This window comes from Strix aluco, chromosome 1, assembly GCF_031877795.1.
Source record: "Strix aluco isolate bStrAlu1 chromosome 1, bStrAlu1.hap1, whole genome shotgun sequence".
NCBI lineage: Eukaryota > Metazoa > Chordata > Aves > Strigiformes > Strigidae > Strix > Strix aluco.
The window spans coordinates 126,950,562-127,395,911 of record NC_133931.1 but is presented as its reverse complement, the minus strand read 5'-3'; the positions used below and the strand labels follow the sequence as shown (position 1 = coordinate 127,395,911).

The following is a 445,350-nucleotide window of genomic DNA, read 5'->3' as shown; positions in this document are numbered from 1 at the left end:
TTCCAGATTGTCAGGTTTATTATGATTCCTTAAATTATATTAAAATATATATGTAGGATGTCCATGTCAGAGAACAGTTGACTTAAAATAATTCTCACTAACACACCAGTGAACTTCTCATTGTGGGTGACAGTGTATGTCCATACACATTACTCTTCTCTTTTGTATCCAGTAACAGAATAAGACATGATGGGTCAAATGTCACCCGAATGTGAGAAAGCAGTTTATTATTGCGAGGGTAGTTGAACATTGGAACAGGTTGCTTAGGCTGGGGAGTCTACATTTAGATATTCAAAACTAGTCTAGACACAGCCCTGAGCAACCTATCCTACTTGACCGTCCTTGAGCTAGGGTTTGGACTAGACAATCTTCAGAGGTGCCTGCCAACCTCAGCCATTCTGTGATTCTGTGCAGGAAGAATCATGGTCAACCATGTGGATCCAACCTATTAAACAGACCCACTCCATAAGGTGGCTTCCAGTATGTCAAAACCATCAATACATTCAATACATCACAAGCTGTATCAAGAAGAAAATAGTTATAAAAATAATGCTTGAAAATAACTTTCTAAACTTTTGTCCAAAGAGTACATAAAAGTATCCTGCACCTCAAAGATGACTGGAATATGACAAAAGGAATGTTTTAGAAATACTTTATGACTTCTGCTTTCACCCCAGGTTTTGGCTGACAGCCTGAGCCAAGGAATTATCCTTAGGTTGTGTCTCCCCAAGGAGAGAGAGGGGTGTTTTGTCACTTTTACCAAGTAGTTATCACTTCTAACAGAAGGTCGTTTTGACAGCACGACAGCAAGCCATGCCTTTATTCAGTGAAAGCCAGGGAGTGGCAAATCTTTGTATTATGAATTGCAGATAGTTTTTTACAGCATAGCCATAGGAAGCTGAAAAGTGGATGCTCAGGTGCTTTCATGGTTGCATCTCTCTCTTCTTCTGCCTCTCCTGATGAAAGAGGGGGGCTGTGGCAGCTCTCCCTTTCCCCTCTGCTACCTCCTCCTGCCACTGCATTGCTGAAGGTTGTAAAGCCCACTCTGAGAACTCATAATGAAAGGAAAATACAGAGTTCCGCCAAGTTCCTAAGAACTCTCACATCACCAAACATCGTTCTGACTGTTCAAATTTTTTTTGTTGAATTATTTTTTTAAGCTTTCCATGCCTTCTCAACCAACCCTGTGAAACTCTGAAAAGACAACACTGATTTTCCAGATATAAACACAACCACCCATAAAACTTTGAGGTGAGCTACTTCAAGAGATAAAATATTGCATAGTTTAAATACTATTATAAAACTTACGTGCATTATCTGTTACCTATCGTAAGAGTAGGGCTAAAGAGTCTCTATGAGCATTTGTCATTAAGGAAAGTATATGATTTTCTGCAAATGAACTCCATCTTCTGAGCACAAGATATCCAAAAGGGATCACGCTGACTCCCATTCAGTTTGATCATGGGTGACTGAACAGTGATAACAAGAGCACCTTCCTTTGAACACCTTATGGTGGGTTCATGGCCCCGTGTGATAGTCTGCTCCAGGAAATGGTGCTTTTTCAGTCATCCTGATTACTTGTGAACCTTACAAGGAATGATTAAAATATGAACAAAGATACTTCCTTTGAGAAGAGTTAGGAGGAAACTTCTCAGAGGCTTTCAAGAGTGACAGTGATAAAACAGGCTCTTCAACACTATTCAGTGCTGAGCACTCAATTTCTGCAGGCAGAGTGTGCACAGTCCTTCACAGACCCAGCAGGCTTCAAGGGCACTGCAAAAGGCTGGCATGCACCAGTTTTTGAAAGTTTTTCCTCATTAGAGTTTTACGTAAATTGAGCAAAGTCCAACCTCACTGCTCGGTCCTAACCAACCTAGTCCTACTGGCTGCTGAAAAACCTTCCAGAACAGGTGAAAACAGATTAAGATCACCCCCGTGGTAAGTCAGCACATTTATTTTGTCCAGGACAAATTATCAATGTTCAATATTGAATATTAAAAAACAAGCAAAAATATCCAGTGAGATTTCATTCTACTTTAAAATTCATTTTACTATTTATTTTGTATTAATTAAACTGCAGAAATTTGCATGCTTTGAAATTACATATTACCAAGGGTTATGCAGAGGACACCACTAAGGGTCCTGCTTAAAAACTGAAGACAAGCTCTTTTCAAACAGCAAATCAGGATATAGGTTTTCAGATTACTAGTTTTGCATTCTCTCAGTTAAATATTACTGGTAGTTTTTCCTGATGTACTCTTTCTCAGATTAAAATGCATTCTGAAGATGAAACAAAGTCTTACAGAAATGGAAAGGATGATAATATTGCTGCATCGTATCAGGATTATGAATCTGAAGGCAAATGGTAAGTATAGCAGTTGATTTCAAAATATTCCCGTGAAAGGTTGGACCAGATGATCTTTGGAGGTCCTTCCAAAGTGGGCTGTTCTATGATTCTATTCTACTAATGTATTATCTTTAATTGCATAGGCTTAAATTTCACTGGTAAACAATACAATAATAATCACACAATGTTCCTTTTTCGGAAAAGTCTTTGATATCCACTATTCTCTTCAGACAATATAGATGAACACAGATATAAAAATGTATCGATATCTATATCTAAATATGAATAAACAAATATAAATATAGATAATTTTTTAACAGATAAATCCAGCTGAACCTCCCAGGTCAGGGCAAGCCTGTCTGAGGAACAGAAATCTTTGCTTGTATCTTGATGCTATGATTGAGAATTTCTATTGGGGTTATTGAAAATTTGGCTACTTCACTCATTCTTTTGCAAAAAGATGATGAGAGCTGTATCTATCCTGTTTTGTTAAAAGGCTGATACAAAATACTGAGAGAATTGAAGTCAGAGTAGTTAAGGGACAGCTAAGTTACATGCTTCTCCAAGTTCTCTGAAAGTAGTGTCACTTTTTTAGTAGAATGGAGGGCCAATTGGGGTTAGATGTCCTACACATTCTCCTCTCTACACCATTCCTGTTTCAAAAAAAGAAACAGATCACTGTGGAATATAGATTTAATGATTTAAACAATATATAATATGCTGTTTCCTGTGTTATGCAGTAAAAGACACCTAATCCCCACATATCTTACAGGGGAGGGCTTAGGATGGACTGAGTGGGACTTCCAGGCACCAGAATCTGACCTGTGTGTGTGGTAAAAATGGAAATAGTGACTCATTGCAGTTAGGATTAACTAGAGTTTATGAAACTGTTGACTGGCACCGTGCTTCATGTCCTTTAAAATAACTTGTGCCAATGACAGCAACCGAAAGACTAGTATTTGATCTGACACTGAACTTTTTAAAGATGAGAGAAACCCCATTGCAAAACAGTGGAAAGAGTTTGACATTTTACCTACATCTTTAAAAAGTGCTAGATGGGCTTAGTTTTAACTGGAGAACACAGGCTATCTGGAGGGAAAACTCAGTTTATTTAGATAACAACCTTCTCATGCCTTCTCTCTGATGGTTTAGAGGTCAAGAACAATTATTGAAGCCAATCTGCCTCCTTTTTCAAGCTAAAAAGGAGATATTTAATTCTGATTTTGACAAAAAGTCTCAAAAATTTAACAAATTGTCCTGAATTTGTCCATGGAGGGAAGTATGGTAATTTATCCTTTTAGTGTTCACCAACTTGCAGTTTCTGACATGTCAGAATAAAGTTTACTGCTATCACTGCTAGTTTTACTGTACTAAAAAGCTGTGAAAATGTCAGGTAAAAATAAAATATCTCATGTTTTCTCTTTTATTTTAAAAAACCACCCACAACCAAAAACCCTATATTCCTCTGCAAATGAGGTAGACTTTAATAGCAATCTCAGATCTTGGCGTGTTTTGGAAGAAAGCAAGTGAATACAAAATTGTATAATGTTTTAGAGTATCTTGTGAAAGTCTGATGCACTACTGATAGAACAAGATGCCAATTTTACCAAGCATGTTGCCTTCCAGTCTTTGCTGGGAGCGTCCAAGCTAGAGAAATACAGTTTAATCCCAAACCGGCAATTATGAGCGGAACAGTTTATTTTATCTCTGTCTAGGCAAAGACTGATTACTGTCACTTTTCTGTCTAAAACTGTTACAACTTATAATGGCAATGCAATGAATTTAAGTTTAGTACCAAAAAACCCCAACTCCAAAACCCCAAGGTCTTTGCTATAATAGAGTCACCTAAAGATTAGTGCTTTACCTAACATTTTTTCAAGTGGAAACCTTCAGTGTGAACCTCTGAATTTTTGAAGTGGAAGCAAAACTCCTACATCATTTTAACAGTGTCTGGTTGACGCATATCATCTTCCAGCCCTGAAAGCCACGGTAATAACTCACAGGGTATCTTGTGGTAGGACAGGTCACTGCCCTGCACCTCACAGTGATTTTTTGAAATTCTACCTGTTCATGTCTTCTTTCTGCTACAAGCCTTCTCACCATCACAAAGCATTACATTCTTTGCACCACCACCTCCACTTACTCCAAGTTTGTTTCATTTTCTCCTCATTGCAGTCCACTTCTCATTAAAATAGATCAGTTTCTTCCAAGTTCAGTTCTCTAGGTTGAATCTTATGATTAGAGGGACCAGTCTGCCCAACTACAGTCTAATGATCTGAAATCAAAGTACTAATTAGATATGAGAGGTCTTTGACAGACAGTTGGCAGTATTCTTAGATTAGCCCACCTGCCTAGGTTGCCAATAGCTACCACTAGGCCCTAGCCTAAGCTATAAAGGCTAGACAGTCAGCTTTAATCAAAGAACATCTCACCCTCTTCTTTAAGAAAAAAAGTGGAATGTAGATAGGAGGATACTAACAACGTTTGCAAGAGGACTTTTGCTACATTATCCAAGTCCCACTGCAGATTTAGTTACAGCCATTCTTAATACTTTTTCATAGGAGCTGTAATTTTAAATGAGTCTTAGGTAGCTTGCAACCTACAGCTAGACTGCACAGGCTTTTTTCCCAAATAGACTGTGTATTAGCACAATACCAAACCAGAAGACATCTTGAAAGTGTTTTTGACAGTGTTCAGAGAAATGGACTCAGATTACATTGAAAGTCCTTATTTTACATTCCTGTATCTCCTCCTTGCATCTGAACACAATTAAGAGACAGTAGTTTTAATAACGCATTAGGCTTGTTTTATGTTTTAAGTGCTCTTCCTACTTAAAATACAATCATAATTTTTTAGCAATGGGAACAAGAAGAAACCTGAGAAACTGAATATGGTCAGCCTGTTTACAGTGGTAAGTTTCATGATATTTGTGTGTTTAGCAATCCCAGTTTACCATAATGTTTAAAATTTATTATTTTAATATATGTATCTCTACTCATGTTGCAGAGCTATACAAGAGCCACTTCACTGTTAATGGTATAGAGTACTCAGGGATCTGCAAAGGGAAGGGAAAATGGAGGAGAAAGGAAAGAAAGGGCAGACACAAACGATGGAGTAAACTAGCTTAAACCGTGTCAATGCTGGAGACTTTTACTGTCACAGCTACATTCAACTGATGTTGACATAGGTGTATTAACAGATGGATGGGGAAGGAGGGTATAACATAAACCTGAAATGTGTTTGGAGACACAGAAAGAAAGAAAAGGAAAATCCCCAGCATAAGGGTAACCTATGCCAGAAAATTTGTCTCCCACACTAGCTGTACTTTCATAAGCACCTGGCATAGCTGCCTAATGGAATACTCTTCAAAAAAGCATTGTCAGAAACAAAGCTTAGCTTCCATTTTCAAGTTATTCTTTTGCAATTGATTCAAACTTATCAGTACTACACCAATTACTAACTAGTCTCTTCTCAGCCACTCTCCCACCCAAATCCATATCCAGAAAACAACAGGAGAGAGTCACAGCAGATTTTACAGTACAATTGCATTAATTTTTAAACAGGTGATTTGGAAGCACACAATTTTAGGTTTCTTCTTTTATATGCAGGCCACAATATTTTTGCATTTTACGTAGTTAGATAAAGGGCACCTCAGGAGATCATCTGGCCCAATGTCCTTCTCAGAGTCAGGCTGCACAACAAAGTTAGAGCTGGTTGCTCAGAGCCTTGTCCAGACAAGTCTGGAAAATCTCCAGCAGCTGCAGTTCCACAGCCTCTCTAAGCACTTGTTCCAGGGCTTGACCACAATTGTCTGAAGTTTCCATGACATACCATATGAATTTCTTTTACTACATATTTATTACCTGCCTTCTTGGGGACTTCAAATGAAACTGCACATGAGCTATTTGAAGTAGCTTAGGAAGGAAATGATAGGGCAACTTCTGTACTATTTCAGTCTTATAGATAACTGTATCAAGATTTCACAGAGTAATTCAATTTCGTGCTTAACTAGTAGTAGACTTAGGATTTATTCACATTTAATCAAGTCTACATCTAACAGAATCTGAGGTAGCTTTAGGAAAAGAATTTTTCTTTTGTAAGTGAAAAGATTTCCCAAGACTCCCAAATACCTATGGAAAATTAATGCCCCTTTACCTCCTGAAGGATAATTCCAGCATTTGAAACAAAATTTCTTCCTGCAGAGGAAGCGAGAGAAAACCACTCCTGCGCAATGTAGGAGTGATGACCACTAGCATCACACTCTCTTTATTACTAGTGCTAGCACTGCATTCAGCAGAGCTCCCATCTTTCTCCCCATTTTCTGAAAACCTGTGGGAAACTAGTGGTACAAATTCACACATAGGAGAAAAGAGAACCACACATTGGTAATCCCTGCTTCTCCACACAGAGGACAAGAAGCGCTAAACTGCTCTGACTCACCTGAAAGACCAGGGCAACTCCATTCAAGTAACAGCCACAGCAAAACCCATTTCCTTCAAAGATCACCCAGCTAAAGGTGCATCCCATGGAGCCCACTTACATGCCAAAGAGCACAGCTTCCTTCAACTAAGGGATTATTTCACAGCCATGCCCTTCAGACCATCACTACACGCTCAGAGAGGAAAACTCTTCTTAGTTTGGGTGCCCCTGGAAATCACATCCCCTGACCGGTCTGAGCACAATTCCCGATTTTCTGGCAGTGGGGCCAGACATGTCATGCACAAACTGACATCTCCCAGGAGTACCCTAGGCTGGCACATTGACACGGCTGCCTCCTAAGAGCCATGGGATGCTGAACACGTCCACTCTGTTACACAGCTGAAGATACATTTTCACTCAAGGACTCATATTCATTATCATGCAATGAGAAAGACATTTTTGCTCCTTTTTTTTTTTTCCTCTTCTTCCTCATTTGGAGTATGGGGACAGGAACAACCTGCTCTGACCTAACTGTTCCTAGGCACTATCCTTCCAGAGCGTGAGAGGTGATGTACCATTGCCCCTGCAAGGAGGATAAGGTATCTCACAATTACCTGAGAGCCTGTTCAGAGGGCCCTGTGGTGACATGATAGCCCATGGCTCCTGCCTCTATGCAGGTCCAGTAATCGAATTTAAGAATTCTTTTGGCTTCAGAAAGCTAACTAAAATCCAGAGGAACTATTTTCCATTTGTACACTCTGTACAATAAAATGCATGATGAAACCCTTACTCTCCTTAGTACACAGTCATATTTAGGTTATGATCATTGTTTCATGAGAAGTATTAGTAATGTTAAAATAGAAACAGTGGACATCACTTTTACACAGCTTTAAATATATTGGCCTTGAAACTGCTTACAGTAGTAAAAACTTACCAGACCGAAGTGTAGACCTATCTAAGAGACTATAAAAGTAGAGAAATTATTATAGATATTATATTATTAGGTTTTATTTTTTAATTTCAGTTATAGTAATAAATTTAAATTCCAATGGGACATAGTTAAATTGGATAAAAAATCTGTTTAAATACATTTGAAATGTTTTATTATTATTCCTATTTTATCAAATCCATTTAAAAATATTAAGAATTTACTGGTTTATGATACAATTTTACCATTTTATGTATTAAATTTTTTCTATCTTATCTTTTACTGCCTCTTTCTGCATTGCTACCACTGTGTTGTCACTCAAACGCAATTGCTGCAATTAGAGAACTTTTCAACACAGTTCTGTTTGCACTTTCAGTTTCGATACTCCGACTGGCAGGATAAACTCCTCATGGTGCTAGGCACTACCATGGCAATACTCCATGGTGCAGGTCTCCCCCTTATGATGATCATCTTTGGTGACATGACAGATAGCTTTATTACTTCAGAAAATATTACGTATTCAGGTAAGAACTGTTGTAGCTCCTAGCTGGTGTCATTGAAATATGGCTTTTATGCAACAAAAAATGAGTTGTATTTGGAAAAAATAAAGGGTAGAATAGCTGCTCACCTCAACCTATTGATTCCCAAGGAAGCAGTTTGCTCCTATGCTGTGGGCCAGATGTGTCACTGGCCCTCTCACTGCTCTGAGAAGTGACAGGGCTTTAATTTTGAGCAGTTCTGTATTTCTTACAACCAGTCTCCTGTGCTGTTACAAACAGTTCACTAATTAACTGCTATGCCAGGTTTAATATTTTAAAGTATTGCTATTTGGGTTAAGGACTTAAATGGATTAATGGGAAATGGTAAAAGAAACAGAGAAAGAAAATGTGTTGTTCTATGCACTGAAATCAGAAGCAGTTTTTAAACAAAAATAAATATGTAAACTAAAATATGTAATAAAGCCCCAGTTATCAAAAAAAGCAGGTGCAATAAATATATAACCCAGCACAAACTGCTGTGTATTTTAGAAGGGTATTAAGTGTCCCAAAGACTATGATTATAGGTCCATTTACTTGAACAATAACAACAAAAGACTTTCAGATTGATATAAGGATGAGATTATCAGAAAAATTGCTTTTCTGCTGCTAAATGTGAGCATATAAATTATTACACTTCAAAGAGATGCAGCCAAGTGTCCCTTTTGTCCAAACATCAACTTTGTCTTTTTCTTCTAAACCAGTAGGAATCTTGCTTATGTTACATGAATGTGGAATATCCTAAACTTTTCCAAAGACTTCCATGCTATTTCCCACAACTTCTCCAACACCACTTTCTTCCTCGACAGAGAAGTAGACAAGGTACAGAGGGCAAAGAGCTGAATACTATGTTCATATAGTTGCATGATTCAGCCAAATGCTCTTAATTAAAGAGCATTATGTGTATTTTAATCACCTAATTTACCTGTCAAGCATTGATTTCAAAAGGATTTAACCACTCCCTCTGAATATTTGGACAAGATTGACTGTTACTGGTGCAGAGAGATATAATGATATTCCTCAAAGCATCCCAAAAAGAGTCGAACTTTAAGTGTTGCCACCTCTGCCTCATAATTTGATTTCTACTAAGCAGTATTTGCATGGGAAAATTAATCTAGGTTTAAATCAAGTGTAAATATAAAGTGCAGTATCTAATTCTGAAAACTTGTTATGATCACTTCTTACTGCAGAGCCAAACCAGAACAAGGGACATTTATTCTGAAATTAAAGTGCCAAGTGCACATTCCAGAATTGCTCATTCTCATTAGCTTCACATGTAGACAAATCTTTATACAATTTAATTACCCCTTTAACCTGTGACAAGAATTAGTTAAATAAAAACATGTCCCCTGGACAACTGGAAAGAAGTGCCTAATAGCATATTCATTAATTTTCTGAACTTTACTTATTTATGAATCTACATTTGTAAAGCACTCTGGAGCACTATTAAATTAGGTGGGGTTTATAGTGCCAGTGTATTGTTTTATAAATATTCACAAAATCAGCACACATTCCAGAGAAAATACTATGTTTGAAATGTGGAATTCAGGCTAGTGATTGTAGAGTAGATGAACTTAGCTAGTTTTTTAACTGTTTATTGTATTACAGGTAGAATATTCACTGCTGGCTTCAGAAAATGCTTTGTAATGTGTTGCATAGCTCCAGTTCCCTTAAACATGGACAGGGGCTAGGTAAGGTGCTAGGTAGCTGACTGCTCTTAATCTTCATGCAGCATTGTTGCAACAGGAGCTTACAGAAGGGAATTGTTATCATGTGATTAAATAAAAATAATTAAGTACCTTTTTCCTCTAATTTTCTCTCTAGCAAATTTTTCTTTATTGAACCATACATCAGTGAATTTTTCTAGAGAAATTTTTTCTTATACTCTGATGGGAAAGTTGGAGGAAGAAATGACCAGGTAAAAGGAAAGTTTTCATTCACTTCATGGCTATTCTTTTCTTGTAATAGAGATCTCAAGAAATTGTCCTCTAAAGATTATTTTAATATATAGCCCAAGATTAATCTCATTATAAATATTTCATGGAACTGAAGGAATTCATTTTTTGTTATGTCTTTAGGTTAACATCATTATATGAGTCAGGGGCACCTTGCATTTTCCCACTCTCATCCCAGTCTGTGCCAGACGGCTCCTGCAAACCTACAACCTTTGTGACAGAAGCTCAGAGGAAGGGTTATTCCTCCGTTTCTCATGTGCCAGGATACCTTGTTCTCCTCCCATGCCAGTTCTCATGCCTTTCCCTCAATGTGTCCTCCTACTCTTGCTCTTCCTCCTTGCCCACACCCTTCAATCCTCATCCTCCCCTTGCACTCTCCAGCTCTCATTTTGCCACCAGCCCTGCCTGCCTGGCAAGCTGGCTTCTCTCTTCCTGCCACAACTTTCCTGTTCATCTGTTTTCCTTTTCTCTGCTGCTTTCCTTCCTCTCTCAGTGGGTAACCACCATAAGAGTAAGGCACAGTCCAATACACGAATGGCTGCCATGCACCTGGTTCTGAGGGAGGTCCTGGGAGTGGGACCTCCCACAGCTGAAGGAGCGCTGTGCCAGCTCTGTAAGAGCTTCTGTGGAGATTCCCCATTTCCTGCCCTTTGGCTTTCTCATTTTCATCAAAACCACAAGTGTTTTGACTGATGCCTAACAAATTTCCTAAAATATTGGAACTGATCACATGCAAAGCCCTGAATTTATTTTTTTTATCCATAATTAAATGACATCACATCAGTCAGCAAAGTCAATGAATTACTTATATAGCCGAACCACATATTTGCTATCAGTTAATAAACTTTTTGAAGGGCGGTACCTGGGAGACCGTAGTAGCTGTATGAAAACTGTGGATACTGTTTTCACATAATTCCATCAGCTATTTGGATCCAGTTTTATGAAAGGAAGTGAAACAAAGTTTCTTGTAATTCAGAGAACCTACTCCCTTTCTTCATTCCCTGTGCATCCCCTCAATGTCAAAAGCTCATGATAACTTCCTAGGTAAGCCATTTATTCACTCCATGTTCTTACTGCACAGGATCACACATTAAACATTTGTTGATAATAAGAGAAATTCTGCAAGACATCCCTTAAAGACAAACACTTCGTACTCTACCAGAAAGAAACCAAGAGGACATTATGAAGTCATGCATGAAGGAGTTTCCATTAAATTTCCAGGTTTTCATTTTTCATTTAGTCTTTGACACTACAAACACGGGGGAATATCACCTAAAGGTCACCCAAATAATAATAATGATTGCCACTGAGAAGGTAAATCAAGTACTCTTTGGTACCCTTTTCTTCTAGAAGGACAATGAACAGACCGTGAAGTTGAGAGACACCAAATTTAAAACTGATAAAAGAAATACTTTTTATATAATGCCCAACAAATCTGCAGAGCTCATAACTGAAAAATATAAACTAGGTCAAGAACTTATTCTGATCAGATAAAATTGCAATAGGGACTGAGATGCAACAGTAGGTGCGATTAAACTATCTCACTGACAAGCTGTTTCATGTTAGTCTAATAATGTTTTTTCACAGTCTTCTAAGGTGTTAAGCACCAGTTATTTTCAGAGACAGGCTGTGGGGACACATGGTGTCATTGCCTGAGCAATTTCCAGGTTTATGGTTAAAGGGCGGTTATTTCTTTTTCTTTCTCTGTCTACCTATACCCTGTCTCTTCTTATGTTATCCTTTGCCCTTTCCAGGTTTTCCTTCTGTTTCCAAGTTTTTTAAGCCCTTTTTTCACACCACTTTTCTGAAGGGGAAAGAAAACCCTAGTCTTTTTGCTCAACGTCAGAGAAATGTATTTGTTTTGTAAGTAAGCAAGCTGAGAGAGTGTGCTCCTTGAAGGGAGTATGACATTACAGATGTCAAATTCTACTCCTGTTGTACAAACACCACTGCATAGGATAAGAATTAGGAGTTATTGATACCAAAATTATGTGGCTCAATTCTGGAACTGAAATCTAAACATAAACATTAGGTATATTTGTCATGCAAAAAAGCTGGCTAAATCATAGCTATACCTTTCTTAACAACTGTCATTAAATAAATAATTCACAACGTCATATTTTTTATTTTCCAATTACTTGTTGCTAATGATATTATAAAATAACCATAATTAATAGGGATTTTGAACCAAAATTAGATTAATTCCATTGTGTTTTGGTATAAACTGAATGTTCAAACAAACGCGTAGATTCTGTGTTTTCCCTAGTTTTGTTGCCTTTTGTAGCTTTTTTATTATGCTGGCAATGTTTAAGAACAACATTCAGCTATTTAAGTTATTCATTAATGTACTAATATTTTTCAGTTTAAATATGAAATATTTTGTTTAATTGCAATCACAAATAAAACATCTTTGGCATTATTTATAATAAAAGTACTTAGAATAGTTTTCTTTATTGCTTTTTCTTTTTTTGTATGTTTGGAGCCTTATTTTGTTGCAATTGCATGAATAGTACCTAGGCATTAATTTGCTTATTTTTCCTTAGGAATCTATGCAAGTTTAAAACCAAAGCAACATTTCTCAAAGATGACTAAACAAAACAGTTAAATTATGATAGCATGCAAACAATTAAAATTTAATGTTTCTATCTTTATTTCATTAAATGAAGGTGGATATCCCAAAACCAAACTTATTTTTGCTTTTATATCACAAGCATTTTAAAAACCCCTGCCTTAATTTTCATTCTTTGTGAGAAGTGTTTCTAAGAGTAAATACGTCATTCTAAGCTTGTTTTTTTAATCTATGTCTTCATGGATTTTGAGACATTATTTTTTTAATTTTTTTTTTTTTTTTTTTAGTTTGTGGAAGTTGTATAATAAGTTAGCAAAAGATAACTGAAATTTTATTCTGAAAGACCTTTAAAAATCTTCATAGTAGTGAAGAAAGAGAAATGGCACCTAGCCCTGTTTGGAGTAGAACTGATTCGTTTTCTGATCTTTTTGTTTCTTTTCAGATATGCATATTATTATTCTGGAATAGGAGCTGGTGTCCTTTTTGCTGCTTACATTCAAGTTTCATTTTGGACACTGGCTGCTGGCCGGCAAATAAAAAGAATCAGACAAGAACTTTTTCATGCTGTAATGAGACAGGAGATTGGATGGTTTGATGTAAATGATGTAGGCGAACTTAACACTAGACTTGTAGAGTAAGTATTAAATATCAGTTAATTGCCAACTAAGCATTAATTCTAATTATTGAAAATCAGGTGTTTGTTTGCAATGTTATTTTCTCTTATTAAACTCCTCTGTAAGCTCTACTATTACTTATACGAATCCGGAGATGTGTATGGATCATTTAAACGGAGCCTGAGGAATAGAGATGTTGGAGAATTCTGCTCCATGTTCTTTGTGGCTGCAAACTTGTAGCTGTGTTGAATTGCAAGTGTTAGAAACATCATGAAACACTGACAATGTGTACTGCATCCAAAGAGTTCACTTCTGCCTTTTCCACACTCTCTTATTTGTTTGGATATAATTTGGTTTTTTCAGTGACATCTCCAAGATTAACGAAGGAATAGGAGAAAAAATTGCAATGTTCTTCCAGGCAGTGGCTACCTTTTTCACTGGATTTATAGTTGGTTTTACAAAAGGCTGGAAATTAACACTTGTGATTCTGGCACTCAGTCCTGTTTTGGGATTCTCATCAGCTCTCTGGGCAAAGGTAGGCAAAATGTGTGCTTTTTCGATAAACTGATGAGCTATATCTTTTATACTCCCATTTGGTATCTGTAAGACTTAAAAATGAAATCTGGCTCTTAGTGAATTTAGATCTTGCCCACATGCAGAAAGGTGTGAACAGGTGCAGCATGACACCGGTGCAGCTGAAGAAGTGCAGTGCCTTCATGCAGTCAGCTATGCTGCTGCAAAGGTTATGTAAGTCTAACATACCGTTCTTTGAAAGGGTAAATGAGCAGTACCTTTGCCTGGGCTCCATGACAACTACACCAAAATAACCAAGGTCAGTAAAAATAAATAAATAAATATAGAAATTAAGTAAAAGGGCACAGCTGCAGTCATTGAAGGTAACTGACAGTAAGTGCTGGCATGACCCTGCAGCGAATCAGGTGTCCTGCGATAAGGCCTGTCTGTGGGCTCTGACCCCACGGCAAGAAGGGCATTACCCCCGGGGACAGCCCAAGGACAGGGACAGACACTGCCAGGCAGCCGGCACACTGGGAACTCTGCTCCAGATTGTCCCTTTACCATTTGCTCAACTCCCAGTAACTTACTGGAAACAGCACTCCAGAAGCAGATGCAGGCCATTCGGAGAGAGAAATAGACTTCATCTATAGAAATATAATTGCTTTTGGCTAGGAGTTTCAAAGGGGCTTCAGGGTGTTGAGTACCAACTGAGTTTCAGGGACACTGGCCAGCCTCACCCTTCAGCTAAAACAAAAATCCCAACCCTGTTTAACATGTGCAGTCCCTAATACAGCGCATGAGTACTCTGCTGTAATCTCATCTGCAACCTGTGTTGGGAGCATGAATGTTCCCATTGCTTGTGGGGCAACTACTTATCCTGGCACAAACCAGAACTGCCTGATGGTGGCGGTGCAAGTATTTCTAAGTGTAAGGGATCTTAGTCAGCAACTCTGGGTTTCCAAAATGATGAAAGTGTAAAACTGAAAATCCAACCTCATTTTTTGGCAGCAGATAACGTGCATTTTTCTAGTTAATGTATTTTATGCAGTGCAAGCATTGTCACAATGCCTTTCATCAAATTTCTGCCTTGGAAGTCAAATATGGATTCTTTTATAAATCTTTATAATAAAAAAAAAAAAGTAGACAGGAAAATTGGTACAATAAATTAAGAATTCTTAGACATCAGAACAACAGTTGAGCTCGTTCTGGTTTTCTTTGAATGGGAGAGTTAAAATATTTTGCTTCTACACAGATAATTTCTGCATTCACTAACAAAGAGCTAACTGCATATGCAAGAGCAGGAGCTGTTGCAGAGGAAGTTCTGGCAGCAATTCGAACTGTGGTAGCATTTGGAGGGCAGAGAAAAGAAATCGAAAGGTGAGAATAAAATTTCCATATGTTGGCTGTTCTTATAATAGTGACTAAAGAGATTTTATTTTTTTTTATATCTTTGCTGCTGATGTTTTTCTTTTCTCTACTTTTTTATTAGCTTCGAAAAGCATCATAAAACATGTAGAGATGCAGTTCCTTTCCCAGAAGGAATATGGTCTTACAGGCTTCATAAACCCAGCCAGAGTTGAAAGCAAAAAAGGCAGACACGTTGCAAAAAAAGACAAGTATAACACTAAGGTCACAAACCAAGGTCATGCACATGTAGTTCTTTGTATTATGCTATGGAACATCATTCTTGCCATCTTTTTGATCTTTTATCTGAAGATAACTAGCATGACCACAGATACTGGCAGGAGTTTTTCAAACTCAAAGTTCAGTAAGAGTTGTGTCATCCACAGAAAACACTCACACATCCCCTGACTTGCTTCTCCCTTTTTGCTCCAGTCACTGCTGCTGCCCAGCTCAGGTGGCTGAAAGAAGTCCTTTGGGTATCTACACCTCACTTCCCAGTTCACCTCAGCATCTTTCTTTAGTTACCCAGTGCTGTTCATCACCCCCATACCTCACATCACCTCTTTTTCTTACTCATCCTTAAAGCACCGTTTGCCAGCCACTACTTGTCATGAGTGCGCTAAATGTGATGTAGGTCTTTCCTCATGACTCAGAAGTGGGAAGGACCTCCTCTATCACTGGGAGCAGCTCCTGCTATTGTAGTAAGCCAATGTATCATCTAATTCCCTTGCTAATTAGCATAAAAGCTCCATCCTAAAACCAGGTAGGCTTTTTAACTCTACTGCTGCAGGGAGGCTATTCTACTGCTTGACTGTCTGAAGACCTGAGATCTCTTTCTGACAAAATGTTAATAGTTCCTATATATTAACTTTTACTGTACCAGCACTGAACATTTGCTTTAGTAGTTCCCTCCCATGGGTTTACTTTCCTGTGCTGTTTATAGAAATATATCATAGACTTTCTCAGGTGGCATTTTGCTAGGACAATGTAATTAAGTGCTTTAAGTGTTCTCACACAGTATAGGTTTGCCATTTCACTGGTCATCTTTTATTTTACATAATTATGGTTCATTTACTTCTCTCATTACTACCCTCCAACATCATATATCTAATTCTGTAAGACATTTCATACTCTTTTGTCCTGGTCCTCTCACTGGTCCTCTGTACTCATCCTCTCAGTTTTGTACCATCAGGAAATTTCATTATACAGAGTATTGTTTGCATGCCCAGGTCATTAAAATAAGTAAAAACAATGAATCCCAAGACTGACTGAAGAATTTATGTTGTCAACTCCATTGGGTATTACAGCTCCCTGCTGAACACTGCTATCTTGCTTCAAGCAGTTCTTTACCTTACTTTTCCTTTATTATTTCACAACTACTGTTTACTTAGTAATTTATCCTATGGCTTTAAGATAAATTGGTATTAGATGGCATTAATGAAGTCTCAATGGATTAGTTTTATTGTGTCTTTCTTCTCTAGAAAAAAACAGTATTAACGAAAAGTAATCTTTTTCATAACCCATGACACCTTTTATGTCCTGTCATTTAGTTTGACTTTATTTTATTTCTACTTATTTATGATTTTATTGTTTTCCTCAGGATTTGTTTGTAAGTTTTATGTGCTATTTTTGCCAGGCTACAAGCTTGTATTTTCTCAGGTTACTGCTTCTTTCTTAATAGTTCAGTCCTGTGGCTCTATCCATAATTTGAAAATAATCACTAAAAGTCTTTACTTTTATGTTTGCCAGTTTATTCAGTACTCTGGAATAAAGAGTCCATGATCACCATGAAAGGTACATTCCTTCCTTACTGCTTTCCCTTTCAGGTCAGATGTGGTAATTAAAATACCCTGATTCACACTGGTCATACTTCTTTTGGCACCATGCCCATTTTTGGGGTATTTTTTTTGTAAGTTGAGGCTGAACTACAGTTCAAGAAAACCTCTGTTGAAGATAATTTTTGGGTGTGTTCATCTGTAATTACTTTAACTAATTCAACCTGCAATCATTCCATCCTTGATTTTTATCTATAACTTTATCTTAATAGCCTTTATCTTAATAACCTTAAACTAATTCTAAAAAAAAAAAAAAGTCCTTTTGTTTGTTCAGTGACTATTTAAAAAAAGAAACTTCCCAGCTATCACTTCCCAGAGCACATGGGTCACACAGCTATTGCTGCCATTTAATTCCTTAGTCTATATTTATGATGTATCTCTCACAGTCACACATTTCTGACTGAATCATTCTCTGTCCATGTCCAAATCCAATCTAGAGTATCAGATACAAGCATCATCCCAATAATATATTTTACATTCATCACCAAAGAGATTTTGACATAAATTAATTCCATTTTCTCCATATCACCATTTCTCTTTACCTTCCAATGTATTTCAACACTCATGCAACAGTTATCCCATCCTTGTTATCTTTATTTCTGATCCAATACCAGTATTTTATTTCTCCTGTTATTGACAATTTTAACATTGCTGTACTTTCATCAGTCCTCCTATACATCAGAATTGCTTTTAGAATTTGTATTGGTCTCTCCCAACTTTCACACTTCATTCCTTCAGAAAGTTTATCTTCAATCCTAGACACCTACTGCAAGCTACTCAGAGGAGACATCTTTCAGCCAGTTCTTTCCATGGCTAGGCACTGCTTACCTTTCTTCATAGCATCAGTAATATTCACTCACAGTTGGAAGATTCCACTGAAAATCACAAGATTAAAGCTGTTTAATAGCTTGGCACAGCCTTTTCCACTCATCCAGTACTTGTTCCAGACAAAATTGATCAGCTCAGTCTGTCACAACATGAAAGACAGTCAATACATTTTCTTCTACTCTTAGCAAGATCTTTCTCAGGATTGGATTACTGTTTATCAAAAATCTTTTATATATCTTTGATGTATTTTATGGGTAATTTATCAATACACACAATGAACAAAATAGTAATTTCCTGTATGTTCTGGGTTTTTGTTTTTTTCTTGCAGATACCAAAAAAAATTAGAAGATGCCAAACGTGTTGGTATCAAAAAAGCTATTTCAGCCAATATTTCTATGGGTATTGCTTTCTTTTTGATATATGCTTCATATGCCTTGGCCTTCTGGTATGGAACCACTTTGATACTCTCCGATGATTATACAATCGGAAAAGTCTTTACAGTATGTATTCACCAGTAGCTGAACAATGTTTATGAAAAATACTGATCTTGTATAATCTTCTTGGAATATGTGACTTTAAATTTTAAGTGAGGTTGAAGTTAGCTTTTTAAACTACATTTTTCACTTTATCACCCCTGCTAACAAAACCAAAACCAATACAGTTCTGCATACCACTGATATTTCTATAAGTTGGGTAACAACATAAAAGTCACATACTTCAAAGTCCCTTGTTAAAAAGACAGCTTGGATCAATAATAATTAGCAGTTAATTTTTTACTCAGTCACACCAGATCTTTACTAAAGGCCTTAGGTATAAATTCTAGGAATCATGATTCATTCCCAGTGGTTGCATTCAGGAGAGAAAGATCAGGCATCAGGCAGCATTATCTTTGTAACATGTTAGCTCCTGTCTTAGACACAGTTCATTTACCTACAGTCTTTATCTACACTGATATCAGGTTGGACCTTTTGTTGGAGGGCTTGAGGTGTGACAGTGTGGTTGAAGGTTTGATCCCAGTCACAGAATCACAGAATCACAGAATCAACTAGGTTGGAAAGGACCTTGAAGATCATCTAGTCCAACCATTAACCTAGCACTGCCAGTTCCCATCTACACCATATCTCTCAGCGTTATGTCGACCTGCCTGCTAAGGAGTTTATATCTGTGATAGGTCAGCAGCTCTTGAAGCCATCCATTCCTTTATGCTCAGGCACCAGGGTCTCTAACAAAACCTAAGAGTCTTTCAGGAGCATCTCATTTAATTGTTCCCATTGTGACTAGGCGGGTAAGTCCATTCTGTGGCCAGTAAGAGTGGGGAAGTAATCATCCCCCTGTACTCAGCAGTGGTGAAGCTGCACTTTGAATACTGCATTCAGTTTTGGGCCCGTCACTACAAGAACGACATTGAGGTGCTGGAGTGTGTCCACAGAAAGACAACAAAGCTGGTGAAGGGTGTAGAGAGCAAGTCTTATGAGGAGCAGCTGAGGGAACTGGGGTTTAGTCTGGAGAAAAGGAGGCTCCTGAAAGGAGGTTGTAGAGAGGTGGGTGTCGGTCTCTTCTCCCAAGTGGCAAGGGATAGGGTGAGAGGAAATGGCATCAAGTTGTGGCAGGGGAGGTTTACATTGGATATTAGGAAAAATTTCTTCACTGAAAGGGTTATCAAGCATTGGAACAGGCTGCCCAGGGAAGTGGTTGAGTCACCATCCCTGGAGGTAGTGTAGACATGGTGCTTAGGGACATGGTTTAGTGGTGGACTTGGCAGTGATAGGTTAACGGTTGGACTTGATGATCTTAAACGCCTTTTCCAACCTAAATGATTCTGTGATTCTCTGATTTTGTCCACTCCAGGACAAAGCCAGGCAGGTGAGTTTGCACTACCAACACCCTGCAGAAACCAGTTGGGAAGAAGCTTTGCTCCCATGTCCTCAGTGAAAGCAAATGGTGGGGCAGGGAAAGCAGGAGCACCTGCAGCCAGGCTTCTGCCTTATCTGGCAAACAGCACATACATGCAGAGCAGGGGTTATCACTGGTCCTTGCAGAAAGCCATACTCATTGTCACCTCCTCTGGGCCACTAACAATTTAGACTGTAATGTAAGCTTGATTTAATACTTAGATACAGTTAGAATAAAATGCAAATAAGCCTTTATTCCCACCATCTCAAATGAGTGGCAGAGTTGCATGTATTCAGAAAAAAACACACAAACATGAAAAAGTCAGACCCAAGGCTGAAAAAAGTTAGATGAGAAATTAGTCTGATTCTGATGTAACAAACCATTTCAGTTTCACGCAAAGAAGTTTCCAGTTTCCTCAAACATTTGGTTCTGTTCTTGCCATATGACAATGGAGTAGATTTCTGTGCCTTTACCTTTCGGGTTGAAGTAACCTTGGTTTTGTGTTATATGAAGAAAGAAAGAGATTTTTATATATGTTTAATCACAAAAGTAACTGGTGGCTAATTTTAGTTCAGGTGGAATTAGAAACGTCCTTCTGTTCTCTATTGTAACTCTAAAGAAGAATCCCAGCCATTAGCACCACATAATATGCTTCTTATGGTCCAGTCGTGGAAGAAGGAAATATGATTCCCTTTTTGCTGTCAGTGTTTACCTTTTGTTGAATGATTGCCACCTGTTTAATTCCTGCTTTGATTCTAGACTTCCTCATATTGCACAGTATGCATGAAACTACTTGAAGCAGCAATAGCTAATATTCTCTGATAAATGAAGCTGTCTAATTAGAGTTATGAATTCCTAGCAATGTATTATGTGGTGTTGTTTGTTTCTCTTTAGGTCTTTTTTTCTATATTACTTGGAGCTTTTAGTGTTGGACAGACGGCACCAAGTATGGAGGCATTTGCCAATGCAAGAGGAGCTGCCTATGCAGTCTTTAGTATTATAGACAATGTGAGTATCTTTGTCATGTTTGTCATCCAAAAGTGTTGAACATCTGACTTCTTTCTGAGTTAAAAATAGCAATTATGTGTCAATATAATATTTAAAAATTCTGCCTAACACAGTTTTGGATACAGGACAAGCATCTAAATACTGGAATATGAGCCAATAACAGAGGAAGATGTAAATTCCTACCAGTTGTTTTTTTTTAATTTGATAGTTCAGAAGACCAGGTTGAAGAAGAAAAAGAAATCTTGCAAAGCTTGCCTCAATAAGTATACTTCAAAAAACCCCCAACCCAACAGTTGAGAGAGGATTCTAGATCTTCTGTAACTAGGTTCACTTGTTTCTGAATATTTCTATTCAGCTATCAATAATTTAAAGGATTGCCTTTACAGTGACTACATCTCTAGTGATGTGTCAATATAACTTCTACTTTCAAGTCCTACGTCAAAAAATATTAAAATATTTGTATAGTTTATAAATATGAGTTATTTGAATACTATATATAAAATATAACTAAACTTAAGGTTGTTTCCAATTTTTGCTGCATCAGATAACAGTTATCACAGAATCACAGAATCGTCTAGGTTGGAAAAGACCTTGAAGATCATCCAGTCCAACAATTAATCTGACATTGACAGTTCTCAACTACACCATATCCCTAAGTGCTATGTCAACCCGACTCTTAAACACCTCCAGGGATGGGGACTCCACCACCTCCCTGGGCAGCCCATTCCAATGCCCAACAACCCGTTCTGTAAAGAAATGCTTCCTAATATCCAGTCTAAACCTTCCCTGGTGCAATTTGAGGCTATTCCCTCTTGTCCTATCGCTTCTTACCTGGTTAAAGAGACTCATCCCCAGCTCTCTGCAACCTCCTTTCAGGTAGTTGTAGAGGGCGATGAGGTCTCCCCTCAGCCTCCTCTTCTCCAGACTAAACAACCCCAGTTCCCTCAGCCGCTCCAGACCCTTCACCAGCTTCATTGCCCTTCTCTGGACACGCTCGAGTAATTCAATGTCCTTTTTGTAGTGAGGGGCCCAAAACTGAACACAGTAATCAAGGTGCAGCCTCACCAGTGCCGAGTACAGGGGTAAGATCACTTCCCTGTCCCTGCTGGCCACGCTATTTCTGACACAAGCCAGGATGCCATTGGCCTTCTTGGCCACAAATTGGCCACAAATTGTTTCATTGTTATGAAACAATGCTGAAGCGTTTGCTGACATTTTTACCTCTGAGGTCACATCTGCCTTGTAGTTCAGAGATGTGAGTGCAGCTGTTGCAATTAAATCTGTGCTAACTCAAGTAACTAGCTGAGATACCAGTAACAGTAGCATCATGCCTGACAAGGATTGGTTTCAGCAATAATATTTACTTATCAAACTTATGGTACACACTGGCTGGCTGGGGCTGTACACTGGTACATACTGGCTGGCTGGCAGGGGATGTAAACTTACTACTATAGTATCATAGCGACTACAATACTATTTTAAAACTAACCTTGTCTACACAAGCTATATTTCTGCCTTTGGATATTAATTCACTGTTCCTGATTCTAGACTGTTCTGGGTAAGAATGAAAAAAAGTACATTAAAACCTACTCCTTTGTCTGTGTTAATATGGCACAGCTGCTGTCTCCTACAGTATACTAAAGGAAGGAACACAAATTACTGTTAGTATGCAACAGCTGGGTGTGAATGTGTAAATTACTCCTTCCTTTCACAGGTGTTTTAGATTATTTCCTCTATTCCTTAATTTACACCAGTGAAGATTTAAGGCCCTGAGCATTTGCCTTGGTTATTCACCCCTGACAGCAGATCTGCCAGTGACCTGGACTGGCATCTTCATGTATGTATGAGTAGTTGTAGCTACTTTGTAATTAGGTCTGCTATGCCTTGTTATATGGTAACATTAATGTCTAAGATGTCACAGACCTGTGTCATGATAAAATATCATTAGGAATCTAAACAATGCTCTTTTTTTCCCTTTTCTTGGCATGTTATTCTGCACAGGAACCTGAGATTGACAGTTCATCTGATGCTGGCTATAAACCAACGCATGTTAAGGGCAATTTGGAATTCCAAAATGTTTACTTCAATTATCCTGCTAGGCCAGATACTAAGGTATTACTTATGGAGGTGATACAGATTCCATTTAAGATAACTGATTCCCTTAGAGAAGAATAATTGTTATAATTAAAAAAAAAAAAAAGTCATAGAAGTAATGGAAACCTTTGCTTTTATCTAGAACTGATAACACATTTTAGCCTGAACTGGTTAGTTATATCTTATTTTAAAAGGCTGGCTGTTAATTTATTTAACTGCATGAAATTTCCACTAAAAGCTAAAAGTTGGAGATCCTTTTACATCACAAATATAATGAAAATCACTAATTGTAATAATACCTGTTTTAACTCAGTAAAAATGTTATAGCAGTATATTGATATGCCAGATTGTCCACACCGTAAGTCTGTTAGAAGTATTTCTCTGAGAAACTGACAGCAGATCCAACACCTACTTTATTGCATTTGCAATGCAAAACCTGTCCCTTTGAAGGAAGAGGCTGTTTTGTTTGAGAGCTCTCACTAAGGTAAGCCTTGATGCAATTAACTGGGAAAGAGGTCTGAATGATTTCTAAAAATACATTTATTAAGAATGTCTTGGAAAATAATCTTTTCCAATGTGAAGGAAGACTGTTTTCACTGATCTATAAAAGGGGATCTGCTTCCATTTTGTTCAGGTAGGATATGAAGACAGAGAAGAACAGGACTTTCTTAGTCAACTTTTAAATAAATAGACAAAGAAAATATTCCAGCTCACCAGTTTCTAAAGAGATCAGCTGAAATCACTTGGCATTTGTATTATCTACATTAGAATCAATATGAAGACTAGAAAGAGTACTGCTCTCAGTCAATTCTGCGCCAGGTTTCTAAAACATTTTTATTATCTAGTATTAGAGAAGGGCTTTGTTTTTTTATTTCTTCCTCTATTTATTACAAGGTTACCTTTTTAGCATTTAATCCTGGTGAGAAAGGGTGAAGGATGTTGCATAACAAATTGAAACAAGAATGATGAGCAATCCAGAGGATGCAAGGGAACATAATGTATTAATGGAAACAATATTGCACACTCCCAAGTTGTCTTTGCCTGCTGACAACAGTAAGGTTTAAGAGGGTAATGTGTAACAGAGGACCTCATTCTGTATTCCTAAACTTGAGCAGATATATGTGACATCAGCGACTGGGAATTCACCTCATGTGATAGCTGCAGGAACACTTCCCCAGCAAGGGCTGCAAAACCTGCCCAAGACACGGAGCAGGTGCTTGTGTGCGACAACTGTGTCAGGCTTGCTGTTGTCACGGCTACATTTTATCAGGGTTCTTCTAAGATAGGCTTCTTCTCTAATATTAGCTTGTGGTAGGATGGAGACAAAACCTAAATAATGTCCTCAGACAGGCCCATTATACCTTTTAGCACTTTTTATCTTGCAAGTTTATGTGTAAGAAAATATTGTGAAGATGATACATTATTCTTCTCACTTCAATGGAGGACAAAGTATTTGGCCCAAAGCTGACTGAAATCAGTAAAATGTTTCCATTTGCATCTTCAGGTTTTGCATCAGGATCTTAACTTTTATCTTATTCCCAGGGCTAGCTTCCATGTAAATATCTAACAATGTAATAAGTATATTTCCATGGAAAAACTTAGAAAAAAAAGACTTTTGATGGAGTTCTGAGGTAGCCTGAGGGTTTATACTAGGTTGCCTCAGTTCATACTTGCTCATTTTGACATCACCTGAATCTCATAATTCAAAATATTCTTGATAAAAATGGCAAATTTTCAGAGGTTTTAGTACTGCTGAAATTAATGAGTGTTCTACCCTGTTGTTCTGAAACAAGAACAGTCCTGGCAAATGTTTAATGGAATATCAACTCTCTCACTTCTTTTAAGCTAAGAACTTCCTCATGATGGCTTTCTACTGAGTTACTTGTAATTAAATAATGTGATGTTTTATATAAATATGCAAAACCAAAACTATAAATTGTTCCTCCTTGTTAACTGAAAAATAAATATCTAAGAAAAAGTTCCCTTTCATCTCATTACACAGAGGTTTACAAATGTCTCTCTGAAGCTCTAGAGAAAGCTACAGAGAAAAGCTACCATAGGCCAACAGCACGTAAGAGGGAAAGAAAAGTTCTTTTCCTCTACAGCTGCAGTGATTGCTATGTGGTGTCTTCACCATGTACCTGAAACTGAGAAGCTGAGGGAGTAGCCAGTAAGTTTGCATGGAAAGCAGAACTTTTGCAATAGGTGTGAAATGCCATGTTTTGAAGGCATGAGTAGAAGGAAGAATCTCTTCACAGTGCAGTAAAACTCCATGTCAGCCCTTCCACAATTTCACACTTAGTTCTTCCCCTTCACTAGCTAAAGCTCTCTTGCAAAAATTTATTGTAGTCTTTAGAGTTTCTTCAAATTTACACTGACATTTTAACATACTGTTATGTTTTTCTTACCTTTCATATATGCACAGATACTAAAGGGCTTGAATCTCAAGGTTAGTTGTGGCCAGACAGTGGCCCTGGTTGGTGGCAGTGGCTGTGGGAAAAGTACAACTGTTCAGCTCATCCAGAGGTTTTACGATCCCAAGGAAGGCACGGTAAGATACCTCAAGTGAGATGACTGCTCTGTGTGTCACAGTTGTTGGAAGTCTGGTTCTGGTCTCACTGCCCTTGTTCCAATGACATGGTAAAGTCTCCCCTAAAAAGGCGTGGGCCAACCTGGGGAGAGAGGTTCCTTGACTAAAACACTTAGTAAACAGTTTTTGTCTGCTTCCTTTTGTTTAGGTTACTATTGATGGGCAGGATATTAGGACCTTAAACGTAAGATATCTGCGGGAGATCATTGGTGTAGTGAATCAGGAGCCCGTGCTCTTTGCTACTACTATTGCAGAAAACATTCGTTATGGCCGTGAGGGTGTCACCATGGAAGAGATTGAAAAAGCTACCAAGGAAGCAAATGCTTATGACTTCATCATGAAGCTACCCAATGTAAGCAAACCAGCTGCCCTGCTGAAATAATTTCTCCTAAAGTTCCTTGTGACAAATAGTCCCTTAGGAGGGATTCTCGTAAACAGAGGAAGCTATCCCTGGAGCTGTGAGTAGGCAGAGCTATGCAGAGCTTCTTCATAACTTCTGAGAATAATGCGGATTTTAAATTTTTAGGTCATGACTTGATGAGCATTTGGAGAGCTATTGGAATTCCAGGGACACAAATGATTAGGCGGGTATATCCAAGTGGGTGTTTGTCCTGTAGCGTTTTAGATGAAGGAAAAAGTGCTGCCGGGGCCACTGACACCAATGTGCCTTTTCTTTACACTGTCTTACTTTGGTGAAAGGACTGTGCTGCTGAGGGCTGTGGAAATGTGTGTGGTTGTCTTGTAGAAGTTTGAAACCGTGGTTGGAGAAAGAGGGGCACAGCTGAGCGGAGGCCAGAAGCAAAGAATAGCAATTGCCCGAGCTCTGGTTCGCAATCCTAAAATTCTTCTGCTTGATGAGGCAACATCAGCTTTGGATACTGAGAGTGAATCAGTTGTGCAGGCGGCACTGGACAAGGTCAGTATTGATCATTTGTTTAAAGAGCTGCAAGAGAGACCCCTAAAAAGTCTAAGGTAAGCTTGAATTTGGCAAACACTCTCTGTTCATACAACGATTGGGAACTCTAAATGGGGATGAATAGTGAGATGCTTTAAAAAATAAATACATTAAAAATCTGTTTTGAAATTTGCCAGTACTAGCTCTATCAGGTCAGGCAGACTGCCCAGTGGTGAAGTGTTTTTGCAAGTGCCCATGGAATTCAGTTAATGATATTATGGGTAGGGCTGAACTGCAGCAGGCTTTCCCAAACAAACTTTAGTCTTTGGAGCAGTGAAGAGCTCAACAGGGGCTAAGAGCTAAATATTCTCAAGCAGGTTTGGGGATCCATGTGAGCTATGTTCTTATCAACACCCAGCAAAGTGATTCAAAACCAACTCAGGGATGTCTTCAAGAGCAGCTGCTACATGTTGACTGCCATCTAGACATAACTTCTAAACCACCTAGACAAATGAAAAAAATAGCCAATCCTGTATTTGTTGTTGTCTTTTCTAAACAAGTGTATGAACTGTTTACAAAATAGTTCCACCTATTCCTCAGGCTGAATCAATCATATTCATTGGTTTTTTCCCTTCCTCTGTTTCTCTCTCTCACTATGCATCTACTCTTATGCTCTGAGTGAAAAGAAATTCCCACCATTGCGTAAACATTTTCAGCAATGATCACAGTTTATCTATGGACAATATCTTTAGAAAGCATTTTGCCTCCATATGCTATTCTGCCTCAGAAGTACCACCTTATGTTACCCACTGTGCAGTGTTGTGTCTAGAAGAATCAAACAGAATCTATGTTCTCATCTCCAAAGATATTTTTGTCCCTGATTTTTACTAGGATACCTAATTGCCACTAATTTCAGCAAGAGTTAGACTTTCTGTCCACTAATCCTAATTACTGATAATTCATCCTACTCTGTGAAGCTACGCTGGCTGGCACACTCGTGGATCTTTCTCCCAACTCATGCCCTGTAAAGTGAATCCCAGTGGCAGGAGGGCAGAGAACTGCTGACTGAGACATATTTGGTGGGATCCCAACTAACTGCTGCAATATAAAACTTAGACAGCTAGTTTAAACAAGTTAATTTAGCCTCCCCCACCCATCTTTAAAATATGTTGTATGGTGAGATGAGTCTCCCTGTTGATGTTTCTGCACAGCATGCCAGGAAGACTTGCTCAGACTAGACTAGCCCTCAGATTGCTGATGTTAAGCAAGACGAAGCCAAGCTGTTATGTGCCAAGCATTCATTTGTCCTCCTCTTGCTTGCTATTTCCCTTCTTCACTGTGCTGAACATGTACCTCTATAGGTTTACATCAGATCTAATGTAGACCACTCTTCCCTGCAGGCTTCACCAAACCTCCTACTAAATCTCCATTTACTGTTTATGCAGATAAGGTGTTCTGCTTTTTATAACTAAGGACATTAACTTGATTTTCTGCTACATCTTGATGTGATTTTAACTTTTTAAGATCATCTCAGATATAGTGAAGCTTTCAGACTGCCAAGAAAATGCCTACTATTTCTTATAGGGTGGTTTGAATAGCTGTCATTTCCAGTTCTTAAAATCATGTGACAATATTAAGGTATCAGGTTTAGCTGGAAATTCATTGAGAATACTACACACATTACAGTTTTCTCTTTTATTTCCTAATTGTAAAACACTTATTAAGCCATTATGTAGGAGTTCAAATGTTAACTGAAGATTTTTAAACTGAATTATATAAAGTTTGGATTCAGTTGTTGGGCCATTAGACATTAACACCAATTTATCCCAACACACACTGTAACGATATGCTTGAGAATATATCTTGGTTGTGTCAAACTACATACTTATAGGATTTATTTTATTATTTGTGAGTAACTAAAAAGATGGAAAAACATGAGTAAAAGAAGTTTGGTTTTAGATACATTTTAGATTGATTCTAGATTGAAGTATGAATTTAGATACATTTAGTACAATTTTAGATAAATACTTTCAGCGAAGTCACACAAGTAATTTAGAGCAAGTAAAATTGCTATGTGATTAATTTTTAATATTTGTGAAATGCTCTGAAATAGAATTGTCATTGACTTGATTAACGGTAGATAGTCTTTTTCCAGTGAAAATTGGATACATAACCTAGGAGGATATTGAAGGAGCAGTTTCAAAAAAAGTGAAGTTTAGATATTTGTGTTTAGAAAGAAATAGTCGGGCATGAAAAAAAGAGTACCTTAATTCATATCTTCAAATAAAATATGTTTTGCAGTATTTTATTTAAGTTACATTTTTGCTTTAGTTTATCTTGGAGAAATTGAAATATATTGTGAAATTCAACATTTCTCAATTGACAGTTTTGGTTTGCTAAGAACACCATTTCTAAGGAAAACTTTTCAGTTACTCGACTCTAATGTGAAGAGGGGAAATATATGTACCTGACAATGCTAATGTGGGACCATCGTTATGCTGTTTCCAGGTCAGGAAAGGACGCACTACACTTGTTATTGCTCATCGTTTGTCAACGGTTCGAAATGCGGATCTTATAGCTGCATTTGAAAACGGTGTTATTACAGAACAAGGGACTCATAATGAATTAATAGAACGAAAGGGAATTTACTACACGCTTGTTAATATGCAGGTAGCTTTTTCACAAACATTTTTTCATAGCTTTTATCATATTGTGTGTTATCAAGTTAACCAAATCGAACTGCTCCCAAAGGTACCTCCATCTTTGCAGGGTTTCCAAAATAGGGAAACTCTAGGGGGAAAAAAAGCTCCCCTGAAGAGTGCTAAACTTCATATTAAGAAAACTTCATATGAAGTAAAATGTGCAAGTTTAATTCAAAGTTGCGAATTACAAGAATTCTAAGCAAAAAAACCTCTTTAAAAGTACGACACTAAAAATTAAGTATGTGAGAAGGTAAAAATGATGACTGTGAATGTGATTGTGGCAAAAATGAAGTTCTGGAGCTGATTGATTCTCAGACTACTTTTCCAAATCATAGAATTATGAAACAACTCAGGTTGAAGGGGACCTCGGTGGCTCATGTAGTCCAACTCCCATGGAACACAGGGTGGACGCTCAGGTCAGGACAGGTTCTTCAGGGCCTTGTCCTGTTGAGTTTGGAATACATCCAAGAATGGAGACTCCACACCCTCCTCAAGTCACCTGCTCCAGTGCCTCCCACCCTCATTGTGAAAACTCAAACTCTTTTACGCAAGTACTTTTCAAATCACCAGCATCTTAGTGACTCAGGCTCCTGAAGTTTTGTTATTCAGGCATGGTCTATGCTGAATATTTTTATTATCTCTCAAGCTGTCTCCTGAACTTCTCAAACAGGTCTTAACTTTGAAGTAACTGGAAGTCTTGCTCCTATTCTTAATGGCTCCCTCCCTGTGTTGAAAGTCCCTCTTATTGACTTTCTTATTCTCTTTTACTTTAAGGCTCTTTTATATAGTTTTTGCATTTTGAAGAGGCTTTCTGGTGGGTTTCTTCAGTTAATTAACTCTCCTGTATGTTTTCAGAACAGTTTAACTTGACAAAAAAATGAGGAAAAAAAAAATCTCTGTGGCTAAAACTCCCCATGCACCCCCCACCCCACCCCTGCCTTGTAAGTGTTAGTGTATTGGCAGGTTTTTCAGAGTATAGAGGACTTAATGAAACTTCAGTACTTGCTTGTGCTTTTCTTATCAATCCTCCATTTACTTAACAGAAGTTTTTGTTGTAATTTAGAATTGATCATCATTTGAAAGTACAGGATAATACAGCCATAAACAATTTTTAGCATCATTCGGTTTCATTTCAGGCATCAGGAACTGAGGATCAGTTACAGGAAGAAAGTAATGTACCAGTTGTCTCAGAGGAGGCGTGGAAGGGATCAATACTGACTGGACAGAGAAGACAATCCACTCAGAAAAGCATAAAAAGGTTCAGAATACAGAATGATGAACCTGATGTAAAATCTGTTCAGCTTGTGAGTGTCTCTGTATTCTTACCTGCATGTGTTTTCCATAACTAATGGCATAAGAAAGAAATGTGATCCCACTCAAGAGAGTTAATTTTTAACAAAATGTGTGAAGGAAGCCTATATGTCTGGTTGAAGACTCATAAATTGACAAAATCACACAAGAGTTCTATGGAAAAAGTCTCTTCCCCTGAAGCTAAAATTATTTTTTTGTTGTGATACTTGAAATATTTTATTTGAGTAATATTATGAAACAAAATTACTTGAATATGGGAATAGCTTAAGTAGCAAGTTAATTCATTTAATTATAAGAAAAAAACCAAACAGGTAATTAGTCGTATAACTCAAATAGTAATTATTTCCTATTCAGAGTATGCTATTTTTGTCTAAATGTTTTGCTATCTATTGTCTAAAATGTCTGTGTTAGCAAATAAATGACTGAAAATTAAGATAGAATTATCGAGCTGGCTAATGACCTAAACCTGCTCATCATATTCAGCAATGAGTAAGGAGAAATTCTATACCATCAAATGCAAAAAGTGGTTTAAATTCACAGTTTCTGTTTCTGTATAGTCCCATGAAGTGTAAGTGGGATTTGTGACTAATTCTTTCAGGGAAAGGCTCAAATTGTTGTTGGAAGAATGAGAGTTTATATAACATTCATTCATTTTTTCCTTCTTTTATGTTATTAATATTGGGTATTGAGTAACAGTAAGAATTTCTGCAGTTAATTAATATGGCTTTTAAAGATAGTCAATTTGTGGTTTCTGAACGTGGTATATGGAATAAGGAGCATATTACAAAGAATATAGATACCCCTCATTTCCCTCCATTAATGTATTATATTTATCCTGATGGAATCCTTTTATTTTAGGATAAAAGCATACCTCCAGTTTCATTTTTTAAAATCATGGAGTTGAATAAAACTGAATGGCCATACTTTGTTATTGGAACTTTATGCGCAATTATCAATGGGGCCTTGCAACCCATATTTTCAGTCATCATTTCAGACATTATAGGGGTGAGTATAAAACAAAGAAGTAAAAGTCTTCATTCTATGCTTTACCTTTTGTCATTTCCTAATTACCTTTATGATAAACCAATAAAATGATACATTTTTTTCAATTTGCACTGCAAAGGTGAGGACAGGCAAAGGTCCTAGCTATGGAAAATGCAAAATGCCTGTTCAATGTCTTACAGAGCAATGATGCAAATTGCACATCCTCAAGCAGATCAGGTCACCAGATTCTGAATGAGGAGAGATTCTCCTATGACCTCTCCTAATCTGCTTCACCCTTACCCCTTTAGAGAAGGCAGTATGTCAGCATGAGCAGTGCAGGCCTGAGAGCTGATCCTTGTGCTGTCTTGCCCATTTGTGCTCAGCCACAGCTTTTCAGAAGATAGTGTGACACAAAACAATGCAAAGGCAACAAGGTGAAAGGAATATGAGATAATACTTCTGAGTAGACTTTTCATCATAGAGAGAATTTCTGTAAACCTGAATTTATGGTGTTAGAAAATGAAGTTACATTCTCAAGCAAGCAATATTTTATTTGTACTGGTGGGAATTTTCTAACATTTTCTGTCAGAACACACTACTATGTTAGAAAGGTATTAATTTTGATAATAGTGCAGGACATTATTATGGTTTTGACAGTGCAGGAGAGAGACAAACTGATTGTGAGAGTACAAGTGTATGTGTTTATGTGCACTTATGTACACATATGACATATGGCACTTGTATGCCATACCAAGAAAGAGTATATGGCCATGTTACTTGCATGAGTTGCAGAAGACAATGATTAACTTATCTGTCTGCTACAGGAATCTGGATCAGTTTAGAAACAAATACAGCCTGGGAAGCCGAGCCTTGGGTTCATGTTTTGACTGGTTTGGGATGAGGCTCTCAGTCTTGTTTTCTCATGTTTTTCACAGTTTTACCACAAAACAAAAAAAAAGAAAAAATGGAAACACAGTTATATGTGCATTTACTGGAGCATTTTTTTTATAGCCAGCCAAGCTGTAGTATACAACATGAAAGATACTGAAATAGCCTATATTAAATTTTTTGTATTTGCACACGAGGTGTCACCTTCCAAAGAACTGTTTGGGAAAAGATTATTATGAGGGTGTTATACTTCAGCTTTTAATGCAGAGTGTAACAGGAAACATCCCTGACGGAAGGGGAGCGTGCTATGAAGTTGCAATCTTTAAGCAGTTGTCCCCAAATCAGTCCAACATGGAAAATAATCTGGCAAAGGGCAGAAGATAAATATTGGAAAAAAAAAAAAAAATTAAGGTCCTTCCTTTCTAAAACATTAGTTTACTCTAAAAACTTTAAAAAATATTTTCAGATGTGATAGGATTTATAACAAATCTATATTAGAAAATTTAAATAATTGCATTGTAAATTTTATTGCTATGCACCAAGGTATAAAACAAGCTAAACTGGAGTCAGTCTGAACAAACAATAGATAAATTTTGACTAAAGCAAATTAAACTTCATTAAACAAATTAAAACCACATAATGATAGTTACTCAGCATCTGAAATATGCAAACACAATGCAACAGCAAAGAATATACAAAGCCCTCAAACATCTAATTAAAAGACTTAGAGACCGTGAAGACCTCAAACCTTATAAAACATGTTTCTGTTATCAAAACTTAGGAGCATTATCTTTATTGCTTTATGAACTTGGTGAAACCAAAACTATATGACCTCCTTGCTTCATGACCCATGATTTTTTTACTGTATATAGAAGTATGATGATGGCTTGAAGATACTCTATCTTTAATATTCATTTATCTACTTTTGAGATAAATAAGTGCATGGAAGATTTAAATGGAAAATTATTTCCATAACAAAGCAAACTCTCTGTACAATGTAAATATTTTTTTTTGTTAACATACAGAAAACAAACAATAGAAGTCTGTTTATTGCTGAGTATTAGCCTAAAAAAATAATGGGTCTGTAAAATATTACACATCATATTAAGAACAAGTGTCATATTTCTCTCTAACTAATCATTGTTTAACATGCAATAGTCTTCAGCCAGTGACTCCAGAAATGTTATTTTAGAGTCTTAAGACATGCCTCAGCATTTTGCAGGTGTAAATTGCAATAATAATTTACTGATGTAGGTTGTTCACTGACATGTGTTACTGATTCTATCTTGCCAAAATAACAATGAAGCCTCCATTCACAAGATATGCAAAATCACTTCAATCTATAATAAACCTCGAAGAAAAAAAAAAATCTTAGTTCAACAAGAAATGGACTTGTTATCACTTTAAGACTACGTAATGCATATACCATGTATGTAACAATAACAGGGGAAATTATTGCACTGTAACTTAAACTAATTTTCAAAATTTTCTCTTATAGATGTTTGTAGAAAAAGGAGAGGCTGCCATCAGGGAGACAAATAGCATGTATGCACTGCTGTTCTTAGGTTTTGGGTTAATTTCGCTTGTCACTTTTTTTCTTCAGGTAAGTTTTGGTTACTGCAACTGTTCATGGTATTTGAGGCACTAGATCTCAACTGCGCTAACTTCTCAGCACCTTAAACAGTACACAAGAAAAACGATGATGAACTTTCACTATCAGATAGGTTCAAAATATAGTAAGAGGTTTCAAATGTTCTCTGTACTATAAGCTGACCTCCATCTCACCAGCAAAGGAAACTTTGGGTGTAAGGCCCACACTACACCACAGCCTGTGTAGGAAAACCCAATACAGTGCTGATAGTAACATCAGCAGCCCAGGTTTAGATCAGGTTTTGAATCTTCTGTCATGAGTAAATGGTTGCCTCAACACCTGCTCTGAGCTCTGTGCAATGCTCCTGTCAGCATCTGATCTGGTTGTACTGAAACTACTCTGTATGTACCTACATGGACTCAACCCCTTGGATTTCTAAGAAAACATACCAAAAGTAATTGAGAAAGACCACATCATATGCTTAATTTAAGATTACTCACAGCTCCATACTGTGAAAGTTAAATAATATTTCTAATCACCTCTTCAGTTTACGGGATGCATCCTTCTGTTTGTACAGGATCAAATAGTTTTGACCAGATTTTCTGAAACAGTCTAAATTCCCACATACACATAATATGCATTTGCCAATGCATGGAATTACGTATATTGCAGGAAAACTGCCAAGTTCATACGTAAATAAGTCACTTTTTATGTGACTTGATGTGCATCTCATTTACATGCATAAATCCCATTAATTATTGCTCAGCTACTTGTGTTGGCCTTGCCCAATCATATGTAGACTTCTGAACACCACCTTGTTACCTTCTGCCTGATGTCCCTGAGACAACAGAGGCCTTTTCTGAAATTACCTCCAGCCCTTGCCCTCTCTTCAGCAAGAACCAATCTCAAAATTCATACTTCTGTGATGGCCTTGGAAAAGAAAAGAAATTGGTGGTATAGCTGTTATGGATAATTGTCCACTCAAATGTGTCTGCCTGTCTCTCTCATCTCATTCCTGCGTAGTCTGATCCTGCATGGCCCTGGCCCAGAAGTGACAGATTCACCAGTACGTCTTTGTGCACGCTGAGTTGTGTTGTAGTCAGTGAGTATCTGTGCAGGTTCAGAGGCTTCCCCTAGAAAATAACCGGTAGCACTACAGTTTTTTGATTGTAAGCTCTTAGAGAGAGAGGGGAACCCCTGGTATTTGTACAGTGCCTAAAAAAAGTATAGGGTCTTACTTGCAATAGCACCGAGCCTGTTACTTTGAAGTAACTGGTTTCCATCTGAGATCAGGTGTGATAGAAAAACTCCTGTAATTAAAAACACTGCTTGGTGGGACCTGAAGACTATTACATGATATAAATTTGTTTCTTAAAAAACAGTGTCTCATTCTTTGCTCTACCCTTATAGGTGCTAAATTTAGCTTTTAAAAACTTTGATTATTTCCATTACAGCTAGAATATTTTTTTACTTAGTAATAGTTTTTTTAATATTATATGCAGATAGTCACTTTATTTATCTGAAAAAGACAAAAACTGTGATTAGGTAATACAAACCTTTTTTCTTTTTTCTCAAACAGGGTTTCACATTTGGCAAAGCTGGAGAAATCCTTACAATGAGGCTTCGATCCATGGCATTTAGAGCGGTTCTGAGACAGGTAAAAGCATTATATATTTAGCTTTCTGGAGCTTTAGAAATGCTTTTTTGTTTATGTGCCATAAATTATCTTTGTGTTTATTTAGGTAGTCATCCTGTAATCATATCCATAAAGATACCACACTGATTTCTTTAGCTCAGTTTAGAAACTGACCGGACTAAATCTACATAACAAGTCCAGCTAGATATTTTAAATTGTTTTAAAACCTTTTTATTGATATAATTATAGGTCAAGTGTAGGAAAACTCAAAGGTAATGGTACTGTTTATTTAACTTATTTAATAAAATCAAAGCACCTTTGAGGACCAGAGAAAGTAGGCTGTACTCTAAGAGACTGAATCTGAAATTCAGATCAGCCTTCATGGTCAGCTAACTCCATGTATAGGTTAGGATCCACAAATAATTACTAGTGAAGGTTATAGGACCTGAATATCTGAATATCTGACTAGCTGCACTCACTAAACTGGTGGCTGCTCCTATGTAGCAGGCACAGAGGCAAAGACAGCCATGGGAGGGTCAGGGATAGGAACAGGGCTCTGCTGTTAGTAGAAGTACATTCAGCAGCAGAGTGAAAACTTTTAAAAATAATCAGCCTGAAATCCAAGCATAGCAGTCCTTAGTTGCTAAGCAGTGAGGAGGATGGCAAGGATACTAACTACATGTGTAACCAGCCTTATCACCATTGTTTGATGGTCAGCATTAGCTGCTTCCTGGAGCCAGTGCAGTGGTGAGCTGCTCAGCATCCCTACTCGCTGCAGTGTGGGTAATGTACCAGTGCAAACTGGTGAGCCCTACCTGGGAGGCACAGCCTGCACTGGTATCTGTCCTGCAGGCTTGCCAGCATTTCCAGTTCGTATTTCACCGCAGCTAGAACTAACTCAGATATTTTTGCCCCTCTTTTGCTGCCACTCCTACCTTTACCAGTTGATTTCCTACTGAGGTGTTTCTTTTAATTCATCAAGTATTTCAAGGAAATGTTGGTATTCAGTATCATATTATCAATCCACAGCATAAATTCAATCCTTCTCTGAATTTTGATTAAATTTTACTCCCAGTTGACCCAGCTGTGACCATGCATGTAATCCCTGAGGTAGTAGAAAGCAGAGCAATGTGAGACTAGACACATCATTCCCTTGCCTTTCACTCACTACAGACAGTGGTCTATTCCAACCACCCCAGTCTGATACATCAGCAGTCTGGGACCAAAGAGGAGGTTTCCAAACAGGCACAACCCCACCACTTCTTCAGCCCATATAGCTGAGTGAAGTTTCCCTGGTCTCCAGAGGGTCGTTCCCTCCTTGAGAAGTTCCCAGAGCCAAACTGAGTCACATCAGGCTTCCCTTTTGTTGACCCCTTTCATGGGGGGCCCAGATGCCTCTTCTTTGTGGTTTATATGGGAAGGGATTATAGGTCCTTGGAAATTAAGTCCCATGAGACTTTTTTGACTAGCCCAGGAGGAAAGTGAGGTCTCTAAGACCACGCTGAATCTCAGCAGATCCCCGAAGGAAGGTCTTGAAAGTTCGTAAAGGTAACAGAGAGGTTTTCATGGTCAAGTAATGTCATTATATTCACTTTTCTCACTCTCGTGTGAAAATAGTGTCCACCTGGCACCACGTTCAAGTATCAGGCACTATAGCAGTGGGACCTGGGAGGATTTTGTGTATTAGCACCAACACATGTGGTGCATTCTCCATATAACGCCAAAGCAGCCATCTGGCTATGTGAGCCTACAGCCAGATTGAAACTCTTTCTTTGACATCTTTTTTTTCTTACTGTACTTAAGAATAAGTACAGCATTTAAAAATAATCCCTTCACCCTCAATAAAACCCCAAGAAATCAAAATGTAGCATGCTTGTTGATGTCTAAAGGTTATGCATTTATACACTAATGGTAGGAAATATAAAAGCTCTTACAGTAACCTTATGAACAGTTATTACACAAAAATACCATACTGTTGGTTAGAATTATGTATACATAAAGTAATACAAATACTTAGATTGTTTCATGAAAATGATCTTTTGGTTTTGATATTTGGCAAATCTGGAGGAAAGACACAAGTGAATATCTTATTTTTACTTCCTGGATTTAAATAAGACAAGTGTTTTGCATTTAATTCAGACATATAGTTTTCAAACAAATGTTTTAGAGTCACTGATCCCTCTGACCAATTAATCTGAATTGTTAATGAGATACAAAAGATTGACAAGATTTTTTTCCCTGAAAATAGTGTCTTCCAGATGAGGAAGAGGTAGTCTTGAGTAAGTTCCCATCACTGCATACCATTTTACATCTGTCTTCTCAGACACCACAGAAATTTTGCAGCAACACTCAGACTTTCGAAACATTTCACATCAGACTTACAGATTTCACAGTACTTGTAACTAACAGAGAATGAAGATGTATTTTTAGCTTTGTAACAGGAGAAAGTATATTGTTTAGTTAGTAGTCTTTGCAGATGAATGTTATACATCCAAGTAATCATCCCTAAATTGTCCCTCTATTTAGTGAGCATCTGATCATCAAAAACATGTTAAATTCACAAGCAACAATTTCTTGTAAAGCTACTTTTACTGTGAAATAATGTGGTAGTGTTTGTGCTATTGCAAAAAGGATATATGAGTTGTTAACACAATTTAGATTTGAGTTTTGTGTTCCCATATCTTTAATAAACTTTTATGTCTATTGTATATATGACTACAGGTAAAGAACACCATATTGTGTGTCATCCCTTCGTAATCCAAAGTGATTAAGTTCTCTTACCTAGTCTGGTTAGGTGATGTGCAAACTAGATATTTTAAGTTTATAATAACTCTATTTCATGTTGTAGGAGATCAGCTGGTTTGATGATCCCAAAAATAGCACTGGAGCATTAATTACAAGACTTGCTAATGATGCCTCACAAGTGAAAGGAGTAAGTAACAAGCACTGGCATTTTTCTAATTTGGTTTAGCCTGGAATAAGTTACAGATGGGATTCGATAAGTAGAAATCCTGCACACACAGTCATCTGGAAGCTGTTATTATTTATTAAATAATATAATATTATTAATTAATTTTGTATTAATTTTTGGGGGTATCACACAGGAATTTAATATCATAACAGTAGGTAAGATATGTATTTTATTTATATATATCTATATCTACATTTTTGCTTTTAATTCATACTAATGTTCAGTCCTGTTATCACTAGTATAAATGAGTCATCCAAGGAGTCTGTTTATTTGAAGTTATTTATCCAACCTACTTAGATGTCTAGACAGCATTGTGTTTTCATGATAAATGTTACAAATATTAAGAAAATGTTTAAGTGCATGCCTCAAAATGACGATTGTTCTCATTGCAGCACTGTGTTTGTCACATGCTTGAAGTTAAAAGTAGTCAAGGAAAAAAAATGGTCTCGGACTACAGGTTAAGAAATGCCATGTTTCAGGAAAACTGGCAAGTTTGAAGTCATGGTTTAAAAAAATATGAGATTTATGAGATGGCATTGTTTTCTTGGGCAAAACCTTAAAACAAGGACTATAAATCTGAATGAATGGATGGAAACAGAGGAGGAAATCTAGATAGGATACAGAAGACTTGGGGGAATGATCTGTACAATAGAATCATTTTTCAAAAGATAAAGCATCCAGTTCTGCAGAATATTTAGACCAAATTAAGCGCTTTCAGACGTCCTCTGGTGAATAAATCTCAATTTTCTAGGTAACAAATATTTCCTGTCTAGTTTTCAAATAAAACAGAGTAATTTACAATGGTTTCATTCTTTTCCAGGCTACAGGTTCTAGACTGGCACTAATTGCCCAAAATGTAGCTAATCTTGGGACTGGAATTGTTTTGTCATTGATCCATGGCTGGCAGCTGACTCTTCTGCTTTTAGCCATTGTGCCAATTATTGCTGTAACAGGAATGATTCAAATGAAGATGCTTGCTGGACATGCAAAAAAAGATAAGAAGGAACTGGAAATTGCAGGAAAGGTTGGTTCGGTGATGTTTTTATCTGGTTTTATGTTGTATTACACAGTGTTGCTTGATAGGGACATTGGTGATGGATCAAGAATATACTCAAAGAAGTAAAAGTCTTCATTGTTGTATTGCTTTGACAAAATGGTAATATAGCAAATATGAAGCTGAAAATTGAAAATGTGAGTTATTAATTTATGTTCTCAAATAGTTTGTAGCACTCAGAGCATACTAAGCATTTTAAAAGTCCTGGATCTCTGATGCCTGTCCCAAGCCTGCATTTGGGTTCCCTATTCTTTCCCAGCACTCTGCTTCTTTTTCCTTTTCTTCATTTCTTTCCAGTTTGTTTCCTTTCAGTGCCCCTCTTTTCTACCTGTCACACATCTTCTTTCTCTCACCTTGCAGTTGTCTGTGGGCTTAGTACAAAAAGGCACAGTATAGAAACAAACCATCAGTAACAAGGATGCATGAAGACATCACGGTGACAGTGTAGCTGACTGTGCCCTGCAATCCCTCGCTCTGATGTTCATTCCTTTCCTTCTCAGCTGGGAAGGGAAGCAGGAGCCTGGGAATCTGCTTCAAAGGAAAATGTGAGCATGGCAGCAAAGAGGGAGGGTATTACTTTATTTCATAACTTTGAGGAGAACTGTTTTCTCACTTCCTGGACCGTGCTCAGTGGAGACTGGGTTTCTGACACACTCCAAGCAGCACAGCACCTGTGTGATCTTCTCTTCTGCCCTTTCCCTCCCTCCCATTACACTGTGGTCAGTTGTGCAGTGGAGTCCCAGCACAGCAAATCTTAGTCTCTCTTTCCATGACCTACATTAGGAAAGTTTCTCAGAGGCATTTCTGTGCCTCCAGGCTGATTAGAAAATGGTTTTGGGTGTTTGCTCCTAGCCCTTTTCACACTAAAATACAAAGAAAGGAAATTCCTTTTGCATTTGCCTGCCAGGCATTTTGGTATAAATCTACATAGCAATGATTCATTTGTAAGGCCAAATCACAAGGCATCCGCAGAACGTTGTCATCCACTGACACATGTACATGAGTATTCTCTAACAATAATTTTTCCCAGTAAAAACATAACAAATAGTCAAGAGAATTCAAGGGAATTAACTCATCTTTTATTTATCATGACTTCTACAACAGTTTTCAGCTGAGGCTTACAATACAACTTGAATTTAACAAACAGTCTCACAACGCTCTTTTGAAATAAGCATCCAGTGCAATCATTGTATGATCTGGCTAAATTTGTTATCTATTTTCTGTGTCTCTTTCCAGATCATACAATGATTGCACTGGCTACTTAACAGCCTCGGCTGATAATGGTGGTTGGGAAAAGACAAGAGAGGGTAATGCAAGGACTGGAAGTGAAACTTAGAAACCTCTGTGAGCCCACAGGTTAACTGTTAGAAAACCAAAGAAACAGTCCAAAACAATCTTGCTTCTAAGGAGAGCAAATTCATTAAAGGTTGTTATTGAGACAACTGTAAATCTTCTCAGCCTCAAAGCTTATTTAAATTGGCTGTGCAGAGAAAATTTTCACTTTACCTGTCTGTAAAACTATTCTTATCAGTAATACAGACATAAAGAAAACATGATGTTTGTCTTTGTAGGGGAGCCAGATAGCACTTACATGCAGTTATGTTAGTTTTCCCACCTTACTTAATTATTTTAATATCTTATCCCTCATGTTACTTAGTCTGCTCTGTTTCTTATTTGTAGATTGTCTAAGCATTTATTCTACTTATTATATAGAAGTAATGATGTAGAAAGAAGGGTCTGCCAAATGCATGGGTATAGTTAAATTTTTGGAGGTTAGTTCTCATGTGTTTACAGCTGCTAGGCTTTTCCTTTTTCTTACTGAGTTGAAGACTGAGTCATGTTTGCTTCCAAGCTGGTTTCTACATTTGCAGTAAAGGCCTAGAGGTGTTTTGTTACACATTAAAACAAGAAGTTAAAATAGATTTATTTTTAAAAGTATATATGTGTTGAAAAAAAAGAAGCCTGTTCTTTTTTACATGATAGGGTAATCAAGAAAAAATTCAAAATACTGTCACTAATTATTCATAAAATTTTGCCAAACAAGTAACCTTGTTGACTGCATTCTTATGCTCTGAAATATTTTAAAGCTATCTCATAGTCAAGTTGTTTACAGCTGATTATCTCATGCCAACTTCCTTGGAGACTATTTGTAAGAACAGTTACATGATTGTTAGGCAATGACCTGAATATCTGGTTTTAGCAGACTACATTAATCAAAACAATTTTTTGCAGATCCCCAGTTTCTGGCAAAATTTAAACCATATATATTTCCATAGAAATTCAGTAAAATGTTTCATTCTCAACATATCAAGCAAACCTGAAGAAAAACAAGTCCCAAGCAACTATTTTTAGCTCTAGATAAAAATCTACTCTTCTCTTTAAAAGAGGGGTTCTTCCTCAAAAACTCCCTATGGAGAATTGCCACCTTCACACAGGAGAGATAAAAATAAACTACTCTCATTGAAAGGTAGCGCAGAAACAACATAGGTAGAAGAGAGTAAATGTATTTCATGCCTTCCTTATGAGCAGCAGAATTTGTCATACGCTTATCTAATGGAATCAGTTAGTTCCTGGTATAATCCATGAGCACAGGATTTGGAGTGGTACCGACACTAAGGGGTGCTTCTGTGAAGTTAGTGGGATTCCACAGTGTGCGAATCTTACATGGGTGACAATATGTGAGAAAGAATTGAGCTTGAGTCCCAGGTCATAGGTGACTCTAGACAGTGGATAATTTTAAATTTTCTTTTCCCATAAAATGAGCACATTGGAACCAAATTTTGAGCTTGAATGAGTATAGCGTTCCGTTAATATAATTTACAAAATTGCTTTCCAAGATGCTTTACATTTTGAGTTTTGATTTGATGGATTCTTGACTGAGGCTAAATCAACTGTTGTTATTAAAAGATTTGCTGATGATATTAATAAACTACAAGTAAATCCCCTTAATATTTGGGGATCATTAAGAAAATTAAGTAATGAACTTCCACTAGTTTTCAATCAAGATTGGGTACCTAGCATCATTAAGCATTTTGGAAAACTTCTACTATTTTTTCTTCTGTGGCAAAACAGGAAGATTTTCAAAGATATAATGTTAATAGGAATTAGATGCCAAGCTGCCATATGGGACAGGAAAATCTGTCTCTACATTTTTAGGAATGGCCAGTGGTTTGGAGTTTCTCTTTAGGAGTTTTGAAAGACTCCTGTTTTTCCACAAATACTGAGAATGCACCCTAGGAAAGACCATTTCTTTATTCGTGAGATTAAAGTCACTAGTCGCTTTTGAAAATGTGGACATATGTTTACCTTGCAGTTCCAAATGCATTTGGAGGTAATGTAGGCTTGTTCAGTTTATCCTGACTGGCTCCCACAGCAATGACAGCTGCATGGCATCATCCTCGTGACAGGTTACACAAGCCCACTGGAAAATAAAATCACATTGCTGGCCTGTGCTAAAATGTATGCTGTCTCAACTTCATTGCTATAATCCATGCTAATTGGATATATTATTTAACAGCAGCATATCTACAAATGTTGCAACCAAACTTTCAACAATATTGTAGACATACTTCTGTTGTAGTTATTCTATTTATCATATTATGTTTAAAAATTTCCGTATAATCTTGTTTTTCTGCTGATGAATATCTGCTCTCTGATTCAGATTGCTTCAGAAGCCATAGAAAATATTCGAACTGTTGTTACTTTGACTCAGGAAAGAAAATTTGAGCTTATGTATGGACAAAGTTTTCAAGCATCATATAGGTAAAAGAATGCTTCTTTTAAAAAAGTTATTGAAATATTCTTTTTTAAAATGAACATAAATTAACACCAGTAAACTGAATCACAATTTCTCTGTCAGTGCATCATAAAATCTTTCATTCCAAACTCAGCTTTGACATAAAAAATATAGATTATCTTTCCCTTCAAGATAATGATCTTGACATTTTAGGTAATATTCTAAAGGTAATGTTTTAAATTACTTTTTTTTCCCCCCAAAGTCTCCACGATGTTGTTATTGGCTGCTGTAATTCTGGAAATAGAAGCCTTTATTAATTCTTATAATCACAAGCCCTTTCTTCTGAGGGAATCTATTGTTTAACAAACCAAAAGTCAGTTTTTACCTGTATGTTTAGGTAAGATTCCTATAAAAATCAGTGGAATTTTCCCAGGGAAGGAACCAGAAGGGTGGACCTGCATAGCAGCTTCTGTATTTGTTCACTCTGCTATTTTATTGAAGTACTATAGCAGATCATGTGAAACCTCACGAAATGTCACTTGCTTTAGTTCAATGTAAAATAAAGCAAAAAAATTTGTTTTATTGAAGTAATTTCTATTTTGTAGAAATTCTAAAGTTCTCAAATTTCCTCATGCATCAGTTAGTTGAAATTTTGAATTGCAACTGTATTATAATTTTGAAAATAATTTTAATGAATGTATGAGGTGAAGACAATACAAATTTTACATGCTCAAAATACTCAGAGTTAAAGCAATTTATTCTATCCCAATAGTCTCATTGTTTTTTGCAGAGAGGAAACTGAAGCGTACAGGAATGATGGCGTCTTAGGTTAGGATCTTACAAAGAGCTGGAGATTATTTCACTTTAAAATGCTGAGGACTTGTGGATTCCTTTGAATTATAGAATACGCTTTACATTCTTGATTGCTACAAGGGAATGTATAATATGGTCATGATTATATGTTTTTTCTGTTACAGAAATTCTGTAAAGAAGGCACATATCTTTGGATTTACTTTTGCCTTTACACAAGCTATTATGTACTTTACTTATGCTGGGTGTTTTAGGTTTGGTGCCTACCTAGTGAGAAATGGACATATGCGGTTTAAAGATGTGCTTTTGTAAGTATCTCTTTGTTAGGTTCTTTTTTGTCCATGTGGGAGCGTATGTTTGATTTTTCTATAGGTATCATGAAATGATGGATTATAGAACTGAAAGAATCAATAAATACTTCTGTCTTCCATTCTTCACCCTTACATTCCCTTTCTTTCATTGGGCTATTACAAATCCAAAGTAAGTGATGCTTTCAGACTGTGTTTAGCTACCTACACACAATTTCCCTTGTAATCTGGTTGCCCAGGGTAAAAGGAAGGCAACATGAAGACAAGCAAAGCAAAGCTATTCCTTGTTTTCATGGCCAACAAGGTTTCTTTAACAACAGAATCACATGGCTTAGCTGTAGGGAGTGTAGGTGGACAAGATTAAAAGGTAAGTGGAGCAAGTAATGAAAGAAACTGAGATGAGGAAATTATGAGCCCTGGGACAAGAGAGGTGGAGAGCAGGAGAAAGGTTTGGCAAACACCCAATCTGTAAAATGCCTAGCCAGAGCTGAAAAAGCTTCTCCAAGTGTTTCTGGAGAGTTGTTCCCACTGACTGGCACCTTTCCAACCTTCTCTTTCCTCCCTCCCTCCCTATCTCCAGCATCTAACCAAGTCTTTTGCTTTTCTCCCTGCGGCTGAAACCCCTGTCTGTATTTGTCAATAGACACCTTGTCTCCCATGCACATCCCATGCTTGCTTTCAGCACTTGACACACTCCTGCCTGGCAAGAAATGCTGCTGAAGCTAAAGCTGCTTCTTACCCTGATTACACCAACCCCTTCTCAAATACCAGCGTTACCCTCCCTTTCCCTACACATTCAAGTGAATCCCTTCTCCTTGTGTATCTCCTCTCCTACTGCCTTTTGCTCACCCCAGATTTCAAGCCTCTTTCTCATCTCCCATTTGCCTTTTGCCTATTTCTCCTGAACTCAAGGATTTGACTGTGCCTGGAAGACCGGGCCATTCAAAAGAAATGTAGAATGGCAAATTTCTCCATAATCCTCAGACTGCTCCACAACTTATACCTTCAATTTTATAGACAAAACTGAGCTGCAAGGAACTATACATCCTAACACATCTCATGCATTAAGAACAGAAACAGAAATCAACACATCCATTTCTAATAAATCCAGACAAGTAGGCAAGGAAGGGAAGCTTAGCGTGCTACTCTCTTCCCTACAAACAAATTACAGATTTTCTCAGTAAGGAAAAAAGTGACAGAGTTTACAGTAGACAGCTCTTACCCTACCTTAGCCTTATGAATGAGTATTTATCTGAAGCCCCTAATCTGCCCATAAATGCTTTTCTTGCCTTTGTCACAACAATGTCAATATATTTTTCTTCTTTTTATCTTTACAGAGTTTTTTCAGCTATTGTATTTGGTGCAATGGCATTAGGACAAAGCACTTCTTTCACTCCAGACTATGCCAAAGCCAAAATGTCAGCAGCCTACTTGTTCATGCTGTTTGAAAGAGTACCCTCCATAGATAGCTACAGTGAGGAAGGAGAGAAGCCTGTAAGTAAGCACGGTGTTATGCACAACTAGCATACTCCTCTAATTTATTTCAAGCCTGTTTTTCTTTTTTTCTCCCACCCACATCATAGCTCCTTGAGAACAAGCACTGTGTGAGCCCATTCATATCTGACTCATCCAACCAAATTGGGGTTAAGCTTTGTTTTTTGTCTGCTGCCAAAACCTCACCTGTCTCTTGGTGAAACACCTTTAAGAGTCAGTGGAAGTAGGGTTAATGCAACAGAGGTAGTTTTTCAAGACTTTTTTGCATGAAGCTACCTGAGCATGGATCTTGAACATATAACTTGGCCTTTAATATTTAACCAAAAATTTTTGAGGGATAATTTATTTGCAAGTCGTCCATAATAGATTGTCACATATTTTAGTAACCAACAATGTATACAAACATATGGGTGCATGTGGCCTGTCATACAACAGAGGACAGAACATCACAGAAAACTATCACATATATATTACAAACCCTGTGTTTATTATGTTTATATATGTGTTTATATGCATATATATACACACACACATAAGAAAGGAAAATAGCTGTGAGTCCTAGCAAGCGTTATACATTTGAGCTGTTATGTTGATTGGTCATTTGCATATGTCTGTATTTACATTTTATATATACTCATTCATATGAACTATATTTCTTCTTGTGTAGGCATGTATCTATATTACATATATCATATTACATTGTATAGTAAATTAATTAGAAAAGATCTTTAAGTAGAAGGGTTGATTCTGTGCACAGATCAAAAATAGTAGATTATTTTCAGTATCTTTAAGGACAAAAATGAAAAAAAAAACCAGCAAAAAACATGCCAAGAATCTGAATGAGGTCCTTGCAAAGCAGACAGAAGTCAGCCACCTAGAGTTATTGTTACTTTTGAAAATGTAATCTTGTTTAAACAGATGGTGTAAGAGAAGCTGTCAGAATTTGTGTTTACGGAACAGAATTTTAATTAAAATATGCCTGCAGAGTAGAATATTTAGGAGAGAATTTGTGTTTTCACAATAGCTTCTCACTACATATTAATTCCTGGGAAAAAAAGAAGTCTGATCTTCTGGAAAAACTCCCACTGATCTCTTTTATGAATGCTCTGCATAGTTTTTTATGAACCGTTACCTTAGCCTAAAAAATTGACCTAACTCTACTGTTTCAATCAGAAAATATTTGGTGGAAACATAACATTTAACGATGTGACATTTAACTACCCAACCCGACCAGAGGCCAAAGTGCTACGAGGTTTGAATCTAAAAGTAGAAAAGGGACAAACTCTGGCTCTTGTTGGTAGCAGTGGCTGTGGAAAGAGCACTGTTGTTCAGCTGCTTGAGAGATTTTATGATCCCCTCAGTGGAGAAATGGTAAGTGTTCCACATCAAAGTGTAAGTTGCAGGTACATGATACATGCTTACTCTATTTTATTAATATAATTTATTTGCCTTTTTTTTTTCCTCTTAAATAATCTTATTACATGTTTGCTAGTATAACTACCCACTTTTGTTAATGTTTCTAATACAAATTTTTGGTAATATTTTGGAAATCAAAGGCAGGAACACATGGATTTTCAATATTCTCTATGCAATCATGGGGAAAGTAGAAGGAAAGTAAAATTTCTGAATTTCCCATGTCACTTCAAGTTACTAGAACAAGATCTAATGGAGAAAAATTGCTACATTGGTATGACCAGAGCCTACTGGCATCACTGAGGTTTAGTTTAATGACAGTAAGGACAAATTGTTGGAAATTTAACAGCAGCACTGCTTAGAGTAGCCATAGACCTTCACTGCATCATCACCTAGCATATAAAAATGAAGTAAAGGGAAGATGAAAAAAAATCTGAAAAATATCTTCTTGGATCTTGAAGCATCTGGAGGTTGAAGATAGATGTCTATGCATTCCTAGGACAATTTTGTACTTGCCAAATAAAGTGATCTCATATTTCATCTGTTTCTTCACTTATACCCATATTTCATCCTTAGTCATGGCTTCAGTTCAGAGGATTTGGATCCTTCCTCCAAAAATGTGACCACCAGACTTCCCAAACCCAGATATCTGCCTCCCACCATAGTCCTGACTCTCTGTGAAAGGCAAAACTGTCATCTGTAGCTCAAACTGAACTGCAGCCTGAAGTACAGATAGCCTTCTTGACAGATGGAGATGCTGGAGTGACCTTTTGGCTTCTTTTCCCTGGAGTTTGTATTTAGTTCCTCATGCTTGTCAATGAGAGAGTGGCCTTGAACTGTGAGATACCTTTTCCTGAGACTGGGAAAAAAAATTTATTCAGTGCTTAATCATTTAACCGCCTTTATTTATTATATTCTGAGAATAAGAAGACAGATTTGTCTCATCAACCCACAGAGAAAACAGCTGGCAAGTCAAGTTCTTCCTTACAAAGGGGTCCCTAGTCTCATGTGCACACAAATATAATTTTTCTTGTAAAGATAGAAACATTTAGCCTATTATTTTTCAGTTTATCATTGTACTGAGGAATCCAAGCCCTGAATTAGGTAATACCAGGTGTTGTGTAAACAGAATGAAAAGATGATCTGGGCTCCAAGAGTCCAATGTCCCAGTGCACCCACAGAAAGAGGATGGTGATTTAGTCCACAGGTCATTACATCTGCTTTAGACAGAAGTCATAAAGCAGAAAGATGGACTGATGTTTTATTTTAGACAAAATAAGTCTCTGCAGAACAGACTTAATTAAACTTACAGTTGTGGATGCTAATGTCCAGATAAGGTACAGTGCGAGAAGAGGAGAAGTTCAAGTGCTGATGTATAGATTTTTAAACATGCATCTCATCTTACATGAGCAAGTGGTGGTAGATGAATTTTTCTCACTGATGTACAAGGATGATATTCAGTTACGGGATTAGGGACTGTGGTCCATTGCTGTCCCCCTTTGCTGCTATTTGAGAGGTGAGGACATCTGACACCCAGATCAGCATAACAGAGATGGGATAAAGCTGCTAATAAAGGAAGTGGCTGTGGAAACACATTGTGGTATAGATCTACTGGTTTCTGAAGTAGATCTTTCTGTCACCAGCATAGTGCCAAATGTCTCTAATACTGATAGCAAAGTGACAGAGAAAGCAGATTTGTATTGGCTCTTAGAGTGATAAAAAGTGGGGTGCAATACATAGTGGCTTCACACAGCTGGAGTTTTTCAGATTCATAGAGACATCTGGTGTTATTGTATTGATTGCAGACATAACTTGGCTTTAACACTCATCTCTCCATCTCTGCTGCCATGCATAAGTGCCTAAATTAACAGACTCAGGGAATGAAATGGCCTGTGTGCCCTGCCTGCTAGAGGCCTTAATGTTGCTAAATTTAAAAGAAAAAACACAAACAAACCTCAACCATCTATAAAGTACTATGATTAAAACATATTATTTTTGACTTTTTAGCTCCTGGATGGCCAAAATGCAAAGACACTAAATATCCAGTGGCTGAGAGCTCAGATTGGTATCGTCTCACAAGAACCAATCTTGTTCGACTGCACTGTTGCTGAAAATATCGCATATGGAGATAACAGTCGGGAGGTGTCACATGAGGAAATTGTCAGCGCAGCAAAAGCGGCCAATATTCATTCCTTCATTGAATCACTACCAAAGGTAATTAGGCCCTCATTTCCGACTTTCATCTGGGGAAAAAAAAACATAGTGCCTCTCCATGCTTTCCTAAGTATATATGGGTTAAAAGCATTTACATTTCTGTGACTCAATTAGACATTGAAATTTGGGGGGTTTTTGTCCCCACAAGACCCAAAGGGCAAACAGAGAGCTAGTGGGTGGCAGTGGCTGCAGGCATTTGCTCAAGCCCACTGCTGCAAATGCCTGAATGGGAGGGGTCTTCATCTCTGCAGGAGAAGTGTCTGTTAATAAAATAACCTGGGTGATATTGGTACTCAGGCAAGTCATTCTAGATGGAAGAGCATGGAGCAACAGACATGCAGAAAATACCAAAAAAGAGGCTGGGTGCTTCCCTTCAGTTAAGTGAAAGCAACAGGAAAGTGCTAAGCCAGCCCAAAGAGCACTGGTCTCACCCTCCTTTTTCAATATCTCATTAGCCGGGTGTGTAAAGTCACACACAGAGTTAACTTGGAAGAGCAGACAGAAACCCAGCACCTTGTTCCCACTTCTTTCTCTCCCTTTCCCTATTTATACCTGTTGTTACCTCCTGGTTGTACCTGATGTGACAAGCTGAGTCTTGGGTAGAGTGGATCTTTTTGCTGCAAAATAAATAGCACCTTGGACGGAAAAGCAGTTTCAGGTTTGCTACATTGGTTGTGAATAATTATGCTAGGAAAAAGAAAAAGATCCCTGAAGTCTATGTGTTCATGTCCTGCTGAGCAGCTGCTGACAGGGGAATGCAAGCAAAGCTCTTCCTACCTGCTGTGTGAAGTGATTGGCTGATGCTAACAGCTGTTTGTCAGCTTGCTCTTGTGGAAAATATGGGCTAGGACAAATATTTCTCAGTCAATAGATTCCTACAGGCTAAGGAGGTTGGTGGGTTTTCCCTGCAAAACTTCATCCCTTAGATCAGAGATGTACATTTATTCACACAGCAGGTAACAAACAGGGGAGGCACAGAGCTGGAATCAAATTTCTTGAGTAAATTTGTGTCAGCTTTAAAGTAGAGTGCAAGACAGATGAGATTTTGAATTTGACTGGCTTCTCATTCATCCTAAATCATTCTCAATGTCTCTCAAGCTGAGTTCTCCTCTTAGAGAGAACTGGGGCGGTGAGAGAAGAGCTGACTGCCTGGGCTCCTTGGTGCTAAGTTGAATCTTGGGTTTGCTCCCGGCAACGTCACAATCTCCCTCTCCTGCCCTGCCCTCAACTTCTTTGCACCTTGGTCCTCTACCCCAAAACAAACGACGCTGCCCTTGCTCAGCATCACGGGGTTTGCTTTGCAGTTAAATATACTCATAAATGTGTTTCTCAGCTCGTGGCTGGGAAAGGGGCTGCCCCAGACTCGTCACCCGGTGGAAATGCAGCTCAAATGTCACGCTCCACAGGATTAGGTCCAAATCCAGGTTTACACTTGTGCTTACTTTCTGTATCTAGAAATACAGCACACGCGTGGGAGACAAAGGAACTCAGCTCTCTGGTGGTCAGAAGCAACGTGTTGCTATTGCCCGAGCTCTTGTACGGCAGCCCCGAATCCTGCTGTTAGATGAAGCTACCTCTGCACTGGATACAGAAAGTGAAAAGGTACCTTGGCTTCCCAAATAGAAATGGGGATTTGCAAGTTGGCTGGTCATGCCAACAGGAGACTCGTTTTGTGAAAAACAAACTTACCCACCCACCCCCCATCCCAAAAGCAATTCAGTACTATCAATTTTCATAATAATTTTATTGCAACATTTGGTATCTTTGTGGCCACAGAGCCCAGAACAGGTGACATTAAAGAATTCATAACCTTCAGAGTATTAAAGGGAGGAGGGGTGTTGTTAAAAGTATGTGTACTAAGTATACCATACTTAGTGCTTAGAAACTAGAACACAAAATCATCCAGCATGTTATTTGATTATACCATGATTTTATAATAGAACTATTTGGGGGATTAAGTTGTAATTATCTAATGAGTGGACTCAAAGTTGGAGCAGTTTTCCATGTTGCTGAAAGTGAGTGAGAAAGTGCATGGCTTGTCAAAGGAGCCAGACCAATTTGTTGGGGACAATTTCTAAAACTGACCAACTAAGACCTACCTGCGACAGTAAGGAAGGGCTGGGCTGTGACCTTGGAGAAGTCAGCTTGACCTGACTTCTGAGGCAAGTGAGAACATGAATGCACACCCACCAGCAAGCACTGCCTGTCCCTCACCCCAGATGTACAAACAGGGATCTGAACCAGTCATCAGGGGTAACACTTTTTCACCTCCATAGAAACATCACCTCTGTCATTGCTTTATCACAGGTAACAGATGACAGACTAGAGGTACTACAGGTGGAGACAGCTGCTGCATTTGTTTTTAACTCACCTTTTGGTTTGTTCATTGCGCAGATTGTCCAGGAAGCGCTGGATAAAGCCAGAGAAGGTCGCACCTGCATCGTGATAGCTCACCGCCTCTCCACCATCCAAAATGCTGACAAGATTGCCGTGGTCCAGAACGGCAAGGTCGTAGAGCAAGGGACCCATCAGCAGCTCCTGGCTGAAAAAGGCATCTACTATTCTCTGGTCAATGTCCAAAGTGGGTCATGCAACATGTGATGGTGGGCAGTACCTGGCGCTGAAGCACAGCTTTACAGCTGCTTCAGTCTTTTGTATGAGACTTAAGGATGCTTCACTACTTCTGGTTTTGGTAAAATTCTGTAAATAGTTTCCTTATAACCCTGTTAACTAATAAATAACTGAGGTACACTTGCTTTAAGAACCCAATCCTCTTCTTCCCCCAGCACAAAAATTCAGTTGCTCAAATTAAAGACTACGTAGCAGTCATGAAAAAACCTTGCTGATTTGCCAAACTACAAAGCAAAGGACTCCGGGTGTGGAGGGCCCCTTCTGTCCTCCGGGCTCTGAGAAGATTGATTCTGCAGCACCTAGCACGGGAGCTCACAGTGAAGGGATGCGTGTTCAAAAACAGGGAGAGGGTTTGAGCACAGAGACACTGGAGAGAGAAGAGGTTGGTCTTTTGAGGGTAGGGAAAAAGCAGTGTCCAGCCTGGGGCCAGCAGCAAGCTGTTACAGAGAGCGCTAGTGAAAAGGGATGAGAGCTCGTTCATCTGTTCAGGTCTCAGGGGTTGTTTTTACAGGTTGATTGTAACTACATGTTCTAACTTTGCATTCTCTCTAAACTCCAGTGAGTGATGAGGCAGTGAGATGTACACCAGCAAGAGGCCAAAAAGTTTTCAGAAAAGCAGTCTCTGGAAATAGAGAGAGAGTAGCTATTGCTTATGCACAAAGATGCCAGCCCTCACAGGCAGAAGAAAGGTAGCGATGTGTTCCTCAACACAGATGGGCCCAAAGCACCATTCCAGGTATGACTGTTTCTAAATAAATGCACGTGCAACCCGGAGCAGGGAAAAAAGGAAGCCTGTCAGGAACTTGCTCAGTCCCCCCAGTGCAGAAGCCTGGCTCCTATTCTTGGCTTGCCAATGGGTGCAGCCAATTTCTGCAACCCCCTGCTTTACTCTGCATCTTCAAAGCAAATAGTGCCTGTCCTAGGACAACAGGACTGCATAGCTTAACCACCCTGACCTGAAATCAGAGCCCCTACTGCATTATGCTCTTTCTGCACTGATTACATGTTTTCCCACAGACAAAAAAAACCCCAACCTGTTTAACACTTTATGCTTTAGTCCCACACGATCCATAGAGCATAAACTTAGTAGAACAACTTTGAGTCAAAAATGCTTTAGTCCTTACAACAAGGAAATTAACACCACGCTTTTGAATTCATGCATCCACAACACATAACAAGTAGCTCTAACAACTCACAGAATTTAATTTTATTCTCTCTGGATACACTTCTGTCTCGAGTTCCTCTAGGCAAGGCACAGACTGTCCCAGCTGAACAGAAAATTCTGCTTATGCTGGTGACTGAATGACGTTTTCTCCATAATACACTTGCTGAAATAGTTTTCCTTTTTCCGTATTTCTGCCAGGATGTCTGTGGTCCCAGAAATCCCCAGAGAGGAAGGGGTAGGTGTGTGGAAAATAAATGCAAAATTACACCCCTTCATCAGATTTCAGGCTGTGTCACAGGAGTGTTCACAGCAAACTGTCCTTGTCACCACTGCAACCAGGTTTACTACACAATTGAGGGGTGAAAGGTTCTAACTGTCAGAAAGAACTTATTTAAAAAAAAATCAGGCATAGCTTGATCCAAAATCCTGATCTATCTCACAGAAATCACAGCATCATAGAGAAACATGCTTCACTAACCAAGAGACTTCAGAAAGTCATTTACCTCCGAGAAAGAGAGTGGGTTATTATAAGCACTCCAGAACAGGAATGGATTCTTACTGAGTTTTGGAAGACCTCAAATCAACCAGTAAACAATGCATGGTTGTCAGATTCAACTGAGACAGGCCACACATGTAGTCCAATAAAAGCAGAGAAGACAAAGGCTGAAATAATGAGACACTTTTCTGAGGCAACAAGACACAGTGTAACACACCCTGGCGGGTTACTCAGAGAAGTGTCAGGCTTTGAGGAAGGAAATAAAAAGGGAAATTCTGTTCTTGCTGCTGTGAAAAAAATATGCAACAGAGCTTCCAAAGGGCAGAAGAACTTGTTCAGTGTTAGCTGAGGATGCAGTTGTTTCTATAAAGCAAATAATAATCTCTGACCTCTCTCAAAACTCCAAAAACTAGAGAAAAGAGAAAACAACAGGTACTTTAGAATCTCTGTTTCAAGTTCATCTGCCCCCAGCATAATTTTTCACAAATTTTAGTCGCTAGACCTTAAACAGTCCACCCATAAATCAATACAAAGCTGATTTTTAGAAGAATTTTATTTCTACGACAGGAACATACAAAGCTGCTCAAAGAGAGGAACCAAGCCTTAAAATCCTGAGAATTGTATCAAACTGCATTCAGTGCTTTCTTTTATTGTGTATTATTAGTGTAAAGCAGCAGATATTGGCAATTCACTAGAAGATGAGAACTCTGAGGAATTTGGAACTCATATGCTGCTTCGTCTTTACTATTGAGAACTTCTTTTTCAAAATACTTCAGACTGTAGTGCTTTCATACTACAAATGTAGTGGGAACATCCCTGTTCACAGATACAACATTTATTTGGTATAATCCTGGTAGCAAAAATGACAGGGAAGTTATAAAACAACATATAGCCTGATGGAGGCAGCCCTTCTATTTCATAAATCACTATAAATAGGAAGCATAATCACCTAAGAGGATAGTGCGGTTACTCTTAAGTACACAGTTAAGTGCTCCACTGGCATAAACAATATCAGTAGACTACAAAGTATTTTCTAAGTGTTACTACTAACATCATGAATACAAATCTCCCGTAATTCTCCACTTCCAATATTCTATCTCTCAAGTATGTTTGCATTGTTGAGGCATATTTTAATATTGCATAGTTCTACATAGATAAGGTACTACTGCTTGCATTGTTGTTGCAAATGGCTACATTACTCTTAATTGGGTACTGTTACCACAGTAAATCCCATGAAAATAGGTAGACTTCACATAGATCATTAAATGTCTTAACTTGACTATAACTACTCTTGAGTAGTATTTCATTTATAAGTACTACATATAACTCGTGAGCTTGCAAAGGCTTTTACATCATTAGCAACCTTACAGCTGAGCTGCAACTGTTAATTGTAGCATGTCCTGAAAACACTGGAACACAGTTCTACACAGCACTTCTGCATCAGTCTCTGGGCATGATTTCCAAGAAGAACAGGTAGTAACGATCCTATCAATATAGAAAACAATGAAGTTACCACTCTTACTTGTCATGGTCTAGGATAAAAGTCACACAAATTGCCCTGAAATGTGAAATTATTGACATAAATTCTGAAACAAAAATCATCACATAAACATACTGTCTCAACATTCAAGAAGGACTTGGATCCCTAGTGCCTTCAGTAAGCAATAATGTCGACAGATCTTGAAACTAGATACTTTGATTTAAATACCCATTTCTACATACACAGTGACTTTTTTCCGTCTATATTTGAAAATACTGTGAATTGCATTTCTTCTCAGCAACTCCTTTAAGGTTTAAAGTCGTTTTTTTTCAATTTACCTAATAAAAGGTAAAGATTTATCTAGTTCTATTCATCTTAACAGAGCCATAGACCAAAGTGTAAATGGTTTGTATTCTCAAACTGAATCAAATCTGCACACAATTCATATTTAGCCTTAGGAAGAAGTCACCTGAATTACACCTAAATCACAAAATAGCAAGTTACCTCAACCCATTATAATCAAAGTAGCTTATTAGATTTGATAAGGAAGAAATAATTTTTTTCCATAAAACCAGTAAGCCGAAGTTGGATTTTTTTTTCAAATCCTACCATTTTATGAGAAGTGAAGCCAAATGGTTTAGATTCTGCTTGTTACTCAGAGGTCTGGTTGGAGTCAAGAGATGCATGTCTCACTGACAAGACTGATGGGCAGTGTGCTCACCTGTACTCTATCTCAGTCAACTGCTACTTTTTAAAAAACACCTTTGCATGTTACACTCAACAATCTCTAAAATGAATGCTTCTTAAGTAACTTCTTTTGTTCCTCCCTTTTTCACCTTCCCCACTCCTTCCTTTCTGCTTGTTGTCAGTATCTTGGTGCTCAATTCATCTCTCCACCATTTCGTTCTTCCTCCCACACATGCTTTCCCAGAACATTAATGCCTCTATTCTCACTTCTTAACCTTTTCTGACACATTCAGCCACATTTCTTCTGTCTCTTCCTTTCGTCATTCTAGTTGTTAGGTGCGTTTCCCTTTGTGATAGGGACAGAACCATGCCCAAAATGAAATTATATCCTTACCTGTCATCTCTGATTGCATAAAAAAAGCCATAGCCATGATACACCATCGGGACTGCAGATCCAGTAAACCTAGTGTAGCCAGTCAGACTAGTTGAAAGAATAAAATTCCCACCTCCTCCACTGTAAAACAACACCAAAGAAAAGCAGCACTTTTAAAGATAATTTAAAACAAGATGAGTTTTACAAAAAGTTATTTTGCCCTAGAGATCAAGAAATCAGGATGCATAAGGCCAATGTAACAAAGTCCTTGGTATCAAGGGATACAACCCCCCACACAGGACAAGAACACAAGTTACCTAGCTGTGAAGGCATTATCCACATAAAGTTCTGGCACTGGCAGTCCTTGCTCCTGTGCTATAAGTAGGAGACCCAGAAGGTGACGATCAAAGCCTGTCAAATAAATGCAAATACTGCATTGTTAACAGCAGCATTTCCCGTTTTTCTGCTTCTTCTGGTCTGGAGAGCTGGAAGCTCAAATAGCTGCTGAAGGGCGGATAAATAACAGTCTAATAAAACCCAAGATTCATATTGTAGCATACAAGAACATTTCCCAAACACTCGATCCAAGAGGCCTTCATCACTTTCAGCTTGCAATACTGAGCCCAATTAAAAATGAACTAAGTAATATAAACCCAGTACAGTTCCTGTGGAAAACAAAAACCAGGAAAACTTCCATTTCAGCCAAGGAGGAGGAGTTCCACACAGTGAAACTGGCCCACTGGCAATCACATGGACAAGGTGAGAAGGCTTTCAGGGCCACAACTGCCTAGGTAACTCACCAAGTAGGATGGAGAGAGAGTGAAGGTTCATCAGATGATTATTTCCCAGCTACTCTTTCTCATTCATAGAATAGCTTACCACACTAACACAGGTGGGTTAGAACTTCACCCAAATCTCTCCCCTGCCTTAAAAGGCCACATTTCCCACTTTCCAGCCAAGCAGGTATTCTGAAATACTCTGAAATATTCTGAAATAACGTTTAGCTGGGCAGAAACTGAATTAATATTCAAAGTGAACATGTCTTTGGGGCACCAGAAAGAGTGCAAGGAGTACCTTTTAGTTCCTCTCCCTGAAATTATAGTATAAAATGTTAAGGGGTAGTTTTTACTGAGGTTGAAAAAAAGGGACAGAAAATGTGTTAGCATACAGCAATATTCCCTTTTCACCCACAAGAAAAAACAAAACAAAAAACTCTTTTGATCCCAGAGTACCTTTTCCATTCTCACATTCTTTCCTCATTTTATTGTGCTTTGCAAATGCCTTATGCATCAGCTGTAGTCGTTGATAAGTCTGTGTAAAGTAGGGGAGACAAGATTAAAAATAAAAAAGAAAAAAGAAAAGAAAAAATAATCTAGATGAGTAACACATCAGGAATCACAGATCGGCAAGATTTTCCCTTTCACAGTTTCTAGCAATTTTAGATTGAAGAAAATGGAGGAACTTGAAAGGTATACTAGAACCTCTCTCAAACTTTCTCCCAAATCCAAATTCCTTTTTCAGGAGAACTTGCTCATTTGTTTCCTGTATCTCTGTTCTGTTACTCAGATCACTTTTGCACTGAACAATACTCTAAATCTCATGCTCTTTCCCAAACAAGCTGAAACAATGGAGAGTAGCCACTGTGAACTAGAGTAATCAAAACCAAAAACTTCCTACAATACCACTTCTTTAGAAGCACGATAGCTTTTTAGCAGGTGCTGTTGCATTTACATGATCACCACTGAACTGGTCAAGCAGTTGAACTAGATGACCATTGTAGGTCACTTCCAACTGAAATAGTCTGTCCTATTCTATCATTTTTCATGGGGAAAAAAAAAAAAAAAGAAAAAAACAGATGGAAAGAAATCTGTGATGCAAAATCAGAAAACAAAACAAAAAAGACCCTGATTAAAATATACAGATTCCAAATACATTCCCAAACTTTCTCTGCTGATTGAAATATACTTCCATGACAGTAGTTCTGCCCAGCGACATGGTTTTTTTGATTTTATATTGAAACGTACATATTAAAACCAGAACAGAATACAAGTTTCAGTAAAGGAGGCCTAGAGAAACACCTCTAGACACAGAAGATCTTGACTTCTGAGATCTCAGATCTTACCAGCTCTAACTACTTAAGAAGCACCCTTTATCCTTTTATTCATTACATGAGAGGCTGCAGCAGAGAATGTGAAACAAGGGCAGTAGCCACTCAATCTGGATAAAAATCAAGCTACTAAGCTCACAAGAGGCAAAAGAAGAGTTGAGACAAAAGGATTTTTCCCAAAGCACCTAACTTTAGGTATTTTCTAGTACCTTAAAAGTAGACTTTTAAGCATCTTAATTTCAATATTATTGAACAGATTCAGTGTTTTTTTTAAGCCCCAAGAGTTCATCATAAACAAAATAGCAATAGGAAGATATTTGGAGATGCTATTTAAAATTACAAAGAGAAAAAGAAAAAGGGTACAGTTAGTGTTGGAAGTAAGAAACCTCTGTGTGTATTACCCATAGAAGCCTGATAATTGGTTAGAAAATAACTGAAAAGCAGGGAAATAACAGGAACCCGTATCTGCAATAGGAAAGCAGATTTGAATAAAGGCCAGAAAATGGAGTTTTAAAGCTGCAACACAGGCCAAAAGAAGCCAAGGAAGACCAGGAAAATATACTCTTGAAGACTATAATTATCAGTCACACATACTTCCCAATAGCCATATTCCTGTATGTTTCTCAGGTGCATTAATAATACAGAACCTTTGCATTTCCTAAAGATATATAGTTCTTTGTCTCAAAAATCTTCTCCTTGCTTCATTTCTGAGGCTCTGAGAAATGCGCAGTGAGGACAACAGAAAGAGCTTTCGTACAGCTCTCACTTGGCAAGAAAGGCATGACATGCTTTGCCAGCCAAGCACCAGACCATAGTTGCTGGGAAAAGAAAATGTCCCTGGTTCAGCTATTCAGAGACAAATTCTGGAATACATCCCTGTTGCCACTAGGTCACAAACAGATTCCAATCTTGTTCTCAGACTCAACGATTAGATTAACATTTCCTGATCTCACTTAAAAATTAAAACAACAGAACCACTCCATAGCATTGGTTCCAACCCAGTCACTTTGGAAGGGGGCGGGGGGGGAGGGAAATCAATGTGAATGTAACTCAAGACACTTATACTCTTGAAACTGAAACAGGCTAGAAAACCAAACAAGCCCACACATGACATCCCACCTCAGTCACAATGACCAGAACCAGACTTCAAGCAACCCAACATCTGAAATCTGTCTCACCGGAAACAGGCCAACTCCCATTAATGAGACAATAGAAAAATGAGTTTTAAGCAGTTCAAATGACAGCCCTTCTAAATACATGATGATTAAAGTAGGATTTCGGTATTTACACCGTCAGAAGGATCCAGCATGGATTTGCACCATTCCACTGCTTCCATAGTACACGGTCTTATGGTCTCTGTGCGGCCATGATAGAAACGCCTGGTCATGGCAGTTTCGTAACAGCAGCCTGGGCTAAGAAGAAAAATTAGGGAAGAGTATCTCATTAACTTAACAAAACTATTTGCTCTCTGAAGGAATAAAAAAGTCCTGCCAAGTATCTTATACATCTAGCTCAGTTACAATTTTCTTTAAACTGTGTGTCTGAAAAAGAGCCACAAACTCTAAGAGCTTTTATGAGAAGACTGAAAAAGTGCCAGTGGTATAATCATACCTTGAAGAGACTGGGTTGTCATGGCTATTTTCTGCAGACTACAAATCTACCAGCCTCTAGTATAAAAATAAGCTGAAATTATGTGCAAGCTTCAGCTTCACTATGTATTTCCATTGAAGAAACCATCTACACCATCCAAAAACTCAAAAATTAAAGAGACACAGTTGAACTAAGCAGTGTGTCCCAAGGCATTTATAAGGATAAGGCTCAAATCCTCTGTTGCATACTGACACGCATACAGCTTTTACCCAGAGCACCCCTAGTCTACCATTTAATATACAACTTACATGAAACATACTTGTGTGTTTAGAACAGACCTAACAGGCTATTTCAGTCAGACAATTAATTTATTCCAACATTCGAACTGAGATCTACCGACCTTTCTTATGATGAGACACACATCTCCAGTGACTAAGCATCATGCTCATATGATGAAACCCTCCTTTTTCTGAAGCAAGCAATACTTGCCAGGTCAGTAATGACTTATACAAGCCATAATCAGTGCTAGTTAGCAAACAGAAATTTGGGAACACCAATACAAGGAGGAACGTTGCCTTTTACCAATAACACAAAACAAAATGACACACCCAAAAACATAGAGCCACGCATTTGCAGGGTCACTACCTATATCTCTATAATTCTGCCCAAACCTTTGCATCTAATGTTGCTAAAGAAAGTGAGACACTGAGGTTTGTAAGTTTTACAGGCTTGGAAGACTAACCATTTTACTGATGGCTGTCACTTGGTACAGACAGAGCTTTCTTCATCTCAGCAACTGTTTAGCATTAAAGAATCCTGACCCACTGCACATTTGGTGTTTTCCCAGGTATTTACTTTGTACAGCCAAATCCACATTTCCATGGACTGGCTTCTGTCCTCCATTGCACAGTGTGTACATGTGTGATCCCAACGGGCACAAGGACACAATTCGTCTGAAGCTGAGAGCACAAGCCCCGTGGATTTGGCACAAAATAAGGCCTGATGCAGCTGTTAACTTTAAAAAACCCTTTACTTCTTCATTCTTCTATCACCATAGCAAATGGCGATTTGCTGACACACTGGCACTGCAAGGCCACTGCATTATATTCCCAGATCCACCCCTTTACTCAAGAAACTATTTTTTTTATTCCTAATCTGGGTAATGTGATTTTCTTACCGTCCATGGCATTTGTAATAAGCAAGCTGAAGGGCAAGCTGCACAAATGTATCGGGATGAAGTTTCCTCTTTCTAATCAAGGCTTTGCCAAAGGATGTGAAGGCATAATTCACTAGATGCAAGTCAGATACCTGTCATACCAAAGGAGGAAAAACCACACAAGTCAAGAATTGTCATACCTTGGTCCACTTCAAATAAAACACACTCGACATAAACCAACAATGTAATAAATTTAACTTGTGATGTTAAGTCCCCCTTTATCAATAACATTCATCCCTGTTCTCCAGCCTGGAGAACATAAAAACATGTAAATAGAATTAAAAAAAAAAAAATCACTGATAATTAAGAGAAGCATCAAGAGATTTCACCTTTTTGTAATACAATTCTTTAGTATGTTCAATTTCCTTTATAATTTTTTGATCCACTGTGAATACAAGTTCCTCTGGCCATGGAATATCCCTCACTTTATCTGATCCCTGGGAGGATGCAGAGAGAAAGAAGAGAAAATAGAGAATGTTATCCATAAGAAAAGACACATTAACTAATAAACCTGAAAGTTTAAAAGGATAGATACCTTCCATTTTCCCTCATTTTCAATAATCTTCTTTTCAGCATAAGATAACATGGTAATTAAAGCCATGGCATCAAATGGAGAATGCTAGAATCATGTAAGACAAGATATCACATTATTTGCATAACTGCAAGAGAAATCAAATTGCTTTTTTCCCCCCACCCCACTCTTTTTCCTGCAGATCAACAGCTTTACTGCACAGTGTTGGACTTGTTTTTCTAGTTCTACAATACACTTAGAACTACTGTATGTTCTTGACTACTCTGCAGCCAGACAGGGAGGCACAATACACCACTGCTGTGGAAAAGCAGATTTCAGGCAAGATGTAGGCCCTTCTGGCCATTCAATAACGAGTCTAAAAAAATCCTGACTTTAAAAGACACAGCTGTTCAAATAGCTACATCCTACAAAGAGTTAATTTTAAGCCTTCTTGTGCAATGTATTTTTTGACTTTGGAACTCCCTCATTAAATACCTTTAGAGATGAGATTATGATTTCAGATCTCATGTTTGTAATTCAAGTATAGTGTAGTATCAAACACCATGAAAGCAGACTGCTTTGGAAACTTGCCACACAAGGTGCCCAATAAACAAGGCAGGAGGAACACCTAAAGAGGAACACCTAAAGAGGAACACCTAAAGAGGAACACCTAAAGAGGAACACCTAAAGAGGAACACCTAAAGAGGAACACCTAAAGAGGAACACCTAAAGAGGAACACCTAAAGAGGAACACCTAAAGAGGAACACCTAAAGAGGAACACCTAAAGAGGAACACCTAAAGAGGAACACATTAAGCATTTAAAATAATACTCTGAAAGGGAAAACTTAGTAAATAAATACTTGACAAGTTTATAAGGGGGAAGAATTTTCAACTTACATCACAGAGTGCACTACAGGTTCCATTGGAAAAGAATATGCTATTGTAGGATTTATCTCCCCAGCGCACAGTTGGATCACCTACTAGTCCCAGCCTTGTAACCTAAAGCAAAAGTTACACACTGTGGGTTTTACAAAACACTGAGTACACTGCCAATCTCTGTCAGATAAACCAAGTCTACATTAAGATGGTGAGACCTCACTGACAGAGAAAACATTTTCATCCAGTTGAAGATGAAACATAATTATAAGCCTACATTTTTAAATTAGAGAGTGATAACGAGTCGACGACTATATTTTTTGAGGACCCTGAAGGATAGAGGGCTAAAAGATTGTGAAGGTAGATTTCAGCATTTCCCACTTCCAATGACCTAACAATTCAAACTATTTAAAGTATGCCTATGGATCAAGAAGTAGCATTATTTGCGTATTTATCTGCTTCCTTTTCTCTGTTCTGAAAGAGCAAGTAGTGCTACTTCTGCATATATGCCGAAGAAATTTTTATATAAAGGTATTTTTATATAAAGAAGACTAAGTATGAATTATCAAAAAAACCTTAGCTACCTCAGTGTAGTCCTCAGGAGTTGCATGGGGACTAGAATCATCAAGGCAGACCACAAACAAACTTCTCTGAATTTTTTCCAGAAGAGTTAAGTTCTTTGGATCAAGACTGATCAAATATTCACGTAACTAGAAAGCATAAAAAGACAAAGCTAAGTGAAATGATGTATTTCCAGTGATCACAATGGTTTTCTCAGGAATCAACAAAGCACTCCCACCTCTGCCCATTTTGTCCTTTCATTGCTTGTTAGGGCCGCCAGTCCTGGTCCATCTGGTTCACTATGGCATCTTTTCTGTATATATGTAAGTTGCCTTTAAGAAGATTTAATAAACTGAAGTTAACAGAGAACATATGAAGAGAAGATAAAAGTCACCCTTTTTCTCTCTCTCTTTTTTGTCAAGCCAGAATTTTGGTTCTACATTCACAAGCTAATGTGAATTTTCAGGAAGCACAAATCATCTTTCTCAGACTCCAAGGGCAGTTAAGACCTGCTCTGTTTTCAGTCACTAATGGTTAATTCAAATTGCAGCTACCAGCCCAGTACAAACTTAAATGTAAACAACCATGGTCCTGAAGTGTAATTACACACTTAATTTAAAACTACATTTAAGATTTCATCAGTGCCAATCAAACTTTCCCGAGCAGCAGACATCTGCAATACTGCAGCTTTGCAGTTTTTATTGCAATTACTCAGACATAAGAGCAAAACTTTCACTCAAGATAAATCCTGAAATTTAAAGCAGAACAGTAGCTACAGTACATCCTAAATGTAGAGACTAAACTACACAAGAATACTTCTCTTCCTACCTTTTCCTTGCATTTCCCCTCTGAAGAGCTATTAACAGATAGCTGATTTTTAGTTTGCAAATTCAGTTTTTCACATGCTGTTCTAGGAGTTAAAGAAACTCCAGAAATTACAAGTGTTTAATCTGGCTTGTCCTTTGTTCTGGCACTCTTGACCATTAAACTTCACTACTGATCATTAATTACACAGTTGTCAAAAATATAAGACCCATGATGAGGTTCTTAAAAAAAAAAAAAACAAAACCCACACAAAAAACCCGAACAAAAACAACCCAAAAAAAACCCAAACAAAAAACCCCACCAAACCAAAACTAACTGTCCTTTCTACAGACAATAGAAACCTTTAGGGTTTTTTGTCTGTATTCCAGATGTTTATTTCTTTGTTGCTTGATCTAACAGGTACAACTACAGAAATCAGAAATACATACGTTGAAATATCTTAAGTATTAAAGTACCAGACTTTAAAATAAAAAGTGATTTTTGAGCTTCTCTAACTAGTTCTTATATTGCCTGAGGAATTTCGCCATCCACCTCTTCCCAATTTTAATTACAAGTCTTCTGTCATGCTCTATAAGCAGCACTTTGACAAATGCAGTAAGTTATTCCTAGACGAAATGCACAATCCCTCTTTGGTAAGCGGATGTGATCAATTTGGGATCTATATGCAAGAGACTTATGCTGAAACTACCTCTGTATGTGACATCAGATTTCGACAGTGGCCACAAGGTATTGACAATTTGAAAAGCCACCACTCCACATGCTACTGGGAGATAGGAGATACAGCACAGAAGCGCTTTAAACACTGCCAGTTGCACTAGTATTGAAATTTAGTATTTAAAGAACAACATTCCTCTCTCTTCCTTTGCAGAAGCTCAGGAATACAAAAAGAGCCACAGACACGGCTGGTTGTCCCAGGTCTGGTGCAAAGACAAGAAATGCAAGTGGAAAGCTGCTGTAGTGCTCTGTAGCTAGCAGGAAGTCAGTCGGTGTGCACAACAATTCTGGACTCTGCTGCACTCACCAACAGGAATCGCAGCCCCTCTATTCTTGAGAAAATTGACCACAAGCGTATTAGATGTGAGTCAACATGACAGTGGTGTTTCATCTTTGATAATGATTATGTAGCAATGAGACAATTATCAGTGCAGACTAGTCCTGAAAGGAATGATATTACTTATAATCCTAGTAATTCCATGTAAAGACACTTCACACATAAATCATGTTTCCTACTGAAACATCTTCATTCAGCCATTTTGTGTGAGGTTCTATGGATGTATTACAACAGTACATGATGATCACGCTTCATGGCAAGAAGTTGCCATCCACTGAACAAGAATCTACTCAAACCTGAACCCTCAGCTAGAGGATAAGCTGCAGCCTCTTTCACACCTAATTCTCTGGGGTGGACAGAAAGACTCTCTTTGGTATGCAGCTTAAACAGGACAGCTCATTTGAAACAAAGTAGTTTAAAAACCTGAAAATCTCTGGAGGAGTCACCATATTGCCTTCATGTATGGCATCAAATGCAAACACTCGACCTCGACACATGACTATTAAGTGAGATGGGCATTCACCTTCAGTCTCTGAAATTAAACAAAAAACAAAACATGAAAATCCAACTGTGGGGATAAAGTGAGTGACAGATACAGGAAAAACACTCAGCAAGTCCTATAGACCCATGTTTTTGTTCAAAATGAGGCAGACTTCATACAGTTAAAAACAGGAAAGAAGAAAAAAGAATAACTTTTGAAGTCCAATTGCATGATCTTACTGCAGATTTGAAGACGTTTTTATAACCATCAGAGAAAATATACAGAAGTATATAAAATATACAGATTCACTGTTATTAACTACTTCAAGTCATTGTCATTACCTAATAGCAAATGTCATTTATTTGCGTATCTTGTAGGCAGGAACATCCCCTGCTGAAATGAGTGTTGCTTGCTGAAAGTTGATCTCGCAACATTTCTCTCTTGCACGAGGTTTGTTTGTTTTTTAAAATGCGTGAATATAATGCAACAAGTGTGCTTCTAAGGCACTTTACAAATGAGTCCTTCAGTTGTCACAGTGTTTATGCAACCAGTTTCAGTTATACAGCTCAAGATCCGAGATGCACTACCATGTCAACCAGACCTGATTGGCACATGCAACTCTGCTAAAAGGGAGCACTGACACACGAATGTGGCCACTATACAGAAACACAGATGGTACTGGCCCACTAGGCTAGGTACGTTTGCAAAGCACTGCCTTATTGAATCCATCTACCTGGAAATAAGACTAAATAATGTTGGAAAAGACTCTGACAAAAACCAGATGTTAAACCCCCAAGAAATGTAGCTACATTTTTCTCAAACTGAGCCACTGTGCTACATTCTCTTTCAGTCCAGTACTCTGCCCTGGGAAAAAGAAGGAATGTATGCTACTTTACTCACAAGTATCTAACTGAACAGGCACCCACAGAAGTCTTAATCTGATAATCTACAAGGCTTTCACATCTATCTCTATGGTCCTACTTTCTAAATCAGATAATACAATTCAATACATACCTGATTAAAGACAGTCTAGAGTGAGGAATTTGTCATTTCATGTAAACCCCATCTTCATAGATCATGAAATTAATTTCTAACATAACAAAAGTCAGAAGGGATGACATCAAATTCAGTTCCTTTAGGTAGCATGGTCCTAACCTCAGCTGTCTAAAGCAAGGGGTAGAATTAAGTTTGGAAGTTAGCATACCTAGAATTAAGTGCCTGAGATCTCACTACAGTTGTTGGAGATCTACCCAATACACTTAACATCTAATGAGCTCTTCACTTGTTCTTACTAAGGTGTCTGCTCCAGTCTGAAGCAAAAAGCTCTCCAGGTTCCACTGATCAGGCTCTCTTGGCCTTTAGTGTAGTCTGACTCCAAGCTGACATTACCTGGCAAATTTTAGGTGCCCTACTCTGCAATCTGAATACTACTTCAAGTGTGTAGACCACACCAGTTTCCTCTACAGCCAAAGAAGAAAAACAGAGCCCTCTCCAGATGACAATTCCTTCCACCTATCTTAGACACCTGCATATTTTAATGGCCTAAATCCTTCTCTGGAGGTATTTGCTTTCTCCATGAATCACAGAGAAACAAAACAACTAACTGGACTAAATATTTCATCTGGAGGCAGACAATCTACATGGAAATGGGTATCACCTACCATATATGACATGAAAAATTATAAAAGCAAGATTTTTTAATAAAGTTCTTACAATATCTTAAGGCAGGAAATGGACGTGAGTTACATAAATTGCATCTCCATAGGGTAATCGCTTTGTTTATTAAGTGTGATCATAACAGAACACTGAATTTCCACCACTTGAATGTTTTCTCTATGTTTTGGTATTTAAACTGACTCTTCAACTGTAACACTAAGATAAAACCCTTGAAACTTGCCTTCAACTTGCATTTTTTTGTCACATCCTGTGGTATGGAGATTTCCTTATATATTTTCTATGGAGCAAGACACAGACATTCCTGAGTCTTAACGGGCATACACATTCCTGAGTCTTAGAGGAATTCACATCTCCCATGATGATCTAGAGTGACGCTGCTGAACAACTCTGGTCACATCAGAATGTGTGTGGGAGGGGTGTTACAATTTCGGTTTGTTGTTTACTAATACTACAGTATTTGTTAGTGGAGGATGAATATCACACTTTTTCTGGGGTGCAAGATCAAGAGCTAGAGTGAAACTGTTGGGAGTTTAAGAGGATGGCTTCAAAAAGCACTGTGGAGTACTTTCAAGACTGAAAATAGAAGCAGCTGACCAAGCCAAGAAACAACACTGATAGAAAATAAGTAAGAATTATCCCAACAGAATGTATGAGAGCACATACGAGAAATGCATTCTGCGGAAAACTATGCAATTAGTAATGATGCTGAAATTCTGTCCATATAATATGCGGAATCCACCCACATTTGTAACACATGGAATTTGTCTTTTTTCAATTCTTAATGCTGGCACACTTATTATAGGCATCAGGCTGATAATACACAACTTGAAGCAGTGCTTGCTTTTAATCTTATTTAGTAAGGACTAAATATTGGACCAAAAATGGCATTTGTAGATTAGATATCTTCTTTGCTTCCTTATATAAGCACTCAACAACTAGTACCTGATTTAGTGCTTGAGAAAGGAAGTATTTTATGGTTAAAATGACCACTCCATTAGCCCATTAATACAAAATAATTTGCTTGTATTAACCTCCAATATGCATTTGTTTACCAGTTTTAAAATAACTGTCGATCGAGTCTCTGGTAACTCCAGGAATTCTGCAAGTGCAGAAGAGCATTCGAAATTGGTTCATGTCCAGAACAGCATTCCCAGATCTCTCTATAGCCACCTTCTCTCTGTAGTAAACAAACACACCAAAATTAAACAAGAGATGCATCATTATGCAAGTAAATCAAGGTAAGATAAACCCATCTTTTACTGCAAAGAACACATGTCACTGAACATAAGCATATTTTTGTGACTAAAGTACACATAGATCATTAACATTTAGAATCAATTTTTTTTTCTTAAAGTCTTACGCTCGTAATAGATCCCAGTATTTCAGGGTGTGCCATATATTTACACATGCTCTTTCTATCTGAGTGCCCTCTTTTGGTGGCCAGCAGTGTTCAATATAGGGACCGGGGCCTCCCATATTACAGTGTATTTGCGTTGAGATGCGAAGATCAAGATAAGCCACATTCAGCCACCAGTCCTCCAGCTGAAAATGAAAAATGTTTAGCATCAGAAATAAGTTGTAGTCATTAATTCTTTAATAATCAGATGATTGTTCATCTGCCTGCTTTTTTTACTACTTTATTAATATTTTGAATAATATTTCCTATATAAACAGAAGGCAGGGCAGTGTTTCAAAACTAACTGCTGAGAGTAACGACACATCCAGCTCTTCTATTTTCAAGCCTGAAGTTGAATACTGCTTAAGATTATTAAACTGTAAATTATGATGAAGAGTTCTTCCCTAATAGTCATCATCTTAAACTCTTGCAGATGTCAGCTGTGGCTGCTGCGAATATCAGACAGATTACTCCATGAAGAATGGAAGGAAAGGAGATTTGCGTTGAGAGTCTGGGACGGACAGTTCATAATGTATTTTCTCTATCATCATCTGAAAATCCCCGCTCTGGAATGTGCCATGTTAAGATTTACAAAGTTCTCATAAATTCTACTTGGCAACAACCCCTCCTTGTATCCCCCTTCTCTGTTGAAAGACAACTTTAAAATGTTACCACATAGGTTTCTTCAAGTAAGAAAGAGACCAAACTCTAAATTCCATTCTCTTTTTTTTTTTTTTTTTTTTTGGCAGGGTGGAGAGAGGGGAGGATGGAGGTGTTAGAACAGACTAACAGACAAAGCATTCAAAAGCTGGTAGGTGGCTTAACGTTTCAGTTAGTGAGCTCTCTTAGCCACTCAACTTTGAAAAAAACAAATCACACATACAAGTGAATGTGTTCCTATCCATAGACCAAGTGGCAGATATAAAGAAGATCCTAAGATTAAAAAAAGCTAAATGACTCTTTAAATTATATCCCGAACAACCAACTTTCCATAAGTTGAATTATGATTTCTGACATATCTAAATACGTACCCAATTCCTTCTCGTTTTAGCTCTTTCCAGCAATTTCTGATGCAACTCCTTCCCAATCCCATTTTCAAATTTTTTAACTATATCCTCAGTTCTTTGATATTCTTCTTCATTTAGAAATGGCTTCACTGTAAAGGAAATGTTTTTATTTTAAAGACAACCGTATAATGAGATTTATTCCAAGATTCAGGTATCCACAGGCAAGGAAGTGGATGAAAACACTCAGCTTATTTTTCTAAAACAAGTATTTGAAGGGAAAACACCTTTTAAAGATCTGTAAATATAACAGTGTGTTCTAATAAAACATAAATACATACTTTTAAATAAATACAGATGTTGGCAGGTGAAAGTAGTTGCTGAAAACCTGAAATACCTAACAGATAACTAAATCAAATATATTTAAAACTGTAGGTGGAAATACTATGGAGTTCTGCAACTCTATCAGCTGACACAGAACTCACCGATAATTAAATTTACATGAACTTTGGACATGTCTGCCACCCTACTGCACCAACCATAAGCTACTTGCCTTTATTTTCAAAAGTCCATTCACAGTCTACAAGCACCTTCAAGCCATCAATTTTCATTCACTGTCCCCATGTTATGCTTACCTTTGAATGACATTGATGGCAATTACTACTACCCAATTTTTATATTTTAAAATACTTACAGATTTCTCTCAGATCATGTGCCATACAGGCCAAAGTTCTCTGTAAACATTTGCAAAATTAGTCATTATTTTAATCTAAAATCTCCTTAAAGCCTTTATACTATGAAATCTATGACCAGTAACAGGCACTGCTGATGTCTATTCCATACAGGCACATCTCCCTGTCACCTTATACTCGTCTTGTATGTCATGTGTTTTCTGTTATCTTTATACTTAGACTGTGAAGTCAGTGGTAAACAGAATGGTGGGTGGGGTCTTCTGCTGATTCAATGCCAACAGAGGTCTGATTCATTTTTGAGGCTGCTGGACACTACTGTCAGTTAACTTCTTGTCTGCCTTGCTAGTGCTAACCCTGTGATCTACTTACAGCTGTTAAGAAACAAGGAAGGATACTTGTTTAATCTTTAGTAATCATGTATCTGTATCATCTCTAATCTAGCTTTTGTGAGTAACAGCAGTTTCAGCTGGGCGAGGTGTCAAATACCTATCCTTGTAGAACTAAAATCTTACTTCCTCGCAACTGTGTCTTGCTGCAATTATGACTGCTTGCCTGCAACCACTACCTTTTTCTTCTTCACAGATCTAGAGATCATCTAGTTCAACACCTCATCTCAGCACGGTCAGCTACGGCAGGTTGCTCAGGACTGTGTTGGGTTTTGAGTATCTCCAAGAATGGAGACTTTACAACCTCCCTGGTAACAACCTGTTCCAGTGCTTGGCCACCCTCACAATAGAAAGAGTTTTCTTACATTTAAAAGTAATTTCTTGTATTTTAATTTGTGCCCATCACCTCTTGTTCTGTCACTGGATACTACTGCCATGTCTGGCTCTGTGTACTTTACTCCTCCCCATCAGGTATTTATATATATTGCAAAGATCCCCTCCTAGAGCCTTTTCCTTCCCAGGCTGAACAGGCCCAGCTCTCTCTGTCTCTGCTTGTTTGTCAGATAATCCAAGCCCTTAATCGCCCTCATAGCCCTTTATTGGACTCTCTCCAGTGTGCCTATGTCTCCCTTGTACTGGGGAGCCCAGAAATGGACACAGTACTCCAGGTGTGGCCTCCCCAGTGTTGAACAGATGGGAAGGATCTCTCTCTCTCTCGACCTGCTGGCAACACTACTTCTAATGCAGCCCCAAAGGCTGCTGGCCTGCCTTGCTACAAGGGCACATTGCTGGCTCACGTTCAACTTCACACTACCAGGACCCCTGGCCTTCCAGCCAGTCGGCCCCAGCTTGTGCTGGTGTGGGGAGTTATTCCTCCCTGGCTGTAGGACTTGGCACTTTCCTTTGTTGAACTTCATGAAGCTCCTATCAGCCTGTTCCTCCAGCCTACCAAGCTCCCTCTGGTGTCATTGCAACCATCTGGCGTATCAGTCACTCCTTCCAGCTTTGTGTCACTTCCAAACTCAAAGTGCACTCTGTCCCATCATCCAGGTCATTAATGGAGATGTTAAACAGTACTGGACCCCTGGAGTACACCATCAGAGACTCGCCTACATCTGGAATACACGCTGCTGATCACAAACCTTTGAGCCCAGCAGCTGAGACGGTTTTCAGTCCACCTGATGGTCCACTACCTAGTCCATACTTTATCAGTTCATCTATGAGGAATTAAAAAAAAAAAAAAGATCTCCCAACGCCTCCCAAAAAACCCCTTTCAGTGTGCCAAAAGCCTTGCTAAAGTCAATATAAACAATACCTGCTGCTCTCCCTCCATCCACTGAGACAGTCACCTCATCATAAAAGGCTATTCGGTTGGTCAAGAACGATTTCCTCTTCACAAACCCATGCTGCCTACTTCCAGACACCTTTTTGTCCTTCACATGTTTAGAAATGGTTTCCATGATTATTTACCAGGGATTAAGGTGAGGTTGATTGGCCTGTAGTTCCCAAAATCTTCCTTTTTTCCCTTCCTGAAGACAGTGGTGACATTTGCTTTCTTCCAGTCCTCAGGAACTTTCCCCAATCACCATGACCTTTCAGAGATATCAGAAGTGACCTCCCAATGACAAAGGCTGGCTCCCCCAGCACTCACGGGCGCATCCCATCCCAACAGATCCCATAGAGCTTTTCCTGTCCAATCTGTTCAGGTGTTCCCTATGCTGATTCTCTTCCACCAAGGGTAAGTCCTCTTTGCTCCTTTTGAAAATAATTGAATTTTTATCCTAATCATAAAAAGAATTTCAGTATTTTGCACTACCTGTCTTAAGGTGAAACATAAAGATCCATTTTCAGCTACATCCTGGCCTCCTTATGCTACTCCACAACAGTATCATGCAAGTCCTAGTGATATTTGTTCTATTTCATAGGGCAAACATGGAGAGTAAGGGCCAAATACTACCTACAAATGCATCTTAAATGCATGCTGACAACCTCAGGCAGCAAGACAGAACATCCACTTTCAAGCATTATCATACAGTACTTGTGTTTAAATCGCACTGGAGACCTCTGTAAGTTCCACCACAACTCCACCACGATTGGAAAGGTACCAGCATTTCACCTACACCTACACCTTCACCACATATGATAAGCTATGAACATTCAGGCACTGCCTAACCTATGTAGAACTTATCTACATGCAGCTTGAATTGCACCACCATCAGTTGCAAACACAGATAAGAAAAGAAAAATAGCAACAGAGTCATCCACCTATATCATTTAGCAGTTTACAGTATTCACCCGGGAAACACAGAGTTGAAAGCCTCCCCAGACTGACAGTAGTCCAACACTCAGGTTTCCCAGAGTGTGACCTTATTACCATGTAATATTGTAAGATAAGAGTGATTATCCTCTGTTATTCAAGTTACAAAGTCATTACAGAGCAATACGCACACACACAGAAGAAAGAAAATAAGCAAAATTACTGGGTTCTAGTATCTATTCATAGAATCATAGAATCATGTAGGTTGGAAAAGACCTTTAAGATCATGGAGTCCAACCGTTAAAGGGGTGACTAGATTGCTAGGGGTGACTAAGACTGCTAGGGCACTGGAACACATGATGAGATGAGACTGAGAACTGAGTTTGTTCAGCTTAAGAAAAGAATGCAGGGAAGACCTTGCTGCTCTCTCTAACAACTGAATGGAAAGTCACAGCGAAGATAAAGTATGGCTCCTCTCAGAGATGCAGAGAAATAGAGCAAGAGAAAATAGACTCAAGTTGGAACACAGGAAATTTCTGACAAGGAAAGTGCGAAGGGTGGTTTTTCTTTTTGTGATTGTTACCAATTTGTTTTTTGTTTCCCCTACCACAATTGTGAAGGTGATCAAATACCAGAACACGTTGCCCAGAGAGGCTGTGAAATCTCTATCCTTGCAGATATACAAAACCCAGCCAAGCAAGGCCTGAGCAACCTGCTATAGTTGGACCAGCTTTGAGCAGGGATCTGGGCTAGATGAACCATTCCCAAGCTACATGCTTCTATGACTGCAGGGCCTCTTTCCATTTATGAACTATTTTATCAGGTGTAGAACCAGCACTACCAGGAAGAAGCAGCACTACCAGGAAGAAGCAGCACTCAGCCCCTTTCTCACTAGAGTTCAGTGAAACTTCTGTCTTGCCACTTTCTCCAGGCCCACAGATCCTGTCTTCCTTTTTGCATAGATCAGCTCCATCCATGAACAGGTAGTATCCTGTGAAAGACACCTTCAGTTGCATAGTTAAGGAACCCTCTGGAAAGCTGGAACTTTGGGGTTTCATACTTTCGGGTTGAGTCCAAGCTTCTAAGTCTCAAACTCTGAGGTGAGCTGAAAAGCTAAATAACATGGCTACGGCCACCTTCTCTGCTCAAGGCCTACCTTCAAAACAAGATTAGTAATTCTGAATCCAAAGCAGAGGTAGCTACTGTAAAGCCTTAAATAAGGCACCTTCTGAGACATACTCTGTCCAGCTTTTCCAGTTGACTGGCTTTAAACAGACAAGTGCTAGACCAACAGGCACACTGACTAACATTAAGTGCCTGTGGTCTTCCTCCAACCAATGAAAGATAGGAGTTCCCAAGGAATGATTCACAGCATCTATGAAGGGTCATTTGGAGGTTCTGAATTGTTCTTCAGAAGCACTTCCTTTCCTTCACTCGCCTTCACAGACTAAATAAATGACAAGCTGAAGCAATGAGAATCACCGAGCTAGTGTCTAGAATTGTGCACTGCACATTCTGGCTTTAAGTGATTTGTACAAGGGAAGACTGTGGCAGAACAACAAATACTGGACTAACTTTCCTCCAACCTCCAGCGAGCCTAAATGAGATCAACAATGGTTTTGATGAGATCAAAGTTATAGAATGACTTATGTACAAGAACAGTAAGTAGGAAGTTAACTTCAGCATGAAAAAAAGGGACGTGATAAGGTATTCATGAAACCATAGATCAGAGTCAGAAAACAAGAGCAAACAAATTCACCATCAGATTTTATCAGTCCATATGAGAGTTATTTATTAACTTGGAGAGCCAGCTGGGTTTACAAAACTAAGTTCTAAAGGGAATACTGTTATTGAAGGTTCACTACTATTGCAACACAACTTTAGTTAACCTGCACTACAAGAAAAAGAAAACTTTTTTCAACACGCATACCCACATAACTTTTTTTCCTCTAAAACCACAATTTCAACATTCTGCATTAAAAAGCAATGATGTAAGGAACACCAAAGAAAACCTATTGCCATCTACTGGGCCATTTCCACTATATTCAGAATAAAAGGGAACTCAGAGTGAACTAAAGGATTCTGTTTTGAGAAAGGGAAATTCTGGTTTAATATGTTTATGCTAAGGAGAGAACTCCAGGTCTTACTCTGTTAGCATTCCTGTATTACTGTATTCCTGTATTGTTAAGACACAAAGTAGATGCTCCAGAAAAAAAGCTCACTGCCTCTGAGTTCTGAAAATTATTAAAGAAACCTAGAAAAGTAATCTCAAGATACCAGATAATGTATTTTTGTCATCCCCAATATATCAAAGCTTGATAATAAAGAACTAACCAGTCATCTCTGCTTTAGAAACAAAGGTAGACACATGTGCACTGATGCTGTTTTGAAAACTTTTCTCTTATGTGATCTTCATTAGACAGCCAAAATTTCAAGGCAGAAATTATCCAAGTTACATTATCCAAAAATACCCACCACTGCTTTTTCCTACTACTGTATAGTTAATAGCATTGATGAGAAAGAATAATGTGTAAGTATGAAAAAGTTTGAAATAACTTTTTTTTTTAACAAAGATCCTGTGCAAACAGAGTCATAAACAAACAAAGCAGTTATTACGCAAAACAAAATTTGTAGATGGAAAAATATCTTTTATTAGACCAGCTGATGTAGCTGGGGGGAAAAAAATAAACCCAAACAGACCAAAAACCCCCAAACCTTAGGGGGGTGGAAAACTCAAGCCAAAAATTTAACCTTTCCATATGTCCAATTCCCCTGAAGAAAAGCAAATAGGGATAAAATGGAAACTTTTACTTAGGTTGCTCTAGACACTTAGGTTCCTGTTTTGAACGTGAAAAAAAGATTTTTTGCACTCTAGACTTGTCTGGATCCCCTGCCCCAATTATGTCAGTCGATGGAAGCTGTCTCTACATATCATTTTGCAAACCATACTCAGATTAGCCTGGCTGCAACAGCACACGTCACACTACTATCACAATATTAAGTCATTACCTGCATCCAGGTATTTACTTAGAGATTCATCTAGAGGAGGTACTGGCAGGGAAGGCAGAGAATTTTGGTACTGAAACGTTCGCTCCTCAGAGGATTCAAGCACTTGCTTTTCCATGATGCAGATCTGCAGCACAACATCAACAGACTATTAACGAAGCCGAAGTTAGAGGAAGTATCGCCCCTCACGGTTTTCTCCCCCTCTCCCGCCCCCAGCCACTTACACAGTAAAAGACACGTATCATGGAAGCGTCCCCTGACAAAGCCGGGATTTGGCTTTGGATCGAGGGCTTCTGGTTGGCCTGAAGCCACCAACCGAGACCAGAGGGTAACTGGGGAAGGGGAAAATCGCTCGCACGCCGCCCCCCCGCTCGGCGGCCGCCATCCCGCAGTTCGCTGCCCCCCACAGACCTCCACCGCGGCCCCCACAGCCGCGGGAAGGGCGATGCGGGGCGGCCCCCGGCCGAGCCCCGGTCTACCCCAGCACCCCCCGCCTGGCGGAACGGCGGCCCGCGGCGGGACAGGGCCGAGCAGGGCCCGGGGCCGCCGCCCCGCAGCAGTGTTTACAGCAGCTCAGGGCCCGCGCCGGGGAGCTGCCCCGGAGAGGCGCCGGTGCACTGGGCTGGGGGGTAACGACATAGCCGAGCCGTCCGTCCGTCCGTCCGTCCGTCCGTCCGTCCGACCCACCCTCTGCCCCACTGCCGCGCACCCCCCGAGAAAAGAGCCCGGGGGAGATCACCCCCCGCCCCGCGGGACGCTGCTTACCGTGGCCTGGAGGGGTTGGGGTTGGGGTCCGGGTCTATGTCTGCCGCCGCCTCAGCCGGCCGGCTGCCCGCCTGCCTTCACCTCTGCCCCACTTCCAAGCGGGCCCGGAAGGCGGGCGGGGCGGGGCGGGGCGGAGGGAAACGGAGCGGCCGTGCCCGGGCGGGGGCGGAAAAGCGCCTCGCAGCCCCCGAGGCTCCGGACGGGCCGCGGGAGTGAATAAAAGGGCAAGAGGAGAAAGCGGCTCTCCCCGCCTGTGCCCTCGGGCTCTGCGAGGGTAAGGGTCTCCTCAGCTGACGGCCCCCGCGGGCTGCGCTTGTAGCCCTGGCAGCATCCCCAGCGGGCCAGAGCCCAGCTGTGAGCCCTGGCCCAGGGGTAATCAGTCCCCCCCGCTTTGCGGTGGGGAAGAGCTCAGGAGGCTGCAAGGACGTTTCTGTGGCTCAGGTCTGGGAGGGAGCAGTGGGTTTCTGTGCTGCCTGTTAAAGTGGTGTGTGGGAGAGAGGCTCGTAGGGTAGAGGTGTGAGGGGCAGCTCCATAGGAGTGGGGGTAAGCACAAACCACCAGTAGTATGACTAAGAGTGGGATTTGGAGCAGCCCTTGTGTCCTGGAGCAACTGCTTCACTGCACGGTGGAGGACCGCTTATGCTGGGCAAGCAATTTGAGACCTACCCAGTCCCACTTGCCAAGGCTAATGAGGTTTCTGCTTTCAGAAGCACTTGCCAGGATTGTCCTTTGGCACCCTGAAGGGGTCTCTGCCACCTGCGTATGTAGGTGGGTGATGTGTGATGGGGAGCTGCAGTCATCCCAGAGATTTCCCCCTCTCAGTGTCACTGGGGGACCTGGCTGCTCTGAAGAGCTCCCGAGTCCTGAGGAGTCCCTGACAAAAGACTGGCAGCTCAGAGAGGTCTTGAAGTAGTAAAAGCAGTGAATGTGACATAGCCATCAGGGCAGGAGAGGGAGGTGTGTGTCAGGTTGGCTGCATCATGCAAGAGTCTGTACATAAGGCGGAAGGTTTGGGCCAGGCTGAGGATGTAGCCTGATGCCTGCCATCACTGCCTCCAGGTAGAGACTCAGGACCTCTACAGAATCCCTGTATAACTCTCACCAGATTGCAATCTTACTCATTTCCAGCCCTATGAAGCTCCAGTTGTCTTTGCTACTATAGGCTGTGTGAGAAACTGCAGCTTCCTATGTCTTGCTCTTCCCTTATGGGGACTGTAGACTTCAGATGCATGTGGCCCTCCCTTTCATCAAAGGTTTCTGTCACACACTGGCTTTTAATACTAAATGTTTGCTTGATCCTTCTCACTTGATTCCCAGGTAGGTCCAAAGGTAGCTCAGATTAAAATCAAGGGCAATCACATCTTCATCTAAAAATCTAATTAGTAGCTTGTGCAAAGAAACAAAGGTATAATATGATTCTTTTTTTAAAAAAAAAAAAAGGTAGTTTAACAAGGGGTTTGTACTAATAGTTGCTGTTTCTAAGAGGATTTAAGGTTTAGTTCAGGTTTCAGTTTACAGCTATGAGTCTAGCTTTGAACGAGCGTAGTGAAGTCAGCATGTGATAGAAAATGCTATCAAACTTGAAACCTACAATCTCTTCATTATTCTTGCCACTGAAACGTTTGTAATTGGGAAATAAAGACTAGTATTGCATATTCTGTATCACAAATGGCAAGGTTGCTTTAAAGTCTTTAGTTGTAGCTATGGGAATTGCTATGATGTTATCCAAGTTGAGCCCTAGCCAAAAATTTTCTTTCCACGCATTTTAGATTACACCAAGACATTCTAATACCCTGTTCAGACTGTAGAGATGGAAATAGGAAGATTTTTTTTTTTGCGTTGTTCTTCACTACTGTACTTGCATAGAAGCACACCTAGCATAGGTGCTGTAAAAACAAAGTAGATAAAAAAACCTGTCCATCTGCTGAATTCCTACTTAATCCTACTCTTCTGCTGTTCCTAAAAACAAAGACTATTATCTAAATCTGTACATTTTTAGAGCTGGAAGATTAAGGACAGAAGATATCGTAATAGGGATCACCTAATCTTATTCACTTTCTTCATGGCCTTGGCATCAATTTTAAAGTATTTTCTGTGACATAACTGCCATGCTCTGAACAAAATGTCAGCGTTGCTATACTGCATTATCACTCACAGTTCATGTGAACATTGTTTCTTGACTTATTTCCTCTTTTCCATCTGCAGGTTGCTTCCTTGTTGCTACATGCCTTTGCTGCCAAAATGGCTTCCCATTACCTGTTTCACTCCCTCCTTCCCTGGGCCACTTGTTTGCTATGTGAAGTTATATGTAAAGCAGTTACTTTGTGGTGAACACACGCAAAAGACAGCCAGGATTAATGACCTACTAAATCAGTATTAGTGTGTTAATCACCTATAGAGTCTACTAGTCAGATGGAAAAGGGTCAGCTTTCACTGCTCCCTGTGGCAGGTGCTTGATGTTGCAATATTCCACCTCATTTTTTCCCTTGAGATGTTACTATCTTTCCATGTTGATGTCCTTCCTCTTGATCCTTGAGCTGCTGCCTGGCCCCATCTCAGCAGTCTTTACCTTTATTTCCAGTTTTACCTTTCTACCATTTCACGCTCTATGCTGTGGACTTCCTCATAGCTCTTTCTCTCAGTTTAATGATTTCCTCAAAAATCTGAGCAAAGGCTGTGCAGCTGTGCCATTGCAGAACTAAGCTGACAGCGGAAACAGTAGAAAAGGAGGGGAGGTTATGTTGCTTCTTTTTATGTTCACCTTTGAAGCATCTGCATGGCCTTTATATTTGCAGTTTCAACACCCTGGAAGGTCCAGGTAATAAAACTGGGAATGTGTGTTGTGTGACTTTAATATTTATTTCAGTAATTTGGCATTAGTGATGCTGTGAGCACATCAGCTGCAAGTCTTCCACAAAGAAGTTTCTCTATAATTTCCCACTTTTTTTTCAAGTCTAAGTAAAGGGATGGGTAGACAGCTTTCTGAAGAACAGAATTTCATCTGGTAAAGACATATATATATATTTTTCAGCAGCAGCTTTTAGATGTTAGCAATGACATTAACCTATGTGGAGTATAATCTGCTAAAACTGTAGCCATGAGTATTTGTTGTTGGGAAAAATATGTCCAATGGATAGAAAAGTTGAGTATACTCCATACTTTTCTCCATTCCTTTATAATGTCTAGGTATAATGACAAAATATTACCTTAATCTTTATTTTTCAAGAAGCAAAGACCAGGAGTTTCCTGAATTCAGGAGCTACTGTAACATGGTTTCCTACAGAGTTTCTTCCTGTGGTTTATTCATTTTGCTGACTTCTAAATGCAAGACCACACCATTGCTTTTCCCTGAGTAGGAAAACTTTTAGGGATATGAGTCCATATTCCTAAAAAACCTGTAACGAATATTATGATGCATGTTACAGATGTGCTTTCTAACTGGACACCTCTTTATGACCCTATTATTTTCCAAAAAGCTTAAGTACCTACCCTGGAAAATACATATCTTTTTACTTTTATTAATGATGCTGTGAATGAAGTGTGTGATGTAGTAATGTGTAAGATACTGATGCAGCTGCAGAAACACAAATTTGCAACTGGATCACAATGTTTAGGACACTGAGACATGCTGGTATCCATAGACTGCACAAGCCGCATTTCTGTTGTGAAGATGACATCAGTAGAGAATGACATTGCCTAACTGTCCTACAGCCTGCCAGTTCTGTTATTACAGGCTTGCAGATACCAAGTTGTCGATGCCCTGACTTGTTAAGGCTTCCATGTTCCCAGCCAGGTGTCGCAGATGCCTGCCTGGCTGTAAGCAATCCAGGGGCTTTACTAGCAGACTCCATACCTACCAGTGAAGTGAGTTTGACTCCCAGGCTCCCTAGTCCACTTCTGTGCTTCTTGGTGGGCTGGTGAATGGACTACCTTAAATCTAAATTCAGGGGGTAGACAGCCATCTGAGGATAGGGTTACTTTTTTGCCTGGCGTCCAGAATCTGCAGGCAAGCAGTTAGCCCGTGAATGTGTGAATGGGATGTGTCTAGTATGGAAGATTTACAAGTGCTGAGATATCTGAGAAGCCTCTCTTGTCCTGGACTGCCCAGCTGGCAAATACCATGCTTCTGCAGGTCACAAAGACTCATCTCATAGATTTCTAGACTGTGCGCTATAGGATACATTTTCATTTGGGAAATATCACAACAGCCCTGTACTGCAAGCACTCAGTGTTTCTTTACCTTTGACTTTATGTTCTCTGCAGAGTGGGGCTGTTGGGTCTGTTTCTGTGTTTGTCCTAGTGGCTGGTCATTGCAAAGGCAGCTTTGTTGTTGCTTGTGTTTTCAATTGTACTTTTCAATTAATATTTGTCCACCTACTATAAGGTGATGCCATGATAATGAATAAAGCAAATGTAAAAGCTCATCATGCCCTGAAAACCTATGTCTCAAAAGCACGATTGAAAAATGATCCAAAATTTATTTAGTATACACATCTGTGTCTGATTTGGATTCCGCTGTACTAGAAGGATGTTGAAATACTGAAGTGAGTGTGGTAGGGGCCCCTGTAATTGTGGCTAGTGTGGGTGGTGTACAAGGAGAGGCTGAGAGAAATTATTTTGTCTTGAGAGTACTAAATGAGGATTTTATTAATGTCTTCACCTACCTAATGGAAGGGTATGAAGAGGATGGACAGAGGCAGACTCTTCTTGGATGTACTCAGCAAAAAGGCAAAAGACTTGCAAATACAAGTTGCAAAAAGGGATTAGATAGAAAGAAAAATATCCTCACTGTGAGCGTGGTTGAGCTCTGGGACAGTGTTACCTAGCAATGTTGTGGGGTCTCCATCCTTGGAGATACTCAAAACTCAACAAGACAGGGCTTGGACTATATGATATCTAGAGATCCCTTTCAATCTAAATTATTCTGTGATTTATCTGATTGTTCTTTTAATCTTTATACAGCTCTTTGTAGAGCTAGAATTTTATTTTCAGTTTATTCTAAATGTGAAGAGAATAAAAGAATATGCACTCCCCCAAGGAATATTTTCTTAAAACAAAATTCAGTGGGTTTTTTTGCTCACACTGAGCCATTTCTTTGCCAATAATTCAACAAAGAAACATTCTTTTTGTCTGTGAACACTTTAAAGCAGATTTTGTCTGCCATTAATTCATCAGATTATATATCTGACTTAAAATTTGCAGGTAGTAAAATAAATTCTTGAAAATGTTACAATCCAGAAAAATCTTGGTTACGCAGAGGAATTAATATGTATCCTTTCTTAACTTTAATAGTGTCTAAGTCAGATCTTAGGTATAAGGCCAATAGATGGATGTACTGGCAAGATAAAGACAACTTAGAAATAATCCTTTTTTTTTTTTTTTTAGATCTGTTGTCTTGTAAAAGACCAAAAAAACCCCCCCAAAAATAGACATTTCCCTAACCAGATATGCTTAGATTTCAAATAAATCCAGATTCAGCTGAATGTATGCCAAAGAAGATTATTTATTCATGCAATAATTCTTTCTTGTGTGTAGCTTATATATTTTTTTTCTGAATGAAAATTAGATCAACTGAATGTGTCTTTTAAACCAGTAAGACAGACTCTGCAGGTTTTTTTGTTTCTGTAAGAGTTGTAAAATAATTCTTAAGGGCAAATTACTCCATTATTTTAGCACAGATGTGTCTTTTACATCCAGACCTTGGGGGTTTATATGTAATCTCAGCATGCGGTTCCATGTGGTTTAGGTGGGTCAAAGCTTGCAAAAAGGTCATGAAAGGACCCTTTCCTTATCCACGGGAGGATGGTGAGATTGTATGGGATCATCTGACTGATGTAGGTGAAAACTAACCTACAGGATAAGTATTAGTTTTCAGCTTGATAAACAATGTGCTCTTACTACATAACTACGTAGTTTCTAGTGTTGACAAAAAGATTGGGATAGAAATTCATGCTCCGAGAAGCTGGGAAGGGCAGGATTGTCTCTTTCATCACCAGCAAGATCCAGCAAAGCCGATGACAAATCTGCATCTCACTTACAGCTTTGTCTTAGGTTACTCTCTGAACCACACAGTTAATCTGCTCCCCATACTTGTCTTCCCCACAGATTTTGCAACAAAATGAGATTTGATTTGTGACCACTACTGCAGCAACAGCTGCCTTACTTCTACTAGCTTTGGACTTCATAAGGACCCTAACCACTGTGATTGCCAACTGGAACTCCCTCCAGACACTGTGTGCTGAGCCTTGATACCCTCTCCAGTTCCTTTTTCTGTAGATTATCCTCTGTTCAGCAAAAGAAAGTTGTATCAGACTCCTCAGCTCTGTAGGAGGAAATGCAGACTTCCTTGCCTTTATTCATACAAAGGCATTAACATTTTGATGAGAACTTTGCAGCAAAGACAACATTGATCTTGAATACTGTCATATTACTATTGTAATCAAATATTACTGTAGGTCATCCTGTGGCTAAAAAATTTGGCCCCGTTATTGATTTTTGACAGGAATCTGGTATTTGTTTCCATACCTTACTAGCATATTTCTGCTTGTGTGAGTGACTTGTGTTGGTCACAGTTTGAGGCCTCCTTTGGCAAATGCTTGAGAAGAAGGTCTGGATGAACAATTTGTGGACCTACCAGTACATCAGCAAAGTTTACAATCCCTCTATTTTTGCCTTTTTAAAGCGGGGGTGTCTACCCATTGTTCCAAGAAAGTATCAAGTATGGGCCAAAGATGACATGAAGGATCAGACTCTGTTTTATGGCCATCTCATATTATCCATCAGTGAATTCATGCCTACAGCATGGGCTGCTCATTAACTTATGTAAATATGTGTGGGTAAATTCTCCTTTGGTCCCATGGGTTTGCTCTAGGAGTATGAAAGCTGGAAGGCAAGTGGGAAGATGAGGCCTATTTACCCTAGAGAGGAGGGTTACTACTGCTTTCCTTTGGATGGCATGAGAACTGCCTAATTGCATGCCTCTCCATATAAGCAGCTAACGGTGATTTTTAAGAGAAAGATTTAAGTGTATCCTTACTTTTATCCCTTAAAGTTGGGTGACTAGGAAATGAAGTATAGTTGCGGTAAAGGTGTTAAAAATGGTGCAGATTTGTTAAAATTATAAATAATTATTGACAATGAATAATGACTGACAGAGGAGAAAACAAATTAAACTGCTCACAGTACATATAATCCAATGTATTTCACAACCATCAATATTAAAAGTCAACCTTTATTAAGCAACATACACAACTTAGTTCTTTAAATCTTACGTGTGCAACTGAGAAACACATGCTTCTTTGTTGCTTTCAGGGATCAGTATGTGCTCATTTTACTGCTGAAAATGAGTCACATTAAATTACTATAAATGAATTGCAACTGCCCCAGCAATGTTTCTATTCTTAAACAAGAATTACATTGGTGGGGTTCCAGTATTAATAACTACTGGATAAAAAAATTACTCTTGCACTATTTCATTATCATTTCTGAAAGACTCATAGTTACTAGTCATCCTGTGTTTCAGCCACTTCTAATCTTGCAAATTGCTTGAAGTGACAGTTTACTTCATGCATTTCAGTTGCTATGATCTTCAGAGTGCACACTGCTTGTATAGCATAGCAGATGTTGTCATTTACCATCAACAGATAGTAAATAAGTTTCAGTTTTTAGAGAATGAGGTAATTTCCTGACCTATCATTACGTCCATTTGTATTAGTATTGTGGTCCAAAAGAGACTGAAAATTTTCATAAAGCACCAGCTAAGAAATCTTTAAGGATGATGAACTCCTGAGGAGTATTTGAGAGTCTGAGAGGGAGACTGATCAGTAGAGCCACACTCTGCCAGCTGTGATGCAGGGAAGCCAACTCAGCATGGCCACAAGGGAGGCAGGTCCTGGATCTGCTTTGTACCAGGAGGAAGACAGCATCACAAGGGATAAGGAGGGGACAGCACGGAGTGGTAAGAGAAACCCCTCCTTACCCTCTAAGTTACCCTCTAAGATACCCTTACAGAACAGGGACGAGGCCCTGGGTACGATAGATGAAGGGCATAATGAGATAGAGGAGGAACCTGCGCAAGCAGTCTTGTCAGGATCAGAGAGACCAACCCCTCGCAACAAAACCTGCATTAAGACCAGCACCGAGAAGAAACAGTGGCGAGTTATGGTCATTGGTGATTCCCTCCTGCACAGAATGGAAGCACGTGTTTGCAGGCCGGACCAACCCTCTTTCCAGGGAATTTTGCCACTTCCCTGGGGCCTGAATTAGGGAGATCACCACAAAACTAAAGACCCTGGTACAACCTTCAGACTACTATCCATTCCTGGTCTTTCACACGGGCACAAATGATGTTGCAACAAAAAGTCTGAGGTCAATCAAAAAAGATTTCAGAGCCCTGGGAAGAACGCTAAAAAATTCAGGAGCACAGGTAGTGTTTTTCTCAGTCTCCTCCTGGTAATGGGAGAGAATCTGGAAGAAACAGGTGAGCCCAGGATATCAATACCTGGCTCCAGGACCGGTGCCTCCACCAAAACTTTGGGTTTTTAACATGGAAGACCCTTTGAGAGGCAAGGTATGCTAGGGCCTGACAGGATCCACCTGTCCAGATGGGGGAATGTGTCTTTGGGCATAAGCTGGCAGGACAGGCTGAGAGCTTTAAACTGGAATCAATGGGCGGAAGGGAGTAACAACAGGATTGCAGCAGGTAAGCCAAGGTTTGGCATGGAATTGCCTGAGGGTGGCAATGCTAGTGGGAACATTTACACTGCTTCTGGGAGCATGGAGGGCTCAGGAGCATATCTGAAATGCTTGTACACCAACGCATGCAGTATGAGAAACAAACAAGATGAACTGGAAGTGTTGCTCAGCTCCCAGAGCTACAGTATCAGTAGTACTAGTGAGACTTGGTGGAATGAGAACCCACGATTGGAGTGCTGGGATGGAGGGCTACAGGCTGTTCAGGAGGGATAGGCAGGGCAGGCGAGGTGGAGACTACACATAAGATAGATCTTTGATTGCACAGCCCTTATAGTTAGTGATGATGTGGTTGAGAGCCTCTGGGTGAGGATTAGGGGGATGGAAAACAAATGAGATGTTGTAGTGGGTGTCTAGTACCGATCGCCCAGCCAGGATGTAAGCACTGATGAGTTATTCTATAGACAATTAGGAGAAATTTCAGGACCAGTAGCCCATGTCCTTATGGGAGATTTCAACTTCCCAGACATCAACAGGGAATATCATACTGTTGTGACAAGCACCTCTTGGAAATTCTTGAAGTTTGTAGGAGATAACTTTTTGTCACAGGTACTCGGTGAGCCAACTAGGAAAGATGCCCTCCTAGACTTGCTGTTTGTGAATAGAGAAGGACTCGTGGTGGATGTGATGGTAAGTGGCTGTCTTGGTCACAGTGATCATGAAATGGTTGAGTTTAACATTTTCAGTGTAATGATAAAAAAGGACAGCAGAGTTGTTACCCTGGACTTCAGGAGAGCAAACCTTAAGCTATTCAGGGAGCTATTTAGCAGAGTACCCTGGGAATCTGCTTTTGAAGGCTTAGGAGTCCTCAAGTGCTGGTTTTTAAGAACCACCTTTTGGAAGCACAGGAGCAGGCAATTCCACTGTGTCATATATCAAGCAAGTGGAGCAGAAGACCATTTGGCTGAACATGGAACTCCTCGTGGAGCTCAAGAGGAAAAAGAAATTGTATGATCTCTGGAAGTGAGGTCAAGCTTCACAGGAAGAGTACAGAGCTGTGGTTTGTATAGGCAGGGAGAAGACACAAAAGGCCAAAGCTCAGTTAGAGTTGAAACTGGCCAGTATTGTTTCAGATAACAAGAAGGACTTTTTTAAGTACGTTAATAGCAAGGGGAGGTCTAAGAAAATATTGGACCAATACTTGTTGAAGATGGTCATCTAACTAATAGGGATGAAGAAAAAGCAGAGGCGTTCAGTGCTTTTTTTGCCTCAGTCTTTAACAATATTGATAGACCTTGGGCTACCTGGTCCCCTGAGTCAGAGGACCACGAGTGTGGGAACAGTGACTTTCCATTTGTGGACACTGAAATTGTAAGGGACCAGCTGTATCAGCTGAATGCTTACAAGTCCATGGGGCCTCATGGGATTCATCCCAGAGTACTGAAGGAGCTAATGGATGTTATGGCAGGACCCCTCTCAATCATCTACCAAAGGTCTTGAGAGTCTGGGGAGGGCCCTGCTGACTAGAAGCTAGCCAGTGTTATTGCAATCCACAAAAAGGGCATGAGGTAAGACCCAGAGAACTACAGCCATGTTAGTCTAACCTCATTTCCTCTAAAAATTATGGAGAAGATTATACTGGGTACTATTGAAAGGCATTTAAAGAATAATGCAATCATCAGGCACAGACAACATGGGTTCACAAAGGGCAAGTCCTGTTTAACTAATTTGATATCCTTCTATGATAAGGTCACCCACCTAGTAGATGAAGGAAAGGCAGTTGTTATGGTTTAGGTCCAGCTGGCAACTAAACACCACACGTTTGCTCACTCACTCCTCCCTGATGGTGGGATTGGGAGGAGAAAATATAACAAAAGGCTGGGGCGTTGAGACAAGGGCAGGGAGGGATCACTCACCAATTATGGTCACAGGCAAACCAGACTTGACTTGGGGAAAAAACCCATCAATTTAATTTGTTACCAGTCAAATCAGAGTAGAATAATGAGAAATAAAACTAAATCTTAAAACCACCTTCCCCCCACCACTCCTTTCTTCCTGGGCTTAACTTTACTCCTGATCTCTCTACCTCTTCCCCCTTAGCGTGCAGGGGGACAGGGAATGGGGATTGCAGTCAGTCCATCACACGTTGTCTCTGCTGCTTCTTCCTCCTCAGGGCGGGGGTCTCCTCACACTCTTCCCCTGCTCCAGCATGGGATCCATCCCGCAGGAGACAGTCCTCCACAAACTGCTCCAGTGTGAGTCCCTTCCACAGGGTGGAAGGAAAACAGGCTGCTCCAGCACTGGCTTCCCGCAGGGTCACAGCCTCCTTCAGGCACATCTACCTGCTCCAGCGTAGGGTCCTCCACAGGCTGCAGGTGGAGATCTGCTCCACCATTAACCTCCATGGGCTGCAGGGGCACAGCCTGCCTCACCATGGTCTGCACCATGGGCTGCAGGGGAATCTCTGCTCTGGTGCATGGAGCACCTTGTCCCCCTCCTTCTTCACCAACCTTGGTGTCTGCAGAGTTGGTTCTCTCACATCTCACTCCACTGCAGGTTTTCCCCTTCTTAAACATGTTATCACAGGGGCTTGGCCTCCATCGCTGATTGGCTCAGCTTTGGCCAGAGGCAGGTCCAGCTTGGAGCTAGGGAAGCTTCTAGCAGCTTCTCACAGGAGCCACTTCTGTAGCCCCTCCCCTGTTACCAAAACCCTGCCACACAAACCCAGTACAGCAATAGATGTAGCTTTTCTGGACTTTAGTAAGGATTTTGATACCGTCCTTCACAGCATCCTTCTGGACAAGTTGTCTGACTGTGGGGTGAGCGGGTTCACGGTGCAGTGGGTGAAGAACTGGCTGAAGGGCAGAGCTCAAAGGGTTGTAGTGAATGGACCACATTTGACTGGTGACTGGTCACCAGCGGTGTTCCTCAGGGTTCAATTCTAGGGCTGGTTCTGTTCAATATATTTATCAACAATCTGGATGCAGGATTTGAATGCACCATTAGTGAGTTTGCTGATGATATCAAGCTGGGAGGTGCTGTTGATTCTCCTGAGGGACAAGAGGCTTTGCAGAGGGATCTAGATAGATTGGAGCATTGGGCTGTGATTACTGGGATGAAATTTAACACATTGAAATTACGGATTCTGAACCTAGGATGGAGTAACACTGGGCACAAATATAAATTGGGACAGGATTAGCTGGAGATCAGCCCTGCAGAAAGGAATCTGGAGATGCTGGTTGACAGCAGGCTCAACAGGAGTCAGCAGTGTGCCCTGGCAGCCAGAAGAGCAAACTGTATCCTGGGGTGCATCAGAGCATAACCAGCTGGCCAAAAGAGGCGATTGTCCCACTGTATGCAGCGTTGGTGCAGCCTCACCTGGGGTACTGTATGCAGTTCTGGGCCCCACAATTTAAGAAGGATGTGAAGGTCCTTGAATGCATCCAGAGGATGGCAACAAAGCTGGTGAAAGGGCCGGAAGGAATGTCCTATGAGGAGCGGCTAGGAACTTTGGGCTTGTCTAGTTGGAGAAGAGGAGGCTGAGGGGCGATCTCATCACTCTCTACAGCTTCCTGAGGAGGGGAAGTGGAGAGGGAGGTGCTGATCTCTTCTCCCTGGTATCCTGTGATAGGACACATGGGAATGGCTCAAAGCTGCACCAGGGGAGGTTTAGACTGGACATCAGGAAGCATTTCCTTACCGAGAAGGTGGTCAAACACTGGAACAGGCTTCCTACAGAAGTGGTCGATGCCCCAAGCCTGCCAGTGTTTAAGACGCATTTGGACAATGCCCTGAACAACATGCTTTAACTTGATCAGCCATGAATTGATCAGGCAGTTGGACTAGATGATCACTGTAGGGCTCTTCCAACTGAAATAGTCTAGTCTGTTCTGTAGCAGTACTGAGTTGGCAAAGTTGGTTCTGTAAAGCCCTCTTCTACCTTTGGCCCTGGAAATGGTAAACATATTTTGGTTGAGAGTGGCATCTCCTGGAATGATTTCTTTTGTGAAAATACTAATTTTTCATATGAAAACCAATACATTTCTAGTCTGATACCAAGAAAAAATTTAGAAGGCAAACAAAAAACCCCAACACATACAATTTATAATTTCATTATTTTTAAGGAAATATCATGCTATTTGATTAATGTTATACCTTCAAAATCTTATTCTTAACCTATTTTCTTTTCAGCCTTAGTTAGGAAATAATTGTTTCCAGGCATATTTTATTACTTTTAGCAACATTATTAGTGGGCTCAATGTTTATAACAGCTGGCTTTCATAACATTAACATTGTGTGTCAGATTTTACAATTGGCACAATTTAACATAGCAATAAATAAAGCATATTAGGTGCTTTATTATAAATTGAACCTTATAATCAAATACCTCTGATAGCAGATACATTATCTGGAGAAGCAGTATTGGGCATAACAGCACAGGTCAGGACTAGCCAATATAAGCTGCTTTAAATTGTGCACCTTCCAAACATAGGTGTGCCTCATCTTACTTCACCATAATTACAACATAAAAGTAGTGTGAAAGAAGCCTCAGCAACAGTTTCCACTTTTGCCAGTTGGAAGTGGCAGCTGCAGGGCCTGGCACCAGCCCTTCACTGCGGAGCCTGTGCCTTCCCACAGAATCTGCTGCAGTCAGAAGGGTTGCTTTAGGGTTCCCCAGGAAAGCAGAAATCAGAAGTGAGTAGAAGACTGCAGATCTTATTTGGGAAAGGAGCAGTGCTTACTGTCTAGGTCTACAGGCAGGCTTTTCTCTTAACACCACAGATTTTTCAGTTTCTTAGATGTGATGAAGAGAAATGTAGAAGAATGAAGAATAATGTGAAAACCACAAAGTAGTCCAGTTTATGAGTCTCAAGTTAAGCATCAGAACCCATTTTGGCACTCAGGTTCCTTAGTTTCAGTCACTGCTTTTGAATATTTTTACTTTATTATTATTGTTACTGATATTTTTGGTAGAGTAACATGAAAAAAAAAAGAAAAAAGCTGATCTTCTTAGTACTACAGATCGAGTTACAAAATACACTGGTGTTTTTAGGTTGCTGATAGCATCTGGTCACCGGGAGCATAATATGTTAGCTAATACAAAATCATCATATGTAACGACAGTGTGTTGTTCATGCACCGCTATGTCTTCCACCTTGTAGAAATTACAACTGGCCTACTAACCAAATGCAGTGTTTTATTCAAATCAGGTGATGGTCTTCTACATTAACATTTTCAGACCCCTACAAAACTGTCCAGCAGAGGTGTGAGTGCTGTACTTTTGAATATAGTTCTTACAAAAGGCTGGCTTTTCTTGGTTGCTTTATGCAGGCTTTTTCTTCAGTGATGTTGTGGGCCTCTATGTATTAAAACTGCTACAACTTCTGTACTGTCATGTGCATGTTAACCTGTGCTTTGTAAATCACTGCAACTGATGCGGTGCACCTTCCTTATTTTGCTGCCAAATGCTGTGTGTCACATCTAACACATGATGCTTCTGTCTCCCTTTTGGGATGCTGTGTGCCTCAGTCCCTGCCTTTTTCGAGGTGTGGGCTCCTCCCCTTAAGCCTAGAAAAGACTTAAAAGCAGGCAGCTGTGCCAGCCACCTGGATACACATCCTCTCCTTCCCTGCAAGGTTGGCTTTGCTCCCATATCTGCTGATAGGTACAAATTCTGACTCCTGCTTCTTGCTGTGCAGTGCTGAGAAGTGAATCCACCTCTGGGCTGTTGTTTCCTGGCACTGGTGGTCTTCCTGACTCTTCAGGTATTTGCAACTAAAGTGAGCTGAATGGTGAAGGAATAAACCTGTATGAGTAGAAAGCGTGAAAGATTCTCAGTGACCGGTAATGTATCTTTAAATAGTTTAAGGACTTTGCCTAAATGTGTTTCTTTATCATGCTTGAAATTTTTGTATCACCTTTGGAATCCATTTGAGAAGAGATTTTTCTTTTCTTACTTGACTGTCAAGTTAAAACATTGGCTTCAGAAATGTCTGAGTGTTTGTGTCTTTTTGTGAAGAAGTGACTATGTAAATGGGACTAATGGTAGTGAAGCTAAATTAATCTACCAGAGGAATTATGTCTTCTACAGCACTAGTTCTACTATCCTTCAGCTATTTTCAAGCTCACGTTGTCTGCCCAGTGATTTTTGATACACCTTTTTTTTGGCTTGCTCTTATAGTTTCTTTAAAGTGATTCTTAACTAATGTTAACAAACTTTCCAGTTTAAACCTATGTGAAAATCAAGAAATTGGCACAGCAACATTTGGGTAGACTTTCTTATGTCTTGCTTGCATTACATAGTTTTAAAATATGTATGAATTCCTGCCTATTCTGATCTGGTTGCATTTCTTAAACTTTTTGTGCTGGTAAAAAAGACTGCATGTAGGCATATAGGTGTATTTTATGATGAACCTTGCATATACTGAGCTATATTCAAAGCAAGAAATAATATCCATGATTTGCAGCATTTTGGAAATGGAATTTTGCTGCTTGTTATCCCCTAATTACTATTTTTTCAGTCTTTTTAACAAGAACATGTAAGTTTATGCTAATGGTTGCAGAAAACATTGTTTTACATCACTACTACTTCTAACTAATTTATCTGTTGCACATGGTGTTCTCGGGTTCTTCTGACAGAACACAGCCTGATATGCTATCAGTAGTAGGATGTCACCTCAGTGCTTAAGTCCACAAATCTAATCAGCAAGAATAAAGGACAAGGAAATCAGGAAAGAATAATAAAAAATGGTTGTGAATTACTTTTTTCTTCAGATAGTGAAGAGAGTATCTGATGCTAGAGACAATGTAGTTGGCATCTTCAATGCTATTTTTTCTTCTCAGTAAGAAGGAAGGAGTAGTTATAATCTTGCTTCAGCTGTTACTTCTGTCAGTCAGTAAACAAAAATACTAAAGCCGCTGTGATAAAGCGGAATGTGGCTCTGGTTACTCCACCATCTCAAAAAGAATATAATTAGAAAAAGTCCAGAGGTGGGCAGCAATGATAGTCATGAGTATGGAAGTACTGCCATATGAGGGACACCTAAGCAAGCCAGGCCTTTTCATTCAGGAAAAAGAGCTGACTGAGGGCAGGGACAATATGACAGAAGATCTCAGAAATGCTGAGTGGCAAATCTCAAGAGATGCACCATTCACTTTCTCTACTGTACTACCCTCTGGCCATCAAGTGAAGTTGTAGGAGTCAGATTAAAAACAAAAAAGCAGGTAATTCTTTATGCAACAGATAGTAGAGCTGTGCAACTCACTGCAAGAGGATATTGTAGATGCCAGCTGTTCAGAGGAATTTAAGGGGAGGTTGGATAAATACATGAAAGATATTCATAGATGTTTCCTGTATAAAGAAACTGCATCCAGCTGTTCCCTAGACATCTATTTTACCACTGTTGTAGAGAGAATATTGAACTAGGTGGTCCTTATGTTTTCTAGGTCTTTAGATGGACCTTATATTTTTGTTTATGTTCTAAAAGCCTGCATTTTAAAATGGCCATCCTGGAATCCCATACCAGTTTATTTTGCTGCTTGTCATGTTCTTTGTGGTCAGTGACTCAAATAGGAAAAAATATTAACCAAAGGTGTTGTCCAATACCATCCCATCACCATTTATAAAAGCAGAACTTGTTTCCACTGCTGCATGATTATCTCATATCTAACAGATTGTTGTTGTAGCACAAGCAGTTCTGATGACAGAAAATATTGCAGCCCATTGTTTCAAATTAGACTTAATTCATTCTAATTTTCCTATACCTGAAGAGTCTTGTTCTAGAATGATGTGTTGTTTTCCTGGGGTTTCTTTAGGAATGGAAAAGCTGGTTGTTTGTCCATACAAGAGGCCAAATGCTCTTTGTAGGCTGATTTGCTTTCCGTGGGCTGGCGGTGGAACTTCTCAACTTGCTGCATGGGGCAAACTCTTCAGCAGCTCAATTGAAGGTTAGTCATTTGTGTAGCTAAAGCAGAAGTTAAGCAAGTCTGAAATACACAGAAGCCAGATTATTTCAATGGAATATAATGTGCTTGAGAGCACTGCAGTCTTTTTCCAATGGGTCTTATCCAGAAAGGAATTCCATTAAGAATTAGTATTTCTATTAGGATGCTGAGTTTACTAAGTTTATATACCACCTTCATCAAGTTATATTTGACTAGGTTAAAAAGTTATATCCTCAGAGGTAAATTTCACAAGACTATAGTATGCTTGATTGCTTCAGAAACAATTGGTATGATTCAGAAGCAGCAATACACTGGCATATGTTAATATGTTAGAAAAGGCATCAACAAGGTTAGTAGTGAAGATATGAGAACTATTTAATGTTGAGAGACTGCATGGAATGAATTTCCATTATCCAGAGTGTTTGTATGGTTTTGAACTCCTTGTATCAAAACTGAAGTTTAAACTGTGGATTTATAACATTTAGTTACAGTACAAAGTAATTCTCACTGCTATTAGGCTTATCAGCACTAAAAAGATCCATTGCTGAACTATTTGAAGAGGAATGAAGGCCATTTTCCAGACCCTTCCACAAAGAAAAAAAAAAATTAGCATTTATAGAGAGAATTTCCATTGTAATTGCACCAGTCCTCTAAATGCTTTTATGCTTTCTGTAAACAGTTGCACAAGTCACATCAAATTTTTGTTGAAATTTTTTAAAAAAGAAAAAAAAAAAAAAGCTTTTGTCCACTGGAACTACTTCCAGTGAAGTTACTAAGGAGATGGCCTATGAGCAACTGCAGACACATAAATAAAATCAGGGTGCAGCATGCTCTTTCGGAGATGTTTTTTGCAGAAAGGAAGTATAGAAGATGCAAACATTTCTGCACTGCTATCTATGGTATTAAGTAGTGGTTTATTCTGTGTCTCCTAAAATACTTTGTGTCTGACCTATTGCTTCCGTATGAGTTTGGCAGTATGCGTAATGTCAAGATTTTAGAAAATCAACATTTTTTTCCTGACCTATTCATTCCTTACTTTCTCTAAACAGCGAGAAGAAAATCCCCAATTTTGCAAGGAATATAATAAAAGCATGTAATATGTCCTTCCACATAAGTTGTCACCAATTTATATTATGATTCCACATTTTACTATGTGCAGTGCTGAAGAGCCTGCAAAGAAGAAAACAGGGACTGTATGATTCTACTAGAGTTTAACTTTCTAATGCTGCCCTTGAAAGGATGTATTTTACACAAGCCTCAAACTTATTATTATTGAAATTATGAATTTGTGGTTGTTTAGTAATGCTAACAGTAATAAAGTTGCTTTGAAACCTCAGCTGAGATCAGGACCTTGTGGATTTCTGACCCAAGGCGATTATCAATCAGATCAATTGGAGAGGCAACGTTTTTGAGTAAAGGAAGGGATGGAATCTCTCACGGGGGATTAAAGGACAGTAGTAGCAATAGCAAATATACTGTATCAACTGTAAGAAGGATTAATTTAATCTATATATTCTACAGAATAGATTAAAAAACTTAAAATTATTTTCCTGTTTCTATCTGAAATAACTATAATTCTTTTCCCTCCATTCCTCCACCTTTTCTGCAGTGTCCTCTGTAAGGCTTCCTGGAAGAGAATCTCGTCTTAAGGAGCCTTTTGCAAAAGACATGACAACCATAGTTAATGAAATTACAAGTGTTTTGTTAAAAGAATTGCAAGAAAAACCATTTGCATTTTTTGGTCACAGGTAAAAATATATACATTTTAGATACCCTGATAAAGAAGCTTTATCTTTGAACTCTAGGAGTAGATACTTGCCTTTATTTGCAAAAACTTTAGAAAAATACATTTCTGCAAAGGTCTCTTGTCAAGTCATCCTAAAACATGTTGTTGATCTCAAAGACTCTGGTTATTTATTTATTACTTCAGGCACATTGTCTTCTAAAAATGGCAGTGTTGTGTTTCTTTTTTTTTTTTTTTTACACTACTAAATTATAATTCTGTTTACTGTTAATATTTGTGTCAGTGGTTGCTCTATATGAATGCAGGGTGAACCATTCATAAAACACATAGATTTTTCAAGACTGCTTAGTCCCCAGTATTTAAAATAACTGTTCTTACTGCAAATTAAGGAGACTACTAAAAGAAAGAGGGATTTTTAAAAAGTCTGATTTGTAAAACTAGCCTGTATAGTAATACACTTCATGTCAATTTGCTAATATCACTGTAATTTACATGTCATATATGGTTTCAGTAATGGTTCAAGATAGCCAATTAGCACTGAAATTCAATTTATGCTTAAATTTTCCAGGTTTTGCTCATTGTTCTTTAATTTCTCTTTTTGCTGCAGTTTTGGATCTTATATTAGTTTTGCAGTTGCGCTACACTTGAAAGAAAAGTATGGACTAGAGCCAATCCATCTTTTTGTTTCAGGGGCACATGCCCCAAATGTAAGTTATAGAATCATTAATAGTAGGAAACAAAACAGTATATTAGCTACCAAGAGTAAAAACAACATTTTACAGTATGGTATGCAGAGTGGCTTTAATACAAAACAAGCATTGCTTCTGAATGTACACAGAAAAATGTTCTGTTTTCTTAGAGGAAATTAAGTCTGAGGCAGTCGGAGAATTTCACATTACAGAATATTCACTGCTGCTAACCTTAGCCTAGGGAGAACAGTCTGCTTAAGATAATGCTACCTTATTTGAATACTGTATTATTTACTATGACCTTTGGCTTAATACTGAAAAGTAATCAAAACAAAATATAAAGTGCCACTTCCTACTCTGTAACATGTGAAATAACTGTCTTAACCTAGTCTTTCATAAACCTTCTGCACCACCTGTCAGTACATTTGCCCATTTATTTCTTTCCCTTCTCACTCTTTTTTGGCTTCTTAATCTGTCCTCAGTTTCTTCTGAGGTTCTGGTGGTTCTGCTAGTCTTTTTAAGAAAAGCAACAATGAAGTGGCTTTTTCACAGTCCTCCTGTCCTCAGTCAGCATTTGTTATTTCCATTCTTCCGTTTTCAGGGCTTCTTAGCAATCCTGAGTATGAGCTAGTACTTCATGGAAGCAATTACTATTCCCGCAAATTTCCGTAAGAGGTTGGTCTCTCCAGTCCTACATCACTCAGATTTGTGTCCGCTGCTAGGCTTTTCTTTCTCTTAAACAGATTATTTTATTAGTTTTCAATAGTGAGAGTCAAACTTTGAACAAAATTAAATTAATGGTTATTTGTCAGACCTTGAGCGTATTTGGTTCACTCCTAATCTGTATTTTCAGCAAACAGTCCATGAAGCCTTTCCAAGAATTAGTCCCTGTGGACGTTAAACTAATCAGCCATTGTATACTGGAGACAGAGAATCATTGTACTTTCTTACTAAAACGATTCTTAATGAAAATATTAGAATAGGATCACAGACTCACAGAATGGTTTGGGTTGGAAGGGACCTTAAAGATCATCTAGTTCCAACCCCCTGCCATGGGCAGGGACACCTTCCACTAGACCATGTTGCTCCAAGCCTCGTCCAACCTGGCCTTGAGCACTTCCAGGGAGGGGGCAGCCACAGCTTCTCTGGGCAACCTGTGCCAGTTTCTCACCACCCTCACAGTGAAGAATTCTTCCTTACATCTGATCTAAATCTACCCCCTTTCAGTTTAAAACCATTACCCCTCTTCCTATCCCTACACTCCCTGACAAAGAGCCCCTCCCCATCTTTCCTGTAGCCCCCTTTAAGTACTGGAAGATCACTATAAGGTCTCCCTGGAGCTTTATCTTCTCCAGGCTGAACAACCCCAACTCTCTCAGCCTGTCCTCACAGGGGAGGTGTTCCAGCCCCCTCATCATCTTCATGACCCTCCTCTGGACTCACTTGAGCAGGTCCATGTCCTTCTTATGTTGGGGGCCCCAGAGCTGGACACAGCACTGCAGGTGGGGTCTCACGAGAGCAGAGTAGAGAGGGAGAATCCCCTCCCTCAACCTGCTGGCCACACTTCTCTTGATGCAGCCCAGGATACAGTTGACACATTGCTGGCTCACATTCAGTTTTCCATCCACCAATACCCCCAAGTCCTTCTCCGCAGGGCTGCTCTCAATCCACTCATTGCCCAGCCTGTATTTGTGCGTGGGATTGCCCCGACCCCTGTGCAGGACTTTGCACTTGGCCTTGTTGAACTTAGTATTTTTAAAAGTATATTTTATACTTTAAAAAGTATATACCTGATTATATATATAGATATGATTATATACTTTTAATAATATATACCTGATTTGTTTTGTCTGGTGCTGACAGTCTGAAGCATTTCTTCCCATCAAAAACATACCCCTATGTGATGCAGAAGATGAAGACATTATTACACATATACAACTCTTAGGAGGAACCCCTTCTGAGTTTCTGCAATATGAAGACGTTAAGAAACATCTGATACATACTTTCAGAGAAGATATTAGAGTTCTTCAGACATTTTCGTAAGTTTTACAATTTTGTATTACGTTTATATTTGCATTTTACAGTTTTACTTTTCTAATCATTTCAGGTTTTTTCTTTGTGATTTGTTCTCATTTGTTACAAAGAGTATGAAAAAGTAAACATAGTTTTCTCCTTTGTGTGTTTTTCCATTTATATTCTAGTATTTAAGCCCTAGATGAAAACATTGCTTACTGTAGCAATCACTACTCTTATTACAGTAGCGAATGTGTCATGGTAGAATTACAGTTCTACTTTGGATCCAAAGTTAGTAGCCACTAAGAGGAATATTCTGGTATCTGTTACTGTTTTCTGAGGCTAATAAGCTCAACTGATTATGCTCCAGGATCACTGCATTCAGATTGCTGATCCAAGGCCCCCTAACCTAACCAGAAGCAAAGAACCCCTGTGCTCTAGGCATCTAGAGAGCAACCAGCTTCTTTGGTCCTAACTGCTGTCCCCACTGGATGTTACACAACAGCTCAGGTAGCTGAGTGGTTAAGGTTTTGTACCCTGGCAAAGACAAGGACACTCTTGGATGTGGGACCCATTTTGGCCATAGGAACCTGATGCTGATAAGGCCCTGAAACATTAGAACTTGAATATAAGCAGACAACATAATTGTTTATTGGTGAGAATTTTTATAGCAGGTTGAAGCTCTTTTCTTCCTAACTATTGGGTCATTCTTTGTTTAAAATTTTTAGACCTAATTGCAGTAGGGTAAGGAGCTAAGAATCTTACAGATACAGTAATTCCTTCTCCTGTGCACAGTCTAATTCCCGAAGTTTGTTACATTTTGGAGGAGAAGGAAACAGCTATTTTGTATATGGAAGCAACCCCCAAATATAAGTATGTTATGAAAAGTTTTATTACTACTTTTTATGTTCACAGTTTTGAGAAGGCAGAAAGGAATATCCCCTTCTCTTGTGATATTACCTGCTTTAATGGGTCCGAAGATAAACCACATGATTTAGAAGGTACTTTGCTTAAATAGTTTTCCTCTTACACTTACGCATTTTCCTGTTGTATTGAATCAGCTAATGATTCTAGAGTCTTTCATCTCCTCCTTAAATGAAACAAATCAACAGAGCAGTCTCAATGTATAAACCAAAACAGCTGATATGGGATTTAAAATAATTATTATTTAATAACTTTGAAATAGTTATGTAAAATGAGCACAATAGTTGACATTTCTCTGACACTTTAATTATCTTTTTCAGCCTGGCACGATCTAACAAGTGGAGATACTTCTTTTTACGACCTTCCTGGAGGTCACTTTTATCTGCTGGAACCCTCTAATGCAATTTTCTTGACAAAACACATAACAAGATGTATAGAAAATGCTGGTCTATGAGTATTTCACTCTATTCTAATGGCAGAAGGTGTAAGATTAGTCCACAGCACTTCATAATAAGTCACTATTTCTGTACAATTGCATGCAGTTATACCTAAGAGTTGTTCTGTTCCTCTAGATCTTTATTGTAATCCTTTAAAAGGGGGTGTTTTTCTGGTTTTTTTGAAAATAAACATTGGCTTTGGGTCTTAAAAATAAAAAAGTTTTCATCTTTTCCCTGTTTTCATCTCGCATGTGCACGAACCCTTTACTTCATTCCATAACCTTGTTTGCAAAAAATGACAGCTATGTTATTTTACTTTTAGAGCTTCTCTTTGTGTGCTCCTGCAAAAATGCTAAATGTAATTTAATACCCACAAAAATCCACAATTCTTACAGAAAGCTTAATTTATTTGATTCAAATTTATTTAGAATAAGATACAATCTAAAAATAGAGTATGTGTGTAAATAGCCTTTACAGTCAAACATCTTATGCTTAAAAGATTTTACTGTCAGACTATACAATAAGGAGTTAGTATTGCATTTTTCATTAGCTACTGAAGAGTTAGTTATTAGTGGGAATTATTTTGAGGATTCTAGATCCCATATTTTTCTATCATTGCTTTTGCTTTAGAGATATAGGCATTCATGGCGTCCTCCTTTGATAAACCTGCAAAGGAAAGTAGGAGTCATTATCTTTCCTCATTTGTAATCCTATGGATATGACTACATGATGTAAATTTACTTGTTGTAACACCTTTTTTCAGGTTCCATGCTTCCCATTTGGCTTTGCCTTTCAAATCTAGCATTCCTGGACATTCTGCCAAAATAAATGCATACCTTTGGTTATCATGCAGATTTACTAACATTTGCTTGATTTCATTAACATACGGGAGTAAATGTGAAGTGTGTGTGTATATATATATATGAATACCAATATTAATATCTCCAACAGTAGCCTGTTTGTAGAATCCATATAGTTCCTTCAGTTCTTCATCAGTTGGTCTTGTTTTTAATTTTTTTACATCTTCTGCAGCACGTTCAAAGTCAGCCTGATGAAAGAAAAGAAAGTGTTAGTTTTCCTCTCAAGCGGTGTGCTTAAAACATTAAGTATAGCATGTACAGTAGTATCATTAGATACTCTAAATTACTCATATGGGTTCAGTGGTAAGTCTAGGCATTTTCCCATGAAAGAAGCTTAGTAGAACCATAATAGAACCTTATTAGAAGGGGAACTAGGCCAGTTTAGCTAATAGGGTCAGCACTGCTAAAATAATTTTTCCAACAGTTTTACTTAGAACCAGACTGTCTAGTGTCAGGAGATCTACAGATATATTCATGCAAGCAGCCTATAGAGTGAATGTAGCGTGTATGTCTTTCACAGTCACAGTGGGGGTATGAAGGTGTTCATTGAACTTTATGCCTCAGCAGTAATCTCTGAATTTGGCCCTGACTGCACAGTGTTGAGTGGTGGAGCTTGAATACCCTCTGAGGGGTACTGCCCACTTCCCCCTTCATTTCCACTTCTCTGCTGACAGTGCAGTAGGTGACGAACAGTTGGCACAGATGTATCTCTTGGAGATGAGCAGTGCTACTGCCAGGACCGCCTTCAACACCCAACTCTCCAACACAGTGGAGCACAAGAGTGAAGTATAAATTTACTCCTTTCATCACCATGCATCCCACATTCACACCAACCCAAGGCTATAGCCATTGTTCTTGCTATATATTGGGTCTCAGGCTAAGACTTGAGCACCGAGTTGGGAGTTCTGTTTCATGCCCAGGACATTTCAGAGAGAGATTTCATACAGTGACCACAGATCTGCCAGGTCACTGCACTACTATAATGCAAAAAAGATACAGGCACTTTAATATGCTATATGCTGGTTTCAATAATTATTTTAGCTTTTGAGTTGGATCTGCATTTGCAGAAGCACAATATATCCTGCAAGATGTGCTATTACACATATATTTAGTATGTACAAAACCAGCCTACAACTTTGTGATAAATCACTGATGTATTCAGCAATAGTTTCAGCATGAATGCTGTGGCTCTATTTAAATAACTGAGACCCTGGCACTACCTCAGCAGTTTGTACTGTGCTTCTTTAGACCACTTTTTCCTTTCTCTAGTTACAGGAAAGATTTTTTTTTTTTTTTAATAAGAAAACCTAATGCACATTTATCTCCTTAGTTGATGCCTTTCTCCTTGGCAAGCAACTGTGCTGGGTGGACCAGGTGATAGAAATAAGCAAGTACGCATGAGAGCTGGGCTCACTATAGCATTCTGTATTCGAACAGAGAGAAAGTACAAGAGAAAGGCTATTTCTGTATTTAAATTCAAGAAGGAAAACCGAAAAATTTAGAGACTGATGCTTAAGTATCTTTCTTCAAAGAAAGGCCCCTTGCTGGAATCACAAACTACCCATTCATTGATATAAGGACACAACAGCTGGTGGCTGCATTAAGGCGGCAGTAGAGGGTAATGACAGGTACCTGAATTCACTGCAGTGTTCCTGCACAGAAACCTGGCCACTCTCCCACCAGATGAGTTACCTCTGCCTCCTGAGATGGAGTTCACTTTGGGTTTTTTTTTTTTAGCCTGGAAATTTAGTTTGGCTGGCGAGTAAAGTTTCCAGATACAAACTTCTGAGGATTTTCTAATTTTTTGTATAATTGCTATTTGAAACCCACAAAGAGAAATAACAAGTCTAAGAACAAAAGTGCTCACCACAGGAGGACTTACATCTGTAACACCAGAGTTGAAACAAGGAGCAGCAGGCAGACAGGTGTATTTAGAAACAATGTTTTAAGAAAAATCATGGTGTATGATTAAAAGGGTGTTCTAGCAAAGGAATGCTCCCTGCAAAACAGCAATTAAAAATCTTGAATCTTCTTTAGACTGCAGTTACAAATTCACAGAACATTAGATGACAAGGGTTCATGATGATAATCCACATCTCTAGTTCTGTCAGTTTATAGCACACTTAAAAATGCAATGAAAGGAAAGCTCTTTAGACAAAAATTCTGCAGCAACGCAGATGCTTATCAACAAATAATCTTCTAACTCAGCAAGAACCTCAGAGTTTGAATAACTGACAAGCAGAAGTTTCCAGGAGATTCCCACTAAGGCCTCCCAGAACCGAATGCCCAGTAGTGGATGCAAGAGTACAGAAAATGGCTAGGGTGTTAAAATGGTCTATCAGTTTTAAGTTTGAGAAACACTGCTGTTATGTGGAGATATTTTTAATTTAATGATCCTTCATTCTTTACTCAGTACAATACTGAGTATTAGCCAGATTCTAAGTGTCATTTGTCCACTTAAAGCTCTGAAACTTGGTCATTTGATAAAGTATACTATTTGGCAGTTACTGCATTAAATTCTAGATCAAATTACTTCCAAATTATATTCTTAAAACTTTATAGACAGAAAACATGTAACTATGCTTATGCAGTTTGTTCCGATTTTCATAAAAATAATTCTCAATATCAATAAAATGCAATAATACTATATAATCATAGAAAAACATGAAGCTTTAAGTCCAACTTTTTGTGTCTGATTTCTTTTAAGACCAACTAAACGCTGTGGATTTTTTAATTTTTTTTTTAACCAACCAAATATTTGGGAGTGTTGCAAGACAAATACAGGATTTTGCTAGAATTAAAACCCAAAACATCCAGAATATGTTATACGTAATTTAGATAAACCAAAATCATATGCTCCATATAAAAGCTGAATCAATAATGTTGAAATGACCTTACACCATCTCTTGTCAGATTTTTTTTTGTTTCCATGTACTCTATTAAAAAAAAGCATTCTAGCAGAAATTAAACTGATCATGATAACTATTTTAATTGAAGTTGCTGGATTTAGTCAGCTTGGATCAGAATTAAAAATGGATTATATGAACCACAAAAGCTCCTTTGCTTCTTTGTTCTGGATAAAGAAAATGTAAGTATTTTCTTCTACAAAGCTTAACATCAGAAATATGAAACCTGATTATTCATTTCCCTGAAAGGCTAGAAAACTGGAGTACAAGCTTTCTCACCTCAGTTGAAAGAGTAAATTGTTAAACATTTCATAAAGTGTCTTCTGTCCCAATCTATCAAAGAGTTTAGCATTTGAGGGGCTTGTTTAGTTCTGTGTTAAACACAAACTAAAATCTTCACTCTGAGTTGCAGCTAAACTGAGTTTAAAAAAAAAAAAACCTGGTCTACATGATAATAAGTCCTTGAACCTTCAGGCAGAAGTTGCAGTAATACAAAATTACTGCACAAATTACATACATGCTATATGAGCAGAACCTGTTCTTTGCATTGAAGTAAAATTCAGCTTTTCTGACAACTGCAAGCTCTCGAATTCAATACCACTTTCTACTCTCTGCAGAATTGAGTGCTCTTGACTACTCCCAAATACCTTCATAGACTCACAGAATGGTTTGTGTTAGAAGGGATCTTAAAGATCATCTCGTTCCAACCCCCCTGCCATGGGCAGGGACACCTTCCACTAGACCAGGTTGCTCAAAGCCCCGTCCAACGTGGCCTTGAACACTTCCACGGAGGGGGCAGCCACAGCTTCTCTGGGCAACCTGTGCCAGTGTCTCACCACCCTCACAGGAAAGAATTTCTTCCTTATATCTAATCTAAATCTACCCCCTTTCAGTTTAAAACCATTACCCCTCTTCCTATCCCTACACTCCCCAACAAAGAGCCCCTCCCCATCTTTCCTGTAGGCCCCTTTTAAGTACTGGAAGGCTGCTCTAAGGTCTCCCTGGAGCTTTATCTTCTCCAGGCTGAACAACCCCAACTCTCTCAGCCTGTCCTCACAGGGGAGGTGTTCCAGCCCCCTCATCATCTTCATGACCCTCCTCTGGACTCACTTGAGCAGGTCCATGTCCTTCTTATGTTGGGGGCCCCAGAGCTGGACACAGCACTGCAGGTGGGGTCTCACGAGAGCAGAGTAGAGGGGGAGGATCACCTCCCTCGATTGGCTGTCACCAATCACCTCCTTATTTTCCATGTGCTCTAGCAGTTTCCAGGAGGATCCACTCCATGATCTTGCCAGGCGCAGAGGTGAGACTGACTGGCCTGTAGTTCCCTGGGTCTTCCTTTTTTTCCTTTTCAAAAATGGAGGTTATGTTTCCTCTTTTCCAGTCAGTGGGAACTTCCCCAGACTGCCACGACTTCTCAAATATGATGGATGGTGGCTTAGCCACTTCATCTGCCAGTTCCCTCAGGACCTATGGACACATCTCATCAGGTCCCATGGACTTGTGCACCTTCAGCTTCCTTAGATGGTCTCGAACCTGATCTTCTCTTACAAGTGGGCAGTTCTTCCTTCTCCCAGTCCCTGCTTTTGCCTTCTGTGATTTGGGTGGCGTGGCTGGAGCACTTGCTGGTGAAGACTGAAGCAAAAAGTGGTTAAATACCTCAGCCTTCTCCATACTCCAGGTAACCAAGTCTCCTGTCTCCTTCCGGAGAGGGCCCACATTTCCCCTAGTGTTCCTTTTGTCACCAATGTACCTATAGAAGCTTTTCTTGTTACCTTTGATGTCCCTGGCCAGATGTAATTCTATCAGGGCTTTGGCCTTCCTAACCTGATCCGTGGCTGCTCAGACAATTTCTCTGTATTCCTCCCAGGCTACCTGTCCTTGCTTCCACCCTCTGTAGGCTTTATGATACAGACAGTAATAGTGGCCCAGTGTTCCCCTTAGAAGCCTGACAAAGTACAAATTCCACAGGTGGTACCCTACAAATAGTCACACTGTTTTAAGTAAATAAATCTTGGAAAATCTATGAAGGGTCACATTTTAAAAGTAGCCATAATGATTTAAATAATAAAAGCAAACATTTCCCCCAAACCACTTCAAGCATCATTAAAGCATCTAGTTTTTACCAACTAACTAAGCGTAAGGATTTCCTCTGTTCTTTCCATTACCTCTGATCATCTTTTGTTTATTAATGGGAGGGACCCCTACCACAGGGAAGAAGTTCAAGAAGAAAACACGCTACTTAATGGCAAACACTTTTCATGACTGTATGAGGGTTAGGAGGTATCCGATAGCATGCATAGAGTCCTCAACCTTCACAATACGTAGTGACCTTTTTGTAAAGTTATGCTAGTATTGAGGGGCCCTTTCTAACCTCTATAGGGTGGCATTATGTAGTGTGAAAGCAAGGGTATCTCCCCACTGCCATAAAACAAATATTTTGAAATTATCTTAAAGTAATAAGGTCTGTGGAGCAGGAGTTGTATCTTCTGACAAGTCTGAACAACAAATATTTCTGGCAATTTAGCTAAACAAAATAACTTACAATTTCAGTTTTATTTAATGTTTTAAATTAGCAATAGTTACATTAATACTGATGTAGATTCAGTACTTATAAACAAGAACATTGGATATGTATATTCACGAATGGACGGTTTTGCTGTCTTGCTGGTGGTGAAATACTTCAATGTATAGGTCAGGAGAGACACATTTTTAGTATTTGCCATAAAGTGCAAGTCAATTTTTGTTCTTCTAAAACCCCTTTAAATTGCAGATGTTAAAAGGAAATAGTTAAATATAGAAACACTTCATGAATGTAATTATACAAGAATGAAAATCTTTGTAATTCAGGTCAAATCAGTAAATGATAAACTTTTAGAAATCTTCTGTCAGCTGGCCAAGTTTTCATGATGCACACAGTAGTACGATCTGATCCTTAAGGAATTCCTGCCGCAAAATCTTTGTAACCATGGCTGGCCTGCCACGGTTGCAAGAGCTGTAGCTACAGACAGGTATTTCAGATAATTTAATTTCTTCTTTAAATACTGAATCTGCTGAACAGCAGCTAAGTAAGTAAGAATACAAAGAAACTCTTGCTGATTATTCTGTAAGCTTTGCCATTAGAATTTCATTGGACTGTATGAAGTTTACAGCACAACTTGTAATACGATCCCTTAGGATCAGTTCTTAGGCTAATGTGAGAACTGATTATTCTCTACATTTATTTGTTCTTGAAAAATCTGTACAAATGAGAAAACCCTAATCTCAAATCTGATTAGAGAAATTGATTCTTTCTCCAGAAATGATAACTTTGATAGCTTCTAGCTTAGGTGCAAACAAAACTATTCTGAATCATGCATCATTCAATGGCTTGTCCTAGATGTTCAAAAGAAAAGTATCTTTGGCCATAAAAGAAAAAAAGCAGTGGTTTAGTTATTAATCACAGTTCATAGTTCATTTGTGCTTCTTGTAAGCAATATAATAAAATCCTCCCTGTGAAGAATTCCTAATATTTGTGATATTAGTATTTGCTTTCATGAAAGCCTTGCAATCTTTATTTTTCTTCTTAAGCAGTATTTTCTCTTGTTCTCCTTCTGTAGGACAACTGTACCTGAATTTCCTACAACCACCTGCAATGCTTCAGCAAGGTCAGATGTTAAACTCATTTTTAATTTTTCACCAAAAATTGCCAAGGGCCATAGAAAGTAAGTAAATATCACTACCCTTCCTTTCAGAAACAAAACCAGAAAGGTGAACACACATGTTTGAGGCCAGCAAGTCACCAAGAGTGCAGGGAGGGAATTCACAAGCACACTGCGTCGCTATAAGCTAAACAGGAGTCTGAACTCACAGTACTTATGAGACTTTTTGCACGACTTGTTACCTCTATATACCTTGACAGATAGGTACCTTAACCCTCCACAAAAATAGGCCTGGTCCACTTTGTGCTTACCTCAGGGCAAGAGCAAGGACATCGGCACTTACTGCGGGGGAACTCACATGCTCTGAATTTACATCCCAGCTTACCCCAGAGTCACTCCAGTCATGCCACGCTGCGGCGCAGTGCTTCAGACACTGCAGCAGTCAGATACAAATGAGTTTTGTACTCAGGTACCAAAACCGTAGTCTAATTACGCAAAAACACATGTCCACATAAGTGCTAACAACAGTATTTTTAATAGATGTATAGCATTTATTATGGAGAAGAACTCAATGAGGGGAAACAAAATCAGCAATGCAACAAAGTTATTACTGAATTAAAAATACCATCCGAAAGAAACTGGAACTGTACATCTCTGACACTCCTACAAGCAATGCATTTACACTCACACTGTTGATACATGTATATAAAAGGGATGTAGGTTTGCTTATGAAAATAAATGTAATGGCCCATCACTCTTAAAATTTCTTTTACAGGTAAAATTTTATTAAAATAAATATTTCATTCTTAATCCAAACACCAGTAATGTGACATTCTTGACTTTACCTATCACTGATTTCTACATCACAGATACCTCTTAATATTATCCATACATGTACAAACAAAAGCAGCGTTCATGCTTTGTTAACAGTAAGATGTGGTATCAATAATAAAACATAACTGAGTTGCCAGAATTGATTAAAGTTTAAATAAGGTTTATCTTCATCTTTATACTGTGGCCACTAGTGCATGTGAGGTCCTGCCAGCATTGATGTACAAGGACCATTCAAGTCAGTAGGAATCTTCCACATGCCTTGAATAGTTTTCTGATCTAAATTTCACAGTAAGAATGAACAAGAAGCATTGTTAGACTTGTACAAGACAAAAAATAACTCAAAAAAAAAAGAAACCATTAAGTTAATAAGCTTCTTATCTTCATATACGTTTATTCTATTTGGATCTATAGGCAAGTATCACAAGATACTGTTTTTAAAATATGCAAATATGTATCTTACTCAGCAAGAAATATGCAGAAATGATGTTTAAACACTAAACATTTCTTTCTTCATCTCTGTCTAGCCAATCATTGTGCACAGACTATTGCTTAGGATTTGCTTGCTTACACAACATGCTTAGGAGCAGCCTATAAAAATATAATTTCCTTTTAATCATGTGCCAATAAAATTCCCTTTAACTTAAATTAAAAGCATATATACAGGCATAAACATACACACATGAATTAAAGAGAAATGTACAAATCATCAGACTATTAGCACATACTCCCTTTTTGCAAAGAAAAAAGCTTGAATGAATTCTTCATTTACAGCAGAATATTTTACCAGTTTGCAAAACTTCTAAACCTTTTACAGCCTCCCTGATGAAAACATTATTTTGCTCATTTTGTCCTCATTCCCATACAGCTTGATTCAAGAATTTTTATGGATATGGATGGTAGCTGTCACCCAAAGTGACAGTGAAAACCTCTCTAACGCCTAATGCAGAATGCGTTGGATATCGTAATATTTCAACCACTGATTTTTACGTGAACGTCAACAGCAATGGAATGGCATATTATACTGCACTCAGCTCTTTTTAATAGTGATTTATGGCTCATTGCTTAATCATCTGGCTAATAAATTTATTTTCAGGAGTGAATTCAAGGCAAAATAAAATGAACTATAATTTCAGTGATGACTAATTGAACAAAGGTGCTGTTATATTTGGAATTTGGCAATTCTGACCCACTGAAGAAATATGATTCTTCCTCTTAGCTGTAAAACACCACAATGAAACCTCTGTGTCATTCAACATAATTGCAGCTCAGGAGAAAATTGCTGAGCTACTGGCAACACACTTCCTGCATCTAGGTCAGAGCATTATGTTGCTCGCTCTTTGCAAAACACGCACACTAACCGAGCTGAGACAGACATTATAATGAGACTGGGATAAAAGGGCTTGCAAATCTTGGAAGTGAAAGGGATAATAGAGAGCCTAATGAAGAAAAACAGCCTAATCCATCAGGGTATGGGCAAGACAAGGGAAGCATTCGTTGTTTGCTACAAAGGTAGAAGGCAATGAAGATCTAATATCCTCAAAAACTATTTAAATCTATTGTCAGAGAGAAGGTAGAAGGACGCTCTCTCTATCCAGAAGGCAGAAAGAAGCTTTCCTACCAAAACATGTACCACTCCAAAGATGCACACACCACAAAAAAAACCCGCACAACTCCCTTAAAAATTATTCATGCTTCCCAAATGCAGAGACCACTGCTTCAGTGTTAGAAGTTTCCCTCCTCCTTTTATAGATACAAGTAACTGCTAGATCCTAAAAAAATAAGGATGTACCTATCTTTCAATGCATAATCCAGTCCTAGCAAACTCAGATGCACACATAAATTCATGCATGCTCTAAACAGGTGAGGCTCCAAAAACTTAAATGACCTATGAGTAGTTCAAAACAAGCAGCACGTCTCTCACCCTCCACTCGAGAAACATAATGCATTGTTTAACCTCCAAAGGCTTAGGCAAATTTCCCGTGCCTCAAGGTAACCTTGATTTTGCAGCAATAATCCTTACGCTGAAGAAATACCGCTGTCTCCGACACGGCATTGCCCAGATGGACAGCGCATTTCTCCCTCTCGTCTCCTCTCGTCCCTGGCTCACCAGATGCAGATACCTGCAGAGTCATGATGCTGCGAAGATGCCCAGGGAACGGCCTCGCTCCTTCTCCGGCGGGGACGCGGCGCTTCTGCTGCTCGGCTGCTGCGCTGCGAGCTGGGCGGCGGGGGCTGCGCTCCGCGGGCGGCGGGGGGGGGGGGGGGGGGCGCTGGGCTCCGCGGGCGGCGGGGGCTGCGCTCCGCGGGCGGCGGGGAGGGCGCTGGGCTGCCCACGAGTGACCTCAACTCACCCGCGGCAGCAAAGCCACGCCGCGGCAGGACACGGGGGCTCGCTCCCGCTGCGCCTCTCGGGACCCGCGGGGCAACTGAGCGGCTACGAATGCCCAGGAAGGGACGGTGGGGGCATTGAGCTCACACTCGTTTCGTCAGAAAGCCTGAGCTCGTTTCCATACCCCTGAGGTAATCCTCAGGCCGCCAACCTGAGAGCAAGAGATACAGCGAGATTTTCAAGTTGTTCGTTTGAAAAACGAATTACTTGAGTGATTTGAACCGCAACCACACCGGTTATTGCTACTGTCCCCTCCGCCGCAGCCCCTGCCTGTGCCCATGCCCAGCCCTGCTGGGACCTCGACCCTCCAGCTGCAACTCCGAAAAACATGCAGGTATACCTGGGATACCACACACGAGCACTTACACAAAATACCTTGAGAATGCTGGTTTTTTTCTTTGCTTTACTAAATGCAGAATTAAAAAATGATTATGAATACAGAATTTAAAAATTATTATGAAATAATAGCCTACAGGCTATTACAGGAAAAAAAACCCCATCCCTGCTTATCTATTATGTCAATTCATAAATCGTTTATATTCACAGCTCTATACATTTATATTCGTCATTCCTTGAGCATGGTTTAATCTAATCACAATACTACATGCTTCAGCATTTTTAGATCCACTAACTTCCATAAAGCCATGTAGAAAGTGTTCCCCTCAACTTAAGCCCAGGTTAAACTAAACCATGACTTAACGAGAAAACAAACCAAGTCCATTTCAGTAGATAAAACGAGATTTTAAAAAATTTTAAATCAACTCCACCGACTCTCCCTTCCAACAGCATGGTGAAATGATGCAGGTATTTTCGCTGGGGAAGCTCCGCTCTTTCAGGTAAGAGGCTGCGCGGAACCACGCCGTGCACCCAGGTGGAGTATAGAAACGGAATGTGTTTGCAAACATTTGTTAACGGCTTGCAGCAGACTGTGGGAAACACTGAACGCACCCACTTCTTCCCGGTCATCCACCCTACTGCTGCTGACAGGCGGCGATGCGAGCGCCCCAGGCGCCGCCATGGCGGTGCAGCCCCTACGACGCCCCTGGTGTCCCGCCGTGGCCGTGGTTTCCTGAGATGAGGGACCACAGCGCGGCCCCGCTACCACCGCCCAGCAGCGTTCAACGCGCGGCCCCGCCGAGCGCAGGCTGCGCGCAGCAGCCTCCTAACGCTGCCCCTCAGCGGGCGGCAACGCGCCATTTCCCTCTGGGGCACGGACCGCGCCACAGGGACCGGCAGCGGGCGGGCGGCCCCTCGGGGAGCGCAGCCGCTCTGCCCCCGCCGCCCGCCCCTAGCGCGGCCTTTCCCGGCCGGCCGAGCTCCGCGCCCCGCTGAGCTCCCGCGCTGCTCCTCCTCAGCCCGCCCCAGGCACGGCCCCCAGGGCGGGAGGGGAGGACCCGCCCCGCCGGGCCGCGGCAGGCGGTCGGGGGGGGGGGGAGCAGCGGCGGGCCGAGGGGCGGAGCGCAGGCGCGCTGGGCGCCGAGGTGCCGGTGGCGGGCGGAGGTAGGGCGGGCCTGCTCGCCGCCGGCCGGAGCGCGGCGGTTGCAGCCCGGGCCTTGCTGCGACCCGGCGGCCTAGGCCCCGCCCGGCTCGGCGCTGCTCGGCGGGCGGGTAGAGGCCCGGCGGCCCCGGGGAGGCGGCTCCTGCGGGCTCGGCGGTGTGGCGGCGGGGCCGAGGGAGGCGGGTGGAGCCGGCTGCCCCCGGGACCGGGCGGCGCGTTCTGCGGGAGCCGGGCTCTAACCCGCGGCTCCTTCCTGTTGTCGGGAGGCGGCTGGAGGCGCCCGGGAGAGCGAGCGAGCGGCCGGAGGGGGCTCCTCTCCGGGGCGGTGCTTCCCCGCTTCCCCCTTCCGCAGGAAGTGGGGGGGCCGTGGCACTGCGAGGTGGAGAAGCATGGTGTGTATTTTTTTTTTCCCTCGTTGCTTTATTTCCTGTTCCTGCATGCTTGTTTTCCTCAGTAGTGCCCATTTTGAAAAGAAAAATGTAATCTTTTAACTGTGAAATTTCTCACGTCTTGCTCCTTTCTCATATACAAGTCTGCTGCTGACTTTGCTTGATACACCCTTGTAGAAGGTCATTAGAGCATCCCTAAGTGAAAGCTTTTAAAAACGATAACTCAGAGCTTTTTTTTTTTTTCCTTAAACCTATCATAAGCTTCCATTTCTAACTCAGTCACGTGTAAGATTTCTAGTGGTCATTTCCATTCTTTGGTTGTTGCCACTGATGGTGAGCAAAAGGGATTAGATAACTGCACAGACGATAGCTCCATAGAGGACTGAAAAAAGTCGGCAGATCTTCCATCTTACATCCCTGATGCACCCGTTCTGGGTGTGTGGGATGACAGAAAGTGGCAGGGTGGCCCTGCCCTCCCCAGACAGCTTTTCCGGTTCCCAGTGTTGCAGGCAGACAACTGGGCTGGATGGACCATTACCTGGGTGGCTCTGCAGGACATTTCATAGGCTCTTCTGCGAGTACTGGCAGAGGGACACAGTGCTTTGTTGTATTTCAGAATACTTAGTTTTACTGTTCTCTAAAAACTGCTTCTGTGTTTCTGACTCTTGTTGATAAGAGCTTCACAGTTTGCGTTGCATTGATACAACTCTGATGCAGTTCTCCTACTGGCTTCCAGACGAGGGTTTAGCTGAGGGAAGATTCCTCCAGACAGATGTTGCGTTGTGGTAGTATATACTGTTGGGGGAATACCAGTGAAGATGGGGTTTGTCTCTTTTTTTATAACAAGGTAGCTTACTACCAGTACACAGAGAACTGATAGGACTGGCAAAGTGGTGTCTTGTGAATATTTAAAAGCTGCCACTCAAAAGATGTACATGAATGCTATCCATATGCCTACTTGTGTAACTAGGAAACCTAGGAGAAAGTCATGTCTTATTTCTCCTGATTTGAAGACTGAGCTGCTCTTATTTTCTGAGCTTGGCTGGGCAACAATGAAGATATTGCTAGTTTAGCAAGGAGATGGTGAATAGTGACCCAGGCAGGAGTATGGGGACTTACTGAGTTACCAGGGCCTGTAATCAAGCTTGCCTTCATGTCTTTACTGTTATTCTGCACTAGGTCAATCGGAGCTAAACAATTACTCTTTCTCTGCTCCTGTTTCATTTTTCTCATCCCTAAAGGCATGGTCTAGGTGAGACAAAAGACTCCTTCTGAGCTTTCTGGAGGCCTGCAGAGGGTTGCCTTCCTTCACTGAAAGCATAAATTAATAGAGTCTGCAGATTTCTATCATACCTTCTAAATGCAGACAAACACAAGACAGATTAAAGAACAAAAAGGCAAATTAAAGTTTTAAAAATCTTATATAAATTCAGGAACTTGGAGCTTCTTTCATGTTGTGATTCTGCTTTTTTTTTCTCATGTCATAATACTGCTACAGTGCAGCTGTGCAACAGTGAAAAATGAGTGGTCCTTCAACTTGCGGTTCTGGGGTTTTTTGGGGTCGGTTGGTGTTTTTTTTAAAAATCTGTAATAGCTCCAGCTGCTTTCATTCAGCTTCAGAAGGGTCTCTTGTTACTGTCGTTGCCTTGCTGTCTGGTCTGCTGCGTTTTTTTATGTTAAAAAAAAAAAAAAAAAGGCAGCACAACATGACATGTGCTTTGTGGAACTTTGTTAAGGATTAGCACTGAGCTAATGTGAGGAGGGTGATAGCTGCCAGTATCACTTTGAGACGTGATGTTTGTCTTCTACATTCCCAGAAGAAGCTTCTGGTAATGATGTCCGCAGCAAACAGTACATTAGGTGAACTAATGTTTACCTCTTTCTTCCCTTCACAGCTAGGGTGGCAAAACACAAAAGAACCTCAGAATGTCTGTGATTCCGCAAGGAACAGCAACACTTCGTAAAGCAAAGAAAATCACTGTAAAAACGTGTCTAGATAACCCCTTTCTTTTTCAGTGGAAAACTATAGATGGAGAAGATATGCATTTTATACTGCAGACCTTAGAAGAAAGGATTAAACATACTGGACTTAAAAAGATTGAGACTCCAAGAAAGAAAAAACGTTCCCTTACAAAAAAACAAATGAAAAGAAAGTGTGATGCTAGCACCAACGAACTCCCTAAAGAAGAGGAAACAGAAGGCCATCAACAGAAACCAGGATGGACTGACATAAGTATTAGACGACAGCTTGCTATTGGAGTTAATGAAGTTACGAAAGCATTGGAAAAAAATGAGCTACTTCTCTTGCTGGTGTGCAAATCTGCAAAACCTGCCATGATCACATCGCATCTTATTCAGCTGAGTGCAAGTCGAGCCACACCAGCAGGCCAGGTTCCCCGTCTCAGTGAAACAGTTGCTCCACTTCTTGGCTTAACATCCATTTTAGCTCTAGGCTTTAAAAAGCAGTCTGATAAATTTACTGAAGCAATAGAAGCAATAATTCCAAAGATACCAGCTTTGGAAGTGCCGTGGTTTCAGTACAGAACTGAAGAATCTGTGGCTTACGTACATACGGATTCTTCAGAAAATCAGGAACCCGAGCAGCTTGCAGAGGCACTGGGGGATGAGCTCACGAGCCAGAAGCGGAAGCGTACGGAAAGCAATCAGCTCGATCTTTCAGATGTAATTTTACAGCCTTTGAAAATCAAGAAACTTGTTCCAAATCCAAATAAGATAAAGAAGCCACCTCGCAAAAAGAAAAAAGCTTTTTCAGCATAACTAATTTTGGTTTGGTTTGTCATATTAAACTGATTTTTTTTTAACGCAGCATGGAGTACGGCTCTAACTAAACTATTCCGTTAGGCTTTACAGTACAAAGTACCTGAATACAAGGTGAACTTTATGTTGCTTTCAGCTGAGGTGCTTTTCTGCTTTAATAAAGAATATTGCTCAAATTTGGGTGTGAGTCTTTACCTGGGGGCAAATATTTCATTAGCAGTTGGAGATCAGGGACTTAAAATCGGTACTGCATATGGTGAAGTAATATAAGACATAAGTACATCTTTGGAATTAATGCAAAGCATTAAACAAACTTTATATTTTTATACAGATGAACATGCTTCAAGCAAAACGGATTTGAGTATAATTATTCAAACAAATCAATACCAAAAGTGAAAGTTTATTTAAACAAAGGTCCATGCCAGTAGAACTCTTTTAAAGCTGGTTCAGTGCTTCAAGTAAACAGCTGTAACAGCACAGGCAGACTTCCCTTTAGAACTGTCAGAGTTTGCTCTGCTGAAAAATAAACTTGTTTTGGTCAAGAACATATGCAGACTTGGGTTCCATCTAATACCTGGTGTCCAATATGCTGAAGGAAAAACTTTATTTTCAAATACAGAACAAAACCAAACTACTACTGCTGCATTTTGAAAAAAAGACTTCTGTATGCAAACTTAACACACATCCTGTGAGAAAATGTAAACTAACCTAAACTCAATTTGGTTTCTAAATGGAGTCTAAAATTATTTTCCAGAAAATGGAGATAAGCCATATACTGTTGTATACAAAGCAGATGACAGCTATAACCGCTACAAGACTGAAAACATACCACATAAGTTTTGAGTTTCCTTCAGTTTTACTGAGGATTACGAACAGTTTCCTAATGAGACAGTTGTGTTGTAGGAAGGAAAGGAATAGGCCTGCAATTCAGACAGTCAAAATCAACAGCCTAGGAATTTACTTGGCGCTCCACATTTTAAGCAAAAGTCAGTACAGTAGTGTAGAAAAAAGCATAAAATACCTTAACTGAGTTACTCTGTTGTTCCTTAAAGATAGATGGAATTTACATGATGTAGTTTTCAGAGATTTGCTAATCCAGACTTCCAGTGCCATCAGCTAGCTAATCTGTATTTTGAATTTATTTAGTAGTGACTTTAGTTCATGACACCAACTATGAAGGGAGACAGTAGCAACGATTCTGTAGTCATGACGCTCCCTGAAGTTTAAACAAAACTAAGACACTTAATGCCAAAAATTTTGCCCTCCTTGGCTGGGGGTGGCAAGAAGAGGAGAGGTTTTTTTGCCTTGCTTTGTAGTCCTTCCTACACATCCTTTGTTTTGGCTTTTTGGATGCATATAACTTTGAAGGTGTGCTAGCACTAGCATATTAATTCCCACACTGGCTAACTGTAACATTTAAATCTTAGCCTTTCAACAGAGCATGAGGATTAGCTTTGGTAAAGAACGTGAGCACTGCAATCATCTTTCAAGCACTTTGCTGCCTGCCCAGGTCTATAGCTCTCCAGGGATTTGTGACCTCTCCGTAGATAGGAAATTACTCTGGGAAGGAAATGACAGATGTTTCAAAAGACTGGTGGGAAAGGTGGTGGAGCGAGCCTTAAGTTTGTGAAATCATCTCTTAGGCTTCGAGGAGTCTTACCTGGTAGCTGTTCATAGCTAGCCTAACGCACAGACCGGTTCAACTTTGGAAACAACAGGAGAGCCTCTCCTATTGAGCTGCCCATGGTGGCACCCACATGGAGAATAACCTTTTGTTAAGTATCTGCTTAGGAAGCAAGAGGGAGTTGCCACAATTTCCACCTCCTGAGAAACTCTACTATTGCATGGGTGCAGGCTGAGACACCGTCAAGATTTACATCCTCTCGCTGCTGTGCTACTTCAGCGAAGCACTTGAGGTGAAGAGCGGGGCTAGCCAAAAGGTTTGAGCGCTCAACAGGGACAGAGGAGACCTTGTTGGGTTACACAGCTGGTAGGTGACACACACAGGTTTGTGAACAGAACCCTCCAGGAACTGCCCCAGCACTTGGCCTCAGATGCCCATTTCCCTCCTGCTCTCTGGCCCAGTAAGTTTTCTCTCCCAGCTACAGTGCTGCACAGCTTCTCCAGGAGCACAACTCTGCCCTCCTTCCCCTCAGTTAACATGCAGCGTGAGCTAGGAAACGAGACAGAGAAGATTGCCCCTCAGATTCAGAAGTAAATGGCACTCCTTCCTTCATGTGCAATTACCCCAAGATTAGGGCAGAAAGCCAGGCTGCAGGAAACCCAGGCTCAAGTCTGTGTTCTACCTGGACATATTTGGTCCCATTGTGGCCTCACTGCTTTTCCAAACAATAGTACTGGGGAGGATTTATCTTCTGATTTAAGGGAAGAGAGGAGAAAAGAAAATGCCAACCATTTCTTCTATTTGCATTTTTTTGAGGGGAGGGCAGGCAGAGAACATGAGCATGTCTTTCACCTGGCATTCCAAGACCACCCATCCAGATTAGGGATGTAAGGAAGTACCTTAGCACTGAGGACAGAGCGATACCCTGCTGTCCCACCTCCTGTTAGGCAGCAGCTCAGTGAGGATTGCCGAGGCTCTGCCTTTAGAGCCGAAGCAGAACGCACCAAGGCCCTTGGTGAACCTCCTCCTCATCCTAGCAGACTCCCATGCCAATGCCCAGCCAGGAAGGCACCTTCCTGCCTTTTGGGAATTAAGAACTTAAGTCTTCGATGGAGTTGAGATGAAATTCTTGTTACCTCAGCTATCACTACCACCGATTACATTTTCAGGCACTTAATTCTGTTCAGGCCTCACACAGAGAGTCCAAGCTCCCTCTGCACCATCTGTTATGACTGCTACTAGCAGACAGGTATCAGAGTGGCCAAAGTCGTAAAGTCCAACTGTACCATGAGATGTCTGAAAGATCTCCTCTGAAGCCTTTTTAAATTCATGAGGTCCCAAGCTGGTGCACACCCAGGGGTCAGACAAACCACATTCAATCCCTTCCTTTGTTTGAAGGAGGTCGAATGCTTTAATCACAGAGCTATAACGCAGTAAGGGTTTATCACTGTCTCTAGGGCAGAATCCTCTCACCACAATTCAACAAGAAAAAGAAACCAAACCACAAGCCATTCACGCATCAGAAAAGGAGCAGGAAGAAAGAAAAACCCCACTGCTGTAAGGAGGGGGGTAGGGCTAGCAGTTATGAAGAACAGACAAATTTATCTTCATCTAAGTTGATGTTTTCAGGTACAGAATTCAACTTCCAGCAAAATCTGCTGTCAGATTACAGGCATGTTTAAAAGGAAAGTTTAGACATTTGCATTTCATGAGATATTCAAGTCACATTCAAAAGATGCTCACAGCACAGAGGCTTCACTACCACAATTTGGCACTTTCAGCTAGAACAGTTTCTTACTGCAGATTTTCTTGGTGCTCACGTTACTGCAGCATCCGTGAGCTGAAAGAACTGCTATTATATCTAGCTATGACGCTACGCTGGAATGCATATAAAGTGCTTCAGAAGCCGCTCTGGTTGCCGAGCATTTGCGAGGGAATTAAAACAGCTCCCCTCAACAACAAAGATCAGCCTCCTACATTTCAGGAAGCGCAGTACAGAGACTTCCAAGGACTGAGGGTAGAGCATTTCTCTTCTGCTTACCAGCCACAGATATAGCAAAACTTCTTGTTCCAAAGTCAGGATAAAAACACTACCAGGAACAATTTATGAATACATATTTACACAAGATACTTTTCATTAGAATTACAGACTTCATAGGAAATCAAAGTAGACAAAGGAATATGTGCAATTTCGCAGAAGCGTTGAAAACATTCAAACTATAAATATCCTGATAGCACTACTAAAATTCTTAGTTTTACACACAGGCTGATGTTATTCTACTGAGGAAAAACTAAGGTTTTGTGCCACAACTGTAAATTAAGTACAGTAATGTATTATCATTCCGGCAACATAGATAACACCTGCACTGAACAGTGCGATACTGTTAAATCAATCCACTGATCTATTGAAGATCAAAGTACAAATCTGTATTTTTATTGATTTGGCAGCGTTGCTTACGGAGAAACAAATGCACTAGTTAAACCAGTACATTGTCATACTGCTCCAGTTACAAAAACATCCAGGACTTTCATAGAGCTACAAACGTATCGTACTTCATGATTTTCCCCCAAATGATGATATCCACGTGAAGTAAATAAGCAAAGATACTCAAGTTTGTATCCTTCATTCTGTTACACTGACAAACATACACCACCACTTAATAAATAGAAATGCAGCAGTTCATCCACATAATAGCAAATATTTTTGTACCCTAATCCACCACTGAAGTTCAGTTTGTACAAAACAGTCTTTTCTACAGAGTGGAAAAAAAATACCTTCTTCTCATCAAGGTGCAAGCTAAGCTTTGAAACTTAAATGAATGTGCTTTTATTCTTTTCATGGACAATAAAAGTGTTTCATGGACCTTCTGATCTATCTGAAAATACATAAATTTGGTCACATATGGATGTCTTCCTTGTTCAGCTTTAATGGACTATTTCAGTATCACTGACGTTGTGCTTTTACTCCTCTTGAACAATACCGTTCCAAGAGTTATGGAGATCAAATTAACTCAAATGATGACCTCAGAGTTCTAGAAACATGTCCTCATTGTAAAACAAGACCAACCTAAAGGAAGAAGAAAACCAGAGTATTTTAGTTCAAGTACGGCAATAAATCTAAACAGCATCAGTTTTCCACACTTCAGTTATGGATCTTAAATATGACCAATTAAAAAAGTTATTTTAAAACTTCTGCCCATTTTGGCCAGTTAGATTAAAGTACCGTTATACCTAACAGAATTCAGAAGCTCTTTTTTTCTCCCTTACCTTTTCGGATTCCATGCCAGGACACCTCCAGTTGTACAAATAATACTGCAAATTTCCATCTCCAATCCCAAACTTCAGTTTTTCCAGGAATGTTTTGTTTTCCATTAAGTCTAGTGCATTGAACACATCAAATCCTTTCTGGCAATAGCAAAACATTTTTTAAATTTTACTTTTTAAAGTTACAAATGATGCACAAATATTTTACACAGTGGCATACAATATCCAAGAGACTAGGCTAAGTAAGTAGAAAAAAAAAGACAAGGGAATAATTCTTGCCTTTTAATTAGGTACACACACAAAGAAATTTTCCCAATAAAAAGTGAAGTATAAGGCACAACTTTGTTTGAAGATTATCTCCAAAAGAGTAGGAATTTTAAAGCCATTTTCAGGGGTAATGGTCTGAAGAGTCCCTAAAGCATTATCCTTTATTTTATCCTTATAGATATGCATTTTTTACAGTCATATACAGTGTTTTGACATACATGGCCTATTCCAGCTAAAGCTGCATAAATACAGCTTACGGTATTTTTCAGTCATTTATCATTCTATTAATGATAAACATTCTATTTATGTGATTCGGTGCTTTTCTGAAATGCCATTGTCTTTAGAACTCCAATCTTTCACATGTTACTCTCCCTCCCCTACTCATGCACCCTCTACCTACTCCTCTTTTCATCACCCTTCCAAATTCACCAAAGCTTTTCTGCTCTTGGTAAAGCCACATAGCCAAATTAGTCTCAGGGTTTTGTGCAGCAACACAAACATACTCAAATTCCAACTCACTATGAACTGTTAACAGGCAACATAAAAACAAGGTCAGTTAAGCCATCACAGTGACAGTCACCACGTATGAATAGCTGAATTTGCTTCGGGGTCTGGATATAAGAGTCCATTTATTTGCAATTAACTGCAAGGGAGTCTGACCTAAGATCTTGGAGCCTTAATAGCACAAAGGCAGTTCGTCAGCAGGACTTTCTATACTCTGAGATAAAAATAAGTTACAAACCAATAATGTTCAGTTCCTCAACCACAAGAAGATGGTAAGGAACATTCTTTACTCATTATAAAAACTAGATGTGGGTTGTTTTTTTTTTTTTTTCTTTTAAATAAGCACCCCATATTAGGAAAACGGGGACTGAAGAAAAAGAGGATTTTAAGCTCTCCATCAGTTTAGGAGTATTTAAAAAGAAAGTCACAAAGCAGAGACAGTGAGCTTAGTAAGTTTCCCCACTACCTTGCACAAGGGTCATTCTGTGTGCGGATAAAGCTACACTAAGTTAAGTGTGCTGTGAAAAACACACAGAAACAAACCAAATAAGGTGGCAAGAATTTGACACTTGGCATCTAAAGAAGTGTATTTTGAAATATTTCAAGGTAGTAATAGACAGTAACAGAAATCTCAGAAGGCAGGAAGGGAAGTGGGGGGGAAATAAGAGACACTGTAGGTACAGACACACTAATGAAGCTCTGCAATTAAGCACTTGAAATTCAAATAAATTGTAAAGTCTGCAGATGTAGTTTTAATTCAGTATCTAAACATCAGCAGATTAGGTTCAGGTTAATATCTTGAGAGGTATAAAAAAAAGTTCCTGTTCAAGGATACTTGCTCCACAGCTCTGCCAGACCATTAGAGCAGACTGAGAAGTGAACTTCTTCCCCATCTATAAGCTCTCTCCTGTTCTAGATCTAGAAATCTGGTGTCAGCTTCAACAATAAAAAAGTGTCACAGTTTTGGGGGGATTATCCTGCTGCAAAATCCCACTCCCTCCATGCAGAATACATGGAACCTAAGTGCCTAACTCCAAATTCTGGGTTTTGCTTTGGAGGTTGGGCATTTTGTCCTATAATTGCCAAGATTTTACTAGACTTAATTCTAAGATAATTTTATATAGTGCAATATGAAGATAAAAATCAACATTAAACTGACATGCAAACCCTGAAAGCAATTTGCTGAGTTGAATTTGTAACTCCAAAATGTTCTTTGGGAATAAAAGTACAGAAAAGACTGTGGTGGGTTGTCCCCAGCCAAGAGCCAAACACTCACCCAGCCTTTCACTTTCCTACGGGATGGGGGGAAAATAGAAGGAAGGCAAGATGACTTGTGATCAAAATAATTACAATTTAATAGAGAAAGACAAAGCTGCACACATAAGCAAAGCAAAAAAGAGCAATTCCTTCACTGCTTCCCATCGGTAGGCAGACGTCAAGCCACTTCCTGGAAAGCAAGGTCTCAGCATGCATAATGGTTGTTCGGAAGATAAATGCCATAACCAGGAGCATCCTCCCTTCCTACTCCTTTCCTTCAGCCTTTATTGCAGAGCCCAAAATCATGTGGTGTGGAATATCCCTTTGGTCAGTTGAGGTCAGCTGTCCTGGCTGTGTCCCCTCCCAACCTCTTGCCCACCTTCAGCCTAGTCACTGGGGGTGAAAGAAAGCCTTGAAGCTGTGCAAGCACTGTTCAGCAACAGCCAAAGCACTGGTGTGTTATCAGCCTTGTTTTAGTCACAAATACAGAGTGCAGCACCATATGGGCTGCTAGGAAGAAAGTTAACTCCATCCCAGCCAGACCCAGTACATTTGTAAACAAAAAGCTGTGAACAGGAGTGCATTTATCATTTCTCTTCCCTTGCCTCACCTCTTCTCGTCTAAAAGTCCAAGTGTCAGATCTGCAAATGTAATCAGGCATCTGACAATGCAGACAGGCCTAACAGGTACTTTGCAAATCCACAGGATCTAAATCCCAGTATTCTAACTAGAAGATGATATATTTAAAAGAAAAGAATCACACACCACACTCAGAGAGAGATGTAGACAGGGAAAGGTGCAAAGCCTTGGGGTTAGACCACATTAACTGCTTCCTTACCTGTTCTATCCGTGGCCTAGCGAATGGCCAGCCACTCAGCTCCCTGTGCCACACTTCAAATGGAGACCAACATTTATCCCTTTTTCCGCTTCGACTTTTTAAGAATAAGTAGTACTAGTATTTTTAGCCACTTCTGAAAACTGTACTAGCCACCTTCCTGTATCTTCACAGATCTTAATACCTGCCAAAGTCTGTCTCTGAACTTCCTTTGGTATTATTCTGGAGCCTGAATAATGCGGTTCTATATCCCCCATGACTATCCAGGAGTCCTCCTTGCCAAACAGTTATTCAACTCAATACTGCTTATAGGTCAACAAGCCTCAGCAAGCAGTTCATGTCACAGGTATCAGCTCAGCTGCAGTGCTGAACAAACATGGCTAAGACAGACAACTTGAAGACTATGAGGGTGCTTTCATTCAGCCTGCAGTCTGAACAGATAGAGCCTTTGCAGACCATCACTGGCTTCATACAGCATCAACACAGAAATCCCTGTGCCACATGCAGTGCAGATGGCTCTGAACACAGTCGGCTGGAGCACCGCTAGCATTTGCTTGCATTGAGCACTCATCTGGTAGGTGTAATAGCACAAGCAGTGTGGCAGCAACACTGGGAGGGGCAAGCTTCAAGTATGAGGAGCAGAGAAGATGCCTATGCCCTGCAGCATGTTGGGAATGGTTGCTAGAATGGACACCATGGACTGGAGGAAGCCTGTGCAGTGCTGTGAACCGCCAGGGCTAAAGAGGTCTCTGAGAATTCAGAGTGCTGGGATGTGCATCACCTGCACAGCTCTGTACCACAGACTACACTGCCATTGGTGTTTGCCCTGCACTCCCACGAAACCCTGATGATTAACGGCTGAGCGTTAGCTTTTCATCAGGCAGCACTAAACTCTCAGAATTCTTATGCTTAAAAACTTCATTTATAGTCTCTTCCCTTCTATTCAACTAAACCATCTATCAGTGTAATTCTATGCATGAAGGTGTGCTTAAAAGCTACAACATGACATCTACAGAGCTTTACAGGCAGCAATTAGTAACAAGATGATAAATAAAATTTAAAATTATAAATAAATAAAAAATAGTTTAAATAAACAAACAAAATGTATTTAATAGAATGTATTAACTCATCTCTAAGGGAAACTATTTTAGTGATACTTTCCATTCTTCTGGTACTTAGTGAATATGGTCATCAGCATGCTCCTGGATGTTTACACTGTTCAAGCTATTGCAAACACTTGATCTTCATAGCACCACTCAAAAACAAGCACAGTGTTTTATATTATAAAATATATATATTAAATCTCATCAACTGCACTCCATGCTGTAGACAGTAAAAGAAAACAGAATGCAATGGTATGGATAAATTGCTGTCAGTTCTTACCTTTCCACCACTCCTAAGAATACCTTTGTGAAAGAAGCAGAAAAAAAACCCCAAACAACTTACCAATTTAGCTATAATGAGTGCATCATTCATTAAGTCCAAGAGGGGGGTCTCTGTATGAATATTGTAAAACGAATAGGCAGCTTTGAGGCTTTTATGAACAGGATGGTGCATCACTGTTGAAGGTAATGTGTAGAAACTCAGGAAGTCTGTTAAAATACCATTTGAGCCCTACAAAAAAAAAAGTCAGTAAGACGTAACTGCTCCGTTATTGATTAGGCTAACATGGCAGTTCCACAGGAAGAATAATAAATGCAGTCTTGCACACCATAAGTATTATGATGTAACAGGTAATCCTGGCTAAGATTTGAAGAATCTGAATTCTTGCTGAGGATGTATCTATACACCAAGGCGAGACTGAAGCCTGAAGTGGTCACTTCAGAAAAGGAAACAAACATTTAGATTTTTCTTGTCTATTACACCAATAATATTTTGATATTGAACAACTCCCAAGCTTAGCCTGCTACAAACAAAGCACACTTCCAAAAAAGTATAGAATTTTTTTCCAATTTAACTTATTTTTAAAAGAATATTTTTAAAACCTGACAAAGCTCATATTGAGGAATAGTTTTCTCAGCTTTCTAAAAAGAGGAAAAAATATACTGTGCTGGTATACAAAACATATTTAAATCAGCTCTAGTGATTACTAATCAACAAGCACAATCCATTTGCTAGACAACAGCGCTAAATCCCATCGGAATTCTAGTAAGACCAGTAGTCACCAAAAAAGGTACTTATACAGAAATCTACAGTATCCTACATAAACATTCTTAATATTCCACACATCTAATGAAGTTTAACCATCTTTAAGAGTGTAGATTAATAGGAAATGGAAAATAATCATTACATGGGTTATGACTGACATGCTAAGCACAAAAAAACTACCCAGATTTTCACTCCTATTTGATTGGGTCTCCAGTATCTCTAAGAAGATATGGCAAAGGAGACACACAAATGCTTGTTTGCTTTATTTCTGAATGACTGGTGCTCACTATTTTGAGCTCAGTAAAGGACCTCACATGGATCCTTAAATTGATAGTATTTCCACAGTAAAAAGTAAGAGTTGAACCCATCACATGCAAGAAAAGCTATTGTCTTAGAGCAGGTACAGATTCTGTAGTAGAGATACACTAACAACAAATAACAGAAAAGTTATTAAGTCACTCACTAACTTCAGTAAGGACAATGAAAACATTAATTCAGGAATTATACAGAGTATCTTAAGGTTTTAGTTCTGCACATTACAAAGATGACTTAAAAATCTGACACTAACTTCTCCAGGTCACACAGGTCTTAAAAAGATTTTAAGCACTAAGAAACCTGCATTTTGTATAGTGAAAAACTACTTCAAGAGACAGTGTAAAACACGCAAGTGAAGACTGCACTGTTAGTTAAAATGGCACGTCAATGGCACACTCATGCCGATCCTGGTGCTTGTGGACTCTTCTGTGGGCTTCAACTCATCAACAAAGCCAAAAAACAACCCAGAGAGTGGTGAGAAGGCAGGGGAAGAAGAGGGGGTGGAGAAAGAAGGAGGGACAGCAGGTTAAATTAGACCATGGAAGAGTCCAATGAGTGCTAGACCAACTACAAAGTAAGTAGAAAGCTAAGTCTGAACAATGACAACTGATGAGCAGGACCTCTCAATCTCCAGCAGCAGTAAGTTTCTAAATTCAGTTGAGACTCCCACACAAATTCAGGTTGCACTGTGTGAACACTGAGCTTCACAACCTGCAGCTTCTGCAAGGAGCTGGTAGGTTTATAGATGTTAGCGCTGATCATTTTCAAATAACTTTATCACTCTAAATGGAGCAATACACTAACTCAATATGATTTAGCATGTATTCAGAGGGAAGAGTGTACCTTTCTCCACTAGCTTTATCGCAGCTATTCCAAACCATGCCTTGGAGATTTCCAGTCCAAATGCTAATCTATTCCTGCACTGCTTATTTTGCAAGTAGCTTTGTGACCAACAGGTTAGCGAGTTGAGGTGGTAGGATGGGGAGGGAAGAGTAACTGGTAGGAAGAGATGATGGTCTTCATCTTGTTAATGGACAAAGATTATAATTTTCAAGATAATTGAACTCCTAGCTGACAGCAACTCATGACAGCACCAAGGGATGTCAACTTTTACTTCTTGTACTTTACATATATTCATGCATATACATGTATCTATATACACACACACATTCATACACATATATACACACACACACCCCCTTTTACTGGCAACAATATGTTTACTGAAGCAGATTACCAACCATAATTCTCCCAGCAGGTGCCCCTAAAACTAGTTTTAAAAATAAAGAATTTTGAACTGGTGTATGGCAGAAACTTAAGACACATAAGAGAATGATAGTGAATTCAAACTAAATCCTTATCTGTCATTGTATCATTTTTCCTTTTTTTCTAGGAAAGGAGATTTGAAGACCACTGCTTAATATCATGTCATATCTCTATGGAAAAAAATGGAGGAATGCAGGCAGAAGGGTTGTTTTCAAAATATGTAAGGTTCTTTGCTGTAGTATTTCAAGATAGTGGTATTTTGAGATTTCAAAATTCTTCTTTAAAATATCCTGTTATAAGAGCACTGCAGTTTATCACAACCAAACATTTTCTCATTAACAGAATGCAATTCAAATAACAAAGCTTGGAATCAAATTCTACCTATAGTTTTCATACTGTCTGCATTTCAAAAATTTTGATGCCAATACGAACTTTTGGAAGTGGCATTCACATATACATTCGTGAAGTAGTTAGGGCATGTTTTACCTCTACTACATAAGTGTCAATAATATGATCCCGGGGCAGGAACCAGTGGGCTACCTCTTCTTCATCCATCACAGGAGCAAGATTAAACTGTTTCAAGTAAGCGTTGATTAATTCTTGTACTGCTTTAGTATCTTTCTGTTCCATTGGTCTCAAACCTGAAGTCTTTGTGGCCTTATTGTAACAAAAGAAATATAAATGTTAACATGTTGAAAGGAAAACTGCATACACAGCAAAGGCTAAAAGTAGGTTGCAGAGTCACTCCACTTGCTATAATGCATTCATTATTAGCCTATTTTACCCCAGCCACCTAATTCATTATGCTATTTTACAAACGGCTTTCAATCAGAATTCCCTCTCTTCTAATTATTGAGATAGTCTGGGGCACTTCAATCTTTATATTTCATTATTGAAACAACTCATTTCTCCAGAGAAAGAAATACCATTGCCAACAGCCTAGACTTCATGCATTTTGTATTTTTTTTTTTTTTTTTAGGTCAATCTTTACTTCTTATCTTCTAAACTACCTAGGGCCCAGACACAGAAACAAAACATAAAGCAACTTGCATATCAGAAGTTAATCTGAAGACAAGAACACTTGTGATTCAAAGTCATGAAAATTAAAGTCAAGCTATAAACCGAAGTCAGCTAATTTCTAATTAAACTTTATTTAATAAAAAAAATTCCACCCATTCTTAACACTTGCAAACTCCCTTGCTAACTCAACTTTCTATACAGGCACAATTCCTGTTCCATTAACAAGAAAGCTTCTCATAACTTAGTTGCCTGAAATTAGAAGCCTACAGTATTTTAACAAGTTATTTACTTGATTTTAAACATCAGAAGAGGAAAAAAATTGTGTTCCAGTACTACACAATTAATGTTTAAACAAGCAAAGGTGATTAAAGTTTTCTCCCCAGCTTTTGTTAGCTTTCCTGAGTATTTCCTTTTAGGGAGGCTAAGGGGTATTCTCTTCAGAGCTCATTTATCCTGCCTCATCTGTCTGAGCTACATACTTGGGCATGTATCACATTAATCATAGCAAAGTCAATTGCAAGAGCAGCCAGGTAGAGGCTTGATTACTGGAAGCCTGAAATTAGTGTAGCTGATTATGCTTTGCTCAGAAGGCATTATTCTGGGGGAGGTATTTATTCACATGCTCTGGGAGTCAGCAGACAGATGAAAAAAATCAAGGCACGTTTTGCCACAGGTCTGGCCTGTGTATTTACATTTTAGTCTTCCTGCTTTCCTGAGCAGCCTGGGACTATGGTGTGCCTCCAGAACAGCACATCATCTAGATTTATTTTAAATGCCCTGAATCCATAAGGGTATTCACCTGACTCATCAACATGACACTTCTTATGCCATATTTCATTCGTAGCCTCCTTTATGAAAGGTTAATTTCAGCTCACTCCAAGCCTTCGTCCCTCTTCTAAAACCATACGCTGGAGCAGGATGGGAGGAAATGCAGCTGGGCTGGAACATCTTTACTCCCCAGCAGCGCTCAGAATGGCCACCAGTAAATGATTATTTGCAGCCCCAGAAGTGAGAGAAAGAGTACAGAACTGGGCTAAAATTTGTTACTCTTCTCCATATATCAAGCTGCACTGGGCATATATTCATGCAAGTCTCCTGGCTCAGGATCTCAACCAGTCAGGAGGACATACAGAGACAAACATGCTCCTGTCCTTATTCTAAACAGACAAAATTCACCTCTTTCAGAAAACTCCTTGCTCAAGAGACTAAACACTTAAAAAATAAATTTTATTTTGTGTATCTATAGGCACCTGCACAAACACAGCCTTCAGTGAGGGTGGTATTTATTAATTACATTATTTATTATTTCTGAAAACCTTTTTAATTCGGACTGTTTAAGTGATTAGAAATGATTAATTCCTCTTAAAGGGAGATGAGCTCCCAGTGGCAATGATATTCCAAGGACGCTAAGAAAAGAGGTTAAAATGCAAGAAACAGTGTTTGGTGCTGAGGGACAGGACAGTATGCCCTGTATGAACAAATTTGTGTGACAGTACTGATTATGATAACAGCCTGAAACTGAGGCTAAAGACCCTCAATAGTACTTAAACCCTTTCTTAGGAAAAAACCTCAAAAAAACCCCAAAGCTCTAGACCTAAAGAGAAAACAGCACAAAGATTAAATCTTTATTTTCCATGGGAGAAGCTCCCAATCCGATCTAAAAATAAACCAACAGCTGAGGCGTATGGACTCCTACATCACTTAGTTTTAAAAGTTGATTTTCAAAGCACCTATTTTCTATTTGCACATCTCTGTACAGTATGTTTGCCTTAGCTATATTTTATGAATGAGATATGATGTATTCTTTGTTTTCCATAATTTATTTTTCTGTTGAAATCCAGGTTTCATGGTAAAGGAAGATGATCAGGGTACAACTGCTACTGTTTCTAATTGTTCTCTGTAGTTACACTTTTTGTACTGTTAGATCCTTATTCTTTAAACTATTCTTTTCCTGTATTGTTTCCATGAGAAACAGTATTAGAGCTGCCTCCAAAACCTATATTTGAAATTGTCTACTGCACTTTTTTAGACTATTAAAAATGCCTTCAAGATTTGGTGGAAGCTATATTTAGCTTCCCAAGATTAAAACCTAATTAATTTGGTTATTAATTCTTAAGCTCTGAAAACTGCTGCCCTGCACGCAAGGGAGAGCCTGCGTGTGCAGGCAGAGGTAGTATGCAGGCAGCACAGGAAACAAATCTCTCTGACAGCAGCAGGAGTTCAGATCAAGCCATAGCATGTGCTTTATATACCAAGGAGTGCTTAGTGCATTACTCAAATATATAAGTAGTAAGAGAACCTGCAGCATTAAGCTAAATATAACCAACAGACACAAGTCTCCAAAGTCAGATAAATTATTAAAGTACTACAAGTGAGGAAAAAAAAATATTTTCCTAACCAAAAGGGAGTGTTTAAATAAAAAACAGTTTACTGATATGGTACAGGTAAAGGATATTCCACAATCCCTCCAAATAGAAAGGTAGCTTTTACAAGCAAATAAATTGTTTTCAATCATAAAGCTTAGACTAGCTTCGGTAGGCTATTAATTACAGCAATGAGATTTTTTAATAGTACTCTCAGACTACTTAGAGTGACTTGCCCTGTCATGGAAATGCCTCCTAAGACTTTTTGCAACCTAACCATTAGCTGCAAACATGAGAAAAAAATATTTTTAACTAACTTAGCTATGCCACAATACTTTTTTTTTGCTACATCATGCAAATAAACAGTACACAACATAGTGGCTTTTGCTGAGCCTGCTCATTGCAGAAGAACAACATTCTCTGACAGAACAGAAAAAGCTGTGAATTAGAGTGGAATCAACAATCCAACTGTATTCAGCCAACTTTCTGATGGACTTCTCTGAAAATTTTAAGACATGAACTGTTAATTTTCTGTTCCAGTAATCTTTTATCATATTAATCATACTGCGAATAGTCTTAGGCATTTTCAACTCAATCCCACATGTTTATGAAGCCAAGGTTTCTGTTTTTTTCTTTGTTCGTTTAAGGCTTTTAGGTCAAAATTTATATTTTCTCCATATACATATCTACATTTCCAGCAATAGTCTCTTCTGTTTAGTATATCACTTAAAGTCTTTTTCATCAACCAGAGATTTTTTTTTTTTTAATGTCCTGCATGCACTGCCTTTCCACAGAAAAGCCTGTGCTGTCAGAGACAGATGGAAGGTTATTTTGGGCCTCACAATAACTGTGGGGATTCTCTAGAAGTCATACTGCTTACATCAGGAAGTCTGTAGAGCTTCATTGTTCTTTGTAGAGTCATGTTTCTACTCAAATGTGAAAATTTCACCTCCACCAATTTTCTGGGATTCAGTGATCGATGCCAATACCTGCAAATAAAATTAATAATAAGATTAAATAGTATTTTAAATGTCAGCTTTACTTGCATCTATTTTCCTACTTTCTCTCATTGCTCCTCCTCCTCTCCAAATCTGTTTTTAAGCAAGCCTGTACTGTCTGTAAGAAGCTTGAGCAACAAAAGATAAGGAAAAGCTACATCCAACCATATTTTTGAATCTAAGCAAATGCTTTTTATTACAGAATGAGTAATTACAAAGTTAAACATTTTAGTACTTGCCATAGCCCTGACAATCTCACCATACTTACATGGCAACATTTATTTTCTTGTACAGATGGGACCCTCTGCTCATGTCTAAGTAGTTGTTGAAGGAGATCTCTTCCTAGGACATCATTATGCAAAAGAACATCCCTGGTTACTCTAACACGGCGTGGCTTTTTTTTTTTTTTCCCCATCCTTCCTCACAGAGACTTACAGGATCTTTGGTGTTGATAGATATAAACACAATTTCAAACCAAAAAGTACCCTGTCCTCCAGAAGGCTAGACACCTGAACTACTACTGCTGGAACTGAACTTTTCCCAGTAGAAATAAAATCCATTCCAAGCAAACAAAATTATATTTGATTACATATAATTCTTCTCACGTGATAGTTTTCCCATCTTTATCAAATTCCGATCAAGTCCTTTCTTCAGGAAAGATGAAAGTATTTCAAAAAACCAAATCATACAATTCCCAGAAGTGCTCTGCCATCTTTGGCAAGCAACCAGGTCAACAAAGAAGTGCCCCAACAGGGAAACAGGCCACTTGAAAAATACAGGTATACAATGTTGTCATTGCTAGCATGGCTTCCACCAGAAGGTCAACAGAAACATCTATTAGTCTATTTAAGGTATGATAAACAAACCCAAAATTAGATTTTAGTCTGAGAAGCTGTTTCATCCAAGGCACTGGGAGGAAAGGGGAAAAAAAAAAAAAAAGCACCCTGACAAACACTGAGGCCTTCAGGTTAGTCAAGGCCACAACATTTAATTTTGTTGATTTTATGCTTTTATTGTTTCTAGCCAAATACATAAAATGTTCTGTAAAATGACTGCTACAGGAACTGATATTACTATGAACATCACCTAGGTTACCTGCAAGTGGCCACAGGTTTGGGGAGTACCACTCCAGCAGTGTAAACAGCCTGAAAAATTCCTTCCAGGTTTACTCTTCTGGTTATTTCCCGAATCAGTACAGGTGCTACCCGTTTAGATCTCAGTTTCTTATGGACACACAGAAAATTGATTTCTACCATCTTCTTCACACTAAAAGGACATTAAATAGTGGAAAAGTTATAAAGAGGTGCACATTGCATATTTTATTTTTCGTAAATATAGTTTCCCATGTTGTGACAGAAGAATTTGAGGTAACAATAAATTGGTCTGTGACAAAGTACATCTGCAAGAAATACTCATCTGTGGTATTGTGACTGCAATGGCAAACTGCACAATGTGCAAGTTGTGTCTAAAGTGTTTGCAACACTGTTTTCAGAGCTCTATCCAGACTTAACCAATTGCCTTTAAAATGCAAAATGGCATCCAAGCACATGCTACGTGATATCATAATACTTTGTGATTGTCAGTGTATGAAGACCTGGCCAAGGAAGTCCGACCGACTATACTTTAAATACTTTCCAGTAGGGTCAGAAAACTCTATGTCATTATCTGTGTCATCCATCAATAAGAAAATTCCTTAAATATGTATTACTGGTCTTCACTGTAAGGAGACCACAAGCTTTTCGGGGCAGGGGGGGAAGAGGAAAAAAAAAAGTCTCTGCTACATACACAGATTTCTTCTGACTCTTTATGGTCAGTGACCCTCCTGCTCTCTTTCTAAGTTGTCTATGGCAATGGATACCAGTTTAAGATTTGTTTCATCATGTTATTCTTTTACAAATACAAAAGTAATGGTGCATTTTACCTGTCATAAATACGAATATTTGCAGGGATGGCACTTATGAATCCTACCAGTTTTTTGTTTGAAGACACTCTAACCCCACAGTGCCACTGGGGTAACCAGCCTGGAGGACGTAGCGCCCTAGAATTGATGACAGAAGTAATTACAAATTACTGCCTAAGAAGATGTAATAAAAACACCCTTCTTTGCACTCCAGCCAGAGCAGAATGTGGAACTTGCTACTCACCACAGAAGAAATTCAGGTGAATAATCAAACCTAAACATATTATCATCATCTTCTACGTAATTCTCATTTAACAGTGTGTATAACTCCTTCAGCTGAAAACACACACAAAAAAATCCAAGTATTTATCCACACACATCAATCAGAATAAACTTCAATGATTTTAGATACATGTAAGAATTGTTTTACTTACAACTTCAGCATTGCTAAGATCCAATGTGTCCCACATAAAACCTTGTGGCAATGAATATGGCTCTAGGCGGACATTGTCCTTATCTGGTTCAATTGCACCATGTGAAGTTATAACTTCATCTTTTGAAGGAGGAGGAAGAAAAAAAAAGAACAACAAAAGAAAGAATAGTTACATTGCTAGCTTTCCTGATAGTTCTCAAAACTGCATTTATGTCACATCATGTATTTTCTCATAATTATGTGACAGGAACATGATGTTTTTAAATAATGCTTAAAAAAGTTAGTATTATTAGCTTATACTATTTCTCATTCTCACAGATCAGATTCAGGCTAATGACTAGCTCATCAGAGTATCGATAACTATGCACAGAACTACTCTACCTCAACTGATACCCAGTATTTTGTAACACAGGACAGCAATTTATCAGCACACGCACAGCATTTAGCCAGCCACAAGATCCACAGTCTCATCATGAGAAACATGTTGTACTCACAGCTAACAAGCTACGGCTTGGATCCTGTTTACACTGACTTGGACAGACCTGAACTCAACAGGATTACTCAGAATCAGTGACATGGCAAAGCCAGGGCATTTAAGGGATGCTAGTGAAATGTGAAACTTATTTCTAAAATCCTACATGAAAGCGTGCTTTCTTCTCCTTTATTTACAACCCCAGTCCCTCCGTATATAGCTATAAACAGAAGCTGTTACTCTTCTATGGAGGAGCAGCACCTGCCAAATCAAAGAATCACAGAATCATTTAGGTTGGGAAAGACCTTTAAGACCATTGAGTCCAACTGTTAACCTAGCACTGCCAAGTCCACCACTAAACCACATCTTTAAGTGCCACATCTACACTTGTTTTAAATACTTCCAGGGATGGTGACTCAACCACTTCCATGGGCAGCCTGTTCTGAAATGCTTGACAACACTTTCACTGAAGAAATTTTCTTAATATCCAACGTAAACCTCCCCTGCCACAACGTGAGGGCATTTCCTCTCATCCTATCACTTATTACTTGGGAGAAGAGATCAACATCCATCTTGCTACAGCCTCCTTTCAGGTAGTTGTAAGTTCTCTCCCAAGCCTTCTTTTCTCCAGGCTAAACAACCCCAGTTCCCTCAGCCACTCCTCAAAGGACTTGTGCTCCAGACCCTTCACCAGCTTTGTCGCTCTTCTCTGGACATGCTCCAGCACCTCAATGTCTTTCTTGTAGTGAGGGGCCCAAAACTGAACACAGTAATCGAGGTGTAGCCTCACCAGTGCCGAGTACAGGGGGACGATCACTTCCCTAGTCCTGCTGGCCACACTATTTCTGATAAAAGCCAGGATGCTATTGGTCTTCCTGGCCACCTGGGCACACTGGTGGCTCATATTCATCTGGCTGTCAACCATAACCCCCCGGTCCTTTTTCACTGGGCAGTTTTCCAGCCGCTCCTCTCCAAGCCTGCAGCATTGCATGGGGTTGTTGTGACCCAAGTGCAGGATCCAGCACTCGTCTTGTTGAACCTCACACAGTTGGCCTGGGCCCATCACTCCAGCCTGTCCAGATCCCTCCGTAGAGCCTTTCTGCCCTCAAGCAGATCAACACTCCCACCCAACTTGTTATTGTCTGCCAACTTACTGAGGGTGCACTTGATCCCCTTGTCCAGACCACTGATAAAGATATGGCCCCAATACTGAGCCCCGAGGAACACCACTTGTGACCAGTCACCAGCTGGATTTAACTCCATTCACCACAACTCTTTGGGCCTGGCCATCCAGCCAGTATTTTACCCAGTGAAGAGTACATCCATCCAAGCCATGAGAAGCCAGTTTGTCCAGGAGAATGCTGTGGAAAATGGTGTAGGCAGACAACATCCACAGCCTTTCCCTCACCCAGTAAGCAGGTCACGTTGTCACAGAAGGAGATCAGGTTAGTCCAGCAGGACCTGTCTTTCATAAACCCAGGCTGACTGGGCCTGATCACCTGGTTGTCCTGTACATGCTGCGTGACAGCACTCAAGATGATCTGCTCCACAACCTTCCCCGGCACCAAGGTCAGACTGACAGGCCTGTAGTTCCCCAGATCCTCCTTCTGGCCCTTCTTGTAGATGGGCATCACATTTGCCAACTTCCAGTCAACTGGGACCTCCCCGGTTAGCCAGGACTGCTGATAAATGACTGAAAGTGGCTTGGTGAGCACTTCTGCCAGCTCCCTCAGTACCCTGGGGTGGATCCCATCCAGCCCCATAGTCTTGTGTGTGTCTAAGTGGTGCAGCAGGTCGCTAACCATTTCCCCTTCGATTATGGTGGCTTCATTCTGCTTCCGATCCCTGACTTCCAGCTCAGGGGGCTGGGTACCTAGAAAATAACTGGTCTTACTATTAAAGACTGAGGCAAAGAAGGCATGAAATACCTCAGCCTTTTCCTCACCCTTTGTCACTATGTTTCTACCCACATCCAATAAAGGATGGAGATTCTCCTTAGCCTTCCTTTTGTTGCTACTGTATTTATAAAAACATTTTTTATTGTGTTTTAAAGCAGTAGCCAGATTAAGTTCTAGATTGGACTTTGGCTCTTCTAATTTTCTCCCTGCATAACCTCACAACATCCTTGTAGTCCTCCGAGTTGCCTGCCCCTTCTTCCAAAGGACATAAACTCTCCTTTTTTGACCGGAGCTGCAGCCAAAGCTCTCTGTTCAGCCAGGCCAGTCTTCTTCCCTGCCAGCTCATCTTTTGGCACGTGGGGACAGTCTGCTCTTGCGCCTTTAAGATTTCCTTCTTGAAGAATGTCCAGCCTTCCTGGACTCCTTTGCCCTTCAGGACTGCCTCCCAAGGGACTTTGTCAACCAGGCTCCTAAACAGGCCAAAGTCTGCCCTCCAGAAGTCCAAGGTGGTGGTTCTGCTAACCCCTCCTTACTTCTCCAAGAATTGAAAAGTCTATCATTTCATGATTGCTATGCCCAAGGTGGCCTCCAGCCATCACAACACCCACAAGTCCTTCTCTGTTCTCAAACAACAGGTGCAACTGGGCACCTTCCCTAGTTGGCTCACTCACCAGCTGTGTCAGGAAGTTATCTTCCACACGCTCCAGGAACCTCCTAAACTGTTTCCTCTCTGCTGTATTGTATTTCCAGCAGACATCTGGTAAATTGAAGTCCCCCATGAGAACAAGGGCTAGTGCTAGTGATTGTGAGACTTGTCCCAGCTGCTTACAGAGTATTTTGTCTGCCCTGTCATCTTGGTTGGTTGGTCTATAACAGATTCCCACTATGATATCTGCCTTGCTGGCCTTCCCCCTGTTTCATACTGTGGTTTTGGTTGGGATAGAGCTAATTTTTTCTTCTAAGTAGCGAGAATAGTGCTGTGTTTTGGATTCAGTATGGGATATGGTATGAGAAGAATGTTGATAATATACTGATGTTAATACACTTTAAACTACGACACTTACCCATAAACACTCAATCCTATCATCACCATCAGGCTCTAGACAGTCAAATGTTCCTTTGTAGTATGAACTTTTCCCAAGTGACGTGCAATCCTGACAAATAGTTATGGCCTGCTCTCCAGTTTGGAATGTCATCATTACCAGCATCTTTTTGCAAACTCTGGAAAGGATCAACAGCCTACACATTACTGCCACTACATGGCAGACTTGGCCTAACTAGAGGACCTCCTGCTAACAACCTTAACTAGAAGGCAGAAGGATTGTGAAGTTAATTTAATGCAAAGATCCCTACAGCTATTTCTTGAATCAACAGATTTTTTTTTTCCACTTAAACATATCCAGCATATCAAATAGTGAAGACTTCCCAATATGTTCATTCAGCAGATAAAGCTTAAAAAAAAAATAATCAACGGGATCAAAAAGCAATTCATAAACACTGTGGAACAAAAACTCTGCCAGATGAATTCATCAAAGCATATTTCTAGTCAACAACACTAACAATTAATTTTTAGAGCCAATGCATTGGTCCTTTTAGGCTGGCAAATGACAGACTCTCATCCCTATAGAAGTGATATAAGATATATTGACTAACCTGAACTGAAGTCCTGGAACTGCTGTGCAGACACCTGAACTAGCTCTGAAAAAGCTTCGTTATGGCCAAAGTGTTTTTTGATTGACACATCAACTTATTTCAGCTAGGCTCTTCCTCCATGTAGGCAGGATTACTGTGACAATTACTACCACTAGTTTACAGAGGTATCTGGATACAGTTTGTACGGAGAAGAGCCAGGGCAGGTCAGTTCAATCCAGTGGAAAATAACTAAATCCAAGGACTCTGCTCTGGACTTCTCTATGCAAAGAAGTCAGGGAGAAATGAGATCACCACGGATTAAGCTATAGAAATGGATTAATGTGAAATGCTGTCCTGTGGAGACAGAGCACGCAAAGTGCTCCTGTGCTTTAGACTCTACCTTATTTCTGCTTATTCTACAACAGTCTCCAATGCCATGGAGAGAAACCTGCAGAACAGAACAATGACAGCTTTTGCCCTGAGACTGCTTTACTTGTGGGGTCCCCAAGTTTCATTGGCACTGAAGAGCTACTACTGCTTAACTTGAAGATACTGAAGGGGGAAGAAGGTTCAGAAAGCAATTCAGAAAAAGCAAGAGTCAGCAAGTATCTTCTCCAACAAAGACTAAGATTTACCAACTGTGTTATCAGGGATCAGATCAGTATAAAAAGTAATCTGCTGAATTCCTTACAGAATTAAAGGCAAGGAGAGGTCACCTCACCATCTCACTTGGTACCAAGAACAGAGAACAGACTCTGAAAAGCATGTTTTCAAGGCAGTGTACATTGTGGAAGAAGCATGTGAACATACAGCAGTAAAAGTCTTCATGCATGAGAGAAGCACCATTATCCACTTAAAGCTGCATGAAAACAGTGTAACCTCCAGCAGGAGAGGCATTATCTCTGTGATAGCAAATCTATACATTAAAAAAAAAAAAGGGAAAAGGAATAAAAAAATAAAATAAAATAAAATCAAAGTTTACTCTTTGTTACCACTTAAAAGAGTTCTTATTTTCCCTGAAGTGGAAAAGACTTCTACTTTCTGTTGTTCAAGAGTTCAGACCTAAAATATACAAAGGAATGCTATTTCAATAGCATGTCCCATTTTTATAGAAAACGTTAATCAGATTAACACTGTATTTTGTTGCACATCACTAGGGAGAAGGGCAAGTGCTTTCCTAAAGAACATCAAGAATTCCAGATAAACTAAAGATGAAGAATCTCTACTGCACACAGTCCAACTTCATACTCGTTCTAGAGAACATGCCACACAGCTGGCACACATTTGTTTAGTGGTCAGTAAGGACAGATCTTATGGCCAGGTCCAGTTAAACTTACTAAGTTTAGGTACAGGTTGTGTATCCCAAAACTGGTATTTACGTTTGGTAGCCTCATCAATATTCTTTGCTGGGCCTTGGCATGCAGAGAGCAGCTCCATTGCTCTCTGGATGTCTTGAAGCTTCTGCATTGGAATGGCTGGATTCTGCACACAGAGACAAAAGGAAGAGGAAGCTTATTCAGTATGTTTACTTTGAACAATTGTTCAAACATACTAATTTATTTTACTGTTAGGTGTTCTTTCATGTACTCTTCTCATCATGGTTAGTTTAAGTATAACCTTCAGAGGCAGGAGGGTGGAAAGTTAGGTGGGCAACAGAGGAGCAACTTCACAAAATACTTAATAGTTTTGAGTAGCACTTGCATTTAACCATGAAACTTCAGCATTTTTAACACAAGTACTGCAGCATTAAGGCAGGATACCAGTATCACAATAAAGTGCTTCTTATATTCCCTGCCCCACCCCTCACTTGGTAAAATAGAGTAAAACAGCAAAAATCAGATCAGCTTAGATATCTAACAATCTAAAGATACCACTGACACACACAGACATTTTTGAAGTTCTACTTTACACATACAATATAAAGTAATATTTAAATTCACTACGGTCCAGTTATTTCAGGTATGCTGTATTGCTACAAATACCCACTTTTTAACCTTAGTTGTATTGTATCTGTCTTCTATTAGCTTGCAATTATTGTATCAGGTACTTTCTGCATAGTATCATATGTAGGAGCTAACCATCTTGCCACTAACACCAACTGTGCCAACACTCACAACTAAAGAGAATTTTAACTGATAGAAGCAGACAGACATAAAATAAACCAACTTTCAACTTAAAAGTTGAAAAAATCTTTACAGAAAAGTTATTTGAAAAGCATAAAACCTAAGGCTAAGCATTTCTAAACTGAGCTCTTAAACTGTCACTTTTGATCACTCTGAGTAAGTGTAACTGGAATGAGAATTTCACCTGCATAGGAAAGTATAGATGAATAATGGTAACAGACTTCTAAATCTAAAGGGATTTTTCTCTTTTTTAGTCTATTTATTTGTTTTGCCTTGTTATCTCCCAAGTGGTAAGTCCTGTTCTGAGACATACTAACAGCATGCTTATACCCAGGTTTTCCCAGACTGCAGTGCAATAAATACATTTGAAGGAATAGTCTCAAATGCACTGGAAAATTTTAAGCAATTCTGCATCGATTTCAAGCCAGATGTTTTTTTTACTGAATATCAGTGGATCACTATTTCTGTATTTCACTTTCTTTCTAGGATTCACGTGTTGAAAAACCACCATAAGTTACATGTAATTATGATGTAAAGCTTCATTTGGATGGGCATCTGCCTCTTGTATCCCCAGTCAGAAAAGGAGCAGATCTCCCTGCCTGTAGCTCAAGCAGGGCATCATTTTCTATTTATAATAAAAACTTGTACTCTCTAAACATTATGCAATTTCTTTCATTAATTTAAGTATTGCAAAATGTTACCTGTGAGCATGCTTTAAACACCTGTCATCTGACTAGTTATGAATTAACATATTTACACATTTTAGAGCAACACTATTGCAGCATGAAAAACCCCCCTATTTCTAGATCCGAATTACAGTGACATAAGTTACTTTTCTCAAATAAAAATCAATTTGTCTATTACACGCTGTGGCCTGATACAAATACTTCTAATGCCACTAGATAAATTCTGGAATCTTATCAGTACATTATGAAATCATACATAAACACTGACATACTGTAATTTATTTTGTACATTTATTTTAAGTCTCTAATGTTTTTTCTACATTAGGAAGAAGAAAACAGAAAATCAGAAAAAAGATCCTAGGTTCTAAAATGATCTTACTAGCACATATGAAGTAAAAGGTCATGTTCTGGTACTAAATACAACATGGCTAGGGACATCAGGAGGAATCTCATTTCCTTTCAAAATATTCAGAGATCAGCCTGGCTAAGTTATTAAATTTCAATCCTTTTTGATTTCCTTTAATGGAAAGCAAGAAAAACCTACACAGAACTTCACATGAATTAGCAACAATAGTGACTTTGTTTAATTTCAGTTTAGGAGAAGTATCTCCTCACAGCACGAAATGGCACTGTAATGCAACAGGGCTGAGGTATACAATGCTCTTTTTGTCTCAGTTTTGATGACAAGATCTGACCTCAGACCTTTGATGTCCCTGATCCTTGTAGCACAGTCTGTGAGACACCCATTAACCACGGCAGAGGGAAAGTTAGGGACCACTTCGGAAACTAATCATGCACAGGTCCCTAAGAACAGACCGCATGCATCTGAGCGTACTGAGGGAGCTGGCTGATGTTACCACAACTAGAATCTATCAAGTTTAAAAGGTTATAGCAATTGGTGGAGGTTTCTTACGACTGGAAAAAGGGAGATGTCACATCCATCTTCAAGAAGGCAAGGGGGAGGATTTTGAGAACTCAGCGGTCAATACTGTTTAATAATCTGGATGTGACAAAGCGTGCTTTCTCTGCAAGTTCATAGATGATACCTAGTTGGGAAGAATGGTTAATATGCTGGACTGCAGAGCTGCTATTCAAAGCTACTCTGACAGGCTGGAAACAGAAACTTCATGAAGTTTGACAAAGGCAAACGCAAAGTCCTGCATCTGGGACAGAAAAAGCACATGCAATGGCAGAGGCCGGCATGGACTGGCTAGGAAGTAGCTTTGCAGAAAAGAACTGGGAGAGCCTGGTGGGCAAAGCAATGAACATGAGCCAGCAGTTTGCTGGCCAGCAAAGAAGGACAGCTGCATGATGGGTTGTACCAGTAAGACTGGCCACCAAGTCTTCCCCTTTATCTGGCACCCCAGATCACCTCTCAGAGTTTTGGGTTCCCTATTACAAAGAAAACATTGACATAATGGAGTGAGTTCAATGAAGGGCCACCAAGACGAGTGGGGGTCTGAAGCACATGACATACAAGGAAAAGATGAGACCTTGCTTTGTTCAGCCTTAAGAAGAGAAGGTTAAAGGAGCAGGAGAAATCTTATTGCTGCCTAATGGGAGGATGTAAAGAAAACTGAGCCAAGTCTTTTCAGAGGAGCATAACGATAGGACAAGAAACAACATCCTTGGAGACCAAACAACCTGATCTAGGCCTAAGCAACCCGATCTAGTTGGATCTGCCCTAAGCAGGAGGTTGGTCGAAAGACCTCCAGAGGTCCCTTCCAATCTAAATTATTCTGTGATCATGGTCCAGTTGTAAAAGAGTTTGAGGTTACTTGGTTATCGCTTGCAAACAGTCATCTTGCATTAGCAATTCATGCCACATGCTTTATAGAAACACAGTATCAAAACATGTGGCAAGATCAGAAAGTACTTAACATCTCTGTACATATTTTAAAATGTCCCCTGTGCCCCACGTGCCCATTCAAAGCAATGGGGGTGACACAGAGAAGATCTAAAGGGACAACACAAAATCTATCGGTATGTTAATGAGCCAGAACACAACTTTTTTCCCTAAAATTAGTTGGTAGCCACAATGTACTTGACAAATCTTACAGGATGAATAGTACTACTGGTACAATGGTGTAACTTCCTCCACATTAATCTGATAAATCAAATATAACTATTTCAACACGCTCAATGGTCCATAAACTTTCTTATCATCATGTTATAAACTTCAGTTCTCAGGCTCAGATCTCTCTCGAGATAAAAACCATATGTTAAAAGGCCACCATGTCACATTATTCACCATTCATTCAGAACACGGTAGTCAAAAGCACACAGACAATGCTATTTTATCACAAAGCCCACAAAGATTGTACATCCCCTCACGTAACTGTGCATTCTTATTTACAGTGGAGGGCTCTCAGGTGGCAAAACATTTCTTCAGTCTGGATCTCCATGTTAGAGATTACCACATTTTATGTAAGATGACATGGTGGTGCTTGTTTGCCCAAATAAGACTTTGGTTAGCACAGGAGGTACACCTTCCCTCCTACTGCTGATGCTCGCCATGAGATAGCATTTGGCTGTACAAGTAACTGAAACTGCACTAAGCCAAGTCAGATGGTGGCTAAAGGCAATTCATCAAACACAAAATCTATTTAAAAGCATCACCACTGCAGATTAAGATTCCTTGCGACAAAGCTGTCACTAGCCTGAGTTCTAACTGCTGGAAAAGACAAAACACCTCCTCCTCTGCTTTTCTTAGAGTACACCACCACTGTGGCAATGATGACAACTCTCCAGCTAACTTCACACAGTCTGCAAACACCAGGTCTTACCTTGCTTCTGTCTCTATTCAGGACAGTAACCATTTGCTTAATTCTGATGTGTTATGGCAGAACCACCAAGTTGCTTTTACAAAAAGCAATGCACAAATTAAAATTAAATTATAAAGCAAGCACAAATTAAAACAGAACCAGGCTCTCACTTTTGAAGGCTGTTGAATTTTAATCTCCTGGGAGTCAGATGCAGAATCTGATTTGGTGCCTCCAGAATTTGGTTTCTCCTTTTTTCTCTTCTGCTTCTTTTTCTTCTTCTTCGCTCCCAAATCCCCTCCAGGACTTCTGCCAGAGATTCAGAGAATGTGCAATGAGAAAAAAAATCAATACCACCAAGCTTAAAATTCAAAAAAAGTTAAATATGGAAAAATCAGCATTTTAATATGCAAAATCTAACAGCAGTTAGAATGTGTAGAAAAGGCAGGGAAAAGGAAGGAAGGGGGAAAATGGAGCATTGATGAAAAACTTCCTGCAAGTGCTTTCTAATTTGTTTTATACTCAGACCCTAGCACAAGCAGGCGTTTTGACACACTAGTGTCAAATTGTGGCGCTCTAGAACAGCCAGTGCTCTTCAGGCTATTACCCAGCATAAACATGAAACAACCAAATTCAAGAGAGTTTGGAGGAACTTGGGAAAGTGCAGGAACTGAGGACGGTAACCTCCTTGGAAATTTTGCAACTATTAGTGGCCCAGTATCTTTTCCCCTTCATGCTCAACCATCGGGCACATCGGGATTTGAGAAGAATCCAAACAAAAATTTTGTTTCTAATTTACGTAGTGATGAAAGTTTTGCTGAAATCTCAGTAAGAAACAACACAAAACTAAACAAGTATTTGTGCTTTAAAACAGTAAGTACAACAGGGTCAACTAATTAAAAAAAACCCCAACAAAGTATATATTGCACTTGCAGATTCTGTCATATTTTGACTATTGATAATACAACTCCTTTCTTCTTTAAGGGGATTCTAATTTGACAAATAATCAAGATATAGAATCAAGATTAGATTAGAATTTGCAAATGTGGGAAGTGTTGGCAACTCTCAGACAGAAGGCAAATAAGCAGGCAGTGAGTCAGTTAACACTGAATCCTATTCACGAGGTTAATTTCCCAGCAAAATCATATGTACATAATGGAGCTCAAGACAGATATTGGGGTTTGAGGGGCTTGGGTATTTTTCACTGGAAAATAAAAAAGTCAATGCAACAAACAATTCTTTATTTTAATTCTGGAGGGGAGAAAAACCAGATATGATACTGGCAAACCAAAAGAAGAACTTGGAACAACGTAACTAAAGTTATTAAGATCAACGTGTCTGCAAGGGGCATGTTATTCACTGTATCATGCTCACTTTCAAGATTACAGTGCCCAGCAGTATATAGCATCTACACCTTGTCAGAGCTGAAGTCCGCAAGAAAACACCCAAATGTCCAACTGGGAGGCCAAAAGCCTGCAATTAATCAAACATGCAACCAAACAAAGACTCATTTTTGTGCGATCATTACTGCTCTGTAGAATACCCCGAACTGAAGGATCAACTCCGAGAAGTCCTTAACATTCACAGTTACACCCTCTGGGATGCTAACTCAGACCAAGGAGTTACTCAATGGACACCAGTGTAGCAGACCGAACACTCTCACAGGAGAGAGAATTTGTAGTATCTACCAGAAGTCTGCAGAAACAAAAGGTGGAGTTGTAGAAGTGAGGCAAGGAGAAAATTTTCTGTTGCAGAATGAACATACTGCCTTATCACCTAGACAATCCTGTTAACAATTTCCATACTCTCAGCTTAAAATAATCAAATTTAAATCTATTTGAAGGCCTGTATACCAAGCTGACATTTTGTACAGAATTTAAACACAGAACAGACCCAGAGGCCTAGCAAGAGGTTATAAATATGACAGAGTGAAAACCCAAATGTGTACAAGACCTAGGACTTTACCACCTCTTGCACAACTGAGATAAAAATACTGGGGGAAGCAATTTCACCTTTGCTAAGACTCGTTTAATGAGGTGCTCTTCTACTTTCTTGAATTGTCCACAAACTTTCACCTTTTCCTCTAGTATCTCGCATACAGCAAACGATGCCACTGTGTCCTTGAGCTGACTCCCAAGGGCTTTTGTGTTGAACATAAGTCTACTACGAGTTTCAGCAAACACCGTTCTTGAACAGACGCCCTCAGCAGGCACCGAGCCCTGAGTCACATCGGTGCAGCTCACTTGTCTTCTTGCCTTTCAGCAGAAGCTGGCCCAAATCACACCACATGGGAATTCTGCTTACTGAGATTACCTCAGGGTCAATGTTTTATTTAGTTTGGTGAAATAATGAACGACTGTACTCAAAAAAAAAAGTTTGGCAGCTATGGAGAAAAAGCAGCTTTGCCAAGCTTTACTAATGTTATCCCCAGTTAAACTGTACTTTTACCAGGATAATCTTAGTTTGTTCATTGACCAGCTCAAGGTCTTTTTCATATAGAAATCCATATTTTTTAGCTGGGAAAGAGGGAAGACAGGACTAAATTGCTGTACAATATACACGGTGTTTAAAACTACTAATCTGGTATAAATTTTCCGAAATCCCATCCTTGGTTTAGGACCTTCAGGTTTAGAGCCTTCACACTGTCTCTTGCAAAATAAATACTGGTATCTTTGTCTGACAGGTTACCCAGGGACCATTCAGTGCAGTTATTTATGCAGAGTCTCCTGCTTGGATCAGTCTTTTTTTACTGTTACAGTCCACAGAATGTAAAAAGAGGATTTAAAGAGAGATCCACTTGTCCTTCAACTATTTAGGCACGCCTGCAACCCAGACATTTGGCAACAGGCAGCACACAGAAACTTCTATTGAGTAAACAGGTTTGTCCAACACAAGTTACAACCAGAGATACCAAGCAAATTAGGGCAAAAGCAAAACCAAAACATCTCCGGATTTCTCATCCTTCTCATACTTTGCCATGAAACGAACGGAAAGGCTCTAAAACTGGGAGTGAGAATGGCTGGGAAGGGAGGAACTTTGTTGCTCAACTTGCAGTAATTATGCTTGACGTGACAGCACAAAGGATATGCAAAGGTAACAGGATTAAAAGCAAAGACTCCTATTAAAAGCTCTTCTCTTAATTAAACATTCTTGTGTGCTAAGATCTGAGTTCTTTGTCTGGTCAGATACGCCTATATGATGACACCATGAAATGTATCTCGACTCTTAGAAGCTGAGGGCAGGGGAGGGGGAGTTTCCTACTTCTATGAAACCTGACCTTTAAGCCTGAATCTCTTCTGCTGAACTACCCTGCAACCGTTAAAGTGACACAACTCAGAGCGCAGGTCCCACGTGGGAAGCAGTAAAAGGATATGCAACCCAGGTTGACACTACATCTACCTGTCACGTCAGGAAACGTAACCGTTTCACACAACAGGTCAACGCATCTGTCCCAGTCCAGTCCACCACACAGACCACGGATGGTTATACTAGGAAAAATATTCAGCATTTTGACTGTGTCAGTCTAGTAGAGACACGCTTATACCAGGAGCACTTTACTGACAGGAGGGTGAGCCTACACACTGAGGCTGAGGTATACCTAAGCATGGACATGGTCTAAGATATTTTTAACTGCATCCACAGTGACAGTTTTGTCAGTCTGATGAATAAGAAAGAAGTGAGGCCAGCACAAAAGCAACATGCAAATCCAAATTCAACTGAGGCAAAAGAAGAGTCAAAAGACCTAATTCTGCCCCAAAAAGACTTAACCTTGCCACAGAAACAGGCTATGGATATGACTCTGAGACAGTCACATAGGCCCACAGTTCTATGATTTTGTCTGCAAGTTACAAATGCAAGCCCATGATCCCACCCACATACCTTTCCACTTATGTACACACATCTGGTGTTTTGCATAAATGTGAAAAAAGACTTTTGCTTCTCCCTGCATATGTTTTTTTTTTTTTTAAACTGAAAAATGGGGATACTTACTGCATTTGGGGAGGAGTGTGGCAAAGGCAGAGAAACTTACTTTGTGGGGCTCTGAGAAAAACCATGAAAAGCTGAGATGGAAGAATCAGGAGGAGCGTGACAGTTACCCTACTCAGGTGGTCAAACTGTTTTGGCTCCCTTGGTTTTGATTTGAGAGTATCTCTCCCACTGAATAGACATCAGTGCCATTTTAATTGCCTTTTTGGACACGAAATTCTGCTTTAGCAGAAACAGCTTTTTGTAATATCAACATCTGTTTTAAATTACATGGAATGGTAATTTTAAGTTAGTAATTTCTCAAATTTAAAACCAACCATGTACTTCAGATGTTTATTTCTAAGCTGCAAAGGCCTAGGCCTGTATGGGGTTTTTGTCTTCACAGTATTTTTTCTCTCACTGTAAGTGAGGTTGCAAAACTACATTTCTGAAGATATTATAGAGACCTTTTGATCACAAAAATCAGATCTCATGTATATGGGCAAGACTCCAAAAAATATCAAATTAGTATTATTTATGCTAGGGCTGTCCTTGGTTCATAAAGAAAATGGAGGCTTAGATGCAAAGGGCTTTCCCATTGCTGTATTAGACTACCACCACGTCAAGACAGTAAGGTGGTCCTGACCAGAAGGCCTTATGTCCTTCAAGTTCCACTTACTAACAGACTACCACTACTAACAACCTCCCTGGACAAAGATTGCATTTCCATACATTTCAGTACTTAGAAATGAAAGTTTTTTGAGTACGACAACCCAGTAGCAATGCCTTAAAATCTAACCCAACAGATATTCCTCAAAGCTCTGTGTTTCCTCTGCCTCCCCCTTCAAGTCTGTAAGGCTGTACTCCAAGATGTAAATCTCACCTGCTAAAACTGAGCACTGCCTCCAGTACCTTAAAATTTTTTTTTTTTTAAAATCTAGAAGTAGTGCTGGTTATAAAGTTGCCACTTAACAATAATCAAAGGGGTATACTACTAAAACAATCAAAGTAAATAATTTGTGAGGGTTGGGGAGAGTTGTTTAAAGGTCATACTTTTTCCTCATCTGTTTACTAAATGTTCTACGCCCAAAGCCTTCTCGCCATTGAGCATAAGGAGCTATTTAGAATTAAGTAAGAGACCTTACAAAGCTAGGCTCAGCAGGATGGATTCAGGTGTAATAAACACATTTTTTCTACATACACACCAACAAAGCTACTTTGTAAACAACACTTTATTATGAAACAGAACAAATACAGCATAATGCATCTAGCAGGAGCAAGCTGCAGACACAGAATAGAAGAACAGCAATGACTCACACAACATACATAATCCTGCATCTAAAAAACAGGAGCAGAAACAGAGGACAAAGACATTTGCACAGTTGAGAGCTATAAAGTGGTATTTTCTGCTGCAGTCATTCAGTCCTCAAGCAGATAAAAAAATAGCAAATTAAAAAAAAAAAATCAAAGTCATACATATATATACAAGCCATGGGATTTTGTGGTCAGTATTATAAAGACCTGTTTTCAGATGTCAAGACACAGCTTGAAATTAACTTCATTTAGTCTTACATGTCACACATACGCAACCTCCTTCTAAAAAAGTGAGGGTTAAAATATCATGAGATTAAATACTGATCAGCAGCAATGGAGACCATTCAGAATTTAGCAAGTCAGTTGACAGAGAGCCTCAAGCAGTAAGGCTTGGTAGATAAAACCTACCCTAAAAGCTCAAAGCAAACTTTAAAGCTACCTCGAAAATTAATATACTGTGACAAAGAGAAAACAGGGAATAATTAGGCTCTTACTACCATGGGTTAATCTCCCAGATCAAAAGCAGATCTTTCTGTTTGCTATAATGTAAAATTTTTCTTTTCACTTGATGAAACGTGTTTGAATACTTCAGCCTGCAGACAAACAGTAGCAAACAAGATTCTCAAAGACTACAGAAAATAAAGTAATTCAAATGTCAGTATTAGACTTCATGCATCTGAAACATGACAGAAAACTGATACTAATACTTAGGGGCTTTTTCTACTGGAATGATCTACCACTAATTTACTTAAACTTCATATTACTTAGAAGCATTCAGTTTCTTATTCAAAGATGAATAAAGCAGGTTGTTTGAAATACTCATTAAAATACATTCAGGATATTCAACAAAAACAAGTTTTGGGGAGAATGGCATACAGCCCTCAGCCACAGCGGTTGTTGTTCCTCAGAGCTCAGCAAGACCCATGCTGGAGCAGAGCAGCAAGCTGCAATTCAAAACACCAAAGTGCAATTCTTTGTTTCCCGGCTGCTTCTTACACACTGCTTCTGCACTCGCTGCCACAGCAGCCCGCGCGCGGAGCCACAAGCCTAGCTACACTGCAGAGGGCAGCTACAGCTCGGTTGTGCACGCAAACAGAAGAGGAAACTGGAGTAGGAATAAGGTACAATGAATTCTAGAGAGGTATCACCCATCTATCAAACAATCCTGCCTGGCACGTCAGGTTGGCTCCTACAAAGAGCAATAAATAATCATTCTCTGCTCTTAGTGGTGTTACTTTTACGTATTTGGGAATCATCAACTGTGGCATATTTACGCAAACAAACGTAACGAAAGCCCCAAGATAGTCAAACACTATTTTGCCCCTTTTGAATACCCCAGATTTATATTACTACAGACACAACTGTTTTAGTGTGCATGCCATGAATACACCGACAGCAGCAAGCACTGAAGTTTTCCCGTTTCCTGCCTTTTAGACAAGTCAGCCCTAAATCTCTCAGATTTCTCTTGCCACGTTTAAGATGCAGAGCTGCTTGTTGCCAAGCAAATGCTAGGGGCAGGAGACGACAAACAGCGTACATCCTCAAACATCAATCACCTACAGAAAGGCTCTCAACCAGATGAATCAGAAATCCGTGAGGAAGAGATCTGGTGGTGTACAGATTAACCGAGCTCTATTTTAGGGTACTCCAGCCACTCCTAGTTGCGACGACAAAGCGCTTTCTCTGCAATCACGTTTCCTAACCCCTCCAAAAAGTAAATTTAAATGACGCCGATTTTAAAAACACGTTCCTCACACCTCCCTGCCCCACGAGCCCCCGGCCGCAGGGCAGGCCAGACCCTCGGCACCTTGTGCCCGCTCGCAGCCCAGCGCCGCGTCCCTGCCGGCTCCCCCGGCGGCGGGAGGCAGCGGGCGGCGGGGGCAGACCGGGGACGCGAGGGTAGCGGAGAAGGAACTACAACCACAACAGCAGCGTCCGCTCCGGCCGACGCCGTGGGCAAACACGCGCTCCACTCTCCACGGCGCGTGGGTTTTGAGGTAACGTTTCCTTCTGGACAATAGGTGACGTTGAGGAGGAGTGTCCGCAGGACAGACGGACACAGGCGCTGCCTGGCCGGGGAGGGGAGCGGGGGGGGTGTGGGGGTGCCCGCCGCAAAGGCTGCCCCGAGGGAGCCGCTCAACCGAAACAAGTAAGGGAGCACGGGGGCATTTCCCCGGAGCGCCGTCACCCACCACGGGGGTCTCCCAACGGCCAAAAGAACCCCCAAATCCTGAAAAAGCACAGACAACAAAACAGGGTTCACCCTCCCCTTGACGGCCCGCTTTTAAGGCCGCTGTCCGGCGGGAAGCGCCTGTCCCGCCGTCCCCCCCTCCGCAGGCCGGGGTCGGCCCCCCGCCTCTCCCTTCGGCGGAGGCCACCCCCGGAGGGGCGAGGGGTGCCGAGCCGCGCGGCGCAGCAGGGTCCTCCCACGGCCGCCGGCTGCGGCGGAGGGCGGCCCGGGAGGAGGGCGCGGGTGCCGCTGGCGGGGCCCCCTCGGCCGCGGGCGGCACAGGCGCAGGCGCCGCGGAGGAGCGCCGGGCCGGGCCGTGCCGCGCAGGCCGCCCGCCCGCCGGCTGACAGGAGCGCGCCTCGCACTCCCTCCGCTCCGCTGCCCGCCCCGCCGCGGGGCCCGCTCTGGGCGGCAAGGAGAGCCCAGCCCGCCCGGCCCGGCCCGCGCAGCGGCCGCGGCGGCACCTCCAGTCCTACCGCTGCCGCGGCGGCAGACACGGGGGCTGCCTCCCCGAGCTGTGCCCGCCCGGCCGGCCCGCACCGCGCCCCTACCCCTTGGCGTGCTCGGCCTCCTCCTCATTGTCGCCGTCTATGCCGCAGGTGTCCTGGTCATCCAGCTCCAGGCTCTGCTGGCTGGCTGCAGACTCGCTGTCCTCCGCCATCACGGGGGAAGGAGGGAGGGGAGGGGGCGGGGGAGCCTATGAAAGGAACCGGGGCGCACGGGCAGATGCAGTCCGGAGGAGCTCCCTCTAGCTGCTGTCCTCCCCCGTGCCGGCGGAGGAGGAGGAGGCAGAGGCCGCTGGGGCTGCCCGGCCGCTCCCCGCCGCCCCGCGGGGGACCGGGGCGGGGCCGCGCCGCGCCGCGCCGCAGGGGCTCGGCGCCCTGCCCTGCCCTGCCCTGCCCCTCACACCCGGGCGGGGCCGCCCCTGGGCCCGGCCCCCGTCTCACCCCCTGGTAGCCGACATCCAACCCTGCCTTCCACGGGCCTCAGGGCCCCGCGGGGCGGCCCCCGCGGCCCGGGCGCTGCCCCCCGCCGCCGGGGGAGGCCCGAGGCGCAAGCCCGGCGGGGGCCGTCCCGGCGCCGTGGGGCCGGGGCCTGCAGGCCGGCGGGGCCCGCGCGGCGGGGTGGTGGCTGCCGGGCCTCGGCAGCATCGGGGCGCGTTTTGCCGGCTGCCCGTGTTTCCTCCTCGCACCATGAATGCTTCGACGCCAAAGTTGCCGCTGGTAGACGCTGCTGAGGCCGCCGTGGCGGTCCCCCTGCACGGCCGTGGCCACCGGCTCTCACGGGACTTGTTGTTTTCCCGAAGCCTTTTGTATTTCTACAAGATCCATGCTAGAAAAACTGGAGTTGAATGGTAGTGGTTTGAACCCGGGAAGACAAATAAAGAGCAACTTGTATTAATTATTTGAACGCCCATGATTTCCAGTGTCATATCAAGATTTCTGGACGAGATTCAGAATTTCTGAGTGATTGGTTTTGCAGTGCTGCCAAACATCACATTAAAACGTAAGAATAGTATGCATCAGTTGTAATTTCTCCTTATCCCCACTGCCCTCTTGAAAGTCATTTAATGTAAGGATGATAATGCTTCCTCCCATTTTGATTTAAGGTGGTGATTTGGATTACTTTTTGCTATTTTTGATTTAAGGTGGTGTAATGTTTTGCTCTTATCAGATACTGCAGATGACAAGTAAAAGATCTCACTGGCCAAGCAGAAGACAGCTGGATGTCCCTCCAGCTGTACCCTCACGGGCAAACTCTGAACTTATGCATATTGGGCACCAGCCCTGGGCCACTCTGTGTCCCGCTGCACTTGGTCCTTTACAACATGCGAGTTGCCACAGGAACTTGTAATTCAAATGCGTAAGAGTCTTGAGGAGTCAAAGGCAGACAATGTAATGATAAAAAATCCAAGGCCCAGGTCACCCTGTCATCTGTACTTTGTCTATAACAATTTTCCTGAGCTACCTCCCAAATTCTCTTGGTTTAACCACATAATCAGTTGTATCAAAGTGCTGCCCTCGTGCTATCAAATAATTACTGAACTTTGTTTCCTGCCACAGGTGGACTTGTGGAAGCCCCTCCTGCTTTGCTGTGAAAGCTCAGAGGGAAACACAATTCTGAATGGGTGAGGGAGTATGGGTTTATCAGCTGTATCATGGTACACTCCGATGTCTCATGACTACGGTCAAATCTTCAGTGACTGTAATCTATGTTGGACTTCCATCGTCTGACAGGTATTTTCTGTCTTGACAGTTTTGAAATACTAGCTGTGGTGACTGGAAAATTCAAGGGTACTAAATCAATAAGGCTAGAAAATATTCAACCAGCACATTCCAAATAAAATAAACTGTGACAAAGCACATACATCTTTAAAAACAGCAGTTGTTCCTGAATATGGCTAAATTGTTAAAGTGGTGTTGATCTTCCACAAATGAATAAAGGCAGAAAGAAAAAAATTCTAGACAGGTGGCCTACCCTCAACTATTGCAAAACTGATGGAGTCTGTAATTAACACTTGGACAAGCATGACCGCCCAGTGTCAAGCCATTGCTGTAGTTCAGAGGGGAAATGCGCCTACCATGTTACCACAGTTTGAAATGACCTTTAGAAGTAAACCCTCATTCAGTTGTAATGTATAGGAGAGAAAGGAAATCTCAAAACAAAGGCACAATACTGAATAGTTTTCAATAACAAAAACCAATTGTGAACAGCTGCCCCATAGCCTGGAGAGAAGTTATTCCAGTGATTACTAATGATTTTTTTGCCCCTCATAATAATGTGTAGGAGAAAGTGAAGAACAGTATGTCAGTGACTAAACATCTATACTGAATCACTGTCTTGGAGAAACTGTGGGTTTAACCATCTTCTGTCCTTTACCATAATTTTCCTCACTTCATTGAGATGAATGGAGTTTAGGAAGCCTGGATCCTGACTCTGCTTGCAGTTCACAGTGATAATAAAGGAGGTAATATGAATCCCTCCCAGCAAGCTACCACTTGCTGTCCCCTGCTGGAAGGTCTTCCTGGAAGGGGGATCAAGAGGAGTATCGCTGCAGAACGGCTACTATTCTAGACTTCATAGGATGCGTGAGGAATATCCTTATGGATATTACAGTTTATCTCCTGAGAGGCACAACTGAGATTATACTCCAGATTTGACTGCTACAAGGCCAGATGACACCACTGAATTGTGCTTTGTGTTTCATGGATATGTGACTTTTGCTTACACCACAAGTAGAGAAGTTGACCGGAAGCAGGAGGTATACATCTGTCCTGCACTGAGGATTTCTGATGTAGCTTCGCATTTCTGAAGTTGTCAGCCAGATTCCAAGAGTGCTTCAATTCCCTCTACAGACACTGCTCAGCAGTTGCACTACTCGATAGATGTTGGCTGTCACGTGTATAGATGTCTTCCCAAAATAGAGCAGCAAGGTGAAAAAACGTACCCCTGTATTTCAGGACCCCACACGCTCAACCACCGTGAGTTAACGGAGTATGTACCACTAGGTGAGTAGCAGCACAGATGACACCTGATGTGCCTGAACAGGCTGTCTGTGGGCATCTATACTCCCAAGAGCTCTGTTGTTGCGGGTGGGTATGTCCGGGAACTCCCCAGACAGGGCATACAAGTGATGCAGGCATAACCCACACACTCACACCAGCCTAAGCAGACCATCAAAAGCTATCAGAAATGTTTCATTTTAAACTTATCAGGTAAAAGCCTGTGTTTGTGAAGGTGTGAATTTACTGGTTTTATTGATTAAAAAGACCTCTTCCTAGATGTACAGGGAAGATAAAAGCCTTTTATTTTATGAAGATTAAAAAGAAGAAAGAACAGGCATTTTACACAAAAGCTAAAAAATGAGTAACAAAGGGAAATAGACTTCCTAATCAGGAAATACACTTTACTTAATACTAAAGAGCATAACATGAAATCAATTAAAATCATTCCAGCATTTGATGAATTATTCATTGATTGGTTGGTTATTTTCATAGGTCTCCTTAGAGCATTAGTAGCAACTCTAGGTTTGCTGCTAGATGTAGCCAAAATATCCAGTTGCTTATGGCAACAAATTGAAAGGAAGAAAGAAGGGTCAATCAAACACTACAGATGTAGCTCTGCCTAGCTGCTCCCACCACTGTCAGCCACTGAGGAACAGACCAGTGTACAGGGTACCCTCTACACCACCATAAATCCCAGCTTTCTGGATCTTTCCACATCCTACTTCTCTTCCCAGGTTCTGTCTCTCCTCTGCATTCCATAACAGATGCAGTCATGGGTGTGTCATGGCTACACAAAATTAACTTGTGCCTACAATTCTGAGAGGCTTTGAGCCACCTTGAACATAAGTATATGAGTAAAGGCCCAGATCCACAAATGGACTTTGGTGTCACCATGTTTAACTTTTTCCTAGTTGATTCCCACAGCAAAATCCAGGACTCAAAGCCCTACAAACACTCAAATACTTTGGGCATTTCAGTGGCTGACATGAGTTCAAAAGAACCCTAGGCTACTGAGGGAGGAGCCATCAAAGCTTGGCGGTAAGAAATACTGAGGATTGGGAAGTCTTAACTCCCAGGGTTGTATGGGGCTTTGTGAGATCTCATCCGCTGGATGAACCATCAAGTGAGGCTGTGTAGTACGTGGTCAGGGTCGTACCCTTCTTCTCTTTGCTCTTCTGCAGCTGAATAAAGCCAGCCAGTCACTGATCCAGTTTCCCTCAAGGAGCCAGACATAATCCAGACCTGTTTATCTGCCTAGTGATACATATTCATTACCTCCCAGTGAGCTAGTGGTATGTAATACAGCATTCAGACTACTGGCATCATCTGATTAATCTATGTGTTCTGAGTATTAAACACTGCAGAAGAAAAGTACTTGAAATTTTCATGCAGTCATAGGACTGCTCCTACCTTTACACACCACTTTGAAATATTCATGGCATTTATCATTTAAAATGGATTTGATAGTGCATGTAATAATAATAAACAACTTGGTGTGAACTTTTTGTAATCTTGTAAATTGGAAGCAAAACTGATCCAATTTGAAAATTAGCTAATAGGTTAGTGTTTCCTTTATTTTCTTAACAAATATTAAAAAAAAAAAAAAAGTTATGGACCAAATAGCTATGTTTGGCCTTTGCTTCATATAAGTGCCTACTAGTACTACCTCACAATGATTTTTTTAACTGGCTACTTACTCTTTATGCTGAGAATTTAAATACTGCCTTCTCCAGTCCTGAATGAGATGCCAGGGTAAGAGAATACAGATTCAAAATACACTGCAACAAATGCACCAAAACATATCTATATAGTTGTCAGCTCACAGAAGAGGTAGAAATAGTTAGGGAATGAAATGAGCTTGTGATCCCATATGTTGCACACATGTATCCATGTGAGATCATGTCTCAGATCTTTATGGTTTGTCTCACCCACTTTACGTCGTCTTAGCCTCCCGCTGCATACCACACTTGGTGAGCTGCAGCCTTGCCTGTCTCACACAGCCCACTTGCTGCTGGCCTGTGTTGGCTGCAGCATTCAAACTGGGGGACAGCCCACTCTTTCTACTCTTTCTGCTGCACTCTGACATTTAGTTTTTTATGTTGAATACTGTTTTAAAATGCAGCTCATACTATACCTCTTCTATTTTACATCTTACCTTTTGCACTGAAGCATCTACATCTCCATGCTGGTGCCTGCATCGGCAAGGGCTGTAGGCTATACATCATTAAAAAAGGGTTAGGCATTTACATGCATAATGAAAACATACCATAGCATTAAAAAATGTGTATGATAAATACAAACCCTTCTGCTTAAGGGTATAAGTGATAAGGATAGGAAGACTTTTATCCTGTGGCTTTATTATTACTAGTAGAAATTTCTTCCCCAGTTTTCTGAAGCATATGTTTTTGATGATTGTTGGAAGCAGGATACCAGGCTTAGATCAAACACAGGTTCAAACTGGTCGCAGCACTGCAGTTCCTCTGTTCTTAGGGTCTTTAGCCCAAAAAGGTAAAAAATAAATAAATCATGTTTTATATTAAAATATATTTAATAATCAGAACTGACTCCTAAATAATGGTTATTACAGATATATTTTGCATTTCCATGTCTATTTTTTCATATATATATATTTTGCATTTCTATGTCTATTTTTTCATATATATATGTATTTTGCATTTCCATGTCTATTTTTTTTAACTCTTTCAGACCCTTCTCAAACTATATATGTGACTGAGAATTAGTAGTGACACATTTATTGACAAAGATGGTTTTCACACCGGTGCTGCAGGAGCTCTGGCCAATACTCAGCAATTACTTCTGCACATCCAATCTCTGGATCAACCCAATTTACTCCTGTCAGCTCCTAAATCAGTTCTCCCATCAACCTTTTACAGTTCCCCTGTATCAATGCACCTGCTGTTTCCTCCTCTTTGCAGGGAGGCTGCAGGTACAGCCAAGATGCTTTCTTTCCCCAATTCTGGATGGAGGAAGTGATAGATACATGAATTATTCTTCATCTCTTGACCATTTCAGTATTTTTCCAAAATGAAATTTTTCAGAGTTTTCTTTTTGTCTGTTTCTGATAGTTCTTTATCCCCAAACAAAAAGGGACTCTTTCCTGTGACAGATGTACCTTTTTTCCTGCTAGAGTGAAGAGGCTACAGCCTGACTACAACTCTCAGAGCATTTGTAATAGACTAGAACTATTAGGGTGTTCCTACATGTCCTGTTTGTCCTAGCATTTTTAACACTGTTAGACACCCTGAAATGGAGACTAGAGTCTGGAAACCTTGAGAATATTAAGTAGGACAGTTCTCAAAGTTCAGGCCCAGAGAAGGAAACCTTCAAGTCTCCTATCTCCAAACAAATGGTATGTCTATCAAATACCTTAGTATTCACTGCCTATTTCCATTAGCATAAACCACTTTTATTTGGAAACGTGCTCTTCCAGTGTTGGGAGACTGCAGTCTAAAGACAGGCAGACCTTGGGTAAGAATAGTATTGTATGATGAACAGAATGCTCCTTGTGGTGACAACCTTCTCAGGGATAGTATGTTGTTACTTCTGGGTAGAGGCTTTATTTCCAACATTTCCATGACAGCCAACAGAAAATTATTTTCAATGTTCTGTAGGAAGCTCCAACTAGAAGTATCCCATTAACTTACAAATTAGATAACTGGATAATGCCAACAAATGTTCTGCATACCTTTTGGGTGGTTAGAAGCAGATTAACAGCACTGTTCCGGATGCACACCTACCGCATGGAGAATTACATGGAATTAAGAAGTGTCTCATGGACACAATGTCTTCCCTATGAAGAAAATGGGAAATCAGACTCTATTATAACTCCTCCATTTCTATGCAAAATTTTTGGAGCTTTTACAGTAAGATTTTACCCTTCAAAATTTTACAACTTTCTGCAAAAGAAAAGCCTCTGTCAAATGTTGCAACAATTGAAGAGTAAAGTACTTAAAATATAAACATTAGACAAGCCTTAATCACAAAATTTAGACCTCAGGTCTAGGCTAGTAGACAAGTGTGAATAAATCTCATGGAAGTCAGGGGCATAGGCACAGCATACTCAGCACCAAGCATGGCTTTCACCCTGCAATGTCAGACCACAAGGACAATTAAGTTAATTAATACAAGCTTGCATGAGCTCTTATGCTGGTTCTTCCAGTCAGCCTAGGTGAGCGACCTTTACTTTGGAATTGCTTGGTGTTGAAATGCTGAAACTAGCATTTAAGCCAGCTTTTATATTAAATGTATTTATATACATACATGTGCACGTACATGCATGTACATACACACACACACATTTATGTAGGTATACATTGCTGATTTCAAGGCATAAAAGGCCAATCCAGCTCTCAAATCAGTCCTTATATGGGTGAACTTGGCTATCGCATTCTGCTTCCCTCATTGTTTTTGTGTTAATACAGGATTATGAGATGTTAAATTGAAGAGAGCTAATGGCACAGACACAAAGAGGCAGATAGCTTGAGAAAGCTCACCCTTACCAACACCTAAAAGTAGCTTTATTGACCAGGTCATGTTGTATGTCCTATCGATGTTGGCCTCACAGCATGGCACAAAACTGAAGGTGGAATCAGGGGGTTGGGTTTATAGAAGGGGCATTCCCTGAAGACAGGGAAGAGTGAAGCCAAAACCTGCAACCTCTCTCATCTCCAAGGACAGGGGACACTGGGGGAAAGGCTCTGCCCTAAGCATGTAGGTAAGGGTAGTATGTAGGCAAATCTCCTGCTGTGTTATTCTTTTCATTGCAGATTTCCCTGAGTTTGAGATGTGGTTCCAGCCTCTTCCTTTATTGATGGAAAACTTCCAGAAGAAACGAGTAGGGAACAGAATCTAGCTGGAGTAGCTTGTGGTGCATATGCCACAGCCAGAGCTGTAAGCTCCAGCATAAGAGTAGGACAGTAACAGTTCTCTACCCAGGGGGAGGAGAAGCTCAGGGGCCAACCTGCTGGGAGCATGCTTGTGAAAATCTGGTGAGGGCTGGGGAGAAGACGGTCCTGAGGCTTTTTTAAACTCCCTACAACCCACTAAACCACCAAACCCCTTTAAAAATCAGTGCCTGTAACAGAAGCCCTTTGAAATAATGTCTTCCAGCTTTGATGCCCAACATCTCTTGCAGCAGGACCAGCCAATCCTTTGAAAGTGGGATTTCTCATCCCACAGTATTTCAAGCACCATTTCCTACCTTTATAATATAAAACTGGAAGGACCATTCCTCACTCAGTTGGGTTTATTCAGGAGTCCATATCTCCAGTCATGTGAGCACAAAGTCCTTCTTTCCAGAATTACAAAAATAAACTGTAAACAAGGGTTTCATTTGTACCTCCCTGCTGTCATCACATTTTTCCTTCCCTGCAGCTGTAAGCTTCCAAGGCAGAAGAGATATTTAATGATCAAACATACTAACTGGCACTGTTTACCCTAGAAGAAAAGCACATCAATAAATAAGAAATACTTCAGAGTTAAGTGATAATAGACCAGGTGCCACATTTTGCAAGCTAATAACCTGTGGATACCGGAGGATTATTGCTAAAAAGAACTACATACCCTTTCTGTTATTACTGTCAAAGAGAAGACAGTACCTGGTGTCAGTTTACCAGTTGGAATTACACAAGTAACATAAAAAGATGCCTCTCTAGTCTGAAAATGGCACTTGACTGCTGCACAATCATCTACCCAAAGCTCCAATTCCAAATGGTTTGCACCCTCCAAATGAAAATATTAGACATATATGAAGATATCATATCATGAAAATATTGTGTATATATATCATGATATAGATTATATCATCATATCACACATATAGAGCATACTTTTTATATATATAGATATATAAAAAAAATATGAGTAAGGTTAGCACTAAACCTGCCAGCTTACATTTTTCTGTAAGGAGAGAGGAAAAGAATAGTAATTGAGTTGCTCTTATTTTTCTCAACTTTTGATACAATTCGTAGTTAAAATTGTTTTAACTTTATTTTAATCTAAACCCAAGGTGATATTCACGAGGTGAGAGAAAAAAGGCACATTTGCACCTGAACACACTACACTGCCATCAGTGATGATGCATTTTGATTTGGCTGGAAATGTCACAAGCTGAATACTGACCCAGCTAAGATGCTGGGCACTGACTCTCAAGCTGACACGGATCTCCACACTTGGGCTGACAGCAGGTCCATGAAGCAACTGATGATCTTCTGCCAGCTGCCTACTGGTGTTATTGAAGTTATAAACTGTACTTATATTGAAATTATAAACTGTTTTAGTCACAGTATGGATGGAGAAACAGTTCACCACCAGGTGGCAGACAGTCCAACCTTAAGAATTTCAAACATTGAAGAGACGCAAACAGCAGCACTGATTAAAAAAACCCTTATCTGTCGCCCGTTCATTTTAGAAAAGCAAACTAACATTATTCTTGTTTAACCAAGTCCAAAGATGTACTGGATGGCTGCTACCATGGCCCATGCCCCAGGTTAAAGCCTATTGCTAGGTTAAGAAGTACTGTGTTATAACAACTTTTAATCCTCAGATGAATTCTCGGTTAAGAAAAAAAATAATGTCTTTTTGGTTCACTAGGAACCTTCCTAGAGAAAGAGTAAATATCTAATCCAACACTTGTTCATTTACACCTGTACTATTTTATAGGCTGAACCCTACATGGGACATGTGATTTCTTACTAATTTCAACCATGTTGGTTTCGGATAGTGAGATAAAATTGGTCCTCCGGAGCATTCATGGATAGAAGGAAGGGCAGAAAATGAAAATACTGCCAAGGTATTTCAAAAGTGCTTAATTCACTCTGCTAAGGCTACTTAATCCTTCCTGTAAGAGAGAAAAGCATCATGAGCGATTTCCAAATGGTGGGGTTTCTTTGTAAACTGTTCATCCAAGCTCAGTACCACGATTTTGTAGATGTAACATGTTAGATTGCAAATGCTCCGAGGCAGAAAACACTTTTTTCCCTGTATCTGTAGAGGGTTTAGCATGGTGGTACCCTGACAAAGCACTTAATCAAATAATAAAAGGTCATTATCACAATAAGTCAAGGTGCTTTACAGACGGTTTAATAAGCTTTGAGAAGCAAGTACTTCAACAGGAACAAAGTGCGGGCTGGGGGACAACCATGAAGTGAATGGACTCTTAATGAGTGTATTAACTCCCAACAGTCCTAACATTTCATAGGCCCTATGATATAAATGGACTTTGGATAATATAACCTAAGATTTTAAAATTATCTTTACTCTTTCACTCATTACCCATTTGAAAATCTGGATTGCTGATAGATTAATTGAAGACCTGTTCCTAGTATTTTTTTAAGTCCAACATATTTTCCTTACTTTTGTACTTGTCATTACAGTCTTTTGCATTTTTCCCCATTAATACTTGCCATCAAAAAATAAGAAAACAACTGCTTTTCTAAGTTATCTTCTACATGGACTAAGATCACTTGGAGCCGCTGATGCCAAGACCTATTCAAGTTATACTTTTTTCTGTATGTTTTAGAAGCTTTATAGGTACTTGCTTCACTGTACAACTGCAAAATATAAGCAACAAAATTTCTTCATATTTTACCGAAGTATCTTCCTCAGTATGTTTTTGAAATTTAAAACACAGAATTTGTCACTGGAGTGTAAGATTAGGCAAAATGTGTACAATAGATACATTCTAATCTTAACCCATTATCTGATCTGTGTTCCTCTGTTCCAATTTCATTTAACATGTGGCTCAGATGTGTTTGATATACTGAGAATTACATTTCATAATTACATTTCATTCTGCAAAATCAAACTATTACATGGCTGGTGATATCACAGCAATTAAAAAAATGCTGTTTTAAAGAAGATTTGCAAAATACCCACATTGTGTTTGTTCACATATATTTGCTATATTAAGACCACAAATTACCAAACCATCAAACTATGTGTTTTGAACATAAAACCAACACAATTAAAGAAACAAACCACTGCGATTTAATAGCAACAATCTCACTTTACAAGATCATAACGATGGAAACTTTGCAAAGGAATCTGAAAAAGAATGTAATTAAAAATGACAGATTTAAGACAACAGAAAGTTGAAAATTAAATAGCACAATAATTCCAGTACGTGGAAATTTTAACCAGAATGTTTACTTGATGCAGCATTGTGATTAATAAGTGACACTGTATTACCAGCACTTACTAACATCTGATAAATACTTTTTCTTTAAAATAGTATTTTTCTGTTCAGTGACCTTGCACAGACTGACAATAAGTAACTCAGACCCCAGCACCAGTTCACATGTGGTCAGTAGCAAAATTCCTAAACAGAACAGGAAAGGACCTGGAACGCACGTGATGAGTAAAACATAACTTACTGCTAGGATGGTGATTTCAATATTCAATGCACTCCACAAGTATTATTTTAGATTTCTTTTACAACATATACCACTTCCGAACATGGATCAAAGCAAAACAGAGGCAATGAGGCTTTGTGGATGGAGAGGAGAACTGGCTTGGGAATGAAGAAATCAGGATTTAGATCCTGGCTCAAGCCCAGTCTCCCAGGTAAGACATTCAGTAAGACAGAAATTACAACACTGGTCTCCTAAGAAAACCTTGAAATCTACTGAAAAAAAAGAGCAATGAATCCGCATCAGGGTTTATTATTAAAAATTAAATAGGAACTATATAACAATTTCTCTAATCACTTTAGAGATAACATAATAATTAACTTTATTAAGCATGACTGCTGCTAATGCTGCATACAAATAATTGAATGAAATATGATAAACTGAATATATACGAAGGATTCCACAGGAGTGGAAGTCACATACTTTCCCTTCTTTGAACCCAATTCATGAAGAAGTGAGAAGTGTGCAATAAATGTGAGTACCAGCAGAAATTTCAGAAAGAAAACTGGTCCCACAGGAAGGGCGACTCCATAGAGAATTTTGGTGATACCAGGATTTAATTTCCAAAGTCTTCAGTGATACTTAAGCAAATAGTTAGGTATTTATCAAGATAGGGAGGATGCTTTTCTGAAAAGGGGTCTCAACTTCAGTATTGACTGAAGGTCATGAGAACTGCATAACAAAGTGTGTAAGTAACACAAGCATAAATATGCACAGCAAAAGCGAAACCAAAGTATTTTTCTTATTAAATAACATAAAATAATGTGATGACCACCCACAGAGGAAAAAATCCACAAAGATATTTTTTGCAGTTTATTTTCAATTATAATTTTTGGATAACCAAGCAGCTCTGTATGGAGAAAGCACAGAAGGGTCATTCTGGCACTTTTGGATAGTACATTTTTTTTTTTTTAAAATTTTTCTAGACACATTCAGTCCACTTGCTCGGTCTATAGTCCATTTTATATGAGCATGATTAGCTCATATGATTCCAGAGGAAACTAGCAATATATACAGTCAATGAAACTATCTTCTTGGCTACTCTGGGCCCTTTAAAATGTCTTCTAAGTCTATCCTGGCTAAACAGAATCCACAATATACATGATAGCTACAGAATACACTGTATTGAAATGAGAAATGCTCAGCACAAAATGGGACTCTTGGCATGCAGCTTAAAATAAAAGGTAGAAGTTCAGAAGTTTATAAAATCCCAAATGGGGTCAATTAAAAGGAGTTAGCAAAAGAAGGGACTGTTCATTGTTACTGTAAAAAAGGCACTTTGAGTAAATGGGACCAGAATTGGAGGAATCTTAGTCGACACAAAGTTCAGTTTGGTTTCATAAAAAGGCTTCAATGCTAAGGGATGCTACTCAAGTTTCCTGCAGTTTTACATTAAAATAAATTGCTGAGTAGTTTATAATAAAGGACATAAAATGTTTACAACCAACTCGTAAAATTAAGAAAAGCATAGTATAAGCAAAATATTACTAAAAGCAGCAATGCATAGCCTTTCATTGAGATAATGCACAATTTTGGACACCATGTGTCAAACTCTTGTTTTTAAGATACTTTCAGTAGCATTATCAACATAAAATTGGCCTACAAAACAAAAGCTTTACCAGCTCCCATTCATAAGGAGATTGAGGTCATAAACCAACCAAAACAATTTGTCAGTATTTTCAACATCCTGGATGACCAATATCAAGTATATGGAATAACAATCACACTCTTTGTTCAGCTATCTCACTGGAGGCAGCTGTTAAATCAGAGGAATGATTTTAATTCTTTTCTAACATTTACACAGTAATGCATTTAAGTTCTTTCAAATGTTGCTCACCACAGTTTGTTTTTCTCTTTTCTCTCCACAACAAAAAAAAAGAAAAAAAAAAAATCAAGCACTTCCACAGAAAGAATATTTGGCAATTTTATACTCCACTGAATGGTGGATTTTCACAATAGCTCACTTTAGATTGAAAGTCATTAGTGGTCTTTCCTCTCGTTTCTGCCAAGGACTCTTCTTATCTTCACCTTGGTCATCTTCCTCATCCTCCTCATCCTCCTCATCCTCTTGAACTGATGTTCCGTGTTCAGGACTAGTTAATGGCTCTGGTTTGGTATCCACAGTTCTTGTTTCCTCCTGCAGGCTGGGCAGCTGCACACCACTTCTCTTACTAGTGCCTTCTAGGAGGCATCGTAGAGCATTGTCCTCAGGGCTACAAACTGCTGTTCCACACTCGCTGCCACTTTGGTCCATATCATCCAAGTACACAAGCTGTGTGTAAGCTGTGCTATCTGAAACCTTCCGCTCTCTCTGCTGGTGCTCTTGCACTGGTGGGTGACTCTGTGGCGCAGACAGATGATCTCCTCTTCCCTTTCGGGCAGATTTTGGTTCATTCATGTCAACACCAGAGTCCAAACTGGCATCGTTACTCCCATTCCTACCAGCTCTTTGGAGATCGATGTATGAATGTCTAACATGAGCATTTGAACGTCCATCTAGAGAAACAAACCATGCTCGAGGATGAGGCAATGGCTTTCCACCTCCTAATTCCATCAAAGCCTTTTCTGTAAGAAGCTGCACTTCACTATTCATCTGAGCCAGGGATGCATCATTAAGTGAGGCAGGAATGGAAACAGATTCAGACATGGAAGCATTTTGTTGACTCCACTCAGCTGCACCTGCATCTTGCAAATGTTGCTGAGATATTGCTTGTGATGCTAACTGTTGGGGTTGCAGCTGTTGTGGGGGGTGTGGGAAAAGCCGTGCATGAGGGTTAGGAAGCTCAGCCTGAAGTCTTTCTATATCAATTTGCTGGTCAGCTGGAACAACCAGTGGCTGGCTAACAAAAGGGTGTTCTCCTGGCAGTTTCATGTAATGACCTGGGATGACCAATGCAGGCAAAACTTTCCTGTAAACACTGTCATTGACTTGGTCAACAGAATTGCAGCAGATTAACTGACCTGGTCGAGGGAAAGATGTAGGTCTTTCAAGGTGATCAACTGAACGAGACATCATACAATCAGTAGGTCTGCAGTCCAGCAGCTCTTTTTCAGGGGCTGAAGGAGTGGGGTATATTTGTTCCTGAATATTGTATTTACTTCCAGTAGCAATATGGTTCATAGATACTTGAATTTCTCTCTCTTGCTTTTCAAATAAAGGCTGAGACAGCATAGCATTGTAACTTCTCCTGTACTCATCTTTGATAGGGGACTCATAGCCTTCAGCTGTGTCTGTAGATTTTCTTGTCTTTAAAGGAAAACTATCTGCTGATTTGTGGTAGTCTTTTCTTAGAGACCCACTGGGAGTCAGGTCATCCAAGGAAATTCTGCTCTTGTCTTTCTCCTTGTCAGAGAGCAGTTCCTCTCGGGAGCTAAACTCCTGGGACGTACTGAAGGAGTGTTTGAGCATAGGCGTATGCATATCTGCTTCTCCACTGGGTGATACTATCTCCATATGGACAGCACTGATTAATTCCTTTGCACCTGAGTTTTCAGTATGTCCATTGCTAGCAACGGACAACGCGCCAGGAAATTCTGACTCACGACGTGAAAATATTAAATTTATATGGGACATAGAGGTTGCTTGATCCTTCTTAGAAGTGTCCAGTGCTGTTGAAAGTTGCAGTTTCTTATGATGCTGACGTGGTCTTAAACATTTTCTTCTATAAAAGCCGGTAACAAAAGAAGTTACACATGTGTGACTTGTACACAGAAACAAGAGCAGCAAGTGTGTCTTAATGGGAGATTTTTAAGCAGTGATTAGTATTAGGGGAATTGAGCTTTTATTACATAACCTAACAATTAAAAGCTTATCCCAGCAGCAAAGACAAAATTAAAGAATAACTAATGTCAATTGGGAAATAGCTCAAGCACCAATTACAAATTGGAGCAAATGTCTGGAGGAGGCAAATACAAAATCACTCATTAATATATACTTGCTGCTAAAAGTTTAACATTCATTTTAATGTAAGACTAATAGAAAGATCACTTGCAAATGCATGACAGGTACAATGACAGAGATCTTAGACCTATGCCCACGTTTGATAGCAGGTTTTAGAACATCTTACAAGGAAAACGCAGGTACAGGTGTGTGTGTGATTCATTCAACTACCATCCTACCAAAGGCAGGGATTGTATATGCTGCATGTAACCAGGAACACAGGAAATCTGATCTGTTTCTTTCCTCTTCAAGTGCTTGCTTGCTTTTTATTTTTTCCCCCGAAGTAAAAATGTTTCAATACAAAAGCTTTTAATTTCATGAGCACAAAAAAGCTTGTATTTCCAGCATGAACTAAGTAACCAGGATGGTGAATCTTACCTGCAATAATACAAAAGCAGACACAGCAAGACTAGAAGTATGAGAGCCATCCCTCCTAAAATTGCCAAAAGAAACATTGTGTGATAGCTGGTAATGTCGTGTGTTACAACGGGACCTGGAAGGCCAGAAAAGAGAATTTAGACCTGTAACAACCTGCAAACAGGAAGAGGAACAACACTTAAACAAAGAGAGGGACATCTTCCCTTGTTATCAGGGTGCTAAGTGAGCAACGCTGCCACTCATAGCCCTGGTGCCTATTGAGCAGACCATCTCTGGAGAAGGGAGCAAGTTGTGGAGAAAGCATGTGCTGGTTTTCATGACTGCAAGTCCAAATAGATCATTCTGTGGAAAAGCAGTTAGTTTCAATGGGAGCATGCATCAGTGAATGCTGCCTTCCAGGTCCTGATGCTGACACAATGCGCCAAAGCTCTCATCACTGGAGAAAAGCCATCACAGCATCTTCCAGCACTGTAATGCATGTAGCAGCACTGTGGCCAGCAACTTCTCTTTAACAACACTCGCGGTGTTTTGCTTTAAACAGTACATACAGTGCAGTACGGGATTCATTGGAAGATGTGTTGGTGCTCTGAAGTCTAGATCAAGCCAAGACAAGCCGATCTTCAGTAGCTTTAAAAAACAAGCCACTAGTGAAACAGTGTTGTAACTCCAGGTTTCAATAATGCTTAGTAAATGTTCTAACATACAAAGGAACGCACACATGTGGACAGCATCTGTTCACAATTACGCATGTGTAACCCTGTTGGTTTGTAAAATCCTTATCATGATTTTGAAATAAAGGCTCAAATTTTGATCTGCAGGCAAGGAGGTACAGCACCACCTGACAGAGTAACATGCATGTACTGTGAAGGACAGCAAACTTGGCCAACATTAAGGTTCTAGATCATGAGGTTTGTAAAACCTCATCTGTGGTTCTTGAGTGGTCTGTAGAGCCGCTGCTAGGAATACAAAGCTCATTTTTGTCTGTTTTTTGAGATAAGAAATCAAACAGATTCAATGAGGAGACAAAATAAGCAAAAAGATGTTAACCTCATTAAAAATAACATCAAGTATATTGCATTTGGGAAATCTAAATATTTATATATTCTGTCCTGCCACTAGCTTTACATAATTGATTGATACTGTTGCTTCAGGACATTAAGCAGAAAGAAGAGATAAATCACTTAAATTTTTCATGAAAAGTTTTAGGAACCCAGATCTATCGCTCAGAAAGAAGGAAAGGTAAAATACAAGTAGAAATTCTGCCATACAAGTCAAACTGCAAGGACAAATAAGCCTTCTCCTGTTAAGAGTTACAGGCACAATTTCATGACTAGTGTAACTTCCTTGCAGTCTGGGACAGAGCTGTACTGGGAAATGTTTGGCACAGAGCAGTTGCTTTTTCTTAAAGTACAATTATTTTGTAAAATTCCATTAAATTCAATATGATAGCTTATTCAGATCTGCACCTGCCTCTAAACTCTGTTCAGCAATGAATCAGCTGAATATTCCAGGAGTTTCATTTAACATCACCTCAAATAAAAAGCTTGCATATCATGAAACAACTTCATGGCATATACAAGCAGACTTTAAAAACAGCCCTCATGTTAGAGTTTGTTTTGTTGGTTAGATATAGTTTATTTAGCTTGCATGGCCAAGGCAAGAATGTTTTCATTTCTACTGTATTTGGTTTTCATCCAGAAAACTTAATAAAGAAAATCTGTAAGAGGAGGAGTTTTCTGTTTGATTGATTGGCTCTTTTATACACAGAGGTGTCTCTGATTGTTGGTGGCTGAAGAACTATTTCTAAGAAATAGGAAGCCACGGACAGAAAAAAGGAAGAGCAAGCTGCAACATTAATAATCTCCACAGGCACAGAAGTACACATAATGCCTAGTTCAAAGTGATTTTCTACAGTTACGCCAACAGGCTTGCAAATGGCAACCAGTCAGCTCATCTACTAATGCCATTCTGCTAACACACTTCCTAGAACTTCTATGCTAAGTTATTCATGGTGCAAATTAATCAGTCACCAAGATGATGCAAAGCATGTCAGGGCAAAATGGGCATCTTCAGCATAAAAGAAAAAAGAAGTTACAATCAATCAATCAGTCAATCAATCCCTTAGTAAACATCTAACCCAGGATGATGTTGGTCTTATGTGAATCCATTTCTTTGAGAGTTTCTGTACAGAAACTTCACAGCATGTATTTTTTGACCCGCTGGAACACCAATATATTGATGTTATAACTATCCTCATTTTCTAGCAATGGCTCTACCAGGCAGTGGTGACATAAATGCATCAAAGCAGTAACACTTTAAAAAAAGTTTCCCATTGAAATGAGAGATTTTGAGCACAAGGGTTGCCCCCCATAATCCCCAAAATATTTTAGCCCTTTACTTTCAGATTTCTGTTTTCTAATAATCCATTATTGATCAAGCTGTGGCATCTCAGATGAGGTCATTCTGAAAAATATAAACATTATATATGAATAAATAATTACTCAATGCTGCGAATATCAATAAGATTCAATTCTATCTTACCTGGGATAGTAGGTGACATAGCTGCAACCCAGTAGCCCAGCTGAGGTGCAATATAAGTCCAAGTCAACTGATTTCCTTCTTGTTGTACAAGGCCCAAACTACTCTTCAGCCATGTCCCTGTAAATGTAAAGGTTGTAGGAACATGTTACAGATGTACTCACACCTTCCTCTGCAAACAAGTGGAAAAGCAAGCAGTAACAAAAGCTATCAATGTGGTGTAGGGGTTGTGCACATTGCTGTGAAGTGGGAGATCGTGCCTTTTTGTCACTGGCATTTGAGAGCTCCCACAAGCAGTCATCCCCGTGGCCTTCTCAGGAGATATGTACAAAAACATTTAAGATTAAATAAAATTAATAAATCTTCAGAAAGGGTTAAAAGAAAACAATTATTGTCATATTAGATTCCCATTTTTCAAAGAAGGATATTCCTGATGCTGATTATATGTAGACAGCCCGCTTTAAAACTGTTTCAAGAGACATCCCATCTCCCAGACCACACATGACTTTTGCACACCACCCTTGTATCAGCTCTGGCTGTCAACTTCTAGGAGACTGAAGAAAATACTTCCTCAAAATGTTGGTTTTCCTATACAGAAAACAAGTTTATGAATATTACCACCAATAAATGTACAATTAAGTTGCACCACCACTTTGATTCAGCAATGTTAGTCATTCAGAATGTGTATACATCCAGGAATACTGTTTGGTAATGGATGATGAGTTTTTTAAAACATGTTTCTCAAAGGAAATGTAATAGATTTTTTAGAATTATCAAATGATCATTTCAAAATACATAAGATTGACAATTTTAAAGCAATGTGTTTAAGTTCATATAACTCTTAAGTAGTCCAGATTGACAATCTGTACTAGTTGAGAGCTGTTCTACTTTCAGAAGATAAATTTTGTGGCAAGAATTGGGCTACAAAAAACCTTTACAACTGAATCAGCCATATGCCTTTTTGTAATTTGTTAAGACCCCTGATTCTGCAGCTGTAGGAGAAAAAAACTCACCTGAGCTTCTGATATATTAAATGTCCAGGATGCCTCATAGACTGCTCCCATATTTATTCTTTTTGAAAGAAACACAGAATTGCTGGCCTCGACACTGAGAGCAGTCGCTGGGAAGCCACCCCTGGCACCAAGCAGCATTTCCCAAAGCTGCAGTGCTGGCTTGGCATCCCCAGTAGGTGCCGTAACAGAGGGCATTCACTCGCTAAGGAGATTCTTCACACACTCTGGTGGCCACTACCAGTACAGCTGGTCTGTGTACAGAGAAGGGAGAAACCCCTCTGCACTTCTTTAGAGCAGCTCTGTATTTCTGTGCAAAGCGGGGACGGAATTTCCCTTACTCAGCTTCACCTGCTCGCTGTAGAGACAAGCTGCATCTTGTACTTGTGATTCCCTTTCCTTTAAATAGTCTCCTGCATGTAATTCCCCAAACGGTGATTTTCATCAGACATCACTCAGGACTAAGCACAGCATTTGTGGGTAAGAGTTGTCTGAACACTTAGCAGTGAGTGCAGAACACACAGAAGGGATACTGTTGTTGCTTTGCTTTTCTAATACCACTGACATCCTGATAATTTCCTCTGTGTTCCTTAGATTATCCATCTATGCAAACCCTGTATATATAAGAATGGGTTTTCTGACCATTTATTTCCTCTCTACTATGGATTTTTCCTATGTCAGTCCACCTTTAAAGTCCACCATCTTTGGCTAATAATAAATCCATCTCAATGTAGTGAAAGGTTTAGAAAAATACACGTTTGAGAGGATTTCTAGATTTAGGTGACTATTATTGCCAGACAGTGACTCTGTATTTGCAACCAAACTGAATTTGTGGGCAACAGGGGAAAGGTATTACTGATGTAATTTTCAGTTTTCCAAGTACATTTCCAGTCTGTATAGGGTAGCAATAACCTGTTATTTCATAAAGTCAGTCACACAAGACAAGCAATTTTGATTCACAGTACCAAAAGGACCAAAATCTGTCTACACAGATTTGCACATATGGCATCCGTAACTGTTGTATCAGAACACCTTGATGTAGCCATTAGTTTACCTCTTTTAGGGAAACATTATCAGGAATAATATTATTGAATTGTCCACAGTTACATGTGAAGTTTCTGGAAAAACTAGGAAAAGTAGATTGATTTTCTCCACTAAGACGGCCACTATCCTTCAGATTTTCTACCCATGCAGTTTTGGGGAACATGCCATCCTAATAGCCCTGAACCACAAGGTGAAAAATAGCCCGTAGGGTCAAAAACTGCTTCTATCTTGTGCCTAAAATGCCATTTGGCAAGAAAACTCCCATAAGCTTAAACTTTGTCAGTTTTTTCTGCAAGATTCAGACAATGAGAATATGCACCAACTATTCAAATACACAACTATGTGAAACAAAACTTTAAGACTAAAAGAGATATAAAAGTACTGATTAAAAAGTAAAAGAATGGAAAGACCTGGGTGATTAATTTATCATGCTTCCTACACTTCTCCTACCATCTACAAGCCCTTTAAATTCACACAGAAACGGAACACATATGTATGTAATTTAGCCAAGTTCATTCTCCTCATAGTCTTATTTTTATAGTTACGTCCTTGAGCAGAAGCTATTATTGATTCTCTCACTAGGGGGAACTTGTGTCCAGCTTGCCTTATTCACATTACACTGCATTCTAATGAACACAATCCTCCTAATGCCTCTTTAAAAGCCTTTTGCTCAGTAATACTCTGCTTGCATAATGCAGCAATCAAGAAGCTAACAGAGGCTGCACTCTTATCGCTGCAAGCAGAGCTCAGCTGCCATCCTGCCAAACAAGCAGCAGCTCAGATTGCTCATATTTTAGCAACGAAAGGAATCCCTGTATCTGCAATGGAAGCAAACAATAGAGTCTACTGCACAAGGTCAGTCAGGTTTCATGCTTGTCTTCTGCTCTTTTAGGTCACCTGTTTTTGCTAACCACTGGAGATACTCGAGGAAATGTATTGGTCTGTATAACACTAGGGAAAAATGTAATTCCCTCTCTTTGGACAGTTAAGAGTTTAAAAAGTGTAACAGATATATCCAATATTGGTCATCTTTAAACAAGAGTGATGAAGCTTTTGTTGACCATAGCCTACACATTAGTATGTGATGACAGCTAGAAAATAATTATTTTCTAAATGGCATTGTCCCAAGTTCCTTCATCATGACAACACCAAATGCAGGTTCCTGGGAACCACAGGTACACAATCTCATCAGCTGCCTTTTTTAAAAATTCCCTGGTCCAATACTTTGGTGATAAACTCACCTCTTATACTTTCACCATCTCTTACCAATAGTCTATTAATAAAACAGAGCATCCTCCCACATGGTGGGATGAAGAGAATAAAGAACTCCATCCTTCACAACAGCACTGGAAAACAGGTTTGAGTGGAAACAGTTGAAACACAAAGTCCTGTATTGTTTTTTCTGTGATCAAATAGCTGAAAGCCAACACAGTATTACTGGAGGGAACTGATGTGCCTTCAGTATTCTGCAAATCCATCGGGGCATTTCCAGGTCTATCTCGTATTTCATCCTTTATAGGTTCTAATACCCTGGTCACTCTTCAGCTATCATTAAACACCAAGCAGTGTTCTTGTAGCTCCCTACAAGCAATGCCTTGTTGTAATGACTGATGACAGACCTTCTACTGAGCAGAACCCAATCGCATTGTACTTACTGTCTATGCTCCTAGTGTTTCAAGCTGCCTTGGGTAAGCAAGAGTTCATTGCTGTGCAACCTTGAGAATTAATTCCCTATCCCATCCCAGGTTCTTCCTTACAGCAGGAAACAAGATGTTTTCCTGTTCTAAAAACGCAGCTAATTACCCTCTGTGTCTTCACATACTTGCTCTCATAAGCAAGGGAGGAGACTGAGGGGCAGCGAGTAAAGAACTTCTTACATTTTTCTGTCCTTTCCTATCCACTAGCCTGCAAATGGAGTAAGAGCAAGCAGCATTCATTTTTTTCTGTGCAGGCAGGATTACAACTGCATTAGGACTAAACAGAGGATTTAGGAGGGAAGAGAGGTCTTACCTCCCTGCATGGCTAAGTGTTATGATAATTTAATTTGTTATTCTCCAAATACCCTGTAACATCTACTTCCTCCCCCTACCCAAAATCAGCGCAATCAACTAGCTTCACTGCTTATTAAGTTTTATACATGATGCACAGTAATTGTTAAGTAACAAGCCATATAGGATTATAAATAAAAAGCAGTACAAGTAATTGGATGTAATGGAACTGATCATTTTTGCTCAAGGCTGATTGTGTAGTTCCAAAGAAAACATGTCAATGCATCTTTGGAGCAGAAACAGCAAGTTCAGTATAGTTTGTAAGCACTGCATGATTTGGGCCAATTTGACATTAATTCTTAAAGAGTGTCTGGTGCTTCACGGAAAACTTCTATATATAGAGACATTCTTGCTTATAGATCATTTTTACATTTCTCTTCCTCTTTTTCCTCTATTACTGCTCAGTGGAGCCAACATGCTGATCCAGGATTCAAGTCAGGGGAGCTGTCTCCTGGCTCAAACTAATGGCAAGGGGAGAACCAAGAAGTTTCTTAACTCTTTCCTCACCAAAACTGTATTTAACGTTACTGACTTTCTGGAATAAATGGTGTCATTTAACAAATTTCCTCTTAAAAAGCTTATGAAACAGCTACCCAGCACTCCTTTGTATATGTAACTTAAAAGCAAGGTACAAGAACTACCATCATTAACATTACAAAGAATATAAAAATAAGAGTACTTTAAAAGAAACACAAATCAATTAACAATCAGATAAAGAAAGCCGAGCTCCATATGGCTGCAAAAATACTCAAATATCAGAGACAAGCTGAAGAGTTCAGCAGAGCAGGAGAAATAAATTCTGCTAGAGAAAAGCATCTTAATACTTTGCAGTAACTTTGATTCTGATGAACACGCTTATTTATCTCAGGCAGCTTTTAGGACTTGCCTAGAGGCAAGAGGGGGTTATCATGAGTAAATTTAACAGCAAAAGGTTTGCACATTAAATTTCTGTTTCAACACACATTCTGCACTAAAAACGCCTTTTTGTATTTAATTTAGTTTACTTCTAAATCAGATTGAAAAATGGCACTTTCAGCAAGAAGAGTGTCCAGATGGGCAGCTATTGCAGAAAAGCCATTACAGAACAGCTATTCTAGACTACTTCCCTGCACAATCAGGTCACTGCACGTACAGCCAGTCTGCCCAGAAAAGAGATGTCCTATTGTCTTCAAAGACACTAACTATTCAATGTGACAGCTTGCTGGATCCAGGCAGCACGAATGGATCTGCTTTTGTAGTCTAGATGCACAATGCCTCTGAATAAGACATTACTTCCATATTTTAAAGCTAGACCTTATTATTTTAAATTAATCTGTAGCGAAATCCAGGGAATCGTACGCCTCTCTGGCTTCCATGTGCGTGACCGTGCATGCTGACAATCCCGCACTGCTCCAGCTCAAGCAAATGGCAAACTTCCTACCGGCCTACGTGAGGCAGGACCGTGCTTCATTCAGGCAGGACTGCCACACCAGGCCATCTGCTCTAGAGACATGCATGTGACTCCTATTAAAGTCAAGAAGAAAGGAGACAAATTCCCCTCTTGTGTGCTGGCTGCAAGAGGAGTTTGCACGCTGGCACCCCAGACAGAACTCGGCTCTCTGGGAGGATGTGTAATACTGCTTACTTCAGGTCTAACTTTCCAAGCTGACCATTTCAGAGCCTCACAGATCATTACTGCTGCAGTGACTTTTGCTGATTTTCATTGTGTATTCTTCCTATTGCTGATCAAAACATTTCTGGTCAGACTGTCAGAGGAGTGTGCTGTAGCCAGCAGCTTCCCCCAAAGGGCAGTCATAAAGTCTAAATATTGCTAGTGTTTAAATATATGGTAGCTATGGTGGTTGCTTTTTTTCCATAGATTACTTTTACATGTGAGCTTTTGGTAGAAAACTCTTCCATTGATCACATACTGTTTGCTTTTTATTTTATTTCTTTTAACTGGCAATAGGATCATTCAATCCCACTCAAGCAGGGAACCAAAATTATGCTATGTACAGCATGAATTATTTCCATCCAATAGGTTTGACAAATAAGAGGATTTAATTAGCCAGAGAGCAAATTAAGCATAATCCCATTATATGAATTTATTTTTACTCACAATATTATCTTCCTTGGACAAAAGAGTTTTGGAAAGTAAAGAAAGATACTTTTAACCATACTACTTAATAGCATAGATGTTTTAAATAAATATTCCTTAATAAGAAGTGCTTTTCTTTTGACACGGATCTCTTCTGTCATGTCTACAATGTCTTGTAAGATTGCCCTGCTTAGGCAGAGATTCAGTTAAATGGAGATACACGTGTCACAAGGAATGAGGCAGGTTGTTATCAGACACAGTGTGGGACAGCAAAGGATATTCAAAACATACTAACAGTATTTCTAGAAGCCATTGATTTAGACACTTCAAATGGCAATGTTATTATGGAGAGTTAGTCAAGGGCAAGTTGTGCAAATAACTTCCTAAAGCATGTTCTGACATACATAAATTGTAACTTTTCATTCTACCAGCTAAAAGCTGCTTATCAGATTTCTTCTTCCAATCAAAAATCACCTCTAACCTGCATCAGCATGGGAAGTTTTACTACAAAAGGATGGGTTTTTTGGATTTACTTTTGTTCATTCTCTAAAAAGCTAAAAGCCACTGAAATTGGAAGCTGAAAAATTCCTTCCTGAATATTGGTAGAGGTTACTCTCCTCCTCCCCCTCCCCCCAGTACACATGGGTTTAAAAATTCATAGTATTTAAGTTAATATTGCAATTTTGTTTTTGGAGTTGCTAGGCAGCATCAAAAAATAAATGTCCCTGCTCTGAGCTCATACCTTTGTTATTCTTCCACTCGTACAGATTTTGTTACACAAGCCTTCCAGGGCTAAATCCTGCTACTGTTCTAGAAGCACCACCATTATGTGGTGTACTGTAAGGGAAACGCTTTTAACATCATACCTTGAAGATTTTTACAAGGAAGTTTAACAGTTCGATTTATTACTAGTGTTTGAGAAGCTCTGTCATTTTTGACACCTCTACTCATTTTTCCCCTTAAATCACCTGTCAAGCGTTTAACAAAAGAACACATCAGTTTTCATTATTTGATAATTTTAATTATGTCTGGGCAGAAGGCAGGGCACATTGACCAGAGAACTGCCGGCATTGCTTTGGTCCCCTCAGCACTTCCTTCCAGAATGCTAGAAGAGACTTATTAAAGAAAATGACTTCCATGCGTAATTACTGGTGAATAATTATTTCAAAAAGGGAAAGCTTAGTTATGCTTGCTGAACCACCATCCCTATTTACTGGTGTACGTGAAAGATAATGTCTTTAATATTCACTTTATCACATTATTAATCACAGTCAGTTATTGACAAAATTATTAGAACAAGTAATAAATAAAACCACAAGGCAATTCAAAACACTGCATGCCTTTTCCTTCATTCAGCCTCACATCATGCTCACGTTCAGTTTCTATTTTTCAAACTGGAAGTGGAAGCAGATACACACTGGCATTTGATCTACCATCCCAAGGCTACAAAGGAAGGTTGTCCCAGGTCCTCCTCAGCCTCTTCCAGCCCCACCCAGACACTTCACACTCCTGCTCTATGCACTCCTGCCTGTATTTCCACCAATCTCCAAATCCTCTCCAACTCAAGCAGCTGCACAAGCACAATAGTCTTTTCTCCACTTCTGAAATTTTGATGTCCACCTCTTCCCACCTTCTACTGCGTACCTTCTGTAGGTGGAGCTACAGGGCCATCTACATGATACAACATATAGTCTGTTATTAAAACCTGTTCCCAGAAGTCAAACCGTTTGTTTCCAGTTTTATTTCCTTGACTACATAATAGTAAATTATTTGCATATATATATCACTACACTTTGGTACCAACCTGATTCCTTCAATGTCCTCTTAAGCTCCACCACCATGCCATACCATGTCTGTTTTGCCACAAATGCAACTCAGATGGAATATGAGGTGGGGAGAGGATCAAACAATCTGTTCACATCACTTTTACATGTGTAAGCACAACATCCATTTTAAAAACAACACATGTATTGATAAACAAGCACAACTGCCTCTTGTGATCCACTACACCTCTCCAGAGGAATCATGATAGTGAGAACATACCTCAGTGAGCTACACTGTGAAGCATTGGAGGAAGAGCTTCTTTTCCTTTCAATGCTGAGGTCTGTCTACTACTCTGCAATTATATCTGCACCTATTATGCAGACATCGTACATGGTAAAAAGCTGGGGTTGGTAGCTGCCATTTCTATGGCAACACAAAATACAAAATTCTTTGAGAGCAGTTCATTAAAAATCTGTATTCCTCAGTGTATTTAGTCTTTAAGAATAATTTAACCTTCACAGCTGAGATAAAAAAGGAAGTAAAAATCAAATTGTCAAGGAACTTGTAAACTACAGAAATAGCGTAACTGAACTTTATGGAGGCTTGGTGTTCTTGCAATCTCTGTATTACCAGTCAATCTGACCTGGAACCAAATGTTGCAGATCTGATTATATAAAAATGAAAGTTTTGGAGACAGACAATGTGTTTTCCTGAACACATCCATTTCTCGTGTGTAGAAAACCCAATAAAACCCATGGAGAAGTACGTGAAGTCCCAGGCCATGTGCACAGTTGCATGTAGTCCAAATGCAGGCCATCTATCCCAGTTCAGAGGCATGTACTCATACCCACCGTCAAATCAAGCAACAGACTGCAAAAGTTTTTATTAAATTACTATTTTCTGTCTGTCATCCAGTGTATGAATGTGGTGGCAATCAGAAGTTAACAAAATTCACAACAAAAATGAATATGTTTAATTTTTAAGCTACGAAAATACAAGTCAATCTTTTCTTTGGGTGGATTATCATTGCTACCACATGGGAAGCCTAAGTCAGAGACTTTTAGAAATAATCTTATTTACAAATAATGTGCGGTGAACTAGACTGGTAGACGTACAGTAACCTGCTTATGTTTTCTTCCTGACAGTAGCTGGCTGTCTCTCCCTATAAACACGATAAACAAAAACCAAGCATCATTCCACCTCCATGAAATACAGCGAAACCATACTGCAGTCAAGTTTAAGCATGTACTGATACTGTTATACATAAGTATATCCTCACGACTACTTTTGAACACAGAAAACATTATCTTGTTTTATCTTTGCTGAGGAAGGAACATCAGGAAATTCTGACTCTACAAAAATCAATGGAAATTTTACCACTGAAGGCAGGACATCACCCAGAAAAATTAAGTACCAGACTTTCAAATATATTTCGAAATCTATTATGGCATTAAATGCAGTCAGAAAGCACTGACCAAGCGCAGCAGAGTATATAAAGTATTGTGCTTTATAAAGCTATAAAAAGAGTTCCCCAAGACACTCTTCTCCATATTCTGCCATCACTTTACATTAATACATGGTTGAGATTTCAGGCACTGGGAAACATCCTCCTCTGCAAAGAAGCTAATAATTCAAAGACAACAAGGTCACGTCAAAGATGTGCACCAAGTGTCCAGGGAGGAGGAAGAACAGAGAAACAGTTCTCTGAACTTCATTTACACGCACTGCACAAGAAATAACACATTTTAAGGAGGAGGAGCAAAAGGGTGGAGGTTTAACCCCTTCAATCCAGTCCTTTGCTACACAAGGTTGAAAACAGCATTGAAAATATTTTCCTGTTATTTGGTGGGATTAATAAACTAGCAGATGCATTGATACTGTCACTGAAGAATAAATCCCACTTCCATCTTATACACTCTGGAATATTTGGTAATATTTTAAAGTCTTTCTTTAAAATGTGGATCTAGAGGTCTAGGTGCAACATGATGCTTCCATACCACATGGGATGAAACTGAGAACTTAAGATGGAGGATGCTGGTCTTACAGTTTTGTTCACTGAATTCAATGAAAAACAGACACCTTAATATAAAGCATAAACCATTTAAACGGGGGCTGAGAATACAGCTGAGCAAGTGCTGTGTTACTCAGTCCAGCTGGTGGGAGCAGGAAATGATACAGAAGGTACAAAGTTTCATTTCTACTGGGATCTGTAGTATTCATATCTGACTGAGGACAACAAGGCTAGAAAGAAGTCTTGGACAGAAATGTGGTGTCCAAGAATAGAGAGATTAATTATCTTGCTGTAAATCCTACTGACATCAAGGCAAATATACAGGGAGGAACTCATGATCCCAACCATCTGTTTACAGATAAAGAAAAAAAAGGTTTTCAGCCCCTTCAGATTTTGAGAAAAACAAGACAGCGCTTGGGAAGGGGAAAAAAGCCAACCCAGAAAACCCCACTGAGCAATCCTGAACATTCTCAAAAATGAGAATCCACATCTCTACCTTCAAACCTTTAAGTGTGTAGTATGAAATAAAACCACTCTCCCACAGTAGTGTGAAACACAAGAGAGAGACATGAGTACATCAACAGCATAGAATGATTAAATTGCTTTTTAGTGTATATGTCTCCATAACATCAATGCATCTGTGCTTATTATTACCAACACTAAGAAATGCTGCAGAGGAAGGTGGTAGAGTGCATCTCCAACACAAGAACAAGGTTGAACTTATTCACTTATCCTAAAACTTCTCCAGGGCATAGATAATTGCTCTTCATTTTATTAATTATTCAAAAAGGTATTACTGCTTTAATTCGCTTGCTGTGCACGCAAGGCAGTAAGTTTGTTTTGTAATGAAAAATCTCATTTGGAACGGTATAAAATAGATGCAGCAGATTGTCTTATTTTGATGTCAGCCTGCTTTTTCTGGCTGTGTGTTTCATCAGTGTCAATGGAACTACCCTCAGCCTTAAGCAGACTATGCTGCTTCTCCCCCTTCTCTCCCCAGTTCTCTCTCAAGGACAGAAACTGTGGTCATGAAAATACAGATTGTTTATGGTAAACATCCTAAAAAGCCATTAATTATTTTTGGCTGCCGTAATATGCAAACATGCCTAATTTCTGTAGAAACTATGAAAATCTCTGCACTTCCAATCAGACACCACTGGGTTTATATTAGTACATCATGAACTCAGCAAAATGTATGAGATCCTAAGGATTAAAACATATTTGTAGTATTTGTCCCTTCTACACTCTGTCCTCTAAAAGTGAAAAGTATTTCTGCTTTTTAGAGCAGAAACTATACTTCATGCAGTAATGATGACAACCACATGGATTCTAAACAAAAACAGTGGCTTGCATGAACAAGCACCCACTGTACTGCTAATAGGCTAGAGAGAAGCGCTGCATTATTGCCTGGTAATACAGTCATAGTTTTCCATCTCTGGCATTTACTCAATTTTCAAGTGTGAAAACTTAAGCCACCAAAAATCTATTAAGAAGAGATTGCAACATAACTAGCACTGAAAAAAGCAGCTCCTGAAATTAAAGACAAAATCAGAATAATGAGGTTAGAGGTCTTATCCTGACAAGGCACAGATCTGGCAGTGCAAATGGGTTACAACAACTTATTTGCCAGTTAAAAGATTTCTCCAGCATGGAGTCATCCCAGTCATCATCTATCCTCCTCCCTTCACAGTCCAAGAACAACAGGGATGGGGAATGACAGGGTACCACCATGTTCACGCTACATATGGCTAGTTTGACAGCCCTTAGGGTGCTAATGTAGCCCGCACAAGATACAGTGGCTGCTCTACTTATTAAATTAGGCTACTCGAATTTAAATTGGTTGGGATGTGGCCAAAGTTCTGCTAGAACTGGCATGCTGCAGTCAGGGCTTAAATGCATCTTTGTTCAACATCTTTGGTTGCACGGAAAGATGCTTACTTCAGCTGAAGTGTGAGCCTGAGCCTAAGCATAACGTCTTCAATACCTTCCTCTCCATGGCTTTGTGAAGCTAAGTGGCCTGACAAAGACACATTTTGTTTAGTGGTCCTCATGCCTTCCACTCCTAATAACACAAGTGCTCCAGCAGTTTATCATGAAGCAAACAAGGCTGGACTTGTCTCAAGATTGGGAGCCTCAAGCCTGCAACACTAATTAACTAACCCGTATCGATCTATACTAATATATACTGCACACAATAGGGTAACTAGCTCTTTATATACAAAAGTAGAAAACATATTCCATACTAAGAGAGAGCTTTTGTGGCTCCACCGCAGGGGCATGGAAATTTGGCCACAAATGAGAAAGCTCCATAATCAAAATCAGAACCATTTTACTAGCAGTGAGTAACTAGCAATGAGGCAGCCTGCAGCTATAACACAGCTGACAGAAAGGATTGGGGATGGACTACTTCTTGTGGAGAAAGTAAATGTGAGTGTCTTTCCCATCTTTTTTTGAACCAGGGAAAACAAAATAGTTTCTAGAATCATAAATCAAAATCAGTTTCAGGAAGAATGTAGTGAAACTTACTGCCAGGCTACCACAAGAAAAGTGCTGTTTCCACAGTTAAGGGAAACCTTGAATCCATTCATGGTGCTCTTTTTCTACTATTCAATTTTATTCTTCATTAAATCCTACTGGTTTACTCGCTAATAAAGCTGACTTCTGACAAAAGAGTCATAGGCATGCTGTTTGAAAATACATCACCTTTCTCAGTAAACAGAGGCAGGAAGGAAGCAAAAACATTATTTCCCCCCCTCACCTCTCTTTCCCCTCCTCCCCTCTCTTCCTCCAACACACTGGTTTCATGCTGGTTGCTCTACTTCTGGATGTGATCATAAACTGGCTCAAAACATTTGCCTTGCAGGGACAAAACCCCAACAATTGTCTACACAGATCTGCATTTCCTTCTCATTTTTCTTCCTCTCTTCCTCACAGAATCTACCTTTCTCACCTTCCATTCTTCTTTTTTCACTTTTTCTTAACAACCACCTGGTACATACTTTAGAAGGCACACTGCAATAACTGAAGGGGAATCACTAGGACAAGACTTATGCATCCCTTAATTCTTTACACTTTGAAGGTGTAAAGAAGGCCAGCATGGTATACCAGCTAACAATGAAAAAACAAACCAAAACAAAAATAGAGAACCTAAAGCACATATTTCTGGAAAAAAATCATGTTCACAATAGCAAACATTATACTGCAATGTAAAAAACTGAGTGCTTTTTACAGCTTATATTGATTAGTCATTCTGTTCTTTCAAAATATTCCATGAGTTTTGCTTGCCTTTTTTTTTTTTTAAATCTTTTACACGTACTTTCCTTCTTGATAGTATTAGTCAATCTCAAAGTGATTTACAAAAGAAGTCAGTATTATGTTTCCTATCTGTCAGGCAGGAAACTGAGCTAGAGACAAGAGACAGACCAAAGGTCAGATAGCTGGCTGCTGACAAAGATAAGGCTAGTTTCCATTTCTCCAGACTTCCAATTCAATGCCATAGTGAATATGTCTCTCTGCTTCTCAGTCTGTGGGTGAAATAAAATTTTCTCAAGGTAGTTTCCACATAAAATATTCAATAATTGTAAATGTACCATTTTGCAAAAAATTTTTCTCTAGAAGTGGCACACAATGATACTCAATTATATTTGCATATGTACTATATATTACTTGAGCAATAAAACTCAGTCTTCTCTCCTTTTAGACAGAAAACAGATTTCTATACACTCCAGTGAAGACCTTAATATACTAATGTAATAAATGCAGCAAGATATTAATCATCTAGGGAATCACAATGAGATGCTACCTACCAAATTTTTGGTCAAACCTCCACGCTGGAACGTGTGCATTGTGCTTCAAGTTGCTATTTGTTGGCAGAGGCACTGTTACATAGATGGGGCCATTCACGGGGATTGGAGTCCCATCACTGTTGAGGAGATGAACGCTGACGGCAGTGACAGGGGTGAGGTCATACCTAGTGCTGTTTCCTAACGAGAGAATGAATTAACATTGTGACTGCAGAATTTTCCAGAATTTAAGATACACCCATGTGGTTCATGACTGCAGTACTGCACCAACATATGTCTCAAGGGATGGTAGTAGTAATCCTCCCTGCCTTACAAAATTCACAACAAGACAGGCATATACGCTCCTGTATTTTTCATTTAATTTTGGAAAATTCTGAAGACAAGAAAACTACAATGCAAAAGTCTCCTGCATATATTTTCTCATCTCAGTTCATCTTAAATAAATATGCATGAGTATCACAGCCATAATCATGGCAAAAAAAAAAATATCTCATAGGCCTTTATTATATACACATACCCATATGATAGCTAACAAACATCCAAACATGCAGTGACACTGCAAGGATGATTGGTCATATGTGTAAGAATGCCAGGATGTATCTCCTTTGGCCTTTCACTGAAATAAGCCAAGCTAAATGGATTATTAGGATATACAGTGTTATCTTCTTACCTATGTAAGATAATAATCATTCTTTATGTTTAAATGGCATGCCAACGGACATTGCTTCATGACAACATGATTTGAAAAAGTGTTATTACCCTTCAACCATTTAACCAAATGAATCAATGACAGGGAAAAATACCACACATATATATATGTATTTAGGGGAAAAAGGCTTGAGGTTTAAAACCAAGGAGATCTGGCAATAGTGGTAGTAGTTTAAACTGGAAGAGATGGAGCTTCCAGTTTTGCAAGGGGCTTGAGCTACCCGGGTTGACACTGCTGCTGGGAGCCGCAGCCCTGTCGCCTGCTTCGTGCTGGCTGTGGGGGTTGTGCAGCCACTCCTCCTGCTGTGGGGCTAATCTGAGAGAAGGAACAGGGGTGCTCGGTGGGCAGAGAGCAGGGTGCTGCCCCTCCTGTCATCCTGCTGCCTTGCATCAGCATAAACAGCCTGTAAAAGCATATGTGCACCCAACAGTGGTATGCCACCTGCAACACTAAGGCACAACAAGGGGTCTTCAGGAATATGCAGTGTCTCAGTGACAGTGTTCATTAGGATGAGTACATTCGAGGGAACGGTGGGAGAACATTAAAACCTTTATGATTTCTCTTAACAGTGAGTAAGTCTCAAGGAATGGCCTTTATTAAATTCGATGTCTCTGAGTAACAGCTCACCAAAGTAAAGACATCACCAGGAAAGTGGGTGGGGTGGGGAAGTGGCAAAGGGAAGGACAAAAAGAGACAAAATTCCACAGAACTAAGTTCTTCAGATTTTGCAAGAGGTGCCAAACTGAAGACATGAAAAATAACCAGAAGTAACTTTGCATGTGGTTTATTTACTCTGATGCACATTTTCCCCAGATTTCAAGGCAAGTGTCACTGTTGCACAGCTGACATGCAAGGAGCATACACGCTGCTTTGATGTACTGTGAATGGAGGGGCAGAAGCATATCTTCCAGAGGGATTAGAGTGCTGAGAAAACAGGCACTCTGAAGATGGCCGTATAAGAAAGCCACAGAGCTAACAGAGAAAAAACAGAAAAATAAGGTTTGAAAATTCAGCTAGGGCACAGGGGAAGGTTGTCAGCCTACCCAAGCATTTGTATATTATAGGCTCCAATGGTGCACAATATCATCCCCTTACAGCCTTAGAATATAAACCAGAGAGATAGAGGAGGGAATTGGCGGGGAAAAAAGTTGTTTCTTTATTCCTGATCATTCAATGCCTCTGCCATGCACCTATAACTTCTGTCAGATTGATGCTTGTCCCCAGGTCACTGGACCTGGGCCACTAAGTTTCTCAGGCTGGTTTCAAAGAAATAAATTCCTCTTGCTAAGTATCATAACCTGACCATGTCCTGGCATATACAAATCCCTGATGAAAAAAGGTATAACTTCAGATTTTAGAAACATTTAGATTAATATCTAAGATTAAATTATGTTTTATATTTTACTTAATTTTAGGTATTTAAGATTTAAAATTTTTCTTTCATTACTGTCTTGATAAAGAATATCTGCCCAATATCTGTAAAAATGAATTTTTGGCCCCAGAAAAAAAAAATGGCAAAACACTGTTTGCAACTATTTTACTTAAGATGCACTGACACTTTGCTCAGTACTGGGCTGAACAAGTTATATTAGAACATGAAGAAATTTCTGAAATCCATTGACCTCTGGCAAGAAGAAATAATCTTTCAGTTTGCCACCTTGCACAGTATGTTCATTAAAAAGATACATTTTTCTTTTCTCTGTGGTGAAGGTAAATTAAAGTCAATGCTTATGAAACTCTCACGTGCTATAAAACTGATAAACACATGCACAGATTAAATGGGAATGGAGGTCAATAAATGTCAGCTTTCATTTATTTCTTGTCATTTTTGACATCTGGTGACCTGTAAAGAGCTCTAAAAATAATCAGAGGAAAATCCACTGTGACATAGACTTGACTGTTTATAAAGAAACAATCAGCCTACAAAACCAGCAGGAGTAATGGTTATTAGCCAGCTTGGTCCATTACTGCAGATGACTGAAAGTTTTGTTTAGGTCGGCTAAAAGGACAAGACTTTATGAAACCATCCTACTGCTTTCCAATTAGTGATTAATACAAACAACAATCTAACACTATACAAGCATGTCACTACTTGCAGCTAAATTCTTTGAAATTTTATGTTTGGAACATGCTGATTCATGCGATGGATTTTCACTGCTCCATATTACTATTTCAACACCCAGCTGGGATTTTGTGAAAACTGTTGAACTCATGGAGAATAGGTTTTAGTTAAACAACTGTAGTCACTCTTGATAAATACTAGCCAGAGAACTGAGTTGATTGAAATAAAAGGGAGGACCTCTCCAAAACTCTACAGACATGTAAATAAACTGTGAAAGAACAGAGAAGTAACTGGGGGGGAGGAGAGGTGGGAGAGAGGGGAGAAGGAGCAGTGTTCAGGAACATTCAAAACTTTCCCATGAAAATTAATGCTAAGTTTTTTTAGGATTCTAAAATTTGTACATATTTTTCTTTTTCTCTTGAGAATGGAAATATTAAAAAATCCCCAGCAGGTGGTGATCTCATTTTTTATTCCTTCTAAAGTTTTTCAGGTGAAATCTTCACCAAGTTGCTTGGAGATGAAGAAAAGGAAGTCAATCCAGGTTTAGGATTTTAAAGTTTCATGTTTCCACAGCAGGAGAAACTTCTACTAAAAACAGAGGACATTTCACCTATACTATAGTGCATATACAAATGTATTGTATTTGTAGTCTGTATTATACCGTACTGAATACTACAGTATTCAGAAAACAAGGCTCTCCTCAGTTTTTTAAACCTAACTTCTTTGCTGGTCATTTTGGTCTTTTGTGACATACTTTTACTTGAAGGCTAATGAAAGTCAAATCCAGGGTCCCCATGCTCAAGTAGAAAAGTTCCTGTCACGCAAGCGTACAGAAGACTAAAAAAGCAAGGGTGCACTCGTCTGTTTTGTAGGAGGTTAGGAGGGTAAAACAGGAGAAAGATGATGTCCTAGTTGTGTAGTTCCCATGAAAGGTCATCATCTGAAATCTTGGCAAGACCTGTTTTCACTAAATAAATGCAAGGGTGGGAAGTTGGGTTGCAGAGTACTAAGGAAAGATTTGGGAGAGAAGAATCCCACACACATTGTCAACAGTTTCTTCAGTGGGTTTAGAGATAAAAAGGAAGGAGACAAGGAAGTAGACAGATGAGTAAGATCAAGTGCATTCCTTCTTTTTAAAAAAGATAAAGAGATATTTGATCATGTCTGAATATGAAGTGCCAGAGAAAACTGCAGGCTGAAGATGAGAATAGGGAAATGACAGAGAGATAGAATGAGACAGCAGGAGATGGAGCAGACAGAACGATTGGGATAAGGCAGCAGATACATTTCTAACTGTAATAGAAAAGGAGGTATTCAGATTTGTACAAAGGGAAGGGGGAAGGGGAAGTTTAGTATGCCTTTTTTTTTTTTTTAAAGGGAAAAGCTATCAAGCTCAGTACACAGTTTACACACATGACCCAGCATTCAAAGTCACCTAGATCAACACATCACAAGCAAATGCATCCTGAGAAACGGGCAGGGAGGGACCTCAAGGGGATATTTAGCTTGCTTCAAAGCAGGCTCAGCTACACCTGTGCCATCCTCACAGGTGATTATCTAACTGTACAACGCCCTCAAGCAATTGATTCTAGGCTTAAACTATCCTCACTATCCTAATCACTAGTCTGAATCTCTCTTGCTGCACTGCAAGTCCACTGCTTGCTTTCTAACCCAATACAGACACAGAGGAAACATTATTCTCCTTTTCACACCAGCATTTTAAGAATTTGAAGGTTTCTCTGTCCAACTCTATCTTCCTCTAGCCTACACAACACCAATTATTTCAACCAAGACTAAATGAGAAGTGGAAGAAGATTAACAGGCAGTTGCAATCATAAAAATGTATTACAGCTTTGAATTTAACAGTGGTTGAGTTTCTACTATGAATTGTTATTGTTTTCCCGTTGGTGCTAGATGAATTTGCACATCTTTGGCTACAGCTAGATTCAAAAGTATTAACAAAGCCATTGAAACAGCTCTTGGTTGAAATAACAGAGTATTAGATCCTTGATAAATAGTTTAGAAAAAAATGGACAAGAATTCTACGGCATCCTCAAGTTAAATTCTCTTCTGTCCCTTCATGTTAACCTCTATTCTTATACATGCACGTGCAACACATTTAGCTCTAAACTACAAGTGTAACAAACTTTTCTGATCTCTCAAGGCCTAGGAATCTTCATCTTTGCTATTCAGTGGTCCCATTTAAAGCATAGCAGACCTTGCTCTCTTGCTTATTGGAACAGCATTTTGATAGGGCAGTTGAACCTACCACATCACCCAAATTTTAAAGACTGTTTGCTGGAATGGGGAATGGAAAAAATTACATGTCAAAAATTGATCACTGGACTAATATGAAATCAGAGTAAAACTAAAGTAGTGGGTTACCTGTTCCATTTCCATCTAATCCCTGCAAATAAGGAAAGCTGTCCACTTCCCAGGGTGAACTGGCTGCAGTCAGATATGCTGTCAAATCACTGTAGCTAGTGTTCTCTGGTAATTTCACAGATCTTCTCTGAAAGTGAACTTGTGGCTGAGTCCGTGCACCTAAAAAAATTAAAAGTGACTTTATATCCAAGGCAAACAGAATATTTAGGTGTTCATATTTATGGAAGCACATTTACAGTTTTTTTTCATTATAAATTGCAATAGCTTGAGAGACATCAGAAGACTATCATAAAAGAGGCAAAACCCCAGTATTTTTACATTTATTTTGCAGTTGCCATTATTCTTATGCAAGTATTACAGAGCAAAACTGTGAAGGCACCTAATATCAGAAGCTTTTTTGACTATGTTATTTCCCCAGATCACCTCCAATTGCATTACACGCTTTTTTAATGAATATAATTTAAACTAAAACTGAGTCAAGAGGTAGGGCATGTAAAAGTTTAGAAAAGCATTCAGTTCCCCATATTTGTTTAAATTTTGTTTCTCTTGAAATAGCCAGATAAATGTAGTTTATACTCTTTAAGGTGATTTTCTAAGAGACAATTCTACCCGTAGTCCCAATTAACTTGTGCAATTTCTGTATTAAATTTTTACAAAGCTTTGGCCATGTTAACTATTTCTAGTACTGAGATAATAGTTACTTTTTATTTAAATCACTGGATAAAAAGATTCACTTGACAAAGCTTGGGTGAAGAGTTTCCATATTCTCCCATGCAAAAACCACATCTAAACAGAACCAGATTACTTGGCATGTAAGATTTCTCTCTTTTCCTCTGTCTTGTACAGTTTTAGTGTTTTTTTCAAGATCACTAGGTGTTAATTGAAGGGTCTTTGCTGCAACATGATTTAAGACTGTTTCATATACTACAGCATTTCATGTCTCATTTAAATCCCAGTTTATAAAGTCAATAGTCTTTTTCAATGGGTGCTCACCATTAATACTGTTTAGCAACACACAGCAAGACTCCATCTGCAAGTTTGTGTGTGCAACATGCAAATTAATTTTTAAATCAAAAGCTATTGTATTCTCCAGAGCTCATTTTGCATACCCACAGAACACTCCCCACACAGCACAAAATCAAGAGGCAAGCAGTTTTTTTCTTAATTCACATTTGACTACATGGTTCAAAGATGTCAACTCAAAACAATTTTGCTTCTTTTCCCCTATTAGTCTCTGGCAGACCTTTTAGGCTACATGTAACTTCACTTTGAGAAAGATTAAAGAGCTTTACTCAAAACTCTTAAGCTTTGTTAACTGCCAGTGTCATTAACCAGAAGACTGGAATCTTTTCTTGCCCTATTTTCTAGCAGGAGCTGTACTTACGAGAAAACATAAAATTCTACAGAACAAATTTTGTATCGGCCAACAAAAATTGCTATGTAGGCGGGCAACTGTCTCCAGAGCTGATCATTGTTTAGCTGTCATTTCTCTGGTAATTCTGCAAGAAAAAGCTATAAAACCATTTTTCTAATTTCTGAAACATGTAAGTATTTACCGCTCTCAAGACTGGCAATTTCCTTACATGTTTAAGATAGTCATTAAACAACACCCGTGTGAAATGGAAAGAAATCTCCCTTACCCAATTTCTAGGCTTAAATGGAAAACAACATAAAAGACTAAATAAATTGACTGCAATGAACTCGGGGAGGACTTATCTCCTGAGTGATCTGCAATATTGTAGTAGTTTGCTGTACCTCTGGGACAGATCTACTCAAGCCCTTGGGAACCTCTGACTGCACTGCTGAGCAGGCTCCTATGGCCCCTAGGGATAAGCATCCACAGTAACAAAACCAAAAAAAACCCCACCACAACAAAGAAACCACTATTAGGATTATCACTAAGAGTTCAATGTAACATTGTAGGATTTTCTGCTGTCTAAATCTCTGGTTAAGATTAATTATTCAAGTTGCCAAGAACCAATATTATATTTCCCAGGAGACAAACTAATTAAGCATTAAAAACAAAGTAACTGTTGCTGAGTCTGTAACACAGTAGTTCAGGCTCTGGGGTTTTCTAGAAAAAAACTGGTTACTTCGTAGCACTAGGAGAGCCAGGAGCTGCCAAATTTTAACTAGAGGGAGAGGACTCAGAAAGCCAACCTCAGTTTCTTGAATCTGACAGGCAACATAAAGCGTTCCTATGGCTGAGCCCCAAATCTGGCAGGAACCTGTGCAGCAATCACCTCAGATGAAAGTTTGAAGGTGGAAGAAACAGCTTCCTCTGTAGATAGTGCATATGCATACAATAAATCAGTGCAGTGTAGTTAATTCACACCCTAGATTAACAAACTCCTTGATGCTGACTATCCACCCAAAACTTGCCACTCACCCTGACTCTACCCTTGGCTCCTCAGTTGGGTCTTCCCAAACCCAGCAAGAGACTTCAAAGGGGCAGATGACCAGGAGCGACCAGTGAAAGGCTTGTGAGGAAAGCAGCTACCAAGGCTTTTGCCTTCTCTCACCACCTTGCTAGAAGATAATCCAATGTACTCCTTTAGCAGAGGTCATGGAGGATTTTAGGGTATATGTTTGGGAATAGACTTACTGAGGGAATTGGAAGAGGTAAAATGGAGAGAAAGACTTGTGTTGACCAGACTCTTGAGTATTTTTTAACAAGTCAACACTTATCACTGAGAGTGTATTATTATTATTGCTTCTATTACTGAAGATGTCTAGATTTGACTTAGAAAACCCAAACAAAACCCAAACACATTCAAGTATAAAATTGAATGTGAGCTCTCTCCACTTAGTGAGTGCCATGAGGTAAAGGACTGCTGAGCACTGATCTTATCTTCTTTAAACATCCTCTTGTCAACACACTGGCCATGACTCAAATGCTGTCAGCTCCAGTTCGCCAGTGCACACCTGAAGATGTAACCATCTCAAGGAGTCCCTGTAAGGCAGCTCTTGTCACACTGGATGTGTGACATGTGGCCCCACACCAGCATTTGAGCTGCAATCCATGTGAAGTAACATTTAAAGTATCATTAATTCGTGCTCTGATTGCTCATACATCAGAGGCAGACAGAGGGTACCCATACAGCTCCCATTCACTGAATGCTGAAGTTCAGCTTGTCACTGTGCCGGTATTAAATAACTTAAATGACCCAGTGGCTGGGAAGCTCCAACCCTTGCAATTACTGACAGAGCACAGCAGTGGATTATAATGCCATCATGAAAATGAAGCTGGCTACGTCAACTCAGACAAACTTCTCAATTGCGTAAGTTGCTTGCTTGATTAATTATTCAAAACCAACTGGTAACTTATTGTATCAGACAGGCTTTTCTTTCCTGGTCTTCAAACACCAGTGTTCTCAGTCTGTTCCTAGTATAGTGAGTTCTGTTTTGTTCTCATTTTTGCACTAAGGTAACACCTGATCAGTTCTTTTGAAGTAGTGCAAGATTACTGGGAAATCAACTGGAAAAGTAAACAAGAAAAACTAGGTCACAAGGATTTTGGATCAAGACTAGAAAGGCTCCATTCAAATGCTGGTACCATGTCTAGGCTGTCTTTCATCTAGGTTTCATCGCAAGAGAATTCCCGAGAAAAGGGGTGTGGGCTGGTCCCATAAAATAGTTTTTATTGGGCAAGACTCAGAGTTCAAATCCCAACCCTTAGAATATTCTGGGTAGCACTTTCTTCCTTTCTCTTCTTTTTCTGCTATACCAGCAGAACCAGTTATATTATTCTAATTTAAATATATTGTGAACAGCCTGGATCAATTCACTGAAGGGAGCAAGGTTATGTGGAAAATATTTGAGTGTCACTTGGCTGTTAAATGTCCCTCTAACATCCCCATTTTTTTGAAGAAAGGAAGCTGTAAATGTGAAAAGATTGGTTTTTTAAGTCAACTGTATAATATTAATGCATGTGCATAAGAGTATTTAATACCCCATGCTAGTAGAATACTGTTGGTAAACGTTTCATGTTTTGTCTAATGGAATCCCTTGTGGTTTGACACAGTTCACCGTCCATCTAATTTACCCCATTAGATAATGTCAGCTCTCAAATTGCAGAATATATGTACAGCAGCTGTGTTGTTCTCCAGCTCCTTCTGAGTGTTCCATCAGCTACCTAATTTGTTTAGTGCTTCTTCAGCTCCAGTTGTATCTAGCGCTATCATTAATGAAAAGCCTATTGTGTCTGGATGGTTTCTAACTGTAAAAAAGGATGTCAGGAAGGCATAATTGTATTATATTCCCTCAGATAAAACAAGGTTATCTTGGAATATTATTGAAGATAGTACTCCCTGGTTTATTAACTATCTGGTAGAGTTTAAAATGATGGTAATCATAATACACATGAATAAGATACATTTAATGAGTAATAAGAGTGCTCGAAGGAAGGATATCCCCTTGTTTTGGCTCACCAAGGTATCTTTAAAAACTTCTGTTCTTTTGTTAACAGACTCACCTCAGCTATCACATCAATTGGGCTAAGCTAGGTCAGATCCCTAGGTCTGATGACCATTTTATTCTTTACAGTGCAATTCAGAAAACACAGTGTTCATCTGACTGATACTACAGTTGCTTTAACTTCTGTGTTTGGCCTTATGAAAAGGTGATTCGAACTTTATTCTTCTAATACAGTGGGTTTCATCTTATAGCATGTGCGTTTGCAGGCAGTCTGATAAGGGTTCCACAGGAAGTACTTAAGAAAAGCAAGTTTATATGAGAAATTTTCAATTTTTCTATGCCCTAAATTTCTAAGGCATCCGCAGTAGGAAGCAAGAAACAAAATAAAACCAGAGAAAATTCTTAAACAATAAGAACATCAGAAAATGTTTACTGCAAGGATGGTTAAACGAGGCTAGATTAAAAAACATCCAACAGATAATGAAAGAAATTTAATCTCTAGCTCTCTCAAATGGCACACTAAAGTCCAAACTTGTTTATTACCAAGTTACTCAAATTCCCTAGTCACAGCAGTTAGGGATGACTTTAGCTATTAATCAATTTGGTAAAACTATCCCACAGAGGAGCATTCCTCAGGGAACTCAGAAGCTAACTCCCCATGAAATACCAGTCTCACCCACTGGATAGAGTTCAGAAAGTATTGGGCTGTCAGGCTTTTTGTTTAGTGTCACTCAGATTTCAAATCTGACTCCCAAAAATCAGCATACCTTGAAATCCTGAGACTATCTGGACTACATCATCATAGACCATTAGAGTAGCTGAGCGTTCAGGAAGAAGGCCGAGACTCAGTGAAGAGAACACTGTGGGAGAGAAGTGGTTTAAGTGGGATATATTTGAATTCTTATAAACATAACCCAACAACAACAGCACTTACTTTCTTCTACATTTTTGCAAAAGCAGGCCACCCAAAAAATGAAAACCGCATTGTATATGTGACAGAAACCACATGCATTTTCTAAACCAAATAATTAAATTTCCAGGGTAATTATTATTGAACTAAACAACACGTTCTATGCTTTGACTCCTAAAATTCATGCATGGTAGCTCAAAGTACGTAAGAGTGCAGTGTAAAGCAGGGTTTTGGGTTACAGCTCCACAGAAAGACTTGTCATTACATAAAGAGGAGGAGTGAAACACTAACTCAGTCTGACTAAATTATTTTTCTATGAAATAGCTATACTTTTTAGGAAGATTTTAATGAAACTTAACTTTTAAATACTTTGAGATACTTACACAAATAGTCATACAGAGAGGCAAAGTATGATGAATAAGTCTGAATAATTTGCTTTAAAATACAGCATGTCCTTACTAAGTCACCACCTACACTACAGAAGTGCTATATATATAGCAGAACTGTCATTCTACCAGTGGTGTGAAAGGGGACAGATAAATGGTATCTGCTGCAAGAAAGGTACCTGCAAGGACCTCCTTTGCCACTGGGTACTGACATTCCTTGCAGGGGGCTGTGTTTGCATGCACACACATCTTTGGAGAGTGAAGAACATGATATAATTTCATGCCAAATTCTTCAGACTCAGAAGACCAGAAATATGTATGGAATTAGCCACCAAGCACACCTGACTCCCACACCCATGAAAACAGTAAGAAGTAGACCTGCCTGCAGTCCATGCATGGCTTTCAAAGATAGAAGGAGAGAAGGAGATTAATGAAGACTAGTAATTTTCGGTAACTGAGCACCATCCCACATTTGCACCAAGAAAGTACTCATCCCATTCTGAAGTGATCACAAGCTGAGGAAGACATTTCCAGAACCAAGTAATAATAGAACAGCACAAGCTCTTCTGATTTTCTGGAGCTTCATAAATTTCCTCTGAATTAATATGTATTACTTAATTCAAGAGACCATACAGATGTTAGCTACAGAGAGACTACACTATTTCTGTTTTAAGAAATATATTATCTTTTTAAAGACCAGAAATTTTAGTGTTTGGGAGAAATACTGGAGAAAGGAAAAGAAACTAGGAGAAACACACTGCTAAGAGCCACCATCTAAGAGATTGTCTTAGCAACATATATGAACATTAGAAAAAAAAAATGTTATTACAAGTACAGCTGAGAATTTTCTTTTCGATGCTCTACATGTGAAACAGATCTACACATCAAACAACATAAGTACGAAAGCCTATTGCAAGTAGCACTAAGGCCACACAATTACAAAATTTGTTTGTCTTTACTCCAATAACTTAATTTGTATGAAGAAAGCTAATATCATTTAGACACCCTGGGGAGCTCAACACAATAAAACACACCAACATCTTCTTCCATATATGCCAGACTATAACGCATATATAACCTCTAAACTTCCCTTGGGCTTTTCTGCACAATCTTTTCTCAGCATGACAAAGGCAGAAAGTCATAGTTTTTAAGGCCAGAAGGATGACTGTGATGATCCAATCCTACTCCTGTATAACTACAGCCTTCCCCGAATTAACTACTGCTTCAGTTCCAATAGCTGTGCTTAAACTAGAAAACATGTTGCAGAAAAACTATCCAATTTTCTTTTAAAGGTGCCCAGTGGTGAAGAACACACTGCAATGTCAATGTTCTAGTAAATAATTATGAGGGCAGTTAAACTATGTGTCTTTTTACCCATCAAAATTTATTGAGGTTAGACTTCCAGCCATTTGATCTTTTTATACAAGCCCGCTAGACAGAAGAATTCTCTTACCTGTTTCCTGTTCTCTATGCAGGTACTGATGGACTAAGATCAAATTACCCCATGAACTTTCTCTCTGGTGACGAAAATAAATTAAGCACTTCCAAGCCTTTCCCTGTAAGCCGTTTCTCCAATCTTTTAAGCACTCCTGATATATCCCTGCAGTTTTAAACATTTTACTTGAAGCGCGGATCCAGAACTGGACACACATTTCCCTGAGTGGCCACACCAAGGACAAGTTCTGAAATACTATATATCATCTTCTCAGTCTTTACTGTATTTCACAGCAAAGGATCAGATTATTCTGCATTTTTGCATTGCTGCATTGGGAGGTTATTTTTAATCATTTATCTACCATGACTCACATGTCTTCTGCAGAGTCACTGCTTTTGAGATGAGCTCTCCTCTCCCAGAAACACCACGAGCATCCTCTGCTCCTAAAACTACATTTTACCACAGTGAATACCATGGTTTGCTTTGACTGACCCTACCAACTAGTCTGAACTGTGCTGCCTCAGCAACTTCCCTCTCTCTGTTGCACACATTGCTCCCAAATTGTCCTCTTAAATATGGACTACCAGTCACAATTTTTTTTCTTCCAAATTATTTACAAAGAAAAATCTACACAGAGCTAAGAGCAGATAGATGAGCACATCTTCCATCATGAACACTTCAACAACTCAAGTGATGTTAAATTAATGAACTGTTAATAAGTGGAGTCATGGCTCTGCTGATAAATAGTTTAATGGAAAAAGAGATCTTAATCTTTTCCTCCTACCATTTATCACTATGTAAATAAATAATCCTCCTGCTTAAGTGGTAAAGAGCTAGTAATTATTTTGGTCAATATAAGAAAAGTTCATTTCTGCTGAATTATGAAAACAGAAAACCCTTGATGCTTACTTCTTAAAGCTATTACAATAATGTCATGAGTTCAGTGGCTGCACAGCTTTTCAGTGTAAGATTATAACTAATGTATATAGACCGTGATGGAAGAATCCTGATCCTTCAGCAAAGTGCTGTTACAGTACTTCAAACATTATCACCCTATAGCTCTCAAACCTACTCCCTGCTCATGGTTATCATTTCCGCATTTGAAGTAAACATGTCCATAGTTCATTTACCACAGCACACAGGACAGCATATCAGTTTAAACCACTGCTGTGGGTGGAATGCTACTCAGAATGGTGTATCTGCTCTGTGGGGTGACAACTGCTAGCACTGTTAAAAGGCATTTTCGGGAAATAAGGATCCTGCTGTACATGTGTGCCCAGACTGCACACTGTAGAATCAAGATTTAAATATGATGCCTGTTCCCCATCATTCAACCCAGATTAAAAACAACAACAAAACTTCCACGGTTTTCAAAACTTCTATATTGTGCTGGCTACAAGCATGACAGGCATTTAAACAAAGCATATTTAAATACAAACAGTTCTTGGATTTTTTTTTAAATACTATAGGCATCTTAGTCAATACAGAAAATAACAGTCTAAGTATCTTGGGCCTGAACTTTTATGTCGTGTCCCTTTCAAGGAGTAATTCAAAGAACAACCCTATTAAATCTACATGGGGTGTATCAAGTTGTAACTTGTTTCTTTAATCAAGGAAAGGATTAAGTTCAAGGTACAAAAAGGAGAAGTATTCTACTCCCAATTAAATCAATGGCAAACTATCTACCAGTTTCAATGTGGGAAGATCAGAGGTGAAAGGAATCTATATTCTGAGTTAAGCTCACATTTCAGCTGTGGAAAGAAAGATTTTGAGGAAACTGTATACGATTACTGCTCTTTAAACTTCAATGACTTACCAAAACAATAATGCCATGTTTGATTCCCTTCCCTCAAAATCAGTATTTAAGAAAAAGCAACAAGCAAAAAACCTAACCAAACAAACTCCAGGCCATGGAAGAGTAGCCACATTCAAAAGATCCAAGGTATGAGTCAGAAAGATATGAGACACAAGGTGAGAAAAGGTTCAGGCAAGAAAAGGTTATTGCATGCTTTAATCATATATGATTGTGTCTTAAGGTAGTACATGAAATATGCTGAGGAAGCTGCAATTCATCTTATTTAAACAGAAGAAAACATCAAGGAAATTTCTAAACAGAGTCACAAAACAATTATGGTTCGAAGGGACCTCTGGAGGTCACCTGCTTCAACCAAGCAGGGGAGTGTCCAGTTGAATTTTTGAGTATGTTTAAAGATGGAGATTTCGCAACCTTTCTGGAAAACCTGTTCCAATCTTTGACTACTGGTACTGTAAAGAATTGTTCCCTTTTATTAATTTGAAATTGTCCTTGCTGCAACTCATTTCAGTTGCTTCTTATTTGTTCACCATGCACCTAAGAGCCTGGCTTAGTCTTCACTATAGCTCCATTAAGTAGCTGGAAAATGTGGAAGAATACAGTAGAGGAAACGTAAAAGGAGTCAGTCTATCTTATCTGAAGCAAGCGAATTCAGATAAGTAAACAGCATGTTGAAATGCCTAAAGCATAATTCTGAAGAGATTCAAGTTCCTTTTCCCATCTGAAAATATATTTGCTGCTTGACCTTGTGGCAAGTCACACAGTCCTTCCGGCTATGTTGATATTAATAAATAAAATAGAGCCAAGGCATGGGATTGAACACCGCCCTGTGATCATTTGTACTATTTAACAATTAGTGCACTTAAAATGTGGCATGGCTTTGGCCTCAGCTAATTAACAAATCTGAGGTGATATTTAGGTGTGATTTGGGTATAATACAAGCCTGGGACCACTCCCAAACTACTTTCACCCTAATTGTGGCTGGGGATTAGAGGAAAGACAGATAAAAACTGGGGATGTGACCTTCATCTAGATGTTACATCTCATGGTCTGAAAGTCACTCTCGATCTGTTTTATTTAGCAGTACAGAAATGGTTTTCACGACTCAGTTTCCCCTCCTGTACAACTAATGTAAAGTCTCCCACTTCCCATAAAATTTTGAGGCATTCTGATAAAAACTAACATGCAAGTATTATTGTTATATTTGTCTGCCTGGGGAAGAAACAAACCATGCTAATTAAGTTAGAAAAAATCCTTACATCTGGATAATATAACTGCAGATTAAAACTGTCCTATGGACATGGCCAAGAACTGAAAGGCCAGGACTTCTTTTGTACACTACAGCCTACAATGCAACAGTTGTTGCTACACCTTGGGGGAGAAATGAATGAGTATATTATAGCTGCCGAAACAAAGCACTTGGAAACAGAGTTCCCATAAAGAAAAAGATCTGGAATAGATTTGTATTTTCTGTGGAGCTGTAAGAGCACCAACAGTTGTTTGAAAACTGACGTAGCACTGTATCAAGGACAGCCAGGAGGACAGCACATCTCCGCATAGCCCTGATGCCACAGTTTAACTGAGGAAGAAACCTTGCTTTTTTTGAAACACACAGATGTTCTTCCTCCCACCCAGGATAGCAAGCAATAAAACACATCATACAAAACTGTGTAACTTCCTTTAGATGCAAAATCTTACCTCAGAACAAAAATAAAGATCTCTTACCAGGCAATCTTACAGGTTTCCATGGTGCAGAATTTGGCACATATGCATGTTTACTAGCAGTCACTATCAGCTGATTGCCCAACTTATACTGAAACTTGAGGAAGGCAGTGCCATCTGCTCCTGAGGTTCCAGATGCAATGGAGATCTGGTTGGTAAAAATCTCAATGAAGGCTTCAGTTACTGGCTGATGTGTGCTGGCATCGCTTACATGGACCTTCAGCGTTACTTCTGTAATGACAAACAACCACAGCAATTATCGTCCAAAAAGCTTCTGCAGGAGGCAGCAGTTAGAACATGCTAGCTCACCAATGATCAAAAAGACATCGGGCTCAGTGCTAACCTCTGACACTTTGGTGCCAAGTACGACCTCTTGTCCTGGCCTGCAGTTCTCCATTTCGGGCAGTCACTCTTTAGAGACACTGCAGATTCTGCCACAAGCCAGACCAGGTCCTGAATTATCGCCTTACTGCTAACTCCAGCTGTGGAGGCATCTATATTCCACCTATGACTCACATACAGCTGGGCAGCACATCACCAGGGGCAGGCAATATTCCCTTTGATGGGCAACATGTCAATCTCACAGTAGCATCATAATTCTAAATATGTGTGCTATCAACCATCATGTATTAGTCATGGACAGCACAGCATCGTAACTCTCTGTAAGGTCGCTGCCTCTCTGTGCCTCTGCTCCAGACAGCCTTCTCCACCAGCAGCAGGGAGAGGGAAAGGCTGGAAGTGGGCTGCGCTCCTTTACCCATTCCCCAAAACATTTCTCTCTTTGTGTAGCACAGGAACGGAGGAAATCTGCTGTGATGGAAGCCCAGGAAGAAAGTGGGCAACGGAGTGGGCTGTGTTACAGTCAGAGATTTTGAACCCCAGTCGGAGAGATTTCCCCAGCTGGCATAGGACTTCCCTGGTGAGGTCTAACCAAGGTGGTGAAATCCCACAGGATCAGGTCCTTGTCCTCAAAGCACAGGATGACCAGGTGGGATGCAGAATGCTAGCAGTGAGGAAGAGAGGAACAATTCCCGCCCCCCGCTCCCTGTCCACTGTCCCTTTTTCCAAAGGGGCAAAAATGTCACAGCCCCTAGTGGTATCTGCTTGTCAGCCCTGACACTACCATACTGGTCCCCACATACAACTGGTGGGTATGAGAAGCAAAGAAGTGATGGTTAAGGCAGTCAGGAAAATCATATATCTTGTAGACATGCAGTCAGAAGCTAACACAATGGACTACATTTTCCTTGAGTAATTTGCCATTTTTCCAGAAACTAATTACTTGTTTAAATGTTTCCAGATGTACAATATTTGTCCACTCCAGGGCACTCCTATGACTAAACCATGCATTGTGTCACCAGGCTTTTGTTACATAAAGTGCAGTGGCTTGTGCAAGACAGTCCCTCTGGAAGGCATTCCTCTATATCTACGATTATTTTTTTGCCCCTCCACTAGTTCCTCTGCCTCATGCTCTAAAGTAGCAGCTGTTGTCTTTCTTCAGTAACTATGACTATGCATTTAGCAATGCTGTGTTGAAAAGACCCAGCAATGGTCCAATGCCTCCACCAAGCCACCCCTTGGATTTTTTCATTTACAGTCATCTTGTTCTCCTAAATGAGTACCAACCTCCCTCTTTTTTCTTCTCTCTCCTCTCCCACTCTCCCCTTTCTCACCCTCATCTTTGGAAATTCTGTTGTTCTTACATGAACTCCCGTACCTCAGCTTACTCCATTCCCCAGGGTAGTAGATGATATTTTGCAAACTCCCTTTTTGTGTCAGGGGAATTCAGCTGCTAACAAACAAGACGCTCACACTCCATGTGCAACTTCTTCATGTGCTGCCCAGAAAAGAGGGCATGACCTCCTTTTCGTATATATTTAAAAACAATTCATTGATTTCTGCAGAACAGTATTGGTGGTACAGTTCTGTTATATTACTACCGTGTTAGGATTTTAAGAACTTATTTTGGTGTAAACCCTGAGCCAGCAAGGCATAACACCAAGAACAACAACAAAGAACTTAACAAAATCTCTGTTGTGAATTTCAATAGTGAAAGGACACAACTGAGTATGCTGAGAAATATACTGTAACAATATAAAATTTTAAAAGGGTGTCAGGATCTAATACAAAAATATCAGCACTTCTGTCCTAAGGGCATTTCAGCCAGAGAGATATCGGGCCCGTTTATATGCGGAGACCTTCTGTCTGAATCCTACAGTACAGAAAATATAAATATCAGGCAATTCTGAACAAAAACCCCGTTAGAGAAATTCATCATCATCGCAGCCCTCACTTTAGAACTTGGCAATGAAGGATGCCAATTTACAGGGAATCAGCATGAAATACATTCTAGCTATTAAAAATTCTGGACTTGTTCCCAGTTTTGCATTTAGTAGTCAAAGAAAACAACGTATATTGACAACAGTGTCCATACACTCTGGTGTGCACATACAGAATGCCTCCTTAGAAACCTTGCCTTGACCACCAAGCAACTTGTGAAATCTTGTGCATGTGAAAGGCAGCCACATTAATCAAAGGAAGAACACATATGTATTTATGTATTTACAAACTGTACATGGATTTACAAACGTGAGGGCAAAAAGCAATGTAAGTTTTTATTTTCAAAATGTGAAGGAACAATATGCTTAGATCCAAAGCCAGATAGCTGTGCTGTTAATGTTTCCCACTTTGAATTGCCTAGCAAAGAATGCTGAAGAACAGATGTGGTTAAGAATAATGGGTCATGCATTAAAGAAAAAGCAAGGAAACAGGACAAGCTGAACATTGTGGTTAGCAATTTCAGTAACATGAAAGTTTAGCCTTTTCTAAAACAACCACATATAAGAAGGAACCAAGGAGCTCTGGAATATTAAATACTAATCAAGGAAGAGGATAAGAAAACAACAGAAGTATCAAATCTATTTAATTCCTTATGGACATCCAAAATTCTAGAACAGAGTCTACTACTAAAATTGATCAAGAGACAAAGACTGATAAACAAAACTTTTCCTGTATACACAAATCCAGCTCTCTCTTCCCAAACAAGAACTAGCTATGAGTAGGAAATTCCTTTATCCTTCACTCTATAGCTATATAAGGCCTTCTGTCTACATCCTTCTCTCTTTCTGATAAGGAGGAACACGGGTTTCCAAAATCCTGTTTCCAAACGGAAACTACAAAGGCCATCACCCAAGATGGAAGACTGATGTCCTGAAAGGCAATGGACTGGAACTGCTGTTCCAAACCAGAGTCCCTAGATCAGACACTGGGCTTTTTTTCTCCTCTTTATTAATATGTAGACTCGTTTCTTCCTGAGAACACAGAGAAAATCCTAGCAGCCTGAACAACCCTATTTCCTTTTCATGTGTTATCTTCCCTAACATAGGTGTGAAATGTATACAACTTGGTTAATTCAGGGCTTTCTCCCACGCAACGGCTCCTTTTTCTTCTTATCTAATGCAGCAGTGAAGTCATGAATGCTAAACATGCATTATCACAGCAATTTCCACAGCAACAGAATGATTACAAGCTTTAAACTGGAGAGAAACTGTTGAAGAAAATCTCCTCTCAAACAGTGAGATGAGAACCATCTATAACGAGAGACTACTATGAAACCTTAAAGCTACACAGTAAGTTTCAGAATTGTTAGGAGATATTCAGGCACTTCTTGAGGAACAGGAGGATTGAAGAAGGGAAAGAAGAGAGCAGAGTAAGGACAGCAAGTGATCCAAGATCAGTCTGACTTCAAATCAATAGGGAGATCTTAGACTGAAGCATTAGGTATACTAAAATAAGTATTTAATTAGAAAAAGCTGCTTAGAAGACTCATTATTAGCTAAGGAATAGAGTCTTTAAAATATCTGGCAAACTTTTTAGTTGGTACTCTCAGCAAAACAGTGGGGATAAAGCAGATACATTATTCTTGAGTTTTACAGCCTGCCAGAGCAAGGAGCTCACAGAGAATTAAAGACACAGGGACTCAGAGAAGGAAGGACATCTGCAGTAAGTGGGGAACACAATGGAGGCAGGGAACTGAAAGCACTGCAGAATAAGATGAACTCCAAGAACGTGAACTGTTGAAGAGAAGCGTGCTTCATTCTTCCACAGATTTGCGATACTGTTGTGCTTTCTATTATTTACTGCATCAGGAATATTCAATTACTAAGTTCTGAAAGAGCTTTGCTCTGTGCTACTAGTGAGGTCCTGGAGGGAGGAAGGGGGTATAAAGGTGCACAGTGCTGATGTTTCCTCACGGCAGAGCAAAGCAGAGATAGCTGAGGTGTCAGACCCTGGGCTGATGACTTCACCCAGGGCAGTTGTGATCTCTCTCGCCCCCCCAGAGAGGCCAGCCACATTCAAGACAGGCTATGCCTGAGCTAATAGCCCTGTCTAATACACCTGGCTCCTGACCAGTGTGGTGTGAACGGGACTCTTTCAGACCTGGGCTGCCTGGCACATGATTCCCTGATGGCTTGCAGTGCAATGCAGGTGGGCCCAGATAGAGCCAGCATAATTTGCCTGCACCACTAGTGCATGCCCTGCCATTATATTCCTATAGGGATGTTTCATGTCCAAAGCAAGAGCTACTTATGATAACTTAATTTCCAGGAGATAAACCACGGGCAAAGATATTCTGTCTGGATGGGCAAAAAGACTGTGTGTCCCTGTCTAAAAGCGCAGCTAGGAATGGGCCACTCACAAATGTTAAAAATAGTGCAAGCCATCTGGGAAAGCCTACAACTCTGTTTCAAGAAACCCAAAGCAAAGTGGGAAAAAGGCGGTTAGTGAAAAAACAGCAAATCCAGGTTACATTCCACAGAGAGATCAAGGTTGCTGTATGTGTATGCTCAAGCAAGTTAAGTCTAGCCTAAATCTCTTTTCTTCTAGTTATAATCCTTTGTCTTTTTTCAGCAATCGCATCTTGTTTTTTAAACAAGTACAAACCAAAACTACTAGCTACAGTGAAACCAGCTGCTTAAGTGTAACTCCCTCCCAGTTTTCTAGTACTAAATTTATTGTCAGCTATATAAAAAAACCCCAGCATCTCCAAGGTTATAATTTGGGAAAGTGAAAATAAAAAAGGACAAAAAAAACCCCTTACATGTTAGCATTCCAATCCAGAATCCCATCTGTCCTCTTAATCTGATTTTTGAGATTTTACTAAGTCTAAACTTTCCCTGAGCAATCCTTCCTGTGCCATCTGCTTTATGAATCATACTGCCTCCTCTGAAATACAAGTAACCTTAAGACAACTATTTCTGCAGTTGCAACACCTCTTAGACTCACAATTGCTCCTTATATTGTTGTGAACTCCCAGTTTGGAACAGTTTCCTTCAGAACTAGTATCATCAGTGCTGTCTTCTATAACCAAACTCCTGAGAAGTGAAAAGCACTGTTGTTTTGGTCTTGTGGTTTTGGGTGGTTTTTTTTTTTTTCAAAAGCCAGTAATGTTACATAGAAAGAAAAATCCTGAGTGATGGTGCACTGTCAGATCTCAAATACTGAAATAAACAGATAAAAGTTATGACACAGATTAGAAGTCAAAGATCACAATCTTACTTGCAGGATTCCAATCCTGCAATTTGGTTTCTGTGCACACACCCCTCCATCAAGCAGACTCCCACTGACGTCTGCTGGACAGATGATCTCTTTTGGGAGCAGGCTGACACAGGCAGCCGTTAGCACTTATCTGTTCCTCTGGGGGTCCCCTATCCATGGACAATGTCAGGATATTACCAAAGAAAGAGATATTTAAATTATCTAGGTTTTGATTAGAGAAAGAAAACTTCCTGCTCATTTAAAAAATGCCATTATGAACTTTATTTAAAATTGAAACCTCCATTCTGACTGAGCTTACTGGCAACATGCCTGGTTTTGAATCCTACATGCCAAACAGATAAGCCTTTCTGCCTCTTAACCTTTCACCCATGTACGAGGTTACTCCTCAGCCAAACAATAGGATTTTCATTTATCTAAAAGAAAACATTGTCCTAGAAAAAGGAGTGTTCCCCATCCCCTAGCCACAGATGCCAACTCAAGCATTTACATATCGTCATCTTTCTAATGTACTGCATCAAGAAGGCTCTACTGAAAACCACGCTTCAAAATAGTAGCAGAGTAAGTTCATATGAAGAAAAAGGAAACGTGTATGTAAAATCCCTCCAGAAGTACAGACTCTGATATTCACTGATGTTGTCACCTGAAAAGTAAGTTCACAAGTACCAACTCAAATGGCAAACTAGGCATGCTTCTAGAAGACTCACAACAAAGACAATGACATCCTCTGTTCAGAACAGGCTCTGGTCCACGTTACAGGAAAACCAGTGGTGCTACACAGCCTTCCCCTCCACCACAGGTGACCGAGGTTTCAACTGGGGTGAGCGTCTGCCACTGATTTCCAGGGAACCCATCCACACAGAAGTTGGGATGCAGGTCTGCTTCTGCTCATTGCCTGTTCAGCAATTCTCAAAATTATACCAGGGCTGCTGCAGTCATCAAGAAGAAAGATCCTGACTTCTGTCCACAGCACTGGTCAGAACTCGAGTAAGGACTACACAACAGGGCTTGGTTCTCAGGCCCAGACTTCAAGGGTTTAGAAAGCAGAGGGGTTCAGAGAAGAGCCACATAAAAATCCAGGGGACAGGGAAGCAGCCTTGGAACTGGCCATCTGAAGAATCCAACCTCTTCAGTTATTGCAAGAGAAGGCTGGATCACTGTGCATAACAGCGCAACTGCAAAAAACAAGTCAGCTGAGGACGTTTAGTCTTGCTGACAGAGATACAGTATGATCCAACAGCTATACACTGAACTTAAGCAAATTTGGGTGTAATTTCTTAGCAACAAGAGAACAGCTTACTACATGGCAGACTCGCTTGTGCTGACAGACTATGGGAAGATTTTTTTTTTTTTTTAATAGCTTTAATTTTAGTTCTAGGTGTTTAATTAAAGCTTGCAATTAATGTTTAATTCTGAAGTTAAGAGAATTAATTTTTTATTCTAGAACATTTATGAAGCCAGACCAAATGGTTGTCTGCAGTGCTTCTTTTCATCACTGCAATCTATATTTGCTAAACACTTTTCTGCTTTACAGGTCATGGGGAAGACTATCAGTATGGTCCTCTGCACATTCCAACCACTTGTAGTGTGATGACTATAATTAACTCTCGCACCTCAGAAGTCAAGAAGGAACTTTTTTCCCCAAATGCACAACTGACTGTGACTTCTGAGGTTTTTCTTTTATTCTCCCTTGCTCTTCCTCAGAAACAGTAGAGATCTGATGCAACTGGAGCTGCATAGTCCAGTCTTTTAGCTGTGCTTATTTTTGTAAAGTCCCTGTGTAAGCCCGATCAATGCATCTTGCTCACCTCATCTCAGCGGACAAGCAGGATCCAGGGTTCTGGAGGAGGCTGCTCTTGGGTGGCACTTGAGGCTTTTTTGCCCTTCTCTGTAGCACAATTCGATTTATCTGCATTTCTCATCTAACATCCCTTGCCACTGCAAGTGCCTCAGGCATTGCTGGCACTGTGGCTGGTTCCTCTAGTGCACAAGAATTTAATTTCCAGGGGACTGAAATGGTTTATCTTAAATAAAATAATTAGAACTCAATCCTCAATATTCAAATAAAGCACAGTGGTCTGTGATACGAAGGTCAGACAGGTGCCTTACTTGCCTCTTCAGGTTTAAAATCTATTAAATGAAGCATTTGGAAACTAAACTGATATATACATTAATTTATCTCAAAATATATTATCTCCTAGTGATAATGCACACAAATTTTAATAAAATGTCACAAAAGGAACTCTAGTGTAAGAACTAGAGCAATTTATACCATCTCCAGTGACAACCAGGCTACTACACAACCATGTACTCAAGGGAAAGGAAGGGGCAGTTAAAGGATAATAAAATAAAGACATTCATCATACAACTGTCCAGCATTTAAAAGAGGATTTGCATATCCTGACCTGCTAGAGCCAAGAGCATTACCACCAAAATTAATTTCTTGGAAAAAAAGGTAGGAATTTGCTTTAATTAAAAAAAGTGAGAGCTATATGTATAATGCCCAGATGAGACTCTGATACCCTATTGTTAAGTGATTAAACAAGCATTTATAATTAACTTGAAACTCACCCAGCTATGAAACTCATGAATAGCAATAGTTGCATTAACAGGTCTGGCTTTGATCTCTACAGGAACTGTGCATGACACAAACTAATTTCATTTCCAAACCTTGTCTTTTAGACATGGAATTATATAAAGATACTGTCATGGAGCGCAGATGGAAATTGAGTTTCAAAGCTTTAGCTTGCCACACGCATAATGCATTCTTTACAAGACATGAAAAAGTAATCCCTGCTTAAAACCCTCTTTTTTTCCTAATAGAGTCCTTTGAAACTCTGGAGATCAATACGGAATGAAAAGTTAATGCACCGATATTTTTCAGTTGCTGAGCATTAGAGTTCTCCACTGACTCAAACAAGACCACAGCTGATTTTGCAACATCAGCTCTGAGGATAACAACACATTGAGCTCAGCCGCTGCACAGCTCACAGGGACTTTAAGCCAACTTTATACCTACTGCATCACCAGTCTAGTTTGGGGGAGGGCAGAAAGGGAAAGCTTGGATTTGCTTAGCCATGAATGGATGTGTTTTCTTGGAACAACTTTTTCTTAACTCTATTAATAACAGTATGCATCTGGTGAAAACAATTTAAAGCAGATGCATTCTACATTTAAGTGAATCAGTGTATGTGCAATGGGGCAGTGAGGAGACAAGCACTTTTTTTTGCTTATTTCCAAGGAACTTTTAATCTTAGGTTTAATCTCTACTTATTTCCAAAGCCTGTTGTGAAAGCAAAGCTAGATGTCACTTTGGAAGAGTGTATTTTTACTTGAGTTGTTTGTCTTTTTTTTTTTTTTAAACAAACCACTGTAACAATTCAAACAAACCCAACTCGAGTGACTCTCTACAGTCCCACTGCAGTCTGCAGTGCAGACTTCCACTTTCGTCTCAGTACTCCACTGACGTAAGCTAATTAATACATGTACAGAGGCAAACTCTTCTGTTAAAATTTTATCTAGGTACTTGCACGTTCTCTTTTTTCAAGTAACTAAATAGTCAATTTATATTCACTTCATTCCTTGAAGAGGTTATCCCCAGCTGGCAGACAGGAAAATTAAGCATAGGTGAAGCTTCACATGGTAACAACCTCATTCCTGCAGCCCAGACAGCCTGAGCAGAGCTCTGCAGGGTGATGAGGAGCTCAGTACTGCTGCTCAGCTATGCCAGGGCAGAATCAGGAGCATTCCTTCCCCTCCCACCTCCGTGGCCCAGCTGTGGACTCCTGCTCCTTGGACCTGTCACTGTGTCGGTTCTGTTTACTAACCCAGCCTAACGAAACAAATGGCTTGCTGCCAGGTTATCAGGTTGAACTGCTGAAGCAATGCAGCCCGAAGTGCCAGAATCAGCAGAATGGGCAAGTGTGGGAATGGGCAGGGAAGAAGTCTTCTGGCCAAGTGCGAGAGAAGGGAATCAGGACGATCCCTGCTGGTTCACAATTAGGCCAGCTCAGCTGTACCATTGAACCACACACCGAGGGTCCTCCTCGAGTAACTGCACCCCCATGGTCACTTTGGAAGGCTGGCTGTCCCTCTCCTTAGACAAGCTTTAGGTCAGTATTTGACATGAACAGTTGCAGTAGACCTTTATTCTGCGTTAGTCCCAAATCCCAAACTGAATCCTAAGTAACTTCCTAAGGACTACGGTACCTCTACCACTGCATATTGGCACTGCAGCAGTAAAATCTCCTGGCTCCAAAAGGATAGGATGCTTGTGGGAATGCCAGGGAAGAGTTTGATTTGGAGCAGTGAGGACTGTTGCACGAGCACTATGCAGGCTTCACAACCACTCTTGAATACCCCAGAACCCCTACAGCCACAGTTGGCATTTCTGTCTGGGTGGAGGGAGGAGGTTATTGTTGGTTCCTCCTGACCCTAAAAAACATGCTTTCATTAACATCTCTACATGCCAGTTGCTGTGACTTCTGTTTTCTCCTCACTGTAGCATGAGGATCAATCGCCCCCCAACTTGTCTATATTGAAATTTTCTTATCCTCCAGAAATACTTACTATATCCAAGTTTTTGAGATTTTTCTGTTCAAACAGTGTTAATATTTCCTTATTTGGAATAACTAAAAAAATTAATTAACCTGCAATCTAGGTCTTCTTCCAGATAATGAATAAAGACTTCAAATTAAAAAGGATCTACTACAGTTCCCTTCATCCTAACACTGTAAATCATCCCCAGCTTGACACACGGCCATTTCTCATTATCCTTTGTTTACTCCTTCATCCAATCTCAGTCACACAGAAGAAGCCTTCTCATCCAAGTCAATTAATTTTTCAATTAATATTTTTGAACCAGGATGTTACTGTCTGTATTTCAGTTGTAATGACTGCATATATATGCAGAGCATAACAACTGACTCAGCGACCAAAACTTCCTTCAGTTTAAATTATCATAACAGCCATGGTGATCTTAATTCTTGGCAGGGGATTAATTTTAGGGCTGTTAAGATTTCATATGAAAATAATTTCTAATCAGACTAAAATTGTGAATTTAAAAAAATTACTTTCTATTCTCCTACATGGGAAGTCACTTATGTAGATCAGAAGTTACTGGCTCTTCCACAAGTTCACAATCATAGTCGGAAAGTAGTTATACTTGCAACATTCATCTTCCTTACTGACTCATTTTATATAAAAAACACAAAGTGACAATGACCAGGGCTTTGAAATGCTGCTCATCCAGCTTATATTGCTTTCTGTGACTGGGAAGAGCACTGGAGCATATCCATTTTTTAGACTGGATATTAGGAAGCATTTCTTTACAGAACAGGTTGTTAGGTGTTGGAATGGGCTGCCCAGGGCAGTGGTGGAGTCCCCATCCCTGGAGGTGTTTAAGAGTCGGGTTGACATAGCGCTGAGGGATATGGTGTAGTTGGGAACTGTCAGTGTTAGGTCAATGGTTGGACTAGATGATCTTCAAGGTCTTTTCCAACCTAGATGATTCTGTGAAACCTTTGTATTTCTTGTCACCTCACAGCTCTGATTCCCAGTGGTGCTTATCATAGTCCCACGACTACCACTGTAGCTTGGAGACAAAAGTTTTCAACCTGGAGGTCTGTGGTCCAGGCTTCGGGAATGTGTGAAAGCGACTTGGAGAAGCCTGGAGAAGCATGGTCGCTTAGGTTGTACAATTGTCTGCCTAAGGGGGACCTGAAGGGGACGGCACTCTGCTGAAAGACTCTCAGGGTTCACAAAACAAAATGGTGAAAACCAACTAACTACAGCAGAAATGGCTGATCAAACAAACCCTTGAATTATCTGTTCTCTTTAGAGATAAATCTCAATGTAAAATGTTGTGACTGGCCAATAAACGATGGAGATGGGCAAGGGCGATGTGCCCTGAAGCTCAGGGAATAATGCAGGGTGTGACTGACCACAGCTGTTGCAAACAGAGCTGACTTTATCTCAACACAAATGGGACCCAGGGGTGGCTTTTGTTTTAGATGAACAACTATGTCAGTTGAGTGGATCAACTGACTACACCACAGTTGAGTGGATCAAATCTTTCTCCTGAGTTCATTAAAGGAATGAGAATGTCCCCCAGACCAGCATGGGGAGGGGTTGTATACATGGCTCAGCCCAGCATAGAGCATAAAAACTGAACAACAACAGAAATAAATAAATTTGAAGAGAGCCATGGGTCTGATCTGCTTTCAACCCACATATTCCTTCTTGGTGGCTGGTGATGCCCAGCATCGTGACAGTGAGCATATTACAGAGACCAGCAACGGTATCACACACCGGTGTTGTGATTGAACTGTTATTGCCATTGCTGTATTTCCCATTTACTAAGTGGAAATTACATTGGTATTGTGATTTCAGTATATTTTGTATCACAGTGCTAAATCAAAAATCCCATGTAACATTAAATATCTTCAAATAAGTATATTGCATATTAAACATTATACTCTTCACATGTGGCCTGCCTAAAAAAGTCCAGTCAGAGAGTACAGGATTCTGACAAATACTCATATTATTTACTTGTTTGTCCATCTGACAACAGAAAGGGGTTATTGCTTACACTCTGGCATAGACCCATTTTAGATATTTATAGCTGTAAACATCACTCTACTTAAGCTCTCTCTCACAGCACAGAATCCATCAGATTCTCTCATTTTACCACTTCTGTTTCTTACACTCGTGCTGCAAAACACACATCTGTTTAAAAGTAACACTATCACAAAAGGCTGCTGGCATTCTTACTTTGACAAATACGTTCACCTTCCCATTAACAAGCAGATACGTAGAACAGAAAACATTCCAGCAGCGCACTCTGTTTTTTCAGCACAGACAGCAACATGAATACTTTGTAGGCCACTTAGTCTATGCATTAAGCCAGCATTTTAAAGTATTATATTGGTTTAAACAAACAGCTGTATGTTTGGAAAGTGATCTACTGCGTACAAGCAATGTTTAAAGGGGAAGCAGGAGAAAGGAATTTCTAAATAACCAAATCATACAGACGCTAACCTTATACACAGAAGCCACATTAACAGCATGTGCTGGGGGAATGCGCTGGGAAGCAAATGAAAAAGTACATATACAAGACCAATAATCAACTTCTCAAAAGGGCAAAATATGCTCTATTACATTGTGCCTACAATGAATATAAGGTTAGTAGATGAAGGGTTCATGAATGTTATGCATACATGCACATAAACTTATATGTATGCTAAATTAAACTGAAAATATAAGGTAGAGCTAATCACACTAAAAATAACAGCATTTACTTAAAAGCTTCCTTGACACTATCAGTCCCCATCACTGCCCTGAAACTCACTCTAAAATGAAGTTTATGGATACTTTTCTGAAGCTAAGGAAATATGTATTTCACACAGGGGTATAATCTCTATTTTTTTTTTGTTTGTTTGCAATTAATTCTGTTCTCACACTTACAAAGGAACTGCTAAGAAAAATAACATTATACAACAGTTAACCAATATTTTAAAGGAATCAACCCACTAAATTAAAAATCTATTCTACCACACTTAGTCATAAACACAATTCCAGTGAGTACTGCAGGAGTACTAACCACCTTGTAAGTATATGCAATAGAGATACAGAATCCTCATCTTTCCTTCTATACGTACCAATTTTCAGCAATACCTTCAGTATCATTTCATGCTATGTATTATTTTATTTGACATCCACTTCTCTGACTACTATACACTTTAAATTAAAGTTCAGATAATTTCAACATGTTCTGGGATTTGAGAAATTAACATTCCACAATACAGAAATAAGGTATTATTCCTGCTTTGCTGAACATATGTTCTAAATCAAAATTGCTCTTCACTTCCCCTGCCACATACACACACACTAGACCCTGGGGAAAAAACCCAAACACATAACCCAATGGATGTGTGTGTGCATACACACACTCACAACTCGCAGCAAGCAGTTTTAAAGGAAAGCTGATGTATTTCTTTCAACAACTGTTCTAATAATCCAAGTGGCCTGATGTTCTCTTGAGGTTACAGAATTACTTAAGGGAAGAGTAAAAGGACAGGAGATTGCTATTATTGCTCAAAGCAAATTCCCAGGCAGCCTCGTGCTACCATACTAGCACTACAGAGACTTCTAGCCATCAGCTGGCAGAGCACAATATGCACAGTTTTAAAGAGCTTACAAAGTAAGGAGGTTAGGAAATCTAGCAGCACTCACCCAGTAGGAACTGGATGTCTCCTCCAAGAATGTTGACAATCAGCTGAATTGCCTTAGATATTTACAAAGAGAAAAGGACTTTGGGTCTGTGACAGAGGCACTCAATCCCCCTTAACCAAGGCAGCACTGGTTTGGTATAGGCTCCAAAGGAGGTAAAGGCCTGAGCTGTAGCTGGGCCAAGAACTCTTCTAGAAAACCCACAAAGTAGCAGAGCGACAAGGAGTCTTGTGCATACATCTCCCATTGTATGCAGTTTGACTACAAGCCAACCACTTTATCCCATAAATACGACAGCCTAAGTGAGCCTTCTTTGAGCTCTCCCTGCTAGGCAGCGCTGTTGCACGGCAGTGATCTGCCCTTGAGCTGGGACGCCTCTCAAGGTTGCTCCTCGAGGCAGAGAGATATTTTACCAATGACAGAACGTTGGATGAGCCCAATTTGAGTTCTCCCTGAACGGCAACTGGACTGCATGCCAGGCAACTCTCCCCTTGAGCAGGGACAACTCTCAGTGTTAAGAGATATTAGTCATTAGCTTAAATAAATAAGTTTTAAATAGAATGAATCACTTAGAGTTAAATTTTGTGTGATTTAGTACGCTGTTTGCTTAGCTTTACTTACTTAGCATGAGTAGCTAGATTTCCTGAAGCCTTAGGCCACAAGGTCTAAACTTTCACTTAGATTTACTGAACTTGCACCTACTTAGTCAAAACAGGGGCCTCCAGAGCCAGCATAAATCAGAAGATAAGGTGGCTTCAAGGCTAAAACCATCAACAGCACCTGCAACTAGACAAGATAATGAACGGCCTGTCTGGAGACACTGAAGGCATCCAGTAAGGTGTCAAAAGTGTCAGAAGAGCTCAGGCCAGAATCACTGTTGGGCCAAAGTGGCAGGTGAATAGTCTGAAAGGGTATAATTGCCCAGGGATTTTTTTGTTTGAGTCCCTCTCTCCACTCCCTCTTTGGAGGCACCCAGCTTGACCTGATCCTGTTGCTGTACCATTCTATTAAATTATTTATTTTTATAAGATTCGATGCCTGAGATTCTACTTTAGGTTATCCTAGGGTTTGAACTTCAGAGCAAACTAACACTGGATGCCTGGACAGAAGGTAAGTAATTAACACCATGCTAAACTTTAAAATCCTAACTGTTATAAAAGATTGATTGTACACATATAATCCTTTAGCCATAAACCACTGGCCAACTCTGGGAATACATCTGGATCCAGCCACACCTAGACTCCTCTCTGAGGAGTTTAGAAAGCAAGGGGGGTCACTCTGAACCTCGTGACTCAATGGGAGGTTTTCCTTACCCTTTGCGTCTCTTAAGACATAAACTGTTGACCAAATCTGAGACTAAGTTTGGATCTAGCCACACCTAAGCTCCATCAGTTTAGAAAGCAAGGGGTCCATTCTGAACCTTGTGACTCAATGGGAGGGTCTGTCTTACTGTCTTGCATCTCTGACCATACTTCTAAATTGATTCTAACTCAGTTTTCCGTTGTTTCTTTCATGTCGTAAGTAATAGAGTGAACCTTGCCATCAGACTCTGTTAAGTCACATTTTTACAAATCCACGTTAAAATCGCTTTTGCTAATACCTTTGACAGTAATTCTTTAAGGATCCTAAATCACTCATTTGTGACAGAGTCTCTAGTACAGTATCAGCCAGCACGCACAGCAAAACAGTGATAGTTCTTATTCTACGTAGTTACAACAAAATTATACAGGCACATTAACATCCTCTACCCACATACAAGTGGATGCAGTACAGGGATATCGGAGAGACAAAATAATTAAAAATCAAATTGCCTTAAATGGTGATGTAAACCAGCATATCTGCAGACTCAAGTTTCTCCCAGAAACGGCCAAGTTACGCTAATGCCAGTATGTTCAATGTGAGCAAGAAGGATTTTAACTTCATTTTTGGACCATTCAATCTGAGTGGGTAGTTAACTAAAGAAAAAGGGTAGCAAGTAACTATCATTAATAGCTAATGTGAATGAAACAATCTTTAATATTTGAACTTTAAGTTCATCTTTCTGGTCATTAAATGAATATTAAAATTGGGCTGAAATTATTTTATGGTTATATTCACATGGACCAAAAAATCCTTAGGATCCTAAATAGCATGGAATATGCAAGATAATCACTCAGCTAAGTATAGACACTCATAGTGTATATAGACACTCATAATGTATCATTTAAAATATGTGGTGATTCTTACATTACCTACAGTACCAAAGCAAGCAAAGTACATTTTGTATTCTTTTCAATGGGTATGCTTACATATAAAAAAATCATTGCTGTCTACTTTGAAGGTTGCTTTTGAAATTCATTTGTGTTACTGCCATGTTAAGACTGCAGTGAGATAGGTGGAATTTCTTTAAATATCTTTTCAACTAGGAACCTCAGCAAACGTATTTTCTAGAGCCACTGCTCCAATTCCCTTGGTAGAAAGAACTTTCAGAAAATCAAATAGAAAATCAAATACCTGTGAAGCATAATGGGGAAGATTTCATGATTTGCTTAGGGATGCAGTGCTAAACTTTCAGTCAACACAGACAGTGGTAGGAGCAGAAGGCTTTGCAGGCCATAAACTACTTTTGCACCATGCCTATCCTCTTCCAAAAATTAGAGGGATTTCCTGACAAAATGTCCTGGAGACTGCCTTTCACATCAGCCATAACAAAGCCTGGACTCTAAAGACATGTGGCCTTGGCCCTGATAGCTCTCTCATTTCTTCAGCCCAGGCTACTTCGGAGGGCATGGGGAAAGGTCTGTGAGAGGCAGCTGTACTCTGAGCTGGGAAGCCTCTCTGACCGGCAGAGCAGTTGCAGAGCATACTCTCTGGCCCAGGTTCCTGGCACAGCATAAAAAAGTCCTCGAGACTGATGGTCTCACCCAGGAATCCCAGTCTGGGTTATTTTCCACTCTTGTGCTGAAGTCTCATTTGGCTTAAAACAACCACATCTTTAGCCTAATGAGATACTGTGGAAATAACTTGGACATGTTGACAAGACATGTTTAGTATTTCAGCTATGAATTTTCAGAGCTGTTTGTCAAACACCTTGCTTCATATTTAGATACCTTTGCCCTGCTGGCCCCCCACTCCAAAACTCCATCACTTACTGATACACTTTTTTTGAAAGGAAAAAGAGAAAGCTCTGCTAGAGATAAATTCAATCAAGTGATTAGATTTCAAAATCTGAATTAAATGCATTTACTCTAGAGCAGTATGTCTTGTTTAAGCTTAATTTTATTTAAATAGCACTGATAGCCAATAATAGCAAATAGGTTTAAATAGCAGTCCTGACACAGTTTTAAAAAGCCAACAAAACACATACATTTGTCTCTCTTTGCAAAAGTTTGAGACAATCCATCCCAAATTTCATGAGATTGTACCAATCTGCTGAGAAAAACAGGTTTCAGAAGTTCATCCTACAAAGTGCATAGAAATTTGAAACTGCTTTTTATATTAAGATTGCTCATTTTTCAGTACCTTCATTGCAACCCTTGCTGATTTGCTCCCAGAGAATCCTCCTGAAAATATGCATCCTTTTTAGACTGCTTACTTCAGTGACAGCAGGCACACTGATTCCAGCAAGTGTTACAGCTCAGTTCTAAAGTTAACTAATATTTTTCCCAAATCAATGAAATACAAAGTTAAAAGAAGCCCACAAATCATGTAGCACAGTATTTTGAATATCTGGAACATGGTATGATCATGAAGTTCAGAGCAGCGGGAAGATCCCTTGGTACACCAAGCAATCACCTACCAGTCTATTTTGTTCTTCATGGCAGTGTTTTTCAGGCTCTGTACAAAGCTCTTAAACATACAGATTACAGCAAGAGATTCATAAATGGCACCCAAAAAAGGGCAAGTCTTAAAAAAGCGAGCCATGAAGCTTACCAGTAGTATACTGGCATTTTTACTGTTACTAGAATATTATATATTTTTAATAGGATCTATAAAAGCAAAAAGGCTAAAAACTATTGCTGAATGATGAAGGAAGTCTATTAAGATGGTAGTAGGGCTGCTTCTTGGTTTACGGTTCTTACGAAGCAGATATTCACAGACAATTTAGAAAAAGGAACTCCAAACTATGAGAAAGAAAAATAATGCAGTAACAGAAGGTGACAATGTAATGAAGATAGGGCAGCATCTAGCTTTCACATGAGTTAAATTAAAGCCTATGTATAAATTTATTCTAACAATTTATTAGCTTGCAGAGGATCTACACAATGTTTTGTGTTCACTGAGACTTTCACCTCCTATTAGATATAAAAAAAAGAGCAAATGCATCCTTGCAAAAGGAAAAGCCTTTGGGCTGAGTTGGGGTGGGGGGACCAGGAAACAGACTTCAACATTACAGGCAGAGATAGCTAACACAGCTGGGAGCCTGCTCAGTTACCTGCCGTGTCTGTCAGCTTGGGTAGGATGGGAGTAGACAGGAAGACATGGAAAGAGATGGACAATCTCCATCCACCGCAACAACGAAATGAGAACAAGGAGAGATGCTTATGTGAAAGTCATAGGTCTGCAGATACTGCTCCTCCATCCTGCTGGAATATTTAAAAAAATTAAGTGTTTTTCTCCCTGAATACAGGACTGTCCTTCCTCTATAAATCCTTAGCATATTCCAGTAATATCCATCAGCTCTAGATTGACTGTTGCAATTTGGTCTTACTTGGACTTGCCTTAAAATTGCTCCAAAAGCATCAAGAGAAGCAAGATGCAGAGAAAATTCTTCCTTGGTGCAGTAGTGAGACAGTAACACCTACACCATGCCACAGGCCCTGCTCACTGATACACCCATTGCTCCACTTTCGTGACTGGCCAAGTTCTTCAGGACCGAGGTGTAAGGCAGCAAAGGCAGCACACAGCTATGTTCCCTACAGACAGCAAAGAGCAGCTGGGCTTCCTTAGTGCCCTGCTGGGGGGGTGCCCCATCCCCCAATCGTTGGGCCTACACACTTCATTGACATCATCCAAGATTCACTCCTCTTCCAGCACGTTCACCCCAGATACTGCCAACATCTGCTTTGGGCCAGAACACCTCGGCCTTTTGACTCCCATTTCCCCTTTCTCTTTGGGATCATTTGCTACATTTTATTTATTACAGCAGCTGTCTGTTCAGGTTTAAGATCCTCCTACGCATGTGGGGTTTGTATATGCAAAGTATCATCTCCCTGTGGATGTGGGAGTGTCAGGACAAAAAAAAACCCCACCCGAAGTTGAGTATTTCAGGCTGCTCCCTTTGATTTGTACAGGACTACGTTACTGCTGTGTCCCAAGGCACTTTGGCCTAAGGGCTGTACACAGCCATGCTGTTGTGAGCCAGGTCACTGACAGGACAGCTCTGCTCAGCAGCTGGCATACTCTCCTCTCTCCTGACCACTGGGTCATTTTGGCCTCTTACCCCCCAAAGATATCACCCTTAACCCACCATCTCAGGGCTGTCAGCTAGCTGGTAAGGAAGTGAGGTGGAAAGGGGAGAAAAAATAATCCAAGGCTCTGCCTTCTCTCTTCACAGCAGTCAAGACAGGCCCTAAGAGATACAAACACTTCTCTACCCGTACATTGTGCTCTGATGCTGCCCAGGAACTGCAGGAATATTACAACCCACCCTCCCTCTCTCTCTCCCCCCAGAGGCACAGAGTGACTCATACAAGAACTGACTTCACATCATGCAAGCATCAAAACGAGCAGCAGGGTATGGGGTCCAAGGGGAAGGTATTTCAAATAGCGTGCCCTGAAGCCACCCGAGTTGTGCAAAAATGCCAGCTCCAGTCTCTGCTATGGGACCTAGGGAAATTCCTTGGTCTCAGGTCTGTATGCACTGCTTCAACAGATCACAGTCCCATGCTGGGAGGAGACATAGGAGTATGCCATCCTCTCTGACTTCTGCAGATTGCTTTCCACAAGATGAAATTTTGGAATAGCTGTAACCCATCTGGGTCCCACCCTGGCCAGAACTACAAGGCACATGATGGACCTCCCTTCCCCTGAAGCTTTGGCATAGCTTGTGTGACAGTACTCAGCATCTGGGACACTTGCTGCAGTTTGCAAGATAAAACCGGAGCAAGTTGCAATGAGAAAGGCATCTAATGCGAACATGGTGCTCGCAAACACAGAAGTAAACCATAGGTTAAGCACCTAAGTAAGTGCTAGAAGATGATTTGCACACTGATTTACAGAAAAAAAAAAAGTCAAATGGAACAGATTTGTCACTTGCAGCAACAAACGGTGGTGGAGGACATCTATACATCTTTGAAACACATCAGCTATCAGATATGAAGCAAAACCTAAAGTGAAAACTAGTAAAAATAGTATGCTTAAATCCAAAGTGTGTGTCATAGCTGACCTAACTTAAAAAGTCTTTACGGTTTTTTGGATGTTAAATGACTACAGATTATTTTTTTTTCTTAAATTAGTTTAATTATGTTCCTCATGGCCAGTAAAATATTTGCTGGCTTTTACACAGGAATTTTCCACTAGAGTTTTATTTGAAATGCTCACTGGTACTGCAAAGGAGAACTGTAGGACTCTCTCACTTCCAGGTTAAGTTACTTCAGAAACTGCAAGCTTTAGCCAGTCCAGAAAATGAAGTTTTCTGAGTAGTTTGTATACACCTCCAGAATTCCAGAGGCTGTAGGGATTCATGTTCCTGTGTCACCAGCATACCTTTGGAAAAAGTCATGCAACATTTGGAGTGTAAGGTTAGGCTTCTATTATTGAATGCTCTGCCTGTATACACCTAATAAACTAGTTCTGAATTCTTCAAAGGTTAGTACATGAAGAAAATAATTAGTTCTTAACACTAATACAAATTTACCCTGAAGTGCCAGAGACCATCCAGAACACAGAAAGTGTTTACCAGGCAGTTGTTTGGTTCTACACTCGAGTCACATGCAACTGCCAGACCACCATGAACGAGCACCCAGAAAAGTAAGCTTTTAAGGTGTGAGCACATGGACAACACCACCAAGGTCAACAGCATTAGACGCGGGAGTAGCATTGCCTATCATACCTATGTTCTACAGACTCACAGACTTCATTTGCAGTATTTTGGCTTTTGCTATACTGAGATTTCTGAGAGATTCAAAAGCACCATTAGTGAGGACAGCTTATTAATGAACAGAGATGTAATTCAAGCCCTATACATTACAATTTGAAGATTTAATTAACCTATGTTTTTAAATAGAACACACAATAAATTCATAGTTTACAAGAGAGCTTCAAAAACCCACACAAAATAGGGTATTTAAAATTATTCTTATTTATATCTGATCTGAAAAATCCTACATTCATATTTACAGTTCACATCTAGTAAAAAAAAAAAAAGAGTCATTTTTTCACAGAACTTGATCTTTAAAAAATAGTAAAAAACCTCAATCATCTGATACGAATGAAACTTAATTCCAAGAATACCACTTTAACAGTAGTTTTAATGTAGGAAAACAGTTGTGAAGTTCAGCAAGTGACCAGACCCCTACAGTTTCCATTCTGGGTTCTACCCAGATGGAGACAGAATCAGGTAGGAAGGTGACTGGCTAAAGTTTTATAAGGAAAAAAGGATGACAAGCACTCCTGGGGTTAGAGGTAATAGACCACAGGCAGACATGGGAGAAGTTTCTCAGTTCTAGACACTTCTCATGCCAAGGAGCCTGGCTGTATTACACGTCTGGCCAACATGCTCTTTTCCACATCACTCCTCTGGGAAGTGTGACAGAGATGCTACAGCATGACACATGGGACCAACAAAGAACCAGGTAACCACAGGGGAACGGATGTTTCTATTAACTGCCTTTTGGGTGGGTTTTTTTGATTTTTTTGTTTGTTTTTTTTTTAAGATTTTAATAAAAAAACATTGATAAGGGCTTGATATTTCGTGAACTGCACGGTGACCACATGGAAGTATTTTTTCATTGTGCTGAAGGGGAGACTGCCTCCCTGGCAAATACATTCACAATGTCTCCTTTATTCAAAGCTAGCTCAAGAGGGCTTGCAATGGGATGAGTGGGCTGAGGATGACAACCTCTTTGCGAGAACAAGCAGGAATCTGGTGACGCATTAATCGCTGCCTTGATTTTTCACTGCATAACCCCTCATGTGCCTGTTTCTGAAGCCAACTCTCATGCTGCTTTTGGTGCCACAGCAACACAGGAACCATCATGTGGGAGTGCTGAAAACGGATTTCCTTGCATTACTGAAACCAAAAGACCCAGCAGAAGATGGGGAAACAAGAACCACTCTTCTAGCACCTTGTGGGCTCGCCACACTCAACTCCCAAAGACACAGTTTGAGGCTCCTCTCCTTACTCAGCCTTACACACCCCCCAACCAACATGAAAAAACTACTAAGTTGATTTCTACATGGTAATGTTTTAGACTGGGTGCATTTTGATCAGTGGTTTGTGGGCAAGGAGTAGTTGCTATCTCTTTTTTTAATTTAATTGGGCAGAGATATCAAGAGAATAATAAATGAGTTACTCTGGGTTTATCATAAACAGAAACAAACACTTCTTCATGCAAATCTTCTCAATGAATCAGCCTCAGCAGCACATGGGAGCCCCAGGTTACACCGCAGAACCAGGCAAAGGGAAACAGTCATCCTAAAACCAAGGCCATAACAGACAAGAAAAATATTCCTGACTTTTCTTCTCCTTTGAGATCACTGCTTTCTCAGCAGGGCCTTAGGCTGACTGGAAGACCTATAAACTTGCACAGCACCTTAAAACAAAGGCTGCTGTTGGGGTTTGGGCTAGCTTTGCCCAGAGATGCTGCTGCCTCTTTCCACTTTACAAAAAAAAAAAAAAAAAAAAAAAAAAAGAAAGAAAAGAAATGGTGGAGGGCAAAGAAAGGCCACACAGATCACTGAGACATGTAATTATGCTTTGCCTTTTTTACTTGTAATAGATTTGCAGCTTTTTGACAAGTCTACAAGGACACAGAGTTTTTAATTTTACATTATAAACTTTCAGAGTCAATACCTTGATAGTTAGTGAAACAGATAATAGGTTGCTGAGATTTTGCAATGTAGAAAATTCAATCTGTGGGTGGTGATTTAAAAGTAGCAGTTTCCCTCCTGAGAATGTTACTATTGCATCTGTAGTTATAGAGAGGAGAAGGCAACAGTTCACCACAGCAGGACGTGTACTAAAAGCCCACTGCTGCACAGCAAGTGCTTTTGTCACGCTCTGTGCCAGAGGCAGAGTAAAACTTGGCTACCACAGGAATTCAACCTATTTTATTAGTATACACCCTCATATAAATTACAGCTATTAGTGATACTATCACACTGCCTATCTCAAAACTGTATTTTTGCGCAGGAGAAGTAAAGAATGTTTAAGATAATTCATTTATTAAAAAGGAAACAATTAAATGGGAAGTTTACAATTTCCTTCAGCCTAGACAACATAAAATTGAAACATCTGAAAATCAGAATACACTTAATTTCACTGCCTCAGCGTATTCTCTTAATTAGGAGATTATTTTCCTACAAAACTCTGTGGGTTTTATGCATCACACTCCTTATGCATTACATCTTTAATAGAAGTATTGGCTCAGATGCATAAAGGAGAGTGAGGACTAACTTCCTTGCAGTTAAATCAAGAAACCACAGTTTCCACTTCACGTGGGTTTTGTTTCAGGGCTAGAACATTTCATCATATGGTATTAATACAGAGCTAAGAAACCCAACTAGAAAGGCCTTAATCATACTACGATTTTAGACAAACTTTAGTTCAGCACCATTCAGTCTGATGGTCGTTTAATTCTAAGTGGCAAGCAAAAACTTATTGTATCTGACATTTTGAGGACTGGAAGGTTCTCAGTATTGCAGCTCAAAACCAGGAATATTTATTCAGTACCATATGAACACAATATGTTTCAGAATTGAAATACGTCACACCTCAGGATGGATCCAGCAATGTGGTGTGGCTGCTTGAATCACACCATCCATGCACAGCATACCCACTGATAAAAAAAATTGTAAAATCCTACAGTGACTAAGCCAGAAGCAGAACCTGGTGTAGACCCACCTTTATTCCTTGTCATTCAGACACCATGTGCCAGTGGTTCACAGTGCCGTGAGCAGGATAACTGTACCACACTGGTTTTCAGCGACCCTCCAGGTCTACTGAGTTTGTTCCCCATGACTGCAGCTTCCCAGGGGCTCTGGAGGCTTCATCACCAGAAGAAAGCACCGGGACTGTTCAATGCAGGACTACTACTCCCTGGCATTTGATTTGCCTTTCAGATCTTTTATCTTTCTGACTTCTTTGCAGATCAAAAGCAAAGAATAATTATTAGATAAAGCTCTAAGAGTGTAAAAATCCTGCATTGGAGACATAACGAGGGATTTTTGTATCATCTGGTTTAGGCTGCCAGAAGCACTCAAATCAAACACCTCCAGGGAAGGTCAACATTTCTCCAGTGACAATACAAAGAATACAGTATGCTTATTTTGGTACTTCAATTTGCAAGCAAGTTAGATGTCCATATTAACTTAAAATTGATATGGAAAAACACTCCACATATCTACATGGAGATTTATGCAGAAAAATCACACTGGGAAAGAAAGTTTGTAGTCAAACTGTCTCTCCAAGAAGTACTTGGTAAGCAAAGGGGAAAGGGAGACTGATTAACAGAACAGCGTTCCCTTTAGTTGACTTAAATTCAGCTGTATTCATTTATTTAACAGATGTCAAAGACAGCAAACCACTATTTGTCAGTTTAGAGCAATTTCACAAAGCTATCTTTAACCCTCAATGGTACTATCTCCATTTGCTTTCTGACCACTACAAAGTTGCTAAAAATGTAGTTAATCAGCCTGTTATCAATGCTGATACCACTATGAGGGTAAAAGCAATGCAAAAAACCACTAGTTTTCTAGGAATATAATCTCCCAATTAAGAGAATACACCGAGGCAATTAAGTGATATTCTAGTTTTCAGATAGTCCAATTCCAGCTTTCCTAGAATCTTCATTATGGCAATCCACAAACATATTGATGACAAACAAGCCTGCCTACAAAACTAGGACTCCTGCATTTGACACACTTCTTTTAGTTACACCTATAAAAGTATTGAAATTTCAGTTGACATGTCCCATATCTTGCAACCGTATGTTTTTTGCCTGCTGTCCACTATGTCTAAATGTGAAAGCAAAGTAGATGCTGTACAATTTTATATAGCAAGAAACACTTCTCACTCAAACTGTGCTGCAATAAATTATCATATTCTAAACCAACTTGAAAGAACGATCTTGTTGAAGGATGTCCTTTGAGAAAATACAGTGAAAGAATAGTATGGAAAAGACATAACACTAAAGCAGCCTGGAAACTGGTTTAAAAAGCAATCTGTTTTTCCTCCATACTTAACAGAGAACATTATTGTCATCAAGCCACTTTTTAAAATCAATTGGATTCCATTTCTCCTTGGAGTGCTTTCATTCTTGATGCCTCTTCAAGACCTTTTCAGTAATGACTGCATTTGCAACTCAATTTCATTTGAGTTAACGAACACATTAAATGTTAGTTGAAGGTAAAAGTACCTTACTTAACAGTTCTTATACGTGAATATAATGGATATATCACCTTAATTACAGCCAATCCCCCCCTCCCAAACAAAAAAAAAAAAAAGCCCAACCACAAGCAGAAGCCAGAGCTGTAACACTGCATTAGTTTACCATAGCGTCGAAACAAAGGATAGTAGTGGGCAAGCTTTCAAAATACAAATTTTTCTACTGTGAGAGTCCTCCTGTTTTCAATCTGTTACAGCTAAATGTGCGTACTCATTAAAAGCATGTTTTGCACAAACAGGGCTTAAAGAGCAATGAAATGTTCACTTTCAAGTAAAGTTAATATGGTTGCTCACAAGTCAACATGACACAAGCAAGTGAAAAGGCAGTACAGTGATGCAAAAGCAACACCACTTACCTGCCAAGAATAACATAAAATAAAATCCACATTAATTATATTTTTTTCAAATATTGCATATAATCTTTCACATTTAGCCAACTTAAATTGGCTTAGATCACTACTACCCTGTTTTTTATGAGCTTTTTTAAAAGTTTCTTTTTTAAGGCTGTTAGCTGATTTAAGCACTATGGTAAATGATCAAAACTTCCATAATTTTGGTAAATATTTAGGAAAGTTATTGGATGGATGACTTCAATTAGACTTTCTTGCTGAATGTAGAAAAGGCTCACTAGCTACATTAGCATGCATTTAAAAGCTACACAGTACATGTCACTTCAGACAACCTACTTTTAGAAGAGGGGAAAAAAAAAAGCTATGTGAGTGAAGAGCGAGCAAATTTAAATCTTCAGAAAATGTCTTCAATGATCTGCATGAACATTTAACTGAAGGGATGGTTTTTCCTGGGTACACAGTATACAGAATACTGAAGCTCTCAACCCCTTATCCCTCGGTCTGCAGTTGCACATTGGGTTGGAGAAAGGGACAAAAGGAAAGAATGTGCACAGTTTCTTTCTCCTGAGGACAGAAACCTTCTCTTGGCACACACTGCTGGAAAACAACATTGATGCAATTATCACATGGAAGTAAAGCATACAGGATTTTGAGGTACAATTCAAATACTTTCCCATTTTTTAAAATGGTTACATTTTTTCTCCAAGATATTGATGACAGGTAAGTACTAATCCAATTGGCATTTTAAGCAAGTTAACTTGTAATGGACAGAACTCCATATTCACCTGTATCAGAACTATTCTGAGTTCCTTCTGCGATAGCACACAGATGCTATGCAGTTTGGGACATGGGATCAGGCAACACACACCACAGAAAGGATGAACATCAAGGAAATGAACCATTAAGGCAGACCTTTCCTCTGAAGAAGTTTAGTTAGAAAGATCTAGAGGGTCTGCAGGTCTGTCCATTCAGTACCTGCCTTACTCTGTAACTTTATCAATGCTATCTGAATATGGCTATACTGTCTGGACAGGAGAAGAAAAACTCCATTAAGTATGTTGATATTCATGGGTACTTTACTTAAAGATATTTGTCCTTTTAGTAGCCTCATGATCCTACAAAGTGATTCTCCGACTTTCCAGGAAGTAATGCTACAAGAAGAGCTCTACAGCCTGGATTCAGGAATGCTGGTTATTACTTTTTCCAAGCCCTAGCTTGTTACTAAAAAGAGTGAGTGTTTGTGTGTGTGCGCGTGCGTGGGGGGGGGGGGGGAAAGGAGGAGGGAAATCTGCAATGAATACTGATGCATGATGACCTGCGTGAGGTTCCAGATGAGATTCCAACTCAGTCTAAAGATACTTCATTTTTTCCACATATAAAGATCTATTTTTTCTCTCTACTTATGTCCAAGCTATTTTTTTTTTCTACTTCTTAGCTACATCATTTACATTAAAAAAAGCAGCAAAGAGTCAACATCTTTATGTGGTTTTACTCAAATTGCTGCTTCCCTGGTGTTGATTCTATAGAGAAAGTCCAATTTCTGAACTTTTAGAACATACCTATTACTAAGAGACAAGATGGGGCTCAATATCACTGCAGTATCTATCACAGAATCATCTAGGTTGGAAAAGACCTTGAAGATCATCTAGTCCAACCATTAACCTAACACTGACAGTTCCCAACTACACCATATCCCTCAGCACTATGTTGACCCTACTCTTAAACACCTCCAGGGATGGGGACTCCACCACTGCAGCCTATTCCAACGCTCAACAACCTGTTCTATAAAGAAATACTTCCTAATATCCAGTCTAAACCTTCCCTGGTGCAACTTGAGGCCATTACCTCTTGTCCTATCGCTTGTTACTTCATTAAAGAGACTCATCCCCAGCTCTCTGCAACCTCCTTTCAGGTAGTTGTAGAGAGCGATGAGGTCTCCCCTCAGCCTCCTCTTCTCCAGACTAAACAACCCCAGTTCCCTCAGCTGCTCCTCGTATGACATGTGCTCCAGACCCTTCACCAGCTTCGTTGCCCTTCTCTGGACACACTCGAGTAATTCAATGTCCTTTTTGTGGTGAGGGGCCCAAAACAACACGGTAATCGAGGTGCAGCCTCACCAGTGCCAAGTACAGGGGTAAGATCACTTCCCTGTCCCTGCTGGCCACGCTATTTCAGATGCAAGCCAGGATGCTATTGGCCTTCTTGGCCACCTGGGCACACTGCTGGCTCATGTTCAGCCGGCTGTCAATCCACAGCCCCAGGTCTCTCTCTGACTGGCAGCTCTCCAGCCACTCCTCCCCAAGCCTGTAGCGCTGCTGGGGGTTGTTGTGGCCCAAGTGCAGCACCCGGCATTTGGCCTTATTGAAACTCCTACAGTTGGCCTTAGCCCATCGCTCCAGCCTGTCCAGGTCTCCCTGCAGAGCCTCCCTATCCTCGAGCAGATCAACACTCCCACCCAACTTGGTGTCATCTGCAAACTTACTGAGGGTGCACTCGATCCCCTCGTCTAGATCATCAATAAAGATGTTAAACAGGAGTGGCCCCAAAACCGAGCCCTGGGGGACACCACTCGTGACCGGCCGCCAACCAGATTTAACTCCATTCACCACAACTCTTTGGGCCCGGCCATCCAGCCAGTTTTTTACCCAGCAAAGCGTGTGGCCATCCAAGCCTCAAGCAGCCAGTTTCACCAGGAGAATGCTGTAGGAAATGGTGTCAAAGGCCTTACTAAAGTCAAGGTAAACAACGACTACGTATCCACCAGAGCTAGAAAAGAGCTGAAAAGTTGCAAAGACAGGCAGATGAACAGTCATTACAATTAACTTCAGTGACTTTCAACTTGCATCTTTGTCTGGTTATCAGACAGAGAAGAGTCTGAAAAAGTATGTGATGGGCTGAACCTTTGCCGAGTTAGACAGATAAAAATGTATCAATAGTCCTCACATGTCTATTCTGTAGATTCATGTCCCTATTGTGAGTCATGATAGTTGTTCTAGGGGCTTTAAATATAAACTTTTCATATTTCACACATCCTAATCATCTTGCCAGTGAATATATCTTCAACAGGTTAGAAAGAGCACAAAATGAACACATTTGCTGCTGTAAGGAGACAACTGGACATCACAGTTCCAATAACTAAACCAGAGGAATGTTGTAGCTTCTTGAGACATAAGCTGTTTGAAAAGGGCTTTTTCTCAAGACAAGAAAACTATCTAATAAGAAAACTGTTCCCCAGGAAGTTCTAGAAATGTATGGAGTCAAGTTTGATGTAAGTCATTGTCAAGCGTGGTAAGTTGTATCTTGACAGCAAAAGCACCATCTACAGTGGAGCATGAAATACCATCAATCTCCTCAACTAACCCTTAAAACCAGATATCCCCTTAAGGGGCAATTTTATATTTGACAAGATATTAACAAAAATGGATGGGTTTATTTGCTGGGTAAAGAACTGGCTGATGGCCAGGCCCAAAGAGTGGTGGTGAATGGAGTTAAATGCAATTGGTGCCCGGTCACGAGTGGTGTTCCTCAGGTCTCAGTACTGGGGTCAGTTCTGTTTAATATTTTTATCAATGATCTGGACAAGGCGATCAAGTGCACCCTCAGTAAGTTGGCAGATGACACCAAGTTGGGTGGGAGTGTTGATCTGCTCGAGGGCAGAAAGGCTCTAACAGAGGGATCTGGACAGGCTGGAGCGATGGGCTAAGGCCAACTGTAGGAGTTTCAATAAGGCCAAATGCCGGGTGCTGCACTTGGGCCACAACAACCCCCAGCAGCGCTACAGGCTTGGGGAGGAGTGGCTGGAGAGCTGCCAGTCAGAGAGGGACCTGGGGGTGTTGATTGACAGCCGGCTGAACATGAGCCAGCAGTGTGCCCAGGTGGCCAGGAAGGCCAATAGCATCCTGGCTTATATCAGAAATAGCATGGCCAGCAGGACTAGGGAAGTGATCTTCCCCCTGTACTTCGCACTGGTGAGGCTGCACCTCGATTACTGTGTTCAGTTTTGGACACCTCACTACAAGAAAGACATTGGGGTTCTGGAGGGCATCCAGAGAAGGGCAACACAGCTGGTGAAGGGTCTAGAGCACAAGTCCTGTGAGGAGCGGCTGAGGGAACTGGGGTTGTTTAGTCTGGAGAAGAGGAGGCTGAGGGGAGACCTCATCGCTGTCTACAACTACCTGAAAGGAGGCTGTAGCAAGGTGGGTATCCATCTCTTCTCCCAAGTAACAAGTGATAGGACTAGAGGAAACAGCCTCAAGTTTTGCCAGAGAAGGTTTAGATTGAATATTAGGAAAAATTTCTTCACTGAAAGGGTTGTCAAGCATTGGAACAGGCTGCCCAGGGAAGCAGTTGAGTCACCATCCCTGGAGGTATTTAAAATACCTGTAGATGTGGTGCTTCGGGACATGGTTTAGTAGTGGACTTAGCAGTGTTAGGTTAACAGTTGGACTCTGTGATCTTAAAGGTCTTTTCCAACCTAAACAATTCTGTAATGCAAAATGTTAAAAGTAAACCAACTCCACTATTGAATGAACTTTTTGAAAAACAGGATTGTACTGTCCTCAACAAAACAAACATTTGCCAATTATTCCCCTACTACAATGTAGGGAACAGTGTCCTTTAACTGTCAAGCAAGGCAGAGAATTGACTAATCCATTGATTTTTGTTTGTGTGTTTAAGATGGGTTTTAGCCATACAAATTAAGGGTAACCAGAGCCAGAGGGTAGATGCAGTCCACCTGATAGATCCTCTGTGACAGAACTCAGTCACTGCTTTGACTAAAACCAAGTTAAGTTTCTACAAGTTTCTACAAAACCAAGAAATCTTTCTATAAGTATGTGAGCAGCAAAAGAAAGACCAGGGAGAGCCTCCATCCCCTGCTAGACACAGGAGGAAACATGGTAACAAGCGACAAGGAAAAGGCTGAGGTGCTTAATGCCTTTTTTGCCTCAGCCTTTAATAGCAAGACTAGTTGTATTGAGGGAATCCAGCCTCCTCAGCCAGAAGGCAGAGACTGGGAGAATGACCCCCCCACAATCCAGGAGGAGATAGTCAGTGACCTACTGCATCACACAGACATACACAAGTCTATGGGACCGGATGGGATACACCCGAGGGTGCTGAAGGAGCTGGCTGGGGTGCTCGCCAAGCCGCTTTCCATCATTTACCAGCAGTCCTGGCTGACTGGGGAGGTCCCAACAGATTGGAAATTGGCCAATGTGACGCCCATCTATAACAAGGGTCGGAAGGATGATCCAGGAAATTACAGACCTGTCAGCTTGACTTCGGTGCCCGGGAAGCTGATGGAGCAGCTCATTGTGAGCACCATCATACAATACATATGGGACAAACAGACGATCAGGCCCAGTCAGCATGGGTTTATGAAAGGCAGGTCCTGCTTGACAAACCTGATCTCCTTCTACGACAGGGCGACCTGCTTATTGGATGAGGGAAAGGCTGTGGATGTTGTCTACCTTGACTTTAGTAAGGCCTTTGACACCATTTCCTACAGCATTCTCCTGGTGAAACTGGCTGCTCGAGGCTTGGATGGGCACACGCTTTGCTGGGTAAAAAACGAGCTGGATGGCCGGGCCCAAAGAGTTGTGGTGAATGGAGTTAAATCCGGTTGGCGGCCGGTCACGAGTGGTGTCCCCCAGGGCTCGGTTTTGGGGCCACTCCTGTTTAACATCTTTATTGATGATCTAGACGAGGGGATCGAGTGCACCCTCAGTAAGTTTGCAGATGACACCAAGTTGGGTGGGAGTGTTGATCTGCTCGAGGATAGGGAGGCTCTGCAGGGAGATCTGGACAGGCTGGAGCGATGGGCTAAGGCCAACTGTAGGAGTTTCAATAAGGCCAAATGCCAGGTGCTGCACTTGGGCCATAACAACCCCCAGCAGCGCTACAGGCTTGGGGAGGAGTGGCTGGAGAGCTGCCAGTCAGAGAGGGACCTGGGGCTGTGGATTGACAGCCGGCTGAACATGAGCCAGCAGTGTGCCCAGGTGGCCAAGAAAGCCAACGGCATCCTGGCTTGTATCAGAAATAGTGTGGCCAGCAGGGACAGGGAAGTGATCTTACCCCTGTACTCGGCACTGGTGAGGCCGCACCTCGATTACTGTGTTCAGTTTTGGGCCCCTCACCACAAAAAGGACATTGAATTACTCGAGCGTGTCCAGAGAAGGGCAACGAAGCTGGTGAAGGGTCCAGAGCACATGTCGTACGAGGAACGGCTGAGGGAACTGGGGTTGTTTAGTCTGGAGGAGACTGAGGGGAGACCTCATCTCACTCTACAACTACCTGAAAGGAGGTTGCAGAGAGCTGGGGATGAGTCTCTTTAACCAACTAATAAGTGACAGGACAAGAGGTAATGGCCTCAAGTTGCACCAGGGAAGGTTTAGACTAGATAGTAGGAAGCATTTCTTTACAGAACGGGTTGTTAGGCATTGGAAGGGGCTGCCCCAGGCAGTGGTGGAGTCCCCATCCCTGGAGGTGTTTAAGAGTAGGGTCAACATATCACTGAGGGATATGGTGTACTTGGGAACTGTTAATGTTTGGTTGATGGTTGGACTAGATGATCTTCAAGGTCTTTTCCAACCTAGACAATTCTGTGATTCTGTGGAGTATCTTGCTTACCTTATTGTCCTTCACATTCTGTGGTCTTAGTTACACAGTTCTGTTCTTCTTATGGAAGTGAAATGCACTTGGGAAGTGAGGCTGAACCACTAAAATGTGCCTTTGGGCAGTCTGGTTGGTTTTTTTATGGTAGCAGCAAATATTACTTTACAGATCAGGTATTCCTGAATGATTTATATGAGCTGCACTTGAATCAGTGATCCTCTAAACTGTGTTATCTTTTGTTGGGTTCCGCAATTTACTAGTGTGACTACTGAAATAATTGAACCTATTCACCTGATTAAACAATTATATTGACACTTCCAAAGGCCACACACTCCTTTATGATTTTATACACAGCTTAATCTATACTCAATCTCAAAATACACAATTATTACAGAGTAATTAGCAATATTTCGCTATGGTTTGGATCTAGGTAAATCAGACTTTATATTAACAGATACATTTTAAAAAAAAAGCATTCATTAAAGATTGGAAATGGGATTTGCCACATCAGATCAGGCTACTACTGTATCTTAGATGGTATTTGCCTTTGGCATTGGCTCAATAATGCAAGAAAGAGACAAAGTCAGCCTAATTAAAAAAAAGAAAAGAAGTTGCATAACATACATGTATGAAAATGAAAAAGTGAAGGACATGGGAAAGTGTATTGTCATACATAAAATCATGTAATGAATTATGCAGTTTCCCAAGTTAATTCACTGTTCAAGGTTATAACTCTGCAAGTAGTCCAAAGAACAATTAAGAACAATGCCAAAGTATTCTCATAAGCACTACAAGTGAGAGCAAATTTAGAAATACAACAGATAATGGTATCATGACAGATGGGGCTCCATCTGTCAAGCACTTATATTCGATAAAGGAATTTTAAAAGAACCGATGGGGGAAAAAAATTTTCCAGTGGGTGCAAGAAGATTCCTTCTTCAGATGTGGTTCCAGAAGGGACTTACCAGCATGCAGCAGCACTTAGAGTTTTGTAGGGAAAAACTCTGTAGGCCATCAATTCCCTCCACTTCCCTGCATATATGGGCTAGTTAATAGACCCTAGTCAAAACACTTAACTAAGAAGGGGAAGATTTGCTTTTTCACCCAGACCAAGTCACTGACCAGGCGTAGTGGATGGTGGTGGTGTCAGTAGAGCCGAAAGGTGGTAGAGAAGACAGATGAGTGACTAGGATCAAAAACAGTGGAGTTGTACCCTGATTTTCACATATGCAGGAATTTCAGTCTATTCATTTTTCTTACTCAAGTTTTACATTTTGGGAGATGAGATGAGTTGCTCACAACATACATCCTTTAAGATATTTCATGGTTATCAAGAAACTCCCCATGGAGGGAGTTATTTGGATAATCAAGAAAGAATTCTCACATCCATTTTATTAGGAATAAAAAAAAAAAAAAAAAATCTTTCCCAGGCAAGGAACTGCTCAGTTCAGACTGATCTAGGTTAAAAATCTACCTTTTTTGTAGACAGATAAAGTGGACATGGGATGACATTGTATGGTCTGTTGAGGTCCAACAAAATTCTGAAGCAAAGGAAAAAGAAAGAAGAAAAAGAAACCAGAAAAAAACCAACCCATCCCCCCAAAAGAAAATCTAGGAAACTGCTTGAGAGGACTATTCAGGAAAAGATCAACTTGCAGGCAAACCATAGTGAACTGTATGTGCCACACTGGAGCAGTAAGCAAGGCACAAGACAAGGCCATGCAGAAGAAAAAGGACTTGTTGCTGGTATCTACTTTTATTGCAATTTCACTTGGGATTGGTTTTCAACTAACAACCAATTCTGTCAAACCAAATGTAGAAACAGAACATTCTTTGGCTGAAAATTAGTTAAAACATTAAATATTATTGGAAATAGTTAAATACTTATTTGAAGTAAACTTGGACAGACTTAGCTGTGTGGGGGACTTCATGAAGAAGGGTATTCCATAACCCAAAGCATTCTGGCAAACTACTAGAAGCACAGTTCCCACCAAGAATCCATGCAGAAAAGTTGAGCTAAAATAAAGTTTGATTAAAGTTTAAACATGGATGTGAAATAAAGGCAAAGGAGCATGCAGAATAGACTGAACTTCCCAGTACAAAGTACAGCATTTCAGAGGGGAAGACTGATTGCCAGCTATTTCTGAGATCATGGTTTTCCATAGACAGAAACTTGAGACTTCTGTTGCTCTCCTATGAAACTCAACAATACAATGTTCTCAAGTCAATACCTGTCTCAGAGTCCCATCTTTGGCTCTATGAATGGCAAAGAACAAACTACCATCAAAAGCTTTTGAAACAAATCAGACCACTTCCTCTCAAAAGCAATTTGATTTGTATACTGAGTTGAGCTTTATTAAAACTTTATACATTTTGCATCCAAAAAAAATCTAATGTTTCTAAAATTCTAAATTATCTCGGTTGCTGGTCATAACATCAAACTATAGTGAAATACCACTTCAATTAGCTCCCTAAACTTAAGAGTAGATCTCTGTTCTTATCCAAGTGTTGAGAATACTTGGATAGTCTATTTAAAGCTTCAATCTTTGCCACTTTATCACCCAAGCCTTTTACACTACAAATGAACACACAAAGAAACCCACAGTCTGATGGCCTGCAAACAGGTTTGCTGAAGAACACAGCCACCATTATATAAATTTCATTCCATTGACTCATTAAGACAAAATCCGCAGTAGTCACACCTTTGTGTAATCATAGTAGGGATCTCACAGCCATTCGACTTTTCCCAAAATTAGAAGTTGCATTTACAAGCTTGGTTTGTTTTTCATATTCCTCTTGCTACCCAGTGGTGGTTTTGTATTAGCGATCAACAGCCACCAAACCCACCACAAAGTGAACTCTTCCACACTCAACAGTCATTCAAATCAGCACTGAAATGATGTTATTTCTCCTTTTAGTCCCTTACCCATACATTAATGACTTTCCATGTGCAATGAGAATAAAACTGTAATTATTTTCAGAGTATGAGTTCTCTTGCAGTAAAATGACTTATGCTTTAAAAATAATCTGTATAGAAATAATCACATACAATACCTAATAAACTGCAATACAAATACAAAAGGAAGTGTAAATCTCAAGAAGTCGGAGTCACTTTTTTAACTTCTTGCGTTGGTTTTAGTTTTTTAATTTAAATACCGAGTCACCTCAGGCCATTTTTAGAAAAGGATTTTTTTGGTATTCCACTGAAAACCAAAAATGAACAACAAACAAAAAACATTTTAGCTGGATCTTCATTATGCTATTACATCTTTTTTGTGTTTCTATTCTTTTCACTTGTTCTTAGTAGGCATGTTTTAAATTAGAATAAAGGACATAAAGGAATCATGTGGATAGTCAAATCCAGACCTGTCACCACAAAAAACATACATAATAAAAAAATTCCAAGTTTTTCAAGTTCCATCTTAAAAAGGTAATTACACATCTTCCACCCCTATGCAGTTGGCTGCTGCACCAGAACCCCATTTCTCAATAGCTACTTCTTACCTGCATGCTTTTCTCATGGCCAAACTGTCAAGTGTTAATTCTTTCCTTAACAGGGTCCCTTCTATATCTGCAGAGAGCAATCACCTTTCACTCTTCATTTTGCTAAGTCCCCCCCCGCCTTTTTTTTTCTGTTCTCCACTAATTGAGATACATTCTCATTTGCTTTCTCAACTTAAAAGGTATATTCAAATGTTTGAACTAATCTTTTCCAAATAAGAAAACAGAAGCCAGAATTTCAGAGAAGGTGCTGCCATTGTCTTTACAACTGCATTAATATCACCCTTTCTGTTGAGAACTCACCCAACACATTCTGCAGTCACATATGCTTTTTCCATAGCAGAATCACTTTGGTGGCTCATAAAACGTTCTGTGACTGACCAATACTCTAGTATCTGTTTTTTCCTCTGTAACTAACAACTGATGAGCCTCCAACTTAGAAACTGTTGTTATTGGTCCCAAGATACACAAATTCATACTGTAATATAGTTGCCTCTTGTCGTAAAGAATGTTATAAAATTAAAGCTTTATAAATGTTGTTAGAAGTGTGAATAAAAATCCACTAGTAAAAATATTCAGCATCTATTCACAGGCTAGTGTGTTTGGTCACACACTTTTGCAATCTCAAATGGAAATCAAAATCCTCATGGAACGTTACTAACAGCTTTGTTACTGTAGGTACAGTCAGGTTTGGGCTCCATAAACTTGAGGAACAGCACTATTATCCCATTCAATATTAACAGAAGCTTATGTGCAATATTAACATGTTAGAGAGAAAGATCTGAAATAGCTTTTACAAGAGTCTATCAAAATATCAGCTTTGCAGAAAACAACTGGAAAACAGTCATGAATGTTCTTTGTCACAGACATTTTCCAACTCTTACAAATAAAAGAGCAAAAGTAGTATAAAATGACAGACAATTTCACTAACCAAAAAAAAAACCAACCCCCAAACAAACAACAACAAACAAAACCCAAGGCATCAGTTCTGGAAGTCTAAATACAAATGCAATCTGAAGACAAGTTGAAGCCTTTATCAAGTTAAAAGTTAGATAGAATTTACAAGTTTAAGATTCAAACTTTTTAGCAAAATGATCCTGATAAATATGATGCTTTCTCATGTTAGTGGTTTACTGCATACACCATGAAACCATTTATTTCAAGACCATTAATGTATATGCTGAGTGGAGGATAGGGATATGTCTGGATGTATTTATGCTGTTTAATATTAAGATGATGAGGTTCATTTTGTGACTGCCATTAACAAAACAGCATAAAGCAAACACAGACTTTTCTGGTAATCAGCTTTGAAAAGTGCATTTCAGCTCCATAAGAAGAACTGAACTGTGTAACTGAGACCACAGAATGTGAAGGACAATAAGGTAAGCAAGAGAACACAAAGATCTTGGGATAAAAAGGTTTAGTAAAGTTTATATGAGAATTAGCTTCCTATTTGTAACAATGGAAAGTACAGCATTAGAGTAATAAATGCTGTAAAGAGGTTGAACTGTGATGTTTCCATGAATAGAAGTCTTAGGGATTTACAACTGATAACAGAAAGAAAAACAAGTGCTTTTAAAAGGTGGTCCAGTCTCAAGAGCTGCAAAGGCAGGGTGTAACCCTGAGAGAAGCCCCCTGTGCCAGGCCATCCAGCAGCCAGGACACCGACTGCAGAAGTCCCCAGCTGCATGCCCCACACCCGAGATGGGGAATTTCCAACTACATCTACTCTTGGGTGGAGGCAGTAACAATAACTCGTACTATGCTCACAAGCTCAGGCAGCTGCTATTATCCAAAATCTTTTCCAGAATTCTTGAAGAAAGGCAGCAGGTCATATGGATTAACCTGGGGCTGGCCTTCAGAAAACCAGCTTGATTAAGAAATCTTAAGAAATCCCCCCCCCTTTTTTTTTTTAAGGGATAGACAGCTAAGAGTTTTGCAAGTACTGGGATGCAGTGCTAGCTTACAGAAAGCTGAAAGTCAAAAAATAATGCAGTGATATACTCTGATATGCTGATACTAGTAACATATAAAATTATTTATGTAAGCAGTCTGTACTATTGGAAAACTAAATTAAATATGCCATGAGGAAAAAAGTGTGATTGACCAAGTTCATCTGTAGTTCAAAAGCTAGGTAGCAACGAACTTTACACAAACAAAAAAAGTTTAATAATTCATTTATTATCTCCAATCATCACACACTGATGTTTAGATGATTATTCAGGGCCTGAAGTGCCTGTTTCCTCCTTTCTGGGAAAGGAAAAAAAAAAACTGAATGTAATGGAGCTGTGCCAGGTGGCACAAACTGACATCAAGAGAATAAACAGTCCCATGTGGCTTTATAAAGCTGTGAGCTCAGGCTAGCAACAGCAACCTTTTCTGTACAGGTAAATAACATTCTGATTAGCCAAAAGAGTAAGAACTGCTTTTTGAATGGGATCAAATACCGTTATAACAGCTATTCACAGATACCAAAGGTGAAAAAACCAGTGTAATCAGAAACAGCAGCAGCAGACAAAGATGCTCATATCCAAGCTACCTAGCACCATCCCTCATCTGCACGTTATTACTCCTACAGCTGAAGGATTGCAGAGAGCATTACTTGAGCGTACCTCATCTACATGAGTGTAAAAGCAGCCAGGCAGTGACTCCATCCACCAATACTGTTGACAGGTTTTTGGTGAAAATCAACTGAAGTTATCCAAACTGTAGAACAGCAATCTCTCACTGACTGCTGCAAGATCCGAAGCTGATTCTGCTAGATCTGGAAGGATAATATGATCATATCTTAACCATAAGGAGGAAACAATGTAAGGAGTATGTTATAAAATTGCTTATCAAATAAGATATAGATGCCAACACATATAGCACTAAAAAACCATACAAGTAGGGTACAACCACAACTCCCTGTAAATTAAATCCTACATAGCCAGAGCTCTGGATAGACAGACACAGTGTGAAAACATTGTCCTCGAGACATTTTAGATCACAGGCAACTGTTAAAACATCCAAAATTTCTGGCAGTTCACCTTGTATCTTTACTCTCCATGTTTTAACAACAAATGCTATGAAAGCAACACAACTCCACTCAAAATAACCTGGCACGCTGGCAACTTCTTGGCTCCAGTATAGACCTAATAATTTTGAGGAAACATGCAAGGCTTGATTTCCATGACAGATATCTTCTACTGAATGAATAATTAGTAAGAGTTTGATAATTTTTCAAACACAAAAGTCTTTCCACCCTTTCTGGTCTTATCAGTAGCAGCACCTTCCAGCCAAGTTCAGCTTGGAAAAAAACAGCTTTGAATGTGGCATAATTATGCTAATACCATCTGTCCCAATATTTCTTTACTTCCTACTTTATTGTAAAGATGACAGAGCCAGGCTCTTCTCAGGGTTGCCCAGTGACAGGATCAGAGGCAGTGGACACAAACTGAAACACAGGAGATTCCTTCCTAACATCAGGACACGCGTTTTCATTGTGAGGGTGACTGAGCACTGGTAAAGGTTGTCCAGGGAGGTTGTGGAGTCTCTACCCTTGGAGATACTCAAAAGCTGTCTGGGTTACAGTCCTAGTCCACTGGCTCTAGGTGGCCCTGCCTCAGCAGGGTGTTGGGACTTGATGACCTCCAGAGGTGCCTTCCAGCCTCAATCATCTAATTCTGTGTTCCTAGCCCTCCACTATTTCAATGCCTTCCTTTCCCCAATTTGACAGATGTTAACCATCCTTTTTTCCTCTCTTCAACTTGTCTCAATATTAACTTAACCAAATTAAAGTCAGAGCACTTGTACTGAGGTATGTACAAGTTGGAAAGCCACCTTTGTCCGAGACGTGGATAAAATCTTTGTACCTGCAAGCCTGTCTGCTGTTTTTCTATGTCACAAGCTGGTCTAAAATATTATTGTTCTAAGAAACAGGACCATGTGCAAGCTACATTCATTTGGATAAGACTGGAGAATGAAAGTATAAGGGATTATCAGGTTCAGACTAGTTTACCACTACAGTTCAGGAAAGAAAGCAGTTAATTCCTATCCAGTTGGTATTCAGAAGAACTTAGGTAACTGACCACTTGTGGCTCTGTACTGCTAAGGGTTTTCAGCATCTCTGTTGGCACTGACCCCATGTGCTCAATCTTTAGTTTGTAAACTTTTTTTTACTTTATTTAAAAAAAACAACAAACACCACACAAAGAACCTCATGAGGGCATTTGTACAACTGCAACTTTCACTGAACTCAACCAGATGGATCAAGCTGTTGGGTCACTCATGAGCTATGACTTGACTATTTTAGTTGCTATTGCAGATAAAAAGTATTGAAAAATTTGCACTGGATAGTACAATATTACAAATAATGCAAAGTGAAATGCTTTGAAACGTCCTCCACTTCACAAATGGTGGAATCAAGCAGAACTTGGTTTTAAGATGAGGTCAGTCAGATTCAAAAAGAGCTCACATGGCACCTGCTACAGAGATGACAACCCAGTCTGTTCCAGTCCCATACTCCTACACTTTCATCAGGCTCACAATTCATATTCAAAACTGCATTCCAAACATATTTAGGTCAAACACAGAAGTTAACATATTGCTGCACTTCATTACCTCTCCCTGTCTACAAAGAGAGTTGTGGTCACACCTTGCACACCACCTGTAATTTCTGCAGTAATACGTCTGCAGATTGGATGGCAGAAAGGCCATTTGGTATGAGCCACAATATAACGCTAAGGAATTTCACCTAGTCCCCACTGCTGTTCTGCATACAAAGCACCAATTGCAACCATGCAGACCAAGCTACTCACTCTGAAAACAACATGCAATCACTTTGCACACCAAAAAGGAGAAATGAGACTGCTTCCCTTTACTTTCAGCTAGCAAATATTTGCCTTCCATATTCTGCAGTTAACAATCATCCTGATCCAGGTTGAAAGCAAAGTAGACAAGGTAGACATATTAGACCAAAGAAGTGTGGGGAAAAAAAGTTAAAAAAATAAAAAAAAAAAATCAGTAATCCAGAAATCAAGTACAGGCTATTGCTGGTGCCTCTAATAGCTTTCAGAAAGTCAGATAAATGCAGATTACCAGCAAGAAAAATCTTAAATTTATGTAATACACGAAATCTTGAGACTATTACCAAAACTTAAAAAGTGCTCCGAAGACTACAAGTGGCCTCTGAGGAAATAATTCTAAAATAATAATAATAAAAAATTAACCAGAAATCACAAATTGCATTTATTCTGGCATAAGACCTGTATATTTCTTGGAATTAAATATCTGTCTTTTTATTAAAAACATCCATGTCTGTTCATGCTGAGTTTAAAACATGAACAGAACACATTTGCTAGATTAACACCCTTGCTATCATGTTTTAACTCTTAAAGAATCACACAATAAAAAGTTAGCATCTGATTCTCATCAGTTCACAATGCAGTCCAAATTTTTTTTTTCATTAAAAAAAATATTGGCTTTATTCCTCACTCATAATATAAACAAAGATGGAAAGTAAAGAGTTAAAGCTGTTTGGAAGCTGTTACTTTAAACTCCTTTGGGTTTTATAATTCGCAGAGCATGTCAGTTCCTCCACCCTGGAACTTTTTAAAACACCCAAGCAGAGGAATGTCACAGCACGATCATCTGCCATCAGTACAGAGATACGACACAGCAGAGAACCTCCTCCTCCAAAAGTGTCACTTGTAATAAATTACGGTGCAGCCAGGAGCTGACTGAGACCAGACAGACAGAGAAATCAAAATTAAGAGTATGTAGAATCAGACATGACCTATATAGAAGTGACGGGTAAGGCTGAAGAGAGCAAGATGATTTCTTAGAGGGAGAAGATATGCAGAGAAGAGAGACAAGGACAGAGGCAAATGGCACTCTACAGTGAAAGGGACAAACAAGATCATAAAACCTTGAGCGCTGTTATTAAAAAGGAGCAGTTTGAGGTGGTATTCAAGCTCACAAGATACCAATTTCTTGTCAAAGATGCTTAGAAAGTAAAGACCAACATATGGCACTAAAACCTAGCCACAGTGAAAACAGACCAGAGGAGATCAGCATTGCAAGACCTGAAGGGTGAGCGCCACACAGCAATCAAAGACTGTCTTTGAAGAGAATACCTAGGACAGAAGCTTTTGCACAACTGAGTAAGAAAAAGAAATGCTGATGTTTAGAATTCTTCAAATAAATGCCCTTTTTCCCATAAGTTCTTCTCTTCTGCACCTATGGAGAAAGGCATCACACATCACTACATCAAGCCCCTATATCTGGGCAATACAAGCCCCCTTAAAGCAGAGAAACCCAATGAGGCTAGAGAAGCCAAAATTTACAGATAAATAAACTGCTACCCCATCATTTCATAACCTTGCACTAAATTTACTTCCTCTTAAAGTATCCACTTCCATCAACCCCAAGCTGTCAACAAGAACTAATGAACAGTAAACTACCCTTAGCAGCTCCTACTCAGTATTGCAGGATAGTAGCTCTGAAGCAGTCCTGAGCATGTCAGCCTTTGGCAAACAAGGGTAGACACATTCTTCTCTTACCGGTTTAGAACAAGCAGCCAAAGCCAGTAAGACACAGATGGGTACCTTTCATGTATTCTCTTCCCTTTTGCTTACCTCTTCCAACTACTTGCAATTTCATATGAACTTTTTTCCTGTTTCTACCTTATTTGCCTTTCCCTACTGCACAGCTGACAGCATTTGAAGGGGTCACAAAGCAGAACTTTTGCTATTTAACTCCCTGGCAATGGAAAAAAAAAAAAAAAGCGCAACAACTTGACACTTTACAGCCCCAGCAGAACCCCAGCCACAAGCTGGGGCCCTCATGTGCTACTGCTATTTACAGATCTATAATAGCCAAGCAAGAAGTTACAGCGGTGGTACGAAGTGCAAGCCCAGCATCTGCCTCCTACATGTATTGAGAGCAAAACAATGAGACATTTGTTCCAAGCTCACGCAGCAAGGCAAAAACAACTGCACAGCAGCCACCATTCTTCTGAACAGAAGCCAGTAAGATGATTTTGTTTTTTCATGTCCCCCAACGAGTTCACAAAATGTTCGTAAGAATCATCCTTTTATTTTAATTACTGCAGAGATCCATACGATCTGGATGCAGAGTTACTGCAGTGGGGCTGGGATGACTGTGAAGAACAGGAGCACAGCCTGCTCACTGCTGTATGTTCTGCCACACCAGCCCACGCTGAAGAAGCTGCAGTTCAGGACCCTCAGTTGGTAGAAAGCCAACACAACAGACCTTCCAAGTCTGGATGCAATGTGTCAAAAAGAATACAAAGGACTGGCCAACACCACAACAGTTAGTAGCCATGAGATACTGCCATGGCTGTCAAACTAACCAAGACTCCCTCAAGTAGGAAGCACACAGACAGAAACACACTGTTCTAGCTACAGCCCCATCTGTGCACGTCCCTGCATGGTAGTAAAGGCCAGCAAAATGCCTTATTCCACCTACACATCCAGCATCTCTCTCCAGGAATCACTGCACAAAAAAATCCTTCTCAATCACTTCTGATGGGGATTAAGAATCTGGGAGAAGAACAGGCATATGGATGAGAATATTTCAGAAGCTGAAATGCAGATGTATTTCAAACAACTGGAAGGACAGGTTGAAACATTGCCAAGTTGTCAGGGACAACTAACTTGTGAGCAAACACCCAGGTAATATAACTTCTATAATGCACAGTACAACCTTTTATAACGCACAGTTGGAAACAGTGGTCAGAGGCAAGTTCAAGTGAATCTGACAAACCACAGAATGTCTCCAGAATTGCCATGAGGATGGACAGCCTCCAGAAACAAGAATCAGGAAACAACTAAGTAAGTCTTAGCACAACTCCCTGATGAACTATTCATCTCCTTCATATTTTGGCCTGAGTGTGCTTCTTGCTCTAAGGGAACCACAGGACCACGCTGAGGTGAACACGTGTTCATCTCCTCTGAAAGTCAAAGTGGTCGTGACTGAAGAATCACAGAATCACAGAATTGTCTAGGTTGGAAAAGACCTTGAAGATCATCCAGTCCAACCATCAACCCAACATTAACATTTCCCAACTACACCATATCCCTCAGCGCTATGTTGACCCGACTCTTAAGCACCTCCAGGGATGGGGACTCCACCACCTCCCTGGGCAGCCCATTCCAACGCCTGACTACCCGTTCTGTAAAGAAATGCTTCCTAATATCTAGTCTAACCTTCCCCGGTGTAATTTGAGGCCATTACCTTCTGTTCTATCGCTTATTACTTGGTTAAAGAGACTCATCCCCAGCTCTCTGCAACCTCCTTTCAGGTAGTTGTAGAGTGAGATGAGGTCTCCCCTCAGCCTCCTCTTCTCCAGACTAAACAGCCCCAGTTCCCTCAGCCGCTCCTCGTACGACATGTGCTCCAGACCCTTCACCAGCTTTGTTGCCCTTCTTTGGACACGCTCGAGTAATTCAATGTCCTTTTTGTAGTGAGGGGCCCAAAACTGAACACAGTAATCGAGGTGCGGCCTCATGAAGTTACTGGCCACTCCACTGAGGCCAATTTCTATACCACAGCTGCTGGCAACAGAAGTCCTCTTGTCAAAAACGCCAAGTGTGGCAGAAGATTCAGCCACTAGACAAATTCTGAAGAGATGGATCAGAGCATTTACAAACAGTACAAAACGATCAATGTAGAAGACATGTTACCTAAATATGCATAATTTTATTTGATACTTTTTATTTCTGATAAAGAAAAATGACAGCATATCAGTTCCAAACAGGTATACTGAGAATCCAAGAATAGTTAGAAACCAAGACCTACGATCACTACCAAATAAAACCTACTAGTATTGATTTTCACTAAGTAACTTGCAGAATAAGACATTATTCTGTCACTTATATCTGTATTAAGAATATCCACGAAATTCCCATTCTCTTGCTACAAGGTATTGCAGCTTTAATTGAATGTCATACCTTACATCAGGGTAATATCATCTTGAAAGTATTTTTTTTCCTTTGGTCACAAAGCATCAATACAGTATCACACAGGTTCTAGCACAAAGAACCAATGAGTTGGGAAAAAGAACTAGAAATACACTGAATCTACCAGTTCTGGTTAAATACATCTGATTCAACATCTGGTCAGTTTTTAGGGTATCTTAGATACCTCTGGAACGCTACTTAATACAGATAAAGAGATATAAAGTAGGTCAGCTCTCCATTTTAATGTTAAGCATATTTGTGTTTTTAGAAAGGATAATTTTTAATAGTATTGAAGGCACTATCACAGACTAAAGGCTGAATTGTCTTGTGCCATTAGAATGAGAGAAAAAATTTCTAACTGATACAGGTTTATGTAAAAGATGTAAAATTCTAATATTAAAATCCACTTTTTCTGAGAAAGTTGGAAATTTGTAAGAAGTCCTGATAATAATATGCGAATACCATGAAAACTGCAGGAAAAAAATACCAGAAGCCAGTGATGCTTAATTAGAAGCCTCAACAGATTGTTTAAAAATCTTGAACAAGGAAGTACACATACTCATACACTCAATTAATTAACATGCCTTCTATCTGCTAGCTAGGGTTTATTTCAAATCTATTGTCATGAACAAGAAAGAACAAACACATCTGTATACATTTGCAAGTCAAAGCTGCTTTGAACAAAGGCAGCAAGCAGAAAAGACTATGCAACTTCTGGTGTTATTAAAATAGCCACAGCAATCCAAGGACAAAATTGAAGCCAAGTATCCTGGATAACACATTAATTTCATAGAATAATGACCATTTACAAAGGACAATCACTAAGTTTTTCAAAGTACAGAATATCATGCCATGAACACGTAACTGAAAATGGTGGAAAATGCATTACAGTTTTACTACTGTGAGGTAAGCTTTGATTCATACCATATGGCCTTACAAGACAAGCATGTGTGCACGTCTGCATATGTGTGCATGAACGCAGAGATCTCCAACGCGCAATCCTATCATCCCAGTTTTCTAGAAGTAAGGAGAAGACAGGAGGATTCCAGTAAACATTAAATTCATAGTTTTTCAGAGTCAGAGTCATTCAGGAAAGTTAATCATACTGACTCACTGTCTCGGAAACCTGGTAATTAACATAACTGAGATAAATAAAAGTGTGAAGATAATACCTAGCATCAATATAATACCTAGTTATGTTTGTATTTGTTCTCCTCTTTACAAGGCTTAAAAAAACCCCTAAAACTGAACAAAACCAATCATACTACTATCTGAATAATTCATGGCAATGAAAGAGATCAATGGACATATCATTAAGTTCTTCTCCCTTGTTCTGTTTAACATGGTATAAAACATACAATATTTTTATTTCTTCCTCAGGCAGAGGTCCAGTGAATGCAATATGTGGCTACCTCATAAAATCATGGGTCATCAGTCTGGGTTTAAAATAAAAAAGCTAAACCAAATATTATACTAGGAGCACAGAAAACATTATTTACAAGTTCAATTAGTTATCAGCAAAATTATCAAAAAATCAACATTTAACTGCATTGCCTCACTCTCTGAATTAAAATAATGGCTTTTTATGGTATTTTCTGCATTGTAACTACAGACAAGTACTGACTTTTTCACAGCATCTTGGATTTGAGGTATTTTATCCTCCTGCTGCTTAAGAACGTGAAATGAGATTCTGATGTTACTAGCAACATCAAACTCATGAGTACGTTTGAAATAAAGATTTGGTTACTTGACTGCTTCTGAAAATGTAGGTTGTCTTCCGGACAACTGATATAAAGTTTAAAAATTAAGCTCAACTCAATAGGGAAGGGAAGTTGAAGGAAAGAGCAAGAGGAAAAGGAAGAAGTTTCTTAGTATTTGTAGCTGGAACCCATTCAAACTTCATTTCCTATATAGGAACTTTAACATGGCATCCTATCATCTTTATGCTTTTTCTTTTTGCCTTTTTTTTCCCTCTCCTTACTTCCATTAAATATATATATATATTCAGAAATCAGGCTTGTCATCCATTTTGGGGACAAGTGGCTGTGTATGCACTTAAAAAAAAATCCTCAAATTTGAACATCAGTGTAGCAGGTGGGGGCTGTCTGCCTTTCCAGGAGGCCGAAAGCAAGCCCAGACTGCTGACACACCACAGCGCTGCCCACTGCCAGGCAGCTTTCCGGCTTTACCCTTTACACTTACACAAGCATGACAAAGGAAAGCATGGAATGGCAAGAAAAGGGTGACTAAATCTGAAAATTATTTCACAAGGGTCCAAGAAGAAACTGCCACGACTGAGCATCAGTAAATTCATTAAGAGCTCCCTAATCATTAAAGTAAAGATGGCATGAATTAAGACCTGACTCTTGAATGGCCTTGGTTTACTTCCCCGCTCTGATACAGACAGTATGCCATCTTGATCACCACACTTTCTCTGTACTCTTGACCTTATCTTCTGCACAATAGAAGTATCTTCCTCATCCTGTGACTACAGAGTAAGCAATGAGTGTTTCTTCTCCAAGGAAGATACACCCCTTTATTAATACTATTTTTTTATTACCCACTCAAGATACTATAAGAGTAACTTACAGATGCAACTCAGCAACAGAAAGTGCTATTTCTTTTGGCAAACACATGCATCTCCTTCAAAGCCTTTGGGCTGTTAAAAGCTATTCCTAATTTTAACAAGATCTGGAGTTACAAAGGCTGCACTTTGCTATCTCCAAAAAGACACACCAGAAAGTAAGCCATGATCAGGCCCACAACCCGATACTGTCAGATACCATTCATTTATAGCCAGCCCCCAGATGTACCAAAGCTCTTTCATGATGGACTATTCAGAGTATATCCTTATAGAGTAAGGATATACTTACTAACTGTTAATCTGTATAGCAGTAGACAGAATAGCATAGAGTAACAGTGAGGCAATGAAATCTCTGCCTCACATCGACACCATGGTCAGGAAACACTGGTGTGCGTTTGCTTTGTTTCCAATTCAATATGTGCCATCTTGGAAATGCCAAAATCACCAGTTTTGTAAGGCACAGGTACACAGATTAAATAATACCCGGACTGAAGAAACACCTGAGCTTGGCCATAAAAATCTGAGCTTTAATATTTTCCACCAGGCAATTAGGCTAGGGGTAAGAGAAGATGACACTTGATCATTCTGAGTGGCTAACTGATGCAAGACTTAACACTTGAGTGCATCAGATATTAAAAAGCATCTTTGTTTATGTGCAATCATCCATGGTAAACAAAGACTCTCTACTGCTCTGAAGGAACCTAGAGGGCTATCACTTATTTATAAGAGTTTGATCTTGAGAGCTTATATACACTCTTTTTTAATTTTTCTTCACCACAGAAGGATTCAAGAAAGTATGGAATATTCACTTAAAAGCATGCATTAACTTGCACATGGGAATAACCATTACCTTTCTAGGACACCACCACAAAAAACTGTTCTACTCTGTTACCTAGCCTCCCGCCCCTCGAAACGCAAGGATTTTTTCTGTGCAGAAAGTTAGCTTGTGACATGACACTGCTTCGATCCCCTTTCTAATGACAGCATCTGCTGAAAGGGCTCACTCGGCTCTTTTGGCAGCAACACTAAACCATGTTTAAAAAAAAAAAAAATGTTACTGAAAGATTAACTACATACTCTCAGGTAAAATTACTAATTAAAACAAGATCTCCAGCAAGATTTTGAACACAGCTAAAGAGTGCCAAGTAGTTTTCACTGAGGTAAAGCTTCACAGAGCAGATAGCTATTCATATCTGATCTAAAGAAGGAAGTCCTTATCTCATCAAATGTCTGGAAAAACTAATAGTTTTCAGCAAGAGTTTTAGTACATCAGGTTCTCTTCCTTCAACAACTGATTTTTAAAGTACTTTTAGTAGTTTAATATTCCAAAGCCTGCTGCAGTTATAACTCAATAGCTTACAGCAATAAGTAAACTTGAAATTCATCCCATTAGAAGCTCTTGCTCCTACTGCTACAGGCTGCTTGAAGAAAGTGTACTTTTAATTTTTAGGTAGACTGCTAACAACAGTACTTACATCAAGTAAGTTTAATGCCATAGTTTCCTCTAAAAAGTTTTTACTAGCAGTGTACTAAAGAATATCCTGAAAGAACAAAGGAAATTCTAACTTTTGAAGAAAACAAAAACTTCTTCATACTAAAGTTTTAACAGTAGGGAAAAGTAACAGTCCACACACACAGGCACTGCAAAACAATGAAGATACAGCTCTCACTTCAAACATCTGTGTTCCTGGCTCCTGTAAATCAAACATCATGAACCTTGACACTGGCTCAAACTTAAGTTATTTGCCAGGACCCCGGCTGCAGCACCACACACTGAAATAAGCTGAGTTGCAGGAATACTCTGGGTACTAGCAGTAAAGCTAAAAGAGCAAGTATATTGCTGTGCTTCACTGTGTCTGTCAACATTATTACCACAAGTAGCTTTTAAAATTACTGTAATATTTGTCCAGGTCAGCATGCTACTCAGCAGGTTTCAGAACTTGCCAGGAGCACAATTCAAAGGGAATCAAAGAGAGCAACTGTTGCTCCCATCTTGAGCTGATGCCACCCATTCTGCAAACACAATGCGGCGCCTGGACAAGTTTATCACCCGGCAGCGTGTTCCCGCCCTCGGCCGCTTCACCCCCTGCAGACCATCAGTCCTGTCTCCAGAGCTCGTGGACCCATTTATTTCCCTAGCAATGCTTGCCCAACCCAAACAGAAACGGCCATGAACACTCCCTAGCTGACTTTCTTGTCCATCTGCAGTGAAAGCACTCCAAACCTTTCAATACATGAGAGGGCCAACACAGGGACAGAAGGAGGAAGGGCAGGATAAGAAATAAAAACTTCTTATCTCTCAGCAGACACCCTAATCTAGGAAACATCAATGCAGAAGCACAGTAACTAAGGAAAGCAAGGCAATTATCTGGAGAAAAGTGGCAATCGCTCTGGCTTGACAGTTCAGAGAGAAGTGACCAGACACTATCAGACATCATGTGCTAATTATATGCCAAATTGTAGGTTCACGGCTACCTGACAAAAGTTACTCTACCAGAATGCTATGCTAAGTGCCCAGTACTGCCCTCGCATTTCTTCGGTGTTTAAATGGGCCAAAGTGCATCTCCTCTCAAGCCATTTGGGACATGCAGAGAACATATAACTTGGGTACTAACCCCCCCGTTACCCTACAACTGGGAGAAACACTCGTAAGCACTACATTTCACAGTGCACTTGAGCTGAAACTGTGGATGAAGCTCTGTTTAAACTACCATGCAGGGTACAAACTGTAGTATCCGAGGCAGGTACAAAAACCTGTCTTGATGGAGGCAGAGCCAAGCGCAGCTGAAAGCATCTCAAATCATCTGCCAGTACCTAGGTCCAGGTCTGCTGGTATTCACTGCTCTAACACAGTTTTTTCGTCTAATGTAGGCAAATAGTTTTCAAGAAACTATGCTTTTTCTTTGAGCAATAGGGTGATACCACATTTTTAGACAGCAGCTATCTCCTTTGAGCAGTAACACTTAAAACAGTTAACTTGCTAAATGTTGTGCCCTACATCTTATGTTACAGTTCTGCAAACAATTTAATCCTGCATCAGCTGGCACTGCTGCCATGAAGTCCTTGTTTTCCTTTATCAGCTCCTCTCAGCCCTTTCCTCTGCACCAGCAACAGCATTTGTGTAATTCCCAATGAATTCAACTGAGGAAGTGATCCAGGTGAAGACTGAACTGGTGCATGCAGGAGTTTTCAGTCAGATAATTTCCTCAATCTGGTTTACCACATTGCTACACAAATGCCAATAAGAGAAAACAGACAAAGGTGAGAGTAATAACGCATCTTAATCCAGAATAAATCAACTCTTGGGAATACAAAGCTAATTAAAAACATGGGAAAAACATGTAGGCAAGCCCAAACGACTCCACAAGCCTCCTTACTTGTTTCTAAACCTTTCTTTTTGTTTATTTACTCTTGGGAGTGAAACACTTAGGCTCATAAGCATAATGCTACGAGGACAAATGGTTTAGAAATGTAAATAGACAATAACTCTTGTTTAAGTGTTGAGAAATGCAGGATAACCCAAACAGGTAATCCAAGAGTGTGTGTTCCTTCACATAGCTTATTACATGGTATATATTCAGTAGCTCTAAGGCCAAGCCAGAGGGCAACACCATGCTGATGAAATTTCCAGTTACAGTACCTGAGGGAGGATTCATCCGACTAAATGGGAGTACAAACAACCTTGTCTAGGCTGCCATGCTAGTCAGTGGAGATCCCCACAGTTTGATTTATCTGACCGAATGTGCTTACTCCAGGTGACAGGAATGACACTCGGCTCCATTAGCTGAGAAGATTAGATCATCATGTCTTTAAAAGGACCGTAGATGACTAGCTCAGATGTAGACACTTGCAGGCTGCAGACACCCGAGTTAGGTGAGATGCCTCCTACCCTCTACATACCCCTCACAGAAAAAGTCTTACATTCACATATCAAATACAGACAGAGAGGAGATGTTGGGATCTTAATCTTTCATTTTGCACAACTGTTCATGGTACAGTGGAGAGCAAGAGGTCTGGACAAAACTGCTGATACATTCATTTCCCCCCAGCAGCAGTCCAAAAACACCTTAGTTTGTTGTTGCTTTATTATCAAGCAAGTCTCACAACATCATTTGAGAAATACTTGTTGCTGTATTAGTATATGCCCTTGCTTATAAAGAATGAAAGACACCTTTTTTTCAGTAATGGCAACCACAAAGGTGGGATGAAACAAGAAGGAGCTCCCAACACTGCTATCACCTTTGTTAATTACTGCATGAAGAAAGGCCTCTTTGTTTTCTTTAACAAATCAGGAGTACCTTGTGCCTCTGCCTCGTATTTATCTCAGCATTTACTGACTGTCAAGGTAAGCTTCCCTTTACTGTTAAATATTGCTATTGTATTACTCACACCTACCACACAGTACAGTAGCTCTCAGCACTTTTGCAGCTAGAATTTAAGAAAACTGGAAGCATTTTGGACCTTACTGGATTTAGCTGCTTTATAGTCCCCAGGCCAAAAGGATGCTGCTACTTCCTTCCCCTTGGCTTCCCCCCTGTGTTGCATTTCCTCCCTGCTAACTGCAGTTGTCACTGCGTCTCCTCAAAGCCTGGTTCCCACAGGGCAGAGAGGCTGAGGGTGGCCCCTACAAGAGTCACCCCAAGTCCAGAAAGGCTTAATGCGGGGTCCCCTCTACTGTTACGTGCTCTTGCCTCCCCATCTGAAAAGCCACCATTAGAGCAGCATAGCAGAGTTTTTCCATGGTGCAGGTTCCTACTCACAGTGACAGGGAAGCTTTACCTCCTGGTGCATGAGCTGTACAGATAATAGATAAAACCAGGATTTCACTCCTTAGAATGCCTCCACAATATGGCACAGGCAGTGACAGCTCACCAAGCTGCAAAAGTTAAGTAAGAACAACCAAAAGATAACTTCAGTGTTGGATTTCCAGGGACTTTTGTGCCCTGCTTGCAGAGACTGCTTCTATTCAAAACATACTTTATATCCACAACAGTTGTTTAAATAGATCCAATCCCCCAAGTAGCTAGTGAGGGAGCCAAATTTACAGACTATACTGTACAGAAATGAAATTTTCCTTCATATCATCTCAAGATTTGTTGCTCTTCAAGCTAGCAAAAAAGTACATAGGTATATCTGAACCAGAACACTGGCATTTTACATGAAATATTCTATGTAATACCTATGAAATGAATTTCAACATGAAATATCTATGTTGGAATATTCTTAAATACTACTTTCAAGGGCTCATACTCACCCTTATGTCAAATATGATTCTGTCTTAGTATTTTAAAAGTGAAAGATTCAATACACTTACTAAAAGCCACAAGAAATTACAGTATGTTCACATTTTTATGGCTCTGTATTAACAAATATACACGTATCTTTCCAGTTTCCAATAAAACTAAAGATGGTGTTCGTAAAAAGCATGTGTATAATGCTTATTACCCATGCACAACAAGCCAGATATTACATTAACTGAAAACGTAACGTTAACCAGCTTACAGGAAAACGTATTAGATTAACTGAAGACGTAATGTAAACCAGCTTACAGGAAAATGTTTCTGGAATTTCTGAAGAAAAAAGAAGCACTCAGTTCTCTTTGGTATTTCCCAAACCAAAATGTTTTAGTGTATATTATTCGTGTGTATTATATTTAGTGTTATTAAACTCATTTGCTGTAGTAAATACACAGGCTTCTTGCCTCCCTTATTTGTGCTCCCTGACCACTGAGATCTGTGGGAGAGGCAGAATAGTGACAGTATAGTTCTCTCAGCAGTTGCCTTTCTTCATATCTAAAAGCAGAACTGATATATACTGGAGCAAAGGGAGATTAATCCCACAAAAAAATGCAGCTTGTGTAACGTAATCAACATATAAGGTAATACAAACTGAAAGCGCATACTTTGATTTCAAGTTGCAGGTATTTTGGAGAGATTATTTAGTTTGCCTTTGGCTGACTAGAAAAATAATGATCTCCCTAAAATATAAGCTCAAGGTACACCACACAATTGTATTGATCAAATGTACTAGAGTAATTTGAGATATGTGGAAAAGAATCATCATTCCCAACCATACTGCTATCCAACAGCCAAACTTCAAGCAGGGTTGTTAAGAAATGCCATTAAAGCCGAACCACCAAGCTGTCAGGTACTGTGCATACCTGTACTGACATGACCTATACACTGAGTTTCTTTGTCATGCACTTTCCTCTAAGTCTAAGCCACACACCAACACTGTGGCTAGTCATTGCCCACAGAAGATGAGCAAAAAACTAATTTGAAGTTTGTACTAACAGGAGGCAGACTGACATTTCTGCTCCTCCATGCACCAACACCACTGTTCTTAAGTTTTCCAACAAGCCTAAAAGCACAATCCTTCCTCCTCCCCAGCACACAAATACATATAATCCAGGCTTCTGTTAAATTAACAAGCATATGGTAAAACTGCATTTCATTGCTACCAGAAACCTCTCCTGTAGAGAGGGAACTGCTATTTGAAACCATTCACTTGGCCAGAAGTTGGCACAGAAAGCAGCCGCCCCTAAAAATTTCATGAACCAGGTTCTAGTCTCAAGTAGTGAGGGGTGTCAGTGTGAGGTTTAAAGAAAAAAAGACAGAAGTGGGAGGAAGAAGGTTGTTTTAACCTTTGTGTTAGGTAACACATGGCAATTAACACAGTCAAGACACAATCAGACAAAGGACCACAGGGAAAGCCCGCGTGTGAATTTCCTGTCACTTGACAAGTGCATACACACATTGTTTAAGCTAAGTTGAATCACTTACTGCAAGGTATTACAAGCCAGAAGGGTGAACACAAAAATGTCCAGCAGAAAAGGACTGTAGTTTTAAACCCTCAGCTCACCTAGGTAACTTGTCCATCTGACAGAGAAATCAGTTACTAGGCATTTGCAGTCATTAGTAGTTTGAGGTAAACATTAAAAACAAACAAACAAACAAACAACTAGTGCTTACCTGGATCTGATAACCAACAAAATCAATTAATACCTCACCCTCCTTAAGATTTTACGATACTATCTAGTACTAAGTAAAAAATTTGCTCCTCCACTAACTAAAACAACATCTTTTTGTACTGTTTTAGAGCATTTAGCTTCTACTCTTAGGAGTCCATTTGTGGTCTCAATGAAATATTTGCATTTGAAGGTCATTAGTAATCTGCAGCTGAGAAAAGAGATAATACAGCAATGCAAGACGAAAGAGAGAAAGACTATTTCTGCATCACCCAAAGTTTATCATCACGGCTAAAACTGAAAGCTTGGGATAACTGGCTTAAAAAAACCAAAAAAACCCACGAGAACTTGAGGGTCTCCTCGCAGCTGTTACTGTGCTGTCCAGAAAAGCCTTTACAAAATGTCCAGCTAAAATGGTTGTTGAATTAGCTTTCACAGTGTCAAGTAACGTAATGACTATTTGCAGGCAAACAGGCAATTACAAACTAGCACTGAAGCATCAACCCTCCTATCCTCCATACACACAGAGGGAGAAGATACAGAGGGTTCCAACTAAGGAGCAACACCTGAACTTCCATTCACCATACTAGGAAAAAAGATTATTTGCCTCATCTCATTCTGGGATTATGAAGGTGGGATATCCTGAGAATATGCATCTGCTAGTAGACTAGTCCTTGAACTGAGTGCTATTTATTACTCAAATGTTTGCTTATTATTCATAACTTCGTTTTGAACAACTACTGAAATATGAAGACCAAGACATGAATTAAAACCAATACCCACCGCAGCAGACAGCAGTCATACTGGACTTCTGCACTACAACACAACATACTAGGATTTCTCTTAAACGAGCCTCCCTAGAATCTACGAATGAATCATCCTCATCTTCAACTGTGAAGCAAAGTTTACAGGCAACAAAGAAATTTAACTCTTTCTCAAGTTACACTGATTTTGCTTACATCCTCCCTGGGTTTGTGTTACCTCTTCATATAACTCTTAAATTGCTATTTGCCAAGGCTCCCTAAGTTTAAAAGGCATCTGTTCATATAAAGAAAACTCACTGTATATTTTTTCTGTACTCAAACAAATCACCAATTCCCCACAGGAATGCAGCTTAAGGGTTGGCTTGTTTTAATTAAAATTTCTACACATTCATTTCAGCATTCAAACAAATCTAAGTTCTGGAATACTTGATAGAACAATGAAAAAACAAACAACATCAACAACAAGAAACCACACCAAAACACCTCAAAACCATAATTTAGTCCTCATCTGAAACATCTGTCTGGTTTCAAGTGTTTGAGAGAAATTAAAGAGGTAAAGCCTTACTAATCCTAAAATGTACCTTCATGGACTTCTAACAGCCTCACTGCTGGGGCTCTAAGCAGCAACACTGACAAAAATGAAAAAGTTATCTGTGTGGATTTTACCATATTAAAGAAAAAAAAGTTACTGAAACTCTGTGACCTTCAGACACCGCAACAGATCTGCATAATGACTCAAATGAGGTAACAGCGTGCCAAAGTCATCCAATTTTCTAAATAGGGTGCTAAATGCAGAACTTAATTACCAGTACTTTCCATATTCACGAATTATGTAATCAGTCTGGCCGAGCGGAATTTGAAGCTGGGACTGTCTGAACATATGGCTGAGAGCAGTGAAAGAGAAAAATGCTTGATGCAAAGCATCGCTCCTCATCCCTTCCTTAACCAGAATAGCTCCAAATGAAAGACCTATTTATTTGGTCTGTTTAACACAGGCATGGAACATTTTAACTGAGTCTCATCTAACCTGTCCCACGGTAAGGAGGGCTCTCGGTCCTAGTCTCTTGTAACCTGTCCAGTAACAGATATTGCAGCTGAAACAATTACTCCCTGATGGCATCCTCTGGCTTTCTCACCTCCACCTTTATTGGTTTTTCACTAGTCTCTCTCATCAGTCTTTCCCCAGACTGACAAGGGGAAAGTCAGTCATCAGCAAACATCCCTGAACTTTGGCAATGGCTGTTCACCTGTGGCTACAACTATCACCATGGTGCTAAAAGGGCAGGAGGGAAAAACAGTTGGTTTAGGTTTTACAACCATTTAGCACTTACTTCATTCAATATACAAACAAGGAATGTGCCTGGTACTAAAACTCTTTTCCCCAGATGTTCACACCTGATGATTAGGAACTTATTCAAGGCTACAAGCTGGCACCCCATGAACTTTCAAAAAAGGGCTCCTAGTAAGTAGCTGGTAACTAGTGAGCAGAACACACTTCAATATGAGATTTGTTCTACATATCCACTTACCAATGTACATATCAAGGAGTAAAGATGTGGCTTGTAATTAGACTGTGGAAAATGATGCTATCTATGAAACTTCCGATATTCTTACACTGAAGATAAAATTAGACCACTTTAGATAGAAATGTTCTCAACTCACTGACATAGCTGCTATTACTTAAATAATCAGCTATCAGGCTTGATGTGGATGTAGCAGCTATAGAGACAAACCTTTCCATATACCATGAATTAAGCTTGACAATGGAAGATGAGATCGACAGGGCAGTTGAAAGGCACTGATTTTGCCAACACCTCACCACTTTGATCACACATATGAAAGAGATTTTCCATACGATACAGGAATTACAATAGATTTTGATATTACCTTGGTATCTGAAGTGCTAGCTTCAAGAGATGAGCTTCAAGAGTTCTGTTTTTCTGGCACACTTACCAATAAAGTCAGTATATTCCGCAGTTTACTGGCCTTTGAGTTACAGTTTAGTACTTCTTATTCCAGCACTGCTATTGTATAAGGCAGAATCTGACATTACATTTGCTGTCAGATTGCCTAGCGTGGTAGGTTTTGCTACAAGACACCAATACCTTTTGAATGCTCTGTATGAGAGCACAGGCCCACCTAGATCTTACTGAGTACACTGCAAATACAACCATGAGAGAAAGAGTTCAAAAAGGTTACATTTAAGGGTTTTCTTCTCATGGCAAGCATCGCTTACTGATTCTTACTGACATGCAAGACAGGAAAGCTCAGAGGAAGCGAGGGACAAGCATACTCTTCGCATGGCGTGCTTCCACCCCACCACAGCGGGAAGGCCGCTGCCAGCCCATCACCACGAAGGCTGAGCAGGAGAACGATCTCCCGTCCCAGATGACACATTTAGCCAGCTGACGACGCGTGCCACAAGGCCAACACTGACCACGGGGGAGGACGCGTTTCCTCCCAGCACGTTTCGCATCCTTAGGCAGACAAGTTTTCTGCTTCCTAAGGCAGCCGCTGTCCCGGCAGGCGCGACGCTGCCGCAGGATCCCTGCGGGGGCCCGGTGGGAGGAGGCCGACGGAGGGGCTGCTCTCCCGCCACCAAACGCAAGGCCGAGGGCAAGCGGGGCACGGGGGAGCGTCTCCCCCCGTCGCCCTCCCCCAGGGGCTGAGGGCGGGAGGGCAGGTGCACCTCGCCGCCGAGGGGACGCCTCACCGCGGCACCTGTGAGGGCCAGGGCAGAGCAGCCCACGGCAGGACGCCGGCCCAGGAGCTGCCCCAGGTGCCGGGGGAGCCGCCGCGGCCTCCCGGGGGGATCGGGCACTGCCCCGCTGCGGCCGCTGCTCCCACCCGGCTCTCCCGGGCTGCCGAGGGACGCAGCGGCCGCCCTGACAGGCCCCCGCCCGGCCCGGCCGGCAGCCCACCGCGCCGAACAAAAGGCCTCGGCCGGGGCCCGGAGACGTCCCGGGGCGGCGGGCCGAGCCGCGCCGCCAGCCCGGGGGGCGAACCCGCGGCCCCGCGCAGCCGGGGGCAGGGCCTTGCGGCCGCCGGTGCCCCTCAGCCCGCCTCTCACCGCCGCGTCGGGCCCTGCAGCGGGCACGGCGAGGAGGAGGGGGGGGGGAACCGGGGGAGAAGGACGCAATGCAACAGCTCCGGCGGCGCGGAGGGAAGGAGGGAGGGGGCAGCACAATGAGGCCAGCGGCAGCCCCTGCCCCTTCCGTTAACAAAAGCTCCCCAGCCGCGGGGCTGCCTTCACCACCCCGGGCCTGGGGGGGTCTGCGGCGGGCGGCGCCCCCGCTGCGCCCCGCAGCCGGTGGGCGCCGGGAGAGGTCTCGCATCGCCGCCCCCCCTCCCCCCGCCAAGCCCCCGGCCCCCGCACAGTTTGCCGCCGCCCGCACAGTGCAGCCCCCCGCCGCCCCGGGGGCCGCCGCACAAAGCGGGCCAGTCCCGCCACCCTTCCCGCACCGACCTTGAGCCGCCTCGGGCGCCCCTAAGGTTTTGGTCACCGCCTTCCACACGTTGCAGCCCAGCAGGCAGAGGAGAAGAGCCGCCGACCTGCTCATTTCCACCCGCCGCCGCCAGCCGCCGCCAGGGAGGGAATCGCCGCCGGAGCCGCTGCCCGGAGGAGGAGGAGGAGGAGAAAGAGCCGCATCAGGGGCTGGCCCGCTCCGCGCCTCCCTCCATGTTGCCGTGTGCTGCCCCTCCTGCTTTCTCCGCCTGCTGCATTGTCGTCCCGCCGCTGCGCCCCGGCCTCCGCGTCCCGCGCTGTCCCCCCGGGCGGACGGGCGGCGGAGGTGGGGGGGGGCAAGGAGAGGTGGGAGTGCTCCGCGGCCCCGGCTGCCGGTCTGGTTTTATTTTTTTAATTATTTTTCCTCCCCCCCGGTCTCCCGGCAGGGGCAGCCAGGCTCCGCCGCCCGCTCGTTAACCCTTTGCGGCACCCTCTGCCCCACGCCGCGGGCCCGGCGGGACAGCGCCCCCTGCCGGCCGCGCCGCGCCCCGCCCGGCCCCGCCCGGCCCGCCCCGCCGCGGGGCGAGGGGCCGCGGCTCCCCGGCGAGCAGCGGGGCCTGACGGGCTACCGCGCCCAGCGCCGCCGAGCCTCCTCGTCCCGCGGGACCGGCGGCTGCCCGGGGGCAGGCGCATGGCCCCGGCGGGTAGCCCGCACCCTCCTCACCCCCCTCCGCCAGGTGGTGCCGCGCTTACCTGCCGCGGGGGGCCGGGTCCCGCCCGGCCGCGCCCGCCGCTCGCTCCCTCCCCTCCCTCCCTCCCTCCCTCAACGGCTGCAAAATGGCCTCCTCGGTGGTGCTGTCCCCCGCCGCGGCGGCTCGCTCGCCTTCAGCCGCAGCCCAGCGGGAAGGACGAGGAGGAAGACGGACGTGGTGGCTTACAACGGCACGGCCGAGACGTGTCGAGTCACAGGGTCCCCCGCGGCCCAGCTGCGCCCGCGGCCCCCCGGCACGGTCCCCTGCTGCTGCTGATGTATTTACAGCCGTTTAAAAAAAAAAAAAGGCAACCAAAGCACAACAGAAAATGCATCCATCTACTGGGCTTTATAGAAAATTGTTTAAAAGATGCTATTGCAAACTGCACGAGAAAGGCCAGCTCCGGGGTTGAAACGCTGGCGTTGAAGGCTGGGGTCAGCCAGGGCTCGCGGAGTCGCCGGGGTGGTGGCGGGGTGGTGGCCTCCCACCGCTGCACCGCACGGGGCAGGACTGAAGCAGCTCTGTGGAAACTGCAGCAGGAAAAGGAAAAGGGCAGGGACAGGCTCCCTGGGGGCTTTCTCGCTGGTATATTTTGCACCATCCCTAAGAGCATCTCTTGGTGTACTTTTCTCCAGGCCAGTGGAGACAGAATACAAGGCCACAGCATTCGCTCCTCCCTTCCCGGGCTCTGCTGAGCATTATGCTTCCTAGGGGAGGGAGAACAGGCGCTCTTCACGTTTCCTCCAGCGCAGAGATCGCTGCTACAGACAGCTATTATGGCAAGTCTTTACACAGCTGTGCAAAGCAAAGCCTCTGCCCCACCAGCTCACGGGTTTCCCACGATCTGCTCCCAAACACTGCCAGTGCTTCAGTTTGCCTGTAAAGCTGCAGTCTATAGACCTACAGGTTTAATCTCTCTCACAGAGGTGTCTTAAAGCTTCAGGTTTTGTAACGTCCATTTTTAAATGAAATCTGCCCTAAAAATGCAATGCATTATACATTTCTTTTTAGAAACTAGTACAGTTGTTTACTTTGTCACTTCAGTATTTGACCAGACTAGCTATACCACAAGCTACAGGTTGTTCCTTTTATGAATTTTATTAAATTCTTGTGCCCCAGAAGTGCTAAAACTGATTTTCCGGTTCCATTTTAGAGACACTCCAATTGATTACAATATATTTCACTCTGGTTTTACCATTAAGTTGTCCAAATACATTTTCTGAGAGTTGATAAATACGGTGTAGACACTGCAACTTTATCTTTTTATTCTCAGAATTTGGAGGATTTATTTGTAAAGCTTGGTCCTATAAGAAAAGTAGGTACAAAAAGGCTATTCAGTTCACAGAGGAGACCAAATGAGCAAATACAGATCATCTGATCTTACTCCTGCTTATCATAAAACAAAGATTTCAATATTGTTAACTCACGTCATGTCTAAACAGTTACCATGGTCTGAAGAGCCCAGTGGATTTATAAACTGATCAAATCTAAAGGCTGTTAGTGACTGTGAGGCAACTCCTTCCTAAAGATAGTTGGCCACTTGGTAAATAATCACACATTATATAGCATCTTTTTTGAGATCCCATTTCCCTTTCTCTGGATGTTCATGGATTTAAATTAGCATAAATAAGATGAGCTCATAGCTAGAAACTTGTATAAAACCTATTTCTGTCCATAAGGAAAGCTAGAGCAATTTGTTACAAAGAGGAATATGCATTTTCCTGAACATAGTTGCATTATTTTCACAGAAAACAGATACCACAGTCCTTGCAACATCAGTGGATAACACATAATGATTTGGGCTGGAAAATAAATGAGATATTGCACTGAGAAATAGGATACTGCACTGAATTTTGTCTAGAATTTACATTTAAGAAAGCAGAAAGCCGTTCACATAGGCCCTTCCCTTAAACATCTTTTACAAAACCAGAAAATTTTGCTTTATCACAAGTAAACAAATGCTCTGCTTCAAGACTCAGTTTTGGCTGCATTTGCTCACTTGACCCATTACGCAATAGGTTTGCAGTTCAAGCAAAGGATGATTCCTAATTCATACTACAAGCTACAGCCATATGAAAGTTTAACTGTTCATCATTGCCTTCTTCCTTCAAAGAAGAAAGGATACTGCTTGGAGCCACTCGCAGTAGCACTTTCCCCTCTCCTGTGGGTGTGCACTGGGAACTACCACAACTCATTGGAACTACAGACTGCTTTGGCTTTCCTATGTTGTTTTGCTACCTAACTTGAGTAAGCTACCTTAAAGTTATGAAATTCAACTTACTTAGGTTGGTGGTCTCATAGCTTTTGTGATTTGTTTAGCCTGGGAAATATAGCTCACCTATATGGATTCCATGACTAAGACACATCACACCTACCACTTCACACAAGCCGATTAGACATGAAAAAGGATAAAAGATTTTCTGGGAGTGGTTATTCACAAATCTTTTCAAATTATGTATAAGTTAATACCTAGATCTTGATGTTACAATATCCCATCTAACAATACAAAGCAGAGGATGAAAAGCCATATTTTTTCTTCATATTCCCATAAATATTTTGACCTACTGAAGTGAGATGTGGATACCTGATCCTAAATAGGCTATGCAGATTTTGAAAACACAAGCTATATATAATACCACACAGTGCCTGCATTAGCCCTCTTTATTGCAGCTCAGACATACTTATAGACTATGCTGGGCATGCAGGGCTTGTCTTCTTCCTGAATAAGTTAAATTTATATATATAATCATATGGTAGCATTCTCATAAATGCACCCATTCATGTCATGAAACTGAACTACTCCTTCAAATAGCTTCTCTTCAAATGATCTTTTCTCCCTTGCTTCAGTGAACACTGAAGTGTCTAACACTGACATATTGGTAATGCCATTGATTCCTGGATGAACACTCCCTGTGACACATGGGATAGTTCATGTCTTAGATTCAAATCCTCATCAAACTTAAGCAAATATCAGTTATACTCCAGTCAGATTTTCATGCTTTGTTTGTTGATACCCGTTGGCTAGGCACCTTTAAAGAAAAAAGGGAGTCAACTTACTGCAGTCTGAGTAAACACCACAGGAGAGGTGTCAGTAAATAACATTAATAAAACAATATGACCTAAGTCAGGCTCTAGTGCGAGATCAACCAGCAGTGTGCCCTTGCAGCAATGAAGGTGAATGGTATCCTTAGCTGCATTATTCAAAGTATTGCCAGCAGGTCATTTGAGGTGATCCTTCCCCTCTGCTCAGCCCTGGTGAGGCCACCCCTGGAGTGCTGTGTCCAGTTCTGGGCTCCCCAGTACAAGGGAGACATAGACATACTGGAGAGAGTCCAACAAAGGGTCATGAAGATAATGAAGGGACTGGAGCGTCTCTCCCATGAGGAAAGCCTGAGAGAGCTGGGACTGTTCAGTCTGGGGAAGAGAAGGCTCAGGGGAGATCTTACTAATGTATATAAATACCTGAAGGGAGGATGCAAAGAGGACAGAACCAGGCTTTTGTCAGTGATGCCCAGTGACAGGACCAGAGGCAATAGACACAAACTGAAACACAGATGTTCCCTCTGAACATCAGGAAACACTTTTTTACTGTGAGGGTGACTGAGCACTGGCACATGTTGTCCAGGGAGATTGTGGCGTCTCCACCCTTGGAGATATTCAAGAGCCACCTGAACGCAGTCCTGGGCAACTGGCTCTAGGTGGCCCTGCTTGAGCAGTGGGGGTTGGACCAGATGACCTCCAAAGGTGCCTTCCAACCTCAACCATTCTGTGATTCTGTGATTTCTATTCAGAAAGAATACTTGAGCCCTAGCACCCAAGGTGCAGTGGGAGCTTGATGGCTGGACCTATTCCTACCCCAAGGTGGGAAAGGAAATTTTTCCTTTCTACAGCATTTACTATTTGTCCAGTCAACACTGAGGCTACACATTGTGCATTTTTACATTGTACAAACAATGTAAATTGCATTTTATATTGTACAAACAAACAAATTTCCAAATAGTTGGCTATTCAAGTCATGCATACTAATGTACTTAGAACATGATTAGCTATTAATGAGACTCTCTGTATCAATCATTAGTAGATAGACATGTTCAAAGAGTGCCTTGAAGCTTTCTTTGAGGTTAGGCTTATAGTTAAAATTTTCAATTTTCTATGAATAGTTTCATAGACATTTTTGAATGGTATGCTGAATATGCTTAAGCAAAAATTTGGGCTAATTAGTTCTTTTCTATTCTCTCTTACCACTTCTAGTACAGTTTTTCTTGTACTATTTCCATGTACACAAATGTAAGTTATGAAAGCAGTGCTCAGACAGCCAATGACAAATTATAATGGATTAACAGTTAAATATTTTCTATATAGCAAGTGAATTCAGTGAATCAAGAGGTGCAAATATCTGTAATAAAGACATATCTCTAGCAAGATGTTATCTAGCCTTTCTGGTTGGTAGTACCAGTCTGTGCATTTGAGAATAGCTTTGAAGTACTTTTATCATTTCTAGCAGAGTCCTTGTTTACCAGCGCACAAGTTACTTTACATACGGAAGATCACACAAAACTAAATCTAAAAAAAAAAATGTGAATGTCAAGAGTAAAAAGCCCTGAAGATTATTTTGAAATGCTCCTGGTAAGCTGAACCAGCTACTGATTATGTGGTATTCAACATTTCACATCAAAACTATAGAAGCTCTTTAGTCCTGGATCTTTCAAAGAGAAAAGCAAAGTTTTATGGCAATAACAATAACAGTAACTTCCTACCCTTACCAGAAATCTAGCAGTGTTTGAGTATAACTGTTGTTTTAATTGTAGCCATGCTGAGTGTGGATACCAAAACATAATATCTTTGGCATAAATATCTTTTACCCTAAAGATCTCAGATCATTTCAATATTGACATACACATGCTGTGCTATTAATATGAAAGTCAACTAGTGCCTATACATGCTTATAAGGTAAAGAAATGTTTGCCTAAGCAAGACCTAAGTGCTTGTTTACATAGGGAAGTCAGTGTGGAAGAGTTATGTGTGAAATACATCCCCATACCTGACTGCACACTAAATCCCTTGGTAGACAACTGGATGTGGACCAGCTCAAGGCTTCAATAAGTATTAGAGCCAAAAGTAGGTTTCACTGCCCCATTTCTATATTAAATAAAATAATATTTATCTTGTGGAAGCTACCAGAATAGGACTAGGCTGAGATTAGAAACAAGATCTGTAGGCATTGCCTAAAGGTTACAGAGGAGAGGCTAGCAGGGAGTTTTGAACTCAGAACTAGGATTTTAGGAGGCTGGGCTTCAGCAGCTGAGAAAGGACTGGGAGACAGTGGTAGATCTGAAGCAGGGATGAAAGGATGGCTGAGGAGTCAGTGAGCTTTGGGACAGGGGAAGGAAGGTTGAAGGAAGGGCTGCATGGGGTCTGTGGAGCTTTTGGGAGCTATGGGAGATATCAACATCTGTGAGCTTGTGCCTCTCCCCGCAGCATGACCTGCTCAGAAGATGAGCAGATCCCTGCTGTCTTCTTTTTCAGATACCTTCTACCTCTTCACAGAAGGAGCAGCCTCTGCTCCTGCTAAGGGAGACAGCATATGAAGGTGAAGAGCTGGCTCAGGGTGAAGAGCAATGGAAGGGGAGAGCAGCACCAGGGAAGAAGCAAGAGAGCAGTGACTGCCTCTACCGGCAGATCACAGACTCCCCTTCAAAGTGGCCACTGTTCCTCCTACCCTGACCCTTCCCTTAGCAGGAACAGCAGCAAGTCTGGCCCTGTGCGCAGCTACAAAAAACAAAGTCCACTTCTGGGAGCAGTGAGCTCTGCTTAACCCCACTGGCAGGTGAGCTGTGAGGAAACATCTGTCCCTTACTGGGCTGAATAGCAACTCCTGTAGATTGCTACTCCAGACAGCTGCCTAGATAAAAACCTAGTTTTTTCTGTTGACACTCTTTGTGCAAAGCCACCTTAGAATATCCAGGCACAGTGTCCTTATTTCCCTGAAGACTGAAACAACTAGCTGAATGATACTCAATCTATCTTGGAAGAATAAAAGGTCTGGACTGACCCTAAGGACTCTAAGGATTCTAGGGCAGATCAGAAAAAGTTCCATATACTGCTGTTCAGCATTTCCCAGAAGGGAAAATGCAAGTTCAGAAATACTGTACAATAACCTATCACTTTTTTGAAGCAACCCATACTTCTGTTGGAAGAACATTTGGTGGAAGCATATGATGAAAAAGGCTTCCAGACGTTAGTCTGCCAGTCAAATGTAGAAATGCCAGTCCTGGTACCTAGATATTTCCCAGTGATAATACATGTCTTGACAAGCTGGGCATGGATACTTCAGTTTGCAGCCATTGAGTTAGGGCAGAATATATTTGAGTGTTCAGCAGCTGGAAGTCTGTCTGTAAAACATGGGGAGATGCTAAAATCCACATGTGGGGATACAGTCACATCATTATGTTATAAACTAAGAATCGTAGAATCATAGAATAGATTGGGTTGGAAGGGACCTTAAAGATCATCTAGTTCCAACCCCCCTGCCATGGGCAGGGACACCTTCCACTAGATCAGTTTATAGTCTTATACTGGGGGCCCCAGAGCTGGACACAGGACTACAGGTGGGGTCTCACAAGAGCAGTGTAGAGGCGGACAATCCCCACCCTCGACCTGCTGGCCACACTTCTCTTGATGCAGCCCAGGATGCAGTTGGCTTGCTGGGCTGTGAGCGCACGTTGCTGGCTCATAGTCAGTTTTTCATCCACTACTACACCCAAGGCCTTCTCTGCAGGGCTGCTCTCAATCCATGTGCAGGACCTTGCACTTGGCCTTGTTGAACTTCATGAAGTTTGGATGAGTTAAGAAGTTTTATAAGAACAGAGAACAGGCCAGAGAGGTCATATAGCCTTGTGGACAGCTTATTAACAACAAACAAGAGAGGATCCACTAGCACTAGGCTGAAGGGATTTCATTTAATTGAAAGACAAAACATTAAGATAATCCAAAATTAGAACACTGAGAAGCAAATCAAGGTCTCAGTATTTGACCACACATGCTCTAAAACAGAAATGTAGTCATGATTCTTTTGAACCTCTGCCAGTTCCTGCTCCAGTTCTCACACAAACATACAAAACTTTAGCCTTGCTTAATGCTGAGAGGCTAAGCATGTCCTGGTCTTAAGATTCAGTTCTTTTATACCTCAAAATGTAGCACCATGCATAATGCATCAAGTACACACACAGAGTTGTTTTCCTTACTCTTTACTGCATTAATTTCAGATTTTCAGTATCAGTAATCCTAAACGTCCAATTAAAAACCAGACATCTCATCTCCTCCCATCCCCAAATGGAATTTATTTTGCACATTTTGTGACTGGCAAGGGGGTTTTTTAACCTCTAGGTTAGTTATGTTTTCCAGCTTTTTCCTGCATTTCTGAAAGCTGAATTTAAAACAAACAACAAAAATCTGAGAGTCCCAGATGAGCCCCTGACTCTGAGAGTTTAATAAGAACACCAACATAACAAAATTCTCAATAAAATAAGAAAAGGTGACAACATTCATACGAAGGATTGTTACAAGGTTAACATAGGCTATAATTAAGAGGAAGTTGTTACTCAGCTCAGAAATGCTTCTTCTCCCTTTTCTGTTATTTATGGCTCAATTTAGCTGAAGGGATGACTATCATTTGTATATGAGCTAGGAGAATTTAAAACTTTCTCTGGAGAAGGCTTGATTTAAAATCTGCTGGACACTACTTATGCGATTGTCTGAACTGCCACAAAGCTCTTATGATACAACAAAAAATATGTCAGATTTAAATAAACCAAACTATCTTTGTGCTATATCAAAGGATGGCAAAAGCATATCAGCAAAATAGAAGCTTTCTAAAGTGTCATTTTCGTGTAATGCCTTACTAAACCACCGTCTCCCCTAAAGCTCTTGATGGCTTTTGACTAAATTTAAGAGCCTCCGTTCTCTGTTTAGTTGCCTTGATGAAATACTCTCAAAGCAGTTAAGATCCGAGTTCCTCACCACCAAGTCACACTGTTGCTCTCAGTTGTCTCCACCCCACCCCCCCGTGCCACTGCAGCAGCACAGCTCTTCTGGAAGTTGATGGAGATACAAACACCCGTCCAGGCACAGCTCTGTTTGGGGAGTTTGTGAGTGCCTGTGCTTCCATGTGCCTCCTGATGACAGTTCCTTCTGTTCTCTCCCTTTGAGTCAGCAAAAATAAAATGTAAGAGAGTAACGGCCTTGAGCTGTCATTAAGAAGTTCTGTACAGATTTTAGTCTTTTTGTGGAAAAAAAAAAGTCACTTTATAAATCAATACAAAACTGTCAACCATTGTTCTCAGAAGCCATAATCTTAGCAAGATTTTAAAAACTGAATTTCATTAAAGCTCTCCTATCAGTTGTGTCAATCATCTTCTTCCTGTGGCTCTCCTTCCTCCCATCTGCCTGTTACCTCTGCTCTCAGACTTCCTCTCACCCAGGACACTTCACTTATGCTCATGGTTTCAGCTACTGCTTACATTATCATTTACCTTTCTACTCCAACTTTTTTGTTACGTCAACCTTTCAGTTTCAAGCAGACCAGCTTTACAATTGGAAATTATAACCTTCTCCTCAAAAACCTTGTCCTTTCTTTTATTATTTAAAACCTGCTTACTGTTACCTCTCACCCATACTTCCAAACAGCACTTCCATTTTTTTTCTTTTGCTTTCTTCCTATCTGTTTTATCTCACACATTTATCCTGGTTCATCTTTCTAAACTTTATTTTATCCTAAACATACCTACTGCCACAGTCTTGTTCAAGAAATTTTACCTAATCTCTATTACTACAGGTACCTCCCCATCCACTCCCACCTTCCTACTTCAGCCTCTTTCCTTCTTTAATCTAAATTGAGGAATAGTTGTTTATGACTGATCAGAATTCACCCCGATCTTTGGTCTCAATACACCTGCTAATTCAAACAGACATTCAAACTGCATCAGTTTGATTCACTGTTTCTTTGTAAGAACTGGAGACTTACCATTTTTAAAGTTAAAGCTCAGGTTTTTTCCAAATGGAATTATGCAGCATCTTAAAAATAGTTCACAGTTATTGGTAATTTACAAAGACAGAGAATTATATTGTAATCCTGGAACCTCTGTAAAGTATAACTTTCCAGGATCTATCTAAGCTTGACTTTTAAAATATTTCAGGTATTAATTTCATCATATTATGCCACCAGTCCTTAATGGATATAATTTTTTGAATATTGTAATTTTGGCTACCTAGTTAAAAACAAAATATAGAGGCAATTATTGATGTAATTTTTCTCAGATGACTGGTCTGCTGCATCTGATTGCCACACACATCCCATCACAGTTTAGTAATCTCTTAGACAGCTGCAGCTGTGCCAGCAAATGCAACTAGTTTCTTAGCTCCCAAGGGCCCAGCTTTGAATTAGCTAGTGCTAAACAGTGTCCCTCCCACCACAATTAACGTGAGGCACATTCCAAAGTTATTTTTTTTCCTTCTGTCAATAAACTCAAGCTCATTATTAAAGTCTTCAAGCTCACATAGAGTTTGTTACCAAATTGTTTCATGTAAATACTAAATTATACAATATTAATATGCAGAAACTGCTTGTTTTTCAGGTGCATTTATGCTTCTAAATAGTTCTGATGGTTTACTTGCTATTATTTTAAGTTTTATGATTTCTAGAGCTCATTGTCTCAGGAAGCATCTTGGTGTAATTGTGCCTTTTCCTTGTCCTACCATCTCCTATTATTTTGGAAGTAACCCTGAAGATTTTGCCATTCCTGCAGCCTTTACCCATGGAAGTAAAGATAGCCACAGTCGTGCTGTTTTCAGGTTGCCCCTGAAGACCCTGAGTGTACCCGTTCTCTGTGCATAGCACAGAGGGAGGAAGCGATGGAAACGAGACAGTGCATGTGAAGCAAAGGGTCAAAGGTGCATCTGGCAGGGAAGGAAGGAAGGAAATGTCAGAAACCTGTCGGAGGACAGCGACCAAAGGACTGATGAGCAATGTCAGTGTTATTGTCAGCTTGGGGAAGAAGAGATGACTGTGTTCTCTATGCCAGAGTTTAGGAGAGAATTAACTTAGTCCCCACTTCAGTGAAAAAGAGATAGCGGCTCTTTCACTGTGCATTTAAAATACAAATAACAGAATTGAAAATTAAGGGGAGTCACCAAAAGACTAAAAAATTAAGAGGAAATTCATTATTATATTTAAATACTCTTCCTTTTTTTGTGGTCCACTGCTTTTCTTTTCAGAGTGCACTGAGACTGAATATTTTATGTAATCTAGATTCAGGCAAGAAGTTAATTACCATACTGGCAAATATTTACACATTTGTGCCAGGACTTTTCCAGGTCAGGTTTTGCATATCTTCCCCTGTATTTCCCTGTATACTTATTAGAAACACACAGAACTCTGTCTGCACTCTCCTCTCCTTTTCATTTTATCCCTATGTTTTTCCAGAGCATGTAGATATAGCTGAATAGTCTGTTCATTTGAACTGCGATAATTTTCACTGTAAGTTTGCATTATAGTCGATATACAGTAGATCATACTGACTGAAGCACAAATACAGAACCCATCACTGACTGCTAATTAAACTTAACATCTGGGCTGTTGATTACAAATGTACCAGAACTGAACATTTGTTGAAATTTTTATTAAATGACATTAAAAAGATAGGAGAGCAGTTATTGTCTCAGTTGCTATCTGAGATTCAGCTCTTCCCATTCTTTTGGAGGACTGTCTGTGAAACAGATGCCACCACAGATTTCCAAGGGAGGGGAGCGTGAATGAGAAGAGGAGCATCTGCAGGTGGTTTTGCCTGAATTACTCATCATCTGGAAAAGACAGAGCTTAAGTAGCATGCAAGATAAACACAGTGAAATGTGAAATACTGAAATGATGGGCAGGATTTTATTATTTGTCTCATGAGTGAATAAGATCAGGCATCGTAATTCATCATAGATGTAACTGGCTGGGAGGGACTCGCCTCATGATTACTTAAGAAAATATCGAGGCTTCTCAAGAGGCACAAGCCTCGGGAGATGAGGGCTGAAGCTTGTGAAATTGCTTTTGTGTCTGGCATTCTGAAACATTTAAGATTGATGTTGGCAGGACTGGCTCCGAGAAAGGCAAAGTGGATAGCTGCCTATCGGACCAGACTCCTGGGAGCAACAAAATGCTGCTGTCACTGAAGCAGGGATCAGCTGCTTTTAGGAAAGGCAGCAAACTTCTGGCTTTCCCAGGCCCTTTGCCTTAGCTCTGCTCACAGCCTCTGCCTGATCTGTTGGAGTTTCCCACCATGCTGACACGCCATATGCCTGCTCTGGTTATGGATTACCCAGTTTAATCTTACACCAAATCCTGTGCTGCTTCCTGAGGAATATTCACAGCCCCTCACTGTGCACTCCTACACCCCATGCTGCTCCAGGAACAGTCCTCTAGCTGAACGTATGCCTTCTTTAAAGGAGGAAAAAAAAAAAAAAAAAAAGAAGTGTTATTGTCAGCCCGTGTCCAACACAGAAAACTACTGAAGGCAAGACAGTTTGTGGCCATATGTTGGGAATACAGGGGAGAGACTAATAAGAAATCTAAAAAACTCTTTTTTTTTTTTTTTCCCTAGGAGGCAAGAAACTTATGGGACTGTTAAGTGTGGGATTGTAGACTAATGTCCATAGATAAGAGCCAGGCTGTCCCCATAGGGCAGGGCTCAAGGCCACAAGGACTACTCAGCTTCTCCTAGAACCCCTGTACACTGCAAAAGAACAATATGGGAGACAGGAACTGGGAAAATATATTGAACTCACTCATTGATAGAGATGGTACGGCCATCAAACAGAGTGCAGAACCAGTGCGTCGCAAAAACTGAGATGCAAGCTGTTTCTGCTTTCAAGTGAAAACATGCTAACTGAAAGACATCCATTGCAATGTGTTTTCCAGAGCACGATAAATGTAACTTTTCTGGGGAAACCCAGAAAATGAGATGTAAACTCATTACGTTTAACTTATGATGCTGTGATTTTTATCTAGCTTGAGAAAATGAAGTTAAAAATGAGTGGGATTGGCCCAAGAAAATAGACAGGCCCGAAACTGGATCATGTACTTGCAGAGAGTGACAGATGCTCTGAAAGCCCTGTATTTTGCCTGGTTGCTGGGACATTATTTCAGTGTGAGAGTGACTCATAACCTACATAAACACTACTGAAATGTTGACTGTAGGAAACTGGAACTCTTCAAATGTTAGGCTTAACCATGTGTGCATGCACATGCATGTAGATACACTCAAATTATTGAAAATGGAAATCCAGTAGTATCAACATGGGAGTTCTAGTATTTCTTCTCCATGAAAAGCATTTGTCTATGTGTTTGCAATGCCACTGTGGAATACTGTCCTTTTTCAGTCTTTATGTATATATTCTTAATGTATACATAGATCTATATCAAGACACATACATATATACATGTCTATGTACATACATATATGTATGCATACAACTGTATCTGTGCATGCCACTGGTAGGTCTATATATATGTGTGTGTATATAAATATTTAAAAAAGTATTAACTGAGTAAAAGGCTTTCATTCCTTGTTCACTTTAAAGTCTGTGGAGTTAGTATAATTCTTTAAAAGTGATTGTACCGTGTAAAGGCACACAAACATTATGCATTCAGCAAAAACATCTTGACAAAAAAAAAAAAAAAAGTGGACGTTGGTAAAATCTTACAGCTCATGTTCTTACTTTCCAGTCACTAAGGTGTGCTTCAGGATAGCGTCATGACATTAGAGGCAAAGATGGCAGTGACTGGAGTCCAGGCTAATAAACCCTGCTGGGATAATTAGCATGACCTCCCTGCTATTGCTGTTAAGAGACATTAAACTGAGGAAGAGTGCAAGGAGGAAAACAGAAGTGGAAAGGACCAGACAGACAAAGATGAAGTCTAGGGACTGGGAAAGCGGAGAAGGTGGCTGCAGGGAGTTGTGGCTACAAAAATGTTGGGAACAACGGATTCATATTCTGTAACATGACCTAATGGTCCCAGCTGGCCTTAACCCTAATGGAAAGGCTTTGTTTAAGAACTATAAAAAATTCCATTTTTCATAAACTATGAGTGTAATCTAGGAAGAGAGAGAATTTGTCTGACCTGAATTATGTGGTCTTTGTTCACATTGTATTCCTTACTGAATCTAGAGAACAATACGAGAGCCCTCCTGTGGCCAGCTGAACACCTGTAAATTCCCTTGGTTGCAGTCAAAGACAAGACAGCCCACTCGGTAATGAGTCTGTTTCCTTGTTCAATAGGAATAAGCTGTTACCTTCACGCTATTTATTGTGTCTACAGTGACAGAGGTGTGCATGGCACTCTCAACAGTAAATCAAAAGTGACTGGCCTCAAACACCTATCATTTTAGTGCACAGACACAGCAAAGTGAAACACAGAGGTAACACTTGCACAGAACATAACGCCTTATTATCTATTGCTGTAAGTTGGCTCAACTCCATCAACACAGACAAAAGAAGGTAAGTGGGTTGAAGAGGTAGTCATATGGAGCACTTTAACAAAAGGCAGCGGACCTGAATTGGAAAGGATGGCTCTGAGTACCAGTCGGTGTCTTCATACACAATGCACAGACATTTACACCACTGGCTGGGTATTTTTGATAGATCCTCCTTCACATCAATTTGGTTTACAGCAGTATCAGAACAAAAGGATTCAATAACATGAGAAAAACTGAGAGATCACACTTTCAAGATCAGTAACCTTTCCAGGAAAAATTTTCCATTTGCTACAGAGGCAGACAAATATTCTATGAAGCCTCTTAAAAACTGGAATAGCTGGTCTAAGTACATAGAGACCTTGAAAGGTTAGAAGAAAACCAACTGATATTATAAAGAATACAAACCAAAAGAATCCTTTTAAGCTAAGAAATTTGACATCAATTTAGCCCTTTCATAACTATGAAAATGTCTTGCCATGAAATAATTTTTAATTTATATATTCAAATTCAAGAAGACATACCAAGAAATGACAGCTTAGCTCCTCCTAACAAATGTGCTCTGAGCTTAGCATGAAGAACCAAGTGTGTGTCCTATGCAACGTGATGTATTACATTACTGAGTTCTTTAAATGGATGTAGATAGCTGAATACCTTGGAAGAGTTGTCAAAGATCATTTACACAATATTTCTGATGATTTTCATTAGCATGAGTAAAAGTGCAGGAAGAGAAAGTAGTTTTTAATCCTTCCAATGCAACATTAATCAGTGTGGCCTACCCTACCGTCACCAGTTTTTCATGATTTTTAAGTCAAAGCAAGATGCTATTTGAATGACCTGTATCTGTAGCTTTTCTTAGCAGTAGCTCAATATTATCCAAAAAAGCTAAACAGTTACTCCCTGAAATTTTTCAGTTTCATAATTCTTCTAGACTCTTGCATTTAGCTGTCCTTGCTCTCCTTCTCAGGCATATGCAGCGTGTGACAAACTCTGGCTCGGTACAAGAAGTTTAATGTGTGAATTAAAATATCTGCAAATCCAAATCGGTCTGAGTGGGGGCCTCTGTTGGTAGTACAGGCAGTTGATCAGTAGATGGTGGTGGTGCACTGTCACCTGATGCAGATGGCCGAGGGCAGTCTCTAGCTATTAAACCACTTTTATTTTAGAGCAGACCAGTAACAGTCCTGGAGATGACTGGGTTTTTAATATATCAGAATATTAAGAAATGAGAAATGCTAAATATCTGCCTCTTTTGAATGATGGAAAATTTCTATTTTCTTCCCCCCCCCCCCCCAAGTTTCAGGAAACTTCTAAACTTCCTTTTCCAGCATCCTGTATTTTTGTTCTGTGGGAAGAGAGTCCTTTAGCTTTTGCTGTTTTCATATACTAATCAAAATGAAAGAAGCAAGGAGAAATATTATGAAGAGTGGGAAGACAACTAATGTAATTGTCAAACTGAAGAAATCCTGCCAACATGGTTATCTGCCACTTCCCTTCCCACATTGACTTTGTCACAATGGCATCTATCGGGAGGTGAGGAAGGGAGTAAAGGAGCTGGTTTCAGTCTCCTCCTCCCAGGCAGGTAGGATGGAGAGGAGGAGCACTGGGGACATCCTTCACCTGTTTTATAACAGCTGGTCCATGTATGGGATTCTGGTGTGCCTTTATCTCAGAGGCCTGATCTGTTTTCACTGCTGCGGGCATTTTAGAGCTTTCTCCGAGGGATATATATGGCGTTATGCATCTGGAGCCAGTGTGTTTGTCATGATGATGGACTGTTATTGATCCTGGGGCCTCTAATGAGAGTGGAAGAAATGAGGTCTTGGACCAGGACCACAAATGAGTGGATTAGAGCTGCCTTTCTGAGCAGTACAGGCACTGAAGCTTTATAGCAGGACCTCTGATGGGAGTGACATGCTGAAAGCAATATCTGAAATAGCCTAGGGGCCACATAGCAGGGGCAGATGAGATTTCCAGTTAAGCATGTTTGCCACCCACTGCCCAGGTTGCAGATGGGCCTGTTGCTGCAGCTTGTAGTTACAGGTATTTACATATGACAGATGATTATGATGTAGAAAGCATAATTTAACAGTAGAGTATATTTGAATATTTCTAGGCTTTTGTTTACAATTTTAAATGTAATGACTCCAGAACTGGGCAGTGACAGGATCATACTAATACCTTTAATTTGGGGTTCATATATGCCATCAAAAGCAGTATTTTTTCAGTTCCTGACCAAGAAGAGGGAGAGAGAGAGAGGCTGCCTAAATGGCAGTTTATATGCATGAACAATCAAAGCTGAAAGAACAATTTCATTTGGGCAGTGCATAAAACCTATTATGGAGGTAAAAACAGGCATAAGTCAAAGTTGAACTAGTAGTTGAGAACAGGGTGAGGAAGCGGATCCAAATTGTTCCTCTTCCTCAAGCATCTGGTGTCAGAAGAAGAATCTGGTGTCAGAAAAGGGAGTTTGAAAGGGGATGTCCAGAGGACTTGGCTGGAAGCACCTTCCCATGATATTTGTTCCTATTCAGTTTTGGTTTTGGACCTATTTTCACCCACAAACAGAACTGTATTGTGAAGGTGGATGTGTCTTTGCCCCATCTCAAAAGCATTGGTAAAAGTTGGGCAGTAAAACAGAGGAAAATGTGCCCCAGGGTGACCAGGCCAGAAACAAAAAATGACCTTTTCAAATTTTCCCACCATGAGTCAGTTTATTGTTTTTTCCCTTTTTCTCCCTCCCTATTTCACTGTAATTTTTCTATCACCTAGAAAATATAAGAAATGCTTATTTAAAGATGTAATATAAAGAGTAATTCCCATGCTGCCCCTTTTGGATTTGAAAGCTGGTAAGAATTTATTGCTCAGTAAGTTAAACTTGATAATATGACATTTCTGAGGGCAATGCCTATGTAAATGCATCCTTATACTGTCTCTGGGGTGCCACTGCAAACAAAAACCCCACAATCCCCTCAGGGTAATGATATCACCTTTATATGACTGAATACAGAAAATGGAAAACCATAAACATAATCTTTTATGAACAGTTTCTCCTTTATTAGGTCCTGGAAAAATGTGTATTGCTTCAAAAAGAAACAAAGCAGTGAAAAGAGTGAGAAATTTAAATAATTTTCCGTGGTACTTTCAAATATTAAGAAGGGAGTACAATGAAATACAGTAGAATTTAGAAACTCATCTCTGATTGTCCAGACATAATTAATTTTGCACTTTGAAGATGTCATTGCAGAAACATTATCCATGTCAGAAAAAAATCATGTCTTAAGACAAAATTAATATCTTAAAGAAAAATCATTCCACAGCTTGTACTGTGAGGCTTAGTCATTACTGAAGTTATTTAATATAGCATTTTCATCATGCAGTATAATTAAAATGGTAAGTTAACCATAGTCATGACAGCTCTTCCTTGATTAATGTATATTATTCTTATAGTCTGGTGGTTTTCAATCTTAGAGTCATGAACTCTTGGTAAATTAGGCCTAGAATCTCCATATGGAGCCACAAGGCTTTTCATGCAAATGGAAGTTTGAACCCTACAAAGACTGAAGAAAATTTACCTGTCTAAATTTGAATATCTCCAGTAACTGGATGGAGTGAATAGTCCTCTAAGGAATATGAAAGTCACGAATATTGCAGAAGGAGAATAAATACATAGTTGATGTGTGTGTATATATATATATTTGATGTAGTCTGAACGTTAGTTATCACACCTATCCACTTAACGTGAAATCTATTTTTCTTGGGCAGATGCATGACAAAGGATTCAGGGACAAGGCACTACCTAAAGAAAAATACCACTGTCAACACTGCAATAAAAATACCAAGTTCCTTCTGTTCCTTACCATATTATAAGGCACAGTACTGCACTCCCTGTTCCTGTAGATGATGCCTATCTGTAAAGAAAGGCAGACAATAAAAGACAAAATTTGGTCTTTAAATTTCACTTGAATTTAGTAATTTATTTTGTGTGGACTATTCCCTACCTGAGGATGTTTCAAAGAAAGCAATGTTCAGTATTAAAGGTAAGTTTCGTACTTTCCAAGACATGCTATAGGAACTTTCCTGTTGCCTGAAGAGCTAATGAATTTTTCAAGACAATACTTCAGAATTGCCACTCAGCTGATTACCTCTTTCTGCTGCTCTTGATACAACTTACAAACAGTACTAGGAAGACTTCCAGTAACTCTGCAAGGTTGCTCTCGCCATTTCCCTGACTTGCTACGCTCAGTCTCTGCAGCCCATTCTCAGCCATACCTGGTGATCTGGACCGTATGTCCCAATTCACTCCCCAGGCAATCTGATTTAAATTCACTGCCCTGCCTGTTCAGGAACACTTTCTAATATCTAACCTAAATCTCCCTCAGTGACATATAAGCCTCTTATTTTTTGTCCTATCCAACACGAACATGGCAAACATTACTTCCTTCCTCTTTGCAGCAGCAACTTTTTATGTTTGAAGCTTATTGCTGTCTCCCTCCTGTCTTCTCTTCTTTTGGCTGTCAATCTTTCCAAACAGCTAATCATTCTTACTGCCCTCCTTTGGACCCCTTCCAGATCATCCACATTTTCTCAAAGTAACTGGAGTTGCCAGACAACCCTTATAATGTGGGATTTCCCCATGTTTAAGCCCCAAATCTCACATGCCTTATTAAAAACACATGATATATAGCCTGCTCTTGAATTTCCTCTTCATTTTAATGAGGGACATGGGTTTTGAGGTTGAAACATTGGAAAACCTGCAGCTGCTTTCCTGCCCCATTCTTCAGAGCCGCCTTTGGCAGCATAGAGCCATGACTTGGATGTGGCTGTGACAGAAGTGAAAGCCACAGCATCCCTAAAGGACTTGGGCAGGTCTGAAGGGCAATGCACACCCTGAAGCAGCAGGAAGGCATACTGGTGTTCTAAAATTCAGAACCCAGCAACTCTCATATGCTGCCCCACATCAGATGTAATCGTCTTGCCAAGGACTCACCAACAGAATAAGAGAAGAAATTTTCCTATGTTTAGTAGACAATGCTTTTGTTTATGCAGCTCAGGAGATGACATTTTAGGTCTTTAGAACTTACGTTCAACTTGGGATTCTTTATGCTCTCTCCTCTGCAAAATGCTATCCAGCCAGTCATGTTCCATTCTGCATTTGTTTGGTCACTTATCTCTGACTACCTAAGTACCTTGTCTTTGCTGAACTTCATCTTTTTCTTATCGGAACACTTTTTTAATTTATCAAGATCATTCTGACTTTTAGTCTTGTCCTCCATCACTCTTGCTGTTTCTCCCAGCCTGGTGTCATCTGTGAATTTAATAAGACTACTCTTCTTTCAAGCATACAAATTATTAAAGAAAATAAATACTAGAACCAGACCTTGGACAGACCTTTGAACTGTATCCGATGTATCTTTAATTTCAAGAGAGAATCATCTGCTCTGTTATTTGGAGCAAGTCAGGAGCAGAACAGACTCTCCTCACAGACACCACTTCCATGGATACAATGCGACACAGAGGTATAAGTTTGTTTTTTCCACTTCCAGGTGTATGGAATCACTGTGTTGCTTGTAGAAGCCAGTATCAGCTCTTGTCTCTGGGAGGAAAGACTGGAGAGGCAGCCTGAGTGTCTTCAGCCCTCTCTGCCGCAGCAGAAGCACTGTCTGGTAGGCATGAGTGCAGATCTAGCTGGAGCAGAAGATCAGATCAACCCAAAGGAAGAACCGTCTCCTCTCACAGCTAGAAATGCCCTAGCACTATGACTGTCCTCTGCAAAATACTACAACAAATAGGAATGGTTTGTCTGGGTGTCCCTAGGCACTTTGATAATACAAGAGAGAAATTATAATTGCCTTTTGCAGTCTGTAAGATCTGTGACATTCAACTGTAGTAGTGTCCCTCACTTCTGAAAACTTAAACCATTTTTTGCTCTTACTGGCAGACCCCAACTGCATAAGTATTTGCTTCAACATCATCAAAAGGCCTGGGATCTCTCATTTTATGAACAGTTTTAGAGAAATATTTTCATAATTTTCTATGAATATGATTGAATCTTTCCAATCTGGAGTCTATAAGAGGAGTGGGACTTGCTTGGCATTTGGGAAAGGTTTGAGTCTAATTCACTTGATTTTTTTCCCAGTACTCAGGCTGATGACATTTCAGTGTAAAAGGAGGCTTTGCAGCTGGTGCAGCTGTCCTTTCTATTCTTGTCAAGGAGGCCTTGCAGGCAGCGGCGCGTTCTGCCATTCCACAAGGTGAAAAAGATACTGGTCATCCTTAACCAGTCTGGATGTCTTGGCAGGACCAGGTATATAATTCTAGGTAATTCAGCCCCAATGCAAACCTTCTGATGACCAAAGTGGGTGGAAGGGAGGGAAGAAAAGCAACACAAACTAGGTTTGAAAGTTAATTTCATTCACTTATGCTATTTCCAACTTAATTTCTGACTTTTAAACCAATTGCTATTATTGGCCAGACCATTAAAAAAAAATTCCAGTTGAAAATGGAGAGGGTTGTTTATACCATCCACCAGCCAATAGTGAGAACAGAGGTGGCTGGAAAGATACGAAATGCATAGCCTGTGCTGATAGAACATGGGCTCGCAGGATTTATACGCACTCAGGGACCACTTAGAGGACTGTTTTGTGCTTGTGTGGCCAGACATGTGAACATCATGGGGTAGTTTTTCTTTGCAGTGATGCAAGGAGGTAATAATTCCCACATTCTTCTCTCAGTGTCAGGGGGAAGGTAGCTTGAAGAGCAGGAAGGCTGAGGATTGGGACCTCTAGTTTCTCTAAGGTGATATGAAAAGATTCTTTAACTCCAGACGCTTTGTATTACTAAGCTCCTTAAAGATTTACGACCTTTATGACGATCATTTTCCCCTGTGAAATTTCCCTTCTGCTTAAGTATTTACAGGAAGAAAAAGTCTTCTTTTTTTCTCCTCAAGTCAGCAAAGCTTATCCTGTGAGGATTTCTGAATGAAAGGGGGAGATTAGTGTTTCAGGAACATACCTTAACTCACTTTAGAAGCATTTACTGGACTTCCTGCCGTGCCTCCTGTCCAGCTGGCTGGGCAGTCACTGTCCTGCCTGCCTCTGTGCATGGATCTTCGGCTTTATTTTGTGGGAAGGGATTGGGAAAAATATCCACAAACAAGATTTGAGATGCTTTACATCATAAAATCCCAGTTGGGATGTGATTGTTTTTGACTAAAGGAAGAAGCTTCACTTAATGGGATTAAGGAAATTTCCAGCTGTTTAGAGCCTCCTTTTCTCTGCCTCACATTGACAGGGAAAGTTTAATCATCATAATTGTATTGCAGGATAATGCATCTAGTGGCTATTGACTCAGTGCCCAAGGGTGGCCTTACCGCTACCACTGCCTGAACTGTACAGAAGGGAGTCAGCTGCCCTCAGGGGTTTTTACCAAGACCTATTTCTCACCAAGAAAGAGGATATTAATTCGGCCCTTAGATACACCTTGACATTTGCCTGAAATTAACAGCTCCTTTTTTATAAAATACTATTCTGCTGGGGACATTTGGAAAAAAATGCAAATCATCTTCTATGTTGAACATTAGCTTTTCACAGAAAATTACTTCAAACATTTTCTTTCCTACTTCTTTTAATTGTAGAGTACGTGTCACTGTGATAGTGATGGATCTGCATAATGGGATCACAAAACCATTTTGTTAGTACAAAGTAAGCTGTAGAAAGAGGGAGAAACACAGCAATCCTGTTTAAAAATAATGAAAAAATGACAGCACTGCACAAACGACTTCCATTATGTGTTTGAGATTAGTACAGTATGTTTCAGAGTCAGGTATCCTTACCCTTTCGCCTCACCCTGTAAATTTATCTGCCTTCATAGCTTTGTTTCCCTGAAATATTTAGAGGGGATATTTAAAAAGCACTATTAGGCTATTCTGAGATGGAGAACTAAATGATCAGTATGCTGTTATTGGGCTTTTTCAACATAAGTAACCTGTAGATGCACTTTTGGCATGTATATTTTGTTGTATAATTGTATCTTGCAGTAAGCTCATTGTTAGAAAAATAGTGGTTTCTAAAATGGTTTCTCCATAGTGGTTTCTAAAATAGAACAGGTCATAAAGAAATGATGTACTATTTTTAAAAGCAGATCAGTACTTAATTATCTGCCAATATATGTGTAGTTATTTAAGGTTATTTGCTGTTTACCACTATCATTGAAGTTTTGTGAGGGGGAATTAAAGACATTGTGCCCTAAGGAGCACAATGTGAAAGGCTGCATCAAAAGACAAAGATGCAAGTTTCTTTAGTAGGCCTTATTCCAGTTTGAGGCAGAGAAAATATGTATGATGCTCTACGTACTTAGAACTTTTCTACTTTATATTCTACTGTCCAAGACCTGTTTTATCTTTTCATTTCTCTATCACTTGTGTGATAGAGATAGAAAGAGAGAAAACTCTGTCGGAGTCCATTACACAGGCCTATCTAAATGACAGTCTGTCCTCATGGAGGAGTAGAACCGGTAATGCCGATCATCCACCAGGGTGCTGAACACACCTGGTGCGTGGCATGGGTGGGCACTGGGGTCCTCACCGGAGCAGCTCACTCTGTGTTTGAACCATCTCCAACAGGGAGTCCTCTGTGCCCTCTCACCATTCCTTCATTTACATACCTCCACAGAAATACTCATGATTTCTGTGTATGTGTATTTAATATTTGATGTTTATTTCAATTTATGAAAAGATTAAAGAAATACAGTGGTTTTACTGAGTATGTCAGATTTTTTTCTAGTTGGACTTGCAGAAAACTGGATAAATTGTGGTTTTACTTTACACATTTTTAATGGAAACTTTTATATTTTCAAAGGAAACATAAAACTTTCACAGAAACTGTTTTCAACAAAGTGAGGTATTTTCTTCTAAATAAGTTTTCAATTTTTCCTGAAGAGTCCAAAATGTTTGCCTTAGAAAGATCAAGAAAGATGAAATTAATATTCTTTGATTTTGTTGCAAGACTTCCACGAAGGCTGAGGGATTTTTATTAGGAGCTCTGGCACCTTAATTGCATCATTTTTACGTAAATGAAGCTCTTGTTAAATGTTAAGTAAGGTTAAGTCATGCTCTGCAGAGATTGCTAAGCAGCTTGACTTAAAGTTACTCTCTCCCCTTGATTACCTGATTTTCTTATGAATTCATCATTTCATTACCTCTCCAGTTGCCATAGAGCTTAAACAGCTTATTGAAATGAGCCAAAATTCCCAAATAAAACAAAATCTGCAGCAAAATAGAACAGTAACGTGAGGAGAAAAGGTACTGACGGGGTAGGTAGAAACAAAAATTTCGTAGTGTATTCTTCATAGTGTGTCCCACTCACACATCGTTCTTTTGAGTTAATCAATGCCATATGAATACCAAGAAAAATTAGCCAACCTTCATACTTCTTAAAAAAGAAATGTTTAATATTATGTTACATTCCATGAATTTCATTAACATGTTACGTTTCACTGTATCACCATTTTCTCTAGCTTTCACCCATAAGCCTGGTAGAGGGGCCACAGGGCTCCAAAGTACAGCTTGAATGCTGCATGAATCACTGGTGGATACAGAGACTTCATCTTCATGCTGGCCTGGTTCCTCAGTGCCTACATCACTTAAGCACGTTTGTGATCCAAGTATCTCCCAAGTGTTTCAATACAAGACTTGGAAAAATCCCATTTTTGATCTCTCTGAAGCCCTCTGCAGATTTTATGCTTCCCAAAGGAGTTTTGTTATTTACTTCTTGCTAACAACTCTTGGCCAACAGGAAAATGTATATCTGAACAACTTAGGTTATGTCCATACGCACAGGTTGAAAATTTCATTAGATGTCAGACAATACCATATCCGTTCAGGTTCCATACTGCAGCAGGCTTATGCCCAGTCTCTCCAGAACACAAGGGGAGAAAAGATGCAACAGTAGCCTTTTGTGTAGAAATATATTTGGCAAATATACAAGCCTGTTGCAGCATCCCATCAAAGACTAAACAAATTTAAACTTGTAAGTCTTACACAGAACTCCTTTAACATGTTATTTTCTCCCCTAAATACCATGTTGAAATTCTATTTTTCACAAGTTAAAAAATGTAAGTTACATTACATTTTGGACACTGAGAAAGAAATCTCTGTGAATGAATAAATATTGAGAAGTATAGCTACAGGGCACCAGACACAGGCATTGCACCACGGAAAAGTTTCAAAAAATATGAGTGATTGAGCTTAATAAACCCAGCATCACCTGCAAGCCAGATTAGTAAGAGGGTATGCTCTCCTGCCAAACTTGAGAGAAAGCTTGTATTTTCAAGAGTTCATAACTCAGTTGTAAAATGTTAACAACTGTTTTCCAGACTTCTCTTTGGTATACAAGATTCAGCTCAGAAATCCTTCCATTTCATCAAGTATGGTTCAGGTTAAGGGGAAAAAACCCCTTTAAATGTATTTGCAGCATTTTTTGTATAATGCTACAGTTCTACCAGGGTGGGAACCATTGTAAGCCATAGAATATAATAGTTATTTTTATTTGTACAAATTGAATAAACAATGTTGATTATATGAGTACCTAGTTTTGTGTAATACTTTTCACCAGTATATTCCAAGAAGTCAGATGTAATACCCCATGTTAATCAGATGAATACCTAGTTCTGTGTAGTACTTTTTACCTGCAGGTTTCAAAGAAGTCAGGTTTGAGCCCCCGATCTACAATCAAAGAAATGAAGGAACAATTAAGTGACATATAAGCTGATCTACTAGACTAGCAACTAAACTAGGAAAAAGATGAAGGGATCTTTAGTCCTAACTGGACCTGCTTGCCAGAAAGCAAGTTACATGTGCAGTAAAAACTATGACACACAGTCTACACATGTGAATAGTGTATTACAGAGTCAGGTCTGTAACACAAGCCTGCTCACTTACACAGGTCCAGTTGCTGGCACAGCCAAGATTTGCTCTGGCAGAGTGTGATCAACAGCTCTACATGGCTCCAGGGAGGGTTTAATGTGCCTCTCAGGGGAACCAAGAGTCTGTCATCCATGTGTTTTGGAGCATGCCATGCTGATATTTTTCTTTAACAGTAACAGGAGATAATTATTATACAGTTATGGTATCCTAAGAAACAGGTTTAGATACAGCTTTTGCAATTGTCCTAAATATCTAGATATCTGGATGTTAAACCTGGATATAAACAGTTTTTAGCGGTAAAGAAATTCAGTTCCCACTCGTCTCCCTGAAAAACAAAGCAGGGAACAAAAAAACTTTCTTGTACAAGATCTATGAAGTATAAGCATCGTGCACTTCATATAGCAATGTGTCATGTGTGAAATTGTCTTTTGTTGCAATTTGTGTTTCTTAGCCTATGAAAAACTTACAAAAAAAAGGAATTAAGTTCCTTAAAAAAAGAAATAAATAGTAGTGGTCTGATTCCTTGCTGCAATATAAAGCTGAAACTTCAGTCTTCAGTCACCTCTGTGAGCTTATTCATATCCCAGCCCAGGCATGCCTGTGACAGTACCATAGGAACATGTATCTGTACAGAGCATACAATTATTACCCATTATGAAGACAGCCCTGGAACAGAGATATAATTAATTACAGTAAATTTAGCACCATGAATTGAAGGACTTGACTCTCATTAGCAAACAGGCAAGGGAAGTTGAGCAGGCAGATAACATCTTTTATAGACAGGGATCATATAAATGCCTATTTCACACTTATTTAATCTTGCAAAAGCACTGTTAGGAGAAGAAAAAAAAAAAAAAAAAAAAGCTTGTTCCTGAAAAGCAGATGAACTATTCAAAGGCATTCAGACACCCCCATAGAGAGTCTGTGTTCAAGAGAGCCCCGAGCAGCCAGGACAGCCCATGATCCAAGCTGGCAGACCTGCTGGGACAGGCCGCAGCCCTAAGTGCCCACAGACAGATGCGCAGCAGCGCTGCCAAGGGCACCCACCTCACCCCTTTGGCCGTGCACCGAGGTGAGCCACGCTCTGCACCACCACCGGCACGCAGTGCACACAAGGGGCTGCGTGGGGTGAAAGGTGCCAGGCAAGGCAAGGGAAGGGGTGCAGGGCCATGCAGGCACCCTGACCAGGGTTTAAAACCTTCAATAAGGCTCTGTAGTGAAAAACACTACAGTGTGTGATTATTGGCATGTCCCTTGGAGATACCAGGGGCCACCAGCGTGGGTATGTTCTTGTGCAGATACCTGAAAAATGAGACCACTGTATTTGGAGCCAACAGTGTTATAATGTCTTCCTCTTAATTTCCCAAGTATGCAGCAAGACTAAGCAGAAAACAAGTTACTGGGAAAACAACAATGGCTTTGAGATGGAAGTGTAATAAACAAAAATCAGAAAAAATCCCACCCTACCATAACTAAAAACCTACCCATCTTAAACTTCATATGTGAAAAGATCTAAGAATTGATATATGGACTGACCATCAACTGCTCCAGCTAGGTTGGAGGCTAGATGTTGAAGTTTAAACACTGGGAATTCAGCTAGAAAATATTACAAATGCAGTCTTGACCTAGGACTCTCTCTGAACCACAAGCTGTATCAGAGAAAGCAGAGCAGGAAATACTCCCACGGATGGAAAGGTCTGTTACATTCCTTAAAATATTGGCATCTAGTGCTGGAGCACTTATTTCTCTAATAAGGTACAGGTGACAAGAACAGCACAGCCGTGAGGCTGGTCCCCTGCACTGTCTCTGCAACACTATTGTCAGGGAAGAACTGAGAAATGTGTAACTGCTGAGCCTTTGGTTCAAGACTGAGTAATTGGTACTGAGGGTACTGGTAACGTCTGGACTAGGCACCAGTCCTCTAGTTTCATATGGTCATTTATTTCATAGCCTGCAGGTGGGAAAACTTTAGTTTAAATCTTATTGATAACATAAAATAGAAAAAAGCTATTGACTTTATTGGTTTTTTAGCATGTAAGGTATTTTTACAAATGATTTGGAACATCTCCTTTACCTTCACAGATAGCTGTATTTCTATTTTGCTTGTTAAACAATATAATTTAGGTGCATAATGTTTCAGTTAATTCCTCTCTGATACTATTAACCTTTTCTACATCTGTAATGTAAATTGATGATAAGCACCATCAGTTGCGGAATTCTGCAACGTACTCTTTAGTTACTGGAAATACACCAACAGTTCTCCAAATTATTGGAAGTCATATAAGCGTCGAGGTTAGCTTCTTACCCCATGTGGAACTGAAACTTGGGCACCAGGGGCTTTGTCACAGCGTCTAAATGTTTCTTAAATCGACAGAAGGAAACAAGACATGGAAAAAAAGATGTAAATTCAGAAAATTAAAATCTAAATCCAACACTTGATATGAGTCGCCTGAGACTTTAAAACCATTGTTTCATTTGGTAGTTTTCCCAGGATATCAGTTAAAAGTCAGTATGAGTGTGCACTAACAAAGCACACATCTTGAAATACCACTATGTCAGTCTCAGCTCTTACCCCAGGCAGTTCCAGGGTTAGTGTGTTAAACGGTTGTAGCTTTAGAGATGACACTGTCCTCCTGATCTTTCAGCCATGACCCCCTTCCACAACCAGAAGGACCACCAGCAATACCAGTTCCTGGCCTGGCAAGTGTACTGTCCAGACCAAAACTTCTACAAACCAGTGCTGGTGATTAGAAGGAAACAGCATCCGCGGAACTGGTTTCCATGCTTTTCTGTATCTTCAAAGGGTTAAACAATGATCAGTGTCTGACTCTACAACTATTTTCATGGACATTTTATAATTCATTGTTCCCCCAAGAACCTGTCATATAGTGGTCATGGAAACGAGAAGATGTATCTAAAAGCCTGTTTCTTTATGAAGCACTTAAAATCATGTCCTGTGCCCTATAGCTGCTTTCAAATACTTCCAGGTCAAGTAAAACATATGTAGCAAAATCAGACTGGGTATGCACAATCACCTGTGGTTTCTTCAGGCAAGGCCACCTCAGAGAAACAAGAATAATAGTCTAGGAAACGTTTAGGAGACTTTTCCAGCCAACATACACAAATCTACAGTTGCTTTGTTCCCAGGGGTGAATTTTCCTGCACCACATCATGAACATTGTTGCTTAATTTGGCCTGAATTTTGGCATATGTTTAACACTGCTTCCCTAATGTCACTGTTCATGTGAGGCTATTATAAAACATCACTTCTAGCTTGTTTCATCCCGTGATTAAATTCACATATTCTTCACAGCACAATTTTCTACAACACCAGTTATAGCTTTTGAAAATCTTATCTAACACTGTCTCGTCTAGGTAGTGTTACAAAATCAGATTCATGCACATACAAGCTAGGTTTTTTACTTGGCTTTGCTGCAATTCCTGTCCTGTAGCAGAGATAGCATTTATACTTCTGACAGCTCTCAGAAGTTCGTACCTTGTTTGAAAGCTATGCATCTGCAGATGGATAAAAAGTACCTCTGTATTTTAATTACAGTGTTTGCAATGCCCCTGATGGCAAAGGCAATAGCCAGTTTCATCTGTTGATACCTTCCTATAAAAACATGACATTTTTCTACCCATAGACCAAGGTCTACTTATTTGAGTTAATTTCTGATAGCACCTCTGGCATATGTACAGTTAATGTCCAGTTTTTACCCTACTGCTGTAGGAGGTCTCTGCTAATGCAGTTTATTGGAGGCTATTTTAGACAATCTGCGTTTGCCCTTACCATTGCTGGTGAATCCCAACAATTTATCAACCACCAGTCCCAGACTTTTCCACAGTTACTATCATTTTGCCACTTCGTATCATCCTGCTTGCTTTAAGGGACCCACTTTGAGTTCAAATCTCAAATTCATTGGCAAGCTCTTCAGGAGCTCTGCATCAGGACCTAAATGGTTCAATTAATCAGGCAGCTAATACCAAACAAGTCTAAAGGTAAGGATGAATAGATGGGACCCCAGGGGGACAGCTGTGCAGGAAAGACTACAGCAGAGGCCACAGGGGGCTGGAGAAAGAGCTCCTGGTTGCAGGCTGTCTGCAGCTCCTGCAGCCCTGGCTCTTCGTGCTTGCTGAAGAATTGCAGCTGCTGATACTGTCAACAGGCCAGAAAAAGGAGCAGTTGCAAGAGAGGGAGGAAGGGAGGAGGACTGTGTAGGACCTCCTGACTTGACCCCACACTTCTGTAGTGTAAATTTTTCCTCCCTCTCCCTTGCCATATTTCACCTATAAAAAACTTGATTACTACGATTTCATGCAGGTGAAGTGAATTTCACTTCTAAGGCTTCAGAGTTGTTTCATTTTCAAACCCTAACGGTTTACAGCGAGGGAGTGGGAAATGAGCTCTGAGAGATCACGGGTGTGATTTTACATGTGTGGGGTTTTGGGGCATTCAGGCCCAGGAGTTGGGTTTTTAACACAGCTGAAAGAAGTCCAAACTGAGGATTGCAAACTATCAGGTGAATGCCATAAAATGAAATGCAATCTTTGCAGGAGGTGGTTTGTCTGTGTTAAATTTCACATCTGCCAGTTGTAATAGCATCCCTCTAAATCTAAAAAATTCAAAGTTCATGTTATTTTGTGTTTAAATACAAAACATTAATTAAAAACCTGTTTCAAAGCCTGACATTTATTGATTCATGTCTTACAGAATAAGCTATGAATCCTCAGCATATCGAGTGACTATAAAAGAGAAACTGTAATTTCCTATGTCATTAAAATTTTTCCTGAGACCTTATTGCTTATCTAATATAGTTCAGTCATCTAATTATTATATTTCTAACAGAATGTGTTGTCTCAATAACTGAGCACTTTATTGGATATTTCTCTTACAAAGCAGCTCAGAGCTTTCCATTGTATTTTCTCCCCATAACATACAGCTGCATAGATTAGGCATATAATTGGACATATTCATGTTTTAGCAGATAAAAAATTTGGATTCTTTTTCAAGAAATGAGTGATTGTTTTTTATTATTTAAAATATGTTAAACATAGTTCGCAGACAAACTTTACAGCTGATTTAGAAAGGCCTGTAAAAAGACCTGTAGACCTTCATGACAGCATTATACTTTGGGGACCCTGTGGGAGGCTGGGGAACACAAAGACCCAGCTGCGCTCAAGACTGTGGGGCTACTGGGACTACAGGGCTACTCGGGCAGACCATGCTCCCAGCTGGGCCAAATCACTGCCAGGTGTGTGAATGGCTTTTTGGCATAGGAAGCTTACTGGCAGTATAAGAAGAGCTTGGTTTTGGTAGCTATTGTATGATTCAAGGCTAGACCAGGAGGGAAGGATAGGGGAGGGATATTGGTCCCTGACTGTGGAACCGGTTGGCATGCTCCAACATGGGCTTCAGTTTTCCTTTTTGCAAAAAACATGGTGTGTGGCAGGAAGAAGAGGATGGGTAGGACATACATCAATGGCTCACCCTGGTAAGAGACTTATCAGTCTGCATGCAGGAACTTTTTCAAGTGTGATTGTTCAGATGAATCACAGAATCACAGAATCATCTAGGTGGAAAAGACCTTGAAGATCATCTAGTCCAACCATTAACCTAACACTGACAGTTCCCAACTACACCATATCCCTAAGTGCTATGTCAACCCGACTCTTAAACACCTCCAGGGATGGGGACTCCACCACTGCCTGGGGCAGCCCATTCCAACACCTAACAACCCATTCTGTAAAGAAATGCTTCCTAATATCTAGTCTAAACCTTCCCTGGTGCAACTTGAGGCCATTCCCTCTTGTCCTATCACTTGTTACTTTGTTAAAGAGACTCATCCCCAGCTCTCTGCAACCTCCTTTCAGGTAGTTGTAGAGGGTGATGAGGTCTCCCCTCAGCCTCCTCTTCTCCAGACTAAACAACCCCAGTTCCCTCAGCCGCTCCTCGTACGACATGTGCTCCAGACCCTTCACCATCTTCGTTGCCCTTCTCTGGACACGCTCGAGTAATTCAATGTCCTTTTTGTAGTGAGGGGCCCAAAACTGAACACAGGAATCAAGGTGTGGCCAGTGCCGAGTACAGGGGCAAGATCACTTCCCTGTCCCTGCTGGCCACATTATTTCGGATGCAAGCCAGGATACCATTGTCCTTCTTGGCCACCTGGGCACACTGCTGGCTCATGTTCAGCCGGCTGTCAATCAACACCCCCAGGTCCCTCTCTGACTGGTAGCTCTCCAGCCACTCCTCCCCAAGCCTGTAGCACTGTTGGGGGTTGTTGTGGCCCAAGTGCAGCACCCGGCATTTGGCCTTATTGAAACTCCTACAGTTGGCCTTAGCCCATCGCTCCAGCCTGTCCAGGTCTCTCTGCAGAGCCTCCCTACCCTCGAGCAGATCAACACTCCCACCCAACTTGGTGTCATCTGCAAATTTACTGAGGGTGCACTCGATCCCCTCGTCTAGATCATCAATAAAGATGTTAAACAGGAGTGGCCCCAAAACCGAGCCCTGGGGGACACCACTCGTGAACGGCCACCAACCGGATTTAACTCCATTCACCACAACTCTCTGGGCCCGGCCATCCAGCCAGTTTTTTACCCAGCGAAGCGTGTGATCATCCAAGTCACGAGCAGCCAGTTTCACCAGGAGAATGCTGTGGGAAGCAGTGTCAAAGGCCTTATAAAGTCAAGGTAGACAACATCCACAGCCTTTCCCTCATCCAATAAGCAGGTCGCCCTGTTGTAGAAGGAGATCAGGTTTGTCAAGCAGGACCTGCCTTTCATAAACCCATGCTGACTGGGCCTGATCGTCTGGTTGTCCTGCATGTGTTGTATGATGGTACTCAGGATGATCTGCTCCATCAGCTCCCCGGGTACCAAAGTCAAGCTGACAGGCCTGTAATTTCCTGGATCATCCTTCCGACCCTTCTTATAGATGGGCGTCACATTGGCCAATTTCCAATCTGTTGGGACCTCCCCAGTCAGCCAGGACTGCTGGTAAATGATGGAAAGCGGCTTGGCGAGCACCCCAGCCAGCTCCTTCAGCACCCTCGGGTGTATCCCATCAGGTCCCATAGACTTGTGTGTGTCTGTGTGATGCAGTAGGTCACTGACTATCTCCTCCTGGATTGTGGGGGGGTCGTTCTCCCAGTCTCTGTCTTCTGGCTGAGGAGGCTGGATTCCCTCAATACAACTAGTCTTGCTATTAAAGACTGAGGCAAAGAAGGCATTAAGCACCTCAGCCTCTTCCTCATCACTTGTTACCATGTTTCGTCCCGCATCTAGCAGGGGATGGAGGCTCTCTCTGGTCTTTCTTTTGCCATTGACATACTTATAGAAACATGTCTTGTTATCCTTGACTGCTGAAGTCATATTAATTTCCAGCTGGGCTTTAGACCTCCTGATTTCTGCCCTGCATAGCTTTGCAGTGTCATTGTAATCACTGTGAGTCACTAGCCCCTTCTTCCAAAGGCTGTAAACTCTCCTTTCCTCCCTGAGTTGCAGCCAAAGCTCCCTGTTCAGCCAGGGTGGTCTCCTCTGGCGTCGGCTTCTCTTACAGCACCTGGGGACCGCCTGCTCCTGTGCCATTAAGACTTCTTTCTTAAAAAGTGTCCAGCCTTCCTGGACCCCTATACCCTTCAGGACTGTCTCCCAAGGGATTCTGACAAGCAGGTGCCTAAACAAGACAGTCAGCCCTCTGGAAGTCCAGGATGTCAGTTCTGCTGCCCCCTCTCCTGGCCTCTCTAAGAATAGAGAACTCTATTATTTCATGATCGCTGTGCCCTAGTCGGCCTCCAACCGCCACATCACCCACCAGTCCTTCTCTGTTCACAAAGAGGAGATCCAGCAGGGCACCTTCTCTGGTCGGTTCACTCACCAGCTACATCAGGAAGTTATCTCCCACACATTCCAGGAATCTCCGGGACTGATCCCTCTCTGCTGTGTTGTATTTCCAGCAGATGTCTGGGAAGTTAAAGTCTCCCACAAGAACAAGGGCAAGCGATTGTGAGATTTCTCCTAAGTGCCTATAGAATATTTCATCCACCTCTCTGTCCTGGTTGGGTGGCCAATAGTAGACTCCTACTACAACATCTGCCCTGTTGGCCTTCCCCCTGATTCTAACACAAAGACACTCCACCCTGTCTTCACCATACTTGGGCTTGAAGCAATCATAACAGTCCCTGACCCCACTGCCTCTCCTTCCTTGTCTGTCCCTTCTAAAGAGCTTGTAGCCATCAATTGGCATACTCATTGTCATGGGAGACATCCCACCATGTTTCTGTAATAGCCACTACATCATAATTTTCCTGTTTCATCATGGCTTCAAGCTTCTCCTGTTTGTTACCCATGCTGTGTGCATTGATATACATGCACTCCAGATGGGCTGTTATCCTCAGCACCTTTTTGCATTTAGAGGTTCTAAGTCTGGCCTGACCTTTCACAGGTGTTACCACAGTTACTAATCCATCAATATCACTTGCATCTTTGTTGTGCTGCGTGTCTCCATCCCTTGCCTCCACTGAGATGTCAGGGTTAGGGTCATCGCTGGCACAACAGCCCACAAGCTCTGGTAATCTACCCTGGGGCTTATGTCTGGGAGTTCCAGTTTTGTCCCCTTCCCCCTTCAAATCTAGTTTAAAGCTCTCTCAATGAGCCCAGCTAACTCCTGCCCCAAGATCCTTCCAAGATGTTGCCTAAGGACTATAGAGCCCTGCTGTTTCTTCCAGATTCCTCATTTTCCCCTGTATCAACAAACTGCAGTGATTCCCTGAAACTACATCCTGGAGTTTTTCACCTCAAGCCCTCCCGGCTGCAGCTCACAAAGGACAGCCACTGCTTTCTGGCTTACCGATTCCTTATCTAGAGGGAAGCTGTCCTGAAAGCTCTCTGCTTAATAAAAACAAGCCATCTATCACACATCATAAAAATGAAACAGAGGGATGTCAGACAGCAAATATAAACACTCCCACAGACCTCCTGCCTCTCTAAAATAATTTATAGGGTTGGAGCTAGACTGGCACACTGTCCCTGATAATGTTCCCACTGGCTTACCAGCACCTATAGTTTCCTTGGCTGTTTGTGGAAAAATCCCAGCTCTAGTTGCAGTTCAATAAGTGGCTTTATTTGGTCCCTGCTCTTAAGAAAGTCTCAGATGTGGCTGGCTCTCTCTCACAAAGCAGAACACTGTCTTCAGCTGTATCAGAATAGTCATAATTAAACTCACTTTAAGCATTGTGGCTTTTCATAGAATAGTCCCAAAAGTCTAACTGCCGCCACCTCATTTTTCCCCTCCTGAAATGCCTCACACAAATTACTATGAAAGGTCTAGGCAACGAAAATCCTTCTTAGACAAATAAAAACAGAGCAAATAAAAATAGGCTACACACAAAATTTAACATAAAACCCAATACTCTTCTACCTCAAAACATGTAATTTTGTAAGATCATGTGTGAAGCTACCAAAATTTCCATCTTTTCTCCTACAGGTGTCATGTAATAGTACAGTTTTCAGTGGAAGCCACATTTTTCTTGCCTTGTGAGATCTTAATAACATTCTTATGGATCTCTCATTAACAGAATTTTTGTGTTAAGAATGATAAGAGGTCCCTAAGAAAGTCAAACCCATAGGAGAAAACGTGAATGGAAAGAGCAAAGAAGAGGGTTTTTCATTACTGGAAAAACCTCTTCTAAGGAACAGCTCAGTCCAAATGAGAAAGCCTCAGGCAATAAGTAGAGGAGTGAGTTTTCATATACTGAATCCTATGAAAGATACAGCTAGATGCAGTGCCAAAGAAATGCCTATTATTTTCTACCGGACATGGAAAAATTGATGACAAAGAATGAAAGGGAGAAGAATGATACAGAAAGAAGGTGCTAGTGGCAGACTAGGCCACCACCAGAAGAATACTGATATTGCAGTCAGGGAGCCAAAGTCACACAGCAGGGTAAAAACAAAGTATATGAAATGTTTATGCTGAATTTCTTCTCTGCTGGTTTTTGAGACCATCATTGCAATAGCCTTTTTACTCCCATATGGACACAAAATCCATCAAAGGACATGAGAGCAAATGGTCAACAGAAAGCACTTTTATACCTGAGTGATAAGTGCTTTACGCTAAGACACAACTGAAAGGTAGTTCTCATATATAACATAACGTTGGGCTTTTATGAACATAAATATGATGGATACACAATGCAATGTTCATTACAAAATCTACATCCCATGAATGGGCTGCTTTTACTTGAATGCTTTTTCCTAGCTGTGTATTTCTCTTTACTTCTTGATTAAAACAAAGTGTCTGGCTGCTCTGAGAAGCCGTACTGCTGAAATGAACTGCAGTGTGCATAATACCCTCTGCTGTATCACTGCACATTTTTCCAGCACTAGCAAGAGAATGCTAGAATAAGAGTCCAAAAGGAATTTTGTTCCATTATAAACTCATAAACTTAGAAGCTCAATTAGTTCTTCACTCATTGAACTCTGTTGCAAAAATAGGGCTGGATCCGGTGTGCTTTGGACAGAGGGGGAAATGCATTGGAAACACATCATTGCAGAGTGTGTTTGCTGCACCAGGACAGCCTGAGGTGGGAGGTAAGAGCCACACTAGGTAAAGGATCTAGGGAGAGGAAAGTATTTTATAGAAGTCGTGGAAGGTACGATCAGCAGTCTGGATCCAAATCATAAAGGAGCCATCTTCTCAGTAAAACCTTCTGTAATTAAAATCACCTAAGTTCAAAAGAATGTCTTACTACATTCTTAGTGAAAGCCAGGATATTTGAATGTAGTTACCTGAAAAAAGCAGGCTGAAATTTTGAAAGCCTCTGGTGTTAAATATAAAAGTCAGCTTGCAGTGAGCCAAGACCAGACTTTCTTGCTGATAATACAGTTAAACAAAGTAATACGTATTTGATTAAGTGTGGCCTGGAATTTTTTCTGTTTGCATCTCTTGAGTCACATAAAAATACACTGTAAGTTAAAAATCAGAATAATTACAATAATGGATTTATTTATAAAAGCTGCCACTTCTTTTGCCAGGTCATTTGGAGTGTTCTGCAGCAAAATAAACATATGTTGAAAATATAAACACACTAATACGAAAACAGCCTCTTAACATTTAAACAAGGGCCATTTGAGAAAAACACAAAAAATAAAACAAAATAAAATAAACCACCAAAAGGGGAGAAGGCAAAGGATAGAGGCAAAGAATGATAAATCATGGATCAAATGTGACATAACTAAAACATGTCTGATGCAGAATGCAAGGACAGCCAGAAATGCTAAGATGTTGCCTTATGACAAAGTGTAGGAGAGGGGGAAAGCAGTTACTGGGGTCAATGCAGATGCCATCAAGTGCTAAAATTCATGAGAAAGAAACACCACGAACACCTCCTTGGGGTGTTCCACCTTGGTCATTCTGAAAAGAAATAAGTGAGAAAAGATGAAGGTTTTCTCCCTTGCAAAGTAAGCCCTGGCTCCCCGACAGCCTGCTAGCCTGCTCTCCAGGGACGTTGCTGCCACAGCACACGGAGAAGCAATCTTCACAGGATGAACCAGTCCCATCTATGCCCTATTTCCAAAGGAAAGAGATACCTCAAGAAAGGTGTCATGACCTGAAGGGGACTGTGGTGTCCCTTAGCCCCATCTTACTCTCTGTTCCTTTCCCTGCCTTAACCTGTAAGCTGCAAAGCTGGAAGAGGGATAGTCCGATCCAGAAAATGTTCAGTAAGAATTCAAGACTACAATGGATTGGGACCAGGTGGCAACAGATCATAGTACCCTCAGCAGGTAGGAAGTCTCCACAGCTCCTAAGCCTGCTGAGCCTCCTAAGACAAGGATGAGCTACCAAACTGCTTAGCATCGTAAACCAGATGCGGAAAATCTCCTATGACAGAGCTCCCAGCATCATGGGGCTACCACCAGTCATGATGGTGCGCAGGAGCTACCTCTGAACTACTCCAGAAACTGCCTGAAGTTGCCAGCTTCAGATGTTGGACTTCAAACAAGAACAGAAAAAAAACCCAAAACAAACCAAACGTATTTTCTTCTCTTACATAATTCTTTGTTTTTTCCTTCACCACTTTAAGTCTTCAAAATTAACCACAGAAAGTTCTTGTCCAGGAATAAGTCCTAAGCTACTTCATGACACTAAACACCCTCAGCATCACTCATTCACCTTTCTTTAAAAGAGAAATGAACTTTCTATGTCTCTCCAGTAGTTCTGTGAGGCCTGAGGCTCCCACCTCACAAAATATTTAAGCACTTGCTTCACTTTAAGCATTTAAACTCAGGCAGGGTCCAGAGCGGTAACACAAAAATGAGTGTGCAGCGAAATGTAACCCTTTTGTGCAATAGATAAAACCAATGTACCGTTTTGGTACAAACTCTGGCAAAGAACAAATTTTTAAAAGGGAAGGAAAGAAAGACCAATCTTTTGAAATAAATCCAAATCTGAGCTTGATTCTGTGTTCAGATACACACATAAAACTCTAATGAAGTGAATAAATGTCATTAATGTAACACTGAAATTGAAAGAATGTGTGGAGATCATGTAACTGCCTCAGAGAGAAATTGAGCAAGTGCTTTCTGGCTTTGCTTGTCAATGTGAGCATTGACTAAACATGGGCATAAAGTTATCTTCATCCCTGGTAATATCAAAGCACAATAGGGTCTTGAAAGACATGTCTGAGCTATGGATAGAAAAGCCTGATCAATGGTATTTTTATAGAAGCTGTTTGAGCTCCCATCAGAAGGAACGCCGGGTAGTGAGTGTACCGAGGCCTGTACTGAGTGCACCGAGGCCTGTACTGAGTGCAGAGTTTCTGGCTTTGGAAATTTAATTCTTCATAAAAAGTTAACAGCACTCTTTTCATTGGTAAGTACCTGAATGAAACCTTGGGTAGCCTGAGGACGCTCAGAATAGTGTGCAGTGTCAGAGACATCACTGTACTTTTAAAAAGCCTTGCTAGTCTGAACACACAAATTATGTTTTCTTCCATTTATACAACGCCCGAAAGATATGCTATTTAAATTTAACACAATAAACTATCAATAAGGAGAATTCTGGGAACATTTGGTGCTCCATATTCTTAACTGCCCTCATGACAGTTCTTCTTCAAATAATTTCTACATCTTAATACCTCTCCCCCTCCTAGGGTCACCTATTTGATGTCTCTACCCCTTCTACATAACTTTGATTACCACATATGAAGTTGAGAAATAGTGAATTATCACACAATCTTGAGCGGGCTTTAGCCATGTGTTAGTGCTGAGGGAGAGATGGGGAGACACAGCTATGGGGCTGTACGGCCTCCTCCCAGCTACACACCAGCTTCATCTGTCCCTGGCACACGCTGTGCCAGGAAAAGCGTTCTCGGCTGTGGAGCTCCTGGTATCTGACCTTGAGCTGTTTAGTTTTAAATAAATTCTCTGTTGAAGAACCCTTAGGTGACCCCAAGAGATTGTCCTTGTTATGGTTTGACACAAATAGTGACATGGACTATAGAAGAGTCCCCACACACAGAGATCCTAAAATCATGGGGCCAAATTTATTCTCAGGGTAGCTGTATTGGCACTAATGAAGTTACATCTGGGATGAATTTGGCCCTTAGCCTGTGAAAATGGAAACCTTATGAAAATCTATTGCTAAGTTAATGACAACGCTGAGCAGTAAGTAATTTTCCAGTAGGTTCCAACACACAGTGGTAATAAATTTTTTTTTCTTCTTTACTGGCATCCAGCCCTGTTTAATCAGATTGCTAGAAGGTGGGAAGTGTCCAGAAATCCTAGTTGCTCTTTGCTCCTCGAACACAGTGTCTGTTAGGGCTAGAAAATCTGACTGTGTGTGCACCTATGATGCACCAGCAGAGCAGCCTCCCCTGACAGGTCTGCTTTGCACAGCAGCATCCAGCTTCAACCTCCGCTGTTTCCAAAGGGCTGGGGTTGGTGGAGAAAGCAAAAGTGATGTCCTGAAAGAAGAGTGGAAAGGGATAGCTCCCTAATGCAGTAAGTATTACTTGAATGAGATATAGCAGGAGAACAACTCTCAGGAGAGAAGGGGAAAAGTCAGTAAGAAGAGAGTCCCACTGAAACATCACCTCTGCCTGAGATGGCAAAGCCTGGCAGAAAGCCTCACGTCAGCAAGCAAGACAGGTGCAGAAATGCCTGTTCCTGGTGCAGCTCTATTTTACCCCACACTCTTTGAGAGCAACAACAAATGTAGAGCTGGATTTGGAGAAGGCCTATGTGGGGCACAGGTGTGCTCACTATCTATTCACCTCCCTGCCCCAAATTCTCAGTTCCAGTTGAAAGAGGATGTGTTGCCATGTCAGCGGACTTTGCCACTGAAATTAATATTGCTCCAACAGCAAGATACTAGGATTTGTTGTGTTGCTGTAAAAAGTACCAAGGAAAGAATAAAATACTTATTTTAAAAATGATTCAATATAATGTTCCCAAATACTCATGAAAACAGAATTTTAAAAAGACAACAACAAAAAAAAATCCATAGAAAAAAGGTATTCTAATAGCCTTTGGTTTTCAACCTCTCCCCTACCACTGAAAACAGTGGCCTCTGTCTAGCATTTAACCTTTCTTGCACCTCCACAGAAACTTCAGCTGGAGCATCGAAAAGCTGTAGTATGTGCTGTTGCTTCACACTAACCATACTCACATTATTATGATACAAACGAACATATCTGATTCACAGCAGTCATCATACCTACAAAGAACTCCAATGGCAGTAGTATCTCTAAAAAACTCAAACAATATAAAGAATTATAAACTATTCTAGCTTTCCTTAACCAGAGTGAACCTTTCCAGGTGTTCTTTAGCCAAATCACTTAAGCAGTGCACAGGTTTCTCTACAAACAATGTTCCATTTGCTAGTTCATGGCTTCCTGTCCTTTGCCCTCTTTGAAATGTAAGATTCAAATCTGCTACTTCTTAATCTTCACGAATCTCTTCCTGACCCTTGTGAACTTCTAGAAAATGTCAGTGAAAGGATTGCAGATGTGCCTCTCCTAAAAACTTATGGATATACATTATCTGGACTTTAGGCTCTGTCTGCTTTTAGTGCATCTCGAATTTTTATAGCTGATACTGCTGTTATCTCTAACACGTGGGCAGACTCTCACCCTCCCTTTCCTTTCTGCAGACAGCTACAAATGAGCTGTGTAACAAATGTGCTGTTTCCTATCACCCAGTATCTATTCCTCACTACCATTTTTCATTGACCCTATGATTATCCTTTGTCTGTTGTATATATATAAAAGATCATTTAACATTTATCACACTAACCACATATAAATTCCAGAACTGGACAGTTGTAAGAGATTATTTTATATGGAACCAAAGTCACTTATCTGAATGATTTGCAGATGTGATCTTGGAGCTGCCTTCTAGTGCAGCGGGAGGAATGGTTACTGTGACCAACAGCCTTCCACGGCACGCTTGAGAGTGACCACTGTCTGCAGTATTAGAGTCAGCCTCGGCCTCAGCTCCCAAGTAGTACAATAATCAAGTTATGCAAACTGGGCAAAAGGATCTTTTGAAAAAGTAAACAGGAACACCTATTTTCAATGCCTTTAGGAAAAATAAACTTATTCTTGGATGGCTACACTCAGAAGTATGTGGTGGGTTTGAGAAGCTTCCATTGATGACTCCTCTGTCACTTCACATTGTGGTTCTCCGTATGCTTTCTGGAACACTTTGGAAGTGCTGACAGTGCCCGAATTGCCCAATAGATGACTCCACTGATGTCAGTGGCAATGGCATTACTGTTTCATTGTTTTTGAAAAGGCCTGACATATTTTACTTCCCTCAACAGCTTCCTGGAACTCTACAGCCTGGGTTTCTACACAGAATATAGTGTCTTTTGTATTTACTAGCACCTCTTCTTGTTTATTCCCAACATTTTGCCTATTCCATTACAACCTGTGACATACAATAAGGATGGAGAATGCAAAAAGTGACCAGTAAGCCTACTGCCACTTAAGGTACTCCTTACATTGCTTAAGAGTTCACATACGCTGAAAGCTCCCTAAAACTGTCTATTTTTTTGAAGGTATCTTGAGATATAGTAGATATACTTAGTACACACTATAGGAACTAATTTAAAAATCATGACCGACAAGTAAAATAATTTCAGCTTATTGTGAGATCCTTTTTTGTAATACTCAGCCCAAACCCATCCTTCTTTGTAGTTGAACTACAATTCGTTATTTTCAGGTAGGAATAAGCACCAAATGCCAACACCTTTGACTTAGATAAATGTAATTAATATGTATTACTATACCTTCAGCAATGGATGATAATTTGTCCAGTAACGAAGTAGACATTACCAGTATGAAATGGTCCAATTGATGCAGCTTGTGTATGGCTAAGCAGCAGACACTAAGTAAATCACAGGGGTAATGCTATGCTTCTGAAATGACTGACAAGGAAAATTTAGCCTTTAAATGTTCAGTAGGTGTAAGGCAGCATGTCATCATGGCTTTTCATTGTCCCCATTTTTTTTCTGTGTGGTTTTTCTTTAAGATGCCCTTATACTGGGTTTGCATAATAATTACAGAAGTGTTACCATCTGATAAGTGACCTGGTTTACAGATTAAGAGAAAGTTTATTTTATAGAGATTAAAATGTAATAAACTCTACAGATTTTAAAAGAAGTTGTCCCCCAATCTCGTTATTTAATTTTCTGCAGCTCATCAAATTTTATATTCATGAAGTAAGCCATGACTTTTTCCGTAGTAAAACTGAGCTGAAACTGGTCATAGCCTATCAGATAAACGTATTTTCCACCAGAAACACACAGCAGCAACTTTGCTTCAAGATGGCTGCTTTTCCCTGACAAATGTTACGTTTTCAACCTCTCAGAAATCCTCGGTTTATTTACAATGAGAAATATGAACTGCATTTTATAGCAACTATTTGAGTATTTGATGTTACTTCTCCGGATCAACTGAACACCCACTAGTTGCACTGCCAGTTGCACTTATTTCCATTATTTGAAGTTACTGAGATACTTGCCGCTTCCAGAGGGGACAGCGGCGTTCAGAGTCTCCGGCCCTTGCGTCCCCACACGCTCGGCGCTGAAGAACCGTGCGGGGCCCGGCCATATGGTCGGTGTGGCGGCGGTGGAGCCACCGACCGATGGCGACGACGGTGGCAGCGGGGCACCGGGGCTTCCCCAGCGCGGCGGGCGGCTGCAGAAGAGGCAGCCCTGAGGGGGATCTGAGTCAGAAAACGGCACAGGTTAATTAGGGACCTCTACAGAACGACCACATTACAAAGCTCAAGTTGAAAGCGCAGCTGCCCCCTTCAGCGTGCCATACCCCCTCACTCAAGAGAAGCAGCGGCGCCGGCTCCGCCGGCCTCGCCCCGCCAACGCCGCGGCCGCCGGGGGGAGCTGCGCCACAGGCCACGGCGCCGCCGCCGCCGCCCGAGCGCCTGCGGGCGGGCAGGGCGCCACGCCCGGCCCCGGCCCCGGCCCCAGGCAGCGGCAGCCACTTGTTGGGCCGGGCTGGGGCCGGGCTGGGCTGTGCACGGCGCCCTCCGCCCCCCGTTCACTGGGCGGAGGCAGCCGGGGCCCCGCTGAGCTGCCCCCAGCGCAGGCCGGGGTCTCCCCTCACCGCCTGCCGGAGCCCTCAGGTGCTGCGTGCCCGGGGCAGCCCCGAGCTGCCGGCGGTCACTGGGCGGTTGCAGAATCGCGGAGCGGTTTGGGTTGGAAGGGGCCTGTAAAGGCCATTCAGTCCAAACCCCCCGCCGTGAGCAGGGACCTCTTTGGGGCTTCCCCATCCCCCGTGAACGCCCGGCCCTTCCCCTCGACTTCCCAGGCCGGCGGCATCCCCCCGGCCCGCGCAGGGCCCGCAGGCTGCCCGCTGCCCGTGGCCTTGGCCCCGCCGCTGAGGGGAGCCCGGGGCGCCTCAGGCCGCCCCGCTGGCCCTGGGCCCGCCGTGCCCCTCGCCCTGGGTGGGCACAGCCCGAGTCGGGTGGCAACATGCGGGCAAGGGCGGGGGCGCTGGAGGAGGCGGACAGCTCTCGGCCTCGGGGCAGGCATCCGTTTTGTTCGTTCTGTTTTGAAGAAAAAAGCAAATTCTGTGGTCTCGCCTAATGCATTTAAAAATTATTTTAACTTCTGTGTTGGTTTTTTCCCTCTGCGTTTTTATATCTTACTCCAAGCTTTTTGCATTCTTACTTCTGCTCTCAAACAGAAAAAGTGCTGATTCTGGTTTGTGTGTAAGCATAAGCACCCTCTAGATATTGTTCTAAATATTTTTATTTACTTTTTCTTAACTTCAGCATATTTCATCTGTGTCTTATTCACAGTGAAAACAAATACTTAAATATTATGACAGCTCTTCTCAACTCTGCTGCTTGACCGTGATTACACAGCACTACCCGAAACATGCTTGAACCAGTGAAGTGGCTCAGAAGTGCTGTCTACAGCCTCTAACTGAGGTCCTGTTCCTCTTCCAGCTCCGTCTCCACAGCTGATTAAAGCAACCACGGTGTAAAATGGAGGTTGGGATCATTTGTGCGAGCAGATCTCATTCATCATGGCCAAACTAAATTTGGTGCAGAATTAGAGAATTCTGACTTTCTGGATACTGTATTCACCTCTGAGAGTGAGTTGAGAGACCCACCAGTCATGGGCAGCTGGCTACAGCTGTCAGCCTGACTTTTGGCCAGAGCTGTTGTGTAGCTTTCTATTTTAAATGTAACACTTAAATTATATATATAAACATTCAATGCTGCTTTTTTTTTTTTTTTTTTTTTTTTTTTTTTTTGCTGAGACTTCTTGAAATATCATGAGCAGGTAGAAATGAGACTATGTGTTGCTTGGTATTTCTAATCTCTAGGCAGTTCTGCCAAGTCCTTACTTTCAGCTGTGCCAAGGAAGCACTGACTGGCACATCCTACCTGAGGCTCTGCTAACCTTAGTGGCAGACAGTGTCACCTGAAGGGGAGATGTGTAACCTTTCTGTAACTGAGATTACTTTGGTGTGAAATAAGATATCTTTATTCATATTATTGAACTGTCTTGAATTACACTGTCAAGTGAGGACATACTAAATCAGAGAAAACACTTTGAAATATCAAGTTCTGTGGTTCAATTCTGATTTTTTCATTCTTCCACAACAGTCATAGTATAAATTAAGGAATGGTGAGAGCTGTCCCTTGAAAGAAATCTGAAATGTCCTACAGACACAGAAAGTTTTCTTTTCTACTTGTGTTTTACATCAGAATACCAAATTACATTTGTTCTCTTTATATGGGAATACTGTACAGGTGACTGGAGAGCAAGTAGGACTAAGCCTTGAGATGCAAGTCAAGAAAAAGTGAGTCAAAAGAATAGCCTAGAAGAGAAGAAATTTTATTAAAAAATATTAAGACCTTTTTTTCTTTTCCTAACTAATATTGGCATACAATTAACCTCGTGATGCATGATGCTCATTTATTTGATGGCCTCTCAAAGAATTTGTATCCATTTCCCACATTTGGCTGGAGTCGTGGGGCCTTACAGTGAACAACAGTATGTTGAATGACAGGCCTGTAACCAGGACCGAGTGCTGAGAGGCTGTGTACAGTAGGTTCGGCACAGTGCCACGCTAATGCGATGGTACAGCTTCCAGATGGGAGCTGGCTCCTCTCCTGCCAGCTTGGAGTGCAGGCAGAACAAACACGTGTCTGCCTGCACCCATCTGCCCTAAGTCCCTCCACTTTCCTGGAAGGTAAAAAAATGCACTATCACACAGAACATACAGATTTCCCTATGTGTCCTGCTTCACATTTGTGCAAATGATACTGATTTCCATATGTTCCTGATTCATCTTTAAAACAACAAAGCTTCAGAGTTTACTAGCTGAAGCTAAGCTTCTAAAATGAACTGTCTTGCTGCTGATATGCTAGAGTTCACGTGCAATTTCCTTCTCCTGTAGAGTCTGGGGAACTGGTACTTAAGTTGATTTGAAGAGGCTATTGAGGAACAGAGCAACAGCGCTGTGATGATATGAAGCCATTTGTTTCTTTCATGCTGGGCACTTGGGCAATGCAGCATATCGTTATGCTGTCTTGCACAACCACATATTAATTTACACAGAAACAATCTGAACTGGAATTCCCGTTCCCCATGCTCCCATCTGAGAAACACAAACGAAACCCAATAGAACAGGATTTTGCCCTCCTGACTATACCAGTAACCATCCCACATCCTCTAGAGTGTTCTTTCATAGTGCGTCTATGGGGTAAAGCCTTCCCGCTAAAAATTGCTGTAGGAGCATTCTCTGTTCATCAAAACATGAAACCAAGAGGCTGCTGCTTCTTGAAAAGCATGAAGGCGTTGTTGTGAACATTGCTCTAGTATTTACAGAGGAATGGAACAAATAGCAGCCTTTTAGAGAGGTTGAACTCAAATCCCCATGTGCAGCAGCCGTTGCCTCCAGCCTAACGCCGATATAGTTTTTGATCCTAAGCCTTGCAATCTGAAGCTATCCTGTGGTTCTGCAGTTGTGTTTGTTTTGGAAGATATGCAACAAATAACAAGAGGAAGGATATATGAGATATCACAGAGAGCTATAGCGAAAGGGGTTGCAACTCAGAGGAGGGGGGACCTTTGTGCATGTGGCCTCTGAAAACCAAAAAAAAAGTCTGTAAATAATATTTGCTTTTTTCTGCACTCCCTTGGGCAAACAAAAATAAAGGGCAGAGGGAAATGATGGGTTTTTTTAAGCTATAGCCCTTGGTTACTAAGGATCAGATACTGTTTTAATCAGTTGATCTACTTAGGAGGGGAGCAGAAAGTTTTAGCCTCAAAATCCTAGAGAAGGTTGTAGAGCAGACAGGAAATCTGCACTGTAACTGGCAATCTGCTGTGAGCTGGTTGAAATGATGAAGTTCTGTTCTGGGGGAAAAAAAAAAAAAGCGCCATCTGAATTTGCTTTCAACTGCAGTTGGAATGAAAAGTCAAAATTCATACTCCTCTGTATACCAAGTATTCCCCAAATTTGATTTTTGGGAATACCAAAGTGGACTTATCAGAACATTTCATTTGAGTGAAGTCAGAACATTTTGTCTTGATAAAGTCAAAGGACTTTGTTTCAGCTTTTGATTTGGAAGCTCTTTGACACAGAAAATGATGGAAGCCTGTTCTCTGGAGGATGTGTTGATCCTGAAAAAATCTCATGGACTGTTTTTTCAAGCAAGCTGGGACAGAAGTTCATTGGAATCTTAACTCTACAATGATGGCCAGCTTCATAGTCATTCAAAAGCATTCTAGTAAGGGGCAGTATTAAGAGTGACAGCAGCTTAAAAATCCTCAGTACCTGCAAGGATACTGGAATGCATCTTTGCTCTGAAGTTCGACAAAAAAGATAATCTTAGATATTGTAACAGAGGTAGAGGAGAACAGTCCCTCCATCTTACATGCATTGAGTGCTATACACAGCCTGCCCAGCCTTCATCAACTTAAGACAGCGGTATATTAAAAACATTTTGACCAAGCCAAAATAAATGGCCTCAATATTTTCAAATTTTCTTAAGTCCTTGGGAAACTGAAAATGCAGTAAAGGTGCTGCAAAATACTGAGGGTTCCTCCTCAGCTTTTGCATGTAGAGATAATTCAGATTCATGTTTTTACATGGCTGTTTGAATAGCCAGCTTATAAAGGTGAGAAAATGACTCGTCTTTGGTTTCTTCTGCTTCAGGAACTGGAGTACTCACAAGGTTACCTTGGCAATCAGTTATAACCTGATAATTGCACATTACAGTACTAATGGAGCTGAAAATGGCATTTTTATATACATATTTTTTGTGCTACAGTATCATGAAATCTATTGAAAAACTGTGATAATTATCAGTAACATTTTAAATGAGCATAATTAAGAAGACAAAGAGTTGTTAGTAAGTGGGCAGTTAATTGTGACTAGTTGTTAGTCTAGTTGTAACTAGCAGTTGTTATCCTGAGGTAAACTTCCTTTAGAAAATGTCAGGACAGCCTTGCCAAGCAGCCAACAACCCAGGCTGTGGGGTAGAAATAAAAGTGTCACAAGAAATAATGATGGAAGCATTACAAGGAGATTCAATGTTCATCAGTGGGAACAAGGACAGAAAGAGCAAGAGAAAATGTTGTTGGCCTGAAGGGAATTATGAAGGAAGCAAGCTAAGGAACCTGCAAGCAAGGAAGAGCAGGATTTGGACTAAGAACAAGTGAAAACAGACTTACTATCTTGGCCCATGAAGTCCATCAGTGTTGCCTTTTATGAAAGCAAAATCAGATGCAGGTATTCACTAATCATTAAAGAGGTGATTAAAAAAAAGTTATGTGACTACATGCAAGAGAAATTTCACAGGTGAGTGGATGAGGGAGAGGGGGACTATTGGCCACAGCTGACAAAAAGCAAAGTGCACAGAAGAAGGAAAAATGAAGAGATGGGGACAATAGTGATTAACTGCATTTGAGTTCTTAATGGAAACAGATTAATTTCAGGTTCTACAAGAGAAAGACATGAAATATGTACTCTATTATATGATCTGATACTGAGGAGGAGGGCAGTTATTTTAAAGGAGATTCATATGGTTGATAAGTAGGAAGGAAATAAGGACAAGTTTAAATTAAGACATGGGAAACCAGGGAGGAGCAAAACAACAAACACTGTCAAGGAGATGGACTAGATGACCTTGCAGGTCTTCTCTATCTCATGGCTCTTTGACTCTTTATGAAGACAGACGGGTCTCAGTAGTGGATGTTTAGGATATCGTGTTAATGGCCAACTTCAACAGACTTGTCCAGCTACAAAAAGTCTGCTTTTCTGCAATCTCTTTGTAATTTTAGAGTTACTAAATAAAGTTACTAAAATGCAGCTCTGAGTTCCATCAAATCATATCTTTAAAATACTGGCAATGAGTAGAAGCGCAGCTTTTTCTCCTCTTACAGTCCAAGTGTGGTGGTATCTCGAGTTGTGGATTATTTTGGTGTTTTTCCAACTGCTTTGTACTCTGCTGAGAATAACCAGGATATTTGGCTGTGCTTCTCTGGTCACTTCACGTAGAAACCACCCTGTTCACATGCTGGCGTGCATCCAGTTTATATTTGTGGGTCATGCTCCAGTAGTTTGCTGTAGTCTTGCACCGGGCCATGTCATTGCATGCCATTTCATGGACTCACAGAATGGTTTGGGTTGGAAGGGACCTTAAAGATCATCTCGTTCCAACCCCCCTGCCATGGGCAGGGACACCTTCCACTAGACCAGGTTGCTCAAAGCCCCCTCCAACCTGGCCTTGAACACTTCCAGGGAGGGGGGTCCACAACCTCTCTGGGCAACCTGTTCCAGTGTCTCACCACCCTCACAGTAAAGGATTTCCTTCTAATATCTAAACTAAATCTACCCTCTTTCAGTTTAAAACCATTACCCCTCGTCCTATCCCTATGCTCCCTGATAAAGAGTCCCTACCCATCTTTACTGTAGCCCCCTTTAAGTACTAGAAGGCTGCTCTAAGGTCTCCCCAGAGCCTTCTCTTCTCCAGGCTGAACAACCCCAACTATCTCAGCCTGCCTTCATAGGGGAGGTGCTCCAGCCCCTGATTATCTTCGTGGCCTCTTCTGGACCCACTCAAGCAGGTCCATGTCCTTCTTATGTTGGGGGCCCCAGAGCTGGACACAGGACTACAGGTGGGGTCTCACCAGAGCAGAGTAGAGGGGTACAATCCCCTCCCTCGACCTGCTGGCCACACTTCTCTTGATGCAGCCCAGGATACAGTTGGCTTTCTGGGCTGTGAATGCACATTGCTGGCTCATATTCAGTTTTTCATCCACTAATACCCCCAAGTCCTTCTCCGCAGGGCTGCTCTCAATCCACTCATCGCCAGCCTGTATTTGTGCTTGGGATTGCCCTGACTCATGTGCAGGACCTTGCACTTGGACTTGTTGAAATTTATGATGTTTGCACGGGCCCACCTCTCAAGCTTGTCAGGGTCCCTGTGGATGGCACATCCCTTTAGAGTATCAACTGCACTACACAGCTTTGTGTCATCTGCAGACTTGCTGCGGGTGCACTCAATCCCACTGTCCATGTCCCCAGGAAAGATGTTAAATAATACTGGTCCCAATACAGACCCCTGGGGGACACCACTTATCACTGGTCTCCACTCAGACATTGAGCTGTTGGCCAAAACTTTCTGAGTGCAACCATCCAGACAATTCCTTATCTGCCAAGTGGTCCACCTGTCAAATCTATGTCTCTCCAATTTAGAGAGAAGGATGTTGTGTGGGACAGTGTTGAATGCTTTGCACAAGTCCATGTAAATTTGAACTGGGCTGTTCTGGATGTCCCAGCTCTGTGGGGAAAAAGAATGAGAAAATACCAGTCTTTGCACCCAGACATCTCCATGGAAGTGTTGGAGAGAATTGCTAAGGGAATGGCCACCCAGTCACAAGCATGCCATGCAGATCAAAGGGTGCTAAGATTATAAACCCATATTTCCAGTGGTGTCCCAACTGTTGTCTGTATTTAGATGAATTGGACAGGATTTTGCCCTGGGTACCAATATCTTGGATTTGATTCTTGCAGAAGAAGTAACTGAGTCCTCTCTGGTGTACTGACAGATGTATATGGGAACCCAGCTGAGAATCAGTGATGCTGGGTCTAGCCAACCTGGTCAGGTGCCCCTCATCCTCAGCCCTCACTGGCAGTCTTCTCTCTCTGAGGACACACAAGCTGGAAGAAGCACTGCATTGGACATAATTCTCAAGTCATCAGTCACAAAATTACAGGTTATAACACATGTCTGGTGTTCATCTAAGTCCTTGTTTTTGGGCAGATGCAAGGTAGTTGCTTTGAGTTCTCCTTTCCAGCTAAAGAATGACCACAACTGTGGAGATGGTGGTAAGGTACTTTCTAACAGTCCATCTACCAGTTATTTCCTTCCTGAGCACTTCTCTTCCTGCTTGCCTGTACTGTTCTTTTTCTTTTAAATTTGCAGTCATACTCTGGCTGTTAAAAAAGACAAGCAGCTGCAGGGTGGTGTAACAGGCATAACTGCTGGAAAACATCTTCTCCAGAGCTGTACTTCACCCTCTATTTTCCTTCTCTCCTGGGCAACCCTCTTGCTCATACCTCATTTGAGAATCCCCCTTCAGGGGTGATAGATGGCCAGAAGGACCTTTAGGCAACTTTCTCTGGCCATGGTATCTTTTGGGAGTCAAAGACCCTTCCTTCATCTCTGTCCCACACTATGGTCAGGCCATTTCAGCCTCCAAGAGTTACTGTGGTAGCAAATGATTTGTGTGAGCAGAACCAGATGTCAGAAGCTTTTCCATTGAACATCTCATGTAATTTCTTTCAAGTCTGCTCTGCTCAAAGAATATCTCTGTGTTCTAGGAAAATCATGATACCTTTTCTTCAGTTCTTTTTGTCTTTTATTTTCATGCAAAGGCCAAGGTGCTTCAGTACAGTGGGAAATAATCACATTCTTATTAAAATTCATGTCCAGCTCTGCACATGTGTGGATTCATCAATAGTAAAGCAAATGTTTGTTCTCACTCATCTGCATTAGCACCAGCCAGAGCAACGGGTGATTCCACCTCATGGGACACGGTCTCCCTCCATTTAGTGGGGAGATCAGCTGTTACACGTAGATTGGGTCAAAGGCTTTCAATAGCCCATATCGCCCAATGGAAAGTGCAGCTCCCAGACTGCCTGAAATTCACTGAGGTGTAGAAGTACGCAAAGTAAACCCTGCACTTCTAGGACTATGTACTCAGAAAGCCATGCTTTTAGTGGTATAAGGTCAATGCTAGCACCAAGACGTCTTGCACAGTGAAAGCATATGTATGACATCAGTTGACGTCAGCAGGGTTGTGTGTTATTAATGATAATCACACCTGTAGTTACTGAAACCCTCCACAGCAATTTTTTCTAGTTCTGCTAACACTGACATCATCAGCACATGATCAAGTACCATAGGTGTCTTTTAATGAAGGAAATCCAGGGAGTGGTTGACCACTGAAGGCCAACAGATCTGTAGTGGCAGTTTCCCGCAGGAGCCTGTCCCTGTTTTGGTTTAAAAAACATACCTTGATGATTTGGAACTTGTTTTTTTCTGAACTCTTTGGAGAGGGAGGTTCTGTACTAACAAACTCCAGATACTGACTCCAGACAATGTTTACTAGTCCTGAGAAAATGGAGATGTTGTTAATATTAGTGACTTCTTTGTGGTGCATTGACTTGCTGCTCAGTGTTTGTAAACTTCTCAGTCAGTTCCTCCCCAGTCTCTGAAGGTGTGGAGCTGCTACAGCTCCCTCAGGGCAGTGGTACAATTGACACCCAGCTCCTCCAGCCTGTCCCTTTCTTGGGCAATCTCAGTAGCAAGCTAATTGGAAACGCCAGGATCAACTATCAGAAAATTTGTGAAAAGGGTGGAGGCTCAGGCTAATCAGAGTATCTGTTGCAGATAGTTTGTCCAGCTTTAGCTTTATAAACAGTATGTACTCTGCTTCCTACCTCTGCGTGGGGGTGTGGGAGAGAATGTGTACAAACACAACTGGAAAAGCCCCTGATACATACTGTCTTTTAACGAGTGTGTCCTAGAGAGGGAAAGAATAAACATTAGCAAACAATTCTGACTTTCCCCTAACCTTTGCAGTGAAATCATCCTATACTTTATGGTTTGATTTTTTAAAATGACTTTTTATTGGATGAACAAGCTCATGTGTGCATAAAAGAGTTCATCAGTCAAGAACATATATATATACAACTCCTGAAGACTAGGAAGACTAGGCTCCTTTTTTTTTTCTTTTTTTTCCACACAGAAAAAGGAGAGCGCCATGGAGAACGTCTTGAGTATGAGTTGGAATCCAGACAAAAGTGGAAAAAATCTGCCCTTTTTGTGTTTTATGGCACTCTACTATCTTTTTAAAGTTATGTTTTTTGTGTCAGCACTTAGCAGATTTAAGGTGAGATAAAGCGTCCATTCTTTTCTTTTTATCCCCTTTTTTCCACCATAGCACCTGGGATCTTAAAACCAAAAAAAAAAAAACCCTTGTGATTTATCAGTCCTAATTGTCTCGCAGTGGCGTTTCAGAGAGGAGATCGTTAGCACACGCAGACATAATGCAGATGTTCCCGTGATGACATGTCAGCAGAAGGAGTGTATTTCTCTTTTGCTTCCTCCCTCTTCCTTATTCTTTATCTAATATCATTCCCCTCAACACATTTGTCATTTATATCTGTGTGATGTTTGTTAGTGGGAGTGAAGGGGAAGGAGCAGCTCTCGCAGCATGGCAGGGCTGTGCTGCCAGTGGCGGTGAGCGCTGCCGGGTTGGTGTTTCAGCTGCCAGGGCAGGGGGCTCTCAGCGGTGGGGTGGCCCACACACCCCTGTGCACTATGAGGCCAGCTCATTTGCTGCGAGGTGTCCTCTGCTGCACATGGCCATGGCACACCCGCGCACAGAGTGGTGTGTATCAGCGTATTAGTAGGATTAGCTGGAATTAGTAGGACTGCCTTAGATACGCAGGCAGCCAAGTGGCTGCGTTTGTGTGTCACACCTGAGAAAACCATCATTACCGATGTAATGGTAAAACATCTCAACTGCTGTCCTGGCTTCATGCCCCAGTGATGAGGCCCTTTCCATGAGGCTGCTCATTTGCGGGCCACCTGGGTGCAAAAGGCTCACACCAATTCAGCACATTTATTTAAGCAAAGTGTTATTTGTGAAGATTTTCCTTTCAAAAACAAATGTCCTCTGGCCTGAGGGAAAACAATGAATGCTCTAAATTATGTTCTCAATCCAGAATTAATCTGGATGACTGGACAAGGGAGTAAAGAAGGGATGAAACAAGAGTTTCAATTTATAAAGAAGCAGTTTTCCCTCCAGCTGCTTGGCAGCCTGTGTTGGGGAATGCAGAACCCAGGGCACCTCTTAGTCTGAAAAGGTAAAGAGTAAAAATTGTGATTATATCTAGAATTTTAAAATATTTTCTTTAAGGAAAAAACCCTAAGGAACAGAAAAGATGAGAAAGATCCCGGATAGCTATCTTGATATGAAACATTTCTCAAAGGAGAACAAGTGGAAGCCCTGCCAAATCAGGATCCTTAGTGCATGGTTATATATACAGTCCTTCTCCTTTTCCCCTTGAACCTGTGCTGCATGCAAATTTTATTTTATTCTTGTCATGGCAAATAATTCCATGTCTGCTTTCCATTTTAGGAGTAAAGGCCAAACTGTTTAAGTACAATTGCACCCATTTTAAGTTTCAGTATATCTGCACGCATAGTTATAACTCTTAACACATTTACAACAGAAATGTTATACAGAGGCATCATATCTCCGGCTATCTTTTGTGTGTTTCTAACATGAAGCCAGAAATACGGTAAGATAGAATGCTCCTCAACTTCCAGCTTCCAATTTCCCTTTCCTCGTTCATTAAGAAAGCTGTGGAAGACTTTGAGAAGAGCTGAAGAGCTCACAGCTGCTGCTCTCCCACCCCAGCCAAGATATTCACAAAGACACAAGCCCCTTCCTCATTCCCACTCCCCATCACCCTCCATCTGGAGAGAAGAAGGGAGGTTTTGGTAGCAGCTCTGACTTTGTGGTGGCAAAGGGATGCAATTTGGGCTTCAGTGCTCCTGAGTCTTTTATAACTGAGCATTACCATTAAAATTAGTGCCTCCAAACAGGAATTCTGTTCTACAATTGACTAACAAGCCCAGAATAAACTTTTTGTGGCACAGATACTCACGTGCTTTTCCTGCTGTCTGCACAGCACACCACTTCCCTGAATTATGCTCCTCAGAATGCACTCAGCATTGGTTTCAGAACAATGCATTTCCCATCTAAACACATTTCTTTAAAGCAGAGAAGACACCTACAAACCCAGGGCCCAGAGATGACTGATTAGGGCACAGGAACCTGTCTTCTACCACAGAAGGAAACAGGGTTGTCTGTGTCATTGGGACTGACTAAAACCATCGCTGGCAGTGGTACACATTTCCTTAGTGTGGGTAAAACATTAATGATTTGTCCCTTTCTTGCTGGATGTCACCTCAGTAGGTCAAGAAAAGATCCTGCATTAACTCTTAGGGTTAAATTAGTCCCTCAAAAGGAGGTTGCCGTGAAACATTTCCGTCTGGAGTAAGTCCCGTAGTTTCCTGAGTAACCCTGTGTTCCGCATGGCTAATGGCTCTGGCTTCTAAGCTTGCTGCTGAAGAGCTCATTAGTGTGTTAATAGTGCAGTGGAGGTAACAGATTATTTTGCCAGTCAAGATACATTGAAATCTGTTCTTGTCTACCTATATCTGAGAAATGAGACTATAAATTTATTTGATAAGAGCTGCAGCACTAATGGAAGGCAGACTTCTTTAAAACGTTTGATATTGTGGGTTACTTTGATTGCAAAGTAGCTTCAACCAGAATCAGCATGTCCCACATTGAGTGGATTACCAACTAAGTAAACAGTATATCTCAAAATGTAATTTGGAAGCAGGAGAACATTGGCAAAGGAGTGTCATCACTGAGAAAGTGTATTTCTAGGAGGATTCCAGTTTTGCTTCCATGTTAGTTAATGTTTTTATCAATAATCCCATAGGAAATATAACCATTACTATAATAGCAACATATATAAAATATTGACATTGGTATAATATATTGATAACAAACTCCCCATCCAAAGGAGAAGTGTGAGAAGATGTAGCAATTGTGTGCTGAAGTTAAACAAATTTGGACTGCGAATGAGACACGGACTTTCAACAGTGAGGACTGCTAAACAGCTGGCAAATCACCTAATCAGAATATCTGTCAGATGAATTTAACATAGTGTGTAATTAATTCCTGCGTAATCAGATGTTCAGGAGATGCAGATAAGTACTCAGGCATGAAGAATGGCAAAATCTGAGGCACCGGATAGTCTTTAGTTTCATGGTGATGGACTGTCAGACCAGTGCTTTCATAGCTGTCACGATGGGACCAGTGGATTTGTTACAAGAGTGAACAAGGAGATCTCCATGTTTCTGTCCTAGCTTTTCCACAGTGTTTTTCACCATTTTTAAACACAAGTGCTCCTCCACATCCATTCTGGTGACACATATAGCTACGAGGAATAGTTACCGGAGGTGGTGCAGGAACAAGTCAAGGACACATGGGAATGTTTGAAAAGCCAGTTGCTAGATGCACTGCAGATGTTGCTCATTTAGAATACTGGTAACTGTTCTGCTCACAATTATTTCCAAAAATACACTAAACACTGACGTGAATAGCAAATTCTTTTCTTAATCAATATTTCTACTTTGGAATAGTTTTGCTCTATGTTAGGCAATTTAGAAAGGAAAGAAAAAGACTGCAAATAGAAGCTAGAATATCCCCCACAAAAAAGATCCACAATAGGGAAGTTAGTTTCTGTTCTCCATTGAATGGCATTTTTAAAAACAAGTTCAATATTTCTTCACAGAACCTTGTTCTGAGTCTGGCATGCTTGTGGGAAAAGCAAAACAAGAACAGTGTGCAGGATATTGTACATTAAAAATACTCCAGACGTTATGAATGGGAAAAAAATCCAACCTATCACTGTAGATGTTATGGTGTCATAGATTGGTTTTTTATCTTCTCTGAATTTAATTTTTCCAAAATTAATTTGTTTATAAACTAACATACTTATAAACTGTGTGTAAAAAATTCAGAGATAATGGTTTTACAGATACCACATGAATTTAAAATAACTTTGTGACTTTTGCTTAAATAAATATTAAGGGCTTCAAACATTGACCCTTCTTTTCAGAAATCGAGTTGTTTTTAAGCAGTTAAGTATCTGGACAAGTTTCTTCTTTTTAAAGGGGGATTTAGAAATAGAAACAGATGCAGATAAACACTTGAATTTCAGGATTGGAAATCAAGCTTTTGTTTAAAAAATATTTAATTGCAAACTACATCAGCTTGAGAAGTGAGTGGTTTTGAACTGCATATCATTCACCTTCATGAAACAGAAAAAAAATAATCCCAACCCTTGAGAACTGTGTTCAGACAGATATCCTAGACATGCAAGAGATGCAGGCTGGATCCTCTGTATGTATGTTTCCCCAGCCTTCACATCACTAATATACATGAAAGAAAAGTATTTTCTTTTTTTGTCTCTTCATCCTATATGCTCCTCTAAATTCAGAGTTGAGCCTGGAGGTGGAAGATGTCACCCTCCAACATAATGTCTGTAGCAGATGAATGAAGCTGTGAGGCTGTGGCAGACTCGGTACTGTTGATCTCCAAGTCATCATCTCCACAAAGGGTCCTTTTCTCTGCTAAACACCGCGATGCCCGCTGACTTCCCTGGGGTCTGCAAGCACTCAGCTTGTCAGAAATACATACCCGGAAGTATCAGAATTAACCAATTATAAAATTTGCTGCCACTATTATGGCTGTGGCTTCTTATAATTAGCTCCAAGACAGGTAAAGTTTCTGATGCTGAGATGCTCCTGGCGATGTGTGTCAGGCCGAGAGGGTAGGACCAACGTAAGTCACCACCCGTGCTCTTAGCAGGGATGCTATTGCAGTCACTCACTGGAATCTGCACTGGGGCTGCGCTGTGTGAACAGCAGCAGCATGTATCTGTAGAAGAGGAGAAAAATGGTTGCGTGGAAGACACTTCCGCATTACAGACATTCCAGTTGTTCCTTTGAGCCACAGCCATAACTCTCTCCAGATGTAACCCTTCACTTCTCCCTCTTTACGAGTTTATTTTCCTTGTAAGGAAGAAAAACATGGAAAAGATTTTCAGTGGGTGTAAACCAAACTGAGAAGTACTGAATGTAAAGAATGAAGAAGGCTTTATACAACATCCGACTACAGCCAGTGAGCTGAGTCACACACACAAAGCCATGGAAGTGCTAAACTCCATCAGATGCCCCTGTATAGGTGAAATTCATCTTGCCTAACACTGCATGGGAGAGGAGTACGCGTGTGCTGGTGTGTACACAGGAAGGGAAATCTTTGCCTCAGTTTATGGCTTGAGCAAGGAGCTCTGTGGCCTCTCTAGCTCCTGCTGCAATATCTGGGCCAGATCAAAGTCCAAAGGTGCTGCACACATCCTACCTGGGAGGTTTTGATCACAGCAGACAGGTACGTACAAGGCTGTGGCAGCTCCACAGCTCTCATGCTTCTCTGTAGATGCTCTCTGGAGCAGGAAGAAGGTACATAGTGAAAGCACTCCATTTTCACACTTACATATTCTCCCGGTGGAAGTATGGTGATCATTTTGGATTTCAGTTTAAGTTTTGGGCATAGGCACATGCTATTCCAGTCTTTGAAGAAGAACTCTTCCCACTTTTCATGGCTGGAGGGTCACTGCAGCTAAACCTCTGCCTAGGCCTGAAAAACAGTAACCACCTTTAGTTCTCCAGACTGGGAGCCTTATCTGACACTATGACTAAGGACAATGGTGAGGGGACCACAATCAGGTGTGCTATTTTGGCCTTGAGTAGCAGCATCGTCATAAAAGTTCAGGTGCTGCTTGAGGTATACTGTGTTTTAACTGGAATCTCCAGCCTCTGCTCTCCACCTGGAGGAGCTGAGGATGGACCAGCTGTGCTGTTCACCAGAGAACCAACCGAGCAGAGAGAGGAGGTGCAAGAAGGAAGTATAGTCCCCAGAAGAACTTTGGGGTTTTTTTGGACTTTAGTCTACTGGATGGAGAAATCAGAGCAGCAGTCTCGAAATTTTCAGATAGTGTTTTACCACTCCATTGTGTTGACCCTGCTGATGTACTGTTGTGCTGTGTGCCCCCATTAATGAAAGAAAAACTGTGGGTTTATTTTCTCTGAACACATGGGTAAAGCACAGCTTCTCAAGGGACCTTCAGGCAGATATTTAGCTTTTCCCAAGTTTGCAGGTAAGTTGACAAGCCTATCGTATTTGTAAATTTAAAAACAAACCCCACTGAAATGAAATAGCCAAACCAAGTCATTTCTGCTGCCACCAACACTGGGTATCTCCTAGATGTTGTCAAATGTGGCATCATACCATTAACTTTTTCTTCACCCAGAAGCCCTCCTGAGGCTGTCACTTTGCAGAGTGGGCATGATGCTGACCTTTGCCCTTGGGCTGCTGCTCCTTCACCCTTTTTGTAAAATGAGCCGTGAAAGGAAGCTTTAGAAGGTGTGGACATGCTAATTTTAATTCTCTTGTCCAGGAATAGTTACCACTAAGACAATAGCATAAGAACAGAAAATATGAAAACCTTTACTCATTGGTGACACTAAACTTAATTTTTGAGAAGGCCCAGGGATAGAAGTAAGGACATGGGAGCAAGTGAAGATTTTCTGCTGGGGCATGATGGACAATTGAATCACCACTGCAAAACATCTCCATGTGGAGCCTGCCATTTTGGTACGTGTGAGATACAGTAGTTCTCTTCCAAGGACAGGCTGAACTACTGATTCAGTAATTCACATTTGAAAGAAAAATCTGCATACACAGATGCAATAGGCAGTGATTATTCCATATGTTATGTCAACACATAGATATCCTACAGAGTATTGTTTTTCTTTTTCTACCCCCTTCTCTTTTTCTTTGGTCTGGTTTATGTTTAGATTCTTATTAAAACCATGTGGAAGTATCACAAACATGAATTTGACTGCCAAAAGTTAGGTCCCTAAAACCTTATGTAGATATCTAGAGTGGCTGATTTTCAGAGATGAGGGGCTCAGAGTATGAGAGAGCAAGGTATTGATTTAGGTGTCTACATACAAATACAGGTGCTTGTTTTGAACTATCGAATTGGAAAAATTTTGGCCAGTATGTTCAGGAAAGAAACATGAAAATGGTGAACTTCTGAGCATCTGACAAGTTAAATGTTTAAATGATTAGCAGAACATGGCAGGGCTGTAAACTTTCCAAGACATTCACTGGGAATCTCAAACAAAATAGCTGGAATTCCAGGCTTCTTCAAGTTCATTTGTTATTGGCAAGGGACCACATTTAGACTGTTAGCAAACCTAAGGCTGATTTAAGAGAAATTTAGGAGCCTTAGTTCAGCACAGCAATTTGTACCACATACTACTGGTTGGGGCTGCCAGCCCATGGAGGTGTCCAACCTTAACAGTGCTGCTTTTACTGCTACTTTCTCTAGATGCTCATGCTCTACTGCACACACTCAGAAGTGTATCATCATGAGCACTTCATTGCCAGAGTTTTTGTAACTGGTGCAGAATAACTTAAAGTCTGTGGGAGCCCCGAAGCCACTGAGCCTGCTCAGTCTGTGCTGCACACTGACAGGCTCAAGAAAGGGCCAAAGGAGAAAGGGACACTGCATGTGTAACAGCCTCTTGGCTACCGCAGTCAATCACAAAGCAGAGGAAGTGAGTGCTAGACCTGAGGGTTTTCTCAGAAGAGCATAACTGGGTGATGGACATGTCTGAGAAGAGACATGTGCTTCATCTCTCCCATGGCATTAGCACCATTGGTGCAGAAAAGGATGCTGTACACCCAAGACCCACAGGAGAGTGAGCATCCTTCTGGCACTCAGTGAGAGGGGACCATCCTGTGGCAGGTAAAAGCCTGTGCTTTGGGCCTGCTTGTGCATTTTGTAATACAAAAGATGCAAACCACTCACTCCTATGAGCACAGACCGTAACTTTCTAGTCCTAGAAGATCAGTCCAATTGGTTTACTGCAGCCAGACCTTCCCACTCCGTCTCCCTGCAGCTCTGTGGTCCCACTGCACCGTGGGCTGCTGTGAGCCGCAGCACCGCCAAGAGCAGAGCAGGCAGCGCAGGGCTGAGACAAGCTCCTGGGCTCAGCCTCTGGCTGCTCGCCTCCCCCCACCTCACACACCAGTGCTCTTCTGAAAACATGGCCTCGGGACGGCGCATCCCAGTGGCACCCAGTTCCTTAGCCCTCAGCGAGGCAGGGAGAAAGCCCAAGTTGGCACCTGCTGTTTCCTCCTTGGCACCAGACTCGAGTGTTGCCGGATGGGCTCAAGGGAGTTGCTGGAGAGCAAACCCACAGCTGTCCCTCCCACTGCCTGTATAAGGCGTTGGAGTAACTAGGAGAGATGCTCTGGATTGCCTTGATGGGCCAGATGAATTCTATTTAGGTATTGAGATGCCCAATTTAGGAATCCAAAATAGGAAGTCTGCTTATGGCCCTGGTGTGCTATGACCGTTGCTTATTATGCTGTTCATAATCGTGTCATTGTTTCTGGATGGTTCCTGTTTTATTATATCCATCTGCTGCTCCATATTTTATATTTGAAGTGCAGGCCTTCTGTGCCACAAATTTGCTCTGTGCTTAGCACATAGTACAGGCATGCCAACACCCAAATGCAGCACTTCCCCCGCAGCCCCTGGTGGAAGCACTTAACAGTTAAATGGAACAGTTAAGACAGTAGATATTTCAGAAAAATGCTTCATTTCTACTTAGAGCACTAGCATTTGAGTTTGTCCGCTGGTGCCTGCTATCTATAGTAGCAAAAATTCAGGACTTGGAGGGCAAATTAAGAGATCGATTCTCCTGTCAGTCTTTTTAAGCTGTAACTTCATTGCCAGTATGCTGAGAAGACAGTTTTCACAAAAGCTTTAGACATCATCTTTACATTTGTGACACAAGACAGGCAAAACAAGGAAATACAACGTTAACGCACAGGCTCCACTGCCACCCTCTTCTGCTCATGGTGGTTTCACAGCAGCTCTGGATGCCAATATGAAGTGATCCTGCTAGGTTTAACAAAAGGCCATGCCCGGGCCAAGATTTTCAAGTGTTACAGTGTTTCTGACTGCTCAGCTTCAGGCAGGTCTGATTTTTCAGAGCCCACCCAGGAATTCAGTGCCCCAGTCACTTCACCTTCAACCACTACTTGTATGAGTCAACACCCCTCCCTGGATGTTGCTCAAGGACACCCATTTCCCTTCCTCAGAATCCTCTTCGATGATCTGATTCATGGTTGTTTGTGTATCTGTACTACCATTCTGGGCTGTGCATCCCTTCAGTTACAGAGACAAAAAAGGCAATACTCTGGTGTGCAGTAGAGCAAAGGCAAGGCTCTACACTTCTAACTTGTTGCTGTAAAGCTTCAGAGTAATTTGTTGAGAAGGTCTAGAAATTACATGTAATTCCTAGATAATTCTATGTTCCAAAGGAAAGCAAGCCTGATCCCCTTGGTGTCCATGGATCCAAAGTTGAAAAGAGAACTATTTAATATTAATAGTTCTTCCCATCTGAATTGTTCTACACAACATCTTGGAAGACTATTATTTGTATGGCATTTCAGTAGCTTTATATGTGACTGGATTGATGATAATGGAATAAGCAGACTTTCTCAGCAGGCCTGAGATGAATGAATAGCTTAAATCACAGTACCCACAACCACTTTCCTCATCAGTTTGGTTTTACTTTATTTCACCAGTTACAACTGGTGCCCTAATAAAGCAGGCATAAGCAGCTATAAAAATACCCCTATATGGTTTCATGCGTCTGTGGGGAAAGAAAAGAAGCAGTCACATTCTTCTCTGATACAGGCACTTGAACTCGCAGTAACTGCTCCCCGGAGGGTGATGTTATTCAGCACTGATACAGCATTGTAAGTTTGCTTCAGCCTTAGAGAAATAGGGGAGACCCGATTTCCACCTCAAGAGTTTATTACCTGCAAGATGTATCCGGCATTGTTCTTTGGTGGCCCCACTGCAGATGAGGATGTGAGGGGTGAAGTGCTTTGCCTAAAATTACATGAAGTTTGTGGCCAAGCCAACAAACAGTGTTTTCCCAAGTTGAGCCCAGCACCCAAGCACAAGGCCATCCCTTCCCTCCCATGTCCCTGATGTTCACTGGCAACAGTGGCTACCCCAGAGGAAGCTGTAGGGTCTGGGGTGGTGGTGGGAAAGCTCCAGGGTACATGTTACATGGGCAGCTTTGGAGATCGGGCCTGCCTTAGCAGCCAAGATGAACAGGCAGAACTTAGCTAGGGCAAGGTTGCCTGGGAGAACTGGGAGAGGTTGTTTTGGGGGGCGGTCTGCAAGGAACAGGTCAGGACATTGTTCTGGGACATGGGAGATGAGCCCAGAAAGAAAAGTGGGACAAGAGACATTACATGGAGCAATAAGAGAAGACCAGAGAGATGGTTTATCATCGAGAAGGCATATGTGTGTGTGAAACAGCAGGATATGAGTGATTTGGGAGATGCCATCCCCTGTGTGCGCTTGGGCATCTGTGATGACATGGCCATTGCAAGCTGCTCCTCATATAACGACTCATCAGCCCTGTGAGAATTACACGGTTGCTGTACCCTCTGCCAGGCCCAGGATCTGCCTAAGCCTCCCTGGGGAGGAGGTGAGGGGGACCCATGGGGTGAGACCAGCCTTGGGGTGACCTGTGGTGTTCAGCTGGGGCACCATCCCATCACAGGGCTGGAAGACAACTGGTGAAGTCAGGAGTGTGGGGAGAGAGCTGGGGAGCTGCTGCTGCTGTGGTGTGGGGAGGCGGAGGGGGATTTATGGCTGGAAGCCTGGGAAGGAGCTGCGAGGTAGCTGGAGGGTGGGCAAGCCACCTGCCTGCAGGAAGGAGCGAGGGCACGCAGATCGAGGCAGAGGAAGAGAGTGCAGGGAGGAAACAAGGAGGCCAAGCACAGAGCCTCTCAGTCCTCCAGCAGCCAAGGAAGCCTCTCTTCATGCCAGTTCTGGGGCAGTGCCATGCACTGGAGCCAATCTGTATCTTTCCAGGCACTGCTCCTCCTCGGTGGTGCTCACACCCTTTGCTGTCACCTCCCCTTCTCCTGCAGACCTGCTTAGGAGGTTTCTTTGAGGGGCTAATTGAGGGGTGGTAGTTAAAAGCTCATCAACTCTGAGTGTGCTTGAAAAAGACAACTCACATTTTTTTCCTGCACTTCATTCCCACTCTTCAGAAAAAGCATTTCTGAGATACTAAAACCAGCTAAACGTGATCTATATAAGATCAGTATATGCTTGACACATCATACCAACTGCAGTGATGATGCTGAAGAGTCCACAACATATTTTACAAGATTTGCTCTTAAAGACATTGCAGTGAGTCAATGTATTGGAAACCTAATGGCTTCACACAGATGTTGTTTGCTTAAAATGGCTGGAGGGTCAAGTTCAGGCTTACTTTGTTCTGCTAAATTACAGAACAAAGACTTGGCTGGTTGCTTAGTGAAATATCACTGTTAGTAATGTCTAAGTGCTTCATTAGTACCATAATATATTAAATCTAGAATTAAAGAAATAGTAAACTTTAAAAATATCAAGCAAAACATTAATTGCAGCCAAACAAATAGGATCACTGCCATCTTCACTACATCAATTAACTTTTCAATTTCATTGCTGACTTAGTTGTGCCTCCTTCATCTGTTAGCAAAGAATTACTTCAGTTCAACTACTTAAAACTGTGTATATGGACTGAAGCTGTCTACCTATGTAGAGAAGCTTCTTAATGTATGTAACAACAATTGACAAATAAATAAATCCCACTTAAACTCCCCTTTACTCCTCAGGCCTCCTGGGTAAGCCAGGCATAGACAGAAAGTTTCCACAAAAGATTTAGTTTTTACTGGTTTGAAAAAAAATGTCTTTCTATTACCTTTGGATAGCAGAGTCTGTACTACTAGAGTGAAAGATGTCGTACAGCCTCAGCAAATACTGAACAGTCACTCTGAAACAGCAGTGAAGCCAGAAGCTTTTAGCAGACGCTGGAACAAATTCAAGTCTCATGTCTTTGCCATCTCCTTCCTTCTCTCAAAATCAATGAAGTGAATACAGCCCTTCATTTAAGAATGAGAGGGATTCACAGATAACTCGGTAGTCCTGTCACAGCTGCAGAGATATTTTTTCCTTTCGTTATCTAATTACTAGGGAAATGGTCTTCCTCAAACTTTGCATGAGCAATGAATCAGTTGGTCACTGTGAAAAAAAAATCCCTGTAGTAGATCATTAGTCTTGTTATCTTCTGGGGTCACAACTTCTCATCTGCTGTAGCTGAGCCTTATTTCCAATCCATCCATCTTACTAATCAACCTTCTTGTTGTTCCTGATCTACTACTCTGTGGTAACATCTGTGTGTTTGAAGGTTTGATTTCTCCTCTAGAGCCTCTAGCCCTTCCCTCTAAGTCATTTATAGTTAACGTCGTATCCTGCAGCCTCCTTAACTGCTTAAAAGTCCCTTGTGCGCAACTACCTTGTGTTTATGCTTGTACCCATCATGCTTGAAGGGTAAGGCTTCTGTGGTATCATATTCTCCTCTAGAAAAACAAATCTTTCCCAATTTTAGGCACTGAGAAAATTCAGTCTTCATCCTTCTCCACAGGAAAGGTTCTTTCTGGTGTACCAAGTCAAACTGTGAATGGCTGATCTTACCGCCTAGTTTAATGATGCCATATACCCATGCTCTGCCTGTTCTCATTTACAGGGCATATAGCAGAGGATGATAGACTGTTGGATCTTTAAAATCTTCTGGTTTTCACATTAGTTGGCATGGGAATGTTTGTTATAGCAAAGTTATAACACCCTTGGAAGTCTCGGCAGACACTTGAGATACCTCCTGATGCATCTTTTGTGCCTAAAAATGGCAAAAGATAAATCCAGATCTAAGCCTGGGTCTCCTGTGAGACCTCACTGTTAGTTTAAATGTTATTTTCTTTTCCAGCTTTTAGTATGCTGACCTAACTTTTCCTAAATGCTATTAAAATATTAAAAACAACAAAAAAACCCAGTAAGGCTATTTGAAGAGCCAAGAGTTTTTCATATATCTTACAAAAGGATATGAGATTCATGGAAAATTTTTGCAACTTCACATTATTTTCTGGTGCTGCTGGTATAATGTGATAAATGGGCAGATTGCTTCTGCTGGGAAAATGTTAACCTTCATGACCAGGAGAGCATCAGAAGACAGATGTTGTGTGTGCTTTTGCCATACACTTGATGTGGTTGCCTTTTATTTGTCTTGTGAAGGTAGAAAATGTGCCCTCCCCTCCCCAGCTTTTATGTGAGGATTGCTTGGTATTTAGTCTTTACAGTGATGATAAAAGAGGGCACACCCTGGCCCTCCTTGCCAGGAGAAATGGGGGATCTAAGGTTGATGTTTTGTTAATATGACTCTGAATATGTATTTGGGTAAACTGCTGAAAACTAGCCCCTGCAATGCACCGACCATTTCACATAGCATCCTGAATTCTGCTCTGCTGCTGTTATCCTGAGCTTGCTTCTGGAAAAGCAATACTGCCTAACACAGTCCAGTTTTGGAAAGAGTTGCTGAGGTCTGCTTTACAAACTGTTACTGAAACAAAGAACAATGCACAAGCAAATGAAATGTGGTGCATCAGTTAAATAGAGCAACTTGATGAGAACAAACGAAACCATCTGAAAAGTGAGTTGAATAATTACTTCCATTCTTCTTTTCTAAAAATCACTGTGTACAGTAGGGTAGCATCATGGATTGTTAAGCGCCCCTCAAATACAACATATAGGCAAAACGAGAACAGTCTTTCAATATTAAAAGCATTCCTGCTGTGTCACATCATGGCGCCTGCATAAGCTAAATTCAAGACTTTTTATTGTCAAGAGGCACTGCCATCACGCTACATTTTAATATGGATCTTTGCCAACAATCAGAAATAAAACACTCACTCATAAACAATTCCTAAACGCAGCGTGTCACATGGTATTTCATTAAAAATGTTTGCTACAATGTGGTGGAATACTGTAGGCCACAGCCAGTTGGGACTTTCTTTCCCCTGCATATCTCCAGGTGTTTTGTTAGTTCCTAAAAGGCTTTTTAGGTAGTATGCCACGCCTACCAGAAGATCCTTCCTGCTAATGGATGAAAAAATCACAACTATAAGGTAGAGAAAATCAGTGCTATTTTCAAGAGATGTCTAATGTAGGAAATGTGTAAAAGCTGTCAGGGCAAAAAAGTTGAAGACAGAAAAAATTGTAAATGAGTTACAGAATGGTGACAAGAAAAAATTCTTGTTAACAACCTGTTGGTTAATTGAAAATTGTATTTGCTAAATGCCTTTGAAGATTAAATCCGTAAGTGACAACATATTCAAATGTACTGGTCCATGTTATGTAAATTCTGAAATTTTCATAAAACAGAAAATGTCGCTTGACACTTGATACTCTTAGTGTCTGCTGCATGGGTGAAATAACTGGGCAGCCTTTCTGAAACTTGCATGTGAAATAAAAGATGAATGTCTTTCTGTTTACTAGACGCTGTGGTGGTCATAGCAATAAACAGTTTTAAAAGGCTTTAATTTATAAAGTAACCTTTTTTTTCTGCTCTCTGGACTACTCAGCAATTAGGAGCTCACCGCATACATTTGGAAGTAAGTGTAAGGCTGAATTACTTTTACAGAAAGCTGAATTTAGTAACTCATTACAAGGCTGACATCACAGAAACAAAAGTTCAGTCATGTAGGGATGTGGCAGAGGTTATCGTGCAGCACATTACTAATATACTGGGGGGAAAGATTATGTCAGCTGCCTGATAGTGTCCACATCCAGGATGCAATCTCCCCAGGGGATAAACACTCTTGGCAAGCACTGAAACCCTGAAATCTTTGCAAAGCTGTTTGCAATTTGCAGCCAAAGCTATCCACAAATGCTGGGACCAAAGACTACAGTCCTTGACAGCACGCGGCTCCAGACATTTCCATGGGGGAAGTTTAATCTACAAGGATGTAGAAATATAAAACAAAGTATTGCTCAAAGTAACTGTTTGTCAGATCATGTGCCTCTAATTTGGTTTCCAGTGACATTACACAGCTGCAGCCAATGGATTCCAGCCAGGCCCAGCAGTCACTGAGGTTCTTTTTGGTTTAAATTTAGTATCTGAACATGTTTTGCCCATCATTAAAATGGAGAGTAATTGCTCAAAAGTGAACCATAGATGTTACAACTGCAAAGAACTTATTAGGTCACCTAGTCCTATCCTCAGAGCAATGCAGGATTGAAAACACATTGCAACAAATACTGAACAGAACTGTGTTTGTTTTAGTTTTTTCCTATTTTTTTTCTTTATTGTAATCATTAATCAGTATATTCAAAAGTTTAAAAAACAACCACAAATGCCAGTGTAAACATGCTTCAGGTATATAAGTAATATAAACTATTGCACATACAAAAGTCCTATGTTCAGTATCTCCTTATGGTGCTATTTCATCAGAGTTGTGCCGATGATGTGACTGTAATGAGCTAGCTGATCTTATTTCAGAAGCTGCTACACACAATTCTGTATTTACAAAAGCTCGAAGCTCAGTCTTTTTCATGGGAGGATGGTTTTGCCTGGAATGTATGGGATACAGAGGTGTGCAAAGATGGGACAGGCTTGATTTGTGGTGGTATTTTTCAGCTGATCTCTCTAATCTACAAGAGGTCAGCTCAAACCCATTTGGGGGAACTGTTAATGGTTTTCTTGGGGACTGGGAAGTGGTCAGGCGTCTCCATCCTCAGAAGCACCTCCATCTTCTGAGGCATGTCTCTCCTCCTATCATTAAGTCTCACGGGCACACTGCATCTGATAAGCTAAAGACTCCATACAGGTCTTGCAAATTTGCCTTAGATATGAAGATGGAACACACCTGCTCAAGTTTCCTAGTTCCTGCTTGGATTTCACAGGTCAGTCTGTGCAAGAAATGGTAAAACTGTAAAATCTCCTGTCAGACTGACAGAAGTGACAATGTCTCATGGCTAGTCCCGTCCTGTAGTCTTAGGAAGAGGAAAGGCAGGTATCTAAAGGGAGCCAAGAAGTGACACAATGGATGAGGCTGTTTCCCAATTAAAAAGCTGGGATGGATTGTAAAGAAAAGGAGCTCAGCAGAAGAAAAGTGTGGTCTGTTTCAGAGAATGAAAAATCCCTCCTGAAGTATACAATATAGCTAATTTCACACTCACAGGCAGCACTGGAAGACTCGAGCTTTCAGGCACAAATTTGCACAGATCAGAGCTTAAAGCCCCTGCTGAGATAAGGACCATTTTCTGACAGAAGAGAAAGAATGAACCCTTCTCTTCTTCAGAATCCTCAACCCAGAAAAAACAAAAATCCTACATGCATATTTTTACTCTTTACCTCAGAATATCTCTCCTTCTTTTTGTTCATGCTTGGCTGGCTGGCATTCTATTTTTCTGCACAAATACAAATCCTGCCCACCTTCCCTGAAAGACTTTGCTTAAGAAATAATTATATTCAGCTCTAAACTTTGCTGAAATCAACACTTTAAATAAGACACCAGCTTATAGATTGTAAAATTAAAAAAAAAGGCAATGATTTCTTTAGGTGAACAGTGTTAGGGTGTATGACACAAATTAAACAGAAGACACAATGGCAGTAGCCATTCCATTTCCAAGGGGCCATTTCAACAAAGTAACAGGGCAATGGCAAAGAAAATTTTCCCTAGCCCAAAACCTCCAAGTCTTCTCAATATCACTAGTGTGGCTGTGATAATTTAAATCAGTGTTTCACAAATGACTGTATCCTCTGTCAGCCATCAGCAATGCAAGGAGAGGGTAACTCATCCCCTGCGCTATACTGTGCATGGATTTAGTTATCTGGGTGTGATACTGCCAGCTCTGAGTTGAAAGAGATAGAACATCTATTTGTTTATCGTTTCATCTTGTGAAACGTTGCGTGAATCTTCTGCTTTGCAAAATACCTTGTAGCCAAGAAAGATGTATTCAGTTGTGTACAATGGGTTTACTTCTCTATTTACATGCAAGGCAAGTACATGATTTCTATTTTTTTACTTTCTTCTCTCAAAATCTAAGTTGATGCTTATATCAGATACTTATCCTGAAAAGGTGGAAAAATAAATAATTCTGCCCCATCTATAAAGTTCTTTATAGACTACCTTTGTTTTTCAGAAGTACTTTCACAGTACTGATATATTGCTTGTCTCCCTGAGCCATAATTTCATAAAAGTTCTTATTCTTAGGGAGGTGTCAAAGGTATTCTGTATGATACAGTAGCGTTTAGAAGTTTTGGCCTGGTCCATTTTCTAGACCATACAGTAATGCAGGTGTTCTCTCCTTGGGAGATTTGGGCTTGTTCTGGAAGCATCTCAGTATACCACATGTGTTCGAAAGCATCTGCTGAAACGTAGACTGACTGGAATATGGGATAAACGTTCTGTTCAGTGGTTGAGTATGTTTGTAAGGCAGTGATAAAGCTGCTTTCTTTGGCAAGGATGGCCATCATGTGGCATGTTCTCAGAACGTTGCATAGATCAGATTACAACACCATGTCACTTGCAGGTACAAAGGAAGACTGGTGGAAGGAATCTTTCATTTAATCCTCATCATGTTTCTAGTCTCAGGCAGGATTCTGACTTTAACTGTCACTCTCTTCCTCTATGCATCAGTAGTCTTGTTATTTGTCAGTTGTTCCCTGTCAGCCATGTCATCTTGAGGAGGTCTAGCTCTGTCAAAGAAGCCACACTGCGGGAAACAATCAACAGAAACAAAGGCGTCATGGTAAGACAACCACAGGAAGACTCAGCTGCAGTTTGATTCTTCACCCAGTCAACCTGAAAGGTCGGATACAATCTATCACAGGCTGATAGACTGTGAAAAACCTTGTTTATTTCTGTGCAAATCTTTCCCTAAGAAAAATTATAGTTTTAGGTGCAAGGCATTGAATTTCAAAGTATAGCTTTAAAAATTCAAATTACTGAAAGATGTCTTTGTAGAAGATGTAAAGTTGGTCTGAATGCTGATACTGACTGATTCTAATGAGAAAACTGCTAATTTCAGTTCAGCAAGACACTCATTCATAAAAGATATTTAGATTGACGAATAGTAACAGAGGTGGAATATGTGTTGGGAAATGTGCACAGCACAGTGTTGTGACCTAGACTAAAGATCACTAAAGATGAGATTCTTCTCACCTAATTTTGCGTCAAAGTTACCCTTTTGGTCAAAAGGTTGAAAGGTATGGAGGCTTCACAAGAGGTCAAAGGAAAGTATCACTAAATGATAATCCTCTCATCCTCCCATGTTTTACACATAGTTTTTTGCTGTTGTTAACTGACTAGGTGAATCTGAAAAGTTAGCTGGACACCTAACCCATAACCTTTAGGCAGCTAAAGGCAGGTGAGGCATATCCTAACTTAAGAAATTATTTTAATTATTTTTAATGGGAACTGAGAGGATGGCCAAAAGCTATGTTAGCTCCCTGTAATATTGCAGTTTCCAGTAACTTGTCTTAAAACTTGTGAAGGGAGTGTAACAACCAACACAGAACTAGAAAACTTTTAAAATAGAAGATATGAGATACTAATATAAAAGGAAATCTTCTAAAAATTAATTCTCAAAGCTGGGAGTGTTGTTACATGCTGACAAAAACTGGAAATTCCTGAAGTATTCAGAGAAAACAAAGTTAGAGTCACTTCTTTTTGAACCTAAACATCCTGAAAAAGAGGATCATAGGTCTTGGGAAACGGAGCCAAACTCTGTATGCCCATTTATAACCAGACTTTAATAATAAAGGAGGACTTTGAAAACAAGTTCCCTGGATAAAGGTCAGTGACACTAGCATGTCAGAAATGCCAAAACAAAAAAGACACATGTGTATTGTTGCTTTTGCTCCAAACTGTTAAAGATCACAGAATTACAGCCTCTCTTTTTCCCGTTAGTATCTTTCAGGGTTTTTTTAAGGCAACAGTAACAGTAACAATGCAACATACCTTCCATAAAGCTAGGGTCAACATAGCTAGTACCAGTAGTCCAAGAAGTATTGCTAGTATTATAACCCATAAAGGGATTACAAAGGAGACATTTGGAGTGGACCAAATGACAGATGTTCTGATCTGAAATGAAAAGAATACATTAGACGCACAAAAATTAAGCAAGTAAAGCAAATCTGACAGTAGAATACAGAGGTTATAAGCATTCACTTCAATAGCATTTTGCAGAATAGAAATATACATTGCTTGGAATTCTTCCGTGTTGGCTTCATCTGCCGCAAGTTCCTTTCCACTTGTTCATGATAATTACTAGAAATGGGATTCGCACATATACAAAAGTCTTGTCGTATCAGACATATGAATCATTTTCACTTAATACAGAAAAGCAAAAAATACCCTTCTGTGCAGATGCTTCAAGAAAATTCAAGGAGCAAAGTTCTACTCACATGTATGCTGGTACAGCCTAGGCCAGTATAACCGACTTACACTGAATCACTCTGAAACAATGGTTGACTTTAGCTCAAACTCTTAATTCAAACCACAATAGATACCAGCTACATTATTCTTATTTAATTTTTGCTGACACACCAGTATACACTTTTTTCCTATTATTTGCGTTTCAGCTAAGCAGTCCAAAAATGAAACTCAAGCAGAGTGCATTGTCCTTGTGATAAAGCCTAATGAACAATATGTTACACTCCTTAAAAGAAGCCAAGCATATGGACTATTACCTAAATGGGAAATAAGCATGAAACACTCTCATTGTCTGAGGCTCTATAAAGCAGCAGGTGTGTATAACATGAGTTATCAAAGGTTTTAATTGACTTGGCAAACTTCACTCTTTAGACCTTCATCTTGACAAAGAGTAATAATAACCCTTCCGTATTTCTCCTTCTGGGGCCATCCACATAAGTAACCTCCTCCTCACTCTCCCTTCCATACCTTGTACCAAATTTATTCTATGCTCTCAGAGTCCACTTGGAAGGCTCCTCGTCAATCACATTGAATATTTGTTCTCTCCCTGCTGCTCCCAAGTGGGAAGGAATGATTTTGACCTTTCCTTATCTGCTCAGCCACAGTATGTCCCTTCAGTTTTAGTTTATTTTGTCAAAGTTTCCTCTTTGTTAGCCTAGGAATTTATTTCTCTCTCGGGTTTTCTGTTGGACCTCTCTCATTTACTCCTAGTCTCCCTTAAAGAGGGTAAGTATGTGACAGATGAAAGTTATTTCCTTCTTGACAAGATGAAATCAGTTTGCTTTGCAAAAACTCTCAAATGATCTTCCTTTTCAGTGCTTTAGGTTCATCTAGGAAATCTATTCTTCTTAATAAGTTTCTTGGCTGTTGCCCAGTCCCCGATCTGCACTCATTGCAACTTCTCTTTCTACTTGCTTTTTTGCTATTAACTCGCTGGTTGATGCACCTGAAATTTAGCACAATGCTAATTCCTTCATTCATGGAACAGCATCCTAAGTTTGAAGGATGGACACAACTCTGTAGTCCAGTTCAAAATTAATTCCATTTTTGTGCCTCTCACCTTTCTCCTTGAAGATGGCAAATTTCAGCCTTTCTGCAACACCTAGCCCTTTCCTCTCTCGCTCTTTCTCACGATCAGCATACTTTCCTAGACTTTTCATTCTGCAAGCACGAGCACATCTGTCTCCCAGCTACTGTCATGATTAGTTGAAAGATACTTTGGAATAGTCCTTTCCACTTACTTCATCTGTGTGGCCAGTTGTCCCCTACTCTGGCACGGGCTTAGAAAGATGGCAGTCCAGTGAGATCTACTGATGCATATATTTTTATCGCATCCCTCACTGTTACGGGACACAGATCATAGTTGAAATTAGGCACAAACTTTCCATGTGGGATACTGCTTGCCTTCTATCAAAGCTTATGCTGAGGGTTACACAAAAAATTCTGAGACATTGCCCAGTCCTTCTGGGGTTAGCACTTTAACATTGATTGGCATCCTGAAGATTAAGTGCTTGCAGTGTTGGCCGTACCGTCGTTGATCTAAAAACACATTCAGCTAATATACTTCTCTGCTGCAGCTGTAAATAGTTATTACTCTAAAAGACTTCAAAAAGATAGCATATACAAAGAATAAATGTTAGTCAATTAAAGCAAGAAAAAATTATTTCAAGGCAAACAGAATTAGTAAAAAAAACCATGAAATCCCACCCACAGTGTGACCAAGTGATCAACTATGCCACTGCGGGGATAGCATTCTTTCCCCAGACTCCTCTTTGAGTTGCTTCTTAACAACTGCAAAACTTCATAGGCTCTCTGTAGCATTAGAGTCAGTAACAGCAGTGCTCGTTTAGTACGGACAAAATGTTTTTGAATGGCTTTCCTTGTGTCTCAGAGTGGTACTGTATCTGGCATTAAAATGCAAGGGCAGAGAAAATGAGAAAAAGGTCATCTGAACTGTCTGCAGAGATTCCTTCCAGAGAAAAGACAGTTAAGGAATAAGATGAATGCAAGTAAAAGGCTTATGTGGCCAGGGAAATCAGAAGGGATGCAGTCATGATGGGCTGCACGAAGCCTGTAGCAAGCAGTGAGCTCAGCTGTCCAAGGAAGAAATAATTTCCTTTCTACTGCTTAAAGATCCTCGTGCATGCTGCCCTGAGGCAAGCCTTGAAGACCTGATCACATATAGCACAAGAGTTGGGAAGTGCTGACAAATATTCAACGGGCCCCAAGACAGCACAAACTGAGATTGATTAAAAAAACCCAACTCATCCACACTGTGCGTTTCCTCTGTTGGCAAACTCTGTGGTACTACATGCAAGAAGTTATAATTTTTTAATTATTATTTGAAAAGGATCTGATGCTATCAACGTACAGTGTAAGTACCTTACTTATGTAAGTCTGAGCTTCACTACAGTTTCTATTCTAACACTATCACTTATCTGAGCATGTTGCTGCGGGCCTGGAGCAGTAAAGTGATAGACCACTCACCAAAATCATCTTAACAAGTATTTGTAAAACAACAGCAAAAAGTAAACCCAAGCAGCGCTTTCTGCCCTTTCAAGTTTGACAAAATGACTGACTCCATTTTAGAGTAAGATAAAACCTGAGGGAAGACCCATTTGCTTGCAAAAATTTGATTTAGCTATTTCTGGTACTGATAGCTTGAGCCAAATTCCTAGGCGGGACAATGTGAGGGAGATAAATGCAACAGGAAATGGAGTCTGCATCACTGCTCCGGGCTGGACTGTACATTGGCAAACCAGAACAAAAAGACTCTGGCAAGCTGCTGGTCAGCTATGGATGGGTTGGTAGAGGGACAGTCTACTGAAATTGTACATCCTGAATATGGAAATTATCGGAGTGGGCAAGTACTTCTGTAGGAAGGATTTTTTATTTACAGATTCCTTAAGATAGTATTTGACTGAACCACATCTGTCTCTATGGGCACCAAGTCCACTTTCATCCAATCTAAGGCAACTACTTCAGAACCACAGGTGCTCTGGGACAGGGGTGAACTTACCTGCTGCCTGGTGTTGTCCAGGATCTGAATAGCTCATAGGGCTGCCTACTGATTGCACAGGAGCACAGCAACTAGACTCTTAGCTAATGCACTCCAGCACTCCAGTTCACTGTTCAAAATTAGCTGGGGTCAATCCAGACCTCAAAGCATGTTTGAGATCCTGCTGAAATCAGTGGAGACAGTCCACTTCATTAGGGATGGTGGATTTCATTAGGCTTTGGATAAAGCCAAGAGTAGTGTATGCAACTACAAGTACCTATGTAGCAATTCTGTGTCCACATTTGTGCACCACTTCCTAGATGTTTGCTACATTTGCATGTTGTGTTTTCTTTCCTCTTAGGCTGTGAAAACAATACGGCAACCTAGCTCTTCTTGTGAAACCTATAGAGCACCTATCAGCATGGATCCAGAGAAGGACATCTGGGTCTTCCTGAGGAAAAACTGTAACCAATTATGAGTGGTGTAGCAGTGTTCAGCCTTGCTTATACTGCATGGGTTCATAATCCTCTCTCCCTTCTTCCTTCTGTCATTCTACCTTTACAGACAGTAGAGTGCAGTTTACAGTGTAATTTCAGTAGCTCAGCTGAAGCCTGACAAATGTTGAAATATAAACAAGAAACTGTAATCTTATAGAAGTGCAGAGCGTCGTGTTTATAATCCTTAGATTATCAGCAATGAGTAAAACAGAGCAGAAATTAGGTCTATCCTGTATCAAGCAGAATCCTGCTACAAAGCTGCCACATCTCTTGCAGCAAGAGTGTGGCCAATGGCTAATGAAATATTTGCCTGCTAAAATCTTAAAACCATCTTGTCGCACCCACACCCATTTCCCATGAATCCTTCTTTGTCTTAGGTTTTTGAAAGCAAGGGAAGGGTTGTGCTAAGTGCTTGAGATGTATTTCCTGAGCAGGAGATTATATGTAGTCGTCAGTCTCACTCCTGCCTGTGTGCATTACCAGTAGAATATAACACCCCTGGGCTGCCGCTTTTTATACAAAGACTTGCAGGGCTGCTAATGCAATTCCTGGGGAGCAGTTTGACACTGCAAGTCCTGAACACCCACAGAGCTGAGGCAGAAGCTGGAGGGGAAGAAAGAAACAAAGCATCCCTTCAGTTTTGCCTGCCTTGTTTCACCATTTCCACAGAAGACTGTCCCTCCTCCACCCCATGCTGTCCACAACAGTTTTACATATGATTTTGATTTAAGACAAGTTTGCATTATTCAACTTGGATTTCTGTTCTTCTCCATGTGGTAGGTTTAGTACTGCAGGATCAGAGCCAGGGAACGTTTTTTAGGGGGATTTATCTGTTTTCATCTAAGGTGGCCAATATGAAGAAGTGGAATTTTTACACAAGTGTTGCATGTTGGCACTGTACTTCAGATGTATGTTGGCTTTCCTCTCCGTTCAGGACTAGAAGACTTTCTTATACTGAACACTGAAAACAGTGGTTGCTTCTCTGTCAGGCTGGTGAAAAGCACACCTGATAGACTTGAGAGGACCCATCTGACTTCTGGCCTTTCACACTGCTGAATGTCTCACACCTCTTGTATGCAAAGGGGTGACAAGGAATGCCATCTGCCAGCCAGACAGCTATGGACAGAGCCTTCGTCTGCTATTGGAAATAAAATCCAAGCTGGTCTTAGCACAGAAGCTGTCTGATAGTCTTCAGAATCGCTGTTGTAGTTCCATGAAAGTCACTTGTTGCTCATGAAAGTATTTCCATAGGGAGGCTTTTATTTTTCTTTTTTTAAACGTGCCACAGTTAAGCACATTGTAAATAGATAAAAGACATATTAGGGCTTTTGCCACTGATTTTTGTACAGTTTGGACTTTGCTCCTGATTTGGGTGCTACTCAGTGTAGCTTCAAAATTGTCTTTGATTCCACTGGAAGGCAGCACAACTCAGAGAAGCATATGTAGTAAGCTGCCGGTTTACCCCTCTTGTCCTTTAAAAGACACAATTTAAGAAATAAAAATAATTTATCCATAATTTAATGTGCTACTTTAAGAAATAGTAGCTAAATTTATTATTTTCTAATGATACCACTTTTACTGCCCATGATGACCTTCCTCTAATTGTTAGTCATTTTGCTTACAGGGACTGAGAAACAGGAACTCTTTAGTGCTTTGACATGTTCCCATCCTTTGCAGTATGATGTTTTTGTATGCTCTGAAAAAATGCTCAAAATAGAATGTAATAGCTCCCTTGAGCTTGGAGTCATAATTAATATTGACATTTATGTTTACATTTTACAAATGTTTGTGACAATATATTTCATTAGGAATATAAGCACATGTAAAATGAAAGTACTGTCACTGTGTAATAGCTAAAAAAAGTTATAAGCCTTAGTCTGAAATCAATTTTACTCACTGTAGGACACTGGTCAAACAGTTTAGGCTAAAGACATCCCCCTCTGAAGATGTTATCAAACATTTAAGAAAAGCAATCTTATTTTATTAAACTCAAAACCTGGCTCAAGAATCGTAAATTAAAATGGAACAAATTACTGCTTATTCTAACTCTGTGCTTTTTATAATAAAAAGTACTTTCACCTTGCACATGAAATTAATCAAATAGGATAGTAGTATTTACCATAATAATACCTCTAAGAAAAAATGACAACTTTCTCTTGAATGATACAGTTGTTAGCAAGGAAATCCAACCTGTTGTACAATATATAGTTGCAATTCCAAGCCTATCAAAATTAATAGAAATATTTTTATTGATGTCAGTAGATTTTAATTTAAGCTCCACTAAATTCCAAGCTAATTTTATGTTTCATGCCATTTTCACTCTAATGTTTTACTACAAAAGATTCAGATTTTCTCACATTTACATAATTTTTCACACACCTATGTATCATGACCTATGGATCATGACCTATGTATCATGATCTGTTCAAGATATAGATCTATATTCCATGATGATGGAAATAAAGACCTCAGTGCTGCAAATATGACCGCATGACTGTGTAGGTTACTGATGTGTATGGGGTTACTCATGCCATTAAAATTAAATGTACTTATCAGCCTGCATAATTGGAACCCAGCACTGTGTAAGTTAAATGAAGAACATATGCGCTGTTCTTTTAGAATATATTATCTTCTCTATATAAACTGTAAAGTGTTAGCTGATTATTAGATACGTACTTTCAACAATTAATTTTAAAATATTAAAATCTTTATTCTACTTTCATCCTTGCATTGTCTGAAAGAAAACCATAAACTTTCAAATAAATCTTTGGAAACCTTTAAAACACAACCAGTGATATTTTTCAGAAGGAGCAAGAGTATTAAGCATTGCCCAACTTCAAGAAAATATTTCTTCTTGCAAGTGGAACATCAAAAGAGCTTGTGCATATAACACAACAAGCTGTAGAGCTGGCAAGCATCCACTGCCATGTCCAGATATGAAACGACATAAAAGCGCTATCATTTTTCAACATTTTACAGTTGCCATTACAGGCATTTTGCTGTAAATCATCTGCAGCAAATAACAACCATTATACTGGCTGGAGTAAGAGAATAAAATGCTTATCTGATCATTTGGTAGATCATCTGACACTTGTTGAGAACAGCAGGCTATCACCTGGGGTAAAGCACTTCAGTCCAGATGAAGGCACCACTATCAACAGAGTTCTGCACAACATGTGTTTCTGGTATGGAACACATGCTGCAAGAAAATAAAAAGAGCTTGAGTGTATCTGTCAGCTTGGAGCCTTTGAACCTTTCTGGATGAATACTGCATTAAGAATCAAATCTCTCTGGTGAAATCATGGGTCTCCTGATGTTAGAGGTTGGAGTCACTGGACATACAGGACCAAGATTTCACCTCGTGTCTTCCCAGAGCAAGTATCAATCAACCATTCAATCTGTGCTTGTTCAAAACAAAACTTTATAGCCTGTATCCTCTAAAATATATTCAAAGTAAGCTGTAAAGTGTATTATTATGTTGGTTTTACATACAAAAAATTATTTCGTTCCCTACTACTACATCTCAACAGACTGATATGATTTATTTGCACCATGACTTAACTTGGAAAAGTTTGTACTGAGCTTACCTTTTAAAAGAAGGACTGTAAATGATAAACCTTCATAAAAACGAGAACAATTAGCCTTCAAATCGCAGATTACTCTTATATTAGAATCAAACTTTGCACTTATATTTTACTTATTTCTATCAGTAATGACAAAATAGAGTGAGGTATCAGACACCATAAGAAGCAAATTCCTTTAAATTGCTCCCCAAACTCAATGCTTTGGCACCAGCAAACAATTAAATCAAATTTATGCCTCCAAGATTAATTTTTCATATAATAATCAAGAGTCATACAAATCTTGCTTTGCAAATAAAGCAAATACTTTGCTATCTATCTATCTCATCTGTAGGGATTACCAGGTAATTTCATATCTTGCACCTGATGTGCTGTGAGATGGAAACCCTAGAGAGGCATGCAGACCTTTCTGAAAATCAGGGTATCAAAGAAGCTTAATACAGATAAAAAAGAAGTTGCCATAGATAATCTGTAAGCTTTTGTGACAGAAATGCTGACTGGGAGAAGAGTGAGATCTCTAAACCTGACAGAAAAAAGGTTTTGGATTTTGCACAAAAATTTCCTCCAGGTTTTTTTAACCCCAAACAAGGTAATTAGACACTTGCTTTCACAGTTTTGTTGTTTTCTTCTGGGTGAAAAATCCATCCTGGTTGCAATAAAGCAGTCTGCACATTAACACAGCAAGAAATTATTTAGAAATGGAATTAGTATCATATATCATCAGCTTCCACAGAAAGCAATAAAGGTATTTCCTTTAGGTATTATTTCAATAATTTACACTAGAAACACAGGAAAGACTGATCTCAATAATTTCATCTACAAAAACTTTCACAGCTGTGATCAGAATGACCAAATACATGTGCTTCACACAAAGATATCATTTTCAGTTACTTACTGCTACGCTTCCCTCGGGGAGCTTTGCTGGTTGCACTTTATATGGCATGCTCTTAACTTCGAAGGACACATTGGAAGAAAGAGTATAGAGATCATTTTTTCTCTGAAATTATATAGAGAAAGAAATTATTAAAAACCATGTTTATACTTAAAAGCATTATGAGATATAAGCAGAGAAAAAATACAGAGAACTGATTTCCTAAGGCAAAGAGGGTTTCTTTTGGTAAAGGGTACAGTAATCCTGGGATCTGTATGTGTCCACAAGACAAACACATAAACGTAAAGCTGAAACACAAAGACCTCATGTTCAAATGGAGAAGAAGAGTTAGATATGAAGAAAGACACATACAGTTGTTTCTCATACTTATCTGAAATAGGAGACTGGTGAGTTTGAAGCAGGGGGGAGGTTTATGGGGTGTCTATGTTTTAAAACCTTGCTTCTGCTCACTAAGCCCAACAACAAATGCAGGTATCTTGAGATTTCCAGGCCTATGTTGAGACCAGGCTGATAAAGCTCCCTGATGGCATCAAAAGGAATGGCTGTGCCTTCCCATCAAAGAACAATAGGAACAAACATCTTTGTACTTCACTTAGAGTGTGATTGATTTCCTACTGCAGTAGAGCTCCAAAAATCCAGAACAACTCACCTTGCTGTTTTACTACATTGTGCAACTGCAATAAGAATGTATAGCAGTCATTGTTTAACTGGCTGCCTAGTAAAATATTTATAAAGCTCTCATTAAGCACTTCAACAAACCCAAAGAGGTGCAGACAAAACGAAATGTATCTCTTTGTCAGTTCTCTGTGTTTCATTTACACTTGCTTGTATTTATAAAATATTATTAGATTAGATTAGATTAGATTAGGCATTACCTTCCCTGGTTCAGAATGACTAAAATCTTGACACATCATACAGCTCATGCTGTGGCTTGTAATTAGTGCTTTCACCTCATTTGGAAGCTGGGTAGGCGCTGACATGCTACACCTGACCAATTGTGTGTATCATTGTGCTGTTCTGACCTTGAAAATAATCTCCCACTCTGTGCAAACTGCCTTGAAGTGATAGTTAAGTGCTGGTATGTCCACTGGAAAAATAACCTGCCTAAATCTGTTATGAACTGGCATACATGCTGACACGTGGAAGTGCATGTCCCTTAAAAGAATCTTAATGGTTGCAACATTTACTACAATGAATACAAATATTTTCCATACACATATTTTGAACCCTGTTGAGCTCTTGGCATCAGTGATATCTAACTGGAGTTAGTTTTGAAGGCTAAGGACATCAGGTATCAAGCAAATCTTTCAGCTCACTTTGAATTTGACATTTTTAATTTCACTGAATATTATTTTCTTACAGACAGAAGATCCTGCAGTCGAACTACATCCTATTTTTCCTTGTTTTTATCCCAAGGAAGGATGGCTGAGTGGTTACCATGCTTTTCAGAAGTCAGCAAACCTGTTTCTAATTCCATCTCTGCAACTGATTTTTGGGGTGACGCTACATGCAACTTATCTTGTATATCCCATCCCAAGTAAAGTTGGGGTAATGATATGGATCTCCTTTGAAAGTGCTTTGATATGCTCTGAAAAGCATTAGATAGTTATGTGCTAATACGTCCACTGGAATCCAGAGGGGTAGGAATTATCACTATCGTTATATCCCTTTACATTAGATTCCTTGAGGTAAACAATTTTAATCTTTTGTATAAGAATATTTTTGAAGCCCTTAATAATTTTTGCTACCTGTCTCAATCCCTTCGGAAATGTGATGACCAGAATTCAACACAGTATTTTGACTACTGATTTACAGAAAGACAGAGCCTTGTAAGTAAAGCCATCTTTCATTCTGGCACTAGCTTCTTACAGTCCAGTGTATTTGGAACATCACTGTCACTTCCTAAATCCCCTTCTACAAAACTCTCCTTCCTTTTCGCACATTTAGGAGTTCTGCTCCACTGACAACACTTGGTTCCGATGTGATTACTCCACATCTTTTCCTCCCTGCTAGGTGGTGTTTTTCTCTGGTATTTCCAGTTGCATCAAAGGTATAAACCCTCTCTAAGAATTGGTTCTTCCTTTTCAGATGTTTTGAGGAGCAAAGACTGAGGTAAGAAGACCCCATGATAATTTGGGCTACTGTTTCTTTCCTTCACTAATGGGGAAAGGTTTGTTTGTGGAAATGACCTGAAATAATCATAACCTAAACCTGGGAGTCAACTTGGATGCAACTGGATGACCATGGCCCAACTCAAAGTTTTCACAGAACTGCTGAGGTTAGAAGGCACCTCTGGAGATTGTCTACTTCAACCACATGCTCAGAGCAGGGTCAACAGAGCAGCACGCTCAGGGCCTTGTCCACTTGGGTTTTGTATATCTCCAAGAATGCAGACTCCACAAACTCTAGGAGCAGACCATTCCAGTGTTTGACTACCCTCACATTAAAAATTTTTTTCGTATGTTTGAATGGGATTTTGTGTATTTCAATTTGAACTTCTTGCCTCTTGTCCTGTTACTGGATATCACCGAGAAGAGCCTGGCTCTGTCTCCTTCACCTCCTCCTATCAGATGTTGATAAGATCCCACCTGAGCCTTCTCTTCTCCCAACTGAACAGTCCCATCACTCTCAGCTTCTCCTTGTTATATCAGATCCTCCAAAACCTTAATCATCGTTGTGGCCCTTGGCTGGACTTGGTCCACTATGTCCCTGTGTCACTTGTCCCAGGCAGCCCAGGACAGTACACAGCACTCCAGATCTGTCTTACCAGTGCTGAGTAGAGAGGAAGAGTCACCTCCCTCAACCTACTGGCAACGCTATTCCTAACGCAGTCCAAGAAGCTGTCAAATTTCTTTGCTGCAAGGGCATGCACAGTGGGCTCATTGTCCACCAGGACTCTGAGATCTTTTGCTAGAACACTGCCTTCCAGCTGGCTGGCCCCGAGCCTGTACCGGTGCATAGGGTTATTCCTCCTGTGGTACAGGACTTTGCATTTCCCTTTGTCACACTTCATGAAATTTCTGCCAACCCACTTCTCCAGCCTGTCGAGGTCCCTCTGAAGGGCAGTACAACCATCTGGTATATGAACCACTCCTTCCACTTTTTTGTCATCTGCAAACTTGCTGAAAGTGTACTCTGTCCCATTATCCAAGTCATTAATGATGTTAAACAGTATTGGCTCCAGTATTGACCCCTGGGGTACACTATTAGTGATGGATCTCCAGCTGGACTTCATGCTGCTGATGACAACAGTTTAAGTCTGGCAGTTCAGTCAATTTTGAATCCACCTCTCTGTCTACCTATCTTCACTCAACAGTGCCAAAAACCTTGCTAAAGTCAAGATAAAAACCAATGACTGCTCTTCCCTTGTCCACCAAGATGAACCTCATTCATCTCATCACAGAATGCTATCAGGTTGGTCAAGCATGATTTCCTCTTTGTAAATCCACACTGACAACTCCCAATCACCTTCTTGTCCTTCAGATATTTGCAAATGGCTTCCAGGTTTCTTTCCTCCATTACCTCCTTGGGGATTGAAATGAGGCTGACCGGCCTGTAGTTCTCTGGATCCTCCATCCTGAAGACAGGTGTGCCATTTGCTTTCTTCCAGTCCTCAGACGCTTCCCCCAGTCACAATGACCTTTCAAAGATAATTGAGAGGGGTCTCGCATTGACGCTGGCCAGCTCCCTCAGCACTTGTAGGTGTATCGCATCAGGTCCCTTGGACTTTTGTCTGGTCAATTTGTTTAAATGTTCCCCTAATCTGATATTCCTCCACTGAAGATAAATGTTGATTGCTGCAGGTTTTCTCTCTGGTCGCAGAGGCCCCGGGTTACTGTATGCAGACTTTACCAGTAAAGACCAAAGCGAAGGAGGCATTGAGTAACTCAAGTCTTTTCCATGTTCCATTCAGCAGAAGACCCATATTTTCCCTAGCCTTTCTTCTACTGCTGATATACTTACAGAAGCCTCCTTGATGCTCTTTAAGTCCCTTGCTAGGCTCAGCTCCTAGTGGGCTTTTACCTTCCTAACTCTGTCCCTGCATGCTCAGACACCGTCTCTGTATTCCCCACCCAGCCCCTGCACTAGGTCAACTGACTCTGCTTCTATCACTTTTATGTTCCTTTCCATGTTGCATTTTATCAGGAGCTCCTTGTTCATCCATGCAGGCCTCCTGCCACCTTTTGTGGATTTCCTGCATGTCAGGATGGACAGTTCTTGAGCTTAAAGGAGGTGATCCTGCAGAATCACTAATTCTCCAGGATCATCTCCCATGGAGTTTTTCCAAGCTGATCCCTGATAAGGCTGCAGGCTGCTCTCCTGAGGTCCAGGGTTGTAGTTCTGGTATTTGCCTTGTCCATTCTGTCTGATTTTAAAAAAACTAGTTTTCACTTCAAATATGTGTTTACTGGTGATATGAAGCCAGTACATTTACTGCCTTCTGGAACTCATTTGGCTATGCCATAATTTTGTTCTTTTAAAATATTGAGAGCAGCTGAACGTTTATTATCAGAACATTTAACCTCTCCTCGGGGCTCATATTAGGAATGAGCAATATGAAGTAAACTACCTCAAATGACTACATAGGGATAGTCAAATCAGCTCCTTAACATAGGTGGCATCTAATGAAAGGGAACTACCTTTTCTATCAACAGTGTTTGAAATGAAAAATTAGACTGATATAATATTGGACTTGCCAAATAAGTACTTTTGATACATTTTTCATGGTGCTGAACATCTATGAGACAGTCTTCAGAAAAATAATTTTTCCTTATCACACTAATTACTTTCCATTTTCAGACTCAAACCATTCTTCGTCTTTTATTCTACAGCACTAGACTTCTCACACAAAGTCCCAGCATGTGTCTGTAGTTGTGCAATGACCTGCATTCAGAAAAAATCCCAAAAAAAGCCTTATGTATTCTATTCTAAGCAATTCATATTAAGCAGAATTCTGGATATGATTTATATGATTTATAAAAGTATTCTGTAATGGAAGGAGCAGGATATGTTATATTATGAAAGAAGTAGACATTAAACATGCAGCCTGATTGGCTAAGGTATAGTAAAGGCATTAACTCTCCTGAAACATCATATAAATGAAACACAGCATTTGTGGAAAAATAAATCCTTTCACCTACTATACATGACTTATTTCATTTTCAGCTTATATCAGCAATAAGAACATCAGAGGAAGGTACTTCCTGTGGTTTAATGCTTGGCTGGGGTTAATAACCTTGGGTTGTGCCCACAGCTTTCAACTCTCCTCAACCCTTCATTAGGCTCCTAGAAATGCTGCATATCTCCATTGCTTTACAGGAATGGAGAATATAAAAGACTAGAGCATCTTTTCCTGCATTCACAGAACTATGTGTTTGTGGCAAAGGGCTTTAAAACAATGACTGTGATCAGCATCAGTTGCAAACAGGATTTTTACTTGTACCAATACCTTGGAGATACAGGCAACTGTCTCTCCTACAGCCTTGTTTATAATTCTCAAGTCATTTGTGAGAAACAGCATTTCTTTACCATACCATTTTTTAAATAGCATTTGGTTAAATATTCAGTGTTTACTGGAAGCAGCAGGACCTGTGGTTTGCAATTCAAGCTGAGGACTTCATTATGGCTCAGAGGAAGGGGAAGAAGGAATTTGGTATTTGTGAATGTCAGGGTCTAACGACCAACAGTAGGAAGCCCAGTCCTAGCTACAATGGCCTTCTGAGGTTCCCCTTCTGTTAGAACAAGCAAAGCCTGCTCTTCTGCACATCACTGAGACAGTAGTTTGCCAATATTCTGGTAAGTAGGCAAAACATGGACATCCTCTGGGCTGCTTGGGTGGTAGATCCCTGCTGGTGTTTTTATTAAGGCTTCTCTCTCTACACACTTTTGTTTTACAAATAGATTTTTGAACTGAAGCCTTTGTTTTCTTTAACAGTTGCGAGACACAGATGCATCCAGAAATGAAGGAAAGTGTTCCCAGTAAATATTCAGTGCAGTGTTTCCCTAAGTACAATTGAGACAAAGAGAAATAATGTGGGAAGTGCTGGAAAATCATGGACAATTTGAAGGAGAGTACTCCAGCTCCAGTGGAATGATGGTGGTTTCTGCAGGAAGTTCAAGTAAAGACCTGAAGTCTCCCCAAAGCGTGTCTAAAGCATATGGAGGCATCCTAGTCAGAGAGCAGACTAAAATGCAGGGGCAAATCTGGCCCACAGGGAGCTAGACTGAGGGTAGGAGGAACAAAACTTTTAGCAGCTTAAAGAAGTCTGACAGGTCATTGTTCTTCTGCAGGTTTGAAGAGTTTAACTAGTGGAGAGACTCCCCAGAATGACTTTGTTCCATTGTCTCTATGGAGCACAGTTCAACCTCTCTTAGATACTTTTTTTCTGGTTAAGATGCAGCCCAGGGAAGTCACCTTAACTGAAGGGCACATACTTTCTCTATCGCAAGCTGCAAGCTGTGGTGGAATTTCCCCCCCAGAACTTGTCTGTTGCAAAAGGCGTTCAGTGATGTTATAACAATATTGGCCCTGCTTGATTAAAACTTGTTTCCCTTTGTCTGCTGGAGTCTGGCACATTTTAGAGAAAAGAGGGTAAGCAATATGGTGTTACCTTTTAAATATATGCTTTGGGAATTCATTAGCTTGCTTTCTTTGACCCATACCTCCAAAAACCTCAACTACTGCCAATAAATAGAGTAGCTTACATAAATGCTGAGAGTAGAGGTCATACAACTATTTGTTCTTGTATTAATTTGTTAAAAAATGTATGTATGACTGTGCATGGTCAAAAAGTACTCATGCTATTTCTAACAAGAGGGTACGTCCACCCAAACGTATCTGTGACCAAAGACAATACAACTTCTCTGAAAATCAACACATCCTCATCTCTACCATTAACTTCTTACACTTCACATATTATATATTTTACATTCATTTAAACAGACTATTTTAAATTATAATAGAGACAGATATTTTGTTGTGATTTCAGAACACATATACAGATTTTAATGGTTATCAATTTAAGATGTTTATTTCTTCATACACCTAATGTTACCTATACTTTAGCACATCTAGCAAGTCTCATGTCCTGGTCTTGTTAACATTTTGACATTATCTTAAATAACAATGAATGAAAACAAAACTAGCCCACACCCAAGAAAACCTCCAGCTAGTTCAGCCCAGTGCCAAGGGCTCTTTCTTTCTAGCCTTCATTCCACATAAACAATCAAATTCAATATAATACAGTATTTTTGGCCGCACACAGTTTTCTTTTTTACTTACTTTGTTTTTTCAATAACAACAGTTGTTTGACGTAAAGGCAAATTTCTTTGATGACTCCCTCCTTTGCTTTGAAAACACTAAGCAAGCTTCCCTTGACTGAGATGTTTTCCACTGGACACAGAAAGAGGTTCTGTGCTGAGGGATGCTGAGGGTAGAAACTATTGTTCCTTGGGGTCATAACTGCTCCCACCATAAAGAGGAGAGGGAGAAAAGTGACTGAATACAGGAGCCTATATGAGAGCTAGATCTCTCACCTGTCTTGGACCACCTCCACCAGTTCACCTCTGTTCTGACTTCCAAGCCTCTCCAAATACATGTGCTGCACAGAGAACAGTCTGTGTGGCCCCATTGCACTCGTTATCTCCATTCTGCTTCCAACGGCTTTTGTGCAGCTAAACTGAATCCTTGTCCCAAAAGCATTACCTGGCCTAGAGAATTTCTACCATCTAAAAAGAGTCTCTGAGTTCACCAGTAATAAAATACGGAGATTCTCAACAAAATTTCTCATCAAGGAAGTACCATTAGAGCACGCACTCTAACAGTGATGACAGCTCCAGGTGCTGGGCAATGAAGGCAAAGGAGGATGAGAGGACTGGGAGGACTTCTAGCTGATGGCCCAAAATAACAAGGTTATTTTGAAGGTATTTTAAAACAACAGGCTCTTTCTCATTTTCTATACCCTTCCAGACCTCTTAATTTTTTTTAATGTCCTTGTAGAGGTTCAGCTTCAGCAGAAGGGAACACCATCATTCTATAAAGCAGGGATGTGGGGTTTCTCAAGATGAGGAGGGAATTGAATTCACATCTTCCAGTCATGAGTTCTCTGATGCCTAGACTGCCAGCTCTAGCTTCTGCCACTGAATATGGAATAAACAAAGTCCTCTTTAAGTCCGTCAACTAATACTATAGGTACTTCTGAGGCGTTTTTGGATTCTGCCTTCTGAGAGGGTGGGAATATTCCCACTTAATCCTGATTTGGGTGCCTATCCTCCTGATGAAGGATAGCCCTCATGCACCACCTGACGGTTAGTGCAACTCAATTTGTCTGAGGTACCTCATTGTCTCCATATGCTGTATAGGGAGCCTAGGTATTTAGTTTCAGGTTTTGGATACCAGTCTGGGGCCAGGCACTTAAGATGTAGGTGTTGCAGCACTTTTATTACATCAAGCATATATTTCCACTTTTAGGCATCTAAAAGGAAACAGGAGCAATGCATGTTCAGAAACCCTGAAACAACAAGTATTTAACAGAGAAGCCAAAAAATGGCTTTGTATACTAAGGGAGCACCCAATTACAGTGTGGCTGCCAGGTATCTGTTGCTTTTCAGCTTTCTCTGATTAAAACTAGATTTTTCTCCCTTCTAGCTATTAAAGTTCATACAGTCAGGGGTGCCAAATTCAAATATCTGGATCTGTCTAAAAGTCAAGAGGGAAATAATACAATTGTATTCAATAACATTAAAAGAAAATAAAATAAACTTCAAACCTCTTGGGAACCTCACACACCCTCTGTGGCTTTTTACATTACTGCCTCCCCAAGCTTTCCCAGAAGGAGTTTTTTATCATTGTGAGGAACTTTCAATATAGGCTGAAATAACAGTCAAGAATGAGCTGAGTTTCACTTTCCACAGTGCTGTAAGTGTCCAAAGAGCTTGGGGTCTGGAAGGATGTCACAAATCAGACAGATGGTACAGACTCATAATTTAGAAACACATTTTCAAAACAGATGTTTTACCAGCCAACTCCCGAGTCTTATATTAAAAAGTTCAATTAAAAGAGTTCAAAGAACACTGGGCAAGATCCGCTTGGATCTCCCTCTGGTGACTCAGAAATACCAGGATTAGACAAATGAAGACATAATAGAGTCCTAACAGAACACAACGTAACATAACCATGTAAGATTGTTTCTCTTTTGCATGAATCAGGCTATTATTTGCTTGATCAGCAAGTCTGAATCCGAAAGTCAGCTTTACTAGAGGGTTCATATTTGCGGCCAGGCTTTGAAGTTAATCCAAAAAAGTCTGTGATTCTTCTTTGCCTTTGCTCAGTGTCTGTCTCTATCTTTTGTTGGCTCATTGGGAAATTTGGGGTGCTTTATTTACTGAAACATGTCTAATTATTGCATGTTATTTAACTGTTATTTGTTATGGGAGTTTGGGTTTTAAGGTGACAGATTACAACTGTCAAGAGGCAAAGGGGTCAGCTGTTGTCAGTTAAACTAAGTGGAAGCGGAAGGAGTCACTCAATACATGACTGATCTTTTGTGGCAACAAAAATGTACAGGCTGATCCATATAACTTCGATGAGATACATGAGTTACTTCATCCTAGCATTAATCAATCACTTTCAAATTCTTCTCAGGTTTGCATTAGCATATCTATGAGAAGAAAATACATAATGACAGTGTGTTCTCAGCTTTAATGAGCACAAGCAATTTCTTCTGCAAATCATCATGTCTTCAGTTAGATTATAACACAGTTGAGGAATGTTGTATGTCACTATTATCCTGCTTTCTTTGGCATATTACGGTTTTGTACATTAATTGCATGTGCAAAAGAGTTTGGGATGTTGCTGTAGAGACAGCAACTTTTCCTCTAAGTTTCTTTACAAAATCATGACTGTGGGGTTGAGTCTGGCCCTTGAACAGTCCTTCCTGGTGCAGTATCAGCATATCCTGATTATTTTGACTGTATTTTAATCCTCAGTTTGAATCTGCAGATTTCAGCCTAGCTAACAGCAGTTGGTTTTTAGGTATACTTTAGTTTACTTCTGGAATAACCTTAGGAACTGAAGTTTACAGGCTCACTAAGAGCAGATTATGCCCTTTTTAGGAAACTAATTATGCTCTACAGTCTTTTAGGGTGATGGCTGTATAACTGTTAAATGCGGCTGTGAAAAAGGGAACTGTTTTGAGGTGAGTGGGAGGAAGGCAACCAGATTCCATCACACTATTTGCTCTCTCTCTCTTCTCAATATCTAAATTTGCATGTGAAGCAGAGGTTGTGTTATTCTAGCAGCTTCTCAGATATAAATGGGAGGATGCAACAGTTCTCTGGGGACCACCTTTTTCTATTTAGAAAAAAATCCTGTTGCAAGTTACTATCTGAAGGAAACAGAAATGTTTCCTAAGGATACAGATATCAGGTAAAATCACAGCCCATAAAATGCCTTGTTTGATAGCAACAGTATAAAAGGACAGTGGAGTAAGCAAAAGATGTACTTGTAGGAGTGTTTGCCATGAGGTCTCTGCACCCAGAAATGGCTCATCCTTGCCCCTGCCCACAGGTTGGTGTAAGTTTCCACCTCTGCCTTGAGCTCACAGTGAAGGGAGATGCAGGCATAGCAAGCAGGATTTATTAAGGAGCGAGGAGGAGCTGAAGGGACTGCAGCACTGGCATTGCCGTGTGTGTGTGTGTGTGTCTACATACCCATATCCCAAGGCACAGCTTTGACCCCTCTCCACCATCCAGAACAGAAGGAGGGCAGAGAAGGTTTTTCAAATCAGCTCTGAAGATACCTCTCTGTCTTGTCACTGGCTACAGAGTTAGGCAACCAGCTTTGGCTAACTTTCAGATGACTAAAATTAGGTAAGATGAGTCCCACTGCTCCTGCATTAAACATGCCACTGAATTTCATGCAGTTATCCTTGTTCTGAACCTAAGTCAGGCTAACTAAGCTTATAGAAAAAGATTCTGTCTTTATTAAGAGTCACTAGGAAAAGGAGATTTCATGTCTTCTGTAGCTAGTTTGTTCCAACTGTTACACATCTTCTGTCACAACCAAAAACTCAGAGAAACACTCTGTTTCTCATTAAATTTGTTTAGCTTTAATCTCTTACAGTTATTTCTTGTTACATACTAAGCTGGACTTAGAAAAACTTTTATGAGGCTAATTCCCACTAAAATAGCTGTAAATAGCCTAGAAAATTGGCATCTAAGGATCTGTGCAAGGGGTTTCATTTATGTCTTTGTTTTTTTTCACAAATCCTTGGTTTTGGCCCTTACAGAGTTAATTAGACTTCACCAGCAGAATGATGAACAGAAAGACTTGACTGGATCTGGAATATGTCAGGTCCAGTTCCCAGTAAGGTAGCTAGCTAAGGGAGCTAAGCTTTATCTTTTTCTTGGTGAAGAAGACGGAGAAGGTTCACTGCAATATTGCTTGCACACTGCAGTGGTCAAAATTATCACAGATTGTTCCAGCCAAGAGTACTATCTCTGCCTCTCTGCCTGTCTCTATGTGTTAGGAACAGTGAACTAGTGCAGTCAAGTTCTTAACTGAACTTAGAGACTAGTCAGTGGGCGAACATCACAGTCTCTTACTGGAATTAGAAAAAACTGGAATAAAATTTCCATCATATTTTCCAATATATATGTTTTTCCTATGAGTGAAGAGATGCTTACGCACTGACATTTTCTGTGCAAAATTTGGTAAGACCTTTGCAAAAGCTTACACCAGAAGATGTGCACCCCAGTTACCCAGATTTGGGAGGACAAAGAAACATCCAAGCTGTCAAGCTTTTGGGCTTAAATTTGAACCAGAGCCTGCCCTTTTGTTCCACTAGCAGATGACTCACTGAGCAAACCTAAGTGAAGTAGATCCAGCGTAGTCTTTCAAAGAGATTTGCTAAATATTGTATTTGTGTTAAGGGAACTGAAGAAAGAATATGAAAGTTTCCTGGGATTGATTGCTAATAGAAAGAAAATGTACTGACAAGTGAGGAATTCATTCACCTAGTATCTGAAAGGATGTCCTTTGTTACTGAGCTAGACAGAAATCACTCTCTCTCAAGCAAGGCCAGATGACAGTTCTATGCCCTCTTCAGTCATAATAGTGACAATAGCTGTTGCAGAAGAAACACAGAATGGGACCTTAAATCCTGACAGATGGGTAGAAAAACCTTTCAAGTCATCCTTTTGGTAACCACTGCCATAGTCCTGTACACTAAGAGAGACCTGTGACCCCCAAAGTATGCACCCATTGTGGAGTTGAAGCCACGATGGTTAGCTGTTGGGCTGGCATTCAACTTTTTGTAAATACTGTCCCATCTGCTCTCTTGTTTCTCCAGGAAAGCAAGTTAAGCAAGGAAGAATTTCTTTTATTTACTTTCACATTTGAGGAAAGGGAGAAATTAACTTAAGAGGTGTGAGGAGCTTAATTTAAAGCTCCTGTTGTAAGCTGAAGAGCCTCAATTCTTATCTTGCTAGGATAAGAGGTACTGTGGGGGCAAATCATTCTTCTCCTACAGCTATGGGAAAGACAGGAAGGTTCTTGCATTCCAGGTAGAAAGACTGGGGAATTCTAAATTCCTTGAAGAAGGAAGCCGATAATCACTCAGTTTGATCAAGTTAGGATCTGCAGGTATTTCCTAGTAACAGCAAACTGAATTATAAATTTCTCAATGTACTGCCCAGTGTTAAAGATATGACAACCACATAGTACTACAGTCACATAGCCAGCTGTGAGGTAACAGCTCACAGTGCAATTCCTCAGCCTTATGCAGTGTAAATACAATTCTGAGATCAGATGAAGCTGGAAATGCAAGAATTCACACAGAGAAGTTAACTTTTTCTATGGTCTGCACTTATCCCTTCTTTTTAGTGGTAAGACACAGATTGTCACTACATGAGTGTTGTATGTCATAAGAGCTTGATACATAATACTCTTCCCTAGATCAACAGAGAGTGAATAACAATGAATTTTTAAGCTGGACACAGTCAACACCACATACTGTTTGGCTCCAAGGAAAACCTTTCATTGGGAAAGACGTGATGAATGCAGAGCACATCATGGAGACCTCTAAGATTATTGATCTGGGCCAGGAAAGCAGAAACAAAACCAGGAAAGGTGTTTAAAAATAATCTTGGAATTTTCAGGTAAGATTCAGGACATGAATTTGAGAGGGACTGATAGTGAGAAAAAGAAAAATAAGCAGCATGCATGCAACTTGAACAGGGACCAGTATGATGTTATCTTCAAAGAAAGTGATAACAAAAAGGATTTGCATTTGGCCCATTTAATTCCATCATTTGTATTCTTAAATACCTGGTCAAATAAAAGATACAGGGCTCTTTGCGTATAGGAAGAAATTTTTGTGTGCATTACCTCCAGGAATGTTTGGGCCCATAGCCGGGACCTGATTTTTAGCGCTGCACTCTTCCCTCTTTCCAGTTGTCCCACAGTGCAGGAAATTAGGATACACTTCACATTTGTACAGTTCTGTGTACAAAATAAAGGGAAGTCATACCTATGCTTTAAAAATGTATGTAGTAATTTTCAAATGCTATAAATTAGTAAAACAAACCAACTTTCCTTTAAAGAGTTAAGTAGTCTGAAATCAGTAATTTCATCTAATATACATGAGATACCCCATGAGTCTTTGTGAGAACTATAAACCAAGGGAGAGATTCTTTTTGCACCACCAATGAATACAACCACCTATCTGTAGTAATGAAAATAAAAGTAGTAATTTTCCACAATATCTACTCCGGAGAACTCTTAAAATGTCCCAGTACTTATCAGACCTTTGAAGCATGTGCTCTGTCTTCTTCTATCAGTCGTTTTGTGATTTCAACACCTTTTTTTTTTCTGTTCTCTATGCCTGAAGTCTTTATTTATGTCCCTAAATCTTTTCCCTCTTCTGACTCTGTAGGTTTTCCTACTGATGTTTACATTACAGCAGCCAGAACATTTGCTGAGATTCATTAGTTGCTCTACTTGAAATTTGTTGTCCATGAAACATTCCTGATGAGCAGTGATTCTGGCTCATACACAGGGCTGAAGACAAAAGCCAAGCAATGCAACTCAAAACTACATACTCTATTAAAGTCTGCCAGAAGAATGTCACAGAAAAGGTTAAAAGCTGACTAGAAGCCACTGAAGGGAATGAGCAGAGTCTCATGGGGTAACCACAGAAATTATGGGGTTTTTGAGGGCATAGAAAGGAAGAAAGATCTCATAGAAAAATGATTTTAAAAAGCATGTGTAAAAAATTTATAGGTTTATATATATAAATGGTTTTTAACTGAAAAGTTTTGGATTGATTCAGGAGGAAGGCTGAAGTTTTAATTGATTGATATTTTTCTAAAAAAGCAGAGAATCCTTCCCTTGCAGATGCTTTATTGACACTCATGACAGGTCCTGTGACCCCAAAAGCAAAGCTAAGTTTTCACAAGTCTCTTCCTTCAGGAGAGTGAGAATGGCTGCAATACCAAAGCCCATATTTCAGAAAATGAGATGATGATGTATGTAACAGATCTGAAAACATCTCTAAGGAATCTGTATCTTTATAGACAGCTTTCCCCACAAATCTCTATCTTATCACAAGTAGAAGCTGTATGCTTAATCACTGTTTTCTAAATCTGCCTGAAAATGAAACTGTAAAGTTCCAGGCCTGGAACTTGCAACTGTAAACCTTTTTTTGAAATGAATATTTCAAAGTATCTGTTTATTTGGCTTTTCATATTTAAACATCCTCCAACTAGATTTATTTATCTTGCAGGAAGGAGGAAAGCTGTTTTCATTAATCATAGTGGCCAAAAACACATATTAACAAAATAAATCATTAGTATGCAAAATTCTACTTTTGGCTGTCATTTTAGGACCTGAACACATAATTCTATTTTTCTTAGTTCAGCATGTATTGATTTTCAGAACACTGTAACACTATAACTAATGGGAGAGAAACTGAATGTTTAATAAACAGTATAAATAGAATAAAAGGTTCTCAGAATATTTTTCCTCTCTGTGAAAATGCTTTGTCGAAAATAAAAAAATTTCTGACAAATAAAAACAAATTTTAACAAAGAATTACCTTTGGCCAATCAGTCATTTTTCAGAGCAACATTCCCTTTCCATGTATACTTCTGCTGTGTCAAAAAAAAAATTAATTTTTCTGGATCTGTAGTATGCAATGCTGAAGGCATGTAGAATCTGGACACCTTTCTAACTGAACAAATGACATATTGCTTTTCTATGCTCACCCTCGAAAAGTCCTGCTATATATCCAGTGGTAAGCACTGTACCCAATCCTGTCCTAATCTGTGCTTATCAAAAGCATATTGTACTAGAAGACTACTCATCACAGTGCCAATTTTGTATTACTAAGTACTCAGCTAAATACTATCTGTTTAGATCAAGCAGCTGAAAAATCTCTGCTTCATATTTTAAGATGCAGACACAGTACATACTTGAGAACTTTAACCACTTTCAGTTGCTGCAGTAATTTCCATGTTGGCAGCGTATGAGCCTAATCACTGTGAAAGATAATGGATAATTAAGGTATTACTGAAGAATGGATTAACTGTTCTGTGGTATTGACTGGTATGGCTTCGAAAGCCCAGGCATTTTTCCTTCAGCCCCAGTAGAATCAGATTCTTTCCTGGGTATTAGGCTGATGAAAGAATTACATAGGAATCAACAGTGATTATTGTTTAAAATGGGTTTATCTGTGATTTTGTTCTTAATAACATTATGGTATTCATTACTTTCAGATTCTATCTTCTTCCTGTTATAAAAATTGCCAAACTAACTTTCAGAAGCAGCATAATTATTCTATTACTCCAGAATACTTAGGTCTGTGAGGTTCTTCTCTTCCTACCAAATCATAGTGATGTTGAGGAATTCAAACATGAGCTTGCAGTAAACAGCTTAATAAGAGACTGGACAGCCTGAAAGAAACTCTGCCCAAGGTTCATAAAAATAAATGGAAAGCACTAACTGCATGAATCCCACAACTGACCTCAAGGTCACTGAGTCTGAACACAGCCTCTAGGCAAGGGGAGCTGATACCTACCATGCTGAAATATGCTAAAGATGAGACATTGAATGCAGGAATGGAAAAAACCCCACAACCTTCTGAAAATACAGCCAAACCCAAATACTCAGGTACCAGACTGACTAATCAGAACTATTTTCCTGGGAGAGAGATCTTTGCTCTTGTTCCAGCATTGTCTGGAATGTTAAAAATGCAGTGACTTGTCCCATTTGCCTTGCTTGTGGTACTGTAAAGGGAAAGAGTTTTACCTTTCCATGTGTATATAAGAACTTACTGGGGGGAACAAATATACTCCAAAGTATTTGTCAGAACTGTTACTTTACATGAAAATGTTAACTTTAAGTGTGAGCTACTCTTTACAAAAGAGCCAGAATGCTAGGAGTCAAGTTAACAAGCACAGACTTACCTTTCAGAAGTCAGAATCTGAAATTTCATTTGTGGAAGAGGGGCCCATTCTCTAAATCTGTGCTGAAATTCCCTGTGATAAGTGTGCCATTGCATGACCACAGGTTTGTCTGCTAACAGCCATGAGTAAGACAGCCAGGAATTTGGCATGCATTATCTCTAATGTAAAAATCTGTCAAACAAAATTGCTAACCTGTGGCATGGTGATATGTAATTAGCAATATTTTAAACTGAGAAGTTAAAAATCACTTAGAAAAATATTTAAAAGTCAGCAAATAAACTGCAGTCACCAACAGCCACCTTGATATACTGCATGCATAGTCCCAGTTTATACTTTTTAGATAGCTCACCAATATTTTTGCAGAGTTTTTCCTATGAGGTTCTGCCACTGTGACATCCCTTCTCCTGATGTAATGAGAAATTGTGGAATTATACAAAAAAGCAGCAAGTTCAGGAGTGTCTTGTGGAATAGCAAACTGCAAAAAGCAAAAATGTGAATGGTAAGGACATATTCATACAATTATTGTAACAGATTTGTTCCCTTCTCAGAGATCTTGAATTTTGGATTAACACAGTTTTGTCAATTTAACAGCACACCATGAGAATATACTGTCTTCAACTAGGAACATGATGTGTAACAGCACAGCAAGATATTGCCCTGTTATAGGAATTACAGTAGATAAAATATTTTTCAACTTTTTACTGGTGTCAATTTCATTGCTGTACTTAATTTTGTTAGACTCTTGGGGCCAGATTCTTACCTCTATAACAGGATAAATTCAAAGTTGCTGCATGGAAATCTGGTCATTAGGTCAGATTAGAATCTGCCTATTGAAATATAATGATTTTACCAGCTTTAGAATGTAAAAGAAAAAAAAGGAAATCTGAATTCTAGCAACACAACTTCTGATCATTATTTGTTACAGATTTCTCTCTAACTCAACTAACAATTCAACTCTGTATAATGCAACAGTTCGTTAATTTTTAATCTCATATTAAAATGTATTCTCTTTAGCTTTATCTTCACAGATTTTTATTCTCTGATTAAAACCTATTTTTAGTGTTGCCTTCTACAAAGAGCATTTATGTCTTCTTCCAAGGAGCCTCAGAGAATGCCTTGGGAACCCACTTGCTACAGAGGGAAAGATAAATTCTAATTCATGACAATCCAATCATGTAAAATCACAATAAAATATATGTGGAAGTTTGCAATAAGATCTCAACCGGAACTTACCTAAACATATACAAGACTATTCTTTAAGGGCCTCAGATTATGAAGGGCTTCATCAGACCCATTTTATCAGTTCCCTTAACCTCTGAACACTAAGTATCTTAAACAAATTCCTAAAGAAAATGTTTGGAATTGTAAGAAATGTTGTAGCACTAAAGGGAAGAAAATAGTGATAAACACACAAAGCCTTCCACACACTAATGCTATGTAGTACTAGATTTAGAAAATTTGTACCGTTCATCAGATTAAAATTATGAGGCTAAAGAAGGAACTGTTCTGAATTTGCCTGAGATCTTCAGTCAAAAGCATCCTACAAAGTGAAAGATACTATGATTTATTAACTGATGAAAACCCCTTATGCAAAAATAAATCTTTTTTTCCCTGTTGCTTAATTAGGTTAACATTGGCTTTTTGCAATAAGGGAACAGTTAAATAGCTAGTAAATCTCTCCCTCTCAATGTGATAACACATGGGAATTCTCTTTCCAGGATTCTTTCACCAGCACTTACAGGCTTCTTTAATGATGACAAATTAAAAGAACCACAATATAATGACATGCCTTTGAAGAAGCCCTCAGTATATGATCACAACTGATACACATGTAGATCCATTTGAATACTAGATGATTCTTATATTTACTTATTTTTTCATAGATCCTAGAGTGTTAGCATCTTCAGTAGTGAATTATTACAGCAAAGGTTCAAAAACAGCCCTCTGTGATTAAGAGAAAACATACATGCCTCCTGAAACAATTCAATAGCAGAATTTCTCCAGTGGTCTAGATGTTCAGGTTAAAGATGATATTTTATCCTTCTTGAGCCAGTAGCATGGAAATGTACATCTCTGTCTCTGTAGCTATTTTATATGCCCCATATTTAGCACATCATACCTTTTTAAAAATGGATTCTTGCTCCCTGCCTTTAACTACAATAGACTGTCTCCGTTTCCTCACCAGGGAAAACTGCACTGTTTTCTCCTCCTGAGCCTTGTCACCTTGAGCAGATTTCCAGATCTTTCCATTTCTTCACTTCTCATTTCAAAACCTGGTTTAGCTTTCCTGTTTTTCTAGCCAGGCAATACCCTCTGCTGCAATGTGTAACTCCAGCAGAAATGTTCTAGAAGAGGACTTTGTGTAAAAGCTGTTATACAAGAGGTGTGAGTCACCATTCAAGAGCAATACATTGGATGGTATTATTTTGTCTCCAGACCAGGACTTACACACAGTAATAATGGCTCTGCAGCATGAGGAGACACTGCCTCTGGAAGAGGTTAGTTCCTGCCAGTCATGTTAGTGGATGTACCTTAACCACGTGGTGGATTTTAGCTGCTATTTCGCTGCCTCCCCAAGAGATGCCTCACTCATGGTACTACAGTGCTCAGCTATTGAGAATGCCATGTGTGTCACTGTATCAGGAGTCCTGGCTCAGGCCAAAAGTCCATCTAGCTGAGCCCTGTTCTCATCAACACTGCCTTTAAGCAGATGTGGAAGGAAGAGTAAGAACAGGGCATGCATATACAATGCTCTCTCCTAATAACTTTCAGCTTCCAAATGTTTTCAGCTTAGGGACTTCCTGATATGCATGAAGTTTTTGTTCATTATTAATTTTCACTGGACTTCTCTTTTGTGTATTTGTCCAGTTACCTCTTAAAACCATGTAAACTTTTAACCCTGACTACTTCCTTTGGCAACAAGTTCCAGACATCTAATACCTGTCACCATGAACCACCACTTCCTTTTTCTTGTTTTGAATCTGGCTCTACAGGCTTCATTTGATGCTCTAATTCCTGTGCAATGAACATACTGCATTCCTGTGCAGGAACAGGCAGAAAGCAGTCAATCCCCACCCACACTCTTCCCACCACTTCTGATCTTGCAGATTGTATTTGTGCATAGTCACCTCTTTCTGGATTGAAGCATCCTAGTGTACTGAGTTCTTCTGCAAGGGAATTTGTTCCATATCTTTGATCAGCCCTTTTGCTCTTCTTTACACCTTTTACAAGATTCATAGTTTTATTATTTTGTTATTCTTTCATGTCCCTCACTGACTTCAGAGAAAGATAAGCTACAGAAAAGGAAAAGTCCCTAAATAAGAGTCTTCCCATGTGTGCACTTTGTGGAAGAAACAACAAAGCACAAAGGAAACCTTTCTACAAGACAAGAAGTTAAGCAATGGGGAGGAATATACTGCTCTGACTGAAACTGAACAATCTAAGTCATTTCAAAGAGGAAATGCCCAAGCACCGTAAGAGAGCTAGGTTCTGAAATCCAAGAGGAGCGAGGCATATAATGTCCTTAGCCTTATTTGGAAATTTGAGCCAGGCATCCTGCTGTTTATAGAAAACCTGAAGGAAGCTGTCTCTGTATCCTCTTCCCATCTGAAGCAATAGATAAGCATTACATATTTGAAACCTGATTTGTGTATTCATGCTGTTCGGTGCCTTGAAAAAACGAAATAAGGAAAGGATGTTTAAATTCTTGCAATAATGATTGTGCATCTAAAGCCATATTCTGCTAAAACAGATGGACCATTATTTCATCATTACAGGAAGATTTCTTAAAAGCCTCAGAAGAATTTAGTCTTGTTTATGTAACAGATGCAACTGTTATCAAGTAGGAGAAGGAAAAGCAAACCGAAAAAAATGAAAAAAAAATCATCAAAAAATATATTGCCTGAAAATGTCATTAAGAACCGTGGCACTATTCTACACAGGAGCTCTGCCCTCCTGACAGTAATGCTCCCATCTCAGCTTCTTAACTGAAACTTAGAACACAGTGGCTAGGGAAGGGGGATGGTGAACTCTTTTTCATGTACTTGCAACCTGATCTGACCAGTGGCTTTGAGATGCTAGGCTTGAAAATACAAATGCAGCAGCTCAGCTTCTTGTTCATCACCACTTTTGAAAAACAGGTGGAAATGGGGTGGAAAAGATTAATAGAAAAAATTCTCGGTTTCCAAACTTGCTGTGTTTTGGCTACAAAATGGAAACATTTTCTATGTCCCGTTCCCTATTACTCATTTCCTTTTTCTTCCTCTAGAGAAACTAAATAAAAGGGTGGAATCCTAACCCCTCTCTGGCTTCTTGGGTGAAACACAAAAATCTAGCCATAATGTATTTGGTATACATCAGTTTTTCTATATACTTCTAAGTATATATTGTAGTTCTATCTCTCTAAGCTAAAGTCTTGTCTTGTAGCTCCTGTGGTCATGAGCAATCCCCTTCACTAGGAAGATGTCTCCACTTTCATCCACTGTATAGATCTCAAACCCCTCCTGATATGCAAAAGATGTATAGCAATTTTAGCATTTGGAACACAGCTCTCCCCGCAAGATGTTTAACAGGCTACTGGTTAAACTCGAGAAGCGTTGTTTACTCCAGAAGTGTCTGGAATCGGTTATGCTTAATAAATTGGATACCTTGTTTTTGATGGGAAAATACGTAGAGCTAAATCTTCTGACTTTGAGCCAAACCAAGCTCTCTTGGGGGGATCTGCCATCACAAACACAGATCTTAAAACGGGCTTTTAGACACTGGCATATCAACACTTTACTGAGGAGGCTGCTACTACACCTTGTTAGTGTTTCCTCCAAACTCTGAGATCTCCAGCTCTGCTATAAAAGAAGAACCATGTCCATGAACGGGGAAGCAATTTGGTCAGCATACAGTACCTAGGAGTAACACTTATGAAAAAATTGGCAGAGGAATTTTTTTCCTTTTTGCTGGTATGATTAAAATAATTACAGAATCATTTCCAAGCAGAAGAACCAAAAACCTGTCATGATGCTGACAAAGCTGTACCTTTTATAGTTAACACTGATTAAGCCATAGAATAATCATAGACTATATGAATCCTTGTTCTCAAGTAGCAATACACAAAACCTTCCATTTCTGGAGTATATTCCATGCAGAATTCCAGTGATAGTTTCACTTTATTGGATATTCAAAGTATGTTATTTGAAAAATGAAAATCATTAACACTTTAAGACAAGTAAAAAATATATGGGCTTCTAAAATGACTCCCATTTTACAGATTACACTGTCTCATACTAGGTTGAGCTTAACCATAATACAAAATATAGCATATGATATTAAAAATATGTATTTTATCATATACTTGTTGCAAGGAAATAGCCCCTGGCAACAAAACATGCTGAGGACTGAGTGGCTAAGAATCAGCTCTGTAGAAAAAGACCTGGCTTAACCTGCACGTGAGCCAGCAGTATGCCCTGTCAGCAGCGAGGGCCAACAGCATCCTGGGCTGTATGAACAGGAGCAAAAGCAGTACGTTGAGGAAGTGATTAGTCCCCTCTGCTCAGCACTCATTAGACCACATGTAGATATAACATTCATTTTTCAAGCCTCAACACTGGAATGAGTTCAGTGGAGGCCCCCCAGAGATGCTCAGGGCTGGAGCACGTGTCCTGCAGTGAGAGGCTGAGGGACCAGTGCTTATTCAGCCCGGAGATGAGAAAGCTTTGGAAGGACAAAAGCTGTCGGAGGGAGGAGGTTATCACAAAAATGGAGACAGGCTTTTCACAGAGGTGCCTGGTGGGATGATGACAGACAACTGGCATAAATTGAAACAAGAGAGGTTTAAGGACAATCAAGAAGCAGCAGAATTTCCTCAGAGAGGTTTTGCAGTCTCTGTCCTTGGATGTTTTAAAGACCAGACTAGATAAAGTCCTGAACAACCCAGTCTGATCTCACAACTGACCCTGCTTGAACAGGATGTTGGATCAGAGTACTCCTGAGGTCTCTTCCAACCTGAATTAGCCTATGATCCTCAAAAAACAAATCACCATACAAATTAGCTGTGGATTATCTGTATAGGAGTAAAAACCTAAAATTGTGTTACATCCTTTAAAAATACTTAATGCTACAATACCTGGTGGCTGTCTGCTGTCTATTAAATAAACAGCTCTGAACAGTTCACGTTTTTCAATTTAATGATATTGCATTATTGTGCTAGAAAGGATTTTCCCCACTGCTAACAGGTTCAGGTGTAAGACCATTTGATAAACAAACCAGTGCTAGGTTGCATCAGATTCAACCGAAGAGTTCTGTGCATCCCTTGACATAACAAAGGTTTATGTCACCTTTGGGAGTTCATCTGCTAAGCACTGCTGTACAGATGACTTTCTGAATTAATGTAATGTAATTAAAGCATTTTCAGGGTCCCATGAGAACTGAAAAATTTTCTGTCATCTATTCAAGCCATGTTAAAAATGACCCTCAAAGAAAACTCTGCAAATCTTCATTTAAAACATTATCCTGTATCTAATGCTGCAATACTGAATCAAAATACAAGTTTCTTCTGATAAGAAGAGTACAGAAACCAAACACATACCATGCAATACAACTGTCACACTAGAAATATTATAGACTATCGGTGTCTTGCTTCTCACCCAGGAAAATGATATCTGGGTCATTGTGAAAAACTCCCGAAAAGCTCCATCCTATTGTGAAGTGTAGGCAGAAAAAATGAAGCAAAATGCAGACAGGGATGGAAATAAAAGCGGCTGACTTACCTTTATTTGCATTGTATTAATAGGAGAGCTTGTCTGACAGTGCAATGGTCCATGTGTCTGAATATGAAGAATGTAAAGAAGAAATTCTTCTCGACTGGACAGAGGCCAACCGACATGGAGAACTGTATTGTTGATAGCACTTGGTCCTATATTGTGCAGCTGTGAAACAAATATCATCAGTGCCTTCCAAGGCAGTAAATAACAACAAAAGCCACAGCAACCACCACTTAGACATTTTCAAATTCTTAGTGCCCACAGCCTTGAATTACTTTGGGAAAGATGTATAGATTATTAATATCATTTTATTGATGGAGAATCTGTGGCAGAAAAGGGAAAAAGGACCTCACCATATTAGTCACAAAGCCAGTGGTAAACCTGGGAGATCAACCTTATTTGTCTGAGTCTGTATTCATGAAATTCATCACCTTTCCCATTTTTTCCTACATATGAAGGAGCTAAAATTACCTAAAACATCATAAAAAATCCAAACCAAAACACACTAGCAAAATACACTATACAAATATATACAATGAACCTTAACAGAACATACTTGAAATAGTAGCTGAAACTTCAGAACACAAAAGAATCACATTTCAGTGTGCAGGAATAGAAGGTATAGCAGAGGTTAAACTAGTTTTTGTGTTTAAGAACTCTAATTTCAACACCTCTCAATTCAAATTTCCCCAAAAGAAAAAAGGGAACTAGTTTTCCTAAAGTAACATCCCAGGACATTACTCTTTTCTGGGAAAGTAAGTAAAGATAGAAATAATAGAAATTTGAAAATCTGGGCTATTAAAATAGTGTCCTGATATCAATTTACGATTTGAAAATATCTGATGACCACAGGAAGCTGGATATGTGTTAACACTGGGCATGAGAGCTAAAGAAGCAGAACACCACTGAGCTTTACTCAAAGTTTCTAGAGATGCGAGAACCTCCTTTCTTTAAATGTGTAGAATTTTTGTGATTGATAAGCTTAATTTAGAATCAAGTGAAACCCACTTCCAATCTTACATCTTCTTCTTCGGTGGGTGTTTGGCCTTTTTTATGCTTTGTTGATATCAATAAACCATGAAAGTAGTTTCTTTAATCACTCTTTATCTATTTAATACATTTGAAGTCACATATATAGTTCCACAAACAGCCCAAATGCCTGAGACGGGAAGATTTGTTAGAGATTTTTCAGTTTAGAGAAATGTATTAAGATGAGGAATTCAGAAATATTTTGTATTTTTACAGTCTGATTCATTACAGTTTAGTATTATGCAAATTATAATCTTACACTGCTGATTAAGGTCAGTTGCTTATATTTTCTTGAGTGCTGGTTTGTGAATTATAACCGTATGTGAAGCATTCTGTTTTACCACCTAGAATAAAGGCCATCCATCAGATTCCAAAGATGGCCTGTGTTCCGTGTAGTTCACTCAATGCACTTTTTTCTAACCTGAAGTCTTCTCCTTTAATTGATGAATCATCCACAGAAAAAATGCAACAATACAAGGTAGAAATATATATACTTCAAACTTTAAGAGATATTTTCAACAGAGTATTTTCTGAGCAATGAGGTAACAAATCACATGTACGACTACCATTTTTTTTTCAGTTAGCTAAATGTTAAAGGAACATATTTTTTCCTGTGCAGAACACTCACAGATTTTAATGAGAAACCAGTCAAATCACTGAAAATATTTGGCACTGATTGTAATGCTTTTAAGCACTGGTTTTAATTCTTGTCAAACACCCAAAAAATTTATAGATCCTCTAAATGTCAAAGACAGACTCCTAGCATAAACTAATATCTCCTCCACTAACATGAACTAACATGAAGATACTGGCGTTGTGAATTCCAGATTAAATTTGGGTCATGTGCTAAAGTCAGAATATTTACATTTGTGGCTTTATCTACATGCAGATAAAGACAATAAACCTAGTTCATCAGAGTCTCAATGGGAGCAGCATGAGGTCCTGTGGCAACATACATAATTTTTACCTCATAGATGTGTTCTACTAAAGGACCAAGTTCTTCTTCTTTTGTAGGTTCATCTTTGGGTTCCCAGTTGTGAAGCGGCAAAATAATTGTTGGGGGGTGAGACACTCTAACATATAAAACAGGTTAAAGAGTAACGTTACTAGTGATCAGCTGCATTACTTTTAGAAAAAAATTAAGACCGCTATAGAAACCTGAGCCCTTATGGGCATTTTATTTGGGCACATTCATTAGAAATAGGTGAGGTGAACAATACAATGCTTCCACAAAGTACTACCCAGTCCTTACAGCCTACTGAGGGTGTGCATTTAGTTTCATACTTCCTCCGATGAATGGATCTTTCCAGACAAGGCAGTGACTCTCTCTTTGGAGAGAGGAATGCAGTCTGTCAGGTATTTACATAATTCTCACTGATGAGGTATGAATACATTATCCACAAAACTAGAGTAATGATACGTAAATGTATTTTCTCATTTCCATTTAAAGTCTGTAGATGTTTAATGCTATGCATCTTCCTTCCCTGCAATACATTTTTAGACATTTATTTAACTGCTCTGACTGTAAATTCCTTATAACCACTGTTATTGTTCCTTTAAGAAAACTTGCAAAGCAGTCTATCTCATTTTGCAGGTGTGAAACCGAGGTACTGTGACTTCCATAAAGTCACAATGGAAACTGATGTATCAAGAAACTGAATTCGGGACTAGAACCTGAAATAGTGCTTCAGTCTTCCCATTTGCTTTGCAAATGAAGTGGCAGCTAAGGCATTCCCTGAAATACTGTTGCAACTGCAACATGTAAATCAAACATAAATGAAGAAAACAGTGACTTAATATTTGACATCTTTCTTTCCATCTGCTATTTTATTTTTCCCTTCCTTCTCTGTCTGACCTCAAGAAAGGACCAAGCAGTCTTCTATTAACATTTTTATTTGAATCACAAGCATTTTATTTCCCACAAAAACTGTAAGTTCCTTGGAGGGGTCCCATTCAGATGCCAACTTTAACCTTATTCAGTTGTTGAGAAGTTGGAAAATCTGATTCCAAGAATTTCTTTTACCATGGTAGGCGAGTTCTGCTGAAGCTGGAATTTTGCTGACAGAAAACTGTTAAAAAAGAATCGCTAATGATTTTTTCAGAATGTAACATTTGACTAAAATGATGGACTTCTATCCGCTGATGTCAATTCACTTTCCCTTGAGTCTAAACAGAGAAAGCACTACTGCAAATTGCTCTTTGAAGAACAGAACAGAAGACTGGATGTTTTTGTTGCAAATGCTGACATTTAAAAATACTTCAAGAAGCAGCAAACTGTTCTTGCTTCCAGCTCTTATGTCATACACAATGAATGAAATGTCTGATAGAAACTTTTCAACAGAATACAGCTTCTCAAAGCAGCAAGGGATTCTAGAGAAGAACAACTTAATACCATCCAGCTAAAGTACTCTTAATGAAATTTAGGGTATCTTGGAGTATTCTGCTAACTCTAAGTAGTTCCCCAGACTTCAAAAGGCCAGCAGTTTGTACTAACAAGTAGGCCAGAGGACAAATTTACAAGCCAAACCAAATAATAAAGGAAATGAAACATATTCGTTAAAAAGTCATTTTAGATGAGGTACTTAGCCTAACTTGTTATATTTCACAAATGGCCTTGTTTCCAATAAGAATTTTAATTATTAATTGTTGCTGGAAAATAGGAACTTGCCTGTGTTGTTACAAAAGCCAAGACACAGAGACCCTTAAGCTACTGCAAAAATTTGTGAACCAGAAATTGTATATAGACAAAACGAAGCAGGCAGGAGGTTTCAGAAAACAGTGTTTCCTATTACACTCCCTGTGTAGTGTTTTTCTTATCCACATAATTACAAAGTGAAAAGTGTAAATGTAGACATTAAATTAAAATGATTATAAAGTATGTAAGAACATTTATTTTTACAGATTTTACAGTTACTTTGGGGACTTCTGCTATTGACATGAAAGTAGCAAAACCAGATCAAATTAAACAGAAATCCTCTCTTTTTACTATTTTATTTTGCATTTAACTGAGAATATTTTTAACATTTGAATGATTTATTAGACAAGGATTTTTCCTAGACTTTTAGGTGACAATGATCAGTCAAACAAGAGCACTGAAAAATAAGATGAAGTATGTTCTACGGAAAATGCTTATGTGGGATATACAATAAGAAATCTGCCAGCTGTTAATCCTCACAGTCCAAATTACTTCCTTCCCGAATCCCTCATTCCTCCAATGCTCTTTCAGCAGTGGAAATAACAATTACAACTATAAAACCCTTACATTTTTATAGGAAAAAAAGGTAAGCAGAGTAATCAAATCTCAGTTATCAGAGCAACTGCTCATTGAACAAACTATCTAAGGAGTTATCTTAAATTTATTTTGAATAGGATATCGAGGAAGATTTCTTCCTCTCTCATAGAGACGGTATTTGCACGGGCTCACTGTGCAAGCATATATGCATGTATGCATATGCACAATTTGATAACTACTTTTCCTCAGTAAAATGTAAAATAATTCCAGTCCCACTTCATGCAACTCTGTGCAGAGCAGTAGGGAAACCAATGCAAGATATTTTCCGGCCCAAATGTGGACAGTGTCTCACTTTTATTTTTAACTAGGAAACTGTGAGCAAATATTCCCTTGGAGCTGTATGCTTTAGCATCTCTGAGTAATTAGCAAAATCTGTCAACAAAGCACTTGGGCATTTTCCTTTGTACATGCATGCTATAGCTAATAAGAAAACTAAAAAACTTAAGAGGAAAGGAACTGGAAGTCATTCAATTAAGAAATTCCTCTGTATTTAATGACCTGTTTCTTAGCACTGCAGGCAGCAATTAAAGCCACTTCTTCCACTTGTGGGCATGCTCTTTGTAAGAACCAAGGATGTTTTGGTCATTTTTTGCTGTCTATCTATTTACCTGTTACAGAACTTTTCAGTAAAAAGAACACACTATGGCACAGTAAGAACATGATGGAGGCAAAAAGTTTAAGAAGTCTGCAAAGAATACAAAAAGTTTGAAAGATTTTTCTATGAAAGTGATGAGCAACCTCACTGGAAAAAGTGGAATCCACAGCTCTGGAAGCAGCCCTTACTGAGAAGTCTCACGCAGGTATCCATAACCATTTCACTAATGCATGGAAACTCCAGCCAGTCCTTAACATGGGTGTCCACCCAGCCATTGCTGGGCAACACCTAGCAGTTGCTGGCTCCCAACATTTTCTCACGTATCTGCAGCCCACCAGCTGCAGATTCCTATTTTCTCAGCCTCTACTCCTCTTTCTGTGTTACCTTCTCCCTCATTTTGTATTTTTCACCTCTCTTCCTATCCAGCTCATTTCCCTAGATCACCACTAACTACAGAAAATGAAATACTTCTCTCATTTCTGTTCTTGTTAAACATATAGTCTTTCAACTGCTCCTTTTCACAAATATAAGCATTAACATATATCCACACAATCTTTGAGGGCCAGTCTTCTATTTTCCACCTAACTCTAGCCATAGGATAGTCTTCTTAACCTGGAAAACACTTACAAAATGTGTTGAAAAATACTTCAAAAATCTCCCTGATTTAGATTGAATATTAGAGCAGAAAACATGATCTCTGTGATCTGCAAAATGACTGGACTCTCTGCTTGGCACTAGGTAGTCAAAGTATTGTCTTAGAAGTGATAACAATAAATGGATTTTTATAAATCCATAAAAGCATAAGTAAACGCATTTTTATTTGTTTACACCTAAGGCAGCCCCTTGAGGTGCATCACATGAGAGACATCTAAGCCTCTTGCATCAGCCAGGCCTCACGGCCTGACTGTGGGAGTGAAGCTGGGCAGTGTACCTCCTGTTGTCGCTTTGCAGAGCTGAGAATGGTTAAGGTCCAGAGTTGTAGTTTGAGAAGAGAAGATGCAGGAAATCTGAGATCCCAGACAAGAAGCATTTTGGGCAATTATTTGCTTTAAAAGAACATCCTGCCGAGTTCCTCCAGGATAGGAATCTAGTTCCAAGAGTTTACAGGGAAGTCTGAGATTCTTATCACCTACTTGCATTTTATAGTTTCTGAAACCAAGCTGTATGTGAAAATAAAGATAGAAATAATCATCTTTGACCATATACTGTGCTTGTTTAGTTTCGGTATTCCTTGTGTCAGTGGGCAGGCACCTGCTTCAGACAGAAATGTAAGAATCCTACAGTAGTAGCTGCCTGACCTCTTGTCACAGCTCATTCCTTTCTCCAAAGGCCTCACCGTGCTCTCTATCAGTATATGCGCCTCGCCATAATGTGTTTCATCATTCCAGTCATAAAAGCAGCAGATTCTGCTTTGGTATTCAGAATTAAGTGCTTATGTGGTTGCACAAGCAGACATACACATATGAACAGGCATTTTGTACTAGTATCATCCATATACAATTTGAATGCCGAAATAAAATGTTGGCTCTGACTGGTGTTACAACAATGTGGGATTCTACATTTGCACAGACACTCAGTAAGTTTACTAGAGTCCATGGGGGCAATCCTGCCCTACATGACCTGGTAAGTCCTTAGTAGCTTCATCCTGCAAGGCTTGCAGGGGTGAGACTCCATGGGAATTCTCTTATCTTGGTGGATAAGGTGTTTGGCATTATAATATGTCCAAAAATTCACTACATGGGATTATTATACATGGAAAAATTCAATACAAAAAAATAGTTATCATTATGAATTGAAATGGTCCAATACTTACCCTCTGATCTGTACTTGAGCCATAGCACTGATGTTGATATGGAGGTTAACTAAATTGCTGGTGGGATTAATCTTGTTAGAACTGGAAAAGATATGTGCAAGGGTTAAAAAAGGTTATTTAGCAGAACTCTAGATTATTATAGATACAGCACTGAATACCACAAGGCCTACAATTAGGAAGAAATGCCATTGGACGTATTACAGCATGGGCTTGCTATTGCCACTCTTCAGTCTCATAGGACACTGGTATTTAAGCTTGATATTATTTGAGTTGATCACATGTTTACTATAATCAATTCAAGCTTCCTTTGAAGAATCCTATGTGTGAATACGATGATACAAATTTATTTAGCTCAGAATATCATGTCAGTTTCCTTGTTCAACTTGGATATCTGCATGAACAGGAGTATCTTAATAGAAGGAGGGGGTTTCATGCATTGGAGGAAGGCAGCATTAATGAACAAGATAGGTTTTGTTATAATAAAATTTGCTTTTATGACCCTTCAGACTTGTGACTTCTGCATGACAGAGTCTTTGAAGAAAAAGAGCCAAAATAAACTGTTTCTTTACCTTTCTTATTTTCTCCTCTCCCTTGTCCAGAAAGTGTTTACACTCTTAACCCCACTTAGCAGTGAAAACAGATCCCTATGTTTAAAGCCTAGTGCTCTCACTAATTTTTTTGTCTTTTCTTATTGCAAATCCTTAATACTAAAGGTAGTTTCTCTACCTCAAACTCATTCCTATGACTATAGCCCATTCATGTAAAGAAAGGTTTGCAGGTTCAAATTCATGAAGACAGTGAAAATAAATAATTACAGATTTAGAATTTATTTAATTATGGGATTAATGATACTGTTTGGAGGTTTTTTCCAAGAAAGTGTGGAACTACTTCCTTATTTCATGGAGACTAAGTTTCTACTGCTGTCACAGTTTACTGTTATCACATCTGGGCAGCATCAGTCAAATGGAAACATTCAGAGGAGGCCAGCATTCCCAGCAACTGACTCCTGAGGAGTAAAGGGCAGTACTTCTTTGATCCAGGCTTTCTGGTTACAGATTGCTAAAATTAGGAGCAGCTCTAATTTGTTTGTAAACTAATGCAGATTCCCCTCAAACATCATTTGAACTTTTGATGTAATCCTCTATAGCCATTGCTTTGAGTACAAAAGTACAAAAATTGCTTAAAGGATAAAAATGACTATACCACTAATTTGTTAGAATAAGCTGCTCTCCAATTTGTATAATGGTACTATTTTCCATAGAGTTCCAATACAGATTTTGATTATATGTATTTGGTATTCAAATCTTTTTTGTGCTTTATGGTATTCCGTAGAGAAGAAAATAGTTTAGATTAAAGTGCCAGGACATCTCCCTCTCTAAGGGATATATTTGCCTTATTTGCAAAATCCACATCAGGAAAGGAATCAGATTTCAAGACACTACTCAGCCTCTTGCTTATTTCCTATACGTAATGAACTTTAGTCTTGCAAATGAAAATATTTATTTTCCACTTGATGTTTTGGAGTAAATTAAAGGTCTCTTCTGAATAAGTCAGACCAGGACACAAATTCAGGCATGTTTTCTGCTTCCCTTTCCTTCCATTTAGGTAATTTACTGGTAATTTCTGCCTTATGGATTTCTGTCTCCTTTTTCTTTTAAGATTGTTTTACCTATTCACTAAGAACATAGAAATGCACAAACTGTAGTGCTGCTTGAGAACGAATGTACAAAGCAGTGAGTTTTAACTGTAGGGTACATTCCCTATGCACGAAGTTTTACTTTTCTTTTTTCTTTACGTAGCTGTGTGCTCTTCAGAATTTTGATACCATTTTGTGGAAACTGTCATTTTTGGTAGCCCAGTGGATTTCCTCCCTTTACATTTTAGTGAGTCACACTCATGGAGGAAGCATGAGATGTTGCTGTCTTCTCAAGTTCAGACTTACTCTTCAGTAAAGCCTTGTCACTTTTTCTAAGTCACCTACCCTCAACTCTTATTACCTAGAAAGATCTAGCTACCCAAAGATCTCTGAACCTCCCCAATTTCACAGCATGAAAAGGGTAGTGACAAGAGCCTCTCATATCGATTTAAAAATGTATTGCTCGCATTAATGACCTGACAGTGAACAGTGGCATGGACAGGGGACCTACAAGCTAGACATTATATCTTGTATCTCTCTCTGGAGGAGCCCATGCCCAGGTTTGAATAGTCTGCAACTTGCCAGCCAGACCCCTGCGAGAGGGCTGAGGCCTGACCAGGCACCTCATTGTCTTCTGTGGGGCTGCTGTGCCCTTCCCAAGTTTCTGCATGTCCTTTCCTTCAAGGGTTACATTATGGAAACATGACTTAAACATTTTAAATGTCTCAGTTATTTACCATAGTGAACATGATCAAGGTACTCATTAAAGGCTAGACATTAGCAATTAAGTCTGTGTGTGTGGAGCAGGTGAGGGCCCCATCAGGACCTCCAGCGTGTATTTGATGAGGACAGATGGGGCAGAAGCCCTGCCACCTACTGAAAAAGTCACAGGTTTGTTCTTTCTGTTATCATAACCCAGCCCATCCTGTGGTTTTTTGTCGCTATGGAGGAAGTACTGCTCAGCATAAACAAGAAGATTCTCCAGCAGTAATACTTCAGCCCCACAAATGTGGAGGAATGTAATGGAAAAAGAACAAAGGTTCACCTGCCCCAAACTCAAATGGTTTTGTCTCTTTGTGCCAGTAAATCTGTTGAGCAGATTTTAACTGCTCTCCTATTTTCTAAATTGTCATGAAGAAGTGGCTTTTTTTTTTTTTTTCCAGAGCACGGTATGTTTTTAAATACAGAACTTTGTTACAAAGTGATTACTGTTCATTAATTCTGAAGTGAAAAATGAAGTGCAAATTTGGGAAATCTGTAGAAGATCCTTGGATCACTGACCAAAATCAGTTAACCTGAATTTTAACAAAATAAAATACTCAGAATAACTCTAAGACTGATTTTGCTAAAAGCTAACAAGGCCCCAACTCCACAAATCCTCCTGAAGAAAGCTACCATAGGAAAGTCCACGAAATAACTACTGACACTAAAGAGTTAGTTACCTTCTTATATATTAAGCTTCAGATATCAATAGGAATTCAGAATTTAAATAACCATACTCTTGATAAAACATCTAACCTTTTTATCTGCAGCTCAAAACTGATGCTGAAATCTGCATTTTCAAAATGTTGAACAGAAAATCGAATGCCTGTAGAGAACTGAGAAAGAAACAAAACAACAGGTTACTAAAAATGGTTGATCTCCGTATCAAGAAAGCAGTACTGTTCAACACAGCATTTCACAGACTTGTATAGGATACTGCCTTTAAAAATTAGTACGAAATAATATGATCTAGTTGTTTTCAGGAAAAATTACCATCCTGCCTGTGTATGTCACCAGATGGAAAACTTGGCTGGACAGAGGAAAGATCAAGAGGAACAGAGAAGCATACTCCCAAGAACACAGTGGTGGGCCCTTCTTCATCCAAACAGTCTTTGCTTTAGTTTGCAAAGTCAAAAGAAAATAATAGCTGTCTGGCACCTCTCACCCCTGCCTCCATCCATGCATGCCTTTGTCCAGGTCTCCAGGGCTTCCTGCTCCTCCCGTTGTCTCTGTGACTGTGACATATGAACTGCATGCTTTAGGTGTCATGGGGTGACTGATCACCTGTTTTCCTTCTAGAAGCTAAATTGGCAGCAGCTTGATGTTTTAATTTGATTTGCTTTGAGTTTTTTCATTGCAGTTCAGTTAGGAGGAACACAACTTCAAAGTTATATTTGCAGTTCAGTTTGCCACAACTTGCAGTGTGTGACCACACAAGATAGAGGCTAAAACACACATTTCCCAAAACTGGAGATAAGGGCTTCCATCGGTGCTCCTTTGTTTTTGCAGATCTTGCTTTCTCCCTCTGATAATTTCCATTTGGTTTTCAAGAAGAGCACAGAGTAAAGCAGACCAAGTTAATTCAGAAGAGAGAATGGAACTGCAGGGCTAACTAAAGAAGGAATATACAATAGCATATGGTGGGATCTCTGTAACCCTCTTGTTGGATGTATTTACAAGCCCAGTAGTACGTAAGTGGCAGGAGAGCACCGGAAGATAATATCTGCCCTCCACTTAGTAAAATTGTGCTGTGATGTTTAAATTAATGTTTTTAATTGCTAAATTTCAACCGCACGTTTTAAATCTGGTAATTTTTGAAATGTGGATTTTGCATTGAGACTGGCAGCAAAGCCTACAGCCTGTAATCTTGTACAACTTCTCACTCTCCCCTACCTCCCCTATTGCCTGATGGTAGAATTTCCTGCCAGATAACTTGCACACTGTGCTTTCATTGTTTTAAAAAGGTTCGTTACATATAGCCATATTTTCCATGTGGAGAAACAACCTTCCTGAGAAATTCATCAAAAGGCATTAGGAAATGAGGACAACACTCCTTCATCTCTGCCAATATCTGATTAGATTGGGTGGGGGCTGGCAGCGGGGGGCAAGAAAGAGTTGTCTGCTTCCATACTTTCCTTAACATACTTGGGGTAGCATTGTCAGCAACAGGACAGGAAACAACACTGTAGAGTCTTATGTTTGGGACCTAGATTCAACATCACTGAAGAGGAGGCATTTTCGTCTGTGAGTGTCATTTCAGATGTTTGAGCAATCCCTTTTTTTCAAGCATTTTTTTTAAATTTTCATTCAATTCTCCATATTTCCTCACCTGTAGTGGTGCATCACTGGATCTTAACCCATCTCCACAACGAGACTTAGCTAACATGTTTCAATTAATTCTTTCAGTTGTCCTATGCTGAAAGTAATCTTGTAATCATAAAAGAAATGGCAAGTTCAAATCTTTGAATTCTTACCATTTTAATGACATAGTTATATCTAATCTCTCTTTTTGGAAGTAAAATCTTTAAGATGAAAAGATAATGCTCATTAAATTAAACAGAAGTTGAATAGCTGACTTGGAATAGAGATGTAAGCTATTTTTAAGACCACTTTTTTTGGACATGATTTTAACAACTGTATTGATATTTCAATCACCTTTAAAAATGTAATGATTTTTTTAATCTCTGAGACAAGAATTTCCAAATATTCAATTCTGCATTTTGCTTACTGTTTTTACTAATCAGTCTATATAAATTTCTTTCCACTTAGAGCAGTAAAAACATTGATGAACCAAAGATAAAATTTTCCTCAGACAGAGCAGATGTGAACTGCAGTTTTGATGATCTATTATACACCTGAGGCATAATCCCTTATTTTATACTGAAACACACTCCTACTGTACAAGTCTGATAAGCTGCAGATGTTGCCTTTGTATGGTTGTATGACTTTGTTAATGTCAAGTAGCCCTTGACACTGCTACTAATAATGGGGCAAAGATGCTCACATGCTCTTGCTGAAAATCCACTGAGGCCAAAGCAGTTGAATTTGCTTGAGCCTGTAACTTAGCACTCAGCCTCCTTATTTTAGTAGGACATTTATTTCATCAAATAGTTTAATTTTATTTAAAATTTTTCAAGTGAAGTTAGTTTCATTAAAATTGCATTATTTTCCACATTAGGTAACATCATGTATCTTTGAAATACAGGACATTTCTGCTATTACTGATAAGCTGTAATCTGTTATTATGATGACAGGATCTAGGAGTATGCTGGGAGACAGAGGGCTAGCATTTTTTAAGCATCTTACAGTGCATATGAAAGAGAAAAACTCTGTGCTCTTGAAGAATGTTTGGTACATACCAAGAAATAGGCAAGATCTTCCAAGCCTCCCAGTCATCTAACCTTATTTCTATTCATTTCTATTAACTTCCAAATTGTTCTACCAGAATTTATAATAAACCAGACATCTCACTTGCTAAGGCCACCGAACATGCATCAGGAAGCTTGTCAGTCTGACGCATTTCAGCGTCATAAATAAGTACTTTGAGCACTCTTTGCCAGTGAGATGGTTTCACAGGCATTTAGCTTGCATTCTGGGCCATATGGTATTTTGAGTTTCCTTCCCATTTCTTCTTATCTTCTTTTTTTACATTTTCATCTTTTTTCAACTACAAAGATATTACTGAAAAGGTTAAGTAATTTTTGTGGCCGGTAAACGATTTTAAGGTCACAGATTTTTAAAAAGTCAGAGATATACCAATTTTGATGAGAATAACGCATTTTGAAGATGTGAAGCGTGAGATAACTCGGTAGCCTCCTGCAGTAATATCACATGGGTTATATCACAAAATCCTGACATAACCCTCGTACGCAGAAGTTGATCTTAAACAGTTCAAGAATTCTAGGATTTCAGGGTGCTGAAAAGTCATTACAGTGACTCAATAGTTAAGAGTTTTAGGAATGTTTGATTTTGACCTAACCCTCCCTTCCCACTCCCTCACAACTTCCACAAAGAGTCCCTTTCTGACTGAATATTTTGAGAATAACTGATCTCCTGCCAGAACAGAATTGTTTTGCAAGATTGGAAATAGATCAGAGCAACCTTTCATGATTTATGCAATTTGTACAAAGGGCTGGTATTTTGCTTTTGGAAGTATATTTGCCATCATAAATACATTTGGACTGAAAAATCTCAAGTCCTTTCACCTTTACTAAGCTTCCAGGAGAGCTGGTTTCAGAGATAAAGTTTGGCTTTAAGCTTTCACTCATTATAATAAAACACTTTTGCCATCTGGCTTTGTAATGCTCTATCTTCATATGCCTTAATTTTCAAGGGTTGGACTCTTTCGTGATAAGACAGAATATCCTTAAACATGCTATGAACACTGCTCTTTTATTCTGCTGCTTCTAAATCTCTCTTGTGAAGTATTTCGTTTAGGAATATTTGGTAATAGTGCATTTATGGCAGCCCTAGAGCTGATTCTGAAGAACAGGATTAGTTATGCTGTGAGAATTCATAAGGAAACAGGTGAGAGTAGTACTGCTTTAGTGGCCACCAAGTAGCATTTCTGAAGTCTTCACACTGATAGCATTTTGGGTTAAGGATGGCATGGAAACAGGACTTTGGATTCAAAGGGAGGAGTGTGAGGGGCTGTAGTCTAGTAGCTCCACGCTCAGACCTTTCCATTGCTTATGTTTACAACAATATGCAAACCACAAAGATTTGCTCCTAGATTAGTATAAAATGTTAGTGTCTCTTGTGTTTAGTCTTCCTTTTCTTGTCCAAACCCATGGGTTTTTATGCTTTCCACCCTCCCCGCTCTGCATCCCCATCATCCACAAGATTCTTGTCTGCTTCTGTCTGTATCTTGAGAATTTGCTTCTGCCATGAGACTAACCAGGAAACCACTAAGCAGATATGTAAATCTGCTGTTTTTCTGGTACAATAAATTATCTGCCTTGACTTGGGATTTATCTAGTGCTTCAGCCCATCACTGCCTCCCATCATCCCATTAAGAAAACTCCATTCCTCAGAAATGTTTTCAATTACTCTTACTTTTTAGGCGTTTCATTTAGTAGAATAAAACAAAAACTACAAAACCTTTTAGACCTCTTCTCTATATCCTACCCAGAAAATGTTTATAGTATCCCGTTCAGACTTCTAGTTCACAGTAGTTCTACAGAGAAGGATCCTCACCAGGCAGGTTCCTGCTCCCAGGAGGTCTATCACCTGCAGTTCATTTTTCAATGGTTTCCAGCTCCTTGTAATCCCAAAGAGTCTCTTTGGGACTGCTCGTGACCATGAAAGCAGATGACTGCATGAGACACCTGGTCTGTCTCACAATCACTTTCAGAAGCTCTATGACTGATCTGAAACTAACCTTATGATCCAAATAAGCTTATTCTAGTCCCAGTCTCCTATCATATGACTCATTTGGTTCTTTTATTGAGAGTCAGACAGGAACTGCTTCAAGGTCGTAACAGGCCAGGAAAACACTCCTCTATAGAGAGCCTGAAGAGTGAAATATTCATCTTTCATAGGACAAGCCTTACCTTAGTAGGGATTTTGAAGATACTAAGGAGATTTGCTTTGGTTTCTTTGCAAAGCCCCAAGTCCAATATGGAATACAAACAGTGGTAGTTTTCAATTAAAAGCTGTTGTTAATTCCTCATACATGTTCATGCTGTTGACTGCTTCTATTTATTAGGACAGCTTTTTATCTCGGTATAAAAACTTGGATTACTTGTTTAGTTAAATACTCATAGCATTTATGAATTTATAAGCAGTGCTAGAATTCCTCTGCAAGGGCATTAATGGCCAAACATTCCTGGGTTCAACACTTCTGGGATTTCCCTGAACTGTTTTGTCATGAAATAGGGACACGTGATGACAACTGTGGAACAGGTAGCACTTTTTTATCTCCAAACCTACGTTTAATCCTTATCTGTTGTCCATTGTCAGTCACTATTCAGTTCCACTTTTGTCTAAAAACAAGGTTATTGATGTTCCATTTAATGTGTGGTATAATTTATGAATAGCTGACTTAGGAAAACATTTAGAATAACATTAATAACTTGAAGGAAAAGTTGATTCCAACCACATTTTAATGGATATAAATCATGATATAAACTGATAAGACAACCCTTGTGCACTCAAGATGAGAATCAGGCTGAAGAAGCTGTTAGTTACTATGCATATCTGAAGTAGAAAGAATACTAAAAGGGAGAAATAAACAGATCACATTATGGATTGGGATTCTGTTCTCATTACACTAGTGAAACTTCTGTGACTTGAGTCACTCTCATTTTCTCTTCAGTAAGTGAAACAAAACACAGGCTCTAGCATTCTTTTAGAACATCAAATTGTTAGTTTTTCAGAAGCACGGTTCTGCTTCTTATTACACCAACAATTTCCTGTTCAAGTAAGTCATCTGGTTTACGCGCTGCTTATTGGGACACATTCTGCTAATTGAATAGATTTCTATTTGCTCCCCTTTAAAATTCAATTAGATAAAAATCAGTAAATGCATCTGGTTTTCCCTTACGTTTGCGCCAGCCACCATGGGGTTCCCAAGATCACAAACCACCATTCTAGTTTCATTTTCCATCTTGTAATCACAGCTCAATACACGCAGTGCCTGTAACAAAAGGACACCAATATGGGGGTCAGAGATCACAGTGAATTTATCCAGTTAGGGAAGTGATGCCTTTTTGACTGTGACATTTCTTTTGATTTCAGACACCTGTTCAGTGCACTATCAAAACATTTAATTGGTTATTGTCAGACAATGGGGGAAAACTGATGCCAGGGAAAAACAAACAGGAAAGTTTCCCAGTACCTTAAGAGCCAGGATGAGATCACTCTGTTTCTAGTTTTACCATACTGCTTTGCTCTTGTGAATCCTTCCTATAGCCATAATGACTCAACAGAGAAAAAAAGAGTAGGCAAAACTGAGTGAGGAAAATAGGCCTCACATTAATTGCAGTAGTTGTATTACCCATCACTAGAAGGCTCTATAGTGAATTGCTGGCATTGGCAGAACTTTCTTATGGACCAAGTCAAGAACTTTATTTTCCAACCTATAGTAAAGCACTTACACCATTAAATACTTCTGTAAAAACATAAACTGTTACCTGTGTTTATAATTTAGCAACAAAGGAGATGATGGATTTTCACATTATCAGAAATTAAGGTTTTCATTGTTTATATCAATAAGTATAATTTAACTGTTTTTCCAGCAACTATTCATTCAAAGTCCAGTTTGTACCTAACATTTCTCAGGCAGTTTTGTTCAATAACTTTGAGAATACACTCATATAATTTCCCTCTAAAACTATTAATGTAAAATGTATCCTATGTTTTGGGGGTGTTTTTAACCCTTTAGTCTTTATCACTAGTTGTTATCATCTGTAAACAAAACAGACTGTATAAAAGCAGGAACAGCTATAGAATAGTGGAAGTTAGGAGATACAGGGTAAGACAAAGCAACACAATGTGGTTTTTTTTCTGTTTTCCTCTCTGGCATATTCAATAAAAGAAAATATTTCCATATATGTGCAGAAGTAAACCAGCTTTGTAAAAGCAGGGTGCAGCTAGTTGTTGCTATAAGGCTCTCTCACTATCTTTCCTCTCATTTGTGATTCTCACAGATTAAGCAATATGTGCAAAGTCATCCTCTTTATGTAAAAAGACCTGGGAAATCTCCAGATCACTGACTACCAATTCATTCCTAACTGTAAAAGTCAGCATGGACATGCTGACCTTATAATTTCCTGAGATTAAAAGAAAAGATAGGGCATGTCCTGAAAGGAGCCCATGTGAAACATGCCCTCAGTGCACACCTCATTGTATACTGACACTTTTACAGCTTGCTAGAAGGAAACAAAGTTTGTTACACAGCATGTTTGGTACACTAATAGCCTTCCCAAGCCCTTCTAGGGTTGGAAGTGGGGGATTTTTACACTCTTTCCAGCTGGTCAATTAAAGGTGGGAAGCAACACATGGGACAAGAGAGGGTGTTAAACAGTTGAAACCAACCTTGTCTGGAAAACTGTTCATTTTAGCTTGATGTATGGGTTTATAGTTTTGACTCTGGTTTGGGAGGGAGTTGAAATTGAGGTCTAAATGTTTGAAAATAAATATTAATCTATATTTGATATATGGCAGTTCCTTTATTGATGCTGTATCACAAACCAGCACAGAGTAAATCAGCCCTTATCACACATTTTTTTGTCCCTCAAAGGCTGAGCAAATAGAGGAGTTTTCTGAGTAGGTTTTCTGCAATTTGGAAGCTATGGTCTTAGTCTGAAAATGATTAATGGCACAGAATTTATATGACCAGCACCACAAAAGCTAATCTGTGCAGCATAAAGATGTGACAAAGGGTCAGCTGTGGTAGAATTTCTTCAATACTAAGATTTATTGCCTTTGTTTTTTCACTGATCACCTTTTTGAGATGGTTAAGTACAAAACGGTAAAATTAAAACCAGGCAGGATGTAAGCAAGAGCAGAGACTTATACACGCAGTATTGTCAGTATCACTGAGTTCATATGTAACTCAACCAGATGGAAGGTTTTGCCACAAAACCGTTCTACCTGCCACTGGTAGCAATTTATATTTTTACAGCAACACATGGTCTTTTTGGCAGTCTTGAGCAGAAGCAAAACCCCAACAATTAACACATGTGCTCCCAGGGTGCATTTTAACGAGAAAATGATTGGATGCTTTAAGTAATCCAGGCAGCCTGCAAACTTGAAACTCTTTCTGGTGGTCTTAGTGATGAATTACTAATTGATGCCAGAATAGTTAAGCACAACAGGCTGCAGAGTAAAACACCTCCTCTCTCTCCTTGATCAACACCTTCTAATTTTATTTTCTGAGGAAAAGTGGATGGATTAGGTACCAGGTGCCAGAATCTACCTTCTCATCTAGCTGATGTATGAAGAAGTAGTGTTTGTCCTCACAAGGCTCAAATCACATCTCATCTAGCCAGCCACCATGTACTTATTCTAAGAATTTCCAGGTAAGACAAGAAGGTTTTCAGGTCTTTTTGCTATTTTAAGAGAGTATCACGCTTTAGTTCAGAAAGACGTGGGGATAATGGCTCAGAGTTTATCCACTGCAATATAAATCTGGCTGTGATATGCAACAGCTCTGCAGTTTCTAGCCTGAGCAGACAGTTATGCCAAAATACATAATGTTTTTGGTGTGGAACAAATACCTGTTAGGGCTTTGTATCTGCCTGATTTACTTCTAATTATTCTGTGATAATTTGGGTTCCAGCCATTGCTATAGGCAGGATTGAGCTGTTCAGTAAGGGGAACTCTTTCACTGGGCAAAGGATTAGCACACAGTATTCAGGCAATGGCTTGGGGTTCAAATGCACAATCACACTATTGTAGTGTACGAATGTACCATACGGCAAGTATATACTGTCTCTGGATCTACTGCTGGCCATGGAAATGTGAGGTAATATAACATGGTTATACTTTTTTCATTGCAGCTAATTCCAGTAACTCCACACCTAATGCACATGCACATTTATTACAAGTCAATGAGTTTCCAGTAACTAATAAAGCTGTGGTGATTTACTCACTTACCTGGTCTTTGGACCTTCTAAGTGTTTGTACAATGCAACTAATGAATAACACATGTGATTTCATTGTAATTCACTGTATTTCATTAATCAGCTTTTGACTGAAGGAATTATCAGTATGTGCAAGAATCAATGAAATTTCAAAATCACATCCTTGACCTCAAACTTTATGGTCACACGCATTCACTTGGCTCTCCACTTGCATATGATCATGTACATCTCTGCAAAATGCTACTCTTTTGATACGGTTTGCACAGTCTATGTATACTATGCTACAGAATCAGGCCTGAGATAACAAGATAATGACAGGTGAGGTAGGTCAACATTGTATTCCATAAAGCTGAAGGGAAGAGGTAAAAGGCAAGTCAATTTTCAGTTAAGTTGTTGACTTTAACACTTTCCGATTGTAATTCAAGTGATATAGAATAACCCAATAAATTGTTCCAAAAAACCCATGTTGGACAGGAAGCACTTAAGTGATAAATCTGTTTCTCTATTAGGCAGACTAAATCCAGAGTAGTGCCATAATAAAGTAGCCTAATATCCTCTATGAGTACAGTTACTTTGAAATGATGGCAGCATAATAGAATGATTGGATTCTAGAGGTTTTTCAGTTCCATCAGAAATGTATCAAGTGATTTACTCAGCTCATTACATTTCATTTATTCTGCTCTCAGTCTACCTGTTTTGCTGGCTCTGAGGTGAATATTATTTCTGCCTTAATACAAGGAATTCTGCAGTTTGGAGAAAAACAGCTACACAGAGAACTGTAAACACCGATACATCGAACAGTCACTGAAATCTTTATACGCAGAGCTTTAAGAGCATGACTCCAACAGGCTCCACCACAAATCCACTCATCTGCTGAAATTACTCTGTACATTAAGTACATTTCAGGAGCAGTCACGGATGCCCCACTGGCCAGGTGCAGTGCAAACACAAAAATAAGAAGTGAAATCCTGACTCCACTGCAACTGACAGCAAAACATTAATTTTCATCTATGGTCCACACCTCAGAGTACCCACAGACCAAGAGATCTTTTTCCCATGTACCTCCGTGTTTACTGCATACCAGTGTGATAATTTCTTCTGTGCTCTTGTCAAGTGGTTCAGATTGACATATTTTTTTAAAGCCCTATAGGCTGAATTAATTGAGTCCCTCTTTAATTTACACTCATTTATAGTATGACCTCTAAGAATCTGGGCATCCTGGTAACACATGAACCTCTGATCACTCTGGGGAAAAAAATGAAAAAAACTGCTAGTTTTTGTTTTGAGTGGTCAAATTACTTAATTTGTCCATTTAGAGAGAATGAATTAAATGAGAAAGTAGAATGGGAAGGATATAAAAGAATGCATGAGTTTAAAAAAGTGTTTTTCCATTCTAAATTTTCTTTTTAAATTACATAGATTGTATATTCTTCTTTGTCATGTTCACAGCAGTTTCAAGTGACATACAAAAAAGTACAAAAAAGTAACTGAATACATACAAGAGCCAACCTCCACCAGCAGTTAAATGCCAGAAAATTTTAGCTTTGTCTTTTTGAAGAAAATTTCAATATCAATTTCTTTTCCAAATGTACTTAGAAGTGAATTTTTTTGTTTATTTAATGGAACCATAACACCATGAAGACTATGGTGGGTTTTGGAGTAAGTGCCTCCCCTGAAATCCTTGGTAATGGCCAAAAGAACAGCCAAAGATTCCTAAAGAGCAACAAAAGAAAAAATGTAACCATGTGTAGTATATTAAAGAGAACTTAAGTTTTGTAGATCACAGTCTGAAAAAAAAGAGGTTATGTTAAGAGAACAATAGAAATAGACAATAGAAAGAGGCTGGTGTCTTCACTTATTTGTTTTGTGTACAAAGATATGCTTCTGAGACGTGAGGTTGCAGAGAATTTCCATATTCTCATCTTCAGTGGCATCATTAACTCTTGTCATTTTTTTCAAACTGGGTTAAAAGCCCATTAATAAAGACACTGACAGAAGGAGAATAAGGAAATACCTTGTAAGTTACTTTCAACTTCCTTAAAAACATTTGCTTCTATAAAGGAAACTAACTTGCTTTCTCCCACTCTCACCCTTGAGGTCCTTCTGAACATTCCAGGCACTGACAGAAAAAAGCAAGCTCATGTTGCAACAGCTTGGGAGATTTATGTGCAGATGAGGCGATTCAGACTTGCTGTCCAACAGAGAATACATGATCACTCTGCTTGTTTGCAGGATAGTGTTTCGTCTTTGCTCTTAAAAACCAAACAGACCCTAAAAGGAAACACTGCATGTTCAGTACAGCTCAGCAGGACTTCAGTCAACATTAGTCCTTCTGTGAACACTGGCACATTTTACATTATAACTGCTTTTCTGGCCTATCCATCAGATAAAATAATTGACTACAAAGGAAAACAACTTTGTCAAGTTTATACTGCAGTTAATGTTGAACCATTCAGCATATCAGAGACTGGGATACCCTTAATAATGGTAAAACACCAGTGTGCTGGGAGCATGAGACAGCAGTGTCCAAGTGTCTGGGGTTCAGCAGGGCTCATCATTAACTCTGACTGAGAGATGGTACCAAAGGATCCAAGGTTGGAAGCACTCAGGGGATTCTGCACTATCACTCCCTGCTACTGGTAGGGTTTACTAGTTCAAAATCTGAATGATGTGAATACCTCTAGCCCTAGGAGAAATGTGACAGTATTTGTGTGGTATTACAACTAAGTTAATTGCAAGGAGCTACCTGAGCTGGTTCTGTCCAGAATGGCCCTCTCCTTCCCATCTTCTGGGAACATGGACAATCTTTAGCCTGGACTGTGTAAGCAAGGATAGCAGAGAGTCAGTGAAATCTCCCTTCCTAAGAGGTACCTCTCTACTTGTTGCTTTCACCTGGTATAGCCTATATAGGTTAACCTTGCTCTCAGTTTTCCTGCTTTATTATCGTTAATATTTTAACGTTAATATCGTTAATATTTACCTTGTTGTTGCGTTCAACCCCAGTGTAATCTGCTTCAGGTGGAATCTTTATATGTAGCTCGGCTTCATAGGCTCCTTCCCCATCATTCCTTGGATTTATTATGAGCATGACATAGTTTTCTTCTCCAATTATTAGCTGATCTTTATCTCTATACAGAACATACTACTTGTCAGGAGTTAAAACATACACAATTACAATTTATGTATGAATAAAGCAGAATAACATTTTGCTTTCATAGCATCGGTTCTGGAAAATATTCTATGAATGCAGAATAAAACATTTTTCATAAAAAATGACCACAGGGAAAAGTATGCCAGCACCTGTGTAGGAAAGAGGTCAAGAGAAAACACCACCATGGACAATCAAAGTGGACTGCCATAGAACTTGAAAGTTACTGGTATAAAATTTCACAGTCTGACTACTATAAAAGTATTTAGTGGAGGAATTACTTGCCGTGGGGGTCCCATCAGCACTGTTCTCTGAAGGGCACAAAGGTGAGAGGATTCCAGTTTTCCCCTCATGCCCATTGTTAAATGAACAATGACAGAAGATCTCCTGAGACCTGCAATGGCACTGTGCCTTTTCCTTTCACAGCTACGTACTGATTTTGATGGCACAGAGTCAGATAACTGTCAGAGCTTCCCCACTTGTCCTGCTTGGCATATTTCTCCCTCCATAGGAGGAATTGTTGCCATGTTTTGAAATTCTTTTATTCTGAGATTCATTTACTTCACTGTGTACTGAGTTCAGGAGAATTGTGTCCCAAGTTCAAAGTCACTGGCACACTGAAATAAAGAAATTTAAGATCTCTTGAACAACAATTTGTATTATCACTTGGCATTCAGAGAACTAGAATCACTCCTAAAAAACACTTGCAAACTATTTTTTCTATGATAACCATTAAACATCATGAATGTGTCTGACAAAGATACATTTTCAAGTGCATATTTCTCCCTTTCTTGGTTTTCTAGATGAAATGGATGTGCAAATTAAAATCTGGAAATCAAGTAAGAATGAATATCTATAGCAAAACAACAGAACTCTGTCCTACATATTTCATTCTGTTAAAACAGTTAGAATCATCTGTATTTTGTTATATACAGCATCACTTATTTTATTTAACTTACGGCATAGCAGAAAGCTGCAAGTCAGGAATGCACAAGTTGTCCTCCCCGCAATCAACCAGAATGTAAGCCTGCATTGTTGCAAAATAAAAAAAATATAATACAGTTAGTACATGCTTCAAAGTCCAAATCACTTAATTAAATATCACTAACCTGTATGTCTTAAATATCATTAGCACTGCCCTAGTGAATTAATTTCTTTCTCCTTTCTGTAAGTTACTTTCCACGTGAGTAGTTGGAGACTATTTAGACTGTCAACTGCATCCTTAGCCAAACAGTATCATCTGTCAGACCCTTTCCCACGCTAACTTGGCTTACATATTCTAGAATGCAATCAAAAGTACGAATGCATTAAAAGCCTACTTGGGGTTCTACATTTATATTCATTTTACATTTTGAATTAATTAAATCCTTGTTGTGTCACTTCTGGGCATGATATTCTGTTTCAAGGGAGATGACACACATAGTATTTGTAAATGTTTTCCCATTTATATACAGAAAACGTGGCATGCAAAATTCATACCTGTTCTGTTATTGAGCTTTTCTGGTAATAGTTCAGTATTGGCTTCACAGTCAAGCCATCTTCAAAATTGGATTCATCCAAACTATAATTCAAGTTTATATTGATGGGAGATAATTTATCTCTAAATTCTGTTTCATCCTGTGAGTGACAATCACATAATAAAAAACAATGGTTTAATACAATTATTTCAGATTAATATGGTATGGCAACAGATTCAGACTTTAGTCTTCATTGAAGGTAAAGATATGGTTCCTTGACAGCTGCTGGCCAAATTCTGACTGTATGTAGTGTCACTAGGAAAGCAAAGTGACTCACCAGTAACTGGAATGCCCAGAGCACATTGTCTCCACAGCCCCAAATCTGGAAGAAGTTGGCTGAGCTGAGTAGACTTAGAATTTTTTCAAAGAATTAGCCTAAAATGAAGCTGTTTAAAAGAGACATACAGAACCAGCTTCTATCAGCTACTGCCCACCTTCCTTTCAGAATGGAGGTAGGGCATGTGTGGAGGTAATACTGTTGGTTTGTTCCATAACCAAGAATTTAGATGGATTAGCAATGGTAAAACTCTACCACCTTTATTGCCTAGATACTTCCTTACATAATGCTTGGGACTTCTCCATTTCACCTCCCACTGCATTTCTAGGACCAGCCTTGGAATCTGCTTCAATTGCATGAGGTAATTTCAGCTGCAAGTGTGACTAATGACTGTTTCTCCTTCACAACTTCAGTTCCACAGTTTTAATTTTTCTAAAAACATTTTAAAATATCTTAAAAATATTTTTTAAAATATATGAATTTTAGGCCAATGTTGCTCGTGACACTCCTTTAAAATATCTGTTGAAACTGAATTGGCACGACATTTAACATGTTTGGTTGATTATCCCACTGTGAACACTATAAGGAGAGCAGTCTTGCATTTTTGTATCAGGAGATGCAGTAGTTAATCAGAATTCCCAGAAGAGCATGAAATGAATTATCTGTGCACAGAGGAACTGTACACTCTTCAAAGGAAGTCTTTCTTTTATACTTACATTGACGAAAGATAAGCTGAAGATTTACATAGAAAATTTTGCCCAGGTAGAAGAATGTTCTGGACACCCAGATGAGACCTTTCTTATCTCACATTTCTGTAATTTTGGGATCTAAGAACAATGGAAATTGTTCTTCCTTTTCCAGTGGCTCCATTTTTTATTATTATCTTTAAATCCCTGACACTACTCAAATGATGATGACAGTCCAAAATATTTTAAACAACTTACTCTGAGATAAACAAGGAAGTCCTGGCAATGGAGCTGTTTCTGTCTTTCCATGACAATGGAGAAGTAATGATGTGACTGATGGTAATCGAAGAAGAGGGTCCTCTTAACAGCTCCTTTCTGTTTCAATGAATCTAATTGCAATTCACCTTTCAGCACTAAAGGATACAAGTAAATCAAATATTTATTTAACATGGAAAGAAAAAATACTGAACAATTCATTATGTATTATTGTTAATTACTCTAACAAAGTCTTCCAAGCAAAACTAATCCATGCTTTAAGTGCCTGTCTGTTTAGCAGCACACTGGTTTTTGATCCAAAGTATGGAATGTGCATAATTTAAGCTTTATGATTTCATTTACAGATCATACGTGTACAGGACTTCCATCTCTAAATTTTTTTTTAATTTTTATTTTTTTCAAAACAGAACATTCTCCAACAGGGTACATTCTTGGTTTTATTTGGAAAATGGCTTAAACTTAATCAAAAATCCTTCAAGTGAATAATACAAGCTTTGTGGTTTATATATATATGTATATTTTAAACTGTATTTTCTTGCCTTAGGAGGATCTCACGCCTATTGCCTTTCAAGGTGTAAGAAAAAGAGTAAATTATAGGCATATAAAACATTTCTTACCTATCTCATCTGAAATACTTTGACCTTCAAAGTCTGCGCAGACTCTTACAGTAAAGCTACATATAAAAAAAGTACAAGTAATTATTAGCAGAAAGAGAGCTGACCTGGGAATCAGCAAAAATCACACCTTTTAAGTTTTCTTTTCCTTTTCTTAAAAAGATGTTCATTGTGATCTGTATTTAGCCACCTATGATATTCCCTAAATTAGCAAGTCTCCTAGGCTTCACTAATAATCAAAGAAGACAGGGTCTGAATATCTTCCTGGGAGAAGTATGGAGAAGAGTCTCTGTTCCTACTAATTCTTGAGACAGCCTACAGAGATCACCCTTCTAATACTATTGGCAAAGTCGGGTTCCTTACGTCGAGCTTCAGCAAACCACCTTTGTATAAGGCTGTCTGCAGAAGTCCTTTCTGGTGCATCATAGTCAAATAAGAAAAATACTTGAGCATGTAGTCAACACTCAAACTGTTTTCTAGCAAATCAAAACACACAGGATACCAATGTATTCCACTGGCATTACTATAAGACTTTCGTGATTTCAATTTGTTCCAAACATACCAACTGAATTGTTCCAATTTTTGTGGCACAAGGCTAACCAGAATGTATTGTATTTAATTTGCTAATTTTGTAGAAGTTGGCAGGTACATGACCTAAATCAAAGCATAGAGAAAGTGGCTATTCATGTTCATTATTTAGTATGTGAACGCAACACATTCTACAGAATGCAACACATTATAAGTTAATTGTTTCTCATTTGCCTGTTCAGAGTGTGCAGCAAGCTTTTTTGAGCCTAGCAATATTCACACCACAATTATAACTGTATTATACAAACATCACCTCAGCCATAACTAGTTATTTCTCATAATAAACATTTACTTCCATTTCTCTGTAAGACAGGCAATAGATTTGCAGTTACACTCAACAATTGACAGGAGAAGCCTTTTATAGTTTTACTGGCTGATACTTTCTAACAAGACTTACTATAAAAATTAATTTAAAAACCTAAAAATTATAAATGCTTATAGAAGAGTTTCACTTTGTAAGGAATCTATGCAAGTTATATAAATATTTAACGGAATCACATTTTTAAAAAGCTTCCACAAATTACTCTGGATGGCTAGGGAAAGTTATAATGATGCTTGTTAATGCTATTAGCAGGGTGTACTTCCCTGGTGAGTGACAGAACAAGAAATCTCTCACTGGAAAGATGCTCTTGATTTTTGATTTTTGCTGTCACACTCCACAAGGACTTAGTTCTCCACACCTTTATTCCCACAGAAGTCCCGTATAATGTAAGAAAATTGCTCAGATGAAAGATTTGGGACTTCCTAAAATTTGCAAGTGTCCCTGGTTACCAATCATTCTTAAAGAATATTTTCGTGGCTTCAGAAAATGTTTTGTCTTGTATATGGAAGACTCAGCTAAACATGGATTGCACGTCAGCACTGGAAGATGTGAAATCAGTTTGGGTTAAATAAAAACATATTTGAATTAGCCATTGTTCTTAAAATCCTTACTACTGTTACGCTATATACTAACTTCTCCATGCAGTGGATTCAAAACCAGTAACATAACCTTTAAAATAATCTGTAATCACATTCTAATTGCATGTTTGCTTCCTCTGACAAATGTAATGAAACTGTGCCATGCTTGGGACATGTCACTCTCATGACTGTATTAAACGCCTTTCTCTTGGGCAAAAAAATCGTCTTATGCCATTAAACTCTACTTAAATGTAGCCTTCAAATGGTCCATGCAGAACTTGCAAATTCAGTCATATTTCTACTTTACAATTATGAGTTAACACATGAAGAACCAATTTCCTAATGCACAAGGACAAGAACAACAAAAATGAGAAAATTGTGTAATTGCATACATGCAATTTAGACATCAGGATTCACAGGACAGTCTTGCATGTCATAGTGTAAGAGTGTATTTTCTCAAATATAAACTCATGAAATGCCATCATGTATTAAACTCAGTGATCTTGCTTTGGAAGTCTCACATAATTTTTGCACTGTCATGTTTAAAAAACCAGTTTAGTTAAAAATCCAGCTTGAAATGCTTTACCTGTTAAACAGGACAATTTCAGTGTATGCTTATTTTACTGTAATGAATAGAATAATTCACTATACACATTTGATAACCGAAGTCATGTATCATTGTAAGAGCCAAGATTTAATCCTTCCACTCCAGGCAGAGCATGTCAAAAAGGGAATGGCAGTGCAAAAAAGCAAAAATTTGGAGTTTATGAGTCTCCCAGCCTCTGGCCATGCAGAATTCTGCCACACATTTGTGATTTTATGGATATTTAGTTCAGAAACAGTTCTAAAGACATCACAGATTTCGATCACAAACCCAGAAAAATTTAGATTTGCTCATCACCTTGACAAGAAGATGCTGTGGAGATGTCGAGGGATGCTTTAGCTGTGAGAAAAAGAAAAGCAGAGGGAAAGACAGACCACAAAAGAGGACGGGAGTCTAAAGGATTTATGAGATTTAAGATCTGGCTCCTAGGCACAATATAACAGCTAAGCTTTCAAGCTTGCATGTAGGAGCAATCAACCAAACAAGACAATTAACAATCAAAGGAAGAAAACTTCAGCAGATAGGAAACAACTGGGAAACAGTCCACCATCCTAAAGCATATGAACTTTTATGTGCTATCAATCTTGCCTCTCTGAAGAGATCCCCACATCGCATTTATTCTGCAGAGTCTGTCATCTCTATGACCTTATGGTTTGAATAGTATTTGACTGTAGTTACAAAATAGAGGGAAAGCCTTAAAAGTGAACACACTAGCTTCTCCTCATAATCTTGGTGCAACAAAGTAGTTTGTTTGAAATAATTTTATTTTTAATATTATTAGAACAAGAAGTTTAAAAATATTCCTCTTTTTTGAAAACTACTCATGGCATAGACGGGGGTAGTCTCTTCAGAAGACAAACCAAATTACCCAATATTACTCAAAATTCTTAGAAAATCAAAAAAGTCAGTTACCCCCAAATAATGTTTTCCAGACTGCAGTTTGTACCAGAAATAATTAATTTTGGTCTGGCTATTCTAGTAGGTGAAAAAAATAAGAAACTTACTTCAGGAAGTGAAAAGCAAGGAATGACCAGATCCTACCAGATGTCATTTGTCATTGTTAACAATTTCTTTAGCACACAGGATTGCACATGAAGAGGAAGAGTGGATAATGCCTTAGCAGAAAGGCATTTTAAATTTTGATGCTATGGACTGCCATTCTGTGTGAGGTTGGTACCCAACCTGCAAGGTCACAAACCTCTACAGAAGACTAGCAGAAGCTGTTATTGCCTACTGATGAATGACCTTTAAACAAACTGCTTCCTCTTTGAAGAATAATACATAAAAGCAAGTCAATATACTTCTATTATGATGCTCTAATACTTGGCCTGCTTTTATATTTTGTTATGCCAAAATCTAACCCAGTGACCCACAGTGACCAACATGGAGCTTTAACACTGAAGGCTTTCCATGGCTAGGCTATGTCACATGGCCAGGCTGTGGTAACACAAGGGCTGCTAGATAATGCAAATGACTGCCTTTTGGATGTCTCCAGGGCTACTAAAACTAGTAGCATCAAATTACCCAGCTGCATTCCTGGCACTGCAGAGCTCTGCAACAGAGCAATAGGCTTCCTGGGTAGCAACTGTCACCACCCGCTTACTTTCCTCCCATCAGCCACGGAGATGTGAGGCTTGCATCTTCTGACTCTTGGCCACATGACTTTGCTATCTGACTCATGGAGTCAGGCTGGGCAACAGTCTATGGCAAATCTCACACAAATTCATCTCAACAGAGTGCAAAGGCCCTTAGGTCCATATCTATGGGGCACAAACCACATCCAGTTTCAAATTAAGTCAATGGGAAAAGACAATACTAGCAGTGGAAAGGAGCAAAATTAGGAAAACAGTCCAAAAATTATGCAGTTAGGAAGGGCTGAAACATTATTGGTCTTGGATTTTATATTTTTGGTAGGAATTTTGTATTCAGCTTTTTTTGAAGTGTATGTAGAAATGTTTCATTTACTGAATCTAGCTGACTCAAGATTATAAATATTTTATTACTGTTTTAATAATAACACATTTGGAGATAAAAGCACGACAACATTTTTTCAAATTATTTTTTGATAGTAGGAAATTGAGGATCAGAAATTTTAAGCAGTTTGCCTCTGGTTTAGTGGCCTTACAGAAAGTGGATAGCTGGGTTCTCTGAAGAAGGCTACAAGGCATATCTCAGATAATACTTCAGATAATATCTCAGATACCTGAAAACCACTAACAAATAAAAAATATATTCTGCAAACTGACTTTTTATCATGACTGGATACTTCTGTGCTACTTACCTTTTGGTAAATCAGGTAACTCCTCTGAGCTCTTGCTCCTCTACCAAATGGAAGTTACAGTATTGGCACACTACCTCACCTTAGTGAGAGGCAGAGTAAATAACATTTGCAGATACAATTTAAACACAAAGTAGCAACAAAGTAGCTAGTGGATAATCAGGTCTCAAATGGTAATAAAAATACCAACGCAAAGATAAATTAGACCTCTTGATAGCTGGAACCCAGTCTTGGACTTAATAAATCATACGATGTGAAAACAGCTTTTGAAAAATGTAAATGTTTGATTTATTTACCCCCTTTTACAGAAATTAACCTGCATCTTTCACACTTAAAAAGTCTTTTTACGTTTTCTTTAATAGCTTCAAAGTTGCTGAATTTGTTCCAAATTTGCTAGTTTTGGGAAAGAATTATATGTTACTAGAAGTTCAGGACAATTCTCTTAGACTGTGCATAAAAATGACTTTTTGTGTATGTTTTCTCTGTGCTTCAGCTTTCCAATTTATATCATGGCAAAAATAATGTTTTCCTTATACTTGAAAATGTACAATAATCTACATTATTCATACAGACACACTTCCTGAAACTTTTCTGGTAGGAGGTTTCCTTTCATTCTAATTTTGCAGTGTCAGTCAGTAGACATTTTATACAAGTTGTACAGCTGGCTAAGAGATAGAGAAATCTATCCCATGGGAGTGAGGAATTCTCTGCCTGTTGGAGTTTCCCTACTAATTGTTTTCATATGTACAATACAAGATTATATCAACTACAGATATAGAGAAAAATTACAGCATGGAAAGTAGCAGCTGCTCTTCAGTCATTCTGTAATACAAACTAAATCTTTAGGGAAGAGTATTTTAGAATAAAGCAGACAGAAATTAAATTATGCTCCTATTAAAACTCTTGTAGATATGAACCAAACATCTTCTGTAACACAAAAATCAATCGTAATGAAAAAACTACATGTTAAAGGAGCATACCTTCTTTTTCCTCCCTTTTTTAAACAGTAACTCACAGTAGGAATACTTTTTCAAAAAAGATGTTTTTATTTATTTCTCTTGTGCAAAAACCCACCTTTTAAAACTGAAGTTCTGAAAAAACATAATCTGGATCAATGAATATGCTTCAACCCAATGCTGATATTTTAAATTTGCTGTTATATCATCTATTAAAACAAAAGGTGCTTGTATCAAAAAATCAGGATGGATCTTGTTCTCTACGATTTTCTACACAGGATGAAGAAATGAGGAACTTTATGGCAAATATGAGAACAGCGCAAAAGTGAAAATCTCTTGACAGCCCCATCCCAGATGCACTGGAAGCCCATGTATTTAGTGGTTTAAGTGTATCAGAGTTGAGTGCCTTTACGACTCTTAAATAAACTGCTTCTGGTCATGATTATTTTTTATGGTTCATATTTATCAATTTGTTCTACAGACTCTTTTGCGTACTCTTACATTTCAGAAGATTTTTAGAACTCATCTCCTATAAAGAATGTCTCTGGTGTGGGGAATCCCTCTGACCACCTCTGGTTTAAAAGCAATGCAAAATTTCTGCAGTCACCTTATCCTCTGAGTCCTCCTTTACACCTTGAGATTCGTTTTCATCCAGCCCACATCCTGGCAGGCCTTCTGCTTCTGATGTTGTTTAAATGAAATGATATGACTAGTTTTTATGTCTTAGAAATCTGTTCCTTGCAGTCCCTCTGGCAGGACTTAGTGGTATTTTATATTCAACTTGCATGTGTTTATGCTCTGTTTTGTTTTTAGTTTCCTCATTTGTTATGATTTCCACTTTTAAACAGTTTCTTATGTATTTGTACTAGCCTCTTTTATCAACCGTTCCTGGGGCCCTAAGTAACTTTTTTTTCTAGTGCAGTAAATGTGCCTTTATGTGGTATTATGTGCTATTAGATAGCCTCCAACTGTCCTGCAAGCATTTTATATTTGTAATGGATCATAAATTGTTTTAATTAGCTCCAAGTTTTTGAATGTACTTTTTCTTTTCAAAGTTAAATGCTACTGTGGTGGAGGGTTTCTCTTTTAAAGATATATGCAAAATTGTCCTGTACGACACACTAAAAGGAAGCTTTCCTCTGACCAATGGCGGCCAGCAACAACATCCTGTGAACTGCTCTCAGGATGGACAGCCAGATATCTTCTCTCTTCCACACAGGACTGAGATCTCTCTCTAACAGAAAATGGTGGACCCACCAGCTCTTTGCATCACTTTCACTGTTACATTTTCTCAGCAAAGATGTGTGTTTTGATAGATCAATTTTCGGTGTTTTGTCTGTCTTAGCTGTTCCATGTTTCATTTATCCAAACATTGCATATGAATTTGCAGCTTGATCCTAGAAGACACTGAGCATTCTCCTATGCAGAAGGAGACTCAGCGTATGAAGGGACTCAACTTTTAGATAGTTCATTTTGAGAATCTGTGAAGTACTGGAAGATATCAAACCCAACTCTGTTCTATATAGGGTTTTCTGTTGCACTCAGCATGTTTGAACATTTTTTTCGAACTTTAAACATGTTCAACAAAAAACTGCAAAAAAAGTTAGGAAGTCCTTTGAGAAAGAGAATGAGAATGTTTTTTGTCTAATCGTGAACTTACCAGGCCACCAAAAGCTGAGAACCAGGCAGCTGACAAGTTTTGTTGTCGGGATTCACAATCATGGGGTTCAGAATGAGCTGAGCATTTACTGTCACAACAGGTCTGGCTCTGAGGGACAGAAATAAGGTTCACTGCATACAGAAGGAGCACATTAGTACAGCAGTTACAGCAGAGAAAACACTTCACTGAGATGGCCACAAAGAAGCTGGAAATGTAGGGTTACTTGGGAGAAAACACTTATAATGCTGCTCCTACCCAAAAGAACTCTTTTTTTCAGTCAGAAACTGTGATACCTCCTACTATGACATTTTGAAAGTTCTTCACAAAAAAATCACAGGTTAACAGCATCACTGAAACAGTATCCTATCATTAACCAATAGGTGTGTCCTGGGACCAAGGCAAATCAGACACATTTCATAACACTGGGTTTTCACAAAGGGAGAGTCTGCCTTTTGGAATTTACAGCAGTCCTTTGGCCATTATTTTATACTGTTAGATTTGTTTTATACTGTTTCCATTAACAGTGACATATTCAGACTTGCTATCTCTGTTTAAGATTCTTAAAAAAATAAATATAATTTGGTTAAAGTAGATCTAGAATATCTTGAGCCAATAATAAACTCTGTCTGACATGTCTTGAGACAATTGACTTTGGAAACCTGGAATAATCATCACAAAATTCTGCTGAGTATGTGAATATACAGTTGTGGTGGTGGGAACCATCCCTCTGAATAACAATCTGTTATTAAATAATGAGATAATCTATAACTGAGAGCAATTTAGAAGACAAATGAAAACAAGAAAGGGTCTACATTCTGTTTTTTTAAGACAGCAGTACTATTTTACAGTAACTTACAGAATTCTGGCAAAACCATCTTATTACACAATTACTTTCCTCATATTTTAATCCACAGCTGAGCTTTTCTGATTACTTCTCTATATTACTTCAGCAAGCCATTAAAAAGTAAAATGACTTTCTTCATTTTTGGACAACAGGGAAAACCTTTTTTTCTAGCAGATTTCAGTTAATAAAATTCTGCTTCTCCAATATGACAAACTGCATATTAGATACACTCTGGCCAGGAAATGGCCTCCTGCTATTCACTTTCTTACATTAAATAGAAGACATTTTTTATTGCTATCTAAAATACACACTGGATCTAATTCTCCGATGCTTCACATCCTGTGCGGTCATTCATGCCACTGCAAAGTAATGCACTGCAAAGTATTTGCATGATTCTTCAATAGGGACATTCCTGTTTTACAAAATTCTTATGCCTTGACAAACATTCAGTCAAGAAGCAGAACACGCCTTCTCTCAGTCAGGTACTGTTGGAATACAGACAACAAGATGACAGACAGGAATCAAGAAATATGACTACATTGTTTGCAGCAATGGATGGTGAATATTTAAATCCAAAGAACTGTTGGCATGGCAAGACTAAGAGGGCAGCAGCAGATTTTTGTTTATTTATTTGGTAGTTTTAATTTCTACCTCTAATCAAACAGTGCATTTAGTGAAAATCCATAGTCAGCAACAACTTTGTGATCTGTAGAACAGGATCTCATACATTTTTTCTAAACTGAGGCTAAAAGTAGCAGTCTTTATTTTCAATAAATAGTTCACATCTTAATGTACACAATTTCTGAAGAATCAGTCACTTGAAAATTTCTTATTAGCACCATTCTCCCAGGAAATAAATTAATTTTCAATGTTATGCTTTTTAAATTTCTTACAATTAACTGAGTCAAACATTCCATAAGTTTCTTGAGCTAAGACTAAGCATGGAAATTTTCATTAAAAATGACAAGTTTTGAGCATGGGAAAAAAGCATTTGTTTCTCACAAGATGCTTAACTTATCATCTGTAATGAGCACCTTTTACACACTGCACCAGGGAAACATAAGAATGTGAAATTTATTTGCAGATCTCCCACCAAAGCTGTAAAATAAAAAAATCTATTGGATTTACCACGTACCTGTAAACAACTGCTTTTCCAGCTCCAAATGCACCTACAATTAAATCTGGAAAAACAAAACAGCTTCAGAAGAACTATATAGAAGCCTCTCATGCATTCTTCTTCCAGTCTAAATTAGATTATTTATATTAAAAATGAAGTAACATAAAAGAAATGTGATAATTCCTTTGTAAGTAATTTTTTCAAAAGTGTACCTGAAAGAAAACATTTCAGATTGTCAGAGATGGCCTCATAAATGTCTTGGTTATATCCAGTAAGTGCCAATCTATTTAACACAAGGTCACCCATGCCACAATCTTGCTTCTCTCCAACTTGTATTAAAGGCGAAGAAAGATGCCATTAACTCCTACACATTTTATTCCAAACCATTTAATTGCCCATTACACAAAGAGATGCAAATCACTTTGTTGTCAATGTCATACAGGCCATGTGGAAAATTTATGGTGTTCCTTCCTGACAATCCTTCCCATCCTGCTTTGTGTTTTAAGTAATTTGTTCATTACTTTAAGCATTACATCTCTGTGTACACGAATACAATGCACATGTCAGTGGATGGCTGAATTCATAGTTTCTAATGTTCTCAGCATTGTAGCAGCATGTGCTAAGGCTTACAATAGTTACCTGTCTAAAGCCATCTTTTTCCTCATCAGTCACCATCTGGAACAGATGGGGTCAACAACACAAGCACTACTCCGGGCCTTGGGCACATCTTTGTTACTGGACACCAGCCTGGGTTGGGAATCTACAGTCCCAAATATTTCCTTTTTGCCTGGAGTTCCCACACAGGGCTCTCTGGAAAGATCCAGACTGGCTTGCTGGACCACTCAGGCCTACTGGAGAAAAGCTGGAGCCAAGCAGTGAGGAAAAAGGATCAACTTTCCTGCTGCCTCTAGCTGAAGCACAGTTCAAGAAAAGGGAAGAGCTTTGTTTCCATCTGGGCACCCCTTTCACTCCACTGTTGTTATCATACGATTTGATTTACACATGTCTAATTCAGTAGACCCGAGTCTTACAACAGACCTTGCAGTGGTACAGACTGGCAACCTAAACTGATCTAAATGAGTTAATTAAACCAGTACTCAGGGTTGTAAACAAACCCTTACTTGCTGCTTCCATAGCCTGAGCACTGGTTTGCTTAAGAAGCCCTGAAGTCATTGGGCATGATGCAAATACAAAGCTTTGATGCTAATTAGCCGTGTGGGTTTGAGCCAGGTCTGGCAGTGTGTTTTCCAGCACTCTGTCTGCCTTCCAGATGGTCAGGATTTCACAAGTTTAAACAAGTACTCCACATGGCCAATAGCCTGTCCTACAATGAATTCCACTGAATAATGTCCTAACAGGAGCAGGCATGGAGAGTTTATGGGTCTGAATCTCTTTTTGTACATCTACTTCCATTGGCCTTAGAGAAATATCCTTCAGGGTCAGGAATACTTTAAATAGCAGAAGAAAATCAGTGTTGTTTCTATCTCCTTTTTGGGACAGTTATGAGTCCTTTTTATTAGCAGCTTTTATAGACAACTTGCACAGGGTACCAAAACCTAAAGATATCTTCCTCTTAAATAAACAACTGATTGAGACATAGTCATCACCATAAAGGCTACACAGCACACATGGCAGAACTCTTCCTGGCAGCTTCCTGATAGCAGCACCCATGGTAACCCCAAAAAAAAGATTTAATATTCAGTTGGGGTTTTTTGGTTTGGTTTTTTGGGGTTTTTTTAAAAGGAAAAAGAAACATCATGTTATGAACAAAAACTGAAAGAGAAGAAGCAAGGGCTTTCCGTTCCGTTGTTCCCAGATGGATGCTCTTTATGAATTCTGCAACAGACTTAACTTAGGATATATACTGTTTCACACTAGACTTGATAACTCAAAAGGTTTCAGTACAGGGCTATGTTATAGCAGAGACCAAACAGGTGGATATCCAAGACTTATCCAGATCCTAGTCTTGTGATGATTTCATAATCTAATCTTTTATTAAAAAATAAAGCACTCCAACCCTTCATAGGCACAAATGAAAGCTTGAACACACAACTTAAGTAACCTTAATAAAATGTAGCTTGTTTGAATCTGAAGGTAGAAAGAATGAATCTGTGAGATAGTTAGCCTCACTAGTACGAGTGAACTCTTAATTTCAGTATCTACAGCTGTGCAGACTTAGATCCCCACTATCTCAGCATCCCCCACTTTAATATTAAAGGAGATTTTGTACATCTGCTTGATAGTTAAATTCTGGTTTCTTTGGGACAGAGGCCAGTTTGTTTGAAGACAGAGTGTAATGGGTCTAGAGGGGCAATGATAGGCCCAGGCCACCAAAAGATTGATTTTCCATGAGCAATTTTCTTCATTGCCACCTTGGCCAGGTTTGGAGACACAGCAAAAAAGATGAGGACATTCAATCATGGCACCATCACAAAGGCCCTATTTGAGCAGGGCAGCCACGACTGTGCTCATCCTGCTCTCATTTGGATGCTCTTTTTACCTGACATCCTTTATTCTCTGGTCTAAGCCATGTTTATTCTTGACACAAAGAGCTTGTATGAGTGAAACTACTGAGTAGGAAAAGTGGATTTACAAATGACTATGCAAACAATAAAACATACTTATAGCCAGTAGTGGCATCTACGATCTAATATAAGGACCAAGCCATTATATATTCAAGCAGAGTATTCACTGGAAGATCTATTAGGGATTTTGCTTTGCTTCTACTTGTTCTGTAACAGAGCTGTAGTTTTATTATTCTTTCTTTCATTGCCTTGTGGGGTGCAACTCCTATACCCGTCATTGGAAAAAAATTTTTCAACACTGATATGAATCCATGAGATTTGAATACACATCAAATCCAAGCACTTTTATAAGCAGAAGTTTTGAATTTGTTGTGTGTTCTGCAGAAGAAAAGTTACTAATAATTTCTATGAAAAAATGCATGAGATGTCTAAATTATCTGAAGTCTGGCATCTTTCCCCTCCTAAAAATAGAGAGAAGTTGTCTTTATTCATTGCTTGTTAATGTTACGCACGCAATGTCACTGATGCAAAGGTCATTAGCTGAAAAATAAGGGTTTAACAAGCAATTTGGAATTACATATCAAAAAAGCTAATTTAACTGCTTAGAACCCTTCCAAACAGAGCCTGAAGAAAAGTGTATGAAAACCTTTGCTCCTCTGCACTTGTGAGGGTATTTTTCAAGTCCAGATTAAAATGTGTATAAATAAAGAGAGAAAGAGAGAAGCATCAGAATCACAGAATCTCCTTCACTCCTCATTTTCTCATAATTCATGTTTTCAGGAGGATGACAGACCTCATAGATTTAAGTAAATGACCACTTTGAATATGTCATCTCATCGAGAATATACTTTATCGGCTGCTACCCTTTAGAGAAGCAGGTATCTGTAAGGAGGGGCTGGTGGCAGCAGCCATGCACTTCTGCCTCATTCATGTTGTGGAATAAATAAGCTGTGCTGTCACAACTACACTGCAAAAACTAAAAAAAACCAAGCATGGTGTGACTCCGAAGGAATTTTCAATTTGCCTTTCAACACAGCTTGAGGGTTGTATGCACTAAAACCCCAACTGGTGAAGTTCATAGAGCTTAATCCCAAAACAAGTGTCCTTGGCATGTACTTAACTGAAGTCATGGGGCACTGCAAAGTTAAACAATCCTAATGCTTATTTCAAATTTTACTTTGCTTTGAAGGGGAGGTTTGCAAGATGTTGTCTGGTGAAAAAATCCATTTTCTGAGATAAAATTACCATAAAAAGTTAAGGAAAGAGTATTCGCAGATGGCACTGAAAGGCATACTGGATTTTGTAAGCTTACCATGTGACAAAGGGCAGAAACTTGCCATGATGGTGACTAAGCCTTCAATCAACTGGAGGAAGTAGGAAGATCAACAAAGTCCAACCTCCAGTCTCAACAAGATACTTGAGCAAATTCTTTGATCCCCTGGTATTTTTAAAGGACATCTCCATCACCTGTGAGAGAAGCAGCCCCAGGGAGTCTGAGCAGGGAGGAACATGCATCGTGTTCAGCACCCCACACTTGGTTGGAGTCTGCCCAGCAATCCCAAAAGCAATCGCAAAGGCATGGTATCTCATCTCACTTCATGGGGATGGTGGCCAAGAACAACAGTCAATGAAGGGCTACATAATTGGCACACACTACACTTGTGAGAAACCCCAAAATGAAACAATAGATAGCTGAGTCACCTCCCCACTACAACTCTACCAGGATACAGGCATGAAAGTGTTGACTTTATGGACTCAGAATGATTTGTTGACAGCTTTAAACATCACTTTATGTAGTCAGTCAGTTTAACTGCATAGTATAAATAGGGACTGGAAAACAATTAGAATCCTATCTGAGTACAGGTGTTAATGGAAATTTCATAAAAGAGAGTGAGAAAACCACATAAGTGGAAAACCTGTTAAAAAAGTCTTTGTGAACCTTTTTGTTTTGTATTTCCCTCAGCAGATCAGGTGCCAAAAAGGCTCACGATCAGATTTCTATTTGTTTTCTAGGATTTCAGAGAGCACCACACTCCCAGATCTCAGTAGGAAAGGTCACAGAATAAAATTTCCTTTAAATGGCCATTACTTTATGCTTGACCATAATAAAGGACACAGGATTGTCCAGTTCAGACAAGTTTATTCAAAAATTTTAGTTAAATACTACAAACAACCATCACCCAAAACAGAGTCACTTTCTTCCAATCCTACCATTCTCAACTGCCTTGATCCTTCTCTGTTTTTCAACCATTCTGGTAGCAGGTTTGTTAAGGATAACACCTAAGGCTAATTCATTTCAATGCTCCCCTTTTGTCTGAAAGAGTCCCTTTCATAATACAATGTTATTATTCGCTGTATTACAAAAAAATGCAAAAGAGGGCAGTTAATGCTCTATCACTTCAGTAAATCCCTACTTACTGGGATTAATTGCTTTATTCTTATATTCCATTGGGCACAATATTGTGATTTCATTAAATATCTTAAAGAATTTTATAAAAGCATACCTGTAAATTACACAGATAATTTGCCATAAAATTAACATATTTATAGGAGTCTCTAGGCTTGTCACTACATTTTTGATTGATTACTCATGTGAAAACAGAATCAGCTGGTAGAAACACTTCAGCTTTTCTGTATTTGCTGGCAGAACCTATGCCCTTGCTCTGGCTCCCACGCACAGCAGTTCTCTCTTACCACAGCAGATGCAGCTTCTCATTGACTTAATTTGTTTGTCTTCCACAAATCTCCTGGACCAACTTCATAATTTAATCATCACTAGATTACGATTTGTGATATTGTTGGCACAATGCCTATTGTTCTCACAAAAAATTATGAATGCTAAAGAACCATTGCCTCTCAGAAAGGAACTTGAGCATTTTCTTCCTGTTGTTTGAGTTAATGTACTTTGCAGATGGAGCTGTTAAATACTCCTATTTTAATAAGATTAGACTGGATTACTGAAGTTCTGAGGAAATTTCGTCTGATTATCACACTTATTTCCTTCTTAAAATGTTTCTAGAGTCATTTGTTTCTATTAACTACATGTTATTCTTAAAATAATAAGTCAAAAATAGCAAGGTGTGAAGATGCCTTTATACATTTCCCTGTGCTGACAAAGGCTTGACTAAAAATAACCAAAAGAACAGGCCAACAGCTGCACTTGTATAAAAGCGGGATATCTTGAAGATGAAGCTTCAGTGGCACTGACTCCAGAGTGACTCTAAGTTAATAAGAAAAACTTACACAGGTGTCTAAACAGGCAGGGAGCAGAAACAATAGTACATAATTTATTTGAGCAATTAACTAACTATTCAACAGTCTTTGAATAGTGAATTCATCTAGAGCACTGCTCTGAATCCACCCACACTGTTAAAAGAAACTGGTTAAATCATCCTGGTTCACAAACACATTTGAAGAAACCACAGTCTGCTGGAGGATATGCCACAAGAAAAAAAGCAAGCTTAATGAGTTAAGTTATTCATTATAAACTATTTGCTCAGCTATAATCAGCCATCAACTGGCTGAACATATGCTGAAACGTGAGGGTGGAAACCTTACAGCCTCCAAATGCCTGAGCCCTGCGCAGATAGATGAACCAGCTGGAAGTGTGGCACCATCACCTAGATAATCACAGACTCCAAGCACTCAGTGGGGACCAGCTTTGAATGGATGCCCAGAAGACAAAAGAAACAATTTTCTTCCCCATTAAGCAGAGTTATGGATTTCTTCTGTTCTTATGAAAACTGAACTATGCTAATAGAAAAAGACAAATACAATTATTAATAAAATAAACTACAATTCAAAATACATGCCTAAGCTGAGGCTTCATTCCCTGCTCCAGGCCTTGATGACACAAATAAAGCTCAGGATGGAGCAAAGGGGCCCTGAAAGCCCCAGATTTACTGAGGAGTGGAGTGGAAGCGGAAGCTGTGTTGAAAGTTATCATCATGTTGCTCAGATAGTCCAGCATAGAAGATGGTCAGGAAGGTTACAAGGAGGCAGGGATTTCAGAATATCTTTATGCAAACCTTGAAGAGCTGCTTTACCAAGAATCCCAGAGCTATATAAACTGTGTTATGGGCCTCACCAGTACGGCCTCAGATACAGCATGATGCTGCTTTGCCATGTCCTAACCTCAGCACGGAAAAGTGCAGCACAGAATCTCACACATAATTCCTTCCAACTACTGCTGTATTTGCACTTAAACTGACAAAAAAAGTCCATCATTTACACTTTTTCACTGTGTTCACTGCTCACCCTGCCTTTATTTCTTTAATCTCCTTTATTTTTTTGACATGACTGTCAATCTGAAGTAATGGCATTAAGTCTGTATTTACTACAGCAGCATAAGTGAGTTCGGATCCTCTCTTTTCAATGTGTCCTTAGAATATGAGTTGTCAGAAAACTGAAATGTATCGATGTTACAGTTATGTCAGTGTTAGTAAGTAAGTGCCAGAGAATGTGCCTGTGTGCCGCACCTGCACTGTCTGCAGTGGTATCATTAGAATGGCCCTAAAGCAGTTGGCCCATGCCAATTATTAGTCTCCAGAAGAGAGCATGCGGCAACCCTGTTTTGGCAAGAAAGTGAGTTTGATAGTATGGACAAGGACTGTTCAGTGACAGTTCAGAACCAAAGACAGCATATTTAATTTACCAGTGTAGATGTAGCTTAAGAGGATTAACTGGTCTTTTCCTTCAAATACTGGGTACATATAGTATACTGGAGAGATCCTGAGTATCTCAAGTAAGTATGCTACAAAGCTTGTCAGTGTCATGCTTGGAAGACCAGGAAAGCTGCACGCTGTTTGTTCCCCTGAATAGTCACATCAAAAAGCACAGAGCTGGCTGGGTACATTCAATCTATCTGACTGACATGCTTAATCAGCTTCCTCTTACTGCGTCCCTCTCACTAGCCTTATCTGACTATAAAGTTTGGTCAGGTTCTGCCTAACTCTTACATGACTACAGAGAAAGAAGCATCCATCCATTCATTAACACCATCACCACTGTTTGGCATTGCAATTCTTCTGTTAGGTGAGGAACAGCACTCTGCTTGAGACTGAAGGGGATGAACACCACCACAGAGAGAGGGCAGCTGCATGTCTTTAGAACAACACAGCTGTTAGGATGATCAGCACAGTTTTCTGCCTCTGCTGCTTCCCAGGGTTTAAAGTTTCACACCGCCTCCAAGCCTGCAAAGCAGAGACTACCATATTATCATCCCTGTCTGTGTAGATAAAGGAACAGTTCTGGGCACATAACATCTGGAGCGTCTGCGAGTATGACACAATTTACAGAAGTCCTTCCCTGGAAAGCTGTGGAGATGTAAACCAAGGGTTGTGCTTAATAACAAAAACTAAATCTTCCCTGTTGAAAGGTTAGAAAAATCCCTGTATTTTCACAATGTTGAGAGTAGAAGTCTGTTACTGCTACAGTGATAACATCTATGCCAGGGCAGCTGAAGACAGATGGTCATTACACTGACAGGACTGCTAACGAGAAGGAAAAGCAGCCTGTCTGCATGCTGGTCCTGCTAGAGAAAGTTTCATTTTTAGGTACGATGTTGACTAGGCAGCCATCCAGCTGCCTGTATCCTGTGCTTTGTGCAGTGAGTGGCTACACAAGCAAAATGAAAATATAGTCAGGGCATGAGCTTGAGCACTGTGTTGGTACTGTCCAGATTTTTATATTGTTAGCACAAACTCTGGTCTGGTTTTAGTGTGTGAAAGTTAGTACTCTCCCACATAGTGGTCAGGAATGGTCTGGGGAATAGCCTGGGCCAAGGACCTTTCCCAAAAGGCAATTTGGATATAGGTATCCTGTTTCAGTGGGCAGGAGGGTTTCATCTGACGGTGGTGAGCTGTGCTGTGCCATGTAGCCTCAAAGCCAGACCACAGTTCCTGTCTCACTTTATTTTCTTGCACAAACATAATCACTGATACCAATGAAAAAGATGTGGGGTTATTTTTTTGTCAAGTACTAATTCTGATTTTCTTCTCCGTGGGGAAGATACAGCTTTTTTTAATGTTGGATAAGTTCAAAACCTGGGTCAATGGTAAAATCTTTGTTAGAAGCAATGCTTCAGCCAGACATGTCACACTTTACACACCGCTCTTTACATAAAAATGTATGAAGAAGATGGAGCAGTGGTGGCAAGACTGAACCATCATCTGGTACAGCAGGACTGGTGTGCCATTTGCCTCTGCACAAGGAACAATTAAGTAAATTAGGGTTCCTTCCATAGGATTGCTAAAACATATGGCCGAGAGATGGAATATGGCCAAGGGGTAGAATATGGCAGAGGTCTGTAAAACAGGAGTGGGCTAAAGAAGAATTGTTTACTGTCTCTTCAGTATAAGAACTAGGGCACATCCAAAGAAACTGTCCAGTGGAACATTCAAGATTTGAATGAGATGCAGTGAAAAGAACTACTTCTCCACAAAACATGCAGCTAGGCTGTGGGGCCCCTTAGCACAGGTTGCTGCAGCTGCCAAAAGTTCACACAAGTCCTACAACTGATTGGTCAAATTCATGGAAAAGTCTGGCAAGGGCTACTAAATTTGAAGATGCCACCTCTGACCCAGGGACACTTTGCTCTTCCAGTTGGTTAGAGCTGGGTGAATATTCTGGGAGGAAGGAAACAACTGCACAATTCCCTGGACATCTGTTGTTGGCCAGTACTGCAGGCATGCTGTGGTGCTAGACAGATCTTTCATCTGTATCAGTATGGCTGTATTATTATTTTTCCCTGCCTGCTCTGCTACTCCACCATTAAAACTTTGATCAGTTTTCTCCCATATTTATTATTTAACAGGGGTCCTGAGGGACAAGAGAGTCCTCCTCTGCCTTTCCTAAATAAGACCAGGAAGCAGGAGGTGGTCTCTCTCCCTTTGCTGGCCAAGAGTTGCAGGAAGAGGAAGGAGAAACCACTCCTCTGTCCACAGAAAAGCTGGGGGATTTGAATAGCACCGAGTATTACATAGCCTTTGTCTGCTCCTTAGTTCCTTCTCTGTTCCTGAGCTTATACAGGCATTTGGATGAAGAGAGAAAGATATCACTTCCTGTACCAAATGGCTGCTCTTCTCCAGAAAGCTAATAGGTAGATCTCAGCCTGAAGGTTCAAACCTTTGTCGAATAGGAGAAAAATTTGACTGTGATTCACCTTCACTTTTTAGGAACTGCATTCCCCAACTTGTAACTCAGTCTCTAAGAGCACTGGTTCCTGGGCTCAATACAGTGAGCCCAGGATGAAGCTCGGTGGTCTGTGATAAGAAGCCACACAGACAGGTGGCATCTTCTGGTCTCCAGGTCTGTGACCTGCTCCAAGAACATTAATACATGGTCTGATTTAAAGAAGAAGGTCTGAAACTCTAAAAGCTCTGCAAATGCTACACAGTGCACTAAAACTGAAATAGTGGAGTAACTCCCATCTCTCAGGCTCTCATTTCCTAGCAGGGATACGTCTGCCTCATGAACAATGTTAGGCACAAGGGCCTGAGTAAATTGTACAAGTACAGCTATAGTTACATGACTCCTGACAAACTGATGTCGGTCTCGAGCTTCTTGGAAGCATGACCCCTTTTTGAGCTCATTTGTCTTCACACAACACTTGAACTCTAGCCATGGAAAAGCTAATTTCTTGGAGAATCTCACCTTAGACTGTGGTAATACATGCTTATACCTGCAGCCAGACTTTACAGCTGGCTCTCATTTCCCAATCTATGGGAACTGAACTTCTAAGAGTAATGAGTCAGTATAATTTGGGTTTTTTTTTTTTTTTATAAAATTGTTGATTTTATAATATACACATTAAAAAGATTAAATGAAAATTTTTGAGATTTTTTTCTAATCTTTCATAAACCTCATTGAATCACAGTCATGACCAGTAGTTTGGGAACCACTGAATTAAAGGCTAGTTTCCTAGACCTTCTATGCTCAGCAAATACTCTGCCTCTCAGCTGACTTCTAAAATAAAACTTCCTTCCTACTCCTTCCAAGTTCAGTACCTTGTTTCCTCCTTGTACAAGGGCTGCCCTTCAACATTTCCGCCAGGAGCTGAAGAAGAAAAGCTCTTTGACACAAGAAGGATTACTTACTTGATTGCCTAGCGTGTTTGTCCTGGTCCTGCATTTCCCTGGATTATTTCCTTTCTTTTTTTTTTCCTTTTTTCCCATAGGAAGGCATTCTAGTTTTGTGCTAAAACTGTGCCATGGTTGTGCTATTTTTACAGCTCTGTTTTGGTGCTTCAGGTCTTTGTGAATTAAGGAGAAGGTGGTTGACTGACAGTAATGTTTTTTTATTGTCATTTTCTGACAGATTCTCACCAGTACTCTGGACTGCTCATCCAGATATTCAACTGAGGGATGGAGGGAAAAGCTAGTTACAGTAAATGCAGGGTGGGTTTTTTTTTCTAAAATAAGTCATTCACATAATAATACCAAACCATGTAACACATAGTGAGCCATATCACAATGTGAAATTCTGCAAGTAGGATGCAAGTAGTGGAGCCAACAATGACAAGTAGAATAACTCCAAGGAATCTCACAACCCAAATGACTATAGCAGTTCCTCAGTACACATTTAGAAAAATCGAGACCCATCACCCAAACTTTTCACAAATTATCTTAAAAGATGCTCCACATAAAGTATGCTAATACACTAGTTAGATTTCTACTCTTCTTTCTTCCCCATGTCACTCAAAGAAGACCTGAAAGAATCTCTCCCTTCCCTCTATCTTTTCAATCTTAGAAATGCCAGGAATGCAATATCCTGTTTTCTTTGGTTTTGCTAGGGGGCCTTGTGGGTGCTTTAGGAAATGTTTAAATGCTGAAACTTTAATAAAGAACTCCCTTGTCCAAAAGAACCTCATTAGTCATGGACAATGAAAGACTATTAATAGCAACATCAACAATATGCAAACAAAAAGTCAGAACAGTGTTTAAAACCCCTTTCTTTTCTGAAATGCTAAAGATCCTCTCACTTCAGCCTTATGATAGCCTCACTTTATTACTCTGTAGTCAGCTTTTCTGTTTGTAAAACCATAAAACCTATTGTAAACACCCCTTCCCAGAAGCTCTCTTCTGCTTTTGGAAAAAGACACCTTTCAAGGTTTTTACAATCCATCAAAAGGTAAAAGAGAGCCCATTTTTGTCCCTTTGAAAATCACAATTTTCACTTTTGAAACAGTACAGCTTTTAAGAACACTACCCTTGAAATAACCAGGCTAACAAAAGTGATTTCATAGTGAGTTAGGGAAGTAAAGGCTATTAGCATTTTACTGTGGATGAACCTTTCACAATAACAAAATATGATGTTTTACTGCACACCCTTGCTAAGGCTTCTGAATTGTGATGAAAAGAAACAGAGCAGATTTTCTTCTAGAGGAGAGAGAGAGTAAATACAAGCACATTTAAATTAGCTTCAACATTCAGACTACTTAGATGCTAGGAATATGCCTCTTAAAAAAATAAATACCTCCCAGGAGAAGCTCAACTAATGTTACAAACTTGATAAACTTGAATGCATGTCAGGTAAACTAATAAGGAAGAATCAAGCTAACCTAAAAAGGAAGAGTCCATATAGCAAAATGCAAACATAAAAGGGGTGGAAAGGCCCAAATGAAATATCTGCCTTTAAGCAATGTCTTTGCATTTTCTCTGCTTTTTTGTAATTCAGTCAAAGCCATTAAGAATCTATATATAGCTCAGTGTCTTTTTGGACAGCAAAAAAGAACTTAGCAACACAACCAAGTCAATCCCTTCTTCTACAACACAACATGTTTTTAATTAAGAAAGAATGCCAGGATGAAGGAGACCTTACAAGTTCAACAAGCAGAGAGCATTCTGGATGTGGGGGGAAAGGGTTAAGCTTTTTATTATTGTAAACTTCACATGTTTTATGTTAATGTAACTATTTAAACCCTTTCTTGCCTTTCTGATCATGACTTTTGACAGGAAAGGGAGTATTTGTTTTGTCTGATTTTAACTCTCAAGAAAGCAAGCTAGAACTATCTAAAAAATGTCTATTCTTTATTCTGACCTCTGCCTTCCAAAAGGAGCAGTTTAGGCATGATGCATTTTCCAGAGAACGGAAGTATGAAATTCCCTTTCTAACGGAAAAATCTTACCTGGGTAATCATTCTTGTCTACATCTGAGTCTCCTCTTAGAGTGAAGCCAAATCCCGAAGGCATGGACTGTGAGGCCCAGGCTCCATTAAGAACCTGGGAAGGGTTAGTCTTTAACCCATTACTGTATCCATTGTAAATGAGCACTTTTCCTCTTCTGTCTTCTCCTGCAAATGGTGCACCAATAGCAATATCTGCAGTGAAATAAAAGAATGGGCACAATTGAAATAAAGCAAAAATTAATTCCCTGCAGGAAAACAGACATATATAGCTTCTGCTACATACATGCAAGAACTTCAACTTCAACTCTCTACTTCTGCATGGATCCTAGTTTTGAGGCAAACATAAAAAAAATATAGTCTCTTTTCTGTGTCAAACATTCATGACAAAAGCTTATAAAAACATCCTATGAAGGGGTTATTGCATTATACTAAATTGCCAGTCCACACTGGATTCCTCTACCATTTAATAAGCCTTAATAAACTCAGATCTAATGAATGACTGCTTCTACTTACATATTTTTAAACAGACACATTTTTTTCTTGATTTTCTCTATCACCTAATTAATAAGGAACACCTGTTAGATAAAATTAATTTTCTTTTTCCAGATAAAATATCCAACATAAGACAAAAAAACCCCACCCCCTCAAACATCCAGTGATTTAGTATGCTAAAAAGAACAACAAAATATAATGTTTTCATCTACACCAAGCCAACATCTTATTGAGAAATGCGAATAGTACCAAGTCAGGAATTTAACAGGAGGCCTTGGGCATTCTGCAGTTAAGCACTGCAATCCTTAAAAAATTAGGTGCCATATCCAAGAAGTAGAACTCACAATGCTCTTCTCAGTTCCTATGCATGGGATGTGGAGAGAATCATGTGTCTAGATTGCAATTCAACAGCCACACTAGCTGAGCTAGCCAATAGGAAACACTAGAAGAGGATATGTATCTATAGCTCTTACTTTTAGATTCTGATCTAGGAGCTGATGCTGGACTCCTTTATTAAACTTGACTTCAGCACCTGGAATTTGTACCTTCACTCTAAAGGCAGGAGTGCACCAAAGCTCTATGATTGGCATCTTCAGTCCTGAAGCAGAAGACTTTGGCTCTAGATACTTCTTAGCCTTCTCTATACAGTGAAAAGGAAAAGCAGGAATGTGTCCTCCCTGCCTTACCAGAATGCTGGAGAGCAGGGATAACAACCTTCCCTACCCAGAGAAGCTGAGAGCATCTGCTCACAGGTAGAAAACAGGAAGTCTCCACCATGGCATCCAGCTGGGCTGAACTCCATGGTGGGATTCCAGGACAATCCAGTGAGGGTATTCTCAGCAGTCACAATCCAGTGGCTTGTATCCACAGGATGGTATTCGGATTTTGTGCACTGAACCCCAATACAACCTTGTGGCTCCTGACATGACTTATCCCTTGCACAGGAGCTACACACTGGTGATGCTGCCCAAGAGTCTAGTGGCTAGAGCACCATGAAAAACAGCCCTCAAGTTAAGGAGGAGCTAAGTCCATTAATTTTTCCTTAGTGGGCCAACTACTTTAAGGCTACTGTGCAAAATACCTCCTTCAGGAAAAACTCCTTGGAGTTTTAGATGCAGAGATGGATGATTTGCAGATCCCTAACATCCTGGAAATAAGAAGTAAAGAAATGTGTGCAGGGAAAACCAAGGTGCTACTGACCATGTCTAAGAGGCTTAATGCTAGATGCTCAAGGCATTCAGGATATCTCAGATAATTAAGCAAGTTAGTTTAGTTGGATTGTTTTCTTGAATTTAGGCTCCCAGTTAACTTACATGAACATTTTGTTGTGTGCATGTGCTATAGGCATTTGAAAAAGGTCCCATTATGCACCTGCTTCTTTTGGTGCTTAAGTACCAATGGAAGTCTGACTCCAAAATAGTACATCTGTACTTGTCCAATTCTTTCACTGTGGGCAAAATGCTCCATTTACTGAGCCTCATACAATTTTCAAACTATTCCAAGCATTTGAGGAGAGAAGGAGGACTCTGTTTTTAAACAAATGCAACATCTTAGCTAAATATTTAAATGTACTTATAGTCATAAACTAACAGATAATATTTTTATTCAAATGAACATGCTAATATTACTAAAAAATAGCCCTTTAGCCAATATGACTGCCCTCCTACAGGTAAGGTTTTCACGGTTTGGCCCTCAATATCAGTTTCATTATCATTAATGTAAATTCTCGTGACTTTCAAAGGCCTTTTTAAAAACCCTTTTTAAAAGGCCTTAAAAAAGCCTTTTTCAGCCACTGCACAGACACTTCATATTCACTGCTTAGCCATTTTAAATTTCGGTTTTATATACAGAGATATATATTACTACATTACATATAAATTACCATTATATCCGTCTTGATTGAGATCTCCAAGGTGCGTGATTGCACTGCCAAATCTCCCAAACACTTCAGTGCCTGTCAGAATTTGCGCATCTCGGAAGAGGAATGCACTTTCTTGCAGGTATAAATAAACTTGCCCAACTTCTTTAGGCTTGCTCTCAAATTCTCGCTCCATAAAGAGAGGGGCGCCAACTAAGATATCATCTAAACTGGAAAAATCAATCCAAAATCAGTGTCACTGAGAGGTTGAGTGTGATCAACACAGTTCATGCATTTATTAAAGAGGAAGCTGATAATTATCATAGAGGCATTGCTTAACTGAGGTAAGAAGGCAGTTCTGGAGTTCTAGTCCAAACACTTGTGCAAAGCATGGTCCACCACGGAAGGCTGCCCAGGGCTGTGCCTACTCCAGTTTTGAGAATCTCCACGCACGGAGACTCCACGGCCTCTCCGGGCAACTGCTTCCAGTGTTTGATCACTCTCACAGCAAAAACATTTCCTAGGTTTAAACGGAATCTCTTGCACTTCAATTTATGCCCACAACAAACACTGAAAAGCTATACCTTGCAGTTAATGATCCAGAAATCATTAATGTAACGAAGAGAGGATCTCTGTTACTAGGACAAATTCTGTAGATCTATCCTGCTAACAGTGCTAGTGAGAGATAAATTACAGTATAAAATCTAGCTTTTAAAAATTATGTATCAGTAAGTGAACAACAGAACAAAAATTGCCACTTTCCAGCAGATTTTTGAAGTAATATACATGAAACACACGTAGAGCATCAATTAATAAAGAATGCCTCATCACTAATTCAAATGGAAGCTGGGAGACAAAGCCAAAGCTTTATTTCTGAAAATACTTCTGCTGACTGTTAGATACATGAGTAGTTCCAGTGCTCACATAATTTACTGTATTAAGTATTAAAGAGAAAGGACATCATAGAATCACAAAAGTACGAGGCTTAGAGAGAAAAGTCCTTCTGTCCATTTTGCTACTCCAAGAAGAATCAGTAAAAGAAGACAGACTAATCAAAAGATATTTTGCATGTTGTTCTAAATGGGGGTGTTTCAAAACATGTTACCAACTTTTATTTAGTGAGAAAAAAAGACCTTTTCCTGGACAGTGAAGAATAAAATCAAGCAAGATTGACAGACACATGACAAGCAGAAATATTCTTAATAGATTATTCTGAGATATGAAATGATAGTGTCAGATTAATTTCTGAAGGTTGCTCAAGCCTGTATAAATTAATAGGATAATTCCCATGTATTCAGTGGACATTGGTCATCCATATTAAGGAACTCTGTTACTGCAAATAACTAGTACTATTTTATCACCGAATTTTTAGTTTGGAAAACATATTTTCTTGCTCTAATGTGAAACTTTGTTCAAACTTTGTAAAACTTGTAGAAAACTTTCTACTCTCAATTCATCATATTCCCAATAGTGATGTTTTCACAAAGGCTTTATCCATTAGTAAAACAATTAACAAAATGGCACTATATTGGTTTTCCCAATCCCAATAGCAAAAAAACCCCATATGATTTAGGACTAGCTCAGCTACTACTTTACCATAGATATATACTATGGTTCTAAGATCTATACGATAGAATTTAGTACAGAATACCACGTCTAGAAGCCTTTTAATCTCATTGTACTCTATAAATTGTCATAAAGTACTTCTACAAATTTTAGTTCTGTATTAAGTTTTATAGTATGTTTCCATAAAGGAAACTGTTAATTCAAAATGTCAGGTCACTTTGGTACAGTTGTTCTATTCTTTGTATGTCAGATTTTACCCCACGGCATGAATAACTAAAAAAGGAAGGAAGCAGATGCTGACTTGACATCAAAGGTGGGATTTTCCTTTCACACTAAACATCAAAAGTCCTCCTCTTCTAATGGAAGATGTGTGTGGTTGGGACAGAATGTCAGCTGAAACGGTTGCCATGAAACAATAGCAACAATAAAAACAGATCATGAATGCTCTTCTTCTTACAAGTTATTTTACATATGCTCTGTAATAAAAGCATTACACAGTGGCACTATCATCAATTATTATTTTATTACATCACAGTCCAGATATTTCCAGTAAGATTGAGACCCCATGGTGTTATATGCCATATAAGCCATGAACTAGAAGATGGACCTGGCTCTAATGAATATTTTACAAATGAAGGACTGTAAGACTAGGGGAAGGGTTTTTTTAGAGGTGGTAAGGAACCAAAAGATTCAGAGCCAGGAAGCTCCCAGTACATCGATGTAAAATAAGCAGATACCTAAATACCTTTAAAACTCTGGTCCACAGAGCAATATTCAGAGTGCCTAAAATGGTGAAAAGAGATAGGCGACTATCTGTCATCCACAGCGGCATAAAATTCTCTAAGCAGAAGCCTAACCCTGAATTCAAGATTCACCAGATGAGCAGAAAGCAAGCAGACAGGAGCTGAAGTCTGTTGTGCAGGGATCACAGTATCTCAGAAGGAGTGCACAGTGCTGGGTTATTTTTCTAGGAAGATTTCTACTTTGTTAAAATAAATGATAATGATTGTATAAAATGCATGAATAGTCCAGGGAGTAGGGACCACAATCCAGTAGCTAAAATGGCTTGTCTTCTGATGTGCTGAGGGAAAGGCGGGAGGAAGGCAGTCATCTAAATTACGCTGACCTACTTCTAAACTGGTTATGGGCAGCAGAGCAAACTGGAACCCCTGCAGCACTTAGTTTGCCTTCCCTCAAGGTCTTGGCATGTCCCACCCACACTGAAGCCTTTCTTTCCTCACCCTCTTGATTTTCCCCCTTCTCTGTCAGTGCAGAGCTCTGTAGGCCAAGGAAAGCTGCTTCAGCAAGTCCTCAGAAAGAAGGAATTCTCCCTCAGGCAATTCTAGGGATTTGGGTTTGTTTGTTTGGTTTTTTTTTTTTTCAGTCACAGCAGTGTACTATAGCCAGAGAGGAAGGATTCTTCAGCTACCCTGCTCTCTCTGATCCTCATTTACTTATTCCTGGTTTCTTTCCAAGTGGGTAATAAGCAAGCAATTGTTGTTTACCATGCTTTATAGTCAGCTTCACCTTCCAGCTCCTACAGTTTAAGTATTTAGACATCAAGCGGTCAAGGGCGGGGGGGGTCACTTGTTGAGTTATAAGTACCTATGTGATTAGAATGATGTAGTTTTGTGGGTGCAGGATATTTAAATTGTAGGAGTTTATATTTACAAAATCCAGTTCTGAGCCAAAATCAGGTTGATGTGATCTCTTTTAAAAAGCCATAAGAGCAAAACAAAGGCAAAAGCCCCTGGACAGTAATATTAAACCATAAAGTGCAGTTCAGTTTGCAGTAGTATTTTGAACTGGTTCATTAGATTTACTTCATTACTGCACTGAGATGTTGCAGTTAACATAAATTATGTATTTATTTTTGTTCCAACCCAGAAACGTAACCAGCCACTATGGCTTCCCTTATGATAAAAAAAAAAAATCTTTAAAAAGCACAAGCTGACCACCTGCTGAGACTGTATGCAGTTTCTTTGTATCCTGCTGAGTAATAAAAAGCAGGAGTATGGGAAATGTCAAGAGGTCAAAGTATAACTATGGGAAGCTTTGATATAGGCCAAATAAAAGACCAGTAAACAGTTTATTCCACTACTTTTATTGGACTGTTTCAGTTTAAATGGAAAGTGTTCTCTTTTTTCCTCTTTACTAGGAATGTAGTCTGTAAGTTGATGGCAAAGTTTGATTTGTTAAGTTTCATTGTGAATTTCTCGTTATTAGCAGTGGGCAACTAAACGGTAGTTCAAACAATATCCTCAATTTCCCTGTTCTGCCCACAATCCTGATATGGTGCAGATAAAACTGCAAGAGTCACCCTGGAACACCTGCAGAACTCTTGGAGCAGAAGGTCTACAGAACTTTTTTTCTAGGATGAGCCTAATCTTTGAGCCACGTCTTCCGTTTCATTACAGCAAAACATCATTCCTATTAATCTTTTCAGCATACAACTTATTCAGGTTTCTCGTACTGATAAGGCCATCACTACCTCCTTTATCCTTTGCTGCACAAAAAACATAAGTGAATTTGAAGTGGTCATTTCCCTTTTGCTTTTTCTTTTCCTGTCTCTCTGTTTTACTCTCCCTTTCAGATAAATATTTCTATCAACTACATGTGCAAATCAGCAAAGACAGACTACATATCTAATCAGACATGTTTATCAAGGAGAGCTTTTTGTGTTTTGTTTTCTATGGGATGTTTGGATCTTAGAGAGAGTCATTAGATTTCTTTTAAGATATAGACTGGGAGACCACACAGGCCTCAACAGCAGTTTGATTATATTATTGACATAAACAATGGTCTTAGAGGTACACAGAAAATATGAGACCTGCCAAGTAACCCTATGGTTCACAGGAACTAACCTGCATAGGAAATAGTTTGGTTCAGTGAGAAGTTAAATAGTACATTCCCAGAAAGTCTAATGAGCATCTACTCTAACTTAGATTAGCGTTTCTCCACCCTTTCACATTAGTAATGCATTATGGTAGGACTAAATCCTGACTCTGTATATCATAAAAATAGGAATTTTCAAAAGCTATTGTACTATCACAAAATTTGATCTCAGAAACGTTAAAAGATTTAAGTACTATGAAGCCACAACAGAAACTGTTGAAGTTTTTTGTTGGGTTTTTTTTTGGGGGGGTTGTTTTGTTTTGTTTCTTTTGGAACTGCAATAACATTTTATCACCTTGTTACTTTTCTCTTTTCTTGTATCCCTCACTCTTTAAAAGGTCACTAGTCACTGATGGGAAGCAATGATTTAGCCACAAAAAATTATTTAATGCTCTATGTTAATTAATGAGAAATAATTGTAAGAAAAGAGTATGAAGTAGACATATCTGAGACATTTTGCAATAGACAAGAGTATGCCACAGCTCTAAATATAATCCTGGCTCACCTCTGTGCAGACTTCTAAGGCTTTGAGCTTCAGGGATCTTTATCTCCTTGCTAGAAAGCTAGTATCAATATTCACTTACTGAAGTCCTGATCTTCTAAAATATTTAATCAGACTTTACATGAGTTCAAAGTTAGCAAGCGTTTTGTTCAACAGGGCCTGAAATCCCCGAGTATCTTAGGCATGACCCTGGGAGCTGAGCAGCACTCTCCCTCAGACAAGCACAATGCCTGTTGTAACAACTACGGGCCATAGACACTTCTTGGTCCTCTGGATGATGAAAATGGATGGCCAACCAGCAGGTGCTGGAATGAGAAGCTGATGATATTGGAAAGCTTTTAAAATTCAGAAGTGAAGCTATGGATGGTCCACATGTGAGAAGACTTACCTGCTTTTAAGAACGGGAGAATGAACTTTTGACTCGCACCTATCTCTTCCCAGCAGTTGCTAGTGCTGTTTATTCACTGTTCTTCTACATGGACCTGTTTCCTAAGACTTTGGACATTCCCGCTCTGCCACATTGCTTTGAATAAATATTCAGAAAGATAAACTCATGCAAACTAGGCCTGCAAATACTTGTGCCACTCTGATTGCACAAAGATAAGCCTATGTGAACAATTAAAATTAGAAAAGCAGAGAAGTTCAAGAGAAGCATTTTGAGGTATGAAGCACCTGAAAACGTATGTTTATTAATAAATATCAGGCATTGCTTCTATGAATGTTCAGTGGAGCTGAATATATTTGGTAACCTACCCATCATTGTTAACATCAGATACTGCAACAGTGTACCCAAAATAAGACGCCATCTGGAAATAAAAAACAACAGATAGGCTTTCATATCAGATATCAATTTTTAAATTTTTTTTACTGATAATCCTCTTTGTTTCTATGGTCATTAGTTCTAAAAAATACTTTATATGTTCTGTTAATGAAACTATATGCTCTAGAGATAGAATATTTCATCACACAGCTGCTTGACATTACCTGTTCACCAGTGAAGTTCTGGATAAAGGTCAAGTCTGAAGAATTAATAATTGAGACCTGGTAACAGAAAAATATGGAAAGCTTCAAGCACACATGGAGGTGCTACACCATAACATCACTGCAAACCAATCTGACACACTGAAAGATGGTCCAAGTGGCCAAGAAAAAACGATTCTTTTCAGTCTGTTTTCCTGTATGACCTTCAACAAATCACTAAGATCTTGAGTCTCAGGTTTCCCATGAATCAAATGGGGACAAGACTATTTCCCTTCCTTACTGGACACTGAACAGCAGCAAATCACAGACTATCAGCTAACCAGTGACCACATTATTAGGCATGAAAACATGAACTTAAAACATAAAGAACTATATACATACATATATACATACATACATAAATATATATACATACACATATACACCTTTCTTCTGAAAAATGGTATGAATAAGTTCCAGAGACACAAGGAATTTTGGGTACACAAAACTAAAGAATGTGTCTGTGGCTGGGATCTCAATTTCCCAATCAGGCTAGTTCCAAAACTTTTTTTTCCTGTGAGGTAAAAGCTGTATCCACACATGTATATCGTTTTCTCCCTTCACTTCTAACTGCATATCATGACTCTTTGCAAGTGGCATTCAGCGTACATACTTAGAGCACTGAAAATAAACATTGGGTATGAATAATCTGAATTTAGACTTCTCTCCACTGTGGACACAGCATGGCACGTGAAATATGCTAACCTGTGGGTAAGCTTAGGTCTGATAACACTCAGTGGGTATAGGGATACTAATCATACTCAAAGCATGCTTGTAACTGGCTATTGAAAACAGACTTCAGAAGGGACTAAGGGCTTAATATTCAAAGCTCAAACCAGTAAGGCATTTCAACCCAGCCAGGTAAGCCTGAGGGTGAAAGTCAGTGGCAGTTTTCTCTGATTAGAAAGATTAGGGTCAAAGAGACAGAAAATGTAATGTAGTCTTTAACCTTCCAAATAGTCTAACTGCCTTCTTGCTATAAAAAGGATAAAATGTGGGTCAGTACATACATAGCCAAAGTTCTGTGCTCCCCTCGGGACTCCAGCAACCAGCTCTGAAAGGATAAATGATCAACAGTGAACTGGTTATGCTATCCAAGTGTGCATGCAATATGCATCCCATGTCACTTAAATCTTCCTTGACATAGAACCTTTAGCATTTTGATTAGTTATCTGTATCAGAAACACCTGCAAATCACTTCAAGACATTAATTCATAAAATTTTAACATTCATTGTTAGTTGCATGAAAAATTACATCTCAGCTGTTGAATACACCCATTCAGAGATCTTTCTGCCTAGCATTACTTCTCATAGCACAGTATAATAAAGCTCTTAGTACAATTCAGCTTGTTACCTGACAGCTGTGGATTGATGGAACCAGAATTAGTTGTGGCATCACAGAGTACACAAGCTAAATGCAACTGTCCTTACAAATACCCCTCTTCTTTCTGGCTGCACAACAGTTTGTCTCATCTGTTATTTGGCTTGATGCCATGAAAGTGTTCAACAAGTTCAGCACAGGCTATCTAAAAGTATTACAAAGAAATTTTTGTAAGTGGCGTTGAAGAGATCCACTGAACATGAAATATTGGACCAAGCTGCCTTCTAGGATGTAATTATTCTCAATGGCAAAATCCTAAACAACCACTGGAAAAAATGGGAAAAAAAGAAAGAAAAGAACAAAGTCACAGCCTGCAGTCTTACTATCTAAACTTTCCCTCGTTAGGATATCCATATCAGAAGACAGCAGTAGGAACTTCAGATAACAGAGCACCTCAGACACCTTCCTGTACTGACCTCGCATTCCTCTGTTCCTCTCTGGGTTTATATGTTCCCCTGTGGTTGAATGTGTTTGGCCAAGGGGACATGGAAGTAGTAACAAAGGATTGAACAGGACACAGGACGATTCCTGGGTCAGCCAACAATGCAATTCTTTGCGCCAATCATTCACATGACTTACTGATTCAAGAATCATCCATTATAAAACTTTGAGTATGCATTTAAAAAAAAAAAAAAAGAAAGAAAAAGGTGGCTGCAGCCTTCTACTACCAGGGATACATCTGTTTTTTCATGGTATAGTGTTTGGCTCAAAATTGTGCTTTTTTTTTTTTTTTTTTAAACCCATAGTGGCACAAGACAGGAAACTCTTAACTTTACAGGGATTAAGCAGCAGCAGTTCTGGAGAGCTGAGTTCATTTGTAGAAATGTACTATGTCTCTGTTGGCTTTGTGAGTCTGGACCATGGAGCTGTTCACCTCCTCAAGAAAGCCACCCCTTAAGCAATACTTTCAGACAGACTGTTAGCTTTATACAAGAAACATAGCTCCTAAGGTATGAAACACCAGGGATCACAGATATTTTCAGCTGACTGTATGTTTTGAAATCCTGTACAATTTCAGAACACCTGAAAATAGCTAAATCATGGACAAATTTCTATTTAAAACTGATTCTTTTTAGCATACTCTACCAGACAGCTGTGACAGGAGCTTTTCTTCTACACTGGATTCAACTTGCAGAGACACTGAAAAACTACTGTTCAATTTCTAACACACCTGCAAAACTTACTTTGCAACTTAAAAATCTGACAACGTTCAGCTTGTTTTTAGTTCTTCTGCCACAGCACTTCATGCTATGAGTTCAGCACATCAATTAAGTGAGGTTTATGCCCTGTTGGTATTTAGTTAAAGCCCCAGTGATGTTCCAGGAGCTGCTGTTGCTAAACCTAGCCCCTCCAGGATGGATTGCTCTGACTTTGTCCTCAGAGAATTACAGAACTTTTACTGGAGCTGCTAGCTTCCCTGGCTGTGTGAAACTAGTAAATATCCTGTGTCACCTTTCACCAGAGGGAACAACTTGAACCTCAGTGTTTGAGATGAATTCTAAGTTTTGCAAATTTAAAAAAATATTTACCCTACAATTTTGGTCAAAACTTGTTTCTCAATGCACTTTGCTTACTTTATCAAAACATGACTGTAGAATCCTAGAAGGTGGTGTTTTACAGATCATGAAACATTTCAGGTGAAGGTTTCACAGTGACGATGTTTTTAAGCAATGCTATTAAGTCTGGGAGATGTCTGGTTCTTTGTGGATGACAGTTGTTTCTAGATACAAGTTATTCTAAATATGTCCTGCATCAAACTTACTTGATCCATGAACCTTTACAAAGTCTCAGGCATGATTCTATATTCGGACATTCAAACTCATGTGCATTCAGCTTTTCCTAATTCCAGGGCTAACTGAACACCTCATCTTCCTGTAGAATGTTTTCTCTCCCTCTAAGCCCAGGTTTTAATAAAAGAAATTAAATTATTCTGTCTCCTGCTCTTAAATATAAGGCTTGGGGGAGAAGTAAAAGCCCAGGAAACTTGTTCTTACTGCATTATGCCTGTGCAGGAAAATACAGTGTATGAAAAGGATCAGCTAATGAACCTCACCCTTAAAGCACATGAACTGGAACTGGGGAAACTTACAGAGCCAAGAGTTGCTTTCACCAACAAGAGCTAGCATGCCATTGTAGACACATCTTTGTCCAGAAGCAGCTGAATGTTACCTCCTAGTCCAGGCTGTGATGTTTATGTGGCAGTCAGAAGTGTGCTTTCAGCATACACAGACATTCCCAAGCCATGCTGCATCTGGCCAGCCAGATGCTGAGGTCCAGCAGCCACGGAGCAGGTGAGTAACTTGAGTATGGACTGAAAGACTGTACAGGACTGCACTGGTGGCTCCACTTCTTACTACTGGTCACCAAACTGTTGTTAAGTAAGCCTGGATAGCTCCACCTACCATGTTGTCACAGCTCTAACTGCTGAACAGATGCATGGGCATGGTACCATAACAACAGATTCAGACTTTTGGGTTACTTAAATTCTGCTCTGTTATGCTATTCCTTCTAAGGAAATATTTGCCTCTCAGAATATTGTGTACAGATAGCTTGAGTTTTACCAGTGTTTCAAATGTATAAAAGGTATGTTCCTACACAGAGACCCTGAATGAGGAATTTAATAGGTGCACGGCCATCTGGTTTCCATTCAAGTGCATAGCTTCTTACCTTGTTCAGAATCCCCAGTAAATTCCCCGGCAGCCACAGAGTAGCCTGTTTAAATATAAATTACAAGCAAAACACTCGATAAACCATTTCTTTCAAAAAATATGCAAGGACAATCAGATTTGTCTGTTCATCTGATCACCAGAAGGCAAATTTTCTAACGTTAGTATACTAAAACTGTGTGGAAAAAAGGAAAATTGTTTATCTCATTATCATGACTAAATGAACTGTTAAGTTCGAATGTATAATAAATCTATCCATTTTCTCCAAAAATGAGCTTCTAAATTATTAATAATAGTTTATCTGAAAGAACAGCAGGTACTATGGTGGTTTGCCCTAACAGCTATTTAGGTCTTCATTAATGTACTGTAATGTGTGAGTATCCTCTTTTAGCTCTATATGGAAGACAGATTTCCAAAGATGCAGTTACGTACCTCCTGGAGCTTTAGTAAACCTGTGAGATAATTGCTGTTGACACAGTAAAGACTTTTGGACTGTATCAGGGACTATAAATTCAAATCTACGGGCACAGATGAAAGGATGCACCTTTGTCTTCAAATTCCACTGCATCTTTTCGATAATTATGTTGAAGAAAAACCTCTTACATGCAGAGACACATGAATATCATCCAAATTCTTAGAGATCAGTACTAATAAAGGTACCTAAAGAGCCTTTTTTCCATTCATTACATAATATCTTCAAACTGACTTTTGTTATTGCTTACTTCAATTGTATCCTTTAAATATCAGTGAGAATAAATTCTGTACTTGCACAGTACTGCACAAAATACGGCATAACTAAATTTTCTTTTATCTATTGAAAATTGAAGCAGTCTAATTACTTTAAAACCAATCCATCATTTTGGAATGAAAAAAGATATAAATGGGAAAATTTTGTATTTCTGCTTAATTATTTAAGATCAAATAATAAGAACCCTAATGAGCCATTTAAGATCTCAATCCTCAAAGACCGTTGCTGTGCATAATTTTAAGAATGTTCATAATTCCACTGAAGTAACCAGCAAACTACTGATTTGATGTTGAGCTTAAGGCAAAACACGTTCAAATCCTCTCACAATTGGGACATTAGTAATTTAGGGCTTGTTTTCACATTTATATAAGCCCCATGCTTTTAGAACATATTGCTAACTGACACAGAGCATAGCTTACCCATGTAATTGTCGTCATATGAGGGTGGTGCCACTCCTGTTTGCTTCTCTCGTGCCAGTTTCCTCAGAATATCCTTGAAGGAATAATTTGCAATGATATCCGCAATACTTGCAGTGATTACCTGACCTGGATTCAAACAACTTCATAAATGAAAGGGACAAAAAGGAGAGCCAGTTTCTATAAAATAGGGCTAGCAGAACATCAGAACAGAGCTGAAGCGATAATATATCAAAGATGCAAAGAGTAGACACCTTCTCTCAATCCTTCTCCATTATTACCCTAAAAGTCTCAAGAGTACACATAAATCAGTACAACAAGGCATGGAGACTCTACTGAATCACCACAAAAATATCTTCAGATTCATTTCAAGGTACTAAGTCAAACTAAAGTCAAGCATTTTCAGGCTCAGCTACCTTTTCATGCTGTACTGTACAAATGTAGTAGACCAGTGGAAGCAATTTCTCAATGGAGAATTCAAAGCTATGACTACCCACCATCATAACCAACTAGATCCTCCCCTTTAATGGCAATGCCAAAACACACATCAATGAGACTGACAATGGGCAAGGTGGTAGGCAGAGTCTGGGAATCAGCTATATCATACATGTCAAAACAGATTAAGGCAAAAATACCCTTTCAACACTTTACCAAACCACTTCAGATTTTATCTACATGAGAAACTGTACCTTGGAAACTACAGCGATGCCACAGATGAACTAAAATATATGCAGGTAGCAATAAAAGGTTGTGTTCAGAAACAAATAGTGACAAAAACTTTGAAAATATTACATTTGCTGTACAAATATTAGCTATGTTTAAAACTGCAGTATTCCTAGGAAGAAAGTCAGCTTATTAATTAAATGACAAATGTTCTAAAATGCCAACATAAAAATAGTTATTTCTATATTTTTCGCTTCCTATACAACCTACATCCTGAATTTTCCCTGACTTATTTTTATGCTCAGTTGCTTGTTAAGTAATTCTTCTGATCTATATTTGTTGAAAATCAGACCAGAGATTGGCTATCTTAAATTGAGAAAACAATGGAAATCTAGAACATTTTCCACAATACTTTCTGCTTCACTTCTTAGATCAAGTTAACCAGCCAGATGAACGTACCTTGCCAATAAAAACTACCAGGCCCACCTACTATCAGGTCACCATTCTGCAAAAAGCAAAATTGAATAAAATTACACAACAAAAGAATACAACAAAATTGGGAAAAACAATTTAAATCACCAAAAAAGTATCAGAACGACAATAAAGGAGAATAGCCCTGTTCAAGGAAAGGATGTACGTGCATGGATGTGCAGGAAAATCCACAGTTAAATGAAGTTAAGATCACCCTATGCATCTTAACTTGAATGAAAGCCATAATTTTTTTAGCACTAACATAGCATTCTAAAAATTGCTGATTATTTGTAAAAAAACAAAGTCAGCATAAAAGAGGGTTTTCACATTCAATGAAGCAACAGTAACATTGATAGAGAAATATACTTTTGTCTACCCTACAGTGAGGTCTTTACTCCTCAGCTATTAATCATGTGAATAACAACGTAGCTGCAGAACACTGAAAACAATGGCAATTATCAAAGTTATGTGAGGTCCTGATGCAGTAATAGCTTAATAACAGTCCCAAAGTTTATTCTTTGGCCCACAATATTGTTTCTGGGCCTTCTTGGCACATACGATCAACTAGCTATTTCCCTTAAGCACTTTAACCTCAACAAAAGAACGGTCTTACTCAATGACCAGTTTGCCTCCGAAAGCATCCTCATACAAGCTATTTTAACTGTTTAAAACTAGCTGGTGCCTGCCCATTATTTCCTGAAAGTCAGGTGTCTGGAAAGCATTGTAAGTGGGACACACTGAGATAGAAGCACATACAATTTTTCACCTAATTACCTATTAAGATAGACCAAGCAGAGTCAGACTGGAGTGCTGCAAAGAGATAAACAGGTGCTGATTGCCATATTTCTTTTATTAATGAAATCATAAAGTTTGAAACTTGCAAAGGGGGAAAGAACTTGCAACAACTTCATGAATCTCTCTATATGCAACAGCATGGGGATACTCTTGATCACTGAGACAGTGCTTGAACACTAGGGATATATCAGAATTACAACTGGTCAAAGTATTTTGGAAGCAGAATCTCACCTTGTAAAAATCTAAGCTGAAACCTGCTTGACAAAAGCCTTGTCCTTCGGGATCTGCATTGCCTGGAATTATGAAGGTAGAAGCATTTTATTGATTTCACAGTGCATGAAGAAGACAGCTTACACATCCCTGGAGCTGAAAGGCTGTAAAGGCAAAACTACCAAAATATGTGAAAAGATGTGTATTCTTTTTTAGAAGAGGCAGAGCAAATCAAGACCTTCTACAGGGCCCTGAATATGCAGCCCCCTTGTGAAGACTTTGAAAAATAGGACCAGTTACGTGGGACTTTCTCCTCTCACTGCCAAGGAATGACCCTTGCAACAACTACCAGGGATTCAGTTTGAATTTGGCTAGAGATACAAAAGTAAACAACAAGAAATCGCAGAATGGTCACCACAGTCTGCTCTGCCATAAACACAAAATAAGTGTTTACTAAGGCATTCTCAAAAAATGTTGACATAGTGGATGGGTCAGCGTGGGTCAATGTTCAGACAACATCCTGGTTATCTGTACCAGGACAAGGAAAAGGGGCATACGTTCCTCACAAGGGCCAGCCCTTTAATAGACACACATTTGCTCAATGAGAACTGAAGTGTTGTAATTTTGGATGGTCATGTGTACATGCAAAAACATCCTTCTTGCTTCTGTCCATCTTTATTTCTAGTCTCCAAATCCTTATATAACTGTACAAAGTGCGTTGGCATGCATTTTAGGGCTTTCCTATGAGTGCTGGAAGTCTGCAGGATTGGGAAACTGAGAGAAGGAACGGCCACTTGAACTCTCTCTTCAAATGGCATAAGCCTTTGGCAAAGCCCCAGTGAGACATCAGAAATACATGAAGCAGATCTTACGGTCACCATTTCTTACAGATTCAGCTTCTTTCTGTACCTGTCCATCCAGGGACAAGTATTAGGCTTTAAAAGATGTAGCACAACTCAGTTTAGAACTATACTGCAATGTGAGAAAAGAAAAGCCAGAGTAACACTGAATGCACATGCAAATATCTCATGTCGTTATAGGTGTGCAGATTTTCTGGTAGACCATAGAAAGCATTATTGGGCTACATTATCACACATCTGTCAGATGTCAAGAAAATCTAGCTACATGATATGATGCTGTCTCTAGATCTTCATAGGAAAGAGACCTTTTAATTATGTGAAGTAAGTGCCTACTTTTTCTGTAGAATGCCTGTTACTTTCTTGGCAAAATAATGCATGATTATGCATGGTTGGCTCCTACTCAAAGGTAGGAGCACAGTTTGCAGTAGAGTAACAGTTAGAAGGTGTTTTGAAATTAGCCCGCATGCACATGGCAAGAATGCCAGCTGCAATAGCAGGGTCTCTGTACAGGGGGTATCATGACAAGGAACTTCTCATGTTAGGCTAGCATATGCAAGTTGAAGTAGCTACCCATCTCAGCTAAACTGAAGAACACCATGGCTTTGCTGGGAGGGTTTCCCCTGGAAGGGATAGGTAAACCCATCACATCTGCTGTCTTACACAGATTACCTTTAGAAAAGTAACTGAAAGAACAATTCTCTGATCTGTGAGTGCAGAAACTGCTGTACACCCAGCCCAGTCCAAAGCTCAGTGAAGGCACTGGATACTTCATATTTGTTTTAATAATTTGGAGCACTGAGGTAATGAGAGTACTAATAATCATCACAAACACTTAGACTTAATCTAACATATGGTATTTTATGCAGACCTCTAAGTAACTGAACTTGGTTCTAAATATATGTGCACTGTTCTTCCCTATTCCCAAAGAAGTAAGGCCCAGAGATTGCTACCACATCCTCAGAACAGCACAGAGAAGAGTGTGGAACAGCTAATGTGCATGGCTTTCTTCCATGCTGGAAGTCCTTCATAAATGAGCTATTGTGGGTGATATTGGCATGAATGGTGATACAGGCTCATGTGTTTCTGTGCAGGGTCTGGTCTTCAGATGGTGATCCTGTGATGAGAGATTTATACTCAGCATGAGCATGAGTAATTGGTTTAAAATGCTGTCTGGTTCTTATCTAGATCCGTTTGCTACATTTTAAGCCATTTAAATTGAACCAATTATATCTCATCACTGTAACAGCATAAGCTTAATTTACTTAATTTCTTCTCTTTCAATTATACAATAAAGCATCCAATTGCAGGCACATAATTTAATGTTGATTATTCTTTAAACCCTCATTCAATGCAATAATGTCATATAGTAATCTTCATTCAACCAAGACTGTGTGATGACTGGAAGGATGAAAACACTGAGTGCAATATCAATTCCTCCAGCACAGGATTTTTCCTATTAATACTTACTGTTGCGACAAGGTGAATATTCAGCATAGGCACTGAAGTTCTGAATTGCTACATAGCAGGTGCCAACGGGGTCCTTCTCAGGGCTATCTTTAAGGGTTCTCCAATGATATAAGGGAGCACAAGCCTATCAAAACAGGAATGATGTCACATGTACCTTTCACACACTCACACATATGGCAAATGAAGTTTTTAATAAACGGTGTACAAGGATTCTCTCTGGTACTGTATCATTCATACAGCAATGATAATGTATTGACAGAAGAAAATGCAGGACCACTGCTTCTTATAATTTCATTATAACCTGAAAAGCATAGTCTGATCTTTCACCTATAGCCCTTAGCAGGTGAAATCTGTCAGGGACTACAACTCACATTTAAACATATGTTACAAATACCCTCTAAGCCTGTTTCACAAGTAATAGGTTTGCTCTATTATTGCTCATTGCACAGGACTTGATCCCATAGTTTAAGATGTAGATCACATACATGTGGCTGAAGACATTCCTACTTCTGTCCTGATATGTCTTAAGATAATGGGCATTGCAGCAGAACTGCTATGATTTTACTCTGCTTAGCAGAAGGACATTTGTCAGGGTGTTGTGTCATATTGTCTATCACAATCACCAGGTTGTCTGCCTTCCTATAAATCCCTGGTTTATAGAGAGACAATACAGCTATAATGCATTCAACAGCCTCTGAGTGAACAGGTTTTGTTAAGTAAGTTTTGGCTAGCGAACTAATATTTAAATTTCTGTGTTGCGGTACTGGTGTTACAAAAGATATACAAGTTGTGTAGAGAGAGACATTCTTTTTCAAAAGTAATTCAGATAATTGGAAAAATAAAAAAGATAAGCTGTCAGGTATGCAAGTCATTCTTCAGGAGTTCCTGTGCCCTAAAACTTTTCAATTGGCTGGGGGGAGGGAAGACACTACCTCTCCCTTCAGCCTTGCCTCTGTAAGATACAAATAAATCCTCCATCCACATGCTACCTTGTCTTACTTTTCCAATCAGAAACCTGTCTACCTCTGGCAAGGCATTGTTATTATCCACATTACTGTATAAGCCTTTGTCCTGCAATCAGTTCCAGCTGGATGAACCATTGTGCTACTCAGAGCTTACTATAGAAGCCAGAGCTTCTGGAACAACGGTTTAAGGGACAGGGACTCTTAACGTACCCCTGCCTGGAAGACCTTACAGATTAAAACAGAGAGCAAAAAAGAGGAGCACATGTCCTGTGAGAGTGGTTTCAGGTACATCTGACATCGAGCAAAATGGATTGAAACAAGAACTCAAAGTAATCGGATATGTTGACCTAAAGCAGTGTACTATCACGTTTGTAGTTTTAAAAAAAAAAGGTTCTGACAGCTTGATAACATTTTCTTTTTCTCTCAGTCTACAAAGCTTAAAAGTTTTCTAGCTTTGCTGTTCAAATTTTTGCCTGAAAAGTGTTGACCATATCTGCTTCAGAAAGCCTGAGAAAAGTTATCAGAAACAAACCAAAGTTTGTTCAGTACAGACACAGCACATCAGTGAGTGATGAGGTTTTCTGCTCACTTGATTAAGATTCGGCAAATGGTGGTAAAGAACTATTTTATTTCGGTTTGTGAACTGTTGTTTAGTTGAGTACGTAAAATGAAAGATCTTCAGCTACTTTTAGAATTTTTTAGAATTTTTACATTTGTTTAGCTCTGTAACAGAATAGGCTGATGTTTTATTCATTACCTGTTCCATGATAAAATCCTTCCCTAGGTTAACCACCAGGCATACTATATAAGGGAAAGCATTTCCTTGAAATACTTCTTCCCTTATGACTACTTCTTAAGTAATAATAGAAAGTTTTAGGCAAATCCCAAAACACAAAATATTACTTTACAATTGTAAAAACTAATAAAACTAATGACCAAATTAACTATTCTTATCACAATTATTTCAGCAACTTTTTCAATGTAAACCTTAGCGCATAAATTGTAAAAATAAAATGTCTGTGTATAAGAAGCATCATCACTGCTTTACTAAGTAATAAAAGTACTTGCCCCCTGCTAGGATCCTCTATCAATACAGGCAAAATGCTCAGTGAAACTGGAAAACAGACATTGTACTTTGACAGCAATCTTGATTTGGAGCTTGTTTATCATGACTTTTTTGCAGCTGTTTTACCGTGACTATGACATCGCTGTTTAAAACAATGTAAATGGGACAAAAGAGGTCAGTGCTTTCTCTTACTAACTGACCTTCAGCACAGGTTCCTGGCTTCCATTACATTCTGCATTTAATATTCAAAAAAACTCTTCATAATACAAAACATTTTATAGCATATAGCTATCAGTTACTGTGTATCTCTAAAATATGTCCATTACCTGTTTAAAAAAAATAATCACTCACTTCCATAACATTATGACATTCTGCTACTTTCATATGCCAGCAGAATCATCTTCACTTGATCAGTTCAACCTGATTTTATAGTCTGCTTTCGTTTTCTGAGTCATATACATTATCTGTTTTATAATTCATGCATAATCATAGAGTTGTTTCCATAATCTACACGTAGAGAGCTATTAAAGAGATACATTTGAGAAAAATAAACATTATCTCCAAATGAATACCAAATGCATAAGACTTACCACGACTTTTTCTTTATGAGCTTTGACTGTTGCCCCAAACCACTGACTCGTCTTAAACTCAATAGGTTCCCTGGTGCCATTGACTTTAATTTTCCTGTTGTCTGACAAAAAAAGAAGAGGCATGTTGACAGCTTATTTTTAAAAAGTATTACCCTGTGAATTACAGAAACAAGTGAACAGACTAACAGATGTATTACATTGCATCTGCTGTCATCATCCTACCAGCTTAATAGGAAATTGTAGTATCATTTAAGCTTTTCACTGGTCAGTGGAAAACACGTTAAATTCACACGTGAAAATTCAAAATAACTACACTTAAACTTCAGAAAAAAAATACAAAAGACTGGAACAAGAAACCCTGTGTTTCCCCCTGCCAAAAAAAAAAAAAGTTTACCTGGAATTTATGATAAGAATGAACAAGAATAGGTGAAAAACAAAAATAGGTGAAAAGCCCTAAAAAGTTCTCATATGTGCTAGAAACTTTCTGTGTAAAAAGCATGTTCCATAATTAGTTTTTGTCAAACAAATGACATTTCTCAGCATGCTTATTCAAAGACCAACACTACAGATAGCAAAGGACTTAGTTTTTAACAGAATTACATGTGTACACACTGTCACAAGAGACAGCTTCTTAATGTTGCTTTATATACACTCTTGCAGATGTCAGCATAAGAGAAGCCATCTGGGCAAAGACTCCGGCCAATTATAATGCATTTCAGGTTTTAATAAAAAGCAGACATCCCTTCCTTTCACCCTCAGTTCTCTGAAGTAAACTGATTTCCCATATGTTCATGAGCTATGCTCTTCCCTTACCAGTCATTCCTAATGAACTTCTCAATTTATACATGAGCAGGGCATTACTCCTTCCCCCTTGTATCTGCATTCCCTTATGTTGGTTTCTGGTTCCTATCAGGATAGATTTCACAAGAATCAATCCTTTTTATTCACTCTAAGTGAAAATAAAACCATATACTGTCTACCTTGAAATGTAGAAAAAATGCAATGTCAGATTATATTCTATGGATTTACATACATTTTTAAAAAACTGAGGAAAATGCAGCCAACACTTTAAAAAAGCCAACACTTTCTGGGATTTGCCCAACAGGAATAGAGGAGATACCTGAATGCTTTTCTAGGATGTTGGATCACCAGTTACTTCAGCTCATGGTAATCTCATAAATGTTACAGATACAAACTGAATTACAAAGAAAATGCATTGTATTTGGAGAACAAGGGTACTCTATCTATGTTGGGTTTTTTTTTTTCTAATAAGCATGCAGGAAAGCTGAATGAGAATGAATCTGTGAAAGTTTGACAGACTCTGAGAAAAATTCTTTCTTTATATAAATATTTGTTTCTGTGCTGTGCCAATTACAGGAAATCCATGCTTAGAGAGATAAGAGATAAATATCAGGAATATTTAGATCTTTAAAATTCAGGAAGTATAATTTAAATTCACTCTAAAAATATTAATTTTAAAAATACATTTAAGTTAGGCCTAAACTTTAAGAGTGTGGGAGACAGTGATGTTGACACACTGCACTGTAGGAGCTGCCAGCTTCTACCTAGTTGTTGGCAACACCACGTTTGATTATTTTTTCCAGTGAAGTCAGACCCTTTCAAACTTTAAAGGTTTCTTTTTTCAATGTTCCAGCAGATCTGAACATGATCAATGTCCACAGATGAGGTCTTGATAGAAACAAAGCTTTTGAAGCTTGAAAATCAGCCACAGTCAGCTTATACAGCAGCCAATGCTAGCCTGGCTCTGAGGATACTCACGACCAGTATTCTAACTTATAAAGAGCTTACATTTTCAATCAAAACAGCATACTTGTCTACTGGCAAAGTACACTAAAAATTGAAAAGATGTTAGTTTTAAAACTAGGACAACCATTTACAGGATTTGTAAAACCACCACTGAATTTACCAGTAAATCTGCAAGAACTGTACACACGTACACACCCCCATGCCGCTTAGTGGCATATGGTGTAGTATGAATCCTTCATCATGTGGCATAGGATTTTCATTATAAAATAATTAGTAAAATATCACAGACACACAAATTAATAAATAGCTTTTTTTCCCTAGATAAATCTCTTTTGACAGAAATTCTCTAATCACCTTTGTTCAGGATCCCTGCTGTAGCTATGGAGTCATATGCCCAGTTTCTGAGTTTGTGCCTTAAAATACAGTTTAGTCTTATACACAAGCTATATACACAACTAATTTGTCTGAATACATGTGGACTGTCATTACTGTGCCCCGATTGTATTCAATTAGACAACAAGGCTCTCAGTGAAGCCACTGTAAATGTCCACTTTTGAGCTAGTCATCCACTTATAACTGAGAACCTGATCTAGGTCACAGTTCTTCTCCTAAAGCAAACATCTGAGAAGGTCAGAAGAGCATGGCCTAACAGTACTTAATTTTTTCTTTACCAGATGTAGATAGTCACAGATGGCCTGCTTAGACTAGACTCAGATAAAAACTATTCATTTACTCAGATAAATCCCAATCCAATTAAAAAAAGAAAAAAAGTTGTATTTCTGTCTTGGGTATATCCCTCAAAACTCTGTTACCTAAGTGTCTCAAAAAATAACAGGTCTGTATCCTGACAACACCCTTATACGACAGGGAAGTATCTCTCCTTGTGTTATTCATGGGGATCTGAGGCCCACAGGCTGTCTACACTGTACTTTACCCACAGGCTAAGCTATATTTCTGTGAACAGCAAAAACTTGGCTTGAATTCGGGTTGCATTCAAATGTCATCTTCTCTTCTGGAAGAGAATGGCTGGCCCCTTTTAGGAAGGAGTCCAGGCTATCTTGTATCATGATACGTGACACTAGTGCAAGGATAGCTAGAATACAAGGCAGCAGCTGGGCTGGGCACCCAACGCCTGGGCCTGTCCACAGAGCAGTCCAGGGAGTGCCTGAGTACCAGCTGGATTGCTTCAGAGCCAGCCCAGGAGCTGTTCCAGATGGTCAATAGTCTGGATGACTCACAAATTTGGCTTAAAACTCAGCCCTGGAGTCACTCATAATTGTACTGCCTAAGACTGTATTGCAGGCTAAGGCCCGGACAGTCAAGAGTATGTAAAGAGCAGAGATGTAGAAGTGTAAATCTAGGTACAAGGACATCATTAAACTGTATTTTAGCAACCAAAAAGCATCTCATTTTCTACTGCAGGAACCAAGACTCCTATATACTGGTACTGCCCCACAACCCAGCTTCAAAAGCAGCTCTGGAGATGGTGAAGCATGATTTTCAAAGTCAGTGTTCCTTCACCCAGTCTTTTAGACTTGAGGTACCTAGGGGCTACCAAAGGGAAAAAGGCCCCTTAAATTGCCAAAGCAGTAGCTGGACAAGTAGAAAAATTTGAATCCAGACAGTAAAATGCAAGGCTATGTAAGAACAGCAGTGCAGAGATTCATTTTTAGGAATTAAAAGCCTGAACCTGGAACAAGTGTTAAGGTATATCCATCACTTGCACACATTAGACTAAATTTGGCCCTTTCAGTTTGGATTGGTCTCCTCTCAGTCACTGAGTCAGCACGTTATAAACTGTTTACCAGGCACGAATCAAACATTACTCTTACAAATATTTCTTTGTTGGAGTAATCAGGATCTGCATAAGAAACATGTATTTGCAAACACTGATAGTGGTTCATCATTGTTCACTGAGCTCTTGAAAACCAGAAGTAAAAAATGCAACATCTGTTATAATTTGAAAATACTCAAATGAACAAAAGCAAATAACAATAGTTCAATCGAACTTAACATAGGAAAATAATGTTTCTAACCAAAGCAACAAATCCAGATATGTACTACACCTGCAACTCTTTCAGGTAAGTTCTCACCCTTCAGGAGCTTTCAAAAGTATTACCTTGCTCCATGTGCATTTGCCTGTATGTCCTGGATAAACGCAGATGGCCATTAACCAGGCATCTGCAGCAGGCTGTTACACTCTGCCTTCTAACCTGTACCTATTCAGACCACATCCAGGATGGCAAATCACTTTCAAAAACCGGTTCTGATATATGGGGGTGTGTGTATGTATCCATGCATATCCATACGTATAAACAGACAATATAAAATGTAATACATATATATTTATACATAATTAGATATAAGCAGAGTAAAGGTGAGTAATCACCACAACCAATCCATATTTATATAAAATGGGAATACAAACATATAAAAACAACAAACATTTATATTTATATAAATATATATAGGTCAAGGAAAGTGAATATCCCCCTCACACGGGGACAACACCTGGAATGCTATGTACAGTTTTGAGACACCAGTACAAGACTTGCAGGTGTTTGGCCCAAAGAAGAGAAGGCAAAGGAGGATCTATCTGCACTTCATCCAGTGTTCAACAGGCAGAGAGAAGTGAGTGCCAAACTCCCCTTTGAGGTACACAGCAAAAGGAAAATAAGCAAAAGACCCAAGTTATAGCAAGGGAATTTCTGATTAGATATACAGAAAACACTCTTCAGAGTGAAGGTGATTAAGCACTGGAACAGATTCCCCAGAGAGGCTGTGGCGTCTCCATCCTTGGGTAGTTTCAGAGCTCTGCTCTGAGCAACCTAATTTAACTTTGAAATCAGCCCCACTGCATCATTACGGGTCCTGCCTTACAGGAGGGGAGACAGAAGGAAGGATTCTTACTGGCAAACATGGTCCCATATTCTAGCAGTGAGGGAAGAAAGGGGATCTTGTCAACCCTATCACCATGGCAGAGTGATAGGTTTTTGGTATTGTCACCAAAAAATTCCAATCATATCACCCATTACTAAGCAAAGGTAAGTCAGTAACATTCACAGGGTCATTGATATTAGACCCTCAACAGAGAGACAGAATACAAATGCAAAGCTAAAGACTGTGATCTAGGGAACCAAGCCAAGCAATTGCCTTCAACATCAATGCTGGGGGAAAAAGGGACTCCACAGTGTTTAGAGACAGTAAGGACATGCAAAACCCTTGCAAGACGAGAGGAGTTGCTTCTATTTTTGGAATTATCTGACGCTGCAAACATCTATTTAATTTCTGGGTTTTATTGTGCCTTAGATGCTATTCATATGAGTTATTTTAATTTAATAGATCATATCTGGAGAGCTTTATTTGGATTTTCATTCCACGAATCAAGAAAAAAAGAATCAGCAAACCCAATAGGATTTTTTCCCTAAGTACAATCTGATCAAAACCAAATTAAGACCTCAGGGTTTGAACTAACATAGCTAAGAGTATTTTTTTCCTTCTTTAGATAAGGCTGAGACTCATAAAAGAAACCCATGAGGGTCTATTACAAATCAGAATGCTACAAGTGAACCATGAGGCTCTAGATAAGGTCTTACTGGCATAGTGGACTGAAATGTGTCAACGTTTAAAAGTACAACAAAGTTCTCCCTCAGCACTTTCTCTTGAGATGTAAATTCTCTTTTATAACAGGATTCTAAGTTCTCCCTAGAACCTTACCATCTCTTCAGCTAATGATTTTTTCATGTAACTAAACCTCTTGAGTCCCACAGTACCTGGGTTCTGTTACAATCAGCTCAACTGTTGGCCAGATTAGCTCATGTTTTTTATCAACTGCACGCTTGGCCAGAACTGATCTACATCCCCCTCCCCTGCTCCTCTTCAGAGGCTCTTCAAATTTTCTCCAGCTAGTTTAGAGAAATATAACCCGTTTTACTAAAACTGGTAGAGTTAACTGATAGCAAAGACAACACCCCAGTGAGTTCTGGAAACTCAGGGGAAGTGGTATCCAAAATTCTGCATTTAAGAGCTAATTTAAAACATAAGAACTTGCTGCAGTCTGTTAAGCATTGCGATTAAAAGTGACCATTATAATGAGTTTCTGAAATACGAACTATTAGCTTTTTACTAGATTTCAAATGCAATAGTGCACTTCAGGGGGCATTTAAGTTTGCTTCTGGCTGCAAGATGCTTTGAATGGTTCGGAAGTTCCCCAGTTAATCAAGCAGGGAGAAAGTTTTCTTCATATTGCTCTCCTGCTACCTCTCCTGGCAGCTGAACGAAGAGCACCGAGCTTAAACACAAGGACTTGGTAATTCTACCTCAATGCTAAAGCAGAAACGGTCATTTTAAACCTCATTTCATAATGGAGAAACTGAAAAGGAGAAGTTAGCTTTGTGTAGGTAAGAGAGAAAAGACAGATCACAGGTCTTTAATATAATGCCAATGCTTGTTCCCCTGTCCTCTCATTGAGTTTCAAAGAGTAACATAACCTTACACTGCAATGCAACAGGACAGCTTTACAGAGCAGGGAAACAGGGAGAAGAGGCTCTGCCCTTCAGTCCATATCTCCTGGAGTAAGGGGATACTAAAAGCCCTTCCATTATATTTTACCTCAGTTCCCTGATGCGATGGAGCAGGTTAACACAGCAGTTGTGCTCTCAGGAGCAGTGCTTTCAGCTTCTTCCCAGTCTTGGCCCCTGTGCCTAGATTACGGAGCTTTAAAGAACTGCAAACACGTGACAGCAGAGTCAATGATGTATCAACAGCAGGAAACACAGAGAGTTCCTGCTAAAGCCCCTTCCTGGCTGAAGGCCATATCACTGGCCAACCCATATGGGAATGTCTGGTTGCATGACTTGCGTATGGATGGGTTGGCCCAAATTCCACAGCATGTCAACATTTCATCCCCCTTCCCTCCTCTGCCCCTCTGTCCCTTCGTCAAGAACAATCTTTTTCATCAATAGGATTAATTACTGATGTTGGTTTGTAAGTAAATCACTTTGTCACCTTGGACATCTCTGCATTAGCTACTCTGAAGAACAGGTAACCTGAGAAATCAATGACAATCTGGAAGAATTGCCTGTGGAACAATTTCAGTTAAGTGGTACGACCTTTAGGAATGGGCTGCAGATACTCCTGCACCTCTACTAACTCTAACTGAGCCATCTTCTCAGCAGAGTCGTTTAGTCCACACGCATTTCCACATTAACACAAGTTGCTCATAGCACTCAGACCAGCCTCAGCATCCTAATGTATGCACAGTGCCACAGAGATGACTTCAGTAGTCTTGTTTTTGAGTACCCATGCCAGGAGTAAGGAACCCAGTCTGTCTCACAGCTCGAACATGGCACTTAGGAGTAATGACACCTTTTTAAAGGTGTTCTCATATCTTTCACTGGGAGTTGAGTGAATACTGAGTGTTCCTGTTGCATATACATTAGTAACCAATGCAACGTCTACTCCCTCATGTGATGTTTGTTTCTGAGAAAAAAAGAGCAAGAAAGCTTCACAAACTGTAAGGACTTGTCTTTTGTTGTTTCAAGTTTACATGAGACAAAACATAGAGTTCAGTCCTGAGTGTCACAGCCTGTGTGGTGGCGGGGTGGTTAGCTGCATCTTGTCAGTGACTCTGGGTGCAACCCTTGCAGTGTCAGATCTCTGACCCACTGGGGAACATCACGGTGGTCTTACACCAGTGTCAGGATGTCATGTCCAGTTGAGCTTAGCATTTGTATACTCCCTTCAGCACTCTATGGCATGCAGGATATAGAGTAACTTTAATTTAAAACTTTAGTTATTTTAAAAATAGAAAGATATTATTCACAGAGAAAAACAAAACTCTTCAACAAAACAGCCTCTACAGGACCATCCTATCTCAGCGCTTACGACCATAATATTAAGCTAAGCAAGTCTAAGCTTTTCACTGAGGCATCTATCACTTAGTTGTTCCCTCAAATCACTTTCTGGACAAGAGCCCCCTCTGTCTAAGGCAATACATACTTTGCACACTCAACAATTTCTTTTTTTCTTCCTTCCCTTCCCTGACTCATGAGCATGTTCTTGGTCATCACTGCCTCTTAACGAGCCCTAAATACTTCTGGAGAGAGATTTTGTTGCTTTTTAATTTGTTACACTTTACAGTCCCATAACAAGGCATATCTGTCCATTCATTCAGTAAACATCTCAATACTTGTAAAATACAGGTAACTATAGATTAATACAAAGCAACTCCAACCTGTAACACCACGATATTCAAAAATGTCTAGAATCTTGACTGAAGTCATCACAGAATACTAGTCAATGTCTTCACTGTTTTCATTTAGTTGGAGCAAGATATTAATAGTGTTAATACAAATAACATCAAAGCATTAGCAAATGAAACTCTTCTTGAAATTAGGTCTACTGTTCTTGCGGAAACAGTGAAATAATTTGTAAAGTTACATGTAAGTCTTACTAATTAGGTGCCCACTTACACACTTACTTGTGGCAGTAAAAGTCCCAGTAACATCCAAGTGTACTGTATGTTCCCTCCTCAATGGCAGAACATAAACTTGCACTGAATGCAACGTACCTGAGCTTCATTTGTGTACCCAGCCCTCAGAAATGGAAGACATGAGCCCTCATGCTCATAAGTAATTTAAGACAGTGGTTTTCAACCACTTGGATTTGTTGATCTCTTGAATTTTTATGTTATGGTGGAAATTCACAGTTTCTATGACCTGCAGCAATTTCAATATCTAACTTGGGATGTAGTATATGTGAATTTGCTTTTCGTTTACAAATTCTTTAGAATTAGGAAGTCCTCCACTGAAATCTCGTGGCTGCAAAATACTGATTTAGTAAATTCTTTACCTATTTGTTGGGTCACACTGCCTTTTAAATGTTACATTGTACTCTTTCCTTCTAGTTCCACTCAATTTTCACTTCTGACCTTACTTAAAAATGCTTTCAATTATTCAGCAGTTTTATTTCTTTTACTGTGCTTAGTGAATCTACCTGAAAGAGATTATATTATTTGGTTAGAGTCAAGAAAAAAGTACTTTAAAAAGGCAGCTTTGTGTAAAAATGCTTCAAAATGAAATCTTCCAGCTCTAAAGCAGCCTCTGTAGTTCTTCTGTTTTGTTTCAGAAAACATTCCCAAAGTTTTCCAAGACTTTTCAAAATCTCCTATGAGGCATGAAGTATTAATCTTTAAAATTAAAGCTGCTAGAGCTGGATTTCCAGTCCTGGCTGGTTTTCTTTTGGGAGAAAGGATAACCTTCAGGTTAAGGAACTGGAGGAAGAAGAAAAAATCCTGACTCAGTTACCAGTGCTATCACCAACTTCCCGTACGATCTTTGACAGCCCAGACTGACTTTTTTCTGTTTATCAGAATAAATATAAAAATGGGAATATAAATATAAAATGGGAATAGCAGCATTTCTGAGTGATGTTGTAGGGAGAAGGCATAGTGAGTACAAGGTGCGTGTACAAGAAAGAGCCATAAACTGAAAATACCCCTCATATTTACCAAGAACTATCTAAGCCCCGCTAGGTATACAGTGGCCAAAGGTTTCAAAAGAAACTGTGTGCAACAAACTACTTGAAATAGCATCATCTAGGCTAGAGCTCATGTGGACTGCTCTGTTTGGGGGAACAGTGGAAAAGATGGAAAATTCGCTCCTGTAAGTAGCATATTTTGAAGAGAAAAAAATGACATAAAATATACATCCATACTTCAGCAAAAAGTCAGATGGCCCTTATGTTGGTGGCAATGAAGGCTGGGTACTAGCACAAGCTATGCAAACCCCATCTATGAGGGCTGCTGGCCATTGCTGAACTGTGCAGAATGGCAGCTTCACTGCCCTTGGCACCTGATTTAGACAGCTAACCCTAACACTGCTAAACCTGCCTGTAACTCAGTTCCTCCTCCAAGTACAGTGCATTTATATCTACACAAGGGGCTCTCTCCGGCTTAACTTCAGCTGTCTACAAGTCAGGCATCTACCCTGAGGACAGAAACAACTGCCCCAGGAAGACTGAGTGCACCACACTTCAGCGATTCCAAGCTGAATAGCTGCCTCATAAAGTCCAAAGCCTTGGTGATATACTTACTCACCAGCCTGTGTTTGCGATTTTATTCAAAACATAGTATGTGCAAAAGGACATTCTGCCAAGAGTATGGATTTGTCCTGAGTCTCTTGAGTCAACTTTTCCGGAGTTTCCCCCAGGAAAGCCAAATGTCCTTCTGGGTTTCATCACTAGGTTTTCATTAATTTTTCAAAACACCCCTTTAAAATGTGATGGCATTTTCATTTGGTCTGTAAGTTTTCTATTCAAACCTGAAATTAATTTGTACAGATAATATATTCCACTTCTGTTACATGAACTATGGAATATTTCCTAAACTGGTTTTACTTTAAAGATGTACACTCAGGGCACAGTACAATAAAAATATTGTATGCATACTGTCTATGTCTGTACATTCACATTTATATAAAACCGTATGCTGTACATGGTGTTACATGCCCAAGTAGCCACATACACATACAGGAACTATCTCTTACTCTGTTTTGAAGAATGCCCAGCATGACGGGAGAGTCATCCTGAGTAGAGTTCCTAGACACTAACACAGTAACAGGATGTGTGGGTGGCGGGAGCTGGAAGGGGTAAAGAACCACACTGCTTACTTGCTACATGTTAAGTAAGCTCTTCTAATTTAATTTGTGCTCTCCAAAAAAACCTGAATTGCATTGCGTTCACATTTAAATAAACCACAAATGTTAAGATTAAATATAACCTAGAGAACTTCTGCTTAATGATTAAACTGTCAAAGTCTGCCTAAATAAAGCCAATCTGTTTTAAAGTCCCTGCAAACACTAAGCTTAAGCTATTTTCAAGACCTTATAAAGAGACAACAGAAAATATGAACAGCCTGAGTTGTTTAAAATGTGTGTTCCCTCTAATTAAATAAGAAACATCTGTCTTGGGATTTTGGAAGTGGATATAATCTATCCACATCGTGCCTAAATCAGTTTGCATCTAGCTTCAATATTCTGAAATAAAACTCTTGCTTTCTGAAAAGAATTAAGTCAGTATGCCACATGAGGTACTTCATCCATCTGAACAGATGGAAAATCCCTTGCTGAAAATAACAGCAAAGGCTAGCAATCCTGTGATTTCCAGGTTTGGGTTTTTGCCTTCTGAGCTCTCAAACCCCACCCCCCCCCCCTATTTTCAAAATGAGGAATCTGCCACAAACACCTTTCAGGAAAGCTTCGATAGCAAAAAAAGCACAGTTATTAAAGTGAATGACGCACAGATCCTGGAGGTCATACTCCTGTTCTGTCTCTGGGGACCACTGAACCCTCCCCTGGGAGCGCACACGCATACGGACTCCCAGGAGCGGGATTTCTCCAGCGAAGTGGAGACCCTTAGATCAAAACGCCACAGGTAAAGCGAGCAGGGCAGTACGTCGTGCCGAAGGGGGCCCGGCGCGCGGCAGAGGCACCCACCCAGCGCTGTGCTCCCAGTTTCAGCGACGGACTTACTGGTGTTGTCAAAGGGGATCTGCCGGCACTGGGTGGCGGGCCAGCCGCAGCGGTACACCGCCCCTCCTTCCACGATGTCCGGCTGCGTGGTGTTGGCTTTGGGAGCTCCCACCAGGACACTGACTCTGCGAAACACACCGGGAAGTCACCGGGGGGGTGGGGGGTGAGGCGATCAGGACCGACGGGCGGCGGCCCCGGCACGGCGGGCCAGGGGCTGTCACCGCGGCCACCGGCCCGAGGGCGGCTGGCGGGACGCCGCCGTTTGCCCGCCGCCTTCCCCGAAGCCTCCCCCGAGCCCGCCGGCGCCCCCGGCCCCGGCCAGGCAGGAGGGGCTGCCCGGCGGCGCTCGCCGGGGCACAGCCCGGACCCCGCCGCCCCCCGGGCCCGCCCGCCGGCGGCGGTGGCACTCACGTGCTGGGGTCGGGGATGTAGAAGTCCACCGAGTACCCGAAGTAGCTGCCCGGGGGCCCGCTGTACACCGTCAGCTTCTCCTCGTCCAGGTTGAAGGCCACCAGCGCCGGCGCCCAGAGCAGCGCTGGCAGGAGGAGCAGCGGGCACGGCCGCTGCCGGCGGCGGGCACGGCCGGCCCCGCGCCCGCGGCTGAGGCGCAGCATCCTCGCCCCTCTTCGCGGCCGGCTCCCGCTGACAGAGCGCGCGGCGCGGAGCGCAGCGGAGCTGTGTGGCGGCCGGGCGGTGCCGCGGCGGTCTGGCTGCCGCCGCGCGCGGGCGGCGGGGCGGGGGGCTGGCGGGGCGGGGGGCTGGCGGGGGAGGCTCGGCCCCGCTCACCCCAACGCCGCCGCCGCCGCGGCCGCCGCCGCCGCCGCGGGGCGAGCCGCGCTCGGGCGCCCCCTGGCGGCCCGCGCCCCGCAGCAAGCAGCGCAGCGCGGCGTAGCGCCCGGCGGCTGCCGGTGGCCCCCTCCCCCCGGCGAGGTGCGGAGCCGCGGGCAGGCCCCGGCGGGAGCGCGGTGGCCCGGAGGGGCAGGTCCTCTGCTGGGAGGCAGCACCTGAGCCCGAGAGACCCCCCCCGCCACCGGCCTGTGCGTGGGCTCCGCTGCCGCTGGGCAGGGCTAGGCGCTGGCGGTCGGTCTGGGGCCGCCTCACCGGCGCCTCCCTCGCTGAGGGCGGCAGCAGCCCCGCTGAGGCAGGAGCGGGCCCGCCGCCGCCGGCGGAGCTCTCGGCGCCTCGGCCCAGCGCCGCACGACGCCTCCGGAGTTGCCTCCGCGAGAGGACGATGCGCACAGCGCTGTGGCTGCCGTGCGGCCATCGGGGACCCGGAGCGTCCCTTGTCCCCAGCGCCGGGAGTGACGCCGGGGCAGGGGCGCGGGCAGGGTTCTCCGTTCCCGGTGCTCGGGGTGGTTTTACGGCACCGACCAGGCTGCATCTGGGGAAACTGACTTGTCTTACCAAGGAATTCCACCGGTGAAGCTGGGAGAAGCAGAGTTACCTGATGGCTCTGTTTGGACAGTCACGTTCAAAAGGGAAAATGGCGGAGTTGAGGCTGGTGATTTTTACTTTAATTTCTCTCAATTTCCAGCGTTTTCAGGATTTTAAACTGAAGAGGCTGACACTTGAAAATCTCCTTTAGGAAACTAAGCTGCATGGACAAAGAAAATAGACCTTCATCAGATGGTTATGTAACTGCCAGCATGGCTATTATTTTAAAACAAAACAACCCAGCGACCAAAACCCCTTCTAACCACAGGAAAGATGTAAATCCAGCCACACAGTTCAGAACCCATTAGGAAATACATTCTTCTGTAAGTTCCTCTGTTAGTGCTTGCCCAGCTACATTGAGTTTTAATGTGCAGAAGGAGGCACCTTACTCTGGTGCGGAGGAAAGTGTTGCTATAGGCCCTTGCCACAGCTCCACGCAGGAGCAGGTGTCAAGCCTCTCTTCTCGCAGAAATAACCAATACTACTTTATTGCATGTGGCATGGAGCTTTTAGAAAGCTCTTCTTACAATTTCTTCATAAAAGTAATTAAAAATGATGAGGGTGTATAACTCCTGTCTTGAATTGCTCTGCCCCTGCAAGCCCCACAGTAGTGTTCTAGCTGTTTTTGTTAAGAATACATAAAAACTGACTCTGCTCGAAATGCTCTCTTTCCCTACAAAGCTAAATGGGGCTTCACATCCACATCTTGAGGGAACAGCACTCTCATTTTTATTTTTTCTGGCCAACTCAAAGAAAAGGAGAAACATTTTATTTTCTATTTAATCAACTCTGTTAGAAGGAAAAAAAGGATTATTTTACAGATGTGTCCAAAGCAATATCAGAGAAAGATCAGAAGAATAGAGAACCCATTTATAAACATGCTACAGTAGAGCATACCTATGAAAGCAGCAGAGAGTAGTTTGTTTTGTTCTGAGGTTCTGGTTTCTTTTCTTCCTTGTTTGTTTTAAGTGCTTTATGGCAAGATTATTCAGATAAGACTGACATTCCTGTTCACGAAAATAGAACAGTGTGTTTATTTCCAGCATTAACTGTGACCCTTAGCTGTCCCCACAGGCTTGTAATATTCCTTAATTCTGCTCGCCTTACATTTGTACCAACTTTACTCTTGCTATTAGAGTGAAACATCACTATGGACATTATTTTGTTATTTTACATTAAACAAGTATCTCTTAGAGATTTAAGCACCAGTAATAAATTCAGAAATACCTCGATTACTTGTAGGGTTAACGTCCGCTCTTAAAAGACATACAATTTTAAGGCAACTGAAGGCATTTGGAAGTTGTCTTGCCTTACACTGAATAATAATAATAATTCCTTGCTCTTATTTAGCACAACAGTCTGTTCCAGTGCTGAGTGTCATAAATGAAGTTGCTGGGGCTCAGAGAACTGCTCAGATGGCACACCAGACCTGTGGCACTCAGGATCAAGAAGGCAGCACATCCTGGTGCTGGATCCATCTTGTACAGATCTATCCAAAACAGAGTCAAAATTCAGTAAGTAGCACAGTTGGAGATAGGTGAGTGTTCACACAAATGAAAAGCGGAAGGGGCATAGCAAGAACATAATCAGTTCTCACATGCTCCCCTCGTACCTATTTCCATTTGAAATATATGCCACCTAACCTGGTTGGTTTGAGCTAAATTTGAAAAGAAAAAAGTGCTTCAAATGGCTATCAATGCTAAAGCCTGTATGGAGAGCAGGGCAGAATGAAAAGAAGGAAATCTCTTTCAAGATCCTCTTACCCCCAAGGTGTTAACATACAGCAGTCCCCCTCCCCTTACCCTCTTTCTTTTTTTTTTTTTTTTCATATAAAGAAGGGAGACATGAGTGTAGGATATTCCAAATCAGTTCAAAGAGATAAACAAGAAGAGCAATCTTTTCAGTTTCTGAAGGATTTGCAGTGTTTCTCTGAATGACCTGGACCTGTTCTGATCACTGGAAGCTTATTCCAGATCTTGGTTTCCTCGGACTTTAGAAATGTTTGGACAGGATGTTGTGATCTGCACTGCTCAAGAGTGAGTAGCTGCCCCAGTTGTTGGTGGACTGAAGTTAGGTCTTTAGCATACCTGTGGCCCGATACATTAACTGCTTTGAATATTGAACTAAAAAATCTTAATAGGCTCTAGAATCTGATCCAGAGCCAGGACAGAGAGCTTTTTTAAGAACAGTTAGCCAAGAGTCCAGAAGTCATTATCTACCTACAGAATAACTGGAAGGTCAAATGTGGGACCAAATAATAATTTATACAGAAAAATTCAAATTATATAAAAATTATACAAGATTCATGGTGTGAATTTCTACAGCTGGTATTATGTGCAGTTGGTGAGGTTAATACGCATTATGATCTTTCCAGTCTTAAAAATAGATCAAAGCTTCTATGGAAAGCTTCTTTTGCTGAAGCAAAACTTAAATATTACTATTTCATAGAAGGCGCTGTTATGAAACTGTTAATCTTATTTATGCCATTATTTAGTAATGTACCTGCTAGCAGAGGAAGGGTATTTCAAAGAATCATACGGGATTTTAACATAAATCTTGTCAAAATAAATTACAATTTTACCATTACATCTTTTCGAAACATGGCAATACAGAAGCTTAAGTGTCCAGTTCCCATAGGAAAGCTTACCTTTTCTCTTAGTTGTTCCCTAGTTTTGTTTCTGTAGGCAGGAGGCCTTCTGAACTAATTGGAGCCATTATATAGACAGTATTTTGTATTGATTATCCTGTTGCAAAGCAAGAGGATAAAATGAGGATGTGACCATGCTCTACAAAGCATTTGTAGATCTGGCTCCACAAAGCATTTGTGGGATCTGAATTCAGGACGACATGCCAACAAAGGATGTTCAGCATTTTGCACCTTACTTCTGTGGACACTGTCCAAGTTAAAAATCTTAGCAGAAGTAATTCATGCATGAAAAGCATTAAAGCTAATTAGAGAGTGAGCAGACTAAATCTTCTAGCAATCTAAGCATAGAGCCTGTGGAAAAAAAAAGGTTTTTTTTCAAGAGAACTCATGGAAATACTGGTTTTTTTCATTAGTTGTAAGTATTAACTGATTTAATCCCATGAAATCAATGTAAACCAGAGTCTAATGAGCCAGTCTACCATCTTGGTGAAAGCACAGACTGGCTGCTTAGTATGTGAGACCCCAGAGGTGGAACAGAAGGGACGTTGCAGGGGAGGCTGCGAATGCCCTCAGTGTTCACACTGCTATTCCCAGTTCCCAGGCTATTGCAGTCAGCAGACCCGCAGCACAACACTCAGCAAACCCACAACAGGGTCTGAAGGCGCGCTCCAGAGCGTGCCTGATGCTATGTGCTAAGCAGCTTTGCTTATAAGCAAGAGTATCCAGAGTAACTGTCCACAGGCTGACTGTAGACATCTCATTGGACAACAAAATGCACCACGGTATGCATTGCACTAATGGAGGTTCTTGTTCCTGCTCATGAACTGTTGTGTAGACGTAGCCATTCTGGATTTTATTCCCACATCACTTCCCTGCTCCATCCAGGCCTGTCTTGGGCTCCTTTTCCCTAAACTCATCCTCACAAGGAAGAGAAGAGAGAATAAAAAAGCATACAGATGCATCAGATAAGCAGAAATTGTAACTGCCTGAAAGATAAAGCTGAGAACGTTAACAGAAGTACTCAAAAAACCAAAGTGTCCTGCAAGTACTTAAGTGATTCATTCTTTTAATGGGATCTTCATGTGGATTATAACAAGGATATTTACATTTGGATTTACACTGACTGCTTACCTTGAACAGCTCAGGCTTTAACAAACCAAATATATATTTGTTAGCCTGAAGCCTTCAAATATAACTCACTTGGGCTAATATGAGTCATTAGAAGTAGTCTTTCCATTACTTAGATAATTTATTTAGAGTGTCTAATTGTAAACTTCAGAATACATCGAAGTGAAAATATTTTTTACCATTCAACCAGCAGTTGACCCCAGGACCTTCTTCTCCTCATCTCTTTGCTATGAAAGTGAATTTAGAGCAGAGAGACACAATTTTCTGTATCAAAGGGCTGTGAGACATGGGAGGGAGAACCCAGTTTTCTGGACCGGCTATCCAATGGCCTGCTAACTGTACCCCATGTTGCCAACTAGGACACTAGTTGTCTCCCAGAAGACAATGACCTTTCCTTGGCAACTAAAATTGAACCACCGTGCAATATGTAAAAAATCCTTCACCTAGACTATTAATCAAAATGTCATTTAATTGCATATTTGGTTCACATGCTTTGTTACAGTTAGCATTATCATTTTGCTCTGGTTAAAGCATGTATTTAATCCCACAGAGTGCTCTGGTATTATTCATCGATTCAGCCTCAATTTGCAAACTGCAATATATACATCTATATAGACATACACACACACACACATACATATGTAGCCTGTGTATTTGGCACTTAGAGCAAAACAACCTGTGAAAATTATACAGGTTTCTGGTCATTTTTCTATGGAAGCAATCGAAAGTACCAGACATTAATGCTCCACATATTATAAGTCTGCCTTCTAAATAACCACACTCTTTTAGGGGACAAAATTTTCCATAAAGTCAGAATCTCTCCCATCTTGTTCATCAGGGAGGAAAGGACAGGAAGGTTCACTTGGCTGAGGCTCTCAGATGAGCTGGCAAAGTTCCATTAAGCACTGTTAGTTCCATTAAGCAGTGTTAAGCCCCTGTTGTCCAAAAATACATGAAGTAAAACAGAAGCCAGGTCTCAAACAACTGGGCAGTATGAAAGAAAAAGAAAGATACAGGAATAAAGGTTCTTATACCACACTAGGCAGCAGCTAAATTTCTCTGGAGTATGGCAGAAGTTTTAATCCAGACTAATGCTTATATATAGATTGCACATCAGATGGGCTTCTAAATTATTTTTTTTCTGTCAGATGGGACATAAATTGCATCTGACAGTGGACTAGAGAAAGGCTGTTTATTCTAACAGATTCAAGCTATGATTCAGTGCAAGCTCTGGTGAGAGATACTCTAGTACAAGCCATGACAGACACCAGAATCCAGGAGAGAGAGCAAGAAAAGTGAATTTTTACCTTCCAAGACATCAGTGGAAGTCTGCCTAAAGACATTTTTCTTAAACGTGCAAAACCAGCTAAAACAAATACCTATCAAGCCTGAGTATTTTAGGAAAAGTAGTTTCGGACTTGCCAGGGAGTCCAGATTAAAGCAGATTCTCTTAATTAACAGTCTATATACTTTTGAGTAGCAATGCTACTGTTGCACAAGTCTTTTAACATCAGGCCCACACAGCAAGATGGAATACTTGTGTTCTAAGTAAAGTGAGTCAGATAAGATGATTTAAGGAATCTTTTCAAATTATTGTAATCTATAAAGGAATTATTTTTTCAGAAAAAGAAATCTCAAAAAGAGGTAAGATACACTGCTGCCAGTTCTGCAATAAGGAATGGTCATGGTAATTTCAAAAATTATGTTTTTAAACAAGTCCTGATTGAACTTGTTTGGTAGCTGGGGGGACGAGGCTTCAGCAGTGGCCTCTGTGAGAAGTCACCAGGAGCTGTCCCCATGTTGCATGGAGCCAGTTCCAGCTGGCTCCATGACAGACCTGCCACCGGCCAAAGCTGAGCCTGTCAGCAAAACTGGTGGGTGTCTCTGTGATAACATTTAAGAAGGGGTAGAAGATGCTGCATGGCGGCTGGGAGACAGGAGTGAGAATATGTAAGAGAACCAACCCTGCAGACACCAAGGTCAGTGAAGAAGGAGGAGGAGGAGGTGCTCCAGGCGCCAGAGCAGAGATTCCCCTGCAGCCCGTGGTGCAGACCATGGTGAGGCAGGCTGTGCTCCACAGCCCGTAAAGGTTAACAGGGGAGCAGATCTCTACTTGCAGCCCGGGGAAGACCCCAC

At 40.0% G+C, this 445,350-nt stretch overlaps 8 protein-coding genes and 2 long non-coding RNA genes across 13 annotated transcripts; 4 read left to right on the top strand and 6 right to left on the bottom strand.

Annotated features, from left to right (window-relative positions):
• Positions 1-2,270: 2,270 nt before the first annotated feature.
• Positions 2,271-52,814, top strand: LOC141933887 (phosphatidylcholine translocator ABCB4-like). The gene is made up of 28 exons (XM_074848988.1): positions 2,271-2,365; positions 5,204-5,258; positions 8,071-8,218; positions 10,055-10,148; positions 13,197-13,388; positions 13,732-13,903; positions 15,137-15,261; positions 18,280-18,451; positions 20,739-20,852; positions 22,854-22,964; positions 25,372-25,497; positions 25,685-25,888; positions 26,282-26,452; positions 28,940-29,101; positions 30,270-30,437; positions 31,303-31,449; positions 33,815-33,919; positions 35,487-35,564; positions 38,392-38,475; positions 39,335-39,538; positions 43,230-43,330; positions 44,282-44,422; positions 45,760-45,916; positions 47,090-47,287; positions 49,337-49,543; positions 50,999-51,145; positions 51,938-52,235; positions 52,734-52,814. The coding sequence occupies exons 1-27, from the start codon at positions 2,274-2,276 to the stop codon at positions 52,142-52,144; spliced, it is 3,882 nt and encodes a 1,293-aa protein (XP_074705089.1). The 5' UTR covers positions 2,271-2,273; the 3' UTR covers positions 52,145-52,235; positions 52,734-52,814.
• Positions 52,815-54,370: 1,556 nt separating this feature from the next.
• CROT (carnitine O-octanoyltransferase) lies at positions 54,371-76,900 on the bottom strand. Of its 2 annotated transcripts, XM_074834963.1 has the most exons (17): positions 76,778-76,900; positions 76,016-76,139; positions 69,699-69,823; positions 68,632-68,813; positions 68,303-68,448; positions 65,537-65,645; positions 63,476-63,569; positions 63,261-63,386; positions 62,698-62,799; positions 61,824-61,907; positions 61,618-61,725; positions 61,250-61,380; positions 59,771-59,894; positions 57,608-57,686; positions 56,693-56,786; positions 56,397-56,516; positions 54,371-55,320 (listed from the first exon to the last, which is right to left on the bottom strand). In XM_074834963.1, exons 2-17 carry the CDS (start codon positions 76,128-76,130, stop codon positions 55,200-55,202), a joined length of 1,860 nt encoding a protein of 619 aa, XP_074691064.1. In that variant the 5' UTR covers positions 76,131-76,139; positions 76,778-76,900; the 3' UTR covers positions 54,371-55,199. The 2 variants fall into 2 exon arrangements, with proteins under 2 accessions (XP_074691064.1, XP_074691060.1); XM_074834959.1 differs by lacking the exon at positions 76,778-76,900 and having other exon boundaries at positions 68,324-68,448; positions 76,016-76,157.
• A 141-nt stretch (positions 76,901-77,041) lies between these two features.
• On the top strand, positions 77,042-99,312 carry OLAH (oleoyl-ACP hydrolase). The gene is made up of 8 exons (XM_074834937.1): positions 77,042-77,051; positions 91,168-91,233; positions 93,284-93,415; positions 95,022-95,160; positions 95,764-95,863; positions 97,709-97,884; positions 98,774-98,859; positions 99,103-99,312. The coding sequence occupies exons 3-8, from the start codon at positions 93,286-93,288 to the stop codon at positions 99,234-99,236; spliced, it is 765 nt and encodes a 254-aa protein (XP_074691038.1). The 5' UTR covers positions 77,042-77,051; positions 91,168-91,233; positions 93,284-93,285; the 3' UTR covers positions 99,237-99,312.
• On the bottom strand, positions 89,570-97,848 carry LOC141927698 (uncharacterized). Its single transcript, XR_012624561.1, has 3 exons — positions 97,682-97,848; positions 93,233-93,454; positions 89,570-91,274 (listed from the first exon to the last, which is right to left on the bottom strand). It is a non-coding gene; the product is annotated as an uncharacterized LOC141927698 (long non-coding RNA).
• Positions 99,313-99,619: 307 nt separating the features above from the next.
• Positions 99,620-109,719, bottom strand: ACBD7 (acyl-CoA binding domain containing 7). Its single transcript, XM_074834944.1, has 4 exons — positions 109,581-109,719; positions 100,150-100,267; positions 99,973-100,035; positions 99,620-99,885 (listed from the first exon to the last, which is right to left on the bottom strand). Exons 1-4 carry the CDS (start codon positions 109,590-109,592, stop codon positions 99,812-99,814), a joined length of 267 nt encoding a protein of 88 aa, XP_074691045.1. The 5' UTR covers positions 109,593-109,719; the 3' UTR covers positions 99,620-99,811.
• A 1,636-nt stretch (positions 109,720-111,355) lies between these two features.
• On the top strand, positions 111,356-114,690 carry RPP38 (ribonuclease P/MRP subunit p38). The gene is made up of 2 exons (XM_074834936.1): positions 111,356-111,739; positions 113,632-114,690. Exon 2 carries the CDS (start codon positions 113,663-113,665, stop codon positions 114,512-114,514), a length of 852 nt encoding a protein of 283 aa, XP_074691037.1. The 5' UTR covers positions 111,356-111,739; positions 113,632-113,662; the 3' UTR covers positions 114,515-114,690.
• A 3,547-nt stretch (positions 114,691-118,237) lies between these two features.
• NMT2 (N-myristoyltransferase 2) lies at positions 118,238-150,610 on the bottom strand. Its single transcript, XM_074834934.1, has 12 exons — positions 150,343-150,610; positions 142,455-142,590; positions 138,048-138,192; positions 132,710-132,828; positions 132,520-132,611; positions 132,297-132,413; positions 131,471-131,641; positions 130,258-130,366; positions 126,481-126,651; positions 123,712-123,879; positions 119,406-119,543; positions 118,238-119,205 (listed from the first exon to the last, which is right to left on the bottom strand). The coding sequence occupies exons 1-12, from the start codon at positions 150,450-150,452 to the stop codon at positions 119,185-119,187; spliced, it is 1,497 nt and encodes a 498-aa protein (XP_074691035.1). The 5' UTR covers positions 150,453-150,610; the 3' UTR covers positions 118,238-119,184.
• Positions 150,611-150,953: 343 nt separating this feature from the next.
• LOC141933881 (uncharacterized) lies at positions 150,954-158,189 on the top strand. Its single transcript, XR_012626235.1, has 3 exons — positions 150,954-151,297; positions 151,855-153,300; positions 158,085-158,189. It is a non-coding gene; the product is annotated as an uncharacterized LOC141933881 (long non-coding RNA).
• A 3,092-nt stretch (positions 158,190-161,281) lies between these two features.
• FAM171A1 (family with sequence similarity 171 member A1) lies at positions 161,282-257,276 on the bottom strand. Its single transcript, XM_074834923.1, has 8 exons — positions 256,760-257,276; positions 198,181-198,408; positions 192,679-192,771; positions 187,496-187,654; positions 182,343-182,519; positions 168,586-168,702; positions 166,045-166,159; positions 161,282-165,388 (listed from the first exon to the last, which is right to left on the bottom strand). The coding sequence occupies exons 1-8, from the start codon at positions 256,851-256,853 to the stop codon at positions 163,687-163,689; spliced, it is 2,685 nt and encodes an 894-aa protein (XP_074691024.1). The 5' UTR covers positions 256,854-257,276; the 3' UTR covers positions 161,282-163,686.
• A 66,621-nt stretch (positions 257,277-323,897) lies between these two features.
• Positions 323,898-438,619, bottom strand: ITGA8 (integrin subunit alpha 8). 3 transcript variants are annotated; one of them, XM_074834893.1, is made up of 30 exons: positions 438,417-438,619; positions 438,006-438,130; positions 426,709-426,809; positions 424,088-424,211; positions 421,782-421,843; positions 420,744-420,789; positions 419,625-419,750; positions 418,459-418,503; positions 415,421-415,464; positions 414,375-414,431; positions 414,144-414,196; positions 408,452-408,657; positions 406,078-406,269; positions 393,445-393,490; positions 391,466-391,573; positions 384,483-384,538; positions 383,848-384,002; positions 382,589-382,726; positions 382,069-382,136; positions 380,942-381,089; positions 374,919-375,011; positions 369,131-369,210; positions 365,977-366,057; positions 361,244-361,349; positions 359,254-359,412; positions 352,845-352,970; positions 349,419-349,532; positions 336,035-336,136; positions 327,590-327,712; positions 323,898-326,342 (listed from the first exon to the last, which is right to left on the bottom strand). In XM_074834893.1, exons 1-30 carry the CDS (start codon positions 438,617-438,619, stop codon positions 326,256-326,258), a joined length of 3,174 nt encoding a protein of 1,057 aa, XP_074690994.1. In that variant the 3' UTR covers positions 323,898-326,255. The 3 variants fall into 3 exon arrangements, with proteins under 3 accessions (XP_074690994.1, XP_074691003.1, XP_074691013.1); XM_074834902.1 differs by lacking the exons at positions 438,006-438,130; positions 438,417-438,619 and adding an exon at positions 427,522-427,570; XM_074834912.1 differs by lacking the exons at positions 323,898-326,342; positions 327,590-327,712; positions 438,006-438,130; positions 438,417-438,619 and adding exons at positions 335,578-335,804; positions 427,522-427,570.
• Between the last annotated feature and the right edge of the window lie 6,731 nt (positions 438,620-445,350).

Coding starts and splice junctions, on each gene's coding strand:
- LOC141933887 (XM_074848988.1), top strand. CDS start 2,274: ATGCATTCTGAAGATGAAACAAAGTCTTACAGAAATGGAAAGGATGAT. Junction 33,920..35,486: donor TTGTCACTTTTTTTCTTCAG/GTAAGTTTTGGT, acceptor TTTCTCAAACAG/GGTTTCACATTTGGCAAAGC. Junction 51,146..51,937: donor TGGATACAGAAAGTGAAAAG/GTACCTTGGCTT, acceptor TTCATTGCGCAG/ATTGTCCAGGAAGCGCTGGA.
- CROT (XM_074834963.1), bottom strand. CDS start 76,130: ATGGAAAAGCAAGTGCTTGAATCCTCTGAGGAGCGAACGTTTCAGTAC. Junction 62,800..63,260: donor CTCCTGAGGACTACACTGAG/GTAGCTAAGGTT, acceptor CTTTTGCTTTAG/GTTACAAGGCTGGGACTAGT. Junction 57,687..59,770: donor TGCTGGATCCTTCTGACGGT/GTAAATACCGAA, acceptor TACTTTACACAG/ACTTATCAACGACTACAGCT.
- OLAH (XM_074834937.1), top strand. CDS start 93,286: ATGGAAAAGCTGGTTGTTTGTCCATACAAGAGGCCAAATGCTCTTTGT. Junction 93,416..95,021: donor CTTCAGCAGCTCAATTGAAG/GTTAGTCATTTG, acceptor CCTTTTCTGCAG/TGTCCTCTGTAAGGCTTCCT. Junction 97,885..98,773: donor AGAGTTCTTCAGACATTTTC/GTAAGTTTTACA, acceptor TTATGTTCACAG/TTTTGAGAAGGCAGAAAGGA.
- ACBD7 (XM_074834944.1), bottom strand. Junction 100,036..100,149: donor TGTTGGAGATATTAATATTG/GTATTCATATAT, acceptor TTATTTTGGCAG/AATGTCCAGGAATGCTAGAT. Junction 99,886..99,972: donor AGCATGGAACCTGAAAAAAG/GTGTTACAACAA, acceptor TTTCCTTTGCAG/GTTTATCAAAGGAGGACGCC.
- RPP38 (XM_074834936.1), top strand. CDS start 113,663: ATGTCTGTGATTCCGCAAGGAACAGCAACACTTCGTAAAGCAAAGAAA.
- NMT2 (XM_074834934.1), bottom strand. CDS start 150,452: ATGGCGGAGGACAGCGAGTCTGCAGCCAGCCAGCAGAGCCTGGAGCTG. Junction 142,591..150,342: donor GAGGCCGAGCACGCCAAGGG/GTAGGGGCGCGG, acceptor AATCTCTGGCAG/AAGTCCTGGAGGGGATTTGG. Junction 130,367..131,470: donor AAACCTGTGGCCACTTGCAG/GTAACCTAGGTG, acceptor TTTTATTTGCAG/GTATTGGCATCGATCACTGA.
- FAM171A1 (XM_074834923.1), bottom strand. CDS start 256,853: ATGAGCAGGTCGGCGGCTCTTCTCCTCTGCCTGCTGGGCTGCAACGTG. Junction 182,520..187,495: donor ATTAGATGGAAATGGAACAG/GTAACCCACTAC, acceptor TTCTCTCGTTAG/GAAACAGCACTAGGTATGAC. Junction 166,160..168,585: donor TATGTCACCTACTATCCCAG/GTAAGATAGAAT, acceptor CTGGCCTTCCAG/GTCCCGTTGTAACACACGAC.
- ITGA8 (XM_074834893.1), bottom strand. CDS start 438,619: ATGCTGCGCCTCAGCCGCGGGCGCGGGGCCGGCCGTGCCCGCCGCCGG. Junction 414,197..414,374: donor AGAACTTCACTGGTGAACAG/GTAATGTCAAGC, acceptor TTTTATTTCCAG/ATGGCGTCTTATTTTGGGTA. Junction 381,090..382,068: donor TTGCAGCTTTCTGCTATGCC/GTAAGTTAAATA, acceptor TGTTCTGTATAG/AGATAAAGATCAGCTAATAA.